Source organism: Pseudophryne corroboree, chromosome 4 (assembly GCF_028390025.1).
Source record: "Pseudophryne corroboree isolate aPseCor3 chromosome 4, aPseCor3.hap2, whole genome shotgun sequence".
Lineage (NCBI taxonomy): Eukaryota > Metazoa > Chordata > Amphibia > Anura > Myobatrachidae > Pseudophryne > Pseudophryne corroboree.
The window spans coordinates 909,349,681-909,926,396 of NC_086447.1; the positions used below are offsets into that span (position 1 = coordinate 909,349,681).

At 48.5% G+C, this 576,716-nt stretch overlaps 2 protein-coding genes across 6 annotated transcripts; one reads left to right on the plus strand and one right to left on the minus strand.

Annotated features, from left to right (window-relative positions):
• Nucleotides 1-33,549: 33,549 nt before the first annotated feature.
• Nucleotides 33,550-96,696, plus strand: COQ8A (coenzyme Q8A). The gene is made up of 15 exons (XM_063918948.1): nt 33,550-33,657; nt 65,616-65,818; nt 66,003-66,371; nt 71,174-71,240; nt 74,790-74,870; nt 82,972-83,094; nt 89,683-89,768; nt 90,778-90,918; nt 91,158-91,239; nt 91,465-91,558; nt 91,864-92,005; nt 94,197-94,304; nt 95,446-95,511; nt 95,636-95,722; nt 95,992-96,696. Exons 2-15 carry the CDS (start codon nt 65,642-65,644, stop codon nt 96,280-96,282), a joined length of 1,914 nt encoding a protein of 637 aa, XP_063775018.1. The 5' UTR covers nt 33,550-33,657; nt 65,616-65,641; the 3' UTR covers nt 96,283-96,696.
• Nucleotides 96,697-187,628: 90,932 nt separating this feature from the next.
• CDC42BPA (CDC42 binding protein kinase alpha) lies at nt 187,629-477,086 on the minus strand. 5 transcript variants are annotated; one of them, XM_063918949.1, is made up of 40 exons: nt 476,686-477,086; nt 391,212-391,303; nt 359,383-359,466; nt 331,613-331,708; nt 330,018-330,166; nt 307,286-307,379; nt 306,555-306,593; nt 305,870-306,070; nt 304,694-304,942; nt 303,424-303,503; nt 291,418-291,584; nt 290,865-290,981; nt 267,474-267,607; nt 266,942-267,184; nt 263,985-264,095; nt 252,971-253,218; nt 250,822-250,927; nt 249,864-249,988; nt 246,733-246,838; nt 246,052-246,200; nt 242,780-242,871; nt 241,828-241,904; nt 238,991-239,029; nt 237,275-237,394; nt 235,132-235,212; nt 234,244-234,349; nt 231,253-231,389; nt 228,385-228,524; nt 211,916-211,997; nt 211,537-211,753; nt 204,346-204,408; nt 202,657-203,250; nt 197,690-197,787; nt 196,681-196,765; nt 194,983-195,106; nt 194,515-194,632; nt 192,848-193,033; nt 191,708-191,825; nt 191,286-191,440; nt 187,629-190,215 (listed from the first exon to the last, which is right to left on the minus strand). In XM_063918949.1, exons 1-40 carry the CDS (start codon nt 476,855-476,857, stop codon nt 190,084-190,086), a joined length of 5,526 nt encoding a protein of 1,841 aa, XP_063775019.1. In that variant the 5' UTR covers nt 476,858-477,086; the 3' UTR covers nt 187,629-190,083. The 5 variants fall into 5 exon arrangements, with proteins under 5 accessions (XP_063775019.1, XP_063775020.1, XP_063775021.1 ...); XM_063918950.1 differs by lacking the exon at nt 306,555-306,593; XM_063918951.1 differs by lacking the exon at nt 238,991-239,029.
• Between the last annotated feature and the right edge of the window lie 99,630 nt (nt 477,087-576,716).

Genomic DNA, 576,716 nt, shown 5'->3' on the forward strand with positions numbered 1-576,716 from the left:
ACACACACAGGGAATGCTCTGATAGAGGACAGGACCCCACAAAGCCCTTTGGGGAGACAGAGGGAGAGTATGCCAGCACACACCAGGGCGCTATATATCACAGGGATAGCACCTATAAAAAAGTGTTTTCCCTTATAGCTGCATATATATTGTATACTGCGCCTAAATTGTGCCCCCCCCCCTCTCTTTTTAACCCTTTCTGTAGTGTATTAACTGCAGGGGAGAGCCAGGGAGCTTCCCTCCAACGGAGCTGTGAGGGAAAAATGGCGCCAGTGTGCTGAGGAGATAGGCTCCGCCCCTTTTTCGCTGACTTTTCTCCCGCATTTTTATGGAATCTGGCAGGGGTTAATACACATCCATATAGCCCTGGGGGTTATATGTGATGTATTTTTGCCAGCCAAGGTGTTTATATTGCTGCTCAGGGCGCCCCCCCCCCCCCCCAGCGCCCTGCACCCTCAGTGACCGGAGTGTGTGGTGTGCATGAGGAGCAATGGCGCACAGCTGCAGTGCTGTGCGCTACCTTGGTGAAGACTGATGTCTTCTGCCGCCGATTTTCCGGACCTCTTCTTGCTTCTGGCTCTGTAAGGGGGACGGCGGCGCGGCTCTGGGACCGGACTCCGAGGCTGGGCCTGTGTTCGGTCCCTCTGGAGCTAATGGTGTCCAGTAGCCTAAGAAGCCCAAGCTGGCTGCAAGCAGGCAGGTTCGCTTCTTCTCCCCTTAGTCCCTCGATGCAGTGAGCCTGTTGCCAGCAGGTCTCACTGAAAATAAAAAACCTAAAACTAACTTTTTCTAAGAAGCTCAGTAGAGCCTCCTAGATTGCACCCTGCTCGGTCGGGCAAAAAAATCTAACTGAGGCTTGGAGGAGGGTCATAGGGGGAGGAGCCAGTGCACACCAGATAGTCCTAAAGCTTTCTTTAGATGTGCCCAGTCTCCTGCGGAGCCGCTATTCCCCATGGTCCTTACGGAGTTCCCAGCATCCACTAGGACGTCAGAGAAAGATTAGCAGAACTGCTACTAAATAATTCCTTGCCGTTTCTGAGTAGCTCCGGACCTACTCACAGATTGCGATCAGCTCGGTCCGTTTAGTTCCTGATTTGACGTCACAAACACGCCCTGCGTTTGGCCAGCCACTCCCCCGTTTCTCCAGCCACTACTGCGTTTTTACCTGGCACACCTGCGTTTTTTAGCACACTCCCTGAAAATGGCCAGTTTCCGCCCAGAAATACCCACTTCCTGTCAATCACACTACGACATACTTGCCTACTCTCCCGGAATGGCCGGGAGGCTCCCGAAAATCGGGTGACCCTCCCGGCCCCCCGGAAGAGCAGGCAAGTCTCCTGATTTGCGGGGTCCCCCCTGCCCGTCCGCCCACTTAGTGTGTAAAGTGGGCGGTCCGGGCAGTCGATGACGCAATTCTTGCTGAATCGCGTCATCATAGCCACGCCCCCTGCAGTGTAATGCCGGTGATCGCGGCATTACAGAGTGGGGGCGTGGCTTAAAGGAGGCGTCACTGTGACCCGCCCCTTGCTTTGCCCCGTCCCACCTCCGGCCACCCCCTCCTTTACGTCACAGCCTCCCCTGCCCGCCCGCTGAGCCGACCTGGCTGCTCTCTCCCGCAGAGAGCAGCCAGAATGTCGGTAAGTATGCACTACGATCACTCGAGCGATAGAAAAACGTTGCTCGAGCTTGTGTAAATCTCCTAAGTTCTATGTTCAAATACTTAGCTCATGCGCGCTGCGTACCATGCGCATGCGCATTTTCCACCTAATCGCTCCGTTGCGAAAAACGGCAACGAGCGAACAACTCGGAATGACCACCACAGTCTGTAACATGGCAGTTAGGAGCGGATTGGCTGGTGCAACTTATCACTCACAGTGAAATTTATCACTCATTGATAAATAAGGGCATAAGTCAAAATCGTACATTGACAAAATCTTAAGCACAGATCTGGGCTCTGGGGGAGTTCAGGGAAATCGCATAGTAAAAATCGGGCATAGCAAGGATCTCACCGTGTGTGTATGCACCTTGGTTGTTTACTTACCTCAAAACTCTCAGTTACAAGATCTACCTCCATTGTTGGGAGAAATTTGGATGTGTAGTATTGAGGTTTGCAGTTTATATATTATTCCGCATTCCTTAGGACTGGCGTCTGTCCAGAGATTTTTATCCCAGCACCCACGTTATGATGGCCCTAACGTGAACTTGATTTTGGATGTACACCATCTCCTCGATGCACGTGCAGCGGAGACCTGGACGCGCGCCCCAACAGCTCCCACTGTTAGGGAGAGACGACAGCCTTCGGAGAGCAGACCTGGCTGCCGGGGTAAGTATGGGAAAGGGGGAGGTGGGATGGAGTGACATGGAAGAGGGGAGTCAGGATGGAGCAATGCAGGGATGGGGGTGGGGTGGGATGGAGCCGTGAAAAAGATGGTGGGAGCTTGGTATGCAACTACAGTGGGGGAGGAACAGATCTGGGATGGAGCGGGGGAACAGCAGAGAAGGGGCGGGGATGATCGAAAGACAAGACTGAGGTGACCTGGCATATGCTGAGTTCGTATAAGTGTAATTAGAATTTGATATGAGAAATATATGAGGAATGTCAAACAGGAAACTTATATCGCTTTTAGACTGCCAGCAATTTCCCCCCGGTTATTGTACATCAACGCGATACAACACAGGTTGCGACGCAGTATGAAAGGGGCCAGTTTAAATAACCCGGGGCAAGCAACCTGGTATTTCAACCCGGGTAGCGAGTTGGGTTTGGCGTATCCTGCTTCCACTGATGAAGGGTTAAGATGCATCCGTGTTTTTAAAGGAACAGAGATAGGCATACAATAACTGGAAGATAAATAGAATAAAGTTGTGAAATAACATCAATGTTATTAATAAAGAATGAGAGTTAATCATCTTGTTATATAAACAGGTTTGTTTGGCTAATTCTTTGTTTTTTTGTTCATATGTACCGACGCGTTTTGTTATAGAACTTATGTAAACTCTATTCACTGGTCAGCATAACGCAGCAACTATCACTGTAATAAAAGAGGTTGAAATAAAATGATATAAAAAGAATGGGCATTTATCAATGCACCAGGGGAACTTACATTTTATATGCCCAAATAAATAAAAAAGATCACTAAAAATAGTACTAGAGAATAGTATGAAATGCTTAGCAGCATTTTGCATCAATATATGAGATCCACAGTCCTCTTTGCAGGTTTTGGGAAATGTTAGAAAATATTAGAAAGTGTTGGGAAATATTAGGAAGTGTTATGGGCCCTACACATTAGGTGATTGGCCTCCGAGATGCCCGACGGCCGATACGACCGACAGGCAACTCGGCAGCGCTGGGGGGAGTGACGGGGGGAGTGAAGTTTCTTCACTCCCCCGTCACCCAGCCCCACAGCCCTGCATGATAATATGATTGGGGGGGGGGGGGGGACAGTTGGGAGAACCAGTGATCACCGATTCACCGCTGCTCTGCTTTGCAAAGCAAACAGTGATCACTGAATAGATGATCTGAACAGTGTGGACGGGACAGGAAGGGGCTGCCCAGCTGCTCAGGGAGCGCTGGGCACGCCCCCAAAACATTAAAACCGGGGATCGTAGTGTGATGCCCCGCCCTTTCTCCCGAGGCTCCGCCCCCTCCTCTTGAGGCCCCAGCCCCTTTGGCGCGGCATGTCCCACATTAGAAAAGACAAAAGTTGTGAGGTATGCAGTAAGTAGATGAGAGTTATATAGTAATGTAGTAGTAAGTGTCTCATATGACACATCCTGCTTGTATTAGTGATCCGAGCTGTGACCTAGGATGCAGGAATGGATAATCTATGACCCCATTGGCCGGCTACATGGGGTCATAGATCATACGCAGTACGGGCTCGGCGTATGTGCAAAGTACCAAACATCAATACTTTGTGCTAGGTACCGCAGATCCAACGGGATCTGAATTAGGGCCAGCGTGGTTTATAAGAAACAGTATCCACGTGGGCACGATTCTCCAATATCCGACCGGTTCTACTCGTTCTGTCACTTGAGAAAAAGAAACGCTTTTTTTTTTCCTAGCTGGGGCTCCACCTACGGTGACATCCAAGCTCAAAACATCCTAAAGCCTTCATAATATTAGCTGAGGGTGGTGCCGCAGCTTATCTTGTGTTTTGCACTCAGTGCAGGAGGAGCTGTCCTTATCGCCACTTCCCGGGAGTCACTTATTATCTCACTCACTTACCTTCTACAGGAGCTGATACAGTGACAAGTTCTACGGTGTTTGCACTGGAAAAGCAAATGCAACGCACAATACAAACTTTAACCTCACTTATTAATGGGATTTAGCAAAGCGCATCACTGAAGCACTTATAATAAGCCGACTGCCCCTCCACAGGCAAATCCTGATATGTGGTGCAAGCAGTCCCCCTGGCCACCTACGTAAGCAGACACATTTAATAACCTTTAAGGGTCTATTTAACAGTATTTTATGTGAAATAATTCCCCAAAAAATGTAGTACCCCCAAATTATTGAAGTCCCTCTGTTTTCGATCGCAAATGGAGCCAACATAGGTATCTACGGGGGCTGTTAAATTAGGAAATTTACTAAGCTGCAAAGAGCTCTGTGGGTCATTCCGAGTTGAGCACTAGCAGAAAATGTTCGCTGCGCAGCGATAATGCAAAAAAAGGCACTTCTGCGCACGCGCTACGTATTTTCACAACGAATGATGTAGTTTCACACAGGGTCTAGTGAAGCTTTTCAGTCGCACTGCTGGCCGCAGAGTGATTGACATGAAGTGGGCGTTTCTGGGTGTCAACTGACCGGTTTCAGGGAGTGATTGAAAAAACGCAGGCGTGACAGGAAAAACGTAGGCGTGGCTGGGCGAACGCAGGGAGTGTTCGTGACGTCAAAACAGGAACTGAATAGTCTGTAGTGATTGCAAGCGCTGAGTAGGTCTGAAGCTACTCTGAAACTGCACAAAAATATTTTGTAGCCGCTGTGCGATCCTTTCGTTCGCACTTCTGCTAAGCTAAAATACACTCCCAGTGGGAGGCGGCATAGCGTTTGCACGGCTGCTAAAAACTGCTAGCGAGCGAACAACTCGGAATGACCCCCTCAGAACGATCCCTCTCCCTCAAGTGACGCTGGTGCATGTGAGTTCTGATTACCGCGCATACACAGTAAATATGACGGGTCCAAATCTGGAATTAAAGTGATCTCATGGTCTATCGCTTTGCTTTTTTGCACATCGCAGGTGTTTTTTTTTTTCAGTGCAATGCCCTGATAATTCCACCAACAAAACGCCTGAGTGGGATGGCTATGGACCATCCATGGCTTTCTACCGATAGTCGATGGTTTCGCTATCGATGGCAGAGACGCACGTCCACGGTTTTCCATTTTCCTGATGCAGGGAGCCCTGCTGCATCACAACGCTTATCTGCGCAGCATTCCCTAATCCACCCGCAGTGAGGTGCCAGGCATCGGATGCACATCAGTGGGTTGATGACATCGATGTAAAGCAACGTTGGCACCATCTATAGTGAACCTTTTTCAACTCTTTTGAGCGCAATCCCTAACACCTGATAATTATCCACATGGCTATTTATTACACACAAGCCATTTTGGGGACCATATGGTTCTGTCTGAAATATAGGGACATATCTATGGTGGAAAACACAGAAATCTGTTGAAAATAGGGACATATAGCTGTAGTTCAGGTAGGTGCTTTGCGGGCAGTGACCTGTGAGTAAGACATTACCACATTGCTAGTATTGTACGTGTTCACTATGTATGTATATTACACATAGGGGGAAATGGGGCTAATTCAGTAAGGATTGTCAATTCTGCTAATTAGCAAAATTTGCAATCCTTTGGATCGCATGCTGGGTGCCGTCCATCGCTGGGCAAGGCTTCCCAGCATGCTGACCGCCGCCTTCCCCCGTTGAACAAGCAGAAATTGCGAACGCATCGCAATTTATGCTCGTTAACCTTAGCTGTGCCTGCAGGAGTCCCACAACCATGTTCTTGATGGCGGCGGCTGCGTGTGACGTCATGCAGGCGCCGTGATCGCGCCCCCGACATGCCCTGCACTGGCCCCGTTTGTCCGGCTCTGCCCCCACAACGCTCCGTTTCCTCCCTAGAAATGGAGCGTTGCCCATTCCCCCCCCCCCCCCCCCCGCCTGATTGACAGGCAGAGGCAATCACATTTTCTGCGTTCCCTCCCCCGCAGAAAATTTGGGCGCATGCGCAGGCGTCCCCCCCCCCCCCCCCAGCAGAAAATTTGGGCGCATGCGCAGGATGGGCACTGCACATACGCCCGTCTCTTTTTCTCAGTAATTTTCAATAAAACCTGAATTAGGCTTTATATTTACAAAATGATGACTTTGATCGATGTAAAATGATTTCAGGGCGAAAAAAAATGATTTTAACTGATGTTGGGCTGTCAGGGCTAAAACACACATTTGCTAACATTTATTAATGAATATAAATAGGATTCTCGTAAAGTGGGTTCTTCCTGGGCGGCTGTCCGGGGTGTCTCGGCTTTACAACTTTGCCAAGCGGCTACTTGGTCAGGGTCGAACACGTTTGCTAAGTTTTTCAAGTTCGATACTTTGGCCTCTGAGGACCTAAAGTTTGGTCAATCGGTTCTGCAGGAGCCTCCGCCCTCTCCCTCCCGTACTGGGAGCTTTGCTACATCCCCATGGTAGAGAAAATAGGATTTCAATTACCTACCAGTAAATGCTTTTCTCGTAGTCCATAGAGGATACTGGGGTCCACATTAGTACCATGGGGTATAGACGGGTCCATTTAGTACCATGGGCACTTTAAGAATTTGATAGTGTGGGCTGGCTCCTCCCTCTATGCCCCTCCTACCAGACTCAGCTTAGAAACTGTGCCCGAGGAGACGGACATATTTTGAGAGAAGGATAGATAAGGATAGTGGTGAGATTCCGAACCAGCACACTCAACAAGAGGAAAGCCAAGCTAACCAAACTTGAAACAGAAACGGCTGAACCAACATTACTTAACCAAGGTTCAGTGCAGGAAGAACGAAGCACTGGGCGGGCGCCCAGTATCCTCTACGGACTACGAGAAAAGGATTTACCGGTAGGTAATTAAAATCCTATTTTCTCTTACGTCCTATAGGATACTGGGGTCCATTTAGTACCATGGGGATGTACCAAAGCTCCCAAACTGGGTGGGAGAGTGCTGAGGTTCCTGCAGAACTGATTGGCCTCTGAGGACCTTCAGTTTGGTCAAAGTATCGAACTTGTAGAACTTTGCAAACTTTGCAAGTAGCTGCTCGGCAGAGCTGTAAAGCCGAGACACCCCGGCAGCCGCCCAGGAAGAACCTACCGACCTAGTAGAGTGGGCCTGTACAAATTTTGGTCACGGCAAACTTGCCGTGGAATAAGCATTGGATGTGCAGAACACCTTTCAAGAACGTCTGGACCTCAGGGAGAGAAGCCAATTGTTTCTGAAAGAAAATAGACAAGACCGAAATCTGGACTTTTATGGAGCCCAGATGCAGGCCCACATCCATGCCTGCCTGCAGAAAAAGCAGGAAAAGTCCCAGATGAAATTCCATCACAGCATAATTTCTGCTCTCACACCAAGAGATGTATTTCTTCCAAATACGATAGTAATGCTTAGACGTTACCCCCTTCCTGGCTTGGATCATAGTCGGGATAACCTTGTTAGGGATCCCTCTCCTGGCTAGAATCAGCCGTTCAACTTCCAAGTCGTCAAACGTAGCCACAGTAAGTCCTGATAGACGAACGGTCCCTGTTGCAAAAGATCCTAGTGAAGAGGCAGAGGGCACGGATCTTCGAGGAGCATCCCCAGAAGGTCAGCGTACCAGGCCCTTCTTGGCCAGTCTGGAGCAATGAGTATTGCTTGAACCCTTTCCCTTTTTATTTGTTTTAGAATTCTTGGGATCAGAGGAAGTGGAGGAAACACGTACACCATCTGATAGACCCATGGAGTTGTCTGTCGCCACCGCCTGTGGGTCTCTCGACCTGGAACAATACCGCCTGAGCTTCTTGTTGAGACGAGAGGCCATCATGTCGATCTGTGGATATCCCCATCGACTTGTCAAGCACCTGAACACTTCCGGGTGAAGGCCCCACTCCCCCGGGTGCAGGTCGTGTCTGCTGAGGAAGTCTGCTTCCCAGTTGTCTACTCCCGGAATGAAGACCGCTGAAAAAGCCACAGCGTTTCTTTCTGCCCAGAGGAGAATTCTTGACACCTCTGACATTGCTGCTCTGCTTTTCGTTCTGCCCTGTCGGTTTATGTACGGTACCACTGTCACATTGTCCGACTGGACCTGAATTGCCCGATCTTGAAGATGTGAGGCCTGCAGAAGGGTGTTGCACATGGCCCTGAGTTCCAGAATGTTGATTTTAAGGATGACTTCCTGACTTGACCATCTTCCCTGAAACTGCACACCCTGAGTAACTGCTCCCCAACCTCTGAGGCTTGCGTCTGTGGTTAACAGAATCCAGTTCTGAATTCCGAACCTCCGTCCTGCGACGAGGTGAGAAGACTGTAACCACCACAGAAGGGAGATCCTGGCCTTTGGCGACAGACGGATCCTCTGGTTCATGTGAAGATGCGATCCGGACCATCTGTCCAACAGATCGAGCTGGAAGGGTCTTGCGTGAAACCTTCCATATTGAAGTGCCTTGTAAGACCACACCATTTTCCCCAGAAGGCGAATGCACAGATGCACCAACATGCGGGTTGGCTTCAGGACATCCTGCACTATCGACTGGATTACCAATGCCTTTTCCAACAGAAGGAATACCCTTTGTGACTCCGTGTCCAGTATCATTCCCAGGAATGGGAGCCTCCGTGTTGGCTCTAGGTGAGATTTTGAAATGTTCAGAATCCACCCGTGATCCTGGAGGAGTTTGGTTGAGAGAGCAACGCTGTCCAGCAACCTCTGCTTGGACGGCGCTTTTATCAGGAGATCGTCCAGGTACGGAATTATGTTCACTCCCTGTTTGCGGAGTAGAAACATCATCTCTGCCATCACCTTGGTGAACACCCTCGGTGCCGTGGAGAGACCAAATGGCAGGGCCTGAAACTGGTAGTGACAGTCCTGCAGTGCAAACAGGAGATAAGCCTGATGATGCGGCCAGATCAGAATAAGAAGGTACGCATCCTTGATATCCAGAGACACTAGGAATTCCCCCTCCTCCAGACCTGAGATCACCGCTCTCAGGGACTCCATCTTGAATCTGAACACTCGTAAGTACGAGTTCAAAGATTTGAGGTTCAAAATTGGTCTTACCGAACCGTCCGGCTTCGGTACTACGAACAACTTGGAATAGTACCCGTTGTTTAGTAGATGAGGTGGAACTGGAACGATGACCTGAGTCTGTACCAGTTTTTGGATGGCATGCTGTAAAGTTATACTTGCCTCTTGTGAAACTGGCAAGCCTAATTAGAAGAATCTGTGAGGTAGGAGCTTTTGGATCTCCAGTTTGTAGCCCTGGGATATAAGATCTATGACCCAGGGATCCTGGCACAAATTTGACCAGATCTGACTGAAGAATTGTAGTCGGGCTCCCACCTGACAGCCTTCCAGGCATTGCGGTCCACCGTCATGCTAAAGTCTTTGAGGAATCAGAGCCTGAGCTCTGTTCTTGAGCACCTGCTGTTGCTGTTTTGCGTGGTTTACCTCTTGCGCCGCTGGAGGATGTTGTCAAAGTCGAAAAATATTGTGATGCATATACACCATGTACTAACCCCATGCACATGCCCGCTGTGCGTGCACTCAGTCCGCCGTGCGTGCACGTATCCGCAATTTGCGTAAAGTAGCTCCCCACGGCCATGCGCCTTAGCGCGTGGTATGCGCATTTACGGTAGAGTTTGTGAACGCATAGAGGGTTATTAGAACATTACATATTTAACCCAAGTAGTGCATTTTGGGGGTCATTCCGAGTTGTTCGCTCGCAAGCGGATTTTAGTAGATTTGCTCATGCTAAGCCGCCGCCTACTGGGAGTGAATCTTAGCATCTTAAAATTGCGAACAATGTATTCGCAATATTGCGATTACACACCTCGTAGCAGTTTCTGAGTAGCTCCAGACTTACTCGGCATCTGCGAACATTTCAGTGCTTGTTGTTCCTGGTTTGACGTCACAAACACACCCAGCGTTCGCCCAGACACTCCCCCGTTTCTCCGGCCACTCCTGCGTTTTTTCCGGAAACGGTAGCGTTTTTTCCCACACGCCCATAAAACGGCCTGTTTCCGCCCAGTAACACCCATTTCCTGTCAATCACATTACGATCGCCAGAACGATGAAAAAGCCGTGAGTAAAATTCCTAACTGCATAGCAAATTTACTTGGCGCAGTCGCAGTGCGGACATTGCGCATGCGCATTAAGCGGAAAATCGCTGCGATGCGAAGATTTTTACCGAGCGAACAACTCGGAATGACCCCCTTTGTACACATAGTTCCCCTACACCACATCAGCGAGTATCAATAGTTTAAACAGTTCCAGGACTAAGGGATTCGCCTTTGCATGATAGGAAGGGTCAGATAAAGGTTGGAAGGTGATGTCTAGTATCCAGCTGTAGGGTATTTTGAGGGTAACATTCAGGTGTTGGTTAGTGAAAGATCGCATGTTCCAGCGTATAGTTATGTGCAGAAGTAGAATATAGATATTAACTGTATTTGCTGTATATTATGTATGCGGCGGGAATCCAGAGGATACCACCCACAAGAGCAGTTGGGGAAAGACATTGCCCACCTTTTCAAATCAACCTATGACCTCACCTGTAATGAAAAGACACATCTCTGTGTCCAATGGACAATGAGATTACAGTGACCATTGTATTGCGTATGTAAGTTGTGTATAAAAGGCCCGTTGTTACCTGGCCGGTCAGAAGACTCTGAACGCTTTCTATCTGACTAGCGGAGGACCGGCCGGGTTGCGCTTGCGAACATTCTCACGTATGTACATTCTCTGTAGCCATTATTCTGTTTTAGATTTACTTGTTAGCCTGTAGTGTATGATTTGTACTGTGTTACCTTTTGAAATAATCCACGGTGGCCTTAGAACCCTGTGGTTTCAACTACAAATCGGTGTTGGGTCCTCACTTTCCTGCAAGGGTTTAAAAGCATAATTTACTGTATAAGGTTATAAGCATTGATAAGGTGTACGCACTGCGGGTACCTTATACCGTCAGCGCTACTTAAGGTTTAAGGTATAACATCGTTGCAGTACTTTGCTGCTAAAAGGTTTAAAGTGTATTCTTATCATTGCATTGTATCATTAACAAGGTTTAAAGGTTATCAATTGTGTGTGCGTGCGCTGTGTGTACTCTGTACACTCAGTGCGGCGTGTGTACGCCAAGTACTTACCACGTACGGGACTCGGTACGCAAATAGCGTACAGAGTGCGTAGCACGTGTATTTAGTCTAGCGGCCATAGCGGCTCCACGGTAAGAGTGTATCTATAGGTATAGCTTTACGGTCTAAGATAATATCGACATTATCAATTGGGAGCTCGTCCAGTTCTTCCTCATACCCGCAGCCTAGCAGGTTTACGCAGACTTTATCTATCAGCAAAGGGCGGAAAGGTATCCCCCGTAAGCCTTCTCTTGGTCGGTGGATACACTAGTGCTGATTAGATAAGCGTCTGCCCTGCATGGTTTGAAGGGGTGCTGGAGGGATCTGTAAGGTAAGAACGCAAAAGCTATTTTTAAAATCTGTGAAATTTCTGTTTGGCGCCAAATGCGCACACATCACACGCATACACCCGTATTTTGTACTTTGCATATCTGCTCGCATTATTGCCATAAGTATCGATTACTAGATTCATTTCGACCTGTACTGAGAAAATTTGTTGCTATTTAGTTAAAATATAGAGTTAATATGTAAGGAAGTAAGTGTAAGACGCACACGCAGCCTGGCCTAGTTGTAAAGGTTTATACAGAAGAAACTGTGTGCTGTGTTAAGTGAGCGATTATAGTTAAATATCGCTTACATTTATAGAAGTGTGGGATTTGTAGTACTGCGGACGTACGGCCTTTGTACACGTGTCTCGGACACAGTACGGGACTGCGTACGCAACGTAAAGGCCTATACACGTGGCGTGTTTACGCAACGTGCGTAAAAATACGACCGCTAAATACAAATCACACAATAGCATTGTTTTAGTTTAGGCGCGAGACGGTAGCCATGCGATAATAGCACAAATTGATCAGTTTTCAATATTTAGTTTAAAAACTTTTTTTACTGTATTACCTCTGGAACTAAGGCTGTTTTATCTGAATGAAAGTTAATTTTCTGTACAGAAAAACCAAAGTGTATATGAGTAAACGAGCGTGAGTGTGCAAACAATAAAGGTTTTGTGGACCCAGGGAATTCGGGATCCCGTAGGAGACCACACCAGGTGAGTGGACACTTGGTGGCGTGAGAGTGGCTTGCTCACGTTAACATTGATTAAGGTACAAAGGAGCAAAGTAGTAGATATCGCAGACCAAAGGTCAGCGAAGGTATAGAGTACCGCAGACCAAAGGTCAGCGAGGTTTTTGTGTAGAGAGCGCAGCCCAGGTGGTTGGTGTAGTACCCATATAGGCCCGTTCAGATACGCTCCGGCTGAGGTTTCGCAGCCTGAAAAACGATTCCATTGGTCGCACGGCGGATAAGTAACAGTTACCTATACGCTGGGCGATTGGACCGCGCGTTCGTGGGTGCAATACTTAGCTCAACGTGATACCCTTTTACGACCTTTGCGTAAAATCGCGGGATCATAAGCGCTAGGTTTAGCACACGCAACGTGATTTGTGTAACATTTTTTTATTTTAAGGGAGTTTCTCTGGTCACTCAGGAAATCTCCAACGACCAATATTTACTGGTTAGGGTAAGTCACTCCCTATATTTCCAGTAAATAGAGGTTACACAGGGGCCCTAGGTTGGGTATGTACCTGTGCTGACGACAGTGTTTAGGTGTATTGGCCAACGTGGGCGTGAGTGGGTGAGAGCACTCGGAGGACTTTCACCGTTGCCTTATTATTGAGTATTTTGTTTTTTTGTAGGAATTAGCTGAGAAGGCAATACCTGCAAAAGATGGGGGCCAGTTGCTCAAGTAAGGGACGATCAACCAGGGTTCAGGTTTATATTTCGCGGCCCAAGGGGTCGGCGAGGTACATAATGTGTGAGAAATATGGATCACACGCAGAGGTTTTATGCAGTGAATGGGAAAGTATGACTGCGGAAGATAGGGAACCATTCCCTAAGGTAGGCAGTTTTAATCCAGAGGTGTTTTAGAATTTAAGGATTAGGATATGTCTGTTAAAATCCCGAAGACAAAGGGTCAGACACACAAACTGTTTACATTTATGGCAAAGAGAGAGTGATATGCAGAGGGAACTAGCTCACGCAGCTGGTTCCAACCCTAGCAGGAAACTGATAGCAACTGCACCACCACCACCGTATATTACAGGGGAGAAAGTGGCTACAGATAATGGCATACTAATATATGATAAGAGTGAACTTGATAAATGTATTAATGCTAACCCGTGCAAGTTGTATCCCATCTTAAACTTCCCTCAGGACTGCGACCAGGAAGATGAGCCCAGCACGATATCGGCATCTCTCTAGCAGCCACCATACAAGACACAGAAGTGGGCACGGCCCAACCAGTAAGAACGGTAGCAAAGGCCCCTAGCAGAGGGACAGGTGAGGTCGTGTCCACAGGTAAGTACGGTACAGTACATTATGCATAGACAATTGCACCTCACATTGTAGAAGCAACTCAGAATGATGTAATTGAACTAAATCCTGTCAGGGTGATCGCAGTCCCCAATGGGAAGACTGACGCTCAGGGAATCACTCCCGTCAGGAACATTGCTATGCATTGTCCTTGGTCCCGGACAGAATTGAGGACAATTATGTCTGAATTTCCCGATCCCAGAAAGGATCTAGCCGCATGTCAGATGTTTATTAGAGAATTAGGCAACGCCACCGAACCCACAACCAAAGATTGGTGGACAGTGCTACGGGCATGTTTGCCCTCCAATATTGACCCTGTGAAATTCATTGCTGATTGTAAATTAGACGCAGAAGTACCTCTCACTGATGAATACACTCGGGAGAATGTACGACAGATCAATCTGCAGTTAGGAGTATATTTCCCTACTGTTGTCAAGTGGAAGAAAATCTTTTCCATAAGGCAAAAAGAAGGTGAAACTGCTTCTGAATATTTCCATCGAGCACTGCAGGAAATGGCTAGATACACTGGGGTCGAGGACATTAAGGAAAATGTACATCATAGAGAGGTAGCTGTGTCCGTATTAATGGATGGTTTAAAAGAAACGTTGAGAACAAGGGTACAAACCACTCAACCTAACTGGAGAGGTATTTCGGTGGCTGCATTAAGAGAGTCCGCTATCGAGCACGATCGGAACATCATTAAGCACAGGGAGTCACAGGGGGATAAGGTGATGACTGTAAGTATCAAAGCCCTGACAACAAAGCCACATCAGCCAAAACCCCAGACCCCTGATGGTAAGTCGTATGTAGTAAAATGTTATAATTGCCAGAGGGAAGGACATTACGCACGGAACTGTAATTATGAAAGCAATGTATATCGACCCCCTAGACCAGAACATGACTCACAGCATAACACATGTAATTGGGATCAGGGACCGCATAGGAGGAACTATGAGCCACATGCAGGGGAAACAAGGAGGTACCCACCAAGGAGGGACTGGCAGACCTCTGGAAATTCTCAGCTACCCCCCTCACATATTGTAGCTGCCAGCGCACTGCGGGAGGGTCACAACATACAATAGGGGTTAGGCCACACCTGTAGTCTGCAGCCAGTGAAATTAATTGCTAGCCTTGGAAATTAACCCGAGGTCACAGTTGATGTAGCTGGTAGATCACTACCTTTCCTTGTAGATACAGGGGCGGCCAGGTCAGTGTTAAATTCAACGGTAGGTATGAAAACCACGGGTAAAACAATTTCAGCAATGGGGGTGACAGGAGTAGTGCAACACTACCCTTTAAGTAGACCAGCGGAGATTACGATAGGGCCTTTGCAGACCAAGCACTCCTTTTTGCTAGCTGCATCGGCTCCGACTAATCTACTTGGGAGAGATTTACTGTGTAAGATGGGGTGTGTCATATATTGTACTCCTGAAGGTGTTTTCTTAGATATACCCGAGAATCACGTTCAGGAAGTGCAGGATATGTTAGACACCCCACAAAGGCTAATGTCACACTCTGCTGTTAGAGACAGGTGTCCATCCAAGGTAGAGGAAATGATCTCCCAGACACCAGAATCCCTCTGGACCAAAGATGGACAAGACACTGGATTGATGGCAAATGTAGCTCCTGTAGTAGTGCAAGTAAAAGATGGTAGGATAGCACCAAAAATCCCACAGTATCCTCTGAAGCCAGAGGTGGAATTAGGAGTGTACCCTGTCATAGAGCGCTTGCTACAACAGGGCATCCTAGCTAGGACGTCCAGCACTGCCAATCGTCCCATCTTCCCTGTGAAAAAGAGTGGGGGGAGGGGTTACAGTCTAGTGCAGGATCTAAGGGGGATAAACAAGATAGTTGAGAGCCAATTCCCCGTAGTGCCAAATCCAGCTGTCATCCTCATGCAAATTCCCCCTACTGCAAAAATTTTCACTGTCATTGACCTCTGTTCTGCTTTCTTTTCGGTCCCTCTGCACCCTGACAGCCAATACTTGTTTGCATTCACATACAGGGGAGTACAGTACACCTGGACTCGGCTACCCCAAGGTTTCATTGACAGCCCAAGTATTTTCTCCCAGGCTTTGCATGACTGTTTACAATCCTTTCAACCTGAGAGCGGATCAGTATTAATACAGTATGTAGATGACTTACTGCTGTGTTCAGATTCACTCGAGTCGTCCTTGAAAGACACGAAACAGCTTCTGTTTCACCTTTCTAATACGGGACACAAGGTTTCAAAGGATAAGTTACAGTTGTGCCAGACCAAGGTAAAATATTTGGGACATTGCTTGACACAAGGACTTAGACACCTCACCGCTGATAGAATACAGGCGATTCGCGACATGATTCTGCCACAAACCCAGCAGCAGATCCGCACTTTCCTTGGAATGTGTGGGTACTGCCGATACTGGATCCCAGGATTCTCCATACTGGCTTTACCTTTGCAGGAAATGGTCTCCTCGAACAAACCAGATCGGATCTCTCACACAGATGAGTCCCAACTGGCATTTGAGAGACTTAAACAGTGCTTATCACAGGCACCTGCATTAGGCATGCCAGATTATGGGAAACCTTTTGAGTTGTACGGTACAGAGAGTGCTGGGTGTGCGGCAGGTGTCCTAACCCAGAGACATGGTGATGCCAGCAGGCCGGTAGCTTACTACAGTGCACAGTTGGACACCGTAGCACGGTCTCTCCCCACATGCTTGCAAAGTGTTGCAGCGATAGCTTTGCTAGTGAGTAAAAGCGAAGACGTAGTGCTGGGACACAACCTGACCATTCATACACCTCATGCAGTGTCAGCCTTACTGAACTCTGCCCAAACCAGACATGTCTCATCAGCACGGTTTACAAGGTGGGAATTAGCACTAATGGCCCCTGTAAACATCACCATAAAGAGATGCAGCGCACTAAATCCTGCAACTTATCTCCCAGGTGTGCCTGGACAGGCACAAAGGGTGGAGGATGAGAATGATGGTGAAGGAGGATTTAGTATAGACACTGACACACATGATTGTATGGAATATCTGAACCAAACTTTCACTGCAAGACCCGACATTAGTGACAACCCACTGGAAGGCGTAGATTTAACTTTTTACACTGACGGTAGTTGCCACAGACAGACGGACTCGGGAGACTTGTGCACTGGATACGCAGTCGTAGATGACAAAGGTATCATAGAAGCTGAACCCCTGGGCCCACCGCACTCAGCACAAGTTGCTGAGCTGGTTGCCCTAACCAGAGCGTGTGAATTGGCTAAGGGTAAGTCAGCCAATATATATACAGATTCTAGGTATGCCTTTGGAGTAGTGCATGATTTCGGGGCCCTATGGCGCCTCAGAAATTTCATGACGGCAGCTGGCACACCTGTAGCGCATGCATCCCATATAAAAAGGCTTCTAACAGCGATACAGGAACCTGACAGAGTGGCTGTTATCAAGTGCAAAGCCCACACTTACAGTCAAGACCCAGTGTCACTTGGTAACAGCCGAGCAGACGAAGCTGCTAAATCAGCAGCTAGCACCCCCATACAGACAGATATCACACAACTGATGGTATTCAATACCGTCAACACACAAAAATTAAGTGAAATGCAAAATTTGTGTTCTCCACAGGAAAAGGCAGTCTGGAGGTCAAAAGGATATGGCCAGGAGTCCTCAGGACTCTGGACAGATGGACAAGGTAAGCCAGTAGCCCCCAGAGCATATCTTCCAAGCTTAGCTGAGGCGGCACACGGTCTGACTCATCTGGGCAAAGAGGGCATGTGTAAGCTGGTGAAAGCCTACTGGTGTGCGCCAGGATTCTCTTCTCATGCGGGTAAGAGAGCAATGACATGTCTTATCTGCTTGGGGAAGAATATTGGAAAGTCAATACCAACAGAACCATCCCATATCCCGCCGACAGACGGCCCTTTTCAGGTAATACAAATTGATTTCATACAGTTACCACCCTGCAGAAATTTAAAGTATGTGTTAGTTTGTATTGACGTGTTTTCAAATTGGGTAGAAGCGTTCCCCGCTGCCACAAATACTGCTACGTTTACTGCAAAGAAAATTGTGCAGGAATTTGTGTGCAGATATGGTATCCCTAGGATAATTGAAAGCGATAGGGGTACCCATTTTACAGGTGAAGTCTTTCAGGTAATGTGCAAACTAATGGGAATTAATAGTAAGCTGAATACTCCGTACCGCCCACAGGCGAGTGCGAAAGTGGAAAGAGTAAACAGCACTATTAAGAACAAGCTGAGCAAAGTGATGGCTGAAACTGGATTGTTATGGCCAGAAGCTTTGCCACTTGTATTGTACAGCATCAGAACCACTCCCAGGTCCCCCCTTAACCTATCACCCTTTGAGATTCTTTTTGGTCGACAACCCCATGTAATGATTGACCCCCAGGATGATTTGAAATGCAATAATGAGGTGACTGTAAAATATTTGGTTAAGATGAGCAAGCAGTTGAGGAATCAAAACAGAAATCTAAAGCTGGTGATTCCTGACCTACCAAACAGTAATTGTCATGACATTGAACCTGAGGATTATGTAATGATTCGACATTTTCTACGCTCTGGTTGCCTCATTGACAGGTGGGAAGGACTGTACCAAGTCTTACTAACCAGCACGACAGCATTAAAGGTTGCCGAGAGAGAGACTTGGGTCCACTCGTCCCACTGTAAGAAGGTCGCTGACCCAGAGAGAACCCGTGACAAATAGCAGAGTATAGAGGAAATCGTATCACTGGAGTGTCTGTTCCGGGAAGGCTGAGAGGCAGGACTGTTGTCACGGCACCTGAGCACGGAGAACTACAAGACCAGAGGCGGTTGTCGCACCAAATTTCTTTTTTTTATTGTTTTCTCCATCTCCCATTACCCTCCTTTCCCCCCCTTCTTGCTCTCTTTTCTCCCCCCTTAACAAGATGGACTTACCCCAAGAGACTGCATTCCGGGTTTTCCTGTTGACCCTGTTGTTGACCAGAGCAGTCTGTTTCGGTGAGAGTACCAGAGAGGTCGAGAAAGGATCTGGAATGGGTTCTGATGGCAAGGACGGATTTGTAGAATTCCAAGAGCAACACATCAACCGAGCAAAGGCGAGTATCAGAAAACGATCTGGTAGTCAAGAAACTAGGAGGCACTGTGAAGGGTTATTGGCTGAGGAAAATTGTATTTGTAGAAATTGTGAAAACATAGTTGAGGACGGGTGCATCCAGAGATGTCAGTCCAGCCTTAATATCAACATGGACCGTCATCCATTGAGTGATTATCACTCATTAGTGGGTAAGGTTCTAAACCAGACAGAATGCTGGGTGTGCTCACAAGTACATCAAGGTCAGAGCAAGTCAGGACTAGTACCGTATCCTTTAGCAATAGATGAGGTACTTGAATTATGGGGTGGGAGACCGGTGGACAAGAAATTTAATATTTCTAGACCCCCTAGTTTGAAGCTCCACCAATACCATGTGGATAGATCCTTAGTATGTTTCAACATTTCCAATTCCCGAAAGCCGGGAAATTGGGAAGTGACATGGAATAACCAAACCATGGCATTTTCACACAGAGCTGATAGAATGCCCGTAGACTCTGAACTTATACGCCAAATAGCCGACGGTTGAAGGTATTTTCGGTACAGGTATACTCTAAGAAGTAGGACCATGCGGGTTGGAGAAGTATCACCAGGGTACTGTGCGCATATCATACAGCCTGATACGTGTACTGAACAGATGAGAGAGTTAGGAATAGGATTTTTCACTTGGAAGGTTTGCAATATGGTAATGTCAGTTCTGTCCCATATGTTCTCCCCGATGATGCATATTTCATATGCGGGAGGAAGGCGTATAAGTGGCTTGCCCCAAACTCAGAGGGATTGTGTTACACTGGAAGAGTGTTGCCAGTAGTTATGACCATAACCCATAATAAGATGAAAGATGTTCACCGCAATGCTCAAACTCCTTACACTCATACTCACTATGAACACATCGTTAAGAGACACCTCATAGATAGGACAGAGCACGCAGCCTCTGAATTGATCAACGAATCCACCGGGATTCAATTCCTTCTCGCGTTAGACATCACCCGTACTGCCAGAGGAATTATAAATTATAGGTATATCCATGCGCTAGCGAACCTAATAGATAATATCACCGAGATGTATGATGACACCTTCAGGTATACAGGGAGGGAGTTGCAAGCTTACAAAACGGAACTGATCCAGCACAGAATGGTCCTCAATTATATCACAGCGGTGGGGCGGGTACTGTGTCACTTTGGCAACTCAGTATGGTGTGAAGTGCTGCACGTACATTACAAACAGCACTGATGACCCAACCGAGGTCATAGATCAAAAGATGGACGATATTTTGCAGTTGAAGTGGGAGTTCCGGAGGAGACACAACCTTACCCTTACTGCTGTGAGTAATGAACTGACCGGCTGGGTCTCATGGTTGAACCCACGAAATTGGTTCTCAGGTTTAGGAGAATGGGCTCAAAATGTTATCGTGAGTGTAGGAAAGTTTCTCCTTTGTATCCTGGGAGTTGTCATAATGATTGGTTTGATATTTAGGTGTGTTCGAATTTTAATGCGGTGCAAGCGCGGTACCAGAGTGATGAGTTTGAGGAGCGGGGGCATTGTTACACAAACTGATTTAATTTATGACCCATCAATAGAGACAATGGGGTATATTTACTAAGAATCGTATTTTCCCGTTTGAGGTCAAAGTTCAATCACGAATGACATCGAAAGTGTAAATATGCAACTTTTTGAATTGATTACGACTAATTTACTAAGCTGCCGTATTCTGCATTTTCGGGTTTTCCGATGTCGATGTCATTCGTTTTTTTAGGCAGTGTTTTACGTGAGTGACTTGTAAAACACTGCCGACTTTAATACAATGAATCTCGGCCAGATCTGAGAGATCCATGCTGGGCTTCATTGTGCACCTTGTAAAAAAAATAAAAAAAATGTTTAAACTTAAAAAAAAATTGCGTGGGGTCCCCCCTCCTAAGCCAAACCAGCCTCGGGCTCTTTGAGCCGGTCCTGGTTGCAAAAATATGGGGAAAAAATTGACAGGGGTTCCCCCATATTTAAGCAACCAGCACCGGGCTCTGCGCCTGGTCCTGGTTCCAAAAATACGGGGGACAAAAAGCGTAGGGGTCCCCCGTATTTTTGAAACCAGCACCGGGCTCCACTAGCTGGACAGATAATGCCACAGCCGGGGGTCACTTTTATACAGTGCCTTGCGGCCGTGGCATCAAATATCCAACTAGTCACCCCTGGCCGGGGTACCCTGGGGGAGTGGGGACCCCTTCAATCAAGGGGTCCCCCCCCAGCCACCCAAGGGCCAGGGGTGAAGCCCGAGGCTGTCCCCCCCATCCAATGGGCTGCGGATGTGGGGCTGATAGCCTTTGTTGAAAGTAATGAATATTGTTTTTAGTAGCAGTACTACAAGTCCCAGCAAGCCTCCCCCGCAAGCTGGTACTTGGAGAACCACAAGTACCAGCATGCGGCGGAAAACCGGGCCCGCTGGTACCTGTAGTACTACTACTAAAAAAATACCCCAATAAAGACATTACACACACACCTTGAAAGTATAACTTTAATGCATACATACACACCACCATATACACATACTTACCTTATGTTCACACGAGGGTCGGTCCTCTTCTCCAGTAGAATCCATGGTGTACCTGTTGAAAAAATCCTACTCACCAAATCCAGTGTAGAGGGCTCCTCGGATAATCCATTTGTAATCCACGTACTTGTAAAAATAAAAGAACGGGACACCCGACCACGAACTGAAAGGGGCCCCATGTTTTTACATGGGACCCCTTTCCCCGAATGCCAGAAACCCCCTCTGACTGATGTCTAAGTGGGTTTCTTCAGCCAATCAGGGAGCGCCACGTTGTGGCACCCTCCTGTTCGGCTGTGTGCTCCTGTACTGTATGACAGGCGGCACACGGCAGTGTTACAATGTAGCGCCTATGCGCTCCATTGTAACCAATGGTGGGAACTTTGTAGTCAGCGGTGAGGTCACTTTCGGTCAACCGCTGACCACAAAGTTCCCACCATTGGTTACAATGGAGCGCATAGGCGCTACATTGTAACACTGCCGTGTGCCGCCTGTCATACAGTACAGGAGCACACAGCCATCAGGAGGATGCCACAACGTGGCGTTCCCTGATTGGCTGATGGAACCCACTTAGACATCAGTCAGAGGGGGTTCCTGGCATTCGGGGAAAGGGGTCCCATGTGAAAACATGGGGCCCCTTTCAGTTCGTGGTCGGGTGTCCCGTTTTTTTATTTTTACAAGTATGTAGATTACAAATGGATTATCCGAGGAGCCCTCTACACTGGATTTGGTGAGTAGGATTTTTTCAACAGGTACACCATGGATTCTACTGGAGAAGAGGACCGACCCTCGTGTGAACATAAGGTAAGTATGTGTATATGGTGGTGTGTATGTATGCATTAAAGTTATACTTTCAAGGTGTGTGTGTAATGTCTTTATTGGGGTATTTTTTTAGTAGTAGTACTACAGGTACCAGCGGGCCCGGTTTTCCGCCGCATGCTGGTACTTGTGGTTCTCCAAGTACCAGCTTGCGGGGAGGCTTGCTGGGACTTGTAGTACTGCTACTAAAAACAATATTCATTACTTTCAACAAAGGCTATCAGCCCCCCATCCGCAGCCCATTGGATGGGGGGGACAGCCTCGGGCTTCACCCCTGGCCCTTTGGTGGCTGGGGGGGGACCCCTTGATTGAAGGGGTCCCCACTCCCCCAGGGTACCCTGGCCAGGGGTGACTAGTTGGATATTTGATGCCACGGCCGCAAGGCACTGTATAAAAGTGACCCCCGGCTGTGGCATTATCTGTCCAGCTAGTGGAGCCCGGTGCTGGTTTCAAAAATACGGGGGACCCCTACGCTTTTTGTCCCCCGTAGTTTTGGAACCAGGACCAGGTGCAGAGCCCGGTGCTGGTTGCTTAAATATGGGGGAACCCCTGTCAATTTTTCCCCCATATTTTTGCAACCAGGGCCGGCTCAAAGAGCCCGAGGCTGGTTTGGTTTAGGAGGGGGGACCCCACGCATTTTTTTTTTAGAAAAATTATAACATTTCCCACCCCTTCCAACTGAAAAACATGCACGGATCTCATGGATCCGTGCATGCCTATACAAACACGGGATAAAAAAGCAGGTCTGTTTTTTTTTTTTTTAGCACTTTTTCACGATTTGTATTTTAGCACGGCAGTGTTTGGCTATTGTCGGCAGTGTTTGTGTTTTGCACTTTTTAGTAAATTCCCGATTTCTACCAAATTGCAGGCGTATTTGACCGATGGTGTATTGATTCGTGATTTTTTCCTAGGACTTCCAAAATATTACGAATGCCCTCATCACTGCCGTGATTTTTGCTTAGTAAATTACCGAGATGACACTTTGAAGAAAAAACGGCATCTCGGTCAAAATCGGGACCTTAGTAAATATACCCCAATGTTGTGATAAGACGTAATTCCACGGTCCGTTTCTTTCACCCGTTTCTCCTTTGTTTTCCCTCAGCAAAAATACACCCATCCGGAGAAGACTTCAATCAACACCCAAGAATGATTACGCGAATGTTATGTGAATGTATGTTTGATACGTGTCTTATCTTCATCTCTACAACCTTCAGGTAGTGACACACATAGTCGACAGGTGATAGCCACATATTAGCATTAGCATTCACATGTGTTCCCCCTCCATGTATCATCAACTAAATGTGCTCCCCATTTGTTGGAACAAGAAGCCGAAAAGAGCTCGGTAGTGTTTGTTGGCCCACTTACAGACCCTTAATACGGGATGAGAAGGATTTAATGTATACTTCGCAATACCTCAAAGCTTATCTAGAACATATACGGCACGATGATACATGCCCCTCAGACATGGATTTCATACATACATGCTCTTACTATCTCACTAAGTCATACATTTCCCGCCTACACCTCTCCTCCTACCATCCACTCATCTATGGATAATGTATTGTATATTTTTATCCAATCCTCTGTAGATATTGTATTGTATATTTTTCTGTTTAATGTTTAGATAGTGGCAGTTATTGTTGACTGCCAAAGGGTGGACTGTCAAAGTCGAAAAATTGTGATGCATATACACCATGTACTAACCCCATGCACATGCCCGCTGCGCGTGCACTCAGTCCGCCGTGCGTGCACATATCCGCAATTTGCATAAAGTAGCTCCCCACGGCCATGAGCCTTAGCGCGTGGTATGCGCATTTACGGTAGAGTTTGTGAACGCATAGAGGGTTATTAGAACATTACATATTTAACCCAAGTAGTGCATTTTGTACACATAGGCCCTCATTCCGACTTGTTCGCTCGCTGCTAATTTTAGCAGAGTTGCTAATAGGCTAAAATCCGGCGGTTCTGCGCATGCGTATGCATTTCAGTGCGCACGCGCTAAGCAAAGTTTCACAAAACTATGCTATTTTACTCACAGGCGAACGAAGCTTTTCAATCGCTCTGCTGATTGACAGAAAGTGGGAGTTTCTGAGCGGAAACTGGCCGTTTTCAGGGAGTGTGCTAAAAAACGCAGGCGTGCCAGGTAAAAACGCAGGAGTGTCTGGAGAAACGGAGGAGTGGCTGTTCGGACGTTGGGCGTGTTTGTGACTTCAAACCAGGAGCTAAACGGACTGAGGTGATCGCAATCTAGGAGTAGGTCTGGAGCTACTCAGAAACTGCAAGGAAATTGCTTTCGTTAGCAATTCTGCTAATATTAGCAGAATTGCTAATCTTTCGTTAGCAATTGCTAATCTTTCGTTAGCAATTCTGCTATGCTAAAATACACTCCCAGAGGGCGGTGGCTTTGTGTTTGCATTTCTGCTAAAAGTAGCTAGCGAGCGAACAACTCGGAATGAGGGCCATAGTTCCCCTACACCACATCAGCGAGTATCAATAGTTTAAACAGTTCCAGGACTAAGGGATTCTCCTTTGCATGATAGGAAGGGTCAGATTAAGGTTGGAAGGTGATGTCTAGTATCCAGCTGTAGGGTATTTTAAGGGTAACATTCCGGTGTTGGTTAGAGAAAGATCGCCTGTTCCAGCGTATAGTTATGTGCAGAACTAGAATATAGATAATAAGAATTTACTTACCGATAATTCTATTTCTCATAGTCCGTAGTGGATGCTGGGAACTCCGTAAGGACCATGGGGAATAGCGACTCCGCAGGAGACTGGGCACAAAAAGTAAAAGTTTTAGACTAGCTGGTGTGCACTGGCTCCTCCCCCTATGACCCTCCTCCAAGCCTCAGTTAAGATACTGTGCCCGGACGAGCGTACATAATAAGGAAGGATCTTGAATCCCGGGTAAGACTCATACCAGCCACACCAATCACACCGTACAACTCGTGATCTGAACCCAGTTAACAGTATGATAACCGTAGGAGCCTCTGAAAAGATGGCTTCCAACAATAAACAACCCGATTTGTTTGTAACAATAACTATATACAAGTATTGCAGACAATCCGCACTTGGGATGGGCGCCCAGCATCCACTACGGACTATGAGAAATAGAATTATCGGTAAGTAAATTCTTATTTTCTCTGACGTCCTAGTGGATGCTGGGAACTCCGTAAGGACCATGGGGATTATACCAAAGCTCCCAAACGGGCGGGAGAGTGCGGATGACTCTGCAGCACCGAATGAGAGAACTCCAGGTCCTCCTCAGCCAGGGTATCAAATTTGTAGAATTTAGCAAACGTGTTTGCCCCTGACCAAGTAGCTGCCCGGCAAAGTTGTAAAGCCGAGACCCCTCGGGCAGCCGCCCAAGATGAGCCCACCTTCCTTGTGGAATGGGCTTTTACAGATTTTGGCTGTGGCAGGCCTGCCACAGAATGTGCAAGTTGAATTGTACTACAAATCCAACGAGCAATCGTCTGCTTAGAAGCAGGAGCACCCAGCTTGTTGGGTGCATACAGTATAAACAGCGAGTCAGATTTTCTGACTCCAGCCGTCCTGGAAACATATATTTTCAGGGCCCTGACTACGTCCAGCAACTTGGAGTCCTCCAAGTCCCTAGTAGCCACAGGTACCACAATAGGTTGATTCATGTGAAACGCTGAAACCACCTTAGGGAGAAATTGAGGACGAGTCCTCAATTCCGCCCTATCCGAATGAAATATCAGGTAAGGGCTTTTATAGGATAAAGCCGCCAATTCTGATACGCGCCTGGCTGAAGCCAGGGCCAACAGCATTACCACTTTCCATGTGAGATATTTCAAATCCACTGTGGCAAGTGGTTCAAACCAATGTGATTTTAGGAACCCTAAAACTACATTGAGATCCCAAGGTGCCACTGGAGGCACAAAAGGAGGCTGTATATGCAGTACCCCTTTGACAAACGTCTGAACTTCAGGCACTGAAGCCAGTTCTTTCTGGAAGAAGATCGACAGGGCCGAGATTTGAACCTTAATGGATCCTAATTTTAGGCCCATAGACAATCCTGCTTGCAGGAAATGTAGGAAACGACCCAGTTGAAATTCCTCCGTAGGGGCCTTCTTGGCCTCACACCACGCAACATATTTTCGCCAAATGCGATGATAATGTTTTGCAGTTACATCCTTCCTGGCCTTGATCAGGGTAGGGATGACTTCATCTGGAATGCCTTTTTCCTTCAGGATCCGGCGTTCAACCGCCATGCCGTCAAACGCAGCCGCGGTAAGTCTTGGAACAGACAAGGTCCTTGCTGGAGCAGGTCCTTCCTTAGAGGTAGAGGCCACGGGTCCTCCGTGAGCATCTCTTGCAGCTCCGGGTACCAAGTTCTTCTTGGCCAATCCGGAGCCACGAGTATCGTTCTTACTCCTCTCCTTCTTATGATTCTCAGTACTTTTGGTATGAGAGGAAGAGGAGGGAACACATATACCGACTGGAACACCCACGGAGTTACCAGAGCATCCACCGCTATTGCCTGAGGGTCCCTTGATCTGGCGCAATATCTGTCCAGTTTCTTGTTGAGACGGGACGCCATCATGTCCACCTTTGGTTTTTCCCAACGGTTTACAATCACTTGGAAGACTTCTGGATGAAGTCCCCACTCCCCCGGGTGGAGGTCGTGTCTGCTGAGGAAGTCTGCTTCCCAGTTGTCCACTCCCGGAATGAACACTGCTGACAGTGCTATCACATGATTTTCCGCCCAGCGGAGAATCCTTGCAGCTTCTGCCATTGCCCTCCTGCTTCTTGTGCCACCCTGTATGTTTACGTGGGCGACAGCCGTGATGTTGTCCGACTGGATCAATACCGGTTGACCCTGAAGCAGAGGCCTTGCTTGACTTAGGGCATTGTAAATGGCCCTTAGCTCTAGGATATTTATGTGAAGAGACGTTTCCATGCTTGACCACAAGCCCTGGAAATTTCTTCCCTGTGTGACTGCTCCCCAGCCTCTCAGGCTGGCATCCGTGGTTACCAGCATCCAATCCTGAATGCCGAATCTGCGGCCCTCTAGAAGATGAGCCTTCTGTAACCACCACAGGAGAGATACCCTTGTCCTTGGAGATAGGGTTATCCGCTGATGCATCTGAAGATGCGATCCGGACCATTTGTCCAGCAGATCCCACTGAAAAGTTCTTGCATGGAATCTTCCGAATGGAATCGCTTCGTAAGAAGCCACCATTTTTCCCAGGACTCTCGTGCACTGATGCACTGACACTTGTCCTGGTTTTAGGAGGTTCCTGACTAGCTCGGATAACTCCCTGGCCTTCTCCTCCGGGAGAAACACCTTTTTCTGGACTGTGTCCAGAATCATCCCTAGGAACAGTAGACGTGTTGTTGGAATCAGCTGTGATTTTGGGATATTTAGAATCCACCCGTGCTGACGTAGTACTACCTGAGATAGTGCTACTCCGACCTCTAACTGTTCCCTGGACCTTGCCCTTATCAGGAGATCGTCCAAGTAAGGGATAATTAATACGCCTTTTCTTCGAAGAAGAATCATCATTTCGGCCATTACCTTGGTAAAGACCCGTGGTGCCGTGGACAATCCAAACGGCAGCGTCTGAAACTGATAATGACAGTTTTGTATCACAAACCTGAGCTACCCTTGGTGAGAAGGGTAGATTGGGACATGGAGATAAGCATCCTTGATGTCTAGAGATACCATATAGTCCCCTTCTTCCAGGTTCGCTATCACTGCTCTGAGTGACTCCATCTTGAATTTGAACCTTTTTATGTAAGTGTTCAAAGATTTTAGATTTAAAATTGGTCTCACCGAGCCGTCCGGCTTCGGTACCACAAACAGCGTGGAATAATACCCCTTTCCCTGTTGTAGGAGGGGTACCTTGATTATCACCTGCTGGGAATACAGCTTGTGAATAGCTTCCAATACTGCCTCCCTGTCGGAGGGAGACGTTGGTAGAGCAGACTTCAGGAACCGGCGAGGGGGAGACGTCTCGAATTCCAATCTGTACCCCTGCGATACTACCTGCAGGATCCAGGGGTCCACTTGCGAGTGAGCCCACTGCGCGCTGAAATTCTTGAGACGGCCCCCCACCGTGCCCGAGTCTGCTTGCAGAGCCCCAGCGTCATGCTGAGGACTTGGCAGAAGCGGGGGAAGGCTTCTGCTCCTGGGAAGAGGCTGCATGGTGCAGTCTTTTTCCCCTTCCTCTGCCCCGGGGCAGGAACGAGCGGCCTTTTTCCCTCTTGCCCTTATAGGGACGAAAGGACTGGGTTTGAAAAGACGGTGTCTTTTTCTGCTGAGAGGTGACCTGGGGTAAAAAGGTGGATTTTCCAGCCGTTGCCGTGGCCACCAGGTCCGATAGACCGACCCCAAATAACTCCTCCCCTTTATACGGCAATACTTCCATATGTCGTTTGGAATCCGCATCACCTGACCACTGTCGCGTCCATAACGTTCTTCTGGCAGAAATGGACATCGCACTTACTCTAGATGCCAGGGTGCAAATATCCCTCTGTGCATCTCGCATATATAGTAATGCATCCTTTAAATGCTCTATAGTTAATAATATACTGTCCCTATCCAGGGTATCAATATTTTCAGTCAGGGAATCCGACCAAGCCACTCCAGCGCTGCACATCCAGGCTGAGGCGATCGCTGGTCGCAGTATAACACCGGTATGTGTGTATATACCTTTTAAGATATTTTCCAGCCTTCTATCAGCTGGTTCCTTGAGAGCGGCCGTATCAGGAGACGGTAACGCCACTTGTTTTGATAAGCGTGTGAGCGCCTTATCTACCCTAGGGGGTGTTTCCCAACGTGCCCTAACCTCTGGCGGGAAAGGGTATAGTGTCAATAATTTATTAGAAATCAGCAGTTTTTTATCGGGGGAAACCCACGCTTTATCACACACCTCATTTAATTCATCTGACTCAGGAAAAACCACTGGTAGTTTTTTCACACCCCACATAATACCCTTTTTTGTGGTACTTGTAGTGTCAGAAATGTTCAATGCCTCCTTCATTGCCGTGATCATGTAACGTGTGGCCCTACTGGACATTACGTTTGTCTCGTCACCGTCGACACTGGATTCAGTATCCGTGTCAGGGTCTGTGTCGACCATCTGAGGTAACGGGCGTTTTAGCGCCCCTGACGGTGTCTGAGACGCCTGAACAGGCACTAATTGATTTGTCGGCTGTCTCATGTCGTCAACAGTTTTTTGCAAAGTGCTGACATTGTCACGTAATTCTTTAATTACTACCATCCAGTCAGGTGTCGACTCCCTAGGGGGTGACATCACTAACACAGGCAATTGCTCTGCTTCCACATCATTTTCCTCCTCATACATGTCGACACAATCGTACCGACACCCAGCACACACACAGGGAATGCTCTGATAGAGGACAGGACCCCACTAGCCCTTTGGGGAGACAGAGGGAGAGTTTGCCAGCACACACCAGAGCGCTATATATATACAGGGATAACCTTATATAAGTGTTACTCCCTGTTATAGCTGCTGTATTTATATATTAGCTGCCAATAGTGCCCCCCTCTCTGTTTTACCCTGTTTCTGTAGTGCAGGACTGCAGGGGAGAGTCAGGGAGCCGTCCTTCCAGCGGAGCTGTGAAAGAAAATGGCGCTTGTGTGCTGAGGAGAAAGGCTCCGCCCCCTTCACGGCGGCCTTTTCTCCCGCTTTTTTCAGGAAACTGGCAGGGGATAAATGCATCCATATAGCCCAGGAGCTATATGTGATGCATTTTTTTTAGCCATATAAGGTTTTTATATCGTTTTTATTGCGTCTCAGGGCGCTCCCCCCCAGCGCCCTGCACCCTTAGTGACCGGAGTGTGAAGTGTGCTGAGAGCAATGGCGCACAGCTGCAGTGCTGTGCGCTACCTTATTTGAAGACAGGAACGTCTTCTGCCGCCGCTTTCTCCGGACCTCTTCGCTCTTCTGGCTCTGTAAGGGGGCCGGCGGCGCGGCTCCGGGACCCATCCAGGCTGAACCTGTGATCGTCCCTCTGGAGCTAATGTCCAGTAGCCAAGAAGCCCAATCCACTCTGCAGTCAGGTGAGTTCGCTTCTTCTCCCCTTAGTCCCACGATGCAGTGAGCCTGTTGCCAGCAGGACTCACTGAAAATAAAAAACCTATTTAAACTTTTACTTCTAAGCAGCTCAGGAGAGCCACCTAGCTTGCACCCTTCTCGTTCGGGCAGAAAAATCTAACTGAGGCTTGGAGGAGGGTCATAGGGGGAGGAGCCAGTGCACACCAGCTAGTCTAAAGCTTTTACTTTTTGTGCCCAGTCTCCTGCGGAGCCGCTATTCCCCATGGTCCTTACGGAGTTCCCAGCATCCACTAGGACATCAGAGAAATTAACTTTATTTACTGTATATTATGTATGCGGCGGGAATCCAGAGGATACCACCCACAAGAGCAGTTGGGGAAAGACATCGCCCACCTTTTCAAATCAACCTATGACCTCACCTGTAATGAAAAGACACATCTCTGTGTCCAATGGACAATGAGATTACAGTGACCATTGTATTGCGTATGTAAGTTGTGTATAAAAAGACCGTTGTTGCCTGGCCGGTCAGAAGACTCTGAACGCTTTCTATCTGACTAGCGGAGGACCGGCCGGGTTGCGCTTGCGAACATTCTCACGTATGTACATTCTCTGTAGCCATTATTCTGTTTTAGATTTACTTGTTAGCCTGTAGTGTTTGATTTGTACTGTGTTACTTTTTGAAATAATCCACGGTGGCCTTAGAACCCTGTGGTTTCAACTACAAATCGGTGTTGGGTCCTCACTTTCCTGCAAGGGTTTAAAAGCATAATTTACTGTATAAGGTTATAAGCATTGATAAGGTGTACGCACTGCGGGTACCTTCTACCGTCAGCGCTACTTAAGGTTTAAGGTATAACATCGTTGCAGTACTTTGCTGCTAAAAGGTTTAAAGTGTATTCTTATCATTGCATTGTATCATTAACAAGGTTTAAAGGTTATCAATTGTGTGTGCGTGTGTACGCCAGGTACGTACCACGTACGGGACTCAGTACGCAAATAACGTACAGAGTGCGTAGCACGTGTATTTAGTCTAGCGGCCATAGCGGCTCCACGGTAAGAGTGTATCTATAGGTATAGCTTTACGATCTAAGATAATATCGACATTATCAATGTAGAAGCACCTCTGGATTTGCCCTTGAACTTGGCCGTCCGAAAGGACTGTAACTTAGAAGCTGAATAAGTCTTCTTGGTTGGGGGGGGGCTGTGGAAGGAAGATACTTAGACTTACCCGCTGTAGCTGTGGAGATCCATTTGTCTAATTCATCTCCAAACAAGGCCTCTCCTGTGAAAGGTAGACCTTCCACGCCTTTCCTGGAGTCTGCGCCAGCAGTCCACTGGCGTAGCCACAAGCCCATGCGTGCCGACACTGCCATAGCAGTAGTGCGTGCGTTAAGGACGCCTATTTCCTTTATGGCTTCCACCATAAAGTTTGCAGAGTCCTGTATATGCTGCAGGAGTAAGACAACATCCCCCCTAGATAAGGTATCTAACCCCCTCAATTAGGTTACCTGACCATTTAGCAATGGTTTTAGTGATCCACGCACATGCAATAGTGGGTCTCTGGGCCACCCCAGCAGATGTGTACAATGATTTGAGTGTAGTTTCAATTTTACGATCAGCCGTGTCTTTCAGGAAGGCTGCACCAGGAACAGGCAATACAATTTTACATAACAGCCTAGAGACTGATGCGTCCACTATCGGTGGATTTTCCCATTTTTTCCTATCCTCCAGAGGAAAAGGAAAAGATGAGAGCAACCTTTTAGGGATCTGAAACTTCTTATCAGGATTAACCCATGGTTCTTCAAACAGGGTATTCAATTCCTTTGACGCAGGAAAAGTGACTGAGGACTTCTTTTTTTCATTAAAATAAGATTCCTCATATTCCTCTGACACCTTATCAGGAATATGCAGAACATCTCTGATAGCCTCTATTCCCTGTGACAGAGCTGCATCCCCCCCCCTCTGAGTCCACCTCACCCTCCTCAATGTCTGACCCATCAGCGTCAGACTGCAGGATATGGGCCCCGTGTAGAAGCCGCGCATCTCCGTACCCTCATGCCGCCATAATGTCCGGCGCCCCGCTAGCCGGGACGCCGGCTCAGTACTCACCGCTCTCATTCTTCTGGCTCTGTTAGGGGCGGCGGCGTGCTGCAGGAATGTACGCTCGCCGTGGTGTTGCTTGCGAATAGTTCCCTCAGGAGTTCAGTGTCCTGTCAGCGGGGAATGGGACCATTAACCCTTAAAGAGGTTGGCCCGTTCCCTTCTCTAAGTCCCACGAAGTAGGCAGACTGGTGCCGTCCAGTCCTGCCTGAAAATAACAATCATAGAAAATAAATGCAGAAAACTCTTCAGGAGCTTCCTTCAGTATAACCGGCTCCTCCAAAAACACACTATCAAATTCTCAAAGTGCTCATGGCTCCTAGTGGACCCGTCTATACCCCATGGTACTAAATAGACCCCAGCATCCTCTAGGACGTAAGTGGAAAAAAAATAAACATCTGTTAGTCAACGTATGTTGCAGCCACGGAAGCCCAATATCGATTAAAGACAGAGTTTATTCGATGTAAAATCGATCAAAACCGACCTTTAGCAAATATGGGATCCGGTCTGAAGATCGACAGTGTCTAGGTCGACAATGTTTAGGTCGACCACTATAGGTCGACAGTCACTAGGTCGACATGGATGGAAGGTCGACAGGGTTTCTAGGTCGACATGTGCTAGGTCGACAGGTCTAAAGGTCGACATGAGTTTTTCACATTTTTTTATTTTTTTTTATTTTTTCATACTTAACGATCCACGTGGACTACGATTGGAACGGTAAAGTGTGCCGAGCGAAGCGGTAGCGGAGCGAAGGCACCATGCCCAAAGCATAGCGAGCGAAGCGGTGCACTAATTTGGGATCCCGGTCACTCTACGAAGAAAACGACACAAAAATAAATAAATCCTTTAGACCTGTCGACCTAGCACATGTCGACCTTCCATCCACGTCGACCTAGTGACTGTCGACCTATAGTGGTCGACCTAGACACTGTTGATTTGATGAACCACACCCAGCAAATATACCCCAGTCTGACTGACTGAGGGGAATCTGACAGACTGTCTCAGTACTTGTGCATGGCCGCGCTGTGACTGGCTGGCGCCGATTCTTGTTGTTGTTGCCGCTCTCCCACCCACCACGCCCACCCGCCCAGCGGAGCTTCCCCATTGGCCGAGGTGTCGGGGCGCATGCCCTGGGCGCGCTCTCCAGTGACTGTCAGCGGCGCCGGCCAATCCCCTGGACGCCCGTGACAGCGGCGTGCCGGACCGGCCAATAGGAGAGCGTGGAGGCGCGCAAGGGGCGGTACCGCGAGGGGGATGGGTGTCCGTGTGCACGCAGTACCAGCTGCAGCTGGTAAACACTGAACTGCACCTCGTGGCGGAGAGGATCCGGGAGCTGGTGGCGGAGGAGTTGAGTCCCAGGCTCCGGCAGGGGTGAGTGGGGAGGTTGGGGGGTGCAGGCCTGGTGGCACCGTGCGTGAGAGGGGTGTGTGGTGCGGCTGGGACCCCCTCTCACACCAGTATACATGTATATTCCATGCAGTGTACTGGGCTGTCAGGGGCTGCATTGAGCAATGCACATAAGTCAGTCAGCAGTGGTGGGACAGCTTCTTGTATATGACTGCAGACATTTCCTAATATCTATCTCTTGCACTGTGCATGGGTTGGGGGTTGCGTGTGTGTGTGTGTGTGTATGTTGTGTACATATGTATTATATGTGTATGCGTGCAGAGGATGGGGTACACACAAGCCTTTTACCATGGCTAAGCTAATATAGGTAGCATGGGTGTGGTATTGAAGGTCGACAGGCCAAAAGGTCGACGTGTGTCAATATTTTTTGGGTGTGGTTTTTGCTGTACAGTGACTGGGAACCCCAATTAGTGCACCGCGTCCCCTCGCTTCGCTCGCCATGCTTTAGGCAAGGTGCCTTGCTGCGCTCTGCACAGGTTACCATTCCCAATCGTAGTCCACGTGGATCGTAAAGTATGAAAAAGTCCAAAACAAGACACACTATGTGAAAAACTCATGTTGACCTAGAGACCGTGTCGACCAATAGTGGTCGACCTAGAGACTGCATACCATGTAGCATACCGTGCATTTTGCATATTAAAAGTTTAAAAATCTAACTATCTCTCTACATAATGTAAAAGTACATATATAGGGTGTGCTAACCTATGGGAACTCCTACTATAACCTAACAGTAGAAAACTATATATAACACTGAATGCAGCGGGTAATACAAGAGACAGTATGTCAGTTGTGCGTGTAATAGCCGCTGCGCTCCTGCATATGTTACTGCACATGCTGAGCCCCCGGGAACTGCGGAAGGCCAGGTACATAGTGCAGGAGCTGTCAGTGTATCCGCATAAGGATTCGTGCTGGAAAGTGTTTTCTTCTCCCCTTCTTTCCCCTCTCTCCCTCTCCTATCTTGTTGCTGAGTGGCTCTTGGCATAGTCCCGGGGAGCTGTTGCCAGAGGGATCTGAGAATCTAGGACACGGTATTGTGGCGCACAGTGCCGTCTTATTACACCTCTCCCTGGCTCTGCCACACTGCGCTGACTATATAGGCCCAGCAATGGTTGCTGTCAGCACCAATTAAATGCCAGCGGTGGTGTTGATGTTTTGTGCACCCTCTTGACTTTGACCTTGGCAAACATGACCTTGTTTGCCCTCTGCTCGCCGGCCACATGGACTAGAGTGTCAGCTCTGCGTCACATCTGAAGGTTCTGCTACACAGACAGTGGTGGGGACATCCTATAGACACTTTGACCTGACAAGAAGAAGAAGAATAAAAAAAGTTTGTTTTTAGACCCCACACTTATTCGGCCTGTCCCATATGGAGAACTATATACAGTGCAATGTGCGAGAGAGTGCTGCCAAGGCAGAATGTTGCTTCAGTTAGGACATTGCCTCTTCAGCTGTGCTGTACCATAGGGGGGGTCTGTATGGTGTTGCTAATACACACCTGCACCATCGGTGCAGCTTGCACTCTAATTGCTGATAGGGAAATGCACAGCCCAAGTTGGTGCCTTAGTGCACATACAGTATCGTGGCGTGTGTGTGTTTACAGGCGTGTCCTGCCGTGTCAGTAGCACATATTTCGGTGGAAGTTCTGCTTTTGCCACTGTTTGCTCATCATGTTAGTGGGAGGTGTGAGTGGCAGGAGCAAAGGTTTAGGCGGGCTCTCCCTGTGCCCTCTCCCGTTGGGTCGGTCTGCCCTTGTGCTCCAAGCTCCTGGCTTTCTGCAGGTCTGTATTGTTGTTATTGGACGGGTGCCCTTGTTGGGAGGGGGTGTGAGGGACGTTACAGTCTCCAAACACGTTGCTTTAGAAACTGCAAGCACCCAACACGCCCCTTTCCTTAAAGGAACTTGCAGATAGATGTTGTTTCCTAGTAGCTTTTAACCTGTACACAGCAATGGTTCTGTTAAGCCTAGGGGTGGAGAACACAGTGCTGAATCCAGCGACATCCTGGGATTTGTCCAGCCCTGGGCCTGGCTAATAATTGTTATGCCGCCTTTGTGATATTTGACCTTATATTTTTGTAGACTAGTCAATCTGGTAGTTTCTACTCCTCATTAGCAAGTGTGTGTGTAAGGGGGGGGGGGGGTAGAGAGTGAGGCATGTGGGCATTATGCACAGGTGTAGCATGCAGCAGTATATACATGTGGGCATTATACACAGGTGCAGCATTGTATACATGTGGGCAGTATACACAGGTGCAGCAGTATATACAGGTGGGCATTATACACAGGGGCCGCAGTATATGCAGGTGGGCATTATACACGGGCTGCAGTATATGCAGGTGGGCATTATACACGGGGGCCGCAGTATATGCAGGTGGGCATTATACACAGGGGCCGCAGTATATGCAGGTGGGCATTATACACAGGGGCAGCAGAATATGAAGGTGGGCATTATACACAGGGGCAGCAGTATATACATGTGGCATTATTGACAGGTGCAGCAGTATATACATGTGGCATTATACACAGGGGCAACAGTATATACATGTGGGCATTATACACAGGGGCAACAGTATATACATGTGGGCATTATACACAGGTGCAGCAGTATATACATGTGGTCATTATACACAGGTGCAGCAGTATATACATGTGGGCATTATGCACAGGTGCAGCAGTATATACATGTAGCATTATACACGGGCAGCAGTATATACATGTGGGCATTATACACAGGTGCAGCAGTATAATAATGTGGGCATTATACACAGGTGCAGCAGTATATACATGTGGGCATTATACACAGGTGCAGCAGTATATGAAGGTGGGCATTATACACAGGTGCAGCAGTATATGAAGGTGGGCATTATACACAGGGGCAGCAGTATATACATGTGGGCATTATACACAGGGGCAGCAGTATATGAAGGTGGGCATTATACACAGGGGCCGCAGTATATGAAGGTGGGCATTATACACAGGTGCAGCAGTATATACATGTGGGCATTATACACAGGGGCAGCAGTATATACATGTGGGCATTATACACAGGTGCAGCAGTATATACATGTGGGCATTATACACAGGTGCAGCAGTATTTGAAGGTGGGCATTATACACAGGTGCAGTAGTATATGAAGGTGGGCATTATACACAGGTGCAGCAGTATATGAAGGTGGGCATTATACACAGGTGCAGCAGTATATACATGTGGGCATTATACACAGGGTGCAGCAGTATATACATGTGGGCATTATACACAGGGTGCAGCAGTATATACATGTGGGCATTATACACAGGTGCAGCAGTATATACATGTGGGCATTATACACAGGTGCAGCAGTATATACATGTGGGCATTATGCACAGGGGCAGCAGTATATACATGTGGGCATTATGCACAGGGTGCAGCAGTATATACATGTGGGCATTATACACAGGTGCAGCAGTATATACATGTGGGCATTATACACAGGTGCAGCAGTATATACATGTGGGCATTAAACACAGGTGCAGCAGTATATACATGTGGGCATTATACACAGGGGCAGCAGTATATACATGTGGGCATTATACACAGCGGCAGCAGTATATACATGTGGGCATTATACACAGGGGCAGCAGTCAATGCAGGTGGGCATTATACACAGGTGCAGCAGTCTATACATGTGGGCATTATACACAAGTGCAGCAGTATATACATGTGGGCATTATACACCGGGGCAGCAGTAAATGCAGGTGGGTATTATACACAGGGGCAGCAGTATATACATGTGGGCATTATACACAGGGGCAGCAGTATATACATGTGGGCATTATACACAGGTGCAGCAGTATATACATGTGGGCATTATGCACAGGGGCAGCAGTATATACATGTGGGCATTATACACGGGCAGCAGTATATACATGTGGGCATTATACACCGGGGCAGCAGTAAATGCAGGTGGGTATTATGCACAGGGGCAGCAGTATATACATGTGGGCATTATACACAGGTGCAGCAGTATATACATGTGGGCATTATGCACAGGGGCAGCAGTATATACATGTGGGCATTATACATGGGCAGCAGTATATACAGGTGGGCATTATACACAGGTGCAGCAGTATATATATGTGGGCATTATACACAGGGGCAGCAGTATATGCAGGTGGGTAATACACAGGTGCAGCAGTATATACATGTGGGCATTATACACAGGGTCAGCAGTAAATGCGGGTGGGCATTATACACAGGGTCAGCAGTATATGCGGGTGGGCATTATACACAGGGGCAGCAGTATATGCAGGTGGGCATTATACACAGGGGCCGCAGTATATACTGCTGGATATTTGGAGCGTTTCGATCAGGCAGTGGTTCACCTCTCATACTTCAGTACACTCCAGAGTTTTGAGTATAAAAATGATTAGAATAATACAAATAAGATTTCTCTAACGTCCTAGTGGATGCTGGGGACTCCGTCAGGACCATGGGGAATAGCGGGCTCCGCAGGAGACAGGGCACATCTAAAAAGCTTTTTAGGTCACATGGTGTGTACTGGCTCCTCCCCCCATGACCCTCCTCCAAGCCTCAGTTAGGTTTTTGTGCCCGTCCGAGAAGGGTGCAAACTGGATGGCTCTCTTAAGGAGCTGTTTAGTAAAGTTTTTTTTTAGGTTTCTAATCAGTGATTCCTGCTGGCGACAGGATCACTGCAACGAGGGACTTAGGGGAGAGACTTGCAACTCACCTGCGTGCAGGAGGATTGAAGTTTTAGGCTACTGGACACTGAGCTCCAGAGGGAGTCGGAACACAGGTCAGCCTGGGGTTCGTCCCGGAGCCGCGCCGCCGATCCCCCTTACAGACGCTGAAGAAAGACGGCGGAACGGAGGTCCGGAAACAGGCGGCAGAAGACTTCACAGTCTTCAGAGAGGTAGCGCACAGCACTGCAGCTGTGCGCCATTGTTGCTACACGGCTCACTGACACGGTCACGGAGGGTGCAGGGCGCTGCTGGGGGCGCCCTGGGCAGCAATATAAATACCTATTTGGCAAATAAATACATCACATATAGCCATTAAGGCTATATGTATGTATTTAACCCAGGCCAGTTTTCCTAATAACCGGGAGAAAAGCCCGCCGTGAAAGGGGCGGAGCTTATTCTCCTCAGCACTCAGCGCCATTTTCCTGACCAGCTCCGCTGGTGAGGAAGGCTCCCACTCTCCCCTGCACTACAGAAACAGGGTTAAAGAGAAGGGGGGCATAAATTGGCGATATAATTATATATTAAGAGCCCATATATAGAAACAACACCTTCTAGGGTTGTTATATACATTATGGCGCTTTTGGTGTGTGCTGGCAAACTCTCCCTCTGTCTCCCCAAAGGGCTAGTGGGTCCTGTCCTCTATCAGAGCATTCCCTGTATGTGTGTGCTGTAGGTCGGTACGTGTGTGTCGACATGTATGAGGAAAATGTTGGTGAGGAGACGGAGAAAATTGCCTGTAATGGTGATGTCACTCTCTAGGGAGTCGACACCAGAATGGATGGCTTACTTATGGAATTACGTGATAATGTCAACACGCTGCAAGCCGGTTGACGACATGAGACAGCCGGCGGACAAATTAGTATCGGTCCAGGCGTCTCAGACACCGTCAGGGGCTTGTAAAAACGCCCATTTACCTCAGTCGGTCGACAGACACTGACACGGACACTGACCCCAGTGTCGACGGTGAAGAAACAAACGTATTTTTCCTTTAGGGCCACAAGTTACATGTTAAGGGCAATGAAGGAGGTGTTACGTATTTCTGATACCACAAGTACCACAATTAAGGGTATTTTGTAGGGTGGGAATAAACTACTTGTAGTTTTGCCTGAATCAGATAAATTAAATGAAGTGTGTGATGATACGTGGGGTTCCTCCGACAGAAAGTTATGGGCGGTATACCCTTTTTCCCGCCAGTAGTAAGGGCGAGTTGGAAAACACACCTTAGGGTGGACAAGGCGCTCACACGCTTATAAAAAACATGGCGTTACCGTTTCCAGATACGGCCGCCCTCAAGGAGCCAGCTGATAGGAAGCTGGAAAATATCATAACAGTATATACACACATACTGGTGTTATACTACGACCAGCAATCGCCTCAGCCTGGATGTGCAGCGCTGAGGGGGCTTGGTCGGATTTCCTGACTGAAAATTTTGATACCCTTGACAGGGACAGGATTTTATTGTCTATAGAGCATTTTAAGGATGCATTTCTATATATGTGTGATGCGCAGAGGCATATTTGCATTCTGGCATCAAGAGTAAATGTGATGTACATATCTGCCAGACGAAGACACGACAGTGGTCAGGTGAGGCAGATTCCAGACGGCATATGGAAGTATTGCCGTATAAAGGGGCGGTCCATTGGACCTGGTGGCCATGGCAACAGCTGAAAAATCCACCTTTCTCTATCGTCCTAAGTGGATGCTGGGGTTCCTGAAAGGACCATGGGGAATAGCGGCTCCGCAGGAGACAGGGCACAAAAGTAAAGCTTTTACAGGTCAGGTGGTGTGTACTGGCTCCTCCCCCTATGACCCTCCTCCAGACTCCAGTTAGATTTTTGTGCCCGGCCGAGAAGGGTGCAATTCTAGGTGGCTCTCATAAAGAGCTGCTTAGAGAGTTTAGCTTAGGTTTTTTATTTTACAGTGATTCCTGCTGGCAACAGGATCACTGCAACGAGGGACAGAGGGGAGAAGAAGTGAACTCACCTGCGTGCAGGATGGATTGGCTTCTTGGCTACTGGACATCAGCTCCAGAGGGACGATCACAGGTACAGCCTGGATGGTCACCGGAGCCACGCCGCCGGCCCCCTCACAGATGCTGAAGCAAGAAGAGGTCCAGAATCGGCGGCTGAAGACTCCTGCAGTCTTCTTAAGGTAGCGCACAGCACTGCAGCTGTGCGCCATTTTCCTCTCAGCACACTTCACACGGCAGTCACTGAGGGTGCAGGGCGCTGGGGGGGGGCGCCCTGGGAGGCAAATGAAAACCTTTAAAAAGGCTAAAAATACCTCACATATAGCCCCAGAGGCTATATGGAGATATTTACCCCTGCCTAAATGTACTAAATAGCGGGAGACGAGCCCGCCGAAAAAGGGGCGGGGCCTATCTCCTCAGCACACGGCGCCATTTTCTGTCACAGCTCCGCTGGTCAGGAAGGCTCCCAGGTCTCTCCCCTGCACTGCACTACAGAAACAGGGTATAACAGAGAGGGGGGGCAGAATAAATGGCAATATATTAATATAAAAGCAGCTATAAGGGAGCACTTAATCATAAGGCTATCCCTGTCATATATAGCGCTTTTTGGTGTGTGCTGGCAGACTCTCCCTCTGTCTCCCCAAAGGGCTAGTGGGTCCTGTCTTCGTATAGAGCATTCCCTGTGTGTCTGCTGTGTGTCGGTACGTGTGTGTCGACATGTATGAGGACGTTATTGGTGTGGAGGCGGAGCAATTGCCAAATATGAGGATGTCACCTCCTAGGGGGTCGACACCAGAATGGATGCCTTTATTTGTGGAATTACGGGATAGCGTCAACTCGCTTAAGCAGTCGTTTGCCGACATGAGGCGGCCGGACACTCAATTAGTGTCTGTCCAGGCGCCTCAAACACCGTCAGGGGCTGTAAAACGTCCCTTGCCTCAGTCGGTCGACACAGACCCAGACACAGGCACTGATTCCGGTGGTGAAGGTGACGAATCAACCGTATTTTCCAGTAGGGCCACACGTTATATGATTTTAGCAATAAAGGAGATGTTACATTTAGCTGATACTACAGGTACCACTAAACAGGGTATTATGTGGGGTGTGAAAAAACTACCAGTAGTTTTTACCGAATCAGAAGAATTAAATGACGTGTGTGATGAAGCGTGGGGTGCCCCGATAAAAAACTGCTAATTTCAAAGAAGTTATTGGCTTTATACCCTTTCCCGCCAGAGGTTAGGGAGCGCTGGGAAACACCTCCTAGGGTGGACAAAGCGCTAACACGCTTATCAAAACAAGTGGCGTTACCCTCTCCTGAGACGGACGCACTTAAAGATCCATCAGATAGGAGGATGGAAAATATCCAAAAAGGTATATACACACATGCAGGTGTTATACTACGACCAGCTATTGCGACTGCCTGGATGTGCAGTGCTGGGGTAGTTTGGTCAGAGTCCCTGATCAAAAATATTGATACCCTGGACAGGGACAATATTTTACTGTCGTTAGAACAAATAAAGGATGCATTTCTTTATATGCGTGATGCACAGAGAGATATCTGCACACTGGCATCACGGGTAAGTGCTATGTCCATTTCGGCCAGAAGAGCTTTATGGACACGACAGTGGACAGGCGATGCGTAGATGAGTTATTTGAGGTCGGTCTATCGGATTTGGTGGCCACGGCTACGGCCGGGAAATCCACTTTTCTACCTCAAGTCACTCCCCAACCGAAAAAGGCACCGACCTTTCAACCGCAGCCCTTTCGTTCCTTTAAAAATAAGAGAGCAAAGGGCTATTCATATCTGCCACGAGGCAGAGGACGAGGGAAGAGACAGCAACAGGCAGCTCCTTCCCAGGAACAGAAGCCCTCCCCGGCTTCTACAAAAGCCTCAGCATGACGCTGGGGCTTCGCAAGCGGACTCGGGGGCGGTAGGCGGTCGTCTCAAAAATTACAGCGCGCAGTGGGCTCACTCGCAGGTAAATCCCTGGATCCTGCAGATAATATCTCAGGGGTACAGGTTGAAATTAGAGACAGAGCCACCTCGCCGTTTCCTGAAGTCTGCTTTACCAACGTCCCCCTCAGAAAGGGAGACGGTTTTGGAAGCCATTCACAAGCTGTATTCTCAGCAGGTGATAGTCAAGGTACCTCTTCTACAACAAGGGAAGGGGTATTATTCCACTCTATTTGTGGTACCGAAGCCGGATGGCTCGGTAAGGCCTATTCTAAATCTGAAGTCCTTGAACCTATACATAAAGAAGTTCAAGTTCAAGATGGAGTCACTCAGAGCAGTGATAGCGAACCTGGAAGAAGGGGACTTTATGGTATCCTTGGACATCAAGGATGCGTATCTCCACGTTCCAATTACCCCTCACACCAGGGGTACCTCAGGTTCGTTGTACAAAACTGTCACTATCAGTTTCAGACGCTGCCGTTTGGTTTGTCCACGGCACCTCGGGTCTTTACAAAGGTAATGGCCGAGATAATATTTCTTCTTCGAAGAAAAGGCGTATTAATTATCCCATACTTGGACGATCTCCTAATAAGGGCAAGGTCCAGAGAACAGCTAGAGATGGGTTTAGCACTATCTCAAGAGGTGCTAAAGCAGCACGGATGGATTCTGAATATTCCAAAATCCCAATTAATGCCGACAACTCGTCTGCTGTTCCTGGGGATGATTCTGGACACAGTTCAGAAAAAGGTTTTTCTTCCCGAAGAAAAAGCCAAGGAGTTATCTGACCTGGTCAGGAACCTCCTAAAACCAGGAAAGGTGTCTGTACATCAATACACAAGAGTCCTGGGAAAAAATGGTAGCTTCTTACGAAGCAATCCCTTTCGGCAGATTCCATGCAAAGGGATCTGTTGGACAAATGGTCAGGGTCGCATCTTCAGATGCACCTGCGGATAACCCTGTCGCCGAGGACAAGGGTATCCCTTCTGTGGTGGTTGCAGGAGGCTCATCTATTGGAGGGCCGCAGATTCGGCATACAGGATTGGATCCTGGTGACCACGGATGCCAGCCTGAGAGGCTGGGGAGCAGTCACACAGGGAAGAAATTTCCAGGGAGTGTGGTCGAGCCTGAAAAAGTCTCTTCACATAAGCATTCTGGAACTAAGAGCAATCTACAATGCTCTAAGCCAGGCGGAACCTCTGCTTCAAGGAAGACCGGTGTTGATCCAGTCGGACAACATCACGGCAGTCGCCCATGTAAACAGACAGGGCGGCACAAGAAGCAGGAGGGCAATGGCAGAAGCTGCCAGGATCCTTCGCTGGGCGGAGAATCACGTGATAGCACTGTCAGCAGTATTCATCCCGGGCGTGGACAACTGGGAAGCAGACTTCCTCAGCAGACACGACCTTCACCCGGGAGAGTGGGGACTTCATCCAGAAGTTTTCCACATGCTATTAAACCGTTGGGTAAAACCAATGGTGGACATGATGGCGTCTCGCCTCAACAAAACACTGGACAGGTATTGCGCCAGGTCAAGAGATCCGCAGGCAATAGCTGTGGACGCGCTGGTAACACCTTGGGTGTACCAGTCGGTATATGTGTTTCCTCCTCTGCCTCTCATACCAAAGGTATTGAGGATTATACGGCAAAGAGGAGTAAGACTAGTGGCTCCGGATTGGCCAAGAAGGACTTGGTACCCGGAACTTCAAGAGATGGTCACGGACGATCCGTGGCCTCTACTTCTGAGAAGGGACCTGCTTCAGCAGGGTCCTTGTCTTTTTCAAGACTTACCGCGGCTGCGTTTGACGGCATGGCGTTGAATGCCAGATCCTAAAAGGAAAAGGCATTCCAGAAGAAGTCATTCCTACCTTGATAAAGGCAAGGAAGGAAGTCACCGCGAAGCATTATCGCCGTATTTGGCGAAAATATGTTGCGTGGTGCGAGCAGCGGAGTGCTCCGATGGAGGAATTTCAACTGGGTCGTTTTCCTACATTTCCTGCAATCAGGATTGTCTATGGGTCTCAAATTGGGATCTATTAAGGTTCAAATTTCGGCCCTATCAATATTCTTCCACAAAGAATTGGCCTCAGTCCCTGAGGTCCAGATTTTTATCAAAGGAGTACTGCATATACAGCCTCCTGTGGTGCCTAAGGTGGCACCGTGGGATCTAAATGTAGTTTTAGATTTCCTCAAATCCAATTGGTTTGAACCACTAAAGAATGTGGATTTGAAATATCTCACATGGAAAGTGACTATGTTACTGGCCCTGGCTTCGGCCGGGAGAGTATCTGAACTGGCGGCTTTGTCTTATAAAAGCCCTTATTTAATTTTCCATTCGACATAGGGCAGAGCTGCGGACGCGTCCGCATTTTCTCCCTAAGGTGGTATCAGCGTTTCACCTGAACCAGCCTATTGTAGTGCCTGCGGCTACAGACGACTTGAAGGACTCCAAGTTGTTGGACGTTGTCAGAGCCTTAAAAATATACATTTAAAGGACGGCTGGAGTCAGAAAATCTGACTCGCTGTTTATACTGTATGCACCCAACAAGTTGGGTGCACCTGCTTCTAAGCAGTCGATTGCTCGTTGGTTTTGTAACAAAATTCAACTTGTACATTCTGTGGCAGGCCTGCCACAGCCTAAATCTGTTAAGGCCCATTCCGCAAGGAAGGTGGGCTCATCTTGGGCGGCTGCCCGAGGGGTCTCGGCATTACAACTCTGCCGAGCAGCTACGTGGTCAGGGGAGAACACGTTTGTAAATTTTTACAAATTTGATACCCTGGCAAAGGAGGACCTGGAGTTCTCTCATTCGGTGCTGCAGAGTCATCCGCACTCTCCCGCCCGTTTGGGAGCTTTGGTATAATCCCCATGGTCCTTTCAGGAACCCCAGCATCCACTTAGGACGATAGAGAAAATAAGAATTTACTTACCGATAATTCTATTTCTCGGAGTCCGTAGTGGATGCTGGGCGCCCATCCCAAGTGCGGATTATCTGCAATACTTGTACATAGTTATTGTTAACTAATTCGGGTTATTGTTTAGGAAGCCATCTTTCAGAGGCTCCTCTGTTATCATACTGTTAACTGGGTTTAGATCACAAGTTGTACGGTGTGATTGGTGTGGCTGGTATGAGTCTTACCCGGGATTCAAAATCCTCCCTTATTGTGTACGCTCGTCCGGGCACAGTACCTAACTGGAGTCTGGAGGAGGGTCATAGGGGGAGGAGCCAGTACACACCACCTGACCTGTAAAAGCTTTACTTTTGTGCCCTGTCTCCTGCGGAGCCGCTATTCCCCATGGTCCTTTCAGGAACCCCAGCATCCACTACGGACTCCGAGAAATAGAATTATCGGTAAGTAAATTCTTATTTTTGTTACCCCGAGTCACATATTGGCAGAAAAGGACAGTCTTTTCAGTCTCAGTCCTTTCGTCCCCATACGGGCAGGCGGGCGAAGGCCAGTCATATCTGCCCAGGGGGAGAGGAAAGGGAAGAAGACTGCAGCAAGCAGCTCATTCCCAGGAACAGAAGCTCCTCACGGCTTCTGCCAAGTCCGCAGCATAACGCTGGGGCCGTACAAGCGGACTCAGGTGCGGTAGGGGGTCATCTCAAGAGTTTCAGCACGCAAGGGAACTCCGGGATCCTACATGTAATATCCCAGGTGTACATTGGAAATTCGAGACGTCTCCCCCTCACACAATTCACAGGCTGTATTCCCAGCAGGTGATAATCAAAGTACCCTTCTTACAACAAGGAAGGGGGTAGTATTCCACACTATATTGTGGTACTGAAGCCAACCGGCTCGGTGAGATCTGAAATATTTGAACACTTACATACAAGCGTTCAAATCAAGATGGAGTCACTCGGAGCAGTGATAGCGAACCAGGAAGAAGGGGACGATATGATGTCACTGGATATCAGGGACGTTTACCTACAGGTCCAAATTTGCCCTTCTCACCAAGGGTACTTCAGGTTCCTGGTACAGAACTGTCACTATCAGTTCAGACGCTGCCGTTTGGATTGTCCACGGCGCCCCGGGTCTTTACCAAGGTAATGGCCGGAATGATGATTTTTCTTAAAAGAAACATGGACGCTTTCCTGATAAGGGCAAGGTCCAGAGAACAGTTGGAGGTCGGAGTAGCACTATCTTAAGTAGTTCTACGACAGCACGAGTGGATTCTAAATATTCCAAAATCGCAGCTTTTTCCGACGACACGTCTACTGTTCCTAGGGAAGATTCTGGACACAGTCCAGAAAAACGTGTTTCTCCCAGTGGAGAAAACCAGGGAGTTATCCGAGCTAATCGGGATCCTCCTAAAACCAGGAAAAGTGTCAGTGCATCATTGCACAAGAGTCCTGGTAAAAATGGTGGCTTATTACGAAGCAATTCCATTCGGCAGATTTCCCGCAAGAACTCTTCAGTGGGATCTGCTGGACAAATGGTCCGGATCGCATCCTCAGATGCATCAGCGGATAACCCTATATCCAAGGAAAAGGGTGTCTCTCCTGTGGTGATTACAGAGTGCTCATCTTCTAGAGGGCCGCAGATTCGGCATTCAGGATTGGATGCCGGTGACCACGGAGGCCAGCCTGAGAGGCTGGGGAACAGTCACACAGGGAAAAAATTTCCAGGGAAGTGTGATTAAGTCTGGAGAATTCTCTCCGCATAAATAAGCTTAGAGCAAATTTATAATGCTCTAAACTTAGCTAGACCTCTGCTTCAAGGTCAGCCGGTATTGATCCAGTGGGATAACATCACGGCAGTCGCCCACGTAAACAGAAGGGCGGCACAAGAAGCAGGAGGGCAGTGAAAACTGCAAGGATTTTTCGCTAGGCGGAAAATCATGTGATAGCACTGTCAGCAGTGTTCTTTCCGGGAGTGGACGACTGGGAAGCAGACTTCCTCAGCAGGCATGACCTCCACCCGGGAGAGTGGAAACTTCATAGGGAAGTTTTTCAACATGATTGTGGACCGTTGGCAAAGACCAAAGGTGGACATGATGGCGTCCCGCCCGAACAAAAAACGGGACAGGTATTCCGCCAGGTCATGAGACCTTCAGGCGATAGCTGTGGATGTTCTGGTAACACCGTGGGTGTACCAGTCTGTGTATGTGTTCCCTCCTCTGTTTCTCATAACCAGGGTATTGAGAATTATAAGACATAGAGGAGTATGAACTATACTAGTGGCTCCGGATTGGCCAAGAGGGACTTGGTACCCGGAACTTCAAGAAATGCTCACAGAGGACTAAGGGCCTGGGGAGCTGAGAGGGACTTGATTCAGCAAGTACCATGTCTATTCCAAGACTTACCGCGGCTGCGTTTGACGGCATGGCGGTTGAATGCCGGTTCCTGAAGGGAAAAGGCATTCCATAAGAGGTCATACCTACCCTGGTCAAAGCCAGGAAGGAGGTGACCGCACAACGTCATCACCACATGTGGTGAAAATATGTTGCGTGGGTGAGGCCAGGAAGGCTCCACGACGGAAATTCAACTAGGTCGATTTCTACACTTCCTGAAAACAGGAGTGTTTTGGACCTCAAACTGGGGTTCATTAACATTTAAATTTCGGCCCTGTAGATTTTCTTCCAGAAAGAATTGACTTCAGTTCCTGAAGTCCAGATTGTAAAGGATGTATTGCATATACAGCTTTTTTGTGCCCCTAGGGGCACCGTGAGATCTCAACATAGTGTTGGGATTTCTTAAAATCATATTGGTTTGAACCGCTCAAATCTGTGGATTTGAAATATCTCACATGGAAAGTGACCATGCTGTTGACAAATATCTCACATGGGAAGTGACCATGTTGTTAGCCCTGGCCTCGGCCAGGCGATTGTCAGAATGGGCGGCTTTGTCTTACAAAAGCCCATATTAAAATTTTCCATTTGAACAGGACAGAACTGGGACTCGTCTCCAGTTTCTTCATAAAGGGGTGTCAGCGTTTTCACCTGAAACAACCTCTTGTGGTGCCTGCGGCTACTAGGGACTTGGAGGACTCCAAGTTACTAGACGTGGTCAGGGCCCTAAAAATATATATATATATATATATATATATATATATATATATATATATATATATATATATATATTTAGGACGGCTGGAGTCAGAAAGTCTGACTTGCTGTTTATACTGTATACACCCAACAAGCTGGGTGCTCATGCTTCTAAGCAGTCTATTGCATGCTGGATTTGTAGTACAATTCAGCTTGCACATTCTGTGGCAGGCCTGCCACAGACGAAATATGTAGATGCCCATTCCACAAGGAAGGTGGGCTCATCCTGGGCGGCTGCCCGAGGAGTCTCGGCATTACAACTTTGCCGAGCAGCTACGTGGTCAGGGGAGAACACGTTTGTAAAATTTTACAAATTTTGATACTCTGGCTAAGGAGGACCTGGAGTTCTCTCATTCGGTGCTGCAGAGTCATCCGCACTCTCCCGCCCGTTTGGGAGCTTTGGTATAATCCCCATGGTCCTGACGGAGTCCCCAGCATCCACTAGGACGTTAGAGAAAATAAGAATTTACTTACCGATAATTCTATTTCTCGTAGTCCGTAGTGGATGCTGGGCGCCCATCCCAAGTGCGGATTGTCTGCAATGCTTGTACATAGTTATTGTTACAAAAATCGGGTTATTACTATTGTTGTGAGCCATCTTTTCGGAGGCTACTTCGTTTTGTTATCATACTGTTAACTGGGTTCAGATCACAAGTTGTACGGTGTGATTGGTGTGGCTGGTATGAGTCTTACCCGGGATTCAAGATCCTTCCTTATTGTGTACGCTCGTCCGGGCACAGTACCTGGCTGAGGCTTGGAGGAGGGTCATGGGGGGAGGAGCCAGTACACACCATGTGACCTAAAAAGCTTTTTAGATGTGCCCTGTCTCCTGCGGAGCCCGCTATTCCCCATGGTCCTGACGGAGTCCCCCAGCATCCACTACGGACTACGAGAAATAGAATTATCGGTAAGTAAATTCTTATTATAACTATCTTCATTGTGTTTTTCATGTTGTTTTTTTCACCTTACTGCACCTCACGTGTGTGTGTGTGTGTGTGTGTGTGTGTGTGTGTGTGTGTGTAAATTTATATTAATGTATATCCTGGGACCAGAAGTATTTTGTTTTTTTAGATTTTGTTTTTTTGTGGAATATATACATACCACATTGAGATGTTTTGGGGATGGGACTCAAGTCTAAACACGAAATGCATTTGTTTCATATATATCTGTACACAGCCTGAGGATAATTTTATACAGTATTTTTAATTTTGTACATGAAAGAAAGTTTGTAATCACTCAACCATCAGTGAGTAAAGGTGTCTTTCAGTTGCGTTCAAACTTTCTCCTTTATCCACAGGGGACACTGGAGCTATTACTGTGGGGTATAGACGGGTGATCAGGGGAGCCGGCACTTTAAAATCTTGGGTATGGGAGACTCAACCTCTATTATATCCTGCTGTGTTTTGTGTGTTAATATATAGCTATTACATCGCCTGCTTTGGCACAGTCTACACATGAGTGACTGAGCAAGGAGTGCAATGCTAGTAATAGCTCTGCAATGGGGTCTCTTTCCAATGTCACCAAGTGTAATATTGAGGGGAGTGAGTGCAATCCGCTCCTTCTCTTGTCTGGTATTCCTCCAGTTGTAGTAATGTACAATGATAGTACTTGTAATAAATTAGGAACGTTCTTGCTGTTCTAGTGGACATTTTAGTAGAAAGTGTAAGTTCTTTTGTGGTCGCTTGTATGAATGCCCTTATGAAACGAGTCTCGGCTTGAAATGTCTGGGAGCTCCCGGTGCCCCGGGGGATGAGAGAAGAAACCCAACAAAAGTGCGCCCGGCGTGAGGCTGATTCTGTCGGCAATCAGCATCGCCGCGGGTAGTTAAGTCGGAGAATGCCCGTTCTCCCGACAAAACTACCTGTTAAGTCGGTGAGAACGGGCCATCGCCGACTTAACTGGAGCTGAATTGAATAGCTTTGGGAGCAAACTCCTGGTGCTATTCATCTGTTGGAGAATAGAATTGACCCCTTTATGTCATTAAATGGGAAAAGTGATATTGTAAGTAAATTCCATCTGCTAGGCTTCATGTAAAACCACTACAAACATAGAGATTATAGGTCTCATGTCGGCCTTGGTATACAGTGCCACAAATAGCTTTAAATTGAATAATTCCTTAATAGTCTGATAGACTTGGCTCTGCCTCGTGCAAAGCTGGTTAATAGGATTAGGGAGGCAGGAATTCTAGCGTTTAATTATTTACTAGCGCATACTGAAACAGGAGCGAGCGAAGGGCGCGGGAAGTGGCAATATTTTATTTGTCGCATCTTCTGCGTTGGACGCAAGTTAGAGGAAACCGGTCGCCTCTCCTTGATTTAGCATCTGATGCTCTGTTATGTGACATCCATCTACTAGAATTTCTTCAAGCTTTCAACGTTGTTCTAGAGATTGTCAGCTCCTGCGTCCAGCCATGTGCTATCAGGCCTCAGTAAAGGAGTGTGCGATGCTGTAGCTTGCCATTGCTGTACCCCCTAAAAATAACCCTGCAAGCTGTGCGGTTATATCCGCCAGCCTGATAAGCCGCTGTTACCCTGCGCTGGGATAGGTAGCGGCAGTCATGTTTATCTGACCTCTGTGAATACAGTAGAGAAGCAGGCTGGATTTGTGCACCAGTGATAGCAGAAGTATTGCCACATAGTTCAGATAACTCTCCTCCCCCCCCCCCTCCCTGATCGCCCAATTCCGGCAGCATTGTGCAAGTGTGCTGTTTTGTAGAAGAATGCTTATTGGGAAGTAAACCAGCTTTTAGGCCTGGCCGCCTTTCTTATAGAGCTGGGAGTCGGGACCAAAAGTGAGAAGTCCTAGCACCCATCTCCCTCACATGGGCCAGCAAGTGCCCACAATTCATACCTGGCACAATGAAGATCTGGAAACGCGTGTTCCCACTGTAACTTGCTTGTCCGCTGCGTACTTAAGTGATCTTTGAGTAGCATTTTAAGCTGTAGCTGTAACCCAGGGGCGGCCAGACTTTTGGAGTCTGTGATCTACTGTGAAAGCTAAAAAGCTTTTGTGATCTACCTAGGAGGAATAATAGCGCGCGCCGTCGCAAAAAGTGGGCGTGGTATAACAAAAAAAGGGGACGTAGCCTTGCTGTGCAGTGTGTAATGACTGCCTCACTCGAAATAACACATTGGCCCCCACAGGTAAAAACCTCAAACACACATGCCCCCACAGTGCCATGTGCCCACAGTGCCAGATATGCCCCCACAGTGCCAGATACACATGCCCCCACAGTGCCAGATACAGATATGCCCCCACAGTGCCATGTGCCCACATTGCCAGATATGCCCCCACAGTGCCAGATACACATGCCCCCACAGTGCCATGTGCCCACAGTGCCAGATATGCCCCCACAGTGCCAGATACAGATATGCCCCCACAGTGCCATGTGCCCACATTGCCAGATATGCCCCCACAGTGCCAGATACACATGCCCCCACAGTGCCATGTGCCCACAGTGCCAGATATGCCCCCACAGTGCCAGATACAGATATGCCCCCACAGTGCCATGTGCCCACATTGCCAGATATGCCCCCACAGTGCCAGATACACATGCCCCCACAGTGCCATGTGCCCACAGTGCCAGATATGCCCCCACAGTGCCAGATACAGATATGCCCCCACAGTGCCATGTGCCCACAGAGCCACATATGCCCCCACAGTGCCACATATGCCCCCACAGTGCCATGTGCCCGCAGAGCCAGATATGCCCCCTGTGCCACATATGACCCCACAGTGCCAGATATGCCCCCACTGAGCTATGTGCCCACAATGCCAGATATGCCCCCACTGAGCTATGTGCCCACAATGCCAGATATGCCCCCATACCGTTGGTGTGTGGAGAGCGCAGCGCGCGCTTCTCCTGTCTGCCGCTCTGCCTCCTCAGTCTGATCTCCGGCGGTGACGGCAGCGTGTATGGATCAAATCAGGTGCCGGTCCGCGAGCTCTCATTGGCTAACGAACCGGCACCTGATTTGAGCTATACACTCGGCCGTCACTGCCGCAGACCAGACTGAGGAGGCAGAGCGGCAAGCAGGAGAGGCGCGGCTTCCGGTGGCTGGGCGGCGGATCGCGATCGACTGGTCGCATGTTCGCGATCGACCAGTTGATCGCGATCGACTGTTTGGCCACCCCTGCTGTAACCCCTCTGCGTCTGTTTCACCAACATCCGTAAGCTGTGCGCAGGTTATGTGATGGCCCAGCGCACCGGCTGCGGGATGACCAATTGGGGTACATTTACTCTGCCACAGTTTCCCAAAGCCACCAATCATAGGGCCTAATTCAGACCTGATCGCAAAAGCAAAATCTTTCTCTAATGGGCAAAACCATGTGCACTGCAGGTGGGGCAGATGTAACGTGCAGAGAGAGTTAGATTTGGGTGGGTTATTTTGTTTCTGTGCAGGGTAAATACTGGCTGCTTTATTTTCACACTGCAATATAGATGTCAGTTTAAACACACCCCACCCATACTAACTCTCTCTGCACATGTTATATCTGCCCCCCCCTGCAGTGCACATGGTTTAGCCCATTAGAGAAAAATGTTGCTGCTGTGATCAGGTCTGAATTAGGCACATAGTTGTAATGTTGCAATAGAAATGTCAGCTAAAGCAAGCTTGTTTAGCATTCCTTTCTATTGCCGTGTTAGAACATTCATTGACTTGGACAAACCGTAGCATAATATATGTACCACCTGGCCTGTGTTGGTAGCAGATATGAATGGAAGGGATCGGTATGAAATACCTACAATCAAAATGCCGACGGTCAAAATCCCGACAACAATTGACAGACGGTCAAAATACCGACATGGACATAATACCGACATTTAAAATGCCGACAATGTCAAAATACCGACATGAAAAATGTTGACAGGTCAAAATGCTGACACATTTTTTTTGTGTCGACATAGGTCAACATGGACAACATATAAGTGTACCGCGTCCCCTCGCATGGCGAGCGCACTTCGGACAAGGTGCCTCCCTGCGCTCGGCACACTATTATGTGCTCCCTCCAGGTCCATTGGGATGGTAAAGTATGAACGAGTCGGTTTCAATGAAAAAATCATGAAAAACTTATGTCGACTTTTTGGCCTGTCGGGATTATAAATGTTGGAGTTTTGACTGTCGGTCAATTGCTGACGGGATTTTGATTGACTGCACCCCGAATGGAATGGGGATGATCTAGTATGTTGCTTTCCCATGACCAGAAGTTATACTTTTTATTAACTTTTCTCTAGCATCCATAAGGGATATTGGGGAGACTTAGTTCGATGGGGTATAGACTGGATCCAAAGGAGCCGGTGCACTTTAAATTTCTTCACTGGGTGTGCTGGCTCCTCCCCTCCATGCCCCCTCCCACAGGCAGTTTAGGGGGAGGGGGGTTCACCGGCCTTGCGAGGTGTCAGTCGCTTCCTCGCTGCCGGACCACCGACCTGAGAGTTTTTGTTCAGCAGCACACTGCGTCTTAGCTGTTGCAATCGCAGCACGCCGCACACCCCTTGCATTAGCCTGAAGGTGACGACAGTGGTGAGTTCATACCGGGGCTCCGCTAGGGGGGTCCCCTGGTTCAAAGTGCGGCTGACACGCAGCGGAGTCATACGGGACCCTTCTATCCAGGGAGCTTTTATTGCTCCATATCGACCGCACTATCCAACTTCTTTCACACCATGGGATGTAACGTGCAGATAGTTAGATTTGGGTGGGTTATATTGTTTCTGTGCAGGGTAAATACTGGCTGCTTTATTTTTACACTACAATTTAGATTTTGTTTGAACACACCCCACCCAAATCTAACTCTCTCTGCACATGTTACATCTGCCCCCCCCCCCAATGCAGTGCACATGGTTTTGCCCATTTGCTATCAAATTTGCGATCAGGTCTGAATTAGGCCCACAGTGTTGGGCTTCATAAACTGCTATTACAGTTTCTGTTGCCAGAACAGAACGCTCTATTCTGCGCTCTCTTATGCTGTTAGCTGCACGGTTTCATTGTAGTCTCGCATATTATAGGAAAAATGCCCAGGGTTAGGGGGTAAAACATTCACAGTACCCACAATAAGGGCACTTACTGCGAATATTTGGTCGAGCCTCATCGCGGGCTGTAATTGAATACCAATTAGTCCTCAGTTAATTACCATGGCTGATTAAATCCTGCCCTAAGTTTATTCATTATTTCTCTTATGTCCTAGAGGATGCTGGGGACTCCGTAAGGACCATGGGGTATAGACGGGCTCCGCAGGAGACATGGGCACTATAAAGAATTTTAGAATGGGTGTGCACTTGCTCCTCCCTCTATGCCCCTCCTCCAGACCTCAGTTAGATCCTGTGCCCAGAGGAGACTGGGTGCATTACAGGGAGCTCTCCTGAGTTTCTCTGAAAAATAATTTTTAGGTTTTTTATTTTTAGGGAGCACTGCTGGCAACAGGCTCCCTGCATCGTGGGACTGAGGAGAGAGAAGCAGACCTACTTAAATGATAGGCTCTGCTTCTTAGGCTACTGGACACCATTAGCTCCAGAGGGAGTCGGAACGCAGGTCTCCCCTCGCCGTTCGTCCCAGAGCCGCGCCGCCGTCCTCCTCACAGAGCCGGAAGACAGAAGCCGGGTGAGTATAAGAAGAAAAGAAGACTTCTTAGGCGGCAGAAGACTTCAGATCTTCCCTGAGGTAAGCGCGCAGCGGTAACGCTGCGCGCCATTGCTCACACACACTAGCAGGCACTGATGGGCGCAGGGGGGGGCGCCCTGGGCAGCAATAAAAACCTCTAAATCTAGCATTTATAAGTTTATGGGCTGCGGAGGCAGTAATTATATAAATCCCCCACCAGTTTTTATACTTTGAGCCGCTGGAGGGGGCGGAGCTTGGTCCCTCAGCACTATCCAGCGCCATTTTCTCCACAGAGATCTGCAGAGAAGCTGGCTCCCCGGTCTCTCCCCTGCTGAACACGGTGACACAAGGCTGAAAAGAGGGGGGGGGGGGGGGGGGCACTTGTAAGGCGCAGTGAGTGTTTTACACAGTAAAAAAAAAAAAAAAATATAAATATATATATATATATATATATATATACACACACACACACACACACACACACACACACACACACACACACACACACACACACACACACACACACACACACACACACACGCTATATTATCTGGGATATTGTTTCCAGTGTCAGTTGGCGCTGGGTGTGTGCTGGCATACTCTGTCTGTCTCTCCAAAGGGCCTTATTGGGGAACTGTCTCCTTATAACTATATCCCTGTGTGTGTGTGGGGGTGTCTGTACGAGTGTGTCAGCATGTCTGATGCGGAAGGCTCAGCTAAGGAGGAGGTGGAGCAGATGATTGTGGTGTCTCCGTCGGCAACGCCGGCTCATGATTGGATGGACATGTGCAATGTTTTACATGCAAATGTGACCTTATTACATAAGAGATTGGACAAAGCAGGGTCCAGGGAAAAAGCAGGGAGTCAATCCACGGCTTCGACTGGGTCACGGCCCTTCTGGGTCTCAAAAACGTCCCCTATCCCAAATAGCAGACACTGATACCGACACGGATTCTGACTCCAGTGTCGACTACGATGATGCGAGGTTACACCCAAGGGTGGCCAAAAGTATTCATTATATGATTATTGCAATAAAAGATGTTTTGCATATCACAGATGACCCCTCTGTCCCTGACACGAGGGTGCGCATGTATAAGGAAAAGAAACCTGAGGTAACCTTTCCCCCATCTCATGAGCTGAACGAGTTATTTGAAAAAGCTTGGGAAACTCCAGACAAAAAACTGCAGATTCCTAAGCGGGTTCTTATGGCGTATCTTTTCCCTGCACAGGACAGGGTACGTTGGGAATCCTCACCCAGGGTGGACAAGGCTTTAACGTGCCTGTCCAAGAAGGTGGCGCTACAGTCTCCGGACACGGCAGCCCTCAAGGATCCTGCTGATCGCAGACAGGAAACTACTTTAAAGTCTATTTATGCGCATACGGGTGCCTTACTCAGGCCGGCAATAGCATCGGCATGGGTATGTAGTGCAGTTGCAGCTTGGACAGATACCTTTTCAGCTGACATTGATACCCTAGACAGGGATACCATTTTATTGACCTTAGGTCACATTAAAGACACAGTCTTATATATGAGGGACGCTCAAAGAGACTGGCTGCTAGGCTCGAGAGCCAACGCCATGGTGATTTCTGCTAGGCGAGCCCTGTGAAACCCGCCAATGGACGGGTGATACCGACTCAAAGAAGCATATGGAGGTTTTGCCATACAAAGGTGAAGTTTTATTTGGGGAAGGTCTCGCGGACCTAGTTTCCACAGCTACCGCGGGTAAATCTACCTTTTTGCCTTTTGTTCCCCCACAGCAAAAGAAAACTCCACAATATCAGATGCAGTCCTTTCGGTCGCATAAGTCCAGAAGAGGTCGGGGCTCATCTTTCCTCGCCAGAGGTAAGGGTAGAGGGAAGAGAGCACCTGCTCCGGATAGTTCCCAGGAGCAGAAGTCCTCCCAGTCTTCTACTAAATCCACCGCATGACGCTGGGGCTCCACTGAGGGAGTCCGCGCCGGTGGGGGCACGTCTTCGACTCTTCAGCCAGGTCTGGGTTCTGTCAGACGTGGATCCTTGGGCGATGGAAATTGTATCCCAGGGTTACAAACTGGAATTCGAAGAGGTGCCCCCTCGCAAATTTTTCAAGTCGGCCTTGCCAGCTTCTCTCCCAGAGAGGGACGTAGTGTTAGCTGCAATTCAAAAGCTGTGTCAACAGCAAGTGGTTGTCAGGGTTCCCCTAGTCCAACAGGGAAAAGGGTACTATTCAACCCTGTTCGTGGTCCCGAAGCCGGATGGTTCGGTCAGACCCATTTTAAATCTAAAATCCCTAAACCTGTACTTGAAAAAGTTCAAATTCAAGATGGAATCGCTCCGGGCTGTGATCTCCAGTCTGGAAGGGGGGATTTTATGGTGTCACTCGACATAAAGGATGCATATCTTCATGTCCCCATATATCCCCCTCATCAGGTGTACCTGAGATTCGCTGTACAGGATTGTCATTACCAGTTTCAGACGTTGCCGTTTGGGCTTTCCACGGCCCAGAGGATTTTCACCAAGGTGATGGCGGAGATGATGGTGGTCCTGCGCAGGCAGGGAGTCACAATTATCCCGTACTTGGACGATCTCCTGATAAAAGCGAGATCAAGAGATCAATTGCAGAGGAGCATGTCGCTCTCCCTGAGAGTGCTACAACAACACGGTTGGATTCTCAATCTGCCAAAGTCCCAATTGATTCCAACGACTTGACTATCATTCCTAGGCATGATTCTAGACACGGTTGAGAAGAGTGTTTTTCTCCCGATAGAAAAAGCCCGGGACCTCCAGAACATGGTCAGAGACCTGCTAAAACCAAAAAGGGTGTCTGTTCATCAATGCACTCGTGTTCTGGGGGAAAATGGTGGCAGCCTATGAGGCCATCCCCTTCGGCAGGTTTCATGCAAGGACTTTTCAGTGGGACCTCCTGGACAAGTGGTCCGGGTCCCATCTACAAATACATCAGAAGATAAGCCTGTCCCCCAGGGCCAGGGTGTCTCTCCTGTGGTGGCTGCAAAGTGCTCACCTGCTAGAGGGTCGCAGGTTCGGCATTCAAGAATGGGATGTACTGGAGTTGAGGGCCATATACAACGGCCTAAGACAAGCGGAGAATGTTCTTCGCGACCTACCGGTTTTGATTCAATCAGACAACGACACAGCCGTGGCTCATGTAAACCGCCAAGGCGGGACAAGGAGCAGAGTGGCAATGGCAGAAGCCACCAGAATTCTTCGCTGGGCGGAAAATCACGTAAGCTCTCTGTCAGCGGTCTTCATTCCGGGTGTGGACAACTGGGAAGCAGACTTCCTCAGCAGACACGATTTCCATCCAGGAGAGTGGGGACTTCATCAAGAAGTTTTTACAGAAATGACAAGTCTTTGGGGAATTCCTCACATAGACATGATGGCGTCCCGCCTCAACAAGAAGCTTCGGAGGTATTGTGCCAGGTCAAGGGACCCTCAGGTAGTAGCGGTGGACGCCCTGGTGACACCATGGGTGTTTCAGTCGGTCTATGTATTCCCCCCCTCTTCCTTTCATCTCAAAAATGTTGAGACTCATAAGACGACAAAGAGTGAAAACCATACTCATTGTTCCAGATTGGCTTTGAAGGGCCTGGTATTCAGATCTTCAGATCTTCAGGAGATGCTCACAGAGGATCCGTGGCCTCTTCCTCTCAGGGAGGACCTGTTGCAACAGGGGCCCTGCGTGTTCCAAGACTTACTGCGGTTACGTTTGACGGCATGGCGGTTGACCGCCGAATCCTAGCTGGGAAAGGTATTCCGGAGGAAGTCATCCCTACTCTGATAAAGGCTAGGAAGGAGGTGACGGCGAAACATTATCACCGTATCTGGAGAAAGTATGTATCTTGGTGTGAAGTCATGAAGGCTCCTACGGATGATTTCCATCTGGGCCGTTTTCTCCACTTTCTACAGACAGGAGTGGATACGGGCCTAAAATTAGGCTCCATTAAGGTACAGATTTCGACCCTGTCTATTTTCTTTCAGAAGGAATTGGCTTCTCTCCCGGAAGTCCAGACTTTTGTAAAGGGAGTGCTGCACATCCAGTCTCCTTTTGTGCCCCCAGTGGCACCATGGGATCTTAACGTGGTGTTACGGTTCCTGAAGTCTCACTGGTTTGAACCTCTTCAAACGGTTGAATTAAAATTTCTCACTTGGAAGGTGGTCATGTTGTTGTCCTTGGCATCTGCAAGGCGGGTGTCTGAATTGGCGGCCTTGTCTCACAAGAGCCCCTATTTGATTTTCCAGGGCAGAGTTGAGGACTCGTCCTCAATTTTTGCCTACGGTGGTTTCTTCATTTCATATGAACCAACCTATTGTGGTGCCTGTGGCTATGTATGACTTGGAGGATTCCATGTCACTGGATGTAGTCAGGGCCTTAAAAATCTTTGTAGCCAGGACGGGTTAGGAAAACAGAAGCACTGTTTGTCCTGTATGCAGCCAACAAAGTTGGCGCTCCTGCTTCGAAGCAGACTATTGCTCGCTGGATCTGTAACACGATTCAGCAGGCTCATTGTACGGAAGGATTGCAGTTACCAAATTCGGTAAAGGCCCATTCCGCTAGGAAGGTGGGCTCTTCTTGGGCGGCTGCCCGAGGCGTCTCGGCTTTACAGCTTTGCCGAGCAGCTACCTGGTCGGGTTCAAATACTTTTGCAAAGTTCTATAAGTTTGTTACCTTGGCTGATGAGGACCTTGCGTTTGCTCAGTCGGTGCTGCAGAGTCGTCCACACTCTCCCGCCCGGTCTGGAGCTTTGGTATAAACCCCATAGTCCTTACGGAGTCCCCAGCATCCTCTAGGACGTAAGAGAAAATAAGATTTTAAACCTACCGGTAAATCTTTTTCTCCTAGTCCGTAGAGCAGGCATTCCCAACCACGGTCCTCAAGGCACACTAACAGTCCTGGTTTTAGTGATATCCAGGCTTCAGCACAGGAGACATAATTAGTAGCTCAGTTATTTTGATTTAACCATCTGTGCTGCAGCCTGGATATCACTAAAACCTGCACTGTTGGTGTGCCTTGAGGACCATGGTTGGGAATGCCTGCCGTAGAGGATGCTGGGCGCCCGTCCCAGTGCGGACAAATTCTGCAAGGCTTGTATATAGTTGTTGCTTACATAAGGGTTATGTTACAGTTGAGATCAGTCTTTAGCTGATACTGTTTTGTTCATACTGTTTACTGGTTGCGTATATTCCAGGTTATATGGTATGCTTGGTGTGGGCTGGTATGAATCTTGCCCTTAGATTAACAAAATCCTTTCCTCGTACTGTCCATCTCCTCTGGGCACAGTTTCTCTAACTGAGGTCTGCAGGAGGGGTATAGAGGGAGGAGCCAGTGCACACCCATTCTAACGTTTCTTTATAGTGCCCATGTCTCCTGCGGAGTCCGTCTACCCCATGGTCCTTACGGAGTCCCCAGCATCCTCTACGGACTAGGAGAAAAAGATTTACCGGTAGGTTTAAAATCTTATTTTTATCTTCTCGGACACTTTTATGTCTTTCTATGATTGACATGCTCACTGGAATCCGTATGGTTGACCGGTGTTCAGTATCCCGGCGGTTATAATGGCTACGCCGGAATCCCCATGTTCAAAATCCTAACAGGGATGAGTAGAGGGTATTACCCCCTCTCATCTAACCCTTTGGTTGCGTAGCCTGAACCTAACCACTCCCTGTAGGTGTCTGATCCTAACCACCCTCCCCCTGCAGCCTGACCCTAACCACCCTCCCCCTGCAGCTTGACCCTAACCACCCTCCCCCCTAGGGGTGCCTAACCCTCCCTACCCGCAGCCTAACCTCCCCTATGGGTGCCTAACCCTCCCTCCCCCGCAGCCTAACCCTAACCTCCCCTAGGGGTGCCTAACCCTAACCCTCCCTACCCGCAGCCTAACCCTAACCTCCCCTATGGGTGCCTAACCCTCTCCCTCCCTCCGCCGTAGCCTGACCCTAACCACCCCTAGTGGTGCCTGACCCTCACTACCCGCAGCCTAACCCTAGCCTCCCCTAGGGGTGCCTAACCCTTCCTCCCCCGCAGCCTGACCCTAACCTTCCCTAGGGGTGCCTAACTCTAACCCTCCCTACCCGCAGTCTGACCCTAACCTCCCCTAGGGGTGCCTAACCCTCCCTCCGCCGTAGCCTGACCCTAACCTCCCCTAGGGGTGCCTAACTCTACCCCTCCCTACCCGCAGCCTGACACTAACCTCCCCTAGGGGTGCCTAACCCTCTCTCCCCCGCAGCCTGACCCTAACCCACCAGGTGGCACCTAAACCTAACCGGCTGGCTGGTGTAATGGTCGGGATGGTGGCTGTCGGGATTCCTGGGTCCTTCTCCTGCCCCTTTCGGTGTTCCGTTGGAATACCGACCTCAGGTGTAGGTATTTTGGCTGCTGGGATCCTGACAGTCGGCATATTCACTGCATCCCCACTCACTGTATTAACAAAGGCCAGTTGCCCAGAGGCCCCCACACATAGCGAAATCACCAGAGTGGGGGGGGGGGCCTAATGTGAACTGGGGGCACTACAGCGTGTTAGAGGTCACACATTGTACATTGTCCACATATCTTCTTGCCAATTTTATTGGTAAAAGCCCCCATAAACCTTATTCCGGCCCTTCCACCATGAGGTCTTTACCTGCTTCCACTGATATCGTACATTAGCTTCAATTAGGTCAGGCCCTCAGCAGCTCAGATCGTTAGGATGTTCAATTAACATCCTTGTAACAGGACTAGCTAGTTAGGAGGATTGTACTAGCTAGCCAGCCTGCTTGCAGAGCTCATCAGCTATTCCACTTCCTGCCATTGTTTGCATCCTCTTCTCCATAAATAGTTGCATCTTCTACTGTCATCCCTCTAGTATTTTATTCAAGTACAATTAAAGTAATATTGGGGGTAATTCAGACTGCAGCGGCAGCGATCGTAGTCTGCAGTACTTTGCGGAGTACGCATACACCCCAGGAGCCCAGTGAAATGCTAATAGCATCTCGGGGCTGTGATCGTCTCTGCCTGATTGACAGGCAGAGGCGGTCGCGGTGTGGGTGTGCCAACGGGCCTGACCTGGAGGGCGGTCTAGTCCCATGCTGGTCATCCCCCCCCCCACGTGTCAGAGTAAATGATCCCAGATGTGCTAAATTTAGCACATCTACGATCAGATCTCAATTAGGCCCATTGTTGGTTCTTTTACGCTTGGAGCAGCCCCCAGTATATGGACAGAAAACCGTTACACAACAATACAGTCATTGTAGGACGTGTGCTGCCTGTAAATAACATGGGGGACAGTTAGCAGTAAACAATTGTGAAACCAGTGTAAAGTTTCTATGTTCTGGCTGAGTCACCGTATTTTCCTCTGCATTAATCACCTATGGAGAAGTATGTATTAATAAGCAGGGTGCTGTTTGTAGCCTCTGTGCAGCTGATGATCAGTAATATCTCTCTGGAAGCAGGCTGTGGCCAGCTGTAATACTGCTCAGTAAGTTTGGGGTATTAGGGTTGTAGACGCAGTAATATTGATGATAATCTCTGGCTGGAGCTTGCCTTCTATGCTATATGCACATTATGCTGAGTGTTTGGGTTCTGGTGCCTAGACTCTCTCCTGAGTTATCCCCAGGTCTACATTCCAAAGCATCCCGCTAACCGTGCTGTGAAATGTAAGCGTGCAAACCACTAGCATGTGTCTCAGCTTCTTGTGGTAGTTACCTTAAGTGACCCGCCATCTTCCTGATGTACAGCCCGGAGAAACGCGTTCATTTATCCAAATTCTATGGAAAGTTTACCGCTTGTTTGGAAATGTACATTCCAGATACGCATCTCGCAGTCTTTTGTACAGTAACTCCCAGAGGTCGTCGGCTCCGCAAATGGGTTTCCTATGGAGTTGGTGTATGAAATACATCTGCAGGCGTCTATAGTGGTAATGTCAGGGCTGGGCTTGTAATTATATATAGCTGTGACATGTACACTGTTAGAATTGGGCACCTATATGTGGCTCTGCAAATGGTATAACTTTAATAAAGGACCAAAACATTGCTTATTTGTTTCAAATAAACGACACTGTTTATGTAGCTGAATTGTTTTGAGCGCTGTTCTTCATTCGTTTGTGTGTGTGTGTATGCATCTGTCTCTATTTTTAAAAGTGCTCTGTGTTCCACGTTATTTTAATACTACATGGCATGTGGACTCTACACGGGGGTAATCCCTCTGCTGAGAAGATGACAGTGCAGCGGAATTCCTGGCCTGAACGAACAAAAATGGATATATAAAAAGAAATGTATATTTTTATTTGTTAAATGCTCTCCTGAGTGAAATTCTCTAGTGCAGTCTTCTCAAACGTGGCCCTTGTGGATCTCTGACAGAGCATGTTTTCAAGGTTTCCTCAGGAATAATTAGTACTGTTATGGTGGGTGCACAACTAGGCCTCCCGGCCGGCAAATTTAGGGGGGAATTAAATTGTTTAATCACGTCTGATCTACCATCTAAAGTGACGGGTGATCGCAAGGCGATATTCAATAGCCCCCCCCCCCCTTCCTGTTATTGCGCCTATTTCTGTCTGGTTTAGCCACGTAAAGTTGAAAAACCCAACGCGAAAAGTCCAGTTTGGGCACCGAAATGGGTTACTTCGCACATGTCTGGGTAGCGACCTGAAACGAAGATTTTGCGCCCGTCGGCAGCAACATGAATAGCTGCCGGCTCGGGTGGGGACCCGTGATAACATATGAATTCCCCCCCCCCATAGTGCGTACACACTGTACGATATTTCTAACGATATCTTTTAATGACGTCACGCCACCGCCTTCCTGTACATGCAGTTTTTGACCGTAAGTCCAAATAGAGCTGCATGTACAGGTGACAGTGGGGGTCTACAGCGGGCATCGTTTGGAGGGTAACACCCTGGGAGATATTACAAACTATGTCGTTCAGAAGGGTGAAAATGAGCGATATTGTGTAAGATATCACCTTTAGTCTATTACCACAGCTGTGCTCCCACTGGAGGATCGGGGTTTGAGAAACGGGATACGGTCATTAGGTCAGCACCACTTAGGTCGACCACTATTGGTCGACAGGGTCACTAGGTCGACATGTACTAAGTTGACAGTTCAAAAGGTCGACATGACTTTTGCACCATTTTTTTTTTTTGGCCAATTTTTTGGGACTTTTTCATATTTTATGATCCACATGGACTACGATTGGGAATACAAACCCGAAGTATGGTGAGCGAACACTGTGCACTAATTGGGGTTCCCGGTCACTTTCCGAAGAAAACGACACAAAAAAAAGTAAAAAAAAAAACCCTCATGTTGACCTAATGTATGTCGACCAATAGTTGTCGACCTAATTGTGTCAACCCAACAACCCATACCCTGAGAAACACTGCTTTAGTGGATACTATATAAGCAATGCAATACCTGACGTTATATCCCCACTAAATACAATAATTTCATGCTGTGACACGGCACTGACTGTATACGGCATCACGTTGCCGTAACCGCTGATAACCTAGAATTGGCACCTAGCATTAATGCATAATGCAGTGATATTGCTGTGCTGACTGAGCTTATTATACAAAGTGTAGTCTTCCTTATTAAAGGACAGATTAACGTTGGGCTTTATCTATTATCGGGTATTGTGACTGCCCTGTCCTGAAGCCATGCTTGTAGGAGCCAAGAACGTGACTGCCGTGTTACCGTTCCTCTGCTTGGGACAGTGACATGGATATGCCATGGCAGAGTTATTATAATGCAGCAGTTTGTAGCTCAGGTCTGGTTGGCCGGTGTATGAGACCTGACACCCGGGGCATCTGGTCAGGGTCACTACCCCACTTGTTCTCCTCTTGGGGAACACTGCATGCACTTGTTTGGTCTGGATGGTGTACAGCCCGAGCTGTTCCATACATCGCTGCTCCCTACTTCAATGTACAAGTGCACCAGCTTGTGTTTAGTGTGTCTCTGTCTCTCTCTCTCTCTCTCTCTCTCTCTCTCTCTCCAGCTGACCCAATTAAAACGATATGAGAGAGAATCTTCTGGTCTGTTGCCAATTAGGAGTCTGCAGCTCTGCATACGGTTAGCCGCAGTGTCTCAGATTAGTAGTTATGTCACTAGTTGGTGCTTGTGTAAAATGACCATCGTGCTGCCTGTGCACAGTGGCTGCTGTCACTAATAGAGTACTTGGAAGTGGCTGTGCTGGGTCTCTGTGTTGATTGTATCGGGGAAAGCTCATCAGAGCGGACTCTGATAATAATACAGAGCTCTAACGCCTGAAGCATTCATCTGTAGATGTTGAGTTACCACTACGTAGGTGTGTGCACAGTACATATAGACCTGAAACCGTGTTACCAGTGTTTGTACCTCTTTTCCTGGGTGACGGACTGAACCTGGCCTGGCTTTTGTTTACGGCTCATGCATGACATTTAAAAAATAAATAAATCCATCTCGGGTCTTAAAACCTTTCAATGTGCCCCCCCAGCAATAAATAATCCCCAGTAATCTCCTTGTATTATAACCGATTAGCAGCTGTTTTTTTTTTTTTTTTTTGTGACTGTGTAGCAAATGGTCTTCAATTTAGATAACCTTCTTATATATAGGGAAATGTCAGAGTGTCTGAGACTCCTATACCAGCAAAGCTACAGACCTCCTCTTTTCTCCCCGCAGGTTCAGGAGCGCTGTGGTCAGCCGTCATGGCGGGGGAAGCCGCCATGCTGATCAGAGGCCTGGCTAAGCTCAGTAAGGCGGTGTTGGAGGTGCAGACGGGGCAGCTGAGGAAAGCCGCTCTGGGTAAAGATGCTCTGAATGTAGCGCGGAGCTGGCAAGTGGCCGCAGAGGAGCGGTTCAGCGCCGCTATGGGAAGAGTGCAGGTAAGAAGCTTTAAAGGACGCTTTCTTCAGGTTATTGCTGGGTAACAGTCTGTGATCTCTCCCAATTGTCTCCGGATGGAGCGTAGAAAGCCCGTCAAATGGAAGCAGGCGGTAGAGTCCCGTAACCAAATACACGCTCTGCTCAGTGACCAGTAATATTAACCTGGTAACGTTCCTTTTCCAGGAAATCGGCAAGCAGCAGGAGAACCTCGCCGGGGAGGAAATGGATGACTTTTCAGGACCGGCCTCTGAGATCGCTGGCATGGAGTATTCCCCTTCCTTCAGCTACACTCCTGGTATCGACCAGGCAGAGGAGACGCACAGTATTCCCAGTAGCCGGGGCCAAGAAGCCTATTCCTTCCATCCAGACCCTGAAAGAGACAATGGGGCGTTATTTGGCAGCGGCAGAGACACTATGGGACCTTTTGCGGCCGCTGGTCAGAAAAGGGCCTTTCACCAGGACGGCTCGTCCGTCAGTGGGCTGACGGCGGAGGACATTGATAAAGCTAGAGAGGCCAAGGCCACCCCGGAGCACAAGCCTTATAAACAAATGGTAATTTTTTTTTGTTTGTTTTTGAGAATGTTTTTGTTTGTATACTTTTTAATCTGTATTGAAATGCGGGATATTGCTCCCTCAAGCGGATTGATGGATACGTATTCTTGTCACAGAAACAGGCAGATGGTGTAGACTTTGTGCTTTTATTTCTGTGTTTGAAACCTTTTTATGGCACAAAATTAGAGGTTTGTTCCATTTCAGGAAAATCATCTCCTATATAATAGCCCAGATCTGTGACTCTGTGCCAGGGCCTCTAACGCTGGGCGTGGCTAGGAGCTCTCATTGGGTTAGCAGCAGGTCTACCACACCCAGTCCACAGCTGATTGGGCGAGAAATGCCCTCCCACACAGGTTACGTCCAATGGGAGGCTCTGCCCTTTGCCTGCTGTGTTTTCACAGAGCAGGATTAACAATGGGGCTGATGGAGCTGCTGCTCCAGCCCCACACCCCAAAATAGTCCCCCTGCATCTGCAGCAACACACCCTCCAACAATGTACACATAAACATTGCTACACATTCGAAAAGGGTGTGTGGCCACAGTGGCATGGCCTCACCCCTTTTCCTATACTTTTAATGGAAGTTTGGAGAGCCAAAATTCGGTACAGACCATAAAAAAAGGTCCTGTACCTGCCCTAAAGGTGCAGCTGGAGGGTATGTCACTGCATCTGCAGCAAGTCTCTGCGCTATAGATAGGGGGAAACATCCTATTACTGCAGCGTCCTGTGGGGGTCATTCTGACCTGATCGCTCGCTGCAGTTCATCGCAGTGCAGCAATCGGGTCAGCACTGTACATGCGCCGGCGCCGCAGTGTCGGCACATGGCTGACACTGACGCCTGTCGTTGCCTAGCGATCACCTCTGCCTGATTGACGGGCAGAGGCGGTTGCTGGGCTTGTGGGGTCGGCATTTGCCCGCCGTTTTGTGGCCGCGGTCCGGTCAACGCAGCGACTGCGACCCGGCCAGCGACGAGTAACTCCCGGCCAGCCGCAGGAGCTGCACTGGCTGGGAGTTACTCTTCAAGTACAAAAGCAGCGCCGCTGTGCAATGTTTTTGTACTTGTGCTGGGAGAGGGGGCGGCCTGACATGCGGGGAGGACTAGCCCTGTGCTGCGCGTCCCACCCCCCCCTGTATGTCAGTGATCGTAGCTGTGCTAAATTTAGCACAGCTACGATCAGGTTGGAGTGACCCCTATGTTCTGCTGCCAGTCCGCCTGCCCCCTCCGGCATCAACAATCCCCACTCCCTAGCCGCGGCGCAGGTGGAACAAAAGCTGCTGCGGCCACCGGCATAGATGTGTATGAAAGCGGCGCAGCGGAAGGCTTTCATAGCCCTCCCTGCGCTGCATACTCTCTGAGCCCCGGAGCCTCCTCTGCGCGTGATGTCACAGAGGTGCCTCCCCGCCACAGCCGCGCCCAGATCCCCAGAGGCCCTGACTCCGCAACACAGCACCTGACCGGCCGGCCTGGAAGCCCCGAGATGGCCAATGTAACAGAGTGGGTGATATCACAGAGGGTAATGTCTGGACGCTGACACTGACACTGCGCAGCACTCTCACCTTTTACATTGATTCAGCCAGTCACTCAGTTCTGCCAGCCAGTCACTATTGTTAGCACCAGTGTCCCAACGCACCGCATTATAGGGAAGTAGACGCACTAAATAAACTACAGCTCCCAGCAGCCCTTAGCGCTGAAGCATTTCGCCCCTTAGGGCTGCTGGGAGCTGTAGTTTATTGAGTGCATCTTCTTCCCTGTAATGCGACGCGTTGGGACACCGGCGCTAACAATAGTGACTGGCTGCTGTGTGAGTCTCCGGGAGAGGCACTGCCAAAGGGAGGACAGCAGCTCAGCTGCTTCCAGGAGGAGAAGCATTACCCGCAGTTCCTCCGGGCCCCATCCATGGCACCCGCCCCTCCACTGCCACCGCACCAGCCTCTACCCCACCCCCGCAACCACCCCTCCCCCACCCACAGCACCCCTGGCCCCCCTCCCTCATCCGCATCTCCCCCAACCACAGCACCTACTAGGTGATTCATCAGGTCCTGCGTTCCCTGTTCACACCATTGCAATGGGCTACGACCCCATAACCATCGCACGCCCTTTGTCTGTGCAATATTTAACCACTCACACAATTATGATTGGAGGTAATACTCCATATAATACAACTATTGCATGCCACAGGAGCGTTCAAGGGTTGAGGGGGCGTAGCCCCTCACGGCGGTGTGAAGAGCGCCCTAGTAATATATAAAACCGCGTCTCAGCGGTAATGACTATAGCACGGAGGTGCCCACCTCTATAACAAAAGCTCAGTGTGAGTTGCCTGCCTCCAAACGGAAAGTAACCAGGTCATATTCTCCTTTACCCCCATACACAAAATCTGCAGAGGAATTTCCCAGATGTGTATGAACAAGCCAGAACCACAGCTGGAGCTGGCTGGTAGAAACCTCAGTCATTAGCCTCACGTAACAGGGAGAGGCTGAGTCGCGTTTTCCTCACCTCTGTGGCATAGGGACGTGTGTACAGGCACATCGGTGACCAGAAGGCATAACCCCCTCTCTCCCTTTTTTTCTATATAATAAACCCTGAAATATAAATATCCCCCTTGGTTTAACGGTTCTCCTGTTCCAGTCAAATGTCAATATTCCGTTCTGGGAGCAGTTTACTTGTAACCCTTCCCATTGTAGAAATGGTTGGTGGTAATTGTGTTACTGGCTTGTTTACACTACAGGGAAGGAGGGACTGGTGCAGCGCTGCGTTGCCTGCTGCATGTAAGCCTAGCACTGAGCGATTAGTAGCTACTACTAGTGTAGACGTGGCTGGAGTATGAGACCGCATACAGTCGTTATAGGGGAGTAAGGTTGGATGTCTGTTTTTAATTTACAGTCAGGTGTAGGGAGAATGAAATGTAAGTGTGAACGTATTGGGGTTTCGGCTCATTTCTGCACGGATGCAAATTCATGCGCTTATGCGAGTCTCCGCACACAGGGCCGATTCGGATGTGAAGTGTAATATGGTAATGCAGAAGGAGGCGTCTCACCGCCTGCGTACATTATAGGGCGCAGCATTGGATCATCTGTGTGACCCCTTTTGCCGGCGGGATGACCCATGGTATCGTGCAAGCCAGCTGCCGCTCTGTCTCTTGACTGAAATCCTGGTCTGGCGCTGATATGCTTCCGTTTTGGAAAACTAAGGCCGTTGCCACCCCCAAACGGCAGCAGACTGTCATTCTCTATGCTACTTCACAGACCCGTACTGCCGATGCGCAGTATGGGTTCTACCCATGCACAAAGTACTCGGAGTAGGGCGGAACTTGACTGGATCTGTTTTTCCATTAAATTTGGTATTTCAGGGAGGGGCCTGGGTTGCGACAATATGATTGCAGATGACTCTCCTGACTTCTGGGGGTGCTGCGTCTGTCATTCTGTGTGTGATGTGAATTGTGAGTATGGGGAAGGGAAGCCTGTTTCTCATATATCTCTTGTACCTACGTGTATGAATGATGGCGGCTGGTGTGTAAGCAGTGGTCGGTCCGGCTTGCAGACGCACGGATCGCCTGCATTAGCGTAAGGCCGTAAATTAGGCTTCTGTGGTATCGCATAACTGCAACCACTCTGCATCCGCTGTCAACGCTATTGTCTGACTGTTGAAACGTTCCTGTATATTGGATCAACGTGTATACTGTGCAAAAAGTCTAAGTGCATGCGTTCTGGCCTTGGCTACACCTGCAAGCTTCCCACGTGTGTGTGTGTGTGTGTGAGAACGATTGCAGGGGGTCTGTGTTTACGCCTAAGTCTGGTAAATAGAAAACCCGTATATTGTGTGGCGAGCTTTAGTACTTGTCCTTTTCATGTGTTAGATGCTAGAGTAGGAACCCCAGCACTTTATAGGCAGCTACATTATTGCCAGCTCCTAGGAACAATGGGGGTCACTCTGACCTGATCGCACGCTGACGTTCATCGCAGCGATCAGGTCAGAAGTGCGTCAGCGCATGCCAGACGGCCGCCGGCTGTCGTAGCCCAGCGATCGCCTCTTCCTGATTGACAGGCAGAGGCAGTTGCTGGGCGGCACTTGGCTGCCGTTTTGTGGGCGCGGTCCGGCCAACACAGACGTGGCCGGACCGCGTAGGAGGCGGGCCGCAGCAGCTGCGTGACGTCACACGCAGCCGCTGCGACCATCTCAAAGACAAGTAACTTCCTGCCACCACGCAGGAGCTGCGCTGGCTGGGAGCTACTCCTAAAGTACAAAAGCATTGCCGCTGTGCGATGCTTTTGTACTTGTGCGGTGGGGCGGGATAGCCCTGTGCTGGGCGTCCCCCCGCATGTCAGTGTGGATGATCGTCGCTGTGCTAAATTTAGCACAGGTGCGATCAGGTCTGAATCCCTCGCTATGTGCAGAACCTGGCTCGTCTCTCGCTCGCTGGGTCTTTCCTTTCTAAGTAACAGATCGTTAGCTATGATGTATTTCTGGGTTCTTGGCTTTTCTTTCCTCCTTTCATGTTTGCAGTTCTAGTGATTTATCATAACTCCTGTCGCCATATACTCAGTAATTTATTAGCAGGCATTGTTCTGCAGGTTTCAGAATACTGTCCTTTCTGCTTTTGCCATACCCTATCTGTGGAACTAGATGGCAGTATCCAGGCTCCCCCTCGTCCCCCACTTGCAGCGGTTTTTGTTGTGTACTAAAATTCCTAATATATTTATTTTGTCTGTTACATGCGGTCCCATCCCATTGCAGTTGGACTCTACCAGTCCTTGCTGATCCCTTGCCAGGACTCTTTCATCTGACGAAACGCTGTTTGTTTTTCAGCTCAGCGAGCGGGCACGTGAAAGGAAAGTGCCAGTGACGCGGATTGGAAGGTTGGCTAACTTCGGAGGTAATACAATACTGTTACACTTTGAAGGTCTACTGTGCAGTCAAACGTAGCGATGGGTTATTAGAAGTTTGAAATGATCTGCTTCTTACACCCGTATATCACTCTTACAGATCTAGACGCTGGTTTTAAAAGGTCAATGATATTAAATGTACACCTGTGCCCTAAGTGTGCCCAGGTCTGCGCTTTAGCTGCTGCAAGATTCTTTTTTTTCAATAGTTGTGTTTAATTCGCACTGTCAAAACACTGCAAGCAGTGACATAACTGCTACAGTACTAGCATAAACTGACTGCTGGAGATTGTGTGTGAGACTCTCCAATCTCATTGCTAGCATCCACTGGAGATTGTGTGTGTATGCCTCGCCAATCACACTGCTAGAATAAACTAACCGCTGGAGATGGTGTGTGTGTGACTCCAATTTCATTGCTAGCATACACGGACTGCTGGAGATTCTGTGTGTGTGTGTGTGTGTGTGTGACTCTCCAATCTCCTTGCTAGCATACACTGACTGCTGGAGATTCTGTGTGTGTGTGACTCGCCAATCTCATTGCTAGCACCCACTGATCATTGGAGACCCTGTGTGTGTGTGTGTGAGACACGCCAATCTCATTGCTAGAATAAACTAACCGCTGGAGATTCTGTCTGTGTGTGTCTGTGTGTGTCTGTGTGTGTCTGACTCACCAATCACATTGCTAGAATAAACTAACTGCTGGAGATAGTGTGTGTGTGTGTGTCTCCAATCTTCTTGCAAGCATACACTGACTGCTGGAGACCCTGTGTGTGACTCTCCAATCTCATTGCAAGCATACACTTACTGCTGGAGACCCTGTGTGTGACTCTCCAATCTCATTGCAAGCATACACTGACTGCTGGAGACCCTCTGTGTGACTCTCCAATCTCATTGCAAGCATACACTGACTGCTGGAGACCCTGTGTGTGACTCTCCAATCTCATTGCTAGCATATACTGACTGCTGGAGACCCTGTGTGTGTGTGTCTCCAATCTCATTGCTAGCATACACTGACCACAGGAGGCTGTGTGTGACTTCCAAATAACAAATTAGAACAGCCACGGCTATTTCTCCCAGCACGTTCCATTATGCTGAATCTGCGACTTTGTACCAATTCCTTTGCGACAAAAGTCACAGCATAGCGTCCCCAGTACCCTGTGAGCGGCTTTGCATGGCGGCTACGATTCAGCTAATAGTGTTCACTCTAGGGGTGAAAAGGGGCAGGGCGCCGGACTCCGGGGGCACATGTGCGGCCGAAATGGGGGCGCGACCACGCAAATTAGGGGGCGTGGCCACGCCTCCGTCATTTTAGGGGGCGGTGCGGCCCACAGACGCTACTATAGAGAGCGTCTATGGCCGGCGACGTCACTGTTGGGGGCGTGCCCAGCACCTCCGTCGGTGCTGGGCTTCCCTCAGCCCCTCCGTCGGTGCTGGGCTTCCCCCAGCCCTCTCCCAATGCGTGAGGGCGGGGAGCGGGCAGCTGTTCTAGCAGGGCGCCGCAAAAGGGGCAGGGCGGGTTTTGCCTGTTAAAAAACGGGCAGGGCGCGGCGCCCTGCTAAAACAGCCTAGAGTGAACACTAAGCTGAGGTTCAATATGTAGTGAAAAAGTACAATACGCCACCTGCGTGGCCTCTAGATGTGTGAGGACACATTTGTTCAGACATTAGCTCATTGTGTTTTATTTTCCAGTTTGTTAAAGTTCTGCAATATTTACAGTGAGAAGCTACAGGCAGGGCTGCAGGCTTATGTTGACAGACTCCTCTCACTTGGGCGGGTTCTCTAATAATTCTGATTGCTGTATAAATGGTTAATACTGGAGCATGACACACATGGCTGCATATGAGGGCACAGTCTGTAACCCGCCTGTTTCGCTAGATGGACACGGAGACTGAATGCAGACCGTTATTCTGCTCCGTCTCCTGTATAAAGGTCCGTGCCAACAATGTCATCCAATCAGTCCATTTAACAGTAGGGGCATTGCTCTTGACCCATATTTCAATATCTTCCCCCCCCCCCATTGGATTATGTGGAAAATCATCGCCTTATAACACTTTGCTGCAGTAGAGGGTTGGTGCTTAGCCGTGCAGTCTAATTGTGGGGGAGATGAAATAGCTAAAATAGTTCTGTTTTTAGCAAAGCGACCTTACAGTTGGAAGTGCGGCCCGGCCATTCTTACTGCAGACACGTCTGGCGTCTCCTTAAAGATCTCAAAGTTTAATGAGACCAAAGCGAGGTGGAAACCGATTTCCACAAAAAGTACTTTGTATATCCAGTCCAGGATTAATAGCTGCCCCCTATTAATGTAGTAAAACTTCCTAGTTCATGATGGGATTGGGAGGCTTGCTGTGTTAAGATGGGTACGTACTGCAGCGACTTTGATAGCAGATACGCCATTGTGCTTACAGAGCAGCCGATTCAGGTAAGGAATTACACTTACCGATCGGCTTCAGCATTTGAATTTGCCTGCCCAGCTGTGACGTCAGTCTCTGCAGGCGGCGGACCGCCCGTACACACTGCTAGATGCGCCAATTTATCTGCCGATGAATCGGCAGATATATCTGGTATTAGCTGTGCTTCAGGGCCAACTCGATATGTCTGTGAATGACGTTGTTCAGACATATCGGCTGTACGCACACGCTGACCCGCTTGCAGTATATATCTCCTAGTGTGTACCAAGCTTTAACTGTCATTTATCTGCATTGAAAATAATAGATTATTATTTATTATTATTGTTATTGATCCTAGTCAAACAAATAGCAAATACACCTGTATATGCTCCCTCAGGCCTTTAATGTTGGCACTTGTCCTCTCTGTGTGGGAATACCAGTATGCATACTCAAAGGTTGCCTGGAGCCCCATGTATGGTGTAATACCACAGAGCTGTTCATATAGCCTAGCAATCTAACACTGCTCTTGATTAGAGTCTATGGGGTCCATTCAATTTGCCGGCCGTTGAATAGCGCCGGGAATTAGTTCCCGGCGCTATTCAATACAGCGCTATGTGACACTTAATTGTCGGGTATTCTTCTCTCACCCCCGGGGGATGCAAGCAGAAATCCGACAAAAGTGCTGGCGCGCGGCCGGTGCGAGGCCGATTCTGTCGGGAATCAGCATCTTGATGGGCAGTTAAGTTGGAGAATGCCTGTTCACCCGACAAATCGACTTGTTAAGTTCGGGAGAACGGGCATTCGCCGACTTAACATGAGCAGAATTGAATAGCGACTGGAGCTAATTCCCGGCTCTATTCAACTGTCGGCAAATTGAATTGACCCCTATGATTGCTGCCCATAGACATTAAATCCTTTGACACATTTATTACTGTTTTAATTTTATTGCATAAACAAAGTTGTCCTGACATGCAGGGAAAGAGGAGGCAATGCAGGTCCCTGTCCTCTAATGTATACAACTATTTTTATGTTTTACTCATAAACCAGGTCGCCTCTGTCTGACCCCTTGGGCCTTCCCTTCCCGCCCTGTGCGGTATCCAGCCTCCAGCTTTGCATTACATTATCTTTTATTAATGGTTTTATTCTGTTGTACAGGTTTGGCTGTTGGTCTGGGCATCGGGGCTCTCGCTGAAGTGGCGAAGAAAAGCTTAAGTCCAAAATCTGAAGTTGACCATGGTAAGTGACCTGCTCGGTAGTAGCCGTGCGTTCTTCCTGTCTGTCACTGACTTTACAGTGTCTGCTTATAAAAACATTTTTGCTGGCAGCAGAGTAATCCTCCCACATAGGTCATAAAACCTGTACGGCCTACGGGGAAATGTTCATCAATACCTTCTTACTACCGTGGTGCCTCTGCCTCTCGCACCTCCTGGAGCACACTTCTTATTACACTGCAGGGTGTTGATACTAAGTTTAGTTGAGGATCCATATTTACGAGGGGTGATTGAAGACAGATGGCGTCACTGACTTCAAACCTGTATATCATTGTTTAGTGTCATCTGTTTGAGTTTTTTTCTAACTATGGAGAGAGTGCAGTTCCGATCGGTGATTAGAGTCTTGTTTTTGAATGGGAAGACGTGTGAGGAAATCAAAGAACAGTTGGAAGACCTTTTATGGGGCCCTTCACCTTTGACAACCATCAGATATTGGTTCAATGAATTATGAATGGTTGTACATTCGTCCTCGATGAAGAGCGTCCAGGTCGCCCAGTTGAGGTGACTACGGATGAAATGGTCAACAAAATCCATGATAACGTATTGGCAGACCGGCGAGTGAAGTTCAGAGAGAGTGTTGAGATCGTAGGCATCTCATTTGAACGTGTGCAGAATATCCTACATGAACATTTGGGCATGACAAAGCTATCGGCAAGATAGGTGCCACGTTTGCTCACTGTGGACAACAAGTGGAATCGAATGACCACTTCGAAGCAGTGTTTGGACCTGTTTAAGCGCAATCCGAAGGAGTTTCTGCGCCGTCACCCGGCGAACGTGCACCAAAGAAGACGAAGACGGTTCCATCGGCCGGAACGGTCATGGCCACCGGTTTATGGGATTCGAAAGGCATAATCTTCATCGACTATTTGGAAAAGGGAAGAACGATCACAGGGCAGTATTCTGCTCAATTATTGGGCAGATTCAACGACTCATTGAAGAGAAGACGGCCCCATTGGGACAAACAAAGTGCTGTTCCACCACGACAATGCGCCGGCACACACGTCCCATGCTAACACAGCGAAATTGGGCTACGAATTGCTGCCGCATTCGCCGTATTGTCCAGATTTGACCCCCTGCGACTTTTCTGTTTCCAAACGTCAAAAAAAGGCTCTGTGGAAAGAGATTCGCATCAAACGAGGAGATCATCGCCGAAACTGAAGCCTATTTCGCAGAGTTCCACAAATCCTACTTTTTGGAGGGCTTGAAAGTTGGACTATTGTTGGGCCAAGTGTATCAAGCTAAAAGGGGACTATGTTGAAAAGTAAATAATTTTGCCCAATAATTTTTTTTTTTTTCTTGCCTAACACGGGTACTTATCAATCACCCCTCGTACAACGCAGTGTGCTCAGCGTTTATTCTACCTGAACACAGCAATGCAGCCCAAGCTCTTCTAATTTAGTAGCACAATACATATAGTTATCAGGGTGTTAGGCCGAGGTCTCCTGTTATTTAGTCACGAAGACCCTATGAAAGTTTCGCAGTGTTCTTATTCACCCTCTTCCAGCGATGACTCTGCAGACCTAGATATCCTGGACTGATGCAGGCTTCCCTTCTCTACTACCAGCTATCAGTCCATCGCGGCCGGGCACAGGGCCAGCTGCTCCGTGTTAGGAGGCACCCCGATCGTTATGCTCTGTGACTGTGAAAGCACAGGGGATGCTTTTTCTGCTTTTTAATTTTGTTTTCTTAAGCCTGCTAGCAAAACAAGGAAACATGTACTTAGATCTCTGCATACCTTGGCTGACAAAATGCTGTTCCAAGTTCCCTGTATTCCCAGACCTGGCTGGCAGGAGGGTTAGCGGAGCTGGAAATGTACGCTACACTTTGACTCTCTCCTCCCTCCTCTAAAAAATCATCATCATCATCTGTAAACGCTGCAGGGCTCATACAGATTTGGATGTAAAAGACTTGGAGAGTGAAAAGCAAAATGCGTCTCTTCTCACATCCAATTTCTACGCGCATTCCAACGGTCACATTTAGCGCTTGCTACTATTTGTGCGAGTCATAAACTGATGTCAGCCGGCGTGCACATCTTATTGGCTAAATGCACCCAAATCCCTCCCAATTATGCTAATGTTCTCGTAATGATGTTGCTGCAAGCTAATTCCAGAATTACAGTAATGTGAGTGGTCGGTTTCAGGTGTGAAATATGCTTCCTAGTTATCTTGTCATGGGTACGAGGTGAAGGTAACCACAGGAGTACTTGATCTCTTTCAAGAAACTTTTTATTTTTTATATGCTTTCTACAACCTTATTACCTATCAATTACGCTATTTAGCTGTGTACTGTAATGCATATGGCTTTTGTTTGTTTTACTATCCCTATGAAGCCGCATCGGTTTTATTTCATCACATTCACTCCTATTGTCTGCTGGAGTAAGGCGTTCCATCGTGCCTGGCAGACGAGGAGCGGATAATGGGGTTATGGTTTCCAGCAAGTGTAATTTTATACAGTCCCGCCGCAGCCTTGCCCACTGAGTTCCACTGTGCGTGTGTTACGGTTTTAAAAAGCTATAGATTTTCTTTTTATTAATACACGGTAAGGCAGTTTTACACCGCAGTGATGGACTGCAGAGACTCATGGTTTCTATATATGGCTTTCTGTGCTTGGTTTCTTGTTCTGAAGTATAAAAGCTGGGTTAGGGTTTGTGTTTTGCTCCGCAGACATAACACACACTGTTATACACTAGGTCTCCTGTAACGGGAAAAGACTGGCCTGTTTGTTTGCGCAGATGATTGCACAATTCTTGGCTACTGGTACCTGCCAGATATTTGTACTGGGGCACTCCTTCCTGCTGTAATACTGAATACTCTTGACTATATCTTCATTTTTATTTCGTTTTTGTCTGTATCATGAAATGACCAGGTCTATCTTGGCTCATAGTTTGATTGGATAACTTTTTGGTTATGAAGTAGATGTACGTGTAAATGAGGAGGGCAGTTAAATAGTATCTGCCAATACTTCTGTGTCCTCTTGTGTCAGTGTATATATAATGGACCCTAGATGGCACCACCCTGGTCAGCGAAGACTGCCAGAGATACGCCAAATGGACGCGCTTTATCCGATCCTGCTTTTTTGGCAGTGCTCCGCCCATGTCTCCGCAAACTGCGCACCTTCCTGGCTTTGCAAGGTTTGATTGTTAATCTTATTATTAAGCGCACATTGGCTGCCTTCACTGTGTGTGGGTTAGGGGTGCATTGTGTTTTAAAGTAGGTATTATGTTAACGCTTTCCCAAATGACAATATAGGCTGCACTTATTTTCATAATTGACTTAGAAAGTGACTGCAAACGTCCAGCTTCTTATGGCGACACAACCTGTTTTGCATATTTTCCATAGTGCTGGTATTTCGGATTGAAGTCTTCACACATCGGTAGTTTTTTAATCTCCTTAATTTTTTATAAGGTCATGTTTGACTGTTGTATAAACAAAAGAGTCTATGGCCAGACCAGAAATCATTGGCAACATAAAAGTGTCTCGAGTCCTGCTGGAGAACAGGGCTATATTTCCTATACTCTGGTGGAGCGTTCACAGAATCTGTCTCCTGACTCTTAGGGATCGCCGAGAGAGATGGAATTTCTCTGATCTCCAACGAAAAGGATTGTCCAATCTTTGGTATCTGACATACTTCCACCTTACTGGGCACCCCTGTAGTTGGGTGGGCTGCAGAGCTTGCAGTCCGAAATAGGGCGTTGTCATCACTGCTGCATCCGCTCGGTGGTGAATGAGGATGACTAGTGAGCTGGAGTAACAAATGTATACGACGCTGTTGCACACCGGTTATACTAGTTCTACATCTGAGGGTTTTTGGACACCCAGGATTACGTAATTGTGCAGCCTATATATCTCCCAACTAGATACATCTGGTCTCAAGCTGGTCCGTGTCGCAGCCATTCTTAGAAAATCCTCCTGAATTTATAATTAGGCTCATACTTTTCTGCTTCAGCCCTGTCATTGCGCCACAAGGGCGTAATACTATGATCCTTACACTTGGAGAAGATTGTGCTGCTTCTCACCCCGGTGGCACTGTCATAGAGAATAATACACCCAACCTGCCTGTGACACTGCTTTATAATCTCGCTGTGCTGCCCCCCCAATACAGTACAGGAGACTGTTTTGTATGTTTTTGCCAGTCCAGGCTTGTGCGGTTAGGAGTATCGGGCATTTCTCTGGTACTTTATAGTCAAGGCCTTCAAATCTTTGTGCTCTTCTCAATTACATCCGAAACCCCCCCTGTATTCGGGCATGTTATCCAGATCAGACGGCTGGCATGAGCAGAAAGCCTCTGTTTAACAGATAGTTGATTTGCTAGTTACTCGGTGGACTAGTACAGAAGGATGAAGAGCATCACCCTCCGTTAAGAGTCCAGTTCTCAGATGCATGTTAGCTCTGAGGTCTTCTACCTCAAGTCATATGATCAGGAGCTGCCAATGTCAGTCATGGAGGGGTGTCAACATGCAATTGGCAGTATCATCCTATGTTTATACCCCAACCTCGGTAATGGGAAATCTTTAACATTTCCCCATATGCGTTTTATTTCCATGTAAAATCAAATATAGTAGAACGCCTGCAGCTGCTAAAGTATAATCTCCTCCCGCCGGACTTTCAGATGATTACGGACATTGCTTGTAAATCTACGGATACGCGGCAGGTCTTGGGCGCTGTGCCGTTAGTTGATAACTGACTGCACAAAATAAGTTTGATACAAGTGAATGAGTTACATCCTGCAGTTTGCCTAAGATTGTTTGGGAATGTTTTCCGGACAGAGGAATGCATGTGTTAGACCGACACACCCAATAGTTGATATTGGCGAGCAGGGTGCAGACTAACACCTTTGCACACCTCCCTAGCGGCCTCCTTTCTGTATTAGTGTTTAATTGTCAGCTTTTGGACACTGATCAAGAACTGCTGCCTGCCAGAAATAAACCCAGATAAGCTTGTTGTTCTATTCTTTTATTACTCTGTAACCTTGTTATAAAATATTAAACCAAGAAAGGAGAGGGGTAATAACATAAATGCCTACTGTTTCTGAGCGCCTCCGCCCTCTAAGGGGCAGGGGGCAACTTGTACATGTGTTTTGTAACTGTTACCGAGCTTTGTTTTGTTTTGTTTCGGTTTAATGGCAGAGAGTGCAGATTCCTACTCTCAGGCTGCTGAACAGATTTAAAGTTATTCCAAACTTGGGGTTAGTGAGAGCAGTGTATAGGCCGGGGAACGTGGTAGAGATCAGTGCTTTTTACTTGTGATCAATTTATATATTGTAATAAACGTTTAATGGGTAGGAGGATGGAATCTTTTGGTTTCCATGATCCCCTAAATGCTAGCTGCATGCCGTACGTCATTGTGTATGACTTGCAGTCTACCTGTCACCCATCAATGGGTTATCCAGCTCTCGAAATTAGGTGTACCACAGGACAGTCGTGTGTGTGTGTGTGGGGGAGGGGGAGGAGAGGGGTATAAAGAGGGGATTGCTCTATATCTTCAGAATAGCCGTCTTCATCTAATGTTCTATCTGCAGGTTGTGTGTGAAGCAAATCTATAACTACAGATGGAGCCTTGCTCATCTAGGCTTCTCTGCTGCACCTAGGCACACCAAGGCTTATTAGCATAAGCCTTTCATCTATTGTTCTCAGCTGCAATACAATACACAGAGAACAGTACAGCAGGGGATTAAGGGGCTAATTCAGTACGGATCGCAAGACGCGATTCATACGGAATTAATGCGGGGGTGCCGCATGCGCAGCGGGCCCTACTGTGCATGCGCCGCATTTTCTGCAGGGGGTCGCAGAAAATGCGATCGCTTCTGCCTGTCAATCAGGCAGAGGAGGTCGCAGGGTGGGAGGGGGGCGGCGGCAACGCTCCGTTTTCTGGGTGGAAACGGAGCGTTGCAGGGGTGTGCCAGTCCAAATGGTGGGTATGCACGAACGGGGGCGTGTTGGGGGTTGCGGCGGCTGTGTGTCCTCTCACACAGCCGCTGCGACAGGAAAAATGGCGCCGGGACTCCTGCGGCCGCAGCTAAGCTGCGCCGGCAGGAGTCATCCTTACTTTCTGCTAACAAGCAGAAATTGTGTGCTGTTCGCTATTTCTGCTTGTTGAAGGGGGAAAGGCGCCGGTCAGCATACTGGGCGGCCCCCAACATGCGTGCTAATGGTTAGCAGAATCTGCTAACCTTACTGAATTGGCCCCTAAGTCTGACTGCCCTGGCTCAGTTAATATTATTAAAGGGATAGTTAAGGAGGGCTCCATCTGTACTTGTCTGCTTTCCATCTGTATCCAACTTTTGTGGCTGCTTAAGCACAACCAAACGTAACTATTATTAATGACCTTGGTGTTCTCATCCACTCCGTGTCCCTCACAGCCCCAAATCCAGATCACACTAACACAGGTAATGTGATATAAGTGCTGTGTGTGTAGGCCCAGCAACCGCAGTGGTGTCCAACAATGGAGGAGGGGGGACCAGATTGCTCTCGTCAGCCCCGCGATATTGCTATAATACATTGGTGATCTAATAAAGGGGTAAATGAGGCACGTCCCTGTAGCTGCTGTAGTACTACACATCCCAGCATGCCTTGCCACCGCTTTGCAGTCCATGGGGCGGGCCGTGGTGGCTGCGTGATGTCACAGCCGCTGGGACCCAAAACATGGCGGGCTGGCGATTGCCTTCACAGGTGCTAATCTAAAGATACGAGCACTTCGCTGTGTAGTGAAAGGAAAGGAAAGGAAAGGCTTCCGTCTCACCTGTACCTGGTGTTGTAGCATCATATAAACCTCCTCATGGTTAGAGAATTTCAGCCCATGTGGTAGTTAATTACTGGTTAGATAAGGGATTATTACATGTTCTCGCATGATTAGGTAACTGGCTGATCTGACTTTTCCATTCTGCCCCCTCAGACCCGATCAGGTGTCTCTAGCGGGCACAGAACTTTGCACTTTCAGGCCTGTTTGGCAGCAAACCACCACATTGTTTAGATTTGCACTCTGTGAGGTTTTATGCTCTGATGTGGGGGTTTTATTTCCATCTTGGCCGGCACCACGTTTGAGCAGCTGAGAAAGTCATCAGTGTTTGTCATTGCTGTTACTGCTTTTCAAATAGCAGCACTTTGCGGGGTGGATTATTCTTCATGCTTCTAATACCCTTCTGTGGCAGAACGAGGGCACGTGGCGGGGCACCTGTCCATCTTTATGGGGAAGTGATGGCTGCACAGAGTTTCTTTTCTCTTCTCTCACACTCAGCAGTGGTTTCATCCCACTGCAGTCGACTGGCTTAGGCTAGAGCCCGGGAATGTGGCCCCTGCAGCCTGCTGTGGTAAGGGTGTAGACTTGGCCTGTTACACTTATTGTGTATTGTGTCCGGGGAGCAGATGAAGCATAGCTCTGCCCTGGGAGACATTGCTGTGGATGGATCGCTGCAGAATAAACAATGACAGATTTCTGTGCAGATATCGGGCGTGTGACTGCATCCCACGCGTTTAGCATGGTGACGCAACGCCATCGGAGGCCGGGCTTCTTATAGCTTCACATCCATATTCTCTGGAGCACAATACATATAGCAGCAAGATTTCTGGTAATCATTGCAAATTCTTCCTTTTACAAGGTATATAAAATATATAATTGGGGCTTGTGGTTACATGCGCATAAAATACAGCACTTAATAGAGAAATTGTTACATTGTCACCTAGGATCTGTGGTTTGCATTTATCCTTCAAGCTAGGTACATAAGGGTGAGCCAGGGGATGAGGTGGGCGGGTAGAGTACAGCTTGTAGCCAATCAGAGCACTCTGGTATTGGCAGCTGCATAGAGCAGCGACAGAGCTGCATAGAGCAGCGGCAGGTCCGATAAATATATGTATGTAAGCCATTGGGACTCGGGCATCATTTGTGCTTAATACATTGTAGCCACATTGCTGGCTCGCTGCCAGTTTCACCTTGCATCTTTGTGGGCAGTGATTAGTGGTAGGTTTCTTGGCCTTACCATGTATGGAGGGACATGATATTCAACAAAGATCTCTGCAAATAGCCCATTTAAAAAAAAAAAAAAATGTTCTAATTATTTTCTTGCGGTTTCAGGTAAAAAGTCTGTGATGGACTCCAGCCCTTTCCTGTCGGAAGCCAACGCCGAGAGAATCGTGAGGACCCTGTGCAAGGTCCGGGGGGCTGCCTTGAAGCTGGGCCAGATGCTGAGTATCCAGGGTAAGGTCACTGGTGATGAGGTCGCTACACATTTGAACTCCTAATAAACACACAGTGTAGCTCCGTGCATGCTTTACACTGAGGAATGGGGTGTACAGACAGACAAACAGATGCTGGGTCTTGCACTGATGGGCATCCGTGACATGCTCACAGCCTATTTAGCCATTAGGTGTTATCAAAATTTACTGAGGTATGAGGCACTCTATGGCTCATCCAAAGAAACAAAAAAAATCAGCTCTACGTTAATAAATGATCTGTGAGAATCCGGACTACCCAGACACCTTGCAGCAGCTCGGAGGAGATACGCTGAGTTGTGCTGGGTGGTGTAGTATAGAACAATAGAACATATTGAAAAATATTTCCCACGCTGTCCGGATCTCAGTGGAGGGTGATGATGAGAACCACTCGCCCAAATCTGTACATGCCCAGAGGTGTGCTGGAGAACTGCTGATGCATTTCGTCTGCGGTTCAAAGACTTTGTCCAAGACCCCACCATATGTCTGCCATTGTCTGCAGATGAGATGATAATGTGACGCCCTGTACTATACTGGCCTGAAAATCCTCAGAGCATTGCCCTTCATTTATTTCTCAACAGATACAAGTATTGTAGGTGTACTGAAAAGAATAAATTGTCTTCACAAAGATGTCTTCCTGTGGGAGAATCGGACTGGTTGAGGAAGGGCTTTCTTTGTGTTTTTTTTTTTATAGTCTACCTAAGATTTTGGTAATCGCTTTCTACGATGGACTAGAGTATCCATTTCCTTCTTGTATTTGTTTTGGGGGGCGGCATTAAAACTCTATTGGATGGAGGCAATCTGTACAAACTTTCTGGGAAACCTTTACGCTAGTGTTGCTTACAGCAGTGGTCCCCAAATGTCCCCAAGGCACCCCAACAGTCCAGGTTTTGAGGATATCCCTGCATAGGCACAAATCACTTAATTAGTAACTGTCAGTTTGATTATGCCATTTATATAATCTTTGCACAAGCAGGGCTATCCCTAAAACCTGGACAGTGGGGGTGCCTTGAGGGCTGCGTTTGGGAACCACTGGCCAATAGCCTTCACCGGCTTCAACAGTAGGGACAATAGAAAACCATTCGGTAGGAAAGCTCATTAGAAACATAGGTGGGTAATTCAGACCCGATCGCTTCTGTGCGTTTCTGCACAGCGTGCGATCAGATCTGAACTGCGCATGCGTCTGAGCCGCAATGCGCAGGCGCGACGGACCGTAGCAACGGTGATCGCCAGTCAGCGACTGGATTGTGTGAAGGATCCATTTGCACGGTCGTTTGCAAGGAGATTGACGGGAAGAGGGCGTTTGTGGGTGGCAACTGACCGTTTTCAGGGAGTATCCGGAAAAACGAAGGCGTGTCCAAGCGTTTGAAGGGAGGGTGTCTGACGTCAAATCCGACCCCGATTAGCAGGAAACAATTGTAGCGTAGAGTGAGTCCTATGCTGCACAAAGACTGCACAAAATAGCTTGTGCAGCTCTGCTACACATGCGATTGCACACTTGCACAGCGATTTAAGCCTCCCCGTGTAGGCAGCGACTATCTGATCGCAGGGCAGCGATCAGGTCTGAATTACCCCCTAGTACAAAGTTTTGCAACTGCATTAAAATGCTCAGTTCCTGTGTATATGATCCATAATATCCGATCTCTGTAGCACGCCTGAGATCTCTGTATATATTGGCTACAAGGGACTTGGAAGGTTGTGGATGTGATTTTCTCGGCTTGCATACGCGTATAACCGGATTTACGCCGCTGACAGTCAGCTGACTTAACCTTTTATCAAATGTTTGGCGTGGAGTCAAAATATTAGTGAAAAAATACCTGTCGGCATGTATAATTTGGGAGCTGTTAATCTGTTCCTGACCTGGCTGTGAGGCTTTTAATCTGAGCAGAATGTTCTGAATGTGACTGTTTCCCTGCAGCCTGAACGCACAGCATATTTTATATCAAAGCTTTGCAGAAGAGCTTGCACTCTGAGCACACAAGAGACGCTGGTTACTGCTCCTAATTACCCATGACCCCTGTCCTTGGTTTCATAAGCTTTAGGAAGTAGGACTTCAGCCCAGCGTTTCCTCAGACCTTTGTTACAGAGCAGCCTTCTGCCCATTCTAGGGAGCAATCTGTACTGTGCTTATTGGTATTGGTGGAGATTAGTTATGAGTGGTGTAGAAAGAGTTAAAATAAAAGCGAAACGCATGCGCACTGATGGGGGAACCTTTGGAACACCAGCTGTTGAACTACACATCCCAGCATGCCCTGCTACAGTTTTAGCATGACCAAATGGCAAAACTGTAGCAGGGCATGCTGGGATGTGTAGTTCAACAGCTGGAGTGCCAAGGTTCCCCATCGTTGCGCTAGGGTATCCGATGAGTGAGCCCCCACGCCATACGTTTCTTTCCATTAATCGCTCTGCCTGTTGGGTGCGGAGGGGGTGTTTCCTTCCCCAGGTAAACGGCTGTAGGAGACTATTAAACCTGCTGAGTCTAGCGGAATTTAGCAGGAAATTCCACTTTAGATTTTTGTTGAATCCTCGTACTTTAGAATTAGAAGTAGGTTTTTAGTGTAAACCGCTTTACTAGAGAAAGTTGGGTGGAAATGATTCACGTAGCACTGGTCTAGTAAAGGTGGGTTTCCTGCTGTCCAAAGAATATAAAAGTTAGTATAACAAGCATCTCTGCAGGGCTAGCTCCTCCTGGATAAGGTGGCTCCCCCTGGTGGCTATAGTGGAAACTTGGGTGTCGTGCATTTTGTGTGGAGTTTCTTCTAGAAGTGCAGCATTGTCCGATGTGCAGAAGCAGCACAATAACAGAGTTGTTTTTCTTGGGCCTGCTAAGCGCATAGTTGTAAATAATGGCTCTTTCTGTTTGGTTGAGGTATCCAGTTTTGTATTGGACGTCCGATACTGTGTAACCGGTTATGTAACGGATACTGTGCATTGTATAAATGCAATGCTTTATTGTCGCGTTGGCGAGGGTCCACATGTTGTACACTTACAAAAATGGTGACTTGGTGTTACAGAGTTAGGAGGCAAAACTTCCGCTCCTCTACGGAATACCCCACCTATGCATTCTGCGTTGCGGGATGTGTCCTGAATGCAGTTGGGATTTTTAAAATGTTTCCGCTAAAAAGAGCTGTACGTGGAAACTCGTACCTAGGGACCTGTAGCACACCTTGTACAGTAGGGGTATTTAACATACAGTCCTCCAGGTGCTGTGGAACAACACATCCCAGCATGCCCTGCCACAATTTTGCTATTGGGGGCTTTCTAAAACTGTCTGGGATCAGCAGTTTTAGAAAGCCCCCAATAGCAAAATTGTGGCAGGGCATGCTGGGATGTGTTGTTCCACAGCACCCGGAGGACTGTATGTTAAATACCCCTACTGTACAAGGTGTGCTACAGGTCCCTAGGTACGAGTTTCCACGTACATCTCTTTTTAGCGGAAACATTTTAAAAATGTTTACAGCTATTTTTGACCCAATTAACATATCTGTATATTTTTGGAGTTATGGGCATAACTCGCTGTAGCAATGGGTGGATTGGAGCTGAAATATATGTCTCATTTTTACAGAGTGTTCTCTTTTATTTAGCACCTTTGAGTTAGGTGGCGCTGTAAAGGGGACATTTTAAACTTCAGCCCCTGAACCATGGAGCTTACAGTCAAACTTTTTTAACGTACTAATTTTGTCAGAATCTAATAAACCTACCAGTAAGGTTTGGGTGAGGTGACCAGAGTCCACCCACGCAAACATGAGGAAGAACATACAAACTCTACACAGATATGGCTCTGTTGGGAATTGAACCCAGGACCTCACTGCTGATTTTGTGCTGAACATTGATATATTCTTAGTGGTAATGCTGTCCTGTATTCTGTATTTATTTTATTATTCAATGGTAAAAAAAAAAAATATTTTAAAGGAAAATTTACTTTTCAGCGCTTATTGCACTTCCTGTCTCATTGTATTAAAAGACATCTGCGCACGTGAACGTAGAAATGGGACCTCGTTGGCTGAGCTTTTAGTGCTTTAATTCACAGAGAGTGGGATAATATGTTTGAAGAAGCAACGTCAGGAAGAAATGTAATGCCTGCGAATTGTAAAACCATATTCTTAATAGAAAATTATGAGGGGGAAAAGCAATTAGTTTGCGCTGTGATTTGCTGTTCAGTACGGTGCCCGACCAGTCAGTACCGTTGATTTTCAACGCCCACTCGTGTGCCTTCTTGTTGGTGTCCTGGTACAGGAACATAGCCTGGTACATGCCAAAATGCTTCCAGCTATACGTAACCAGCTGACTTACAGGCCTTACTATTCTGGTAGCGGTTGTTACATGGCTTGCTGCGTGCCTGGATTTGCTGTTGGAGGAAGGATGTTGCTGCTTTTTATATAAGCCTGTTCCTATTAATGAATGCGGTACGCAGCGTACCCACCAGGAATGCTCCGCTGCATGTTCTGCACTCACTGTTCTATATTACTGCTCTGGCGGGGCAGAGCGACCTGAAAGTCTGTCCAACACCCGTCTCTGCATTACCGCACCATAAATAGTTATAGTGAGGCTTCTAGTGTGCATTTTTACTTTTTACATTCTCAAGAGGAAGAGAAGTTTTGATTCTAAAGGGCCTGTGCATCCCCAAAACTAAAACTTATAGTGCTCGGTGTTACCCGGAGACATCCCCATACATCTGTAATGTACTACATTCCCACTCCATCACCCAAAGCTGCAACACTTGTCCACTCAACAGGCGACTGTGACCTAGTCCACACAGTGCGTTCCTGTAAAGTCCTCCCAACGCTCAGTCATACCCCTCGGCAGTCGTCTAGCAACAGAGTTCTGCTGTTTGCACTTGCGAAGCCCTGAAAACACACTCGGTGGAAAGTGCAGGGATTGGGGGAGGGGGTAAGAATTGGGCGTCCTGATCTATGTACCCATTTGTCTTTCTCCTCTAGAAAGTTCATGCCTCCTTGTATTACTGGCTGCTGCTCAGTACATTTCCACCATTCGCAGGTGGCCGCTTGTTATGTGTTATAAATAAACCCTGAGCCGCGAGCCGCTGGCATAGTATCCGGGGCAGGAATCTCCTGACGATGGGTAGGATGACCTATGGGGAATAATGGGGATCTGGCTCCCCCCCCCCCCCCCCCCGACTGGTGCTCAGCAAGGGCTTAGTGCCGGCCTGTGTACGGCTTGTGGTTTGTTGCCCAACAGTGACGGTTGGTGTAGGACGTGCCGGGTACAGGTCCGCCCTGTTCCTATTTTCAGCACCTGGGAGTTTATTGTAACAGGGTATTTCTCATTCTGCAGCTGTTGTCTGTAAATGTATCCTGGACATACCCCAGTTGTTGGGAGATTAAAATAGCAATCCGATTTCGTGTTACGGGTAGTTGCGTTCTACCTCCCCTAGCTTGGGATGTTATCAGGCTGACATTGTATAGATCCAAATGGTCTCTGTCTCCTGCAGCTTGTGTTTTCAGTGCATTGTTACAAATCGGACTCGCAGGGAAGGTTTGAGCCTAATGATTGGGGTTCCAGGACACGGAGCCCCGGAGCAGCACTATTTTATTACTAGCTTTGGGGACTGAACACAAGGGTTACTTTATCAGAAAGTCCATTTAAGAGGACGCTTAATTATTTTACATATTTTGTTTGTGGTCATGTTATAAAGAGTTGCCATTTATTTTGTGCACTGCTCACAAGCCCCGTCTTCAGCCAGCCAGTGGTGCCAGCTGACTGCTGCCAATGCGGTGCTGGCGAGGCAGTATCGGCAGCTCTAAGCATTCCAGAACTGCAGTTTATGTAGGCGTGGACAGGTCTTGTTATAAGAGGGGCCTCTGTCCAGTTTGTGCCACCACCTTGGCCGAAATTTAAATCGTTCTGCCCTTCCCCCTTCTTGAAATGTGTTTTCCAACTTGGCATGACGTGGCTATTGGCTCGTACGTGCCTTCAAGCTTTTACTTAATATTATTCTGTCTCTGCATGATATAAAAGTTGTACATGGGCCAGTGGAGACCAATAAATGACCAGGCTGTAGGTCAGGGATGGGGGAACCTTCGGCCCTCCAGCTGTTATTGAACTACACATACCAGCATGCCCTGCTGTAGTTTTGCTATTTGGCCATGCTAAAACTGTCGCAGGACATGCTGGGATGTGTAGTTCAACAGCTGGCGGCCGCAGCTTCTCCACCCCTGCTGTAGGTGGTACACCATTGGTATCTTCTGTTAGTCATTCACCACAAATGACCATTTTATGTATCAGCGCTTCTGCCCCTTGTGTGATGCCAATACATCCGTTGTGCACCGGGCAGAGTGTAGCGGGGTGAATAGTCTATAATGGTTGCAGGGAAGTCGTGATGCTGCAGCTGACCAATCCCATGAGCTGCCCCGCTCAAAATACCAGGAGCGGGCCATACACAACGCCTAGAACTCAGATTTACATTGTTACACAGAACCTGCAGTTACACTAGAACTAATGTGCGTGAATTGATGATGGACATGTATTTTGCTGTTATTCTGCCTGCCGCCTCTCTTACCTACGGCGATACCTGTTGTTAGATTTTGTCACCCCCTTGTCTCTCTTTGTACAGACGATGCCTTCATTAACCCACAGCTGCAGAAGATCTTTGAGCGGGTGCGCCAGAGTGCGGATTTCATGCCCATCAAGCAGATGATGGTGAGCGCCTGACCGGAGACCGTGGTTCTCTCTGCCATCCAGCGTTGTGCCCGGCTTACACCTCTGCATTTAGGCAGTAGCATCTCTTTGAGTAGAAACGCTCTGTTTTCTGTGCTGACCAATGATTCCTGATTCGTTTATGATTGATAGACAGTCCTTTTGGAGAACTACGTGCATGCCACGTTGGTCAGAATTGTCCACGTCCGGTCACCTTTGAATATGCTTCACGTGTTTCCTCCATGGCATAATTTGACATTTAGTATTGACCCTTGCGTAATGCTTGGATTCTTGCATAATGCTTGGATTCTTGCAACACTACCGCATGTGGCTGGAACTCTGAGTCGCCGGCTTTGTGTGTAATTAGTGACCGTGCAAAACACAGCGAGACCTCAATGGCACCATGAGGAGACTCCACTCTTGTCTCATTAGAAGAGTAGTGACCAACAAATGGTCCCCCTTCTGTGACCACATCAGGTCTCCTTCTGAAGTCTGACCTGGTCAATGGCATAATGCCATCTTAAACCCATTTTCTCCATTTGCACACTTTGTACTGCTGTGTTTTGAGGCTTGTTTTATTTTGTGAACTGTGACCCATGACTGCATCATGAAGACTTGTTAGAGTGTGGTGCCCTCGGATACGAGACACAACTCCTCTACTCAGACCATTGTATTCCTTGCAGAGTGCAGTAGAGAGGTTGTATCCCAGGGCAGTGACCGTTAGACTTCATCTGATGTAGATAGATGACTGAGGTGCGCAGAATGCAGCCGGCAGGGATGCACAACACCATGGACAAGGCTACTAGTCCGTAGACCATTCCTTCCCCAACTTATTCTGCTCTACAGGATAAGCAGAAATATGTCCTACTTTATATCTTTGATATTGAGTTCTGTGTACATCATGGAGCACGCACTGCAGACACCATACAATCTCTAGGATATTTCGTGAGACAGGTGTCATCCATGTGGGAAAAGCAGCTTCTCATTGTATTGCGATCTGATCTTTTAACAGAAAACATTGAACGCAGATCTGGGACCCAACTGGAGGGACAAGCTGGACTTCTTCGAAGAACGGCCCTTCGCTGCCGCGTCTATCGGCCAAGTGCACTTGGCACGCTTGAAGGATGGGAGGGAGGTCGCCATGAAAATCCAGGTCGGTGAACGCTCTGTTTAGGGGGAAGGGCTGTTGATGCCACATGTATTTTAGCTGCTAGCGACCAATCGGATGTCTGCATTCAGACCGGACTGCTAAAAGCTGTTGTGTGATTGGCTGCTCGGCCGACTGCTGTGTTTTAGAACCTAAAATATTTTGCCATTTCATTGATTTGTTCTTTGTGATGTTACAATCATTGTTGGTCAGGAAATAACGGGTGTATTTGTCTCCCTGTCCAGTATCCCGGCGTCGCTCACAGCATCAACAGTGACGTGAATAATCTGATGACAGTTCTCAATATGAGCAATGCCCTCCCCGAAGGTACAAGTGCGCGTCATGTTACCGTGCTCTGCTTTGTGTTTGGACACAATGGTGGCTAGACCGGTGTCTCCTCACGTCCATGCGACACCACCGCGCTAATGAGTCTTTTATACGTGGCCATTGTTTGGGAACGTTCCTTTGTGTGGCTCTGTTACAGTCGTTGTAGACAGCTGTGACCAGTTAACCCATGACGTGACTAGTGCTGACCGTGGTGCTCTCTCCTAGGTCTGTTCCCAGAGCATCTGATAGAGGTCCTGAGCCGGGAGCTGGCTCTGGAGTGCGATTATAAGCGGGAGGCGGCGTGTGCAAAAAGGTTCAAGTAAGTCTCTCGTGTTCATCTTTCGACAACAGAAAGTGACTTCTAATACCACCCCCCTCCCCAAACGCTTTACCCCTATGTAAATGTAAAATGTTAGCTTCTGCTCCCTCTATCCCTCTTTCAAGATTTCACAATGTTCCCAGCATTTAATAAACCTGCCTCGGATAGTGATTATTAGCTGTGCAGGTGCATATTGTTTGTTTGGTTGGTGGTAGGAACAATTTAATTGTGCTGAGTCCGCCACCTGGAAGTAGAAGATAAAACTGCATTGTGCACCACCGTTCTGACGCCCCTCTCTGACGCAGGGAGCTGCTGAAGGACCACCCGTTTTTCTACGTACCGGCTGTTGTGGATGAACTGTGCAGTGGGCACGTTCTCACTACTGAGCTGGTGTCCGGTTTCCCACTCGACCAGGCGGAAGATCTCAGCCAAGAGACTCGCAACGAGGTAACTTCCAATTCAAGTTGCTGAACTGGGATCAGGGTTCCTTTTGGAATTCTTTTGTGTTTTAGCTGCCTTACATGTAAAACATAACATTCAGTCTGATCTAAACCTTCTCAGGTTAGTTTCCCGTTTTTTATTCTTTAATGTTAGCGCCTCTTGCAGACCTAAATATGGAAGTGCGGTTAATGTGAGGCATGGATTTTGTTGCAAGCGTTTGAGAAGAGAAGCCTAGTATGCCAGAAGAGCGTAATAGGGTGATCTACAGTACATGGGTAGGTAGCTGATTAAAGGCAACCTATTCAGATTAGGCTGAAGGCATTGCTGGCGTCATACTGGGATCAGTAGTGCAAGTCTCCCGGCTGTACGGATTTCAGTGGGATTGTCTTGGATAGAGGAACCTGTCCTGGTCCAGCCTGAAGGCTGGTGGTATGTTCGGTCTGCATAGAGGACAGGACAGTCCCGTGTGTCGGAAGTGCTGGTCATGGGTGAAAGGGTACGTGGATGGTAGGGTCTATTTTGGGGGGCATGATCAGCACCCCTGACTTGCCCTTGTGCTGCATGGCCACACCCCTTGTGTGCTAATAGCTGGCATGCGCACATTTGTCCGGTCCCTCCTGAGATGTGTCTGGTGGTAATCTTATTAATGACGCTGTTTTGCCTGCCAGTTATAGTTTATATGAGGAAGAACCCTGCGGATGCTTTCTTTCTGCACTGATCACGTGACAGGAGTATTGGGCTTAGAGGGAGCCCGCTTGTGATATAAGCGAGGCACGGTGTGACCAGAGGACGGGGGTGATTGAACGTCCTTGGTGCACGATTTTATGATGTGTCCACTAATAATGCCCGGGACAGGTGGAAGAACGCCTGTATTATTGGGAATAGGATGAGAACTAATCTGTGACCTACATGATAACCGCACTAATATCCTGACCCCAGAGTAACGCGTTACACTCGCATGAGCGGTTAGAATGTTTCAAGCCATAATGTAAATCTGCGCTCACGTCACATGTTCCCTCGCCTCTTCCCATTTTTGCCCTTTTAAATTAAAAGTTCTCTAGGTCAGGCTTTTCATTCCTGCGGTTTCTCGGTCTCCCCTAGTTACAGATTCTTGTACTGGAAGTAGTATTTGCTTTGTACAGCACTGCTGGGAGTGTTGGCGCTATCCTGCAAGAATAGGTTTGTATTATTCCCCAATAAACTTTCCTGTTGCCTGGCTACAGCGCACAGAAGACTCCTCCCTCCGTCACAGGACGTCTTATGTCTGATCTCCAGCTCCCTGCTACAGGAGAAAACCTAGGTCCTTAAAATCCCCCGTTTGTTTCATTGACCTGCAAAGCCCTGATCACCGTCTCACTCATTGGATCCTCCGGTCTCTCTTCTGTGTTGACAACACACAACTGTCACCTTCAGTGGCCTTGAGAAGACGCTTATGTGTTGGGAATGTGTATGCTATGTGACAGATCCTCTCCAGCTGGTGCCTGGAACGTGGCCATGTCCGGCCTCTTTGTTGGCACAATAGCCTCTCCCAAATTACCTCCTTGCCTTCTCTATGCGGCACAAGGGTGCTGGAAAGTTACAGCTTGTAAACAAGGAGACGTGCGTCAAGGTTTTAGGAAGAGCGACCTGGGAGCTGTCGGAGCAGCACAAATCCGCCGGACTTGCGCGAATGATATTGGGTATAGCTGCGATGCTCGTTTAACCCTTTCACTGCTAGGTGTGCACGTTTAAAAAAAAAAAAATAATAATAATATGTAGAGCAGTGTTTCTCAAACCCGGTCCTTGGGGAACCATAGCAGGGCATGTTTTCCGGATCCTCCAGCTGTGGCACAGCCGCATTAATAAACGAATGTATTAGATTTAGAGTTAGTATCTGGGTTTGCAATTACAGGTGAGAGAGCCTTGCGTTGTGCCCCTCGGGAGACCGCCAGTCACAATACCGACCCCTGCATTCCGCCCGCTCGATGCGCTTGCTTCCATTATGGTTGGTGTAGTCTCTGGCCACACATGCAGAAGCAGCGATGAAGTAGGGAACCCATAGTTATTGCATAGATGCTTGTGTATGAGCAAATGTCATTTAGCATGAACTACAAAATGACGTGATTAATCACCACCTAGCTCTGTGCTGCGCAGCTGTGTATACATGTGTGCTCCCTGTATTGTGTAGTAATGGTCCTTTTGCTCCGTGTGTCTCTAGATCTGCCAGTACATCCTGTTCCTGTGCCTGCGGGAGCTCTTCGAGTTCCGATTCATGCAGACTGATCCCAACTGGTCAAATTTCTTCTACGATCCAGAGCTGAAGAAGGTAAGGCCGGCTGCGCGAGGCTACCCCCATTTGGCTGTTGCTGGCTCTAGTCTCTTCCATGGGATCCGGTCTCTAAGTCGGCAGAAACTAGGTTGACCACTATTGGTCGACAGGGTGTCTAGGTCGACAGGGTCTTTAGGTCGACAGGTCAAAAGGTCGACATGAGTTTTTCTCAATTTTTTTTCTTTTTTTGAACCTTTTCATACTTAACGATCCATGTGGACTACGATTGGAACGGTAATCTGTGCGGAGCGAAGGCACCATGCCCGAAGCATGGCGAGCGAAGCGGTGCACTAATTGGGGTTCCCGGTCACTCTACGAAGAAAACGACACCAAAATAACATTAAAAACTCATGTCGACCTTTTGACCTGTCGACCTAGACCATGTCGACCTAAAGACCCTGTCGACCTAGTTACTGTCTACCAATAGTGGTCGACCTAGACATTGTCGACCCAGTTACTGTCGACTTTCAATACCACACCCCTCTTCCATACAGTCTTCTAAACCTCACCCAGAACTCACCAGAATGTGGCCCCCGGATGGGCAGGGAGAAGCTCCAAGCTATTACATCTTACGTTTCTGCAGAGAGGATTCTCTTCTATAGCATAGAATGTTCTGCGGAGCAGGAAATTATCTGGAGGAGAGGCGCACGCACCGGTCAGCCCAGCGCAGGAGCTTAGTGGCTGCGCCTCAGCCCATATGTAACTGCCTTCTGCAATTACTACTGTTTTACCAATAGCCACCAAGCCATTTGTTTGCTTTCACTTTCTAAACTGTGCTTCTAAAAATGGCAGCTGTAAACCGATTGGCTCCTTCATGTCTGCTCTTTTCATATTTAGAAGTAAAGGCTACATAATCAGGATAGATGCAACGACTATCTCTTTAGTAAACCATTGGTGCACTATGAAGGGCACTGGCAATTGTCCAGTCCCTAGATTCCTGCTGGTGTTAGTTGATTCTACTGTGGCCAGCTGTACTCTGCTGCCCCCGCAGACCACATGTGGAAACTACAACACTGCTCCTAATAATGTCTCGCATTGGAAGTATCTCCTTGAAGTAACGACCGTGTAAGCAATGAGGAATGAAAAGATTTGTGTCCGTGTTCTGCTGCTTAAACTGTAATCTATGTGTACGCTGTAGGTGGCGCTGCTGGACTTCGGGGCAACAAGGGGCTTTGATGAGAAATTCACAGACCTGTACATTGAGGTGAGAGATTAGCTTGTACTGTATACACTTGTCAGAGGGTGAAGATTTGTTTTTTTATAAATACTGTAAAACACTTTCGTACATTTGGTAATTGCTTTTCTTTCTGTCTGTATTTGTCCGCCAGGTGATCAGGGCGGCGGTCGACAAGGACCGCGAGAGGCTCCTAAAGAAGTCTATTGAGATGAAATTCCTGTCTGGTTATGAGACTGAGGTAAGAGCTCCGCATATGCTAATCCTTCTATAATCACTCCAGAAAAAAATAATTTCTTGGCGTGCCTCATCTGAAAAGATGACCCGTCATTTCATTGGATCCGAACCTGCTAAGGGAAAAATGAACAAGATCCGAGCCACTCCGCTCTTAGTAAAGACAATTTGTTACCCTCCACTAGAACGTTGATTGTATTTGTTTGGTGTCCATTGATGGTGACTGTTTTTCATTTTTTTGTTTTGGTCCCCTTTTTTTTTTCCCTTGCTCAATAGGCCATGGTAAACGCCCATTTGGAAGCCGTACTGATCCTGGGTGAGGCCTTCGCTTCAGACACCCCATTTGACTTTGGAAGTCAGGACACCACGGAAAGGATCCACCGCCTGATCCCCATCATGTTAAAGCACAGGCTGATCCCGCCACCAGAAGAAACCTATTCTCTTCACCGGAAGATGGGCGGCTCATTCCTCATCTGCTCCAAGCTGAAATCCCGCATCGCCTGCAAGAGCATGTTCGAGGAGATGTACAGGCGTTACTGGGAGGAAAAGGAACATGGGAAACCATAGAGCGTCGCGGCTTTTCTATCGCGCTGGCTACTGTTCCTTGTCTCGCTGAAATCTCATAACACATCCTAAAATGTTGGTGTCCCACCAGCCCGAGATCTACAGTGGGCTGACAATGACTTATCTGATCACCTAACCCTAGAGATGTTCTCCTTGGTCAAGAAACGGAATCCATTTAAAAAAAAAAGACTGATAAAGGATTTGAGGTGGTTGTAGGATAAAGTCAGAAGAATGACTCATGATCGGTATTAAAGGTTAGAAATGGGTCTCCAGCTCCGAAGGAGTAAAGGAGAACCACGGAATTTTGGATTTTTTTTTTATTTTTAAATTGTAGGCTAGAAGCTCCTTGTAATCTCTGCTTCTAAATTTTTGTTTTCCTGATATTAAGTAAAATTAAATGCTTTTTGTACTGTCTAATCAGACTGATAATTGATGACAAATTGGAAGTGAGTGAGCCTCTTTTGCAGAACTTGTATTTTGGGCAGGGGTTACTGAGACACTTCGCCCTGGTAAGATTAATGTATGCACAAGTCACCTTAAACACACAATGATGAATCTTGCGGCGTGTGGTGGGGATAAGTGGTTAAACAGCCTGATCTATTATATACGGATGCTTCAGAACGGGTTTCGGACTGCTGGAGACCTGATGACGTTTAGAAGACTTTATTTTTTTTTTCCCTTTTCCTTCCTGCTGTTTTCGTGTCTGCGTTTTTTAAAATTCTTTAGCTTTATGACTCAATTTTCATGTCCCATCAAAACGCCAAACAAGCTCGCACCACAAGGTGGCGCTACTGTGTGGGTAATACTACAATTGACACTTGTGGAGTCAGAGAGGGAGATTGAGGTCTTTGCTAAATATGATGGTTTGGGGATTTGGTGAATTAGGATTATGTGTCAAGAGCTACATATGTGTAGGATTACAACTGGCTATTGGTCACTAAGGGGCTGCATAATTGTAACCAACTGCTCAAGCATTTGTACTGCACCCGCTAATTACACATGCCCATTTCGTCAGTCGAACCAATAACCCTTAGAATGCAATAAATTCACTACTGTGGACATCAGTGAGGCATGAGTTGCAGTGTGCCTCGTGTCTCGGACACTCCCAACAAGACCCGTGTCACCTGGCACAAAATCTTCTGCACCGCAATAAGCGTGAAGTTAGTCTGCAGAGCGTTTTGTGCCGGGTCACGTTGGAGGGTCTGGTGATGTCATTAGTTTCTAGTGACCCGATAGGCTGAACGTTAGCCCAGGCCAAAACATGGCTGCCTCAGCTGTATTTATGTTGCAGGGTTGCTGCTAAAGTATTAACGACCAAGTCTCTTGTGATGCGTCTGGCTGTGAATGTCTTAAATTGTCCGACTCGCCGATGGTTTGTTGCTTTTTGAAGGGTTCTCAAAATAACCTGTAAGTCCCTTGTACTGTAAGTACAATTTCCATGTTGGCCTCAGGTCTATTAATTGGCTGTGCGATCACTTTAGGAGGCCACAGGTAATAATTCTACACCTTGTACTTTGTATTTGGTACAGTAATTTGGGTCGCTGCTTCTAGCTCCTCTTCATGTCGCCTGTCACACCATAAGCTGTTCCTACTGGTGGAGGCTGCATCGTGGAGCCAAGATAAGCACAGAATAAACCCTCCCGCCCCTCCAGACCATATTTCTGTCACCGATATATGTGTGTGTGTGTGTGTGTGTGTATAATAATATAAATACAGCTTCATAACCATACTTCTCTTGGCAAAACGGACATAGTACGCTCGTTAGTGTGAGGTCTGTCACACCCGTCTCCACCCAAGGGGAAAACTGATATGCAAAGGTGAATTCTCATGGGAAACAGGCTCTAGAACAACCTGCAGGGGTCACTGTTGTATTCAATGGATTGTACAGGGGTGTGCAAGGCTTTTTGTGGGATGAGAGGGTGGTGTATGTGGTTGGTTTATTTTGTGGGTTTCCCCCTCCATCGCAGTGGTTCCGAGGTTTGAATCATGATGGCATTTATCATTATCCTGTTCCTGGCATCATCATAATGAACCGCAAATGGGCATTTCTGTGTTCTCGTTTTATTTTTTGTTTCTTGTGGAGGGGCGTGTTCCTGATGCATTCGGAAATTCTGCAAATGTAAGCTCTGACCGTACCGTTAGCGCTAGTATAATGATGAGTAACACTGAGATACTGAAGTGTAATGAAAGCTAAGGAAATAACATACTGTTCTAGATTACACACAGGATGGAAGCCGCTACTGTGCGCAGGTAACGCTGCTGTAAGGCTATTACCGTGTCTGTGGGCTGTCATCACGTGCCCATTATAGGGGTAGCGGCCGCACCTGCTAAGCTACTGCCAACGGGCAATAGGTCTGTGATCTCTGCTTTTGGGCTCCTTGTAAAGGCAACAAACCGCAGCCATGACAGTGCCAACCCCGCTCCGTCCTATAACGTGACAGCTGAATGTATGTTTTCTGTTTAGGACCTGGTTTAATATAATACAGATTATTATAGGAATAAAATCTGAGCTTCTACAGTGGAGCTTCTGCTTTACGCAATTCGTCATAGTCGCCACAATCTGTATTTCCTGTGCTGGAATCCTGTGGGTTTTTTTTTTGCTTTTCATTAAAAATTCTCTGAAAGTTATTGGTGACCTGTTCCAACTTTTATCATTGTGGATTTTTTAGTCTATTAATTCCTAAAAGCATCTTTTATGTAGGATGGTTACTGGATCCACTTCCATACATACAGTCAGGTCCATAAATATTGGGACATCGACACAATTCTCATATTTTGGGCTCTATACGCCATCAGAATGGATTTGAAATGAAACAAACAAGATGTGCTTTAACTGCAGATTTTCCACTTTAATTTGAGGGTATTTACATCCAAATCAGGTGAACGTGTAGGAATTACAACGGTTTCTAAATGTGCCTCCCACTTTTAAGGGACCAAAAGTAATGGGACAATCGACTCAAAAGCTATTTCATGGACAGGAGTGGGCTATTCCCTCGTTAATTCATCATCAATTAAGCAGGTCAAAGGTCTGGAGTAGATTCCAGGTGTGATATTTGCATTTGGAATCTGTTGCTGTCGACTCTCAATATGATATCCAAAGAGCTGCCACTATCAGTGAAGCAATCCATAATTAGGCTGAAAAATCAAAACAAACCCATCAGAGAGCTAACAAAAACATTAGGTGTGGCCAAATCAACTGTTTGGATCATTCTTAAAAATAAAGAACGCACCGGAGAGCTCAGCACCACCAAAAGACCCGGAAGACCATGGAAAACAACTGTGGTGGATGACAGAAGAATTATTTCCCTGGTGAAGAAAATCCCCTTCATAACAGTTGCCCAGATCAAGAACACTCTCCAGGAGGTAGGTGTATATGTGTCAAAGTCAACAAGCAAGAGAAGACTTCACAAGAGTGAATGTAGAGGGTTCACCCCAAGATGTAAACCATTGGTGAGCCACAAAAACAAGAAGAGCAGATTAGAGTTTGCCAAACAACATCTAAAAAAAGCCTTTACAGTTCTGGAACAACATCCTAGATGAGACGAAGATCAACTTGTACCAGAGTGATGGGAAGAGAAGAGTATGGAGAAGGAAAGGAACTGCTCATAATCCAAAACATACCACCTCATCAGTGAAGCATGGTGGTGGTAGTGTCATGGCGTGGGCATGTATGGCTGCCAATGGAACTGGTTCCCTTGTATTTATTGATAATGTGACTGCTGACAAAAGCAGCAGGATGAATTCTGAAGTGGTTTGGGAAATATTATCCTATCTAATAGCCCAGATCTGTGACTCTGAGCCTGTGTCTCTAACGCTGGGCAGGGCTAGGCGCTCTCATTGGGTTAGTGGCAGGTCTATCACACCCAGCCCACAGCTGATTGGGCGAGAAACGCCCTCCCACACAGGTTACATCCAATGGGAGGCTCTGCCCTTTGGCTGCTGTGTTTTCACAGAGCAGGATTAGCAATGGGACTGATGGCGCTGCAGCTCCAGCCCCACACCCCAAAATAGGCCCACTGCATCTGCAGCAACATACCCTCCAACAATTTACACATAAAAATGTATACAAATGTGAAAAGGGGGCGTGGCCACGGGTGTAAGCGCTTGGCCATGCCCCTTCCCCCTTCAATACTTTCAATGGAAGCTTGGAGAGTCAAAAATTGGTACAGACCATAAAAAGAGACTGTACCTACCAAAAAGGTGCAGCTGGAGGGTATGCCACTGCATCTGTAGATAGGATGCTGCAGTAAAAGGATGCTTTCTCTGACGTCCTAGTGGATGCTGGGAACTCCGTAAGGACCATGGGGAATAGACGGCCCCGCAGGAGACTGGGCACATCTAAAGAAAGAATTAGGACTATCTGGTGTGCACTGGCTCCTCCCCCTATGACCCTCCTCCAAGCCTCAGTTAGATTTCTGTGCCCGGCCGAGCTGGATGCACACTAGGGGCTCTCCTGAGCTCCTAGAAAGAAAGTATATTTAGGTTTTTTATTTTACAGTGAGATCTGCTGGCAACAGGCTCACTGCAGCGAGGGACTAAGGGGAGAAGAAGCGAACCTACCTAAGTGGTGGTAGCTTGGGCTTCTTAGGCTACTGGACACCATTAGCTCCAGAGGGATCGCACACAGGACCCGACCTCGTCGTCCGTTCCCGGAGCCGCGCTGCCGTCCCCCTTACAGAGCCAGAAGCAAGAAGGTCCGGAAAATCGGCGGCTGAAGACTTCTGTCTTCTCCAAGGTAGCGCACAGCACTGCAGCTGTGCGCCATTGCTCCTCATGCACACCACACACTTCGGTCACTGATGGGTGCAGGGCGCTGGGGGGGGCGCCCTGAGCAGCAATATTAACACCTTGGCTGGCAAAACTGACACCATATATAGCCCCAGAGGCTATATAGGTGTAAATTACCCCTGCCAGAATAACACAAAAAGCGTGAGAAAGCCCGCCGAAAAAGGGGCGGAGCCATCTCCCTCAGCACACTGGCGCCATTTTCCCTCACAGCTCCGCTGGAAGGATCGCTCCCTGGCTCTCCCCTGCAGTCCTGCACTACAGAAAGGGTAAAAAAGAGAGGGGGGGGCACTAAATTTAGGCGCAATACATATATAATAAGCAGCTATAGGGGAAAACACTCTGTATAGTGATATCCCTCTGTTATATACCGCTCTGGTGTGTGCTGGCATACTCTCCCTCTGTCTCCCCAAAGGGCTTTGTGGGGTCCTGTCCTCTGTCAGAGCATTCCCTGTGTGTGTGCTGTGTGTCGGTACCGCTGTGTCGACATGTATGATGAGGAAAATGATGTGGAGGCAGAGCAAATGCCTGTAAATGTGTTGTCACCCCCTGAGGGTTCGACACCTGTGTGGATGGACTTATGGAAGGAATTACGTGACAGTGTCAGCTCCTTACATAAAAGGTTTGACGACATAGGACAGCCGGCTACTCAGCTTGTGACTGTTCCAGCGTCTCAAATGTCATCAGGGGCTTTAAAACGCCCGCTACCTCAGATGTCGACACGGATACTGACTCCAGTGTCGTCGACGATGAGACTAGTGTACCCTCCAATAAGGCCACCCGTTACATGATTGAGGCAATGAAAAATGTTTTACATAGATAAAGCGCTTACACGCTTATCAAAAAAGGTGGCACTACCGTCTCAGGATACGGCCGCCCTAAAGGATCCTGCTGATAGAAAGCAGGAGGCTACCCTAAAAGCTATATATACACACACGGGCATTATATTGCGACCAGCGATTGCATCAGCATGGATGTGCAGTGCTGCTGCTGCGTGGTCAGATTCCCTGTCGGATAATATTGATACCCTGGATAGGGACAATATTTTGCTGACCGTGGAGCATATAAAAGACGCTGTCTTATACATGCGCGATGCACAGAGGGATATTTGCCGGCTGGCATCAAAAATAAGTGCAATGTCCATTGCCGCCAGAAGGGGGTTATGGACTCGGCAGTGGTCAGGTGATGCCGATTCAAAAAGGCACATGGAAGTTTTGCCTTATAAGGGGGTGGAACTGTTTGGGGATGGTCTTTCAGACCTCGTTTCCACAGCTACGGCTGGGAAATTGACATTTTTGCCACAGGCTACCCCACAGCAAAAGAAAGCACCGTATTATCAAGTACAGTCCTTTCGGCCCCACAAACACAAGAGGGCTCGAGGCGCATCCTTTCTGCCGAGAGGCAAAGGTAGAGGGAAAAAGCTGCAGCATACAGCCAGTTCCCAAGACCAAAAGTCCTCCCCCGCGTCCGGTAAGTCCACAGCATGACGCTGGGGCTTCACAGGCGGACCCGGGTACGGTGGGGGCCCGTCTCAGAAATTTCAGCACACAGTGGGCTCTCTCACAGGTGGATCCCTGGATCCTTCAAGTAGTATCTCAGGGGTACAGGCTGAAATTCGAAACGTCCCCCCCCCCCGCCGTTTTCTAAAATCTGCCTTACCAACAACTCCAACAGGGAGGCAGTGTTGGTGGCTATCCAAAAACATATTCACAGCAAGTGGTTGTCAAGGTACCCCTCCTTCAGCAAGGAAAGGGTTACTATTCCACAATGTTTGTGGTACCGAAACCGGACGGTTCGGTGAGACCCATCTTAAATTTAAAATCCTTGAACACGTATATCAGAAAGTTCAAGATGGAATCGCTCAGGGCGGTTATTGCGAGCCTGGACGAGGGGGATTACATGGTCTCTCTGGACATCAAGGATGCCTACCTGCATGTCCCCATTTACCCTCCTCACCAGGAGTACCTCAGATTTGTGGTACAGGACTGTCACTATCAGTTCCAGACACTGCCGTTTGGGTTATCCACGGCACCGAGGGTCTTTACCAAGGTAATGGCCGAAATGATGATACTCCTTCGCAAGAAGGGAGTTTTAATTATCCCGTACTTGGACGATTTCCTGATAAAGGCGAGGTCCAAGGAACAGTTGGTAGTGGGGGTAGCACTTTCTCGGGAAGTGCTGCAACAGCACGGCTGGATTCTCAATATTCCAAAGTCACAGCTGGTCCCAACGACGCGTCTTCTGTTCCTGGGAATGATTCTGGACACAGACCAGAAAAAAGTGTTTCTTCCAGTGGAAAAAGCCGAGGAGTTGTCATCTCTAGTCAGAGACCTCCTAAAACCGGGACAGGTGTCGGTACATCAATGCACACGAGTCCTGGGAAAAATGGTAGCTTCGTACGAAGCAATTCCATTCGGAAGGTTCCACGCAAGGACTTTCCAGTGGGACCTGTTGGACAAATGGTCCGGGTCCCATCTCCAGATGCAACAGCGGATAACCCTGTCGGCAAGGACCAGGGTGTCGCTGCTGTGGTGGCTGCAGAGGGCTCATCTACTAGAGGGCCGCAGATTCGGAATACAGGACTGGGTCCTGGTGACCACGGATGCCAGCCTTCGGGGCTGGGGTGCAGTCACACAGGGAAGAAATTTCCAAGGACTGTGGTCAAATCAGGAGATTTCGCTTCACATAAATATTCTGGAGCTAAGGGCCATTTACAATGCCCTAAGCCCAAGCAAGGCCCCTGCTTCAGAACCAGCCGGTACTGATCCAATCAGACAACATCACGGCGGTCGCCCATGTAAACAGACAGGGCGGCACAAGAAGCAGGAGGGCAATGGCAGAAGCCACAAGGATTCTCCGATGGGCGGAAAATCACGTGTTAGCACTGACAGCAGTGTTCATTCCGGGAGTGGACAACTGGGAAGCAGACTTCCTCAGCAGGCACGACCTCCACCCGGGAGAATGGGGACTTCATCCAGAAGTCTTCCAAATGCTGGTAAACCGTTGGGAAAGACCACAGGTGGACATGATGGCGTCCCGTCTCAACAAAAAGCTAAAAAGATATTGCGTCAGGTCAAGGGACCCTCAGGCGATCGCTGTGGACGCTCTAGTAACACCGTGGGTGTACCAGTCGGTTTATGTGTTTCCTCCTCTGCCTCTCATTCCCAAGGTACTGAGAATAATACGAAGGCGAAGAGTGAAAACTATACTCGTGGTTCCGGACTGGCCAAGAAGAGCTTGGTACCCGGAACTTCAAGTAATGCTTTCAGAGGACCCTTGGCCTCTGCCGCTCAGACAAGACCTGCTGCAGCAGGGGCCCTGTCTGTTCCAAGACTTACCGCGGCTACGTTTGACGGCATGGTGGTTGAACACCGGATCCTGAAGGAAAAGGGCATTCCGGAGGAAGTCATCCCTACCCTGATCAAAGCCAGGAAGGATGTCACCGCAAAACATTATCACCGCATTTGGCGGAAATATGTTGCTTGGTGTGAGGTCAGGAAGGCCCCAACGGAGGAATTTCAACTGGGTCGATTCCTGCATTTCCTGCAAGCAGGGGTGACGTTGGGCCTCAAATTGGGGTCCATTAAGGTCCAGATTTCTGCCCTGTCGATTTTCTTCCAGAAAGAACTGGCTTCACTGCCTGAAGTTCAGACTTTTGTCAAAGGAGTGCTGCATATTCAGCCTCCTTTTGTGCCCCCAGTGGCACCTTGGGATCTCAATGTGGTTTTGGAGTTCCTGAAATCACATTGGTTTGAACCACTTAAGACTGTGGATTTGAAATATCTCACGTGGAAAGTGGTCATGCTGTTGGCCCTGGCTTCGGCCAGGCGTGTGTCAGAATTGGCGGCTTTGTCCTATAAAAGCCCATATCTGATTTTCCATATGGATAGGGCAGAGTTGAGGACTCGTCCTCAGTTTCTCCCGAAGGTGGTATCAGCGTTTCACTTGAACCAGCCTATTGTGGTGCCTACGGCTACTAGGGACTTGGAGGATTCCAAGTTACTGGACGTAGTCAGGGCCCTGAAAATTTATGTTTCCAGGACGGCTGGAGTCAGGAAAACTGACTCGCTGTTTATCCTGTATGCACCCAACAAACTGGGTGCTCCTGCTTCTAAGCAGACTATCGCGCGCTGGATTTGTAGCACAATTCAGCTGGCGCATTCTGCGGTGGGACTACCGCAGCCTAAATCTGTAAAAGCCCATTCCACAAGGAAGGTGGGCTCATCTTGGGCGGCTGCCCGAGGGGTCTCGGCTTTACAACTTTGCCGAGCTGCTACTTGGTCAGGGGCAAACACGTTTGCAAAATTCTATAAATTTGATACCCTGGCTGAGGAGGACCTGGAGTTCTCTCATTCGGTGCTGCAGAGTCATCCGCACTCTCCCGCCCGTTTGGGAGCTTTGGTATAATCCCCATGGTCCTTACGGAGTTCCCAGCATCCACTAGGACGTCAGAGAAAATAAGAATTTACTCACTGGTAATTCTATTTCTCGTAGTCCGTAGTGGATGCTGGGCGCCCATCCCAAGTGCGGATTGTCTGCAATACTTGTAAATAGTTATTGTTACACAAATTGGGTTGTTATTGCGAGCCATCTGTTCAGAGGCTCTTTTTGTTATCATACTGTTAACCGGGGTTCCTATCACGAGTTATACGGTGTGATTGGTGTGGCTGGTATGAGTCTTACCCGGGATTCAAAATCCTTCCTTATTGTGTCAGCTCTTCCGGGCACAGTGTCCTAACTGAGGCTTGGAGGAGGGTCATAGGGGGAGGAGCCAGTGCACACCCGATAGTCCTAATTCTTTCTTTAGATGTGCCCAGTCTCCTGCGGAGCCGTCTATTCCCCATGGTCCTTACGGAGTTCCCAGCATCCACTACGGACTACGAGAAATAGAATTACCGGTGAGTAAATTCTTATTTTTTTCCCTGTGTCCTGCTGCCAGTCCGCCTGCCCCCTCCGGCATCTACAATCCCCACTCCCTAGCCGCAGCGCAGGTGGAACAAAAGCTGCTGCAGCCACCGGCATAGATGTGTATGAAAGTGGCGCAGCAGAAGGCTTTCATAGCCCTCCCTGCGCCGCATACTCTCTGAGCCCCGGAGCCTCCTCTGCGCATGATGTCACAGAAGTGCCTCCCAGCCACAGCCGCGCCCAGATTCCTAGAGGCCCTGACTCCGCAACGCAGCACCTGTGCTGCCGGCCTGGAAGCCCCGAGATGGTTAATGTAGCGGATAGAGAGGGTGATATCATGGAGGGTAATGTCTGGACGCTGAATCAATGTAACAGGTGACAATGCTGTGCAGTGGGTGTGCAGTCTGGGCTTACACACGTAACGCCCCCCCCTGTAGCAGTGACGCTTATACACGTAACGCCCCCCTGTAGCAGTGACGCTTACACACATAACGCCCCCCCTGTAGCAGTGACGCTTACACACGTAACGCCCCCCTGTAGCAGTGACGCTTACACACGTAACGCCCCCCCTGTAGCAGTGACGCTTACACACGTAACACCCCCCCCCTGTAGCAGTGACGCTTACACACGTAACGCCCCCCCTGTAGCAGTGACGCTTACACACGTAACGCCCCCCCTGTAGCAGTGACGCTTACACACGTAACGCCCCCCCTGTAGCAGTGACGCTTACACACGTAACGCCCCCCTGTAGCAGTGACGCTTACACACGTAACGCCCCCCCTGTAGCAGTGACGCTTATACACGTAACGCCCCCCTGTAGCAGTGACGCTTACGCACGTAACGCCCCCCCTGTAGCAGTGACGCTTACGCACGTAACGCCCCCCCTGTAGCAGTGACGCTTACGCACGTAACGCCCCCCCTGTAGCAGTGACGCTTACGCACGTAACGCCCCCCCTGTAGCAGTGATGCTTAGGCACGTAACGCCCCCCTGTAGCAGTGACGCTTAGGCACGTAACGCCCCCCCTGTAGCAGTGACGCTTACACACGTAACGCCCCCCCTGTAGCAGTGACGCTTACACACGTAACGCCCCCCCTGTAGCAGTGACGCTTACACACGTAACGCCCCCTGTACCAGTGTCGCTTACACACGTAACGCCCCCCTGTACCAGTGATGCTTACACACGTAACGCCCCCTGTACCAGTGCCGCTTAGACACGTAACGCCCCCTCTACCAGTGACGCTTACACACGTAACGCCCCCTGTACCAGTGCCGCTTAGACACGTAACGCCCCCTCTACCAGTGACTTTTACACACTATGCCGCAGTCACACACACACACACACACACACACTCACTCTCTTTCCAGACACTTACCTAATGAAGTGTGGCTGGCCAAAGCTGTAGCAGCTCATCCTCCTGCTGCAGCATGGTCCCGTCTAGCTCCGCCCCTTATTCCGATTTAGCTCCACCCCCTTTGGCTCCCGCCCGGCCACTGAATGTCACGCAGGTGAGGGGGAGAGGAGATTTTGTGCTGCCGGTGCCGCTGCATGTGTGACAGCAGCTGGCAGCAGCAGCTCAGCACAGGGATGCAGAGCAGGGAGAATGCCTCTCCTTCCTGGTGCCTCCCTGCACTGCATCCCTTTCCTGAGCGGCTACCGCCGGCCCTGTGTACAGTGTTACATTGATTCAGCCAGTCACTCAGTTCTGCCAGCCAGTCACTATTGTTAGCACCAGTGTCCCAATGCGCCACATTACAGGGAAGTAGACGCACTAAATAAACTACAGCTCCCAGCAGCCCTTAGCGCCGAAGCATTCCGGCCCTTAGGGCTGCTGGGAGCTGTAGTTTGAGTGCGTCTACTTCCCTGTAATGCGGCGCGTTGGGACACCGGCGCTAACAATAGTGACTGGCTGCTGTGTGAGTGTCTGGGAGAGCCACTGCCAAAGGGAGGACAGCAGCTTAGCTGCTGACAGGAGAAGCAGGAGAAGTATTACTCACCACTCACAGTACCTCCGGGCCCCATCTGCGGCACCCCCACACACCACCTCCAGCACCCGTGGTAGCTCTGGACCCCCACCCGCGGCACCACTGCACCAGCCCCTCCCCCAGCTGCGGCACCACCGCAACTGCCCCTCCCCCTCCTGCGGCACCCCAGGATCCCATCCGCGTCTTCTCCGCACCCGCCACTCCCCCAACCAAAGCACCTACTAGGTGATTCATCTGGCCCTGCGTGCGCTGTTCACGCCGTTGCAAGGGGCTTCGACTCCTTTACCATCGCAGGCCCTTTGTCCGTGCAATATTTAACCACTCACAATTACGATTGGAGGTAATACTCCATATAATAAAAATTTTGCACGCCGCAAGGGTTAAGGGCCTCTTAGGACGGTGTGAAGAGCACCCGCAGGGCGCGATGAATCACCCAGTCGGCTCATATTGTCAAATGCTTCAGAACTCAATGGACGGCGCTTCACAGTGCAGATGGACAATGACCCAAAGCATACTGCGACAGCAACCAAAGAGTTTTTAAGGCAAGTAAGTGGAATGTTATGCAATGGCCAAGTCAATCACCTGCCCTGAATCTGATTGAGCATGCTTTTCACTTGAAGACAAAACTGAAGGGAAAATGCCCCAAGAACAAGCAGCAACTGAAGACCTTTGCAGTAGAGGCCTGGCAGATCATCACCAGGGATGAAACCCAGCGTCTGGTGATGTCTGTGTTCCAGACTTCATGCTGTAATTGACTGCAAAGGATTTGCAAGAGTATTGAAAAAGTGAAAGTTTGATTTAGGATTGTTTAGTTTGTCCCATTACTTTTGGTCCCTTAAAAAGTGTGAGGCACACATAGAAACCGCTGTAATTCCTACACCGTTCACCTGATTTGGATGTAAATACCCTCAAATTAAAGCGGAAAGTCTGCAGTTAAAGCACATCTTGTTTGTTTTATTTCAAATCTGGTGGTGTATAGAACCAAAAATATGAGAATTGTGTCGATGTCCCAATATTTATGGACCTGACTGTGTCTAACCTATCAGATTATAAACACTTGTGAATTTCAGCATTATGGCTTCCTGTTGTGTATGTCACAAACTCCACCATAGGACTGGAATTGTGCTCCGTCCCCCACAACAAATGCAAGGGATCACCTACCTTGGTTGCGATGCACAATGTAAGAAACTACATTCCTGAAAGCAGGGTATAGACCTAACAAGGGAGTTGTAGAATTACAGTGTTACTACTGCAGGTTCCATAGGCTCCACCGGGGAGATGATGGGGTGTAGGTGGTGGTAAAGGACCAGGCACCAAACAATTAAGCTTTTAGGCAAACCAAGATTCTCCAGTCCTTCTCTCCCCCCAGCTGAGCTGCTCCCCCTACACCCTCCTCCCGCTCAGTGACCGCAGCCAGCCATTTTCAGCATATGCAGCTACAGGTCTCCGGGAACGTTGGTTCCAGTCCCCCTGTGTACCCCTCCAAGAGCCAGGTTATACAGCACTAATATCCTGCCAGCCACTGCTGCTGTGTAGTTCATTTAGTGCCCATTGCAGTGCATTTATATTTTATTTTGCATTGTCTGTGACTTGTGCTAGCGTTGCTATCTGCTCTTGTTACTGCTTCAGCTGTCCAGCATATACCTACCTATCCCTTCTGCTTCTTCCCTTTCACCCTGGGACCAGGTGTTAAGGGTTGCCTCATGATTTGTTTGTCACTGTCCTGTTTTGTTGCTCACTCCCTGCTAAAAAGTTTCCGCTTCCCAAGCGATTAACTTTTTATCCTGTTCCAGCGCCTGACTGTATGAAATGGGTGACTCCCCCACCGGTGGATTCCCACATAGCTCGCTTGGTTAAATTCTCCACCCTCCCTATCCAGTCAGCTGCTTCCTTAAAGGAGACTACGGATAAAGGATTGAAGCTTGCCTCAATCTGTCTATTCCCTTACAGGAACTGTGACTACACCTACTGTGATGGCCAAGGCCATTGAACACTGGGCAGATACTTTGAAGGAAGGCCTCTCTTCAGATGTTTCACGAGAGACTCTGTCTCACATGGCTCATATCAGGGTGGCAGCCTTATATCTAGGAGAAACAGATATCTGCTACCTCTGTGGTCACCTGCAGCATCCTCTGGCTTTGCTTGTGGAAAGCTGACATGGATTTCAAGAAAGCTTTGGAATTCCTACCTTTCACAGGGGATATCCTGTTTGGAGCAGAATTGGACAAAATTGTGGCTACAGTAGCTGCTGCCAAGACAGCTTTCCTAGCTTCTTCCTCAGCTCCACGGACTCGCATCTCCTCCTTTCGCCCACAATGTAAAGCTAAGGGTCAGCCCTTCCCTCAGACAAACCACTTCCTTGAAGTCTACCGCACCCAAACCGGCCTGGCTTGCAAGACGTCCTCCTACCAAGCCTGATGACAAGCACTCTGCCTGACGGGGCGGGTCTCCCCCTGGGGGAACCCAGGGTGGAGGCTGCCTTCTTCAGTTTGCACACGTCTCGGGGGCCTGACCACTACAGATGCATGGGTGCAAGAAATGGCCTCCCACGGGTACACTGTCTCATTCAATAGGTGACCCCCTCCAACCGTTCTTCTGCACAGGCCCTCCTTCAGATCCCAGCAAGGTGGCAGCACTCCAGGATTTTTATTTACTAAAGATCAATTTTGTTTGTTTTTGTTCGATGTTATGGTGCCCATACACTTGTGAGGTAATCGGTACTGACCTTCAATTTCGACTGCATCTGTGAGAGAAATCGAAGGATTGTACGCCCATTTTAGGTACCTTTCGACGCGAGGCGCGGGCACACCGGTCCAATCGCACGTCTCAAGATAGTATGTGCTGCACTTAATATTTATTGAATCGCAGTGTGATCGCATGTGTTTTTAAAAATACATGCTATATAATCGCACTGCGATGTGCGATGGGCACCCGGCGGGAGCGGATGGAGGCCGCTCCCACTCGGCGGTGACGTGCCCATCACGTGATTACCATGCGACTTATCACATGATAATCACTTTGGCAGTTCAGGTGCGACGCCCCGCGATGTCGCATCGCACAAGTGTATGGGCACCATTAGATTGATCTTAACCGATTGTCGGGCTACCAGGGTTAAAACACGCATTTACTAACATCTAAAAATGAATATTAAAAAAAATCATCTGCTAGTAAATGTCTTTTCTCTATCGTCCTAGTGGATGCTGGGGTTCCTGAAAGGACCATGGGGGATAGCGGCTCCGCAGGAGACAGGGCACAAAAAGTAAAGCTTTAGGATCAGGTGGTGTGCACTGGCTCCTCCCCCTATGACCCTCCTCCAAGCCTCAGTTAGATTTTTGTGCCCGGCCGAGAAGGGTGCAATCTAGGTGGCTCTCCTAAAGAGCTGCTTAGAAAAGTTTAGCTTAGGTTTTTTATTTTACAGTGAGTCCTGCTGGCAACAGGATCACTGCAACGAGGGACTTAGGGGAGAAGAAGTGAACTCACCTGCGTGCAGGATGGATTGGCTTCTTGGCTACTGGACATTAGCTCCAGAGGGACGATCACAGGTACAGCCTGGATGGTCACCGGAGCCTCGCCGCCGGCCCCCTTGCAGATGCTGAAACGAGAAGAGGTCCAGAATCGGCTGCAGAAGACTCCTCAGTCTTCTTAAGGTAGCGCACAGCACTGCAGCTGTGCGCCATTTTCCTCTCAGCACACTTCACACGGCAGTCACTGAGGGTGCAGGGCGCTGGGAGGGGGGCGCCCTGGGAGGCAAATGAAAACCTTTTTTGGCTAAAAATACCTCACATATAGCCTCCGGGGGCTATATGGAGATATTTAACCCCTGCCAGAATCCGTTAAGAGCGGGAGACGAGGCCGCCGAAAAAGGGGCGGGGCCTATCTCCTCAGCACACAGCGCCATTTTCCCTCACAGAAAGGCTGGAGGGAAGGCTCCCAGGCTCTCCCCTGCACTGCACTACAGAAACAGGGTTAAAACAGAGAGGGGGGGCACTAATTTGGCGTTAGAAATATATAAAAAAGATGCTATAAGGGAAAACACTTATATAAGGTTGTCCCTATATAATTATAGCGTTTTTGGTGTGTGCTGGCAAACTCTCCCTCTGTCTCTCCAAAGGGCTAGTAGGTCCTGTCCTCTATCAGAGCATTCCCTGTGTGTGTGCTGTGTGTCAGTACGTGTGTGTCGACATGTATGAGGACGATGTTGGTGAGGAGGCGGAGCAATTGCCTGTAATGGTGATGTCACTCTCTAGGGAGTCGACACCGGAATGGATGGCTTATTTAGGGAATTACGTGATAATGTCAACACGCGCCAAGGTCGGTTGACGACATGAGACGGCCGACAAACAATTAGTACCGGTCCAGACGTCTCAAAAACACCGTCAGGGGTTTTAAAACGCCCGTTTACTTTAGTCGGTCGACACAGACACAGACAGGGACACTGAATCCAGTGTCGACGGTGAATAAACAAACGTATTCCTTATTAGGGCCACACGTTAAGGGCAATGAAGGAGGTGTTACATATTTCTGATACTACAAGTACCACAAAAGAGGGTATTATGTGGGATGTGAAAAAACTACCGTAGTTTTTCCTGAATCAGATAAATTAAATGAAGTGTGTGATGATGCGTGGGTTCCCCCCGATAGAAAATATGGGCGGTATACCCTTTCCCGCCAGAAGTTAGGGCGCGTTGGGAAACACCCCTTAGGGTGGATAAGGCGCTCACACGCTTATCAGAACAAGTGGCGGTACCGTCTATAGATAGGGCCGTCCTCAAGGAGCCAGCTGACAGGAGGCTGGAAAAATATCATAAAAAGTATATACACACATACTGGTGTTATACTGCGACCAGCGATCGCCTCAGCCTGGATGTGCAGAGCTGGGGTGGCTTGGTCGGATTCCCTGACTAAAAATATTGATACCCTTGACAGGGACAGTATTTTATTGACTATAGAGCATTTAAAGGATGTATTTCTATATATGCGAGATGCACAGAGGGATATTTGCACTCTGGCATCAAGAGTAAGTGCGATGTCCATATCTGCCAGAAGATGTTTATGGACACGACAGTGGTCAGGTGATGCAGATTCCAAACGGCACAAAGGTGTATTGCCGTATAAAAGAAGAGGAGTTATTTGGGGTCGGTCCATCGGACCTGGTGGCCACGGCAACTGCTGGAAAATCCACCGTTTTTACCCTAAGTCACATCTCTGCAGAAAAAGACACCGTCTTTTCAGCTTCAGTCCTTTCGTCCCTATAAGAGTCCTATCTGCCCAGGGATAGAGGAAAGGGAAGAAGACTGCAGCAGGCAGCCCATTCCCAGGAACAGAAGCGTTCCACCGCTTCTGACAAGCTCTCAGCATGACGCTGAGACCGTACAGGACCCCTGGATCCTACAAGTAGTATCCCAGGGGTACAGTTTGGAATGTCGAGACGTTTCCCCTGCGCAGGCTCCTGAAGACTGCTTTACCAAGGTCTCCCTCCGACAAGGAGGCAGTATGGGAAAAAATTCACGAGCTGTATTCCCAGCAGGTGATAATTAAATTACCCCTCCTACAACAAGAAAAGGGGTATTATTCCACACTATATTGTGGTACTGAAGCCAGAAGGCTAGGTGAGACCTATTCTAAATCTAAAAAAATTTGAACACTTACAAAGGTTCAAATCAAGATGGAGTCACTCAGAGCAGTGATAACGAACCGGGAAGAAGGGGACTATCTGGTGTCCCGAGACATCAGGGATGCTTACCTCCATGTCCCAAATTTGCCCTTATCACTAAGGGTACCTCAGGTTCGTGGTACAGAACTGTCACTATCAGTTTCAGACGCTGCCGTTTGGATTGTCTACGGCACCCCGGGTCTTTACCAAGGTAATGGCCGAAATGATGGTTCTTCTTCGAAGAAAAGGCGTCTTAATTATCCCTTACTTGGACGATCTCCTGATAAGGGCAAAGTCCAGGGAACAGTTGGAGGTCGGAGTAGCACTATCTCGGATACTGTTACAACAGCAGGGGTGGATTCTAAAGATTCCAAAATCGCAGCTGATCCCGACAACAAGTCTCCTGTGCTTAGGGATGATTCTGGACACAGTCCAGAAAAAGGTGTTTCTCCCGGAAGAGAAAGCCAGGGAGTTATCCGAGCTAGTCAGGAACCTCCTAAAATCAGTGCATCATTGCACAAGGGCCATGGTAAAAAAATGGTGACTTCCTTCGAAGCAATTCCAGTCGGCAGATTTCATGCAAGAACTTTTCAGTGGGATCTGCTGGACAAATGGTCCGGATCGCATCTTCAGATGCATCAGCGGATAACCCTATATCCAAGGACAAGGGTGTCTCTCCTGTGGTGGTTACAGAGTGCTCATCTTCTAGAGGGCCGCAGATTCGGCATTCAGTTTTGGATGTTGGTGACCACGGAGGCCAGCCCGAGAGGCTGGGGAGCAGTCACACAAGGAAAAAATTTCCAGGGAGTGTGATCAAGTCTGGAGATTTTTCTCCACATAAATATAGCTAAGGGTAAATTTATAATGCTCTAAGCTTAGCAAGACCTCTGCTTCAAGGTCAGCCGGTATTGATCCAGTGGGATAAAACATCACGGCAGTCGCCCACGTAAATAGACAGGGCGGCACAAGAAGCAGGAGGGCAGTGGCAAAAACTGCAAGGACTTTTCGCTGGGCGGAAAATCATGTGATAGCACTGTCAGCAGTGTTTCATTCCGGGAATGGAAACTGGGAAGCAGACTTCCTCAGTAGGCACGACCTCCACCCGGCAGAGTGGGAACTTCATGGGGAAGTTTTCCACATAATTGTAAACCGTTGGGAATTACCAAAGGTGGACATGATGGCGTCCCGTCTGAACAAAAAACGGGACAGGTATTGCGCCAGGTTAAGAGACCCTCAGGCAATAGCTGTGGACGTTCTGGTAACACCGTGGGTGTACCAGTCGGTGTATGTGTTCCATCCTCTGCTTTTCATACCTAAGGTACTGAGAATTATAAGACGTAGAGGAGTAAGAACTATACTCATGGCTCCGGATTGGCCAAGAAGGACTTGGTACCCGGAACTTCAAGAGATGCTCACAGAGGACTTATGGCCTCTGCCGCTAAGAAGGGACTTGTTTCAGCAAGTACCATGTCTGTTCCAAGACTTACCGCAGCTGCGTTTGACGGCATGGCGGTGGAACGCCGGATCCTAAGGGAAAAGGCATTCAGGAAGAGGTCATTCCTACCCTGGTCAAAGCCAGAAAGGAGGTGACCGCACAACATTATCACCACATGTGGCGAAAATAAGAATTTACTTACCGATAATTCTATTTCTCGGAGTCCGTAGTGGATGCTGGGGTTCCTGAAAGGACCATGGGGAATAGCGGCTCCGCAGGAGACAGGGCACAAAAAGTAAAGCTTTCCGATCAGGTGGTGTGCACTGGCTCCTCCCCCCATGACCCTCCTCCAAGCCTCAGTTAGGTACTGTGCCCGGACGAGCGTACACAATAAGGGAGGAATTTTGAATCCCGGGTAAGACTCATACCAGCCACACCAATCACACCGTACAACTAGTGATCAAACCCAGTTAACAGTATGATAACAGAGGAGCCTCTGAAAGATGGCTTCCTAAACAATAACCCGAATTAGTTAACAATAACTATGTACAATTATTGCAGATAATCCGCACTTGGGATGGGCGCCCAGCATCCACTACGGACTCCGAGAAATAGAATTATCGGTAAGTAAATTCTTATTTTCTCTATCGTCCTAGTGGATGCTGGGGTTCCTGAAAGGACCATGGGGATTATACCAAAGCTCCCAAACGGGCGGGAGAGTGCGGATGACTCTGTAGCACCGAATGAGAGAACTCCAGGTCCTCCTTAGCCAGAGTATCAAATTTGTAAAATTTTACAAACGTGTTCTCCCCTGACCACGTAGCTGCTCGGCAAAGTTGTAATGCCGAGACCCCTCGGGCAGCCGCCCAAGATGAGCCCACCTTCCTTGTGGAGTGGGCCTTTACAGATTTAGGCTGTGGCAGGCCTGCCACAGAATGTGCAAGTTGGATTGTGCTACAGATCCAACGAGCAATCGTCTGCTTAGACGCAGGAGCACCCATCTTGTTGGGTGCATACAATATAAACAACGAGTCAGATTTTCTGACTCCAGCTGTCCTTGCAATATATATTTTTAATGCTCTGACAACGTCCAGTAACTTGGAGTCCTCCAAGTCACTTGTAGCCGCAGGCACTACAATAGGCTGGTTCAGATGAAATGCTGACACCACCTTAGGGAGAAAATGCGGACGAGTCCGCAGTTCTGCCCTGTCCGAATGGAAAATCAGATATGGGCTTTTGTAAGATAAAGCTGCCAGTTCTGACACTCTCCTGGCCGAAGCCAGGGCTAGTAACATGGTCACTTTCCATGTGAGATATTTTAAATCCACCTTTTTTAGTGGTTCAAACCAATGAGATTTTAGAAATTCCAAAACCACATTGAGATCCCACGGTGCCACTGGAGGCACCACAGGAGGCTGTATATGCAGCACTCCCTTAACAAAAGTCTGGACTTCAGGAACTGAAGCCAATTCTTTTTGAAAGAAAATCGACAGGGCCGAAATTTGAACCTTAATAGATCCCAATTTGAGACCCATAGACAATCCTGATTGCAGGAAATGTAGGAATCGACCCAGTTGAAATTCCTCCGTCGGAGCACTCCGATCCTCGCACCACGCAACATATCTTCGCCAAATGCGGTGATAGTGTTGCACGGTTACTTCCTTCCTTGCTTTAATCAAAGTAGGAATGACTTCTTCCGGCATGCCTTTTTCCTTTAGGATCCGGCGTTCAACCGCCATGCCGTCAAACGCAGCCGCGGTAAGTCTTGAAACAGACAGGGACCCTGCTGAAGCAAGTCCCTCCTTAGAGGTAGAGGCCACGGATCTTCCGTGATCATCTCTTGAAGTTCCGGGTACCAAGTCCTTCTTGGCCAATCCGGAACCACTAGTATCGTTCTTACGCCTCTTTGCCGTATAATTCTCAATACTTTTGGTATGAGAGGCAGAGGAGGAAACACATACACCGACTGGTACACCCAAGGCGTTACCAGCGCGTCCACAGCTATTGCCTGCGGATCTCTTGACCTGGCGCAATACCTGTCCAGTTTTTTGTTGAGGCGAGACGCCATCATGTCCACCATTGGTCTTTCCCAACGGGTTACCAGCATGTGGAAGACTTCCGGATGAAGTCCCCACTCTCCCGGGTGAAGGTCGTGTCTGCTGAGGAAGTCTGCTTCCCAGTTGTCCACTCCCGGGATGAACACTGCTGACAGTGCTATCACATGATTCTCTGCCCAGCGAAGAATCCTTGCAGCTTCTGCCATTGCACTCCTGCTTCTTGTGCCGCCCTGTCTGTTTACATGGGCGACTGCCGTGATGTTGTCCGACTGGATCAACACCGGTTTTCCTTGAAGCAGAGGTTCTGCCTGGCTTAGAGCATTGTAGATTGCTCTTAGTTCCAGAATGTTTATGTGAAGAGACGTTTCCAGGCTCGTCCACACTCCCTGGAAGTTTCTTCCTTGTGTGACTGCTCCCCAGCCTCTCAGGCTGGCGTCCGTGGTCACCAGGATCCAATCCTGTATGCCGAATCTGCGGCCCTCCAATAGATGAGCACTCTGCAACCACCACAGAAGAGATACCCTTGTCCTTGGAGACAGGGTTATCCGCTGGTGCATCTGAAGATGCGACCCTGACCATTTGTCCAACAGATCCCTCTGGAAAATTCGTGCATGGAATCTGCCGAATGGAATTGCTTCGTAAGAAGCCACCATTTTTCCCAGGACTCTTGTGCATTGATGTACAGACACCTTTCCTGGTTTTAGGAGGTTCCTGACAAGCTCGGATAACTCCTTGGCTTTTTCCTCCGGGAGAAAAACCTTTTTCTGAACCGGGGCCCTCATTCCGAGTTGATCGCTCGCAAGGCGAATTTAGCAGAGTTGCTCACGCTAAGCCTACGCCTACTGGGAGTGTATCTTAGCTTCTTAAAATTGCGACCGATGTATTCGCAATATTGCGATTACAAACTACTTAGCAGTTTCAGAGTAGCTTCAGACTTACTCGGCATCTGCGTTCAGTTCAGTGCTTGTCGTTCCTGGTTTGACGTCATAAACACACCCAGCGTTCGCCCAGACACTCCCCCGTTTCTCCGGCCACTCCTGCGTTTTTTCCGGAAACGGTAGCGTTTTTATCCACACGCCCCGAAAACGCTGTGTTTCCGCCCAGTAACACCCATTTCCTGTCAATCACACTACGTTCGCCAGAGCGAAGAAAAAGCCGTGAGTAAAAATACTATCTTCATTGTAAAATTACTTGGCGCAGTCGCAGTGCGAATATTGCGCATGCGTACTAAGCGGAATTTCACTGCGATGCGAAGAAAATTACCGAGCGATCAACTCGGAATGAGGGCCCGTGTCCAGAATCATCCCTAGGAACAGCAGACGAGTTGTCGGCATTAACTGGGATTTTGGAATATTCAGAATCCAGCCGTGCTGTTTTAGCACTTCTTGAGACAGTGCTAATCCCCTCTCTAGCTGTTCTCTGGACCTTGCCCGAATTAGGAGATCGTCCAAGTATGGGATAATTAATACGCCTTTTCTTCGAAGAAGAATCATCATCTCGGCCATTACCTTTGTAAAGACCCGAGGTGCCGTGGACAATCCGAACGGCAGCGTCTGAAACTGATAGTGACAGTTTTGTACAACGAACCTGAGGTACCCCTGGTGTGAGGGGTAAATTGGAACGTGGAGGTACGCATCCTTGATGTCCAAGGACACCATAAAGTCCCCTTCTTCCAGGTTCGCTATCACTGCTCTGAGTGACTCCATTTTGAACTTGAACTTCTTTATGTACAGGTTCAAGGACTTCAGATTTAGAATAGGTCTTACCGAGCCGTCCGGCTTCGGTACCACAAATAGAGTGGAATAATACCCCTTTCCCTGTTGTAGAAGAGGTACCTTGACTATCACCTGCTGAGAGTACAGCTTGTGAATTGCTTCCAAAACCGTCTCCCTTTCTGAGGGGGACGTTGGTAAAGCAGACTTCAGGAAACGGCGAGGCGGATCTGTCTCTAGTTCCAACCTGTACCCCTGAGATATTATCTGCAGGATCCAGGGATCTACCTGCGAGTGAGCCCACTGCGCGCTGAAATTCTTGAGACGACCGCCCACCGCCCCCGAGTCCGCTTGAGAAGCCCCAGCGTCATGCTGAGGCTTTTGTAGAAGCGGGGGAGGGCTTCTGTTCCTGGGAAGGAGCTGCCTGTTGGTGTCTCTTCCCCCTTCCTCTGCCTCGTGGCAGATATGAATATCCCTTTGCTCTCTTGTTTTTAAAGGAACGAAAGGGCTGCGGTTGAAAAGTCGGTGTCTTTTTCTGTTGGGGAGTAGCTTGAGGTAAAAAGGTGGATTTCCCGGCTGTAGCCGTGGCCACCAAATCTGATAGACCGACTCCAAATAACTCCTCCCCTTTATACGGCAAAACTTCCATATGCCGTTTTGAGTCCGCATCGCCTGACCACTGTCGCGTCCATAAACTTCTTCTGGCCGAAATGGACATAGCACTTACCAGTGATGCCAGTGTGCAGATATCCCTCTGTGCATCACGCATATAAAGAAATGCATCCTTTATTTGCTCTAAAGACAGTAAAACATTGTCCCTATCCAGGGTATCAATATTTTCAATCAGGGACTCTGACCAAGCTACTCCAGCACTGCACATCCAGGCTGTCGCTATAGCTGGTCGTAGTATAACACCTGTATGTGTGTATATACTTTTTTGGATATTTTCCATCCTCCTATCTGCTGGATCTTTAAGTGCGGCCGTCTCAGGAGAGGGTAACGCCACTTGTTTAGATAAGCGTGTGAGCGCCTTGTCCACCCTAGGAGGTGTTTCCCAGCGCGCCCTAACCTCTGACGGGAAAGGGTATAAAGCTAATAACTTCTTTGAAATTAGCATCTTTTTATCGGGGGCAACCCACGCTTCATCACATACATCATTTAGTTCTTCTGATTCAGGAAAAACTATAGGTAGTTTTTTCACACCCCACATAATACCCTGTTTAGTGGTACCTGTAGTATCAGCTAAATGTAACGCCTCCTTCATTGCCAAAATCATATAACGTGTGGCCCTACTGGAAAATACGGTTGATTCGTCACCGTCGCCACTGGAATCAGTGCCTGTGTCTGGGTCTGTGTCGACCGACTGAGGCAAAGGGCGTTTTACAGCCCCTGACGGTGTTTGAGGCGCCTGGACAGGCACTAACTGATTGTCCGGCCGTCTCATGTCGTCAAACGACTGCTTTAGCGTGTTGACACTATCCCGTAATTCCATAAATAAAGGCATCCATTCTGGTGTCGACCCCCTAGGAGGTGACATCCCCATATTTGGCAATTGCTCCGCCTCCACACCAATATCGTCCTCATACATGTCGACACACACGTACCGACACACAGCAGACACACAGGGAATGCTCTTAACGAAGACAGGACCCCACTAGCCCTTTGGGGAGACAGAGGGAGAGTTTGCCAGCACACACCAAAAGCGCTATATATGACAGGGATAGCCTTATAATAAGTGCTCCCTGTATAGCTGCTTTTATAATATAATTTTTGCCACTATTTTGCCCCCCCTCTCTTGTTTTACCCTGTTTCTGTAGTGCAGTGCAGGGGAGAGACCTGGGAGCCGTCCTGACCAGCGGAGCTGTGTAAGGAAAATGGCGCTGTGTGCTGAGGAGATAGGCCCCGCCCCTTTTCCGGCGGGCTCGTCTCCCGCTCTTTAGTGTATTCTGGCAGGGGTTAAATATCTCCATATAGCCCCCGGAGGCTATATGTGAGGTATTTTTTAGCCAAATAGGTTTTCATTTGCCTCCCAGGGCGCTCCCCTCCCAGCGCCCTGCACCCTCAGTGACTGCCGTGTGAAGTGTGCTGAGAGGAAAATGGCGCACAGCTGCAGTGCTGTGCGCTACCTTTAGAAGACTGAGGAGTCTTCTGCCGCCGATTCTGGACCTCTTCATGTTTCAGCATCTGCAAGGGGGCCGGCGGCGAGGCTCCGGTGACCATCCAGGCTGTACCTGTGATCGTCCCTCTGGAGCTGATGTCCAGTAGCCAAGAAGCCAATCCATCCTGCACGCAGGTGAGTTCACTTCTTCTCCCCTAAGTCCCTCGTTGCAGTGATCCTGTTGCCAGCAGGACTCACTGTAAAATAAAAAACCTAAGCTAAACTTTCTCTAAGCAGCTCTTTAGGAGAGCCACCTAGATTGCACCCTTCTCGGCCGGGCACAAAAATCTAACTGAGGCTTGGAGGAGGGTCATGGGGGGAGGAGCCAGTGCACACCACCTGATCGGAAAGCTTTACTTTTTGTGCCCTGTCTCCTGCGGAGCCGCTATTCCCCATGGTCCTTTCAGGAACCCCAGCATCCACTAGGACGATAGAGAAAATATGTTGCGTGGTGTGAGGCCAAGAAGGCCCCACGAAGAAATTTCAACTCGGTCGATTCCTGCATTTCTTGCAAACAGGAGTGTCTATGGGCCTCAAATTGGGGTCCATTAAGGTTCAAATTTCGGCCCTGTCGATTTTTCTTCCAGAAAGAATTGGCTTCAGTTCCTGAAGTCCAGAAGTTTGTCAAGGGAGTATTGCATATACAACCCCTTTTGTGCCTCCAGTGGCACTGTGGGATCTCAACGTAGTTCTGGGATTCCTCAAAACACATTGGTTTAAAACCAGTCAAATCTGTGGATTTGAAGCATCTCACATGAAAAGTGAACATGCTCTTGGACCTGGCCTGGACCAGGCGAGTGTCAAATTGGTGGTTTTTTTCTCAAAAAAGCCCATATCTGTTTGTCCATTCGGACAGGGCAGAGCTGCGGACTCGTCCCCAGTTCTCTCCCTAAGGTGGTGTCAGTGTTTCACCTGAACCAGCTTATTGTGGTGTCTTGCGCCTACTAGGGACTTGGAGGACTCCAAGTTGCTAGATGTGGTCAGGGCCCTGAAAATATAGGTTCCAGGACGGCTGGAGTCAGGAAAACTGACTTGCTGTTATCCTGTATGCACCCAACAAACTGGGTGCTCTTGCTTTTAAGCAGACTTTTGCTAGTTGGATGTGTAATACAATTCAGCTTGCACATTCTGTGGCAGGCCTGCCACAGCCAAAATATGTAAATGCCCATTCCACAAGGAAGGTGGGCTCATCTTGGGCGGCTGCCCGAGGGGTCTCGGCTTTACAACTTTGCCGAGCGGCTATTTAGTCAGGGGCAAACACGTTTGTAAAATCCTACAAATTTGATACCCTGGCTAAGGAGGACCTGGAGTTCTCTCATTCGGTGCTGCAGAGTCATCCGCACTCTCCCGCCCGTTTGGGAGCTTTGGTATAATCCCCATGGTCCTTTCAGGAACCCCAGCATCCACTAGGACGATAGAGAAAATAAGAATTTACTTACCGATAATTCTATTTCTCGGAGTCCGTAGTGGATGCTGGGCGCCCATCCCAAGTGCGGATTATCTGCATTACTTGTACATAGTTACAAAAATCGGGTTATTATTGTTGTGAGCCATCTTTTCAGAGGCTCCGCTGTTATCATACTGTTAACTGGGTTCAGATCACAGGTTGTACAGTGTGATTGGTGTGGCTGGTATGAGTCTTACCCGGGATTCATAAATCCTTCCTTATTGTGTACGCTCGTCCGGGCACAGTACCTAACTGAGGCTTGGAGGAGGGTCATAGGGGGAGGAGCCAGTGCACACCACCTGATCCTAAAGCTTTACTTTTTGTGCCCTGTCTCCTGCGGAGCCGCTATCCCCCATGGTCCTTTCAGGGACCCCAGCATCCACTACGGACTCCGAGAAATAGAATTATCGGTAAGTAAATTCTTATTTTTTAACCCTGAAAGCCCAACATCGATTAAAATCAATCTAACATCGAACAAAAACAAAGAAAAATTGACCTTTATCAATATACCCCCAGGAGGTTACTTGATCTCTTCTGCAGTCAGGAGTGATACCTGTCCCTTGCTCCCAACGGGTCTCATCGACCTATCCTCAATCTCAAATATCTCCACAAGATTGTCAGAGTTTCCTGGATTCGTATGGAAACCCTCCGCTCCATTGTCCTAGCAATTGAACCTGGGGACTTAAGTGTCCCTGACCATTCAGGCTACTTACCTGCATGTTGCTATACCGCCCTCTCATCAGTTTATCTGGTATGTTGTCATCCAGCAACATTTCAAATTTCGGGCACTGTCCTTTGGTCTTCCTACAGTTTCTTGGGTCTTTACCAAAATTATGGCTGTTATGGCAGCTCAGCTTTGTCGTCGGAGGTGGGGGTGTCAGAATACTCCTATACCTAGATGACCAGCTGATTCTGGCACACATTTCGGAGGTCCTTCACCGCCATCTTCAGCTGACCATTGCCTTCCTGAAAGCACACGGCTGGCTCATCAACTGGAAAAAGTCCCTCCTGGCCCCTTCTCAAAGGATGCTGCATCTGGGAGTTCTGGATTCTCAGGTACAGAGGATGTTCCTGCCGGCAGACAAAATTAACACACTGCAAAAGCGAGTATGCCAATTACATCAGTCACAGAGTGTCCATTCAGTCAACAGTGCAGGTCCTGGGGTCTATGGTATCTACCTTCGACTTGGTGGAATACATTCAATTGCACTCCAGGCCCGTTCAACACCTGACCCGCTGTAGGTGGAATGGTTGACATCGGATCAGGTCCCAGATGATGATTCTCTCTCTGGGCGTTCACCTGTCCCTCTTCTGGTGGCTACAAACATCCCACTTGGCTAAAGGATTGCCCCTTCTGGATTGGGTGCTCCTTACCATGGATGCCAGCCTCCACAGGTGGGACCAGGTAACCGGCCAAAATACGCCTTTCAGGGCCGTTTGTCTCCCACTGAGAGTTGCTTGCCAATTAACATCTTGGAGCTTTGAGTCGTCTACAGCGTGCTCACTCTGGCAAAGTGGTAGCCTACCTTAATCATTAGGGGGACATTCGGTCTATTGGCGATGAAGGAAGTGGCGCACATTCTCAAATGGGCCAACCGTCCTCTCCCGGCCATCGCAGTGCTGTTCATCCCGGGGATCCTCAACTGAGGAGGCAGACTTCCTCAGTCGTCACGACATGCATGCCGGAGAATGGGCTATGCACCCAGAAGTCTTCCAGCTCCTGGTGTACAAATGGGGCCTATTGGACGTGGACCTCATGGCTTCACAACACAACCACAAGGTTCCAGTGTACGAGTCAAGGACAGGAGACCCCAAAGCAGCCTTTGTGGATGCCCTGGCAGTGAAGTGGACCTTCCATCTGCCGTACCTCTTACCTCAGGTCTCCCTCTTTCCCAGGGTCCAGGCACCATGCTGTTAATAGTGCCAGCCTGGCCCAGGTGCCACTTATCATTCTACAGAGTCTCCATAGATGCTCCCTTTAAACTTCCTCTGCGACCACACCTATTTTGTCAAGGTCCCTGTCTGCACCCAGACCTAGCTCGCCTGCCTTTTGAGGGTGTGGTTCTTGAGTCATACTTCCTAAAGGCCAAAGGTTTCTTCCGCTTTGTAATTTCAAACCATGCTCAGGGCACTGAAGCCTGGCTCGGCCCACGTTTATTACAGTGTTTGGCATGCTTACTTCCAGTGGTGTGCTGCAAGAAGGTCCTTGCCTTTCTCCAAGCTGGATTGGATCTCGGCCTCTGCCTGGCATCTCTGAAAGTGTACGTCTCTGGTCTGGTTCCAGTGAAGGATCACTCCACTGCCTGATGTTTGAACCATCCTTCAAGATGTCCTTTGTATTCAATCTCCCTTTTTGCCTCTATGGGATTTGTCGTTGGTTCTCCAGACTCCACAGGAGCCCTCGTTTAAACCTCTGGACCTGAAGTGGCTGACGGTGAAAACACTTACACTTTGGGCACAGGCAATAGCCAGAAGAGAATCGGATTTAGGGGCGCTGTCCTGTTGCTCCCCATTTCTGATCTTTCATGTGGACAGGGCCTCCGGACCAAGGCTGGCTACCTCTGCAAGATGGTGCACAGATTCTACCTTTTAATGAAGAAATTGTGGTTCCGGCCTTCCCAATCCCGACCTAGCAGTGGGGAGAGGATGTGGTCCGTACTGTTTGGAGTCCATGTATATCGTACCAACTCCATCAGGAGAACAAGTAGATTCTGGCCAGATGGCTTTGCATGACTATCTCACAGGCTTACATGTAGGCTGACCTCCCTTTTCCGGATGCAGTCTCTATCAATTCTACTTGCTCTGTAGGTCCTTTGTGGGCAGTCCGCCGTAGTACGTCTGCTGAACAGCTGTGGAAGGCGGCCATGTGGTCTGCTGACCACAACTTTCTTAGGTTCTATGCCTTTGATTCCTTTGCCTCTCAGGATGCTTCCTTTGGATGCCGGAGTCTCCTACCTGCTCAGGAGCGTCCCCTCCCTTAAACAACTGCTTTGGGATATACCAAATGTCATCCCAATAGATGCCTATAGACCCTGAATAAGAAAATAAGAGTTATTGTAAAACTAATGGGCCCTACACACTTGCCGATATGAACAATCTCGTTCAGTAATGAACAAGAAAGTGTTCATATCACTTAGTGTGTAGGCACCAATGATGAACGGCAGGGTCGTTTATGCATGCAAGCAAATATGGACAATGTTGTCCATATTAGCATGCAGGGCTATGGGGTCGGGTGACGTCAGGGAGTGAAGAAACTTTACTTCCCCCTTCACCCCCCCACACCCCCCGCTGGGTCGGCTGTATCGGACGTCGGGCACCTCACCGGAAAATCGTCAAATGTGTAGGGGCTATTACCCTTGTTACAGTAACTGTCTTTCTCTAACGTCCTAAGTGGATGCTGGGGACTCCGTAAGGACCATGGGGAATAGCGGCTCCGCAGGAGACTGGGCACAAAAGTAAAAGCTTTAGGACTACCTGGTGTGCACTGGCTCCTCCCCCTATGACCCTCCTCCAAGCCTCAGTTAGATTTTTGTGCCCGAACGAGAAGGGTGCATACTAGGTGGCTCTCCTGAGCTGCTTAGAGTAAAAGTTTAAATTAGGTTTTTTATTTTCAGTGAGTCCTGCTGGCAACAGGCTCACTGCACCGAGGGACTAAGGGGAGAAGAAGCGAACTCACCTGCGTGCAGAGTGGATTGGGCTTCTTAGGCTACTGGACATTAGCTCCAGAGGGACGATCACAGGCCCAGCCATGGATGGGTCCCAGAGCCGCGCCGCCGGCCCCCTTACAGAGCCAGAAGACAGAAGAGGTCCGGAAAATCGGCGGCAGAAGACGTCCTGTCTTCAATAAGGTAGCGCACAGCACCGCAGCTGTGCGCCATTGCTCTCAGCACACTTCACACTCCGGTCACTGAGGGTGCAGGGGGCGCTGGGGGGGGGCGCCCTGAGACGCAATAAAAACACCTTAGATGGCTAAAAATACATCACATATAGCTCCTGGGCTATATGGATGCATTTAACCCCTGCCAGTTTTTCCTTAAAAAAGCGGGAGAAAGGCCGCCGAGAAGGGGGCGGGGCCTATCTCCTCAGCACACAAGCGCCATTTTCCCTCACAGCTCCGTTGGAGGGAAGCTCCCTGGCTCTCCCCTGCAGTCCTGCACTACAGAAACAGGGTAAAACAAGAGAGGGGGGGCACTAATTTGGCAGATTGATAAATACAGCAGCTATATAAGGGAAAAACACTTATATAAGGTTATCCCTGTATATATATATAGCGCTCTGGTGTGTGCTGGCAAACTCTCCCTCTGTCTCCCCAAAGGGCTAGTGGGGTCCTGTCCTCTATCAGAGCATTCCCTGTGTGTGTGCTGTGTGTCGGTACGTTGTGTCGACATGTATGAGGAGGAAAATGGTATGGAGGCGGAGCAATTGCCTGTAATAGTGATGTCACCCCCTAGGGAGTCGACACCTGACTGGATGGTCTTATGGAAGGAATTACGTGATAGCGTCAGCACTTTACAAAAGACTGTTGACGACATGAGACAGCCGGAAAAACAGTTAATACCTGTCCAGGCGTCTAAAACACCGTCAGGGGCTCTAAAGCGCCCGTTACCTCAGATGGTCGACACAGACCCAGACACGGACACTGACTCCAGTGTCGACGGTGAGGAAACAAACATATTTTCCAGTAGGGCCACACGTTACATGATCACGGCAATGAAGGAGGTTTTGAACATTTCTGATACTACAAGTACCACAAAAAAGGGTATTATGTGGGGTGTGAAAAAACTACCCGTAGTTTTTCCTGAATCAGATGAATTAAATGAGGTGTGTGATGAAGCGTGGGTTTCCCCCGATAAAAAACTGCTAATTTCTAAAAAATTATTGGCATTATACCCTTTCCCGCCAGAGGTTAGGGCGCGTTGGGAAACACCCCCTAGGGTAGATAAGGCGCTCACACGCTTATCAAAACAAGTGGCGTTACCGTCTCCTGATACGGCCGCCCTCAAAGAGCCAGCTGATAGGAAGCTGGAAAATATCCTAAAAAGTATATACACACATACTGGTGTTATACTGCGACCAGCAATCGCCTCAGCCTGGATGTGCAGTGCGGGGCTGGCTTGGTCGGATTCCCTGACTGAAAATATTGATACCCTGGACAGGGACAGTATATTATTGACTATAGAGCATTTAAAGGATGCATTTCTATATATGCGAGATGCACAGAGGGATATTTGCACTCGGGCATCAAGAGTAAGTGCGCTGTCCATTTCTGCCAGAAGAGGGTTATGGACGCGACAGTGGTTAGGTGATGCGGATTCCAAACGGCATATGGAAGTATTGCCGTATAAAGGGGAGGAGTTATTTGGGGTCGGTCTATCGGACCTGGTGGCCACGGCAACGGCTGGGAAATCCACCTTTTTACCCCAGGTCACCTCTCAGCAGAAAAAGACACCGTCTTTTCAGGCTCAGTCCTTTCGTCCCCATAAGGGCAAGCGGGCAAAAGGCCACTCATATCTGCCCCGGGGCAGAGGAAGGGGAAAAAGACTGCAGCAGGCAGCCTCTTCCCAGGAACAGAAGCCCTCCCCCGCTTCTGCCAAGTCCTCAGCATGACGCTGGGGCCTTACAAGCGGACTCAGGTACGGTGGGGGGTCGTCTCAAGAATTTCAGCGCGCAGTGGGCTCACTCGCAAGTGGACCCCTGGATCCTGCAGGTAGTATCTCAGGGGTACAAATTGGAATTCGAGACGTCTCCCCCTCGCCGGTTCCTGAAGTCTGCTTTACCAACGTCTCCCTCCAACAGGGAGGCGGTATTGGAAGCCATTCACAAGCTGTATTCCCAGCAGGTGATAATCAAGGTACCCCTCCTACAACAGGGAAAGGGGTATTATTCCACGCTGTTTGTGGTACCGAAGCCGGACGGCTCGGTGAGACCTATTTTAAATCTGAAATCATTGAACACTTACATACAAAGGTTCAAATTCAAGATGGAGTCACTCAGAGCAGTGATAGCGAACCTGGAAGAAGGGGACTATATGGTGTCTCTGGACATCAAGGATGCTTACCTCCATGTCCCAATTTGCCCTTCTCACCAAGGGTACCTCAGGTTTGTGGTACAGAACTGTCACTATCCGTTTCAGACGCTGCCGTTTGGATTGTCCACGGCACCCCGGGTCTTTACCAAGGTAATGGCCGAAATGATGATTCTTCTTCGAAGAAAAGGCGTCTTAATTATCCCTTACTTGGACGATCTCCTGATAAGGGCAAGGTCCAGGGAACAGTTAGAGGTCGGAGTAGCACTATCTCAAGTAGTACTACGACAGCACGGGTGGATTCTAAATATTCCAAAATCGCAGCTGATTCCGACGACACGTCTGCTGTTCCTAGGGATTATTCTGGACACAGTCCAGAAAAAGGTGTTTCTCCCGGAGGAGAAAGCCAGGGAGTTATCCGAGCTAGTCAGGAACCTCCTAAAACCAGGCCAAGTGTCAGTGCATCAATGCACAAGGGTCCTGGGGAAAATGGTGGCTTCTTACGAAGCGATTCCATTCGGCAGATTCCACGCAAGAACTTTTCAGTGGGATCTGCTGGACAAATGGTCCGGATCGCATCTTCAGATGCATCAGCGGATAACCCTGTCTCCAAGGACAAGGGTGTCTCTCCTGTGGTGGTTGCAGAGTGCTCATCTTCTAGAGGGCCGCAGATTCGGCATTCAGGACTGGGTCCTGGTGACCACGGATGCCAGCCTGAGAGGCTGGGGAGCAGTCACACAGGGAAGAAATTTCCAGGGCTTGTGGTCAAGCATGGAAACGTCATTTCACATAAATATCCTGGAACTAAGGGCCATTTACAATGCCCTAAGTCAAGCAAGGCCTCTGCTTCAGGGTCAGCCGGTGTTGATCCAGTCGGACAACATCACGGCAGTCGCCCACGTAAACAGACAGGGCGGCACAAGAAGCAGGAGGGCAATGGCAGAAGTTGCAAGGATTCTTCGCTGGGCGGAAAATCATGTGATAGCACTGTCAGCAGTGTTCATTCCGGGAGTGGACAACTGGGAAGCAGACTTCCTCAGCAGACACGACCTCCACCCGGGGGAGTGGGGACTTCACCCAGAAGTCTTCCACATGATTGTGAACCGTTGGGAAAAACCAAAGGTGGACATGATGGCGTCCCGCCTCAACAAAAAACTAGACAGATATTGCGCCAGGTCAAGGGACCCTCAGGCAATAGCTGTGGACGCTCTGGTAACACCGTGGGTGTACCAGTCAGTGTATGTGTTCCCTCCTCTGCCTCTCATACCCAAGGTACTGAGAATCATAAGAAGGAGAGGAGTAAGGACTATACTCGTGGCTCCGGATTGGCCAAGAAGGACTTGGTACCCGGAACTTCAAGAGATGCTCACGGAGGACCCGTGGCCTCTACCTCTAAGAAGGGACCTGCTCCAGCAGGGACCCTGTCTGTTCCAAGACTTACCGCGGCTGCGTTTGACGGCATGGAGGTTGAACGCCGGATCCTGAAGGAAAAAGGCATTCCGGATGAAGTCATCCCTACCCTGATAAAAGCCAGGAAGGATGTAACCGTGCAACATTATCACCGTATTTGGCGTAAATATGTTGCGTGGTGTGAGGCCAGGAAGGCCCCTACAGAGGAATTTCAACTGGGTCGTTTCCTGCATTTCCTGCAAACAGGACTGTCTATGGGCCTAAAATTAGGGTCCATTAAGTTTCAAATTTCGGCCCTGTCGATTTTCTTCCAGAAAGAACTGGCTTCAGTTCCTGACGTTCAGACGTTTGTCAAGGGGGTACTGCATATACAGCCTCCTTTTGTGCCTCCAGTGGCACCTTGGGATCTCAATGTAGTTTTGGGGTTCCTAAAATCACATTGGTTTGAACCACTCACCACTGTGGACTTAAAATATCTCACATGGAAAGTGGTAATGCTGTTAGCCCTGGCGTCAGCCAGGCGTGTCTCAGAATTGGCGGCTTTATCCTATAAAAGCCCTTACCTAATTTTTCATACGGACAGGGCAGAATTGAGGACTCGTCCTCAATTTCTCCCTAAGGTGGTTTCAGCGTTTCACTTGAACCAGCCTATTGTGGTACCTGCGGCTACTAGGGACTTGGAGGACTCCAAGTTGCTGGACGTAGTCAGGGCCCTGAAAATATGTTTCCAGGACGGCTGGAGTCAGAAAATCTGACTCGCTGTTTATCCTGTATGCACCCAACAAGCTGGGTGCTCCTGCTTCTAAGCAGACTATTGCTCGTTGGATTTGTAGTACAATTCAGCTTGCACATTCTGTGGCAGGCCTGCCACAGCCAAAATCTGTAAAAGCCCATTCCACAAGGAAAGTGGGCTCATCTTGGGCGGCTGCCCGAGGGGTCTCGGCTTTACAACTTTGCCGAGCAGCTACTTGGTCAGGGGCAAACACGTTTGCTAAATTCTACAAATTTGATACCCTGGCTGAGGAGGACCTGGAGTTCTCTCATTCGGTGCTGCAGAGTCATCCGCACTCTCACGCCCGTTTGGGAGCTTTGGTATAATCCCCATGGTCCTTACGGAGTCCCCAGCATCCACTTAGGACGTTAGAGAAAATAAGAATTTACTTACCGATAATTCTATTTCTCATAGTCCGTAGTGGATGCTGGGCGCCCATCCCAAGTGCGGATTGTCTGCAATACTTGTACATAGTTATTGTTACAAAAATCGGGTTATTATTGTTGTGAGCCATCTTTTCAGAGGCTCCTCTGTTTATCATGCTGTTAACTGGGTTCAGATCACAGGTTGTACGGTGTGATTGGTGTGGCTGGTATGAGTCTTACCCGGGATTCAAAATCCTTCCTTATTGTGTATGCTCGTCCGGGCACAGTATCCTAACTGAGGCTTGGAGGAGGGTCATAGGGGGAGGAGCCAGTGCACACCAGGTAGTCCTAAAGCTTTTACTTTTGTGCCCAGTCTCCTGCGGAGCCGCTATTCTCCATGGTCCTTACGGAGTCCCCAGCATCCACTACGGACTATGAGAAATAGAATTATCGGTAAGTAAATTCTTATTTTTTTTGAGGTCCTTAGGACCCTGATACACTTGGCTTCTATGGGTTCCTTTGGTTGGTCACCGGCTCCCTTCTCTATTGTGTGAAGGTGTTTCTTGCATGTACCAGTCTTCCTTCTCTCCTATTCTGCTCCTACCTTGGGCTTGTTCACAAAACTGGATGGCTGGGGGTAGACAGGGATATTAAAAGCTTAACTGTTTGGGGTGCAGGTGGTTGGATAGGACCAATGTCATTCCTGTGGATCCTATGGACCTTGAAGAAAGAATAGGATTTTGGTACTTACCAGGTAAATCCTTTTCTTTTAATCCATAGGGGGCACTGGCGTACTCTAGGGATATGGACGGTTCCACAGGAACTAGGCACTGAATAAATTAAAATTTGAGAGTACTTCCCCCCCTCCATATCCCAGAGTACCTCAGTGTTTTTTTACTGAGCCGAACAGGAGCTATAGAGGTTAATGGAGAATTACATATAACAAACGGACAACAATAAAGTTGACACATAACGTTACTGACAACTATCAGTTGACACCAACCCGATAAACTTGCTAATTTGAACCAGTCGGTGAGAGTGTTACCATAAGATCCCCTGAACTTACCACAAGCCAGGTAAAACTGCTCTGGGTGGGTGTCCAGTGCCCCCTATGGATTCAAAGAAAAGGATTTACCTGGTAAGTACCAAAATACTATTTTCTTTTTCATCCACTAGGGGTCACTGGAGTACTCTAGGGACGTACCAAAGTTTCCCCCCTGGGCGGGAGAGCTGTTTGGCACCTGTAACACTAAACGGCCAAAGCTAGATGCTGATGCCGCAAAAGTATCAAACCTGTAAAAACGCACAAACATGTGCACTGAAGACCATGTAGCCGCACTGCAAAGCTGTGTCGTAGAACTCCACGACCAGCTGCCCATGACATTCCTGGAGAACGTGTGGAATGAGCTGTTACTGATGTAGGCGGCTGTAACCTAACGAAGGTAAGCCTGACGTATGGTCAGTTTTATCCATCTGGATAAGGTCTGCTTAGACGGTGGCCAACCCATCTTGGCCGCATCATAGAGAATAACAACGTATCCGTCTTAGGAACTGTAGACTTTCGGAATACATAAACGCGTAATGCGCGTACCACAACCAAAATTCCAGAATCTCCTGTTAACACAGGAACTACGATTGGATGATTGATGTGAAAAGAGGACCCTACTCTTGGCAGGAAAGCGGGATTCGTCTAAAGTTCCGCTCTGTCATTATGAAACACTAAATACGGTGGCTTGCATGACCAGGCACCCAAAACTGAAACCCGCCCTGCCGAAGCTAAGGCTAGGAGAGAAATTGTTTCCCAAGTGAGAAACTTAATATCCACTTGTTGTAAGGGTTCGAAACAAAAAAAGACTATAAGAAATCTAAAACCAGATTCAAGTCCCATGGCGCAGTAAGTGGAGTGAAATGGAGGCTGTACTTTGAGGACACCCTGCATAAAGGTGTGTACCGACGGCAATAGAGCCAATCTTCTTTGAAAATAAATTGACAACGCAGATATCTGCACCTTTAGTGTGGATAAACGCCGACCTCCATCTAACACCATCTGTAGACATAACAAAAGACGGGATAACTTGAAAGATGATGTTGGAAACTTCCGAACTTCACACCAACCTATATAGGCACGCCAAATTCTGTAATAATGAGCTGCCGTAACCGGCTTCCTAGCTCGTAACATGGTTGGTATAACCTATTCTGGAATGCCCTCTCTTTTTAAGAGGGCTGTCTCAGCCGCCACTCCGTCAAACGCTGCCGCGCTAAATCGGAGAAAAAGAACGGACCCTGTTGTAACAGGTCCGGATGCAGTGGGAGCGGCCAAAGAACGTCCGCGAGTAGACCGCGGAGATCCGAAAACCAAGCTCTCCGAGGCTAATGAGGCACCACTAGTATGACTGTGACGGACTCTCTTTTGATCCGTTTTAGCAACAGAGGGAGCAGCGGAAAACGGTGGAAATAGATACACGAGACTGTATGGCCACGTGATTGTGAGAGCCTCCACCGCCACTGCCTTTGGATCTCTCGTTCTGGACACGTACTGGGGCGTTTGATAATTGTGGCGAGATGCCATCAGGTCCACATGCGGGTAACCCTACTTCTGGACCAGCATGTGAAACACTTCTGGATTTAATGCACATCCTGGATAAAAATCCCAGCAGCTGAGATAATCCGCCTCCCAGTTGTCCACTCCCGGAATGAATACTGCCGACAAAATCACGTCGGCCCAATTGAGGACTCGAGCTCCTTCCCGCATTGCCATGCGGCTTTTCGTTCCTCCTTGTTTGTTGATGTATGCGACCACCATCGCATTGTCTGACTGCACCTGAACAGCCTGAGCCTGCAGCATGTGCACTGCTTATCGTAGCGCATTGTAAATTGCCCGGAGTTCCAGGACATTTATAGACAGCACTCCTTCATGATCCGCCCAGAGACCCTGGAGCTGAAAATTTTGAACTACAGCTCCCCAACCTCTGAGACTCGCGTCCGCCGTGATTATTATCCAATTCCAGGCGCCGAACCGTTTCCCTGCGGTTAGATTCTGTACTTTGAGCCACCAGAGTAGACACACCCTGGCCCTTGGAGACCACCTCACCCTGCGGTGAATCTGCAGAAGCGAGCCCGACCATTGTTTTTGGCATGCATTGCAGGCAGACACTGTACTCGTTAGGCCACAGCCAACCATTGCAAGCACATCCAGTTAAAAAGGACGTGAGTGAAGTCTTCCGAACTGAAGCGCTTCGAAAGCCGCCACCATTGTGTCTAATAGGCGAATGTACAAATGAACAGAGACTGTGCGAGGCTTAGCACTAATTGTACCAGATGACGAATGACCTGTACTTCTGTTCGGGTAGGTAAATTCTTTGATCTACCGTATCGAGAAACATACCTAGGAATTGAAATCGTTGAGACGGAATCATTCAGGAATTCGCGTAGACAATGGTAGGAAATCAGATTTTCCCCCCCACTTGGTCCGCGATCTATTCTCGTTTGGAACGTAGCCAAAGTGGACGTTGTGCGCCACTAGCGAAGCTGAAACACAAGAACCAACTGCCAACTTCACAGAAGCTGTAGGCAGCAAGAAGTGTGAGGTGGTCTTTATTTAGGGCAAACCTGAACTGGAGCGCCCTGCCACTACAGCCTTGTTACCTCAAACCCTTACCAAAGCAGGGCGAAGCAACAGCCCTACTGCTGTGTAGGGTACACTCCGATAGGTAGTTAATCGTCCAATAATTGTCTCTCATTGGAAATTTTTCAGCCTTCGCTGAGAACCTGACGTACTGGCCTGGTACTATGAGGGCTGGCGGCGAATCGACCGCAACAATCTAGCTGAAACAGTAAATTTTTCCCTCTCAGGTAGTACATGCGCCCGCATTCCCCCCAAAGAGGACCGGTAACGGTCTGTCTGTGCAGTCGAATTTGTCCGACACACTGTGTGACCGACTCTGCAGCGAAGCTGCTTGTTTGATTATGCATTAGACTTAGTGATCATGTACCCCGACCAGTAAGTACACCACGGAAGTAATCTGTGTATAAATCTGCATTATCGTGCATGTGGTTTCCAGCAATAGTGAATCTTCCTGTAGAGACATGCTGTCAAAAACAATTAATAAATTAAATTCCTAACAACCCCCCGCTCCCCCAGAGGCTGAGTGTTGTAGGGCAGCAACCTCCAGCAAAGACCCAGGAAGTAATGTTAAAAATGGTGTCCTAACATGTTTTTTTTTTTTTTAAATATATATATTACACCTGTTAAACCAGGATCTGAACCAGTGTCCATACAATCACAATGTTCACTGTGGGTGGGAAGCCTAACCACTTGGCTACAGAGCCACCTGTAAAAATAATAAGCAAAGCTGCTGTTTAAACATCAACTCTGGTGATGAAATGGTTGCTGTAGTGCCTTGCAATCCAGATGGTACCTGAACCCACAATCCCTGGTTTAGGAGGGTAGTGTCCTATCCATTAGGCCACTGGGGATCTGGGAAGATGAGGCCTGAACTCACAATGTTTGCAGTGCTCAACAGATACTGTTTAATAAGCACTGTGTGCCGACCAACTGCGCCACTGTAGTCTTGCTTATTGCAAAATAGATTTTTAATGTCAGCATATTATTATATATATATATATATATATATATATATATATACTAGGTGCTTCATCGCGCCCTACGGGCGCTCTTCACACCGTCGCAAGGGCTACGCCCCCTTAACCCTTACATGCCTATCTGGGGTTCAATATTTGTATTATATGGAGTATTACCTGCATTCCTTTGTTAGTGGTTAAATATTGCACAATGAAAGGGTGTGCGATGGTGAAGGAGGCGCAGCCCCTTGCGACGGCGTGAACAGCACCTGCAGGACATGATGTACAGAATGTAGCGGGGGGGGGGGGGCTGCGGATGGGGGAGGGTGTCTATAGATGCTGCGGGTGGAGGGGAGGGGTGGGCCAGGACAGGGGCGACAGGGCCAGGACAGATATGACAGGGACAGGATAGGGGTGACAGGGCCAGGGTAGGGCCGGCAGGACCAGGACAAAGGTGACAGGGCCAGGATAGGGTTGACAGGGCAAGCACAGGGGTGACAGGGCCAGGATAGGGGTGACAGGGCCAGGATAAGGGTGACGGTAAAGCCAGGGGTGACAGGGCCAGGATAGGGGTGACAGGGCCAGGATAAGGGTGACAGGGCAAGGCCAGGGGTGACAGGGACATGACAGAACACAGGGCACGGGAGAGATTGGTATTAGGGACAGAACAGTGGTGACAGACAGATGTGTCTTACCGGAGTCACTGCTGCTGTTCCACTCCAACCTGTTGGGATCTGCTGCTGGTGGAGACTTGGCATGGCTGACTCTCTCAGGCTGGAGTCCTGTTTCCTCTGCCCATCCGCATCCCCCCCTACTCACTCCTCAGTCACATACCGTGGACCTTGCGCGGCTCCCGGGCACTGTGGTAAGGGGAGACTGGGAGTGACTGGTTAGCCCCCAGGAGACGCTGCGGCTGGAGGGAGGAGGAGGTCGGAGCCTGCAAGCAGCGCGGACTTCTGCAGCGCTACCCGCCGGCTAAAGTGTGTGAAGGAGCTGGGTGCACCTCACTGCGGGTGGCAGCGCAGCAGCTAGCGGTGGGGTTGCCGGGGCTGGAGATAACAGAGGCAGTACGGAACCTGCACAGCATCAGGTGCCCCACAAAACTGCAGCTAAGAAGCGTGGAGTGTGCCAGAAAGTGACGCTCCTCTGTGCCAGAGAGCCCCTGCTAAGTATGCTGATATGGGGGGGTCAAGCACACAGTGAGCCGGTGCCCGTCTGTCTGTACAGAATACCCCCTCACACACCCCCATACCTCCCAACTGTCCCGATTTTCGCGGGACAGTCCCATTTTGGGGGGTCTGTCCTGCTGTCCCACCAGCGGGCCACAGTGTCCTGCGGTGTTGGGGGGGGCAGTTAGGAAGCTCCTGTACTCGCTGTTCTGCTTAGCAGAGAAGCGGTGAATAGACTATTTAGTGGAGACAGAGGGGGAGGGGGCATCAGGGGGTACGGATTAAGGGGGGGGGGGTCCGGCAGCAGAGCCGGATTAAGGGGGGGGGGGCCCAGGGGGTACGTACCCTGGGCCTCGCAGTTTTAGGGGGGCCCCCAGCTGGAGTAGCTCTGTCCCAGCTCTGAAGCTCCCCCGTCCTGCCAGCAGCAGCATTGTGCTACAGTCAGCACACGCTGCTGCGTGTTGGCAGGTCTGTGGTGTTGCAGGGAGGCAGCAGCCTCCCTGCTTTCTTCTGCCTGTGCGGGTGTGTAGGGGGGAGCGACCACCCCCTCTGGATTTACCCCTAGCTGAGGGGCCAAAATCCCATTAAAAAAACAACAGTTCCCAGAATTTGCATAAGGGGGCGTGGGTACGATTAGGCCACGCCCCCAAACCCACAGCAGGCACAGCAATGAGATAGGCCCCCCTGTCTCAAGTGCCCTGGGCCCCCCGGACTCATAATCCACCCCTGGGGGCATGCCAGCAGCTCACAGAGCGCTGGGCAGGCCCCCTCACTGACGAAAACAGGGGCGTGGCTCACGATCGTGGGTGCCCCCGCGAAGCCACGCCCCCTTTTAGTTGGTCACGCCCCCTTTCCACCGTGCGTGTGTCCCTCCTGCCTGAAGAAAGCTGGGAGGTATGCACCCCTGCCTGTGCCATGCCCATACCATCTGCTTCTGCTCCTAGTCTATAGATTTGCCCAGATCTGTGACTCATTTGACTGACTCCGCCCAGTGTTGTGACTCCGCCCAGCGTTAGCAAATGAAGCATAAAGTCACAGACCTGGGCTATTATATAGGAGATAGATAGATATATATATATACACACACACACACACACACACACAACAATGTATATTCACACATACTCAGACCTTATAAATATATATATATTTCATATATGCATACATATACACATACACATATATATTATATACCCATATACATATATCCAGATATATCCTGATTCAGAGGTATAATAATTCTTAGAAGTCTGAAACTAAATGTGACCACTCACAGGCTTAAAAACCTGAGAAGTCTGCTGCTTAACCGCAGCTTAGTTGATGGGTCTCCCAACACTGCTTAGCTTCCAAGATCAAATGAGATTGGGCGTATCCAATTGTGGTGTGGCTAAGTGAATTAAGCAAAGCTGCTGCAGGTGAGCCTGAACTCACAATGCTTGCAGTGCTCCACAGATACTGTTTTATAATCACCATGTGCTGACCAATTGTATAACACATCTTACTTTACAACAGTGAACAAAGCCATGATTCAGATTTGCAGTCTTTGGGACAATATCATTATAAACAGTTATGATACAGACATGGTAGGAAACAGCTTTTTAGTCTTTGCTGGTGTCTTACTCATTGGCCCTCATTCCGAGTTGTTCGCTCGCAAGGCGATTTTAGCAGAGTTACACACGCTAAGCCGCCGCCTACTGGGAGTGAATCTTAGCTTCTTAAAATTGCGAACGATGTATTCGCAATATTGCGATTACAAACTACTTAGCAGTTTCAGAGTAGCTCCACACTTACTCGGCATCTGCGATCAGTTCAGTGCTTGTCGTTCCTGGTTTGACGTCACAAACACACCCAGCGTTCGCCCAGACACTCCCCCGTTTCCCCGGCCACTCCTGCGTTTTTTCCGGAAACGGTAGCGTTTTTTCCCGCACGCCCATAAAACGGCCTGTTTCCGCCCAGTAACACCCATTTCCTGTCAATCACACTACGATCGCCGGAGCGATGAAAAAGCAGTGAGTAAAAATACTATCTCCATTGTAAAATTACTTGGCGCAGTCGCAGTGCGAATATTGCGCATGCGTACTAAGCGGAATTTCACTGCGATGCGATGAAAAATACCGAGCGAACGACTCGGAATGAGGGCCATTATGCAGACAGACAATACAAAATACAACTTGCGCGACTCAGTAAATAGCACTAAGTTGTCTCTATAAATATATATCTGGCCAAATGCAGTGCACGCCAGCAATATGCCTGATCCCAAATTCCCCTTAACACCCCTGCGCCTTCAATGGAGGAGAGATGTAATACAGGAAATTCTGGAAATACAACAGGAAAAACAACAGGAAGCATGCTTAAATATGTCCTCATGCTCACAGTATAACACAAAGTGCAGACTTATAATTATGTAAGCAGATTTAATAAACATACTATGTTGCATTCAAACCTGCACATATAACATGTATCCTGTTTAACAAAGACTTAATAGCCTTTCTCTATCGTCCTAGTGGATGCTGGGGTTCCTGAAAGGACCATGGGGAATAGCGGCTCCGCAGGAGACAGGGCACAAAAAGTAAAGCTTTAGGATCAGGTGGTGTGCACTGGCTCCTCCCCCTATGACCCTCCTCCAAGCCTCCGTTAGATTTTTGTGCCCGGCCGAGAAGGGTGCAATCTAGGTGGCTCTCCTAAAGAGCTGCTTAGAAAAGTTTAGCTTAGGTTTTTTATTTTACAGTGAGTCCTGCTGGCAACAGGATCACTGCAACGAGGGACTTAGGGGAGAAGAAGTGAACTCACCTGCGTGCAGGATGGATTGGCTTCTTGGCTACTGGACATCAGCTCCAGAGGGACGATCACAGGTACAGCCTGGATGGTCACCGGAGCCTCGCCGCCGGCCCCCTTGCAGATGCTGAAAAGAGAAGAAGGTCCAGAATCGGCGGCATGAAGACTCCTCAGTCTTCTTAAGGTAGCGCACAGCACTGCAGCTGTGCGCCATTTCCTCTCAGCACACTTCACACGGCAGTCACTGAGGGTGCAGGGCGCTGGGAGGGGGGCGCCCTGGGAGGCAATGAAAACCTATTTTTGGCTAAAAATACCTCACATATAGCCTCCGGGGGCTATATGGAGATATTTAACCCCTGCCAGAATCCGTTAAGAGCGGGAGACGAGGCCGCCGAAAAAGGGGCGGGGCCTATCTCCTCAGCACACAGCGCCATTTTCCCTCACAGAAAGGCTGGAGGGAAGGCTCCCAGGCTCTCCCCTGCACTGCACTACAGAAACAGGGTTAAAACAGAGAGGGGGGGCACTAATTTGGCGTTAGAAATATATAAAAAAAGATGCTATAAGGGAAAACACTTATATAAGGTTGTCCCTATATAATTATAGCGTTTTTGGTGTGTGCTGGCAAACTCTCCCTCTGTCTCTCCAAAGGGCTAGTAGGTCCTGTCCTCTATCAGAGCATTCCCTGTGTGTGTGCTGTGTGTCGGTACGTGTGTGTCGACATGTATGAGGACGATGTTGGTGAGGAGGCGGAGCAATTGCCTGTAATGGTGATGTCACTCTCTAGGGAGTCGACACCGGAATGGATGGCTTATTTAGGGAATTACGTGATAATGTCAACACGCGCCAAGGTCGGTTGACGACATGAGACGGCCGACAAACAATTAGTACCGGTCCAGACGTCTCAAAAACACCGTCAGGGGTTTTAAAACGCCCGTTTACTTTAGTCGGTCGACACAGACACAGACAGGGACACTGAATCCAGTGTCGACGGTGAATAAACAAACGTATTCCTTATTAGGGCCACACGTTAAGGGCAATGAAGGAGGTGTTACATATTTCTGATACTACAAGTACCACAAAAGAGGGATATTATGTGGGATGTGAAAAAACTACCGTAGTTTTTCCTGAATCAGATAAATTAAATGAAGTGTGTGATGATGCGTGGGTTCCCCCCGATAGAAAATATGGGCGGTATACCCTTTCCCGCCAGAAGTTAGGGCGCGTTGGGAAACACCCCTTAGGGTGGATAAGGCGCTCACACGCTTATCAGAACAAGTGGCGGTACCGTCTATAGATAGGGCCGTCCTCAAGGAGCCAGCTGACAGGAGGCTGGAAAAATATCATAAAAAGTATATACACACATACTGGTGTTATACTGCGACCAGCGATCGCCTCAGCCTGGATGTGCAGAGCTGGGGTGGCTTGGTCGGATTCCCTGACTAAAAATATTGATACCCTTGACAGGGACAGTATTTTATTGACTATAGAGCATTTAAAGGATGCATTTCTATATATGCTAGATGCACAGAGGGATATTTGCACTCTGGCATCAAGAGTAAGTGCGATGTCCATATCTGCCAGAAGATGTTTATGGACACGACAGTGGTCAGGTGATGCAGATTCCAAACGGCACAAAGGTGTATTGCCGTATAAAGGAAGAGGAGTTATTTGGGGTCGGTCCATCGGACCTGGTGGCCACGGCAACTGCTGGAAAATCCACCGTTTTTACCCTAAGTCACATCTCTGCAGAAAAAGACACCGTCTTTTCAGCTTCAGTCCTTTCGTCCCTATAAGAGTCCTATCTGCCCAGGGATAGAGGAAAGGGAAGAAGACTGCAGCAGGCAGCCCATTCCCAGGAACAGAAGCGTTCCACCGCTTCTGACAAGCTCTCAGCATGACGCTGAGACCGTACAGGACCCCTGGATCCTACAAGTAGTATCCCAGGGGTACAGATTGGAATGTCGAGACGTTTCCCCTGCGCAGGCTCCTGAAGTCTGCTTTACCAAGGTCTCCCTCCGACAAGGAGGCAGTATGGGAAACAATTCACGAGCTGTATTCCCAGCAGGTGATAATTAAATTACCCCTCCTACAACAAGAAAAGGGGTATTATTCCACACTATATTGTGGTACTGAAGCCAGAAGGCTAGGTGAGACCTATTCTAAATCTAAAAAAATTTGAACACTTACAAAGGTTCAAATCAAGATGGAGTCACTCAGAGCAGTGATAACGAACCGGGAAGAAGGGGACTATCTGGTGTCCCGAGACATCAGGGATGCTTACCTCCATGTCCCAAATTTGCCCTTATCACTAAGGGTACCTCAGGTTCGTGGTACAGAACTGTCACTATCAGTTTCAGACGCTGCCGTTGGATTGTCCACGCACCCCGGGTCTTTACCAAGGTAATGGCCGAAATGATGGTTCTTCTTCGAAGAAAAGGCGTCTTAATTATCCCTTACTTGGACGATCTCCTGATAAGGGCAAAGTCCAGGGAACAGTTGGAGGTCGGAGTAGCACTATCTCGGATACTGTTACAACAGCAGGGGTGGATTCTAAATATTCCAAAATCGCAGCTGATCCCGACAACAAGTCTCCTGTGCTTAGGGATGATTCTGGACACAGTCCAGAAAAAGGTGTTTCTCCCGGAAGAGAAAGCCAGGGAGTTATCCGAGCTAGTCAGGAACCTCCTAAAATCAGTGCATCATTGCACAAGGGCCATGGTAAAAAAAAATGGTGACTTCCTTCGAAGCAATTCCAGTCGGCAGATTTCATGCAAGAACTTTTCAGTGGGATCTGCTGGACAAATGGTCCGGATCGCATCTTCAGATGCATCAGCGGATAACCCTATATCCAAGGACAAGGGTGTCTCTCCTGTGGTGGTTACAGAGTGCTCATCTTCTAGAGGGCCGCAGATTCGGCATTCAGTTTTGGATGCTGGTGACCACGGAGGCCAGCCCGAGAGGCTGGGGAGCAGTCACACAAGGAAAAAATTTCCAGGGAGTGTGATCAAGTCTGGAGACTTTTCTCCACATAAATATAGCTAAGGGTAAATTTATAATGCTCTAAGCTTAGCAAGACCTCTGCTTCAAGGTCAGCCGGTATTGATCCAGTGGGATAAAACATCACGGCAGTCGCCCACGTAAATAGACAGGGCGGCACAAGAAGCAGGAGGGCAGTGGCAAAAACTGCAAGGACTTTTCGCTGGGCGGAAAATCATGTGATAGCACTGTCAGCAGTGTTTCATTCCGGGAATGGAAACTGGGAAGCAGACTTCCTCAGTAGGCACGACCTCCACCCGGCAGAGTGGGAACTTCATGGGGAAGTTTTCCACATGATTGTAAACCGTTGGGAATTACCAAAGGTGGACATGATGGCGTCCCGTCTGAACAAAAAACGGGACAGGTATTGCGCCAGGTTAAGAGACCCTCAGGCAATAGCTGTGGACGTTCTGGTAACACCGTGGGTGTACCAGTCGGTGTATGTGTTCCATCCTCTGCTTTTCATACCTAAGGTACTGAGAATTATAAGACGTAGAGGAGTAAGAACTATACTCATGGCTCCGGATTGGCCAAGAAGGACTTGGTACCCGGAACTTCAAGAGATGCTCACAGAGGACTTATGGCCTCTGCCGCTAAGAAGGGACTTGTTTCAGCAAGTACCATGTCTGTTCCAAGACTTACCGCAGCTGCGTTTGACGGCATGGCGGTGGAACGCCGGATCCTAAGGGAAAAGGCATTCAGGAAGAGGTCATTCCTACCCTGGTCAAAGCCAGAAAGGAGGTGACCGCACAACATTATCACCACATGTGGCGAAAATATGTTGCGTGGTGTGAGGCCAGGAAGGCCCCACGAAGAAATTTCAACTCGGTCGATTCCTGCATTTCCTGCAAACAGGAGTGTCTATGGGCCTCAAATTGGGGTCCATTAAGGTTCAAATTTCGGCCCTGTCGATTTTTCTTCCAGAAAGAATTGGCTTCAGTTCCTGAAGTCCAGAAGTTTGTCAAGGGAGTATTGCATATACAACCCCCTTTTGTGCCTCCAGTGGCACTGTGGGATCTCAACGTAGTTCTGGGATTCCTCAAAACACATTGGTTTAAAACCAGTCAAATCTGTGGATTTGAAGCATCTCACATGAAAAGTGAACATGCTCTTGGACCTGGCCTGGACCAGGCGAGTGTCAAATTGGTGGTTTTTTTCTCAAAAAAGCCCATATCTGTTTGTCCATTCGGACAGGGCAGAGCTGCGGACTCGTCCCCAGTTCTCTCCCTAAGGTGGTGTCAGTGTTTCACCTGAACCAGCTTATTGTGGTGTCTTGCGCCTACTAGGGACTTGGAGGACTCCAAGTTGCTAGATGTGGTCAGGGCCCTGAAAATATAGGTTCCAGGACGGCTGGAGTCAGGAAAACTGACTTGCTGTTATCCTGTATGCACCCAACAAACTGGGTGCTCTTGCTTTTAAGCAGACTTTTGCTAGTTGGATGTGTAATACAATTCAGCTTGCACATTCTGTGGCAGGCCTGCCACAGCCAAAATATGTAAATGCCCATTCCACAAGGAAGGTGGGCTCATCTTGGGCGGCTGCCCGAGGGGTCTCGGCTTTACAACTTTGCCGAGCGGCTATTTAGTCAGGGGCAAACACGTTTGTAAAATCCTACAAATTTGATAACCTGGCTAAGGAGGACCTGGAGTTCTCTCATTCGGTGCTGCAGAGTCATCCGCACTCTCCCGCCCGTTTGGGAGCTTTGGTATAATCCCCATGGTCCTTTCAGGAACCCCAGCATCCACTAGGACGATAGAGAAAATAAGAATTTACTTACCGATAATTCTATTTCTCGGAGTCCGTAGTGGATGCTGGGCGCCCATCCCAAGTGCGGATTATCTGCATTACTTGTACATAGTTACAAAAATCGGGTTATTATTTGTTGTGAGCCATCTTTTCAGAGGCTCCGCTGTTATCATACTGTTAACTGGGTTCAGATCACAGGTTGTACAGTGTGATTGGTGTGGCTGGTATGAGTCTTACCCGGGATTCATAAATCCTTCCTTATTGTGTACGCTCGTCCGGGCACAGTATCCTAACTGAGGCTTGGAGGAGGGTCATAGGGGGAGGAGCCAGTGCACACCACCTGATCCTAAAGCTTTACTTTTTGTGCCCTGTCTCCTGCGGAGCCGCTATTCCCCATGGTCCTTTCAGGAACCCCAGCATCCACTACGGACTCCGAGAAATAGAATTATCGGTAAGTAAATTCTTATTATTGTAATACATATGCAGCGCTGCTGTATTCTAGTAAACATACTTTCTTTTATCAACAAGAGTTGAACATGAGATTTTATCCAGTGACCTTGACATTTCTGTGTGCAGGGAACATCACTGTGGCAGCAAAGTTACTCACTAGGCTATGGAGCCTGCCTTTTACAAAAACTTTCATTTGTGTGCCCCCCCCCCCCGTGCTCCGTGTACCGTTCTCTATACACGGAGCTGGGCTATGGTGGAGAGGGAGCTGGAAGCGGCATCGAGGGCCGGGGAGCGCGCTGCATAGAGCCGTGGAGCGGCTTATGCATAAATCAACATGGCCGGCGCGGCTCAGAACGGCGGGGGACACAGCATAAACAGCGGCGCTGGAAGCGGCGGCGGGCAGCTGAAGGCAGCGGTCGGCGGCCACACACACACAGTATCCCACACAGCGGGGCGGCAGCGTGAGCTGACCGCCCGTTCAACATACCTGGACCCTGTGGTGAGGGCTATGACGTGGCTTCTCTGTAAGTTCCGTCCAGCCTTTACTGCAGGTTTTAGTCCTGCACGTGGCGGTGAGGGAGCTCTTTCAGAGAGGTCCGACACCCACAGCTGCTTCAGCAGCTTCCACTATCCCGGACCCTCGCCTTTCTGGAAGGGGGGAAGGGATGTGGAACATTGAAAAATCAAAAATAAATCCAATAATTGTGGAGAAACTCCACAGGCCTAGTTGTTCGGTGAGCACCGAAAAAACACTGAGGTACTCTGGGATATGGAGGGGGGGAAGTACTCTCAAATTTTAATTTATTCAGTGCCTAGTTCCTGTGGAACCGTCCATATCCCTAGAGTACTCCAGTGACCCCTAGTGGATGAAAAAAGAAATAATTAACAAGGGTAAGTTTTATCATAATGCTTATTTTTACACCACAGTTGTTCATTTATGACCACATTAGAATGCTGCACAATTTCTTTATTATTTCCCTATAATATATTGTGATATCACATCTGTGCACAAATAAATTATAAGTATAGGTGTGACAGGTGTGCTCTCCTAATATAAACTAGATCCCACCTGAAGACAGCAAGCTACATATACCGGATAGTCCACAGATATTTATCACACATGATCCATTCAGAAAGCAGTCAATGAGGACATGTAGGACCCTTTTAAATATTCACCTTGCCCACAACTTCACCATAGAGAGATCTAGAAGTGAGCAATGGATGGTGGCAGGGGATTACTGTGTGAGCAAATTGACATCGCTGAGGTTCCCCTATAATTATATATGGATTGGGCCTGCCATCAATGATTATACAGTGTCACTAGAGCAACTCTTACTGTGTTGCGCTGGTTCTTACAGAAGATGTTGAAAATGTGCCCCAGCAATGTCCAGACATGTCTGCATGTTCCTGCTTGTTGGCCAATACTTTCTCTAAGGTAGGTGGTGTGATTTGTTGGCTGTTGGTCGTGATTGTAGCCTGTAGCTCATGAAGTGAATGAGGATTACCTGCATACACCTTTCCCTTCAATGCACAAGACAAGTAAAAAAGTCGGTGTCAGATTCAGAGATCGGGTGAACGCTGCCAAGTTCCTGAAACTTAGGTACAGGATTACGTACCACATTATGGTGGATGAATTTTGCATCAGGAGATTTCCTAGCGAACAGTTCTTCTATGTACTTATCACCATGGCAAAAAAGTTGTTCATTCAAACACGCTCTCTGGTCAACAGTCAACATCATTGACCTTGTGCTGAGACAAGTAATGACTCAACACGTGTGCTTTTATCGACTACACTACACACAGCCGCACTCACAGCATAGGGCGACACATGACGGAGGCTAGCCAAGCACACAGACCAGACACCACACACTTCTGTGCAGTGCATCAATGCAAATTCCTTTCACATTATTGCTGCACTATTACATCACTACATTCAGTGCACAGTAAGTTTTCAGACACCCCGTACATGAATTTGGCCTGCATCGATAAATCTCTTATCATTATACAGACTGGGCTGCCTTCACTGAGGTTCCCCTGCAATTACACATTGATTGTGCTGCCATCAATGAGGTATCCTTAGAATTTCTCTTACGTCCTAGAGGATGCTGGGGTCCATTTTAGTACCATGGGGTATAGACCTTTCAACAGTGTGAACTGGCTCCTCCCTCTATGCCCCTCCTCCAGACCTCAGTTTAGAAAATGTGCCCAGGAGACTGGATACACACTAGTGGAGCTCTACAGAGCTTTGCTGTAAAAAGACTTTCTTAGGTTTTTTTATTTAACAGGGAAGCTGCTGGCAACAGCTTCCCTGCTTCGTGGGACTTTGGGGGGGGGGGGGGGGGGGTAGGAATCAACTTCTCAATTAGTTAATGGTTCTGCTTCCGCTGACTGGACACCATTAGCTCCTGAAGGATACTGAACACAGCCCAAGCCTGGCCAGCGTTCACTGCCACCACCCCCTAACAGAGCCAGAAGTCAGAAGGCTGGTGAGTATATTACCGGAGTCCTGCAGAGAGGGGATCCTCCGTCATCGTTGGCGGCATACAGGTACACGTGCAGCGCGCGCCATGTCTCTCAGCACAAGGGTGCAGAGCGGGGGTGGGGGGTGAATGGGGCGCTCTGGTGGCATGTTTTAAAACCTCACTCTCACTGGCAAAAAGGGTACATACATGTACAGCCACTGATGTGCCATCCCCAGCCAGTATAAATATTGCATTGCTGAGGCTGAAGGGCGGGGCTTCTCCTCAGACTTGCCAGAACACTCACTGGGTGCCATTTTCTCCTGCAGAAACTCCAGTGTGAGGCTCCTGAACGCTGTTTCTTCTCATGACAACGCTGATACAAGTACAGGGTGTTATAGAAGGGGCAGAGAGTTTTCATTATAATTAGGTCTGTGGGCCTATTATTGGTATATGCGCTTTAAGTGGGTAATATTTCCACAATTCACAATAAGGCGCAGTGTGTGGACTGGCAAATCCCTCTGTGTCTCTCTGACAGACTTTAGTGTGGGTCTGTCCCCAATAGCTCCCCTGTGTGTTAGGTGTGTGTGTGGGGGGGGGGGTGTTGGTATGTGTAACATGTCAAACATTGGGGAGGGCTCTTCCCAGGAAGCAGAGCCGGCCCTAACCAATATGATGCCCTAGGCAAGATATTGGCTGGTGCCCCCTAGCACCACCGCTGGTTCCGCCTCAGACCTTGCACTTCTTTCCCAGCACCATCACCCCTCACCCATAACAGTCCTTATTTTGGTGTTTATACCCCCTATATTTTAAATAGGAACAGTTCGCACATTTGGTGCACACCCCAAAAAGGGTGTGTTTTTGCTGGCAAGGGTCATGGCCACACAGTAGTAACCCCAATTCAAATTGTGCCAAACAGTACTGCAACTTTATTCACATTTGATCATGAGATAGTGTCCATAATTCACATTTCATCCCACAGTAGTACCACTTTACCTTATAAATGTTACTCCTCACAGTAGTGCCCCTTATTCACATTACATCACTGAATTGCTCCTTATTTACATTACACCACATCCTTTTGCTCTTTATTCACATTAGACAACACAGTAATGCCCTTTCTATACGCAACGTCACATAGTAGAGCACCTTATACACATAATGCCACACATTAGTAATGCATTTATACACATAATTCCACACAGTAATACCCCTTACACATGAGACACATCATTAATGTCCTTATAAACATAATGCGTCTTACAGATTAGGACAACCTTTATTAATGCCCTTTTACACATGTCCCTTACACATATGCCACACATTATTAATGCCCTTATACACATAATGACACACATAGTGCCCCCTACACATTTGCTGCACATTATTAGTGCCCCTATACACATAATGACACACATACAGTAGTACCCTGTTACACATATGCCGCACATTGTTAATGCCCTTATACCCATTATGACACACACAGTGCCCCTTACACGTATGTTGCACATTATTAATGCATTTTTACATGACACACATAATGCTCCTTACACATATTCCGAACACTACTGCACAACCAACCCACTCACATGCACACAGCACTCACACTGCCACTAACACTGTGACCCCTGCCTCTGCTTGGATACAGATGTGTCCTCATATATCTTGACTCAATGCTAACGTTGGGCATCTTTTTTTTATTAAAATGCATCTTATTTGCATTGCTATGTGGCTAGGATGCACAAGCAGCTTCTGCTGATTAAAATGATATGCAGCATGTCTATATACTGTGAGACTGTGGCTGTATCTGCATTTGAAATGCTACACACAGAATATAGGCATGCCGCATTTCATTTTAATCAGCAGAAGCTGCTGATGCCCCTAGGCATATCAAATGCCCTAGGCAACTGCCTAGTTTGCCTATGCCTATGACCGGCTCTGCCAGGAAGAACCCATTTTAGATGCACAAGAGGGTAATGTGGTGGCCCTTCCCTCTCAGAAGGAGCCAGAGAAAGTTGTAAAAGAATGTCAATGCTTGCAAAGAAATTCTCTGAGTCTGAACAACAGACTAAATATTGGAGGCAGTCTGTGGAGGACACACGGTTTACTGACCCCTCCATATCATCCACTCGGGTCCCATCCAGTTCCCAGAAAAGGTCTCTGGCCCAGATAATGCAAGGGGACACAGATTCCGACTCTGACGTCGACACTGGGGATTTGAGAGGGGTAGACCCCAAATTAGCCAAAAGCATACAATGTATGATAGTTGCTATAAAGGAAGTGTTGGAGTTTCCTGAAACAACACTGGTCCCTGAGGAAAAGGATTATTTTAAATTAAATAAAAAGCAGGTTGTGACTTTTCCTCCTTCAAAGGATTTGAATGCGTTCTTTGAAGAATCCTGGGCTAACCCTGAGAAGAAATTTACCCTTCCCAGAAGGATACGTGTAGCGTACCCTTTCCCTGAGGAAGACAGGCACAAATGGGAGACACCCCCAATGATAGACACCTCAGTTTCTCAGATGTCTAAGAAAATTGTTTTGCCTGCCCCTGGTTCAGCCTCTTTAAAAGATCCAGTTGACCGTAAATTAGAAACAACCCTGAAATCCATATATAGAACGTTGGCCCACCATTGCTTGTGCGTGGATTGGTAACGCTGTGGAAAAATAGTCTGACAATTTGATTGTTAACATAGACACAGTTGACAGGGATGAAATAGTCCTAACTCTCGGCCATATCAAGGATGCTGCAGGTTAAAGTTATGAAGGATATTGGGTTGCTGAGTTCAAGATCCTCCGCTATGGCGATTTCAGCCCGCAGGGCGCTGTGGATCCGCCAATGGAATGCTGATGCGGAATCAAAAAAGAACATTGAGGCGCTTCCTTACAATGGAGAAGCCCTCTTTGGAGACAAGCTGGATGCCATGATTTCAACAACTACATCAGGCAAGTCAGCATTTCTGCCTTCCGCAGCTGCTCCACCTAGGAAAGGATTTCTTTGCAGGAAGAGGGCGAGGAAGGGGTAATAAATCTACAACACCATCAGGCTCGCAGGAGCAGAAGTCAACAGCTACTTCTGCTAAAACCTCAGCATGACGCTGGGGCTCCCCTGCGGAAGTACGATCGGGTGGGGGCACGCATACTGTCTTTCAGCCAGGTCTGGGTTCACTCAGATCTGGATCCTTGGGTATTGCAGATAGTATCCCAAGGGTACAAATTGGAATTTCAGGACCTTCCCCCAGGCCGATTTTTCAAATCGGCCTTACCAGCTTCTGTTCAGGATAGAGCAAAAGTGCTGAACGCAATATAGAAATTATGTTAAGACAACGTAATTTCCTTAGTTCCTGTGTCACAACAGGTAAAAGGGTTTTATTCAAGCCTGTTTGTAGTGCCGAAACCGGATGGCTCGGTCGGACCGATTTTAAACCTAAAGACTCTGAACCTTTATTTGAAAAGGTTCAAATTCAAGATGGAATCCCTGAGAGCGGTGATCTCCAGCTTGGAGGAAAAGGAATATCTGGTATCGATGGACATCAAAGATGCTTATTTACATGTTCCCATCTACCCGCTGCATCAAGCATACCTGAGGTTTGCGGTTCAGGACTGCCACTACCAGTTCCAAACATTGCCTTTCGGGCTCTCCACGGCTCCGAGAATATTCACCAAGGTGATGGCGGAGATGATGGTTCTTCTTAGCAAGAAAGGAGTCAAAGTCATCCCATACTTGGACGATCTCCTCATAAAAGCGAGATCCAGGGAGAAACTAGTGCAGAACATTGCACTTTTCCTGACGGTGCTTCAACGGGATCCGGACTGAAAGTCGACAGTAACTAGGTCGACCACTATTGGTCGACAGTAACTAGGTCGACAGGGTCTTTAGGTCGACATGTTCTAGGTCGACAGGTCAAAAGGTCGACATGAGTTTTTCACAATTTTTTTTCTTTTTTTGAACCTTTTCATACTTAACGATCCACGTGGACTACGATTGGAACGGTAATCTGTGCCGAGCGAAGCGGTAGCACCATGCCCGAAGCATGGTGAGCGAAGCAAGCCATGCGAGGGGACGCGGTGCACTAATTGGGGTTCCCGGTCACTCTACGAAGAAAACGACACCAAAATAACATTAAAAACTCATGTCGACCTTTTGACCTGTCGACCTAGAACATGTCGACCTAAAGACTGTCGACCTAGACACCCTGTCGACCTAGTTACTGTCGACCAATAGTGGTCGACCTAGACATTGTCGACCTAGTTACTGTCGACTTTCAATACCACACCCGCTTCAACAGCACGGTTGGATCATAAACCTTCCAAAATCAGAATTGGAACCCACAATGAGGTTATCATTTCTGGGAATGATATTGGACACGGAAGCACAGAAAGTATTCCTACCAGTGGAAAAGGCTCTGGAGATCCAGAGGATGGTCAAACAAGTTTTAAAACCAGCACGTGTATCGATTCATCAGTGCATCTGCCTGCTGGGGAAGATGGTAGCGGCCTACAAAGCTCTACAGTTTGGCCGATTCCACGCCAGGGTGTTCCAATGGGACCTACTGGACAAGTGGTCCGGATCGCACCTACACATGCACCGGAGGATAATCCTGTCAACAAAAGCCAGAATTTCACTCTTGTGGTGGCTTCAATGTTCTCACCTACTGGAGGGACGCAGGTTCGGGATTCAGACTTGGATCCTGGTGACCACAGATGCAAGCCTCCGAGGTTGGGGAACAGTCACGCAAGGGGAAATCTTCCAAGGACGATGGTCAAGTCAAGAAGTACTCCTTCACATAAACATTCTGAAATTGAGAGCTGTGTACAGCAGCCTTCATCAAGCGGCACACCTTCTTCAAGGTCGTCCCATACAGATCCAGTCAAACAATGTAACGGCAGTAGCTTACATAAACCGCCAGGGCATAATGAAAAGCAGAGCGGCAATGGCAGAGGTGACAAAGATACTCCTCTGGGCAGAAAGACATGCAAAAGCTCTGTCTGCAATTTTCATTCCGGGAGTGGACAACTGGGAAGCAGACTTCCTCAGCAGACATTATCTCCATCCAGGAGAATGGGGCCTCCACCCAGAAGTCTTTGCAGAGGTAGCAGATCGTTGGGGCGTTCCTCAAGTAGATATGATGGCATCACGTCTCAACAAGAAGCTTCAGAAATATTGTTCCAGGTCAAGAGACCCACAAGCAATAGCAGTGGACGCACTGGTGACCCAGTTGGTGTTTCAGTCGGTGTATCTGTTCCCTCCACTTCCACGAATACCAAAAGTTCTCAAGATCATCAGAAGAACAAGGGTTCGAGCAATTCTCATTGCTCCAGACTGGCCAAGGAGGGCTTTGTATCCAGATCTTCAGGAGTTATTACTGGAAGATCCTCAGCCTCTTCCTCTTCGCGAGGACCTGATTCAGCAGGGGCCATTTGTTTATCAAGACTTAACCGCGTCTGCGTTTGACGGCATGGCTGTTGAGCGCCAGATCCTAGCCTGTAAGGGTATTCCCGATGTAGTCATTCCCACACTTATTCTGGCCAGGAAAGGGGTAACGTCCAAACATTACCATCGTATTTGGAAAAAATATGTATCTTGGTGTGAATCCAAGAAGTCTCCTGCGGTGGAGTTTAAATTAGGACGTCTTCTCCTATTTCTACAGGTGGGTGTGGATGCTGGCTTGAGATTAGGGTCTATCAAGGTCCAAATTTCGGCCTTGTCCATTTTCTTTCAGAAACAGTTGGCTTCCCTTCCTGAGGTCCAGACGTTCGTGAAGGGGGTTCTGCGCATCCAACCTCCCTTTGTGCCTCCTGCGGCGCCATGGGATCTTAATGTGGTGTTGCAGTTCCTTAAATCGGACTGGTTTGAGCCTCTACAAGAGGTAGAGTTTAAGTTTCTCACTTGGAAAGTGGTCATGCTGTTGGCCTTAGGCAGACGAGTGTCTGAATTTGGGTCTGTCACACAGGAGTCCTTATTTGATTTTTCACGAAGATAGAGCTGAACTGGGGACGCGTCAGCATTTTCTTCCAAAGGTTCATATTTCCATATCAACCAACCTGTGGTGGTGCCAGTGGCTTCTGACACCTCAGCCGTTTCAAAGTCCTTGGATGTCGTCAGAGCGTTGAGGACTTATATGTTGCAAGAACGGCTCGGATAAGGAAAACAGAATCTTTGTTTGTCCTCTATGACCCCAACAAGATTGGGGGTCCTGCTTCTAAGCAGACTATTGCGCGCTGGAACAGAGGTACCATTCAGCACGCTTATTCCACGGCAGGATTGCCGTTACCGAGGTCGATAAAGGCCCACTCTACAAGGAAAGTGGGTTCTTCCTGGGCAGCTGCCCGGGGTGTCTCCGGGTTGCAAATTTGCAGAGCAGCTACTTGGTCAGGGGCACACACGTTTGCGAAGTTTTACAGGTTTGACACCTTGGCTGCTGACGACCTTCAGTTTGGTCAGTCAGTTCTACAGGAACATTAGCACTTTCCCGCCCGTACTTGGAGCTTTGGTACATCCCCATGGCACTAAAATGAACCCCAGCATCCTCTAGGACGTAAGAGAAAATAGGATTTTAATTACCTACCGGTAAATCCTTTTCTCGTAGCCCGTAGAGGATGCTGGGCGCCCGCCCAGTGCTCATTTTTCCTGCAGAATTACGTTTTATATTTTTACACAGATTCTCATGTGTTAGGATGTTCACAGCTGTTGCGTTATGCATGCACGTTAGCATGGGTTATGTTGAAAGCCATGTTAGGCTGCATGTTTTGTATGTTGTGAGCTGGTGTGAATCTCGCCACTAGTTTAATGTAAATTCTTCTCTCGAAGTTGTCCGTCTCCTCGGGCACAGTTCCTATACTGAGGTATGGAGGAGGGGCATAGAGGGAGGAGCCAGTTCACACTGTTGAAAAGTCTTAAAGTGCAGAAGGCTCCTGCGGAATCGTCTATATCCCATGGTACTAAAATGAACCCAAGCATCCTCTACGGACTGCGAGAAAAGGATTTACCGGTAGGTAATTAAAATCCTATTTTTACACACTATATGGACAAAAGTATTCGGATGCTTAACCATTACACCAATAGGGACTATAATGACATTGTATTCAAATACATATACTTTAATATGGAGTTGACTCCCCTTTGGCAGCTATAACAACTTCCACTCTTCTTGGAGTGTAGGTGTGGGAATGTGTGCCTATTTATTCTGTAGAGCGTTTATGAGGTCAGGCACTGATGTTGGATGAGTAGGCCTTGCTCGCAATCTCCGGTACAGTTCATCCCAAAGGTGCTCTATGTAGTTGAGGTCAGGGCTCTGTGTGGGCTAGGCCACACCAAACACATCAAACAATGTCTTTATAGACCTTGCTTTGTGCCCTGGTACACGGTCATGGTGAAATCGAAAAGACCCTTCCCCAAACTGTTGCCACACTATTATCCCTCCACCAAACTTCACAGTTGGCATAATGCAGTCATGCAGATAACATTCTCCCGACATCCGCCAAACCCAGACTCACCCCATCTGACTGCTAAACAGAGAAGTGTGCTTCATTGCTCGACAGTCCACTGTCGGTAAGCTTTACACCACTCCATCTGACGCTTGGCATTGGACTTGGTTATGTGAGGCTTGCATACAGCTGCTCAGTGATGGAAACCCATTCCATTAAACTCCCGCTGCACAGTTTTTGTTCTTACATTAATGCCAGTGGAAGTTCGGAATGCTTCAGCTATGGAATCAGCAGAGTGTTGGCGACTTTTACACACCATGCGCCTTAGTAGTCGTTGACCCCCGCTCTGTGATTTTACATGGGCCCTCATTCCGAGTTGTTCGCTCGCAAGGCGAATGTAGCAGAGTTACACACGCTAAGCCGCCGCCTACTGGGAGTGAATCTAAACATCTTAAATGTGCGACCGATGTATTCGCAATATTGCGATCAAAACCGAGTTAGCAGTTTCTGAGTAACTCCAGACTTACTCTGCCTGTGCGATCAATTCAGTGCTTTTCGGTCCCGGCTGACGTCATAAACACACCCAGCGTTCGCCCAAGCACTCCCACCGTTTCTCCAGACACGCCTGCGTTTTTTCCGGAAACGGTAGCGTTTCCTGCCACACGCCCCTAAAACGCCGTACATCCGCCCAGTAACACCCATTTCCTGTCAATCACAATGCGTTCTCCGGAGCGACGAAAAAGCCGTGAGTAAAATTACTTTCTTCTTAGTAAAGTTACTTGACGCATGCGCAGTGCGAACATTACGCATGCGCACTAAGAGAATTCTCACTGCGATGCGATGAAAAATACCGAGCGAACAACTCGGAATGAGGGCCATGGTCTTTTGCTTCATGGCTGAGTTGCTGTTGCTCCTGAACGCTTCCACTTTCTTTTTCATCCACTAGGGGTCACTGGAGTACTCTTGGGATATGGATGGTGCGATAGCAGGTATAGACACATTTAAATGTGTAATCCTCCTCCCCCTCCGTACTCCCCAGCAGCCTCAGTGGTTTTTGTGTCTTCACCAGGAAGGACACGTTCCTGAAGTTTCCAAGACTTTATTTTTATTTTCTCTTCCACAGTCCCTTCCCAGCTTACTAAGAAGCGTGGGTCTGGGACTGTGTAGGCTGCTATAGCAGCATAAGGCTAGTCGGTGCTTATGAGAGAAGCACCGCCATAGACCTTCAGCAATTGCTGACTCAGCCATGGCTGCAGCAGCAGGACGGAGCTTACAGAGAAGCCCCGTCATTGGCTCCAGATCCCGGCAGGTGCGGTAAGGAGCAGGCGGCCAGCTCAAGCTGCTGCCGCTCCGTGTGTATTTTCACTATTGAGGGGGGTTACAGGCGCTGCGCCCGACACCCTCTCAGAACCGCTGCTCTGGAACTACAAGGCGCATGCGGTTAAATGGCACTGCCTCCGACCTTGGTGGATGTGGAAAGACATCCACTCTCCCCACACCACTGCAATTCAACATAGCCGCAGTGGTCAGCTCCTGCTGCCCCCACTCAAACTAGTCTTCAGCACTAGTGCTGCACGTGGTGGGCAGCACCTGCTGCCTGCCACTCCATTGGGGCCGTTTAGCTGCTGTAGGAAGGGGCGCTCAGGCTACCGGTCGCTGTGTGTGGAGGAGTTATAACGGTAGCGCCTGAAGCCCAGCCGCGAAGTTCTATCTGTTGCCGCTGGCCACCGTCACCACTCTCCAGCACTCAGACGACTGCCCGCACCTCTGGTGGCGGCCGCGGTCAGCTTCCGCTGCTGGCCACCATCACTGCTCCCCAGCTCTAAGCAGCAGCGCTGACCACAATGAGGTACCCAGCTCCTGGCAGCCAGACCACTACACTACAGCGGAGGCTCTCGCGCTGTGGGTATTTGGGGGAGGTCCTTACCTATTGTATATGTGCAAATTAGTTTGTCCCCACGAGGTGCTGTACCGGTGAGCAGAGCAGAGGGTCACCTCACGTTGCCGCCATGGGGAGGTATTTATCCATCTCCATCTGCCACTTTGCACTGGGTTAAAGCTGTGGGGGTATAGATATATAGCATGCAACAGTTATATTGTGCATCTATTGTGTGTGTGTGTGTGTGTGTGTGTGTGTGTGTATATGTATGTATGTATATATATATATATATATATATAAAATCTATATCTAGATATATATTTATATACACTGCTCAAAAAAATAAAGGGAACACTTAAACAACACAATGTAACTCCAAGTCAATCACACTTCTGTGAAATCAAATTGTACACTTAGGAAGCAACACTGATTGACAATCAATTTCACATGCTGTTGTGCAAATGGAATAGACAACAGGTGGAAATTATAGGCAATTAGCAAGACACCCCCAATAAAGGAGTTGTTCTGCAGGTGGTGACCACAGACCACTTCTCAGCTCCTATGTTTCTGGCTGATGTTTTGGTCACTTTTGAAAGCTGGCGGAGCTTTCACTCTAGTGGTAGCATGAGACGGAGTCTACAACCCACACAAGTGGCTCAGGTAGTGCAGCTCATCCAGGATGGCACATCAATGCGAGCTGTGGCAAGAAGGTTTGCTGTGTCTGTCAGTGTAGTGTCCAGAGCATGGAGGCGCTACCAGGAGACAGGCCAGTACATCAGGAGACGTGGAGGAGGTCGTAGGAGGGCAACAACCCAGCAGCAGGACCGCTACCTCCGCCTTTGTGCAAGGAGGAACAGGAGGAGCACTGCCAGAGCCCTGCAAAATGACCTCCAGCAAGCCACAAATGTGCATGTGTCTACTCAAACGATCAGAAACAGACTCCATGAGGGTGGTATGAGGGCACGACGTCCACAGGTGGGGGTTGTGCTTACAGCCCAACACCGTGCAGGACGTTTGGCATTTGCCAGAGAACACCAAGATTGGCAAATTCGCCACTGGCGCCCTGTGCTCTTCACAGATGAAAGCAGGTTCTCACTGAGCACATGTGACAGAAGTGACAGAGTCTGGAGACGCCAAGGAGAACGTTCTGCTGCCTGCAACATCCTCCAGCATGACCAGTTTGGCAGTGGGTCAGTAAGGGTGTGGGGTGCCATTTCTTTGGGGGGCCGCACAGCCCTCCATGTGCTCGCCAGAGGTAGCCTGACTGCAATTAGGTACCGAGATGAGATTCTCAGACCCCTTGTGAGACCATATGCTGCTGCGGTTGGCCCTGGGTTCCTCCTAATGCAAGACAATGCTAGACCTCATGTGGCTGGAGTGTGTCAGCAGTTCCTGCAAGACGAAGGCATTGATGCTATGGACTGGCCTGCCCGTTCCCCAGACCTGAATCCAATTGAGCACATCTGGGACATCATGTCTCGCTCCATCCACCAACGCCACATTGCACCACAGACTGTTCAGGAGTTGGCGGATGCTTTAGTCCAGGTCTGGGAGGAGATCCCTCAGGAGACCATCCGCCACCTCATCAGAAGCATGCCCAGGCGTTGTAGGGAGGTCATACAGGCACGTGGAGGCCACACACACACTACTGAGCCTCATTTTTACTTGTTTTAAGGACATTACATCGAAGTTGGATCAGCCTGTAGTGTGTTTTTCCACTTTAATTTTGAGTGTGACTCCAAATCCAAACCTTTATGGGTTAATAAATTTGATTTCCATTGATAATTTTTGTGTGGTTTTGTTGTCAGCACATTCAACTGTGTAAAGAACAAAGTATTTAATAAGAATATTTCATTCATTCAGATCTAGGATGTGTTATTTTGGTGTTCCCTTTATTTTTTGAGCAGTGTATATATGCATCTCTGTATGTGTGTTTTTACAAAACTTCAGTACACATAACATGCTGTGACCACCATTTTTTAATTCCTGTTTCTTCTTCCAGGAATTTAGTATCAGTCCTACAATGCACGACCACTGGAGGAGGCAGGGGTGTTAGTAGGGTTTTTTCAGTAAAACATACTGAACAGCATATAGCAGTGGTTCTCCAACTTTTTTCAGTCACGGCACCCAAGAGTATCAGAATTTTTTTTTAGGGCACCCCTGCAAGTGTCCTAAGGCACCTCAGGGTGCCACGGCACACAGTTTGACAACCACTGGCATATAGTGTGTACCAGCGGTGCACTCAAGCACACTTCAATTATTTATTTATTTTTGTCAAAAATAACTTATTCATAGGGAACAGCTTCCATTTGTACAGTGTGTATTCCAGCTGTCCGCTGCACAGAAGACGTGTTTCTCTGTAATACAGTCTCAGCAGCCACAGCGCTCAGACTAGAACGGTGCAGGGTGTACAAAGTCCATGCACAGTTTAGTCCATTCCTACAAGTAGCCATCTTTTGTCTCATAGTTTACCGGTTTACTCTGTTTTACTGTCTGACGATTCAATGCTAGTCCTGATTATTTCAGGAAACAAAAAAAAATAAGAATTTACTTACCGATAATTCTATTTCTCATAGTCCGTAGTGGATGCTGGGGACTCCGCAAGGACCATGGGGAATAGCGGCTCCGCAGGAGACTGGGCACAAAAGTAAAAGCTTTAGGACTACCTGGTGTGCACTGGCTCCTCCCCCTATGACCCTCCTCCAAGCCTCAGTTAGGATACTGTGCCCGGACGAGCGTACACAATAAGGAAGGATTTTGAATCCCGGGTAAGACTCATACCAGCCACACCAATCACACTGTACAACCTGTGATCTGAACCCAGTTAACAGCATGATAACAGAGGAGCCTCTGAAAAGATGGCTCACAACAATAAAAACCCGATTTTTGTAACAATAACTATGTACAAGTATTGCAGACAATCCGCACTTGGGATGGGCGCCCAGCATCCACTACGGACTATGAGAAATAGAATTATCGGTAAGTAAATTCTTATTTTCTCTAACGTCCTAAGTGGATGCTGGGGACTCCGTAAGGACCATGGGGATTATACCAAAGCTCCCAAACGGGCGGGAGAGTGCGAATGACTCTGCAGCACCGAATGAGAGAACTCCAGGTCCTCCTCAGCCAGGGTATCAAATTTGTAGAATTTAGCAAACGTGTTTGCCCCTGACCAAGTAGCTGCTCGGCAAAGTTGTAAAGCCGAGACCCCTCGGGCAGCCGCCCAAGATGAGCCCACCTTCCTTGTGGAATGGGCATTTACAGATTTTGGCTGTGGCAGGCCTGCCACAGAATGAGCAAGCTGAATTGTACTACAAATCCAGCGAGCAATAGTCTGCTTAGAAGCAGGAGCACCCAGCTTGTTAGGTGCATACAGGATAAACAGCGAGTCAGATTTTCTGACTCCAGCCGTCCTGGAAACATATATTTTCTCTATCGTCCTAGTGGATGCTGGGGTTCCTGAAAGGACCATGGGGATTAGCGGCTCCGCAGGAGACAGGGCACAAAAAGTAAAGCTTTAGGATCAGGTGGTGTGCACTGGCTCCTTCCCCTATGACCCTCCTCCAAGCCTCAGTTAGATTTTTGTGCCCGGCCGAGAAGGGTGCAATCTAGGTGGCTCTCCTAAAGAGCTGCTTAGAAAAGTTTAGCTTAGGTTTTTTATTTTACAGTGAGTCCTGCTGGCAACAGGATCACTGCAACGAGGGACTTAGGGGAGAAGTGAACTCACCTGCGTGCAGGATGGATTGGCTTCTTTGGCTACTGGACATTAGCTCCAGAGGGACGATCACAGGTACAGCCTGGATGGTCACCGGAGCCTCGCCGCCGGCCCCCTTGCAGATGCTGAAACGAGAAGAAGGTCCAGAATCGGCGGCAGAAGACTCCTCAGTCTTCTTAAGGTAGCGCACAGCACTGCAGCTGTGCGCCATTTCCTCTCAGCACACTTCACACGGCAGTCACTGAGGGTGCAGGGCGCTGGGAGGGGGGCGCCCTGGGAGGCAATGTAAACCTATTTTTTGGCAAAAAAAAAATACCTCACATATAGCCTCCGGGGGCTATATGGAGATATTTAACCCCTGCCAGAATCCGTTAAAGAGCGGGAGACGAGCCCGCCGTAAAAGGGGCGGGGCCTATCTCCTCAGCACACAGCGCCATTTTCCCTCACAGAAAGGCTGGAGGGAAGGCTCCCAGGCTCTCCCCTGCACTGCACTACAGAAACAGGGTTAAAACAGAGAGGGGGGGCACTAATTTGGCGTTAGAAATATATGAAAAGATGCTATAAGGGAAAACACTTATATAAGGTTGTCCCTATATAATTATAGCGTTTTTTGGTGTGTGCTGGCAAACTCTCCCTCTGTCTCTCCAAAGGGCTAGTGGGTCCTGTCCTCTATCAGAGCATTCCCTGTGTGTGTGCTGTGTGTCGGTACGTGTGTGTCGACATGTATGAGGACGATGTTGGTGAGGAGGCGGAGCAATTGCCTGTAATGGTGATGTCACTCTCTAGGGAGTCGACACCGGAATGGATGGCTTATTTAGGGAATTACGTGATAATGTCAACACGCTGCAAGGTCGGTTGACGACATGAGACGGCCGACAAACAATTAGTACCGGTCCAGACGTCTCAAAAACACCGTCAGGGGTTTTTAAAACGCCCGTTTACCTTAGTCGGTCGACACAGACACGGACACTGAATCCAGTGTCGACGGTGAATAAACAAACGTATTCCTTATTAGGGCCACACGTTAAGGGCAATGAAGGAGGTGTTACATATTTCTGATACTACAAGTACCACAAAAGAGGGTATTATGTGGGATGTGAAAAAACTACCTGTAGTTTTTCCTGAATCAGATAAATTAAATGAAGTGTGTGATGATGCGTGGGTTCCCCCCGATAGAAAATTATTGGCGGTATACCCTTTCCCGCCAGAAGTTAGGGCGCGTTGGGAAACACCCCTTAGGGTGGATAAGGCGCTCACACGCTTATCAAAACAAGTGGCGGTACCGTCTATAGATAGGGCCGTCCTCAAGGAGCCAGCTGACAGGAGGCTGGAAAATATCATATAAAAGTATATACACACATACTGGTGTTATACTGCGACCAGCGATCGCCTCAGCCTGGATGTGCAGAGCTGGGGTGGCTTGGTCGGATTCCCTGACTAAAAATATTGATACCCTTGACAGGGACAGTATTTTATTGACTATAAGACACGACAGTGGTCAGGTGATGCAGATTCCAAACGGCACAAAGGTGTATTGCCGTATAAAGGAAGAGGAGTTATTTGGGGTCGGTCCATCGGACTTGGTGGCCACGGCAACTGCTGGAAAATCCACCGTTTTTACCCTAAGTCACATCTCTGCAGAAAAAGACACCGTCTTTTCAGCCTCAGTCCTTTCGTCCCTATAAGAGTCATATTTGCCCAGGGATAGAGGAAAGGGAAGAAGACTGCAGCAGGCAGCCCATTCCCAGGAACAGAAGCCTTCCACCGCTTCTGCCAAGCTCTCAGCATGACGCTGGGACCGTACAGGACCCCTGGATCCTACAAGTAGTATCCCAGGGGTACAGATTGGAATGTCGAAACGTTTCCATCCTCGCAGGCTCCTGAAGTCTGTTTTACCAAGGTATCCCTCCGACAAGGAGGCAGTATGGGAAAAAATTCACAAGCTGTATTCCCAGCAGGTGATAATCAAATTACCCCTCCTACAACAAGGAAAGGGGTATTATTCCACACTATATTGTGGTACTGAAGCCAGAAGGCTAGGTGAGACCTATTCTAAATCTAAAAAAATTTGAACACTTACAAAGGTTCAAATCAAGATGGAGTCACTCAGAGCAGTGATAACGAACCAGGAAGAAGGGGACTATATAGTGTCCCGGGACATCAGGGATGCTTACCTCCATGTCCCAAATTTGCCCTTCTCACTAAGGGTACCTCAGGTTCGTGGTATAGAACTGTCACTGTCAGTTTCAGACGCTGCCGTTTGGATTGTCCACGGCACCCCGGGTCTTTACCAAGGTAATGGCCGAAATGATGATTCTTCTTCAAAGAAAAGGCGTCTTAATTACCCCTTACTTGGACGATCTCCTGATAAGGGCAAAGTCCAGGGAACAGTTGGAGGTCGGAGTAGCACTATCTCGGATACTGCTACAACAGCACGGATGGATTCTAAATATTCCAAAATCGCAGCTGATCCTGACGACACGTCTGCTGTGCCTAGGGATGATTCTGGACACAGTCCAGAAAAAGGTGTTTCTCCCGGAAGAGAAAGCCAGGGAGTTATCCGAGCTAGTCAAGAACCTCCTAAAACCAGGAAAAGTGTCAGTGCATCATTGCACAAGGGTCCTGGTAAAAATGGTGGCTTCCTACGAAGCAATTCCATTCGGCAGATTTCACGCAAGAACTTTTCAGTGGGATCTGCTGGACAAATGGTCCGGATCGCATCTTCAGATGCATCAGCGGATAACCCTATATCCAAGGACAAGGGTGTCTCTCCTGTGGTGGTTACAGAGTGCTCATCTTCTAGAGGGCCGCAGATTCGGCATTCAGGATTGGATGCTGGTGACCACGGAGGCCAGCCCGAGAGGCTGGGGAGCAGTCACACAAGGAAAAAATTTCCAGAGAGTGTGATCAAGTCTGGAGACTTTTCTCCACATAAATATACTGGAGCTAAGGGTAAATTTATAATGCTCTAAGCTTAGCAAGACCTCTGCTTCAAGGTCAGCCGGTATTGATCCAGTGGGAAAAACATCACGGCAGTCGCCCACGTAAACAGACAGGGCGGCACAAGAAGCAGGAGGGCAATGGCAAAAACTGCAAGGACTTTTCGCTGGGCGGAAAATCATGTGATAGCACTGTCAGCAGTGTTTCATTCCGGGAGTGGAAACTGGGAAGCAGACTTCCTCAGCAGGCACGACCTCCACCCGGGAGAGTGGAAACTTCATCGGGAAGTTTTTCCACATGATTGTGAACCGTTGGGAAATACCAAAGGTGGACATGATGGCGTCCCGTCTGAACAAAAAACGGGACAGGTATTGCGCCAGGTCAAGAGACCCTCAGGCAATAGCTGTGGACGTTCTGGTAACACCGTGGGTGTACCAGTCGGTGTATGTGTTCCCTCCTCTGCTTCTCATACCTAAGGTACTGAAAATTATAAGACGTAGAGGAGTAAGAACTGTACTCATGGCTCCGGATTGGCCAAGAAGGACTTGGTACCCGGAACTTCAAGAGATGCTCACAGAGGACTTATGGCCTCTGCCGCTAAGAAGGGACTTGTTTCAGCAAGTACCATGTCTGTTCCAAGACTTACCGCAGCTGCGTTTGACGGCATGGCGGTGGAACGCCGGATCCTAAGGGAAAAAGGCATTCCGGAAGAGGTCATTCCTACCCTGGTCAAAGCCAGGAAGGAGGTGACCGCACAACATTATCACCACATGTGGCGAAAATATGTTGCGTGGTGTGAGGCCAGGAAGGCCCCACGAAGAAATTTCAACTCGGTCGATTCCTGCATTTCCTGCAAACAGGAGTGTCTATGGGCCTCAAATTGGGGCCCATTAAGGTTCAAATTTCGGCCCTGTCGAATTCTTCCAGAAAGAATTGGCTTCAGTTCCTGAAGTCCAGAAGTTTGTCAAGGGAGTATTGCATATACAACCCCCTTTTGTGCCTCCAGTGGCACTGTGGGATCTCAACGTAGTTCTGGGATTCCTCAAATCACATTGGTTTAAAACCAGTCAAATCTGTGGATTTGAAGCATCTCACATGAAAAGTGACCATGCTCTTGGCTCTGGCCTGGGCCAGGCGAGTGTCAAATTGGTGGGTTTTTTCTCAAAAAAGCCCATATCTATTTGTCCATTCGGACAGGGCAGAGCTGCGGACTCGTCCCCAGTTCTCTCCCTAAGGTGGTGTCAGTGTTTCACCTGAACCAGCTTATTGTGGTGCCTTGCGCCTACTAGGGACTTGGAGGACTCCAAGTTGCTGGATGTTGTCAGGGCCCTGAAAGTATAGGTTCCAGGACGGCTGGAGTCAGGAAAACTGACTTGCTGTTATCCTGTATGCACCCAACAAACTGGGTGCTCTTGCTTCTAAGCAGACTATTGCTAGTTGGATGTGTAATACAATTCAGCTTGCACATTCTGTGGCAGGCCTGCCACAGCCAAAATATGTAAATGCCCATTCCACAAGGAAGGTGGGCTCATCTTGGGCGGCTGCCCGAGGGGTCTCGGCTTTACAACTTTGCCGAGCGGCTATTTAGTCAGGGGCAAACACGTTTGTAAAATCCTACAAATTTGATTCCCTGGCTAAGGAGGACCTGGAGTTCTCTCATTCGGTGCTGCAGAGTCATCCGCACTCTCCCGCCCGTTTGGGAGCTTTGGTATAATCCCCATGGTCCTTTCAGGAACCCCAGCATCCACTAGGACGATAGAGAAAATAAGAATTTACTTACCGATAATTCTATTTCTCGGAGTCCGTAGTGGATGCTGGGCGCCCATCCCAAGTGCGGATTATCTGCATTACTTGTACATAGTTACAAAAATAAGAATTTACTTACCGATAATTCTATTTCTCGGAGTCCGTAGTGGATGCTGGGGTTCCTGAAAGGACCATGGGGAATAGCGGCTCCGCAGGAGACAGGGCACAAAAGTAAAGCTTTTCCGATCAGGTGGTGTGCACTGGCTCCTCCCCCTATGACCCTCCTCCAGACTCCAGTTAGGTACTGTGCCCGGACGAGCGTACACAATAAGGGAGGAATTTTGAATCCCGGGTAAGACTCATACCAGCCACACCAATCACACCGTACAACTTGTGATCTAAACCCAGTTAACAGTATGATAACAAAAGGAGCCTCTGAAAGACGGCTTCCTACAACAATAACCCGATTTTTGTAACAATAACTATGTACAAGTATTGCAGAATAATCCGCACTTGGGATGGGCGCCCAGCATCCACTACGGACTCCGAGAAATAGAATTATCGGTAAGTAAATTCTTATTTTCTCTATCGTCCTAGTGGATGCTGGGGTTCCTGAAAGGACCATGGGGATTATACCAAAGCTCCCAAACGGGCGGGAGAGTGCGGATGACTCTGCAGCACCGAATGAGAGAACTCCAGGTCCTCTTTTTGGCAGGGTATCAAATTTGTAGAATTTTACAAACGTGTTCTCCCCCGACCACGTAGCTGCTCGGCAGAGTTGTAATGCCGAGACCCCTCGGGCAGCCGCCCAAGATGAGCCCACCTTCCTTGTGGAATGGGCATTTACATATTTTTTGCTGTGGCAAGCCTGCCACAGAATGTGCAAGCTGAATTGTACTACAAATCCAACGAGCAATAGTCTGCTTAGAAGCAGGAGCACCCAGCTTGTTGGGTGCATACAGGATAAACAGCAAGTCAGATTTCCTGACTCCAGCCGACCTGGAAACTATATTTTCAGGGCCCTGACAACATCCAGCAACTTGGAGTCCTCCAAGTCCCTAGTAGCCGCAGGTACCACAATAAGCTGGTTCAGGTGAAACTCTGACACCACCTTAGGGAGAAACTGGGGACGAGTCCACAGCTTTGCTCTGTCCGAATGGACAATCAGATATGGCTTTGTGAGATAAAGCCGCCAATTCTGACACTCGCCTGGCCGAGGCCAGGACCAACAGCATGGTCGCTTTCCATGTGAGATATATCAAATCCACAGATTTGAGTTGTTTAAACCAATGTGATTTTAGGAATCCCAAACTACGTTGAGATCGCCCAGTGCCACTGGAGACATCAAAAGGGGGTTGTATATGCAGTACTCCCTTAACAACTTCTGGACTTCAGGAACTGAAGCCAATTTCTTTCTGGAAGAAAATCGACCAGTCGAAATTTGAACCTTAATGGACCCCAATTTGAGACCCATATACACTCCTGTTTGCAGGAAATGTAGGAATTAACGTAGTTGAAATTCTTCCGTGGAGCCTTCCTGGCCTCACACCATGGAACACATTTTCACCTAAGCAGTGATAATGTTGTGCGGTCACCTCCTTCCTGGCTCTGACCAGGGTAGGGATGACCTCTTCCGGAATGCCTTTTTCCCTTAGGATCCGGCGTTCACCCGTCAACGCGGCTGCGGTAAGTCATGGAACAGACATGATTCTTGCTGAATCAAGATCCTTTCTAGTATCTCTTGAAGTTCCGGGTACCAAGTTCTTCTTGGCCAAACCGGAGCCACGAGTATAGTTCTTACTCCTCTCCTTCCTCTCATTCTCCATACACTGGGTATGAAAGGCAGAGGAGGGAACACATACACCGACTGGTACACCCACGGTGTTACCAGAGCGTCCCAGCTATTGCCTGAGGGTCTCTAGACCTGGCGCTTCATGTGGGACGCCATCATAACCACCTTTGGTCTTTCCCAACGGTTTACAAACATGTGGAAACTTCCAGATGAAGTTCCCACTTTTCCGGGTGGAATTCATTCATGCTGAGGAAATCTTCCTAGTTGTCCACTCCCGGAATGAACACTGCTGACAGTGTTATCACATGATTTTTCGCCCAGCGAAGAATCCTTGCTGTCATTGCCCTCCTGCTTCTTGTGCCGCCCCGTCTGTTTACGTGGGCGACTGCCATGATGATGTCCTACTGGATCAGCACCGGTTGACTTTGAAGCAGAGGTCTTCCTAGGCTCAGAGCATCGTAAATTGCCCTTAGCTCCAGTATATTCATGTGGAGAGAAATCTCCAGACTTGACCACACTTCCTTGGAAATTTCTTCCCTGTGTGACTGTTCCCCAGCCTCTCAGACTGGCATCCGTGGTCACCAGAACACAGTCCTGAATGCTGAATGTGCTGCCCTCTAGAAGATGAGCACTCTGCAGCCCCCACAGAAGAGACACCCTTGTCCTTGGAGACAGGGTTATCCGCTGATGCATCTGAAGATGCGATCCGGACCATTCGTCCCGCAAATCCCCCTGAAAAGTTTTTGCGTGAGATCTGCCGAATGGAATCGCTTCGTAAGAAGCCACCATTTTTCCCAGGACTCCTGTGCATTGATGCACTGATACTTGGCCTGGTTTTAGGAGGTTTCTGACTAGGTCGGATAACTCCCTGGCTTTCCCCTCCAGGAGAAATACCTCTTTCTGGACTATGCCCAGAATCATTCCTAGGAACAGCAGACGTATCATCGGAAAACAGCTGCGATTTTTGGAATATTTAGAATCCACTCGTGCTGTCGTAGAACTACTTTAGATAGTTCTTTTCCGACCTCCAACTGTTCTCTGGAAACTTGCCCCTTTCAGGATATCGTCCAAGTAAGGGATAATTAAGATGCCTTTCTTCTTTTAAGAATCATCTTTTCGGCCATTACCTTGGTAAAGGCCCGGGGTGCCGTGGATAATTCAACGGCAGCGTCTGAAACTGATATTGACAGTTCTGTATCACGAACCAGAGGTACCCTTGTTGAGAAGGGCAAATTTGGACATGGAGGTAATCCTTGATGTCCAGGGACACCATATAGTCCCCTTTTATCCCGGTTCTCTATCACTGCTCTGAGTGACTCCATCTTGATTTGAACCTTTTTATGTAAGTGTTCAAAGATTTCAGATTTAGACTATGTCTCACCAAGCCGTCTGGCTTCAGTACCACAATATAGTGTGGAAGACTAATACCCTTTTCCTTGTTGTAGGAGGGGTACTTTGATTATCACCTGCTGGAAATACAGCTTGTGAATTTTTTCCCAATACTGCCTCCCTGTCGGAGGGAGCCGTTGGTAAAGCAGGCTTCAGGAACCTGCGAGGAAAAAATGTCTCGACTCTCCATTCTGTACCCCTGGGATAATACTTGTACGATCTAGGGGTCAACTTGCGAGTGATCCCACTGCGCGCTGAGACTCTTGAGACTACCCCCCCACCTCACCTGAGTCCGCTTGCACGGCCCCAGTGTCACGCTGAGGACTTGGCAGACGCGGTGGAGGGCTTCTTTTCCTGGGAAGGGGCTGCCTGCTGCAGTCTACTTCCCTTTCCTCTATGTCTGGGCAGATATGACTGGCCTTTTGCCCGCTTGCCCACATGGGAAACGGAAGGATTGAGGCTGAAAAGACAGTGTCTTTTTCTGCTGAGATGTAACTTGGGGTAAAAAGGTTGGATTTCCCAGCTGTAGCCGTGGCCCCCAGGTCCGATGGACCGACCCCAAATAACTCCTTCCCTTTATACGGCAATACTCCATGTGCCGTATGGGATCTGTATCACCTGACCACTGTCGTGTCCATGACATCTTCTGGGAGATATGGACAACGCACTTATCTTGATGCCAGAGTGCAAATATCCCTCTGTGCATCTCGCATACATATATATAGAATGCATCCTATTAAATGCTCTATATCAATAAAATATTTTTAGTCAGGGAATTCGACCAAGCCAACCCAGCACTGCATCTCCAGGCTGATGGCGATCGCTGGTCGCAGTATAACCACCGTATGTGTGTATATACTTTTTAGGATATTTTTCCAGCTGCCTATCAGCTGGCTCCTTGAGGGCGGCCGTATCTGGAGACGGTAACGCCACTTGATAAGCGTGTGAGCGCCTTATCCACCCTAAGGGGTGTTTTCCTAACTTCTGGCGGGAAAGGGTATAACGCCAATATTTGCTATCGGGGTAAACCCACGCATCATCACACACTTCATTTTATTTTATCTGATTCAGGAAAAACTACAGGTAGTTTTTTCACTCCCACATAATACCCTTTTTTGTGGTACTTGTAGTATCAGAAATATGTAACACCTCCTTCATTGCCCTTAACGTGTGGCCCTAATGAGGAATACGTTTGTTTATTCACCGTCGACACTGGATTCAGTGTCCGTGTCTGTGTCTGTGTCGACCGACTGAGGTAAATGGGCGTTTTTTTTTAAAAACCCCTGAAGGTGTTTCTGAGACGCCTGGACCGGTACTAATTGTTTGTCGGCCGTCTCATGTCGTCAACCGACCTTGCAGCGTGTTGACATTTTCACGTAATTCCCTAAATAAGCCATCCATTCCGGTGTCGACTCCCTAGAGAGTGACATCACCATTGCAGGCAATTTCTCCGCCTCCTCCAACATCGTCCTCATACATGTCGACACACACGTACCGACACACAGCACACACACCTGGAATGCTCTGACAGAGGACAGGACCCCACTAGCCCTTTGGAGAGACAGAGGGAGAGTTTGCCAGCACACACCAAAAAACGCTATAATTACATAGGGACAACCTTATATAAGTGTTTCTCCCTAATAGCATCTTTATATATATATTTATATCGCCAATTAGTGCCCCCCTCTCTGTTTAAACCCTGTTTCTGTAGTGCAGTGCAGGGGAGAGCCTGGGAGCCTTCTCTCCAGCCTTTCTGTGAGAGAAAAAATGGCGCTGTGTGCTGAGGAGATAGGCCCCGCCCCTTTTCCGGCGGGCTCGTCTCCCGCTCTTTAGTGAAGTTTGGCAGGGGTTAAATATCTCCATATAGCCTCTGGGGGCTATATGTGAGGTATTTTTAGCCAGTATATAGGTTTACATTTGCCTCCCAGGGCGCCCCCCCCCAGCGCCCTGCACCCACACTGCAGCTGTGCGCTACCTTTAGAAGACTGTCAGAGTCTTCAGCCGCCGATTCTGGACCTCTTCTAACTTCAGCATCTGCAAGGGGGCCGGCGGCGCGGCTCCGGTGACCATCCAGGCTGTACCTGTGATCGTCCCTCTGGAGCTGATGTCCAGTAGCCAAGAAGCCAATCCATCCTGCACGCAGGTGAGTTCACTTCTTCTCCCCTCAGTCCCTCGTTGCAGTGATCCTGTTGCCAGCAGGACTCACTGTAAAATAAAAAACCTAAGCTAAACTTTCTCTAAGCAGCTCTTTAGGAGAGCCACCTAGAATTGCACCCTTCTCGGCCGGGCACAAAAATCTAACTGGAGTCTGGAGGAGGGTCATAGGGGGAGGAGCCAGTGCACACCACCTGATCGGAAAAGCTTTACTTTTGTGCCTTGTCTCCTGCGGAGCCGCTATTCCCCATGGTCCTTTCAGGAACCCCAGCATCCACTAGGACGATAGAGAAAATCGGGTTATTATTGTTGTGAGCCATCTTTTCAGAGGCTCCGCTGTTATCATACTGTTAACTGGGTTCAGATCACAGGTTGTACAGTGTGATTGGTGTGGCTGGTATGAGTCTTACCCGGGATTCAAAATCCTTCCTTATTGTGTACGCTCGTCCGGGCACAGTATCCTAACTGAGGCTTGGAGGAGGGTCATAGGGGGAGGAGCCAGTGCACACCACCTGATCCTAAAGCTTTACTTTTTGTGCCCTGTCTCCTGCGGAGCCGCTAATCCCCATGGTCCTTTCAGGAACCCCAGCATCCACTACGGACTCCGAGAAATAGAATTATCGGTAAGTAAATTCTTATTTTCAGGGCCCTGACAACGTCTAGCAACTTGGAGTCCTCCAAGTCCCTAGTAGCCGCAGGCACCACCATAGGTTGGTTCAGGTGAAACGCTGAAACCACCTTAGGGAGAAACTGAGGACGAGTCCTCAATTCCGCCCTGTCCGAATGGAAAATCAGATAAGGGCTTTTACAGGATAAAGCCGCCAATTCTGACGCGCGCCTGGCACAGGCCAGGGCCAACAGCATGACCACTTTCCATGTGAGATATTTTAACTCCACAGATTTAAGTGGTTCAAACCAATGTGACTTTTGGAACCCAAAAAACTACATTGAGATCCCAAGGTGCCACTGGAGGCACAAAAGGAGGCTGTATATGCAGCACCCCTTTTACAAACGTCTGAACTTCAGGGACTGAAGCTAGTTCTTTTTGGAAGAAAATTGACAGGGCCGAAATTTGAACCTTAATGGACCCCAATTTCAGGCCCATAGACACTCCTGTTTGCAGGAAATGTAGTAATCGACCCATTTGAATTTCCTCCGTCGGGCCTTACTGGCCTCGCACCACGCAACATATTTTCGCCAAATGCGGTGATAATGTTTTTCGGTTACAGCCTTCCTGGCTTTGATCAGGATAGGGATGACTTCATCCGGAATGCCTTTTTCCTTCAGGATCCGGCGTTCAACCGCCATGCCGTCAAACGCAGTCGCGGTAAGTCTTGGAACAGACAGGGTCCTTGCTGGAGCAGGTCCCTTCTTAGAGGTAGAGGCCACGGATCCTCCGTGAGCATCTCTTAAAGTTCCGGTTACCAAGTCCTTCTTGGCCAATCCGGAGCCACTAATACAGTGCTTACTCCTCTCCATCTTATAATTCTCAGTACCTTGGGTATGAGAGGCAGAGGAGGGAACACATACACTGACTGGTACACCCATGGTGTTACCAGAGCGTCTACAGCTATTGCCTGAGGGTCCCTTGACCTGGCGCAATACCTGTCGAGTTTTTCCCAACGGTTTATAATCATGTGGAAGACTTCTGGGTGAAGTCCCCACTCTCCCGGGTGGAGGTCGTATCTGCTGAGGAAGTCTGCTTCCCAGTTGTCCACTCCCGGAATGAATACTGCTGACAGTGCTATCACATGATTTTCCGCACAGCGAAGAATCCTTGCAGCTTCTGCCATTGCCCTCCTGCTTCTTGTGCCACCCTGTCTGTTTACGTGGGTGACTGCCGTGATGTTGTCCGACTGGATCAACCCCGGCTGACCTTGAAGCAGAGGTCTTGCTAAGCTTAGAGCATTGTAAATGGCCCTTAGCTTCAGGATATTTATGTGAAGTGATGTCTCCAGGCTTGACCATAAGCCCTGGAAATTCCTTCCCTGTGTGACTGCCCCCCCAGCCTCGCAGGCTGGCATCCGTGGTCACCAGGACCCAGCCCTGAATGCCGAATCTGCGGCCCTCTAGAAGATGAGCACACTGCAACCACCACAGGAGAGACACCCTTGTCCTTGGTGACAGGGTTATCCACTGATGCATCTGAAGATGCGACCCGGACCATTTGTCCAGCAGGTCCCACTGGAAAGTTCTTGCGTGGAATCTGCCGAATGGGATTGCTTCGTAGGAAGCCACCATTTTTCCCAGAACCCTTTCATTGATGTACTGAGACTTGGCTCGGTTATAGGAGGTTCCCGACTAGCTCGGATAACTCCCTGACTTTCTCCTCCGGGAGAAACACCTTTTTCTGGACTGTGTCCAGGATCATCCCTAGGAACAGAAGACGAGTCGTCGGAATCAGCTGCGATTTTGGAATATTGAGAATCCAATCGTGCTGCCGCAACACTACCTGAGATAGTGCTACACCGACCTCCAACTGTTCCCTGGATCTTACCCTTATCAGGGAATCGTCCAAGTAAGGGATAACTAAAATTCCCTTCCTTCGAAGGAGTATCATCATTTCGGCCATTACCTTGGTAAAGACCCAGGGTGCCGTGGACCATCCATACGGCAGCGTCTGAACTGATAGTGACAGTTCTGTACCACAAACCTGAGGTACCCTTGGTGAGAAAGGTAAATTGGGACATGAAGGTAAGCATCCTTGATGTCCCGAGACATCATGTAGTCCCCTTCTTCCAGGTTCGCAATCACTGCTCTGAGTGACTGAATCTTGAATTTGAACCTCCTTATGTAAGTGTTCAAAATTTTAGATTTAGAATCGGTCTCACCGAGCCGTCCGGCTTCGGTACCACCACAGTGTGGAATAATACCCCGTTCCCTGTTGCAGGATGGGTACCTTGATTATCACCTGCTGGGAATACAGCTTGTGAATGGCTTCCAAAACTGCCTCCCTGTCAGAGGGAGACATCGGTAAAGCCGACTTTAGGAAACGGCGAGGGGGAGACGTCTCGAATTCCAATTTGTACCCTTGAGATATCCCTTGAAGGATCCAGGGGTCTACTTGCGAGCGAGCCCACTGCGCGCTGAAATTCATTGAGACGGGCCCCCACCGTGCCTGATTCTGCTTGTACAGCCCCAGCGTCATACTGAGGGCTTGGCAGAGGCGGGAGAGGGCTTCTGTTCCTGGGAACTGGCTGATTTCTGCAGCCTTTTTCCTCTCCCTCTGTCACGGGGCAGAAAAGAGGAACCTTTTGCCCGCTTGCCCACGAAAAGACTGCGCCTGATAATACGGCGTCTTCTTATGTTGAGAGGCGACCTGGGGTACAAACGTGGATTTCCCAGCTGTTGCCGTGGCCACCAGGTCTGAAAGACCGACCCCAAATAACTCCTCCCTTTAATAAGGCAATACTTCCAAATGCCGTTTGGAATCCGCATCACCTGACCACTGTCGTGTCCATAACCCTCTACTGGCAGAAATGGACAACGCACTTAGACTTGATGCCAGTCGGCCAATATTCCGCTGTGCATCACGCATATATAGAAATGCATCTTTTAAATGTTCTATAGGCAATAATATACTGTCCCTATCTAGGGTATCAATATTTTCAGTCAGGGAATCCGACCACACCAACCCAGCACTGCACATCCAGGCTGAGGCGATTGCTGGTCGCAGTATAACACCAGTATGTGTGTAAATACCTTTTAGGATACCCTCCTGCTTTCTATCAGCAGGATCCTTAAGGGCGGCCATCTCAGGAGAGGGTAGAGCCCTTGTTCTTACAAGCGTGTGAGCGCTTTATCCACCCTAGGGGATGTTTCCCAACACACCCTAACCTCTGGCGGGAAAGGATATAATGCCAATAACATTTTAGAAATTATCAGTTGTTATCGGGGGAAACCCACGCATCATCACACACCTCATTTAATTTCTCAGATTCAGGAAAACTACAGGTAGTTTTTCCTCACCGAAAATAATACCCCTTTTTGGTGGTACTCGTATTATCAGAAATGTGTAAAACATTTTTCATTGCCTCAATCATGTAACGTGTGGCCCTACTGGAAGTCACATTTGTCTCTTCACCGTCGACACTGGAGTCAGTATCCGTGTCGGCGTCTATATCTGCCATCTGAGGTAACGGGCGCTTTAGAGCCCCTGACGGCCTATGAGACGTCTGGACAGGCACAAGCTGAGTAGCCGGCTGTCTCATGTCAACCACTGTCTTTATACAGAGCTGACACTGTCACGTAATTCCTTCCAACAGTTCATCCACTCAGGTGTCGACCCCCTAGGGGGTGACATCACTATTACAGGCAATCTGCTCCGTCTCCACATCATTTTTCTCCTCATACATGTCGACACAAACGTACCGACACACAGCACACACACAGGGAATGCTCTGATAGAGGACAGGACCCCACTAGCCCTTTGGGGAGACAGAGGGAGAGTTTGCCAGCACACACCAGAGCGCTATATATATACAGGGATAACCTTATATAAGTGTTTTTCCCCTTATAGCTGCTGTATCTTTAATATTGCGCCTAATTAGTGCCCCCCTCTCTTTTTTAACCATTTCTGTAGTGTAGTGACTGCAGGGGAGAGCCAGGGAGCTTCCCTCCAACGGAGCTGTGAGGGAAAATGGCGCCAGTGTGCTGAGGATAGGCTCCGCCCCCTTCTCGGCGGCCTTATCTCCCGTTTTTCTGTGAATTGTGGCAGGGGTTAAATGCATCCATATAGCCCAGGAGCTATATGTGATGTATTTTTAGCCATCTAAGGTGTTTTTATTGCGTCTCAGGGCGCCCCTGCACCCTCAGTGACCGGAGTGTGAAGTGTGCTGAGAGCAATGGCGCACAGCTGCGGTGCTGTGCGCTACCTTATTGAAGACAGGACGTCTTCTGCCGCCGATTTTCCGGACCTCTTCAGTCTTCTGGCTCTGTAAGGGGGCCGGCGGCGCGGCTCTGGGACCCATCCATGGCTGGGCCTGTGATCGTCCCTCTGGAGCTAATGTCCAGTAGCCTAAGAAGCCCAATCCACTCTGCACGCAGGTGAGTTCGCTTCTTCTCCCCTTAGTCCCTCGGTGCAGTGAGCCTGTTGCCAGCAGGTCTCACTGAAAATAAAAAACCTAAAACTAAACTTTTCACTAAGCAGCTCAGGAGAGCCACCTAGTGTGCACCCTTCTCGTTCGGGCACAAAAATCTAACTGAGGCTTGGAGGAGGGTCATAGGGGGAGGAGCCAGTGCACACCAGGTAGTCCTAAAGCTTTTACTTTTGTGCCCAGTCTCCTGCGGAGCCGCTATTCCCCATGGTCCTTACTGAGTCCCCAGCATCCACTTAGGACGTTAGAGAAATAGGATTTTGGTACTTACCAGGTAAATCCTTTTCTTTGAATCCATAGGGGGCACTGGAGTACTCTTAGGATATGGATGGTGTTAGCAAGGACAGGCACCGAATATTTAAATTTAGTAAATCTCCTCCCCTCCACACTCCCATAATACCTCAGTGTTTTTTTCCTGAGCCGAACAGAAGCGATAGAGAGGATGACAATGGAGAATTACATATAACATTATAACATAACGGACAACAATAAAGTTGACACATAACGTAACTGACAACGAAACAGTTGACACCATAACCAATATAACTTGAACCTTTGAACAATTCGGTGAGAATGTGTTACCATAAGATCCACTGAACTTACCACAAACCAGGTAAAACTGCTCTGGGTGGGCGTCCAGTGCCCCCTATGGATTCAAAAGGATTTACCTGGTAAGTACCAAAATCTTATTTTCTTTTTCATCCACTAGGGGTCACTGGAGTACTCTTGGGACGTACCAAAGCTTCCCCCGTGGGCGGGAGAGCTGTTTGGCACCTGTAACACTAGGCGGCCAAAGCTAGATGCTGATGCCGCAAACGTATGCACTGATGACCATGTAGCCGCACGGCAAAGCTGCGTCGTAGAAGCCCCACGACTAGCTGCCCATGAAGTTCCCACAGAACGTTTGGAATGAGCGGTTACTGATGTAGGCAGCTGTAACCTAGCATGAAGGTAAGCCTGACGTATGGTCAGTTTAATCCATCTGGATAAGGTCTGCTTAGAAGCTGGCCAACCCATCTTGGCAGCATCATAGAGAACAAACAACGTATACGTCTTACGAACTGTAGACGTTCGGGATACATAAACGCGTAGTGCGCGTACCACATCCAAAGTTCCAGAATCTCCTGTTAACACAGGAACTACGATTGGTTGATTGATGTGAAAAGATGACACTGCCTTTGGTAAGAAAGCGGGATTCGTCCGAAGTTCCACTCTGTCATCATGAAACACCAAATACGGTGGCTTGCATGACAAGGCACCCAAATCTGAAACACGCCTTGCCGAAGCCAAGGCTAGGAGAAATTTTTTTTCCAAGTGAGAAACTTAATATCCACTTGTTGTAAGGGTTCAAAATATGAAGACTGTAAGAAATCTAAAACCAGATTCAAGTCCCATGGCGCTGTAGGTGGAATGAATGGAGGCTGTACTCTGAGGACACCTTGCAGAAAGGTGTGTACAGACGACAATAGAGCCAAACGTCTTTGAAAGCAAATTGACAAAGCAGAGACCTGCACCTTTAGTGTAGATAAACGCAGTCCTCCATCTAACCCCGTCTGTAGAAGTAACAAAAGACGGGATAACTTGAAAGATGATGTCGGAAACTTCCGAGCTTCACACCAACCTATATAGGCACGCCAAATTCTGTAATAATGAGCTGCCATAACTGGCTTCCTAGCTCGTAACATGGTTGGTATAACCGATTCTGGAATGCCCTCTCTTCTTAAGAGTGCGGTCTCAATAGCCACCCCGTCAAACGCAGCCGTACTAAATCGGGGTAAAGGAACGGACCCTGTTGTAACAGGTCCGGACGTAGCGGGAGCGGCCAAGGATCGTCTGCGAGTAGCCCGCGGAGATCCGAGAACCAAGCTCTCTGAGGCCAATGAGGCACCACTAGTATGACTGTGGCGGACTCTCGTTTGATCCGTTTTAGCAACAAAGGGAACGGCGGAAACAGATACACGAGGCTGTACGGCCACGCGATTGTGAGAGCATCCACCGCCACTGCCTTTGGATCTCGCGTCTAGACACATACTGGGGCGTTTGATGATTGTGGCGAGATGCCATCAGATCCACTTGTGGGTAACCCCACCTCTGGACCAACATGTGAAACACTTCTGGATTTAATACCCATTCTCCTGGATGAAAATCCCGACGGCTGAGATAATCCGCCTCCCAGTTGTCCACTCCCGGAATGAACAGTGCCGATAATATCACTTGGTGATGCTCGGCCCAATTGAGGATTCCAGCTACTTCCCGCATGGCCATGTGGCTTCTCGTTCCTCCTTGTTTGTTGATGTACGCGACCGCCGTCGCGTTGTCTGACTGCACCTGGACAGTTCATGGACATTTATAGACAGCAATCTTTCGTGATCCGCCCAGAGACCCTGGAGCTGACAATTTTGAACCACAGCTCCCCAACATCTGAGACTCGCGTCCGTCGTTAGAATTATCTAATTCCAGGCGCCGAACCGTTTCCCTGCGGTTAGATTGTGTACTTTGAGCCACCAGAGTAGAGATACTCTGACCCGTGGAGACAACCTCACCCTCTGGTGAAACTGCAGATGCGAGCCCGACCACTGTGCGAGCACATCCAGTTGAAAAGGACGTGAGTGAAATCTTCCGAACTGAAGCGATTCGAAAGCCGCCACCATTGTGCCTAACAGGCGAATGCACAAATGTACCGAGACTGTGCGTGGCTTGAGCACTAATTGTACCAGATGACGAATACTCCGTACTTTCTGTTCTGGTAGGTAAATTCTTTGATCTAGCGTATCGAGAATCATTCCTAGGAATTGAAGTTGTTGAGACGGAATCAGATGTGATTTCTTGAAGTTGACAATCCAACCGTGCTGAACTAGTACATTGTACGTCAGCAACGCATGTTGGAGGAGCATCTGTTGAGACGGAGCTTTGATGAGCAGATCGTCCAAGTACGGAACTATTATCACTACCAGGGATCTGAGATGAGCCATCATCACATACATCACTTTGGTGAATACCCGAGGCGCTGACGAGAGGCCAAACGGCAGAGCCTGAAACTGGTAATGGTTTTGCCGTATCGCAAAACGCAAGAACCTCTGATGAGGTGGCCAAATCGGAATGTGTAAGTACGCATCCTTGAGATCCAGCGCAATCATGAATTCCTGTGGCTCTAAACCTGCAATTACTGACCGCAGGGGTTCCATCTTGAATCTGTAGTAAGTGACGTACTGATTGAGACCCTTTAAGTTCAATGTTGGTCTGACCGAGCCATCCGGCGTTGGTACTACAAAAAGACTGGAATAATAACCCTGACCTTGTTGGTGAACAGGGACCGGAATCAAAACTGCTGAATCCAGCAGAGACTGAATGGCAATTTGCAGAACTGCCTTCTTGTCTTCCGACACAGGCAGTCCTGTCTTGAAAAACCACAGTGGTGGGAGACAGTCGAACTCTATTTTGTAACCTTTTAACACTAAATTGCAGATCCACCCATCTGTGGATGTCTGGAACCACGCCAAATGGAACATATGAAGGCGTGCCCCCACAACTGGAGATCCGAGATGGACTGGAAGCCCATCATGCCACTGGCATGCCGGTGACCTTAGCGTTTTGACGACGGGTGGTGGTTTGTTGAAAACCACGTCCTCTACCTCGTCCACAAGGTGTGGTTGTTCCTCTACCACGGCCTCGAAAGGGCTGAGGTCTCAAGGATTTGAACGCTGGTCCAGAGTATTTCCATCTAGGTACTGTTGGAAGCAATGGTAGGAAAGCAGACTTGCCTCCCCTTGGTCTGAAAAATCCATTTGTCCAATTTAGGACCAAGCAACTTTTCGCGTAAGGTAATGCTTCTATTCTTCTCTCGACCTCTGCCTCCGCCTGCCAAGGACGCAGCCAGAGCGCTCGTCATGTCGCAACTAGTGACGCTGAAAGGCGAGAACTGACCAGTCAGACGTCCGTAGAAGCTGTACGGAGATAATCAGCAGCTTCACAGATTTGATCAACGAGAAGTATAAGGTTGTCGACTTGTAGGGCGGACCTGAGTCCTGTTATCCATACAATCAGCGCCGTAGCTACCCAAATGCCAACCAAACGTCGAAGCAACGCCCCTGCTGCTGTATACATCGACTTTAGCATAGCTGCCATGTAGATGTCCCTGACTCTGGAAACGGGTAACTAGACTTAAATCGGCGAGGTTTAGAAACCTGTGTATCAGGATTCTATATTAACATCTTATTTAGAGATTCCGAAAAAAATAAGAAAACACACTGGAGATCTGTCGTCTAGTAAATACCACCTGATAATTTGTCAGAGGCTCTTCAGTCTCTGTAAACTTCAGAGACTGACGCACCCACACTATCTGACTGCTGGTCTAATTCACCCTTCTCATAATCATCTTGCGCAGTTAGGCCTGGCATAGAATCGTCAGGACTGCAACATAGCAGAAACTGGGAATTTATAAGGCAAATGATAACTATATTTGCAAAATCGGAGATGAAATGAGAGTATAAAATATACTGTGCATGTCTGACAGGCATTGCAGTGAAACTACTTTTTCTTTTTTGCTGGTGACTTACTCATTATGCACCCAGACAAATAAATACGCTGTCCGCGGTCTGAGTGAGCAGAGACGCCGGCAGCTTCCCTCCCCTAAGTGACGGAGCCTCTGGCCGTTACAGGGGCAGACCGCGGCAGCCCTGAATGCTGTCCGCGGTCTGATTGTGCACAACAGGCAGGGAGCGCTGACAACGGCGCTTGTAGCGGCCGTTCAGCGCATCCCTCTGAGCGGTGGCCGGGAGTAGGGGAGCGGCGGCGGGGAGCTATTAGCGGTGGGAGGGGAGCGGAGCAGCGGTAGTATCCAAGCGGCGGGCGGTGCGCATAGCAGTCCCCCCACACAAATACCTGTGTTCCTGGGCTCTGACGGGGCTTCTCCAGCAAGCTCCGTTCTGTAGCCTCAGCTGAAGGTAGCTGACCTGTGCTCTTGGGCTCTGACGGGGTTTCTCCAGCAAGCTTCGTCCAGTCCTTTCTGCAGCCTCAGCTAAAGTTAGCTGAGCTGCTTGTGGCTATGAGGGTGCTCCTATTGTGAGGACCGACACGCCAAGAGCTGCACTCAGCAGCTTCTGTAATCCCGGACCCAGAGCTTTTGTGTAAACTGGGAAGGGATTGTAAATATAAAAAAGTATATAAAAAAAAAAATCTAAAAGTAAAATATGTGGAGGAGCTCCACTTTGTGTTTCTATCCATGTGAGGCACCGAAAAAAACACTGAGGTATTATGGGAGTATGGAGGGGAGGAGAGTTACTAAATTTAAATATTCAGTGCCTGTCCTTGCTAACACCGTCCATATCCCAAGAGTACTCCAGTGACCCCTAGTGGGTGAAAAAGAAAGAGGTTTTATTACATCCAGATAAACGCTTTTCTGTGCACAGCGAAGTCTGGCTAACTATCCTTTTCCAACTAACAGGATACTTACGTCACCAGTGGATTATTTAGTTTACAAATTAACAATTCCAGTCCCAGCTGCAACAACGCTTTAAGACCCATCGCAGCATCAGCGGAGGGCCCTGCTAAAGTCCATTTATACTGCAGCATAAGTGTTGTGTAAACTTGCTTTAGGGGGTGTTTGAGTTATCATGGCTGTAGTTGCATAGGTGACACAGCTCACGTTAGGCCACAACAGGGTCTTTCCTTTTACTTCTAAATGATCACAATTGTGACTCACCTGAGTATTTGGCTATGGTATCTATGGATGCTGGCCAAGTAAGTTCTCCCTATTATTGAGGCCACTTTGAAGCCGAGACTTATTCGTAAAATAGTGGGGTTGCCTTATGCTGGCGATATTAGTCCTTAGTAGGACAAATTAGGGTTCTCAGATTATTGGGGGAAAGTGTTTTCCTACCGTTGCATGCACAAGTTTCTAAAAGAAGATACGCTAATCCAGTGTTCAAATCTTTGACACCTCAGTCCTTTCCAGTCAGTACTCGAAGAACAACCGTACACAGTAGATGTGGTACAGGACGTGAGTTTCAACAAACCACTAGCCGTCGTCAAAACACAAAGCCAGCTGACAAACCAGTGACATGGTGGCCTTCCAGCCCATCTCTGATCTTCAGTTGTGCGAGCATGTCTTCAGGTGTTCCTTTTGACATTGTTGCAGACATACACAGATGTGTGGTTCCGCAATTTAGTGTCCAAAGACTACACAATGGAGTTCAATTTTCCACTGATGCAGTTTCAGGACAAGTGTGCCTGTGTCAGCAGACAAAATGGCAGTGTTCTAGGCCGCTATTCAGTTTCTCGTAGACTCGGCAGTTTTCCTTCATTCGGTACACAGTTTCAGGAATTTAATACCAATCTTTTGGTATTACCAAAGCCGGACAAACCGAGATTGAACCTACCGTGGCTCAATCACTACGTCACGTAGTATAGATTCAAGATGTTATTGCTGCGATCAGTGATTGTGGGTCTAAACCACAGGAAATCTTGTTTTCACTGAATCTCAAGAATGGGCACTTACGCATTCCAATTTGGACACTGCATCAGGCGTACATTCGGTTACGGTACAACAAAACCATTATTACTCAGGCACTGCCGCTTGGCTCTCATCAGTGCCTCGGGTATTCACAAAAGCGATGTCTGTGGAAAGTGATGTCTGTGATGATTGCTCATCTCAGATCCATGGAAGTGGTTAATAGTTCTGAACTTAGACAAGTGTCTCAGGACGTTGTGACAACACTTACTCTTTCAGCATGCCTTATAGCTGTACTATGGCCTAAGCATAGTACAGTTACTGCTCTATTCATGGACAGTAACAGTACCAAGTGCATTCGACTGTTAGTAAAGATACAGGCGTCTTTCCAAGCACTCCAGTTCGAATTATTTCACTCACATCCTTTTCAGCTTAATCTGCTCGCACAGTTGGGGTAATTCCAAGTTGATCGCAGCAGGATTTTTGTTAGCAGTTGGGCAAAACCATGTGCACTGCAGGGGAGGCAGATATAACATGTGCAGAAAGAGTTAGATTTGGGTGGGTTATTTTGTTTCTGTGCAGGGTAAATACTGGCTGCTTTATTTTTACACTGCAAATTAGATTGCAGATTGAACACACCACACCCAAATCTAACTCTCTCTGCACATGTTAAATCTGCCTCCCCTGCAGTGCACATGGTTTTGCCCAACTGCTAACAAAATTCCTGCTGCGATCAACTTGGAATTACCCCCAGTGGTCGGGCTCTCATCTACATATTCATCAGAGGGTGCTGTTGGCTCAAGGGCCGGAGTATTGCTACTCAGGTGGAGCCAAATACAACATTCACTGTCGGAGTCTGGATTTGGATAATTCTGACAGCGGACGCAATTCTAAACTGTTGGGGAGCTATAGTCCAACATGGTCCGCTTCAGGGTCTGTAGTCATACCAGAATAGATTACTGTCAATACATGTTCTGGAACTCAGGCCTATTTACAAAGCTCTGCACAGACAGTTCACATCTTACAGTCACACTCTGTTCATGTTCGCTCAAACAACGCGACGGCAGTCGCATACATCAACACACAAGGTCTCGAAGTCCAATGGCCATGCGAGAAGTTGCTCGTATCCTACATTGGGTCGAACATCACCAGGTGATATTATCTGCAAAGTTCATTCCAGGCAACTAGAAAACAGACTAACTCAGTCATCAGGATTTTCACCAGGGTGTATGGCCTTTACATCCACAAGTGTTCCAGATGTTAGTCCAGCGGTGGGGTTATCCACAGGTAGATCTAATGGCATCTCGCCAAATTCATCAGACACTTACATGTGTCTTCAAAACAAAGGTGGTGGCAGTGGCTGTACAGCCTCGTATCTATTTCCACCATTTCTGCTGCTTACGTGGTTGCTAAAGCGGATCAAGTAAGCAGAGTCCACGACCGTCATACTAGTGGCACCTTTAGCTTCGGAGAGTATGGTTCTCGGATCTCCGCGGTCTACTCAGACTATCCGTGGCCGCTTTTGCTACGTCCAGACCTACTACAACAGGGTCCGCTTCCTTTACCCCGATTTAGCACGGCTGCATTTGACGGGGTGGCTGTTGGAACCGCTTTCTTAAGACGAGAGGGCATTCCAAAGTCGGTTATACCAACCATGTTACGTGCTAAGAAGCCAGCTACGGCAGCTCATTATCACAGATTTGGGCAAGCTTATATTGGTTGGTGTGAAGCTCGGAAGTTTCCAACATCTTTTTTCAAGTTGTCCCTTCTTTTGCTATTTCCAGACGGGATTCGAGGAGGACTAAGTTTACAGACACTAAAAGTGCAGATTTCTGCTTTGTCGATTTCGTTCTGCGCCGTTTGGCTCTTTTGCCAAGAGTGCATATGTTCCTGTAAGGTGTCCTTACAGTTCAACCTCCGTTTATACCACCTACAGATCCATTTGGACTTGAATCTTTTAGATTTTTTTATAGTCCTCACTTTTTGAACCTTTACAATAAGTGGATGTTAAGTTCCCACTTAGGAAACAGTTTCTCCTAGCCTTAACTTCAGCAAGGTGTGTTCTGAAGTAGGTGCGTTTTCATGCAATCCACCGTATCTGGTGTTTCATGATAACAGAGCAGATCTTCAAACGAATTCCGCTTTTCTACCTAAGGTAGTATTCTTTTCATAAATTATTCATTCATGGTTCCTGCTTTCTAAGAAAGTTCGGGAACTCCAGCTACTTTGAATGTTTTTCGTGCGCTTTGCTTTGTTGTAGCCAAACATCACCATTGTTTGTTCTCAATACTGCAGTCAAGATAGGTTGGCCAGCTTCCAGACAGAGGTTGGCTGGATCGATTGCGCTAACTATTCGTCAGGTTTAATTTCGGACTAGTTTACAACCGCCTGCATCTACGTCAGCACATTCCACGCGCTCGGTGGGAACGTCATGGGTAGCAGGTCATGCGGCTTTCATAAATTTGCCGTGCGGTTACATGGTTGTCAGTGCACAAGTTGTGTGCTTTTATAAGTTTAATACTTTTGTGGCATCAGCATCCAGCTTTGGCCCGTCTACTATCACAGGTGTCAAATAGCTCTTCCGCCCAAGGGGACTCCAGTGACCCCTAGTGGATGAGAAAGAAAATAGGATTTTGGTACTTACCAGCTAAATCCTTTTCTTTGAATCCATAGGGGTCACTGGACCCCCGCCCAGAGCAGTTTCACCTGTCTTGTGGTAGTTTCAGTATATCTTATGGTAACACATTATCACCGGCTTGTTGGGAGGTACAGTGATTATCTGTTGTCGTGTCAACTTTCTAGTTGTCCATTATGTTATAATGTTATATGTAATTCTCCATTGTTCATCCTCTCTTTCGCTCCTATTCGGTTCAGCGAAAAAAACATTGAGGCTTCTGGGGAGTATGGAGGGGGGAGGAGGATTACACATTTAAATGTTTCTATCCCTGCTATTGCACCGTCAATATCCCAAGAGTACTCCAGTGACCTCTATGGAGTCAAAGAAAAGGATTTTCCTGGTAAGTACCAAAATCCTATTTTCTAATATTATCATTTACAGCATACCTCCCAACATGACCCTCTCCAGGAGGGACACAATGCTCTGCTTCTGGACTTTTAATGTATGATTGCCAGCACCTGTTTTGAACAGGTTAATGGATAAGAAAGGTGTTTCAGCACAGGTGATGGCAGTCATAAATTAAGAAGGAAGTCCAGGAGCAGAGCATTCTGTCCCTCCTGGAGAGGGTCATGTTGTGAGGTATGTTTACAGTTATCCGTGTAACATTTAGGAAGGATGAAATTTCACGAACCGTCTTATTGCAGAGATATGGCAACCTATCACAGTACCACGCCTAAAGTCACGGAGCGCTTCAGAGCAACCCATTTTGTATCACAAATGTGTGCAAATGGAGATTGCATGGCTGTGTGCTCGATGTTTTACACCTGTGGCAGCAGGCCTAACTGAAACACCTGAATTCAATAATTAACAGGTATGACCAAATACTTTTGTCCACATGGTGTAAATTGGCCTGACATTTTTAAGTTTTCACTGTAAATACATAAAAACATAGAATGTGACTGCAGGTAAGAACAACTTGACCCCCCTAATCTGCCCCTCTTCTTTATTTTTTTTATTTTTTTTTTAACCTTTATGTAACCTCAACCCTATTTGATCCTTCATTTTTTTTTTGTAAGGATGTTTGTATGCCTATCCCATGCATGTTTCAATTGCTCTACTGACTGCCTCAACCACCTCTGGTGGGACACTATTCCACTTATCCACTACCCTTTCTGTGAATTACCATCCAAGTACAGGTCACTGGTAACATCTCCCTCCATAGAATGCACTCCATTTACTACACTTGTTTCCCATTAATTCTCCCCGCCCGATCTATTGTTTAAGTCAATAAGATTAGCTTGGCTGTTTGGGATCTTGCAAAATGTTGGTTTTTATGATCTTCCACAACTCTTGCTTTTAATAGTGTTTCCATTACTTTCTCCACTACTGATGTAAGACTCATTGGTCTGTATTTACTTGCTTCCACTTTTGTGCATTGTTACTACATTTGCTCTTTTCCAGTCCTCTGGATTTGCACTTGTATCTAGTGACTGGTTGAATTATTCTGTTAATGGAGCTATCAGCACATATTTAAGCTATTTTAGTATCCGTGGATTTATTCCATCTGGTCCCATTGATTTATCCACTTTCAGTTTTGAGACTCCTCTGTAAATGTTTTTTCATCTACCTTATTTTTATGAATGTCATAACAACTTCATTGTGGCCCCTTTCTCCTCTCCTTCTATAGTGAATACGGAGTAAAATTAATTTAGATGATCTGCTATTGCCTTGTCTCCCTCAACCGAACTTTCACTCTCTGTCTTTTTATTCCTCCATTTGATTTTCTCCTTTCACTTATATGCTTTAAAAAGTTTTGCCCTCTTTATCTACTGACTGGGCCATTTTCTCCTCAGCTTCTGCCCTTGTTTCCTTCCATCTGGCAAGATACACCTCTTTTACATTATTATTTTGAGTGTTTATATTTCCTAAAGGCCATCTTTTTTACTTACATGCTAGTTGATCCCTCTTTTGTGAACCACACTGGTTTCCGTTTCCTGGTGCTTTTCCTAACCCTTTTAATAGAAAGGTATGTTGCTTTTAGTAATACATTTTATTTTTTCCCCTCTCCTGCACTCCTTCCAAGTTCCTCAATCCATCAATGAATCGCTTACACATCTTCCCATCTCTTCAAAATCAGCCTTTCTAAAATCCAACACCTTTTTTTTGTGTGGCACGAGTTGTATCAAATCTTCATACTAAACCCTACAGCTTGATGGCCACTGGATCGTAAGTTCTAACCGACATATACAGTGTATGTCCGATATCCAGTCACCGTTTGTATTAAATCTAATATTGCATTTTTGTGAGTGGGCTCCCTTACCAGTTTGCTTGAGGGATGCTCCAATTTGCCATTTAGTTGAATTTGCAAACGACCGCTACTAATTTACATCAGGTAGATTAAAGTCTCCCATGATTATGACCTTTCCCATTGTAGCCATTTTAGTGATGTCCAGCAATAGGCTCCTGGCCAAATCCTGCTTCTGTCCTTGTGGTCCATCGATCACCCCAGTGTGAGTAGTGTCTTCCCCTATTTCTATGGTCACCCAAAGGGCCTCAGTTTTTTTTATATTTGGTAATGAAGTAGCATTTATGCTTTTTTTTTTTTACATACATTGCTCCTCCTCTGATTCTTCCCATTCTGTCCTTCCTAAATAAATTGTATCCTGGTATAGCTATGTACCAGTCATGATTCTCATTGCACAATGACTCTAATATCCAAATCATCCCTTGTCACTATCGCAATTAGCTTTGGAACCATGGTCTCCTAAGCTCCTAGCATTGGCGCACAGAGCTTGAAGAATTTTGTTTGTGCATCTGTTATTCCTAACCATGTTCCCACAGTATATCAAATGTCAAGTTTAAAGTTGAAAATACCTGTTTGGTGATGTTGTATAATTTTTTTTTTTTTTCACAGTTCAGATGGGTACGGCTACTAGTGTTGAGGTGCAACTGTAATTATAAATGTGTAGAATTACCATTGTTAAAGGATTCCCGCAATACAACCACGTTTATGCACACGCTTCACGTACATTATCTCCTCGTTATACGCTAGTGCAAAACAGGGTCACTGAAGGTATAACATGGGCAGCAAGCAATGGAACTAAAACTCTGTAAAAGTTCTTTTGCGCAAAGGAAGCCCCTGAGAGACGTTACAGGGAGAGCGTTAGGCATCCTGACATACTCTATAGACAGTTTATGATGTGTAGACAAAAGCGAAGGCCCCCTTCTATTGTCAATGAAATTAAAATATTTTATTGGCAAAACCAAACCGTTACCAGGTACACTTTATTCGTTATGTCAAAATGTCATGCTCCTATAGCCAGTATGGGCTAATATATGTGATCAATAAAACCGGCAGATCTGTATCAGTGGCTATGACAGCGGAGCCATTGCGGACTTTCTTCAGGTTTCCGCCTTTCAGGATCTGCATATTTCCTAGAAATACCCAGCACACTACGGCCCACGATCGTTCGCGTGATAGCGACTGATACAGAACTGATCATATCAAAATGAAAAATACATGGTGTCTTGTTTATTTTCTTCCTTTTTTTTTTTTTTTACCTTTTTTTTATATATATAATTTTTTTACTATTTTGGTTTAGCATTAACTGTAAAAAAAAAAAAATTAAAATAAAAAACAGCATTGTGATTATAAATATATTAACAGATAAAATGACATCTCGATTGTAACAAACACAAAAGGAAAAAAAAATATTATTTTGCAGAGAACCGCGTAAAGCACAATACGTGGATTTATACAACGCGGGAAGAGAAGGGGACATCAGAATACTTTGGTGCGGGGGACGGTGACATAAAAAAAAATATAATAAATAAATAAATACAAACAATGCAGATGTATGGAAAATACAATGACCTACATGCAAAGTGTGACCGTAGAATTTTTCTTTTCCTAAACGTAAGCATGAGAGGGGAGGGGGGGTGGGGGGAGAGAATACTTTTAGTACATCCAAGATCTCTAAAAACTTTTTTTTCTGCAACGAAGAGATGCTTCTGGGGTGGTTAATCCTTTACGAGACCATTACAATGCCTCTTTGGTACGCTATAGGCACAGGAATTTTCATGAAGGCTAACAGCCGCCGAGCGGTCATAATCCAGAATAAGGCGTCTGCCAATCGGGTGAAGCTGCGATACCATTCCTGTTCCAAACTATAGGATCTAAATTTAAACGCGATAATGAATTAAAGGGGTTGTGTCACTGTAATAAAAACCACGTACGTCGCCACAGCTAGCTCCAATGATTAAAATATGGCAACCAAAATAAATTTATAAAATACTTTTCGCCCACACAGCCTGCAGAGATCAGTTTTCGCCGATGTATACGGAATAGTCATTGACGCAATGTATTCTACAGACAGTGACACATGGAGGCTATAAAAGAGTATTTCCCAACCTCGGTCCACAAGGCACACTAACAGTCCAGGTTTTACGGATATCTAGGCTATAGCACAGATGGTTTAATCAAAATACCTGGGGCACTTATTAAGTACACCTGTACTCAAGTATGGCTATCCTTGGAAGGTGTGCCTTGAAGGCCGATGTTGGGACAAACTGCTATAAAAAGTACTCCTGGCGGGTCCAACACATGAGATTACTTCTAATTAAATAACTTCTACGCAAACAACAGTTTTAAAAATACGAGACGATACAACCCCTTTTAATGTGATCAGTAATTTGCTTAATGGAGAGGTTTCTGGGAAGGGACAAGCCAACAGCTGTGAGCGGTAGTTTTACATAAAGGTTTAAGGGTAGGTGGGCAGTGAATAGAATTTCCTGAGAAATTAAATATTCATGTGGGACAGCAATCTGCTTTACAGACGCGAGTGACACCTGGAACCTTAGCGACATTCCTTGTCTGCTCCATGACAAAATTGATGCACTGTGATTGGACAGCAGGCTCCTCCTGTGGCGCCGAAACAGCGGGGACTGTAAAACATAAATGACCTAAAAACAATGGCGGGGATGGGCGTACTTGTAAAATGACTGACCACGTAAAGCAAACCGTGAAGTGTGTGTGATTGTACGGTACGTACTCTGCTCCTTTAAGCTGGTTTATCCAATATCAATTATGAACGCAAACAGTCCATCATTAAAATTACAGAATCTCTCATTAAATATGCCTCTATTCTCAGTGGAATACATCATCCTTATATATACACATATGCAATGTACTATTTAGATTAAACTCTGCTTTTGTAGTAAAATACGTTATTGGTGACACGTGGAGAGGGGTGGGGCCATGAGCGGAACGCGGGCCTAACATTCAATGGACACGCACCTGACATGTTCTCCTGCGAGGGGACAGGTGACACAGTGCTGATCCCCAGAGTCCTTAAGGAGATTACTGGGCGCAGTGTGGACCCCCTCCCTCCCCCCAGTCTCCCCCCCAAAATGGTTTAATCCTATGTGCGCCATTTTGAGCTCACTGCTGCCTTTTGTGGCTAAAGGATTTCATTGCAACGAAATCACTTGTAAACCATATTGAAAGCAACCAATCCTACTATCGGGCGCTTCTGTCCGCCAACACGCTGCCTGCGGCTTGTGCGAGGCAATGTGGCGCTGCGATGGTAGACAGCCCATCCTTATCCTGGCCAATCCCGAGATGCTGGAGACCAGGCAGGCATTGGAGGGGTGGAGAGAGCAGCGGGAGGGGCAAGAAGTTCATGCGTCCCAGCTGACGTGGTCCGAACTCTCTAGCGAACTGCTCTTGGTCTTGTGAGGGGACACCGGGCTTGGGGGGCTGCTGAGGTTAGAGCTGTTGGAGGCTGTTGAATGTCTTGGAGAGTCCGAGTCCTGGAGGGCGACAGAAAGAAAAAATAATTGAAATATGGAAAAGCTTCAAGTTTGGAGGGTCACCCATTACCTTATATAGACAGGTGTGTGCCTTTCCAAATCATGTCCAATCAACTGAATTTACCACAGGTGGACTCCAATTAAGCTGTAGGAACATCTCAAGGATGATCAGTGGAAACAGGAGGCACCTGAGCTCAATTTTGAGCTTCATGGCAAAGGCTGTGAATACTCACATGCATGTGATTTCTTAGTTTTTTATTTTTAATAAATTTGCGAAAATCTCACAAAAACTTTTTTCAAGTTGTCATCATGGGATATTCTGTGTAGAATTTTGAGGGGAAAAAAATGAATTTATTCCAATTTGGAATAAGGCTGTAACATAACAAAATGTGGAAAAAGTGAAGCGCTGTGAATACTTTCCGGATGCACTGTCAGCACAGGTGACTTAAATAGTATCTTAGTCAATTTGATTATACCATCTGCGTAAAAGCACAGAGATATCCTTAAAACCTGGACTGTTAGGGTGCCTTGACCACCGAGTTTGGGAAACCCTGGGTTATGGTGTAGAACTAAACCTAACCTGTCCTTGGATTGCGCCAGTGACTTAAAGCAAAAAATGAGAACAGGAAACTGCAGCTGCCATTTAACATTCTTGAGAGTCCGCTTCCACCAATTACACTTTGTTTTACTGTGTTGTTATGGATCCCACAGGGGATATCATTACAATGAGATCAATAAGCAGTATTATTGATCTCATTGTAATTACCTCCCTCGTGGTCTTCATGACAACATAGTAAAACAAAGTCTAGTTGGTGGAGAGGAAACACACAGATGGTTAGGGAGCAGCTGCTAATTATCTCCCTGTTAAAATGCAATTTACTGTCGACTCAAACCTCCACTGCAGTCTGGGTCCAAGTCTTCAGGAGCATTATGGAGCTTTACAGAGCAGTAGTAGGGAACCTTCCCCCATAGAAAGTTCAATGAGACCTTCCACATCTGCCCAGTACTCATTATAAGGATGACAGTGTAGTAGAATGGGCAGCAGACACCGGACAGGAAGTAGTTCTCACCTCTCGCTCATAGTTTCCCGCTGGCACATCACTTCCTTGATCAAGACCTCCAGAAGATAACGACCCATCAGATGGTGAGGTCTTGGGCTGTCGTTTTGCCCCATAGCTGCCCCCGGAGAAATCTCGCCGCAAAGCACTGCCGTTCTGCGAAGACCCTGCAATGCAAGGTAGGTTACATGGGAATGTGCTGCGGACACAGTGATGCCCACTGGGCACATTCTGACCAGATAATCCATTTTCTAGAATATGCAGCAGAAGCCATCATCCATACATTCCCCTACAGCACGTCCGCCATTGGCCACAAGCCGGCCATATTTCTCAGATGTGGATAGAAGAGGAGGCCACCATCCAACCACACTCTAGGCCTCTACCGCTGCTTTTCAAGCTGTTGTTCTATAGATTATTGGAGCGCCGTGACTTACGTGCAGCCAACCCACTACTGGCACTCATAGACCGCCCTGGCTCCCCACGAGACTTGGTGATTGACGGAATACTGACAGATCCACTGAACATCGACCGACTGTCCTGGTGCCGGGGGTTCTGTATAAGGCAGAGAATGGACAGATTACATGTCTGTGTGTATCTCTTATAATCCAACTCTGTTAGGTACAGTAAGACAGGAACTACAAACAGCTGCTTCTCAGTAACGACAATGTGATAGAGCCTTTATAGGCATGACGAACAGTAACACAAGAGGAGAGTACGTCCAAGATCTGAGTCAGGCCAGGACAACGCAGACTGCAACATCCCCGCTGCCGATTACAGCAAGACCAACACTGTCACATCACTCCACTCCCACACAGCAGCACACAATGGACTCAATGCTGGCAATGTGCTTTTCAGATCACAATGACGGAGTAATGAAGCCCCCAGGAAAGGAGAAAGAGGATTAAATTCAATTGGAAAGAGCAGATGGATCTGGGTGAGCATGGAAACATCGGCTCCTACACTGTGAGGTGGCCATTTTGGAAGTTGAACCAGCGCCGATACAAATGGAGGATATAAATTCACCAGGAAAGAGAGTGACGTTATAGGCTATATTTGGTCACTGGTCCCTAATAACAGGCATGCTGAATTATCACAATCATTGGTTCAGCTCACAAAATGACTGCCTCACGAACTTTCTCAGCAGTGCCTCCGAGTCGTAAACAGACAAGCTGCATTCTAATGCACAATGGCCATAAAATGTCTCTCCGCTGTGTATGGGTGTAATTGTTTTATGATACAGTAGGAACCCCATCATCCACAATGCATTGGTGGTAATTCTCAAATCATATATATAGCGTAAACGTTAAAGCCTGGGTGGGAACCTGAGCCAAATCACCACAGAAGAAAGAAAGGACATTTTTGGAAGTGCTATTCATTGCAAATGTCCCAAGCAATCCAGAGGGATGGTGAGGGGTACATAATATTATAATGATGATGTGAGTAGATTCTACCACAGCTGAGAGAAAGATGGAGGGGCGGCAAGTGACAGAGCAGGTGGAAGGCATGAGAAGCGGTGACATGAAGCCAGGCACACCACACAGGTTAGTACAGCGCAGGGCCCCAGCTGTGCGTACCCTGTCAGAGCCAGGGGTGGAGCTGGGAGACGGGGAGGAGTAGGAGGAAGAGGCGGGGTGTGCGGGATCGGAGGAGAGGAAGTTTTCAGCAGAGTTTACAGTCATGTGATAGACGTGCTCAAAGTTGCTCGGAGTGGAGATCAGGCTGGAGTGATGGCGGAGAGGGGATGGATAAGGGGACCTGGGCTAGTAAAGAGACAGAAAGGAAGAAGATAGTGTCAGGGAGCGGCCTTCTATGTCAGGCCGGCTTATATGGCGGTAATATCGGCCAAAACGTAAAATCTAGGTGCAAGTAAGTCAAACAACCCTCCCCCAATGGAACTAACCCCCAGGTCTCACTCCTTATACCCATGGCGGGCAGAGGAGGAGGTGTCCCTGGGTAACACACGTAGGCCCATGTCCAGACATTAGTGGGAGGTACTAAAGTGGCTTGCCCTGAAGACTGAAGCATCTGTCCTTCTATTGGTCGGCTGTTGTTTCACTCAGTTACTGTATGACACTTCTCAGACATCCAAACACAGAAATAACTGCATTTTATTTATATAACAATTATTTTAGGCTAGCAGCCATTTTGTGGGCTGCAATAAACTAGTCTGACAATTGATTCGGTCCACAAAATGGCAGTCATCACTGCTTGTAGCGGATAGGTGCAGTGTGGGAAAATACAGCAGGTTACCGTGTGCTCTGGTATACTCAATCACAATGATTACCATGTGTTACTGTATTATTCCAAGTTCTCCATGCTATTTGATTCTTCTATTAAAATGTACATGCCAAGGTCACTGTTTAGCCTAAGGAGAAGCAGTACGACACGTTTCTGGGACCAGGATATAAGGTATCTGCAGTAGTGATGCCTACTTGCTGTCTGCCAAGCCCTGATGTAATCATTTCAGAGTCACAGGTATCAGGAGAGGGGAGTCTCTATTAAGCAGACAAAGTGCAGAATGAGGAGTCAATCAGTTCATGAGTGATGAGTAGTGATGTGTAAATTAACTGGGATAAAGCTGGGTTTTGTTGTTGTTTAATTAAACATTATTTTAAGCTGCCTTGAAACACTAGATTGACTGACTCCAACAGCAATGCCATTAAATAAGTGTGAAATGTCTACCGAGCATCCACACTTAAATCACAAACCTATTTTGCCCACTACTGTAGCATAAAAAAGAAACATCTGGAGTCCTCTACAGGTGAGCTGAGAAATTGCAGAGATTACTGATAAATGTTTTGCAAGTACTGATCTCTACCTCCAAATCTGACTTCATTTGGCGCCCTCTAGTACTGCCATGATTGCTTTATTAAATAATAATTTAATAATCTAAAAGGACCACTAAATTTAAAATGAAAAACCTCTACTAATAACATCTGCAAAGATACATGTAAGGCAGGAACTTTGGAATTTATCACAACGGGAGATATTAACCTCTGACCTTCATGGATGACCCTCAGTTTGAAATCTCTTATATCAGAGAACAATAGAGTGGCTTCCCTAGAATGTGGAACACCACCTGTCAATGTACAGGAGATTTAATAGAGATATGCGAATATTATGCATCGGCACGCCATTAGTAACCCACAATCCTATATTGATTTAGGACAGAAACCGTGACAATGGTCCGGTAAGCACGGAGTGGTCACACTTTCTCATCCGGCAGCCGGTGGTCTCTCACCATGGGTAGGTCTTTTAGGATCTGGATGCCGTCACCAGGCCCCATATGTGCTATGTGGTTGAAGTTTGTCGGGTTAGAGATCAGTTTGTTTCTCATTTCTGGGTCTCGTAACATCTCCCTGTAAGACAGAAGTGTTTATGAAGTAGCTGCGGTACAGGCACAGCGGATTAATGACAGCGGAGAAACAGCACAAATACAACATCATAACCGGGGTGCCCATTCCCTGATCCTGTATGGGGGAGCCAGGGGTGCAGGGTAAGCATAATCATGCCCTCGATCCCCTCTGCACACACCCTGGGCAACCTACCCCTACAGCAGACACACCGTCACCCCCAGCACTGGACTGCCTAGCGTCGTTATTCTGTCTTGCTCTAGTTTGACCAACGCTCCCACATGCACCCATAACCGAATGGGGTGAAACGCGTCAATCACCCAAATAAAAACCCTTTGTGATAGAGGAGCACTTACCTCCTCTGCTGCATCCTCTCCTCCTCCGGCACGCGGAAGGAGTACCGCCGCTTATTGTTGATATTTCTAACCATCTGCTTCCGGCTGTGGTCCGACGTCTCAGGAACAACGAGCTCATCACCTTCTGAAACGCAGTGAAACAAAGTAAGATTAGCCTCAGGTAGCGGTTGCTGTCAGGGTGACGGGCCAGTAGTCCAGGACTTACACAGGTAAAGGGACCTACTGCCGCTGGAATACAGGCTGGGCAACCAATAACAGTAAAGTTAATATGAAATACACTTAAATTGCTGTTTATTGTCTCCACTTGCTGGGAAGCAGAGCCCCCGTCTATTACCCACAGCGGAGGCAGCCAATAAAACTTACTGATTATACAGTGCAGTCGGCAATTATTACAGAAGTCACTGGTTAAGCGCCTGAAAATCCATCTGCTTTCCACTGGGATTTCCATCAGATTTAATTTATCTGTGACGCACACACAACCCCAGCTGTACGGTGATCCCTACTTACCTACAGTATAGTGTCACGCATTTAGGTGGTCATTCCGAGTTGTTCGCTAGCTGCATTCGTTCGCAGTGCAGCGATGAGGCAAAAAAACGGCACTTCTGCACATGCGTATGTGGCGCAATGCGCACTCGCGGCGTACTATTACATCGAACTATGTAGTTTCACACAAGGTCTAGCGAAGCTTTCCAGTCGCACTGCTGGCCGCAGAGTGATTGACAGGAAGTGGGCGTTTCTGGGTGTCAACTGACCGTTTTTAGGGAGTGTTCGGAAAATCGCAGGCGTGCCAGGAAAAACGCAGGCGTGGCTGGGCGAACACAGGGCGTGTCTGTGACGTCAAAGCAGGAACTGAATGGTCTGAAGTGATCGCAAGCGCTGAGTAGGTCTGAAGTTACTCTGAAACTGAACAAAATTATTTTGTAGCCGCTCTGCGATCCCTTCGTTCGCACTTCTGCTAAGATAAACTACAATCCCAGAGGGCGGCGGCATAGCGTTTGCACGGCTGCTTAAAACTGCTAGCGAGCGATCAACTCGGAATGACCACCTTAGCCAATCTATTCAGTAGGGATTAGCAACACCCTGGGGAATGTTGCATTCTCATAGAACGTGTCACTCCCAAAGCTACAAAATAGTGGGCTTGACACAAGCAAATTTGGTGCAAACACGCCAAACAAGCAGTCTTGGCGAGCTCCCCACATTCTGCTGTATGGGACCGCCATGTAAGTATCCTGGGCAGACTGCAGCCTGAGAAGGGAACGTACATGGGGCTACAAGGGGAATGTCACTGCAGTCATTATTTTCCTGTTTTGTAAAATGCCGCCTACTCTGCAGCCTCTAAGTCATGTCATGCGAGCGAGGGAACACTATATTCTTGTATTTGCACATGTTAATCTTAAATACACTGGGATTTTTTAGTAAGTACAATAAAGGAGCGTTCTTAAAGAACCAGCATCTTATGAAAGGATCTCTGACGCGGTCTCCCCACACCTCCACTCGTATTTATCCACTTATCCTGAGGGAATTCGTCTCAGCTGGTGCAAAAGGCAACCGCAAAATGTCCTTCTGGACACCACCACCTGATCTCCGCCACCGCGAGGACCAGTAAAACTCACGCAGGGACGCCAGAATACAGTAGAATGGAATTCCTTGTCCAGTAATGACCAGTATATAGACCAGGGAGTAATGACATCCACTTACCAGCCATTTTATTTTTGAAATAGATAAGTCGTATGGTTTCCAATCCCAGAAGATTGAGTGACCCCTCCACATTCAGTGGCCGCACCTGCCGAGGAGAGAGAGAGAGAGAGAGAGAGAGAGAGAGACAGAGAGTGCTCATGAGGGTTTGTTGCAGAAAGCTTGGATTTGGCAAACAACCCGTAAAGCAGAGTCATGTGATCTGCGGCTGTAGAAAGGCAAGTCCCAGCAAGCCATAGGGTCGGCAATGAATGCTGGGACTTGTGCTCCACCACAGCCAAAAACACACGGCCACTGTCTACGTATGTTTCGGTACATTAACCGTTCGTTTTACTTGCAGTGATGATCCAGGAATAAATCAGTTTACAAAATAAAGAAAGTTGCCTTCATTTGTAAGATAAATGGTATTATAGACTAGAGAGCCGCTCTCAGAAGGCGAGATCGCTCTTCATTCTCCCCGATTCATTATCACTGATAAAACCATATCACAGTTTTTAACTCTTTTGTGTGTCGTTATCTATTATTACACTGCACAGACAACCGCACAGTATAAATGTTGTTTTGTATACCGGATATTTCACATACAAATTATTCTGATTCTGCATTAAATGTGCTGTAATAACAATCCCTACACTGACAAGCACCAAACAGGCCCAAGCAGTCAGTCCGGGATTCTGCCGATTTCCCAATGGTTGGCAATCATGGAAGTCCGCCGGCTGTCCGTTTTAATCGCCGAACGGATCGGTAGCGGCAGAATGGGGAACCGCGGCTCTGTTGTATGGCCTGCCTTTGGGTGCTTGGGGCCAGATTGGCCCATGTCTGGTGGAAAGGGAGATACTCCCTGCACTGCTGATATTCATTAGTGTATAAACTCCTTTAATTACGTTATATCATGTGTCGAAAAAACATCACACAGACGCCGCTTAAAGATCTTCCATCTCCTAGGTATGGTGACCATGACATCGCCGGGCAGCGTCACACTGTACGCGATACGTCCGCAGCCCCATTTTACCTTTTTAAGAGGAATCGTCTGAATCCACTCCATGGAGTTAATGTCATAGACGTCGACTGCGTTCTCGCTGTATACAGAGAGGTAAGGGGCGTTGTAGCCTGCAAGCGGAAAATAACTGAAATTAAATCTCCACCTCACAAGTAGATATGTTAGAAAGCATTTTGATATATGGATGTTTTTCTTATCTCCAATAATGAGTGTGAGGGACAGAAACCGCTATATAGATAGAACCCAACTGACGTCATTTTGTAGATTCATTTTTCACATTATACAATCAGAAGTCTTATTCATGTATCTCGCAAATAGGTGGTTGTAATGGTTACAGCATCTCTGTCCCATGCATCATCTAGTACGGCTCTTACATAGTCCTAGCAGTACTGCAGCCAGCACAGGGTTAGGTATACAGAGCCTGTATGTGCGGAGAGTCGGGTGTTAGCCAGGGGTGTTGCTGTATTCCTGAGATTACTGCTCGCAGATATAACACCCCAGGCCTCCACTATTCACCAACGGTGTGTGTTCTCAGCCAGCTGCGGTCACAGTATCCAGTGTAGCACAGCAGTGAGAGCAACGCCCAGTACTACTACATCAACAGTGAGAGCAATGCCCAGTACTACTACATCAACAGTGAGAACAACGCCCAGTACTACTACATCAGCGGTGAGAGCAATACCCATTACTACTACATCAACAGTGAGAACAACGCCCAGTACTACAACATCAGCGGTGATAGCAACGCCCAGTACAACTACATCAGCGGTGAGAGCAATGCCCAGTACTACTACATCAACAGTGAGAACAACGCCCAGTACTACTACATCAGTGGTGAGAGCAACGCCCAGTACTACTACATCAACAGTGAGAGCAATGCCCAGTACTACTACATCAACAGTGAGAACAACGCCCAGTACTACTACATCAGCAGTGAGAGCAATACCCATTACTACTACATCAACAGTGAGAACAACGCCCAGTACTACAACATCAGCGGTGATAGCAACGCCCAGTACAACTACATCAGCGGTGAGAGCAACGCCCAGTACTACTACATCAACAGTGAGAGCAACGCCCAGTACTACTATATCAACAGTGAGAGCAACGCCCAGTACTACTACATCAGCGGTGAGAGAAACGCCCAGTGCTACTACTACAACATCAGCGGTGAGAGCAACGCCCAGTACTACTATATCAACAGTGAGAACAACGCCCAGTACTACAACATCAGCGGTGATCGCAACGCCCAGTACTACTACAACAGCAGTGGTGAGAGCGACGCCCAGTACTACTACATCAACAGTGAGAGCAACGCCCAGTACTACTACATCAGCGGTGAGAGAAACGCCCAGTGCTACTACTACAACATCAGCGGTGAGAGCAACGCCCAGTACTACTACAACAGCAGTGGTGAGAGCAATGCCCAGTACTACTACAATAGCAGTGGTGAGAGCAACGCCCAGTACTACTACAACAGCAGTGAGAGCAATGCCCAGTACTACTACATCAACAGTGAGAACAACGCCCAGTACTACTACATCAGCGGTGAGAGCAATACCCATTACTACTACATCAACAGTGAGAACAACGCCCAGTACTACAACATCAGCGGTGATAGCAACGCCCAGTACAACTACATCAGCGGTGAGAGCAACGCCCAGTACTACTACATCAACAGTGAGAGCAACGCCCAGTACTACTACATCAGCGGTGAGAGAAACGCCCAGTGCTACTACTACAACATCAGCGGTGAGAGCAACGCCCAGTACTACTACAACAGCAGTGGTGAGAGCAATGCCCAGTACTACTACAATAGCAGTGGTGAGAGCAATGCCCAGTACTACTACAATAGCAGTGGTGAGAGCAACGCCCAGTACTACTACAACAGCAGTGGTGAGAGCAACGCCCAGTACTACTACAACAGCAGTGGTGAGAGCAACGCCCAGTACTACAACAGCAGCATCAGCAGCGGTGAGAACAACGCCCAGTATTACTACAACAGCAGTGATGAGAGCAACGCCCACTACTACGACAGCAGCGGTGAGAGCAACGCCCAGTACTACTACAACAGCAGCAGTGGTGAGAGCAACGCCCAGTACTACAACAGCAGCAGTGGTGAGAGCAACGCCCAGTACTACAACAGCAGCATCAGCAGTGAGAGCAACGCCCAGTACTACTACATCAACAGTGAGAGCAATGCCCAGTACTACTACATCAACAGTGAGAACAATGCCCAGTACTACTACACCAGGGGTGAGAGCAATGCCCATTACTACTACAACATCAGCGGTGAGAGCAATGCCCAGTACTACTACATCAACAGTGAGAACAACGCCCAGTACTACTACATCAGTGGTGAGAGCAACGCCCAGTACTACTACATCAACAGTGAGAGCAATGCCCAGTACTACTACATCAACAGTGAGAACAACGCCCAGTACTACTACACCAGGGGTGAGAGCAATGCCCATTACTACTACATCATCAGCGGTGATAGCAACGCCCAGTACAACTACATCAGCGGTGAGAGCGACGCCCAGTACTACTACATCAACAGTGAGAGCAACGCCCGGTACTACTACATCAGCAGTGAGAGAAACGCCCAGTGCTACTACTACAACAGCAGCGATGAGAGCAACGCCCAGTACTACTACAACAGCAGTGGTGAGAGCAATGCCCAGTACTACTACAACAGCAGCGGTGAGAACAACGCCCAGTACTACTACAACAGCAGCGGTGAGAACAACGCCCAGTACTACTACAACAGCAGCAGTGGTGAGAGCAACGCCCAGTACTACAACAGCAGCAGTGGTGAGAGCAACGCCCAGTACTACAACAGCAGCATCAGCAGTGAGAGCAACGCCCAGTACTACTACATCAACAGTGAGAGCAATGCCCAGTACTACTACATCAACAGTGAGAACAATGCCCAGTACTACTACACCAGGGGTGAGAGCAATGCCCATTACTACTACAACATCAGCGGTGAGAGCAATGCCCAGTACTACTACATCAACAGTGAGAACAACGCCCAGTACTACTACATCAGTGGTGAGAGCAACGCCCAGTACTACTACATCAACAGTGAGAGCAATGCCCAGTACTACTACATCAACAGTGAGAACAACGCCCAGTACTACTACACCAGGGGTGAGAGCAATGCCCATTACTACTACATCATCAGCGGTGATAGCAACGCCCAGTACAACTACATCAGCGGTGAGAGCGACGCCCAGTACTACTACATCAACAGTGAGAGCAACGCCCGGTACTACTACATCAGCAGTGAGAGAAACGCCCAGTGCTACTACTACAACAGCAGCGATGAGAGCAACGCCCAGTACTACTACAACAGCAGTGGTGAGAGCAATGCCCAGTACTACTACAACAGCAGCGGTGAGAACAACGCCCAGTACTACTACAACAGCAGCGGTGAGAACAACGCCCAGTACTACTACAACAGCAGCGGTGAGAACAACGCCCAGTACTACTACAACAGCATCAGAGGTGAGAACAACGCTCAGTATTACTACAATAGCAGTGATGAGAGCAACGCCCAGTACTACTACAACAGCAGCAGTGGCGAGAGCAACGCCCAGTACTACAACAGTAATGGTGAGAGCAATGCACAATACTACTCCAGCAGTGAGAGCAATGCCCAGTACTACAACAACAGCAGCAGCGGTGAGAGCAACGCCCAGCACTACTACAGCAGAGCCAAGTTATACAGAATGCAGTACGGGCACTGCCCAGCAATGAGACAGCCCTAAAAGCAAATCTGAATATTGCAACCAGTAACTGTGCCCAGTAATAGAACAAAATCCCCAGTGACATAACCAGGTGTCATAGCTGCAAATATCACCAGTAGCCACAATGCCCCATAACGGCACCAGGCATGGGCAGTAATGGTATTAGTATAGTGCCCCCTAGTGACACCAGGACTAATACCCAGTAACGTCACTTGTCCTGGCAGTGCCCAGTATCTCCAGTAGCCGCAATGCCTCATAATGGCACCAGGCATGGGCAGTAATGTTATTAGTACAGGTTGAGTCTCCCTTATCCAAAATGCTTGGGACCAGAGGTATTTTGGATATGGGATTTTTCCGTATTTCGGAATAATTGCATACCATAATGATATATCATGGTGATGGGACCTAAATCTAAGCACAGAATGTATTTATGTTACATATACACCTTATACACACAGCCTGAAGGTCATTTTAGCCAATATTTTTTTATAACTTTGTGCATTAAACAAAGTGTGTGTACATTCACACAATTCATTTATGTGTCATATACACCTTATATACACAGCCTAAAGGTCATTTAATACAATATTTTTAATAACTTTGTGTACTAAACAAAGTTTGTGTACATTGAGCCATCAGAAAACAAAGGTTTCACACTCTCACTCAAAAAAGTCCGTATTTCGGAATATTCCGTATTTCGGAATATTTGGATATGGGATACTCAACCTGTATAATGCCCCCTAGTGTCTCTAGGACTAATACTCAGTAACTTCCTGTGCTCTGCGCTTGCGGCGGCTGCTTACGTCTTATGTACGGTTGTTCCCCTGCTGGTGGTGCCACCTGCCCCTTGCTATGATGCCAAAGAGGGGGTCGCGGTCCAGGAAAGAACCAATAGGTAAATCCTTCAGTGATCCTGGGGCACTAAAAAGTTACATGTTCTCTATCCACCAATCACTGGCCATTAGAGATCAATTAACAACTAACGCATCCATCGTGAACCCTGGGCCGCAGGTGGTATGGGGAAGAGCCGCAGGTGACATGGGGAACAGCCGCAGGTGGCATGGGGAAGAGCCGCCAGCAGCGGATTATTAGAATTTGCAAATAATCTTAAATTAGTTACATTAAAATAAAAAAAAATACCCCCCCCCCTTATTAATAAGAATAAATAAATGAGATGCACAGATGACATGGAGACCTCCTGAGAGGTCACCAGCTACAGGGACTTACAGCAAGACGACGGGACTGCCGGCCACATCAGCTCCTGTTGCCGCGACCGCCGACCTTGGCAATCAACATAAATCCCAACGCTGCTAAAACACAGCAGGTATTCCTTATTGGAGATTTCCACGGCGCAAATGGCGTCCGTGGGTAGTTGCGTGATGAAAGACAGCGTGTGGTCGTCGGCGTGGAGGAGGCTGTAGGGACTCCCTTCCGCGTGTAAAGGATACCGGATAAATCCCGACTGGTAGCCCACACACAGCCGCTCGTTAAAAATGGCCATCCACTGGACGTTGCCGGGAACCTGAATCTCCTTGATCTTTTTGTGGCGCGTCTTGCTTTGGTTCAGTTCGTAGCAGAGAACCTGCCTCTTCATGGACACGCACAGACAGGTGAGCGCCCCGTGCCTCACCTGGCCGGACACCATGCCCTGGCAGCCTTTAGTCTCAGCCAGCTTGAAGAACTCAGTCTCTCTCCCATCCAGGGAGGCCGTAGGGTAGAGGCGGACGTGGCGATTCCGCCCCGATATTACAGCTATCAGCAGCTCGTTGGGAATGAGCTCTACCTGGTGGACCTTCTTGTTATCCCCGACTCTGATGATTTCTGTAGAAAGATAACGAGGGACAGATGTTACAGTAACGACGATAAAGGAAGCGTACTGTAGATATATATTAGAAGAACAAGAAGCAATATGTTACCCTATCCCCAAAGTCCCGGGTTCTCTATCATCACATGCTCACATCTCCTGTAAGCTGCTTAAAAAATCATTGAACTTACTGTCCCGAGACAGCCGAGAAAGTGGGTGTGGAGTGTATGTGGCACCTGATTGGATGCAGCTCCTGTCCAATCAGTTGCCACATATATAACACACGCGCCTACACTTCTGGGGCTAGACGAAGTGTTGCAAATTTAAGAAGGCTCTCCCATGAAAGGAGAACAATACCACACGTGGAGCTGATGCAGTCGCAGGCTGTAGTTACAGCGTTCGCGTCTTTCGCCGTAATCGCATGCTGCGACTTTCTGCTAGTGCTCATGTGAGCCCTTTCTCTGTCAGCCCCACGCTATGAGCAAAATCTCCGTCAGAGTACAGCATCCGATGTACGAGATTGAGTCCGCAGCCAACTCCATGACACTCGCATAACACCCCCACAACACTTCCCATCTCTGTGTGTTTGTTTAGTCACCACCCAATACGTTCCAGAGTCCGTGCGGTGCAATCGGCCCAGTACGCAGAAACTGTGGCTCGCAGGCGCCATGTGACTTGTCAGAGATTTGGCCACATAAGCACTCTCAATAGATCGCTAGTTTACACAAACAAGGGCACTGCGTGCAATTCAACGCGTGTGTCCTATTTGGGGATTTGGTCATTATTTAACATTCTCATCAAAAGTCTCCTGTAATACTGTATCCTAATTACCGCACACCTCCCGCCTGAAAGCAATGCAGTGGAACTGCAAAACCCAGCATGCCTCTCGGTAATGATGTCTCTGATAAACCTGATGAGACGGGTTAATATTCGGCCATCAGAGGCTGATGGAGGGGAGGTTATTACTGTAAGAACAACAATAATGGAATGGTAATAGCTAGTGATAAACAGGCAGAGACGAGGGGTGCGGGGGACATGGTGAATGAGAAGAAGCCCAGTATACGCTGTAGTGTTTACACCACGGGGTCCACCAGTCACTGCGGGATGCTTACCGTCTTTGGTGACGTGCACAACAAACAGTCCCTCTTCATTCCCCAGGGCTATTCTCTCATGATCTGTAGAAGAATAGAAGTAATTGGTGGTTACAAGCGCGGACAATGGTACACTGGGAAAACGGCTGTTATACGCTGTGTCTACGCTCTGGGAGGGAGTCACATCAGGCGTGACACTGGTGGGCAGGTTCCGTACCTGCAGGTGGGTGTCATACCCTGCTAGACCCAATGTCGTAGTGATATCTGCTGGTCCCTGCTCCATAACGATCATATGCTTAGTGATTGCCCGGGTACTCGCACAGCCTGCGCCACGCGTACGCCTGAGCCCGCCATCCTCAAATACTGACTTTATCTTGTGTCATCTTCTGCTCACACCTGGCGCCTAATTCAGATCTGTTCACTCGCTAGCGTTTTTTGCAGCACAGCGATCAGGGCACTACTGCGCATGCGTATTCACCGCAATGCGCAGGCGCTTTGTACGGGTACAAAGCGGATCGTTGCTGAGCGATGGGTTTTACGAAGAATCCATTCGCACAGCTGATCGCAAGGAGACTGACAGGAAGAGGGCGTTTGTGGGTGTCAACTGACCGTTTTCTGGGAGTGTTTGGAAAAACGCAGGCGTGTCCAAGCGTTTGCAGGGCGGGTGTCTGACGTCAATTCCGGCCTAGAATAGGCTTAAGTGATCGCAGCGGCTGAGTAAGGTCAGAAACTGCAGAAAATAAGAATTTACTTACCGATAATTCTATTTCTCATAGTCCGTAGTGGATGCTGGGAACTCCGTAAGGACCATGGGGAATAGCGGCTCCGCAGGAGACTGGGCACACAGTAAAAGCTTTAGGACTAACTGGTGTGCACTGGCTCCTCCCCCTATGACCCTCCTCCAAGCCTCAGTTAGGACACTGTGCCCGGACGAGCGTACACAATAAGGAAGGATATTGAATCCCGGGTAAGACTCATACCAGCCACACCAATCACACCGTATAACTTGTGATCTGAACCCAGTTAACAGTATGACAACGTAGGAGCCTCTGAACAGATGGCTCACAACAATAATAACCCGATTTTTGTAACAATAACTATGTACAAGTAATGCAGATAATCCGCACTTGGGATGGGCGCCCAGCGTCCACTACGGACTATGAGAAATAGATTTACCGGTGAGTAAATTCTTATTATCTCTGACGTCCTATTGGATGCTGGGAACTCCGTAAGGACCATGGGGATTATACCAAAGCTCCCAAACGGGCGGGAGAGTGCGGATGACTCTGCAGCACCGAATGAGAGAACTCCAGGTCCTCCTCAGCCAGGGTATCAAATTTGTAGAATTTAGCAAACGTGTTTGCCCCTGACCAAGTAGCAGCTCTGCAAAGTTGTAAAGCCGAGACCCCTCGGGCAGCCGCCCAAGATGAGCCCACCTTCCTTGTGGAATGGGCTTTTACAGATTTTGGCTGTGGCAGGCCTGCCACAGAATGTGCAAGCTGAATTGTACTACAAATCCAACGAGCAATAGTCTGCTTAGAAGCAGGAGCACCCAGCTTGTTGGGTGCATACAGGATAAACAGCGAGTCAGATTTTCTGACTCCAGCCGTCCTGGAAACATATATTTTCAGGGCCTTGACTACGTCCAGCAACTTGGGAGTCCTCCAAGTCCCTAGTAGCCGCAGGTACCACAATAGGTTGGTTCATGTGAAATGCTGAAACCACCTTAGGGAGAAATTGAGGACGAGTCCTCAATTCTGCCCTGTCCGTATGAAAAATTAGGTAAGGGCTTTTATAGGATAAAGCCGCCAATTCTGAGACACGCCTGGCTGAAGCCAGGGCTAACAGCATTACCACTTTCCATGTGAGATATTTTAAGTCCAGTGGTGAGTGGTTCAAACCAATGTGATTTTAGGAACCCCAAAACTACATTGAGATCCCAAGGTGCCACTGGAGGCACAAAAGGAGGCTGTATATGCAGTACCCCCTTGACAAACGTCTGAACTTCAGGAACTGAAGCCAGTTCTTTCTGGAAGAAAATCGACAGGGCCGAAATTTGAACCTTAATGGACCCTAATTTTAGGCCCATAGACAGTCCTGTTTGCAGGAAATGCAGGAAACGACCCAGTTGAAATTCCTCTGTAGGGGCCTTCCTGGCCTCACACCACGCAACATATTTACGCCAAATACGGTGATAATGTTGCACGGTTACATCCTTCCTGGCTTTGATCAGGGTAGGGATGACTTCATCCGGAATGCCTTTTTCCTTCAGGATCCGGCGTTCAACCGCCATGCCGTCAAACGCAGCCGTGGTAAGTCTTGGAACAGACAGGGTCCCTGCTGGAGCAGGTCCTTTCTTAGAGGTAGAGGCCACGGGTCCTCCGTGAGCATCTCTTGAAGTTCCGGGTACCAAGTCCTTCTTGGCCAATCCGGAGCCACGAGTATAGTCCTTACTCCTCTCCTTCTTATGATTCTCAGTACCTTGGGTATGAGAGGCAGAGGAGGGAACACATACACTGACTGGTACACCCACGGTGTTACCAGAGCGTCCACAGCTATTGCCTGAGGGTCCCTTGACCTGGCGCAATATCTGTCTAGTTTTTTGTTGAGGCGGGACGCCATCATGTCCACCTTTGGTTTTTCCCAACGGTTCACAATCATGTGGAAGACTTCTGGGTGAAGTCCCCACTCCCCCGGGTGGAGGTCGTGTCTGCTGAGGAAGTCTGCTTCCCAGTTGTCCACTCCCGGAATGAACACTGCTGACAGTGCTATCACATGATTTTCCGCCCAGCGAAGAATCCTTGCAACTTCTGCCATTGCCCTCCTGCTTCTTGTGCCGCCCTGTCTGTTTACGTGGGCGACTGCCGTGATGTTGTCCGACTGGATCAACACCGGCTGACCCTGAAGCAGAGGCCTTGCTTGACTTAGGGCATTGTAAATGGCCCTTAGTTCCAGGATATTTATGTGAAATGACGTTTCCATGCTTGACCACAAGCCCTGGAAATTTCTTCCCTGTGTGACTGCTCCCCAGCCTCTCAGGCTGGCATCCGTGGTCACCAGGACCCAGTCCTGAATGCCGAATCTGCGGCCCTCTAGAAGATGAGCACTCTGCAACCACCACAGGAGAGACACCCTTGTCCTTGGAGACAGGGTTATCCGCTGATGCATCTGAAGATGCGATCCGGACCATTTGTCCAGCAGATCCCACTGAAAAGTTCTTGCGTGGAATCTGCCGAATGGAATCGCTTCGTAAGAAGCCACCATTTTTCCCAGGACCCTTGTGCATTGATGCACTGACACTTGGCCTGGTTTTAGGAGGTTCCTGACTAGCTCGGATAACTCCCTGGCTTTCTCCTCCGGGAGAAACACCTTTTTCTGGACTGTGTCCAGAATCATCCCTAGGAACAGCAGACGTGTCGTCGGAATCAGCTGCGATTTTGGAATATTTAGAATCCACCCGTGCTGTCGTAGTACTACTTGAGATAGTGCTACTCCGACCTCTAACTGTTCCCTGGACCTTGCCCTTATCAGGAGATCGTCCAAGTAAGGGATAATTAAGACGCCTTTTCTTCGAAGAAGAATCATCATTTCGGCCATTACCTTGGTAAAGACCCGGGGTGCCGTGGACAATCCAAACGGCAGCGTCTGAAACTGATAGTGACAGTTCTGTACCACAAACCTGAGGTACCCTTGGTGAGAAGGGCTTCGGTACCACAAACAGCGTGGAATAATACCCCTTTCCCTGTTGTAGGAGGGGTACCTTGATTATCACCTGCTGGGAATACAGCTTGTGAATGGCTTCCAATACCGCCTCCCTGTCGGAGGGAGACGTTGGTAAAGCAGACTTCAGGAACCGGCGAGGGGGAGACGTCTCGAATTCCAATTTGTACCCCTGAGATACTACCTGCAGGATCCAGGGGTCCACTTGCGAGTGAGCCCACTGTGCGCTGAAATTCTTGAGACGACCCCCCACCGTACCTGAGTCCGCTTGTAAGGCCCCAGCGTCATGCTGAGGACTTGGCAGAAGCGGGGGAGGGCTTCTGTTCCTGGGAAGAGGCTGCCTGCTGCAGTCTTTTTCCCCTTCCTCTGCCCCGGGGCAGAAATGAGTGGCCTTTTGCCCGCTTGCCCTTATGGGGACGAAAGGACTGAGCCTGAAAAGATGGTGTCTTTTTCTGCTGAGAGGTGACCTGGGGTAAAAAGGTGGATTTCCCAGCCGTTGCCGTGGCCACCAGGTCCGATAGACCGACCCCAAATAACTCCTCCCCTTTATACGGCAATACTTCCATATGCCGTTTGGAATCCGCATCACCTGACCACTGTCGCGTCCATAACCCTCTTCTGGCAGAAATGGACAGCGCACTTACTCTTGATGCCAGAGTGCAAATATCCCTCTGTGCATCTCGCATATATAGAAATGCATCCTTTAAATGCTCTATAGTCAATAATATACTGTCCCTGTCCAGGGTATCAATATTTTCAGTCAGGGAATCCGACCAAGCCACCCCAGCACTGCACATCCAGGCTGAGGCGATTGCTGGTCGCAGTATAACACCAGTATGTGTGTATATACTTTTTAGGATATTTTCCAGCTTCCTATCAGCTGGCTCCTTGAGGGCGGCCGTATCAGGAGACGGTAACGCCACTTGTTTTGATAAGCGTGTGAGCGCCTTATCTACCCTAGGGCGTGTTTCCCAACGCGCCCTAACCTCTGGCGGGAAAGGGTATAATGCCAATAATTTTTTAGAAATTTGCAGTTTTTTATCGGGGGAAACCCACGCTTCATCACACACCTCATTTAATTCATCTGATTCAGGAAAAACTACGGGTAGTTTTTTCACACCCCACATAATACCCTTTTTTGTGGTACTTGTAGTATCAGAAATGTTCAAAACCTCCTTCATTGCCGTGATCATGTAACGTGTGGCCCTACTGGAAATTACGTTTGTTTCCTCACCGTCGACACTGGAGTCAGTGTCCGTGTCTGGGTCTGTGTCGACCATCTGAGGTAACGGGCGCTTTAGAGCCCCTGACAATGTTTGAGACGCCTGGACAGGTACTAACTGATTTGCCGGCTGTCTCATGTCGTCAACAGTCTTTTGTAAAGTGCTGACGCTATCACGTAATTCCTTCCATAAGACCATCCAGTCAGGTGTCGACTCCCTAGGGGGTGACATCACTATTACAGGCAATTGCTCCGCCTCCATACCATTTTCCTCCTCATACATGTCGACACAAACGTACCGACACACAGCACACACACAGGGAATGCTCTGATAGAGGACAGGACCCCACTAGCCCTTTGGGGAGACAGAGGGAGAGTTTGCCAGCACACACCAGAGCGCTATATATATACAGGGATAACCTTATATAAGTGTTTTTCCCTTATATAGCTGCTGTATTGATTAATCTGCCAAATTAGTGCCCCCCCTCTCTTGTTTTACCCTGTTTCTGTAGTGCAGGACTGCAGGGGAGAGTCAGGGAGACGTCCTTCCAGCGGAGCTGTGAGGGAAAATGGCGCTTGTGTGCTGAGGAGATAGGCTCCGCCCCCTTCTCGGCGGCCTTTCTCCCGCTTTTTTAAGGATAACTGGCAGGGGTTAAATGCATCCATATAGCCCAGGAGCTATATGTGATGTATTTTTCGCCATCTAAGGTGTTTTTATTGCGTCTCAGGGCGCCCCCCCCCCAGCGCCCTGCACCCTCAGTGACCGGAGTGTGAAGTGTGCTGAGAGCAATGGCGCACAGCTGCGGTGCTGTGCGCTACCTTATTGAAGACAGGACGTCTTCTGCCGCCGATTTCCCGGACCTCTTCTGTCTTCTGGCTCTGTAAGGGGGCCGGCGGCGCGGCTCTGGGACCCATCCATGGCTGGGCCTGTGATCGTCCCTCTGGAGCTAATGTCCAGTAGCCTAAGAAGCCCAATCCACTCTGCACGCAGGTGAGTTCGCTTCTTCTCCCCTTAGTCCCTCGGTGCAGTGAACCTGTTGCCAGCAGGACTCACTGAAAATAAAAAACCTATACTTAAACTTTTTCACTAAGCAGCTCAGGAGAGCCACCTAGTGTGCACCCTTCTCGTTCGGGCACAAAAATCTAACTGAGGCTTGGAGGAGGGTCATAGGGGGAGGAGCCAGTGCACACCAGGTAGTCCTAAAGCTTTTACTTTTGTGCCCAGTCTCCTGCGGAGCCGCTATTCCCCATGGTCCTTACGGAGTTCCCAGCATCCACTAGGACGTCAGAGAAAATGTTTTTGTATAGGGCGGCAGCACATGCGTTCGCACACTTGCAAAGCTAAAATACACTCCCCTATAGGCGGCGCTGCAAAAAATAGCTAGCGAGCGAACAGATCTGAATTAGGCCCCTGGTGTAGCTGGGACACATTTGCCGCGAGATAGTTATCTGGGGCAGCCTAAGTAATCCTCGAGAACCCTCAACGGGTCATGTTTTCAGGATTTCTTTAATCACGCACAGGTAATTTAATAAATTTTGCTGGCTCCGATAGACAATAATCCTGAAAACATGATCCGTTGGGTTACTTGAGGATTGAAGTTGTTAACGGAGGTATGTGCTTTTCTACCTTGCAAAGTGAAAGTGGTGAGGGCGCCATGTACATCCCTGACTCAGTTACTAAGTGCCAGGCTTACAGTCTCCTAAGTAACAGAAAAATGCCATGTGCTAACTTACTACCCGTCTATATTTTTCCTTGGAGCGGTTACCTTGCAATAGCTGAAGCCACCGTCTGAATGCTACATGGATGCATTTTCCCAGATACAGATGATTAAATGTTACCACTTAACAAAACTTCAATGGAATAAGTTCTAAAAGAACAGGAGGATATTTACCCATGGTGCCCGATAGATGAAGATTTCCATGGGTAGATAAGTGAACCCACTGGAGATCAGATCTATGATGTTGGCAGAGACTGAGGATGATCCATTCGTGTTTGATAGACAAGCACAAATAAAACTAGACAGTACACGAATGCCCAATACAGCATCACTAGTGCTTACATATAGGCGCTTATATGAACGGGTGGCAAGCAGCGTCTCCGCCATTCTGCTAGTCGGGAGGGGAGAGGAAAGCAGATCGTTTTATTGGAGACAGAAATTCTCCATTAAGTCAGGAGGACCCGTAATACAGCCAAAATGTAGGTTATACGGGTAACGTTCCCACTTGTGGATTTCTCTCTTTAGGTTTAGGAATGACTCCTTAGAACTCACCTAGGATGGCGGCCGACTGGGTGTTTTTGATAAGTGGCAGCGTGCTGTCGTAGGCCTCCTTCGGCACGTAGACGGAGCGGTCCTTCAGTTTGTTTTTCTTCAGGATCCGGTGCAGCTCGTTCAGCACGCCCACCCACTTGCTCTTGTCGCTCTCACTGTCTGCCAGGAGCAAGATGGAACACTTATTGCTGGACGCGGACAGCTGGGAGGCCGTCACCTGGGAGAGATGGAGGGCAGAGCGGATGAGAGGCCATACTGTACGAAGAAATCCCACAGAGAGCGCTATTCCAAATGATATTTTTAACAGCACACTCATATTTCCTTTGCATTTTGCAGTCTTTGTGGTGGGATTTATAGTACACACCCAGACGTCACTTACTCTGAAGATGCAGGGAATATCCTTGCGATTAGCGTGGATGACGTCAGACGCCAGAACCGAGCTCACTGCAAACTCTTCATCCCTGTAACAGAGAATGCAAAAGCTGCTCAGAGTACCGGAGTAACTGTACAGTTATTAAGGCATCCGGACGCCAACACACGATAGAGACAGCCATGTTTTGGACTGATCCAACTGCCAGCTCATCAAATCACTGATGAAGACGCTGGTTTCAAGAATATTGTCCCAGGCGACAAAATGGCGGCTTCCAGTGTGTGTCGGTAGACATTTCCTCCTTATGAAGCTGTCTATCAGTGCTCCTCACAGTGAGTGTAGAGGGACTGTGTGATCATTTCTGTGTGCGGACATTTCCTCCTTATGAAGAGGTCTATCAGTGCTCCTCACAGTGAGTGTAAAGGGACTGTGTGATCATTTCTGTGTGAGGACATTTCCTCCTTATGAAGCTGTGTATCAGTGCTCCTCACAGTGAGTGTAGAGGGACTGTGTGATCATTTCTGTGTGCGGACATTTCCTCCTTATGAAACTGTGTATCAGTGCTCCTCACAGTGAGTGTAGGAGGGACTGTGCGATCATTTCCTCCTTATGAAGATGTCTATCAGTGCTCCTCCCAGTGAGTGTAGAGGGACTGTGTGATCATTTCTGTGTGAGGACATTTCCTCCTTATGAAGATGTGTATCAGAGCTCCTCACAGTGAGTGTAGGAGTGACTGCGCGATCATTTCTGTGTGCGGACATTTCCTCCTTATGAAGAGGTATATCAGTGCTCCTCACAGTGAGTGTAGAGGGACTGTGTGATCATTTCTGTGTGAGGATATTTCCTCCTTATGAAGCTGTGTATCAGTGCTCCTCACAGTGAGTGTAGAGGGACTGTGTGATCATTTCTGTGTGAGGACATTTCCTCCTTATGAAGATGTGTATCAGTGCTCCTCACAGTGAGTGTAGAGGGACTGTGTGATCATTTCTGTGTGAGGACATTTCCTCCTTATGAAGATGTCTATCAGTGCTCCTCACAGTGAGTGTAGGAGGGACTGTGTGATCATTTCTGTGTGAGGACATTTCCTCCTTATGAAGAGGTGTATCAGTGCTCCTCACAGTGAGTGTAGAGGGACTGTGTGATCATTTCTGTGTGAGGACATTTCTCTCCTTATGAAGCTGTGTATCAGTGCTCCTCACAGTGAGTGTAGAGGGACTGTGTGATCATTTCTGTGTGCGGACATTACCTCCTTATGAAGAGGTCTATCAGTGCTCCTCACAGTGAGTGTAGAGGGACTGTGTGATCATTTCTGTGTGCGGACATTTCCTCCTTATGAAGCTGTATATCAGTGCTCCTCACAGTGAGTGTAGGAGGGACTGTGTGATCATTTCTGTGTGCGGATATTTCCTCCTTATGAAGATGTCTATCAGTGCTCCTCACAGTGAGTGTAGAGGGACTGCGCGATCATTTCTGTGTGCGGACATTTCCTCCTTATGAAGAGGTATATCAGTGCTCCTCACAGTGAGTGTAGAGGGACTGTGTGATCATTTCTGTGTGCGGACATTTCCTCCTTATGAAGAGGTCTATCAGTGCTCCTCACAGTGTGTGTAGAGGGACTGTGTGATCATTTCTGTGTGAGGACATTTCCTCCTTATGAAGATGTGTATCAGTGCTCCTCCCAGTGAGTGTAGGAGTGACTGCGCGATCATTTCTGTGTGCGGACATTTCCTCCTTATGAAGAGGTATATCAGTGCTCCTCACAGTGAGTGTAGAGGGACTGTGCGATCATTTATGTGTGAGGACATTTCCTCCTTATGAAGATGTGTATCAGTGCTCCTCACAGTGAGTGTAGAGGGACTGTGTGATCATTTCTGTGTGCAGACATTTCCTCCTTATGAAGAGGTATATCAGTGCTCCTCACAGTGAGTGTAGAGGGACTGTGCGATCATTTCTGTGTGAGGACATTTCCTCCTTATGAAGAGGTATATCAGTGCTCCTCACAGTGAGTGTAGAGGGACTGTGCGATCATTTCTGTGTGAGGACATTTCCTCCTTATGAAGCTGTGTATCAGTGCTCCTCACAGTGAGTGTAGAGGGACTGTGTGATCATTTCTGTGTGCGGACATTTCCCCCTTATGAAGCTGTGTATCAGTGCTCCTCACAGTGAGTGTAGAGGGACTGTGTGATCATTTCTGTGTGAGGACATTTCCTCCTTATGAAGCTGTGTATCAGTGCTCCTCACAGTGAGTGTAGAGGGACTGTGTGATCATTTCTGTGTGAGGACATTTCCTCCTTATGAAGCGGTGTATCAGTGCTCCTCACAGTGAGTGTAGAGGGACTGTGTGATCATTTCTGTGTGCGGATATTTCCTCCTTATGAAGATGTCTATCAGTGCTCCTCACAGTTAGTGTAGGAGGGACTGTGCGATCATTTCTGTGTGAGGACATTTCCTCCTTATGAAGCTGTGTATCAGCGCTCCTCACAGTGAGTGTAGAGGGACTGTGTGATCATTTCTGTGTGAGGACATTTCCCCCTTATGAAGCGGTGTATCAGTGCTCCTCACAGTGAGTGTAGAGGGACTGTGGGATCATTTCTGTGTGCGGATATTTCCTCCTTATGAAGCTGTGTATCAGTGCTCCTCACAGTGAGTGTAGGAGGGACTGTGTGATCATTTCTGTGTGCGGACATTTCCTCCTTATGAAGATGTGTATCAGTGCTCCTCACAGTGAGTGTAGAGGGACTGTGTGATCATTTCTGTGTGCGGACATTTCCCCCTTATGAAGCTGTGTATCAGTGCTCCTCACAGTGAGTGTAGAGGGACTGTGTGATAATTTCTGTGTGAGGACATTTCCTCCTTATGAAGCGGTATATCAGTGCTCCTCACAGTGAGTGTAGAGGGACTGTGTGATCATTTCTGTGTGAGGACATTTCCTCCTTATGAAGCTGTCTATCAGTGCTCCTCACAGTGAGTGTAGGAGGGACTGTGTGATCATTTCTGTGTGCGGACATTTCCTCCTTATGAAGCCGTCTATCAGTGCTCCTCACAGTGAGTGTAGGAGGGACTGTGTGATCATTTCTGTGTGAGGACATTTCCTCCTTATGAAGATGTCTATCAGTGCTCCTCACAGTGAGTGTAGAAGGGACTGTGTGATCATTTCTGTGTGCGGACATTTCCTCCTTATGAAGCGATGTATCAGTGCTCCTCACAGTGAGTGTAGAGGGACTGTGAGATCATTTCTGTGTGCGGACATTACCTCCTTATGAAGCTGTGTATCAGTGCTCCTCACAGTGAGTGTAGAGGGACTGTGTGATCATTTCTGTGTGCGGACATTACCTCCTTATGAAGCTGTGTATCAGTGCTCCTCACAGTGAGTGTAGGAGTGACTGTGCGATCATTTCTGTGTGCGGACATTTCCTCTTTATGAAGCTGTCTATCAGTGCTCCTCACAGTGAGTGTAGAGGGACTGTGTGATCATTTCTGTGTGCGGATATTTCCTCCTTATGAAGATGTCTATCAGTGCTCCTCACAGTGAGTGTAGAAGGGACTGTGTGATCATTTCTGTGTGTGGACATTACCTCCTTATGAAGAGGTCTATCAGTGCTCCTCACAGTGAGTGTAGAGGGACTGTGTGATCATTTCTGTGTGCGGACATTTCCTCCTTATGAAGATGTCTATCAGTGCTCCTCACAGTGAGTGTAGAGGGACTGTGTGATCATTTCTGTGTGCGGATATTTCCTCCTTATGAAGCTGTGTATCAGTGCTCCTCACAGTGAGTGTAGGAGGGACTGTGTGATCATTTCTGTGTGCGGACATTTCCTCCTTATGAAGATGTCTATCAGTGCTCCTCACAGTGAGTGTAGGAGTGACTGTGTGAGGACATTTCCTCCTTATGAAGAGGTATATCAGTGCTCCTCACAGTGAGTGTAGGAGGGACTGTGTGATCATTTCTGTGTGTGGACATTACCTCCTTATGAAGAGGTCTATCAGTGCTCCTCACAGTGAGTGTAGAGGGACTGTGTGATCATTTCTGTGTGCGGATATTTCCTCCTTATGAAGCTGTGTATCAGTGCTCCTCACAGTGAGTGTAGGAGGGACTGTGTGATCATTTCTGTGTGAGGACATTTCCTCCTTATGAAGATGTCTATCAGTGCTCCTCACAGTGAGTGTAGGAGGGACTGTGTGATCATTTCTGTGTGCGGACATTTCCTCCTTATGAAGATGTCTATCAGTGCTCCTCACAGTGAGTGTAGGAGGGACTGTGTGATCATTTCTGTGTGAGGACATTTCCTCCTTATGAAGAGGTCTATCAGTGCTCCTCACAGTGAGTGTAGGAGGGACTGTGTGATCATTTCTGTGTGCGGACATTTCCTCCTTATGAAGATGTGTATCAGTGCTCCTCACAGTGAGTGTAGGAGGGACTGTGTGATCATTTCTGTGTGAGGACATTTCCTCCTTATGAAGCTGTCTATCAGTGCTCCTCACAGTGAGTGTAGAGGGACTGTGTGATCATTTCTGTGTGAGGACATTTCCTCCTTATGAAGATGTGTATCAGTGCTCCTCACAGTGAGTGTAGAGGGACTGTGTGATCATTTCTGTGTGAGGACATTTCCTCCTTATGAAGAGGTCTATCAGTGCTCCTCACAGTGAGTGTAGGAGGGACTGTGTGATCATTTCTGTGTGAGGACATTTCCCCCTTATGAAGCTGTGTATCAGTGCTCCTCACAGTGAGTGTAGAGGGACTGTGTGATCATTTTTGTGTGCGGACATTTCCTCCTTATGAAGAGGTCTATCAGTGCTCCTCACAGTGAGTGTAGAGGGACTGTGTGATCATTTCTGTGTGCGGACATTTCCTCCTTATGAAGCCGTCTATCAGTGCTCCTCACAGTGAGTGTAGGAGGGACTGTGTGATCATTTCTGTGTGAGGACATTTCCTCCTTATGAAGAGGTCTATCAGTGCTCCTCACAGTGAGTGTAGGAGGGACTGTGTGATCATTTCTGTGTGCGGACATTTCCTCCTTATGAAGATGTCTATCAGTGCTCCTCACAGTGAGTGTAGGAGGGACTGTGTGATCATTTCTGTGTGCGGATATTTCCTCCTTATGAAGAGGTCTATCAGTGCTCCTCACAGTGAGTGTAGAGGGACTGTGGGATCATTTCTGTGTGCGGATATTTCCTCCTTATGAAGAGGTCTATCAGTGCTCCTCACAGTGAGTGTAGAGGGACTGTGTGATCATTTCTGTGTGCGGATATTTCCTCCTTATGAAGATGTGTATCAGTGCTCCTCACAGTGAGTGTAGAGGGACTGTGTGATCATTTCTGTGTGAGGACATTTCTCTCCTTATGAAGATGTCTATCAGTGCTCCTCACAGTGAGTGTAGAGGGACTGTGTGATCATTTCTGTGTGCGGATATTTCCTCCTTATGAAGATGTGTATCAGTGCTCCTCACAGTGAGTGTAGGAGGGACTGTGTGATCATTTCTGTGTGAGGACATTTCCTCCTTATGAAGATGTGTATCAGTGCTCCTCACAGTGAGTGTAGGAGGGACTGTGTGATCATTTCTGTGTGAGGACATTTCCTCCTTATGAAGATGTCTATCAGTGCTCCTCACAGTGAGTGTAGAGGGACTGTGTGATCATTTCTGTGTGAGGACATTTCCTCCTTATGAAGATGTGTATCAGTGCTCCTCACAGTGAGTGTAGGAGGGACTGTGTGATCATTTCTGTGTGAGGACATTTCCCCCTTATGAAGCTGTGTATCAGTGCTCCTCACAGTGAGTGTAGAGGAACTGTGTGATCATTTTTGTGTGCGGACATTTCCTCCTTATGAAGAGGTCTATCAGTGCTCCTCACAGTGAGTGTAGAGGGACTGTGTGATCATTTCTGTGTGCGGACATTTCCTCCTTATGAAGCCGTCAGTATCAGTGCTCCTCACAGTGAGTGCAGGAGGGACTGTGTGATCATTTCTGTGTGAGGACAATTCTCTCCTTATGAAGCTGTGTATCAGGGGTGTAGTACGGCTGACCGACCGCCGGTAAGCTTACCAACGCCGGGATCCCGGCGGGGAGGGGCGAGTGCAGCAAGCCCATTGCGGGATGGTGGAGGACGTCATGTGACTGTCGGTCTCCCGACCGCCGGTTACATGAATACCATCCGTGTATCAGTGCTCCTCACAGTGAGTGTAGAGGGACTGTGTGATCATTTCTGTGTGCGGACATTTCCTCCTTATGAAGATGTCTATCAGTGCTCCTCACAGTGAGTGTAGGAGGGACTGTGTGATCATTTCTGTGTGCGGATATTTCCTCCTTATGAAGATGTCTATCAGTGCTCCTCACAGTGAGTGTAGGAGGGACTGTGTGATCATTTCTGTGTGAGGACATTTCTCTCCTTATGAAGAGGTGTATCAGTGCTCCTCACAGTGAGTGTAGAGGGACTGTGTGATCATTTCTGTGTGAGGACATTTCCTCCTTATGTAGCTGTGTATCAGTGCTCCTCACAGTGAGTGTAGAGGGACTGTGTGATCATTTCTGTGTGCAGACATTTCCTCCTTATGAAGATGTGTATCAGTGCTCCTCACAGTGAGTGTAGAGGGACTGTGTGATCATTTCTGTGTGCGGATATTTCCTCCTTATGAAGATGTGTATCAGTGCTCCTCACAGTGAGTGTAGAGGGACTGTGTGATCATTTCTGTGTGCAGACATTTCCTCCTTATGAAGATGTGTATCAGTGCTCCTCACAGTGAGTGTAGAGGGACTGTGTGATCATTTCTGTGTGCGGATATTTCCTCCTTATGAAGAGGTCTATCAGTGCTCCTCACAGTGAGTGTAGAGGGACTGTGTGATCATTTCTGTGTGCGGACATTTCCTCCTTATGAAGATGTGTATCAGTGCTCCTCACAGTGAGTGTAGAGGGACTGTGCGATCATTTCTGTGTGCGGATATTTCCTCCTTATGAAGATGTGTATCAGTGCTCCTCACAGGGAGTGTAGAGGGACTGTGTGATCATTTCTGTGTGCGGATATTTCCTCCTTATGAAGAGGTCTATCAGTGCTCCTCACAGTGAGTGTAGAGGGACTGTGTGATCATTTCTGTGTGCAGACATTTCCTCCTTATGAAGATGTGTATCAGTGCTCCTCACAGTGAGTGTAGAGGGACTGTGTGATCATTTCTGTGTGCGGATATTTCCTCCTTATGAAGAGGTCTATCAGTGCTCCTCACAGTGAGTGTAGAGGGACTGTGTGATCATTTCTGTGTGCGGACATTTCCTCCTTATGAAGATGTGTATCAGTGCTCCTCACAGTGAGTGTAGAGGGACTGTGTGATCATTTCTGTGTGCGGATATTTCCTCCTTATGAAGATGTGTATCAGTGCTCCTCACAGTGAGTGTAGAGGGACTGTGTGATCATTTCTGTGTGCGGACATTTCCTCCTTATGAAGATGTGTATCAGTGCTCCTCACAGTGAGTGTAGAGGGACTGTGTGATCATTTCTGTGTGCGGATATTTCCTCCTTATGAAGATGTGTATCAGTGCTCCTCACAGTGAGTGTAGAGGGACTGTGTGATCATTTCTGTGTGAGGACATTTCCTCCTTATGAAGATGTCTATCAGTGCTCCTCACAGTGAGTGTAGAGGGACTGTGTGATCATTTCTGTGTGCGGATATTTCCTCCTTATGAAGATGTGTATCAGTGCTCCTCACAGTGAGTGTAGAGGGACTGTGTGATCATTTCTGTGTGCGGATATTTCCTCCTTATGAAGATGTGTATCAGTGCTCCTCACAGTGAGTGTAGAGGGACTGTGTGATCATTTCTGTGTGCGGATATTTCCTCCTTATGAAGAGGTCTATCAGTGCTCCTCACAGTGAGTGTAGAGGGACTGTGTGATCATTTCTGTGTGAGGACATTTCCTCCTTATGAAGATGTCTATCAGTGCTCCTCACAGTGAGTGTAGAGGGACTGTGTGATCATTTCTGTGTGAGGACATTCCCTCCTCATGAAGAGGTCTATCAGTGCTCCTCACAGTGAGTGTAGAGGGACTGTGTGATCATTTCTGTGTGAGGACATTTCCTCCTTATGAAGAGGTCTATCAGTGCTCCTCACAGTGAGTGTAGAGGGACTGTGTGATCATTTCTGTGTGAGGACATTTCCTCCTTATGAAGATGTGTATCAGTGCTCCTCACAGTGAGTGTAGAGGGACTGTGTGATCATTTCTGTGTGCGGACATTTCCTCCTTATGAAGCTGTATATCAGTGCTCCTCACAGTGAGTGTAGGAGGGACTGTGCGATCATTTCTTTGTGAGGACATTTCTCTCCTTATGAAGAGGTGTATCAGTGCTCCTCACAGTGAGTGTAGGAGGGACTGTGCGATCATTTCTTTGTGAGGACATTTCCTCCTTATGAAGCTGTATATCAGTGCTCCTCACAGTGAGTGTAGGAGTGACTGCGCGATCATTTCTGTGTGCGGATATTTCCTCCTTATGAAGATGTCTATCAGTGCTCCTCACAGTGAGTGTAGAGGGACTGTGTGATCATTTCTGTGTGGGGACATTTCCTCCTTATGAAGCTGTGTATCAGTGCTCCTCACAGTGAGTGTAGAGGGACTGTGTGATCATTTCTGTGTGCGGATATTTCCTCCTTATGAAGAGGTCTATCAGTGCTCCTCACAGTGAGTGTAGAGGGACTGTGTGATCATTTCTGTGTGAGGACATTTCCTCCTTATGAAGATGTCTATCAGTGCTCCTCACAGTGAGTGTAGAGGGACTGTGTGATCATTTCTGTGTGAGGACATTCCCTCCTCATGAAGAGGTCTATCAGTGCTCCTCACAGTGAGTGTAGAGGGACTGTGTGATCATTTCTGTGTGAGGACATTTCCTCCTTATGAAGAGGTCTATCAGTGCTCCTCACAGTGAGTGTAGAGGGACTGTGTGATCATTTCTGTGTGAGGACATTTCCTCCTTATGAAGATGTGTATCAGTGCTCCTCACAGTGAGTGTAGAGGGACTGTGTGATCATTTCTGTGTGCGGACATTTCCTCCTTATGAAGCTGTATATCAGTGCTCCTCACAGTGAGTGTAGGAGGGACTGTGCGATCATTTCTTTGTGAGGACATTTCTCTCCTTATGAAGAGGTGTATCAGTGCTCCTCACAGTGAGTGTAGGAGGGACTGTGCGATCATTTCTTTGTGAGGACATTTCTCTCCTTATGAAGAGGTGTATCAGTGCTCCTCACAGTGAGTGTAGGAGTGACTGCGCGATCATTTCTGTGTGCGGATATTTCCTCCTTATGAAGATGTCTATCAGTGCTCCTCACAGTGAGTGTAGGAGGGACTGTGTGATCATTTCTGTGTGAGGACATTTCCTCCTTATGAAGCTGTGTATCAGTGCTCCTCACAGTGAGTGTAGAGGGACTGTGTGATCATTTCTGTGTGAGGACATTTCCTCCTTATGAAGCGGTGTATCAGTGCTCCTCACAGTGAGTGTAGAGGGACTGTGTGATCATTTCTGTGTGCGGATATTTCCTCCTTATGAAGATGTCTATCAGTGCTCCTCACAGTGAGTGTAGAGGGACTGTGTGATCATTTCTGTGTGAGGACATTTCCTCCTTATGAAGATGTGTATCAGTGCTCCTCACAGTGAGTGTAGAGGGACTGTGTGATCATTTCTGTGTGCGGACATTTCCTCCTTATGAAGCTGTATATCAGTGCTCCTCACAGTGAGTGTAGGAGGGACTGTGCGATCATTTCTTTGTGAGGACATTTCTCTCCTTATGAAGAGGTGTATCAGTGCTCCTCACAGTGAGTGTAGGAGTGACTGCGCGATCATTTCTGTGTGCGGATATTTCCTCCTTATGAAGATGTCTATCAGTGCTCCTCACAGTGAGTGTAGGAGGGACTGTGTGATCATTTCTGTGTGAGGACATTTCCTCCTTATGAAGCTGTGTATCAGTGCTCCTCACAGTGAGTGTAGAGGGACTGTGTGATCATTTCTGTGTGAGGACATTTCCTCCTTATGAAGCGGTGTATCAGTGCTCCTCACAGTGAGTGTAGGAGGGACTGTGTGATCATTTCTGTGTGAGGACATTTCCTCCTTATGAAGCGGTGTATCAGTGCTCCTCACAGTGAGTGTAGAGGGACTGTGTGATCATTTCTGTGTGCGGACATTTCCTCCTTATGAAGCTGTATATCAGTGCTCCTCACAGTGAGTGTAGGAGGGACTGTGCGATCATTTCTTTGTGAGGACATTTCTCTCCTTATGAAGATGTGTATCAGTGCTCCTCACAGTGAGTGTAGAGGGACTGTGCGATCATTTCTTTGTGAGGACATTTCTCTCCTTATGAAGAGGTGTATCAGTGCTCCTCACAGTGAGTGTAGGAGTGACTGCGCGATCATTTCTGTGTGCGGATATTTCCTCCTTATGAAGATGTCTATCAGTGCTCCTCACAGTGAGTGTAGGAGGGACTGTGTGATCATTTCTGTGTGAGGACATTTCCTCCTTATGAAGCTGTGTATCAGTGCTCCTCACAGTGAGTGTAGAGGGACTGTGTGATCATTTCTGTATGAGGACATTTCCTCCTTATGAAGCGGTGTATCAGTGCTCCTCACAGTGAGTGTAGGAGGGACTGTGTGATCATTTCTGTGTGAGGACATTTCCTCCTTATGAAGATGTCTATCAGTGCTCCTCACAGTGAGTGTAGAGGGACTGTGTGATCATTTCTGTGTGAGGACATTTCCTCCTTATGAAGCTGTGTATCAGTGCTCCTCACAGTGAGTGTAGAGGGACTGTGTGATCATTTCTGTGTGCAGACATTTCCTCCTTATGAAGCGGTGTATCAGTGCTCCTCACAGTGAGTGTAGGAGGGACTGTGCGATCATTTCTTTGTGAGGACATTTCTCTCCTTATGAAGATGTGTATCAGTGCTCCTCCCAGTGAGTGTAGAGGGACTGTGTGATCATTTCTGTGTGCGGACATTTCCTCCTTATGAAGATGTGTATCAGTGCTCCTCACAGTGAGTGTAGAGGGACTGTGTGATCATTTCTGTGTGAGGACATTTCCTCCTTATGAAGCTGTGTATCAGTGCTCCTCACAGTGAGTGTAGAGGGACTGTGTGATCATTTCTGTGTGAGGACATTTCCTCCTTATGAAGAGGTCTATCAGTGCTCCTCACAGTGAGTGTAGGAGGGACTGTGCGATCATTTCTTTGTGAGGACATTTCTCTCCTTATGAAGCTGTGTATCAGTGCTCCTCACAGTGAGTGTAGAGGGACTGTGTGATCATTTCTGTGTGAGGACATTTCCTCCTTATGAAGAGGTCTATCAGTGCTCCTCACAGTGAGTGTAGAGGGACTGTGTGATCATTTCTGTGTGCAGACATTTCCTCCTTATGAAGCTGTGTATCAGTGCTCCTCACAGTGAGTGTAGAGGGACTGTGTGATCATTTCTGTGTGCGGATATTTCCTCCTTATGAAGACGTCTATCAGTGCTCCTCACAGTGAGTGTAGAGGGACTGTGTGATCATTTCTGTGTGAGGACATTTCCTCCTTATGAAGAGGTATATCAGTGCTCCTCACAGTGAGTGTAGAGGGACTGTGTGATCATTTCTGTGTGCGGATATTTCCTCCTTATGAAGACGTCTATCAGTGCTCCTCACAGTGAGTGTAGAGGGACTGTGTGATCATTTCTGTGTGAGGACATTTCCTCCTTATGAAGAGGTGTATCAGTGCTCCTCACAGTGAGTGTAGAAGGACTGTGTGATCATTTCTGTGTGCAGACATTTCCTCCTTATGAAGATGTCTATCAGTGCTCCTCACAGTGAGTGTAGAGGGACTGTGTGATCATTTCTGTGTGAGGACATTTCCTCCTTATGAAGATGTGTATCAGTGCTCCTCACAGTGAGTGTAGAGGGACTGTGTGATCATTTCTGTGTGAGGACATTTCCTCCTTATGAAGATGTCTATCAGTGCTCCTCACAGTGAGTGTAGAGGGACTGTGTGATCATTTCTGTGTGCGGACATTTCCTCCTTATGAAGATGTGTATCAGTGCTCCTCACAGTGAGTGTAGAGGGACTGTGTGATCATTTCTGTGTGAGGACATTTCCTCCTTATGAAGATGTGTATCAGTGCTCCTCACAGTGAGTGTAGGAGGGACTGTGTGATCATTTCTGTGTGCGGATATTTCCTCCTTATGAAGACGTCTATCAGTGCTCCTCACAGTGAGTGTAGAGGGACTGTGTGATCATTTCTGTGTGAGGACATTTCCTCCTTATGAAGAGGTATATCAGTGCTCCTCACAGTGAGTGTAGAGGGACTGTGTGATCATTTCTGTGTGCGGATATTTCCTCCTTATGAAGACGTCTATCAGTGCTCCTCACAGTGAGTGTAGAGGGACTGTGTGATCATTTCTGTGTGAGGACATTTCCTCCTTATGAAGAGGTGTATCAGTGCTCCTCACAGTGAGTGTAGAAGGACTGTGTGATCATTTCTGTGTGCAGACATTTCCTCCTTATGAAGATGTCTATCAGTGCTCCTCACAGTGAGTGTAGAGGGACTGTGTGATCATTTCTGTGTGAGGACATTTCCTCCTTATGAAGATGTGTATCAGTGCTCCTCACAGTGAGTGTAGAGGGACTGTGTGATCATTTCTGTGTGAGGACATTTCCTCCTTATGAAGATGTCTATCAGTGCTCCTCACAGTGAGTGTAGAGGGACTGTGTGATCATTTCTGTGTGCGGATATTTCCTCCTTATGAAGACGTCTATCAGTGCTCCTCACAGTGAGTGTAGAGGGACTGTGTGATCATTTCTGTGTGAGGACATTTCCTCCTTATGAAGAGGTATATCAGTGCTCCTCACAGTGAGTGTAGAGGGACTGTGTGATCATTTCTGTGTGCGGATATTTCCTCCTTATGAAGACGTCTATCAGTGCTCCTCACAGTGAGTGTAGAGGGACTGTGTGATCATTTCTGTGTGAGGACATTTCCTCCTTATGAAGAGGTGTATCAGTGCTCCTCACAGTGAGTGTAGAAGGACTGTGTGATCATTTCTGTGTGCAGACATTTCCTCCTTATGAAGATGTCTATCAGTGCTCCTCACAGTGAGTGTAGAGGGACTGTGTGATCATTTCTGTGTGAGGACATTTCCTCCTTATGAAGATGTGTATCAGTGCTCCTCACAGTGAGTGTAGAGGGACTGTGTGATCATTTCTGTGTGAGGACATTTCCTCCTTATGAAGAGGTATATCAGTGCTCCTCACAGTGAGTGTAGAGGGACTGTGTGATCATTTCTGTGTGCGGATATTTCCTCCTTATGAAGACGTCTATCAGTGCTCCTCACAGTGAGTGTAGAGGGACTGTGTGATCATTTCTGTGTGAGGACATTTCCTCCTTATGAAGAGGTGTATCAGTGCTCCTCACAGTGAGTGTAGAAGGACTGTGTGATCATTTCTGTGTGCAGACATTTCCTCCTTATGAAGATGTCTATCAGTGCTCCTCACAGTGAGTGTAGAGGGACTGTGTGATCATTTCTGTGTGAGGACATTTCCTCCTTATGAAGATGTGTATCAGTGCTCCTCACAGTGAGTGTAGAGGGACTGTGTGATCATTTCTGTGTGAGGACATTTCCTCCTTATGAAGAGGTATATCAGTGCTCCTCACAGTGAGTGTAGAAGGACTGTGTGATCATTTCTGTGTGCGGACATTTCCTCCTTATGAAGCTGTGTATCAGTGCTCCTCACAGTGAGTGTAGAGGGACTGTGTGATCATTTCTGTGTGCGGATATTTCCTCCTTATGAAGACGTCTATCAGTGCTCCTCACAGTGAGTGTAGAGGGACTGTGTGATCATTTCTGTGTGAGGACATTTCCTCCTTATGAAGAGGTGTATCAGTGCTCCTCACAGTGAGTGTAGAAGGACTGTGTGATCATTTCTGTGTGCAGACATTTCCTCCTTATGAAGATGTCTATCAGTGCTCCTCACAGTGAGTGTAGAGGGACTGTGTGATCATTTCTGTGTGAGGACATTTCCTCCTTATGAAGATGTGTATCAGTGCTCCTCACAGTGAGTGTAGAGGGACTGTGTGATCATTTCTGTGTGCGGATATTTCCTCCTTATGAAGAGGTCTATCAGTGCTCCTCACAGTGAGTATAGAGGGACTGTGTGATCATTTCTGTGTGCGGACATTTCCTCCTTATGAAGATGTCTATCAGTGCTCCTCACAGTGAGTGTAGAGGGACTGTGTGATCATTTCTGTGTGAGGACATTTCCTCCTTATGAAGATGTGTATCAGTGCTCCTCACAGTGAGTGTAGAGGGACTGTGTGATCATTTCTGTGTGAGGACATTTCCTCCTTATGAAGCTGTGTATCAGTGCTCCTCACAGTGAGTGTAGAGGGACTGTGTGATCATTTCTGTGTGAGGACATTTCCTCCTTATGAAGATGTGTATCAGTGCTCCTCACAGTGAGTGTAGAGGGACTGTGTGATCATTTCTGTGTGAGGACATTTCCTCCTTATGAAGATGTGTATCAGTGCTCCTCACAGTGAGTGTAGAGGGACTGTGTGATCATTTCTGTGTGAGGACATTTCCTCCTTATGAAGCTGTATATCAGTGCTCCTCACAGTGAGTGTAGGAGGGACTGTGTGATCATTTCTGTGTGAGGACATTTCCTCCTTATGAAGCTGTGTATCAGTGCTCCTCACAGTGAGTGTAGAGGGACTGTGTGATCATTTCTGTGTGCGGACATTTCCTCCTTATGAAGAGGTATATCAGTGCTCCTCACAGTGAGTGTAGAGGGACTGTGTGATCATTTCTGTGTGAGGACATTTCCTCCTTATGAAGATGTGTATCAGTGCTCCTCACAGTGAGTGTAGAGGGACTGTGTGATCATTTCTGTGTGCGGACATTTCCTCCTTATGAAGAGGTGTATCAGTGCTCCTCACAGTGAGTGTAGAGGGACTGTGTGATCATTTCTGTGTGAGGACATTTCCTCCTTATGAAGATGTGTATCAGTGCTCCTCACAGTGAGTGTAGAGGGACTGTGTGATCATTTCTGTGTGAGGACATTTCCTCCTTATGAAGCTGTGTATCAGTGCTCCTCACAGTGAGTGTAGGAGGGACTGTGTGATCATTTCTGTGTGAGGACATTTCCTCCTTATGAAGCTGTGTATCAGTGCTCCTCACAGTGAGTGTAGAGGGACTGTGTGATCATTTCTGTGTGCGGACATTTCCTCCTTATGAAGAGGTGTATCAGTGCTCCTCACAGTGAGTGTAGAGGGACTGTGTGATCATTTCTGTGTGAGGACATTTCCTCCTTATGAAGATGTGTATCAGTGCTCCTCACAGTGAGTGTAGAGGGACTGTGTGATCATTTCTGTGTGAGGACATTTCCTCCTTATGAAGATGTCTATCAGTGCTCCTCACAGTGAGTGTAGAGGGACTGTGTGATCATTTCTGTGTGAGGACATTTCCTCCTTATGAAGCTGTGTATCAGTGCTCCTCACAGTGAGTGTAGAGGGACTGTGTGATAATTTCTGTGTGAGGACATTTCCTCCTTATGAAGAGGTGTATCAGTGCTCCTCACAGTGAGTGTAGAGGGACTGTGTGATCATTTCTGTGTGAGGACATTTCCTCCTTATGAAGAGGTCTATCAGTGCTCCTCACAGTGAGTGTAGAGGGACTGTGTGATCATTTCTGTGTGCGGACATTTCCTCCTTATGAAGATGTGTATCAGTGCTCCTCACAGTGAGTGTAGAGGGACTGTGTGATCATTTCTGTGTGAGGACATTTCCTCCTTATGAAGAGGTATATCAGTGCTCCTCACAGTGAGTGTAGAGGGACTGTGTGATCATTTCTGTGTGAGGATATTTCCTCCTTATGAAGCTGTGTATCAGTGCTCCTCACAGTGAGTGTAGAGGGACTGTGTGATCATTTCTGTGTGAGGACATTTCCTCCTTATGAAGATGTGTATCAGTGCTCCTCACAGTGAGTGTAGAGGGACTGTGTGATCATTTCTGTGTGAGGACATTTCCTCCTTATGAAGACGTCTATCAGTGCTCCTCACAGTGAGTGACCATGGTATAATGGCAGTGGCCTCTCCACAGGGGTTTTCATAGCGTACATGAAGCTCCATGTCACTTCTTACCCCCTCCCATTTTTAGAAATACCCATTCACTGCCACGTGCACCACAGGTAAGAGCACTGCCACGCATTCGCTGCTGTTACATCAGCATTCTGATCCGCGGGACTGTGTCACCGGACGCGGGACGTGCGCTGTAGGAGGTGGCACGCTGTCCCCATGTCTGCGCTGTGTGACATTATTGCCGAGCAGCAGCAACCGTCCTATTCTCCTCTCTGGGCCTTCTGTATTCTCTGTATAATGGTTTCCAGATCAGAGCCGCCAGCGCGACATACACTTGCTCAGAAGAGATGCCGCTTCGAACTCCATGCCAGCAGGGGTATAGCAGTGGCTCACTGACCGGTAACACTGATGTACGTACCTCATATCAATCACCTGGATGACAACACACGAGGGCTGCGAGGCCTTCCCCTCCGGCATGTCATACAGGAAGATTTTGAAGTCACACACCACTGCCAGGGCTCGCTGCCAGCCCTTCTTCACTCCTGCGGGCTTGGGCACCTGGGAAGACACGTGCCCGTCAGACTGGTCCCCGGTAATCTCCCAATCCCCCTCCTTACTCACAGACTGGTCCCGGTAATCTCCCAATCCCCCCCCTCACTCACAGACTGGTCCCCGGTAATCTCCCAATCCCCCCCCCTCACTCACAGACTGTCCCCGGTAATCTCCCAATCCCCCTCCTTACTCACAGACTGTCCCCGGTAATCTCCCAATCCCCCTCCCTCACTCACAGACTGTCCCCGGTAATCTCCCAATCCCCCTCCTTACTCACAGACTGGTCCCGGTAATCTCCCAATCCCCCCCCTCACTCACAGACTGGTCCCCGGTAATCTCCCAATCCCCCCCCCTCACTCACAGACTGTCCCCGGTAATCTCCCAATCCCCCTCCTTACTCACAGACTGTCCCCGGTAATCTCCCAATCCCCCCCCCCTCACTCACAGACTGTCCCCGGTAATCTCCCAATCCCCCTCCTTACTCACAGACTGGTCCCGGTAATCTCCCAATCCCCCCCTCACTCACAGACTGGTCCCCGGTAATATCCCAAACCCCCCCCCCCCCCCCCCCACTCACAGACTGGGCCCCGGTAATCTCCCAATCCCCCACACTCACAGACTGGTCCCCGGTAATCTCCCAATCCCTCCTCACTCACAGACTGGTCCCCTGTAATCTCCCAATACCCCCCACTCACAGACTGGTCCCCTGTAATCTCCCAATCCCCCCCAATCACAGACTGGTCCCCTGTATTCTTCCAATCCCCCTCATCACTCACAGACTGGTCCCCGGTAATCTCCCAATCCCCCTTTACTCACAGACTGGTCGCCGGTAATCTCCCAATCCCCCTCCTCACTCACAGACTGCTCCCTGGTAATCTCCCAATCCCCCTCCTCACTCACAGACTGGTCCCCGGTAATCTCCCAATCCACCTACTCACTCACAGACTGCTCCCCATTAATCTCCCAATCCCCCTACTCGCTCACAGACTGGTCCCCGGTAATCTCCCAATCCCCACTCACTCACAGACTGGTTCCCAGTAATCTCCTAATCACCCCTCCTCACTCACAGACTGGTCCCCGGTAATCTACCCAATCCCCACTCACTCACAGATTGGTTCCCAGTAATCTCCTAATCCCCCTCCTCACTCACAGACTGGTCCCCGGTAATCTACCCAATCGCCGCCCACTCACAGACTGGTCCCTGGTAATCTCCCAATCCCCCTCCTCACTCACAGACTGGTCCCCGGTAATATCCCCAATACCCCCCACTCACAGGCTGGTCCCTGGTAATCTCCCAATCCCCCCCTCACAGACTGGTCCCTGGTAATCTCCCAATCCCCCTCCTCACTCACTGACTAGTCCCCAGTAATCTACTCAATCCCCCCCACTCACAGACTGGTCCCCTGTAATCTCCCAATCCCCCCACTCACAGACTGGTCCCCGGTAATCTCTCAATCCCCCTCCTCACTCACAGACTGGTCCCTGGTAATCTCCCAATCCCCCCCTACTCACAGACTAGTCCCTGGTAATCTCCCAATCCCCACTCACTCACAGACTGGTCCCCGGTAATCTCCCAATCCCCCCCTCCCTCATTCACAGATTTATCACCAGTAATCTCTACCCCCCCCCCCCCCCCAACTCACAGACTGGTCCCCGGTAATCTCCCAATCCCCATCCATACTCACAGACTGGTCCCTGGTAATCTCCCAATCCCCCTTTACTCACAGACTAGTCCCTGGTAATCTCCCAATCCCCACTCACTCACAGACTGGTCACCTGTAATCTCCCAATCCCCCCACTCACAGACTGGTCACCGGTAATCTCCCAATCCCCCCCTCCCTCATTCACAGATTTATCACCGGTAATCTCACCCCCCCCCCCCCCCCCAACTCACAGACTGGTCCCCGGTAATCTCCCAATCCCCATCCATACTCACAGACTGGTCCCTGGTAATCTCCCAATCCCCCTCCTCACTCACAGACTGGTCCCTGGTAATCTCCCAATCCCCGCTCACTCACAGACTGGTCCCCGGTAATCTCCCAATCCCCACTCACTCACAGACTGGTCCTAGTAATCTCCCAATCCCCCCTCACTCACAGACTGGTCCCTGGTAATCTCCCAATCCCCCCCCCCCCTCCCCTCACTCACAGACTGGTCCCGGGTAATCTACCCAATCCCCCTCCTCACTCACAGACTGGTCCCTGGTAATCTCCCAATCCCCGCTCACTCACAGACTGGTCCCCGGTAATCTCCCAATCCCCACTCACTCACAGACTGGTCCTAGTAATCTCCCAATCCCCCCTCACTCACAGACTGGTCCCTGGTAATCTCCCAATCCCCCCCCCCCCCCTCCCCTCACTCACAGACTGGTCCCGGGTAATCTACCCAATCCCCCTCCTCACTCACAGACTGGTCCCGGGTAATCTACCCAATCCCCCCCCTCCTCACTCACAGACTGGTCCCGGGTAATCTACCCAATCCCCCCCTCCTTACTCACAGACTGGTCCCGGGTAATCTACCCAATCCCCCCCTCCTCACTCACAGACTGGTCCCGGGTAATCTACCCAATCCCCCTCCTCACTCACAGACTGGTCCCGGGTAATCTACCCAATCCCCCCCTCCTCACTCACAGACTGGTCCCTGGTAATATCCCAACAATCCCCCCCCCCCTCCCACACACACAGCCCCCCCTCACTCACAGACTGGTCCCTGGTAACCTACCAATCCCACTTACCCGTACATGCCCTTCATACGCCGTCCCAATTCCCTTCTGGGGGTCGATGCCCAGCGGTCCCTTCGTCTGCTCGGGAGGGATGGGGCAGACTGAGGGGGCCTTATCCGCACAGGTTACATGGCAAGAGAAGCCACACACTGCAGACACACATAAAACATCATTAGGAAAACAGGCCCAACGAGGATGAGATACAGATATAATACAATGTATGGACACTGATCGGGCGCTGCAGCTCTGCGCAGCGGAACCCACAGCACAATGTATGTATACTGATCGGGCGCTGCAGCTCTGCGCAGGGGAGCCCACAGCAGAATGTATGTATACTAATCGGGCGCTGCAGCTCTGCGCAGGGGAGCTCACAGCGCAATGTATGTACACTGATCGGGCGCTGCAGCTCTGCGCAGGGGAGCTCACAGCGCAATGTATGTACACTGATCGGGCACCGCAGAACTGCGCAGCAGAACCCACAGCACAATGTATGTACAATGATCGGGCACTGCAGCTCTGCGCTGCGGAGCTCACAGCACAATGTATATACACTTATCGGGCACTGCAGCTCTGCGCAGGGGAGCTCACAGCAGAATGTATGTACACTGATCGGGTGCTGAGGCTCTGCACAGCGGAGCTTACAGTACAATGTATGTACACTGATCAGGAGCTGCATTCTTGTGCAGCAGAGTTTGCAGCAGAATGTATGTACAGTGGACAGGCAGCGGAGCTCACAGCGCAATGTATGTACACTGATCGGGCGCTGCAGCTCTGCGCAAGGGAGCTCACAGCAGAATGTATGTACAGTGATCGGGCGCTGCAGCTCTGCGCAGAGGAGCTCACAGCATAATGTATGTACACTGATCAGGTGCTGAGGCTCTGCACAGCGGAGCTTACAGTACACTGTATATACAATGGTCAGGAGCTGCATTCTTGTGCTGCAGAATGTATGTACAGTGGACAGGCAGCTGAGCTCACAGCGCAATGTATGTACAGTGATCGGGCGCTGCAGCTCTGTGCAGGGGAGCTCACAGCACAATGTATGTACACTGATCGGGCACTGCAGCTCTGCGCAGGGGAGCTCACAGCACAATGTATGTACACTGATCGGGCGCTGCAGCTCTGCGCAGGGGAGCTCACAGCACAATGTATGTACACTGATCGGGCGCTGCAGCTCTGCGCAGGGATGCTCACAGTACAATGTATGTACACTGATCGGGCGCAGGGATGCTCACAGTACAATGTATGTTTACTGATAAGGCGCAGCATTCTTGTACAGCAGAGTTTGCAGCAGAATGTATGTACAGTGGACAGGCAGCCGAGCTCACAGCGCAATGTATGTACACCGATTGGGTGCTGCAGCTCTGCACAGTGGAGCTTACAGCATAATGTATGTATACTGTTAAGGCGCTGCATTCTTGTGCAGCAGAGTTTGCTGCTGAATGTATGTACAGTGGACAGGCAGCGGAGCGCACAGCAGAATGTATGTACAGTGGACAGGCAGCGGAGCGCACAGCAGAATGTATGTACACTGAACAGGTGCTGAGGTTCTGCACAGCGAAGCTTACGTCACAGAGAAAAACAGCGTCACAAGGAGCTCGCGGGACGTAACTGTGAGACCGCTATGCGTTCTCAGCCACAGACTATCTCACTTTTATTTAGAACTACAATCCGTGTCAAAGACTCTGCAGCAAGAACCTGAGCAATAATATGGAAGACAGAGAACACTGGGAGAGAACTGGAGAGTACAAATGTATAGGATAGGAGTATCCAACATTCGGCCCGCCAGCTGCTGTGGGACAACACATCCCAGCATGTCCTGACACCGTTTTGCCGTCAGGGCATGCTGGGATGTGTAGTTTCCCAGCAGCTGGAGGGCCATATGTTGAAGAGCCCGGTATAGGAGGACGAAGGATTATAGTATCTGGGAGTTGTACAGCGGGCAGTAACTGGCACAGTATTACAGGGGGCATTTGTTAGACCAGAGGTTCTCAAACTCGGTCCTCAGGACCCCACACAGTGCATGTTTTGCAGGTAACCCAGCAGGTGCACAGGTGTATTAATTACTCACTGACACATTTTAAAAGGTCCACAGGTGGAGCTAATTATTTCACCTGCGATTCTGTGAGGAGACCTGCAAAACATGCACTGTGTGGGCCCCCGAGGACCGAGTTTGAGAACCTCTGTGTTAGACGGTGAAATGGGGGCAGATGGGCTGCAATATCCCGCTGAGATGCCACCTCCGTGCCCCCAGGATCTCAGTAACATGGTGACATCTTTACCAAATCTAATAAAAATGGTGACTGAGGCGCTGTAATCTACAGCCACATAATGTGTCAGTTTAATTAGTCTAATACAGCGACTACTTGCGAGTCATTATTTTGAATGTCCGGTTTATACCTGCGCTGTTTTGTCCCCTGCGCTGTTTTGGTTACGGAGACATTTGTGGCTCTCTGTCCCTTTTATTATTGTCTAAGTAATTAGGAGAAAACCGGTGAGTCCTAAAAGCGCAGTAAGTGATCGTCCTACCCGCACAATGGCGGCGGCACACTTCTGTTTTCCGATACGCCGTCGCCGAGCCCAAACGGCAGAAGACTGTCAGATGCTGACAATCTGATGCTGTACTGCAACCGGTGACACAGACCTGTACCGCACATGCTCAGTACGGGTTCCGGCAGAACATTGGTACTCTGCGTATTGCGCATCTGAATAATGCCCATTGTCCGTCACTATAGACTTTTCCTGTCTGATGTGACCACTTCATAACAGACGTAGACTTGTGACATTTATTCAGTATATTATTATGTCCTGTCCTTAATTTATAGATGTGTCTGTACTACTGCTCCTACTGGATTGTACAATAAAGTTGTGTGAAACTTTACGGTCATATTAAACATTTTTTTTTTTTTTCTGGTAGATTTGTTTGTTTTTTACCCTGTGTGTGTTGTTAGGAGTTTGCCGAATCGTACCGGACGGGACGGTCTGGTGCATAATTACACTCACCCTCACAGGTGCACCCCTGCCGGATCAGCCCCACCATCAGCGAGGTGCACTGGTTACATTTCGTTGGCGTGCTGAAGGACTTGACCACAAACTGGTGAGCTTTAGGCTAGGAGAGAAGACAATGAGGTTATGTATGAAACACCAGATGTGAGCGTTCCGCACAGACGTTTTATTCTGCACTGTACCACAAGCTGTCAGCAATCTCTCTAATACCGCAGTGTAACATCAATCTCTAGAGCAGAATTGCATGGCTGCCATAGAAAGTAAGTACAAATATAGCGTCTCGGCTGAGCCAGTCAGTCAGGAGGTAAAGGAGGGTGGGGCTAGGGGGGCTATAGGGGAGGAGTGGACATGGTGCTACAATTCTAAAGAAAATAAGGAAATATTAGTAACGGCCGAGATGGGGGTGCAGTGTTCCGCAACGCAAATCCTGCGCAAAGCCTACACTGGCGATTTTTATTCGCCGAAGATCCCCAACTGACAGTGTTGCAAATGGAGCATGTCGCCCTGAAATCCTTTTCATCGCTGGGAAAGCAGAATCTGTATTCCCTACAAGGAACGGGATTCTGAGTGACAGGTAAACTAGGCCATGTGACCAGCTAGAGGGAGAGCGATGAGCTGTGATCAAAGTCATGCGACCAGCCAGAGGGAGAGGGAGGAGCTAAGAGCCAGGTCAAGTGACTAGCCAGAGGTATGAGCTGGGAGCCAGAACATGTGACCAGCTAGAGGGAGAGGTATTACCTGGGTCAGCTGACACCAGTCTGGGGCTGCCCCTGCCTAGGATATCCTGCCCATGTACAGGGGACAACAGTTGGAGGGTGACAACTTTGCCACGCCCACTGCACCAGATTTGCAAGAATGAACTAACTGGTGCGTCACGTGCGTTACCTTGAGTGCCGAGGAGCCTGAGCTGAGGTATGACGCTCTGATTGTCGGTGTCTGCACTGAGCGAGGAGGGTGATCAGCTGTCTGCAAGGAAAAGGAGGAAGAGGCAAAATGTCAACAGCGTTCCTGTATTACCCAGATCCCTGATAGATGTATGTCAGGAAGAGAATATAGCAGCGTATTCTACTTCACTCCAGCCACGTGCCCCTAGACTATATCAATCACGTGGTTCCACTAAGCCGGCCGCCCACACATACCATACCAGCCACGTGCCCCTACACTACATCAATCACATGGTTCCACTAAGCCGGCCATAGACACATACTATACCAGCCACGTGGCCCTACACTACATCATTCACGTGGTTCCACTAAGCCGGACACCCACACATACTATACCAGCCACGTGCCCCTACACTATATCATTCACGTGGTTCCACTAAGCCGGCCATAGACACATACTATACCAGCCACGTGCCCCTACACTATATCATTCACGTGGTTCCACTAAGCCGGACACCCACACATACTATACCAGCCACGTGCCCATTCACTATATCATTCACGTGGTTCCACTAAGCTGGCCACACACACATACTATACCAGCCACGTGCCCCTAGACTATATCATTCACGTGGTTCCACTAAGCCGAACACCCACACATACTATACCAGCCACGTGCCCCTACACTATATCATTCACGTGGTTCCACTTAGCCGGACACCCACACATACTATACCAGCCACGTGCCCCTACACTATATCATTCACGTGGTTCCACTAAACTGGCCACACACACATACTATACCAGCCACGTGCCCCTTCACTATATCATTCACGTGGTTCCACTAAGCCGGCCGCCCACACATACTATACCAGCCACGTGCCCCTAGACTATATCATTCACGTGGTTCCACTAAGCCGGACACCCACACATACTATACCAGCCACGTGCCCCTAGACTATATCATTCACGTAGTTTCACTAAGCCGGACACCCACACATACTATACCAGCCACGTGCCCCCTAGACTATATCATTCACGTGGTTCCACTAAGCCGGACACCCACACATACTATACCAGCCACGTGCCCCCTAGACTATATCATTCACGTGGTTCCACTAAGCCGGACGCCCACACATACTATACCAGCCACGTGCCCCTACACTATATCAATCACGTGGTTCCACTAAGCCGGCCACACACACATACTATACCAGCCATGTGTCCCTACACTACATCAATCATGTGGCTCCACTAAGCCGGCCACACACACATACTATACCAGCCACGTGGTTCCACTAAGCTGGATGCCCACACATACTATACCAGCCACGTGCCCCTACACTACATCAATCACGTGGTTCCACTAATCCGGCCACACACACATACTATACCAGCCACGTGCCCCTACACTACATCAATCACGTAGTTCCACTAAACCGGCCGCCCACACATACTATACCAGCTACGTACCCACTATACGAGCCACATGTCCCATGTTTTCATTAAGCCAGGCATGTGCAGCAACCTACACACACTATACCCAGCTACGTGCCCATGATTCCATTCACACGCACTAAGCTAGCCACGCACCAGTGCCACCACTCACATGCCCATGGCAACACGCCCTCTATGTCAGCCCTGTACCCACGCACGCACTATACCAGCGCAGCGTTCCCACGCTACACTGGCCGCATGACTACTATATCAGCCATAGGTGTACTACAATAGCAGTCTGCCCGCCCACACACACTATAGGAGCTGTGTGCGTTTTCACCAACACAATATAATACTTTATAGGCACAGATATCCATCAAGACATTTATGTTTAATGAACAAATCCCTTCCTATTGCTCTACGCATTTTACTATTTACCACGGCAGAAATGCGTGGTAAACCACGTATAGCGGATTACAGCAGCGTGTAACATCACGGGCCACGTCATAGGGTCACAGTACGAGCAAGTGCAAATTTATTGGGTATTTCTGCAGGGGATTTATAGCAGCAACATCTGTAGAGGCGACACCACCCTCAAACGCCGACACCAATACATGTCGGCAGCTGGTTCAAATGCACCCCATGCTATTTCACCAGTCGGTAAGCATCCTGAAGGAGCACTGAAACGGAGGGGAGGCAGCAGGTACCTCGCCGGGCTCGATGTCGCTCATGGTTGACGGAGACCTGGAACGCGATATGACCTGAGATTTCACGTCCTCGTCGCGGGACGGGGTGTTGGACAGGGTAAAATTGTCCACGGAATCCATCTGAAAACACAGAATGGGAACAGATTGCTGAATACCCAGAAATGGTGGCCACCGTGCCCCTAATTCTAAGGGATGAATGCAACTCAGGTAGAACGGGCAATCTAACGCCGGCAAATCATAGAGTGGGTGACTCGGGGGGTCGGGAGAAGCGCCTGGTGGCCCAGCGACACTCTCCGGCTGTACGCGCAGAACCCAAAGATAACAGCAAACGCACTCAACACCAGTGACTGTAAGTGGTTTAGAGAAACCCACACTAGGACCGGTACCTGCGAGCTGGTTAGTGTTGTTATATGGAGGCACGGGGCAGCCTCCCGGTACAGGTAGCAATGGCTGGCAAGGGAATAGAATGTGGTGGGTGGAAGATGATAATACAAGGTGTGGGGCCCTTAATATTAAACATGTTTTGCATGGAAGGGGCCCAACACGGCCTATAAATACTATGCGCGAAGGGTTATTTACAAACCGCGCAGTGTATTAAACATGTTTTGCATGGAAGGGGCCCAATATGGCCTATAAATACTATGCGCAAAGGGTTATTTACAAACCGCGCAGTGTACTGTGCGCACCTTTCAGGACCAGTGACTGGAGACCCCCTCTTGTAAAAGTATTCTCTGCCTAAATCTGCGGATACCCTAGGAGGAGGCGGCGAGGACGCGGCACCGATTTAGAACCCTACTTCTGCAATTCAGAGGCTCGCCCTTTATTCATTCCAACATATATCTTTCCTTAAACTAAAGCTCAGCTGAACGTCATCGATGTCTCGCATCAATCATCAGGATGTGGGGGCAACGGGCTGATTTTATTCTAGTTTTTGTTTTTAAAGTTTGTTTTTTTTCTCTTGTCACTTCTATGCAAAACTAGGAGTAGCCGTGTTCCTATAATCAACGCTTGCCAAATAACGCCATCCAGCCGCCCAATAAGGAACGGCCTTTGCAAACTCAAACGCCAGCGCTTATCTCCCAAATCCGGGCGCTCCTTTCTCAAGGAAGCAAACTGGCTGGAGACACAACAGACTGCAGAATTTACCGACAGCATTGAGAGTTTGCAAATGAGCATTAGTGGACCTTGTAAATCGGATGGGTGTCCCATAGTGAGTTAGTGTCAATTGCAAAACTTGTGCGTTTCTGCTTACATCTATACTAAGCTCCACCATCGCTAGGTAAAAGGGTGGTACTCTCATCTGTGAGAGTAAATATATTTATATAACGGACTTCTGGTTACTCCATCAGCAGAGCAAATATATGTAGAGCCCAATGACCCAAAGTACAGAGATTACGTATAGACAATGACTGTGATGGGTGAAAATGGAGGTATGAGAAATAGACCGCAGGTACTTCCTATCTTGGGCGTAACATCATTTTGCAGAGGCAACGCAGGACAATAATGCCATCTAAATCCGCACCGTGCAAGCAACGCTAACCCCGTGGCCCTTCCCCATGTGTTATTATTGCTGGGATTCTAAAGGACGGGAAACTTATAGAGCAGCCGCTTAGCATGCAGCGGCAATGGCAGAAGAAGCCTGAAATGCGTGTAAAACAAAGACATTTATACCACAGGCAGAAAAGGGGGAGCACACAAAGCAAGACAGCCTCTTACACGTCTGCCTTTACTGGCAGGATTGCAGGACGGAGATCTCTTCAGGAAAGAGGAGAACAGGTTACACACTTGCTGATCAGAGACAGACACAGAAATGCACACTATCGCAGACAGCCTGCAGGGGGCAGTGCACCCACACACCACTCTTCTAAAACCAACACTGAATAGATTTTATTTAAAACTACCACGTATCACTGCAGGGCATTATAAAGCGACACTACACACAATAACCTGGAAATAGCAACACATCCAATAATAAGTGGGGTATTCAGTCTGATTAGACATTGTCTTGATTGGGAACTTGGAATTTATTTTTGTCATTCAAGTCACTGACCTATGGACATGGGACAGGCTTTTCCACAAATATGGCAGGATGCACACACCATTTCCAGAATAAAAGGTAGCTGCGCTGGCAACTTTAAAACTCACTCACAGGCTATTCAATAAGGATCGTAGTGTTCCTAACTTTTATGCCCTTATTTAATAACCTGCGAGGTGCAAGCGCCGGCACCATCCCGGGGAGTTAGCGCGTATTTTTAAAGCAGCAATAATTTAAAAAGGCAAAAAAACAACCTGGTTTTGCCTTTGAAAATATTATCGCTATAAAAACACAGAATGTGTTGCCGGAATCGGGCTCGTGCTTGCAACTCGCAGGCTATTAACAGGTTAAGACTATTGAATACACCTTACAACTGAAATACTAAGGTGACGCACAATGGAGGCCGCCATTCTGCTGGCTGCGCCACTATTTATAGGAACGCCGCGCCAATGTCTGCTGAGGACCTGAGCAATAATCTCGTTACTGATATTTAATAAGCTGCGTTCCGATAAATATAGGTTCAGGCTACAAAACAGCTGTCACCACGTTCTCTCCAACAATGGAGAAAGAAGTATTTTGCTGCAACCCAATGTAAGTAACAATAGGGTATCCATAAAACACATTTCCTCTGGAGAACACGGGTTCTTATATGAAAGGATCATGGAAGGACAACATCAGTACAAGAGCTGACGTAAATACAGATGGGTCCATGTTTATCTTGACCTTTAATAGGATTAATTGAGACTGGCCAGTCGGACTTAATCCCCTGCTGTAATGACTTTGGCCCTCATTCCGAGTTAATCGCTAGCACACGCTAGGCCGCCGCCCTCTGGGGGGTGTATATTAGCTTAGCAGAACTGCTAGAAAATAATTTAGAAAATAATTTCATGCTGTTTCTGAGTAGCTCCAGACCTACTCCTATCTTGCGATCACCTCAGTCAGTTTAGTTCCTGCTTTGACGTCACAAACACGGCTTGCGTTCGGCCAGCCACTCCCCCGTTTCTCCAGGCACGCCTGCGTTTTCATCTAGCACGCCTGCGTTTTTTAGCACACTCCCGGAAAACGCAGATTTACCACCCAGAAACACCCCTTTCCTGTCAATCACTCCCCGATCACTCGTGCAACAGAAAAGCGCCGCCAGACCTTGTGTAAAATAGCAAAGTTTTGTGTGAAAGTACTTTGCGCGTGCGTACTGCGGCCTGTACGCATGCGCAGAAATGCAATTTTTTTCACCTAATCGCGGCGCTGCGACCGAAAGCAGCTAGGGAACAACTTGGAATGAGGGCCTTAATCCCCTGCTGTATTGTTCTCTGTATTGTATTGCAGCTGAGAACAATAGATGAAGGGTTTATGTTAATAAACCATGGTGTGCCTAGGCGCAGCAAACTAGCCAAGATAAGCGTGGACCCATCTGTATCAAACATTGCATTTTACTACAGTAATACGACATATAACCCAATACAGAGGGCAGATACGCACATTAGCGATGACAACGCACAAAACAGATATTCAGCAGGAATACAACACCCGCCAGCCAGGAGACTACTCTTCCTATGATCCTGAGGAGAGGAATCGCGGGTCGCCATAGCTACATTTAGGAGGAGGTGCTGGCCCATCTCCCCAATGTCTTTCTACAGACAGGGGACCCCCAGGTGTCTATTAATAACTACTGACAATGCGCATAATTGTCTATAGTGTTTCCTCTCTCTATATATCCGATCCCCACTGGTCTGATCGTGATAGGTCAGATGTCAATCGGAATTGGCAGAGAACGCGGTGGCACTATCACTGCCCACTCACACTAAACTGTCCCCACGCGTTCTGCCCGTGTAGGATCACACCACGGGCATTGGGAGGAAATAATCTACAATAGAAATAAGCAGCTTAGAACGGACTGACGCTAGTGGAGGATTCCCTTATGCGTGGGGGGCTCCTGAATCAATCTGCAATGTCAACATCATCTACAATCGCATCAACCGGGAACCCTGAATCTAAATGAGCAGAGTGTCATTGGCTGACTACGAAGAGGAGCCGCGATGAGATGACCCAGGTCCTGAGTTAAAGCCCTTGGGCTGATGTTGAGGACACTGGAAGACAGTCATCTGCGATGACGACGGGAAGACAGACCAGTGTCATATTCAAGGACACCACAACCAGGGAATTAGCGTCAGACTGAATGGACAATGTTGAGCACTTTAGGTTGAATACTCGTTGAAAATTGCTTTAATTAGGTACAAGGAGAACTGGTGGCGCAGTACAAGTCCGGTTTCGCGATCTTCAGTGATCCTGGGGCAGAATTTTCCCTCTCCTGCCAAACCCCCCCCCCCCCCCCAACAGTAATTCTCTCATACCAACCCTGAGACAAGGACACACGCAACTGGTGCATTCTGTGCTTTCTGCCAGAATGGTCAAGAGTGTCATCAGGCCTGGAGGGCAACTGGCGGGATTATATGGGCACCATCATACTGTACTCATTATTCTACCAGCGCCAATCTTGTACAATGAGAAAACCACTTACCTCAAACTGATCCAGTACAGAGGTAGGTGCATTCAGAAATGCCAAGAATGAATTCTGGGATTCTTGATGTTTGACCCCTATGGGAAAGAGAAAAGGAGGAGTAGACGACAACTTAAATACACGTAGGGGTGGAGCAAGTCACTGGCCCCGTACAGCATGTCGTATACGCTAGACCCATCCCTGCTCGCTACGTGTCCCGGCATTGGCGGTTCTCATGTCCGTAATTCCGCAGCTGCTTCTATCTGAAATACTTTCTAAGGGCCTCAGTCAGAGCTGGGAATACTAAAATGCCATGTAGACTAATTTCCTCTCATGGGAGGAACAGCGCGATGGAGACCGGAGATCAGAGCACCCCCTCCACCCCACCCCCCTCCCGCTGCTGAGAGACGTGACGGTGACATTCGCAGCGCTATCGAGCTGCTTCTGATTGGACGTTTGCACACTGACCCCCTCCAGCCGACATTCATGAGTCTAGATTATGGCAAATTGCAGCCACACGCAGATTATCTACCAGTCCTTACCTATTCGGCTGGTGCAGGACAGAGGATTCCCATTAGATTTCTGAAGTGGCTTAAACAGATACAGAGGTGTGTCCTCATAGGTCGCTACCTTTTGTGGCACATAGTGCGACTCCCATGCTGCGCAATATTTCACCAATGATGCGTATGTAGTACACTAATACAGTGTACTAGATATGTATGTACACGCGTAACGAAGCACATGATTTCCTGCTAATTAGTTCAAACCCATTATTGTTCCAATGATACAGATCAGGTGGGCCGCAGACGAAGACATGTACACGCCTGGGTCCGCCCACATCAGGATCTGAGTAATATAGTACTAGTTACATATACTCCACTCAAAGCTTTAAGCTCAATTAACCTCTCCAAAAAAGTCCACATGTACTTATCAGCTATCACCGAATCTAATCAGCTGTCTACCCCGTTATTACCTTTCTCTGATCTGAATTCCTCCGTCTCCCATTTCAGCTTCTCAACCTCTGTGACAAGATCCTGGTTCCTCTTCTCCGACTCCTGGAGTTTGCTGACAATGTAAATGTTCAACATGAGTCCTCCTCATTTATCGTGAACGTTAGGAAAAAAGGTTGAACTCAGCCCTGGGACACCGTGCACAATACCGTCAGCTGCCTGAGATGCACTGCACAATACCGTCAGCTGCCTGAGATACACTGCAAAATACCATCAGCTGCCTGAGATACACTGCACAATACCATCAGCTGCCTGAGATACACTGCACAATACTGCCAGCTGCCTGAGATAGACTGCACAATACCGTCAGCTGCCTGAGATGCACTACACAATACCGTCAGCTGCCTAAGATACACTACACAATACCGTCAGCTGCCTAAGATACACTGCACAATACCATCAGCTGCCTGAGATACACTGCACAATACCATCAGCTGCCTGAGATACACTGCACAATACTGCCAGCTGCCTGAGATACACTGCACAATACCGTCAGCTGCCTGAGATACACTGCACAATACTGCCAGCTGCCTGAGATACACTGCACAATACCGCCAGCTGCCCTGACATACACTGCACAATACCGCCAGCTGCCCTGACACACACTGCACAATACTGCCAGCTGCCCTGAGACATACTGCACAATGCCGCCAGCTGCCCTGAGATACACTGCACAATACCGCCAGCTGCCCTGAGATACACTGCACATTGCCGCCAGCTGCCCTGAGATACACTGCACATTGCCGCCAGCTGCCCTGAATTACACTGCACAATGCTGCCAGATGCCCAGATACACTGCACAATGCCGCCAGATGCCCACAATTACTCTGCACAACACCGCCAGATGCCCTGAGATACACTGCACAATATTGCCAGCTGCCCTGAGATACACTGCACAATGCCGCCAGCTGCCCCGAGATACAAAAGGGGGAACTCAGCCCTGGGACACAGTGCACAATACTGCAAGCTGCCCTGAGATACACTGCACAATACTGCCAGCTGCCCTGAGATGCACTGCACTATACCATCAGCTGCCTGAGATACACTGCACATTGCCGCCAGCTGCCCTGAGATACACTGCACATTGCCGCCAGCTGCCCTGAGATACACTGCACAATGCTGCCAGATGCCCAGATACACTGCACAATGCCGCCAGATGCCCACAATTACCCTGCACATCACCGCCAGATGCCCTGAGATACACTGCACAATGCCGCCAGCTGCCCCGAGATACAAAAGGGGGAACTCAGCCCTGGGACACAGTGCACAATACTGCAAGCTGCCCTGAGATACACTGCACAATACTGCCAGCTGCCCTGAGATGCACTGCACTATACCATCAGCTGCCTGAGATACACTGCACATTGCCGCCAGCTGCCCTGAGATACACTGCACATTGCCGCCAGCTGCCCTGAGATACACTGCACAATACCGCCAGCTGCCCTGAGATACACTGCACAATGCCGCCAGCTGCCCTGAGATACACTGCACAATGCCGCCAGCTGCCCTGAGATACACTGCACAATACCGCCAGCTGCCCTGAGATACACTGCACAATACCGCCAGCTGCCCTGAGATACACTGCACAATACCGCCAGCTGCCCTGAGATACACTGCACAATACCGCCAGCTGCCCTGAGATACACTGCACAATACCGCCAGCTGTCCCGAGATACACTGCACAATGCCGCCAGCTGTCCTGAGATACACTGCACAATACCGCCAGCTGCCCTGAGATACACTGCACAATACTGCCAGCTGCCCTGAGATACACTGCACAATACCGCCAGCTGCCCTGAGATACACTGCACAATGCCGCTGCCCACAGATACACTGCAGGACCGAAGCATCTTGGGATACCTAAAAGCTTAACTGTTTGCTGCCCGGTACTTTACCACCACCTACACCATATACAGTATATCTGGATAATATTCCCCAGCTCTTAACACAGAAGTTTCCACATGAATCATCCTGGTAGTAAACATAATTAGCTATTAGGAGTCAGTTAGGAATTATCATCATCTGTCAACATTCTAGTAAAGTATGACAGACAACATTCTGCGAAGGAACTTGTAAATTATACACAATTCCCTTCACAGTGTACACAAACCTCCCAAGTATAAGTACGGTAATCATAATTATTTCACCTCATTTCACTCACAATAAACACATTCCAAGAGCTGACAGTACGTGGTGAATGAATCGGCCATTAGATGGCGATATTACCCATAGTACCACTAGATGGCGACATTAACCATAGTACCACTAGATGGCGACATTAACCATAGTACCACTAGATGGCGACATTAACCATAGTGGACAGTTCACCTTGTTTTCCACACGGATATTAGATACATCCTCTGTGAGCGGCAACATTCATAAATACAGGGCTGGCACAATTAAAGTATCCCTACTTAGTGCACTAGAGCAAGCTCTAAGGCATGTAATGAAGAGGAATTTGGATAACAGGCACTTCAGAGGTTGCTCTAGCAATTTACTGTTGGCACTAGGTGGCGGGTGGTCTTCAGTATGCCGGCGTTCGGGCTCCCGGCGACCAGCATACCGGCGCTGGGAGCCCGACAGCCGGCATACCGACACTTATTCTCCCTCGTGGGGGTCCACGATCCCCCTGGAGGGAGAATAAAATAGTGTGGCGCGCGTAGCGCGCCACCGTGCCCGTAGCGTGGCGAGAGCAGCGAGCCCGCAAGGGGCTCATTTGCGCTCGCCACACTGTCGGTAAGCCGGCGGCCGGCCTCCCGGCGCCGGTATGCTGGTCGCCGGGAGGCCGGACGATCGTAGTGAACCCCTAGGTGGCACTATTGCAATACAAATTACTTGAATTAAATTGTTCAATGTGTCCTCCACTGGGGTCAACAACACTTTCTGTTCGAAAAACAGTATACTTTATAGCAGAACGTAACATGTAGAGGTGGAGTAGCGAGTACATACATCTAATGCCATCTTTCAGATCTGACACCTGTTTTAAAAAAAAACAAAAAACAAAACACCCACAAATAGCAGTTGCATAGGGTGAGGTCTAGTAATCGGGGTGGCCAGCATGTCTGAATGTGTCATCTGATATAGCACTTTCAGGCATCTTGGCCACCCCACTCATTGGACCTCATACCCAGGGGTGAAAGAACCTGGGGAGATCATTTCACTGGCTATTGCTAGAGGTGAGTGCCAATCTCTGTCTGGGAGGGAAGGACGGGTGTACCCCACATGCAGTACGTACCATTCTGTAGCAATAATGGCCGCCTTTGCCTTGTTCAGTTCCTCCTGGATGTTCTGCTTGGCTCGGATTTCGGCATCCAGAGCAGACTGAAGTTCCAGCCTGGCCGACATGTCCAACTTTGCAAAACGGCGCATTTTCCAAGGCATGTCCTGCAACACAAGCAGCATGGATTATAGCGAGGCTCCAATACACGCCGAGATACAGGTCACATCATCCCGCTTACTGTATTGTACCGAGGCTGATGCAGAGCCGAGTGTACGCCTGTTTGCAGATCATGTAGTGCGTGATGCCACCGCTTGCCTCCTATGGCAGTCACTATTGTCCGCTCAGTTGGGGACTGTGGGTAAACAGTGTGGTCTGTGTGTGATGCCACCACCGACCTACTATGGTTGTCGCTCTGTGCCCGCCCACCCGGGGGACTGTAGATATGCAGTGTGGTCTGTGTGTGGTGCCACCGCCCACCTACTTTGGTAGTCACTATGTGCCCGTTCAACAGAGGACTGTGGATATACATTATATGATGCCACCAACGCGGTAACCATTTAAATGCTCCCCTATTTGCTGTGGGCACGTGGCGACTGGTCTGTGAGTGATGCCACCAAACCCTCTGCCAGCTGGCAGCACACTGTTGCATTTTAGGCTGAGTGGCAGGCACTATGGCTGTAAGAGAAGGATTCTTACCGTGGCTCTGGCACCGAGGCTGGAATTCCTTAGAGTCTCCAGTTCCTCCGTCATCTTGGACGCCAAGGCCTGGAGATAACCCCGTGCGTCCTTCTCATCGCTCACCCTGACAAGAAAAAGGAATAAAATGGTGAGAACATTCTGGGCATCATTGTAACATGCAAGTTGTATCGGCTTCGCGTGTTGTCTCTCGCTCATTTCCATTCAGTCCATGAAGCAAAAACGGGCGACCATATTGCAGCTTGTCTGTAGCTGAATTAGTGCCTTCCCACCATAAATGACCAGATGTTACTGGAGACAGGTAGAGTTTAATAGTTGCCCTTTATGTCTTAGGAAAGAAATGAGTTGTACCTAACCCCAAAAGCGCCCGGATTTGGGCGCCGAGGTGGCAGGAATGCTCGGATGGTACAAATGTACACACTGGATGCTTCCCTCGTAACGTCCACAGCAGAAGGCCGACATTGAGTTATGTCATCATGGTTAAAATGTCGACATCTAATGCTGACACTCAAAATGTTGACATTTTTACCAGTGACTCAGGGATAATCTGTGTCTCTGGCCTGCTGGCTGGGAAAGAGTTAATGCCTGTAGCTGCCAGTAATTCCCAAGTTTGGCCGACGTCCAGATAAAGACTCTTCTATTCCTGACTGTCCGTGGTGAGGATGACAGGACGGAGGGAACTTTACAAAACTCTGCCCAAATAAGGACAATGATGATGGGCTGTGAGCAAGGCCACGTTCCCATCAACAGCCAGCGTTTACTGCCGCAGCGCAGCTGCATAGCGAGAGCCCCCTGCACAGCCAGGAACTAACGTAAACATACACTAATACTGAGTACACTGCGACAATGGCAACACACCACAACGTACAGCACACATACTCCCAAGGGTGGACACAAGTGTAACAAACAACAGTAACTAGCCTTTGACAAATTCAAGTTGAGATAACATGGCAAATGTTAGTTGCTGCACATTTCCACTTTATGCATAAAACACTGCACACACATACACTCAAAAGGATTAAGGGGAATATTTAATTGAAGTCGAAAGCTGGCGTCTGTCGAAAAGACGACAGTTTTTGACTTTTTGAGATTCAAAGGGGTTCCGACCTATTCAATCTAACCCCAAAATGTTCGACAAGTCAAGGAATTCGACTTGTCGAAAAGCGTGGAACGGCAGAACAGCTGCAGATCCATATGCTTCTGTCGAAAACGGGGCCAAAACCAACAGGTTCTGGTCCCCTTTTTGACCATCTCAACTCGACTTTAAAAAAAAGTCGAATTGAGATGCGGGAGCAGAGACGGGGGAGAGACGAGGAGGAGGAGACCTCGCTTGCTGGAGCCGGGTGGACGCTGCCGTAAGCGGCGGCTGTGACACATCCTCCGGCTACACTTGCTGTAGCGCTACTGTCCCCCGTCTGCCCGCGGCTTTCCCCCGTCTCCCCCCCCTCTCCAGTCCCTCATCTCAAGTCGACTTTTTTAAAGGCGAATTGTGATGGGCATTGAATAGCCCTTGTCAAATGCATGTCGGAATGGATCCGACCTCAATTAAATATACCCCTAAGACTGAGTGTTACTAGACAGGGGATCGGTAATCCCTTTCTAGGGGCAGTCTCAAACAACTGGTACCGAAACGATACAGCAATGATTTAAATCGGGAATATGCAAATTAGCTCAGGAATGAAGGTGTGTGTGGGTAACGCAGTGCATGTGACCTGTTTTTGGCCAATAGCGATGCATTTGTTTAATGAAGTCGATTTTGGGTCGATTTGTGAGTGAATTCACCAGATTTCGAACTTCAAATAGAACTCAAATCACCCAGAGATTCTAAAATGGAACTCAAAATACACTATTAGTAAATGAGCTATTTGGAATAGAAACACTGTAGTCGATTTTGTGGCGATGTTGGTTCTATTCTGGTCGATTTTAAATAGACCCAAATTAGTAAACATACCCCTAACGGTCGCAGGGTGGGGTAATCATAAGAGCTTCTAGAGGTGGAGGATGCAACATTATGGGACTCTCCAGATTTAGGGGCAATCACTGAAAAAAGACGACATTTCATTAATGATTTCTTAATGATTTGGTACTATCAGAATGTGTGTATTCTGCCCAATACGTATGTAACAGAAATCACTAGGAGATAACATATATGAGGACACGGGATAAACCCTACTGGTTACATGTCAGTGTGACACGTGAACATCACCGGCTGACTGGTAAAAGCATTAAGGGCCAATCATTTCCCCAGAGAACGTATAAGAGCTGGAAGCAGGAATAACCAGCAGCCGGGGGACTGTTCTCATGGAGTCAGTCTGTGTCTGCGGGTTGCACAGAGGTCAGAACTTCCCATACACAAGGATCCGCCAGCATTCCTGCGCCGCAATTCAAATCTGCCTGGATTTTATACAAGAATTCCAAAGCTTCTGGCGCTGAAAGAGTCAACAGATTCTACTGCTATAATGGAGCACTGGGGTAATAATCCTACATAATAAAAGGCGAACGCTGCTCCTCACCTCTATGGGGGGAATTCAAGTGTTCTGCGCCCCGGCGGCCACTAGATGGTGCCCAACAGAGAAATTTAATAGTTGCTCCGTTCGGACGTGCACAGCTGCTGGCGCTGACATCACGGTTATGTTGTTTCGTCATTTTGACGGACTGGTAACTAGTTGCAATATAAATTACGGTGCCACGAGGCTTTTTGCACGAGACTTAACTCCTTAATGGCGGTTTTCCACCTTCATACAACTTGCTTCTACTGGCTTGTACATGCCCTCCAATAACTTTTACAGAACACACTGCCTTCTCTGCTTCTCTTCCACCACAGTTCTTAGCAATCAGGAGATTATTTATCTTGGACACCCAGGTAGGAGACCAACAGCTGCTCTCCAGATTCAACAACAGATACCCTTACCTTATCATATATATGCATGGCTGAAGAGCACAGAAAGAACCCACAGGCTGCTGTAAATGCAGATCAGACCATTGCTCCCTGCTGCAGTCACATTGTAATTTCATGGAAGATTATTTTAATCATTCCTAATGACCAATCTCCCCACCAGAAGTGACCCCGTTTCAAAAAAAAGAGGGCCACATGCTGTAACAAGCGATGCAGCTGACACTACAATACCAACCATTGGATGATTTCTGTGATCTGCGCCTCCCAGTGCGCCACCGACTCCTTCTTATCGGCCAGGTCCCTCATCTCCTCTTCCAGCTGCCGGTTGTTGACGCTCTGCCTCTCAAACGTTGCGGTGAGCTGGAATGAATCGCAGCCTGGTCAGTACAGTAGTCAGGTCCTGCATAGGAGTCCTAACACTAATTTAGCTAACATACTAAAATCATTATATGCTTCGGGGCAAGGACGACGTGCGTCTTCAGGAACAGCTTACGATGAGTAAGATCATCTGCAAAAATATACCATGAAGATATAAAGCTGGGAAAGCACAGGACTGGATGCTAGACTGCAGACAATAGGAAGCACAGACTGTCCGTGTATAGTTACAATGAGTGATGTGATGGTCGGAATTATGCTGATTCAATAATAATAGATTTACTACAAGAAACTTTCCTGATACTCACGCGTTTCACTAATGTCCCCTGTTCAGCTTATGTTATATTTTATGTCGTACAGGGAAATGTAAAGCACTTTGCGGTCCTATAGCGTCAGGAAGAAATCCTGTATCCAACACAGCAACTCATTGTGATAATTGCACGGTGTTGTATTTACCAGTAATGTGCACTCTTCAACCACAGCTGTGTCACAATGTAGGAGACGGCAATACTGCAGCATATAGCCGCCCTGCGATCAGTGCCCAAAGGATACACATTATATAATTACAGAACATAAAACAATGAATTCGGCTCTGTATCGGTTACTTAGAGCAAATCCATCACCTGCACACAGTGGGGGGAGGGGGGGCACTGCGAGGGCTGACGCAGCATCCAGCACTGGGGTGTAGTGGTATGTCGGAGGCACGAGGCACAAGCTGTCTACTTTAAGATGGCATACAGTATGTCGCACTCAGGACAAACGCGGTTTCATTTGCACTTTGATGACCACAGGATGGGGGCAGAGGGGAGACCCGGTACCTTGTCGAGTTCACTTGAGATCCTCCTGTTCTCCTCGGAGAGAAGAGCCCGCTCACGCTCAAACTTCTGCTTAACCTCCGCCTCAAATTCTTCCCTCTCACTTTGGCTGAGGAAACATAAAACGCAGGAGGTTAAACCACGTGTCCGTTAGTTATTACAGGCACCATGTGAGCGGTCTGACATTCGTCATTGTCCTAAGAACATCGAAATACCTACCGTAGATGTACTGACAGAACAGCCTGCAGCCAATCAGAGAATTACAGCAATCAGTGCTGCACAGAGTATTTCAGCCTACTTGCTTCTCTATGCACAGGCAACATGCACAGGGGGGTGGAAGTGGGGGGGGGGGGTAGTTGGCTTCTACCAAGCTCGGAAATGTGGAGTAAACTTACCTCTGTATTACACAGTTTATATACTGTATAGGACTGCCGTATAAATGTTACTGTGTAGGACCCTTGTGGCCTTCTTGGACTGTAATGGATTATTAAAGGCATTTATTCTGGCGGTGACTGTTATACGGCGCAAGAGACTCACTGTGACGTTAACCTTCAGGAATATTTGTGGCCGGAAAGCACAATTCTATGCGTGTATGAATCAATGCATGTCAGATCTTATAAAGACAGTCCTGACTGACAGCCCCGACGGTGTCAGATCCAGAGGGCGATTTAGCTCCGCACCCCTGCATCCTGATAGGTGGATGACCAGTGCCATCCACCAACCAGTGTGGCAGCCGCAGCTGCATGCAACCTGGCTGTGTCCGCTGCCAGAAGCTTACAGTGTATATAGTGTGCAGCAACTGGCAGCCTACCCCTGGCAAGGGGGTGATTGCCCCAATCACACCCCCTGGATCCACCTCTGGGCTTTAAGCAAAAAGCAAGAAACGACTGAAAGCACTGGTCCAAGTGTAATAATGTGGAAGACTTTGTGATGCTTACGGGGTATGCAGAAAGCTAAGGGAAACCTAAGTTTTAAAAATAAAATGTTAATGGGGCTAAAAAGAGTGTGGAGCACATTGCTGCCTTGTTAGCAGTCTATTTATAGATATCTGTGACAGGTATGGAAAGAAATATGGCAGCGTGCGTCAAGCACCCTCTGAATGATTTTCTGCATCAACAGAAGGATAGACGGGGCAGTTCTGCTTTATCTACAAAGCATGCAAATACCTGTCTGGATTAGCTCTGCTTTAAATATGCCTTCAGTTAGAAAGTGCATCTCCAGCTACGTATGTACTATTCTGCACAGTCTGTGGGCTTGAAGTGGGAGATCTGACAGAGCATACACAAGGAAGCTGCCGCCTTCGTTTTCAATGCATCATACGGCCTTTGGGGTTTGTTTAGACATAAATCTCCCTACTTAAAATAATGTGATCCTTTGTGGATTTATAGGCACGGCTCTCAGGATACTTTCCCTTTTTAGGGTTGATCATCAGGATGTACAAACAAGGCAGCCAATTCTGGATTTCCAGCCACTGACATCTGCAGTAACGGCTGGCACGGGTCGCTGGTGTAACACAGAGATCCTGGGGACAGCTCAACACCGCAAGACCCACAGGGCAGAACAAACGTATACAGAAGTGGTGCTGCCACGAGGAGCAGGTGACGGTATGCCTCAGGTGCTATTACAGGGCTCAGGGACAAACCGGTGCACACAGGGATTGTGATTTGTTGCTGAAATTATTTCTAAGGAGCCCATGCGTGTTTATTTCACTTTATTTTGCTACAAACGTGTACGGAAGTCCTTATTACTCCACACGTGGACAATGATAGGACACAAGTGAGAAATCCAAGTACTGAAATACATGCTGCCAAATCCTCTCTCCCAAGTATAATGGCAGAACTGAAATACTCTGTGCTGCTGTTAACATTCTAACGCGCCGATTAGGGACATCTGGTTATAGCGTCTGTTATCTCTTTCTAGATCATCGTGTCCCGGTTTTCGGAGAAAGACAATAGGTGATGGGACCCCCAAGAAATACACCTAATATAAACATCACTCGGTCATGAACAAGAACACAACACTAAGCCAGCACTGCCAGGCAATGACAAATGTGACACTCAGAAATGGGAGTACTCTTGTTTGACAGAAGAACCAATGCGTCTGCACTACAGAGAGACTAACCTAGACCAGGACACATCAAACAAGCACTTACCTCTCTCTGCGGGTCTTCTCCAGCTTGTCCTTCAGGATCAGGATCTCCTTTTTGAGGGTGAGCTGTTGGCTTTCGTTGTCCCGCAGTTCCTTCTTCAGGTTCTTGATCTCGGAGGTGTGCAGCGCTTCCCGCTTGGACAGCTCCTCCTCGTAGAAAACACTCTTTTTCTCCAGGTCGGTCTTCAGCTTGTTGATCTCCTGCTGCTGCGTGGAGCTGCTGAATCCCGGAGAGCGGCCGACGTGCTTTTGCTGGGAGGAACGGAAAATAAAGGTGTCATTTCCAGCAGGAAGACTGGCTCGTTTACTATATGTCAGCACAGTAGGGCCTGGGTGCAGTGTAAGAAGGGGCCACGTGCCACTTGAAAATGAGGCTCTAAGACACCTGGCTGCCTGAGACGGGTATAACGTGGCACTCTAAGAGGAGAAAGGGGTTGTCCCAGTCTCCTGGAGATATTAATCCCCTCCTTAAATGTGGCAGGCTCCAACCTTGGCGCACAGGGGTTTCCAAAACGGAATGGATAACAATCTTAAATGTCAGACTCATAACGCATGGGTCTTCAAACCTGCGTCCCTCCAGCTGCTGTGGAACTACACATCCCAGCATGCCCTGCTTCAGTTCATGCCTTAATAGAAAAATTGTGGCATGCTGGGATGTGTAGTTCCACAGCAGCTGGAGGGCCCCAGGTTGAAGACCCATGCTCTAGCACAGGGCTGGGGAACCTTCAGCCCTCCAGCTGTTGTTAAACTAAACATCCCAGCATGCCCTGCAACAGTTTTAGCATTGCCAAATAGCAAAACTGTAGCAAGGCATGCTGGTATGTGTAGTTCAACAGCAGCTGGAGGGCCGAAGGTTCCTCATCCCTGCTCTAGCACAACATTTTGGTGCTTGTATAATGTTTGTGAATAGACTTCTTGTTTTTGTATAAAAAATAAATAAATAAAAAAATGTAAATGCTCTGCAGTACTTTACAATAGGCTTCAATATGTGACATGCCTCGGAGGCCAATCATAGAGCTCAACAGCTAAATCTGTGTATGGGCCAGTTAAGAAGGGACCTTCGGGTGAGTATTAAGTGCCCCCACCCCACTCCCCTTCATAAGAGTAATGGGTAATCCTGAGTAATGAGTCTGAGGGATAAGTAACCATTGTGCGGCCATGTCTGACCTCAGGTAATGTGTGCAGCTCTCCTGACACGGGCTGTACGAGAGGCCTGACAAATCCCTCATGCTGCTTGCCGCAGTCTTGTAGTAAAGCTTACAGGCCGTGTTATTTATAAACCACAATGTACTGTTTTACACATCAGTGCTATAAAGGGTGATTTATCACCTACAGGGGAAACCGGAGGATGAAAGAACAGATTAGTGGCGTCCGTTCTACGACAGACTGCAAGCTCCTTCACACCTGCATACTAATTAGTCTAGGCCTGCTGTAATTTTAATATTAATGAGGTGGGTGGCATTGGGGGAAAAGCAATAAAGTCTCATCACCCAGACTTCCTACGGACCCCCCCACCCCACTATTTATGGACATTCTGACATCCAGGGCCGGCTCCAGGCACGTTCCAATAGAGCGGCCGAACAGGGCGCCGCTAGCTCTGGCCGCCATATTGGAGCCTGGAGCCGTCCCAGCACTGCAGAGTCCATCTATCTCAAAGGCCGGCCCCTGTGTACTCCCCCTCCCACCCCCCAGCTAACCGCCGCCGGCCCGGCCCTGCCCGTGAGCCAACCAGAGCTCGCGGTCCGGCAGCTGAAGCTGATTGGCTGCCGGTCCGCGAGCTTTGATTGGCTTGCGGACCGGCGCCTAGTTGTAGCTGCCACAGATTGAGGGCTAGGAGAGGCGCACACTGCGCTCTCCTCCCCGCCCTCAGCTGAACAGCAGCAGCAGACAGACTTGTCGTCACTCAGCAGCAGAAGCGCGGTGAGCAGCACGGGGGTGGGGGTGAGGGAGGTGATATCTGGCACTGGGGGCATGTCTGGCACTGGGGGCATGGGACAAGTGTATCTGGCATTGGGGCGCAAGTGTATCTGGCATCAGGGGCATATCTGTATCTGGCACTGTGGGGACATATCTGGCACTGTGGGGACATATCTGGCACTGTGGGGACATATCTGGCACTGTGGGGACATATCTGGCACTGTGGGGGCATTTATGTATCTGACACTGGGGGCATTTATGTATCTGGCACTATGGAGCCATATCTGCACTGTGGGGGCATTTATGTATCTGGCACTGTGGGGGCATTTATGTATCTGGCACTGTGGGGACATATCTGGCACTGTGGGGGCATTTATGTATCTGACACTGGGGGCATTTATGTATCTGGCACTATGGAGCCATATCTGCACTGTGGGGGCATTTATGTATCTGGCATTGTGGGGGCATATCGGCACAGGGGGCATTTATGTATCTGGCACTGTGGGGGCATTTATGTATCTGGCATTGTGGGGGCATATCGGCACAGGGGGCATTTATGTATCTGGCACTGTGGGGGCATTTATGTATCTGACACTGTGGGGGCATAAATGTATCTGACACTGTGGGGGCATAAATGTATCTGACACTGTGGGGGCATTTATGTATCTGACACTGGGGGCATTTATGTATCTGGCACTATGGAGACATATCTGCACTGTGGGGGCATATCGGCACTGTGGGGGCATGTATGTATCTGACACTGGGGGCATTTATGTATCTGGAACTATGGAGGCATATCTGCACTGTGGGGGCATATCTGCACTGTGGGGGCATTTATGTATCTGGCACTGTGGGGGCATATCTGCCCTGTGGAGGCATTTATGCATCTGGCACTGTGGGGGCATTTATGTAACTGGCACTGTGGGGGCATTTATGTATCTGGCACTGCTGGGGGGCATGTCACGTGGAGCTGGCACTGCTGGGGGGCATGTCACGTGGAGCTGGCACTGCTGGTGGGCATGTCACGTGGAGCTGGCACTGCTGGTGGGCATGTCACGTGGAGCTGGCACTGCTGGGTGGCATGTCACGTGTAGCGTCTGTGGCTAGGCAATGTCTCAGTGCTCTCTACCTGGAGCAAAGTGTCTCAGTGCTCTGCCTGGCGCAAAGTGTATAGGAGGTTCTACCTGGTGCAATGTGTATTAGCTGCACTACTGTGTGGTGTAATGCGAATTGCCACTATTATGTGGCCACGCACCTTCCTTACGAATCAACGCCCCTAAATTTTTGCTGTGCGCCTTCGGCGCACACTGTCCATGCTTTAGCATGTAGGTAGAGGAACAACAAGCATTACAATATGTACATCATTTTGCCCTCCTAACTTTAAAATGTGCCCTCCCTGTGATCAGCACCCTGCCCTAAAAAGTGAACACTATCATGTGTAGCTGGCACTGCTGGGGGGCATAATGTGTGTAGCTGGCACTGCTGTGGGGCATGTTGTGTGTAGCTGGCACTGCTGCGGGGCATGTCGTGTGTAGCTGGCACTGCTGCGGGGCATGTCGTGTCTATCTGGTACTGCTGGGGGGCATATCATGTCTATCTGGCATGCTGAAGGGCATATCATGTGTATCTGGCACTGCACATTATGTGTATCTGGCACTATACTGGAGACATTATGTGTATCTGGCACTATACTGGAGACATTGTGTGTAAGGAACACTACTGTGGCTGTTATGTGTAAGGCTGCTAATTGTGTGCGTAGAGGGAGTGAGAAAAATAATATTTTACTCACCGGTAAATCTATTTCTCGTAGTCCGTAGTGGATGCTGGGAACTCCGAAAGGACCATGGGGAATAGCGGCTCCGCAGGAGACTGGGCACAACTAAAGAAAGCTTTTAGGTCACCTGGTGTGCACTGGCTACTCCCACTATGACCCTCCTCCAAGCCTCAGTTAGGACACTGTGCCCGGACGAGCTGACATAATAAGGAAGGATTTTGAATCCCGGGTAAGACTCATACCAGCCACACCAATCACACCGTATAACTCGTGATACTATACCCAGTTTAACAGTATGAAAACAACTGAGCCTCTCAACAGATGGCTCAACAATAACCCTTTAGTTAACAATAACTATGTACAAGTATTGCAGACAATCCGCACTTGGGATGGGCGCCAGCATCCACTACGGACTACGAGAAATAGATTTACCGGTGAGTAAAATCTTATTTTCTCTGACGTCCTAGTGGATGCTGGGAACTCCGAAAGGACCATGGGGATTATACCAAAGCTCCCAAACGGGCGGGAGAGTGCGGATGACTCTGCAGCACCGAATGAGAGAACTCAAGGTCCTCCTCAGCCAGGGTATCTAATTTGTAGAATTTTGCAAACGTGTTTGCCCCTGACCAAGTAGCAGCTCGGCAAAGTTGTAAAGCCGAGACCCCTCGGGCAGCCGCCCAAGATGAGCCCACCTTCCTTGTGGAATGGGCTTTTACTGATTTAGGATGCGGCAGTCCAGCCGCAGAATGCGCCAGCTGAATTGTGCTACAAATCCAGCGAGCAATAGTCTGCTTAGAAGCAGGAGCACCCAGTTTGTTGGGTGCATACAGGATAAATAGCGAGTCAGTTTTCCTGACTCTAGCCGTCCTGGAAACATAAATTTTCAAGGCCCTGACTACGTCCAGTAACTTGGAATCCTCCAAGTCCCTAGTAGCCGCAGGCACCACAATAGGTTGGTTCAAGTGAAAAGCTGATACCACCTTAGGGAGAAACTGGGGACGAGTCCTCAATTCAGCCCTATCCATATGGAAAATCAGATAAGGGCTTTTACATGACAAAGCCGCCAATTCTGACACACGCCTGGCCGAAGCCAAGGCCAATAACATGACCACTTTCCACGTGAGATATTTTAGATCCACGGTTTTAAGTGGCTCAAACCAATGTGATTTTAAGAAATTCAACACCACGTTGAGATCCCAAGGTGCCACTGGAGGCACAAACGGGGGCTGAATATGCAGCACTCCTTTCACAAACGTCTGAACTTCAGGTAGTGAAGCTAGTTCTTTCTGGAAGAAAATCGACAGAGCCGAGATCTGTACCTTAATGGAGCCTAATTTCAGGCCCATAGTCACTCCTGCTTGTAGGAAATGCAGAAATCGACCTAGTTGAAATTCCTCTGTTGGGGCCTTTTTGGCCTCACACCAAGCAACATACTTCCGCCATATGCGGTGATAATGCTTTGCAGTTACATCTTTCCTGGCTTTAATCAGCGTAGGAATGACTTCCTCCGGAATGCCCTTTTCCTTCAGAATCCGGCGTTCAACCGCCATGCCGTCAAACGCAGCCGCGGTAAGTCTTGGAACAGACAGGGCCCCTGCTGCAGCAGGTCCTGTCTGAGCGGCAGAGGCCATGGGTCCTCTGAGATCATCTCTTGAAGTTCCGGGTACCACGCACGTCTTGGCCAATCCGGAACCACGAGTATTGTTCTTACTCCTCGTTTTCTTATTATTCTCAGTACCCTTGGTATGAGAGGCAGAGGAGGGAACACATAAACTGACTGGTACACCCACGGTGTCACTAGAGCGTCCACAGCTATCGCCTGAGGGTCCCTTGACCTGGCGCAATATCTCTCTAGTTTTTTGTTTAGGCGGGACGCCATCATGTCCACCTGTGGCCGTTCCCATCGATTTACAATCAGCGTGAAGACTTCTGGATGAAGTCCCCACTCTCCCGGGTGGAGGTCGTGCCTGCTGAGAAAGTCTGCTTCCCAGTTGTCCACTCCCGGAATGAACACTGCTGACAGTGCTAGTACGTGATTTTCCGCCCATCGGAGAATCCTTGTGGCTTCTGCCATTGCCATCCTGCTTCTTGTGCCGCCCTGTCGATTTACATGGGCGACTGCCGTGATGTTGTCTGACTGGATCAGTACCGGCTGGTGTAGAAGCAGGGATTTTGCCTGACTTAGGGCATTGTAAATGGCCCTTAGTTCCAGAATATTTATGTGTAGGGAAGTCTCCTGACTCGACCATAGTCCTTGGAAGTTTCTTCCCTGTGTGACTGCCCCATGCCTCGAAGGCTGGCATCCGTGGTCACCAGGACCCAGTCCTGTATGCCGAATCTGCGGCCCTCTAGAAGATGAGCACTCTGCAGCCACCACAGCAGAGACACCCTGGTTCTTGGAGACAGGGTTATTAGGCGATGCATCTGAAGATGCGATCCGGACCATTGGTCCAACAGGTCCCACTGAAAGATTCTGGCATGGAACCTGCCGAAAGGAATTGCTTCGTAAGAAGCCACCATCTTTCCCAGGACCCGCGTGCAGTGATGCACCGATACCTGTTTTGGTTTCAGGAGGTCTCTGACTAGAGATGACAGCTCCTTGGCTTTCTCCTCCGGGAGAAACACTTTTTTCTGGACTGTATCCAGAATCATACCCAGGAACAGTAGACGTGTCGTCGGAACCAGCTGTGATTTTGGAATATTCAGAATCCAACCGTGCTGGTGTAGCACCTCCTGAGATAGTGCTACTCCCACCAACAACTGCTCCTTGGACCTCGCCTTTATTAGGAGATCGTCCAAGTACGGGATAATTAAAACTCCCTTTCTTCGAAGGAGTATCATCATTTCCGCCATTACCTTGGTAAACACCCTCGGTGCCGTGGAGAGTCCAAACGGCAGCGTCTGGAATTGGTAATGGCAATCCTGTACCACAAATCTGAGGTACTCCTGGTGAGGATAGTAAATGGGGACATGCAGGTAAGCATCCTTGATGTCCAGGGATACCATGTAATCCCCCTCGTCCAGGCTTGCAATAACCGCCCTGAGCGATTCCATCTTGAACTTGGATTTTTTTATGTATGTGTTCAAGGATTTCAAATTTAAAATGGGTCTCACCGAACCGTCCGGTTTCGGTACCACAAACAGTGTGGAATAGTAACCCCGTCCTTGTTGAAGTAGGGGCACCTTGATTATCACCTGCTGGGAATACAGCTTGTGAATTGCCGCTAGCACAGCCTCCCTGTCTGAAGGAGTAATCGGCAAGGCAGATTTTAGGAACCGGTGGGGTGGAGACGCCTCCAATTCCAGTTTGTACCCTTGAGATACTATTTGCAGGATCCACCTGTGAGCGAGCCCACTGATCGCTGAAATTTTTGAGGCGGCCCCCCACCGTACCTGGCTCCGCCTGTGGAGCCCCACCGTCATGCGGCGGACTTGGAAGAAGCGGGGGAGGACTTTTGCTCCTGGGAACCTGCTGTTTGTTGCAGCCTTTTTCCCCTACCTCTGCCTCTGGACAGAAAGGACCCGCCTTTTCCACGCCTGTTTTTCTGAGTCCGAAAGGACTGTACCTGATAAAACTGCGCCTTTTTAGGCTGTGAGGGAACATGGGGTAAAAATGCTGACTTCCCAGCAGTTGCTGTGGAAACTAGGTCCGAGAGACCATCCCCAAATAACTCCTCACCCTTATAAGGCAAAACTTCCATGTGCCTTTTTGAATCTGCATCCCCTGTCCACTGGCGAGTCCATAAGCCTCTCCTAGCAGAAATGGACAATGCATTTATATTTTAGATGCCAGCCGGCAGATCTCCCTCTGTGCATCTCTCATGTATAAGACTGAGTCTTTTATATGCTCTATGGTTAGCAGAATAGTGTCCCTGTCTAGGGTGTCAATATTTTCTGACAGGGAATCTGACCACGCAGCGGCAGCACTGCACATCCAGGCTGACGCAATAGCTGGCCTAAGTATAATGCCTGAGTGTGTATATACAGACTTCAGGATCGCCTCCTGCTTTCTATCAGCAGGTTCCTTGAGGGCGGCCGTATCCGGAGACGGTAGTGCCACCTTTTTAGACAAACGTGTGAGCGCTTTATCCACCCTAGGGGGTGTCTCCCAACGTGACCTATCCTCTGGCGGGAAAGGGAACGCCATTAGTAACTTCTTAGAGATTACCAATCTTTTATCAGGGAAAGCCCACGCTTCTTCACACACTTCATTTAATTCTTCTGATGGGGGAAAAACTACGGGTAGTTTTTTCTCCCCAAACATAATACCCTTTTTAGTGGTACCTGGGTTTATATCAGAAATTTGTAACACCTCTTTCATTGCTTCAATCATGCAACGAATGGCCTTAGTGGACATTAGACTAGACTCATCGTCGTCGACACTGGTGTCAGTATCCGTGTCGACATCCGCGTCTGCCATCTGAGGTAGCGGGCGTTTTAGAGCCCCCGATGGCCTTTGAGACGCCTGGACAGGCACGAGCTGAGAAGCCGGCTGTCCCGCATTTGGCATGTCGTCAAATTTTTTGTGTAAGGAGTCGACACGTGCACGCAATTCCTTCCATAAGTCCATCCACTCATGTGTCTGCCCCGCAGGGGGTGACATCCCTTCTATAGGCATCTGCTCCCCTCCACATCATTATCCTCATCAAACATGTCGACACAGCCGTACCGACACACCGCACACACACACAGGGAATGCTCTAACAGAGGACAGGACCCACAAAAGCCCTTTGGGGAGACAGAGTGAGAGTATGCCAGCACACACCAGAGCGCTATATAATGCAGGGACTAACTGAATTATGTCCCCTATAGCTGCTGTTATATATACTGCGAATAAATTTAGTGCCCCCCCTCTCTTTTTTACCCTTTTCTGTAGTGTAGACTGCAGGGGAGAGCCAGGGAGCTTCCTTCCAACGGAGCTGTGAGGGAGAAATGGCGCCAGTGTGCTGAAGGAGATAGCTCCGCCCCTTTTTCGCGGACTATTCTCCCGCTTTTTTTATGGATTCTGGCAGGGGTAATTATCACATATATAGCCTCTGGGGCTATATATTGTGGTATTTTTGCCAGCCAAGGTGTTTTTATTACTGCTCAGGGCGCCCCCCCCTAGCGCCCTGCACCCTCAGTGACCGGAGTGTGAAGTGTGTATGAGGAGCAATGGCGCACAGCTGCAGTGCTGTGCGCTACCTTGGTGAAGACTGATGTCTTCTGCCGCCGATTTTCCGGACCTCTTCTTGCTTGTGGCTCTGTAAGGGGGACGGCGGCGCGGCTCCGGGACCGAACACCAAGGCCAGTTCCATGCGGTCGATCCCTCTGGAGCTAATGGTGTCCAGTAGCCTAAGAAACCCAAGCTAGCTGCAAGCAGGTAGGTTCGCTTCTTCTCCCCTTAGTCCCTCGTTGCAGTGAGCCTGTTGCCAGCAGGTCTCACTGTAAAATAAAAAACCTAATTCTATACTTTCTTTTTAGAAGCTCAGGAGAGCCCCTAGTGTGCATCCAACCTCGGCCGGGCACAAAATCTAACTGAGGCTTGGAGAAGGGTCATAGTGGGAGGAGCCAGTGCACACCAGGTGACCTAAAAGCTTTCTTTAGTTGTGCCCAGTCTCCTGCGGAGCCGCTATTCCCCATGGTCCTTTCGGAGTTCCCAGCATCCACTAGGACGTCAGAGAAATATACTTATTTATAGCTTTATGATATGAAGTTACGAGGCCACGCCCACTTTTCCAGAGGCCACGCCCATGTTTCCCAGGATGCCACACCCGCTTTTCCAGGAGCGCGTGCCCCTCCAGCGCGCGCATGGGAGGGGAGGGGGAGGGGGGTGTGCTTTTACATTTTCTTGCTCGGGGTGCTGGTAGGCCTGGAGCCGGCCCTGCTGACATCATTGCTGCAGCCGCACCAACAGCCCTTCTCATCGCGCCAGGTCTCGCGAGACTCTGTCGGAGTCGGGCGTCTTTTTTTGCCACAGTTTCCTCGTGCGGTTGAGACAGATGCATTTTCGGCAAAAAAAAGAGGCCCGACATTAGCAGAATTGATCGGGACCTGGCGGCTGACGTACGCCAGGCATGTCACACTGCGTGGCCTGATACACAGTTGCCCGCCAGTATGCCCTGTGAATTAATCTCTCAGTGCGGGTCACCTGCGCAGTGAGTCTCACGCAGCATGGCGTACTGAGGCTTGGTGTTGGGAGGACACATCTTTACATAAATAACTGGTAATAAATAATTATACTCCGCAACAGGGCTGTATAGAGATGGACTGTAATACCCACGTGTGAGATGCAGTAACGGGAATCCTGGGGAAGGCAGGAGTCCTGGTTGTATGAGGGGAGTAAGGGCCGCAGTGCAGGCAGCCAATTTATGGGCGGAGTCAGTACTTATGTCACTATGAAGCAGTACCCTGCCAATGGGATCCACAAGGCTACAATAATCCATAGGTGGGGCCAGGAGTTCATTGTGTCCCCACCTGGGGGCAGGGTGTGTGGGGGGGAGGGAACAGATCCATAAAAATATACAAAGCATGTACTGCAGACATTCCTTCATCACCGTATACAGTGTTCCTGCGTTGCGCACAGAGGTGACAAACTCGAGGCTGCAGTGATTCTATGAACTGAGGGGGCACAGTAATACTCGCTCCCACTCTCCCCGCAGCTGTTCTGCATTAAGCTCCGGAGAGCCCAGCCAGCCGGCCTGTACTTTTACTACTAAAGATTTACCTCCATATAAATTCTTTACTGCTGGGTCTGTTCAGTGTAAAAGCCTGGGAAGACCATGTGTGTACAGTAACACAGGGACTTCCCATCTTTCAGCAAGGAAATATCACCGGGAACTTTGTGCCTAATGGCCCCCGAGTGATGCCCCAGTAATGTTCAGCTGCTGACACAATACTGGTCCCCATCCACATGTTCCCCCGCCAGTTTAGTCACGTCGGAAGAAACAGCTATTATATCACTCCTATCATTGCACTGACTTATTATAGGGGATCACACTGCGGTCTGTTCCCACATACCAGGCACCTGATGTCTAGCATTACGCCCCATCCACAAAGCCTCCATTGCGTTCATTTTCAGAGTTACAGAGGATTTCAGCAAGCTGCCCAACTAATCCCGCTCCAAAATCAGGAACTACAGAACCAGACGGCCCCATACGAAATACAACTATAAAATAAAGATCCTACCCCTGATATTTGCCCTGTATGGAAAATATCCCGCCAGTGCCGCAACACGGCCATATCTGTAGCTTTACATTACAGGAGACAGTGGCGGACCAGCAGCCAAATCAGCCGGACACGACGGGGGGGACTCCGGGGATGTATATCACAACTGCCCCCGACTTACTTTCAGCCCCTCCAGCTCGCTTTCTAATTGCTTGGCATATTGCTCGCTGCGCTCTCGTAGTTTTCGGTCCTTTGAGGCTTCGGCCGTCGCAGCTTCCGCCTGAGCTTCAATCTGAAAGAAAGGTGAGCGACAAATGCAAATCAGTCCCACTTACAGCACTGGGAGACATGGAGTAGAGTCCCTCTGTTATACAGGAACTGCTGGACATGGAGATATAGTCCCTCTTATACAGGAACTACAGGAACTGCTGGACATGGAGATATAGTCCCCCTGTTATACAGGAACTGCTGGACATGGAGATATAGTCCCCCTGTTATACAGGAACTGCTGAACATGGAGATACAGTCCCTCTTATACAGGAACTGCTGGACATGGAGATATAGTCCCCCTGTTATACAGGAACTGCTGGACATGGAGATATAGTCCCCCTGTTATACAGGAACTGCTGGACATGGAGATATAGTCCCCCTGTTATACAGGAACTGCTGGACAAGGAGATATAGTCCCTCTTATACAGGAACTGCTGGACATGGAGATATAGTCCCTCTGTTATACAGGAACTGCTGGACATGGAGATATAGTCCCTCTTATACAGGAACTGCTGGACATGGAGATATAGTCCCTCTGTTATACAGGAACTGCTGGACATGGAGATACAGTCCCTCTTATACAGGAACTGCTGGACATGGAGATATAGTCCCTCTGTTATACAGGAACTGCTGGACATGGAGATACAGTCCCTCTTATACAGGAACTGCTGGACATGGAGATATAGTCCCCCTGTTATACAGGAACTGCTGGACAAGGAGATATAGTCCCTCTTATACAGGAACTGCTGGACATGGAGATATAGTCCCCCTGTTATACAGGAACTGCTGGACATGGAGATATAGTCCCCCTGTTATACAGGAACTGCTGGACATGGAGATATAGTCCCCCTGTTATACAGGAACTGCTGGACATGGAGATATAGTCCCTCTGTTATACAGGAACTGCTGGACATGGAGATACAGTCCCTCTTATACAGGAACTGCTGGACATGGAGATACAGTCCCTCGGTTATACAGGAACTGCTGGACATGGAGATACAGTCCCTCTTATACAGGAACTGCTGGACATGGAGATACAGTCCCTCCTATACAGGAACTGCTGGACATGGAGATATAGTCCCCCTGTTATACAGGAACTGCTGGACATGGAGATATAGTCCCCTGTTATACAGGAACTGCTGGACATGGAGATACAGTCCCTCTGTTATACAGGAACTGATGGACATGGAGATACTGTCCCACTTATACAGGAACTGCTGGACATGGAGATATAGTCCCCATGTTATACAGGAACTGCTGGACATGGAGATATAGTCCCTCTGTTATACAGGAACTGCTGGACATGGAGATATAGTCCCCCTGTTATACAGAAACTGCTGGACATGGAGATATAGTCACTCTGTTATACAGAAACTGCTGGACATGGAGATATAGTCCCTCTGTTATACAGGAACTGCTGGACATGGAGATATAGTCCCCCTGTTATACGGGAACTGCTGGACATGGAGATATAGTCCCCCTGTTATACAGGAACTGCGGGACATGGAGATACAGTCCCTCTTATACAGGAACTGCTGGCCATGGAGATACAGTCCCTCTTATACAGGAACTGCTGGCCATGGAGATATAGTCCCCCTGTTATACAGGAACTGCTGGACATGGAGATATAGTCCCCCTGTTATACGGGAACTGCTGGACATGGAGATATAGTCCCCCTGTTATACAGGAACTGCGGGACATGGAGATACAGTCCCTCTTATACAGGAACTGCTGGCCATGGAGATACAGTCCCTCTTATACAGGAACTGCTGGCCATGGAGATATAGTCCCCCTGTTATACAGGAACTGCTGGACATGGAGATATAGTCCCTCTGTTATACAGGAACTGCTGGACATGGAGATATAGTCCCCCTGTTATACAGAAACTGCTGGACATGGAGATACAGTCCCTCTTATACAGGAACTGCTGGACATGGAGATATAGTCCCCCTGTTATACAGGAACTGCTGGACATGGAGATACAGTCCCTCTTATACAGGAACTGCTGGACATGGAGATATAGTCCCCCTGTTATACAGGAACTGTTGGACATGGGAAGAGCAATCATTATACAGTACTTACGGAGAGTATTAGGGGCACCTCTGGTGCTGACACGAGAACTCAATTTGCGGCACTGGATTATTTCATCAGATACAGGGTTAGAGAGGGGGGCATCTTAGTTTAATAAAGGGCTTATCCTCCACTGGAAGAACATTGGGCTTTTATGTGACCTTCTTTTAATATTTCAACTATATACAAATTCCTACTTCAGACAATCCGCAATCTAGGTGCACACTGATTTCACTGCGATGTATCAGAAAAAACGTGCAACTGGCCTGCGCCCCGCGACATACAATTGGTGGACAAGTTAGCACAGAGGTTCTCAAACTCGGTCCTCGGGGGCACACACAGTGCATGTTTTGCAGGTAACCCAGCAGGTGCACAGGTGTATTAATTACTCACTGACACATTTTAAAAGGTCCACAGGTGAAGCTTATTATTTCACTTGTGATTCTGTGAGTAGACCTGCAAAACATGCACTGTGTGGGGTCCTGAGGACCGAGTTTGAGAACCTCTGAGTTAGCATAAAGAAGCTTTGCAACTTGAAAACATAATGCGGTTTGTAAATGAAATATTATCTGTTATACAATCATTGGAGAGTATAGTCTGTGTTACACAATAAAGAAACGGGCACAGTAGGCGCCACTGAAACTACTCGTATATAGTGTCCTCTTCACGCTGGGTAACTGCGGATGGCGCAGTCAGTGATACACGAACAATCTCCTATCTTACTCATTCCGCATCAGTGTCACAGGCAATATTGCGGCTAGATACGAGGGGGAACGGGTTATTACAGTTTTCACCCACCTCCTTCTTGGTCCTCTCCGCTCTGCGCAGTTCTTGCCGCAGAGCCTCCACCTTCTGCGCCACACTCTCCATCTCCTCTTCCTTGTCGCGGAACTGACGCACAAACTTCTGCTTGTGAGAGCGAAGCTCGGTGAGGCGCTCGTTCATCTCCTTCATCTCCTGCAGGGTCTGCTTCTGCTGGCTCTGGGCTTCCTTCAGCTCTTTGGTCTGGGACTTTAACTTCTCGTTAGACTCCGCCAGGTCCTAAAAACATGGTCAACAAGAGTGGAGTTAATTCTGAAGAGCGCAACACTCGGAAATCCAAATGCACCGCTTGGGGAGGACTGCAAATTCCCACCGTCCTTCCTGCCTCAGCGAGCATCAGAAATCACGCTTACAACACATTGAAGAATCCATCAAAGATAATTAGAGACGATATGAACGCATTAAACAACATTTCTATAGCGATGTATTGATTATAAACGCACAATACTTGTTGGTCATCCAGCACGTGGCGGAAGCCGTAGCTCCAGGCCTTTCGGAGAGGTCTCACCTTGCTCAGGTCTTCTTTGTCCTGTTTCAGGATTTTCATCTGTTTTTCGAAGTTCTTGATTTGTCTTGAGAAGTCCTCAAAGTCATGACGCGTTACACCGCTCTTCTCCAGCTGCTGGTTGAGCTGTCCGGTGCCTAGGGGGATGACAAGACTTCCCATAACTCAGGCTGAGAAGGTAGGCGTATCTGTCACCAGCACATGGAGGCGGCCATATTGGAGGCTGAATTGCTAAGTGGCCTAGTCATTGCAAGAATAATCTATTTCCCTTTAAGATCTCCGTAGCTCACATGGTAGCACATGGGGGGGAGATCAAAGCAGTAGTTCGCCTTTCATATAGCCGGTACCTCAAGTGTCAAAGTGCTATTGTTCTGAGATGCAAACAGAGGCAGTTTTCAATACAATCTATAACATATCTGAAAATCAGGAACATAAAACCAGATTCTGGAACCCACCTGCCATCCCATCCCACATGGTGCGTACACATCTTGTGTTAGAGAATTATGCACACCTTTAGTGACTGTGTAGACACCAAACCGATGCACGTTTCTGCACTGAAAGTGCTCCAGAACTGGGCATGAGGGCGTAAGCGTTTCAGGGTACCTGGGCAGTAATGTGGAGTACTCACGTTGGCAAAGGTGTAGAGAGGGCATGTGTACAGGACTGCGGGCTACACAAAGATGGACAGAGGCATAAATGCAAACTATTTAACAATAAGCGCACTAAAAGGCTGCGTCTGGTTGTCAGATACATTCTGGAGAAGGGTGTATGCAACAATCACCCTACTTTCACGCTTCTCACCCTTTTGTGAAAGCAGGGCCACACTGCGCCATCCTACGAGTGAGTATTGGCAGCAGCATTCTGAAACGCAGAGATGTTTAGCGACACAGGGGCAGATGTATTAACCTGGAGAAGGCATAAGGCAGTGATAAACCAGTGATATGTGCAAGGTGATAAAGGCACCAGCCAATCAGCTCCATTATGCACATTAACCGTTAGGATCTGATTGGCTGGTGCGTTATCACCTTGCAAATATCACTGGTTTATCACTTCCTTATGCCTTCTCCAGGTTAATACATCTGCCCCACAGTGCCGACATGACGGGGAGAAACCTGCAGCTCTTTCAATGTGTTTACGTGTCATCTACCTTCCTACCGCTATGTCTGTCTTTGCCCTGTTTTGTTCTATAACTGTTGTTCTAATTGTAAAGCGCAACGGAATATGCTGCGCTATATAAGAAACTGCTAATAAATAAATAATCTACCGAGTGGTATACATCTATTTAAGGGGGACATTTACTCAGCAGCGATAAGAGCGGAGAAGTGAGCCAGTGGAGAAGTTGCCCACAGCAACCAATCAGTACTGAAGTAACATCTATAATTTGCATACTATAAAATGATACAGAGCTGCTGATTGGTTGATGGGGAAATTTCTCCACTGGCTCACTTCTCTGTTCTTATCACTGCTTAGTAAATGTACCCCAGACATTATGACAGGTGTTTTCGGTTACCAGCTGAAATGGTGACTTGTAGTAGTAAGTACAACAATGAGGTTTCATGTGTGAATGATGGGTGCCCTTTACCTACCCTCCTATAGAATACCAGGAATGTCTCACCATCTGCACACAGTTATATGCCCCCCAATATCCCCCTCCCAACTGACTGACGTCTCTCCCTGCGGGACCATCATATACATCAAATAGTAAAAATTGCCGAGATCTAAATGCAGGTTGGGTTGAAGGAAACCTTGGTGGTCATTGCGAGTTGATCGCTAGCTGCTTTCATTCGCTGTGCAGCGATGAGGCAAAAAATGGCACTTCTGCGCATGCGTATGCGGCGCAATGCGCACGCGCGTCGTACTATTACAACAAACGATGTAGTTTTACACAGGGTCTAGCGAAGCTTTTCAGTCGCACTGGAGGCCACAGAGTGATTGACAGGAAGTGGGTGTTTCTGGGTGGCAACTGACCGTTTTCATGGAGTGTTCGGAAAAACGCAGGCGTGCCAGAAAAAACGCAGGCGTGGCTGGGCGAAGGCAGGGCGTGTTTGTGACGTCAAAACAGGAACTGAATGGTCTGAAGTGATCGCAAGCGCTGAGTAGGTTTAAAGCTACTCTGAAACTGTACAAAAATATTTTGTAGCCGCTCTGCGATCCTTTCGTTCGCACTTCTGCTAAGCTAAAAAACACTCCCAGTGGGAGGCGGCATAGCGTTTGCTGCTAAAAACTGCTAGCAAGCGATCAACTCGGAATGACCGCCCTTCTCCCTTATGCTGCTATTTAATTACGCAATTTCTTTTTAGCATAAACATTAGCATACTGTACTAATTCCCCGATTCTGAGCAGCACGTAATGCAACCGTAATTCAATCTACTAGCTGCATCTGGAAGTCTTGCGCCAACATCTACCATTATTCAGGTTCTGGTGCGTGCAAGCGGCCACCCCAGCCTGGTGCAGAAAAAAACCGACGGATCTCTGCAAACACACAGCTCAGGACAGGGCGAGGCTCTGCGCACATATTCATGGCAAATATAATGTGCGAATGAATGTCACGTCACTGCCCCGCTGGTACCCGTTATCACCCCTCCAGAAACAAGTGAGAAGCAACCGAGACGCTTACGACTCAGAACGGCTCATTAGGACTTTATAATGAGCATGCAAGTCTGCAACACACACGCAGTTTGCTAAATAATACACACTGAGAACAATTTGGGAGACGTGACTTCTGTAGAAGGGCTATGTCGCAATGCCACTGACCAGTATTTATTTTCTGGAACTGACGGAAGTGTCCCAATTCTCCCACCCAACACGTATAACTTCTGATTCTTATGTTACCGCAACTAAGACTTTAACACGCCAATATTAACAGGGGTAGAACCGTTTTAGGAACCAAAATGGCGCTGTCTTCCCGCTCTTCCACTGATTATACTGGCCTGAGGATTGAGTGCTGGCTGAGATCCGAGGACCCCGACAGGCATTGGGACCAGTGTAGGGTGTAGCGCTGGCTCAGGGCGCCCCTCACAGCGCTGCACCATGTACCGCTGAGCCTCCCGGAGCGCAGTTAATACTGCGCTCCTACCCTGCTGCCATCTTCACACCGACCCCCCGCTTGCTAAGGGGTTCGGTGTCTCACTCGCCACCGATACTTCAGTTCTGTAAGGGGGTGGCGGCATGCTGCTGGGCCGAGCGATCCCCTGCGGCGGGGAGCGATCTGACCCCTCAGGGGCTCAGTATCCTGTCAGCGAAGTAAGTGGCTCAGACCCCGCAGGGCGGACAGTACTCCCCCCCTTAGTCCCATGAAGCAGGGAGGCTGTTGCCAGCAGCCTCCCTGTAAAATAATAAACTCTAAATAAAACTTTTCTAGGGAAACTCTGGAGAGCTCCCCTAGCTGTGACCGGCTCCTCCGGGCACATTTTCTAAACTGAGTCTGGTAGGAGGGGCATAGAGGGAGGAGCCAGCCCACACTCTCAAATTATGAAAGTGCCAATGGCTCCTGGTGGACCAGTCTATACCCCATGGTACTAAAGTGGACCCCAGAATCCTCTAAGACGTAAGAGAAATCGGGATTCCTTCATAAAGATCCGATTCCCAAAAGACAGTTATTTAAAATGACCTCCGAAGGAAGGGGCCTATTTATCAATCAGTGTTAAAACTCGTTGTGAAGGATCGAACGTATGATGTTATTCCAGCCAATCAGCTCCAAACTGTCACGTGTTTGAAAAATGCCAGTTGGGAGCCGACTGGCTGGAGCATCATTAATAATACGCAACAAGTTTTATCATTCAGAGCGCGTTTTATCACTTGTTGATAAATGGGGAATCTCAATTTTGTGAAGAATTTCCCCAAAAAATTCTCGTAGGGAACGTTTTTACGTAAAAGGACATTGCAGATGACCACATGGGGATTTACTGACCAAACAAAGACTTTTATGCACATCTTGTTAAGAGAACGCATTCATGAAACATCGTTTTCATGCTCCAGTTTCGCACAGTATAACCGTCTCCCCGTACTCAGAAGACCGGAATCGCTTCCTCCCTTCTAATGTTCCAAAGAAGGTCACCAAGCAAATCAGCGCGCATATTGTTCTGATGAAGCAATGACGTTGGTTCCTTGATTAGGCGGCATCCTCATGAATAATCAGCACACAGGACGGCCGCTGTTATAACAGTTCTGCCCACGTAAGTGGCCATGTCAGGGGAGTCTGCAATAGCTTTAGCAGTCCCTGAAGATTTGCGGGCGCTAGTGGTGATCCGGTAGCAGGCCGTTATCACTTCATGCATCATATAACTCCTGTGGGTCTGGTGTTTAGGCCGACACATTCCAGACGGTAACTGCAGCGTATGGTGGAGGAAATGGGCGCAGGTGTCGGTGTATTTAGATACAGAGTATGTGCTACAATTAGGACCATATGCCTCTGCTATTCTGCGCTAACACAGGTAAAGCAGCTGCTCCTTCAGAATAGGATAAAAGTTAATGTCTCTGGTTTTTTCCTCAGGAAAAGGTAATTCCTTTGTAAAATAAACCAGGGTCTGGAATAAGACTCGGATGCAGGCCCCTGGTTAACAGCCTGTGATTGGTTTATGCTTGCCGCTATTTGGATATCAGGCAATGGCACAATATCTTATTACTCGCACATGTCAGAACTTCTACAATGCATCCTTTATGCAGCAAATGCTACACCACAAAAGTACCTTCATACCAAGAGGATGCAGTGTGAATGACGTCTTGCAAGGGTCCATACTGGGACAGCCGATAATGGTGCACCTGCCTCACTTACACAGTAGAGACAGACACGTTCTCATCTGGGGTGCACAGTGAAATGCCTTCCCCTGCAAACATACCCTTATCTCACATTTATATAGCTCTGAAATGTTACCACTTCTATCTCCAACTCTATTAGATCCTTAGGGATTGAGTGCCCTTATTTCGACCATTTTTTTTATCACTTGTTGATTAGAAAAAACGTCACTAATTCGACACAGGGTATTCAATTGCGTTTTCGCCTGTTTTTTTATCTATTTTTGTCCATGCTGTTTCACTTTTTTGGGGGGGACGAATCAGCACGGGCAAAAATTGCGTCCAAAACAGGCGAAAATGCCCGCAAATCCGCTAAAACACGTGTATCGGCGGCGAATTCGCCGATACATGTGGTTTTGCTAGTGTCAGATTTTACGACCAGTTGAAGAAAACGGCACGGGCATTGAATGTCAATTTCAACCTAAAAACGAGCGAAAAGCGCAGATTTTTTGACTGGTCGAAAAAACGGCACCAATTGAATACCCCCTTTAAGGATATCTTTACAAATACCTATGTCTATCCTATGCATGTTTAAATTGCTCTCCTGTATTAGCCTCTAGCACCTCTGCTGGGATACTATTCCACCTATCCACTACCCATACTGTGAAGCAATTTTTCCTCAAATTAACCCTGAACCTCCCTCCCTCCAGTAAGTTCCTCTGTTTCACCTACAGGTAAGTAGTTGCAGTTGTAGTAGAGGAGTCATATATTTCACATACACCGTTGATATCATATAATTTGCTTCAAGCTTTTATTCATGTACTTCAGAACAAGATAATATACTATGGTGTAATACTGTAAGAACGTCCCAGGAAATGTCCAAATAAGGTATCCAGCAGGTAAGTCCCAACAGTCCCCTTATGAAGTCTGCTACTGGATGAAACGCCTCGGCACGGGATACCTTATTTGGACACTTCCTGACACGTTCTTATGGCCAATGGACGTTTCTCAATTGATGTACTAAGGGATCTCAGATATGCTACATTTTTATTCATTCATTTAAGAGCATTATTAAAATAAGAATTTACTCACCGGTAATTCTATTTCTCGTAGTCCGTAGTGGATGCTGGGTACTCCGTAAGGACCATGGGGAATAGACGGGCTCCGCAGGAGACTGGGCACTCTTAAAAGAAAGATTAGGTACTGTATCTGGTGTGCACTGGCTCCTCCCTCTATGCCCCTCCTCCAGACCTCAGTTAAGGAAACTGTGCCCGGAAGAGCTGACATTACTAGGAAAGGATTTGGAATCCACGGTAAGACTCATACCAGCCACACCAATCACACCGTACAACTCGTGATAACATACCCAGTTAACAGTATGAACAACAACTGAGCCTCATTCAACAGATGGCTCAGAACAATAACCCTATAGTTAAGCAATAACTATATACAAGTATTGCAGAAAGTCCGCACTTGGGACGGGCTCCCAGCATCCACTACGGACTACGAGAAATAGAATTACCGGTGAGTAAAATCTTATTTTCTCTGATGTCCTAGTGGATGCTGGGTACTCCGTAAGGACCATGGGGATTATACCAAAGCTCCCAAACGGGCGGGAGAGTGCGGATGACTCTGCAGCACCGAATGAGCAAACTCAAGGTCCTCCTCAGCCAGGGTATCAAACTTGGAGAATTTTGCAAAAGTGTTTGATCCCGACCAAGTAGCAGCTCGGCAAAGTTGTAAAGCCGAGACCCCTCGGGCAGCCGCCCAAGAAGAGCCCACCTTCCTCGTGGAATGGGCTATTACTGATTTAGGATGCGGCAGTCCAGCCGCAGAATGTGCAAGTTGAATCGTGCTACAGATCCAGCGAGCAATAGTCTGCTTTGAAGCAGGAGCACCCAGCTTGTTGGGTGCATGCAGGATAAACAGCGAGTCAGTTTTTCTGACTCTAGCCGTCCTGGAAACATAGATTTTCAGGGCCCGGACAACGTCCAGCAACTTGGAATCCTCCAAGTCCCGAGTAGCCGCAGGCACCACAATAGGTTGGTTTAAATGAAACGCTGATACCACCTTTGGGAGAAATTGGGGACGAGTCCTCAATTCTGCCCTGTCCATATGGAAAATCAGATATGGGCTTTTACAGGACAAAGCCGCCAATTCTGACACACGCCAAGCTGAGTCCAAGGCCAACAGCATGACTACCTTCCACGTGAGATACTTCAACTCCACGGTCTGAAGTGGCTCAAACCAATGTGATTTTAGGAAATCCAACACTACGTTGAGATCCCAAGGTGCCACTGGAGGCACAAAAGGGGGCTGAATATGCAGCACTCCCTTAACAAACGTCTGAACTTCAGGCAGTGAAGCCAGTTCTTTTTGAAAGAAAATAGACAGGGCCGAAATTTGGACTTTAATGGATCCCAATTTTAGGCCCATAGTCACTAAATCGACCCAGCTGAAATTCCTCTGTTGGGGCCTTCATGGCCTCACACCAAGCAACATATTTTCGCCATATGCAGTGATAATGATTTGCTGTCACATCCTTCCTAGCTTTTATCAGCGTAGGAATGACTTCAACCGGAATGCCCTTTTCCATTAGGATCCGGCGTTCAACCGCCATGCCGTCAAATGCAGCCGCGGTAAGTCTTGGAACAGACAGGGCCCCTGCTGTAGCAGGTCCTGTCGGAGCGGCAGAGGCCAAGGGTCCTCCGAGATCATTTCTTGTAGTTCCGGGTACCAAGTTCTTCTTGGCCAATCCGGAACGATGAGTATAGTTCTTAGTCCTCTCTTTCTTATTATCCTCAGTACCTTTGGTATGAGAGGAAGAGGAGGGAACACATAAACCGACTGGTACACCCACGGTGTCACTAGAGCGTCCACAGCTATCGCCTGAGGGTCCCTTGACCTGGCGCAATATCTTTTTAGCTTTTTGTTGAGGCGGGACGCCATCATGTCCACCTGTAGCCTTTCCCAACGATTTACAATCAGCTGGAAGACTTCTGGATGAAGTCCCCACTCTCCCGGGTGGAGGTCGTGCCTGCTGAGGAAGTCTGCTTTCCAGTTGTCCACTCCCGGAATGAACACTGCTGACAGTGCTAGAACGTGATTCTCCGCCCATCGGAGAATCCTTGTGGCTTCTGCCATCGCCATCCTGCTTCTTGTGCCGCCCTGTCGGTTTACATGGGCGACAGCCGTGATGTTGTCTGACTGAATCAGCACCGGCTGGTTTTGAAGCAGGGGTTCTGCTTGACTTAGGGAATTGTAAATGGCCCTTAGTTCCAGAATATTTATGTGTAGGGAAGTCTCCTGACTCGACCATTGTCCTTGGAAGTTTCTTCCCTGAGTGACTGCCCCCCAACCTCGGAGGCTTGCATCCGTGGTCACCAGGACCCAGTCCTGAATGCCGAATCTGCGGCCCTCGAGAAGATGAGCACTCTGCAGCCACCACAGCAGAGACACCCTGGCCCTCGGGGACAGGGTGATCAGCCGATGCATCTGAAGATGCGATCCGGACCACTTGTCTAACAGATCCCACTGAAAGATCCTTGCATGGAACCTGCCGAAGGGAATTGCTTCGTAAGAAGCTACCATCTTTCCCAGGACTCGCGTGCAGTGATGCACCGACACCTGTTTTGGTTTCAGGACGTCTCTGACCAGAGATGACAACTCCTTGGCCTTCTCCTCCGGGAGAAACACCTTCTTCTGTTCTGTGTCCAGAATCATGCCCAAGAACAGCAGACGCGTCGTAGGAACCAGCTGCGACTTTGGGATATTCAGAATCCAGCTGTGCTGTTGCAGCACTTCCTGAGATAGTGCTACTCCGACCAACAACTGCTCCTTGGACCTTGCCTTTATAAGGAGATCGTCCAAGTACGGGATAATTATAACTCCCTTCTTTCGAAGGAGTATCATCATTTCGGCCATTACCTTGGTAAATACCCTCGGTGCCGTGGACAGACCAAATGGCAACGTCTGGAATTGGTAATGGCAGTCCTGTACCACAAACCTGAGGTACTCCTGGTGAGGTGGGTAAATGGGGACATGTAGGTAAGCATCCTTGATGTCCAGTGACACCATAAAATCCCCCTCTTCCAGGCTTGCAATAACCGCCCTGAGCGATTCCATTTTGAACTTGAACTTCCTTATATAAGTGTTCAAGGATTTCAAATTTAGAATGGGTCTTACCGAACCGTCTGGTTTCGGTACCACAAACATTATGGAATAGTAACTCCGTCCCTGTTGAAGGAGGGGAACTTTGATTATCACCTGCTGAAGGTACAGCTTGTGAATTGCCGCCAGTACTACCTCCCTTTCCATGGGAGTAACTGGCAAGGCTGATTTGAGGTAACGGCGAGGGGGAGACGTCTCGAACTCCAGCTTGTATCCCTGAGATACCACTTGTAGAACCCAGAGATCCACCTGTGAGCGAACCCACTGGTTGCTGAAGTTCCGGAGACGGGCCCCCACCGCACCTGGCTCCACCTGTGGAGCCCCAGCGTCATGCGGAGGACTTAGTGGAAGCAGGGGAGGATTTTTGTTCCTGGGAACTGGCTGTCTGGTGCAGCTTTTTCCCTCTACCCCTGCCTCTGGGCAGAAAGGACGCGCCTCTGACCCGCTTGCCTTTCTGAGGCCGAAAGGACTGTACTTGATAATACGGTGCTTTCTTAGGCTGTAAGGGAACCTGAGGTAAAAAAGTCGACTTCCCAGCTGTTGCTGTGGATACGAGGTCCGAAAGACCGTCCCCAAACAATTCCTCACCCTTATAAGGCAAAACTTCCATGTGCCTTTTAGAATCAGCATCACCTGTCCACTGCCGAGTCCATAATACTCTCCTGGCAGAAATGGACATTGCATTAATTCTAGATGCCAGCCGGCAAATGTCCCTCTGTGCATCCCTCATATATAAGACTACGTCTTTAATATGCTCTATGGTTAGCAAAATAGTATCCCTGTCAAGGGAATCAATGTTATCTGACAGGGAATCAGACCATGCTGCTGCAGCACTACACATCCATGCTGAAGCAATAGCAGGTCTCAGTATAGTAACTGAGTGTGTATACACAGACTTCAGGATAGCCTCCTGCTTTCTATCTGCAGGCTCCTTTAAGGCGGCCGTATCCTGAGACGGCAGTGCCACCTTTTTTGATAAGCGTGTGAGCGCCCTAGGGGATGTTTCCCAACGCAACCTGTCCGTTGGCGGGAAAGGGTACGCCATTAGTAACCTCTTAGAAATCACTAATTTCTTATCTGGGGAACACCACGCTTCTTCACACAATTCATTTAACTCATCAGATGGGGGAAAAGTCACTGGCTGCTTTTTCTCCCCAAACATAATACCCTTTTTAGTGGTAACCGAGTTAATGTCAGAAATGTGCAACACATTTTTCATTGCCGTAATCATGCATCGGATGGCCCTTGTGGATTGTACATTTGTCTCATCCTTGTCGACACTGGAGTCAGACTCCGTGTCGACATCTGTGTCTGCCATCTGAGGTAGCGGGCGTTTTTGAGCCCATGATGGCCTCTGAGACGCTTGGGCAGGCGCGGGCTGAGATGCCGGCTGTCCCAAAGCTGTTACGTCATCGAACCTTTTATGCAAGCAGTTGACACTGTCGGATATCCACATATCCATCCACTCTGGTGTCGGCCCCGCAGGGGGCGACATCACACTTATCGGCTCCTGCTCCACCTCCACGTAAGCGTCCTCATCAAACATGTCGACACAACCATACCGACACACCGCACACACACACAGGGAATGCTCTGACTGAGGACAGGACCCCACAAAGTACTTTGGGGAGACAGAGAGAGAGTATGCCAGCACACACCAGAGCGCTATATAACAGAGGGATTTACACTAATACAAAGTGAATTTTCCACCCAATAGCTGCTTATATCACCTTTTGCGCCTAAATTTATGTCCCCCCCCCCCCCCCCTCTTTTTTACCCTTCTCGTAGTGTATACTGCAGGAGAGAGCCTGGGGAGCGTCCTTCCAGTGGAGCTGTGAAGAGAAAATGGCGCTGGCTGTGCTGAGGAAGATAGCCCCGCCCCTTCAGCGGCGGGCTACTCCCGCTTTTTTAATAATATTTATGGCGGGGGATTAGGCACATATACAGTTTATAACTGTATTATGTGCATTTTGCCAACAAGGTATACATATTGCAGCCCAGGGCGCCCCCCCCCAGCGCCCTGCACCCACCAGTGACCGGAGCGTGTGGTGTGCTGTGGGAGCAATGGCGCACAGCTGCAGTGCTGTGCGCTACCTTATTGAAGACCGGAGTCTTCAGCCGCCGATTTTCTCCTGGAATCTTCCGTCTTCTGGCTCTGCAAGGGGGACGGCGGCGCGGCTCCGGGAACGGACGATCGAGGTCGGGCCCTGTGTTCGATCCCTCTGGAGCTAATGGTGTCCAGTAGCCTTAGAAGCACAAGCTAGCTGCAAGCAGGTAGGTTTACTTCTCTCCCCTCAGTCCCTCGTAGCAGTGAGTCTGTTGCCAGCAGATCTCACTGAAAATAAAAAACCTAACAAATACTTTCTTTTCTAGTAAGCTCAGGAGAGCCCACTAGGTGCATCCAGCTCTGGTCGGGCACAGATTCTAACTGAGGTCTGGAGGAGGGGCATAGAGGGAGGAGCCAGTGCACACTAGATATAGTACCTAATCTTTCTTTTAAGAGTGCCCAGTCTCCTGCGGAGCCCGTCTATTCCCCATGGTCCTTACGGAGTACCCAGCATCCACTACGGACTACGAGAAATAGAATTACCGGTGAGTAAATTCTTATTTTAATAATGCTCTTAAATGAATGAATAAAAATGTAGGATATCTGAGATCCTTTAGTACATCAAATGAGAAACGTCCATTGGCCATAAGAACGTGTCAGGAAGTGTCCAAATAAGGTATCCCGTGCCGAGGCGTTTCGTCCAGTAGCAGACTTCATAAGGGGACTGTTTGACTTCATAACGGTACATTTGATGTACTAAAGGATCTCAGATATGCTGCATTTTTATTCATTCATTTAAGAGCATTATTAAATAGTTTTTACAGTATTACACTATAGTATATGCTTGCTATGGGATGTATAACCACGCACTGTTCATGCAGCTTGGGAACGGTTTACATATAATGACCACACTAGCTGCAGCAGAGGATTCTGGGACATGGCAATGCTACAAGTACATTAAGTACAAGCTGCGGAGACGATGCAGCTTGCCATACAGAGGCTTTGGCTCTCCCTGTCTTGTCTGCTAATGAGCTTGTTGTAAAACTTTAACACTGTTCTAGGTCCAATCACTCGAAACCTGCTGAGCACATGTAAAATTCCAAGAGCGTTAAATGGCTGAATGCATAGGAATCCGGCTGCGCGGCGAGCAGAACATATCATTAGCGCTGATATGGAGAAAGAGGGACTTGGCAGAGAAAAGAATAAGAGTGTGTTTGGAATACGGCCCGTAGTGGCTAATCAATCTCAAATGTGACAAGAATAGATCGGCATTGTGTGATCAGTACTTTGCTGGCCGTAGTTCCACGACACAAGGACGTATTTGTGCAGCAGGAGACACGGCGGGGGCAGGGGATGGAATACAGTCCGGAGGGCTGTCTGTACGTTTACATGTAATTCCGCTCAGCCAAGACAAATCTGTTCTCTGCGCCCGAACCTCTCGGCTGTTATCGTTCACATAATTGGCAGAGCGCAGGATTCCTAAAAGATTTCCTCCTGTGTTACTGAAGGAACAGAAGTATTCCTTTCTCCCGGTGTATTGGAAACACATGCCTGGAGCACGTCTTGCTGTACAGTGTGACTCACTGCAAAGAAATCTCCAGCAGCAGCAGTTTGTGTATAATGCGCGGGATACACGCTGACGTGCACGGACTCCGTTACTTTATCACCATATTCTCTACTGGTTAGTGTTGAGTTATTTTAACATGTATGGGGAGATGTACTAAGTCTTGAAGAGAGATAAAGTATCAGACAATCGGCCCCGAGCTGCCATGTTACAGGCTGTGTTTGAAAATGACAGCTAGAAGCTGATTGGTTTGTACTTTATCTCTCTCTCTCTACTCTATTACTCTCCACGGCTTAGTACATCTGCCCGTGGAGTGCTGTAGGTGTGCTAGTGTGGCAGCGGCAGGCAATGCCACAGACGGCGCAGAAGAGAGGTGGAAACCCCCATCCAGAAGGCATGGCAGAGAGGTGTAACAGCACAGAGAGAAAGTGGCAGAGAGGGGAACCGCACGGAGAGAAAGTGGCAGAGAGGTGTAACAGCACAGAGAGAAAGTGGCAGAGAGGGGAACGGCACGGAGAGAAAGTGGCAGAGAGGTGTAACAGCACAGAGAGAAAGTGGCAGAGAGGTGTAACAGCACAGAGAGAAAGTGGCAGAGAGGTGTAACAGCACAGAGAGAAAGTGGCAGAGAGGTGTAACAGCACAGAGAGAAAGTGGCAGAGAGGTGTAACAGCACAGAGAGAAAGTGGCAGAGAGGTGTAACAGCACAGAGAGAAAGTGGCAGAGAGGTGTAACAGCACAGAGAGAAAGTGGCAGAGAGGGGAACGGCACGGAGAGAAAGTGGCAGAGAGGGGAACGGCACGGAGAGAAAGTGGCAGAGAGGTGTAACAGCACGGAGAGAAAGTGGCAGAGAGGGGAACGGCACAGAGAGAAAGTGGCAGAGAGGTGTAACAGCACAGAGAGAAAGTGGCAGAGAGGTGTAACAGCACAGAGAGAAAGTGGCAGAGAGGTGTAACAGCACAGAGAGAAAGTGGCAGAGAGGTGTAACAGCACAGAGAGAAAGTGGCAGAGAGGTGTAACAGCACAGAGAGAAAGTGGCAGAGAGGTGTAACAGCACAGAGAGAAAGTGGCAGAGAGGTGTAACAGCACAGAGAGAAAGTGGCAGAGAGGTGTAACAGCACAGAGAGAAAGTGGCAGAGAGGTGTAACAGCACAGAGAGAAAGTGGCAGAGAGGTGTAACAGCACAGAGAGAAAGTGGCAGAGAGGTGTAACAGCACAGAGAGAAAGTGGCAGAGAGGTGTAACAGCACAGAGAGAAAGTGGCAGAGAGGTGTAACAGCACAGAGAGAAAGTGGCAGAGAGGGGAACGGCACAGAGAGAAAGTGGCAGAGAGGGGAACGGCACAGAGAGAAAGTGGCAGAGAAGGGAACGGCACGGAGAGAAAGTGGCAGAGAGGGGAACGGCACGGAGAGAAAGTGGCAGAGAGGGGAACAGCACGGAGAGAAAGTGGCAGAGAGGGGAACGGCACGGAGAGAAAGTGGCAGAGAGGGGAACGGCACGGAGAGAAAGTGGCAGAGAGGGGAACGGCACGGAGAGAAAGTGGCAGAGAGGGGAACGGCACGGAGAGAAAGTGGCAGAGAGGGGAACGGCACGGAGAGAAAGTGGCAGAGAGGGGAACGGCACGGAGAGAAAGTGGCAGAGAGGGGAACGGCACGGAGAGAAAGTGGCAGAGAGGGGAACGGCACGGAGAGAAAGTGGCAGAGAGGGGAACGGCACGGAGAGAAAGTGGCAGAGGGGGGAACGGCACGGAGAGAAAGTGGCAGAGAGGGGAACGGCATGGAGAGAAAGTGGCAGAGAGGGGAACGGCACGGAGAGAAAGTGGCATAGAAGGGAACGGCACGAAGAGAAAGTGGCAGAGAAGGGAACGGCACGGAGAGAAAGTGGCAGAGAGGGGAACGGCACGGAGAGAAAGTGGCAGAGAGGGGAACGGCACGGAGAGAAAGTGGCAGAGAGACGAACCCCACAGAGAGTGGCATAGAGGCAAAACGGCACAGAAAGTGAGGCAGAGAGGGGAACGGCACGGAGAGAAAGTGGCAGAGAGGGGAACGGCACGGAGAGAAAGTGGCAGAGAGGGGAACGGCACGGAGAGAAAGTGGCAGAGAGGGGAACGGCACGGAGAGAAAGTGGCAGAGAGGGGAACGGCACGGAGAGAAAGTGGCAGAGAGGGGAACGGCACGGAGAGAAAGTGGCAGAGAGGGGAACGGCACAGACAGAGCAGCGGACATGGATAATGCCACAGACAGAGTGGCAGAGAGGAATAATGGCACAGACAGCATGGCAGAGAGATGTAACCCTCAGAGCGGCAGAGAGGGGAATTGGCATAGACAGAGCAGTGGACACGGGTAATGCCACAGACAGCGTGGCAGACATGTGATAACACCAGACTATACTTTGTGAACTAAAACACAAGATATGTGAAAAGTCTGGAGCCCGTTACTGAGAACTGTTCTGCCTCATTGCTCTCACTATAATAAAGTAACAGCACCCGGAGAGAAAATTCATTTTATCAGAGGTTTTCCGCATTCTCTGACACTTACTACTCACAGAGAATCTCCCGTATAACCCTGGCTGGCTGAGAGCAGGGAGAGGCCCCTGGATAAGTTAATGGTCTCTTCTATCACCACCTGCATCCGAGATCGTATTTTAAAACTCCATAAAAGAAACCCAGATGAGGTCTATTCCGCAGGCAGCATCTGGGAAATAACACACCCACAACCCTACTGCACACAGGCCCCGGCACAGGGGCACATGTCAGCAAAAATAAAACCTAGCATTTACTTTTAAAGTATTGTTTAATACTGAAACCACAATATCAATTGGATACCTATCTACTATTACATGATAGATACTTAGTACCGATATGTATTTACATCCAGATTATTATAAATAGGACTCAAACTGCAGCGGCATAAGTTTCTAGAGTAACTGATTAACAAAATAGGGCCGCATTCATAGGCCGCTAACTATTGTCTTGATATGAATAAATGTATTCTTCCTTTGTGATCGTTATAACAATATACGTTATGGCAAGAACTTATTTCTCCTAAGTCCACAGGTTCCACAGGATAACAATGGGATATGATGGAGCGACAACGGATTGGCACCAAACGATCAAAAGCTTTCAGGCCTCCCAGGATGCAACGGGCCCGTCCATATATCCCCGCCCACTGGCTCAGGCAAATCAGTTGTATTCCAATGCAATAGGCAGGAGCATCATGTAGAGCCCTAATCAGTCGAGAAGAAAACACATGCACACCCTTCCGTACAAGAAGGAAGAGGTTAGTGACTAGAAGGATCCTCAAATCAGGTGCGTCAGGGTGGGATACCTGTGGAACCTGTGGACTTAGGAGAAATACCGTTATCAACGGTAAGTTCTTACCATAACGTATATTTCTCCGGCAGGGTCCACAAGTTATCCACAGGATAACAATGGGATTTCCCAAAGCAATTTAGTGGTGGGGACGCTCCTGATTGGACAGGAGAACCTTGCGCCCGAATTCAGCGTCATGAGAGGCCAAAGTATCCAAGGCATAATGTCTAATGAATGTGTTAATGGAAAACCATGTGGCTGCCTTACATATCTGTTCTGCTGAAGCACCATGTTGTGCTGCTCATGAAGGACCTACCTTACGTGTAGAGTGAGCAGAGACATTAGCCGGAACAGGGCGATCAGCTCGATAATATGCTTCTGAAATAGTCATTAGAAGCCATCTTGCCAGCGTCTGTTTAGGAGCAGGCTATCCTCTCTTGTGAAATCCGTAGAGAATGAAGAGAGAATCTGTGTTTCTGATGGCACTGGTACAATCCACGTAGATCCTTAATTCCCGGATCACGTCCAGCGACGCATCTCCCGCAGAGAGTCCCGATACCTGAAAAGCCAGGACTACAATTTCTTCATTAAGGTGGAATTTAGACACCACCTTAGGAAGATACCCAGACCTAGTCCTAAGAACTGCTTTATCTGGATAAAAAAAAACAGAAAAGGGGAACGGCATGACAGCTCTCCTAAATCTGACACTCTTCTAGCTGATGCAATAGTCAGTAGAAAGAGAACTTTAGCCGTCTACCATTTAAGATCCACTTTTTTAAGTAGTTCAAACGGAACAACTTGCAGAGCCTTGAGGACTAGACTTAAGTCCCAAAATGCTGTAGGGGGAACAAAAGGAGGTTGAATACGCAGCATTACCTGGAAAAAAGTACGCACATCATGTAAATTGGCAATTTTCTTTTGGAACCATACAGTCAATGCTGATATTTGAACTCTCAAGGAAACCACCTTCAAACTTTTATCCATTCCTGCCTGAAGGAAAGCTAGGACCCTGGAAACTCTGAAGGATTTCGGGTCCATACTTCTCTCACTGCACCAATGAATATAGGCCTGCCATATTCTGTAATAAATACGAGCTGAGGAGGGTTTCCTTGCTCTGAGCATTGTTTGAATTACCTGTTGTGAGAATCCACTTGACTTCAGGATAGAGGTCTCAAGAGCCACGCCGTCAAAGACAGTCGATCCAGATGTCCGTGACAACACGGACCCTGCATCAGTAGATCTGGACGTTGAGGGAGCATCCAATCGACATTCTCTGCAGATCTGTGTACCAATGCCTTCTGGGCCAAGCCGGAGCTATTAGAATCACGGCACCCTTTGCTTGCTTTATTTTCCTCATCACCCTGGGTAACAGGGGGATCAGGGGAAACAGAAATGCCAGATGAAAGTCCCATTTCACTGACAAGGCGTCTACAAAGATCGCTTTGGGATCCTTTGTTCTAGACCCGTATGCGGGCACTTTGTTGTTCAGACGGGACCCCATGAGATCCATCTCTGGCAATCCCCACTTGTCTACTAGAGTCTGAAAGACCTCCGGGTGTAGAGCCTATTCGCTTGCCTGAATGGCGTGTCGACTGAGAAAGTCCGCTTCACAGTTGTGGACTCCCAGAACGAATACTGCGGACAAGGCTGGGAGATGGAGTTCTGCCCACTTTAGAATGCGACTTCCCTCCTTCATTGCTGTTTGGCTGCGGGTTCCTCCCTGATGGTTGAGGTACGCTACTGCCGTTGTATTGTCCGAGCGGATCTGGACTGGTTTTCCTTGAAGAGTGTCATTTGCCTGAATCAGTGCCATGTATATGGCCCGAAGTTCTAGCAGATTTATTGGCAGGCAACTTTCTTCTGAGTTCCATTGTCCCTGGAACCATAATTTCCTGGACACTGCTCCCCAGCCCTGAAGACTGGCATCTGTTCTCAGGATCTCCCAAACTGATATCCAAAAGGGTCTCCCTTTGTCTAGATGGGATGTCTGTAGCCACCAGGCTAACGACTTTCTTACCTTTACTGGAATTACCATCGTCTGTTTCTTTATTGTCTGATGTACTCCATTCCATCTGGCCAGAATCAGACGCTGCAGAGGCCTTGAGTGGAATTGCGCATGCTCCACCATGTCGAATATTGACACCATCAAACCCATCACTCGCATTGCTGCGTGAATTGATACTGTTTGACTGTGTAACAACTCCTGAATCTTTGACTGTACCTTGGATATCTTGTTCCGAGGTAAAAATACCTTCTGCAGACTTGAATCCAGTACAGCCCCCAAGTGCATCATATGTTGTGACGGAACCAGAGAAGACTTTGCCCAATTTATGAGCCACCCGTGCCTCTGCAGACATGTTATTGTCTGTTGGAGATGGCACAGGAGCAATTCCTGCGATTGTGCCAGGATTACAAGGTCTTCGAGGTATGGAAAAATCCTTATCCCCTGTTTGCGAAGATAAGCTGCCATCACCACCATGATCTTGGTAAAAACCCTGGGGGCTGTGGCTAACCCAAAGGGCAGGGCCTGGAACTGAAAATGCTGCTGGAGGATGGCGAACCTGAGATAAAACTGATGGGACAGTGCTATAGGAACATGTAGGTAAGCATCCTGAATATCCAGGGATACCATATAATCCCCTGGTTCCATGGCCAAAACTATGGAGCGTAATGTCTTCATGTGGAACCTTGGTACCCAAATGTATTTGTTTAGCATTTTGAGATTGAGAATGGGTCGAAAAGACCCATTTAGCTTCTGAACCAAAAATAGGTTGGAGTAAAAACCCTGTCCCCGTTGTGCAGGGGGTACTGGAACGACTACTCCTGACTGAAGCAATTTCTGAACTGCTTCTTGCAAGGCCCTTGCCTTCACCAGAGACGGGCTGGTGCAGAAGAACCTTCGAGGAGGATGCTTCTTGAAGGGGAAAATATAACCTAGAGATACTGATTCTTGCACCTAGGCATTTGTTGGAGACTGCTGCCAAATCTGTGCAAACTGAAGAAGCCGGCCCCCTACCCCAGGATTATCGCTTATCGTCTAGTTTGGAAGCTGGCCCTCTGGTAGCCCAATGCTTTTTTGACTTACCAAACTTATTGTATTGGGGCTGCTTACGATCACTCTTTCCCTTCGCTTTTCCTTGCGACCGAAAAACTGGACCCTTAGGTTTAGGATTATATGTGGAAGGAAACTTGACCTTCTTGGAGTCTGCTTCTGGCTCCAGAATATCTGTCAATTCTTTTTCAAAAAGAATATTTCCAGCAAAAGGCAAAGATTCCGAAACCTTTTTGAAATTACCTTTCCACGTACGTAACCAAAGTGCTCTGCGAGCAGCTTTTGTTGAGGCTGATGCCCTAGAAGCAATAGTACCCATATCTATTGCCGCTTCTTCCAAGAATACTGCAGCCTGTTTAATATGAGCTATATGGGATTTTTGTTCTCTAGTAGCTGAGAAACCATCCTCACCAGTGCATCAGCCCAGGCAGCCACTGCCTTTGCCATCCAAGCTGAAGCCATGGCTGGCATTATGACTGCCCCAGACAGAGAAAATATGGTTTTCAGAAAACCATCCACTCTCCTATCCGTAACATCATTTAATGATGTTGACGGTAAAGGCAATATAGATTTTCGTGAATTACATGCGTATCTACTTTAGGAGCCAACTCCCCTTTTAAACAGTCCCCTGCTGGAAAAGGATAATTGGAATCCCACTTTTTAGGAACTCTATATTTTTTATTGGGTGTAGCCCAAACCTCTTCCATGATTTCCGTCAGCTGATCTGACCCTGGAAACTCAGTCTTAACTGTTTTGGGATTTTTAAATACAGGTGCCTTGGTTTTTAACACAGGCTCTGCTGAATCCTCAAAGGGTTGAATGGCCTTCATAGCTCTAATTAATTCAGCTATATCCACTACGTTGAGACCCTCTTCCTCCTCTTCGTATGCCGAAGTAGAGTAAATAGAATTTTCATCTTCCGATGAATCATCTTGTGTAGCCTGTGAAGGTGAAGGTTTACTTACCATCGGTTTATCAGCTTGTGTTATATGAGAAGCTGCTGGGGGAAATGATATACCGTAGGTAGGGAGTTGCATGTAAGGGTTAATCGTGTACCCCATTCCTGGCAAAGAAGCTGTAGGAATTAGCCGTTCAGCTATACTGGGCAAGGTCTGTGCAAACATAGCCCAAGCTGGCTCCATTTGTACCTGATGTTGCACCGGGATCTGCCTTGTATTTTGCTGAAGAGCAAAACAATTTGCACACAAACCATCCCGAACCAGATCCTGAGAGGATAATACAGTTTTGCAAGACAAACATGATGAGTGTTGGTGTTACTGTGAGTGTAACTTCGTCACTTTTGCCGCTCTTAGACATGATAAATAATCAGCACTTTCACAGTGTACTACACAATTTGTGACTGTAATCACTTTAACCTTCTAAAGTGGTATCAATCTGACCCTACCCATGCACCAGCATTGAGGACCAGAAGAACAACTGACAAACATATATTAAATTCAGCAATCACACTAGCACACGATATATACTAGTCATATGAGCACATAATCATCTACAAACACATTTTAAAGTATGTAGGAGTACATATTACTGAATCCTGTTTTACACAGATCTAACGTATTCAGACGCATTGTGAAGAAAACAACCACAGTAAATGTACACAGACTCATATGCAATAGGCACTAAACTTAACTATTAATACTGAGAAAAGTAGATAGAAATTTAGTGCTGTATAGCCCGTACTCAGAAGAGTGGGATACAGGGAGACTCACCTCACTTCCAGGATGGATCAATATGTTAGCGAACGCTGAATGGATCCAGACGCTACTAGTGTACACGGTCGCTCCGGGAACCCACAGTGAACACAGACGCACGGGTCACACAGCCCATGCTGCGACCGGGTCTCCTCACGGTAGCGCTCAGTGAACACAGATGCAGTGGCCTATGCTGTGACCGAGTCCCCTCGTGGTAACGTCTGGGACGGAAGCGAGGAAACAGTTCATGGCGGGAGACTCGGCGGAAACTGGTCATGAACCGGGGGGAGGGGCGACCAGGAGAGCGTCAAACTCCCCTGCTGACATCAACCCTAGTGATCGCGGCCTCATACTATTCCTGGTGCCTAAGATCCCTATGGCCAAGCGCTGGTGCACCCGTGGTGGCAGCCGCGTCAGCTACTGTTTGGTAGTCTCCTTCCAATTACAGTGCGGCTGTGTCCGTATTCCTCTACTAAGCGGAATCGATGCCTTACCTTCTCTCCCTGCTCCGGCCACAGCCTGGTAACGTTTGCTGGACCTGCTAGTATATCCGACACAGACGCCCACTGAAACAGCACTCTACTCGTGGGTAAGTGTTGTCGTGGCCCGGCGGAGAGTTGTGGAGCGACTCTTTCTGAGCGTATAAGACGCTGTTCAGACAAGATCACTCAAAACCTTAGTAAGACTAAAAAATAACATAAGAAAGCTTAAGGCTGCTAAACAGAACAGCAGCCCTCTGACCATGGTCCAGCTCCTGCCGAACCAAACAAAAAACTGATTTGCCTGAGCCAGTGGGCGGCGATATATGGAGGGGCCCGTTGCATCCTGGGAGGCCTGAAAGCTTTTGATCGTCGTTTGGTGCCAATCCGCTGTCGCTCCATCATATCCTATTGTTATCCTGTGGATTACCTGTGGACCCTGCCGGAGAAAGAATTGATCTCCCATGGCACGCCCTGTAAGTGTCAGACGGGAGCCGATAAGCCAACGTCTGACTCTGGCGGGAGCGTAATGCTAGTGAGCTGTGCGGGGTCACTTAAGCTCCTCCAATCCAGTCCTCTTTACCAATATGGGAATTCCCCGCACAGAATGCAGCCAAACAAGCACCTTTTACGGCCTGTCTGCTGCGGCGTGAATTCTCTTCCAGCACAGTGTACCTGTTAATTAGGAACAAATAGGTCCAGTGTTCTGAAAACGAGAAACTTGGAATGTTCATCAGCTTTCTCGTGACAGTGGAGGTTAAATTATAAGAAACAAACGCTGAATGCGGTCTTGGTTGTGCCTTAGAGGCTCGGCTCGCAAGCTGTATTATGTCGGTAGATTTCATTATTTCTTCACTGAATGATTTAGCTTCTAAGTATCGTGTCCCAGTTGAGTTAGTTAAATCAAATCAGGTCTTGTGCGAATATCCAGAGACCCTGGCACAGATCTTGTGATGAAGAGCTTCAGACTACGGAGAACATCCTTCTGATGTCCACGCATTAAACAATCACTCATGCATAACAATTATAACACCCGCCTAACAGAAAGCGCCAGTTGCAAATTATTTTAGGAATTAATTTTCCTAGAACATTGCTGCATATAGAAATCAAACTAACTAGACAATCTCCGACGTATTGGTTTGCACCTTTCCTTGTTAATTTACTAAACAGTTTTATTTTATTGGCTTCCGCCTGTGTCTTTCACCAAGAGTTCTGTATCATCCAGGCAAAGTCATAGATGTTTGTTTGGGGAGGGGGGGTGTTACTGGCTATGACGTAGCGCTAATCTAGTGTCTTTCACCGAGAGTTCTGTATCATCCAGGCACAGTCATATGTTTGTTTGGGGGGGTTGTTACTGGCTATGACATAGCTTCTAATCTAGTGTTCACACTAGGCAGTTTTAGCAGCCCGATTTTTAAAGGGCAAAACCCGCCCTGCCCTTTTTGCGGCGCCCTGCTGAAACAGGCGCCCGCTTTCTGACCTCCCAGCGTGTAAAGATGCCGTGCGCATGCGCGCGGAATCCATTCACGCTGCGGGAAAGCTTGGGGGAAGCCCAGCACCTCCGTAGGGTGACGCCGCCGGCCGCCAACACCCCCTGTCTGTGGGCTGAACCGCCCACTTGTAGGACGTAGCTTGGTCACGTCCCCTATTTGCATGGCCACGCCCCCTTTCGCCGCACGCGCACTTCTGCCCCTCACACTCCGGCGCCCTGCCCTACTGCTAGAGTGAACACTATAATCTGTATGCTGGATATACATTATACACAGCTCAGTCTGGATGATATAAAGACCGTCATAAAAAACACAGAATAATAATGCAATGCTTTGGGTAAAAGCTGTAGGTAACAGAATACTATAACAAAACGGGTGTGGTGTGGAAGGTCGACAGTAACTAGGTCGACAATGTCTAGGTCGACCACTATCAGTTGACAGTAACTAGGTCGACAGGGTGTCTAGGTCGAGAGGGTCTTTAGGTCGACGTGTTCTAGGTCGACCGGTCAAAAGGTCGACATGAATTTTTTATGTTATTTTGGTGTCGTTTTCTCCGTAGAGTGACCGGGAACCCCAATTAGTGCACCGCTTCGCTCGCCATGCTTCGGGCATGGTGTCAATCGTAGTGCACGCGGATCGTTAAGTATGATAAGGTAAAAAAAAAAGAAAAATTTGTGAAAAACTCATGTCGACCTTTTGACCTGTCGACCTAAAAACCCTGTCGACCTAGACACCCTGTCGACCTAGTTACTGTCGACTTAGAGACCGGATCCCAACAAAACAGCCAGCAGTAGCATTGATACAGACTAAAAGTCCTAAAGTAAAAGAATAAGAGTATACCTTGAGTTTTCAACTTGTCAAGTTCATCCTTTAAAGATTTGATTTCCAAGTCTTTGTTTGCTGTGATCGGACCGTCTACAGCGGCATACTGCAGAGCCTGGACAGTCTGTGTGGCTTCTAAAGAGAAAAAGTTACTATGAATAGGGGAAAAAGTATCTCATTTTGCACCATCCCCTAGAACCTTCCTTTGAAACAAGCAGACGAGGATTTTAAAAAGGGCAGATGATTAAAATGTTGGAATTGAATTAAACAACTGGATCGTTTTATCGCTTGTATTCTATAATCTTATCTAGCGCAGCAAATTCCGTTGCGCTTTAATGCCGTCATATCAGGTATCGCAAAGACCTTTCGCCAACGACCAAGAGACCTAACACAGAAAACGGTGGGAACAGTGACACCTGCAGGTGATACTAGGCTACTGCACTCTCTAAAATAAAACGTCAGAGGGCGTTTAACTCTATTTTTTCATGTTCCTACAGTATTGATCTGACATTTCCAGGTAATACCATTATAAAAGAATACAGAAGCCGTCTCTATACCCAGGTCGCAGTACCTTGCAGTTTTCTGCTCAGTTCTAATTTCTCTTGCTCGAGGCGTCGTATCCGCCTCTCATATGCCTCAGTCGCTAAGCTGTCTTCTAATGTCCTCTGGACACTGGCATCGAGGTCCGTACTGGATGTCCCCAACGCGTGTCGTAGTGAGCTCGTATCTGAAAGTACACTGACAAAGCACACGGCAAATTCACAAAAAAAGTTTTGATTCTATGTAACACTATCACACAACTTAAACAAACGACCAACAAAGAACTAAACACTCCAAAATATATTGTTATAAACAAAATAGAATTAATTGGAAGGATATTATCGGAAAATCAGTTAATGGGCCTTAACACCTACGTTCTGTATGTGTGACAGTCTGTTCTTATAAATTGTACAACTTGAGTGATCAAAAATAGGATTTTAATTACCTACCTTAAATCCTTTTCTCGTAGTCCGTAGAGGATACTGGGGTCCACATTAGTACCATGGGGTATAGACGGGTCCACTAGGAGCCATGGGCACTTTAAGAAATTAATAGTGTGGGCTGGCTCCTCCCTCCATGCCCCTCCTACCAGACTCAGTCTAGAAACTGTGCCCAAGGAGACGGACATACTTCGAGAGAAGGATTTAACTGAACAGTGGTGAGATTCGAACCAGCACACACAACAAGAGGAAAGCCAAGCTAGCCCAACTTGAACAGGAACATCAACAGCTGAGCCATCAAAAAAACGTAATGAAGTAACAGTGCAGAAACGAAGCACCGTGCGGGCGCCCAGTATCCTCTACGGACTACGAGAAAAGGATTTACCGGTAGGTAATTCAAATCCTATTTTCTCTTACGTCCTAGAGGATACTGGGCTCCACATTAGTACCATGGGGATGTACCAAAGATCCCAAACCAGGTGGGAGAGTACTGAGGTTCCTGCAGAACTGATTGACCAAACTGAATGTCCTCAGCGGCCAAAGTATCGAACTTGTAGAACTTAGCAAACGTGTTCGAACCCGACCAAGTAGCTGCTCGGCAGATCTGTAAAGCAGAGACACCCCGGGCAGCCGCCCAGGAAGAACCCACTGATCCAGTAGAGTGGGCCTGTACTTTAGGAACCGGCGATCCTGCAGTAGAATAAGCCTGCAGGATAGTACACCTGATCCAGCGAGCAATAGACTGCTTGGAAGCAGGACAACCTTTCCTGTGACCGGCTGTCTGTTTGATCTTCAAATCTTCAAAGCCCTCACAACATACAAGGATTTTGAGGTTGCAGGGGTGTCTGTAAACACCACCGGAACCACATTAGATTGGTTGATCTGAAACGCAGACACCACTTTAGGAAGAAATTGCTGACGCGTTCTGAGTTCAGCTCTATCTTCATGAAAAATCAAATAGGGGGACCTTGTGAGACAACGCCCCCAGTTGTCACCGTCTTATACGTAAGAAACTTTACGTCAACCTCCTGTAAATGCTCAAACCAATCCGATCGTAGGAACTGCAACACCACGTTAAGATCCCAAGGCGCTGTGGTAGACACAAAGGGCGGTTGGATGTGCAGAACCCCCTTCAAGAACGTCTGAACCTCAGGGAGGGAAGCCAATTGTTCCTGGAAGAAAATGGATAAGGCCGAAATCTGGACCTTCAAGGAGCCCAGACGAAGGCCCACATCCACATCTGGCTGCAGAAAAAAAGAGAAAACGTCCCAGATGAAATTCCAATACAGGAATTTTCTGTTTTCACACCACAAAACATATCTTTTCCAAATAGGGTGGTAATGTTTAGACATTACCCCTTTCCTGGCCTGGACCAGGGTTGGAATAACCTTGTCTGGAATGCCTTTTCGGGCTAAAAGTTGACGATCAACTTCCATTCCGTCAAACGTAGTCGTGGTAAGTCTTGATAGATGAACGGCCCCTGTTGTAGAAGATCCTCTCGAAGAGGTAGAGGCCACGGGTCCTCTAGGAGCATCTCCAGTAGATCCGCGTACCAGGCCCTCCTTGGCCAATCCAGAGCAATGAGAATTGCTTGAACCTTTTCCCTTTTTATTCTTTTGAGAATTCTTGGGATCAGTGGAAGAGGTGGAAACAAGTAAACCATCTGGTAGAACCATGGAGTCACCAGAGCGTCCACCGCCACTGCTTGCGGGTCCCTCGAATTGGATCAATACCGCTCGAGCTTCTTGTTGAGTCGAGAGGCCATCATGTCTATTTGTGGAATTCTCCACCGACGTGTCAAGGACTCGAACACCTGCGGGTGAAGGCCCCACTCTCCCGGGTGGAGGTCGTGTCTGCTGAGGAGGTCCGCTTCCCAGTTGTCTACTCCCAGAATGAAGATTGCCGACAGCGCCACCGCGTGTCTTTCTGCCCAGAGGAGAATCTTTGTTACCTCTGACATTGTTGCTCTGCTCTTTGTTCCGCCCTGTCGGTTTATGTACGTTACTGCAGTAACATTGTCCGACTGAACCTGGATGGCTTGATCTGGAAGAAGAAAATTAACACGATTTGGGTGGACTGCGCACAGAAATGTACTAACGTTACGGGGAGTGCTGCTGATGTTAACAAGTTGGTCCTACTTGTTAGGATAAATGGTGCATGAGAAAAAGATTTCACACTGCGCTCATCCCCGGTTTTTATTTTTGCAGGTATATGCGCTGGTGTAATGAAAGGTGAGATGCCTGATTCAGTTTCAAAATGATGTTTATTTAAATACAAATAGCTGATAAGTCCCGATTTCACATGAATATGTGAATGAGCTCTGTTTGGCTGTATTGAGCCTGTTGGTAATTGTGCAGGAGCACGCTTGCTGTTAAATGTAAACTGATGAAATCCGTATGTAGGATGATACGTGGATTTGTGAGAAAAGAAATAAAAATAGTAAAAAGGTCACAGGCCGCGGCGTCCCGCTGGTCTGTATGAAATGAGTGCACTTGGTTGGAATGACAATTCGTTACTGATGTACAAACGGCGGCGGAGAGTGTGTGAGAAAGAAAAGGGACTCCGGACTGGTGTGCCTCCCCCTGCTTCAGCCGCCGTCACTGTGACTGTGTTCGGTCACAGGTCGGAGGCCGGTCAGCCTGGGTTCGGTGCCTGTCTTGGAGGGGGGAGATGCGCGCACTGCGACCCCTCTCAGAGTGGTTCGTTGCCGCACTCCCTCCGCCTACAGAGACTCACCTTAAATCTCCTTCTCCGCCGCTGGATGTGTCAGTTGTGGGTTGTCTCCTCGCTGCTTCTCCGTCGTCCGTGATCTGCAGACACTTCCTGCATTTTTCTTAAACACCATCCACAACAGCGGCACGATCGAGCAGAAGAAGCGGAGCAAGAGACTGAACCCGGTCACGTGACTGAAGACCAGGAAGTGTCTGCAGATCACGGACGACAACTGACACATCCAGCGGCGGAGAAGGAGATTTAAGGTGAGTCTCTGTAGGCGGAGGGAGTGCGGCAACGAACCACTCTGAGAGGGGTCGCAGTGCGCGCATCTCCCCCCTCCAAGACAGGCACCGAACCCAGGCTGACCGGCCTCCGACCTGTGACCGAACACAGTCACAGTGACGGCGGCTGAAGCAGGGGGAGGCACACCAGTCCGGAGTCCCTTTTCTTTCTCACACACTCTCCGCCGCCGTTTGTACATCAGTAACGAATTGTCATTCCAACCAAGTGCACTCATTTCATACAGACCAGCGGGACGCCGCGGCCTGTGACCTTTTTACTATTTTTATTTCTTTTCTCACAAATCCACGTATCATCCTACATACGGATTTCATCAGTTTACATTTAACAGCAAGCGTGCTCCTGCACAATTACCAACAGGCTCAATACAGCCAAACAGAGCTCATTCACATATTCATGTGAAATCGGGACTTATCAGCTATTTGTATTTAAATAAACATCATTTTGAAACTGAATCAGGCATCTCACCTTTCATTACACCAGCGCATATACCTGCAAAAATAAAAACCGGGGATGAGCGCAGTGTGAAATCTTTTTGATCTGGAAGAAGATGCGATGCCTGTAGAAGGGCGCTGTATATGGCCCTTAGTTCTAGAATGGTGATTGGAAGAATGGCTTCCTGACTTGACCATTTTCCTTGGAACTGTTCCCCTTGGGTGACTGCTCCCCAACCTCTGAGGCTTGCATCCGTGGTTAGCAGAATCCAACTTTGAATCCTGAACCTTCGACTCTCTGTCAGGTGAGAAGCCTGAAGCCACCCCAGAAGAGAGATCCTGGCTTTTAGCGACAGACGTATCCCTTGGTGCATGTGAAAATGCGATCCGGAGCATTTGTCCAGCAGATCCAGCTGGAAGGGCCTCGCATGAAACCTTCCATATTGCAGAGCCTCGTAAGAGGCTACCATTTTCCCCAGAAGGCGAATGCATAGATGAACCTATATTCGGGCTGGTTTCAGAACATCCCGCACCATCGACTGGATTACCAATGCCTTTTCCAACGGAAGGAACACCTTCTGTTCCTCCGTATCCAGTATCATCCCCAGGAACGGAAGCCTCCTTGTTGGTTCCAAGTGGAATTTTGGAAGCAATCAGGTTGAGAGGGTAATGCTGTCCAACAACCTCTCCCTGGAAGGCGCTTTTATCAGCAGGTTGTCCAGATACAGTATTATGTCCACTCGCTTCTTTCAGAGGAGAAACATCATCTCTGCCATCACCAAATGGCAGGGCCTGAAACTGGTAGTGACAGTCCTGCAGTACAAACCTTAGATAAGACTGATCAGGCGGCCAAATCGGAACATGAAGGAACGCATAATTGATGGCCAGAGACACCAGGAATTCCCCTTACTCCAGACCGGAGATCACCGCTTTCAAAGACTCCATCTTGAACTTGAACAGGTTCAGTGACTTGAGGTTTAAAATGGGTCTTACTGAACCGTCCGGTTTCGGTACCACAAACAGGCTGGAGTAATAACCTTTGTTTTGTAGGTGAAGAGGAACTGGGACAATGACCTGAGTCTGTACCAGTTTTTGAATTGCTGCCTGTAATGTCATACTTTCTTCCGGAGAAGCTGCTAAGCCTGATTTGAAGAATCTGTGAGGTGGGAGTTCTTGAAACTCCAGTCTGTATCCCTGGGTGATAAGGTCTATTACCCAGGAATCCTGGCAAGATGTTGTCCAAACGTGACTGAAATAACGTAACTGAGCTCCCACCTGCCTGTCCTCCAGGCAGTGCGGACCACCGTCATGCTGAAGGCTTTGAGGAAGCAGATCTGGATGCCTGTTCCTGAGAACCTGCAGCTGCTGGTTTTCTGGTTTTACCTCTATTACCTTTGAAGGTTGTAGAAGAACCCTTGGATTTGCACTTGAACTTTGCTGTCCAAAAGGACTGCAGAGTTGGAACAGAGTAGGGCTTCCTAGCTGGAGGTGTTGCGGAAGGAAGGTTTGTAGACTTACCCGCCGTAGCCTTGGATATCAACTTATCCAATTCATCCCCAAACAGGACATCCCCTGTGTAAGGTAGATTTTCCCCTCCTTTCCTGGAGTCCGTATCTGCAGTCCATTGGCGTAGCCACAAACCCCTGCGTGCTGACAGCGCCATGGCAGTGGTGCGTGCGTTAAGCAAACAAAGTTCCTTTAAGGCCTCCACCATAAAGTTTGTAGAATTTTGGATATCCTGCAGGAGTAAAACTATCTGCCCCCTGGGCAAAAAATCCAAATTGTCAATTAGGTTACATGACCATTTTGCGATGGCTCTAGTGATCTATGCGCAAGCAATAGTGGGCCTCTGAGCCTCTCCCGTCATCATGTATAGTGATTTGACAGTGTTCTCAATGTTCCGGTCTGCTGTGTCCTTTAAGTACGCAGCCCGGGCACAGGCAAGACAAACTTACGTGACAACTTGGATACCGATGCATCAACAATCTGCGGGTTTTCCCATTTTACTATCTTCCAGGGGAAAGGGAAAAGATGTAATCAATCTTTTAGGGATCTGAATTTTTTTTTGTCAGGGTTCGAAGTTTCTTCAAACAGGGCATTCAATTCCTTTGATGCAGGAAAAGTAGCCGAGGACTTCTTTCTTATATTAAAAAAGGATTCCTCCTCCACCTCTGCCGTCTTGTCAGGAATATGCAGGACATTTCTGATAGCCTCTATCAGGGCCTGTATGCCCTGTGACAGGACCCCATCCCCCCCACTCGCATCCACTTCACCCTCACTGGATCCGACGTATCAGGATCCAAATCACCCTGCATGATTTGTGCCAGAGTACATTTTTGTGGGAAAATGGTGAGAGCTTGGGGGGCAGTCATTGGAGCTGAATCTTTATTTATCAGGTCATCCATAGACTGCCGCAAGAATTGTGTCTCCTTTTCAGTATTAGACAACTTAGTAGAAATATTTGAAATCATCCCTTTAATGGAAGCCAACCACGCGGGGTTCAGCCTCACTGGACTGGTAGTGAATACTATCCTGAGTACAGGGTAATGAGTTCCCAGGGGATGAGAGACATTCAGCTGTACAAGAAACACAGTGCCTGGACATGATTGTAAAGGGACCCCTACACACACACACACACACACACACACAATAGGTGAAAACACAGTACATGTAGGCAGGCTCTTGTAGAGACACAGAATTCAGAGCCAGACACACAGCGCCCCTTTCGCAGTAGTAAAACTAAGCTGGGTCGCAATAAACAAACACCGGAATAGTGCTTGTAATATGTACACTGCTCCCCCCACCCCCCCACCTTCTAAGACCCCCTGGTACCACTGAGGAGACTTGGGGTCCAGATAGAGGAGCTGCGCGTCCATGTGTAGTGCTTGTCTGAGCTGCAGAGGAAAATGGCGCCGGAGAGCCGCTGGATCCGCTCAGTGGGAAGCCCCGCCCTCTAAAGTGGTGCGCGGCTTCCCGCATTTATTTTATACTGGCATTGAGGTAATTTTTACTGTGTAGAAATGCTTGTTAATAGGAGTTGGCCAGTGTGAGTATCTTGGGTGGCCCAGCGCGCCCCTCACAGCGGGACCCGCCGTAGCGCGTGTCCGTCTGAGCCTCCCTGGAGCGCAGCCTGCATACAGAGCTGCGCTCCTACCCTATTATTATTATCATGCTTTATTTACATGGCGCCACAAGGGTTCCGCAGCGCCCAATTACAGAGTACATAAATAATCAAACAGGAAAACAGCAACTTACAGTTGATGACAGTATAGGACAAGTACAGGGTAAATAAACATAGCTACATCAGCAGATGACACTGGATTAAGTATCAGGTGGCAGAAGACTGCTGGATGTGGCACAGTTAAAGATTATTAAAGTAAGACAAAGGATAAGCACATGAGGGAAGAGGGCCCTGCTCGTGAGAGCTTACAATCTAAAGTGCCACCATTCCCGCCGGCGACCCGTTAACCGGTTCGCCGGCGCTGTACTCACCACTCTTCAGACTTCAGGCTCTGTTAGGGGGTGGCGGCATGCTGCGGGAGGGTACGCTGTACCATGGTGTGGCTTGCGAATAGCTCCCTCAGTGTCCTGCCAGCACAGAAACGGGACCATTAACTCTAAGGAAGTTGGGCCGTTCTCCCCCCTAGGTCCCACGAAGCAGGCAGGCTGTTGCCTAAACAGCCTGACTAAAAATAACAAACATTAAAAATAAAAGCAGAAAACTCTTCAGGAGCTCTCCAATGCGTGACCGGCTCCTCCGGGCACATTTTCTAAACAGAGTCTGGTAGGAGGGGCATAGAGTGAGGAGCCAGCCCGCACTCTCAAACTCTTAAAGTGCCCATGGCTCCAAGTGGACCCGTCTATACCCCATGGTACTAATGTGGACCCTAGTATCCTCTAGGATGTAAGAGAAAGCTGAAAATATCACAGACCGTACTTATGTTCTAAGGTTTTATATACAGAGGAGTGTACTGTGTGCAGGGCTCCTATAAAAGCTCTGCACATCAGACAAGTCTCGCCTGGTATCACCTCTTCTGAAAGTCACTGACTATGACTGTTTCACTGGAAACGGGGGATACACATGTACTAATAAATCATTAGCTCTGCCTCATAGTGAAAAGTGAGGGGCCAGTGATAAATGAAGCTTTATCCATCCCAGAAGAGCTGTATACAGTTGTTGCAGGTTAAGAAAGAGAACGTTATTCCTGGTGAAACTGATGTAACACAAATTACGTTGGTTACAAAGATGCAAACCGCCCATGAAAATCAGCTACGCTCACACAGTGCAGAGTGCCTCTATGGTACCCAGACATTTGGGAGAGGATGGTGTTACTAGGAGAAATGTTTGGCAGATATACAGACAGATCTCCTTTGCGACTGTAGCAGGGAAATTATAGTGTCAGCTTTATTCTCCGACTCTGAAATAAGATATCTCCTATATAATAGCCCTATTCTGTGATCTTGTGATTCATTTGCTAACGCTGGGCGGAGTCACAACAGTGGGCGGATGAGTCACAGATCTGGCCAAATCTATAGGACACTAGGAGCAGCTGCAGAAGCAGATAGTATGGACATGGCACAGGCAGGGTGCATACCTCCCAGCTTACACACACACACACACACACACACACACACACACGGCGAAAAGGGGGTGTGGCTTCGCGGGAGGGCCCCCGTTTTCGTCAGTGAGGGGGCATGCCCAGCGCTCTGTGAGCTGCTGGCATGCCCCCAGGGGCTGATTATGAGTCCGGGGGGCACAGGGTACTTGAGACAGGGGAGCCCTATCTCATTGCTGTGCCTGCTGTGGGTTGGGGGCGTGGCCTAATCGCGGGTCGCGAGGCCACGCCCCATTATGCAAATTTCGGGATTTTTTTATTTTTTAATGGTATTTTGGCCCCTCAGCTAGAGGTAAATCCAGAGGAGGTGGTCGCTCCCCCCTACACACCCACACAGGCAGAAGAAAGCAGGGAGACTGCTGCCTCCCTGCAACACCACAGACCTGCCAATACGCAGCAGCGTGTGCTGACTGTAGCACAATGCTGCCGCTGTTGCTGGCAGGACGGGGGAGCTTCTGAGCTGGGACAGAGCTACTCCAGCCAGGGGGCCCCCTAAAACTGTGGGGCCAACGGTACGTACCGCCTGCCCCCCCGCCCCCCTCCTTAATCCGGCTCTGCTGCTGGAACCCCTCCTTAATCCGTACCCCCTGATGCCCCCTCTCCCTCTGTCTCCACTATTCACCGCTGCTCTGCTAAGCAGAACAGCGAGTACAGGAGCTTCCCAACTGCTCCCCCCCCCCCCACCCGCAGGACACTGCGACCCGCGGGTGGGACAGCGGGACAGACCCCAAAAAATGGGACTGTCCCGCGAAAATTGGGACATTTGGGAGGTATGGGGGTGTGTGAGGGGGTATGCCATACTTGACCCCCACATCAGCATACTCAGCAGGGTCTCTCTGGCGGGGAGGAGCGTCACATTCTGGCACACTCCACGCTTCTTAGCTGTAGTTTTGTGGGGCACCTGCCGCTGTGCACTTTCCGTACTGCCTCCGTTATCTCCAGCCCCTGCGACCCCACCGCTAGCTGCAGCGCTGCCACCCGCAGTGAGTTGCGCCCAGCTCCTTCACACACTTTAGCCGGCGGGTAGCGCTGCAGAAGTCCGCGCTGCTTGCAAGCTCTGACCCCCTCCTCCCTCCAGCATCAGCGTCTCCTGGGAGCTAACCAGTCACTCCCAGTCTCCCCTTACCATAGTGCCCAGCAGCCGTGAGGTCCGCGCCACGTGCATGCTATGACCCCCTCCTCCCTCCAGCCGCAGCATCTCCTGGGGGCTAACCAGTCACTCCCAGTCTCACCTTACCACAGTGCCCGGCAGCTGCGCGAGGTCTGCGGTGTGTGACTGAGGAGGGGGGGAGTGATGCGGACGGGCAGAGGAAGCAGGAATACAGCCTAAGAGAGTCAGCCATGCCAAGTCTCCACCAGCAGCAGATGCCAACAGGTTGGAGTGGAACAGCAGCAGCCAGCAGCAGTGACTCCGGTAAGACACATCTGTCTGTCACCACTGTTCTGTCCCTAATACCAATCTCTCCCGTGCCCTGTGTTCTGTCATGTCCCTGTAACCCCTGGCCTTGACCTGCCACCCTTATCCTGGCCCTTTCACCCTTATCCTGGCCCTTTCACCCTTATGCTGGCCCTGCTACCCCTATCCTGGCCCTGTCACCCCTGTGCTTGCCCTGTCAACCCTATACTGGCCCTGACACCCCTGTCCTGGTCCCGCCGCCCCTACACTGACCCTGTCACCCCTATCCTGTCCCTGTCATTTCTGTCCTGGCCCCGTCGCCCATGTCCTGGCCCCGTCACCCCTGTCCTGGCCCCGTCACCCCTGTTCTGACCCTGTCACCCCTGTTCTGACCCTGTCACCCCTATCCTGGCCCAGTCAACCCTGTTCTGACCCTGTCACCCCTGTCCTGGCCCTGTTACTGCATACCCTCCAACTACCTTTTTGGCAGGTACAGTACCCGCAGCACCTCCAGACCTCTCCCCAATGCACCACACCTCCGCACCTTCCCCTCCACCACATGCGGCACTCCACCCCTCCCCCACATGCTGTGCCTCCAGACCCCCTACACCACCCGCGGCTCCCACTCCTCCGCCCCTTCACCACCCCCAGCAATCTCCAGGCCCCCTCCACCATTCACCCCCCTTATATGTCTCCCCCACACCTGCCCCCCTCCACCCGCAGCATCTGCAGACACCCTCCTCCATCCGCGGTCCCCCCCTCACCCACCCCTCCCCCACCAATGGCACCCCCGCACCTGCCCCACCACCACCTGCAGCACCTCCGGACCTCCTTCCCCATCTGCCGCAACACCCGTACCTGCCCCTCCCCTACCCATGGCGCCTACGGACCCCTACCCCACCAGTGGCACTCCCGCCCCTTCCCATCCCACAGCACCTCCGGAACCCTTCACCCATCTGCAACATCCCCACACCTGCCCCTCCCCCACACATGGCACCCCTGCCCCTCCCCCACCTGCAGTGCCTCCGGACCCCTCCCCCATCTGCATCCCCCACTCCTCTGCCCCTCCCCCACCCGCAGCACCTCCCAACCCTTCCCCATCCGGGCCCCACCCCCACTTCCGCCCCCCCTCCATCCGCAGCATCTACAGACACCATCCGCAGTACCCCCCGCACCCGCTACATTCTGTACATTGTGGTCTGCAGGTGCTGTTCACGCCGTCGCAAGGGGCTGCGCCTCCTTCACCATCGCACACCCTTTCATTGTGCAATATTTAACCACTAACAAAGGAATGCAGGTGATACTCCATATAACACAAATATTGAATCCCAGAAAGGCATGCAAGGGTTAAGGGGGCGTAGCCCCTTGCGACGGTGTGAAGAGCGCCCGTAGGGCGCGATGAAGCACCTAGTATTATTAATATTCTTCTCCTTTACCCTTACACCAAGTATACTTCCCAGTTCACTCAACTGTTCACTCCTTCTCCTTAGTGTGCAAGCAATAACGGGCAGGACCCTCCTCCCTCGTGTTCTTTCCCACGCCACCAGTCCTACTGCTCCCTTTCCTCCTTCTACTCCCCGGTGAGTCCGGCACTGGTCGCCCATACATCGGGTACAGGATCACAGAGTACATTATACCAGCAACTTGCCCCTGCTAGTGCTTCCTCACCAGCTTCAGCGAGTTGTCCTACCCATGCCCTATGTGTACCTTCTGCCCAGTCTCTGCTGTTATAGTAACGGTTAGAACTTACGCCATTGTGTATTATGGATGTGGGATTGACTTAGTGGGGATATGGGCATTACGATGGGCCTAGGACATGTAATTATTTAGCTGGGCACAGGGCAGCGTATGACAATCATTGGGCTGTATATAGTGGGTATGAGGCTGCTCGGACCTCCACCGAGCTGATATGTGCAATGTTCAATTATCTGCCATACTCAGGGCACTTAGTATTTACTTATCACACCGTGCACCATGCCACACAGACCACGTATATCCATTCCACTGTACATCATGTTCACCTTTTTATACCACAATACACCACTCTCTGACCTTTCCCCGTGTAGTGCCCAATACGGAGAGACACTACCTTACAACACGCACATATTAACTTCACACAAATCCACAATGTCTTACCAGTTACTTGTGTAAGTGAACCCAACAAACGGGAGGTGGTGCCCAGAGAATCCAGTGTGAGTGGATGGCGGCATCGTCTCCTACAAAGCATAAAACAGACAACTAAACTACGGATGCGGTAAATCAGGAAACCCTCTGGAATTCTCATCTGTTCTACCAGGAGCATAATAAAACATTTACTACATCAAATTCTATTCCCAGGGCCACCTGAATGCCCGACTTCTGTCTATTCCTTTACCCACTATCCAATGCCATCCGCTAGCGGGCATTTCTGGTGAGATGCAGTTGGCACAGTTAGAGAACAAGATGCGGTCTCACTTTTTATAAATGTGAAGTTTTATATAAGAATATTTTAGAGAACGGGGTGGAATTGCTCTAAATCAGAGGTAACGGGGTATTGGGTAGAATTGCCCTAGATCAGTGGTAACGGGGTGGAATTGCCCCAGATCAGGGGTAACGGGGTGGAATTGCCCCAGATCAGGAGTAACGGAGTGGAATTGCCCCAGATCAGGGGTAACGGGGTGGAACTGCTGTAGATCAGGGGTAACGGGGTGGAACTGCTCTAGATCAGGGGTAATGGGGTGGAACTGCTCTAGATCAGGGGTAATGGGGTGGAACTGCTCTAGATCAGGAGTAAAGGGGTGGAATTGCTCTAGATCAGGGGTAAAGGGGTGGAATTGTTCTAGATCAGGGGTAAAGGGGTGGAATTGCTCTAGATCAGGGATAACGGGGTGGAATTGCTCTAGATCAGGGGTAACGGGGTGGAATTGCTCTAGATCAGGGGTAACGGGGTGGAATTGCTCTAGATCAGGGGTAACGGGGTGGAATTGCTCTAGATCAGGGGTAACGGGCTGGAATTGCTCTAGATCAGGGGTAACGGGCTGGAATTGCTCTAGATCAGGGGTAACGGTCTGGAATTGCTCTAGATCGGGGTAACGGGCTAAAATTGCTCTAGATCAGGGGTAACTAGGTGGAATTGCTCTAGATCGGGGTAACGGGCTGGAATTGCTCTAGATCAGGGGTAACTAGGTGGAATTGCTCTAGATCAGGGGTAACGGGTGGAATTGCTCTAGATCAGGGGGTAACAATGGAATTGTTCTAGATCAGGGGTAACGGGGTGGAATTGCTCTAGATCAGGGGTAACGATGTGGAATTGCTTTAGATCAGGGGTAACGGATGGAATTGCTCTAGATCAGGGGTAACGGGCGGAATTGCTCTAGATCAGGGGTAACGATGGAATTGCTCTAGATCAGGGGTAACGTGGACTTACACAGTTTTTTAAACAATCATCATCCACATCAAAATTGGACGTGTCGGTAGGGCTGCTGACTTCCGGGATATACGGTGCTTCACAGTTACGAATGTTATCCCAGTCAATGCCAACAAAGAACGGGTGATTCTTAAAGTCCTCTATTCCGTTTTGACCCAAGCGATGTTCCCGGCTGCAGATCAGCCTCTTTATTAAATCTTTAGCGTTTTCAGAGACGTCGGCCAACTGAGACGGGAACTGGAACCGCTCCTTCAAAATAAATCATTCAATAATTATACTGCTGCATAATAAAAGGACTATGCATACATGCACCAGCTTTTAAGAGGATGCCTGGCCAGATACCCCCTCTTCCCACTCCGACTCCGGACACTTGGCGCGAAGCATGATGGTAGATGTCTGAGCAGAACAGCCTACAGAATCCCATAATAAAAGCAACACAAATTTATCTAATCCTCAAAGAACCACCCAGTAGCACAAAGCTTGCCATCCATGGGACTCAGCCTACTGGTAAAAGTACTTTCTCTGGGCCGATGAGCAGAATAAAACACGTGACAGCGATAAATAAGAGGTGAAGGATTTTTATCTATTTAAATATTTTTTCGGACAAAAATGAAAACATTAAAAAAAAAAAAAAAATGTTTAAATATTTGTTGTTACCACCAGTCATTGCCTAGTTCCCAACACACGGCTGAAGGATATTGGGGGGTCTTTTAGAAAAGTTTATTCCAACAATTTGGAAACTCCCATAAAGTATACCCAGACCCATAGATACCACAGGAGAACCGCAAACAAAGTATAGTGTCTGTCTCTCTCGTGTGTGCGGCTTTTCCCAAGACCATCCCCCTTTTTTCCACCCACAATCATTAGCCAACAATTTTGATTTCCCATAATTCAGACTCCCAATTAACTAAAACCAATAAGCCAAAATAGGTTCCTATAATGGTATGTCTCCACACAGCCATGTACAGTATCAAACTTTCTGAAATAGGCAAGTGACGGATGTTGCCCAGGGCAACCCATTAGATATTAACCATCATTTATCTAGCACAGTCTAAAGAATTATAAAAAATAAGGTGATTAGCTGCTATGGGCACTTTTCTTCTTTAGAAGGTTTGATGGACCATCCTTTAGGGGAGGTTGACTGCTCAACAGTGACAACAACAATGAGGTACTGACCTTGTGGTTCATGATTTTCCCATAAGTCTCCACTAAGGACTCTGCATAGAATGGGGTTTCTCCATACAGCATTTCATACATGCAGACCCCAAGGGACCACCAATCACACTCAGGTCCGTACTTCCCCTTCCCATCTTCCATAGCCTGGAGGATTTCAGGAGAGATATAGTCTGGAGTTCCAACAGCCACTGAAGACTGGACCTAGAGGGAGGACATTTGTCAGTACAGTGACCATGGCTCAGGGGAGACGAGTCCTGATCGGGAAGATGCACAGTGCTTCGTCTCGCCATTTGTACCTTTGGCATCCGGTGCATTTTGGAAGCGCAGACAAGGCACAATGACCGTGCAAAAGCATCTGAGCAGGCCCCGGCATTTTCATTACTCTTTGGGGTGTGACCCTAATAGTGCTCTGTGTGCAAAGGCAGACGCGGTGGAGTAAAACAAGGTGCGCCAATTGTCCATGCACCATCTGCTCGGACATAACCCCTAATCATTCCTCATTCTAGATTGGTCATATCACAGCTGATGCACTCCAATCGTGGAACCCTAGCTCCGGCATAACAAGCCATTGTCACGTGTCTGGTAAATTTTACAACTTCACTCTATGAACTTTGTTTTATTTTGTTGAAGCTTACAAAAGCAACCACAGTAGCGGTAACACAACAAAAGCACGAGTAATACTAACATCATTAGGTAGGGTAATTGGAGAAAAAGCCACAAGTTCCTAGCAAAGTAGAATAAATAAAATGATCATTATCTCAAATCAGGATAAAAAAAAAAAAAAAAGATCATCAAGAAATATTTACATACGTTCGTTTTGTTGATCATGTTGGGGGTTATGTAATAACAAAGTGCAAAAGAACGAATGTTCAATAACCCACAGTAACTTTATTGCCTTAGGATGGCCAAATATACTACAATTTTTACTAAACCCCAATCTGAATTTTGTGGAGTTTCATTTAGGGGCAACACTGACGTTTCACCGCAGTGACGTACGTTGTGCATTAAGTGTAATGTGGGCCACACATCGGAGCAGCGATTCCCCGTTCTGCCGATGCTGATCCGTGGACGGCTATAATTGGCGATCAGTCAGGAAATCAGCAAAATACAGCATATTCAAATTCTCCGACTCGCTGATCCTGATAGTTTTTTGGTCGGAATTGGCAAATCGAGGAGTTCCAACATGTTGGATTTCCCCTATCCCAGGCACTGGGAGAACAGGGAATTGCCCAGACAGCTGCCTGAAGTATGGGCCCCATTAATCCCAGTAAATTACAACTGTACAAACAATATTTTTAAGTTTCACGCCAAAAGGTTGTAATAAAAACCTAGTATGCAATAATATTACATCTTGGTGAAAGGTGCAAATTATAGCCGCTAAACAGAAGTCCAGCAAAATACACTGCGGTAACTTACTGTTCCGTCTTCCATCAGCTTTAGACAGGAGCCGAAATCTGCCAGTCGTATGTGTCCATTCATATCAAGAAGGATGTTATCTGGCTTTATGTCTCTGGAAGGAGGAGAAGGAGGAGAAGCACGGATATTCAGGTAGCGCAGAGCTAAGGTTTAGGAGTTTCAGAATTACATTTATTAGTTCAAAGAACACTGCAAGGCTGTGCGCATGTCACCAAGTAGAAGCTGAAAAACATACATGTTTATAAACATACATGTGCAGTACAAAGACAGATCAATAGTTTCACATGACGCATACCATAGTAATGTGTAAGTCATTTTTTCGAGGTGTGTGTATTTTTTCCAGGAATGTTACCTCTCTTGTAGAACAGTACTGCTGGGGTACTTCCCCATGGCAATATCCTAAATAGCTGTGGTCTCTTAGGAAAGAACTTTGAGGTGGTGTCAGAAGTCCAAGATATTAAATATGAACTATTAAACTGTTAAAGTCAATAACCTTAGAAATGGTCTTCACACACAAATGGTCTTCCATAAACCAGACAACTGACTAATGCTATCAGTCCAGCAAAACCTCACTCCACTGACGGCCATCACTTTGTCCAGCACAGTTCACACTCCACTCAGAGCCACCCTCATGTTCAGCAGTCTTCATTCACTCCAGTAACAGCCATCCCCACATGTCCAGCACAGTCCTCACTCCACTCACAGTCGTCCCCATGTCCTGCATATTTTTCTTTCCACTCGCGACCGTCCCCATGTCCTGCACAGTCTTCACTCCACTCACAGCCATCATTATGTCATGGTGGCAGCTTTCCAATGTATTTTAGTAATTACGCTAGAACAGAGGTAGGAAACTAATGGTTCTCCAACTTTGCATGACTACTTATATTCAAGCTAGCCCTGCTTACCCTAGAGCCCAGGAAAGCCAAGCTATAGGGACTCCAGCTGTTTTGGTACTACAAGCTCCTACATCTGCCCTAGGACATCTAGGATAACATCAGTGGTCATCCGCTGGACACATCTACAGGAACGAGGGAGATTAAGGCAGAGGCCCAAGTGCTGGTTTATTGGGGTTAAGGAATATTTCTAGAAGAAATGTTATAAATGCTCATAATATGACATGCATCATAATGATATGCCTGGGACTTTAGGCATTTTCTTCCTTTTTAAAAGCTGCTCCTAGCATTAAAAAGAGCAGAAGAAATTCCCATATCACTAAATGATTTCTGCAGCAGTGTTCAGGCAGGATCGGGGTTAAATGGTAAATTTAAAGAAACAGCGCCCACTGGATGAAGGAACAGTGCACAGGAGAGAGTAGACTAAAACAACAAAGCGAATACTATAACTTATGACACAGCGCCACCTACTGTCACCTCCAGTACAGTTCCTCAAGCAATACACAGCCTACAGCTGTTGCTATACTCCAACACAACTGCCCATCAAACGGCAACCATTTGATCAGTACACAAAGACCCGCTAACATGCACTTTGTGCACAGTAGGGATGTTCTTCTCCAAGATCCATTCGGAGAATGGAAATAGATGAAATCAGCTGGTTCTTGACAATTACAGCACTGGTGGTTCTCATCCAGCTCAACGGTAACGCCACCAAGTTTATCAGTAGTTGAATATTTTAACGCTCTTATTGGCTACTAAACGTTCAAACCCTGTGAACAGCCTAAGGATCTGATTGGTTACAAGTTGGTATCGCCCCATTAACATTCTAGTTCTCCGACTGGCCGCAAGTGGGTCTAACTCTGTGAATGTCCTAAGTATCTGACTGTCTTCCAGTCAATCTAGCCCTATGAATGTCATGGATTAGTTTAAGATCGATCCAGCGGTGAGAACGTCCTAACAATCTGATTGGCTATGAGCATCTCTAGCCAAGTAAACGCTGCAATACTCTGATTACAAAGTGCGTGCTCCAAATACAATTGAAAGTCACTGAGAAAAAAAAAGTGATTAAACAGGCGTTCCGTTCATCGAAACACATCTTTAAAGCACAGCTACACAATTCCCAAGGTCAAAGTGAAACGTGCCCGATTTTAGTATCTGTATGTAAAATACAAGCTCACAGGGCTCCATGAAACATTAGGCCAGGAATGGGATACAGCGGCCAGGACGTGAGAAAAGTTTTACTGCCGAAGCAGCCTCCTGTCATGTGAGCCGGGGATTCCCTTTACCACCTGATCCTCTCCTACTGCCGGCAGCCCTGTAAGGGCAGGAGGGTGATATTATTCTGTAGCAGCTTTTCTTACCTATGACATCTCCTATTCTGATACAGCTCATCAACGGGCACCACACAGATAACTGTGAATGGGCATCATTATATTTTTTGATCATTCCTTAATGAGAAATACAAATAGACTTTGCAAAAGTAAATAATTAGGGGAAACTTTTTCTTTTTGCTTTACTGTTTATGTTGTGTATCTGTCACTATGGCAACAATTTATTTTTAGCAGGTAGCTAATAGGTCTTCATCATAATATAAATTAATATACAAGTAGATTTATAGCACATATCAGGAGACTAGTATGTTCTGCCCGAAGTCCACTCGGAAAGTGACCACCTGTGGCCTTAAGTGGGGGTCATCTGCCAAACGCACTAACCACAACATGACAATAGATAATATTACGCCTTTAAAAAAATGTTTAAGGGGAAACAATCTCCCTCATTCCGTAGACAAAAGGTTCCACGCTACGCGTCTATTTATCAGCACAATGGGGGTCATTCCGAGTTGTTAGCTCGTTATTTTTTTCTATCAACGGAGCGATTAGTCGCTAATGCGCATGCGCAATGTCCGCAGTGCGGCTGCGCCAAGTAAATTTGCTATGGAGTTAGGTATTTTACTCACGGCATTACGAGGTTTTTTCTTCGTTCTGGTGATCGTAATGTGATTGACAGGAAGTGGGTGTTTCTGGGCGGAAACTGGCAGTTTTATGGGTGTGTGCGAAAAAAACGCTACCGTTTCTGGGAAAAACGCGGGAGTGGCTGGAGAAACGGAGGAGTGTCTGGGCGAACGCTGGGTGTGTTTGTGACGTCAAACCAGGAACGAAACTGACTGAACTGATCGCAGATGCCGAGTAAGTCTGGAGCTACTCAGAAACTGCTAAGAAGTGTCTATTCGCAATTCTGCTAATCTTTCGTTCGCAATTTTGATAAGCTAAGATTCACTTCCAGTAGGCGGCGGCTTAGCGTGTGCAATGCTGCTAAAAGCAGCTAGCGAGCGAACAACTCGGAATGACCCCCCTTGTTTTCACATAAAGTTGTTTTTGTGTGTGTGTGGGGAGGGGGGGGGGATTTAAGGGGAGTGCGAGGTGGGGGGGTGAGAGGCGGGGTGAAGGGGTGGGTGGGGTTAATTGATTGACTGCATGCCCCTCTAACACAAGGATGTCGTCCCTGGACCAGATTTCAGCAGGACAGTCCACGGCACTGCAGCAAAGTGACGCATCGCTCGCTCCAAGCCGGCAGAATGGAAATCAAAGCCTTGAATTCCTGCCTAAGAAAACACTGTGTATTTATAGCTGCCGGGCGGCGTCCAGATGGTTTGTACTAGTTATACAGCAATGCCGCTCAGTTTAGCGATTATGTGCGCTCACAGCCATTGTGCAACAAATGCAAAAAAAACTAAACGTAGGATAGATTTCATCAACCCTTTTAATGCTTAAATCAAGCGCTACTAAATATAGCACTCTATTAATGGAACAGGATATTACCAAGTTATACATCTATAGAAGATAAGGAAATACTATAATGGTGCATTTATATAAAAAAAAATAATAATGAAATGTTTGGAGAGGAGGGGGAGACACTAATGAAGATCTGGAGGGGAGGCGTATCAAACCTTGGAGGGAGATAAATTACCAACCAATCCGCTTCATTTTTCCAAGACAAACTGCAAAACGACAGAAGACGATTGGTTGGTGCTTCATCTCCCTTCAAGATTTGATGCATCTTCTGCCCTGGTCATGTGACCCAATTGCCAAATGACCAAATTGGTGTTCAATTCAGCCACACACATGCACCCAAATTGGATGGATTTAGCAGTCTGGTGGTTCATCTCAATGTATGTTCGATCCAGCCAAAAACACACAGATACTGGAGCAATTTATTTTGTTTGTAAGGGGTGTCTGCAAAAAATGACAAAAAGTGCACTTCTAATACACTGCAATACTCATGGCTTGCAACGGTATTATAGACGGAGGATTTCAGGTGCAGAATGTATTTACACACCTATGTAACGCACTGAGCGGTTCTCACCACTGGGGGCAGCAGACAATGCACAGACAGAATGAGGGCCCCAAAGAATCTTGGGAGTTACTATGATTTTATGAAAAGATCTGCAACATATACTGTATGGTGCTCTAATAAAGCCAAAACACTATAATCACGCTCTGCTAAGGCCAGTTACTGCAAGAACACTGAAGCACAGCCGGTCATATGGCTGATTCAACGTAATGTGTAAAAGAGGCACGGATCAATAAAATGATTCCTACAACTGATATTAAAAGCATCAATTCCATATATAATTTTTTATTTATTAAACAAATTAACCTTTTAAATGTGCATTTAATTCATTTTCTAAGCTAAAAATCTTTATCTCCCTTCAACACCTCTCTGGAGGGAAAAAACAGTATGGCCGCCAGACAGTCAGTCAGCTACACAGAGGAGGAGTTACCCCCACCTCCTCTTTCTCTTGGAACCCCAAATTTATGCCACTTTCACCTTTGTAACATCACCAGAATGAGATCCTTTCTCACCCCAGATAAAATGAAGACCCTCAACCCACTATTTCAGGGAGTCTGGCAAATATGCCCTGTACTACTATGTCTGGATTGAACATTTGTAAGCACTTCATGTCCTACCGTCACGCCCTATAAATAAATAAAAGTAATAATTTCACCCTGCAGACAGAGGTGCACTGCTCACTCCATCCAGTGCCATGTGTCTGTGGTTGCTATGGTAGCCCCTGACTCTCTGTAAAATAATAAATCGTTTATAGCAGCCTGAAAATAACAAACCGAGGAGAAGTCGCAAATATCCAGATTCTTCTTATAGTGGTCACATCGATTTATGATATAATGATAAGCTTGCTTTAAGCTCCTTTTATTTCTTTAGTTTCTCTTTATATATAAAGCACATTACGGAACGCTCTCAGACAGTCACGGCAGTTTCCATTCATCAAAAGTTGCTACTGTAGAACCGACACAAGTCAGTCAAAAGTCTACGGAGACTTGTCTCTGTGTTGTTCTACGAGCGGCGAGAGTGCAGCAATGCCAGTTAGCAGACATCAGGGTGAATAGACCGGCTTATCACACGCAGCACAGATCTGTGGCTCCCGGCCAAAGATTAAAAACTAAAGACAACCAGCAGCCCAGCTAATTCACGTAAAGCTATAAGAGTGGGCTGGCATGGTGCATCACAGGGCGGTAAGGGCGTGAGGCTAGTAAGCTCCTTAGGAATGTGGGCTCCATCTGTCCGTGCCATCTGTCACGACGGGCTGAGGCGGAATCTGAAGCATTTTCAGCTGTTGCTAGGAAAAGAGCTACCTGACACCTCAACGTCACAGGGGCACAAGCAACCTACCTCACAGAAAGGAGCACAATACTGCAGAGCAACGAGTGCTAGAAAACATCTGTCCCTGCAGATGTGACATTGCAGGGGTCTCACCACAGGCTCTGAAGGTTGCTACCATGCTTGGCATACTGTCAATTATAAAGTGCCAGAGGAGAGAAGTTCACTGAAGGACAAGCTCCCCGGCCGACCTGCTCAGCTGTAATCCTATAGAGAACTTCCATCGGACAGTCCATACGGACGAGGTGTGCGCTGTGGCTCGCTCGTCTTTACAGAGAGATGAAAGCACAATAATCCCAAATGATTTTATTTTCCAATGTGAAAATATTGATTTGCATTTTTTACATAAAAAGCAAACCTAAAAACACCTACTTACTGAATATTATCACGTTATAATATCTGACTTAAATACCATGTTGATAATTCCTAAAAGGGAACGATTGTGTGAAGTGGGAGGCAAATAGGCCTATAATTACATACATGTATTATTGCTGGGTTATCCTGTAGAATGGTGCTAGCCCGCTTTAGAACACGCCACTGCTAACACAGCGGTCATTTGCAGAATCAGGTCAGCCTGGCAACATGGAGGTGCTCTAACGGAGTAATAAAATAAAAACATAAAAAGCAAAGCGGCAAAAGTCACAAAAATGCAACTTTTTACATAGAAAAGTAAAAACATTTAACGCGAAAACAAAAATTCAGGTCCTCTGAAATGTCACATTCTCTTGTCAATTAGGTTTTTTAGTCATGTTTTTTCAGGGGAGTTTTTGCTGTAATTTTTAATGAGAGTTACTTAAACTCTGTGACCTCTATGTGTCATTCCGTGGTCTCGAAACGCGTGGCACGTGGGATCACACTCACTTCACATCTTATTGACATACCACCTCAGAGATGCCTTGGGGAAACGGCAGGAATCTACTCTAAGGATCTTAAGGACGACGTGATTATGTCTTGCAGAACACAATTAACACTGTTAATAAACATATTTAAAAAAATAAGGCACAGGGTTGATCCTTTGGGTCCTCCACCGGTTGCCAGTCGTCCACGTGAGCGGACATGATGGACTTTAGCCTTTGGTCTCCTGTCCTGGAGCTAAACTTTTATAAATTCCACTTTGAGTCAAACCCAAGAATTTTCAACTTTTTAATTAACGTAAAGTGGGGCAACCAAATAACTGAGCCAGGGGTAAGCAACGTGCGGCACTCCAGCTGCTGGGGAACTATGCGTGCTGGGATGTGTAGTACCCGCAGCAGACGGCAGGATCCAGTCCACAACGGGAATATTGAATATAATAGATAACAATGCTTTTTGTGGTTAAGACTTTTGAAAGCTGCTGGGGATAACAGCGGGTGATCCGCAGGCAGCAAATCTTTGCAGAAGAAAGGGTTAATTGAAATCCCTGACCCTCTATGGTAGTAGATGGTTAACATTTGTGACAAATTTACCTCAGTAACTTCCAGTAAGTAAGAAAATACCATTTAATTGCACGGTATTAAGTGATTTTATGAAAACCACATTCACAATTTTCCAGAGAGGACAGGGTAGATTACACGTACAAAAGAATGGAAATACTGAGGAAAGAAATATGTTAATTAACTGGGTTTCGTTAATAAAATAAATTCCACAAAATCTAATAAAAGTGTCTGACATCATACTTTATGGATTTAGGAGCTGTAAAACCTTAACGGCTGAAGAGACGTTATATCGCCAAGATGGCACCGGCAGAAGAAGGCCTGAATATTAAAACAGCTAAGGATCTAATTAAAATCACTTAAGATGGCTGCAGCTTTTAAGGCGATTTACAAAAGTCATAACACAGCGCTAATTAAAACACCATGCAGATCAATTAGAGGATTCCGTGACCCAGCTTCCATGCTCTCGGTGTACGACAATATTTTATATGCTAAAGGAGGCCGTAGAATTCCATGGACAAATCCCGCCATTCAAATTCCAAGTATTACGTATTTAATTATTACCAGTTACTTATATAGCGCACACATATTCCGCAGCGCTTTGCAGAGAATATTTAACAATTCACATCATTCCCTGCCCCAGTGGAGCTTACAATCTATATTCCCTATCACATGTACACACACACACACACACACAAATTGTGGTTCATTTTTGTTGTGAGACAATTAACCTACCAGTATATTTTTGAATTGTGAGGAGGAAACCGGAGTACCGAGTGGAAACCCATGCAACACGTGGAGAATATACAAACTCCACACAGTTAGGGCCATGGTGGGAATCGAACCCATGACCTCAGTGCTGTGAGGCAGTGATGCTAAACCTTACACTGTTCATCAGCCTTAACTCGCGCAATTTTTCGGCCCTGCACAATCCCTGTCATCCGCATCCTCTGATAGGATGAGATGTAGGCCATGTACGGCCCTAGGCAAGATGCTGGTTTGGGCCACCTTTGCCCCCTTTCTTTTTGTGAAACAAAAAAACCCCTCATAAAATAGATTACAACAGTGGTTCCACAAACTTTTTTGAATCACAGCGCATTGAATATCAGAATGTTTTTCCTGGCACCCCAGACCAAAAGCTTCTTATTGTGAAATTCAGCAAACCTTATTAAATGAAGTACATTGTGTTTATATAGGTCATCCTTCGGTTCAGTTATGTGGTGAGGGATAGGATTCGTGGTGTGTCTTTAGCATCCCAGCTGTCGGTATGCCGGCGGTCATGGGACCGATGGCAGAATCCTGACGCCACTTGGTGAGACCGGAGCTGGAAGACCAACAGCCGCCATCCCGAAAGTAGCTACCGGGGGAACTTTTAAGGCTGGGCACTGGGGGGGAAGGGGGGGTTAGGTTTTGGTTAGGCAGTAGGGGTGGGGTAGGGTTAGACATTGGGGGGGTGGGGAGGGATGTTAGCCCTAACCGCCAACCCCGAGGGTTAGCCCCTGCTACCACCCCCGGGCGGTTAGGGTAAGTGGGGGGGTAAGAATAGTTACATCAGGATCTTCAAGGTCGAGATGCTGGTGTTGGTCATGTGACCGCCGGCATCCCGACAAACGGGATACCATACTGAATCGGGGTTTGCTTCTGTTTGTCCACATATGTTGTAATGGGATCCAGTCATGTGACCGGCGCTAGGGATCCCGGCGGTCAGCATGCTGAAGCCGGGATCCCGTCCGCTTACCAGCCTGACAGTGTCGGCATGCCGACTGACAGGTACTATGCCCACTCATGGGAATACCCATACAGTGGGAATAGAACCTGTGGCGAGCGCAGCAAGCCACCGAACACGCAAGGGGCTTTGTTGCGCTCGCCCCACCACCCAGCGGCGGACTCCCAGCCTCAACCAGTAATAATTACCAGTCACAAGCAGTGGTTTTGCCTATTACATGGACCATAAATCATTTAAATTGGTCTGGAATTACCCTGCATTTGGCCCAAGGCGCCTCAGGGTGCCATGGCACCCAGTTTGGGAACCACCAAATTAGTTTAATCTGGGCCCTGCAGATATGACTGGCCCTGAGGCTACACCCGTATGTCCAGAACTTCTATATAATAAGATTTTACTTACCGATAAATCTATTTCTCGTAGTCCGTAGTGGATGCTGGGGACTCCGTCAGGACCATGGGGATTAGCGGCTCCGCAGGAGACAGGGCACAAAAATAAAGCTTTAGGATCAGGTGGTGTGCACTGGCTCCTCCCCCTATGACCCTCCTCCAAGCCTCAGTTAGGATACTGTGCCCGGACGAGCGTACACAATAAGGAAGGATTTTGAATCCCGGGTAAGACTCATACCAGCCACACCAATCACACCGTACAACTTGTGATCTGAACCCAGTTAACAGTATGACAACGTAGGAGCCTCTGAACAGACGGCTCACAACAATAACAACCCGATTTTTTTGTAACAATAACTATGTACAAGTATTGCAGACAATCCGCACTTGGGATGGGCGCCCAGCATCCACTACGGACTGCGAGAAATAGATTTATCGGTAAGTAAAATCTTATTTTCTCTAACGTCCTAGTGGATGCTGGGGACTCCGTCAGGACCATGGGGATTATACCAAAGCTCCCAAACGGGCGGGAGAGTGCGGATGACTCTGCAGCACCGAATGAGAGAACTCCAGGTCCTCTTTAGCCAGGGTATCAAATTTGTAGAATTTTACAAACGTGTTCTCCCCCGACCACGTAGCTGCTCGGCAGAGTTGTAATGCCGAGACCCCTCGGGCAGCCGCCCAGGATGAGCCCACCTTCCTTGTGGAATGGGCCTTGACAGATTTAGGCTGTGGCAGGCCTGCCACAGAATGTGCAAGTTGAATTGTGCTACAAATCCAACGAGCAATCGTCTGCTTAGAAGCAGGAGCACCCAGCTTGTTGGGTGCATACAGTATAAACAGCGAGTCAGATTTTCTGACTCCAGCCGTCCTTGAAATATATATTTTCAATGCCCTGACAACGTCCAGCAACTTGGAATCCTCCAAATCGCTAGTAGCCGCAGGCACCACAATAGGCTGGTTCAGGTGAAACGCTGACACCACCTTAGGCAGAAAATGAGGACGCGTCCGCAGTTCTGCCCTGTCCGAATGGAAAATCAGATATGGGCTTTTATACGATAAAGCCGCCAATTCTGACACTCTCCTGGCTGAAGCCAGGGCCAGTAGCATGGTTACTTTCCATGTAAGATATTTCAAATCCGCCGATTTGAGTGGCTCAAACCAATGGGATTTGAGAAAATCCAAAACTACATTAAGGTCCCACGGAGCCACTGGGGGCACAACCGGGGCTGTATATGTAGTACTCCTTTTACAAAAGTCTGGACTTCAGGAACTGAAGCCAATTCTTTCTGGAAGAAAATCGACAGGGCCGAAATTTGAACCTTAATGGACCCCAACTTGAGGCCCATAGACAATCCTGTTTGCAGGAAATGTAGGAATCGACCCAATTGAAATTCCTCCGTGGGGGCCTTCCTGGCCTCACACCACGCAACATATTTTCTCCAAATGCGGTGATAATGTTGTGCAGTCACCTCCTTCCTGGCTTTAACCAGTGTAGGAATGACCTCTTCTGGAATGCCTTTTTCCCTTAGAATTCGGCGTTCAACCGCCACGCCGTCAAACGCAGCCGCGGTAAGTCTTGGAATAGACACGGTCCCTGCTGAATCAGGTCCCGTCTTAGAGGTAGAGGCCACGGATTTTCCGTGAGCATCTCCTGAAGTTCCGGGTACCAAGTTCTTCTTGGCCAATCCGGAGCCACGAGTATCGTTCTTACTCCCCTTTGCCGTATAATTCTCAGTACTTTGGGTATGAGAGGCAGAGGAGGAAACACATACACTGACTGGAACACCCACGGTGTTACCAGAGCGTCCACAGCTATTGCCTGAGGGTCTCTTGACCTGGCGCAATACCTGTCCAGTTTTTTGTTGAGGCGAGACGCCATCATATCCACCTTTGGTTTTTCCCAACGGTTCACAATCATGTGGAAGACTTCTGGATGAAGTCCCCACTCTCCCGGGTGTAGATCGTGTCTGCTGAGGAAGTCTGCTTCCCAGTTGTCCACTCCCGGAATGAACACTGCTGACAGTGCTATCACATGATCTTCCGCCCAGCGAAGAATCCTTGCAGCTTCTGCCATTGCTCTCCTGCTTCTTGTGCCGCCCTGTCTGTTTACGTGGGCGACTGCCGTGATGTTGTCCGACTGGATCAACACCGGCTGACCCTGAAGCAGGGGTTTTGCCAGGCTTAGAGCATTGTAAATCGCTCTTAGCTCCAGTATATTTATGTGAAGAGACATCTCCAGGCTTGACCATACTCCCTGGAAGTTTCTTCCCTGTGTGACCGCTCCCCAGCCTCTCAGACTGGCATCCGTGGTCACCAGGACCCAGTCCTGTATGCAGAATCTGCGGCCTTCTAACAGATGAGCACTCTGCAACCACCACAGAAGAGACACCCTTGTCCGTGGCGATAAGGTTATCCGCTGATGCATCTGCAGATGCGATCCGGACCATTTGTCCAGCAGATCCCACTGAAAAGTTTGTGCGTGGAATCTGCCGAATGGGATTGCTTCGTAAGAAGCCACCATCTTTCCCAGGACTCTTGTGCATTGATGCACAGACACTTTTCCTGGTTTTAGGAGGTTCCTGACAAGTTCGGATAACTCCTTGGCTTTCTCCTCCGGAAGAAACACCTTTTTCTGAACCGTGTCCAGAATCATTCCCAGGAACAGCAGACGTGTTGTCGGGGTCAACTGAGATTTTGGAAAATTCAGAATCCACCCGTGTTGTTGCAGCACTACTTGGGTTAGTGCTACTCCGTCCTCCAGCTGTTCTCTGGACCTTGCCCTTATCAGGAGATCGTCCAAGTAAGGGATAATTAATACGCCTCCTCTTCGCAGAAGAATCATCATTTCGGCCATTACCTTGGTAAAGACCCGAGGTGCCGTGGACAATCCAAACGGCAGCGTCTGAAACTGATAATGACAGTTTTGCACCACGAACCTGAGGTACCCTTGATGTGAAGGGCAAATTGGGACATGCAGGTAAGCATCTTTTATGTCCAGGGACACCATAAAGTCCCCTTCTTCCAGATTCGCTATCACTGCTCTGAGTGATTCCATCTTGAACTTGAATTTTTGTATGTACAGGTTCAAAGATTTCAGATTTAGAATAGGTCTTACCGAGCCGTCCGGCTTCGGTACCACAAATAGCGTGGCGTAATACCCCTTTTCCTGTTGTAGGAGGGGTACCTTGACTATCACCTGCTGAGAAAACAGCTTGTGAATGGCTTCCAATACCGTCGCCCTGTCTGAGGGAGACGTTGGCAAAGCAGACTTTAGGAACCGGCGAGGGGGAGACTTCTCGAATTCCAACCTGTAACCCTGAGATACTACCTGCAGGATCCAGGGGTCCACCTGTGAGCAAGCCCACTGCGCGCTGAAATTCTTGAGTCGACCCCCCACCGTTCCTGAGTCCGCTTGTAAAGCCCCAGCGTCATGCTGAGGGCTTTGCAGAACCCGCGGAGGGCATCTGTTCCTGGGAAGGAGCTGCTTGCTGCCCTCTCTTACCCTTTCCTCTGCCTCGGGGCAGATATGACTGTCCTTTTGCCCGCTTCTTATAGGACCGAAAGGACTGCGGCTGAAAAGACGGTGTCTTTTTCTGTTGGGAGGGGGTCTGAGGTAAAAAGGTGGATTTCCCGGCAGTTGCCGTGGCCACCAAATCCGATAGACCGACGCCAAATAATTCCTCCCCTTTATACGGCAATACTTCCATATGCCGTTTGGAATCCGCATCACCTGACCACTGTCGTGTCCATAAACTTCTTCTGGCAGATATGGACATCGCACTTACTCTCGATGCCAGAGTGCAAATATCCCTCTGAGCATCTCGCATATAAAGAAAAGCATCCTTTAATTGCTCTAAAGTCTGTAAAATACTGTCCCTATCCAGGGTATCAATATTTTCAGTCAGGGAATCCGACCAGACCACCCCAGCACTGCACATCCAGGCTGAGGCGATGGCTGGTAGCAGTATAACACCAGTATGTGTGTATATACTTTTTAGGGTAGTTTCCAGCCTCCTATCAGCTGGATCCTTGAGGAGACGGTAACGCCACTTGTTTTGATAAGCGTGTGAGCGCCTTATCCACCTTAGGGGGTGTTTCCCAGCGCGCCCTAACCTCTGGCGGGAAAGGGTATAATGCCAATAACTTTTTTGAAATTAGCACTTTTCTATCTGGGTTAACCCACGCTTCATCACATACATCATTCAATTCCTCTGATTCAGGAAAAACTACAGGTAGTTTTTTCACCCCCCACATAATACCCCTTTTTGTGGTACTTGTAGTATCAGAGATATGCAAAGCCTCCTTCATTGCCGTGATCATATAACGTGTGACCCTACTGGAAAATACGTTTGTTTCTTCACCGTCGACACTAGATTCAGTGTCCGTGTCTGGGTCTGTGTCGACCGACTGAGGTAAAGGGCGTTTTACAGCCCCTGACGGTGTCTGAGACGCCTGGGCAGGTACTAACTGGTTTTCCGGCCGTCTCATGTCGTCAACTGATTTTTGTAATGTGCTGACATTATCACGTAATTCCATAAACAAAGCCATCCATTCCGGTGTCGACTCCCTGGGGGGTGACATCACCATTACCGGCAATTGCTCTGCCTCCACACCAACATCGTCCTCATACATGTCGACACACACGTACCGACACACAGCAGACACACAGGGAATGCTCTATTGAAGACAGGACCCCACTAGCCCTTTGGGGAGACAGAGGGAGAGTTTGCCAGCACACACCCAAGCGCTATAATATATATGGGAACAACCCTATATAAGTGTTGTATCCTTATAGCAGCTTAAATATAGTAATATCGCCAAAAAAAGTGCCCCCCCCTCTCTGTTTTACCCTGTTTCTGTAGTGCAGTGCAGGGGAGAGTCCTGGGAGCCTTCCTCACAGCGGAGCTGAGCAGGAAAATGGCGCTGTGTGCTGAGGAGAATAAGCCCCGCCCCCTATTTCGGCGGGCTCTTCTCCGGAGTTTGTGAGATCTGGCAGGGGTTAAATACATCCATATAGCCTCAAGGGCTATATGTGATGTATTTTTTAGCCATAAAAAGGTATTATACATTGCTGCCCAGGGCGCCCCCCCAGCGCCCTGCACCCTCCGTGACCGCTGTGTGAAGTGTGCTGACAACAATGGCGCACAGCTGCAGTGCTGTGCGCTACCTCAGGAAGACTGAAAAGTCTTCTGCCGCCTGCTTCTGGACCTCTTCCATCTTCGGCATCTGCAAGGGGGGTCGGCGGCGCGGCTCCGGGACCGGACTCCATGGCTGGGCCTGTGTTCGATCCCTCTGGAGCTAATGGTGTCCAGTAGCCTAAGAAGCCAATCCATCCTGCACGCAGGTGAGTTGACTTCTCTCCCCTAAGTCCCTCGATGCAGTGAGCCTGTTGCCAGCAGGACTCACTGAAAATAAAAAACCTAAAAACTTTTTCTAAGCAGCTCTTTAGGAGAGCCACCTAGATTGCACCCTGCTCGGACTGGCACAAAAACCTAACTGAGGCTTGGAGGAGGGTCATAGGGGGAGGAGCCAGTGCACACCACCTGATCCTAAAGCTTTATTTTTGTGCCCTGTCTCCTGCGGAGCCGCTAATCCCCATGGTCCTGACGGAGTCCCCAGCATCCACTAGGACGTTAGAGAAATGGGATTTACACTACATAAACTAACTAAAAACTGTAGTGGTTGCAGCACTAGGACAGAGATATCCAATAGGCAGGAATATAAAGTCACATTCCCCAAACTGGCCATTCAGGACTCAGCAGATACGTGTGTGGCCACGCAGGACCCAGGCCTTGTTAGGCGAGCGACTGGGTCCGCCCAAGTATGGGCAGGTTAGTGACTCTGCATGTCATCGCCAGGCTTCGCTTATAAACATTTACATTTGCGGGTTTAGCTGTGCTCTGAAGTAAAGTTTTCCATGCAATGATTATTTCAGAGGGCTGGTTCTGTGAGCCGTAGGCATAGAAACAGGGAAAGCCGAGGTAGTCAACTTATGGGTTTATTTCTGAAGCTTGTAATATCCAGTGCTTCTGATGGTGTTTATGTCCAGTACACAAGAGTGCAATGCTTTCACTAGCTGTGTAGCGCTAACAGAAGCATTACCCTTTTAAATATTTGGCTTCGTAAATAAACCCCTAAGATCTCTATATCTTATATGGGCTGAGGGCGGCCATGAGTAGGACCAGAGGTACGCCTGGTTTAGGTATGGTGCAGAGATGACAAAGACACAGTGGTAAAGAAGGGGCAAACAAGAGGTAAGGGGCAGAGTTTGGGGTGCCTCAGAAAGATCAGCATTGTGGGTAGTCTGTGTCATGGTATGGTGTGGGGCTGGTATTGTTACTGGTGCCAGATGTGAAGGGTATACAGAGTCATATCTTTGCCCCAGGTCACAGGATACACCACTCTCCTGGCTTAAGAAAGACTGCAGTTTCCTGAAAATGGCAGGACATTAAATAACGTTTCTTTATAGAGCGCAAGCATATTCCATGGCGTTTTACAGTTGGGCAATGGAAGAGCCTGTTCCATGTCTATATATGGATAGACAGACAGGCAAGTTCCGACTCTACTGAGGCTGTGGAACTACAAGGCCCAGCGAGCACAGTTTACGGCATTTTCAGTCCTCCCATGGAGACAAGCGTAAGTTTATTCAATCGTCTGTTCCCCTGCTGTTGTAGAAAGAACTACCATCCCCAGAATGCCATACAGCCTCTAATATAATAGGGGTAATAAAGAGACAGCTGCCACCACAGCCAGATCTCAAGCAGCCATAAAATCTGCTGCCTCTAAGCAGCAATCTCTGGACTGGTTTAACGATTACATCAATGAAGTGCGTTTTATTGGCAGCTCTTCAACTGATAACCGATCTTAATTGGCTATAATGGGCGGAAGCTATTACTAGACAGTGCTCCGATGTTTCAGAAGAGACCAATAGAACATGAGCTCGCAGTCCGTTTCTCATCCACCTGCCACGCCAGGTATATACAGAGAGGATGACAGGAGGCTGATTTATCAACGAATTTTAATATATTATGCATACTGTATTATACATACGTTTTAATACTCACTGCATATGGTAAACGGTGCTCCAGCCAATCAGATCCTGTCATGCGTTTGAAAAATGACAGTTGGCAGCAGTTTGACTGGAGCCCCATTTATCATACGCAGCGAGTTTTAAAACTTGTAACAAAGGATAAAACATGTTGATAAATCATCCCCTTGATCTGTAATAGCGAGGTGTGTTTGGGCAGGTTGTATGTGTGCTTTATTTACACTCCTGGTTTGTCGCCAGTAGATAATTCCACAACGGATGCGTTTAAAGGGACATTAACATAAACGGTGTGTAATTTAAATTGTCTTGAGCGTAATCTTTAGTTGGTAAGTACAGATGTGTCCTCGTGCATCTTCACCTGTATGCCACGCGGCACGAGAGGCACGGCTCCACTGGGGCGTCTCAAGAGGAGTAACCTATCGTATATTTCTTTGAACTATACTGTGACTGGATGACCTCGCTCCACCAGGTCACTGATAGAACCGAGGATCGTTACGTGTTCCTGAGCGACCACCAATCCTAGGGATTCCCTTTCCACCATCAGTAACCGCCTGTTACTGACTCCGCCCACTGCGTAGTGGGCAGGTAACTCTGCGCCACCACTAGGCTCCTACACCGACTCCTGGAACCGCTCCTTCCACACAGGCTCCTTACAAAATAAAAAGTCTTGCGCAAAGAGTCTAAGCAGGTCAGAATGAGCAGTCACATAAAGGTGTCAGCTATTTGCAATCTCTTGTACATAGGGGGTCATTTGTATCTGATCGCTAGGCTGCGTTTTCGCAGAGCAGGCGATCAGATCCGAACTGCGCATGCGAATGCACCGCAAGGCGCAGGCGTGTCAGACGGCTACAATGGGCATCGCCGGCCAGCGCGGGATGGTGCGAAAAATCCATTCGCACGGGCTCAAGCGTTTTCAGGGAGGGTGTCTGACGTCAGCTCCGGTCGCAGTAGTGTATGGGGCCCTTAAGTTCTGGGCTGCGCAGAGGCTGCACAAACTGATTTTTAGCAGCTCTGCTACACATGCGATCGCACACTTGCACGGCGAAAATACACTGCCCCTGTAGGCGGCGACTATCTGATCGCAGGACAGCAAAAAACGCAGCCCAGCGATCAGGTCTGAATTAGGCCCATAGAGTCAGCTGCCGCTTTTCGTACATTGAGGGGGGGGGGGACTGGGACCCCAAAACAGTAAAACTAGGAATAGAAGCGCTGTCAGCACTTAATGTTTATTAAACGGTACATTAACGCAATAAGACATTCACACGGGCGGTGTATACTGTAAGACGATTAGTGCATTAGAAAAATATCAAACATACAAAATACTGTATAGTATAATATGCAGACATTATATAAGGTATATCAAAGTAGCAACTATTATCTATTCAGTTACATACATAGGGGGGGGGGGATTCAATTACTGCCGAATGATCTCGCTCAGCCAAATCAGGGCGGCAGCTGCTGCTCTTTATGGCAGCAGAATCTTGCACAAAAGCGCGCACTTTTGTACAAATTCCAGATTCTGTGAGGAAGGTGCAGGGTGCGAGAGAGTGCTGTTGCCGGCATTTTAACACCAGGGCAACGGCGATTCGCACCCTTTGCCTGTAACTGAATTCCCCCCTTAGTATCAACTACCTGCTGACAAAGCCTCCATGTAAGACAGGAACAGAAATGCTTGGTTAGCGCTGCAAGCATTGAAGCTGCTTCCTGTATAAACCGTTTATCTTGCTGAAGAAAACCTGAGGAAAAACCTGACCAAATCGGAGTCCTCTCCGCACAATTCCAGCCTCCGTCGCACACAGATGTACAAGTGCTGCAAATCACAGCAATCTGCGTACACTAGCAATACACCTTTGTGGCTACCATTGGTTTTATCTGTGCATACAGAACGTGCATTTTGTGTGGAAAGTTGCCCGGCAGAGCCGTTTGGGACCTGTGGCGCTGAGAGGGGCTATTTGGCGCAATCTGAGTAACCGTGTATGAGGACACATCTCTAATACACTTACAGTTTTGCACAAAATACTGAGCGTGTTGTCGTTGGAGCAGCAGCTTCCGTACACAGCGGTCTGTCATTCTCCTATTGCTAACATTAAGTATTTAGTATAATCTCTTATTAATGGCTGATGTTATTTATAGCCTGGGAAACCTGCAAATCGGACGCATATGCTACACACGGAGCATTGTCACATGTGACAATTATCAGAGCCCTCAGAGTCAGGGGAGACCACCAGCTAAAGCAATGGCGCCTACAGCTACTGGCATTCCAGAGGATTATTATAAGGTGGGCAAATGTGTATAGCTGTACAGTGGGGAAGAGGAGCCTGCACAGCGGTGAAGCGGGGGGGGGGGGGGGGGGGGGGGGAGTGTTACTGATTAGCGCGCGGACACCATACAACAACCAACGGCCATGTCAGGCGGCAGCCTAATAAACCCTCACAGCTGTGGAACACATCTACTGGCACAAAATCACAAGCATATTAACAAAAAGGGAAAGAGAAAAATGCTTTTAATGTTTTAATATTTTCAGCGGATAATAAAAAAAAGGAAATAAAACATCTCATCAGCCGGCTCCGCAACTCATCTCCAGCTCTCACGCGTTTTACAGCGCGGGGTTTAAAAGTAATACTGTGCGCGGAGCCGTCACACACACTGCGCAGAGCAGTCACACTTCCCCTGTAGTCTATCCCCAATCCCAGGCCATTAATTACTGGCAGGCACAGCTATTACGGTGTCACCGCAAAAAGCCACGTATCTAGTTGGTAATAGGATGCTGTCAGAGGACAAAAAGACAAACAGCAAAGCAAAGTATGTCAGTTAGGACTGGTGAGCCATCATTGGCCACGACTGTATGTTCAGATCCACTAATCTGTGCAAAGCATTTCACTGCAAGAAGAGGCTGTAAGCCAATCGCTCTGCATACAGCACACCTCCTGCAGCACCACAGTGATGCAAGATAGAGAAGCGTTCTCCTTCTAATCTGTGTCATAAAGTATGGGGCAGACTGCGTGCTATATTCAGATATATGCAGATCTAGCTGAAAAACATTCTCCAGCTATTCCAGATATAATGTTTTCTTTAGGATCAGCTCACAAGTAGGAGCTGGCAGCTACAGCGAACGACTGATGGAAGCAGCTTCTGAGGTTATGCGCTGCACGCTACCAGGCTAGCCTCTATTCCTGACAGCTTTCCTGGAGATCCACCTGGAAGGTGATGATACAGCAAGCAGAGTGGCAAAAGGTGCAAATTAAAGCTTGCCAAGGCATTTATTGTGGAGGTGGGTACTTCCCTTCACATAGGGGAAAGCCATTACTTCAGTATAGCATAGGGATGAGAAATCGGACCCCTGGCAAATCAGTATGTGGACGCACACTATAGGGAAGTTTAGCACATGTAGCATGAAGAGTCCAATAGCTCATTGTACGTGAGCATCTAGCATGCTGGTAAAGTCAGACTGAAAGACACACACACTGAAGGCAACATCGGACTGACGAGGGGTAAGTGTACACAGAAAAACAAGGTGGGGGACCATGAAACAGCTGCAGAAAGGAAAAGATCAGGAGGGCACTTATTCGATAATTACAAAGCACAAACCCCACTGTAATTATCTGGTTACTTGTATAAAATGCCCCATCTCCTACACCAGAGGTTCTCAAACTCGGTCCTCGGGGGCCCACACAGTGCATGTTTTGCAGGTCTCCTCACAGAATCGCAAGTGAAATAATTAGCTCCACCTGTGGACCTTTTAAAATGTGTCAGTGAGTAATTAATACACCTGTGCACCTGCTGGGTTACCTGCAAAACATGCACTGTGTGGGCTCCCGAGGACCGAGTTTGAGAACCTCTGTCCTACACAAATGGGAATTCACTAGGAACCTGCGGCACCGCACGGAGAAGCTGCAGCCTCACCAATATCACTCGAGCCTATGACACGGCTGCTCCCACTGTGTGTAGACGAGAGGGTTCAGAAAAGATTACATAGGATCACTAACTAAGAAAGTCACTTTATCTATTAAACAAGATTTGTTTCAGGGTACGGCCCTTTAAGGAGATCACCCCTAACTGCCTCTTTAAGTTAGCTGTCATTTATCAGTGTAATGTCTCTTTAAAAAAGTTATTTCTGTCTTTCAGAGATATAGTCGTCTGTCTGTCTGTAACTGGCGGATAAAACTCTGTCGTGATGATTGCTGGAACAGATCTGCCTGGAGTGGATTACACTCCTGCATGGTAAACATTACACACATTATTTTCCCATATACACTGATCATCGAGTTGGCGTATTTTCCCTACAGGGTAATGTGCAGCTCAGAGACTTCATCCCCGTAACCCAAATAATTGCAATTCCATGCAGCATTTGTGTAGCCGTCGATTGCTCTCTATCATTCAGGGGGAAAACAGCTGTGAAAGTACAAGCGGAATTATTAAGCGGCTTCTTATGTTTGGTGTCTGGAGTCTCTGTGTTGAGCGAGTGGTGGGGAAATCATCTGGGGAACGTGTGACATGACGAGATGCCGCAATGGCTCACTCACTAGGCAGAGCCAGTGCTAGTAGCCAGACTAAGGACCTACACACTGTGTCGGCTTAACTATTATTCAGCCTATAGAATCGTGGACTTAACAGTGGAATTTCACATAATTCAGTGATCAGAAACCATCTGTGCACAATTAGTTTTAATTGATCTAAAAATAAATACACGTCTGTGAGAGGTGGCTTTGTTGCCAAAGAGCTTCATCGTGAAGATCAAAGAATATGTAAAGCAAATCTAGGAAATGGTTACTGAAAAGTACTCCTCATATATTCCAGCAAAAGCCAAATACTAGTGTTTTAAGTATCAAAAAAGTGACCCAATCAGAGAGCAAGCCACACTTAAATCCCAAATACGTGACCCTATCAAAAAGTAGGCCACAGTTCCATCACACACACGTGACCCAATCAGAGAGCAGGCCACATTTCCATAACACACACATGACCCAATCAGAGAGCAGGCCACATTTGCATCACACACACGTGATCCAATCAGAGAGCAGACCACAGCTCCATCACACAAACGAGATCCAATCAGAGAGCAGACCACAGTTCTATCCCAAATATGTCGTCACTGCAGCTAAAGGTGCTTCTACCAGGTCTTGACACAAGGTGATGAATACTTAAGCAACCAATTATTGCCTGGATTGCATGTATTGGAGACATTACAGCGCACTCCGTGTAGGTGAGTGGTAAGAATACCATTTTGATAAGAAAACGTAATGTGAATTATTCCATAGGGGGGCGATTTATAGCCCTTCTATATATCAATGTAGAGTTTTGGTATTCTGCTCCTTTACTACAAAGATACGTGTATATCATGTTGGTCGTTGTAGATCCTGTGCAATCAGTGTCACTTCCCACTGGGAATAAACAAACAGCTCAGGAATATGCAGAGAAAAGAACACTTCTGGTACAACTTCTGCCATTGTATAATAACTCCAGTACCATCCACAACACTGTCATATATTTACCTTTAGTCATTTTCCCAATGTCATATTCACCCGAGACATTGCCAATAAAAGCTACTTTGGATGACGAATTTTATGGCCATGATAAACAGTCCCAGCTTTGGCAGGATTGTGCAGAGTTAGACTGTTGCAGATTTAGCCGTTAGATTTAAATGAAGACAATAGCACTGCAGGGTTGGGCAGCTGCGTGCGGGATGGGTAAGGATTGGGGGTGGAGACTGGGGACCACGAGGGGCGTTTATTTGCTTTTTAAAATCTTGGGAAAAATGAATGAAAATAATTTTTATGCAAGTATTATATTAAACAGAGAGATGCTCTTTACTTCTGAGAGGTCTGTTCAGGTTATATTTCATAATGGACAATTCTGCGCGAAGACGCCAACAAGCCTCGTACAGGCAGATCACAGCTGCTACGGTGCCCACCGGCTGACAGAATTACCAGGTGCTACAGTCACAAATCACGCATACCGTACATTTTTGCAGAACAGCTGTATCATAGTGACGGCATGGGCCCTGGCTGGCGCTGTGACCTGCGAACCCAAATGACTCGTCGGTCTGTAAAATCAGATTGCAATGGGCACTAGTGCCAGCCTACGACCCTAAACGTACACAGACGGGTTCGTCAGTCACCCAGAGGAGTAACGTAATGAAGACAATAAATGTAAAGTCAACATATTTTATGGAGGGGAGTGAGAATATATAGTGTTACAGTTTACCCCTCATCTGCACAGAGCGGTGGCGGCCCTCTTGTAAACACACTAGGAACTGAGCGTCGTCACTTCGTGACTTGCGAATTAGTGACTTCTGAATTAGTAGACTGACAGAGAATAAAAATGTCTGCTTTTATTAAGTGGAAGATCGTTTTACAGAAAACCGATTTTAATGACAGACCTGAACTCATCATCCCAGAAAAACTGAGACATCTTCTCTATCACCTAATAACACAACATGGATGACACACAAGTCAAACATCAGAGGACATCAGTATCTAAATACACGTGACGCAACCTCAAGTGTCAGATCTTCTAGTTTCTGTCCCAGAGAACCTCTCAAGACAACAATCTAGAATTCCTGGACTCCTGGTCATGGATGGTCTTACCTGTGGACATAGTGGAGCTGGTGGACAGAGTCAATGGCCATGACCATTTCGGCTAAATAAAAACGAGCCATGTCCTCCGGAAGCCTGTCCTCAAACTTGCTGAGCAAAGTAAGGAGGTCTCCTCCGACGTAGTAATCCATAACCAGATACTGCGGGGGGGAGAAGAAGAAGAGAGCGTTAGGAGAAGGATGACGAGATGTAACATTGTGATGTGTGTAACCGAGGCTACAGTCCATTCTAAGATTTCCCAAACAAGTACTAACACATATCATATAGACAGGGAAATGCACAGTGACTGTGGCCCAAGTGGGACCGCCTGCGAGAGGCGGCAGGTGGAAAGTTTTTGCAGATTTAGCCGTTAGATTTAAAGCAGCAATCTTTTCAAACGTATCTTTTTTTCCTTGAAAAAATTGCCGCTTTAAAACTAGTAAACCATCGGATTTGTACAGTAGATAAACCATTGTACTTATGTACAAACCTGAATCGGGCCCGGAGAACGGAGCACTGGAGTAACTACGTATTAAGGAAATTGGTGGTTTTTAAACTGTAAATGAATCAGGGTTTCAGGCTCCGGCATATAATATAAAAGTTTTTATAATATATACGTTCTGGGACCGAATCCTGCATGGGGTTCACCGCTACGTTATTTCTCCAACTTCTGCAGCTCTTTAAATATTAAGAGTTTGCATTACTTCAGTTTAAATTGTTTTCGTAAGGATTTAGGTGGGATTTAACACCCATCAGTGTGAGAGCGACATATCCACCGTTACTTTATCATCTGCAAGTTCAAACCCGAAACCTCCACCTTCCCAGATTCTTAATGTTGGGTTTTTTTTTGTGCGTTATGCTTTATTATTATATTATTATATATTATATATTATATTATATTATATTATTTATTATATTACTAATTAATATATCATGCAGAGCTGCAATTAAATATTTGTGGTAATGATGTCAAAATTTGGGCAAATTAAGAGGCTTTGTGGACGGGAAAGAAGCAAGGCCTGAAACGTTCCACAAGCCAAGTGCAGCGCTTTGGATTGCTCTCCAAGGGGGAGATTTATCAATGCTTTGAGAGAGATAAAGTGGAGAGAGATAAAATACCAACCAATCAGCTCCTGGCTTTATTTTTCTCAAACACAACCCGTAACATTACCGTAGCGGACTGGTTGGTACTTTATCACTCTTCAATTTATCTTGGTAACTCACCACCCAAAACGGTTTCTAAATAATGAATGAAGCCGAGACGGAGAGAATTACTGCAGCAACATCTATGGTGGCGATATTCTATTATACCAGTGTGTACAGAGTAACTGACCACGGGGATCTATGACATTGTGCTGCACATTTATATACACCACGCTCATCTAGGAAGAGAACGGAGAATCCCGCCACGGTCTCCAATCTCTGCGTGTGCAGGGTCCCGGGTAATATGGCAACATGCAGCAGCCAACAACAGAGACGCAGCAATAACAAATACACACAACGAAAGACATTTGCCAAAATATGCATTAATGTGTATGAGTGTTGCCGAGAAAACCTTCTATCCTGTGGGCCAATGACCCTTCTACAGTACAGAAATGGGAACTCACTAAGTAGTTGTCATCCTGGAAGGCGTAGTGCAGGGTAGTGATCCACTGACTGTCCCCGTTCACCAAGACGTCTCTCTCCTCCCGGAAACAGGCTGTCTGAGGAGCAGAAAGGCACAAGGTCAAAGAGCCGCCTACGTACAGGTCAGATGCGCCGCGGTTCTGGCAGAGCATCCAACTTACAAGACAAAGGGCATGCGTGCATTGAACATGCCGGCTCACACTAGGATAAACACTTCAACAACATTTCGCCCTGTACCGGCAACTGTGTGCCAGGCTGTGCCGCTTATAGCGTTTCATGTATATTACACACACTACAGTATATGAAGTCGTTATTATGCAGACTGTAAATATCATTTCAGTTCAGCCCTCTTCCATGTAAGAAGCTTTAGTTCCATGTTCTGGACCCACAATGGGGAATCAGAATGGCAGACGTTACCCCAACGTAAGACACTAATTACTTGTAAATGGCATAGATAGCAAAGAGCTGTACAGATGGAGCCTTGCTCATCTAGCCTTCTCTGCTGCACCTTGGTGCACCAAGGCTTATTAGTCTAAGTCTTTCATCTAGTGTTCTCAGCTGCAATACAATACAGAGAGAACAATACAGCAGGGGATTAAGTCCGACTGCCCTGGCTCAGTTAGTCCTATTAAAGGGATAGATAAGCAGGGCTCCATCTGTAGTTTGGATCCCGGCAGCCGCCATCCTAGCGGTCACAATCCCAACAGTGGCATCCCGACTGTCGAAATCCTGACTAAGTATTAGGGTCAGGTACTAGGGATAGGGTGAGGCTGTGGGAGGGGTGGGTGAGGGTGAGGCTGCGGGCGGGGTGGGTGAGGGTGAGGCTGCGGGCGGGGTGGGAGAGGGTGAGGCTGCGGGAGGGGTGGGAGAGGGTGAGGCTGCGGGAGGGGTGGGAGAGGGTGAGGCTGCGGGAGGGGTGGGTTAGGGTGAGGCTGCGGGAGGGGTGGGTTAGGGTGAGGCTGCGGGAGGGGTGGGTTAGGGTAAGGGTGTGGGAGGAGACTGATAGGGTTAAAATACTCATGAAGATGTGTCAGGATGTTGACTGTCAAGATACCACTGTCATGATTCATGACCGTCGGGATATCATAGAAAACCCATAGGAAATAATCTTGTCCAGCAAAAATCAACCCTTGTTTCTGTGTTTCCATTGTTCTCCCGCCTACTCTCCAGTACCAGCTCGATGCGCCGATTGGCCAATGCAAACTATCGCACCAAAGCCGACAGCATCAGTCGGCAAGTTCACGTGCCTCCCCATAGAACCGAGTGCAATTGCGCAAAAGCAGCAATGACAATAATAGAGCACTTGCGCTGGGTGTAGTATGGTATGCCGGCGCTCGGGCTCCCGGCGACCAGCATACCGGCGCCGGGAGGCCGACCGCCGGCATACCGACAGCGTGGCGAGCGCAAAGGAGACCCTTGCGGGCTCGCTGCGCTACGCGCGCAACACTATTTTATTCTCCCTCCAGAGGGGTCGTGGACCCCCACGAGGGAGAATACTTGTCGGTATGCCAGGTGTCGGGATTCCGGCGCCGGTATACTGTGTGCCGGGATCCCGACATTCGGCATACAGAAGACCACCCCTTGCGCTGTATCATTGCACTTTTGTGGATTCTAAATGTATTTTATCTGATTTTTCTTTACATTCGGAAGACGGGAATATTCCACAACTGTATACACAGATGATATTCCACCACCATGTATGACCGCGGAGCAGTGCAGGTAACAATACTCTGAGATCCGGACCAGCCAAATGACAACACGTTACTTTGTAGAACAGAATACAGTTGTCTCTTGAGCAGGACGAGCTGAAAGGTGAGATATATATTACTGACTGTAGCTGGTGGCTCTAGCACACGTGAACGCAAACTTCTCTCTACGCCCGTATCCCGGCTGAGAACCCAACACTGTACAGGTCACTGTGATAAAACCGTACAGGATCGCTATAATGTGTACTTTAAGTTACTTTACTAATAACAGCAATCACAGTATGCACAAATCTATACTAGTAAGACCAATGTAAAGGTACGAAACTAGACCAACGTAATCTCCTCTCATAATATCTCCCAACCGACCTCTCCGCTCTGCACAAGATCTACGTCTCTCATCCACACTCATTTTTTGCTTCCATGCACGATTGCAGGACTTTCTTTGGGCTGCACCCACTCTGTGGAATGCCCTACCACGCACAATAAGACTTTCCTCTAGTCTCCAAACCTTCAAGCGTTCCTTGAAAACTCACCTCTTCAGACAAGCGTATCAAATTCCAGAACTACCCACATAACTTTCATAAACTTCCCTATCCAATGACATCCCCACTGTACAGTCCGCATATTTTCTCTTCCTTCACTTTCACATATCCCTGACCCCGGTTCATCATTGCTGTGTGACCATATCATGCAGCCCACCAACAACCTTTGCAGTCTGGTAGGCCATTATGCGATAGATAGCACCTATCCTTGTGTATCTATCCCTATTTCCCTATAGATGTAAGCTTGCGAGCAGGGCCCTCATTCCTCTATGTCTGTCTGTAATTACCCAGTTTTGTTTTCTTCACTGTTTGCAGTTGTTCTGTTTTATGTTATCACTATTTCAAATTGTAATGTGCAACGGAATTTGTTGCACTATATAAGAAACCATTATTAATAATAATAATAATGATAATAATAAAATAACTACAGCAAAAGTGATGGCATAAGGTAAATAACATATTGGTAGATGTGTCAAGAAGTGAAATGAGTAAAAACGTGGACCAGTGGAGCATTTGTCCCTAGCAACAAATCAGCTTCAAGGTAGCATTTATTAAGCACAATCTATAAAACAGTAGTTAGATTCTGATTGGTTGCTATGGTCAACTTCTCCAATTGCGCACATCTCCACTCTTAATTGCTTGATACATCACCACCCATGTTGGCAGATGTATATAGTCTGGAGAAGGGATAAAGAAGTGATAAGTGCAAGGAAATAACGCACCAGCCAATCAGCTCCAATTTGTAAAATGACTTATGAGCTGATTGGCTGGTGCGTTATCACCTTGCACTTATCACCGCTTTATCACTTCTTTATCCCTTCTTCAGGCTTAATACATCTGCCCTATTACATCTGCCCCATGTGTTACATATGTTGGCAAATATCAAATGCTAAAGATCTAGTTAGAGCAGGGGTGGGGAACCTCCGGCCCGCGGGCCGTATAAGGCCCGCGAAGCCGTTTGGTCCGGCCCACCCGCTCCTCTCAGTGAGACGCCGCCGCACAGTCCGGCGGAAGCGTGTCTCAGCTGTCACCACACGGAGGAGAGCGCGGCTATTGTCGGGCGGCGGCGGCAGCGTGTAGGACTTGAAAACAGCCACCGGTCCGTGAGCCAATCAGAGCTCGCAGACCGGCAGCCAAACAGGAGCCGCGGCTGCCGGTCCGCGAGCTCTGATTGGCTCTCGAACCGGCGGCTGGTTTCAAGTCTTACACGCCGCCGCCCAACATAGCCGCGCTCTCCTCTGTGTACCCGCCGAAAGGAGCGGTAAGCGGGACGGGGCGGAGGGGGGGGTAGACAGGGGGGCATCTGTATACCCGGCACTGTGGGGACATCTGTATACCTGACACTGTGAGGGGCATTTGTATACCTGGCACTGTGGGGGGCATTTGTATACCTGGCACTGTGGGGGCATCTGTATACCTGGCACTGTGGGGGCATCTGTATACCTGGCACTGTGAGGGACATCTGTATACCTGGCACTGTGAGGGCCATTTGTATACCTGGCACTGTGGGGGCATCTGTATACCTGGCACTGTGGGGGCATTTGTATACCTGGCACTGTGGGGACATCTGTATACCTGGCACTGTGGGGACATCTGTATACCTGGCACTGTGGGGGCATCTGTATACCTGGCACTGTGGGGGCATCTGTATACCTGGCACTGTGGGGGCATCTGTATACCTGGCACTGTGGGGGCATCTGTATACCTGGCACTGTGGTGGCATCTGTATACCTGGCACTGTGGTGGCATCTGTATACCTGGCACTGTGAGGGGCATTTGTATACCTGGCACTGTGGGGGCATCTGTATAACTGGCACTGTGGGGACATCTGTATACCTGGCACTGTGGGGGGGGGACATCTGTATACCTGGCACTGTGGGGGGGGGGGGGCATCTGTATACCTGGCACTGTGGGGGGGGGCATCTGTATACCTGGCACTGTGGGGGCATCTGTATACCTGGCACTGTGGGGGCATCTGTATACCTGGCACTGTGGGGGCATTTGTATACCTGGCACTGTGGGGGCAATTGTGGATCTGGCACTGCACTATTGGGGGCATATGTGTATCACGTCCCATTTTAACTGGCCACACCCATTTTTTGGCCCCCGAAGGATTTTATAAATATCCAAATGGCCCTCGGTAGAAAAAAGGTTCCCCACCCCTGAGTTAGAGCTATAATTTACATACTCCGAGTACTTTCAGGAGATTGTTATAAGTCAGTTTGTGATAAGACTGATTAGATTTCCCTATGCACACCTAAGACAATGTAAGCAGAACCATTTATATCAAAAATAGTTGTGTATTGTAAAGACTTATGTTCCCACTCACTGCAAAATAGATATAGAGCTCACAGCTTTGTTACTTACCTAAAAGCACAGTCCTAGCTATCCAATTAACTATAGGTTGGTCAGTATGTGAATGTATATTTATTACATTTATACCCCTTTCACATCGCACAAATAACCCGGTATCGACACAGCATATTGCCAGTGTGCGATGTGAAAGCACTTTGGCCGAATTAGCGGGTCGCCCGACCCGGTAACTCAACCCGGTAAAAAAGAAGGGATATTACCGGGTCAGGCGCAGTGTGAATGGGAGCCATTTCGATGCGACACGGCTCCCATTCACAGCATAGGGAGAGGCGGCGCAGGAGATAAGCTTGCTATGGCAACCCGCTGCTATGGCAACCGACCCGGTATATTGCCGGGTCGGAAAGCCAGCAAATAAGAGCAAATGCCGGATCCCACCCGGTAAGGACACGTTTCTCTAACCGGGTGGGATCCGGCATTTGCGATCTGAAAGCGGCATTATACAACACCAGGATGTTCTGTTGCGCTTTACAAAACAAAACATTAATAAAAGAGTGTATTATAACAGATAGAGAGGTAAGTGGGCCCTGCTCACAAGCCTAGCTCTATAGAGAAAATAGGATTTTCATACCTACCGGTAAATCCTTTTCTCCTAGTCCGTGAGGATGCTGGGGTCCACTTCAGTACCATGGGGTGTATAGACGGTTCCGCAGGAGCCATGGGCACTTTAAGACTTTTCAACGGTGTGAACTGGCTCCTCCCTCTATGCCGCTCCTCCAGACATCAGTTATAGGAACTGTGCCCAGGGAGATGGACATTTCGAGGAAAGGATTTACTTTTATACTAGTGGTGAGATTCATACCAGCTCACACCTCAACCATACCGCACAACATGGCATTCAACATGACACACGCCAACAGGCATGAATCATTTACAGCAACATGCTGAAAACAAATGAAACACAACTTGTGTAACTATAAAGAACAAACTGCAGGTAAAGTACGCACTGGGTCGGGTGCCCAGCATCCTCTACGGACTAGGAGAAAAGGATTTACCGGTAGGTATAAAAATCCTATTTTCTCATACGTCCTAGAGGATGCTGGGGTCCACTTCAGTACCATGGGGTTATACCAAAGCTCCAGTACGGGCGGGAGAGTGCGGATGACCCTGCAGTACCGATTGACCAAACTTGAGGTCCTCATCGGTCAAGGTGTCAAACTTATAAAATTTAGCAAATGTGTTTGACCCTGACCAAGTAGCTGCTCGGCAAAGTTGTAAAACCGAGACGCCCCGGGCAGCTGCCCAGGATAAGCCCACTTTCCTAGTAGAATAGGCCTTCACCGACTTCGATACCGGCAAGCCTGCCGTAGAATGAGCGTGCTGAATTGTCCCTCTGATCCAGCACACAATAGTCTGCTTAGAAGCAGGACAACCAATCTTGCTGGGAGCATACAGGACAAACAGAGCCTCTGTTTTCCGTAATCGAGCTGTTCTTGCAACATAGATCTTCAAAGCTCTAACCACATCTAGAGACTGTGACTCAGTGAAAGTGTTAGTAGCTACTGGCACCACAATAGGTTGGTTTATGTGGAAGGACAAAACCACCTTTGGAAGAAATTGTTGACGAGTTCTTAACTCTGCCCTATCTTCATGGAAGATCAGGTAAGGGTTCTTGTGAGACAAGGCCCCTATCTCAAGACACCCGCCTTGCGGATGCCAAGGCCAAAAGCATCACCACTTTCCAAGTGAGAAACTTCAATTCTATCTCCTGCAGAAGTTCAAACCAATCTGATTGAAGGAACTGCAACACCACATTAAGGTCCCATGGTGCCACTGGAGGCACAAATGGAGGCTGGATGTGCAGAACCCCTTTCACGAACGTCTGACCTTCTGGAAAGGAGGCCAATTGTTTTTGAAAGAAAACTGATAAAGCCATAATCTGAACCTTGATTGACCCCACTCTAAGGCCCGCATCCACACCAGCCTGCAGAAAATAGAGAAAACGTCCCAACTCAAAATCTTCCGTAGGAGCCTTCTTGGATTCACACCAAGACACATATTGTCTCCAAATACGGTGGTAATGTTTAGACGTTACTCCTTTCCTGGCCTGAATAAGAGTGGGGATGACTTCCTTGGGAATACCCTTTCGGGATAGGATTCGACGCTCAACAGCCATGCCATCAAACGTAGCCGCGTTAAGTCTTGATACACACACGGCCCCTGCTGTAGTAGGTCCTCTCGAGGAGGAAGAGGCCAAGGATCTTCTATGAGCTACTCCTGAAGATCTGGATACCAAGCCCTCCTTGGCCAGTGTGGGGCAATGAAGATTGCTCAAACTCTTGTTCTTATTATTATTTTGAGAACTTTTGGAATCGTTGGAAGTGGAGGGAAAACATATCGACCGAAACACCCACTGGGTCACCAGTGCATCCACTGCTATTGCTTGAGGGTCTCTCGACCTGGAACAATATCTCTGAAGCTTCTTGTTTAGACGAGATGCCATCATGTCTACTTGATGAACTCCCCAAAGACTTGTTACCTCTGTGAAGACTTCTTGGTAGAGGCCCGACTCTACTGAATGGAGATCGTGTCTGCTGAGGAAGTCTGCTTCGAAGTTGTCCACTCCCGGAATGAAAATTGCTGACAGAGCTCTAACATGTCTTTCTGCCCAGAGGAGAATCCTTGTCACCTCTGCCATTGCCGCTCTGCTTTTCATTCCGCCTTGCCTGTTTATTTACGCGACTGCTGTTACATTGTCCGACTGAATCTGCACGGTATCTTGAAGAAGATCTACCGCTTGTAGAAGGCCGTTGTAAATGGCTATCAATTCCAGAACGTTTATGTGAAGGCAGGCTTCCTGACTTGACCATTTTCCTTGGAAGCTTTCCTCCTGTGTGACAGCTCCCCAGCCTCGGAGACTTGCATCCATGGTTAATAGGAGACCCAGTCGTGAATCCCAAACCTGCGTCCCTCTAGTAGGTGAGAACTGTGTAGCCACCACAAGAGCGAAATCCTGGCTTTGGGGGACAGGATTATTTTCCGGTGCATGTGTAGGTGGGATCCGAACCACTTGTCCAACAGGTCCCACTGGAATACTCTGGCATGAAATCGGCCAAACTGTATGGCCTCGTAGGCCGCTACCATTTTTACCAACAACCGAATGCATTGATAAATCAACACGCTTGTTGGTTTCAATATTTGTTTGACCATTTTCTAGATTTCCAGAGCCTTTTCCACTGGAAGAAATACTCTCCGTACTTCTGTGTCCAGAATCATCCCTAAAAAGGACAATCTTGTCGTCTGTTCCAACTGCGACTTTGGAAAATTCATGATCCAACCGTGTTGTTGGAGTATTGACAGGGAGAGTGCGATGTTCTGCACCAACTGTTCCCTGGATCTCGCTTTTATCAGGAGATCGACCAGATAAGGAATTATATTGACTCCTTTTTAACGAAGGAGGACCATCATCTCCGCCATCACCTTGGTGAATACCCTTGGTGCTGTGGAGAGTCCGAACGGAACATCTGAAACTGGTAATGGCAATCCTGTACTGTGAATCTCAGATAAGCTTGGTGAGGAGGATAAATGGGAACATGCAAGTAAGCATCTTTTATGTCTACTGGCACCATGAAGTCCCCCTCTTCCAGACTAGATATCACTACCCTCAGCTTCGGAACTACGAAGAGGCTTGAATAAAAAACCTTCTCCTTACTTTGCCAAGGGTACCAGGACAATGACCTGATCCTGACATAATTTTTGAATTGCCGTTGTTACTGCCTCTCTTCCCGGAAGAGAAGCTGGCAAGATAGATTTGAAAAATCGGCATGGGGGTACGTCTTGAAACTCTAGTTTGTACCCATGGGACACTATTTGTAATAATCATTGGTCCAGGCCAGATTGAATCCAGATTTGGCTAAAAAGTTTCAGACAAGCTCCCACCCGAGCGGACTCCCGTAAGGGAGCCCCAGCGTTATGCTGCAGATTTGGCAGAAGCAGGGGTGGACTTCTGCTCCTGCGATCCGGGAGACACTGCGGATTTATTTTATTTTCCCCTACCTGCAAAAAAGGGGGAACCTTTGGCCTTTTTGTATTTGTTGGGCCGAAAGGACTGTATGTGAGAGTGATGTGTGATGTGTGATTTTCGCCGGTGTAGGAGCATAAGTCAAGAATGTCGACTTACCTGTGGTAGCCGCTGAGACTAACGCATCCAGCCCATCACCACACAAGGCCTCACCTTTATACGGGAGAGCCTCCATATTTCTTTTGGAATCTGCATCAGCATTCCACTGGCAAATCCACAACGTCCTCCGAGCCGATACTGCCCTGGTAGCGGTTCTTGATCCCCAGAAACCAATATATTTCATGGTTTCTAGTATGTACGCAGTAGCGTCTTTGATATGACCTAACGTTAGGAGTATCTATTGTGTCAATGTCTAATGACAAGTTTTCTGACCACTTTTCAATAGCACTACTCACCCACTCACAGACAATGGTAGGCCTGAGTAGTGTCCCATTGGCCACATCAATAGATCACCTCACTCACTTGCGGTCTGTCGGCTCCTTAAGTGAAGCCATTCCAGGCGCAGGGAGAAACACATTTTCTCTTTTATGACAGGGCCCTGTCTAAAATGCGGGGTGACTCCCACCTTTTTTGGAAAAAGGTAAGCTGCCTGAGGTGGAGGGAAAATTACATTACTTCTTTACTAAAGTAAACCCTCTACTTGTGGTAAAAGAGGGGGCTTCGTAACTTCTAACACCTCCTTTGTAGCTAAAACATGTTTTGAATGCATTTTTGCTAACTTAGGACCTATTCCCCTGGAATCACTAGTGTCGACACAGGAATCAGAGTCCGTGTCGGTATCAGTTTGTACTACTTGTGCAAATTTGTATGTGACCCAGAAAAGTCCCTGTAGATGAAAGGCAGAACTATAAAAAAAAATCACATCTTCAAAAGATTATTTTCATTTTCTGTATGAGATTGAGTCCAACATCTTACTGATATGATTCACGCTATCATGTAACCTTTCACCCAGTCAGGCTTTTGGTGTCATATTACACCTTTGTGTCCCTAACATGTCTCCACAGAGTTCCCTGCCACAGACATGTCACACACGTGCACAACCACACCACAGACACTCCGGGACTTATAGGGGGACAGACCCACAGTAAAATCTGTCAGAGGGACACAGATAGGATTTGCCAGTTCACAACCCAGCGCCAGTAACACAATGTCTGTGAACACAAAACGCCCACTGACATGTGGCGCTTTTATAATGTTAATCACACAATTATATAGCACCAAATTCACTGTCGTCCCCCCTTCCTGTTTTGCACCCCGATACTTGTTCAGTAGTGGAGGAGGACCAGCTTTGTGTCTGCAGCCTGAGGAGAGAGAGAAAATGGCGCTGAGCAGTGTGCTGGCTGACTGAGGAGGAATCTCCACTCTTCAATGGTGTGTTTCTCCTCGGCTTTTATGATGTAATTTTTTATTCGTGGGGGTGACAGGTACCGCAAGTTGTGCGAGAAAGAAGCCCTATGGATATTCCAATTAAGAACATTGGCCCCTGCAGGGTTGAATGAGTGCATAGATTTTGAATCATTTGCCAACTGAGGATTGTTTGGAATCCTCTTGGAAATGTGTAGGGAGTGGTGGTCTAGCAGTTACAGGCCATTCCCAGATTGCACGTTTGAAGAGAAGACCGACTATCCTTATATTGGAAGGCATTCATAAAGTAAACATAGAAATAAAAATAAAAATATAAATTAAAATATAATAAAAATTAGACAGTATCTGTTGAGCTTTTTTAAAATAAGTAGAGTGGTTAGTCTGCATTAGAGCAAAAAATACCTCTGGTTCACCTTATAGATATGAACTTATAGAATAGAGGTATAAGAATGCTCCCTTAGATTTGGGGTCATAGAAGTATCATCATCTTTATTAAAAACGTAGAAATTTATTTAGAAGTAAAATAGTTTGGAGGTAGATCACCAGTTCACCATAGCTAGATTAACCAGTTTAATTGGTTCGAGTTCCGGACGAAATAAGACTTAATGTGATGTGATAAGATTGCCCCATATTTTATATGTATATATTTTTTGGTGTGCAGGCAAGCATAATATATGCATTTTTGATAATGTATGCAATAAAGATTGTATTTGACTGAAGGATGAAATATTGATAGATAGAATAGGTGCTTGAGATTCTCCATATAGTTGTATTGTTTATTGTTGATCTATTATCATCTCTGTATATGTATAAAAATGTAACATTCTATTAAGTAGCTACATAGCCTGGAGGTAGAGTCTTGGTTTACCATAGCTAGAGTACCCAGTTCGATTCCCGAATGGTCTATGACCCATATATATATTTTTTATTTTTTACTTTTTATTTATATATATTTTTTTCCCTATATATTTTTACCACCATGATTATGGTTTATGATGAATTATTGAACAAAAATAGGGTACTCCATTATGCTTAGAGATAATATTCATGTAACTGTATATTTATTATTATCCTGCTATTTCTGAAAGATGTGTTTATAGACAGACGGGCAGATGAAAGGTTAACGTGAATTTTTTTAATTAAGGAACAGGTGAGCTAAGAGGTGGATCAGGAGGTGGATCTTAGACAGGTGTTACTATTTTAGGTGGATGATTACACCAATTGAATATGAGGCTGCTATATATAAAAAGGGCTTTATTGTCTAAAAGTCATTACTCTATGAGGAAGCTTCAATTAGAAGCGAAACGCGTCAGAGAAGGAGCCCTGTGTGACCTAACGGACAATTGACAGTAGGTCCTATTGATGTACAATACTGCCTGAGACCGATAAGCGGGAGACGGGAGGACGCTATATGCGGCGGCTTGAAGACGGGAGCGGAATCATCTAATCAGCGCCTGCAGTGCGCAAAGCTCCGGGAGCCTGATACAACCTCCATCCCCTAATGCGAAGTAAGGTGTGTGTGTGTGATAACCTGACACAGCAGAAGACGGAGTACACCATCCACGGACAGTGGTAACCGGGAGTTTCACATATGTGCTTGCTGTGCACCAAACCCCAGGTGACATTTATCCTCTCCGTGCTGTTTGGAGATTTTCTCCATGTACAAAAGGACCATTTACAACTGATATAGTGGTTCGATTTACCTACTTGGTACACACCTAAACTCATTTCTACGAGCACAATTAATGGGACTGTTCCATGTTGAAAATACCAAATAAAGGACACTGTCAACGTATGAATACTGATTATTCATACATGGTCACAATTAATTATATGATCCACCTCTTATGCTCATTAGTAAAGTTTAGTATTTATCTTTTTATGTGTATGCGCATACTTAACTATTCATTTTTATGTTTATAATTTATTTTATGGATATTAAATCTATTTCAATCATTAATTAAGTGTCTTCAAGTCATGTTACCTTTAATTCAATAGCGCAAGAGGTTAACTAGAATTATTTTTGCTACACCTGGTTTTAATCAGGTGTGATTGTGTTGGCCATTTCCACAGGCCATTTCACCTTGTTTGCGGCTATTTAAATTGTATGAGCTGTAAGAGAATTATCTATTTATTTATACACTATTTATAACTGTTGATAGCGCCTGACATCAGTACTAGTAATTTTTTATACTGGCAGGGGTAGGACTGTGCCTCAGCAATTTATGCCCCTTATTTATGCCAGTTTCCATAGGTTTCATGCTGCCCAGGGCTCCCCCCCCCCCCCCCCGCGCCCTGCACCCTGCAGTGCCTGTGCCTGTGTGGGCAACATGGCGCGCCGCGCTGTACCTTTAGCCAACACTTTCTTGATTGAAGATCTGTCTTCCAACACTCACCTGTCTTCTGACTTCTGGCTCTGTGAAGGGGGCGACGGCGTGCTGCGGGAGTGAGCATCTAGGCACGGCTAGCGTTCAGTTCCCTTCAGGAGCTAATGGTGTCCTGTCAGCTAGAAGCAGAGCCATGAAACTCTTTAGGAAGTTGGTTCCTAGTTCTGACCCCTCAGTCCCACGAAGCAGGGAGTCTGTTGCCAGCAGTTCTCCCTGAAAATAAAAAACCTAACATAAGTCTTTTTCAGAGAAACTCAGTAGAGCTCCTCACAGTGCATCCAGTCTGCCTGGGCACATTTCTAAAACTGAGGTCTGGAGGAGGGGCATAGAGGGAGGAGCCAAGTCACACCCATTGAAAAGTCTTAAGAGTGCCCATGGCTCCTGCGGAACCGTCTATACCCCACGGTACTGAAGTGGACCCCAGCATCCTCTAGGACGTATGAGAAATAGGAATTTGATGCATGAGGTTAAGTGCAACACATTGATCCATCCAGATTGCAAGGGTAAAAAGTACTTAGTGGTCTATTTATGAAGCAGTGAAAAGAGCGGAGAAGTGAGCCTGTGGAGAAGTTGGCCATGGCAACCAATCAGCTGCTCCGTACAGTTGTTTAGTATGCAAATTATAAATGTTGCTTCAACGCGGATTGGTTGACATGGGCAACTTATCTACTGGCTCACTTCTCCACACTTTTCACTGCTTCATGAATAGACCCCTTAGTTAGCTATAAATGATCCAGTCAGACAGCAACGTTGGCCAGAGGAATGGCAAGTGTAATAAGAGAACACATGTAAGTTTTGCGTGAACTGTACTGAGAGATTGTACATGAGAGCAGGAAAGCTTCTGGAGGCTACGCAAGTGCTTTCGGAACATGATAAGCTGCCTGAAGAGGGGAGTTTTGAGGGAAAGCCTGACTGATTGAAGGATGGATGAAAGTTTTGTTGTGCAAGGACGGGAAATCTGCAGAATGTGTGCAGAGCCCACAAAGAGTCATATAACCATGTATGGGAGCAAGTAATGAATGTGGATGACATACAAAAATCTTGCGCAGAACAAAGGGGTGGAACTAGGTGATATTTTGATATAAGGAAGATGCAAGCTGAAGTATTTTATACTGAATTTGCCATAATGAAGGCAACAAATGTAGGGGACTTACAAAGCAGAGCATTAGTTGAAGAATGTTTTGTAAGGAAAATGAATCTAACCGCAGCATTCAATAAAGGTTGTAGCATACTTATCGACTCTACTGGAAGTGGTGGGAGAGTCACGATTTCTCGGGTAGTGCCCAGCACCCTCAAAACAGTGGCTGCATCTCACACATTCCGCTCCCACTTCCTAGTGAAGGGAGCAGGATGGGGAGATAGGAGTAGGAATTGCCAGTCCGTAGGTAGACACGAATGAAATGTAGGGGTAGGTCAGTTTTGGGGCAAGACCAGTAAGGAGGCTACTACAATAATCAATGCTGGAGGATTATGGGTCTGAAGGGAGCAAATCAAAGGCTTGGCATCTGGGTCAAAAACCATGCTGCACTGCAGGGGGGGGGGGAGAAGTAACAGGTGCAGAGAGAGTTCGATGTGGAAGAGGCTGTCCTGTATTTGTGGTCTGTCCAGGTCCAAAGTGATCTGCTTTTTCTACGTTGTTCCCACCTCAGAATCAGCCCGTTAGTGCAAGAATTAGAGTCTTTACAGTGTAATGTGCGAGATATGGGTGTATTGTGTTTCTTTGCTGTATGTAACAGGATTTTGGAAACAGGTTGTATATGGGGAACAAAGAAAAATTGTGAGACAAAACTGACACCTAGGTGATAAGTTTAAGGGGTAGCAATATAGGCAAATGCGGGGGGGGGGGGGGGGGGGGGTTGCCCGTAAACACCCCTCCTCTTGGCAAATGGCTCAACAATAGCAATGATATATAGTACGATTACCAGAACCGCCCGCAAACCATGCAGAAGGGACAGAGCGGAGCTGCTGCAGATGCCCAGTGGTACCAGCTTCCTCTACCAAGTTTGCTGAGTGTGTGGATCTGAGTCCTCATATAGTGCACTGGACCAGAGAGCAGCTATTAGGAAGAAGAGACAGGAGCCTTACTAAGAGGTGGGAGAATATGCTTAGAAAGTGTAGCACTGGTTCTATTATGTTTGTGTATTTATAATTGTATGTTTAACCTCTTCCTGGCCACTTATCTTATTTACTGTATATGATTTATATGTTTGATACAGCCTATACGATAGACAATCTATAGTGTTAAATATTAATACTGTATTCCATACAGTTTGCAGTGCATAAAAGACCATTGTTTACATTAATGTCCAGGGTTGTTACTAGGTCCTTCTACCGCTCCCCCAGACTCCAGCACTTGCTCCAATTTTCCGCAGAGTGGCAGATTGTAAATTGCATTTGGAAACCCCCCTCTAGAAATCCTGCGTTTGCCACTGGGTAGCGATTACGGTCTTGTTGTTAGCAGAAGAGGAGAGGTCAGGTAGGCATCTTCTGTTGGCTGGTAGGAATACTAAAAGGATGAATATGAGGTGGCGAGGGGTCAAGGGGTCATCTAGTATGTGACATGGGCCAACACAGATGGGGAGAGATCTGGAGAGGATAGCTATATTTGGGAATCATCCGCAGAGAGATGATAATGAAGTCTGAAACGGCGGATAAATTTGCCAAGAGACGTGGCATAAACAGAGAACCTTGCGGTTCTCCATCTGATAGAGGTAGGGAAGAGGAGGTGGATCCAGAAAAGAAAACACTTTAGGAGCCATTTGATAAGTAGGATGAGAACCAGGACAGGCCATTGTCCTGAAGAGTTACCGGATGGAAACTCGACAGTCATTATGTCGACAGGGTCAAAAAGGTTGACAGTGTCTGCAGTCAACACAATAAATGGTCAACACATGAAGAGTAGAGTTCCAGGACAATGAGGAGTAATGGCCTTATAAAAGTGGTAACACCATTCACTTACCTAAAGCTGGGTACACACTTGTTTAATCACCGGCTGATCGGGTCAACACTCCCGATCAGCTGGGCTGTGTGTGTATACAGCTGTGACCGTCCACTTATACAATGGACAGCCCGTACTTCAGATATCGGGAGAGTGGGCAGACTATTGTATAAATGTGTACCCACCTTTAGTCAGTGCTCTGTGTCTCTGGAGTGTTGGGAACGAAGGTCTGACTGAGGCTGGCCCAGTAGGTTGTGTGAGAGAAGAAAGTGTGCGAGAAGGATGCAGAGAATCTCTCAAGCAGCTTGGAGGGGCACTGGATCTGAGAGATGGGATGGTCACCTGAGACACTAGTTAGGGTCAGAATTTATTTTGTCAGAATAGTAATCACTGCACTCTGGAAAAATGATGGACCTATACCGGTAGAGAGTTAATAGTACAGATTTTTGGTAGAGTTGGGGATCAGGAGGAGAGATAGTAGTGTAGGAAGATGAGGAAAGAGTAGATACTTCATTTGTGGTATCAAATGAAGAGAAGGTGGTAGAGAGCTCAGGGAAGGAACCGAGCAGATGATAGGCTGAGAAAGAGGAAACCATCTCATGTCCTTGAGGTAGGGAGCAAGATCTTGGGCAATGATGGTATTAGCGACAGGAATGAGAACTTAAACGTTCTAAAAAGGCATTTGGGGTTAAAAGCCTATGCAGAGATAAGATTGGAAATATGTATGTTTGGCAGTATCTAGAGCAAGGTGCCAGGAATGGTAGATAGCAGTACATATGTGGGCAAGTCATTTGAAGTACTTATGAATAATGTTCTGCTTTACAGAAAAGTTTTTGAAGATGTCCTGTTACTTTAAAGTGTCATGGCTGACACTGCTATCGACATGAAGCATGGAAAGCAGCTGGAGCCACTTCATCAATGGCCATTGTAAGGTTTGGTTAAGATGTGGTGCAGCAATAGATGGAGAACTAGCTCTGGGAACTTTGTTTTGGTGTGACTGCCCACAGTTCGGTCTGTTGGTGAACGTTCTATCAATATTATAAGCTAAAGGTTAGTCAATGTATGAACACTCCATTGATCTGAATGGCCACAGGTGGGGCAGACTGTGAATGGTGTCCATCCATATAAGTTGAACGTTGGTCAGTGTATGAACACTCGTTGATCTGATTGGCCACAGACTGGCCTATCCATGTGAATTGTCCAGTGATTTGACTGGATATTGGTTAGCAGGTCTGTGAATAATTTATTGATACGATAGGCTACAGGGTGGCCAGTGAGTGTACGTTCTATTGATCCGACTGTTCACAGAGCTAAACTAACCTTTGGCCAATCTATTTATTTGTTTGGCTATTAATTAGTATAGCCCTGTAAAATGTTGAGTACATTTATAGATAAAGGATGCCCCAAGCCTTATCCATTATGTTTCTGGGGAGATCTGTTCCAGGCTACACTAGTGGGATTTCTAAGATTATTACAAACAGCACAGAGAGCCCAGTACCGAAGCAACATAATGAAGAGCACAGAGAGCCCAGTACCGGAGAGACATAATGAAGAGCACAGAGAGCCCAGTATCGGAGAGACATAATGATGAGCACAGAGAGCCCAGTACCGGAGAGACATAATGATGAGCACAGAGAGCCCAGTACCGGAGAGACATAATGAAGAGCACAGAGAGCCCAGTACCGGAGAGACATAATGAAGACCACAGAGAGCCCAGTACCGGAGAGACATAATGACGAGCACAGAGAGCCCAGTATCAGAGAGACATAATGATGAGCACAGAGAGCCCAGTACCGGATACACATAATGAAGAGCACAGAGAGCCCAGTACCGGAGAGACATAATGATGAGCACAGAGAGCCCAGTACCGGAGAGACATAATGAAGAGCACAGAGAGCCCAGTACCGGAGAGACATAATGACGAGCACAGAGAGCCATAAAGAAGAGCACAGAGCCATAATGAAGAGCACAGAGAGCCTGGTACCTGAGAGACACAACGAAGAGCACAGAAACTCTGGTATGTGGGAAACATAGTGAAGAGCACAGGGAGCCCAGTACTTCAGAGACATAATAAATAGCACAGAGCTCAGTATCAGAAACATAACAAAGAGCGCAGTGCTTTTGATACTTGAGAGACATAACTAAGAACACAGAGAGTGCAATACCTGAGAGAAATAACGAACAGCACAGAGAGTGCAATAGCTGAGAGACATAATGAGGAGCACAGAGAGCTTGATATAATGAAGAGCACAAACAGTCCAATACCTTAGAGACATACCGAAGAGCACAGACAGCTTGGTACCTGAGAGACATAACAAAGAGCAGAGAGAGTCCGGAACCTGAGAGACATAATAAAGAGCACAAAGAGCCTGATACCGGAGAGACATAATGAAGAGAACAGAGAGCCTGGTATCACAGACATAATGAAGAGCACAGAGAGTCCATATCTGAGTGACATAATGGGAGCACAGAGAGCTTGGTAGCTGAGAGACATAATGAAGAGCACAGAAAGCTTTATGCTTGATATAACGAAGAGCACAAACAGTCCAATACCTTAGAGACATACCAAAGGGCACAGGGAGCTTGGTACCTGAAAGACATAACAAAGAGCACAGAGAGTCCGGATCCTGAGAGACATAATGAAGAGCACAGAGAGCCTGATACTTAGAGACATAATGGGGTGCATAGAGAACATGATACATGAGAGACATAATGGAGAGCACAGAGCATGATGCCTGAGAGACCTAATGAAGAGCACAGAGAGCTTAGTATATGAGAGACATAATGAGGAGCAGAGAGAGCCTGGTATCTGAGAGACATAATGAGGAGCAGAGAGAGCCCAGTATCTGAGAGACATAATGAGGAGCAGAGAGAGCCTGGTATCTGAGAGACATGATGAGGAGCACAGAGAGCCCAGTATCTGAGAGACGTAATGAGGAGCAGAGAGAGCCTGGTATCTGAGAGACATAATGAGGAGCAGAGAGAGCCTGGTATCTGAGAGACATAATGAGGAGCACAGAGAGCCCAGTATCTGAGAGATGTAATGAGGAGCACAGAGAGCCCAGTATCTGAGACATAATGAAGAGCATAGAGAGTCCATATCTGAGAGACATAATGAGGAGCACAGAGGGCCTGGTATCTGAGAGACATAATGAAGAGCATAAAGAGCCTGGTGTCGGAGAGACATAATGAAGAGCACAGACAGCCCGGTATCTGGGAGACATAAGGAGGAGCACAGAGAGCCTGGTGCCTGAGAGACATAATAAAGAGCAGAGAGAGCCTGGTGCCTGAGAGACATAATGAAGAGCACAGAGAGCCTAGTATCAGAGACATAATGAAGAGCATAGAGAGTCCGGTATCTGAGATACATAATGAAGAGCATAGAGAGCCTGGTGTCTGAGACACACAATGAAGGGCACAGAGCTTGATGCCTGAAAGACATCACGAAAAGCACAAAGAGCCTGGAGCCTGAGCTAGTTCAACACATACTTGTGAATAGAAGCCAGCCCTGCTGCTGGCCACAAGCGTCACCAAAAACATGTCCGACATTCTTAGAGAATGTAACCGGCTGCCAAATAACTTGTATAATCAGCTACAGCATAGCAGGAAAAATACAGAACCATTGGAATTGCTGCAGGAACTTTTAACCTCTCTGCTAAAGTTTTCCTTGGCACGGTCGTCCTGAATCGGTGAGTGGAGAAGAGGTTTCAGAAGAAAGTCACGTTGGATACGTCGCCAAGATAAACGTGTTATGTCCAGAAATTGTGAAATGTAGAGGGGTGGGGGGGTTTAAAAATGACTATAGAATATAAACAAACACGGATGTCATGCAATCAACCTGTTCTTAGAATAGCCGGCAGATTGCCCTTTATGTAAGTTTGTAGGGAATTTGGGATATTTTTGTATTATTTGATGAAAAAAAGATGGTGATCTTGATTTCATCCCGTGTCACAACCTCATAAGAGGGCAACATATAGAGGAGGACTGAGTGAAGAAGAAAACTCCTGAACATCTTGCCCATCACAAGCTTCAGCTCATTACCACCAAGAAGAGTCGTGTACCCAAAAACCACAAAAAAAAACCAACCCAAAGGCCAACCAATCAAAACTGTAAATAAGAAACCCAACTCCATGGTTACCCATTAATTACCCTCGTCGCCACCACTGCCACGAATGGCTAGGAAGAACCTTGTCACAGTAAGTAGTCCACGGGTGTCGCAATGTTTTTGATTTTGGCCTATGTAGCCGAGTTACTGCATATAAGGCCTCAGTAAATTCCCACAGGGAAGAGGTCGACACGTCAGTAAAACGATATTCAGTTCAGCACAGTACAGGAGATTTCTCTCTATCGCTCCCACAGTCTTACAGTAAATATGTAAGTGATAAACAGGAACGCACCGAGAACATACTTCCCCTTCCGTGGGAACTGTGTATATCGGAGACTGAAGGGGAAGATGACATTTTCCAGCAATCTCACCCAGCTTCCTAAATTCTAACATATGTAGGTCAGCAATTTCTGCGGGGACTTTACGCTGAGGAAAGAAGACTGAGGCTGAGAAACGTGCCCTGTGATTTCCCATGGTACGGTCTAAACGAGGCTGCAGATAAACGCTCCGTTTCAATGCTGGCACGGACTTTAATAAACACAAACTGCATATAAACGAGGGCCCATTGCTTGGAGTATTGTATCATGTTAGACACAGAGATATACTGGATAGAGATAAACCGCCAGCCATACATGTCCGTCAGGGGCCGGGAACCTTGGGCTATATCAGTGTGGCGGCTAAAATCTATCCAAGCTCAGTATGCCAGTTATACATATATATGATTCTATTAACTGGATTAACAAACAAACCCAACGCATATTATTACTTCTAGAAAACCAGCCCATCAAAATGACGGAACGTAACATTAATATCAGCACCGGTGGGTGTGCTCCTCCGAGCACATCCAACACTTGAATTGCTCCGTCCGCCGCCATCTAGTGGCCGCCGGTGTGCAAAACACTTGAATTCACCCCATATTGGGGAGGAGCAGTGTCAGCCTTTTATTATATAGGACATCATATATTTCAAAGGACATAACTATGAAGTGGGGAGGGAACGGTGAGTGAGCTAGAATCAAAGGGTCCGTGGCAGCCGGCTATACCAATACACCGAAGTTAGGTAGTTTCAGCTGGCTAAATCACTCGGATCAGGCTTAATAGTACTGTTTGTTATCTGCAATTAAATTAAATTGCTCTTAAATCAGAAGACGTGTGAAACTTGATACTGTTCCGTGTGCCACATTTGGCGCGTATGACGGGGGTCGCTGACCCCTGGGTCTAAGTGAACAGAATTGAATTGCAAGCTTTCAAGACAACTTAGTTTACTTTCTCAAGCAAGACACCAAAGCAGCCTCAAATCCATCACATTACCTAATAAAGGGGGTCAGTGTCACTTGATCACCAATTTCCGTTTATTTTTTGGTATTTCAGGGTTTGCGATTCCTGGTTTTCATGGCAAATTAAAAATATCTGTGGAATGCATGATTATACCATAGAAAACTGACACACCCATATCACGCCCTTACGGCAGTCGCAATGAACGCACACTTTTTGTGAGTTTGCGCCCAATTCAGCCCTGGTATCAGCCAGACAAAAAAAAAAAAACACCAACACAAAATGCGAAAGAAGACACATACCCAGTAAATAAAATTACAGTCTCAAACTGCATTTAAGGCTGACACTGAGTAAGGACCAGTGAGTGGCGATCGGATCTATTCATGAATCAACGGTTGCTATGGGCAACTTCTCCCCTCTTTTACAGCTTCATGAATAGACCCCCATGTTTTCTCCTCATTACCGTGCATAATCTCTGCCATGAGCCGAATGAGTGCATATCCCCTTTATTAATTTACGCAACAGTCGCACATTTTACAGCGCACGCTGTAAAATGTGTGAGGTGAGGTAAAATGTGAGGTAGATGTGAGGTAAAATATGAGGTAGATGTGAGGTAAAAGAAGCATCGATACATCGCTGCACAGCGCCTTCGCGACCATTCCACTGGAACACTGCGGAGAATTGAATTGCCCCCAGAATTATTAAACACAACAACTATTAACACCCAGGAAAGATCCAAATGTGATTTTTATAACCAGAACCTAACAACAGTAGTGATGACTGATTAGTGAATGCATTATAAAAGCTATTCCGCCATACATTAAAGTGCAGCACGCAGGAAAGGCTGCCATACTGTGACTCCTGAGATTCACCTATTAATTAGCTAGGGGCCAGTAACAGAACATCTCATCACCTCCTGCCTCATTACCTCACTGTCGGCGCTAGACCAGTGTGCATTCAGAGGCGCCAGTCCACTGCCTCAGCACACAAAATGGCTGCCTCCACTGGATCTGCTTTCACCAACTGGAAGCCGGGTGAATGGGGCAGCACGTCACAGCACTGTGCACATATGTTAAAACAAATCTTAGCCAGGCAGTGATCTGTATATTTACAGATCGCTTTCCCAGGAATTTCCATGTAGAAAAGCACCACATAAGTGGCATTACACATGAAAAACTCCAGATAACAAGGTGAAGTCACGCCTGATTAATGGTCATGCAGCAAATGATGATTTACACAGTCTGCAGTTGCAGAATCCTCAGTGGGAGCAGCTAAGTTACAGTACTGAGTATTGCCTGGAGAGGGACGTACATAAAGAGTTTAGATTTGGTAAATGTGGAAACCCCCCCCGTAAGCGCTAAACAACTTCTCATGTAACTGTTCACAATTCAATTGCACAAACTGTATGCTAATAGATTTTGTGTCCTTATACAGCCATTATTTCCAACAGGGGAACATGTTTTCCCGGTTACTCAGCAAACAGTACAGGAGAAGCAGATGGAGAACCATGAAAGGCCACAATCGACAGGAGAGTCTCATTTCGGGAACACGACTATTTTAATACCTCTGGAAACTGACTTTTTTTTTTTTCATTCCATCGGCTGCCATGGTGCAGTTTGTTTATCAAATATTTTATTTCCAAGGAAATAGTCAAGTGAAGCAGAGGAGAAAGGGTTTTCTTGGAATTGTTCCTTCCTTAGGCCTTCAGGAGATTATCCTGTATCAGGCTTAGGCAGCTGGTAGCTCTTTTTGTAGTTGTGGAACTACAAGTCCTAGCATTCCATGCCAGCCTTGGGACTAGAAGCTGTTGAGCCATCACTTCCTTACTTTAGCATTTACTAGGTTTTTAACTCTTGGAGAAGGTCGTGATCTAATGATATACACATTTCCACAGCATGTCTTAGACTTATAGACCGCAACATCTGGAGAGGTGGAACGTGGAACGGACAAGCATTATGGCCATTTTCCCGGAGATGTGATCTATTGAGACTTGGGACCCATCATCAGAGACACTTCTTGGGAGGGGGTCTTATCTTTGCGGCTACTGATGATATGAGATAATGAGGACAACAGGCTATTTGCATATTGACCCCTCTCGTGCTTCATTCATGGTCAGTGTCCCGGCTGTATTAAGCCAAGCTGCCGCTGTCCAATCAGATTACACATCTCTCATTTCCATTGGCTTATTTAGCTGTAAGCGACGTATGTGGGGTGTTTGGGTTTAATAACATTTATATGGAAAAGGCAAATAGAAAATCTTCCCTCAGGTCTACAAAAAATTAACATTCACAGGCCTGACATATGCGGGATGCAAAAGTTGAACCTTAGGAATGTTAGCGACCCACCTGATGAGGTCACCTGACTGTGGTAGGTGGGCCCATATTTTCTGGCCAAAAATGATACCAAAAACTCAATTTGACTTCATGTTAAATATCAAAGTTTATTATAATTGTTCTGACTGCCAGTGTTCTTAGTGTTTAGAGTGTGTGTCTGCATTTTCTCTTTTCTCTCTGTGGCACTGCATGTCTTCGCATGGTAGTACCTCTTATAATATTTAGAATTAGGATGTCCAGTACAGCCCCCTCCCATACTTTGCACATACACTGGTCAGTGGTGCCAAAACTGTGCTAGCTTTTTGTTATTAAAAATACAAATCTGATTTAAAAAAAAAACAAATCTAAAATGATTTACTAATGGCAACACGTGTCCCTCATTCACATACGGTTGTAAGCTTGCGAGCAGGGCACTCCTACCTCTGTGTCTGTCTGTTTTTACCCAGTTTTGTTCTATTACTGTCATTCTAATTGTAAAGCGCAACGGAATATGCTGCGCTATATAAGAAACTGTTGATAAATAATAAGAAATAAATAAGGGTGCAAAAGCTCTACCACAAAGAAGAAAAATATGAAGTGTTAAGAATGTGACCCCACGTCCCGTAATCTACCGTACGCGTCCCCAGTAGTTGTATCATTTCCATGCAGCGGCTATCGCTAGATCACCACTAAATATCTGAATCTCGGCGTTTTTCTGCTAACTGGAAAATATTTGCACTGTGCGACCTCAGACTGTGGTCACAAAAACCACACGGGACCAAAGAATGCAGAAACGTACAGGAAAAGGGTCCTCTGGGCAGCGGCTCAAACATACCTTCGCTTTTATCTCTGGCGATCAGAGGGTTACAGATATTAAAAGAGAGAGAGAAAAATGTCTTTATTCAGCTAATATATGTCTAATCGGTCTTCCTTCCAAGAATTATAAATAGACATGAGAGGTTTTTTTCCTATGTAAGGCGTTCTGAGCCTTCTTCCCAGGAGCCAGATCTAGATTTCTGCAACCGCCGATCTGTTACAAAGCAATTGGACCAATATTTTTGCAGTTGCCGCTACCCCTGGAAGGGGGGTTATGGAAAGTCTGTCTTCCCGTATTGTGTTACGCTGTAGAATCTGACCTACAGCATCCACACCCCAGACAGCTGAAGGACAAAAGTGACTTTCTGCTGCGGGCAAAGAGACCCTCTAGCACAGTGATGGCTAACCTTGACACTCCAGCTGTTGTTGAACTACACATCCCAGCATGCCCTGCATCAGTTTTAGCACGGCCAAATAACAAAACCGTAGCAGGGAATGCTGGGATATGTAGTTCAACAACAGCTGGAGTGTCAAGGTTAGCCATCACTGATCTACCACCCTCCACTCCTTCTACGAAGTCCCACTGCGCCATCACTGCCATAAGATGGGGCTTATAGCAACGGAAGAGATCTCTAGGATTATATATTTACCTAACGGACTTCAAAATAAGTTATTAATTGGTTATACAGCAATTAGTATTGAAAGAGCTCCCAACACGTACCGAGCTTTAATGGAAGTAGATATTCTGGGATAAATTTCATTTAGCGTGCAGTCCCTGCGATCTGATGCAACGCGCACACCCAGGTATTACGGTACACAAAATATTACTTATTTCAGCACTGTGACATCACGGATTTCTAGGTTGCATCAATAATATATTGTGCCCCCAAGATGGCTGCCTCCCATGGTACTTTCATGGGTAGGAGGAACAGCCCACGCGGGATTCTGTGGGTATAAATTTAATGTACTTTGTGTTTCATATTTTGTATACACCCACTGCAGCGCGCCCAAGATGACGGTCTAATTTGCAATCTCCAGTAGCATGCTTTAGGGTTCTACTGCAGAAAAGTGTTAATAAATGATCATTATTATCGGTTCAATCCACAAAATAGCTGATCCCACTATGTGCCTGGTGACAGCACAAGTTCAAAGGGTGCAAAAATGAAATGGATAAACCATTTTGTGGTGCAAGGTGATGCATTTTTCCACATTCAGGGAATATACCATCTGCTTTTGCAGGAATACTGCAGTTTTATTTTACACTGAGATTAATAGCGGAATTAGGCCCTGTCCCTAACTATTCACTGCCAAATATTTTAAGTCACCTCTCCGCCCTCTGTGCACAACAAACATTTTTTTTGCAATCGCACCTTGTGGCTGACCACCATACAGCAGAGCTTACAAACAAAGCCATGTGATGGCACCAAGTTTTTGATTCCGATTTGGAAGTAAAGCAAAAAAAAAAAAGAAAAAAAAGCAGCAAGTAACTTTGGATCTGGAACAAACCATGTTGCAATGCAAGGGGAGCAAACACGTGTATATGTTTTCTGTGCAGGGTAAATACTGGCTGCTTTTGCATGAAGCCCACACATGCCGGACAGCTTTATTTTTACCCTGCAAGTTAGACTTCAGTTTGGACACACCTCACCCAACTCTAAAGGTGGGTACACACTGGCCGATATATATCGCGGGTCCGTCGGCCAGTGTGTACAGGCGATATGTCTGTGAACTCCGTTGTTCACAGACATATCGCGTCGGCCCCGCAGCACAGCTGACGGCCAATATATCTACCGATATATTGGCGCAACGCTGTGTGTGTACGGGCGGTTGGCCGACCGCCTGTAAACATGCTGCGGCAGCCGGCGGTGACTGACAGCTGAACTGGGCGGGCATGTGTACACGCCCACCCAGTTCATGACGTCAGTCCCCCGACCCATCCATAGATATATCTGCTGACCAATTGATCGGCAGATATATATATATCAGTGTGCACCCACCTTAACTCTCTCTGCACAGGTTACATCTGCCCCCCTGCAGTGCAGAAAGGTAATGCCCAGAAGCAGTTACTTGCTTCTGCTTTACTTCCAGATACGAATTGGCCTACTGACTTACTGCCCTTTTTCTGCATTTAAAATGTGCCTTGTAAGGATACTCAGCACCTAGCGTGGCCAATTTGCAGATCATTCTGTTTAACTTTTGAAGACATGAAATTGGAAAGTTTGTGATTTGCAGCCGTGCGGAAAAATACCAGCGTAGGTTACAATCAGGTGCCCAAAATACCATAGAGGAGGGGGTGCACGGGTACAGAGGACTGTACGCCCGCAGAGCGCCCACACACACTTTAATCAACAGTAATATGTTATTCTCTAAAGACGACCCTCTCCCTTAATAATTATTACATTGTGATGGTTGATGGAATCCAGCTGCAATTCGGAAATTAAAGACGTACGAAACCTAACCTACAGGACGCCTGATATGTAAAAGAACACGGCAGAACACTCAGACATATTAAGGTGGTTACACGGTATTTAATATTCCATGCAGAGGCGTGTGAAGCAGTTTTCTGTTGAGCGGATGATGTGTCCTTTAATGAGAATGCTGACGGGAAGTCTGCATGGGAGAAATATTGTACACCAATCACAGAGAGTCTCCAAGATCTTCAGTTCTGGTATAATATTACAACTTGTATAGATTTATTTAGTCTGGAACGTTAGCGTTCGTTATGTTCTATAAGCCGGTTTGTAGTTTAGGTCCTTTAAATAGGACCAGTCGTGTTACAGAGTAAAGTCCTGTCAGGTGAAGAATGTCCAGAGGGGGATTATATGGGCTCGGTTTACAAAACACGCTGGATTTACACAGAATAATTGCCGTTAGTTTGCACCGGTGTTTCTGGTTAGGCCAGTCACTGTACTTTACGATGCACGCCAACTCCACGCTGTCAGGAAATTGCGCCACATGTCTATGCGTGGAGATGGAAGCAGAAACTTGAAAGTTTTTAGGGCAAAAGTGTATTCGTCAAATCAGTTCCCCTCCATGCAGCGAATGATGGCCCTAAATATGATCTCCAAGCACAGCGTTATCTAGCTTCAATAATCTCACGCTGCAAAACGAAATCTCGTCTTCTGTGCGGTTCCGCTCGTCTTGTCTTTCTCCTTTACATACCAGCACATTAGGATTGTCATAATCGGGGTAATGAACTAAAGGATCAGCGAATAAGACGGCAGCAGACCGTCATGTGACAATGATTCTGAGGCGTGCGTACGGCGAGCGGGAGCCCGTCTCAGGCTGAACATTGGACATTAACATAAGGTAGTAAGTCCGGCTTCAGCGGCATCACACAAGTACAGTCACTGCGCATCGGACTCATAAGCTCATCTATATCCTATATAATAAAAGGCTAACGCTGCTCCTCACCTCTACGGGGGAATTCAAGTGTTGCATGCATCAGCGGCCTCTAGATGGCGTCTGTAGGAACAATTAAGAGTGTTGCTCCATCGGGTGCGCACAGACGCTGGCATTACTGCTATGCTGTTCCGTCATTTTGACGGGCTGGTAACTAGTGTGTGTGATATATATATATATATATTTTGCTGGCGAATGGTCCAAGCAGCCGGATCACCTGTGCCATCGCTGGCCATGGACTGGAAGATGACCGCGCACATTCTGATTGCATTTACACCTAATAACCAATTAGATAATTACTGGACTTTGCTGCGACATGGGGACAACAGACCAATATCGGATGCAGTATCGCGGCGTTTGCGGCTAGATCTATCACTAGCAGCGTACAGCATAACCTGGAAAGCAGCTGTATTAATACGAGACAGGTTTCTCAATCCGTGTGCTCCCTTTACAGTGATATACTGTCCCTTTATATCTTCCATTGCGTCCTCAGAGCCCCCGCTCCCCTCTCACCTCCGCTCTTTTCAGCATCTCCCATTTATTCAGTATTTTCATGGCAAACACTTTGCCGGTATTTTTCATCTTCACCACCGCAACCTGTGAGAGCAGAAACAGAAGACGATCAGTCAGTGTTAGGGGTTATTTCATCCATGTTAGTCAGATAGGACGTGAGCCAGGCAGGTATTATGCATCTAACTCTATATCCGGCTGGCTGCTTCCAGGTGTCCCCCTATATATCTCTACAGGTGCTTTAAGGGGCCGCTATACTGAAAACACGAGCTGCGTTACACACAGGCACAAATGCATTTACAAAATATATAGATGTTAAAGTCTCTCCTCAGAGCAAGATCTTATAGACTATTTATCAGTCCTGCCCAAACACGGGCTGACTCCATCTTGTTTAGGTGACCGGTAAATTTATACTTGAACATGAAGTCCCGCCCCTCCCCCAAGTGGTAAAATGGCTGCATCGCAGATTGACATCTCTACCCTAGACGCGGTCACCGGTTGGCTGGAAAAATACTGTGAGCAAATGCGCCACTGAGAGCGCGTGTATTGCAAACGGCGGACAGAACCCTCACGTTGTCAACTATTTGCTGTATTTACCTCATCTGCTTTATGTATGCTGCATTATCCTTATCTACATCGCTTGTCGGTAATACTACAATACATAACACTGTACAGAGCACTGAGGTATTCAAGATAAGCAAGCTACTTTTAGTTTTATTCTTTTTTTTATTTTAATTAAGGAAAAAGGAAGCAGGTCTCTAAAAATATTTTCCACTAATAAAATTCCCTCCTTCATTCCGCGCAGATCAGTGATGTTCCAACATTTCCACTGCACATGCAGACCGGACCACAACAGAAAAAAAGGGATAAGGAGGAGGAAGCTGGGAGCCGCAAATTAAAAGTTGGAGGGGCCACATCTGGCCCTATGCATCATACAAAAATGCACGTGAGCAGTCACGCACCAGGTTGCATTAAACAATATAACACTTCCATACAAAAAGAAAACGGTTACTTCTAGAAGGTGCATTGGCTGAATAACAACGTAAGAAAAATAAGAATTTACTTACCGATAATTCTATTTCTCGGAGTCCGTAGTGGATGCTGGGGTTCCTGAAAGGACCATGGGGAATAGCGGCTCCGCAGGAGACAGGGCACAAAAAAGTAAAGCTTTTACCAGATCAGGTGGTGTGCACTGGCTCCTCCCCCCATGACCCTCCTCCAGACTCCAGTTAGGTACTGTGCCCGGACGAGCGTACACAATAAGGGAGGCAATTTGAATCCCGGGTAAGACTCATACCAGCCACACCAATCACACCGTACAACTTGTGATCTAAACCCAGTTAACAGTATGATAACAGAAAGAGCCTCTTAAAGATGGCTCCTTAACAATATAACCCGAATTTGTTAACAATAACTATGTACAGTATTGCAGATAATCCGCACTTGGGATGGGCGCCCAGCATCCACTACGGACTCCGAGAAATAGAATTATCGGTAAGTAAATTCTTATTTTCTCTATCGTCCTAAGTGGATGCTGGGGTTCCTGAAAGGACCATGGGGATTATACCAAAGCTCCCAAACGGGCGGGAGAGTGCGGATGACTCTGCAGCACCGAATGAGAGAATTCCAAGTCCTCTTTTGCCAGGGTATCAAATTTGTAGAATTTTACAAACGTGTTTTCCCCCGACCACGTAGCTGCTCGGCAGAATTGTAATGCCGAGACCCCTCGGGCAGCCGCCCAAGATGAGCCCACCTTCCTTGTGGAATGGGCCTTAACAGATTTAGGCTGTGGCAGGCCTGCCACAGAATGAGCAAGTTGAATTGTGTTACAAATCCAACGAGCAATCGTCTGCTTAGAAGCAGGGGCACCCAACTTGTTGGGTGCATATAGTATCAACAGCGAGTCAGATTTTCTGACTTCAGCCGTCCTTGAAATGTATATTTTTAAGGCTCTGACAACGTCCAACAACTTGGAGTCCTCCAAGTCGCCAGTGGCCGCAGGCACCACAATAGGTTGGTTCAGGTGAAACGCTGATACCACCTTAGGGAGAAAATGCGGACGAGTCCTCAGTTCTGCCCTATCCGAATGGAAGATTAGATAAGGGCTTTTATAAGATAAAGCTGCCAATTCAGATACTCTCCTGGCGGAAGCCAGGGCCAGTAACATAGTCACTTTCCATGTGAGATATTTAAAATCCACCTTTTTCAATGGTTCAAACCAATGGGATTTGAGGAAATCTAAAACTACATTTAGATCCCACGGTGCCACCGGAGGCACCACAGGAGGCTGTATATGCAGTACTCCTTTAACAAAAGTCTGTACCTCAGGAACTGAGGCCAATTCTTTTTGGAAGAATATTGACAGGGCCGAAATTTGAACCTTAATAGATCTCAATTTGAGACCCCTAGACAATCCTGATTGTAGGAAATGTAGGAAACGACCCAGTTGAAATTCCTCCGTCGGAACACTCCGATCCTCGCACCACGCGACATATTTTCGCCAAATGCGGTGATAATGTTTCGCGGTGACTTCCTTCCTTGCCTTAATCAAGGTAGGAATGACTTCTTCTGGAATGCCTTTCCCTTTTAGGATCTGGCGTTCAACCGCCATGCCGTCAAACGCAGCCGCGGTAAGTCTTGAAAGAGACAGGGACCCTGTTGTAGCAGGTCCCTTCTCAGAAGTAGAGGGCACGGGTCGTCCGTGACCAACTCTTGAAGTTCCGGGTACCAAGTCCTTCTTGGCCAATCCGGAGCCACTAGTATTTCTTACTCCTCCTCACCGTATAATCTTCAATACCTTTGGTATGAGAGGCAGAGGAGGAAACACATATACTGATTTGTACACCCAAGGTGTTACCAGTGCGTCCACAGCTATTGCCTGTGGATCTCTTGACCTGGCGCAATACTTGTCCAGTTTCTTGTTGAGGCGAGACGCCATCATGTCTACCATTGGTCTTTCCCAACAGTTTATTAGCATGTGGAAGACTTCTGGATGAAGACCCCCCTCTCCCGGGTGTATATCGTGTCTGCTGAGGAAGTCTGCTTCCCAGTTGTCCACGCCCGGGAAGAACACTGCTGACAGTGCTATTACGTGATTCTCCGCCCAGCGAAGAATCTTGGCAGCTTCTGCCATTGCACTCCTGCTTCTTGTGCCGCCCTGTCTGTTTACATGGGCGACCGCCGTGATGTTGTCCGACTGAATCAACACCGGTTTTCCTTGCAGGAGTGGTTCCGCCTGGCTTAGAGCATTTTAGATTGCTCTTAGTACCAGAATGTTTATGTGAATAGACTTTTCCAGGTTCGTCCATACCCCCTGGAAGTTTCTTCCTTGTGTGACTGCTCCCCAACCTCTCAGGCTGGCGTCCGCGGTCACCAGGATCAAATCCTGTATGCCGAATCTGCGGCCCTCCAATAGATGAGCCTTTTGCAACCACCACAGAAGATATACCCTTGTCCTTGGCGACAGGGTTATTCGCAGGTGCATCTGAGGATGCGACCCTGACCATTTGTCCAACAGATCCCTTTGGAAAATTCTTGCATGGAATCTGCCGAATGGAATTGCTTCGTAAAAAGCCACCATTTTTCCCAGGACTCTTGTGCATTGATGTACAGACACCTTTCCTGGTTTTAGGAGGTTCCTGACAGGTCGGATAACTCCTTGGCTTTTTCCTCGGGAAGAAAAACCTTTTTCTGAACCGTGTCCAGAATCATCCCTAGGAACAGCAGACGTATCGTCGGAAAACAGCTGCGATTCTTGGAATATTTAGAATCCAGTCGTGCCGTCGAAGAACTACTTTAGATAGTGCTCTTCCGACCTCCAACTGTTCTCTGGAACTTGCCCTTTTTAGGTCGTGCAAGTAAGGGATAATTTAGATGCCTTTTTTCTTTGAAGAAACATCTTTTCGGCCATTACCTTGGTAAAAAGGCCCGGGGTGCCGTGGATAATTCAAACGGCATCGTCTGAAACTGATATTGACAGTTCTGTACCACGAACCAGAGGTACCCTTGATGAGAAGGACAAATTTTGGACATGGAGGTAATCCTTGATGTCCAGGGACACCATATAGTCCCCTTTTTTCCGGTTCGCTATCACTGCTCTGAGTGACTTTATCTCGATTTGAACCTTTTATGTAAGTGTTCAAAACATTTTAGATTTAGACTATGTGTCACCAAGCCGTCTGGCTTCAGTACCACAATATAGTGTGGAAAAATAATACCCTTTTCCTTGTCGTAGGAGGGGTACTTTGATTATCACCTGCTGGATATACAGCTTGTGAATTGTTTCCAATGCTGCCTCCCTGTCGGAGGGAGCCGTTGGTAAAGCAGACTTCAGGAAGCTGCGAGGAGAAGATGTCTCGACTCTCCAATCTTTACCCCTGGGATAATACTCGTACGATCTAGGGGTCAACTTGCGAGTGATCCCACTGCGCCCTGAGACTCTTGAGACTACCCCCCCACCTTGAGTCCGCTTGCACGGCCCCAGCGTCATGCTGAGGACTTGGCAGACGCGGTGGAGGGCTTCTTTTCCTGGGAAAGGGCTGCCTGCTGCAGTCTACTTCCCTTACCTCTATGTCTGGGCAGATATGACTGGCCTTTTGCCTGCATGCCCTCATGGGAAAGGAAAGATTGAGGCTGAAAAGACGGTGTCTTTTTTAGCTGAGATGTAACTTGGGGTAAAAAAGTTTGGATTTCCCAGCTGTTGCTGTGGTCCCCAGGTCCGATGGACCGACCCCCAAATAACTCCTTCCCTTTATACAGCAATACTTCCATCTGCCGTATGGGATCTGTATCACCTGACCACTGTCGTGTCCCTGACATCTTCTGGGAGATATGGACAACGCACTTATCTTGATGCCAGAGAGCAAATATCCCTCTGTGCATCTCACATACATATATATAGAATGCATCCTATTAAATGCTCTACATGAATAAAATATTTTCAGTCAGGGAATCCGACCAAGCCAACCCAGCACTGCATCTCCAGGCTGATGGCGATCGCTGGTCGCAGTATAACCACCGTATGTGTGTATATACTTTTTAGGATATTTTTCCAGCTTCCTATCAGCTGGCTCCTTGAGGGCGGCCGTATCTGGAGACGGTAACGCCACTTGATAAGCGTGTGAGCGCCTTATCACCCTAAGGGGTGTTTCCCAACGTACCCTAATTTCTGGCGGGAAAGGGTATAACGCCAATATTTGCTATCGGGGTAACCCTACGCATCATCACACACTTCATTTTATTTTATCTGATTCAGGAAAAACTACAGGTAGTTTTTTCACTCCCACATAATACCCTTTCTTGTGGTACTTGTAGTATCAGAAACACGTAACACCTCCTTCATTGCCCTTAACGTGTGGCCCTAATGAGAAATACGTTTGTTTATTCACCGTCGACACTGTATTCAGTGTCCGTGTCTGTGTCTGTGTCGACCGACTGAGGTAAATGGGCGTTTTTAAAACCCCTGACGGTGTTTCTGAGACGCCTGGACCGGTCCTAATAGATTGTCGGCCGTCTCATGTCGTCAACCGACCTTGCAGCGTGTTGACATTCTCACGTAATTCTCTAAATAAGCCATCCATTCCGGTGTCGACTCCCTAGAGAGTGACATCACCATTACAGGCAATTTCTCCGCCTCCTCACCAACATCGTCCTCATACATGTCGACACACACGTACCGACACACAGCACACATCTGACAGAGGACAGGACCCACTAGCCCTTTGGGGAGACAGAGGGAGAGTCTGCCAGCACACACCAAAAACGCTATAATTATATAGGGACAACCTTATATAAGTGTTTCTCCCTTATAGCATCTTTTATATATATACAATATCGCCAAAATCAGTGCCCCCCCTCTCTGTTTTAACCCTGTTTCTGTAGTGCAGTGCAGGGGAGAGCCTGGGAGCCTTCTCTCCAGCTTTTCTGTGAGAGAAAATGGCGCTGTGTGCTGAGGAGATAGGCCCCGCCCCTTTTTCGGCGGCCTCGTCTCCCGCTATTTTTGAAGTTAGGCAGGGGTTAAATATCTCCATATAGCCTCTGTGGGCTATATGTGAGGTATTTTTTGCCTCTAATAAGGTTTTTATTTGCCTCTCAGAGCGCCCCCCCCAGCGCTCTGCACCCTCAGTGACTGTTGTGTGAAGTGTGCTGAGAGGAAAATGGCGCACAGCTGCAGTGCTGTGCGCTACCTTTATGAAGACTCAGGAGTCTTCAGCCGCCGATTTTGGACCTCTTCTCTCTTCAGCGTCTGCAAGGGGGCCGGCGGCGCGGCTCCGGTGACCATCCAGGCTGTACCTGTGATCGTCCCTCTGGAGCTAGTGTCCAGTAGCCAAGCAGCAAATCCACTCTGCACGCAGGTGAGTTCACTACTTCTCCCCTAAGTCCCTCGTTGCAGTGATCCTGTTGCCAGCAGGACTCACTGTAAAGTAAAAAACCTAAGCTAAACTTTCTCTAAGCAGCTCTTTAGGAGAGCCACCTAGATTGCACCCTTCTCGTTCGGGCACAAAATCTAACTGGAGTCTGGAGGAGGGTCATGGGGGGAGGAGCCAGTGCACACCACCTGATCTGGTAAAAGCTTTACTTTTTTGTGCCCTGTCTCCTGCGGAGCCGCTATTCCCCATGGTCCTTTCAGGAACCCCAGCATCCACTTAGGACGATAGAGAAAACATAATAACTTTTATTGGTATACTTTACATTATTAATGGACAACTGGCTTATACAAGTGAAATATGAAAACCATGATGGAAATTGGAGAATAAAGCAGAATAAAGCAATATTTACATATGCAGAGACCGGGGCCGCATGTAATGAAGTCTGGATTGGCCGTAATAAACTATCTTTCGGGTGACCAATGCATTATGCCAATACTAATAAGTAATTTTTTTTATAATTAAAATAAGATTTTACTCACCGGTAAATCTATTTCTCGTAGTCCGTAGTGGATGCTGGGGACTCCGTAAGGACCATGGGGAATAGCGGCTCCGCAGGAGACAGGGTACATCTAAGAAAGATTTAGGACTACCTGGTGTGCACTGGCTCCTCCCCCTATGACCCTCCTCCAGACCTCAGTTAGGATACTGTGCCCGGAAGAGCTGACACATTAGGGAAGGATTTTGAATCCCGGGTAAGACTCATACCAGCCACACCAATCACACCGTATAACTCGTGATATTATACCCAGTCAACAGTATGAATATAACAGAGCCTCTCCACAGATGGCTCAACAATAACCCTTTTAGTTAACAATAACTATACACAAGTAATGCAGACAAACCGCACTTGGGACGGGTGCCCAGCATCCACTACGGACTACGAGAAATAGATTTACCGGTGAGTAAAATCTTATTTTCTCTGACGTCCTAGTGGATGCTGGGGACTCCATAAGGACCATGGGGATTATACCAAAGCTCCCAAACGGGCGGGAGAGTGCGGATGACTCTGCAGCACCGAATGAGAGAACTCCAGGTCCTCCTCAGCCAGGGTATCAAATTTGTAGAATTTTGCAAACGTGTTTGCCCCTGACCAAGAAGCAGCTCTGCAAAGTTGCAAAGCCGAGACCCCTCGGGCAGCCGCCCAAGATGAGCCCACCTTCCTTGTGGAATGGGCCCTTACAGATTTAGGATGCGGCAGTCCAGCCGCGGAATGCGCCAGCTGAATTGTGCTACAAATCCAGCGAGCAATAGTCTGCTTAGAAGCAGGAGCACCCATCTTGTTGGGTGCATACAGGATAAACAGCGAGTCAGTTTTCCTGACTCCAGCCGTCCTGGAAACATAAATTTTCAGGGCCCTGACTACGTCCAGTAACTTGGAATCCTCCAAGTCCCTAGTAGCCGCAGGCACTACAATAGGTTGGTTCAAGTGAAAAGCTGACACCACCTTAGGGAGAAACTGAGGGCGAGTCCTCAATTCTGCCCTATCCATATGGAAAATCAAATAAGGGCTTTTACATGACAAAGCCGCCAATTCTGATACACGCCTGGCCGAAGCCAAGGCCAATAACATGACCACTTTCCACGTGAGATATTTTAGATCCACGGTTTTTAGTGGTTCAAACCAATGTGATTTTAGGAAACTCAACACCACGTTGAGATCCCAAGGTGCCACTGGAGGCACAAAAGGGGGCTGAATATGCAGCACTCCTTTTACAAATGTCTGAACTTCAGGTAGCGACGCTAGTTCTTTCTGGAAGAAAATCGACAGAGCCGAGATCTGTACCTTAATGGAGCCTAATTTCAGGCCCATAGTCACTCCTGTCTGTAGGAAGTGTAGAAATAGACCCAGTTGAAATTCCTCTGTTGGGGCCTTTTTGGCCTCACACCAAGCAACATATTTTCGCCATATGCGGTGATAATGTTTAGCGGTTATTTCTTTCCTGGCTTTTATCAGCGTAGGAATGACTTCTTCCGGAATGCCCTTTTCCTTTAGGATCCGGAATTCAACCGCCATGCCGTCAAACGCAGCCACGGTAAGTCTTGGAACAGACAGGGCCCCTGCTGTAGCAGATCCTGTCTGAGCGGTAGAGGCCATGGGTCCTCTGATATCAGGATTTTGGTACTTACCGATAAATCCCTTTCTCCGATTCCACAGGGGCCACTGGAGCGTAGTTACAATGGGGAAATAGTAGGCAGTAATTGGGAGCTGGCACTTTAAAATTCTCACACTGTGGCTAGCTCCTCCCCTACTATCTCCCCTCCAAGCCAGTCTACGTAAAACTGTGCCCGAGGAGAGCTGTAATATACAAACCGTAAGGTAGAGGAGGTTAATGACGCCCTGTAACCCAGGATAACACAAACCCAACCTGGAACAGAACCTAACAAACAACCGGCTAGCCCGAACTCAACAAGCAGTCATATGGTGATCTGCAAACCGTTAAGCAAAAAACAAGGAGGAACAGCGCTGGGCGGGCGTCCAGTCATTTCTTGAAGTTCTGGGTACCAAGCTCTTCTTGGCCCATCCGGAACCACGAGTATCGTTCTTACTCCTCTTTTCCTTATTATCCTCAGTACCTTGGGTATGAGAGGAAGAGGAGGGAACACATAAACCGACCGGAACACCCACGGTGTCACTAGAGCGTCCACCGCTATCGCCTGAGGGTCCCTTGACCTGGCGCAATATTTTTCTAGTTTTTTGTTTAGGCGGGACGCCATCATGTCCACCTGTGGTTTTTCCCAATGGTTTACTATCTGTTGGAAAACTTCTGGATGAAGTCCCCACTCTCCCGGGTGGAGGTCGTGTCTGCTGAGGAAGTCCGCTTCCCAGTTGTCCACTCCCGGAATGAACACTGCTGACAGTGCTAACACGTGATTTTCCGCCCATCGGAGAATCCTTGTGGCTTCTGCCATCGCCGCCCTGCTTCTTGTGCCGCCGTCGGTTTACATGGGCGACCGCCGTGATGTTGTCTGACTGGATCAGAACCGGTTGGTTTTGAAGCAGGGATTTTGCCTGACTTAGGGCATTGTAAATGGCCCTTAGTTCCAGAATATTTATGTGTAGGGAAGTCTCCTGACTCGACCATAGTCCTTGGAAGTTTCTTCCCTGTGTGACTGCCCCCCAGCCTCGAAGGCTGGCATCCGTGGTCACCAGGACCCAGTCCTGTATGCCGAATCTGCGGCCCTCCACGAGATGAGCACTCTGCAGCCACCACAAGAGAGACACCCTGGTCCGTGGAGACAGGGTTATCAGCCGATGCATTTGAAGATGCGATCCGGACCATTGGTCCAAGAGGTCCCACTGAAAAATTCTGGCATGGAACCTGCCGAATGGGATCGCCTCGTAGGAAGCTACCATCTTTCCCAGGACTCGTGTGCAGTGATGCACCGACACCTGTTTCGGTTTTAGGAGGCCTCTGACCAGAGATGACAGCTCCTTGGCTTTTTCCTCTGGGAGAAACACTTTTTTCTGGACTGTGTCCAGAATCAGTCCCAGGAACAGTAGGCGTGTCGCAGGAACCAGCTGTGACTTTGGAATATTCAGAATCCAACCATGCTGGTGTAGCACCTCCTGAGATAGTGCTACGCCCACTAACAACTGCTCTCTGGATCTCGCTTTTATCAGGAGATCGTCCAAGTATGGGATAATTAAAACTCCCTTTTTTCGAAGGAGTATCATCATTTCGGCCATTACCTTGGTAAATACCCTCCGTGCCGTGGACAGGCCGAATGGCAACGTCTGGAATTGGTAATGACAATCCTGTAGCACAAATCTGAGGTACTCCTGGTGAGGATGGTAAATGGGGACATGTAGGTAAGCATCCTTGATGTCCAGAGATACCATGTAATCCCCCTCTTCCAGGCTTGCAATAACCGCCCTGAGCGATTCCATCTTGAACCTGAATTTTTTTAGATATGTGTTCAAGGATTTTAAATATAAAATGGGTCTCACCGAACCGTCCGGTTTCGGTACCACAAACATTGTGGAATAGTAACCCCGTCCCTGTTGAAGTAGGGGCACTTTAACTATCACCTGCTGGGAGTACAGCTTGTGAATTGCCTCTAATACAGCCTCCCTGTCTGAGGGAGTCGTTGGTAAGGCAGATTTGAGGAAACGGCGGGGGGGTAATGTCTCGAATTCCAGCTTGTACCCCTGAGATACCACTTGAAGGATCCAGGGGTCCACTTGTGAGCGAGCCCACTGATTGCTGAAATGTTTGAGACGGGCCCCCACTGTACCTGGCACCGCCTGTTGAGCCCCAGCGTCATGCGGTGGACTTAGCTGATGAAGCGGGGGAGGACTTGTGTTCCTGGGAACTGGCTGAATGCTGCAGCTTTTTCCCCCTACCTCTGCCTCTGGGCAGAAAGGACGCGCCTCTACCTCGCCTGTTCTTTTGGGGACGAAAGGACTGCACCTGATAATACGGTGCTTTCTTTGGTTGTGAGGGGACATGTGGTAAGAAAGCTGACTTCCCAGCCGTTGCTGTGGACACTAGGTCCGAAAGACCATCCCCAAACAACTCCTCACCCTTGTAAGGCAAAACTTCCATGTGCCTTTTAGAATCTGCATCTCCTGTCCACTGCCGGGTCCATAACCCTCTTCTGGCAGAAATGGACAGCGCACTGATTTGAGATGCCAGCCGGCAAATATCCCTCTGTGCATCTCTTATGTAAAAGACTGCGTCTTTAATATGCTCTATGTTAAGCAATATAGTGTCCCTGTCTAGGGTGTCAATGTTTTCTGACAGGGATTCCGACCACGCCGCTGCAGCACTGCACATCCAGGCTGAAGCAATAGCTGGTCTCAGTATAACACCAGTGTGTGTATATATAGCTTTCAGGAGAGCCTCCTGCTTTCTATCAGCAGGCTCCTTTAGGGCGGCCGTATCCGGAGACGGTAGTGCCACCTTTTTTGACAAACGTGTGAGCGCTTTATCCACCCTAGGTGGTGTTTCCCAACGTGACCTATCCTTTGGCGGGAAAGGGTACGCCATTAGTAATCTTTTTGAAATCACCAATTTTCTATCGGGGGAAGCCCATGCTACCTCACACACATCATTTAATTCTTCAGAAGGGAGAAAAACTACTGGAAGTTTTTTCTCCCCAAACATACCCTTTTTTGTGGTACCTGGGGTTACATCAGAAATGTGTAAAACATTTTCATTGCCTCAATCATTTAACGAGTGGCCCTAGTGGACATTACATTTGCGTCATCGTCGTCGACACTGGTATCAGTATCCGTGTCGACATCTGTGTCTGCCATCTGAGGTAGCGGGCGCTTCAAAGCCCCGGATGACCTTTGAGACGCCTGGGCAGGCACGAGCTGAGAAGCCGGCTGTCCCACATTTGGCATGTCGTCAAATTTTTTATGTAAGGAGTCGACTCTTTCGCGTAATTCCTTCCACAAGTCCATCCACTCAGGTGTCTGCCCCGCAGGGGGTGACAACACATTTATAGGCACCTGCTCCTCCTCCACATCAGCCTCCTCATCAAACATGTCGACACAGCCGTACCGACACACCGCACACACACAGGGAATGCTCTGATAGAAGACAGGACCCCACAAAGCCCTTTGGGGAGACAGAGGGAGAGTATGCCAGCACACACCAGAGCGCTATATAATACAGGGATTAACTAAATTATATCCCCTTATAGCTGCTGTATACTTATATTGCGCCTAAATTTGTGCCCCCCCCTCTCTTTTTTACCCTTTCTGTAGCGTAGTCTGCAGGGGAGAGCCAGGGAGCTTCCTTCCAGCGGAGCTGTGAGGGAGAAATGGCGCCAGTGTGCTGAAGGAGATAGCTCCGCCCCCTTTTCGGCAGACTTTTCTCCCGCTATTTTCTGTATTCTGGCAGGGGTAATTATCACATATATAGCCTCTGGGGCTATATATTGTGATATTTTTGCCAGCAAAGGTGTATATATTGCTGCTCAGGGTGCCCCCCCCTAGCGCCCTGCACCCTCAGTGACCGCAGTGTGAAGTGTGTATGAGGAGCAATGGCGCACAGCTGCAGTGCTGTGCGCTACCTTGGAGAAGACTGATGTCTTCAGCCGCCGATTTTCCGGACTCTTCTTGCTTCTGGCTCTGTAAGGGGGCCGGCGGCGCGGCTCCGGGACCGAACATCAATGGACGGTTCCATGCGGTCGATCCCTCTGGAGCTAATGGTGTCCAGTAGCCTAAGAAGCCCAAGCTACCACCAGTTAGGTAGTTTCGCTTCTTCTCCCCTTAGTCCCTCGGTGCAGTGAGCCTGTTGCCAGCAGGTCTCACTGTAAAATAAAAAACCTAAAATATACTTTCTTTCTAGGAGCTCAGGAGAGCCCCTAGTGTGCATCCAGCTCGAGCCGGGCACAGGATTCTAACTGAGGTCTGGAGGAGGGTCATAGGGGGAGGAGCCAGTGCACACCAGGTAGTCCTAAATCTTTCTTAGATGTGCCCAGTCTCCTGCGGAGCCGCTATTCCCCATGGTCCTTACGGAGTCCCCAGCATCCACTAGGACGTCAGAGAAATGCAAGTTATATTAGATGTAAGCTTGAGAGCAGGGCCCTCCTACCTCTATGACTGTTTGTTATTACCCAGTTTTGTAACATCATTGTTGCTTGCAATTGTAAAGTGCAACGGAATAAGCTGCGCTACATAAGAAAAGGTTAATAATAAGAATTTACTTACCGATAATTCTATTTCTCGTAGTCCGTAGTGGATGCTGGGAACTCCGTAAGGACCATGGGGATTAGCGGCTCCGCAGGAGACTGGGCACAAAAGTAAAGCTTTAGGACTACCTGGTGTGCACTGGCTCCTCCCCCTATGACCCTCCTCCAAGCCTCAGTTAGGATACTGTGCCCGGACGAGCGTACACAATAAGGAAGGATTTTGAATCCCGGGTAAGACTCATACCAGCCACACCAATCACACCGTACAACTTGTGATCTGAACCCAGTTAACAGCATGATAACAGAGGAGCCTCTGGAAAGATGGCTCACAACAACAATAACCCGATTTAGTTAACAATAACTATGTACAAATATTGCAGACAATCCGCACTTGGGATGGGCGCCCAGCATCCACTACGGACTACGAGAAATAGAATTATCGGTAAGTAAATTCTTATTTTCTCTGACGTCCTAGTGGATGCTGGGAACTCCGTAAGGACCATGGGGATTATACCAAAGCTCCCAAACGGGCGGGAGAGTGCGGATGACTCTGCAGCACCGAATGAGAGAACTCCAGGTCCTCCTCAGCCAGGGTATCAAACCTGTAGAATCTAGCAAACGTGTTTGCCCCTGACCAAGTAGCTGCTCGGCAAAGTTGTAAGGCCGAGACCCCTCGGGCAGCCGCCCAAGATGAGCCCACCTTCCTTGTGGAATGGGCTTTTACAGATTTTGGCTGTGGCAGGCCTGCCACAGAATGTGCAAGCTGAATTGTACTACAAATCCAACGAGCAATAGTCTGCTTAGAAGCAGGAGCACCCAGCTTGTTGGGTGCATACAGGATAAACAGCGAGTCAGATTTTCTGACTCCAGCCGTCCTGGAAACATATATTTTCAGGGCCCTGACTACGTCCAGCAACTTGGAGTCCTCCAAGTTCCTAGTAGCCGCAGGCACCACAATAGGCTGGTTCAGGTGAAACGCTGACACCACCTTAGGGAGAAAGGGAGGACGAGTCCTCAATTCCGCCCTGTCCGAAAGGAAAATCAGATAAGGGCTTTTACAGGATAAAGCCGCCAATTCTGACACGCGCCTGGCCGAAGCCAGGGCCAACACATGACCACTTTCCACGTGAGATATTTCAAATCCACAGATTTAAGTGGTTCAAACCAATGTGATTTTAGGAACCCCAAAACTACATTGAGATCCCAAGGTGCCACTGGAGGCACAAAAGGAGGCTGTATATGCAGCACCCCCTTGACAAACGTCTGAACTTCAGGAACTGAAGCCAGTTCTTTCTGGAAGAAAATCGACAGGGCCGAAATCTGAACCTTAATGGATCCTAATTTTAGGCCCATAGACACTCCTGTTTGCAGGAAATGCAGGAATCGACCCAGTTGAAATTCCTCCGTTGGGGCCTTCCTGGCCTCGCACCACGCAACATATTTCTGACAAATGCGGTGATAATTCTTTGCGGTCACATCCTTCCTGGCTTTGATCAGGGTAGGAATGACTTCTTCCGGAATGCCTTTTTCCTTCAGGATCCGGCGTTCAACCGCCATGCCGTCAAACGCAGCCGCGGTAAGTCTTGGAACAGACAGGGTCCTTGCTGGAGCAGGTCCCTTCTTAGAGGTAGAGGCCACAGGTCCTCTGTGAGCATCTCTTGAAGTTCCGGGTACCAAGTCCTTCTTGGCCAATCCGGAGCCACGAGTATAGTTCTTACTCCTCTCCGTCTTATAATCCTCAGTACCTTGGGTATGAGAGGCAGAGGAGGGAACACATACACTGACTGGTACACCCATGGTGTTACCAGAGCGTCCACAGCTATTGCCTGAGGGTCCCTTGACCTGGCGCAATACCTGTCCAATTTTTTGTTGAGGCGGGACGCCATCATGTCCACCTTTGGTTCTTTCCAACGGTTTACAATCATGTGGAAGACTTCTGGGTGAAGTCCCCACTCTCCCGGGTGGAGGTCGTGCCTGCTGAGGAAGTCTGCTTCCCAGTTGTCCACTCCCGGAATGAACACTGCTGACAGTGCTATCACATGATTTTCCGCCCAGCGAAGAATCCTTGCAGCTTCTGCCATTGCCCTCCTGCTTCTTGTGCCGCCCTGTCTGTTCACGTGGGCGACTGCCGTGATGTTGTCCGACTGGATCAGCACCGGCTGACCTTGAAGCAGAGGTCTTGCTTGGCTTAGGGCATTGTAAATGGCCCTCAGCTCCAGGATATTTATGTGAAGTGATGTCTCCAGGCTTGACCACAAGCCCTGGAAATTTCTTCCCTGTGTGACTGCTCCCCAGCCTCGCAGGCTGGCATCCGTGGTCACCAGGACCCAGTCCTGAATGCCGAATCTGCGGCCCTCTAGAAGATGAGCACTCTGCAACCACCACAGGAGAGACACCCTTGTCTTTGGTGACAGGGTTATCCGCTGATGCATCTGAAGATGCGATCCGGACCATTTGTCCAGCAGGTCCCACTGGAAAGTTCTTGCGGGGAGTCTGCCGAATGGGATTGCTTCGTAGGAAGCCACCATTTTTCCCAGGACCCTTGTGCATTGATGCACTGACACTTGGCCTGGTTTTAGGAGGTTTCTGACTAGTTCGGATAACTCCCTGGCTTTCTCCTCCGGGAGAAACACCTTTTTCTGGACTGTGTCCAGGATCATCCCTAGGAATAGAAGACGTGTCGTCGGGATCAGCTGCGATTTTGGAATATTGAGAATCCAACCGTGCTGCCGCAACACTACTTGAGATAGTGCTACCCCGACTACCAATTGTTCCCTGGATCTTGCCCTTATCAGGAGATCGTCCAAGTACGGGATAACTAAAACTCCCTTCCTTCGAAGGAGTATCATCATTTCGGCCATTACCTTGGTAAGGACCCGGGGTGCCGTGGACAAACCAAACGGCAGCGTCTGAAACGGATAGTGACAGTTCTGTACCAAAAACCTGAGGTACCCTTGGTGAGAAGGGTAAATTGGGACATGGAGGTAAGCATCCTTGATGTCCAAAGACACCATATAATCCCCTTCTTCCAAGTTCGCAATCACCGCTCTGAGTGACTCCATCTTGAATTTGAACCTGTGTATGTAAGTGTTCAAGGATTTCAGATTTAAAATAGGTCTCACCGAGCCGTCCGGCTTCGGTACCACAAACAGCGTGGAATAATACCCCTTTCCCTGTTGCAGGAGGGGTACCTTGATTATCACCTGCTGGGAATACAGCTTGTGAATGGTTTCCAATACCGCCTCCCTGTCGGAGGGAGACGTCAGTAAAGCAGACTTTAGGAAACGGCGAGGGGGAGTGCCTGAGTCCGCTTGTAAAGCCCCAGCGTCATGCTGAGGACTTGGCAGAAACGGGAGAGGGCTTCTGTTCCTGGGAACTGGCTGTTTGCTGCAGCCTTTTTCCTCTCCCTCTGCCACGGGGCAGAAATGAGGAGCCTTTTGCCCGCTTGCCCTTATGGGGCCGAAAGGACTGCGCCTGATAATACGGCGTCTTCTTATGTTGAGAGGCTACCTGGGGTAAAAATGTGGATTTCCCAGCCGTTGCCGTGCCCACCAGGTCTGTCAGACCTACCCCAAATAACTCCTCCCTTTTATAAGGCGATACTTCCATATGCCTTTTGGAATCAGCATCACCTGACCACTGTCTTGTCCATAACCCTCTTCTGGCAGAAATGGACAGCGCACTTACTCTTGATGCCAGTCGGCAAATATCCCTCTGTGCATCACGCATATATAGAAATGCATCTTTTAAATGCTCTATAGTCAGTAATATACTGTCCCTATCTAGGGTATCAATATTGTCAGTCAGGGAATCCGACCAAGCCACCCCAGCACTGCACATCCAGGCTGAGGCGATTGCTGGTCGCAGTATCACACCCGTGTGAGTGTATATACATTTTAGGATATTTTACTGCTTTCTGTCAGCAGGTTCCTTAAGGGCGGCCGTATCTGGGGACGGTAGTGCCACCTGTTTAGACAAGCGTGTGAGCGCTTTATTCACCCTAGGGGGTGTTTCCCAACGTGCCCTATCCTCTGGCGGGAAGGGGTATGATGCTAATAACTTTGTAGGAATTAACACACTTCATTTAATTCCTCAGATGCAGGAAAAACTACAGGCAGTTTTTTCTCACCCAACATAATACCCTTTTTAGTGGTACTGGTATTATCAGAAATGTGTAAAAACATTTTCCATAGCCTCAATCATGTAACGTGTGGCCCTACTGGAAGTCACATTCGTCTCTTAATCATCGACACTGGAGTCAGTATCCGTGTCGGCGTCTGTATCTGCCATCTGCGGTAACGGGCGTTTTAGAGCCCCTGATGGCTTTTGAGACACCTGGACAGGCACAGGCTGAGTAGCCGGCTGTCTCATGTCATCAATCTTTTGTAAAGAGCTGACACTGTCACGTAATTCCTTCCATAAGCTCAGCCACTCAGGTGTCGACTCCCTAGGGGGTGACATCTCCATTACAGGCAATTGCTCCGCCTCCACACCATTTTCCTCCTCATACATGTCGACACAATCGTACCGACACACAGCACACACACAGGGAATGCTCTGATAGAGGACAGGACCCCACTAGCCCTTTGGGGAGACAGAGGGAGAGTATGCCAGCACACACCAGAGCGCTATATATATACAGGGATAACCTTATATAAGTGTTTTTCCCCTTATAGCTGCTGTATTGTTATACTGCGCCTAATTAGTGCCCCCCTCTCTTTTTTAACCCCTTTCTGTAGTGTAGTAACTGCAGGGGAGAGCCAGGGAGCTTCCCTCCAACGGAGCTGTGAGAGAAAATGGCGCCAGTGTGCTGAGGAGATAGGCTCCGCCCCCTTCTCGGCGGCCTTTTCTCCCGTTTTTCTGTGGAATCTGGCAGGGGTTAAAATTCATCCATATAGCCCTGGGGGCTATATGTGATGTATTTTCGCCAGCCAAGGTGTTTTTATTGCTGCTCAGGGCGCCCCCCCCTAGCGCCCTGCACCCTCAGTGACCGAAGTGTGAAGTGTGCTGAGGAGCAATGGTGCACAGCTGCAGTGCTGTGCGCTACCTTGGTGAAGACAGGATGTCTTCTGCCGCCGATTTTCCGGACCTCTTCTTGCTTCTGGCTCTGTAAGGGGGCCGGCGGCGCGGCTCTGGGACCGGACTCCGAGGCTGGGCCTGTGTTCGGTCCCTCTGGAGCTAATGGTGTCCAGTAGCCTAAGAAGCCCAATCCACTCTGCACACAGGTGAGTTCGCTTCTTCTCCCCTTAGTCCCTCGATGCAGTGAGCCTGTTGCCAGCAGGTCTCACTGAAAATAAAAAACCTAAAACTAAACTTTCACTAAGAAGCTCAGGAGAGCCCCTAGTGTGCACCCTTCTCGGCCGGGCACAAAAATCTAACTAAGGCTTGGAGGAGGGTCATAGGGGGAGGAGCCAGTGCACACCAGGTAGTCCTAAAGCTTTACTTTTGTGCCCAGTCTCCTGCGGGGCCGCTAATCCCCATGGTCCTTACGGAGTTCCCAGCATCCACTATGACGTCAGAGAAAAATAAAATATTGTACTGTCATTTATACCCTTTCACACATGCGACCAGAGAAATTGCAGACAGGACCCTTTTTAATCAATCATGGGTGGCCAAACTGCGTAGATCTGGCCTAATCGCTGCCTGCGCCCATTAGCAAGATCTGCAGACGAGCGCAAAGAGCAGCAGAATGGCGTTATCAGCTGGCCGCATTTACGTACATGTTCAATGATGTCCTCAATTATCCCGAATGGATAAGCCACATTGGTAAGCTCTTTGTCTCACATCACAAGGCAGCAGAAAAATAAGAATTTACTTACCGATAATTCTATTTCTCGGAGTCCGTAGTGGATGCTGGGGTTCCTGAAAGGACCATGGGGAATAGCGGCTCCGCAGGAGACAGGGCACAAAAAAGTAAAGCTTTTACCAGATCAGGTGGTGTGCACTGGCTCCTCCCCCTATGACCCTCCTCCAGACTCCAGTTAGGTACTGTGCCCGGACGAGCGTACACAATAAGGGAGGCAATTTGAATCCCGGGTAAGACTCATACCAGCCACACCAATCACACCGTACAACTTGTGATCTAAACCCAGTTAACAGTATGATAACAGAAAGAGCCTCTTAAAGATGGCTCCTTAACAATATAACCCGAATTTGTTAACAATAACTATGTACAGTATTGCAGATAATCCGCACTTGGGATGGGCGCCCAGCATCCACTACGGACTCCGAGAAATAGAATTATCGGTAAGTAAATTCTTATTTTCTCTATCGTCCTAAGTGGATGCTGGGGTTCCTGAAAGGACCATGGGGATTATACCAAAGCTCCCAAACGGGCGGGAGAGTGCGGATGACTCTGCAGCACCGAATGAGAGAATTCCAAGTCCTCTTTTGCCAGGGTATCAAATTTGTAGAATTTTACAAACGTGTTTTCCCCCGACCACGTAGCTGCTCGGCAGAATTGTAATGCCGAGACCCCTCGGGCAGCCGCCCAAGATGAGCCCACCTTCCTTGTGGAATGGGCCTTAACAGATTTAGGCTGTGGCAGGCCTGCCACAGAATGAGCAAGTTGAATTGTGTTACAAATCCAACGAGCAATCGTCTGCTTAGAAGCAGGGGCACCCAACTTGTTGGGTGCATATAGTATCAACAGCGAGTCAGATTTTCTGACTTCAGCCGTCCTTGAAATGTATATTTTTAAGGCTCTGACAACGTCCAACAACTTGGAGTCCTCCAAGTCGCCAGTGGCCGCAGGCACCACAATAGGTTGGTTCAGGTGAAACGCTGATACCACCTTAGGGAGAAAATGCGGACGAGTCCTCAGTTCTGCCCTATCCGAATGGAAGATTAGATAAGGGCTTTTATAAGATAAAGCCGCCAATTCAGATACTCTCCTGGCGGAAGCCAGGGCCAGTAACATAGTCACTTTCCATGTGAGATATTTAAAATCCACCTTTTTCAATGGTTCAAACCAATGGGATTTGAGGAAATCTAAAACTACATTTAGATCCCACGGTGCCACCGGAGGCACCACAGGAGGCTGTATATGCAGTACTCCTTTAACAAAAGTCTGTACCTCAGGAACTGAGGCCAATTCTTTTTGGAAGAATATTGACAGGGCCGAAATTTGAACCTTAATAGATCTCAATTTGAGACCCATAGACAATCCTGATTGTAGGAAATGTAGGAAACGACCCAGTTGAAATTCCTCCGTCGGAACACTCCGATCCTCGCACCACGCGACATATTTTCGCCAAATGCGGTGATAATGTTTCGCGGTGACTTCCTTCCTTGCCTTAATCAAGGTAGGAATGACTTCTTCTGGAATGCCTTTCCCTTTTAGGATCTGGCGTTCAACCGCCATGCCGTCAAACGCAGCCGCGGTAAGTCTTGAAAGAGACAGGGACCCTGTTGTAGCAGGTCCCTTCTCAGAAGTAGAGGGCACGGGTCGTCCGTGACCAACTCTTGAAGTTCCGGGTACCAAGTCCTTCTTGGCCAATCCGGAGCCACTAGTATTGTTCTTACTCCTCCTCACCGTATAATCTTCAATACCTTTGGTATGAGAGGCAGAGGAGGAAACACATATACTGATTTGTACACCCAAGGTGTTACCAGTGCGTCCACAGCTATTGCCTGTGGATCTCTTGACCTGGCGCAATACTTGTCCAGTTTCTTGTTGAGGCGAGACGCCATCATGTCTACCATTGGTCTTTCCCAACAGTTTATTAGCATGTGGAAGACTTCTGGATGAAGACCCCCCTCTCCCGGGTGAATATCGTGTCTGCTGAGGAAGTCTGCTTCCCAGTTGTCCACGCCCGGGAAGAACACTGCTGACAGTGCTATTACGTGATTCTCCGCCCAGCGAAGAATCTTGGCAGCTTCTGCCATTGCACTCCTGCTTCTTGTGCCGCCCTGTCTGTTTACATGGGCGACCGCCGTGATGTTGTCCGACTGAATCAACACCGGTTTTCCTTGCAGGAGTGGTTCCGCCTGGCTTAGAGCATTTTAGATTGCTCTTAGTACCAGAATGTTTATGTGAAGAGACTTTTCCAGGTTCGTCCATACCCCCTGGAAGTTTCTTCCTTGTGTGACTGCTCCCCAACCTCTCAGGCTGGCGTCCGTGGTCACCAGGATCAAATCCTGTATGCCGAATCTGCGGCCCTCCAATAGATGAGCCTTTTGCAACCACCACAGAAGATATACCCTTGTCCTTGGCGACAGGGTTATTCGCAGGTGCATCTGAGGATGCGACCCTGACCATTTGTCCAACAGATCCCTTTGGAAAATTCTTGCATGGAATCTGCCGAATGGAATTGCTTCGTAAAAAGCCACCATTTTTCCCAGGACTCTTGTGCATTGATGTACAGACACCTTTCCTGGTTTTAGGAGGTTCCTGACAGGTCGGATAACTCCTTGGCTTTTTCCTCGGGAAGAAAAACCTTTTTCTGAACCGTGTCCAGAATCATCCCTAGGAACAGCAGACGTATCGTCGGAAAACAGCTGCGATTCTTGGAATATTTAGAATCCAGTCGTGCCGTCGAAGAACTACTTTAGATAGTGCTCTTCCGACCTCCAACTGTTCTCTGGAACTTGCCCTTTTTAGGTCGTGCAAGTAAGGGATAATTTAGATGCCTTTTTTCTTTGAAGAAACATCTTTTCGGCCATTACCTTGGTAAAAAGGCCCGGGGTGCCGTGGATAATTCAAACGGCATCGTCTGAAACTGATATTGACAGTTCTGTACCACGAACCAGAGGTACCCTTGATGAGAAGGACAAAATTTGGACATGGAGGTAATCCTTGATGTCCAGGGACACCATATAGTCCCCTTTTTTCCGGTTCGCTATCACTGCTCTGAGTGACTTTATCTTGATTTGAACCTTTTATGTAAGTGTTCAAAACATTTTAGATTTAGACTATGTGTCACCAAGCCGTCTGGCTTCAGTACCACAATATAGTGTGGAAAAATAATACCCTTTTCCTTGTCGTAGGAGGGGTACTTTGATTATCACCTGCTGGATATACAGCTTGTGAATTGTTTCCAATGCTGCCTCCCTGTCGGAGGGAGCCGTTGGTAAAGCAGACTTCAGGAACCTGCAAGGAGAAGATGTCTCGACTCTCCAATCTTTACCCCTGGGATAATACTCGTACGATCTAGGGGTCAACTTGCGAGTGATCCCACTGCGCCCTGAGACTCTTGAGACTACCCCCCCACCTTGAGTCCGCTTGCACGGCCCCAGCGTCATGCTGAGGACTTGGCAGACGCGGTGGAGGGCTTCTTTTCCTGGGAAAGGGCTGCCTGCTGCAGTCTACTTCCCTTACCTCTATGTCTGGGCAGATATGACTGGCCTTTTGCCTGCATGCCCTCATGGGAAAGGAAAGATTGAGGCTGAAAAGACTGTCTTTTTTAGCTGAGATGTAACTTGGGGTAAAAAAGGTTGGATTTCCCAGCTGTTGCTGTGGTCCCCAGGTCCGATGGACCGACCCCCAAATAACTCCTTCCCTTTATACAGCAATACTTCCATCTGCCGTATGGGATCTGTATCACCTGACCACTGTCGTGTCCCTGACATCTTCTGGGAGATATGGACAACGCACTTATCTTGATGCCAGAGAGCAAATATCCCTCTGTGCATCTCACATACATATATATAGAATGCATCCTATTAAATGCTCTACATGAATAAAATATTTTCAGTCAGGGAATCCGACCAAGCCAACCCAGCACTGCATCTCCAGGCTGATGGCGATCGCTGGTCGCAGTATAACCACCGTATGTGTGTATATACTTTTTAGGATATTTTTCCAGCTTCCTATCAGCTGGCTCCTTGAGGGCGGCCGTATCTGGAGACGGTAACGCCACTTGATAAGCGTGTGAGCGCCTTATCACCCTAAGGGGTGTTTCCCAACGTACCCTAATTTCTGGCGGGAAAGGGTATAACGCCAATATTTTCTATCGGGGTAACCCTACGCATCATCACACACTTCATTTTATTTTATCTGATTCAGGAAAAACTACAGGTAGTTTTTTCACTCCCACATAATACCCTTTCTTGTGGTACTTGTAGTATCAGAAACACGTAACACCTCCTTCATTGCCCTTAACGTGTGGCCCTAATGAGAAATACGTTTGTTTATTCACCGTCGACACTGTATTCAGTGTCCGTGTCTGTGTCTGTGTCGACCGACTGAGGTAAATGGGCGTTTTTAAAACCCCTGACGGTGTTTCTGAGACGCCTGGACCGGTCCTAATAGATTGTCGGCCGTCTCATGTCGTCAACCGACCTTGCAGCGTGTTGACATTCTCACGTAATTCTCTAAATAAGCCATCCATTCCGGTGTCGACTCCCTAGAGAGTGACATCACCATTACAGGCAATTTCTCCGCCTCCTCACCAACATCGTCCTCATACATGTCGACACACACGTACCGACACACAGCACACACACCGGGAATGCTCTGACAGAGGACAGGACCCACTAGCCCTTTGGGGAGACAGAGGGAGAGTCTGCCAGCACACACCAAAAACGCTATAATTATATAGGGACAACCTTATATAAGTGTTTCTCCCTTATAGCATCTTTTATATATATACAATATCGCCAAAATCAGTGCCCCCCCTCTCTGTTTTAACCCTGTTTCTGTAGTGCAGTGCAGGGGAGAGCCTGGGAGCCTTCTCTCCAGCTTTTCTGTGAGAGAAAATGGCGCTGTGTGCTGAGGAGATAGGCCCCGCCCCTTTTTCGGCGGGCTCGTCTCCCGCTATTTTTGAAGTTAGGCAGGGGTTAAATATCTCCATATAGCCTCTGTGGGCTATATGTGAGGTATTTTTTGCCTCTAATAAGGTTTTTATTTGCCTCTCAGAGCGCCCCCCCCAGCGCTCTGCACCCTCAGTGACTGTTGTGTGAAGTGTGCTGAGAGGAAAATGGCGCACAGCTGCAGTGCTGTGCGCTACCTTTATGAAGACTCAGGAGTCTTCAGCCGCCGATTTTGGACCTCTTCTCTCTTCAGCGTCTGCAAGGGGGCCGGCGGCGCGGCTCCGGTGACCATCCAGGCTGTACCTGTGATCGTCCCTCTGGAGCTAGTGTCCAGTAGCCAAGCAGCAAATCCACTCTGCACGCAGGTGAGTTCACTACTTCTCCCCTAAGTCCCTCGTTGCAGTGATCCTGTTGCCAGCAGGACTCACTGTAAAGTAAAAAACCTAAGCTAAACTTTCTCTAAGCAGCTCTTTAGGAGAGCCACCTAGATTGCACCCTTCTCGTTCGGGCACAAAATCTAACTGGAGTCTGGAGGAGGGTCATAGGGGGAGGAGCCAGTGCACACCACCTGATCTGGTAAAAGCTTTACTTTTTTGTGCCCTGTCTCCTGCGGAGCCGCTATTCCCCATGGTCCTTTCAGGAACCCCAGCATCCACTTAGGACGATAGAGAAATAAAGTTACTATTTTCGTGTTATCATCAGATGGTAGATAAAACGTATCCTTTGAATTCAATTTCACATGGGCGAATTATAAAAAAACTTGGTTAAACTAAAAACTTACTTTAAAACTCCTCGTGATATTGGTTTAGGTATCTGACAGTGATAAATGGGTCATGCTCATGGGCAAGTTCTACAATCGTTTGATTAGCTCTGTCAAGACTGAGGGAACGGTGTTGCGGTCAGACATCCAGTGTGTATCTTTGTGGAACCAGGCAGCCTGTCTGCCGATGTATTAGGAAAAGCCTCACCCACTTGATTCACATAAATAATAAGAATTTACTTACCGATAATTCTATTTCTCGTAGTCCGTAGTGGATGCTGGGGACTCCGTCAGGACCATGGGGAATAGCGGGCTCCGCAGGAGACAGGGCACATCTAAAAAGCTTTTTAGGTCACATGGTGTGTACTGGCTCCTCCCCCCATGACCCTCCTCCAAGCCTCAGTTAGGTACTGTGCCCGGACGAGCGTACACAATAAGGAAGGATCTTGAATCCCGGGTAAGACTCATACCAGCCACACCAATCACACCGTACAACTTGTGATCTGAACCCAGTTAACAGTATGATAACAAAACGAAGTAGCCTCCGAAAAGATGGCTCACAACAATAGTAATAACCCGATTTTTGTAACAATAACTATGTACAAGCATTGCAGACAATCCGCACTTGGGATGGGCGCCCAGCATCCACTACGGACTACGAGAAATAGAATTATCGGTAAGTAAATTCTTATTTTCTCTAACGTCCTAGTGGATGCTGGGGACTCCGTCAGGACCATGGGGATTATACCAAAGCTCCCAAACGGGCGGGAGAGTGCGGATGACTCTGCAGCACCGAATGAGAGAACTCCAGGTCCTCCTTAGCCAGAGTATCAAAATTTGTAAAATTTTACAAACGTGTTTGCCCCTGACCAAGTAGCTGCTCGGCAAAGTTGTAATGCCGAGACTCCTCGGGCAGCCGCCCAGGATGAGCCCACCTTCCTTGTGGAATGGGCATCTACATATTTCGTCTGTGGCAGGCCTGCCACAGAATGTGCAAGCTGAATTGTACTACAAATCCAGCGTGCAATAGACTGCTTAGAAGCATGAGCACCCAGCTTGTTGGGTGTATACAGTATAAACAGCAAGTCAGACTTTCTGACTCCAGCCGTCCTAACTATATATATATATATATATATATATATTTTTAGGGCCCTGACCACGTCTAGTAACTTGGAGTCCTCCTAGTCCCTAGTAGCCGCAGGCACCACAAGAGGTTGTTTCAGGTGAAAACGCTGACACCCCTTTATGAAGAAACTGGAGACGAGTCCCAGTTCTGTCCTGTTCAAATGGAAAATTTTAATATGGGCTTTTGTAAAACAAAGCCGCCCATTCTGACAATCGCCTGGCCGAGGCCAGGGCTAACAACATGGTCACTTCCCATGTGAGATATTTGTCAACAGCATGGTCACTTTCCATGTGAGATATTTCAAATCCACAGATTTGAGCGGTTCAAACCAATATGATTTTAAGAAATCCCAACACTATGTTGAGATCTCACGGTGCCCCTAGGGGCACAAAAAAACTGTATATGTAATACATCCTTTACAATCTGGACTTCAGGAACTGAAGTCAATTCTTTCTGTAAGAAAATCTACAGGGCCGAAATTTAAATGTTAATGAACCCCAATTTGAGGTCCAAAACACTCCTGTTTTCAGGAAGTGTAGAAATCGACCTAGTTGAATTTCCGTCGTGGAGCCTTCCTGGCCTCACCCACGCAACATATTTTCACCACATGTGGTGATGACGTTGTGCGGTCACCTCCTTCCTGGCTGTGACCAAGGTAGGTATGACCTCTTATGGAATGCCTTTTCCCCTCAGGATCCGGCATTCAACCGCCATGCCGTCAAACGCAGCCGCGGTAAGTCTTGGAATAGACATGGTACTTGCTGAATCAAGTCCCTTCTTAGCTCCCCAGGCCCTTAATCCTCTGTGAGCATTTCTTGAAGTTCCGGGTACCAAGTCCCTCTTGGCCAATCCGGAGCCACTAGTATAGTTCATACTCCTCTATGTCTTATAATTCTCAATACCCTGGTTATGAGAAACAGAGGAGGGAACACATACACAGACTGGTACACCCACGGTGTTACCAGAACATCCACAGCTATCGCCTGAAGGTCTCATGACCTGGCGGAATACCTGTCCCGTTTTTTGTTCGGGCGGGACGCCATCATGTCCACCTTTGGTCTTTGCCAACGGTCCACAATCATGTTGAAAAACTTCCCTATGAAGTTTCCACTCTCCCGGGTGGAGGTCATGCCTGCTGAGGAAGTCTGCTTCCCAGTCGTCCACTCCCGGAAAGAACACTGCTGACAGTGCTATCACATGATTTTCCGCCTAGCGAAAAATCCTTGCAGTTTTCACTGCCCTCCTGCTTCTTGTGCCGCCCTTCTGTTTACGTGGGCGACTGCCGAGATGTTATCCCACTGGATCAATACCGGCTGACCTTGAAGCAGAGGTCTAGCTAAGTTTAGAGCATTATAAATTTGCTCTAAGCTTATTTATGCGGAGAGAATTCTCCAGACTTAATCACACTTCCCTGGAAATTTTTTCCCTGTGTGACTGTTCCCCAGCCTCTCAGGCTGGCCTCCGTGGTCACCGGCATCCAATCCTGAATGCCGAATCTGCGGCCCTCTAGAAGATGAGCACTCTGTAATCACCACAGGAGAGACACCCTTTTCCTTGGATATAGGGTTATCCGCTGATGCATCTGAGGATGCGATCCGGACCATTTGTCCAGCAGATCCCACTGAAGAGTTCTTGCGGGAAATCTGCCGAATGGAATTGCTTCGTAACAAGCCACCATTTTTACCAGGACTCTTGTGCAATGATGCACTGACACTTTTCCTGGTTTTAGGAGGATCCCGATTAACTCGGATAACTCCCTGGTTTTCTCCACTGGGAGAAACACGTTTTTCTGGACTGTGTCCAGAATCTTCCCTAGGAACAGTAGACGTGTCGTCGGAAAAAACTGCGATTTTGGAATATTTAGAATCCACTCGTGCTGTCGTAGAACTACTTAAGATAGTGCTACTCCGACCTCCAACTGTTCTCTGGACCTTGCCCTTATCAGGAAAGCGTCCATGTTTCTTTTAAGAAAAATCCTCATTCCGGCCATTACCTTGGTAAAGACCCGGGGCGCCGTGGACAATCCAAACGGCAGCGTCTGAACTGATAGTGACAGTTCTGTACCAGGAACCTGAAGTACCCTTGGTGAGAAGGGCAAATTTGGACCTGTAGGTAAACGTCCCTGATATCCAGTGACATCATATCGTCCCCTTCTTCCTGGTTCGCTATCACTGCTCCGAGTGACTCCATCTTGATTTGAACGCTTGTATGTAAGTGTTCAAATATTTCAGATCTCACCGAGCCGGTTGGCTTCAGTACCACAATATAGTGTGGAATACTACCCCCTTCCTTGTTGTAAGAAGGGTACTTTGATTATCACCTGCTGGGAATACAGCCTGTGAATTGTGTGAGGGGGAGACGTCTCGAATTTCCAATGTACACCTGGGATATTACATGTAGGATCCCGGAGTTCCCTTGCGAGTGTTGCTGAAACTCTTGAGATGACCCCCTACCGCACCTGAGTCCGCTTGTACGGCCCCAGCGTTATGCTGCGGACTTGGCAGAAGCCGTGAGGAGCTTCTGTTCCTGGGAATGAGCTGCTTGCTGCAGTCTTCTTCCCTTTCCTCTCCCCCTGGGCAGATATGACTGGCCTTCGCCCGCCTGCCCGTATGGGGACGAAAGGACTGAGACTGAAAAGACTGTGTCCTTTTCTGCCAATATGTGACTCGGGGTAACAAAAGGTGGATTTTTCAGCTGTTGCCATGGCCACCAGGTCCAATGGACCGCCCCTTTATACGGCAATACTTCCATATGCCGTCTGGAATCTGCCTCACCTGACCACTGTCGTGTCTTCGTCTGGCAGATATGTACATCACATTTACACTTGATGCCAGAATGCAAATATGCCTCTGCGCATCACACATATATAGAAATGCATCCTTAAAATGCTCTATAGACAATAAAATCCTGTCCCTGTCAAGGGTATCAAAATTTTCTGTCAGGAAATCCGACCAAGCCCCCTCAGCGCTGCACATCCAGGCTGAGGCGATTGCTGGTCGTAGTATAACACCAGTATGTGTGTATATACTGTTATGATATTTTCCAGCTTCCTATCAGCTGGCTCCTTGAGGGCGGCCGTATCCGGAAACGGTAACGCCATGTTTTTTATAAGCGTGTGAGCGCCTTGTCCACCCTAAGGTGTGTTTTCCAACTCGCCCTTACTACTGGCGGGAAAAAAGGGTATACCGCCCATAACTTTCTGTCGGAGGAACCCCACGTATCATCACACGCTTCATTTAATTTATCTGATTTAGGCAAAACTACAAGTAGTTTTTTCCCACCCTACAAAATACCCTTATTTGTGGTACTTGTGGTATCAGAAATACGTAACACCTCCTTCATTGCCCTTAACATGTAACTTGTGGCCCTAAAGGAAAAATACGTTTGTTTCTTCACCGTCGACACTGGGGTCAGTGTCCGTGTCAGTGTCTGTCGACCGACTGAGGTAAATGGGCGTTTTTACAAGCCCCTGACGGTGTCTGAGACGCCTGGACCGATACTTATTTGTCCGCCGGCTGTCTCATGTCGTCAACCGGCTTGCAGCGTGTTGACATTATCACGTAATTCCATAAGTAAGCCATCCATTCTGGTGTCGACTCCCTAGAGAGTGACATCACCATTACAGGCAATTTTCTCCGTCTCCTCACCAACATTTTCCTCATACATGTCGACACACACGTACCGACCTACAGCACACACATACAGGGAATGCTCTGATAGAGGACAGGACCCACTAGCCCTTTGGGGAGACAGAGGGAGAGTTTGCCAGCACACACCAAAAGCGCCATAATGTATATAACAACCCTAGAAGGTGTTGTTTCTATATATGGGCTCTTAATATATAATTATATCGCCAATTTATGCCCCCCTTCTCTTTAACCCTGTTTCTGTAGTGCAGGGGAGAGTGGGAGCCTTCCTCACCAGCGGAGCTGGTCAGGAAAATGGCGCTGAGTGCTGAGGAGAATAAGCTCCGCCCCTTTCACGGCGGGCTTTTCTCCCGGTTATTAGGAAAACTGGCCTGGGTTAAATACATACATATAGCCTTAATGGCTATATGTGATGTATTTATTTGCCAAATAGGTATTTATATTGCTGCCCAGGGCGCCCCCAGCAGCGCCCTGCACCCTCCGTGACCGTGTCAGTGAGCCGTGTAGCAACAATGGCGCACAGCTGCAGTGCTGTGCGCTACCTCTCTGAAGACTGTGAAGTCTTCTGCCGCCTGTTTCCGGACCTCCGTTCCGCCGTCTTTCTTCAGCGTCTGTAAGGGGGATCGGCGGCGCGGCTCCGGGACGAACCCCAGGCTGACCTGTGTTCCGACTCCCTCTGGAGCTCAGTGTCCAGTAGCCTAAAACTTCAATCCTCCTGCACGCAGGTGAGTTGCAAGTCTCTCCCCTAAGTCCCTCGTTGCAGTGATCCTGTCGCCAGCAGGAATCACTGATTAGAAACCTAAAAAAAAACTTTACTAAACAGCTCCTTAAGAGAGCCATCCAGTTTGCACCCTTCTCGGACGGGCACAAAAACCTAACTGAGGCTTGGAGGAGGGTCATGGGGGGAGGAGCCAGTACACACCATGTGACCTAAAAAGCTTTTTAGATGTGCCCTGTCTCCTGCGGAGCCCGCTATTCCCCATGGTCCTGACGGAGTCCCCAGCATCCACTAGGACGTTAGAGAAATAAACTGCTGGCTGTACATGTGTACATTGCCTATAGCTGGGCAGTTTATTTTACCTATGTAACTAAATTGGGATGTGAAGGCATTTTATAGAAATATGGTAGTGTGTAATAAGCAACATCGAAATGATTTTCAGTATAAACAGAATCTGTTCTGATATACAATGAGAAGTAATGAAAAGTTATTTTAAGGGGATTCCAAATGTACTTCTTGCATGTCCACTGTGTCTTCGGAAATACTCACCCAGACCGTTCACAGCAGCACAGCGTATGTCAGGAGTCATGCAGGGACCTGACACCCTACTAGGTTATGTAAGTGGGAACATAGACTAATTTCAGGCCCTGAAAGTAAGCGTGGAGCCCCAGGATGAGACGGTGAAGGGGCAGCGCGCAGGCTGCGCTGTCAGACACACATCTCAATGGAAACGAGGATCATATGTCTGCCTTGACAGCAGCCCTGACTTGAACCTACTGGTTTGCAGCGGCCGCTGAAGCGTTAAACGCGCTGAACACCACCCACTGGCAAGTGTCCCCTCTCTGAGCAGATCAATCTTAATGAGCATGAGAACAAGTAACAAGATCTGGAAGACACAATTGCCGAGTGTAACAAATATAGTTCATATAATTACATGGTGGTGCTTCCTCATTCATCACATGTCTGGATGGAATAGTGCTCATCTCCAGACCTCGTACTGTGCCAGAGGAATGTGCGGCTATGTCTAGTGCTCCCCATGTACTGTGTGTTACTAACGCTGCAGACCACACGCCTGGAAATTACACGCAACCTCTTTTTACACACACAGGGGCTGCTGCAAGTTCAATGCAAACATGCTTAAATGCTAGTTTGTGCCTGTGCACACTTGTGTGCGCGGCTACAGATCAGCATATTAAAGGGTAACTTCAGTCACAAAAAATGATGCGCAATTAAAATAATCAAACTGGGCACTACAAATTACTGTAGTACTTATCGCGCCCAAATGCAGCGGGTTTAGCCGCGTAAAGTGACTATGCAGTTTGGGCGCCCAAAAGCCTGACTTTTTTCCTGCATTTCTGCTGGCTACCTCAGGAGAGCGCCCACAACACTCACTTTCAATTGGCATAACCATGGAATAGCCCCATTGGGCACAAATTAAACAAACGACCCCCACCCCTCAGCCATTTCACAGAGAAGTTTGCGAATAAGCAATTCTCAGAATTCATTTGAGCAAAAATGTAAATAAAATAAAAAAACCTGCGGACTGCGCCAATTGTTTCCATGGTTGCAGATGAGAAAATGAAGTTGTCTGCAATCTATCTCTACAACTGAAGTTACACTGGGTTTCTGAGTTTTCAACAGACAATTTCAGGATTTGAGAATTGTTCCACTAAACTGCTTTTCCCTGTAAAACCATCGTGATCACAATTTAACCTTACAAATCCTGAGTTCAATAGTAGACGAAAAAGTGTCTTACCTCACCGAAAGCGCCTCTTCCAATCACTTTTAGGATTTCAAAGTCTTCTTTATGTAGTCGCAACTGCTTCACTTTAAGGGCAAATGGTTTGGCTGAAAGAGAAAAGATGATGATTTTATTGTAGCCATAGCGGATAAAGTCCTAATGACACCTACTCTCCGGTCACCCACAATATAATGTTTCTAGGAATAGAGATGATTGGTTATGATGATGCTGTACAGTTTATCAGGACTTTGGAATTCACCTCTCTGCTACAGTATGGGCACCAAAGTAAAACATATTTTACACAGGACAAGGGATCTGAGAGCCGCCTATAGAGGCCCAACTAAGTGTTTTCTCTCTGACAATCCTTTGCCACGGGCTGTAATAAATATATGAAACTACTGCATGGAGGTTTTGCAAAAAGAAGATAATTGAGATCCACTATAATGCAGACGGAGTCCCGACTTTTGACATGGCACAGACTTATTAAGCCTGGTGAAGTGATAAAGTGGAAGGTGATAAAGCCACAGCCAATGAGCTCCTGTCATTTTTCAAATCCAGCCTGTAAGATGGCAGTTAGGAGCTGATTGGCTGCTGCATTATCAACTTCCACTTTATCACTTCAACAGGCTTAATAAATCTGCCCCCATATTCCATATTTAAAATGTACTGTACATCAACATCCGTTTATTTTTACTAGTATACACAGAGCATTTCCCGTACAAACCAAGCCAGCCCCGGAATTCTAAGCGTACACTTCGTATTTATGGTATCCGGTCTCTAGGTCGACCACTGTTGGTCGACAGGGTCTCTAGGTCAAAAGGTCGACCTAGAGTGAGTTTTTCACAATTTTTTTCTTTTTCTTTTGAACTTTTTCTTACGTAATGATCCACGTGGACTACGATTAGGAATAGTAACCTGTCACCGCACCGTGTCACCTTAGCATGGTGACACGGAGGTGCGCTAATAGGAGTTCCCGATTACTGTACGGAGAAAACGACACCAAAAAAAAGTTTTCAAATCTCATGTCGGCCTTTTGACCTGTCGACCTAGAACATGTCGACCAATAGTGGTCGACTTAGACACTGTCAACTTAAGTGTGGTCGACCTTCCATACCACACCCGTATTTCTATGCAGCTGACTGTGCGGATAAAAAAGTCCTGTAACACTATAGTGTACAATACTCCCCTGGGCTGAGCCTCCTCAGCAACCGAAGCCAGGACATCATCAATATTTTCAGAAACTGCTTCCAACTGATGCTGAATCCAGATCACACATCGTGGGAAACAGCAGGAGCAGCGCTAATTCTCTGGGAGGGTTTTCTTAAAAACAGGTCTGGAACAGAATCTGTGAGGAGTGTGCGGCCCAGCCGGCTGTATCGTATCTGGGAGTAAAGCAATTCATTCACTATGAATAAATTTTGCTTATTCCTGATGACACAGAGGTGCACAGGGAGGAGGCGAGTAACCCTCCGCAGCCAGGCTTATTAATGCCGTTATGAATCAGCCACTGCCGTTCACTTAAATTTGCAAAGCTTGCCTGCAGGAAGGAGGCGGCCATTTTGTTGGTATAACTATATTCCTGATAATGCAGCCTATCGATTCCTTAGGAACCAGTGACGCACTATATCGCAAATGTGCACATTGTTAAAATTTGATGGAGGGGGTATTCAATTCAGCTTGTTGAGCCTCCGGAACGTTCGGACGAAGGCACTCCATAATCCTATTTATTGTCTTTCAAACACCATAGAGGTGTGCAGGAGGATCAGTGAAGATTGCCTACCATAATAAGCAAAAATGCGCACAGCCGGACACTGCGGTAATGCCCAGCGGCACATCATCAAGAACGGAACTGCATCCAATATATCATTTTCTATACAAATTTCCATTGAAAGCTTAATTCAGCGAACATCAACCACAAAATGTGTTCTACAGGCCAGCTCTAAAAGTTCTTCCATTGGGTCAGAATGCCACACAGGGCCAACACTTTCGCTGAGCGACAGGATTAAGACCAGAGTTCCTCTCACGGGTAAGAATTACTGGGATAATTTGGGCCTGTGAGTCCGGTGACAAGATGGCTTCATACATGGCTCATCTGTACGGGTTGGGTATGGATGACTAGCGGTCCCATCTGTACACTGCATCTCACCACAAGCACAATGATCGGAGAGATGACAAATTGGGCATTTCATACACACACGCGGCAAAGTCAGCGTGGCAATCGCAAAAAGTGCCGCTACGGGGAGCTACACAGCGGGCAGGCTGCAATTTCACCCCACTGCCTCAAAATCAATAAGCATTCACATGGAAACAAAGAAAACTCTTAGACAGATCTCAATAAGGCTTATTTTAGTAAAATGGTGCTATTTGCAAACGCGCTGTGACCACGGCACCTAGCTCTTGCTGTCAATTTTAATAAGTGAAAAATTGAACATTCGATTGGTGCTCCCAGTACTGACTTTTTATAAAGATAGCGGATTATTGATATGTTCAATTTATTAGAGAACTGAATTGTCATATTGTATTAATAAAAGATAAAAATAATAGTAAGGCTCCCTTTAGTAAGCAGAGCCATGCTGAGGTAATACAGATTTCTGTTGCCATGGAAACTGCAGACAACTTTCTTTATGTAGCTCGTAGCACTAGAGGGAAAGCAGCCATATTTAGGGTGCCCTACTTATCAGGAACAGCCAGTCAGCACGCTCTCTTAAAATGTATTGGATCATTAAGGCAGCAGTGTTACTATATTGTGAACTGAAATGTATTTTTATCGTAGAATAAACAAATACATAATACAATCCGACAGAGCCCATGGGACCATGATATGATGTCTGCTATTCTTATATATCAGTATAGGGGGTGCATTGTGCCTTATAATACAAGAGTAGATTTATGGCAAAGAATTTAAAAAAAAAATGTTTTTTATTAACATTGGGTTAAAGCAGCAATCCCCCCCCCCCTTTTTTTTTTTTTCCATAAATCACTGCGGCATTTATCATTTTTCTTTGACCTACTTCTTCAGGTGGTGCTTAAATATTTATATTTCTGCACAGTGCCATGGAAAACCACAGTCACATGGCACGTGATGTAGCGAGCAAAAATGGTTTGGAACACCCCTCCAAAATGTATCTGCACTGTAATATCCTCACTCAGATTTCCTCCCTATCATCACATGACGTGCGAAGAGAGGCGAGCCTGGTCTACAGTATGTAGCAGACTGACTGTGTCTGGCAGACATATTTGTCAACCCCCCAGAGACTTTGAAAAGGAGATAATGATTTGTAGGAATTCATCCAAGAAAAATTCTTATTAACTTTGTGTTTAAAACAAAGTTTGCGTACATTGAGCCATCAGAAAACAAAGGTTTCACTATCTCACTCAAAAAAGTCCGTATTTCGGTATATTCCGTATTTCGGAATATTTGGATATGGGATACTCAACCTGTATAACAGTACTTATACTCTGATAGAACTTGGTGTTTGCCTTTATATGTATGTTTCCTATGCAGTGGAGAAGTACACACTGTTGTATGCCTATCCGTCATTTTTGACAAAGTGTGGCCGTGGTCAAGACCGCCGGCGCCTCTGAGCCAAAAATGGTGGGTAGGTATACAACAGTGTGTACACCAAATCCTCAGCTGTGTTCTAAAAATAAGAATTTACTTACCGATAATTCTATTTCTCATAGTCCGTAGTGGATGCTGGGGACTCCGAAAGGACCATGGGGAATAGCGGCTCCGCAGGAGACTGGGCACAAAAGTAAAAGCTTTAGGACTACCTGGTGTGCACTGGCTCCTCCCCCCATGACCCTCCTCCAAGCCTCAGTTAGGATACTGTGCCCGGACGAGCGTACACAATAAGGAAGGATTTTGAATCCCGGGTAAGACTCATACCAGCCACACCAATCACACCGTACAACTTGTGATTTGAACCCAGTTAACAGCATGATAACAGAGGAGCCTCTGAAAAGATGGCTCACAACAATAATAACCCGATTTTTGTAACAATAACTATGTACAAGTATTGCAGACAATCCGCACTTGGGATGGGCGCCCAGCATCCACTACGGACTATGAGAAATAGAATTATCGGTAAGTAAATTCTTATTTTCTCTAACGTCCTAGTGGATGCTGGGGACTCCGAAAGGACCATGGGGATTATACCAAAGCTCCCAAACGGGCGGGAGAGTGCGGATGACTCTGCAGCACCGAATGAGAGAACTCCAGGTCCTCCTCAGCCAGGGTATCAAATTTGTAGAATTTTGCAAACGTATTTGCCCCTGACCAAGTAGCTGCTCGGCAAAGTTGTAAAGCCGAGACCCCTCGGGCAGCCGCCCAAGATGAGCCCACTTTCCGTGTGGAATGGGCTTTTACAGATTTTGGCTGTGGCAGGCCTGCCACAGAATGTGCAAGCTGAATTGTACTACAAATCCAACGAGCAATCGTCTGCTTAGAAGCAGGGGCACCCAGCTTGTTGGGTGCATACAGGATAAACAGCGAGTCAGATTTTCTGACTCCAGCCGTCCTGGAAACATATATTTTCAGGGCCCTGACTACGTCCAGCAACTTGGAATCCTCCAAGTCCCTAGTAGCCGCAGGCACCACAATAGGCTGGTTTAAGTGAAATGCTGAAACCACCTTAGGGAGAAATTGAGGACGAGTCCTCAATTCTGCCCTGTCCGTATGAAAAATTAGGTAAGGGCTTTTATAGGATAAAGCCGCCAATTCTGATACACGCCTGGCTGAAGCCAGGGCTAACAGCATTACCACTTTCCATGTGAGATATTTTAAGTCCACAGTGGTGAGTGGTTCAAACCAATGTGATTTTAGGAATCCCAAAACTACATTGAGATCCCAAGGTGCCACTGGAGGCACAAAAGGAGGCTGTATATGCGGTACCCCCTTGACAAACGTCTGAACTTCAGGAACTGAAGCTAGTTCTTTTTGGAAGAATATTGACAGGGCCGAAATTTGAACCTTAATGGACCCTAATTTGAGGCCCATAGACAGTCCTGTTTGCAGGAAATGTAGGAATCGACCCAGTTGAAATTCCTCTGTAGGGGCCTTCCTGGCCTCACACCACGCAACATATTTATGCCAAATACGGTGATAATGTTGCACAGTTACATCCTTCCTGGCTTTGATCAGGGTAGGGATAACTTCATCCGGAATGCCTTTTTCCTTCAGGATCCGGCGTTCAACCGCCATGCCGTCAAACGCAGCCACGGTAAGTCTTGGAACAGACATGGTCCCTGCTGGAGCAGGTCCTTTCTTAGAGGTAGAGGCCATGGGTCTTCCGTGAGCATCTCTTGAATTTCCGGGTACCAAGTCCTTCTTGGCCAATCCGGAGCCACGAGTATAGTCTTTACACCTCTCCTTCTTATGATTCTCAGTACCTTGGGTATGAGAGGCAGAGGAGGGAACACATATACTGACTGGTACACCCACGGTGTTACCAGAGCGTCCACAGCTATTGCCTGAGGGTCCCTTGACCTGGCGCAATATCTGTCCAGTTTTTTGTTGAGGCGGGACGCCATCATGTCCACCTTTGGTTTTTCCCAACGGTTCACAATCATGTGGAAGACTTCTGGGTGAAGTCCCCACTCCCCCGGGTGAAGATCGTGTCTGCTGAGGAAGTCTGCTTCCCAGTTGTCCACTCCCGGAATGAACACTGCTGACAGTGCTATCACATGATTTTCCGCCCAGCGAAGAATCCTTGCAACTTCCGTCATTGCCCTCCTGCTTCTTGTGCCGCCCTGTCTGTTTACGTGGGCGACTGCCGTGATGTTGTCCGACTGGATCAACACCGGCTGACCCTGAAGCAGAGGCCTTGCCTGACTTAGGGCATTGTAAATGGCCCTTAGTTCCAGGATATTTATGTGAAGTGACGTTTCCATGCTTGACCACAAGCCCTGGAAATTTTTTCCCTGTGTGACTGCTCCCCAGCCTCTCAGGCTGGCATCCGTGGTCACCAGGACCCAATCCTGAATGCCGAATCTGCGGCCCTCTAGGAGATGAGCACTCTGTAACCACCACAGGAGAGACACCCTTGTCCTTGGAGACAGGGTTATCCGCTGATGCATTTGAAGATGCGATCCGGACCATTTGTCCAGCAGATCCCACTGAAAGGTTCTTGCGTGGAATCTGCCGAATGGAATCGCTTCGTAAGAAGCCACCATCTTTCCCAGGACCCTTGTGCATTGATGCACTGACACTTGGCCTGGTCTTAGGAGGTTCCTGACTAGGTCGGATAACTCCCTGGCTTTCTCCTCCGGGAGAAACACCTTTTTCTGGACTGTGTCCAGAATCATCCCTAGGAACAGCAGACGTGTCGTCGGAATCAGCTGCGATTTTGGAATATTTAGAATCCACCCGTGCTGTCGTAGTACTACTTGAGATAGTGCTACTCCGACCTCTAACTGTTCTCTGGACCTTGCCCTTATCAGGAGATCGTTAAAGTAAGGGATAATTAAGACGCCTTTTCTTCGAAGAAGAATCATCATTTCGGCCATTACCTTGGTAAAGACCCGGGGTGCCGTGGACAATCCAAACGGCAGCGTCTGAAACTGATAGTGACAGTTCTGTACCACAAACCTGAGGTACCCTTGGTGAGAAGGGCAAATTGGGACATGGAGGTAAGCATCCTTGATGTCCAGAGACACCATATAGTCCCCTTCTTCCAGGTTCGCTATCACTGCTCTGAGTGACTCCATCTTGAACTTGAACCTTTTTATGTAAGTGTTCAAGGATTTCAGATTTAAAATGGGTCTCACCGAGCCGTCCGGCTTCGGTACCACAAACAGCGTGGAATAATACCCCTTTCCCTGTTGTAGGAGGGGTACCTTGATTATCACCTGCTGGGAATACAGCTTGTGAATGGCTTCCAATACCGCCTCCCTGTCGGGGGGAGACGTTGGTAAAGCAGACTTCAGGAACCGGCGAGGGGGAGACGTCTCGAATTCCAATTTGTACCCCTGAGATACTACCTGCAGGATCCAGGAGTCCACTTGCGAGTGAGCCCACTGCGCGCTGAAATTCTTGAGACGGGCCCCCACCGTGCCTGAGTCCGCTTGTAAGGCCCCAGCGTCATGCTGAGGACTTGGCAGAAGCGGGGGAGGGCTTCTGTTCGTGGGAAGAGGCTGTCTGCTGCAGTCTTTTTCCCCTTCCTCTGCCCCGGGGCAGATATGAGTGGCCTTTTGCCCGCTTGCCCTTATGGGGACGAAAGGACTGAGCCTGAAAAGACGGTATCTTTTTCTGCTGAGAGGTGACCTGGGGTAAAAAGGTGGATTTCCCAGCCGTTGCCGTGGCCACCAGGTCCGATAGAGCGACCCCAAATAACTCCTCCCCTTTATACGGCAATACTTCCATATGCCGTTTGGAATCCGCATCACCTGACCACTGTCGCGTCCATAACCCTCTTCTGGCAGAAATGGACAGCGCACTTACTCTTGATGCCAGAGTGCAAATATCCCTCTGTGCATCTCGCATATATAGAAATGCATCCTTTAAATGCTCTATAGTCAATAATATATTGTCCCTGTCCAGGGTATCAATATTTTCAGTCAGGGAATCCGACCAAGCCACCCCAGCACTGCACATCCAGGCTGAGGCGATTGCTGGTCGCAGTATAATACCAGTATGTGTGTATATACTTTTTAGGATATTTTCCAGCTTCCTATCAGCTGGTTCCTTGAGGGCGGCCGTATCAGGAGACGGTAACGCCACTTGTTTTGATAAGCGTGTGAGCGCCTTATCTACCCTAGGGGGTGTTTCCCAACGCGCCCTAACCTCTGGCGGGAAAGGGTATAATGCCAATAATTTTTTAGAAATTAGCAGTTTTTTATCGGGGGAAACCCACGCTTCATCACACACCTCATTTAATTCATCTGATTCCGGAAAAACTACGGGTAGTTTTTTCACACCCCACATAATACCCTTTTTTGTGGTACTTGTAGTATCAGAAATGTTCAAAACCTCCTTCATTGCCGTGATCATGTAACGTGTGGCCCTACTGGAAAATACGTTTGTTTCCTCACCGTCGACACTGGAGTCAGTGTCCGTGTCAGTGTCTGTATCGACCTGAGGTAACGGGCGTTTTAGAGCCCCTGACGGTGTTTGAGACGCCTGTACAGGTATTAACTGATTTGTCGGCTGTCTCATGTCGTCAACAGTCTTTTGTAAAGTGCTGACACTATCACGTAATTCTTTCCATAAGACCATCCAGTCAGGTGTCGACTCCCTAGGGGGTGACATCACTAACACAGGCAATTGCTCCGCCTCCACACCATTTTCCTCCTCATACATGTCGACACAACGTACCGACACACAGCACACACACAGGGAATGCTCTGATAGAGGACAGGACCCCACTAGCCCTTTGGGGAGACAGAGGGAGAGTTTGCCAGCACACACCAGAGCGCTATATATATATATATATATATATATATATATATATATATATATATAGGGATAACCTTATATAAGTGTTTTTCCCTGATATAGCTGCTGTATATATTTATATGCCAATTAGTGCCCCCCCTCTCTTGTTTTACCCTGTTTCTGTAGTTCAGGACTGCAGGGGAGAGTCAGGGAGCCTTCCTCCAACGGAGCTGTGAGGAAAAAATGGCGCCAGTGTGCTGAGGCGATAGGCTCCGCCCCCTTCCCGGCGGCCTTTCTCCCGCTTTTTTATGGAAAAATTGGCAGGGGTTAAATGCATCCATATAGCCCAGGAGCTATATGTGATGTATTTTTTGCCAAAAAAGGTGTTTTTATTGCGTCTCAGGGCGCCCCCCCCCCCCCAGCGCCCTGCACCCTCAGTGACCGGAGTGTGAAGTGTGCTGAGAGCAATGGCGCACAGCTGCGGTGCTGTGCGCTACCTTATTGAAGACAGGACGTCTTCTGCCGCCGATTTTTCCGGACCTCTTCTGCTCTTCTGGCTCTGTAAGGGGGACGGCGGCGCGGCTCTGGGACCCATCCATGGCTGGGCCTGTGATCGTCCCTCTGGAGCTAATGTCCAGTAGCCTAAGAAGCCCAATCCACTCTGCACGCAGGTGAGTTCGCTTCTTCTCCCCTTAGTCCCTCGATGCAGTGAGCCTGTTGCCAGCAGGTCTCACTGAAAATAAAAAACCTAAAACTAAACTTTTTTCTAAGCAGCTCAGGAGAGCCACCTAGACTGCACCCTACTCGTTCGGGCACAAAAATCTAACTGAGGCTTGGAGGAGGGTCATAGGGGGAGGAGCCAGTGCACACCAGGTAGTCCTAAAGCTTTTACTTTTGTGCCCAGTCTCCTGCGGAGCCGCTATTCCCCATGGTCCTTTCGGAGTCCCCAGCATCCACTAGGACGTTAGAGAAATATAATGTAATGTCACACACCATTTTTTATCTAGATTTTGATATTGTATTAAATGACCTTCAGGCTGTGTGTATAAGGTGTATATGAAACATATACGAATTGTGTGAATATTCACACACTTTGTTTAATGCACAAAGATTTAAAAAATATTGGGTAAAATGACCTTCAGGCTGTGTGTATAAAGTGTATATGAAACATCAATGCATTCTGTGCTTAGATTTAGGTCCCATCACCATGATATCTCATTATGGTATCTAATTATTCCAAAATACGGAAAAATCTGATATCCAAAATACCTCTGGTCCCAAGCATTTTGGATAAGGGATACTCAACCTGTAATACAAAATTATGAAAAGCTTATTTCATATATAGGGGGTGATAAAAGTGGAGAAATGAGCCAGTGGAGAAGTTGCCCATGGCAACCAATCAGCATTGACGTAACATTTATAATTTGCATACTATAAAAGTATACAGAGCAGCTGATTGGTTGCCATGGGCAACTTCTCCACTTTTATCACTGCTTGGTACATGTCCCCCATAGTCTCCAAACATCTGAGGAAAAATAAATGACAATGTAAGTGAAATAGACGCGGCATCATCTTACTCGAGAGGGCTTTTTACAGTGTTTACACAAAGCAAATATTTTCCTGACTGAAGCTGCGATGGGAAGGCCCCAGGGAAAGGTGTATTGCCAGTGTGATGTTTGTATTTTGGCTGCTGTCTGTGATGAAGTGGGAATTACCAGCATGATAACTCGAGAGATCAGCTAGAATGTGTCAGGGACGCATTGTGGTGTAGCAATCAGGGCTTCTGCTAAAAATAGGAGACATTATCTAACAACCGCTAACCGCATACTTGAGGTACAGGGAAGGAGGAAATGGGAGACCACAAGCGGACTCCTATAGTGCAGATACCCCCTTATACAATGTATAGTAATACTACAGTATATCACACAATAAATGCCGCTTGACTGACTATTTACAGTACTCTTCCATCTTGAGAATTTATCTCCTATTAGTTTACCCATCGTCTACACACAGTAAGGCGGCCATTTTGTGGGCTACACTAATATTAAATGGCAGCCACTGAAATATCATGGTGCCATTGAGATCACTGAGGTGCGTCTTGGCAGCCTTTGCAAGGGCTGACCCATTACTAATGACCATGCAACCTATCAATTGCTCAGGAACTAATAACACACTAATGCGCGAGGTACTTTTGCCTCATGCCTCAGTGAAGGCATAAGTCCTTATTGTGAAATGGGCACATCCCACCATCTGCGGCCGCCATGTGAGAAAGCTAACATCTACAGTAGGCGTCCATACTCCACAGCAATCACTGTAATTAAGGACTGCTGTAACTTGCCAATGGTAGCACAAATTCTAATTTGTTCATTATTGCTACACGGTTTAATAAACTCTGCATACCTGAACATGCTAGCATCATGTATGTTGTCAGATCAGCAGGGTTTTGCTAACATATTTCCGCAAAGCCATAAAGTGCCAAGAACTGTAATCCTTGAATAAAGCATTGGGCATTTCCTGAGCCGTGGAAACAGGGCCGCAGTCCCGACTCTCACAACAACTCAGCTACTTTTTAGGCCCACACAAATAATAATTTACTATTTAGGTCATCTGGAGATCAGCCAGCCTGTCTACACCCCATCCCACAGACATGTAAACCCAAGAGATTCCACACTGCAGCAATAAAATAACTTTTTTTTCTCTCCGTTTCAGAGCGGAGCATAAACTTGCTCTTGTTTTACTGTAGTTTGAAACGTAATAAAGAGCCAAGTGTGGAAATAAAATGATAGGCTTCTCATTAATTTCATAGCACAGAAACGACCGGGTTCTGAAGTTCCAAAGGTAACTGCAAGAGGGGAAAACAACCCTTGTACAAACAAAATGTGGCGTATGCTAAGAGATCCCCCTCTGTTCCACACTTACTGTCTATCCCATCTGTGTAACCCGTCTGTCTCCCCTTCCCCTTTAGAATGTAAGCTCTCACGAGCAGGGCCCTCTCCCCTCACGTGCTTTACCATCTTTTGCTTAGACTATCTTCCACTCCATACGCAGCCTAACCCTAATGGGCCCTTCACACTGGCAGATAATACTGAAAGATATGAACGATCTCGTTCATTAATGAACGAGATACCGTTCATATCTTCCAGTGTGGAGGCACCAGCGATAAATGATGCGCGGCTCCGTGCTCGTTCATCGCTGGTGCCCCATCGCTTGTGCATGCAGGCCAATATGGACGATCTCGTCCATATTTGCCTGCACTGCCATGGAGCCGGGTGACAGGGGTAGTGAAGAATCTTTACCTCCCCCCTGTCACTGCCCCCCCCCCCCCCCCCCCCCACCGCCGGGTCACCTATCGGCCATATCCGCCGTCAGGCAGCTTGGCAGGGGATCGCGCTGTGTGTAGGGCCCATAACCCTCCCTGGTGGTGCCTAACCCAACCCCCCCCCTCCCGTCAAGCGGCATACCTCTCTGGCGGCCCCCGACAGTACGTCAATTGGTATTCCGGCTGTCGGGATGCCGGCGCCAGCATCCTGATCTGTGTCGGGATTTAGTCAGCTGTTGCAGGAACAGCCCTCCCTAAAACGGCACCTAACCCCCGGTTTCTGCCACCCTGATGCTTATCTTATTTTCCTGACCCCTGATACATTATGTCAACATGGTCACTAGGTTGACATGGCAAAGGTCCACACATGAAAAGGTCGACGTGAGTTTCTTATTTTTTCATTTTTTTAACTTTTTCATTCTACGATCTACGTGGACTACGATTGGGAATAGTAACCTTGCCCAAAGCATGGCGAGCAAAGCGATTGGACAAAGTTCCCAGTCACTTTACGAAGAAAAATAAGAATTTACTCACCGGTAATTCTATTTCTCGTAGTCCGTAGTGGATGCTGGGGACTCCGTCAGGACCATGGGGAATAGCGGCTCCGCAGGAGACAGGGCACAAAATTTAAAAGTTTGACCACTAGGTGGTGTGTACTGGCTCCTCCCCCTATGACCCTCCTCCAAGCCTCAGTTAGGATACTGTGCCCGGACGAGCGTACACAATAAGGAAGGATTTTGAATCCCGGGTAAGACTCATACCAGCCACACCAATCACACCGTACAACTTGTGATCTGAACCCAGTTAACAGTATGATAACGTAGGAGCCTCTGAAAAGATGGCTCACAACAATAAACAACCCGATTTTTTTGTAACAATAACTATGTACAAGTATTGCAGACAATCCGCACTTGGGATGGGCGCCCAGCATCCACTACGGACTACGAGAAATAGAATTACCGGTGAGTAAATTCTTATTTTCTCTGACGTCCTAGTGGATGCTGGGGACTCAGTCAGGACCATGGGGATTATACCAAAGCTCCCAAACGGGCGGGAGAGTGCGGATGACTCTGCAGCACCGAATGAGAGAACTCCAGGTCCTCCTTAGCCAGGGTATCAAATTTGTAGAATTTTACAAACGTGTTCTCCCCTGACCACGTAGCTGCTCGGCAGAGTTGTAATGCCGAGACCCCTCGGGCAGCCGCCCAAGATGAGCCCACCTTCCTTGTGGAGTGGGCATTGACAGATTTAGGCTGTGGCAGGCCTGCCACAGAATGTGCCAGTTGAATTGTGCTACAAATCCAACGAGCAATCGTCTGCTTAGAAGCAGGAGCACCCAGCTTGTTGGGTGCATACAGTATAAACAGCGAGTCAGATTTTCTGACTCCAGCCGTCCTTGAAATATATATTTTCAATGCTCTGACAACGTCCAGCAACTTGGAATCCTCCAAATCGCTAGTAGCCGCAGGCACCACAATAGGCTGGTTCAGGTGAAACGCTGATACCACCTTAGGCAGAAAATGAGGACGCGTCCTCAATTCTGCCCTGTCCGAATGGAAAATCAGATATGGGCTTTTATACGATAAAGCCGCCAATTCCGACACACTCCTGGCTGAAGCCAGGGCCAGTAGCATGGTTACTTTCCATGTAAGATATTTCAAATCTACCGATTTGAGTGGCTCAAACCAATGGGATTTGAGAAAATCCAAAACTACATTGAGATCCCACGGTGCCACTGGGGGCACAACCGGGGGCTGTATATGTAGTACTCCTTTTACAAAAGTCTGGACTTCAGGAACTGAAGCCAATTCTTTCTGGAAGAAAATCGACAGGGCCGAAATTTGAACCTTAATGGACCCTAATTTGAGGCCCATAGATAATCCTGTTTGCAGGAAATGTAGGAATCGACCCAGTTGAAATTCCTCTGTCGGGGCCTTCCTGGCCTCACACCACGCAACATATTTTCTCCAAATGCGGTGATAATGTTGTGCAGTCACCTCCTTCCTGGCTTTGACCAGGGTAGGGATGACCTCTTCCGGAATGCCTTTTTCCCTTAGGATCCGGCGTTCAACCGCCATGCCGTCAAACGCAGCCGCGGTAAGTCTTGGAATAGACACGGTCTCTGCTGAAGCAGATCCCTTCTTAGAGGTAGAGGCCACGGATCTTCCGTGAGCATCTCCTGAAGTTCCGGGTACCAAGTCCTTCTTGGCAAGTCCGGAGCCACTAGTATCGTTCTTACTCCCCTTTGCCGTATAATTCTCAGTACCTTGGGTATGAGAGGCAGAGGAGGGAACACATACACTGACTGGTACACCCATGGTGTTACCAGAGCGTCCACAGCTATTGCCTGAGGGTCTCTTGTCCTGGCGCAATACCTGTCCAGTTTTTTGTTGAGGCGGGACGCCATCATGTCCACCATTGGTCTTTCCCAATGGACGACAATCATGTGGTGAACACTGCTGACAGTGCTATCACATGATTTTCCGCCCAGCGAAGAATCCTTGCAGCTTCTGCCATTGCCCTCCTGCTTCTTGTGCCGCCCTGTCTGTTTACGTGGGCGACTGCCGTGATGTTGTCCGACTGGATCAACACCGGCTGACCCTGAAGCAGAGGTTTTGCCAGGCTTAGAGCATTGTAGATTGCTCTTAGTTCCAGTATATTTATGTGAAGAGACGTTTCCAGGCTTGACCACACGCCCTGGAAGTTTCTTCCTTGTGTGACCGCTCCCCAGCCTCTCAGGCTGGTATCCGTGGTCACTAGGACCCAGTTCTGTATGCCGAATCTGCGGCCCTCTAACAGATGAGCACTCTGCAACCACCATAGCAGAGAGACCCTTGTCCTTGTCGACAATTTTATCCGCTGATGCATCTGCAGATGCGATCCGGACCATTTGTCCAGCAGATCCCACTGAAAAATTAGTGCATGGAATCTGCCGAATGGAATCGCTTCGTAAGAAGCCACCATTTTTCCCAGGACTCTTGTGCATTGATGCACAGACACTGTCCCTGGTTTTAGGAGGTTCCTGACGAGTTCGGATAACTCCCTGGCTTTCTCCTCCGGAAGAAATATCCAGAATCATCCCTAGGAACAGCAGACGTGTCGTCGGGATCAGTTGGGATTTTGGAAAATTCAGAATCCACCCGTGCTGTTGGAGCACTACTTGAGTTAGTGCTACTCCGACCTCCAGCTGTTCTCTGGATCTTGCCCTTATCAGGAGATCGTCCAAGTAATGGATAATTAATACGCCTTCTCTTAGAAGAAGGATCATCATTTCGGCCATTACCTTGGTAAAGACCCTGGGTGCCGTGGACAATCCAAACGGCAGCGTCTGAAACTGATAATGACAGTTTTGTACCACGAACCTGAGGTACCCTTGGTGTGAAGGGCAAATTGGGACATGAAGGTAAGCATCCTTGATGTCCAAGGACACCATAAAATCCCCTTCTTCCAGATTCGCTATCACTGCTCTGAGTGACTCCATCTTGAACTTGAATTTTTGTATGTACAGGTTCAGAGATTTCAGATTTAGAATAGGTCTTACCGAGCCGTCCGGCTTCGGTACCACAATTAGCGTGGAGTAATACCCCTTTCCCTGTTGTAGAAGGGGTACCTTGATTATCACCTGCTGAGAATACAGCTTGTGAATGGCTTCCAATACCGTCGCCCTGTCTGAGGGAGACGTTGGCAAAGCAGATTTTAGGAACCGGCGAGGGGGAGACTTCTCGAATTCCAACCTGTAACCCTGAGATACTACCTGCAGGATCCAGGGGTCCACCTGCGAGTGAGCCCACTGTGCGCTGAAATTCTTGAGGCGACCCCCCACCGCCCCTGAGTCCGCTTGTAAGGTCCCAGCGTCATGCTGAGGCCTTTGCAGAAGCCGGGGAGGACTTCTGCTCCTGGGAAGGGGCTGCTTGCTGCAGTCTCTTACCCTTTCCTTTGCCTCGGGGCAAATATGAATGTCCTTTTGCTCGCTTGTTCTTATAGGAACGAAAGGACTGCGGCAGAAAAGACTGCGTCTTTTTCTGCTGGGAGGGGACTTGAGGTAAAAAGGTGGACTTCCCGGCTGTTGCCGTGGCTACCAAATCCGATAGACCGACCCCAAATAATTCCTCCCCTTTATACGGCAATACTTCCATATGCCGTTTGGAATCCGCATCGCCTGACCACTGTCGTGTCCATAGACTTCTTCTGGCAGATATGGACATCGCACTTACTCTTGATGCCAGAGTGCAGATATCCCTCTGTGCATCTCGCATATAAAGGAATGCATCCTTTAATTGCTCTATAGTCAATAAAATACTGTCCCTATCCAGGGTATCAATATTTTCAGTCAGGGAATCCGACCAAGCCACCCCAGCACTGCACATCCAGGCTGAGGCGATTGCTGGTCGCAGTATAACACCAGTATGTGTGTATATACTTTTTAGAGTATTTTCCAGCCTCCTATCAGCTGGATCCTTGAGGGCGGCCGTATCAGGAGACGGTAACGCCACTTGTTTGGATAAACGTGTGAGCGCCTTGTCCACCCTAGGGGGTGTTTCCCAGCGCGCCCTAACCTCTGGCGGGAAAGGGTATAACGCCAATAACTTCTTTGAAATTAGCAGTTTTTTATCAGGGGTAACCCACGCTTCATCACACACGTCATTCAATTCCTCTGATTCAGGAAAAACTACAGGTAGTTTTTTCAGACCCCACATAATACCCCTTTTTGTGGTACTTGCAGTATCAGAGATATGCAAAGCCTCCTTCATTGCCGTGATCATATAACGTGTGGCCCTACTGGAAAATACGTTCGTTTCTTCACCGTCGACACTAGATTCAGTGTCCGTGTCTGGGTCTGTGTCGACCGACTGAGGCAAAGGGCGTTTTACAGCCCCTGACGGTGTTCGAGACGCCTGTACAGGTACTAACTGGTTTGCCGGTCGTCTCATGTCGTCAACCGACTTTTGCAGCGTGCTGACATTATCACGTAATTCCATAAACAAAGCCATCCATTCCGGTGTCGACTCCCTAGGGGGTGACATCACCATTACCGGCAATTGCTCCGCCTCCACACCAACATCGTCCTCATACATGTCGACACACACGTACCGACACACAGGGAATGCTCTGATAGAAGACAGGACCCCACTAGCCCTTTGGGGAGACAGAGGGAGAGTTTGCCAGCACACACCAAAGCACTATAATTATATAGGAACAACCTTATATAAGTGTTGTTTCCTTATAGCTGCTTAAATATATATAATATCGCCAAAAAATGCCCCCCCTCTCTGTTTTTTACCCTGTTTCTGTAGTGCAGTGCAGGGGAGAGCCTGGGAGCCTTCCTAGCAGCGGAGCTGTGTAGGAAAATGGCGCTGTGTGCTGAGGAGATAGGCCCCGCCCCCTATTCCGGCGGGCTCTTCTCCCGGTTTTTCTGAGACCTGGCAGGGGTGAAATACATCCATATAGCCTCATGGACTATATGTGATGTATTCTTTTTAGCCAGAAAGGTATTAACATTGCTGCCCAGGGCGCCCCCCCCCAGCGCCCTGCACCCTCAGTGACCGCCGGTGTGAAGTGTGCCTGAGCGCAATGGCGCACAGCTGCAGTGCTGTGCGCTACCTCATGAAGACTGAAAAGCCTTCAGCCGCCGGTTTCTGGACCTCTTCTTACTTCGGCATCTGCAAGGGGGTCGGCGGCGCGGCTCCGGTGACCCATCCAGGCTGTACCTGTGATCGTCCCTCTGGAGCTAGTGTCCAGTAGCCTAAGAAGCAAATCCATCCTGCACGCAGGTGAGTTCACTTCTTCTCCCCTAGGTCCCTCGTTGCAGTGAGCCTGTTGCCAGCAGGACTCACTGAAAATAATAAAACTATCAAAACTTTTACTCTAAGCAGCTCTTTATGAGAGCCACCTAGATTGCACCCTGCTCGGACGGGCACAAAAACCTAACTGAGGCTTGGAGGAGGGTCATAGGGGGAGGAGCCAGTACACACCACCTAGTGGTCAAACTTTTAAATTTTGTGCCCTGCCTCCTGCGGAGCCGCTATTCCCCATGGTCCTGACGGAGTCCCCAGCATCCACTAGGACGTCAGAGAAATACCAATTTAAAGAGAAAAAAAAAAACTCATGTCAACTGTTTTCCATGTTCACTTAAAGACCGTGTCGACCTAGTCACTGACGACTCAATGATCCACACCCGCCTTGATACAGCAATGCTTATATACCCTATACTTGTCCTACACTGTCTTATACGGTAAGTTGCTGTTTTCTTGTTTTGCACCTTTATGTACGTTATTAGGCGCTGCGGACCCCTTGTGGCGCCATATAAATAATGGATAATAATAATAATAATCACAAGCTATTATACTATGTAATTATGTATTATTATTATATTTTTTAAGGCCAAGTGTGGGATTACGGACAAGAAGCCTGCGTAAAGTAAAAGATCTTACCCCACAAGCATACATTTATACAAAAATATTCCATTCTAACGCCATGTCTGCAATTTCAATACTAAATCATAGCTTTTATAGAACTAAACTGTCTTCTACAGACAATATTTTTTTTTAATCACATTACTGCATGCACCAGAGGCGGTGTTATCCAACAACATACTATCACACTGGTACTAGATGGCTGCTGCATTGGTAATAAGAGTGGAATTTGCTGGACAGGCACCCAGGGCCCGCATGAGGGGGAGACGTTTATTTAAACATCAGTACTTTCCATAAACAACTGTCTGTGGTATAAACCAGCTTAGGCCCCGCTTTCATGGTACACGTGTGTTTTGGGGCCTGGATCACGTTGCAGATCACATGAAGAGTTAATAGTTTACTGGCGGACATACTGATTACTGGCAAACCTTATTTCTGCCCACATCCGGTGACAGTGATGTCATCACTTACAATGGAGATTATGGCGATTTCCATATGCATTGCATGTGCATTTTAGGCCTACAAATTACACTGATCCATCCTCATACATACACACAGACATGTGTTAAAATATAAATGTTAAATAATTTGCAGTACTAATCTCAATATACAGTATGTCAATTTGACATCTAATGGGGCCATTTGCAAATTCATAGATTGCCAACCCCATTACTTGCAGTTTGTGTGTGGGGGGAAGGAGGCTGACATCATACATGTTTCCTGCCAATGCCTGGCATTAGGAGTAGCAAACAACGTTCACACAGAGGAAATAAACCAGATATTTCAACTATTTGCTGTATTTATTGCCAGATGCATGCATACGGCAGCCGTGGAAGGAGAAGTTGTTGACAAGTGTTTCCAAGTTTTGCATTTACTACGAATATCAACACCTTGCGTAAATTAAAGTGTTTAATAATAGTTTGTGAGGGGGCCAGCGCCCGTATCCAACGGAAATATTAGCCTGGCTCCTTATGTGAAAAACAGGTGCCAAAAACACATGCATCGAACTCTAAAGGGTTGGCTGAGGGGGTTAGACTTGCTCAGTTCAAGTTCTTCTGCTGATCACTGACAGAGCAGTGGTACAGCTGGCCTTAAGACCATCATTAATCAACAGCATGACCCTTAATGAGACCTCTACAAAGGAAGGACAGGATATCTGACTGACGTTTCCTCAGCTTTAGTTGGCGAGGATACAGTACATATGGGATATGCAGCCGTGCTGGATTTGGAAGAGAGGAACGAAGTAAGATTCATCCTGCCATTGTGACAATCCGTTCACGAACCAACGTCTCTCGGTGATGTCACTGGTTCCCAGTGAACTGATAGGCTGTATTGTTACGTGTTGGTCCAGCACAAAAAAAGATGGCTGCCTCCGCTGTGAACTGAGGTGCCTCAGTGATGTCACTGGGTCCTAGAAAAAAAGGAAATAGGCCGCTTTTTCCGAATGATGGTCCAGCACAAAAAACATTTGCCTATGGCGTGTACGGACGTCTCTAGGTGATGTTACTTAGTACCTAGTGAATGGATAGGCTTTATATTCCCATATGATGGCCCAGCACAAAAAAAAGATGTCGGGCTCAGCTGTGAACCCACGTCCTAGCGAACCAATAAGTTATGGTTTTACGAATGTTGGTCCAGCACGAAAAGATGGCTGCCGCGCTGTGTCTAAGTGACCGACTTTAAATTATAATTTATTTATTTTTAAAAGGGGCACATAATAATCTAAGTTTCTTCATGGGAGGAAAAAAAAAATGCACACAGCAGGCCCAGCTCCATATTAGGTAATGAGACAACAGCTGTAAATGTCACTGGAGATTCTCAGTCTCTGCCATATGCTCTGTGGATGGGACTGTGAATCAACGCACATGAAAGCTTGTTAAAAAGGTGGCAACACTGAGGTCTCGGAGTTATTCGATATCAGTAATTCCCGGCATATCTCACACAGCCATTCCCTTCTTTCCTCAGGAGGCAGGAACGTCCACTGAGGTAATTACCTCACGCCAGTGCTGGTCACACCCAGTCACCAGGTGCCTATACACATTACTGCTGGGGCCTAACTTTTTGGAGTGATTACTACTGAGATCAATGGACATCCATCCTCCTGGCTCTTTGAACAGCCCTGCTGACGTGGGGCTTATTTTAGCTGCCCTGGCCCTAATATCAGTAACATATCTGGCAGAACCCTATGTTTCCTCCTGGATTCTCGATTACGAGATTCCGTACATGGATAACGCTGGGCTTCAAATTCCCGTCTGATTTTGCCGATCTGGGTCAATGGTTGTCCCTCCCTGACCTACAACAGAAGACCCCCTCGTACTCACTTAATCCCTTTCAATTCCTACAAATCCGGCGCTTCTTGGGTTCTCTGCCCTCCTCTGCTTTGCTTCGAGTCCTCACTCCCTTTGAAAGTTTATGCATACACTCTCACCTCTCCAAACGCTTAATCTCCCAACTTTACTCCCTTTTACTAGATTCTTCCCTTCCCTCCTCATGGCCCCACAAACTCGCATGGGAGCGTGATCTTGGGCCCCCTCCGGAGAGCGGAGACTGGGAGGACATGAGACTGGGGATTGCTAAATGCTCTATTGCTACGGCTTTCAAAGAGACGGCTTACAAAGTTTACTACCGTTGGTACTACACCCCGGATAGACTTGAACTCTTTCCGTCTTCCTCCCGATTGCTGGAGGAACTGCGGATCTAGAGGCACTATGCTACATATATGGTGGTCCTGCCCGTCCATCATTCCCTTTTGGAATCTAGTCCACTCCCTCCTTGACTCCCTTCTAGACTCCCCCATGCTGAAAGATCCCTGGATCTATTTGCTGTGTTACCCTCCCCCGATGCTTGATAAATTCTCCCAAAAACGGACTACACATATTCCAACTGCGGCAAAATCACTGATAGCCCTTAATTGGAAAAACCCCTCTCTTTTATCCCTTAAAACCAAAATTTGGTATATTGCATCAATGGAGAAGATTACATATTATCTCCATGACCGGGGTCATGTTTTTGAGCAGGTTTGGGCCCCCTGGCTCGCCGCTGAACGTAGACCGCCGTCTCCCCCCTCTTGTCCCTAGCTCCTTCCGCAGACCCATGGGCATCGCCTACTGCTCTTCCTCCATCTCCTCTCCCCCTTTTCTTCTCTTTTCTCTTCTTCCCTCCGCTTCTCTTCCTCCTTCTTATCGTCTCTCGCCTTTCCCTTGCCCTCCTTCTCTTTCTTTTCTCTGACTTCACTATTCTCAGCATATGTACTGTGATTGGATTATATCGTGGTTTCCCCTTTCCCCCATCCCCCTCTTCCTTCCTCCCTCCCCCCCCCCCCCCCAAATCTGATACTTGACTACCGATGTTGTATTTCTGCTTACTTTTATTGTCTATTCTAAAAATTGTATTGGTTCTCCTGACCACTTGTCCCTTTTGTCAATGTTTGTTTGCCTACTCTGTTTAACCGCGCAAAAATAAAGAAATTCAAAAAAAGAAATTGACGGCAGATAAGAACCACTTGGCCCATCAAGTCTGCCCCTTTTTTACTTTCTGTCCAAATACTTATAAAAAAGTTGCTTCATAAAGTACAAATACGCTAAGCTTAAACGGGTTATGACTGTTTTATCAAGTGCATATGGCTCGCCAGCTAGACAGTACCACCACCGCAAGCCCCCACAGTCCTCCATCCTCGTGGGGTTACGCACAGGTGGTGCAGGCTGGCAATCCAGTAATGGCACATGAGTGTTTGAAGCATGGTGTGACACCCTGCATAAGCGCTCTCTCCATAGGCGTGACACCCTGCACGTCTGCTCTACAGCCTGTTATTATTACATACCCTGTATAAGACTGAAGAGATCCCAAATATGTACTGTACTTTAATAAAACACCAGACAGATTACAATATTCCGGCCAAAGACGACTATTGTTACTAAGGTCCCCAACCCGCAGAACGCCCCACGGGCTACTGTAAGACCGATCCTTATAGAAGGGAGATGGGAGACCAGTAACAGGGAAGGGGAGGGGGGTGGGAAAAGTTCCTACTGGGCTATGTACTGAGCGACCACATGACGTCTGCTGGGGTTTTACATACACGTTTCTTTTCCGAACAAATAAACCTGCTTCATGGGTGTAAGTGCTGAAACCTGCGACGCAGCAATAACCAGTCTCCTGTCCTTGTAATATCATACCACAAATGTTCTGTAATTGCAGGTACTGTACGTTATCTCCTGCAGACAGTTTTACAATGCACTTTTAGTAGTCCATTTATCAAGGAGTGATAAAACTCGTTGTGAATGACAAAACTTGTTGCGTATGATGAATGGTGCTCCAGCCAATCAGCTCCTTACTGTCATTTGTCAAACACATGACAAGGAGCTGAACACACGACAGGAGCCGGACACATGACAGTTAGGAGCCGGACACATGACAGGAGCTGGACACATGACAGTTAGGAGCCGGACACATGACAGTTAGGAGCCGGACACATGACAGTTAGGAGCCGGACACATGACAGTTAGGAGCCGGACACATGACAGTTAGGAGCCGGACACATGACAGTTAGGAGCCGGACACATGACAGTTAGGAGCCGAACACACGACAGTTAGGAGCCGGACACACGACAGTTAGGAGCCGGACACATGACGGGAGCTGAACACATGACAGTTAGGGCTAAAACACACTACACGGTTGTTGCCGGCCGGGAAAAAGCCGGACGGCTTTTTCCCGTGCCGGCATTGTAGTTAACAGTGTGAGGGGTAGGGTCCCTTCACACTGCACGGCCCCGGCCCGGCTGCCGGGTTGCAGCCGGGTCTCACCACTGGAAGGTCCGGCGGCCGGGCGGCCGCCGGGCCGTCCTTGGAGCCAGTAAACCATGTGTGTGAAGGGGAGCTTTCACACACAATGGTTTTTTCTGAAGCCGTGTCTGATGCTGCGCATGAGCACAGCATCACACACGGCTCAAAGCCGTCCTGTGTGACAGACACTGCCGGTTTCTCCCGGATGGCAAAAAGCCGGACAAACTTTGTCCGGCTTTTTGCCATCCGGGAAAAACCGGAGTGTGTGTTACAGCCCTTAGGAGCCGGACACATGACAGTTAGGAGCCGGACACATGACAGTTAGGAGCCGGACACATGACAGTTAGTGCTGAAACACACTACCCGGCTTTTGCCGGCCGGGAAAAAGCCGGACGGCTGTTTCCAGTGCCGGCATTGTAGTTAACAGTGTGAGGGCTAGGGTCCCTTCACACTGCACGGCCCCGGCCCGGCTGCCGGGTTGCAGCCGGGTCTCACCACTGGAAGGTCCGGCGGCCGAGCGGCCGCCGGGCCGTCTTTGGAGCCAGTAAACCATGTGTGTGAAGGGGAGCTTTCACACACAACGGTTTTTTCTGAAGCCGTGTCTGATGCTGCGCATGCGCACAGCATCACACACGGCTCAAAGCCGTCCTGTGTGAGCGACTCTGCCGGTTTCTCCCGGATGACAAAAAGCCGGACAAAGTTTGTACGGCTTTTTGCCATCCGGGAAAAACCGGAGTGTGTGTTACAGCCGTTAGGAGCCGGACACACGACAGTTAGGAGTCGGACACACGACAGTTAGGAGCCGGACACACGACAGTTAGGAGCCGGACACACGACAGTTAGGAGCCGGACACACGACAGGAGCTGATTGGCTGCAGCATCATTTATCATACGCAACACGTTTGATCATGCATTGATAAAATGAGTGAATAAATTCAGTACAATGGAGGACGAATGGTAGGTAACAGCAGTGTCTATATAATGGGCGGGGGGTGTCAGTGAAAGACATGGGACACGACAAGTCCTTCATCTGTTCTCATACACACTGCCCCTTTGTCCTTAATTATGCATTTAAAATAAAAAATAAGTGACCTGCATGGGCCGGCAGAGGGTCAAGCACTAATCGTGCACACAGGATCACTAATTTCTCACAGCGCCCCTGACAGCAGCTCTGCCCGGCATCTGTCATACAGACATACACTGACAGTAAGAGTATATCCCAACTGTGAGACTGTATCCCGACCGCGGCACCCAGCACGGCGGAATGCTGGCAACGGGGAGAGTCGCCTTGTGGGCTCGGTGGTGAGCGCTTCTATTCTCCCTCTATGAGAGTGGTGGACACCGAGTGGAAATAGACCCTGTGCTCCGGTATTCTGGCTGACGGCATTGCCGGCTGTCAGTATTCCCGAGTTGGCATCCTGACCGCCGGGATCCTGACATCAAGCAAACTGAAGGGATCTCAACGATATATAGATAACATGTAGAACATTCCGCTTGGCCCCTCTTGGAATTGTAATAGCAATTGTTCCCTTAAAAAGCTCACCCTAAATAACACTAACACTGGCAGTTAACCTGATCTGGCTTACAGGGAATGCTGGAATTTGTAGTTCCAGCCATCTCTTGCTTGATGCCCCTTGCACGTTAAGTCAACTCCTCTATTTCCCAGGAGGGCCACCTTTTAAAGCCTCTGTACTGTAAACGTTCTCAAGCAGAGCGGAGGAGGCGGCGTTCCCCCGAGCAGCTTCTGCTTTTAGTTCCCACCAATTTACTGCAAACTATTCAAGTGGAATTCTCAGCATTACACAAATAACTAGTATTTAACGTGCAGCGTGTCCTCAAACTGTTCCATGTGTCTTCAAAACCATTCCCGTAATCTGTAAGATCCATCTCCCCCCCCCAGTCTATATAGCAGGGATATCCTCCTCTCCCATCACAGGACCTCCTTAAACTCCAACAGAATTCCTGAGTACCTCTGCATCTCTGTAACCCTATATAGGCACAAATTCTAGGAAAGGACTCCGAGCAGCATTTGCAAATGTGCTGGAGAATCACTTTGCAATACAGTCTTTAAGGCCCCGTACAAACGGGCCACAGCCGATAAGGCGTCCGCACTGCGTTGCTTTTGCTGCAGCGCAAACGCTTAGAAAACAAGGGAGCAATCAATACAGCTATGTACAATATGATGCTTCACCAAAGGATGCACGGACAGTGCTCAGAAAGAATTTAGAGTGAAGCACCGTCGCCAGCGATTGGCGCCAGGGCACACAAACCCTACGGTGGGGCCCACAGTATCCCACTTTCCCATGTATAGGTCCGCTTATGCTAAAATAATATATTGGTGAGCCATCTCCTGCAATAATGTAGATAAGAGTTCTGTCACCCTCAGCAAAAGTATATGTGCGTAACTGACCCTCTTTACCCTTTCACAGCGAGTATGTGTGTGCAATAAACTGCTGTATGTAAAAAAAAAAAAAAAGGTTTGAGACTGGCTGCACACAGTGCTGTGCGAACTCCTGGTTGGATTCACTACATAGCATGATGGTACTTGTAGTCCAACAACACCAGCACAGTCATAAATTGTTAAACTTGTCCCCCCAGTAGTTTTAAATTCTATTACTTCCTACCAATTCCATGTGGCAAGTTCAGCACACTATTAAATCCAATACACTGTAGTTATCTGTAAGTATATAGGAAACAACGTCTGCATCAGGCGGCAGATGCAGCGCTGTACTCCCCCGATGGCAGCGCCTGGCTCTCCTTTTTATTTTCTATAGTGAACGTGTTCCTGCAATCTCTCCTAAGTGACAGAATCATTGTTTGTCCGTCATTAAACAGCCCTGTGAATGAATCGAGGGCAGAAGCCGGCTCCTGGACACCTGGAACAGAACGGCCTGTGTAAGCACATATGTTGCAGTGTAAATTATGTAGATGGAATGAGGTACAGGCTGGCTATTGTCTGGTCCCTGGTAACGTATAAAGGAAAAACAGCAGGTGAGGCTGGGACGAGGCCCACAACAAAGGCCAGTCAGGCTTAGATCTGTGGAAGTTATCGACACGGTGCAGGGAGCGGGCAGCATCTTCCGAGGCTCTGTGTGAGTGGAGAAGGATACACACAGGTCATCTGGCCTTCAATCAATCAATGACAGGGGAGGAAAGAAAGAGGCGCCAGGGGGACAATGCCACGCCAGGGGGACAATGCCACGCAGGGTCCCTTGAGTGTCACAGGCCTCTCTGGGCATAAGGAAGTAATGTGGCTAAAGAAAAACATACACACACGTGTCACCCAAACCAACTACACTATTGTATGCACAGTAGGGCTTTCATATTTATATATTAGTTTCTGCATTGCCCACTTCAAGGTGAAGTATGTGCCCCAGCTTACTCCCAAGCACTTTACAGCAAGGCATTGGTCTTAACACATTATTATTATTACCAGTTATTTATATAGTGCACACATATTCCACAGCGCTTTACAGAGAATATTTGGCCATTCGCATCAATCCCTGCCCCAGTGGAGTTTACAATCTATGGGGGTAATTCTGAGTTGATCGCAGCAGGAATTTTGTTAGCAGTTGGGCAAAACCATGTGCACTACAGGGGGAGGCAGATATAACATGTGCAGAGAGTGTTAGATTTGGGTGGGGTGTGATCAATCTGCAATCTAAATTGCGGTGTAAAAATAAAGCAGCCAGTATTTACCCTGCACAGAAATAAAACAACCCACCCAAATCTAACTCTCTCTGCACATGTTATATCTGCCCCACCTGCAGTGCACATGGTTTTGCCCAACTGCTAACAAAATTCCTGCTGCGATCAACTCAGAATTACCCCCAATATTCCCTAGCACATTTATTCATACTGGGGTTAATTTTGTCAGAAGTCAATTAACCTACAAGTATATTTTTGGATTGTGGGAGGAAACCGGAGCACCCGGTGGAAACCCACGCAAGAACGGGGAGAATATACAAACTTCACACAGTTAGGGCCATGGTGGGAATCTAACCCATGACCTGCTGTGATGCTAACCATTACACCATCCGTACTGCCCTAACACATCCACCTCACCCACATATTGTAACTTCAGTCAACACATCATCATCCCTTATCAGAGGCATCAGAAAGCAGGTCAGCAGGTTGACAAAACTACTAGTGTCACTGAGGGATGAGGCGCCAAAGCTTCATGCCTCAGTGATGTCACTAGTTCCTCAAGAATTGATAAACTGGCCATTGCTCAATCCAAAACTCAGTCTTCAAGGCACCCCAACAATCCAGGTTGCAAGGATATCCATGTTTATGCACAGTTTACTTAATAAGTACCTCAGTCAGTTTGATTATCCGATCTGTGCACAAGCACGGATATCCTTTACACCTGGACTGTTGGGGTGGCTTGAGGACTGAATTTGGGAAACCCTTGCTTAATACCTTTACTGAGGTCAGATACCCACTGACCTTTGACATGTGGTTGCTAACCTGCAGTTTTACTCCCGTTCCGGTGACTACATGTCATGGATATAAAACACAAATTCAAGACTCAATTTTTTATTTGTTCTACAGTTTTATTTGTTGAAGCCTCAACTGTCTTTTCGTTTCTACCGTTGCGTCCTTCCCTCTGTCTCTATTTCCACCATGCTGCAAGCATCAGGCACTAAGTTTTATCGCTTCGGCCTAAACGAGACGAGCGGTTTCCGGCTTGTGTCAATGAATCACATACTGGCGAGCAATTGTACCGGGCAAACGAAACTGGGCATTTATAAATGGCTGTGTAGTGTAACCCATCAGCAATGTCGCAATTTAATTGCATCATGTGAACGTCATGCAATTCATTGCTTCTAGGGACTAAAATGGGAAGAGCAATGAATCTCTCACCCTTGCAACTTCTCTGAGGGAATCCTGGGCAGGAAATGCTACTTTGATCCCTGTAATGAGATTTCAGGGAGATTAAAATCAGTCCATTAATTATGCAAAGTTGCATGAATGGTAAACAAAGCATCCGGTAAGATATTTATCCCAGAGCCTAGACAATTAGCGCAATTAAGTCCTAATAAACTGTAGTGTTGTTTATAGCCTAGCAACCCTGACCGTGGCCATGAGTACACGGACAGTGGGCATTTGTACGACCTTACAGGCAGTGCTCTACGGTTAAAGGGACGCAAATGTGTTTTTGTTCTTTTAAAACCAGTTTGCCAGCACGAGGAACGAGAACAGTCAGAAGACTCTACGACGGTCCAAGCTCTCTATTGTCACTTGGTCGTCAATAGCTGGAATGCAGACTGCGTCCGGCGAGGGGGTTAAAGTAAGGCAGCTGTCCAGCCCCCACGGCCAGGCATAGGTCATCTGCTGCGGAAACCATCCACTGACAGCTGCTTTTACAGCAGAACTGGCAGAGCAACGCCCTTGGACCCCTCTGTATTACCCAGCGGTGGGGCACAGGAATACTATTTAGGGAAGGGGGGGGGAGAGCCATTTATATTACGTGTAAGAGCTGATCACATCGGGCTTGGGAAAAGACTGTAGAGTATGTGAAGTATGTCTGTCCGGGCAGCCACCTCCTCCGGCCACCACAAGGTCAATGACATCTGACAAATGTTCTGCTGAACCAGTCTGCTCCCAGGGAGTGGGTGGGCTGCGCAGCTTACGCTTCAATGATCCCGGCTGCCCTGGACCTCGTTAAAGGCCTCCGTCAGAGCAGGGTCATGAATAGACTCCGCATAAGAAGAGAAAGAGTTCTCATGGCGGCTGTCGCACAAAGGCGGTGCGTCAGGTGTGTCAAGAGGCCAACGCCATTAACGGTATACAATCAAATGCTGCGTACGTGGTACAATGACTTACTTACGCCAACGGCAGGACTAGCGGCTTTGTGTTCACTGTACTCCACAGTAAAATATATATATATAATAACGGCCAGATGCATAATCGCTTGGAGAGTGATAAAATAGAGAAAAGAGAGAAAAAGTACCAGCCAATCAGCTTCTAACTGCCATGTCACCGTACCTGTTTGAAAAATGACAGTTAGGAGCTGATCGGCTGATACTTTGGGGTCTATTCATGAAACAGTGAATAGAGTGGAGAAGTGAGCTAGTGGAGAAGTTGCCCCTGGCAACCAATCAGCTGCTCTGTATGATTTTATAGTATGCAAATTATAAATGTTACTTCAATGTTGATTGGTTCTTCTCCATTGGCTCACTTCTCCACAGTTTTCACTACTTTATGAATAGACCCCTTTATCGCTCTCCAAGGGATAATGAATCTAGCCCTAATTATTTTTTAGGTAATATCATGGTGTAAAAATCAGGTCACATAGTGTAGCAAATTTCTGTTCTTTCTGACAATTCTCTATCTCTCTCATATACAATATACATATATATTAGTGCATTAAATTTGAATGTAAAACTTTATTTTCCAGAGAGCCTGCGCAGTGTACCGTATGCAGACGGAACTGTGCCTCTCTACGAGTGTTGCGCTGGCATGCCAGGGCTGGTGTGAAACACACGGCACTGCCCAACGTCCTGTCACTGCCCCGATTCTCTGCCTTGTGACCCGACAGAGATAATATTCCATTTGTAACACAATTCCCTCATTGTCAGGATGCAGGAAGAGGAAGCAGCTGCTTTCAGAAGAGGCTAAAATAATCCCATTTACTGTCCATGCCCTATTTGTGTTATTCCGCCCAGTGTCTCAAATGATTGTACATCCTGACAGCACCCGGCAGCCCTGACAGAAAACAGCAAATAAAACAATGTGCACATAAAGTAGGGATAACAAGTCAATTACAATAAGAATTTACTTACCGATAATTCTATTTCTCATAGTCCGTAGTGGATGCTGGGGACTCCGTAAGGACCATGGGGAATAGCGGCTCCGCAGGAGACTGGGCACATCTAAAGAAAGCTTTAGGACTATCTGGTGTGCACTGGCTCCTCCCCCTATGACCCTCCTCCAAGCCTCAGTTAGGATACTGTGCCCGGACGAGCGTACACAATAAGGAAGGATTTTGAATCCCGGGTAAGACTCATACCAGCCACACCAATCACACCGTATAACCTGTGATCTGAACCCAGTTAACAGCATGATAACAGAGGAGCCTCTGAAAGATGGCTCACAACAATAATAACCCGATTTTTGTAACAATAACTATGTACAAGTATTGCAGACAATCCGCACTTGGGATGGGCGCCCAGCATCCACTACGGACTATGAGAAATAGAATTATCGGTAAGTAAATTCTTATTTTCTCTAACGTCCTAAGTGGATGCTGGGGACTCCGTAAGGACCATGGGGATTATACCAAAGCTCCCAAACGGGCGGGAGAGTGCGGATGACTCTGCAGCACCAAATGAGAGAACTCCAGGTCCTCCTCAGCCAGGATATCAATTTTGTAGAATTTTACAAACGTATTTGCTCCTGACCAAGTAGCTGCTCGGCAAAGTTGTAAAGCCGAGACCCCTCGGGCAGCCGCCCAAGATGAGCCCACCTTCCTTGTGGAGTGGGCATTTACAGATTTTTGGCTGTGGCAGGCCTGCCACAGAATGTGCAAGCTGAATTGTACTACAAATCCAACGAGCAATAGTCTGCTTAGAAGCAGGAGCACCCAGCTTGTTGGGTGCACACAGGATAAACAGCGAGTCAGATTTCCTGACTCCAGCCGTCCTGGAAACATATATTTTCAGGGCACTGACAACGTCTAGCAACTTGGAGGCCTCCAAGTCCCTAGTAGCCGCAGGCACCACCAATAGGTTGGTTCAGGTGAGACGCTGAAACCACCTTTGGGAGAAACTGAGGACGAGTCCTCAATTCCGCCCTGTCCGAATGGAAAATCAGATAAGGGCTTTTTCAGGATAAAGCCGCCAATTCTGACACGCGCCTGGCCCAGGCCAGGGCCAACAGCATGACCACTTTTCATGTGAGATATTTTAACTCCACAGATTTAAGTGGTTCAAACCAATGTGACTTTTGGAACCCAAAACTACATTGAGATCCCAAAGTGCCACTGGAGGCACAAAAGGAGGCTGTATATGCAGTACCCCTTTTACAAACGTCTGAACTTCAGGGACTGAAGCTAGTTCTTTTTGGAAGAAAATTGACAGGGCCGAAATTTGAACCTTAATGGACCCCAATTTCAGGCCCATAGACACTCCTGTTTGCAGGAAATGTAGGAATCGACCCAGTTGAATTTCCTCCGTCGGGCCTTACTGGCCTCGCACCACGCAACATATTTTCGCCAATTGCGGTGTTAATGTTTTTGCGGTTACATCCTTCCTGGCTTTGATCAGGATAGGGATGACTTCATCCGGAATGCCTTTTTTCCTTCAGGATCCGGCGTTCAACCGCCATGCCGTCAAACGCAGCCGCGGTAAGTCTTGGAACAGACAGGGTCCTTGCTGGAGCAGGTCCCTTCTTAGAGGTAGAGGCCACGGATCCTCCGTGAGCATCTCTTGAAGTTCCGGTTACCAAGTCCTTCTTGGCCAATCCGGAGCCACGAGTATATTCTTTACTCCTCTCCTTCTTATGATTCTCAGTACTTTTGGTATGAGAGGAAGAGGAGGGAACACATACACTGACTGGTACACCCACGGTGTTACCAGAGCGTCCACAGCTATTGCCTGAGGGTCCCTTGACCTGGCGCAATATCTGTCCAGTTTTTTGTTGAGGCGGGACGCCATCATGTCCACCTTTGGTTTTTCCCAACGGTTCACAATCATGTGGAAGACTTCTGGGTGAAGTCCCCACTCCCCCGGGTGAAGATTGTGTCTGCTGAGGAAGTCTGCTTCCCAGTTGTCCACTCCCGGAATGAACACTGCTGACAGTGCTATCACATGATTCTCCGCCCAGCGAAGAATCCTTGCCACTTCCATCATTGCCCTCCTGCTTCTTGTGCCGCCCTGTCTGTTTACGTGGGCGACTGCCGTGATGTTGTCCGACTGGATCAACACCGGCTGACCTTGAAGCAGAGGTCTTGCCTGACTTAGGGCATTGTAAATGGCCCTTAGTTCCAGGATATTTATGTGAAGTGACGTTTCCATGCTTGACCACAAGCCCTGGAAATTTCTTCCCTGTGTGACTGCTCCCCAGCCTCTCAGGCTGGCATCCGTGGTCACCAGGACCCAATCCTGAATGCCGAATCTGCGGCCCTCTAGGAGATGAGCACTCTGTAACCACCACAGGAGAGACACCCTTGTCCTTGAAGATAGGGTTATCCGCTGATGCATTTGAAGATGCGATCCGGACCATTTGTCCAGCAGATCCCACTGAAAAGTTCTTGCGTGGAATCTGCCGAATGGAATCGCTTCGTAAGAAGCCACCATCTTTCCCAGGACCCTTGTGCATTGATGTACTGACACTTGGCCTGGTCTTAGGAGGTTCCTGACTAGGTCGGATAACTCCTTGGCTTTCTCCTCCGGGAGAAACACCTTTTTCTGTACTGTGTCCAGAATCATCCCTAGGAACAGCAGACGTGTCGTCGGAATCAGCTGCGATTTTGGAATATTTAGAATCCATCCGTGCTGTCGTAGTACTACTTGAGATAGTGCTACTCCGACCTCTAACTGTTCTCTGGACCTTGCCCTTATCAGGAGATCGTCCAAGTAAGGGATAATTAAGACGCCTTTTCTTCGAAGAAGAATCATCATTTCGGCCATTACCTTGGTAAAGACCCGGGGTGCCGTGGATAATCCAAACGGCAGCGTCTGAAACTGATAGTGACAGTTCCGTACCACAAACCTGAGGTACCCTTGGTGAGAAGGGCAAATTGGGACATGGAGGTAAGCATCCTTGATGTCCAGAGACACCATATAGTCCCCTTCTTCCAGGTTCGCTATCACTGCTCTGAGTGACTCCATCTTGAACTTGAACCTTTTTATGTAAGTGTTCAAGGATTTCAGATTTAAAATGGGTCTCACCGAGCCGTCCGGCTTCAGTACCACAAACAGCGTGGAATAATACCCCTTTCCCTGTTGTAGGAGGGGTACCTTGATTATCACCTGCTGGGAATACAGCTTGTGAATGGCTTCCAATACCGCCTCCCTGTCGGGGGGAGACGTTGGTAAAGCAGACTTCAGGAACCGGCGAGGGGGAGACGTCTCGAATTCCAATTTGTACCCCTGAGATACTACCTGCAGGATCCAGGGGTCCACTTGCGAGTGAGCCCACTGCGCGCTGAAATTCTTGAGACGGGCCCCCACCGTGCCTGAGTCCGCTTGTAAGGCCCCAGCGTCATGCTGAGGACTTGGCAGAAGCGGGGGAGGGCTTCTGTTCGTGGGAAGAGGCTGTTTGCTGCAGTCTTTTTCCCCTTCCTCTGCCCCGGGGCAGATATGAGTGGCCTTTTGCCCGCTTGCCCTTATGGGGACGAAAGGACTGAGCCTGAAAAGACGGTATCTTTTTCTGCTGCGAGGTGACTTGGGGTAAAAAGGTGGATTTTCCAGCCGTTGCCGTGGCCACCAGGTCCGATAGACCGACCCCAAATAACTCCTCCCCTTTATACGGCAATACTTCAATATGCCGTTTGGAATCCGCATCCCCTGACCACTGTCGCGTCCATAATCCTCTTCTGGCAGAAATGGACATCGCACTTACTCTTGATGCCAGAGTGCAAATATCCCTCTGTGCATCTCGCATATATAGAAATGCATCCTTTAAATGCTCTATAGTCAATAATATATTGTCCCTGTCCAGGGTATCAATATTTTCAGTCAGGGAATCCGACCAAGCCACCCCAGCACTGCACATCCAGGCTGAGGCGATTGCTGGTCGCAGTATAATACCAGTATGTGTGTATATACTTTTAAGGATATTTTCCAGCTTCCTATCAGCTGGTTCCTTGAGGGCGGCCGTATCAGGAGACGGTAACGCCACTTGTTTTGATAAGCGTGTGAGCGCCTTTATCTACGCTAGGGGGTGTTTCCCAACGCGCCCTAACCTCTGGCGGGAAAGGGTATAATGCCAATAATTTTTTAGAAATTAGCAGTTTTTTATCGGGGGAAACCCACGCTTCATTTAATTCATCTGATTCAGGAAAAACTACGGGTAGTTTTTTCACACCCCACATAATACCCTTTTTTGTGGTACTTGTAGTATCAGAAATGTTCAAAACCTCCTTCATTGCCGTGATCATGTAACGTGTGGCCCTACTGGAAAATACGTTTGTTTCCTCACCGTCGACACTGGAGTCAGTGTCCGTGTCAGTGTCTGTATCGACCTGAGGTAACGGGCGTTTTATAGCCCCTGACGGTGTTTGAGACGCCTGTACAGGTATTAACTGATTTGCCAGCTGTCTCATGTCGTCAACAGTCTTTTGTAAAGTGCCGACACTATCACGTAATTCTTTCCATAAGACCATCCTGTCAGGTGTCGACTCCCTAGGGGGTGACATCACTAACACAGGCAATTTGCTCCACCTCCACACCATTTTCCTCCTCATACATGTCGACACAGCGTACCGACACACAGCACACACACAGGGAATGCTCTGATAGAGGACAGGACCCCACTAGCCCTTTGGGGAGACAGAGGGAGAGTTTGCCAGCACACACCAGAGCGCTATATATATACAGGGATAACCTTATATAAGTGTTTTTCCCTAATATAGCTGCTGTATATATTAATATGCCAATTTAGTGCCCCCCCTCTCTTGTTTTACCCTGTTTCTGTAGTGCAGGACTGCAGGGGAGAGTCAGGGAGCCTTCCTCCAACGGAGCTGTGAGGAAAAAATGGCGCTTGTGTGCTGAGGAGATAGGCTCCGCCCCTTTTTCGGCGGCCTTTCTCCCGCTTTTTTGTGGAAAACTGGCAGGGGTTAAATACATCCATATAGCCCAGGAGCTATATGTGATGTATTTTTAGCCATTTAAGGTATTTTCATTGCGTCCCAGGGCGCCCCCCCCCAGCGCCCTGCACCCTCAGTGACCGGAGTGTGAAGTGTGCTGAGAGCAATGGCGCACAGCTGCGGTGCTGTGCGCTACCTTATTGAAGACAGGACGTCTTCTGCCGACGATTTTCCGGACCTCTTCACTCTTCTGGCTCTGTAAGGGGGCCGGCGGCGCGGCTCCGGGACCCATCCATGGCTGGGCCTGTGATCGTCCCTCTGGAGCTAATGTCCAGTAGCCTAAGAAGCCCAATCCACTCTGCACGCAGGTGAGTTCGCTTCTTCTCCCCTTAGTCCCTCGATGCAGTGAGCCTGTTGCCAGCAGGTCTCACTGAAAATAAAAAAAATAAGAATTTACTTACCGATAATTCTATTTCTCGTAGTCCGTAGTGGATGCTGGTGACTCCGTCAGGACCATGGGGTTTAGCGGCTCCGCAGGAGACAGGGCACAATAATAAAAGCTTTAGGATCAGGTGGTGTGCACTGGCTCCTCCCCCTATGACCTTCCTCCAAGCCTCAGTTAGGATACTGTGCCCGGACGAGCGTGCATAATAAGGAAGGATATTGAATCCCGGGTAAGACTCATACCAGCCACACCAATCACACCGTACAACCTGTGATCTGAACCCAGTTAACAGTATGATAACAACGAAGGAGCCTCTGAAAAGATGGCTCAAAACAAGAATAACCCGATTTTTGTAACAATAACTATGTACAAGTATTGCAGACAATCCGCACTTGGGATGGGCGCCCAGCATCCACTACGGACTACGAGAAATAGAATTATCGGTAAGTAAATTCTTATTTTCTCTAACGTCCTAAGTGGATTGCTGGGGACTCCGTCAGGACCATGGGGATTATACCAAAGCTCCCAAACGGGCGGGAGAGTGCGGATGACTCTGCAGCACCGAATGAGAGAACTCCAGGTCCTCCTCAGTCAGGGTGTGCCCCTGACCAAGTAGCAGCTCGGCAAAGTTGTAAAGCCGAGACCCCTCGGGCAGCCGCCCAAGATGAGCCCACTTCCTTGTGGAATGGGCTTTTACTGATTTTGGCTGTGGCAAGCCTGCCACAGAATGTGCAAGCTGAATTGTACTACAAATCCAGCGAGCAATCGTCTGCTTAGAAGCAGGAACACCCATCTTGTTGGGTGCATACAGGCTAAACAGCGAGTCAGATTTTCTGACTCCAGTCGTCCTGGAAACATATATTTTCAGGGCCCTGACAACGTCAAGTAACTTGGAGTCCTCCAAGTCCCTAGTAGCCGCAGGTACCACAATAGGTTGGTTCGTGTGAAAAACAGAAAACACCTTAAGGAGAAATTGAGGACGAGTCCTCAATTCTGCCCCTGTCAGAATGAAAAATTAAGTAAGGGCTTTTATATGATAAAGCCGCCCATTCTGACACACGCCTGGCTGAAGCCAGGGCTAATAGAATCTTCACCTTCCATGTGAAATATTTTAATTCCACAGTGGTGAGTGGATCAAACCAATGTGACTTTAGGAAACTCAAAACAACATTGAGATCCCAAGGTGCCACTGGGGGCACAAAAGGAGGCTGTATATGCAGTACCCCTTTTACAAACGTCTGAACTTCAGGCACTGAAGCCAGTTCTTTCTGGAAGAAATTTGACAGGGTCGAAATTTGAACCTTAATGGACCCTAATTTTAGGCCCATAGACAGTCCTGTTTTCAGGAAATGTAGGAAATGACCCAGTTGGAATTCCTCTGTAGGGACCTTCTTGGCCTCACACCACGCAACATATTTTCGCCAAATGCGGTGAAAATGTTTTGCGGTTACATCCTTCCTGGCTTCGACCAGGGTAGGGATGACTTCATCTGGAATGCCCTTTCAGGATCCGGCGTTCAACTGCCATGCCGTCAAACGCAGCCGCGGCAAGACTTGGAACAGACAAGGCCCCTGCTGGAGCAGGTCCTTTCTTAAAGGTAGAGGCCACGGTTCTTCCGTGAGCATCTCTTGAAGTTCCGGGTACCAAGTCCTTCTTGACCCATCCGGAACCACGAGTATCGTTCTTACTCATCTCCTTCTTATGATTCTCAGTACTTTTGGTATGAGATGCATAGGAGGGAACACATACCCTGACTGGTACACCCACAGTGTTACCAGAGCGTCCACCGCTATTGCCTGAGGGTCCCTTGACCTGGCGCAATATTTGTCTAGTTTTTTGTTCAGGCGGGACGCCATCATGTCCACCTTTGGTTTTTCCCAACGGTTTACAATCATGTGGAAGACTTCCCGCTGAAGTCCCCACTCTCCCGGGTGGAGGTTATGCCTGCTGAGGAAGTTTGCTTCCCAGTTTTCCACTCCCGGAATTAACACTGCTGAGAGTGTTATCACATGATTTTTCGCCCAGCGAAGAATCCTTGCAGTTTCTGCCATTTCCCTCCTGCTTCATGTGCCGCCCTGTCTGTTTACGTGGGCGACTGCCGTGATGTTGTCCCACTGGATCAATACCGGCTGACCTTGAAGCAGAGGTCTTGCTAAGCTTAGAGCCTTGTAAATTGCCCTTAGCTCCAGTATATTTATGTGGAGAGAAGTCTATGATCACACTCCCTGGAAATTTTTTCCTTGTGTGACTGCTCCCCAGCCACTCAGGCTGGCATCCGTGGTCACCAGGACCCAGTCCTGAATGTCGAATCTGCGGCCCTTTCATAGATGAGCACTCTGCAGCCACCGCAGAAGAAAACACCCTTGTCCTTGGAGACAGGGTTGTCCGCTGATGCATCTGAAGATGCGATCCGGACCATTTTCCCAGCAGATTCCACTGAAAGGTTCTTGCGTGAAATCTACCGAATGGGATCGCTTTGTAAGAAACCACCATTTTTCACAGGACCCTTGTGCAATGATGCACTGATACTTTTCCTGGTTTTAGGAGGTTTAGCTCGGATAACTCCCTGGTCTTCTTCTCCGGGAGAAAACATCCTTTTCTGGACTGTGTCCAGAATCATTCCTAGGAACATTAGACGTGTCGTCGGAAAAAGCTGCGATTTTGGAATATTTAGAATCCACTCGTGCTGTCGTAGAACTACTTGAGATAGTGCTACTCCGACCGCCAACTGTTCTCTGGACCTTGCCCTTATCAGGAAAGCGTCCATATTTCTTTTAGGAAGAATCATCATTTCGGCCATTACCATGGTAAAGACCCGGGGTGCCGTGGACAATCCAAACGGCAGCGTCTGAACTGATAGTGACAGTTCTGTACCACGAACCTGAGATACCCTTGGTGAGAAGGGCAAAATTTGGACATGTAGGTAAGCGTCCCTGATATCCAGTGACACCATATCGTCCTGGTTCGCTATCACTGCTCTGAGTGACTCCATCTTGATTCGAACCCTTGTATGTAATTGTTCAAATCTTTTAGATCTCACCGAGCCGTTTGGCTTCAGTACCACAATATAGTGTGGAATAATACCCCTTCCCTTGTTGTAGGAGGGGTACTTTGATTATCACCTGCTGGGAATACAGCCTGTGAATTTTTTTCCAATACTGCCTCCCTGTCGGAGGGAGACGTTGGTAAAGCAGACTTCAGGAACTTGTGAGGGGAAGACGTCTCGAATTTCCAATGTACACCTGGGATACTACGTGTAGGATCCAGGAGTCCACTTGCGAGTGAGCCCACTGCGTGCTGAAACTCTTGAGATGACCCCCCACCGCACCTGAGTCCGCTTGTATGGCCCCAGCGTCATGCTGCGGACTTGGCAGAAGCTGTGGAGGACTTCTGTTCCTGGGAATGGGCTGCCTGCTGCAGTCTTCTTCCCTTTCCTCTAACCCTGGGCAGATATGACTGGCCTTTTGCCCGCCTGCCTTTATGGGTACGAAAGGACTGAGACTGAAAAGGCTGTGTCCTTTTCTGCTGAGATGTGACTTGGGGTAACAAAAGTGGATTTTCCAGCTGTTGCCATGGCCACCAGGTCCGATGGACCGCCCCTTTATACGGCAATACTTCCATGTGCCGTCTGGAATCTGCATCACCTGACCACTGTCGTGTCTATAAACATCGTCTGGCAGATATGGACATCACATCTACTCTTGATGCCAGAATGCAAATATCCCTCTGCGCATCTCGCATATATAGAAATGCATCCTTAAAATGATCTATAGTCAATAAAATATTGTTCCTGTCAAGGGTATCAATATTTTCAGTCAGGAAATCCGACCAAGCCCCCCCAGCGCTGCACATCCAGGCTGAGGCGATTTCTGGTCGTAGTATAACACCAGTATGTGTGTATATACTTTTTAGGATATTTTTCAGCTTCCTATCAGCTGGCTCTTTGAGGGCGGCCGTATCTGGAGACGGTAACGCCACTTGTTTTTATAAGCGTGTGAGCGCCTTATCCACCCTAAGGTGTGTTTCCCAACTCGCCCTCACTTCTGGCGGGAAAGGGTATACCGCCAATAATTTTCTATCGGAGGAAACCCACGTATCATCACACACTTTAATTTATCTGATTCAGGAAAAACTACAAGTAGATTATTCCCACCCTACATAATACCCTTATTTGTGGTACTTGTAGTATCAGAAATATGTAACACCTCCTTCATTGCCCTTAACATGTAACGTGTGGCCCTAAAGGAAAATACGTTTGTTTCTTCACCGTCGACACTGAAGTCAGTGTCCGTGTCTGTGTCGACCAACTGAGGTAAATGGGCGTTTTTACAAGCCTCTGACGGTGTCTGAGACGCCTGGACAGGTACTAATTTGTTTGCCGGCCGTCTCATGTCGTCAACCGACCTTGCATCGTGTTGACATTATCACGTAATTCCTAAATAAGCCATCCATTCCGGTGTCGACTCCCTAGAGAGTGACATCACCAATACAGGCAATTTGCTCCGCCTCCTCACCAACATCGTCCTCCTACATGTCGACACACACGTACCGACACACAGCACACACACAGGGAATGCTCTGATAGAGGACAGGACCCCACTAGCCCTTTGGGGAGACAGAGGGAGAGTTTGCCAGCACACACCAAAAACGCTATAATTATACAGGGACAACCCCTTATACAAGTGTTTTCCCTTATAGCATTTTCACATATGTAATCATATCGCCAAATAAGTGCCCCCTCTCTCTGTTTTAACCCTGTTTCTGTAGTGCAGTGCAGGGGAGAGCCTGGGAGCCTTCCTCACAGCAGAGCTGAGCAGGAAAATGGCGCCGTGTGCTGAGGAGAATAGGCCCCGCCCCCTAAAACGGCGGGCTCTTCTCCCGGAGTTTGTGAGATCTGGCAGGGGTTAAATACATCCATATAGCCTCAAGGGCTATATGTGATGTATTTTAGCCATAAAAAAGGTATAATACATTGCTGCCCAGGGCGCCCCCCCCAGCGCCCTGCACCCTCAGTGACCGCTGGTATGAAGTGTGCTGACAACAATGGCGCACAGCTGCAGTGCTGTGCGCTACCTTATGAAGACTGAAAGTCTTCTGCCGCCTGTTTCTGGACCTCTGGACCTCTTCAACTTCGGCATCTGCAAGGGGGGTCGGCGGCACGGCTCCGGGACGAACCCCAGGGTGAGACCTGTGTTCCGACTCCCTCTGGAGCTAATGGTGTCCAGTAGCCTAAGAAGCAAATCCATCCTGCACGCAGGTGAGTTTACTTCTCTCCCCTAAGTCCCTCGTAGCAGTGAGCCTGTTGCCAGCAGGACTCACTGAAAATAAAAAACCTAACTTAAACTTTTATTCTAAGCAGCTCAGGAGAGCCACCTAGATTGCACCCTTCTCGGCCAGGCACAAAGATCTAACTGAGGCTTGGAGGAGGGTCATAGGGGGAGGAGCCAGTGCACACCACCTGATCCTAAAGCTTTTATTATTGTGCCCTGTCTCCTGCGGAGCCGCTAAACCCCATGGTCCTGACGGAGTCCCCAGCATCCACTTAGGACGTTAGAGAAACCTATTTAAACTTTTACTCTAAGCAGCTCAGGAGAGCCACCTAGATTGCACCCTTCTCGTTCGGGCACAAAATCTTAACTGAGGCTTGGAGGAGGGTCATAGGGGGAGGAGCCAGTGCACACCAGCTAGTCCTAAAGCTTTTACTTTGTGCCCAGTCTCCTGCGGAGCCGCTATTCCCCATGGTCCTTTCGGAGTCCCCAGCATCCACTAGGACGTTAGAGAAAACCTGATACCACCTTAGGGAGAAACTGGGGACGAGTCCTCAATTCTGCCCTATCCATATGGAAAATCAGATAAGGACTTTTATATAACAAAGCCGCCAATTCTGATACACGCCTGGCCGAAGCCAAGGCCAATAACATGACCACTTTCCGCGTGAGATATTTTAGATCCACGGTTTTTAGTGGTTCAAACCAATGTGATTTTAAGAAACTCAACACCACGTTGAGATCCCAAGGTGCCACTGGAGGCACTCCTTTCACAATGTCTGAACTTCAGGTACTGAAGCTAAGTCTTTCTGGAAGAAAATCGACAGAGCCGAGATCTGTATCTTAATGGAGCCTAATTTTAGGCCCATAGACACTCCTGCTTGTAGGAAATGCAGAAATCGACCTAGTTGAAATTCCTCTGTTGGGGCCTTTTTTGGCCTCACACCAAGCAACATATTTTCGCCATATGCGGTGATAATGTTTTGCAGTTACATCTTTCCTGGCTTGAATCAGCGTAGGAATGACTTCCTCCGGAATGCCCTTTTCCTTTAGGATCCGGCGTTCAACCGCCATGCCATCAAAACGTAGCCGCGGTAAGTCTTGGAACAGACAGGGCCCCTGCTGCAGCAGGTCCTGTCTGAGCGGCAGAGGCCATGGGTCCTCTGATACATTTTCTTGAAGTTCTGGGTACCAGGCTCTTCTTGGCCAATCCGGAACCACGAGTATCGTTCTTACTCCTCGCCTTCTTATTATTCTCAGTACCTTTGGTATGAGAGGCAGAGGGGGGAACACATAAAACAACTGGTACACCCACGGTGTTACCAGAGCGTCCACAGCTATCGCCTGAAGGTCCCTTGACCTGGCGCAATATCTTTTATAGCTTTTTGTTGAGGCGGGACGCCTTCATGTCCACCTGTGGCCTTTCCCAATGGTGTACAATTCTTTGGAAGACTTCTGGATGAAGTCCCCACACTCTCGGGTGGAAGTCGTGTCTGCTGAGAAGATCTGCTTCCCAGTTGTCCACTCCGGGAATGAACACTGCTGACAGTGCTAACACATGATTTTCCGCCCATCGGAGAATCCTTGTGGCTTCTGCCATCGCCATCCTGCTTCCTGTGCCGCCCTGTTGGTTTACATGGGCGACTGCCGTGATGTTGCCTGATTGGATCAGGACCGGCTGGTTTTGAAGCAGAGGCCTTGCCTGACTCAGGGCATTGTAAATGGCCCTCTGTTCCAGAATATTTATGTAGGGAAGTCACCTGACTTGACCAAAGTCCCTGGAAGTTTCTTCCCTGTGTGACTGCCCCCCAGCCTCAAAGGCTGGCATCCATGGTCACTAGGACCTAGTCCTGTATGTCGAACCTGCGGCCCTCTTGAAGATGGGCACTCTGCAGCCACTACAGTAGAGATACCCTGGTCCTTGGAGACAGGGTTATCAGCCTAATGCATCTGAAGATGCGATCCGGACCACTTGTCCAACAGGTCCCCCTGAAAAGTTCTTGCATGGAACCTGCCGAATGGGATTGCTTCGTAGGAAGCTAACATTTTTCCCAGGACTCGCGTGCAATGATGCACCGATAACTGTTTTGGCTTCAGGAGGTCTCTGACTAGAGATGACAGCTCCTTGGCTTTCTCCACCGGGAGAAACACTTATTTCTGGTCTGTGTCCAGAACCATCCCCAGGAACAGTAGACGTGTCGTAGGAACCAGCTGTGACTCTGGACTGTTTAGAATCCAACCGTGCTGTTGTAGCACTTTCCAAAATAGTGCTACCCCGACTAGCAACTGCTCCTTGGACCTCGCCCTTATAAGGAGATTGTCCAAGTACGGGATAATTAAAACTCCCCTTTTTCGAAGGAGTATCATCATTCCGGCCATTACCTTGGTAACACCCTCGGTGCCATGTACAGTCCAAACGGCAGAGTCTGGACTTGGTAATGGTAATCCTGTACCACAAATCTGAGGTACTCCTGACGAGGATAGTAAATATGGACATGCAGGTAAGCATCCTTGATGTCCCGGGATACCATGTAATCCCCCTCGTCCAGGCTTGCAATAACCGCCCTGAGCGATTCCATCTTGAACTTGAATTTTTTTATGCATGTGTTCAAGGATTTTAAATATAAAGAAGGGTTACACCGAACCATGCGGTTTCGGTACCCCAACCGTGTGGAATAGTAACCCCGTCCTTGTTGAAGTAGGGGCACCTTAAGTATTACCTGCTGGGAATACAGCTTATTAATTGCCTCTAGCACAGCCTCCCTGCCTGAGGGAGTTGTCGGCAAGGCATATTTGAGGAAACGGCGGGGGGAAGACATCTCGAATTCCAGCTTGTACCCCTGAAATACTACTTGAATGAAACAGGGATCCACCTGTGAGCGAGCCCACTGATCGCTGAAACTTTTGAGACGGCCCCCCACCGTACCTGGCTACACCTGTGGAGCCCCCGCGTCATGCTGTGGACTCAGAGGAAGCGAGAGAAGAATTATGATTCTGGGAACAGGCTGACTGGTGCAGCTTTTTCCCTCTTCCCTTGTCTTTGTACAGAAAGGAAAAGCGCCTTTGACCCGCTTGCTTTTCTGAAGCCGAAAGGACTGTACCTGATAATACAGTGCTTTCTTAGTCTGTGAGGAAAACTGAGGTAAAAATATTTCTTCCCAGCTGTTGCTGCGGATACGAGGTCCCAGAGACCATCCCCAAATAATTCCTCACCCTTATAAGGCAGAATCTCTATGCGCCTTTTAAGGTCAGCATCACCTGTCCAGTGACAGGTCTCTAATACCCTCCTGACAGAATGGACATTACATTCATTTTGGATGCCAGCCGGCAAAATATCCCTCTGTGCATCCCTCATATATAAGACGACGTCTTTAATATGTTCTCATGTTAGCAAACTAGTATGTTTGACAGGGTCACCGACCACGCTGCAGCAGCACGCTCTGCAGGTTTCAGTCTAGTACCTGAGTGTGGAAATACAGACTTCAGGATAGCCTCCTGCTTTTTATCAACAGGTACCTTCAAAGTGGCCGTTCCTAAAACGGCAGTGCCACCTATTTTGACAACCGTGTGAGCGCCTTATCCACCCTAGGGGATATCTCCCAGCGTAACTTATCCTCTGGCGGGAAAAGGTACGCCATCAGTAACTTTTTAGAAATTACCGGTTTCTTATCAGGGGGAGCCCACGCTTTTCACACACTTCATTCATTCATCTGATGGGGGAACAAAACACTGCCTGCTTTTTCTCCCCAAACATAAAAACCCCATTTTTAGAGGTTAATGTCAGAAATGTGTAACACATTATTTTTATTGCCGGGATCAAGTCACGGATGTTCCTAGTGGATTGTGTATATGTCTCAACCTTGTCGACACTGGAGTCAGACTCCGTGTCGACATCTGTGTCTGCCATCTGAATGAGCAGGCGTTTTTGAGCCCCTGATGGCCTTTGAGACGCCTGGGCAGGCACGGGCTGAGAAGCCGGCTGTCCCACAGCTGTTAGGTCATCCACCCTTTTATGTAAGGAGTTGACACTGTCGGTTAATACCTTTTACCTAACCATCCACTCTGGTGTCGGCCCCACAGGGGGCGACATCACATTTATCGGCATCTGCTCCGTCCCTATATAAGCCTCCTCCTCAAACATGTCGACACAGCTGTACCGACACACCGCACACACACAGGGAATGCTCTGACTGAGGACAGGACCCACAAAGCCCTTTGGGGAGACAGAGAGAGAGTATGCCAGCACACACCAGAGCGCTATATAATGAGGGGATTAACACTATAACTGAGTGAATTTTCCCCCATAGCTGCTTGTATATACAATATTGTGCCTAAATTTAGTGCCCCCCCCCCCTCTCTTTTTTACCCTTTGAGCCTGAAAACTACAGGGGAGAGCCTGGGGAGCTTTCTTCCAGTTGCACTGTGAAGAGAAAATGGCGCCAGTGTGTCTGAGGGAGATAGCTCCGCCCCTTTTCCGCAGCCTATTCTCCCGCTTTTTTCTGGATTCTGGCAGGGGTATTTACCACATATATAGCCTCTGGGGCTATATATTGTGGTATTTTTGCCAGCCAAGGTGTTTTTATTGCTGCTCAGGGCGCCCCCCCCAAGCGCCCTGCACCCTCAGTGACCGGAGTGTGAAGTGTGTATGAGGAGCAATGGCGCACAGCTGCAGTGCTGTGCGCTACCTTGGTGAAGACTGATGTCTTCTGCCGCCGTTTTTCCGGACCTCTTCTTGCTTCTGGCTCTGTAAGGGGGACGGCGGCGCGGCTCCGGGACCGAACACCAAGGACTGGGCCTGCGGTTGATCCCTCTGGAGCTAATGGTGTCCAGTAGCCTAAGAAGCCCAATCCGGCTGCAAGCAGGCGAGTTCGCTTCTTCTCCCCTTAGTCCCTCGCTGCAGTGAGCCTGTTGCCAGCAGGTCTCACTGAAAATAAAAAACCTAAATCAATACTTTCTTTCTAAGGGCTCAGGAGAGCCCCTAGTGTGCATCCAACCTCGGCCGGGCACAAGATCTAACTGAGGCTTGGAGGAGGGTCATAGTGGGAGGAGCCAGTGCACACCAGGTAGTCATAAATCTTTCTAGAGTGCCCAGCCTCCTTCGGAGCCCGCTATTCCCCATGGTCCTTACGGAGTTCCCAGCATCCACTAGGACGTCAGAGAAAAGCCAGTGATTTAGGCGCCCTAACCAGTACTTTAGATGGGTTTAGTCGCTTTACGCTGCTAAACCTGGTTGTTTGTGGGCGCGATACTTAATGGGAACCCAATCAGAGCAGTAGTGTTCACTTTAGGCTGTTTTAGCAAGGCGCCGCCCCCTGCCCGATTTTTTAAAGGCAAAATCCGCCCTTCCCCTTTTGTGGCGCCCTGCTAGAACAGCTGCCCACTTCCTGCCGTCCCAGCGTGTAAAGATGCCGTGCGCATGCCCCCAACAGAGACGTCGACGGCCACAGACGCCCCCTATAGCAACGTCTGTGGGCCGCAACGCCCACTAAAATGACGTTAGCGTGGCCACGCCCCCTAATTTACATGGCCGCGCCCCCCATTTCGGGCGCACGCCAATATGCCCCCGGAGTCCGGCGCCCTGCCCCATATTAATCCTAGAAGGAACACTAGAGCAATAATTGAAATTCTCATTCTCACACTAGAGTACCCAAAACAGCTGAATCGCCCCCTAAGTGACTTGTCATCTGACCTAATATTGTCCATCTTTGATGACACGTTTGCTAAACTGCAGCCAAAGGATATTATCCAAGCGCTGGTGTCAGAGCCAGATTTACACACATATATATCATTTGGTGGTGAGTTTTGCCTATAAAATAATTAGAATAATACAAATATAATATTTATAAGTGATACATATCTAGCTCGTATTATTCTAATAATTTTTATAGTGAAAACTCTGGAGTGCACTAGAGTGTGAGAGGAGATGAGGCGCTGCCTCTCCTGACCGCGCGTCACTGCTTTACTGTCCGATTACACTGGAGAGGGATAGAAACAAACGTCATAAGTCGCACGCACCAGTGACCCATCCCCCGTCTTTCGGGCCCCGGGAAGACCGCACCACAGTATGCAATGTAACATACACAGAACACACAGTGTCAGAGCAGGAATAAGGTTACAGCGTGTTAGGTCCCAGATTTATTGCCTCCTGTGGGGTCATAGGTTGGACAAGGCACCCACTACAAGCTGCCTGCACATTGTGCAGCGGGGGTCACTAGGCCTACTTGGTAAATGGACAGATATGTAAGCACTGAGATCGATGCATGTTCTAACAAGCGATGAAGCACACCATTGGGTAGATTCTGAGTCATACGCAAAGAGGCTGTAGTTGCAGCAGCCGCGGAACCCTGCTTTACTGCCTTATGCTGATGCGACATTCCGTAGGGCTAATTTGGGGGTTGCGCGTCTGCAAGCGGGAAGCCGCGCCGCCCACTGATCTCACACCTACCGCCGCAACAGATCTTATTATCGGCATCTGCACCAGCCGATGCTAGGTGCAAGAGATCCGTCATTAACAGGCTTCCCTCCCCCATACATAGGACTCAGAATTGCACCGAGCTTTAGAGACACTCCCAATACATAGGGCAGTTCCGTGTACTTGCACTGTTGCCGCCTCTAAATGCCCAATTGTAAAGAAAGGACAAAACCATCCAATAAGATCAGTCCGACCCAGAATAGGACGGAAATATGCAACAGTTTTCTGTATGCTAAAACTTGCCATTTGCACCCGTTCACAGAGGCCCGTCCAAGTTCCAACTCAGGATTATGCGCCCAAGTGGTCAGAGTAAGCTGTGCAACCCACAGCCCTGTGCTCCGTCACCTTTGGGTCACCCAGTCCTGCCTGCAGTCCGATGACTGACATTATCTCCCTAGCTGCAGTCAGACATGGATGAAGACAAACTGCCCTGCACCTCCTGTGGCGCAGCTCCTGGCACCATTGTCAGACACCCTGTGTCAGCGCTCCATGTGGGCACTTTGTAGGACAGGCTGCAGGTCAATGTCGTTTACCAAATCATTTTAGAATATAATCTAGTTTTAAATCTGCCCCGCTCTCAAGTGTTATTCAGAAAATACTGATACGTACAAGGGTCCCGGATAGGTGGGACACTGCGGAACAGAATGGGATAGATACGGAACCGCTCATATAATGAAAGGAAAGAGTTAATGGGAAGCAGGAACTGCACCTCGCATCTCCCTGGATAAGCTGCAGGTTACCGCTGCCTCCAGTCAGTAGCAGACAGACACTTTCCTTGTAAGCGGAGGTTTCGCTCACTGACGGTGGGATGACTACAGACCAGCTGGCACTGCTAGCAGGCCCTAAGAGGAAAATTATCCTCCCATTTATAGTCAAAAATGTGCTCACACTTGGCTCTAAGCAGCAGCGTACAATCCCCAAACACATCTTCCTGCCCCACCACCCACTACAGGAGGAGAGGACTGACGCCTACAGAGAACCACCTTGCAGAGGATTTAATGACCGCATTCATCAGTAATACTGAGACGACATTAGGGAGAAAGATGGTGCGATGGTTAGCACTGAGGTCATGGGTTACATTTCTGACCTGGGAATTATATGTGTGGAGTTTGTATGTCCTGTCCATGTTTGCCTGGGCTTCCCACACTCCAACAACATACTGGTAGGTGAACTGGCTACTGACAAATAATGACTTTGTACCGGCAGCCCGTGGTAAAGTGTGCAATAGGGGGTTCAGTATGATTTACCGACGGACAATACCGACAACCACTGACAGTCAAAACACAGACACTGTCATAAAACCGACATTCATTGTACCGACATGTTCAAAGTGCAGTCAGAAAACAGGCACTTGAAATGACGACATTTCAAAATACTGACATGAGTTTTTCGGTTTGTTTTTTGTGTGTAAATGTTGACATAGGTCGACATGGACACCACGTAAGTGTACCTCTGCGCTCACCATGCTTCGGGCACATTCCCCCTACAGGTCCACTGGGATGGTAAAGTATAAACAAGTCTGTTTTGGGGCAAAAATTCCTTAAAAACGCATGTTGGCATTTTGGCATGTCGGCATTTCAAATGTCGGTATTCTGACAATGTCTGTATTTTGACTGTTGGTACTGTGTCCATCGGGAAATCAACTGCTACCTGTGTAATGGGTGTGGCCTACTTAACATTTTAAAACGCAATGGCGGGAATGATAGCCTAGGCAGGGTAGGTGTGCGTAAACCACCGCGCGTGAACTCACCCCTGTATCTATTTGTAAATGGTAATGCGGCTCTTTAAACTGCACAAGGGACCAGTGAATGCAGAGGGGGATCTGCAGATCCTGTCCGATTCTGCGTCCCAGGCATATTATAAATGCAATTATCATACAGGACGACCGGATTATTACTCATGCATTTCTGTAGACCACAGAATTTCCTGATGTTATTTCAGTTAGCTCAACTCTACGGGCAATAAAATACAACTTTCCATGAGACAACGCGATGGTAAACGTATCACATCATCTCGGGCAGCTGTTCCCATACAAAGCAGAAGCAGACGTCTTCCTTCCAACGAGCAGTGCTGTGTGCGCTATACATTATATAAGTCCTGTGAGACGGGATTACACACCAAGGTTTCCAGCCGCAACTACCAGGCGGCTCCACTACAAAGGCCACAGAATCAGATCTTACCAATCTGCTGGTGACCTGAACAGAGGTACTTCCAGCAAAGGTTGTGCCAACGTTTGTTCACCTCAAAACCTTCCATTATGCAGAGACATTTGGCGCCTATGACAAACCAAAACTGCACATAGGAAATAGCTTAAAATACATCAGAACCTCCCTCCGGCACACGCAGTCATTTTTGCGGTCTACAGTAATATTCATTAAAATGACAGAAGCTACCGACATCACCGAGGCACGAGCCACCATCTGCCTAGTCACTCTCCAGGCGAATGAATCACCAGCCTACAGAAATATAAAAAACGAGGATCCACAAGACTGCATGCCCATGACACAGACGGTGGAGTGCGTGGGGTATGCTGTACGTATCGCACTCACAATCGCCAGTAATCCCGGCTTTGTGCAATTCCATTCGCTGTAATTAAAATGTATTGTTGTGTGAAGATGTATCATGAGTAATGGGCACGCGTTGCCACAATCGCCCATTTCATCTGGTAGAAACTGATTAGCTAAGTGCACATTACAAGCGATGATTGCATCCAGAGGACACAGAGGATTAGCGCCATGTGAAATCTGCAAATGCAACGCGGGCCGAGAAGCACCTGCCGAGCCCGAGCTGCCGGCTCCGTCTCATTCTCTTTATGTATTTATTGACTTGTTATCGTATGTTCAGTAGACGGAGTCGCCGCAGCCCGCATCACGTCACCCTCTTGCAGTTACCACAATGCTGGGACTAGCTGAGAGATTGACGCTTTTGTTATTTAATTTTTATTTATTTTTTATAGCCTGTAAAAACCTGGAATGATGCTACGCTAACACAGGGACACACCCGTGGGGAGGAGAGACGCCTCGTTAAAAAGCTACTTGGTAAAAACAAGCTTGGTCTGTCCCAACGCTGTCAATCATACAGAAAGCGCGTTCGAGTATACGGAAGGAACGTTTAGTAGGTATCCGGTCCCTAGGTCGACAATGTCTAGGTCGACCACTATTGGTCGACAGGGTCTCTAGGTCGACAGGTCAAAAGGTCGACATGAGTTTTTCACAATTTTTTTTCAACTTTTTAATATGTAACGATCCACGTGGACTACGATTGGGAAAAGTAACATTAAAAAACTCATGTCGACCTACAATCCCTGTCGACCTAGAATTCCTATCGACCAATACTGGTCAACCTAGACACTGTCGACCTTCCATACCACACCCTGTTTAGTATAGGCATCGTTTAGGGCACAGGTTCTGAAACTCAAAAATTAAAAAACAGGTTCTCAAAATTCAAAAAATAGTGCGAGGGGACGCGGTGCACTAATTGGGGTTCCTGGTCACTGTGTGGAGAAAACAACAATTTAAAAAAAAAAAAAAAAACTCATGTCGACCTTTTGACCTGTCGACCTAGAAACCCTGTCGACCAATACTGGTCGACCTAGACACTGTCGACCCTCCATACCACACCCTGTTTAGTATAGGGATCGTTTAGAGCAGTGGCTCTCAAACTCGGTCCTCAGTACCCCACACAGTGCATGTTTTGCAGGTAACCCAGCAGGTGCACAGGTGTATTAATTACTCACTGACACATTTTAAAAGGTCCATAGGTGAAGCTAATTATTTCACTTGTGATTCTGTGAGGAGACGTGCAAATCATGCACTGTGTGAGGTCCAGAGGACCGAGTTTGAGAACCACTAGTTTAGAGCACAGGTTCTCAAACTCAGTCCTCAGAACCCCACACAGTTCATGTTTTCCAGGTCACCTGTGGATCTTAAAATGTGACAGTTGGTGGCACACAGTGCACCTGCCCGGTGACCTGGAAAACGTGACCTGTGTGGGGTTCAGAGGACAGAGTTTGAGAACCACTGGTTTAGGGAATAACTGTGAGAGTCAGAAATTACAATGGGAGCTTATAAAGTAAGCTTGTGTATAATTGCTAAAAGAAGATGTATGTATCAAACCTTGGAGAGAGATAATGTTGAGAGAGATGATGTACTAACCAATCTGCTCCAAAAGTTGGGTACACACTATGTGATGCGATGTCCCAGAGACGGTGTGATGTGACAATACAACGCGCCGCTGTACACACACAGGGGGCAATTCCAAGTTGATCGCAGCAGGAAATTTTTTAGCAGTTGGGCAAAACCATGGCCCTCATTCCGAGTTGTTCGCTCGGTAAAAATCTTCGCATCGCAGCGATTTTCCGCTTAATGCGCAATGTCCGCACTGCGACTGCGCCAAGTAAATTTGCTATGCACTTAGTAATTTTACTCACGGCTTTTTCATCGTTCTGGCGATCGTAATGTGATTGACAGGAAATGGGTGTTACTGGGCGGAAACAGGCCGTTTTATGGGCGTGTGGGAAAAAACGCTACCGTTTCCGGAAAAAACGCAGGAGTGGCCGGAGAAACGGAGGAGTGTCTGGGCGAACGCTGGGAGTGTTTGTGACGTCAAACCAGGAACGACAAGCACTGAACTGATCGCAGATGCCGAGTAAGTCTGAAGCTACTCAGAAACTGCTACGAGGTGTGTAATCGCAATATTGCGAATACATCGTTCGCAATTTTAAGATGCTAAGATTCACTCCCAGTAGGCGGCGGCTTAGCGTGAGCAACTCTGCTAAAATCGCCTTGCGAGCGAACAACTCGGAATGACCTCCCATGTGCACTGCAGGGGGGGCAGATATAACATGTGCAGAGAGAGAGAGATTTGGGTGTGGTGAGTTCAATCTGCAATCTAAATTGCAGTGTAAAAATAAAGCAGCCAGTATTTACCCTGCACAGAAACAAAATAACCCACCCAAATCTAACTCTCTCTGCACATGTTATATCTGCCCCCCTGCAGTGCACATGGTTTTGCCCAACTGCTAAAAAATATCCTGCTGCAATCAACTTGGAATTACCCCCACTATACGATATATCTTACGACGGCACAATGTATAGTTACATACTGCGTGTAAAATACATTGCGTCACCCGTGGGATTGTTCCATCTGACATAGAGCACATCAGATGGGAAAATCCAATAAACGAAGGTCGGGAACGACGGACTGTGGGTACACACTATACGATGTGTAGAATATAATGTTTCGCTTTGCGTTGCAACAATATATCATATGACATACTACATAGTGTGTTCCCAGCTTAACGGTTATTTTTCGAACACAGCCTATAAAGTGACAGGCGCCGACTGTAATTTGGGGTCTATTTCTTAAGCCTTGGAGAGAAATAAAATACCAACCAACCAGCTCCTGTCATTTTTCAAACACAGTCTGTAGCGTGGCAGATATGATCTGATTGGCTGGTACTTTATCTCCCTCCAAAGGGCCCTACTCATTTGACGATGCGCCGCCGAGGTGCCCGACGGCCGAAACGGCCGACGAGCGACCCGGCGGCGGGGGGGCAGTGACGGGGGGAGTGAAGTTTCTTCACTCCCCCCGTCACGCGGCTGCATTGAAGTGCAGGCAAATATGGACGAGATCGTCCATATTGGCCTGCATGCACAGCCGACGGGAGACCAGCGATGAACGAGCGCGGGGCCGCGCATCGTTCATCGCTGGAGTCTCCACACTGAAAGATATGAACGAGTTCTCGTTCATTTATGAACGAGATCGTTCATATCTTTCAGAAAATCGCCAAGTGTGTAGGGCCTATAAGGCTTAGTAAATATTTTTTTTGTAGTTGAAATAAATACTTTCAAATTTGGGATGCATAATCTAACAAAATTTTGATTTTGGGTTAATTTGAGGCCATTTTCTAACCCCAACAACGGCATGTAATTAGTTGCCCAATTAAGCTAATTGAAAACTTTTAATTGCCTAATTAGTCTGGGGGTGTCAAGGTGTTCTGAAGCAAGACCTGACATTTTTATCTTAAGATAAAGCTATTCCCTACCTTTCCATACCCTCAGGGAGGTGCGTACCAAAACAACAAACACAGATTTCCTCTGATGGTTTTGAGACAAACTGACTGACACAATTTACACCCCCCTCCACTGATCGGTTCCCATTTCCATTACTATAAAACTGTATTAGTATAGCGCCACTTTACAATGGGGAATACACAATAACAACACACGACTGGGGGGGGGGGGTTATGCAATAGGTTCCGAGATAAAGGACATTTCAGCTAAATTAAAAGTGGCCGATTTTCCCTTATAACTGAACGCCGCTTTAAATACAGCGCTGTACTCGCAGATATCACGCCAGATCCCTCATCTCAGAATAGATTACATATTATCCCCCTCAGTATTCCAAGAAAAGACAAAAGTGGAAGTTGCTGTAATCTACCAGGAAATCAGAGCGTGATACATTAGGTGAGGAGACAAGGCTGCATGGTGGTTCATTGGGGCAGATGTATTAACCTGGAGAAGGCATAAGGAAGTGATAAACCAGTGATATGTGTAAGGTGATAAAGGCACCAGCCAATCAGCTCCAATATGTAAATTAACAGTTAGGATCTGATTGGCTGCTGCCTTTATCCCCTTGCACATATCACTGGTTTATCACTTCCTTATGCCTTCTCCAGGTTAATACATCTGCCCCATTGTTTGCATAAGGAAAAGATGGTCAGCTGGACCCTAAGAACCAGTCACCCAGAAACCTCGACTTGGGGGTTGTTCCAGTATAAAATGTAATCATAGAAAGAGAGCTCGAGGGGTAGGGTTCAGGGGTGTGGATCGTTGGGTCGACAGTAACTAGGCCGGCCGCTATTGGTCGACAGTGTCTAGGTCGACGCCTGAAATAGGTTGACACGGTCATTAGTTCGACATGGAAAAAGGCCAACATGAGGTTTAAAAAATGAAATTAAAAAATTGGTGTCGTTTTCTTCGTAAAGTGACCGGGAATCCCAATTAGTGCACAGTGTCCCCCTTGCACGGCGAGCGAACTTCGGGCAAGGTGCCTCGCTCCGCTAGGCATAGGTAAGTATTCCCAATCGTAGTCCACGCGGATCGTAAACTATGAAAACATTTTAAAAATGAAAACTTTTTTGGAAAAAAAAACACCTTATGTCGACCTTTCCATGTGTCGATTTTTACCATGTCGACCCAATGCTTGTCGACCAATAGTGGACGACCTAATGAGTGTCGACCTAAAGACCGGATACCAGGTTCAGGGTTGTGTCCTGAAGGAAAAGTCACGAAAGTGGCTTCAGATGACTGATGCTGAAGACTTCTAGGTCAGCTTCTTAAAGACTACATGGGACCAAGGTGGAAATCAAATCCACAACCTCAGTGCTCTAAGGAAGTAACGCTAACCACTACGCCAACTGTGCATAGGTGGTCATTCCGAGTTGTTCGCTCGGTAATTTTCTTCGCATCGCATCGATTTTCCGCTAATTGCGCATGCGCAATGTTCGCACTGCGACTGCGCCAAGTAAATTTGCTACGCAGTTAGGAATTTTACTCACGGCATTACGAGGTTTTTTCTTGGTTCTGGTGATCGTAATGTGATTGACAGGAAGTGGGTGTTTCTGGGCGGAAACTGGCCGTTTTATGGGGGTGTGTGAAAAAACGCTACCGTTTCTGGGAAAAACGCGGGAGTGTCTGAAGAAACGGGGGAATGTTTGGGCGAACGCTGGGAGTGTTTGTGACGTCAAACCAGGAATGAAACTGACTGAACTGATCGCAGTTGCCGAGTAAGTCTCGACCTACTCAGAAACTGCTAAGAAGTGTCTATTCGCAATTCTGCTAATCTTTCGTTCGCAATTTTACCATGCTAAGATTCACTCCCAGTAGGCGGCGGCTTAGCGTGTGCAAAGCTGCTAAAAGCAGCTTGCGAGCGAACAACTCGGAATGAGGGCCATAATCCGTTCATTACATTATTTTTTTTAAATGTTTTTACTTGATCCACCTGGGCTGTACTAGGTAGGAGTGGTATAAGACGCGTCACCTGGGCGGGGCAGGACACACCCCCTTCAGTGATCACGTAGCACCTAGGCGTTACAGCAGAGGTTCCCAAACGCGGTCCTCAAGGCACCCCAACGGTCCTGGTTTTAAATGTATCCATGCTTGTCCACAGGGGACTTAATTAGCACCTTAGACAATTTGGTTTAACCATCTGTGCTGAGCCATGGATATACCTAAAACCTGGACAGTTGGGGTGCCTTGAGGACTGCGTTTGGGAACCTCTGCGTTACAGTCTCCCTGAAATAAGAGTTCAGAAGCAGGCACGTATGCCCCCAGCCCATACTATGCCCCCAGCCCATACTACGCCCTCCCTTTATGACCCATGTGCTTTGCACATATATGATGCGGCTGCATTTGGGAGACTACACTGCAACGGGCTGCACCAATGACACGCACTAACCTGCCAAGAAAGCGCTGCTTTCTAGGTGGCAATAAATATCAGGCTACGTGTTTCTATATACAACCAAAAGAGAGCAAAGCGTCTTAGAAAAATATATATTTAATAAGAAATAAAACCGATTCCCATTGCTCTGGTCATGAAAGGGTGAAGCCAACAGATGAAAGGAATACATATGGAGCGCATCGCAGTCAATTAGGTTTTAACGGAGAACGTCTTGTATGTTTACAGAGAAACCGGTTTGCTAAAACAGTACAGATATGTCTCACAATGGTTTAACTGCAATTAAAGGCAATGAAACAAATTACATTTAATTAAACTTAATTGCCAATGTTCACTTCCAAATTCAGTGCGAGCCTTATAACCCGGAGGAGCGGGTTTCAGGATTCATTCACTAACTGCAACAATGTTTCTTTATAGCCTGAAACTTTGTGGAATCACAATGGTAACGGCGCACGCAGAGAGCAAACACACACGCATCAGTCCTCATACGTCATTGCTGGAGTCTCGCCAAACAGCGCACCAGTCTCCGAGACTCGCTTTGAGCGTCTCTTTTGCTGACAATGCTTCTAATTTGCAACACGATGCGACTAGAACGCACAAGAAGACCGTGCTGATTAATTATACGCGGCACCTGTATATCTGTGTGCGACTGAGTCTCTGTATACATAGTGCTACAATGTAGCAGCCGCAGCCAAGTTCCGTTGTGCTTCGTATATAGACCCAGTCACACACAGATATACAGGTGTCTCATATCACCTTAAGTCACAGACTGCCCCCGTGCGCCCTAATCGCAATGCAACTAAGACATATTTTTGGCAAACAAGGACACCCGTTACAGTTGCACGGGACCTATCGGCTCACTCACGCCAGGTATCTCCCTATGCGTGGCGTATTGAGGCGATATGTATGAGGACACAGCTGTATATGGCACAAAGGGGCCTCGCTCCATACAGGGCATGCAATGTAGAGCAATTAACAGGGGGCTTATTGATCAAAGTCAATGACTCAGCTTTATGGAATGAATGCTCAAAACATATAGCAGCCAGCAGTGAACAACCGCACTTACTTCGGGTACCAAATCAACAGGGCACAGACACTTGGGGCACCAAACCAACGGCGCACCGACATTTGGGGCCCCAAACCAACGGCGCACCAAATCAACGGCCCCAAATCTTACTTCAGGCACCAAATCAACCAAAGCACCGCACCAACGGCGCAGCGACACTTGGGGCGCCGCACCAACGGCGCAGCGACACTTGGGGCGCCGCACCAACGGCGCAGCGGCACTTGGGGCGCCGCACCAACGGCGCAGCGGCACTTGGGGCGCCGCACCAACGGCGCAGCGGCACTTGGGGCGCCGCACCAACGGCGCAGCGGCACTTGGGGCGCCGCACCAACGGCGCAGCGGCACTTGGGGCGCCGCACCAACGGCGCACCGGCACTTGGGGCACCGCACCAACGGCGCACCGGCACTTGGGGCCCCACAACAAGGGCGCACCGGCACTTGGGGCCCCACAACAAGGGCGCACCGGCACTTGGGGCCCCACAACAAGGGCGCACCGGCACTTGGGGCCCCACAACAAGGGCGCACCGGCACTTGGGGCCCCACAACAAGGGCGCACCGGCACTTGGGGCCCCACAACAAGGGCGCACCGGCACTTGGGCCCCACAACAAGGGCACACCGGCACTTGGGGCCCCACAACAAGGGCGCACCGACACAAGGGCGCACCGACACAAGGGCGCACCGACACAAGGGCGCACCGACACAAGGGCGCACCGACACAAGGGCGCACCGACACAAGGGCGCACCGACACAAGGGCGCACCGACACAAGGGCGCACCGACACAAGGGCGCACCGACACAAGGGCGCACCGACACTTGGGGCAACACAGCAACGGTGCACCGAAACACAAGTTTCCAGGTAAAAATACATAAATGAGAAGCCCAGCACTCGTGTACACATGAAGAAGCAGGGAGCGGTTACCTGTTAGATATTAGACATTCGCTACATCTGCCAAGTCTGAGTCAGCTTCAAGTCAAACACAGGCAGAAGATTAATGAGTAACAGGCTTCTCTAATTTAGCTAAAAGAAAATGTTAATGTTTTCATACGTTGTCCTGAAAGTGCGACGCCCAGCAGCACATATTGGAAGCGTATTGCTATAGGTCACCTTTAAAACGTCTTACTCAGTAGTATATAATCAGCCCTGTTACCAGACGGCGTGAGAGTAATACAAGACATCAGCCATTCCTCGGCTAAGAGGGAAAAACATCTCCCCCCCCCCCCCCCTCGTCTGTCGCTTACACAGGCAGCTAAAGCAGCCAGATCGTGGACTGAGCCAATATTCACTCTGTACAATCACCAGGACTCGGTGACCGGCAGATTTCAATAGCCCTAAACTGTGCAAACATGTTCCCAATTCTTGCAAGACGTAGGCGCATATCCAATTAGCTGCGGGGGGAAGTTACTGGTTTAAGGCCTGAAGCAATTATTCTGCATTTTCCCCATGGGTAGCCCATATGGGTTTCCCCATGCTCTAACCCCGGAGGCTGCATATGACACAGATTTTCCCTCGCACCTATTCTTACCGCTGACGGGCGTTGTCGCCGGGGACTGCGCATCATTCAGCTGCTCGGGCGATTTTCAGAATAAACAGCGGAAAATGATCTCGAGACGTCTCCATAAATAGAGCCCTTGGTTTTTACTGGAACTCCAGATTGCCTAAACAATGGACCCAAAGATTGTTTTTGGGAATCGCGCCATAGTTTAGTCGGGTTCAGCCGCTTTATATGGCCAAGCTTGGTCTATATAGGTGCAACAGCGCAGAAAGTATTGTGCTCCCATTTACTCTGACCCGCCGGCACCATCAATTGAATAAACAGGCGATCGGGCCTGGACACTTAAACAATTGAATAAGCCCAGTCAGAGGGAGGCAGAGAGTACAGTAGAAGAGAATAAGTCAGAGGGTATGAGAGAGTACACTAAAGACCCCCATACACTACAGCGATATGTCTGAGGCTGAAGTTGGAGGCGATTTCCCTTGAACTCTCCCGGGAGTGGTTCAATACGATTTGGTACATTTTGCATGCGATATATCGTATGCGATCCCAGCCATGTCTGCGGGAACCAACATATCACGAGTGCAGCACTAACAATCTAGGAGAGCCGATCCGACCCTCACGGGAACGTGCATTGGATCAGATACACCGCCAAAATGCCCGATTTCACCGGATATATCGGCCCGAATTTGGATGAAATCGGGAATTAGCGTTTTAGTGTATGGGGCCCTTAAGAGTGAGTCAGAGGAAGGCAGAGAGTACAGTAGAGAGTGAGTCAGAGGGAAGCAGAGAGTACACTAAGAGTGAGTTAGAGGGAGGCAGAGAGTACTGTAGAGGAGAGTGAGTCAGAGGGAAGGAGAGTACAGTAGAGGAGAGTGAGTCAGAGGGAAGGAGCGTACAGTACAGAGTGCGGACGGGAGAGTGCGGATGACTCTGCAGCACCGATTGACCAAATTTAAGGTCTTCATCGGCCAAGGTATCAAACTTGTAGAATTTAGCAAACGTGTTCGACCCTGACCAAGTAGCAGCCGCCCAGGACGATCCCACCTTCCTAGTGGAATGGGCCTTCACTGATTTCGGCAACGGCAAGCCTGCCGATGAACGAGCCTGCTGAATCGTCTGACATATCCAGTGGGCAATGGTCTGCTTGGAAGGAGGAACCCCAATCTTATTGGGAGCATACAAAATAAACAGAGACTCTGTTTTCCTCAATGGAGCCATCCTGGCTACATAAATCTTTAAAGCTCTGACCACATCCAGAGACTTATTCTCAGCCAAAGCGCCAGTAGCCACTGGCACCACAATAGGTTGGTTGATATGAAAAAAGGAAACCACCTTCGGCAGAAATTGTTGCCGAGTTCGCAACTCTGCTCTATCTTCATGGCAAATTAAGTAAGGGCTCATGTGAGACAAGGCCGCCAACTCCGACACCCGCCTTGCGGATGCCAACGCCAACAAAATTACAACTTTCCAAGTGAGGAATTTTAACTCCACTTTACGCAAAGGTTCAAACCAATGTGACTGAAGGAACGATAATACGACGTTAAGGTCCCAAGGTGCCACAGGGGGCACAAAAGGAGGTTGGATGTGCAACACCCCTTTCACAAAGGTCTGCACTTCAGGAAGTGAGGCCAATTGTTTCTGAAAGAAAATGGACAAGGCAGAAATCTGCACTTTAATGGAGCCTAATTTAAGGCCCGCATCCACTCCATTCTGTAGAAAATGGAGAAAACGTCCAAGGTCATATTTCTCCACTGGAGCTCTCTTGGACTCGCACCAGGAAATATATTTCCTCCAAATACGGTGATAGTGCTTTGACGTCACAGCCTTCCTGGCAAGAATAAGAGTAGGTATGACTTCACTGGGAATACCCTTCCGGGCTAAAATCTGGCGTTCAACTGCCATGCCGTCAAACGTAGCCGCTGTAAATCTTGGTGGACGAACGGCCCCTGCCGCAGCAGGTCCTCGTGAAGAGGAAGAGGCCAGGGATCGTCGACTAGTAACGTCTGAAGATCCGGGTACCACATTCTCCTTGGCCAATCTGGGGCTACAAGGAGTGCTGGAATGTTTGTTCTTTTTAGAAGTCTCAACACCTTTGGGATGAGAGGAAGCGGAGGGAAAATGTACACCGATGGAAACACCCAGGGTGTGGTCAGCGCATCCACTGCCTCCGCCTGAGGGTCCCTGGACCTGGAACAATACCTCAGAAGGTTTCTGTTGAGGCGAGACGCCATCATGTCTATATGGGGAACCCCCATCGAACTGTTATCAGTGCGAAGACCTCCTGATGAAGGTCGTGTCTGCTGAGGAAGTCTGCTTCCCAGTTGTCCACTCCCGGAATGAATATTGCCGACAGAGCGCTTGTATGTTATTCCGCCCAACGAAGAATTTTCGTGGCTTCTGCCATTGCTGCTCTGCTTCTCGTGCCGCCTTGGCGGTTGATGTAAGCCACTGCCGTGACATTGTCCGATTGGATCAGAACCGGCAGGTTCCGAAGAAGATGTTCCGCTTGTAGGAGGCCGTTGTAAATGGCTCTCAGTTCCAGAACGTTTATGTGAAGATGCGTTTCCGGACTTGACCATCTTCCTTGGAAGCTCACCCCCAGTGACTGCCCCCCAACCTCGGAGACTTGCATCCGTGGTTACCAGGATCCAGTCCTGGATCCCGAACCAGCGTCCCGCAAGGAGGTGAGAGCTGTGGAGCCACCACAGAAGTGAGACTCTGGTGTTGGGAGATAGAATCATCCTCCAGTGCATATGAAGGTGGGATCCGGACCATTTGTCCAACAGGTCCCACTGGAACACACTGGCATGGAACCTCCCAAACTGGAGGGCCTCGTATGCCGCCACCATTTTTCCCAGCAATTGAATGCATTGATGAATGGAGACCATTTTCGGTTTCAGCAAGAGTCTTACCAGACTCTGAATTTCCCGAGCTTTCTCCATGGGGAGGAACACTCTCTGTTGTACCGTGTCCAGTATCATATCATGCCCAAAAACGCCAACCGGGTTGTCGGGATTAACTGTGATTTCGGCAAGTTCAGAAGCCAGCCGTGCTGTTGTAGAATTGACAGGGATAGTGCAATGTCGTGCAACAATTTGTCCTTGGACCTCGCCTTTATCAGGAGATCGTCCAAGTACGGGATAATTGAAACCCCTTGCTTGCGCAGGAGAACCATCATTTCTACCATTACTTTGGTGAAAATCAGCAGAGCCGTGGATAGACCAAACGGCAACGTCTGAAACTGGTAGTGCGTATCCTGGATAGCAAACCTCAGGAAACTTTGATGAGGAGGATAAATGGGGACATGAAGGTAGGCGTCCTTGATGTCCAATGAGACCATGAATTCCCCCTCCTCCAGATTGGAGATCACCGCTCTGAGAGACTCCATCTTGAATTTGAATTTCACCAGGAAGAAATTGAGAGATTTCAGGTTGAGGATTGGTCTTACAGAGCCATCCGGCTTCGGCACCACAAACAGGCTTGAATAAAACCCCTGCCCCTGCTGCGCCAGGGGTACCGGGACCACAACCTGATTTTGACACAAGTTTTTTACTGCACCGCAGACCAGAGCCCTGTCCGGAAGCGAAGCTGGTAAGGCTGATCTGAAAAAACGGTGAGGGGGAACCTCTTGAAACTCCAGTTTGTACCCTTGGGACACAAAACTCAATACCCAAGGGTCTAGACCCGAGCGAACCCAGACCTGACTGAAAAGCTTTAGGCGTGACCCCACCGGTGCGGGCCCCTGTAAAGGAGACCTGGCGTAATGCGGTGGATTTGGCAGAAGCCGGGGAGGACTTCTGCTCCTGAGAACCCGAGGATGCGGGTACCCTCTTGCCTCTCCCTCTACCTCTGGTAGCCAGGAAGAAGTATCCTCGGCCTCTTCTATACTTGTTGGGCCGAAAGGACTGCATTTGATAATGTGGCGGTTTCTTCTGCTGCGTAGGAACAGAAGGTAAAAAGGTAGATTTACCCGCGGTAGCTGCTGATACTAAATCAGTAAGACCGTCACCGAAAAGTTAATCTCCCTTAAAAGGAAGAGACTCCATATTTCTCTTGGAATCAGCATCAGCATTCCACTGGTGAGTCCACAGCGCCCGCCTAGCCGCAACGGACATAGCATTCGCCTTAGCACCTAGCAGGCCAGCATCCCTTGCAGCCTCTTTCAAGTATGCAGCTGCATCTCTGATATAACCAAGCGTAACCTGGATGTTATCCCTATCCAGAGTATTCCAATCAGAAGACATAAGTGTCTGCCCACTTTTCAATAGCACTACTGACCCACGCAGACGCAATAAGAGGCCTGAGCAGCGTCCCTGTAGTAGTGAAAATAGCCTTTAGGGTAGCCTCCTGCATACGGTCCGCCGGCTCCTTAAGGGCCGTCGATTGGGCTGCAGGGAGGGCTACCTGTTTTGACAAACGCGCCAGGGCTTTGTCTGCTGTGGGGGGATTTTCCCACGTATCCCTATCAGACTCGGGAAAGGGGTACGCCACTCTGATCCTTTTAGGAATCAGAAATGTTTTATCAGGGCTGTTCCTAATGCTATCAAAGAGAGCGTTCAGTTCAAAACAAGGAGGAAAGGTAACCGAGCGCTTCTTTTCCTTGTAAATAAGGACCCTGGTTTCAGGTGTAATAGGGTCCTCATTAATATTCAAGATATCTTTGACAGCAACAATCATATACTGAACACTTAGCCAATTTAGGGTCCAACCTAGAATCAGCATAATCGACATCGGCCTCCGAGTCCGTGTCGGTACCCGTGTCAACTAACTGGTCAAAACTACGCTTGTGCGACCCCGCAGGGTCTTGCATTTGTAATAAAGCGTCCTCCACTGATCTTTTCCACACCTGGGATTGAGATTCAGACTGATCAAATTTTTGATTTAATGACGTGACACTAGCATGCAAGGCATTCAATGTAGTTAACCAATCTGCAGTCGGCGGTGCCGACAGGGCCACCCCCAAAACATTCGGTGTCCCTGATAAATTATCCCCCGAAGAGGAATAATCTGCCTCCGACATGACGACTACCCAGAGACAGCACACACACCAAGTCTGTGAGGGAACACAAAGGGAAATAGCCAGCTCACACCCCAGCGCCAAATAAGCAGGTCTGACCACACTAATAAATGTCCCAGAGCTGCAGCGCTTTACTTATAATATATAAATATGCCCCCCCCCCTTCTGTTTTGAGCCCCCTGGTACTTGCTGCGGGTGAGGAAGGACCAGCGACTTCACTGAGGAGGAAAATGGTGCCAGTGAGTAGTGAGGAAGAAGCCCCGCCCCCAACATGGCGCGCTTCGTCCCGCTTAATTTCATATATTTATCCTGGCGGGGGTATTGCGGACAGTGCCTGGGCACTGAATATCTTTGCCAGCCAGTTTTTAGAGGTAACAAGCTCCCCAGGGCGCCCCCCCAGCGCCCTGCACCCAGTGTGTGACCTGAACGGGAGCCTGGCGTGCACTGAGCAAGCCGCTGTGCGGTACCTCTTATATGCCGTCTTTTTGAAGAAGATGTCTTTTCCTCAATACTCACCTGTCTTCTGACTTCTGGCTGAAGAGGGGGGACGGCAAGCTGTGGGAGGGAGCATCCAGGAGAGCCCGGCGTTCATCTCCCCTCAGGAGCTGAAGGCATCCTGTCAGCAGCAGCAGAGCCCTGAAACTCATTAGAAGTGGGTCTAGACTGCTCTCCCCTCTTTCCCACGAAGCAGGGAGTCTGTAGCCAGCAGATCTCCCCAAAATACAAAACCTAACATTAAGTCTTTTCAGAGAAACTCTAAGAGCTCCCCCGAGTGCCCTGTGTCTCGTCCGGGCACATTTCTAAAACGGAGTCTGGGGAGGGATATAGAGGGAGGAGCCAGGTCACGGCCCTTTGAAAGTCTTAAAGTGCCCATGTCTCCTGCGGATCCCGTCTATACCCCATGGTCTTTTGAGAGTGCCCAACATCCTCTAGGACGAAATAGAAAGTAAAAAGGAGTCAGAGGAAGCAAGAGTTTGTTTTTGCTTTGGAGGGGGACGGACGGACAGTGAAACAGAGTGTAAGGAGACCGTACGCTCACAAGAAATAGCGAGAGTGATGGAAGTAGTGAGAGACAGCCAGTAGATGCAGCAACTGGTGATATCTCCCCAAGTCCAACACGGCAGCTCTGTTGATCAAGACTGACAGGAATTAAAGACATATTTGGTTGGAATGGGGGGGGGGGGAATAAAGATTTGTTTTGTATTTTCCATGTTAAGAGCGGGTGACGCAGCTCCTGACTTTTCCCAGGGACTCAGTGTGTGAAGAACAGGAAACCGGCCAACAAAATGGATAAATTGCCCGTGTTAATCTTTTGTAATTCTGATCTCGTGGGTAGAAACAGGACACCTGATTCCAGAGCAAACTTCCTCTCATAGAAAGGTGTAAAAAGAAATTAATAAAAACAGGAAATAAACGCATTGAAATAGAAACACCTGCTCCGTCTACTTCTTACAATGCAAGAACAAACAAGGAAGCAGAATCCACTTCATACACCAAAGAGACAAATCTACATGTGACATATTACATGGATAATGTCCTGTAACGTGTGTGGGGGGGGGTACCGTCAATTTACCTACAACCAAAATTCTGACGGTAGAAATACCGACAACAATTGATTGTTGGTCAAAATAACGACGTTGTCAAAATACAGACATAAAAAAAATGTCAACACGGTCAAAATACCAACATTTAAAATGTCAACAGGTTAAAAAAATCGACATGAGTTTTTCATGAATTTTTTTTTTTATTGATACAGACTTGTTCATACTTTACCATCCCAGTGGACCTGGAGGGGGGAATATAAGTGTGCCGAGCGGCACCGCACTCGCAGCATGGCAAGCGGTACACTTATACCGTGTCCATATCGACCTATGTCGACATACACGCCAAAAAATGTTTGACAAACTCCTGTCAACTTTTTGACCTGTCGACATTTTAAATGTCGATATTTTGCCCATGTCGGTATTTTGACCATCATTCAATTGGTGTCGGTATTTTGATTGCAGGTAAATCATACAGATACAGTGTGTGGATGTACTGTGCACACTGAGACCTTGCACAAAGTTCTTATGGCGAGGAGGGGGGGGGGGACTCTCAGCCACAAACAAGGGAAGGGGGGGGGGGGGGATTTCATTAAAAGGAATGTGCCATCATATCGGGAATTCACAGTAGCGCCAAGCAACGCTGGCCCGGATGAGATGCCCCATTCCAGAACGGCACACTGAAATCCACCCAAGGAAGACGGACTTTGTTACAGTAATTGTTCGAAACTAGATACATAAATGGCAGATGAACACATTAAACATTTTCAAAAACAAAACACAAAAGATACATTTTTAATGTTTTGTCTTCGCTTGACCCTTTCAACAAAGTGATATTAAAACCCTGAAGCGTAGTTGAGTATTTCCTTCCCCACCATAATGAAACCACAGAACACACACTTCAACGGGTTGGGTAGAAGACAAAAAGCTCAAATCACAGAGCATGGTGTATCAGTTACACCTGCTACAACATCAATCACGTGTGTTTGAATTCACCAACTCTAAAGGGTATATTTACTAAAGTGAGAGCCTATAGGAGTGGGGATGTAGCTCATAGCAGCCAATCAGATTCTAGCTTTTATCTTCTTTTTCACGTTTCTGCTAGTAGCACTCTTCTTAGGGAAAGGCTTACACTGCGGCAAATGCATGCTGTGGATTGGTCAATTAACTTGCTGCCCAGGTCTGGTCATAGAAGATCAACTTGACCGCAATCACAGATGTTTGACCTTCATCAAACCCAGGAAGCAATGGCAGTCTGTAACTGGAGCGGATAAGTCATATATTACCATTAGCAACGCTCTAGTGGAATATCGGCTAACACGGAATAAAAGTACTTCACCTTTATTGTCGGTATTGGAAGATTTTAATTTAGCTTTTTGAGCTTTTTTAAATGTGAAAGATTTCTACTTTGTTTATTGCCATGTAAGTCTGCAATGCCACGGTCACCTTGGTGAGGACGTAACGGGGGCAATGGCAGCCAGCTGCGTAGACTGCGCCGATCCGTGTTCTTAGACATTGGCAAGAAGACTACCCAATGGCCTAATGCCCCAGCGATGGCAGTAATTCCGCAGGTACTATTAGGCTACACTCACAGAACAGAGCTGTAATTAGCAGAAACATCGATTAGTTTAGACATAAATTAGGAAAATAAATAAACCACTAAAAAGTCTAAAGGGGAAAATAGCTATGTAAAGTAAAAGCTACGATATGTTTTATTTATTTTATTTCACAGTGATCAGTAAAGAAAATGAACAGAATTAATTCTACAATGCCTGCTAACTCCAGGTAACACAAAAAAAGTATTGTCCACCTTAACCAAAGGGACACTGCCACCTAGTGGCCAATTATTGGGAAAAACAAAGTGCAGAGAACATTTTAAGTCTTACCCCTACGGCTTCTGCACTCCACCCTGGACACTCTCCCCAGCTGGACTCCGGTGGCCAGGCCATGAGTATTCTGTTCATATACCCTAACCCAAATGCCCTAACACTTAATCCTAAACTCTAACCCTTAATCTTAAACTCTAATACTATTACACTAACCCTCCCCCTTGATCTTAACCCCTAACACTAATACCCTCACCCATAATCCTAACCACTAACACCCTAACACTATTACCCTAATCCTCACTCTTGATCTTAACCCCTAACACTAATACTCTAACCCTCACCCTTATTCCTAACCCCTAATACTAATACCCTAACCCTCACCCTTATTCCTAACCCAAAACACTATTACCCTCACCCTTAATCCTAACCCTTTACACTAATACCCTCACCCTTAATCCTAACACCCTTACCCCACCCTTAATCCTAACCCATAATACCCTAACCTTCACCCTTACTCCTAACCCCTAACACCAATACCTTCACCCTTAATCCTAACCCCTAATACCCTTAATCCTAACCCCTAATACTAATACCCTAACCCTCACCCTTAATCCTAACCCCTAACACTAATACCCTAACATTATTACCCTAACCCTCACCCTTGATCTTAACCACTAATACCCCAACCCTCACCCTTAATCCTAACCCATAACACCAATACCCAAATCCTTACTCTTAATACTAACCCCTAACACTAATACCCTCATCATTAATCCTATTATCCTAACAATTAACACTAATATCCCAACCGTCACCCTTAGGGAGTCATTCCGACCTGATCGCACGCTAGTTATTTTTTGCAGTGCTGCGACCAGGTCAAAACTCAGCAAAACTGCGTATGCACCGCAATGCCCAGGCGCGTCGTACGGGTACAAAGCGAATCGGTGCTGGGCGATGGATTTAACAAAGAAGCCGATCGCAAGGTGAATGACAGGAAGAAGGCGTTTATGGGTGTCAACTGACCGTTTTCTGGGAGTGTTTGGAAAAACGCAGGCGTGTCCAGGCGTTTGCAGGGCGGGTGTCTAAAGTCAATTCCGGGACCAAAAAGACTGAAGTGATCACAGCGGCTGAGTAAGTCCAGAGCTACTCAGAAACTGCACAAAACTTTTTTGTACCACTCGGCTGCACATGCGTTCGCACCCTTGCAAAGCGAAAAATACACTCCCCCATAGGTGGCGACTATCTGATCGCAGCGCTGCAAAAAATAGCTAGCGAGCGATCAACTTGGAATGACCCCCAGAATCCTAACCTAATGCCCTAACACTAATACCCAAACCCCTAACTCTAAAAGGGCAGACTTGATGGGGCCAATGGTTCTTATCTGCCGTCACATTCTATGAACATTCTTTCACTTTGCCAAGCAGGAGGTGACTAAATATAAATTGGTTTCCCTGGCAATTATACTTCTATGAAACATACAATGTCCTCATATTAGTATTATTTTCTCGTACGACGGCCCTTTACAAGAGTATTCACGATAAACTTGTACAAATGTAGGTTTTTAAAAGCAATACTGTACTCTCTCATTATAATGAATGGATTCAGTATGATATCCCTGCTGTTGGGATCCGGGCGGTCAGGAGAATACCGGCAGCGAGCGCAGCGTGTCCCCTCGTGCGCTCTCCACGCTACGGGTCGACACAAAAAAAATGTTGATGGATTTTTTTTCTGTTTTTTTATTTTAGGGATAGCGTTTATAGTTTTGGCATCTGGGACCACCAATTGTTGAAGCACGTCCCCTTGCGGGCTCGCTTCACTAGCCGTGCTGCGGGCGCGGTGTCTTGCTTTGCTCCACAAGGTTACAATTTGTGACTTGGATAGTCAAGGAAGGAAAAAAGTAAAAAAAAAAAAAAAATACATAAACCCCCCCACCCCCACAAAAAACGTGTCGCCCATGTGTGCGTGTTGACTACTGTCATGTCGAACATACGAACCGGTCCATCTTTTCCAGTGTCGACCTTTTGTCCACGTCGACCATATGAGGTCAACTAATGGTCCAGATCCCAAGATAAACTACTAGCGACCACCTACAAATTACATTTTCATTTTTTTTTTTTAAACCGGTCACATTCCGCGTGAAGGACGGCTCCCACATTGCAATATTCTCGCCGCCCCGCGGTTAGAACGCACATGCTTTAAAAATCGTCAATTTGGACACTTCAAGTCCAGGTTAAAATTTCCCACCTTTCTCCATCACTTCAGACACTTACAGTACAGAGATCGTGCGTCACCCAACAAACATTTCTATTTATTAGCGATTCATTTCCACTCAGATTTTATGGAGAAAGGATAAATTTACTCTGTCAGGCGGGTGAGCCCCTACACACATCTATCAGTAGCATGCTGCCTATCTGTTAGCTAAGCATTAGTAGCGTCACTGAGGCACGAGGCACGAAATGGTAACCTGCATCCTCAAATACTGGCGCAAAATAACCTTTAAAAGACACTTCTCTAATGTGTACCCGTAACGGTCACACAGCGGATGCAGACATTTTGTGAGTCGACCCCAGAAGCACTTCCTGCCTCACGCCTCAAAGAAGTGGTCTCCAGTTCCTTCAAACCGTGTAGGACACAATATTATGTCAGCCGACAAAATGGCGGCTTCCACAGCATGCAGACAATGCGTCCACCTCACACTACATCGGAACTGTACTCCCGCCAAGCTGTTGGGAGACTGCTGCTTCTGTCATTTCAGATGCTGGTCCCTGCAGGCCTGACTGTGCGTTATCTTCTAACAATGCTGTCATGTTTGTTCAGGAAAGCGCCTCATATTTCCTTTTTCCTCTAATACTTTCCTTTTTTTAGTTGATCTGGAAAGGCTTAATAAAGAGCCATCCGTTTTTAATTCCCTTCCATCCTATAAAAAAAAGTGGGAAAACACAGGTGCGTTATATTAAGCGCTCAAAGCGGCACATATTGAAATGAAGTGAAAACGGACAGGATTATAAGAAAGGAAAACGAAAGGGAATATACATCACGTTACTGGCCAAGTTGCCTTGTCTTGGTTGCCCAGAAACCATTAAGTTGACAGCTCTGTCCTAGAGAGTCCTAGGATCTCAGGTCCAGATTTATCAAGCTATGGAGAGTGATAAAAGTACCAGCCAATCAGCTTCCCAACCGTCATGTCACAGGCTGTATTTGAAAAATGACAGTTAGGAGCCGATTGGTTGGTACTTTATCATCGTGCAATTTACCACTCTCTAAGGCTTGATAAATCTGGGCCTTAATATGAACATACTGTAGGATAGATGCTACTAAAACTGTACAATGCCAGCTGCTGTGGAACTGCACATCCCAGCATGCCCTGCCATCCAGTGAGACTTTTAGTTCTCCAGCAGCAAGGGAGCTGCAGGCTGCCTACCTCTGTTGGCCAGCAGGACATGCTGATACATGTAGTTCCACAACAGCTGAACAGCTGGCACTGTGTTACATATGCAAAGCATCAATCCAGTCTAGTCATTCGTGCTGTACGATTACATGAGATTGACGTGATGTGCGCATGTGTCGGTGAAAGGAAATAAGTCATCCTCATTTAACAAAATGGCGCTCTAACGTAATCCACAGCAGCCAATCATATGCTCTCTTTCAGTTTGCAAACTGGACTAAACAATTGGCAGCTGCAATCTGACTGAATGTCATGGGATGCAGTGCGTAAGGCGTTGCGCACTCTGTCTATTATAAATGCGTAATGTGCGGTATTGCGGCTCTAACCCGTTACTTTTAAGACCATTTTAATGCGCCTCGATCAACTCCTTACACAATGAGAATTTTATAAGCGGAGCCCATTTTTAGGACGTTAATATGGTTTATATGAAAGAAAGCAAGATAAGCTGATTAGTAGAGAATTCCTGCTCACTGTGTGAAACGACCCCGCGAATTAAACCAGTGCCAGCGGTCAGAGTTGGTGCTACTGCTGGTTTAAACGCCCCCCACCCCACCCCACCCCCCAAACATCCACTGCAGTTCCTAAGACGCCCCTCTGTACTTCCTCCGCCTAAACAATATTTTGATTTAGCTTATAGAGAGAAGTGAGAGGAGGACTTGGAGTGCAAGGCGGTAGGGTGGAACAAAGGCTTGGCACGCTCAGCCAGTCTGCCAAGTACACAATAACCGCGCTCTCTGTCTTCTTGCCCTGGAGCCTGTGAAATGTGCAGAACTTATCACTACTGAACAGCTGCTGGAAGCTGGGAGCCACTTACAATAGATCCTAGCTGCTGTACGGCTGGCCGGCGCATTATCGCTAAAAGGCAACGCCGCACAGTTACCGTCACCAGCGTGCGTGCGCTGAAGTTGGCCGAGTAAACACAAATTTCAGGTACAAGCCCAGAAAAGCAGCAGTTGCTGCATATAGGAAGAAACACTCTGCCAGGCAAAGTAACCTCCTGGGTGCCAGACGCATGACATGTGAACACGTGTGTGGCTCTAGGCTGTGCAAAGACACTACGAACCAGAGTGAGAACTGTGTAATTATACCAGGCAGCCGTATGCTACTGAAATGTGTCTGCTAGCGTTCACTAAGGGGGTAATTCAGTTGTTTGTAGCGGCAAATTTGTTAGCAGTTGGGTAAAACCATGTGCAGTGCAGGGGGGGGGGGGTAGATGTAACATGTCAGAGAGTTAGTTTTGAGTGGGTTATGTTGTTTCTGTGCAGGGTAAATACTGGCTGCTTCATTTTTACACTGCAAATTAGATTTCAGTTTGAATACACCACACCCAAATCTAACTCTCTCTGCACATGTTATATCTGCCTCCCCTGCAGTGCACATGGTTTTGCCCAACTGCTAACAAATTTGCTGCTGCGATCAGGTCTGAATTAGGCCCTAAGTGCGAGGCACAGAGATCTGACACGGCTGCTAGATTAAGGCGTAATTCCGCTATGCACCTACACTGCAGAATTTAGCTCGCTCCCATAGAGGCGCACAGAAAAATAAAAATCAGCAAATGTGCCACCATGCTGGGGGTTGCGTATATGGGAAATATACAAGTATCGCCGACTTCCGACAACTAACTGAATTGACCCACTGAGCTGGAGATTTATCAAACCTTCCAAAAACGACAAGCATAGTGGTTACCCATAGCAACAAACCAGGTTCTAAGTATCATTTATCTAGTACATTTTATAACATGCTAAAATCTGCTTGGTTGCTATGGGCAACAGCTGTAATGGTCAATTTCAGGACAGAAAAGTCTTCCCTATAAAACTGTGTTTTTGGATGGGTCCAATGTACTAAACAAAGTATTTGCATCCCATAAATCCCAAAGTACGGGAGGAAATGGGAATTTGCATTCTAACAGGCAGATAATGTGGCTCCATTATCCATCTATATATAAATGTATATATTCATAATGCAGATACACTGCTGAATTATTTACGCACACTGTCAGCTGTTTGTCTGCCTTGGGACAGAAATAAAACATTACCTACAATTATCTGCTGAACTGTAAGTGCCGGCAACGTAACCCCTATAGTGCATCAGCCATGACACGTCAGTAATCCCTCTATTCAGCTGGGAGAAGAAGCAGAATCTGCTTATTGCAGCACAACCAGGACTGCATGGTGTAAAAGACAGGATAGGCCGTGTGTTCCGGCCTGTTCCTAGGTTAGCTCCTTCTACTCCCTGTTCTGTGGTAGGGACTCTCCCTGGTAGTCAGCGACCTGTCAAGGGCTCGGGAGCCTGAACAATGGGTGTGACGCAGCTTTAGATAAACAATGAATCCTGGCTGTGAGATGTGAACACCTGCAAATAAACACAGACACACACACGTGTATATATACAATCCAAGCTCAAGCACATGACGTTGTAGACACCTAACAGACAACACAAGACCTGTAATACCCCTTTTCCACTATAAGCACGGGTCGCAGCCGTGTCGCCTGACACGGCTGCGACCCGTGCTACAGCCCCTTTTGAACAGCGCTCACCAACCCGGCATATTGCCGGGTTGGTGACGCGCTAGTGACGCGGCAGGGGCGGTGCTGGGAGATCACATGATCTCCCAGCGCCGCCCTCCCTATGCACTGTGAACGGGAGCCGCGTCGCCTCGACACGGCACCCGTTCACACTAGACAGCTAGCCGGGTTGAACATGTGTTCAACCCGGCTAGCTACCTGGGTGGGATTCCCGGATCACTTGATCCGGGAATTTGCCGGGGAACCCTTTTCCACTAGGGCAAAACACGGGTAAATGCGCGCCCCCGCACATTTACCCGTGTTTCTAAGAGCTAGTGGAAAAGGGGTATAAGTCAGGAGTGGACAAATCCAAACAACCAAGGGCGCCAGGGGATGAGGGGGGGCATATAATGACGTGCACCCACTAACCCCAACATGGTACGGCTACTCTTCATCAGCGGCAAGATGCGGGATGACATTTCCCCATAAGACGCGACGCCACACATCAAGCAGCCATTATTACTTGAGGGCGAGCCTTACCTGGCTCATTACAAGATCCCACGGACCCCTAAATTTGACCTGCTCCTGAATTTTACATTAGTTGTCCTATCCCAGCTTTAAATAGAATTAAAACAAAAAAACTATAAATGACAAACAGGATTCTGTATTTTGCTGCATTTTAAAAACAACTTTTTCTTCCACAGAAAATCATTCACATTTTTCTCGCTGCATGCTGCCATATTTACGTGAACGTCATTCCCATCTCATGTCACCGACTTTAATAAGTAAACTATCCTGTTCTATTTGTTAGCTGTGCTTATATTCCAGGTTTGGGAGATTTGTCCGAGGACACGTTAGTGCTGTGCGATGTCCCTATTTCTCCGGCACAGAGTGACTCCTCTAATTCTGCAGAGTGCATGTAATTTCCACTATTGCTATTCCCTGGGCTACGTAATGAAGTATATATTGGAGAGTATCCAAAATCGATAGAAGAAAGCGTAATAAAGTGTGGAATGATGCAGTTGGTGGATCGTAATAATCCACTAGGACTGTACGGCTCTGGAGGAATCCGGACCGAGCACTAGCGGAGAGATCACTTATCACAGAACGTTCTCAGCTCCTGGAGAATCAACGTCCAACTTCATGGCAGCCACCAAGCAGCAGAATGACCATAGGCTGGAAGAACATATCCATGTATCGCTCATATGCATACAAATAAAGATACCGTATACATGGACCTTTAAAAGGTTTCTGTGGGTTGGGGGGGGGGGGGGGGGGTTACATGTACTGTATTGTATAAAGGTAATGCTACATACAACATTACTGCAGATGTGAGATAAGCAGCTCAGCACATATGATCACGTATAACAAGTATGGAATATGTCATATGCTAGATACCTAAGTGGGAAGAAGAACTAAAAACAGAACGGTCACGTTTGCTGCCTCTAAAAGATACGTTTGGAGATGTTCCCTGGGAGTTATCTAACCTGGCTGTACAATGTTTTTCTCAACCGGATTCATAGCTTTATAGTCACATCAGATGGAAGAAAAAAAGTGTGTTAAGACGGGTAAAACCATGTGCACTGCAGGGGGCAGATGTAACATGTGCAGAGAGAGTTAGATTTGGGTGGGGTGTGTTCAAACTCTAAATTGCAGTGTAAAAATAAAGCAGCCAGTATTTACCCTGCACAGAAACAAAATAACCCACCCAAATCTAGCACTCTCTCCACATGTTACATCTGCCCCCCCTGCAGTGCACATGGGGGGTAATTCAGAGCCGATTGTAGCGCAAATTTTGTTAGCAGTTGGGCAAAACCATGTGCACAGCAGGGGGGGGGGGGGGGGGGGGGGCAGATGTAACATGCGCAGAGAGAGTTAGATTTGGGTGTGTTGTGTTCAAACTGAAATCTAAATTGTGGTGTAAAAATAAAGCAGCCTGTATTTACCCTGCACAGAAACAAAATAACCCACCCAAATCTAACACTCTCTGCACATGTTATATCTGCCTCCCCTGCAGTGCACATGGTTTTACCCAACTGCTAGCAAATGTGCTGCTACGATCAGGTCTGAATTAGGCCCAGTGTCACAAGACATAAGAAGCAATGCAGAAGCCCTGACTGGCAGTCATGCAGCAGACCCATACTGCCGGCCCTGCAGGAGGTTCCCCACAGGGAAAGTGAAGAGGAGGAGGACCTCGATGAACTGTGGTGAGAGCTCTCAGTGCTTCACCGTGACATTGATTCATGACGGGCACATGTCCTCTTCCTAGTGAAAGTGCATGCCAGCATGGCGAAGTAGGCCTGGCACAGTACCCTCCTGACCCCTCCAGCGATAGAGGGGTTACACACAGACAATACTGCATGAAAGGCTCCCCCTTCCACCAGCCATGCTGTTTGCAGTGCAGAGTGACCAGGCCCATGGTCCATTTCCTTGCAGCCGTCAGGATTCTTTCTTCTTCCCATCCTTATCCTAGCGACACTGCATGAGAGGTAAAGAACTCCATCCAAGGGGCCCCCACCTACAGGCCAACGCAACATCAGCGCAATGCTTCCGAAGGCTGCGCGAGTGGAAGGCGGCATCTCTCCATACATTAATAGGGATCAAACCAAAATATTAATAACGCCAGAAGTTGGGAAATCCCTTTAACTCCTAAATGTATGACAAGACAAGTTATAAAAAGTCTAATGGGCCCTACACACTGCACGATTTTAGTGAAAGATATGAACGATCTCATTCATTAATGAACGAGATAACGTTCATATCTTTCAGTGTGGAGGCACCAACGATGAACGATGCGCGGCCCCGCGCTCGTTCATCGCTGGTTCCCCGTCGCCTGTGCATGCAGGCCAATATGGACGATCTCGTCCATATTTGCCTGCACTGCTATGGAGCCGTGTGACGGGGGGGAGTGAAGAAACTTCACTCCCCCCGTCACTGCCCCCCCCCCCCCCCCGCCGCCAAGTCGCCCGTCGGGCGTATCCATCGTCGGGCTGCTCGGCGGCGGATCGGTATGTGTGTAGGGCCCATAAGTCATTTTACTTTAAATGCTTTGTGTATATTCCATATTTACACAGAGTTTAATATTTATGCGCACACAAAACGAGTAAATGCGTTGTTTGTGCGCTTCTGCCAACACAATCTTGATGACTCTTGTTGACGGATAAGGAACAGTACGTGCTGGGTCTTAATGTTTTGCAGCACAATATTGGGGAAAGCGACTTATTTGGATTTACTTGTGTTATACCTCTCGTGTTAATTAACATTTGAGAAGAGCAACAAAAAAATAGATCGGTGTAAACGAGGCAAAAAATAAGAATTTACTTACCGATAATTCTATTTCTCATAGTCCGTAGTGGATGCTGGGACTCCGTCAGGACCATGGGGAATAGCGGGCTCCGCAGGAGACAGGGCACATCTAAATAAAGCTTTTAGGATCACATGGTGCGTACTGGCTCCTCCCCCTATGACCCTCCTCCAAGCCTCAGTTAGGTACTGTGCCCGGACGAGCGTACACAATAAGGAAGGATCTTGAATCCCGGGTAAGACTCATACCAGCCACACCAATCACACCGTACAACTTGTGATCTGAATCCAGTTAACAGTATGATAACAAAAAACGAAGTAGCCTCTGAAAAGATGGCTCACAACAATAGTAATAACCCGATCTTTGTAACAATAACTATGTACAAGTATTGCAGACAATCCGCACTTGGGATGGGCGCCCAGCATCCACTACGGACTATGAGAAATAGAATTATCGGTAAGTAAATTCTTATTTTCTCTAACGTCCTAGTGGATGCTGGGACTCCGTCAGGACCATGGGGATTATACCAAAGCTCCCAAACGGGCGGGAGAGTGCGGATGACTCTGCAGCACCGAATGAGAGAACTCCAGGTCCTCCTTAGCCAGAGTATCAAATTTGTAAAATTTTACAAACGTGTTCTCCCCTGACCACGTAGCTGCTCGGCAAAGTTGTAATGCCGAGACCCCTCGGGCAGCCGCCCAAGATGAGCCCACTTTCCTTGTGGAGTGGGCCTTTACAGATTTAGGCTGTGGCAGGCCTGCCACAGAATGTGCAAGTTGGATTGTGCTACAGATCCAACGTGCAATCGTCTGTTTAGACGCAGGAGCAGCCATCTTGTTGGGTGCATACAATATAAACAACGAGTCAGATTTTCTGACTCCAGCTGTCCTTGAAATATATATTTTTAATGCTCTGACAACGTCCAGTAACTTGGAGTCCTCCAAGTCGCTAGTAGCCGCAGGCACCACAATAGGCTGGTTCAAGTGAAAAGCCGAAACCACCTTAGGGAGAAAATGAGGACGTGTCCGCAGTTCTGCCCTGTCCGAATGGAAAATCAGATATGGGCTTTTGTATGATAAAGCCGCCAACTCTGAAACTCTCCTGGCTGAAGCCAGGGCCAATAGCATGGTTACCTTCCATGTAAGGTATTTTAAATCTACCGATTTTAGAGGCTCAAACCAATGAGATTTGAGAAAATTCAAAACTACGTTCAAATCCCACGGTGCCACTGGAGGCACTATTGGGGGTTGTATATGTAGTACACCTTTGACAAAAGTTTGTACTTCAGGCACTGATGCCAATTCCTTCTGGAAGAAGATTGATAAGGCCGAAATTTGAACTTTAATGGACCCCAATTGTAGGCCCATAGACAATCCTGCTTGCAGGAAATGTAAGAATCGACCCAATTGAAATTCTTCCGTTGGAGCCTTCTTGGCCTCACACCACGCAACATATTTTCGCCAAATGCGGTGATAATGTTGTACAGTCACTTCCTTTCTAGCCTTAATCAAGGTAGGAATAACTTCCTCTGGAATGCCCTTTTCTTTTAGAATCCGGCGTTCAACCGCCATGCCGTCAAACGCAGACGCGGTAAGTCTTGGAACATACAAGGTCCCTGCTGAAGCAGATCCCTTCTTAGAGGTAGAGGCCATGGATCCTCCGTGAGCATCTCTTGAAGTTCCGGATACCAAGTTCTTCTTGGCCAGTCCGGAGCCACCAGTATTGTTCTTACTCCTCTTTTCCGTATAATTCTCAGTACCTTTGGTATGAGAGGCAGAGGAGGGAACACATACACTGACTGGTACACCCACGGTGTTACCAGAGCGTCCACAGCTATTGCCTGAGGGTCTCTTGACCTGGCGCAATATCTGTCCAATTTTTTGTTGAGGCGAGACGCCATCATGTCCACCTTTGGTCTTTCCCAACGGTTCACAATCATGTGGAAGACTTCTGGATGAAGTCCCCACTCTCCCGGGTGAAGGTCGTGTCTGCTGAGGAAGTCTGCTTCCCAGTTGTCCACTCCCGGGATGAACACTGCTGACAGTGCTATGACATGATTCTCCGCCCAGCGCAGAATCCTTGCAGCTTCTGTCATTGCTCTTCTGCTTCTCGTGCCGCCTTGTCGGTTTACGTGGGCGACTGCCGTGATGTTGTCCGACTGGATCAACACCGGCTGACCCTGAAGCAGCGATTTTGCCAGGCTTAGAGCATTGTAGATCGCTCTTAGCTCCAGTATATTTATGTGAAGGGACGTCTCCAGGTTTGACCACACGCCCTGGAAGTTTCTTCCCTGTGTGACTGCTCCCCAGCCTCGTAGGCTGGCATCCGTAGTCACCAGGACCCAGTCCTGTATGCCGAATCTGCGGCCCTCTAACAGATGGGCACTCTGCAACCACCACAGGAGACAACCTTGTTCTTGGTGACAGTGTTATCCGCTGATGCATGTGCAGATGCGATCCGGACCATTTGTCCAGCAGATCCCACTGAAATGTCCGTGCATGGAATCTGCCGAATGGAATCGCTTCGTAAGAAGCCACCATCTTTCCCAGGACTCTTGTGCATTGATGTACTGACACAGTTCCTGGTTTTAGGAGGTTCCTGACAAGTTCGGATAACTCCCTTGCTTTCTCCTCCGGGAGAAACACCTTTTTCTGAACCGTGTCCAGAATCATTCCCAGGAACAGCAGACGAGTTGTCGGGGTCAATTGAGATTTTGGAAGATTCAGAATCCACCCGTGTTGCTGAAGCACTACCTGGGTTAGTGCTACACCGACTTCCAGCTGTTCTCTGGACTTTGCCCTTATCAGGAGATCGTCCAAGTAAGGGATAATTAATACGCCTTTTCTTCGTAGAAGAACCATCATTTCGGTCATTACCTTGGTAAAGACCCGAGGGGCCGTGGACAAACCAAACGGCAGCGTTTGAAACTGATAATGACAGTCTTGTATCACGAACCTGAGATACCCTTGGTGTGAGGGGTAAATTGGGACATGCAGATAAGCATCTTTTATGTCCAGGGACACCATGAAGTCCCCTTCTTCCAGATTCGCTATCACTGCTCTGAGTGACTCCATCTTGAACTTGAATTTCTGTATGTACAGGTTCAAGGATTTCAGGTTTAGAATAGGTCTTACCGAACCGTCCGGCTTCGGTACCACAAATAGTGTGGAATAATACCCCTTTCCCTGTTGTAGGAGGGGTACCTTGACTATCACCTGCTGAGAATACAGCTTGTGAATGGCTTCCAAAACCGACGTCCTTTCTGAGGGAGACGTTGGTAAAGCAGACTTTAGGAACCGGCGAGGGGGAGACCTTTCGAACTCCAACATGTAACCCTGAGATATTATCTGCAGGATCCACGGGTCCACTTGTGAGCGAGCCCACTGATTGCTGAAAATCTTGAGTCGACCCCCCACCGCTCCTGAGTCCGCTTGTAAAGCCCCAGCGTCATGCTGATGGCTTTGTAGAACCCGGGGCGGGCTTCTGGTCCTGGGCAGGGGCTGCTTGCTGCCCTCTCTTACCCTTTCCTCTGCCTCGCGGCAGATAAGACTGTCCTTTTGGTCGCTTGTTTTTATAGGAGCGAAAGGACTGCGGCTGAAAAGACGGTGTCTTTTTCTGTTGGGAGGGGGTCTGAGGTAAAAAAGTGGATTTGCCGGCAGTTGCCGTGGCCACCAGGTCCGAAAGACCGACCCCAAATAATTCCTCTCCTTTATATGGCAATACTTCCATATGCCTTTTGGAATCCGCATCACCTGACCACTGTCGCGTCCATAAACTTCTTCTGGCAGATATGGACATCGCGCTTACTCTTGATGCTAGAGTACAAACATCCCTCTGAGCATCTCGCATATAAAGAAAAGCATCCTTTAATTGCTCTAGAGTCAATAAAATACTGTCCCTATCCAGGGTATCAATATTTTCAGTCAGAGAATCCAACCACACTACCCCAGCACTGCAAATCCAGGCTGAGGCTACTGCCGGTCGCAGTATATCACCAGTATGTGTGTATATACTCTTCAGTGTAGTTTCCAGCCTCCTATCTGCTGGATCCTTGAGGGCGGCCGTATCAGGAGACGGCAACGCCACTTGCTTTGATAAACGTGTGAGCGCCTTATCCACCCTAGGGGGTGTTTCCCAGCGCGCCCTAACCTCTGGTGGGAAAGGGTATAATGCCAATAACTTCTTGGAAATTAGCAGTTTTCTATCTGGGTTAACCCACGCTTCGTCACACACGTCATTCAATTCCTCTGATTCTGGAAAAGCTACAGGTAGTTTTTTCACCCCCCACATAATACCCCTTTTTGAGGTACCAGCAGTATCAGAGATCTGCAAAGCCTCCTTCATTGCCGTGATCATATAACGTGTGGCCCTATTGGAAAATACGTTTGTTTCTTCACCGTCGACACTAGATTCATCTGTGTCGGTACCCGTGTCGACTGACTGAGGTAAGGGACGTTTTACAGCCCCTGACGGTGTCTGAGACGCCTGAGCCGGTACTAACTGGTTTTCCGGCCGTCTCATTTCGTCAACTGACTTTTGTAATGTGCTAACATTATCACGTAATTCCATAACTAAAGCCATCCATTCCGGTGTCGACTCCCTAGGGGGTGACATCACCATTACCGGCAATTGCTCTGCCTCCACACCAACATCGTCCTCATACATGTCGACACACACGTACCAACACACAGCAGCCACACAGGGAATGCTCTAATCGAAGACAGGACCCTCTTAGCCCTTTGGGGAGACAGAGGGAGAGTTTGCCAGCACACACCAAAAACGCTATAAATGTATATAAACAACCCTAGAAGGTGTTGTTTTTGATATAAGCGCTTTTAATATATCAATATCGCCAAATTATGCCCCCCTTCTCTTTGTTACCCTGTTTCTGTAGTGCAGTGCAGGGGAGAGTCCTGGGAGCCTTCCTCACCAGCGGAGCTGAGCAGGAAAATGGCGCTGAGTGCTGAGGAGAATAAGCTCCGCCCCTTTTTCGGCGGGCTTTTCTCCCGGGTTTTAAGAAAACTGGCCTGGGTTAAATACATACATATAGCCTTAATGGCTATATGTGATGTATTTATTTTGCCACTAAAGGTATTTAATATTGCTGCCCAGGGCGCCCCCAGCAGCGCCCTGCACCCTCCGTGACTGAATCAGTGAGACGTGTAGCAACAATGGCGCACAGCTGCAGTGCTGTGCGCTACCTTCATGAAGACTGAGGAGTCTTCTGCCGCCTGCTTTCCGGACCTCCGTCTTCAGCGTCTGTAAGGGGGATCGGCGGCGCGGCTCCGGGACGAACCCCAGGAGGACCTGTGTTCCGACTCCCTCTGGAGCTAAGTGTCCAGTAGCCTAAGACTCCAATCCATCCTGCACGCAGGTGAGTTGGAAATCTCTCCCCTAAGTCCCTCGATGCAGTGATCCTGTTGCCAGCAGGATTCACTGAGATTTAAACCTAAAAAAACTTTTTCTAAGCAGCTCTTTAGGAGAGCCACCTAGATTGCACCCTTCTCGGACGGGCACAAAAACCTAACTGAGGCTTGGAGGAGGGTCATAGGGGGAGGAGCCAGTACGCACCATGTGATCCTAAAAGCTTTATTTAGATGTGCCCTGTCTCCTGCGGAGCCCGCTATTCCCCATGGTCCTGACGGAGTCCCAGCATCCACTAGGACGTTAGAGAAATACCATTAATGACGACGATTCGTTTTTCTAATAGAGAAAGCTCAATAGGGGTCTATAATGCAGGGGTTACTTCCAAATATGTTATGTGTTTGTTTGTTTTTTAATTCTATTTGTTTTTTGTTTACCTGATTCACTAAACAACCAAACAGGACTATATAATAAAGTACAAAACATGTCTTATTAAATTGAAGAGAAAAGTAAACAAAAACAAAGAAAAAGTCTACAAAAATGATGACGGAATTTATCAAAATGTATTAATTTACCAGATTTTGTGGTCATTGCACAGGAAGGCCAGAATTCCTTGCATTAGTTAAAAGACACGTTTTAAATGAAGTGATGTTTTACTATCATGTATATACGTAACTGTAATAAGCCGCACAGATACCAGCTACAACGTAACACAGAGGCTCCAGCCATACAGACACCTATGTACATTCCTGTTGTACAGTAGGAGACATCTCTAGCACCAAAACACGGATTAACACATTTCTTATTGGTTTAAAAGCTAAAAAATGTAGTATTTTGTATAAAAATCGGTGTTAAAGACCTTTACGAACCAGAAATCTTAATTTGGTTGCACACACAGCAGATCAAGTTGGCCAATCTAATTGCTTTCAATAAAATTGTCACAACACCATACTGTGTGTGGGACAAAAACAATCACTTTGGCTGTAAAATGTTTTCGTTTGATGATCATATTAGTTGACTTTAATGTATGACGACCCTGCAAGACGGTCTTTGCCAAAATAAATCTACTTGTTTAGAGAACCAAACAATAAACCCAAATCCAGTGACCGAAGCATTGAAATAGCTTGCCATATCTACTAGGGCAAGACACGGGTACTGCCACCTAGGTGCTGCGGACATTACTATGAAATGACCAGCGCTTGATGTAACCGGATAAAACACTCGCTTCCAGAGCGACAATACAAGATGGGGGACAGAAGTCCGACTACACCAACAGCCCATTCACAAGAGCAATGACTACAAAGTCACACAGTGCCAGCAACTGGCTGATGTGCACTGACCTAGATCACCATCCGGTGACATAAGGTATTGGGGTGATATCGGAAGCCCCCGTAGCCACCGCTAGGCAGGGTGTACCAGTACATTCCCCGATCACCCATCTGCTGCATCCTACCCTGACACCACACCAAGTGGACATCTGTTGGACATGATAACGCCACTTGCAGTGTTACACAGCGACTCCTCTCATTGTGTAGATCAAAGCAGGGAATGCAGGAAATGACATTATATGCAGAATAGGAGCATCCTCTTACGTACTGCTATCTGCAATTACAGATATTATAGCCTACTCTACAGCACTGCACCGTTGCCGACACCTCCGGCAGAGCAATGACGGTCAGCTCCAGGAGTCACAGAACCGTGCAATTAGCAACCAGGGTCACTGGAGTGATAAGAGGCATCCTGCAGCCCACCTAGCTGTGACCTTGGGGAAACGTCTCAGTGTCTCCCAGCTGATGCACAGAGGAAACAGATTGCAGTGATACAGTGACTCTGTGTGATACACTGCACAGTACATACAGATGTATACATAGACTGCATTGGCAATGGTTTACTAGGCAATATGTATACTGATCATGTTATATTGGAATCCACTAATCTATACAGCTAAACGTCCATTACTGACATCATTACCGCACAGAAGAGCATCTCTATAATACAACCCAGTAACATACAGCCAGGGGTAAATAGTGCAGATCCAGGGGTAAGTATTACACACAGTCAACCAAAGGTAAATTGGGCTGTGATCCTGTGGGACGGATTTCTCTGCACTTGTCATTATTACTCCCAGGAGCCTTCCGTCCCCTGCACAATGCCATATACTGGGTGGTTTTTGCACACTCATTTTGTACAGTATCAAAACAGTTGGGACTGATTTAAGTATTATTGCAACAATCTACCAGCAGAAAAGTGTCACTGGCATTAGGAGGGGGCACATTATTTTCCATTTAGCAAGCAACAATTTTTTTGCAATGTTTGCAGACATTTTTCCCAGCACTGGCCTGTATAAATGCCCCCTAGTGTCCCCTTCAGTAGACCCCATGACACAGAAGTGTCCAGTGACTCCAGCACCAAATGTCACCTCATCCCCAGGGTCCCATCCTAGGTACTCCCAGTCCATGAGAGCACGCGTTACTACAGCCTGCAGCAAGGGTTACACAAATACAATTTCTGTTTTCACCATGTTATAACAAATAACAATCAGAGCTTTAAAGAACAGGTCTCAAAAGGAGCTATTATTTTATTTATTTTTATTTGCCCTGGGCACCATCAGCCCTAGTTATACCCCGGCACCACTGACCACAGTCATGCAGAAATAACACATGGCCTCTACATATGGACGTCAGTAACTCTCCTCCCCAGTGACCACCAACCCTGTTACAGGACTGTACTCCGCTCATGTCACTATCCCAAGCCATGTAAGAGGCGTGTTTCTAAACCATTGTGGCCCCACTGACCGCAGATGTCACTGTATGCCCCTCCCCCACCCCCAGTAATGACAGCTTACCCTCCCATTAGAAGTAGGAAGATGTCATCCACGAATCATGAATCCCAAGACATGCTGGTACATCCCCAGACACTGTGCCCCAAACTGTCATCTGCTTCTCCAAGAAATGAAACCTACACCTGTCCTGCCGCCCCGTACATAAAGTGTCCCACTGCCAGGAGTGTCACCCAACATGGACCATGTATCCCTATAGCCAGAATGTCCCAGTAATAACTGGTGTATTGCCCACTTATATCTCTTCCCCAGAAAAGTGTCCCTGTAATACCACAGTAACCCCCGCATGACAGCCCCCTCCTTGCAAAGCCACAGTAACCCCCCTCATACTGTCCCTCTGTATGTACACTGCCCCTCCAGTGTTCTATACCCCTCATTAACATGCCCCCAATAGTCCATCGGGATGGGCACGTCCACCTATCCCGTGATGCCAATGTAACCCTACAACAGCGCGGTCTCCCCCGACAGCTGTAATTACGGCCTGCATCCTGAAATGCCACAGTAACCCCAAGCAACAGCACTGCCCCGTCCCTGTAATGCCACAGTAATCACCCAATAATATGACCCAACAGCAAAGTTCCCACAGGGTGGGCACTGGCCCCCTCCCTATAATGCCACAGTCACCCCGGCAACAGCACTACCCCCCTCCTTGTAATGCCGCAATAACCCTTAGCAACAGCACTACCGCCAGGATGAGCACTGCTCCCCTTCCTGTAACGCCACAGTAACCCTTAGCAACAGCACTGCCCCCCAGGATGGGCACTGACCCCTCTCCCTGTAATGCCACAGTAACCCTTAGCAACAGCACTACCCCCCAGGATGGGCACTGCACCCCCTCTCCCTGTAATGCCACAGTAACCCCCAGCAACAGCACTAACCCCAGGATGGGCACAGCACCCCCTCCCTGTAACGCCACAGTAACCCCTAGCAACAGCACTACCCCCCAGGATGGGCACTGCCCCCTCCCTGTAATGCCACTGTAACCCCCAGCAACAGCATTACCCCCAAGATGGGCACTGCACCCCCTCCCTGTAATGCCACAGTAACCCCTAGCAACAGCTCTACCCCCCACGATGGGCACTGCACCCCCTCCCTGTAATGCCACAGTAACCCCTAGCAACAGCACTACCCCCCACGATGGGCACTGCCCCCTCCCTGTAATACCACAGTAACCCCCAGCAACAGCACTAACCCCAGGATGGGCACTGCCCCCTCCCTGTAATGCCACTGTAACCCCCAGCAACAGCATTACCCCCCAAGATGGGCACTGCACCCCCAGCAACAGCACTACCCCCCAGGATGGGTACTGCCCCCTCCCTGTAATACCACAGTAACCCCTAGCAATAGCACTGCCCCCCAGGATAGGCACCGCACCCCCTCCCTGTAACGCCACAGTAACCCCCAGCAACAGCACTAACTCCAGGATGGGCACCGCACCCCCTCCCTGTAACGCCACAGTAACCCCTAGCAACAGCACTACCCCCCAGGATGGGCTCTGCCCCCTCCCTGTAACGCCACAGTAACCCCTAGCAACAGCATTACCCCGCATGATAGGCACCGCATCCCCTCCCTGTAACGCCACAGTAACCCCCAGCAACAGCACTAACTCCAGGATGGGCACCGCACCCCCTCCCTGTAACGCCACAGTAACCCCTAGCAACAGCACTACCCCCCAGGATGGGCTCTGCCCCCTCCCTGTAACGCCACAGTAACCCCTAGCAACAGCATTACCCCGCATGATAGGCACCGCATCCCCTCCCTGCAATGCCCCGGTGGCCGGTGCCCGGCGGGTGACTCACCCCACTCGATGTAGTCGTGGATGTTCTTCTCCCGGCGCAGCGGGGACACGCAGCACTCGTCGTACAGGCAGAGCAGCGAGTCCAGCAGGCTCTCCACACTCATCCCGGCCCCGCGGCCCGGCCGCTCCAGGATCAGCTGCTCCAGCTGCCGCAGGCGGACCTCGCCCGCCATCTTCTCACCCGCCGCCGGGTCACCACCCACCGGGCGCGATCAGGGCCTCGGGCCGCCGTGACCCGCCGGAGCCCGCCGGGTAACCCGCGAGCCGGCCCCGCCCGCCATGTCCCGAGGAGGAGAAGAGGAGGATCCGGGAGAGACACTGAGGATCCTGCGGGCTCCGTCACACCCGGCTGCTGGGGGGAGGGGGGCGGCGGCTGCTGCTGCTGCTGCTGCTGCTGCTGCTGCTGTGTGATCCACAGGGCCGGGGGGGGGGGGAGGAGGATGGACGGAGGAGGGAGGAGGCTGCTGCTGGCCTGGGAGTCGGGGATGGAGGAGAGGAGGAGGAGGAGGAGGACCGGTGGCCGGGTACACACAGGCAGCAGCTGTCTCACACACTGACACAGAGAGAGTGCTGGGGGTGTCTATCACACTGACACACAGAGAGTGCTGGGGTGTCTATCACACTGACACACAGAGAGTGCTGGGGGTGTCTCTCACACTGACACACAGAGAGTGCTGGGGTGTCTCTCACACTGACACAGAGAGAGTGCTGGGGGTGTCTCTCACACTGACACACAGAGAGTGCTGGGGGTGTCTCTCACACTGACACACAGAGAGTGCTGGGGGTGTCTCTCACACTGACACAGAGAGTGCTGGGGGTGTCTCTCACACTGACACACAGAGAGTGCTGGGGGTGTCTCTCACACTGACACAGAGAGAGTGCTGGGGGTGTCTCTCACACTGACACACAGAGAGTGCTGGGGTGTCTCTCACACTGACACAGAGAGTGCTGGGGGTGTCTCTCACACTGACACACAGAGAGTGCTGGGGGTGTCTCTCACACTGACACAGAGAGTGCTGGGGGTGTCTCTCACACTGACACACAGAGAGTGCTGGGGGTGTCTCTCACACTGACACACAGAGAGTGCTGGGGTGTCTCTCACACTGACACACAGAGAGTGCTGGGGGTGTCTCTCACACTGACACACAGAGAGTGCTGGGGGTGTCTCTCACACAGACACAGAGAGAGTGCTGGGAGTGTCTCTCACACTGACACAGAGAGAGTGCTGGGGGTGTCTCTCACACTGACACAGAGAGTGCTGGGGGTGTCTCTCACACTGACACAGAGAGTGCTGGGGGTGTCTCTCACACTGACACACAGAGAGTGCTGGGGGTGTCTCTCACACTGACACACAGAGAGTGCTGGGGGTGTCTCTCACACTGACACACAGAGAGTGCTGGGGGTGTCTCTCACACTGACACAGAGAGTGCTGGGGGTGTCTCTCACACTGACACACAGAGAGTGCTGGGGTGTCTCTCACACTGACACAGAGAGTGCTGGGGGTGTCTCTCACACTGACACACAGAGAGTGCTGGGGGTGTCTCTCACACTGACACACAGAGAGTGCTGGGGGTGTCTCTCACACAGACACAGAGAGAGTGCTGGGAGTGTCTCTCACACTGACACAGAGAGAGTGCTGGGGGTGTCTCTCACACTGACACAGAGAGAGTGCTGGGGGTGTCTCTCACACTGACACAGAGAGTGCTGGGGGTGTCTCTCACACTGACACACAGAGAGTGCTGGGGGTGTCTCTCACACTGACACACAGAGAGTGCTGGGGGTGTCTCTCACACTGACACACAGAGAGTGCTGGGGGTGTCTCTCACACAGAGAGAGTGCTGGGAGTGTCTCTCACACAGACACAGAGAGAGTGCTGGGGGTGTCTCTCACACTGACACGCAGAGAGTGCTGGGGGTGTCTCTCACACTGACACACAGAGAGTGCTGGGGGTGTCTCTCACACTGACACACAGAGAGTGCTGGGGGTGTCTCTCACACTGACACACAGAGAGTGCTGGGGGTGTCTCTCACACAGAGAGAGTGCTGGGAGTGTCTCTCACACAGACACAGAGAGAGTGCTGGGGGTGTCTCTCACACTGGCACACAGAGAGTGCTGGGGGTGTCTCTCACACAGAGAGAGTGCTGGGGGTGTCTCTCACACAGACACAGAGAGAGTGCTGGGGGTTTCTCTCACACTGACACACAGAGAGTGCTGGGGGTGTCTCTCACACTGACACACAGAGAGTGCTGGGGGTGTCTGTCACAGAGAGAGAGTGCTGGGGGTGTCTCTCACACAGACACAGAGAGAGTGCTGGGGGTGTCTCTCACGCAGACACAGAGAGAGTGCTGGGGGTGTCTCTCACGCAGACACAGAGAGAGTGCTGGGGGTGTCTCTCACACAGAGAGAGTGCTGGGGGTGTCTCTCACACTGACACACCGAGAGTGCTGGGGGTGTCACACAGAGAGAGTGCTGGGGGTGTCTCTAACACAGACACAGAGAGAGTGCTGGGGGTGTCTCTCACACAGACACAGAGAGAGGGCTGGGGGTGTCTCTCACACTGACACACAGAGAGTGCTGGGGGTGTCACACAGAGAGAGTGCTGGGGGTGTCTCTCACACAGACACAGAGAGAGTGCTGGGGGTGTCTCTCACACAGACACAGAGAGAGGGCTGGGGTGTCTCTCACACTGACACAGAGAGAGTGCTGGGGGTGTCTGTCACACTGACACAGAGAGAGTGCTGGGGGTGTCCCACACAGACACAGAGAGAGTGCTGGGGATGTCTCTCACACAGACACAGAGAGTGCTGGGGGTGTCTCACACTGGCACACAGAGAGTGCTGGGGTGTCTCTCACACTGACACAGAGAGAGTGCTGGGGGTGTCTCTCACACTGACACAGAGAGAGTGCTAGGGGTGTCTCTCACACTGACACAGAGAGAGTGCTGGGGGTGTCTCTCACACAGACACAGAGAGAGTGCTGGGGGTGTCTCTCACACAGACACAGAGAGAGTGCTGGGGGTGTCTCTCACACAGACACACAGAGAGTGCTGGGGGTGTCACACAGAGAGAGTGCTGGGGGTGTCTCTCACACAGACACAGAGAGAGTGCTGGGGGTGTCTCTCACACTGACACACATAGAGTGCTGGCGGTGCCACACAGAGATAATGCTGGGGGTGTCTCTCACACAGACACAGAGAGAGGGCTGGGGGTGTCTCACACTGACACAGAGAGAGTGCTGGGGGTGTCTCTCACACAGACACAGAGAGAGTGCTGGGGGTGTCTCTCACACTGACACACAGAGAGTGCTGGGGTGTCACACAGAGAGAGTGCTGAAGGGTGTCTCACACAGACGCAGAGAGAGTGCTGGGGGTGTCTCTCACACAGACACAGAGAGAGGGCTGGGGTGTCTCTCACACTGACACAGAGAGAGTGCTGGGGGTATCTCTCACACTGACACAGAGAGAGTGCTGGGGGTGTCTCACACAGACACAGAGAGAGTGCTGGGGATGTCTCTCACACAGACACAGAGAGTGCTGGGGGTGTCTCACACTGACTCAGAGAGTGCTGGGGGTGTCTCTCACACTGACACAGAGAGTGCTGGGGGTGTCTCTCACACTGACACACAGAGAGTGCTGGGGGTGCCACACAGAGAGAGTGCTGGGGGTGTCTCTCACACAGACACAGAGAGAGGGCTGGGGGTGTCTCTCACACTGACACAGAGAGAGTGCTGGGGGTGTCTCTAACACAGACACAGAGAGAGTGCTGGGGTGTCTCTCACACTGACACACAGAGAGTGCTGGGGGTGTCACACAGAGAGAGTGCTGGGGGTGTCTCTCACACAGACACAGAGAGAGGGCTGGGGTGTCTCTCACACTGACACAGAAAGAGTGCTGGGGGTGTCTCTCACACTGACACAGAGAGAGTGCTGGGGGTGTCTCACACAGACACAGAGAGAGTGCTGGGGATGTCTTTCACACAGACTCAGAGATTGCTGGGGGTGTCTCACACTGACAGAGTGCTGGGGGTGTCTCTCACACTGACACAGAGAGAGTGCTGGGGGTGTCTCTCACACTGACACAGAGAGAGTGCTGGGGGTGTCACACAGAGAGAGTGCTGGGGGTGTCTCTCACACTGACACAAAGAGTGCTGGGGTGTCTCTCACACAGACACAACGAGAGTGCTGGGGGTGTCTCTCACACTGACACAGAGAGAGTGCTGGGGGTGTCACACAGAGAGAGTGCTGGGGATGTCTCTCACACTGACACAGAGAGAGTGCTGGGTGTCTCTCAGAGAGAGTGCTGGGGATGTCTCTCACACAGAGAGAGTGCTGGGGGTGTCTCACACTGACACAGAGAGAGTGCTGGGGGTGTCTCTCACACAGAGAGAGTACTGGGGATGTCTCTCACACTGACACACAGAGTGCTGGGGGTGTCTCTCACACAGAGAGTGCTGGGAGTGTCTCACACAGAGGGAGAGTGCTGGGGTGTCTCTCACAGTGACACAGTGAGTGCTGGGGGTGTCTCTCACACAGAGAGAGTGCTGGGGATGTCTCTCACACCAACACACAGAGTGCTGGGGGTGTCACACAGAGAGGGTGCTAGTGATGTCTCACACAGAGAGAGTGCTGGGGTATCACATAGAGAGAGTGCTGGGGGTATCACAGAGAGAGTGCTGGGAATGTATCTCACACAGAGAGAGTGTTGGGGATGTCTCTCATACCGACACACAGAGTTCTGGGGATATCTCTCACACAGAGAGTGCTGGGGATGTCCCTCACTCAGAGAGTGCTGGGGGTGTCTCTCACACCGACACACAGAGTGCTGGGGATGTATCTCACACAGAGAAAGTGTTGGGGATGTCTCTCACAGAGAGAGAGAGTGCTGGGGATGTCTCACAGAGAGAGAGAGAGAGTTCTGGGGATGTCTCTCACACAGAGAGAGATAGGGAGTGCTGGGGATGTCTCACCGACACACAGAGTGCTGGGGATGTCTCAGAGAGAGAGAGTGCTGGGGATGTCTCTCACACAGAGAGAGAGAGTGCTGGAGGTGTCTCGCACATAGTGCTGGGGATGTCTCACAGAGAGAGAGAGAGAGTGCTGAGGATGTTTCTCACACAGAGAGAGTACTGGGGATGTCTCTCATACAGTGAGAGAGTGCTGGTGATGTCTCACACAGTGAGAAAGAGAGTGCTGAGGGTGTCTCTCACACAGAGAGAGTATTGGGGGTGTCTCTCACACAGAGATAGTGCTGGGGGTGTCTCTCGCACAGAGAGAGTGCTGGGGGTGTCTCACAAAGAGAGAGTGCTGGGGATGTCTTTCACAGAGTTCTGGGGGTGTCTCACACCGACACACAGAGTGCTGGGGGTGTCTGAGTGCTGGGGGTGTCTCACACAGAGAGAGTGCTAGGGGTGTCTCTCAAACAGAGAGAGTGCTGGGGATGTCTCTCACACAGAGAGAGTGCTGGGGGTGTCTCTCACACAGAGTGCTGGGGGGTGTCTCTCACACCAAGAGAGTGCCGGGGATGTCTCTCACACAGTAAGAGAGTGCTGAGGGTGTCACACAGAGAGAGTGCTGGGGGTGTCTCTCACACAGAGAGAGTGCTGGGGGTGTCTCGCACAGAGAGAGTGCTGGGGACGTCTCTCACACAGAGTGCTGGGGACGTCTCTCACACAGAGTGCTGGGGGTGTCTCTCACACCGAGAGAGTGCCGGGGGTGTCTCTCACACAGAGAGTGCTGGGGATGTCTCTCACACCGACACACAGAGTACTGGGGATGTCTCTCATACACTGAGAGAGTGCTGGAGTGTCTCTCACACAGTGAGAAAGAGAGTGCTGGGGGTGTCTCACACAGAGAGGGCTGGGGGTGTCTCTCACACCAACACACAGTACTGGGAATGCCTCTTATGCACAGAGAGAGTGCTGGGGATGTCTCACACAGAGAGAGGGCTGGGGGTGTCTGTCACACAGAGAGAGTGCTGGGGATGTCTCTCACACCGACAGAGTACTGGGGATATCTCTCATACACAGAGAGAGTGCTGGGGATGTCTCTCACACAGTGAGAGAGTGATGGGGATGTCTCTCACACAGTGAGAAATAGAGTGCTGAGGGTGTCTCACACAGAGAGAGTGTTGGGGTGTCTCACACAGAGAGTGTGCTGGGGGTGTCTCACACAGAGAGAGTGCTGGGGGTGTCTCACACAGAGAGAGTGCTGGGGGTGTCTCTCACACAGAGAGAGTGCTGGGGATGTCTCTCACACAGAGTGCTGGGGGTGTCTCTCACACCGAGAGAGTGCCGGGGGTGTCTCACACAGAGAGAGTGCTGGGGATGTCTCTCACACCAACACACAGAGTACTGGGGATGTCTCTCATACACTGAGAGAGTGCTGGGGTGTCTCACACAGAGAGTGCTGGGGGTGTCTCTCACACAGAGAGTGCTGGGGGTGTCTCACACAGAGAGAGGGCTGGGGGTGTCTCTCACACCAACACACAACAGAGTACTGGGGATGTCTCATACACAGAGAGAGTGCTGGGGATGTCTCTCACACAGAGTGCTGGGGGTGTCTCACAGAGAGAGAGTGCTGGGGGTGTCTCACACAGAGAGAGTGCTGGGGGTGTCTCACACAGAGAGAGTGCTGGTGGTGTCTCTCACACAGAGAGAGTGCTGGGGGTGTCTCTCACACCGAGAGAGTACCGGGGATGTCTCTCACACAGTGAGAGAGTGCTGGGGGTGTCTCTCACACCGACACACAGAGTGCTGGGGGTGTCTCACACTGAGAGAGTGCTGGGGGTGTCTCTCACACCAAGAGAGTGCCGGGGATGTCTCTCACACAGTGAGAGAGTGCTGACGGTGTCTCACACAGAGAGTGCTGGGGACGTCTCTCACACAGAGTGCTGGGGGTGTCTCTCACACCGACACACAGAGTGCTGGGGCTGTCTCTCACACCGAGAGAGTGCTGGGGTGTCTCTCACACAGAGAGAGTGCTGGGGATGTCTCTCACACCGAGAGAGTGCTGGGGTGTCTCTCACACAGAGAGAGTGCTGGGGATGTCTCTCACACCGACACACAGAGTACTGGGTATGTCTCTCATACACAGAGAGTGTGCTGGGGTGTCTTACACAGAGAGAGTGCTGGGGATGTCTCTCACACCAACACACAGAGTGCTGGGGGTGTCTCTCACACAGTGAGAGAGTGCTGGGGGTGTCTCTCACACAGTGAGAGAGTGCTGGGGATGTCTCTCACACAGAGAGTGCTGAGGGTGTCTCTCACACAGAGAGAGTGCTGGGGGTGTCTCTCACACCGAGAGAGTGCTGGGGGTGTCTCTCACACTGACACACAGAGTGCTGGCGGTGTCTCTCACACAGAGAGAGTGCTGGGGGTGTCTGTCACACAGTGAGAGAGTGCTGGGGATGTCTCTCACACAGTGAGAGTGCTGAGGGTGTCTCACACAGAGAGAGTGCTGATGGTGTCTCACACAGAGAGAGTGATGGAGGTGTCTCACAGAGAGCGTGCTGGGATGTCTCTCACACAGAAAGAGTGCTGGGGGTGTCTCTCACACCGACACACAGAGTGCTGGGGGTTCCTCTCACACCGAGAGAGTGCTGGGGGTGTCTCTCACACCAACACACAGAGTGCTAGGGGTGTCTCTCATATCGAGACAGTGCTGGGATGTCTCTTACACCGAGACAGAGTGAGAGTGCTGGGGGTGTCTCTCACACAACATACAGAGAGTGCTGGGGATGTCTCTCACACCGACACACAGAGTGCTGAGGATGTCCCTCATACAGAGAGAGAGAGAGAGAGTGTGCTGGGGATGTCTCTCACACAGAGAGAGAGAGAGTGGTGGGGATGTCTCACACAGAGAGAGTACTCGGGGTGTCTCTGACACCGACACAGAGTGCTTGGAGTGTCTCTCATACCGAGACAGTGCTGGGATGTCTCTCACACCGAGACAGAGTGAGAGTGCTGGGGGTGTCTCTCACACCGACACAGAAAGTGCTGGGGATGTCTCTCACACCAAGACACAGAGAGAGTACTGGGGATGTCTCATACAGAGAGAGAGTGCTGGGGATATCTGACACAGAGAGAGACAGAATGCTGGGGTGTCTCACACAGAAAGAGTGCTGGGGACTTCTCACACCGAGAGAGTGCTGGGGGTTTCTCTCACAGAGAGAGAGTGCTGGGAATGTCTCTCACGCGGAGACATAGAGAGTGCTGGGGATGTCTCACACCGACACACAGAGAGAGTGCTGGGATTGTCTCAGACATAGTGCTGGGGGTGTCCCTTACACTGAGAGAGTGCTGGGGATGTCTCACACCAAGACAGAGCGAGAGAGTGCTAGGGGTGTATCTCACACAGAGAGAGAGAGTGCTGGGGGTGTCTCACAGAGAGAGAGAGAGTGCTGGGGGTGTCTCTCACACCGAGACACAGAGAGAGTGCTGGGGATGTCTCTCACACCGAGACACAGAGAGAGTGCTGGGGATGTCTCTCACACCGAGACACAGAGAGAGTGCTGGGGATGTCTCTCACACTGAGAGAAAATGCTGGGGTATGTCTCTCACACTGGGACACAGAGTGCTGGGGATGTTTTTCACACAGAGAGATTGCTGGGGACGTCTCTCACACTGAGACAGAGAGAGAGAGAGACAGTGCTGGGGATGTCTCTCACATCGAGAGAGAGAGAGAGAGTACTGGGGATGTCTCTCACACCGAGACAGAGAGAGTGCTGGAGATATCTCTCACACCGAGACACAGAGAGACAGTGTGCTGGGGATGCCTCTAACACCGAGTGAGAGAGAGAGTGTGCTGGGGATGTCTCATACAGCGAAAGAGAGTGCTGTTAGAGGGAATGTCTCACACTGAGATAGAGAGAGGGCTGGGATGTCTCTGAGACAGAGAGTGCTGCTACTGGGGATGTCTCAGAGAGATAGAGACAGAGAGTCCTGGGGAGGTCTCTCACATCGAGACAGAGAGAGGTCCTGGGGATGTCTTTCACATCGAGACAGAGAGAGTCCTGGGGATATCTCTCACACCGAGACAGAGAGAGTACTGGGGATGTCTCTCACACCGAGACAGAAAGAGTGCTGGGGATGTGTCTCACATCGGGACACAGAGTGCTGGGGATGTCTTTTACAGAGAGAGAGAGAGAGTGCTGGGAATGTCTCTCACACCGAGACAGAGAGAGTGCTGGGTATGTCTCTCACACCGGGACACAGAGTGCTGGGGATGTCTCTTTGACCGAGAGAGAGTGAGTGCTGGGGATGTTTCTCACACCAAGACACAGAGAGAATGCTGGGGATGTCTCTCACACTGAGACAGAGAGAGACAGTGCTGGGGATGTCTCTCACCCCGAGAGAGAGTGCTGGGGATATCTCTCACACCGAGACACAGAGAGACAGTGTGCTGGGGATGCCTCTAACACCGAGTGAGAGAGAGAGAGTGTGCTGGGGATGTCTCACACAGCAAAAGAGAGTGCTGTTACAGGGGATGTCTCACACTGAGATAGAGAGAGTACTGGGATGTCTCTCACACCGAGACACAGAGAGACAGTGTGCTGGGGATGCCTCTAACACCGAGTGAGAGAGAGAGAGTGTGCTGGGGATGTCTCACACAGCGAAAGAGAGTGCTGTTACAGGGGATGTCTCACACTGAGATAGAGAGAGTACTGGGATGTCTCTCACACACACACATAGAGAGTGCTGCTACTGGGGATGTCTCACACACAGAGAGAGAGTGCTGTTGCTGGGGTGCTACAGGGGATGTCTCACAGACCGGGAGTGCTGCTGGGGTACTACAGGGGATGTCTCACAGACAGGAAGAGAGAGTGCTGCTGGGGATGCCTCTAACACCGAGTGAGAGAGAGAGTGTGCTGGGGATGCCTCTAACACCGAGTGAGAGAGAGAGTGTGCTGGGGATGTCTCATACAGCGAAAGAGAGTGCTGTTAGAGGGAATGTCTCACACTGAGATAGAGTGCTGGGATGTCTCTGAGACAGAGAGTGCTGCTACTGGGGATGTCTCAGAGAGATAGAGACAGAGAGTCCTGGGGAGGTCTCTCACATCGAGACAGAGAGAGGTCCTGGGGATGTCTTTCACATCGAGACAGAGAGAGTCCTGGGGATATCTCTCACACCGAGACAGAGAGAGTACTGGGGATGTCTCTCACACTGAGACAGAAAGAGTGCTGGGGATGTGTCTCACATCAGGACACAGAGTGCTGGGGATGTCTCTTACACCGAGAGAGAGAGAGAGTGCTGGGAATGTCTCTCACACCGAGACAGAGAGAGTGCTGGGTATGTCTCTCACACCGGGACACAGAGTGCTGGGGATGTCTCTTAGACCGAGAGAGAGTGAGTGCTGGGGATGTTTCTCACACCAAGACACAGAGAGAATGCTGGGGATGTCTCTCACACCGGGACACACAGTGCTGGGGATGTCTGTCACACCGATACACAGAGAGATTGCTGGGGATGTCTCTCACACTGAGACAGAGAGAGATTGCTGGGGATGTCTCTCACACTGAGACAGAGAGAGATTGCTGGGGATGTCTCTCACACTGAGACAGAGAGAGATTGCTGGGGATGTCTCTCACACTGAGACAGAGAGAGATTGCTGGGGATGTCTCTCACACTGAGACAGAGAGAGACAGTGCTGGGGATGTCTCTCACCCCGAGAGAGATTGCTGGGGATATCTCTCACACCGAGACACAGAGAGACAATGTGCTGGGGATGCCTCTAACACCGAGTGAGAGAGAGAGTGTGCTGGGGATGTCTCACACAGCGAAAGAGAGTGCTGTTACAGGGGATGTCTCACACTGAGATAGAGAGAGTACTGGGATGTCTCTCACACACACATAGAGAGTGCTGTTGCTGGGATGCTACAGGGGATGTCTCACAGACCGGGAGTGCTGCTGGGGTACTACAGGGGATGTCTCACAGACAGGAAGAGAGAGTGCTGCTGGGGTACTATACAGTATATCTCACACACCAAGAGAGAGAGTGTGGCTGGAGCACTATAGAGGATTTCAAACACAGAGAGAGAAAGTGCTGCTAGGGTACTATAGAGGATGTCTCACACCGAGATAGAGAGAGTGCTGATATTATAGATCAGGGGTGGCCAACCAGTCAAAGGCAAAGAGCAAGAAAAGATCTGTAGTCAAGGGTAAAGAGCCATTATCATGCAAAACTGGGGGCGTGGCCTAGTTGTCACAAAGCCACACCTCATTTTTGTGCACACACCTTTCGTTATGATGTTTGTAGGACTGCCACATACATATAAAAATGCAAAAAAAAATGGGTGCCTCCACAGTGCCATATACATATACTGTATGCCCCCACAGTGCCAGATAAACATATGTCCCCACAGTGCCAGATACATATATGCCCCAGTGCCAGATACACATGTCCCCACAGTGCCAGATACATATATGCCCCAGTGCCAAATACACATGTCCCCATAGTGCCAGATACACATGTCCCCACAGTGCCTGGTACATATATTCCCCACAGTGCCAGATACATATATGCCCCACAGTGCCAGATACACATGTCCCCACAGTGCCAGATACACATGTCCCCACAGTGCCTGATACATATATGCCCCACAGTGCCACATACACATGTCCCCATAGTGCCAGATACACGTCCCCATAGTGCCATATACACATGTCCACAGAGTGCCAGATACATATATGCCCCACAGTGCAAGATACATATATGCCCCCAGTGCCAGATGCACATGTCCCCATAGTGCCAGATACATGTATGCCCCCACAGTGCCAGATACACGTGTCCCCACAGTGCCAGGTACATGTATGCCCCCACAGTGCCAGATACACGTGTCCTCACAGTGCCAGATACATATATGCCCCCAGTGCCAGATACACATATCCCCACAGTGCCAGGTACATGTATGCCCCCACAGTGCCAGATACACGTGTCTTCACAGTGCCAGATACATATATGCCCCCAGTGCCAGATACACATATCCCCACAGTGCCAGGTACATGTATGCCCCCACAGTGCCAGATACACGTGTCTTCACAGTGCCAGATACATATATGCCCCCAGTGCCAGATACACATGTGCCCCCACAGTGCCAGATACACATGTGCCCCCACAGTGCCAGATACACGTGTCCTCACAGTGCCAGATACATATATGCCCCACAGTGCAAGATACACATGTGCCCCCACAGTGCCAGATACACATATGCCCCACAGTGCCAGGTACACGTGTCCTCACAGTGCCAGATACATATATGCCCCCAGTGCCAGATACACACATCCCCACAGTGCCAGATACACATATCCCCACAGTGCCAAATACACAGTCCCCACATTGCCAGATACACTTGTCCCCACAGTGCCAGATACATACAGTATATGCCCCCAGTACCAGAAACACATATCCTCACAGTGCCAGATACACATATCCCCACAGTGCCAGGTACACATGCCCCCACAGTGCCAGATACACATATCCCCACAGTGCCAGGTACACATGCCCCCACAGTGCCAGGTAAACATGCCCCCACAGTGCCAGATACACATGTCCCCACAGTGCCAGATACATATATGCCCACCAGTGCCAGATACACATCCCCACAGTGCCAGATATGCTCCCAGTGCCAGATACACATGTCCCCACAGTGCCAGATATGCCTCCAGTGCCAGATACACATGTCCCCACAGTGCCAGATACACATCCCCACAGTGCCAGATATGCTCCCAGTGCCAGATACACATGTCCCCACAGTGCCAGATATGCCTCCAGTGCTGCTAACCTCGCTGCTGCTGTTTGTGAGGGCGGGGAGGAGAGCGCAGCTTGCGCCTCTCCTGCCCCTCAGTCTCCGGCGGAAGTCAGGTGTCTTTCTTCAATTAGGAGCCGGTCCGTGAGCCAATCAGAGCTCGCGGTCCGGCAGCCAATCAAGAGCCTTAGCTGCCAGTCCACGAGCTCACGGGCCAGTGCAGTTAGAATGAAGTGTACCGCTGCTATAGATGATGTGTCACACACCAAGAGAGAGAGAGTACTGCTGGGGTACTATAGAGGATGTCTCACACACCAAGAGACAGTGCTGCTGGGGTATGATAGAGGATGTCTCACACACTGAGAGAGAGTGCTGCTGGGGTACTATAGAGGATGATAAGAGTGCTGCTGGGGTACTATAGAGGATGTCTCACACACCAAGAGACAGTGCTGCTGGGGTATGATAGAGGATGTCTCACACACTGAGAGAGAGTGCTGCTGGGGTACTATAGAGGATTTCTCACACACCGAAGAGACAGTGCTGGTCGGGTACTACAGGGGAAGTCTCACACACCAAGAGAGAGAGGGAGTGCTGCGGGGGTACTATAGAGGATGTCTTACACACCAAGAGACAGTTCTGCTGGAGTATGATAGAGGATGTCTCACACACTGAGAGAGAGTGCTGCTGGGGTAATATAGAGAATGTCTCACACACCAAGAGACAGTGCTGGTCGGGTACTACAGGGGAAGTCTCACACACCAAGAGAGAGAGGGAGTGCTGCTGGGGTACTGTAGAGGATGTCACACACACCAAGAGAGAGAGGGAGTGCTGCTGGGGTACTGTAGAGGATGTCACACACACCAAGAGAGAGAGAGAGTGCTGCTGGGGTACTGTAGAGGATGTCACACACACCAAGAGAGAGAGAGAGTGCTGCTGGGGTACTGTAGAGGATGTCTCACACCGAGAGAGAGTGCTGCTGGGGTACTATAGAGGATGTTTCACACACCGAGAGAGAGAGTGTGTGTGTGCTGGTGTGGTACTATAGAGGATGTCTCACACACCAAGAAAGAGAGAGTGCTGCGCTGGGGTACTATAGAGGGTGTCTCACACACACAAAGAGAAAGAGTGCTGCTGGGGTACTATAGAGGATGTCTCACACAGAGAGAGTGCAGCTGGAGCACTATAGAGTATGTCTCACACCGGGAGAGAGAGTGCTGCTGGGGTACTGTAGGGGATGTCTCACACACCAAGAGAGAGTGCTGCTGGGGTACTATAGAGGATGTCTCTCACACCAAGAGAGAGAGAGAGAGTGCTGCTGGGGTACTATAGAGGATGTCTCACACACCAAGAGAGAATGCTGCTGGGGTGCTATAGAGGATGTCTCACACACCAAGAGAGAGTGCTGCTGGGGTACTGTAGAGGATGTCTCACACACCAAAAGAGAGTGCTGCTGGGGTACTACAGGGGATGTCTCACAGACTGAGAGAGTGCTAGGGGGGTACTATAGAGGATGTCTCACACACCGAGAGAGTGCTGGTGGGGTACTATAGAGGATGTCTCACACCGAGAGAGAGTGCTGGTGGGGTACTATAAAGGATGTCTCACACACCGAGAGAGAGAGAGAGTGCTGCTGGAGTACTATAGAGGATGTCTCACACAACAAGAGAGAGTGCTGCTGGGGTACTATAGAGGATGTCTCACACACAAAAAGAGAGAGTGCTGCTGGGGTACTATAGAGGATGTCTCACACACCGAGAGATTGCTGGTGGGGTTATATAGAGGATGTCTCACACTGAGAGAGTGCTGGTGGGGTACTATAGAGGATGTCACACACAGAGAGAGAGAGAGTGCTGCTGGGGTACTATAGAGGATGTCTCACACACCGAGAGAGAGAGAAAGTGCTGCTGGGGTACTGTAGAGGATGTCTCACACACCGAGAGAGAGTGCTGCTGGGGTACTATAGAGGATGTCTCACACACAAAAAGAGAGAGAGTGCTGGTGGGGTACTATAGAGGATGTCTCACACCAAGAGAGAGTGCTGTGGGTACTATAGAGGATGTCACACACACCGAGAGAGTGCTGGTGGGGTACTATAGAGGATGTCTCACACCAAGAGAGAGAGAGAGAGTGCTGGTGGGGTACTGTAGAGGATGTCTCACACAGCAAGAGAGAGTGCTGCTCGGGTACGTACTATAGAGGATGTCTCACACCGAGAGAGAGCGCTAGTGGAGTACTATAAAGGTTGTCTCAGACACCGAGAGAGTGCTTGTGGGGTACTATAGAGGATGTCTCACACCGAGAGAGAGAGACTGCTGGTGGGGTAGTATAGAGGATGTCTCACACACCAAGAGAGAGTGCTGCTGGGGTACTATAGAGGATGTCTCACACACTGAGAGAGAGAGTGCTGCTGGGGTACTGTAGAGGATGTCTCACACACTGAGAGAGTGCTGCTGGGGTACTGTAGAGGATGTCTCACACACCGAGAGTGTAAAACATGCAGCACTCTTCTCTTTGTAGAGAGGCGCCTCACCGGCCGCTTTGCGCACTCATAGCTGCACTCCAGTTGCTGGTTTGGGAACGACCCCTGAGAACGTATTCTATTGGAACGTAGCTCTGATGTGTGCAGTATGTGGTGACCACACAGACCATAGTGTTGGTGCTGATAAGATGGATATACTGTATAAATAAAAGCTATTGAGAACAAAGATCTCAAGGGCGCCTCCTAGTGTAGACAATATATATCACACCAAATGTAAATAAATTGGAGTTATTGACCCTGCAACAAAAGTATAATTCAGTATAGTTTATCTGAGAATATATCTTCCAACGTAAGTCTCCAGCCATGTCCCCCTGAATAAAACTTATTTCATTATACTCTCAGAAGAATAGGGAAAAAAGCAAAAAAATAGGATTTTAATGACCTACCGGTAAATCCTTTTCTTATAGTCCGTAGAAGATACTGGGGTCCACATTAGCACCATGGGGTATAGACTGGTCCACTAGGAGCCTTGGGCACTTTAATAAATCAATAGTGTGCACTGGCTCCTCCCTCTATGCCCCTCCTACCAGACTCAGTCTAGAAACTGTGCCTGAGGAGACGGACATATGCTGAGGAAGGCTGTAACAGAACAGTGGTGAGAGTCTGAACCAGCACACACAAACAAGAGGAAAGCCATGCTAACCAAAACTGAGCAGGAACAGCAACAGCTGAATCAACAATAATACTCAACGAAGTAACAGTGCAGGAAAACACGAAGCACCGGGCGCGCGCCCAGTACCTCTACGGACTACGAGAAAAGGATTTACCGGTAGGTAATTAAAATCCTATTTTCTCTTACGTCCTAGAGGATACTGGGGTCCACATTAGTATCATGGGGATGTACCAAAGCTCCCAAACCGCGTGGGAGAGTGCTGAGGTTCCTGCAGAACTGATTGACCAAACTGAAGGTCCTCAGCGGCCAAAGTATCGAACTTGTAGAACTTAGCAAACGTGTTCGAGCCTGACCAAGTAGCTGCTTGGCAGAGCTGTAAAGCCGAGACACCCCGGGCAGCCACCCAGGAAGAACCCACCAATTTAGTAGAATGGGCCTGTACCTTAGGAACTGGCAATCCTGCGGTAGAATAAGCCCGCTGGATAGTAAGCCTGATCCAGTGAGCAATAGACTGCTTTGAAGCAGGACACCCAATTTTCTTGGGATCATAGAGAACAAACAGCGAGTCAGATTTTCTGTGACAAGCTGTCCGCTTCACATAAATCTTCAAAGCCCTCACAACATCCAAGGACTTTGACGAAACAGAGGTGTCAGTAAGCACCGTAACCACAATAGGTTAGTTGATATGAAACGCAGACACCACCTTAGGAAGAAATGGCTGATGAGTTCTGAGTTCATTCAGCTCTATCTTCATGAAAAATCAAATAGGAGTTTTTGTGAGACAACGCCCCCAATTCCGACACACCCCTTGTTGAAGCTAAGGCCAACAGTGTAACTGTCTTCCACGTAAGAAACTTTACGTCAACCTCCTGTAATGGCTCACACCATTCTGATTGTAGAAACTGCAATACCACGTTGAGATCCCAAGGTGCCGTGGGAGGCACAAAGGCCCTCATTCCGAGTTGTTCGCTCGTTATTTTTCTTCGCATCGGAGCGATTAGTCGCAAACTGCGCATGCACAATGTTCGCAGTGCGGCTGCGCCAAGTAAATTTGCACAAAAGTTTGGTATTTTACTCACGGCGTAACAAGGTTTTTTCATCGTTCTGCTGATCGTAGTGTGATTGACAGGAAGTGGGTGTTTCTGGGCGGAAACTGGCCGTTTTATGGGAGTGTGCGAAAAAACGCAGGCGTTTCGGGGAAAAACGCGGGAGTGGCTGAAGAAACGGGGGAGTGTCTGGACGAACGCTGGGTGTGTTTGTGATGTCAAACCAGGAACGAAAAGGACTGAACTGATAGCAGTGGAGGAGTAAGTCTCGAGCTACTCAGAAACTGCAAAGAAATTTCTATTCGCAATTCTGCTAATATTTCGTTCGCAATTCTGCAAAGCTAAGATTCACTCCCAGTAGGCGGCGGCTTAGCGTGTGCATTTCTGCAAAAAGTAGCTAGCAAGCGAACAACTCAGAATGAGGGCCAACGGGCGGTTGGATGTGCAGAACACCTTTCAAGAATTTCTGAACTTCAGGGAGAGAAGCCAATTGTTTCTGGAAGAAAATGGATAAGGCCAAAATCTGGACTTTTATGGAGCCTAAACGTAGGCTCACATCCACACCTGACTGCAGAAAAAGCAGAAAACGTCCCAGATGAAATTCCACTGCAGGAAATTTCCTGTTCTCGCACCAAGAGACTTACTTTTTCCAAACACCGTAGTAATGTTTAAACGTTACCCCTTTTCTGGCTTGGATCACAGTTGGAATAACCTTATCCGGGATTCCTTTCCGGGGTAGAATTTGATGCTCAACTTCCATGCTGTCAAACGTAGCCGTGGTAAGTCTTGATAGACGATAGGCCCCTGTTGTAGAAGATCTTCGCGAAGAGGCAGAGAGGCCATGGGTCCTCTAGGAGCATCTCCAGTAGATCTGCGTACCAGGCCCTTCTTGGCCAGTCTCGAGCAATGAGAATTGCTTGAACCTTTTCCGTTTTTATTCTTTTGAGAATTCTTGGGATCAATGGAAGAGGTGGAAACACGTAAACCATCTGGTAGACCCATGGAGTCACCAGAGCGTCCACCGCCACTGCTTGTGGGTCCCTCGACCTGGAACAATACCGCATGAGCTTCTTGTTGATCTGAGAGGCCGTCATGTCTATTTGTGTCATTCCCCACTGACGTGTCAAGGACTCGAACACCTGCGGGTGAAGGCCCCACTCTCCTGGGTGGAGGTCGTGTCTGCTGAAGAAGTCCGCTTCCCAGTTGTCTTTCTGCCTAAAGGAGAATCCTTGTTACCTGCTGCTCTGCTCTTCATTCCGCCCTGTCGGTTTATGTACATAACTGCCGTCTCATTGCCCGACTGAACCTGAATGGCGTGATCTTGAAGAAGATGCGATGCCTGTAGAAGGGCATTGTATATGGCCCTTAGCTCCAGAACGTTGATCAGAAGAATGGTTTCCCGACTTGACCATTTTCCTTGGAACTGTTCCCCCTGGGTTACTGCTCCCTGACCTCTGAGGCTTGCATCTGTGGTCCGCAGAATCCAATTTTGAATCCTGAACCTTTGACCCTCAGTCAGGTGAGAAGTCTGAAACCATCACAGAAGAGAGATCCTGGCTCTTGGTGACAGATGTATCCACTGGTGCATGTGAAGATGCGATCCGGACCATTTGTCCAACAGATCCAGCTGGAAGGGCCTTGCATGAAACCTTCCGTACTGCAGAGCCTCATAAGAGGCTACCATCTTCCCCAGAAGGCGAATGCATAGATGCACCGATATCCAGGTTTGTTTTAGAACATCCCGCACCATCGATTGGATAACCAATGCCTTTTCCAACGGAAGAGATACCTTCTGTTCCTCCATGTCCAGTATCATCCCCAGGAACGGAAGCCTCCGTGTTGGTTCCAGGTGGGATTTTGGCAGGTTCAGACTCCTACCGTGATCCTGGAGTAGTCGAGTTAGAGAGCAATGCTGTCCAACAACCTCTCCCTGGATGGTGCTTTTATCAGCAGGTCGTCCAGGTACAGTATTATGTTCACTCCTTGCAGTGGAGGAGAAACATCATCTCCGCCATTACCTTGGTGAACACCCTCAGTGCCGTGGAGAGACCAAATGGCAGGGCCTGGAAATGGTAGTGACAGTCCTGTAGTGCAAACCGTAGGTAAGCCTGATGAGGCCGCCAAATTGGAATATGACGGTACGCATCCTTGATGTCCAGAAACACCAGGAATTCCCCTTCCTCCAGACCTGAGATCACCGCTCTCAGAGACTCCATCTTGAACTTGAACATCTGTAAGTACGAGTTCAGTGACTTGAGGTTTAAAATGAGCCTTACCGAATCGTCCGGCTTCGGTACCACAAACAGGTTGGAGTAGAAACCTTTGTTTTGTAGCTGAAGTAGAACTGGGACAATGACCTGAGTTTGTACCAGTTTCGGAATTGCTGCCTGCAAAGTCACACCTGCTTCTGGAGAAGCTGGTAAGCCTGATTTGAAGAATCTGTGAGGTGGGAGTTCCGGAAACTCCAGTCTGTATCCCTGGACGATAAGGTCTTTGACCCAGGGATCCTGGCATGATGTTGCCCAAAACTAACTGAAATAACGTAACCGGGCTCCCACCTGCCTGTCTTACAGGCAGTGCAGTCCACGGTCATGCTGAAGGCTTTGAGGAAGCAGATCCGGTGGTCTGTTCCTGAGAACCTGCAGCTGCTGGTTTCCTTGGTTTACCTCTATTGCCTTTGAAGGCTGTAGAAGAACCTTTGGATTTGGATTTAAATTTTGCTGTCCGAAAGGACTGCAGAGTTGGAGCAGAGTAGGTTTTCCTAGCTGGGGGAGCTGCGAAAGGAATGTACTGTCACTGACCTGGGTTGGGAGTGTTGAGAACTCGGGGGTTCTTCCGATGGTCGGGAAGAGGAACCACAGCTGGGTCGGAGTAGAGATGGCCGGATATAGGTTTTCCTCATGCAGAACTTTAACAGTTATAATTGGTGTATAATGCTAAAGAACTTTATTGTGACAAAGGTTTGGGAGCGATGCTGAAGCACACAGAAGAATGAAGAACTTGTGAGCGATGCTGAAGAAATCGATGTGTGAGGATTTGTGAGCGATGTTGAGAGACACTGAAGAACTTGTGAGCGATGTTGAAAGACACTGAAGAATGAAGAACTTGTGAGTGGTGTTGAAAGACACAGAAGAATGAAGAACTTGTGAGCGATGTTGAAAGACACTGAAGAATTTGTGAGCGATGTTGAAAGACACTGAAGAATTTGTGAGCGATGTTGAAAGACACTGAAGAATGAAGAACTTGTGAGCGATGTTGAAAGACACTGAAGAATGAAGAACTTGTGAGCGATGTTGAAAGACACTGAAGAATGAAGAACTTGTGAGCGATGTTGAAAGACACTGAAGAACTTGTGAGCGATGTTGAAAGACACTGAAGAATGAAGAACTTGTGAGCGATGTTGAAAGACACTGAAGAATGAAGAACTTGTGAGCGCGCTGAACGCCGGTAGCACCGGAGGCGTTCAGCTTAGAGACAAACTGAAATGCTGGAAGCACAGGAGACGTTCCACTTTGAAATAAACAGAAATGCTGGAAGCTCAGGAGACGTTCCACTTTGAAATAAACAGGAATGCTGGAAGCTCAGGAGATGTTCAGCTTAGAGACACGCTGAACGCTGGTAGCACTGGTGATCACTTTGAAGAGACGATACTCAGGCGCCGGGGCTCTGTCCGGCGTCTGCTTTTGAATTCCCCGCCCTGGCCTGATTGGCGGAAGGGGCCGATGACGTCACCCGCTCTCTGCACTCCCGTGGACGCCGGGTGCAATGGCGGCGTCCACACTCCGGAAGCCAGCTGGGAACAGCGCTGACGAGCCGCAGGGACCCAGAGCCCACCGGAGGCGACGACCACCGGGAGACCCAGCGCACACGGAGCGGTAGGCGCGGCGGCCGCAGCACCGCGGCTGTGACAGTACCCCCTCCTCTAGGAGTGGCCCCTGGACACTTTCCTGGTTTCGGTTGGATGCCTAGAATGAAAGATCCGAACTAGTCGAGGAGCAGAGACTTCAGAAGCTTTAACCCAGCTTCTCTCTTCGGGCCCATAACCCTTCTATTCTACCAGATATTGTAGATTCTTGTGAAAGTAACGAGAGTCAAGAATAGTCTTGATTTCAAATTCTGTTCCAGCTTCGGTCTCCACCGGGATTGGGCTAGGAGACTCCGAATGGAAACGATTTAAAATGAGAGGATGAAGGAGAGAAACATGGAAAGAATTTGGTACCCGAAAGTGAGAAGGCAAACCCAATTTGCAGACAACAGGGTTCAGGACTTGCAAAACGGGGTAAGGACCAATGAATCTCGGAGCAAATTTCATAGCGGGTACTCTTAAACGAAGATTGCGGGTAGAGAGCCATACCCTGTCTCCAACTTTGTATTGAGGAGCTGCCCGCCGTTTTTTGTCCGCAAAGAATTTGTATCGGCTAGAGATTTTCTTGAGATTAGCATGAATCCTATTCCAAATTTGACTAAAGTGCCGTAGAGTGGAAGTTACAGCAGGAACATCCTCCGAAGGAAGGGGTGGTAGTTCTGGAACTCGTGGATAGAATCCATAATTAATGAAGAATGGGGAATCGCCAGTGGAGGAGTGATATAAATGATTATGGGCAAACTCAGCCCAGGGTAACAGTTCTACCCAGTCGTCCTGTGAAGGAGAGAGATAAACGCGGAGAAAAGTCTCTAAATCCTGGTTGACACGTTCGGTTTGCCCATTGGTTTGCGGATGGTAGGCAGACGAGAACTTGAGTTTTATTTGTAAGGCTGAGCAAAGAGCCCTCCAAAATCTTGCAGTGAACTGTACCCCTCGATCAGAGACTACCTCCTGAGGTAACCCATGCAGGCGGAAGTGTTCTTGGATAAATAGTAGAGCCAACTTGGGGGCCGTTGGCAGACCAGTCAACGGAACGAAATGTGCCATTTTTGAAAATCGGTCAATAATCACCCAGATGGTATTGCAACCCTTGGAGAGGGGTAATTCGGTAATAAAGTCCATAGAAATATGGGTCCAAGGTTTCCTAGGAATGGACAGTGGACGAAGCAAACCAGCAGGAGGCAGACGAAGAGTTTTGTGCTGGGCACATTGAGGACAAGAATTAACATGATCTTGTATATCTCTCTTCATGGTGTCCCACCAATATGACCTTCGCAGAAACTCGCACATTTTTTGGACTCCTGGGTGACCGGAGAACTTGGAGACATGGGCCCACTGCAGTAACTTTGGTCGAAATTCAACTGGTACAGACATTCTCCCCGGAGGAGGGCCTAGAGAAGTGGGAGCTGCCGAAATGGAAACTGGACTGAGAATCAAACTCTTTTCAAAGGAATTCTCTTCATCCGAGGCCGTTAGTGAGCGAGACAGAGCATCAGCTTTAGCAGTGAGAGTCCCAGCCCGGTACTTAATAACAAACGAGAACCGAGTGAAGAAGAGCGCCCATCTAGCCTGACGGGGATTTAAGCATTGGGCAGTTTTGATATACAATAAGTTCTTGTGATCGGTGTAAATAGTAATTAGATGTTTAGTACCTTCCAGTAAGTACCTCCATTCTTCTAGGGCGGATTTTATTGCTAAAAGTTCCTGATCTCCAATAGTGTAGTTTCGCTCAGCAGGGGAGAACTTACGAGAATGGAAACCACATGGATGCAGCTTCCCATCAGAAGAGTATTGAGACAGAACGGCACCGATGCCGACTGGGGAGGCATCGACTTCCAAGAAGAATGGTTCTGAGAAATTCGGCTGTTGGAGTACCGGGGCTGACATAAAAGCTGATTTCAACCGAGCAAACGCTACTACAGCTTCAGGAGGCCAAAGACTTGGGTCTGTCCACTTTTTGGTCAAGGCAGTAATGGGTGCAACAATGTTGGAGAATCCCTTAATGAATTTCCTGTAGTAATTTGCAAAGCCCAGGAATCTTTGTACTGCTTTCAAAGAGAGAGGCTGAGTCCAATCCCGAATGGCAGTAAGTTTTTCCGGATCCATGCGAAGCTCCATACCCGAGATGACATAACCGAGGATCGGAATTGAAGAAACCTCAAAGGTACATTTGGAAATCTTGCCGTAGAGACGATTCCTTCGTAGATGGAGAAGTACTTCTTTGACCTGTAGTCTGTGCTCTGCAAGATTCATGGAAAATATCAGAATGTCATCCAAGTACACCACTACGCTTTGGTATAACATATCTCGGAAGATTTCGTTTACGAAACCCTGGAAAACAGCAGGAGCATTGCTGAGGCCGAACGGCATTACCAGATTTTCGTAATGCCCGTCCCTGGTATTGAAGGCAGTCTCCCATTCGTCCCCCTGTCGGATGCGAATAAGATTATAGGCCCCTCTTAAGTTGAGCTTAGTAAAGACGTGGGCTCCACGAACCCTATCAAATAGCTCTGTGATTAGCGGCAAGGGGTATTTATTTTTGACGGTGATATCGTTTAAACCACGATAATCGATACATGGGCCAGTCTTTACTAATATTCGTGTTTGAGTCGGTTTGTGTAGTGTTTAAACTCGTTTTGTATCGGGTGCATTTTCATGCAACTTTTTGAAACTATATACGCAAAGTTACGAAGCAGTCGACTTTATGGTTTTCGTGTTTTCCGATGTCGATGCCAGTCGGGTTTTTTTGGCCCATTTTCAGCCGTCATTGTCATTTGCGTACGTCTTTTGGTTGTTTTTTCCGGGGTTTTTTCTAAGTTAAACGCGGCAGGGTTTTTTTAAGACCCCGGCCGCAGTTTCACTTTTAGTTTCGTTTTTCATCCCCGTTCGTGATTAGTTGTGTTTCAGATGTAGGAGTGTCTGTGCGCAACCATATAAATACGCCCCAAACCGTCCGCACCTCGTGGGTTTAGTTAGTGGTGAGGAGGGAGGTTGTGCTGTGGAGGTAGGTGAATTTGTGGTTTGGTGAGGAGTGTTGGTAGCGATTTCTGAGTGTAGTATTGTGTTTGAAAGTCGTCTTGTCATTCTTGTAGTCTTGTTTTTTGTGGTTTTGTCTCATTTATTGTCCAAGTTATTTTTCTTTATAGTCCCTTGTCAGTGTTTGTGTGTGTGTGTGTGTGTGTGTGTGTGTGTGTGTGTGTGTGTGTGTGTGTGTGTGTGTGTGTGTGTGTGTGTGTGTGTGTGAGTTGTGCAGTGGTAGTGGAGGAGTGTGTTGTTTGTCTTTTTTTTCTGTGTTAAGTGTTTAGACACACAATTATGTGTGACTCAGAGGTGGGTGAGGTGGAGGGTATGAGTGAGAGGTCGGTCAGGTGGAGGAGGTGAGTGTGAGTGAGGTTAGTGAGGTGGAGGAGGTGGGTGAGGTTGCTGCAGCAGCCTCAAGTGGCAGTGATAGTGACAGTCAGAGTGCTCCGCAGCCTCGCACCACTACTAAGACTGGGCGGAATGTCAAGTTTAGTTATGCAGAAAATGTGGCATTGGTGCGGGAGCTGATGAAGTATCAGCGGCAGCTATTTGGGCCTGTGTCCGCCAAGGTGCCAACACGGAAGAAGACGGTGTTGTGGGCGAAAGTTGTTGCTGCTGTCAATAGTGAGGGGGTGGTCAAGCGGACGGAGGACACGTGCCGCAAACGGTACTATGACATAAAGCGACATGTCAAGTCCAAAATGGCCAAGGAGGCCAAGTCGGCTCGGAAAACCGGTGGTGGCCAGTCCTATATTGCCAGATATCTGGACTATGAGGAGCCCATGTGGAGTGTAATACCTCCTGAAGTAGTCTCTGCAACCCATGTCCAGGATTCCGATAGGCCAAGGAAGAATGGTGAGCATGTGTATTTGCATTAACATTCTATGACATTACTTCTGTTTTTTTTTGTTTTTTTTAAATGTGTGTCATGTGACGTTGCATATTCCACCCAACTTCAAGTCTGTGTCAGCAAATACATTTGTTTTGGTAATGTTTTCTACAACAGCCAATGTAACATCTTACTTTATTGTATGTCATGTGTTTTTACAGTATTTTTTCCATGTGTAGTTTGGACTTGGTGTGTCATTGAATTGGCCAGCAATAATGTTTTCCGTTGGTACATTTTTAATATGTAAATTTGGACTATGTTTTAGATGGTTCCGGTATGAATGGTCGACCATGTTATGGTCGACAGTCATTAGGTCGACCACTATTGGTCGACATTGACATGGTCGACATGGACACATGGTCGACACATGAAAATGGTCGACACATGAAAGGTCGACATATGAAAAGGTCGACATGAGTTTTTTAACTTTTTTAGTGTTGTTTTTTGCGTAAAGTGACTGGGAACCCCAATTAGTGCACCGTGTCCCCTCGCATGGCTCGCTTCGCTCGCCATGCTTCGGGCATGGTGCCTTCGCTCCGCTACCGCTTCGCTCGGCACACTTTACCGTTCCAATCGTAGTCCATGTGGATCATAAAGTATGGAAAAGTTCCCCAAAAGAAAAAAAAGTTAAAAAACCTCATGTCGACCTTTTCATGTGTCGACCTTTCACGTGTCGACCATTTTCATGTGTCGACCATGTGTCCATGTCGACCATGTCAATGTCGACCAATAGTGGTCGACCTAATGACTGTCGACCATAACATGGTCGACCATGTGAACGGATACCGTTTTAGATGTAGGTTATCCATGTGCAATGTGGCAAAAACAGTGGTTGTCATGTTAGAGGCTGGAGTAGTGGAAAGTGGTTTGGGAACCACTTACATGTGTAATGTCAGTAGTACTGAATGTAATTTGTTGTTAGACAAAACCACTATTTGTTTGTTACTTTTGAGTCTGTATTTGTACCCTGACACAACACTGCAGCCTTTTTGTTAAAATTTTAATTATTTTTTAGGGGGGTTTTGTTTTTGCTTTGCTCATATGGGTGGTCATTCCGAGTTGTTCGCTCGGTAATTTTCTTCGCATCGCAGCGATTTTCCGCTTATTGCGCATGCGCAATGTTCGCACTGCGACTGCGCCAAGTAAATTTGCTATGAAGATTGGTATTTTACTCACGGCATTACAAGGTTTTTTCTTCGTTCTGGAGATCGGAGTGTGATTGACAGGAAGTGGGTGTTTCTGGGCGGAAACTGGCCGTTTTATGGGAGTGTGTGAAAAAACGCTACCGTTTCTGGGAAAACCGCGGGAGTGGCTGGAGAAACGGAGGAGTGTCTGGGCGAACGCTGGGTGTGTTTGTGACGTCAAACCAGGAACAACAAGCACTGAACTGATCGCACTGGAAGAGTAAGTCTCGAGCTACTCAGAAACTGCACAGAGAAGTCTTTTCGCAATATTGCGAATCTTTCGTTCGCAATTTTAATAAGCTAAGATTCACTCCCAGTAGGCGGCGGCTTAGCGTGTGCAATGCTGCTAAAAGCAGCTTGCGATTGAACAGCTCGGAATCACCCCCATTGTGTTAATGTGTTTTTGGAGTGCCACATCACAGAGCAATTTCTATATTGCATCTGTACATTTTTTCCTTGCATGACAAAATGAAGATGTGTGTGTTTTGGCTTGTTAGTGTATGTATTTGGAATTGTGTCCTATGTGTGTGTCCTGTACCTATTTTCCTGTGTAGCACTTTCCATAGTGCATATGGCTATTGTACAATGTTTTTAGTTTTATGTAGTGTTTTTTTGTTTTACGGTCCTTATGTTTTTGTGTTTTAAAAAACAAAGCATGTTTGTTAAATTTTAAGTTTATAAGCATAATGGGTGGATGTATCAACAATAGCATGAATACATGAGTTATGTTTTTGTTTTACAGTGTTGTAAAAAAACAGTTATGTTCGTCCTATAGTAACTCCCATGACCTCTGATGATGATGACGCTGCGGAAGCAGGTAAAGTGTCCATTGTAGTATAGGTTATGTTTGTAAAGGAATGGACATAACAAAATTACACTTTCAATACTAGGTCCATCAAAAGAAGTCTTGAGCAGCAGAAGGCGGACTTCTGTAACACACCACAAAAAAAAAACATGTGGAAGCCAAGAAAGCAAGGTGTGATGTCCAGGGCCAACCACAGCAGGCTACCCCGCCACGAAGATTATCCACAGTATGTCCGGTCCCCCCACTCCAAATTTTGGACACACCTCCAAGACACCAACCACACTCCCCTCATCTTGATTGTGAGTATCAAACTTAAATAACTTATTAAAAATTCTTCACAGAATAATACATTTACTTAAACGCATTAAGGGCATAATTCTGAGTTGATAGCAGCAGCCATTTTGTAAGCAGTTGGGCAAAACCATGTGCACTGCAGGGGGGCCAGATATAACATGTGCAGAGAGAGTTAGATTTGTGTGGGGTGTATTCAAACTGAGATCTAAATTGCAGTGTAAAAATAAAGCACCCAGTATTTACCCTGCACAGAAACAAAATAACCCACCAAAAAATAACTCTCTCTGCAAATGTTATATCTGCCCCCCCTGCAGTGCACATGGTTTTGCCCAAATGCTAACAAAATGGCTGCAGCGCTCAACTCAGAATTACCCCCTAAGTCAAAACCCTACAAAAAATGATATACTTAACGAAGTCAGTAAAACCTGAAATGGAATCCAAACAAAATGCCCTTGTCCACATCCAGTAAAGATATGTCTGTCCACTTCAGCCATACAGTAGCACATTGTGTGGAAGATGCAGCAACAGAAACTCTTGTGTAATTGGTAACAATAGTAAGGTTGTTTAACACATTTTCACATGTGTGTTTTACCTAACATTGCCAAATACATATAAAAACATAGCTATGTTTGTTCTTGAACATCTATAAGGTAACACATTATGGATTAAAATGTGTTTTTATGGTGGAGTATGTCTGATCTACAATAAAACTCATGTGTTTGCTTTCACAATGAAGTAACCAGACACATTTGCCACAAATAGGCATATGTATGTATTTAAGTTATGAGTGATGATGTTGGTAGCCAGGATATCTGAAAGCAACAGTCAATGACGTGTTAAATGTTTAGTGTTTTTGTCACGCCGCCGCCCCGTCCGCCTTACTTACCTCTCCGGGCGTGCTGGTCCTCCCTGCGGCCGTCCTCGCTGGCGGCTCCCGGCTTCCGACGCTCGGCCCGGCGTCTGGGCGGGTGACGTCATCAGGCACTTCCCACCAACCAGATGGTGGTGGGAAGTATAAATTCAGGCGTCAGGCACTGTATCAGTGCCTGAGTATCATCTATTCTGCCTACAGAAGTTGTGATCTCCAGTGCTCCCGCACCTCCGTGCCTCCAAGCATCTTCGTGCCTCCAAGCACTTCCGTGCCTCCAAGCATCTCCGTGCCTCCAAGCATTTCCGTGCCTCCAAGCACCTCCGTGCCTCCAAGCACTTCCGTGCCTCCAAGCACTTCCGTGCTTCCAAGCACCTCCGTGCCTCCAAGCATCTCCGTGCCTCCAAGCACTTCCGTGCCTCCAAGTGCCTCCGTGCCTCCAAGCGCCTCAGTGCCTCCAAGCACCTCAGTGCCTCCAAGCACCTCAGTGTCTCCAAGCGCCTCAGCGCCTCCAAGCACCCAAGCACCTCAGTGCCTCCAAGCACCTCAGTGCCTCCAAGCACCTCAGTATCTCCAAGCGCTTCAGCACCTCCAAGCACTTCAGCACCTCCCCGCACCTCAGTGCCTCCAAGCACTTCAGCGCTTACAAGCACTTCAGTCTCTCCAAACCCCAGTGCACTGTAGCGCAGTTTGTGCTTCCAGCACCTGGTATTCCTCACTGATTCATCAGCACCTTTCAAGTTCTGTCTTTCAGGAGACCTTCAGCATCCACGCGTGCCTCCTGTCTGCCGACCTCATCCTGCATGAGGAAAACTTACATTCGGCCATCTCTGCTGCGGCCCAGTTGCGGTTCCTCTTCCCGGTCACCGGAAGAAACCCCGAGTCCACAACGCTCCCAAACCAGGTCAGTGATAGCTTTTTTTACATTTCACAAACATATGGATAACTAAAGGATATTTATTTTTTATTTTTCAGCTTCTAGTCCTGGTAACAGCATCCCTCCGCAACAACAGCACCACAGTGACATGGATGAGACAATCCTGTTACAAATGCAGCCATTAAGCCAAGGAATCAGCCCCTCAGCACCTGTGAGTACACCACCACAGCAAAGCACACCACAACCACAACACAGCCCAACAACACAAGTAACACAAGGCCCTGATCAAGTGTTTTGGAACATTTGGGCTAGACAGCAGGCCACTAATGAAGATTGCCTGCATAGGCAGACACAAATGTTGGAAAGCCTACCATGTCACCTCAGAAGAATGACCCGAAATATGAGTAGACCAAATTGTCAAACCACGAGAATTGGCAATACCATGGAACTAATGCGTGCAGACATTACACAGGTCATGGGCAACTTACAGCGCATAATGGAAGAACAGCACAGACTAATGGAAGAACAGCACAGACTAATGGAAGAACAGCACAGACAACAGCAAAACTATATGAACATTTTTCAAAACAATCTAAAGATCAATTAATCTTTATTCCGAATAGTAGACAATCAAAATGCTGCTACACGTGAACTCAATGCCACCCTCACTAACCTAAATGAAACACTCAGATCCATGCACCAACAGCAAACAAGCAGCAGTTCTGGTACGACAACTCCAAATATCACTCCAGTGTCATCACCACCAAGACGCTCCACCAGAGCACGCCAAATAAACCTCACAACTTTAATTTCATAGAAGTAAATCAAAATACTTAGTAAGTGTATGTTTGGCATAATAGATATAACACTTAGCTCCTTGACAATTTGAACAACATCATTAATTATAAGTGGCACAAACAACAACAGGAAATTTGTACGCACATTTATTCTTTACCATCTTTGCATTTTTTGGAGGAGGGAAATGTTGTTGCAGCTGCACATAGATGTTAGCATGCAGTAACCAGACCACTTGATTTTTTTCTAATCATTACTCTTTCTAGATTCCGATCATTCACATATCCTGCAGACACAATAATTGGCATCCAGGCAGAAAATGTTTAGCAGGCACAAAGCAGACCACTTGATTTTTTTTCTAATCATTACTCTTTCTAGATTCCAATCATTCTCCTATCCTGCAGACACAATAATTGGCAGCCAGGCAGAAAATGTTTAGCAGGCACAAAGCAGACAACTTGATTTTTTTCTAATCATTACTCTTTCTAGATTCCAATCAATCTCAGATCCTGCAGACACAATAATTGGCAGCCAGACAGATTCATCCATGACCAATGCAACTTACAATGTGAATTCAAACTGTTTTACATTTCTTCAGTAGAGGACTTTACAAGAAAAACACAATAGAGTTGTGTTAAAGTGTCCTAATATGTTTGTGTCAATTTTAACAAATTAATACCCAAAATGAATGACATTATTGTTGTGGCATGTTTGTGTGTGTTCACAATGAGTAATCATATTTAAAAACCTGAGCCAAAACCAAAAAAATGTAAAGTAATGTAACTTATAACAGTAATGTGTGTATTAATGGATATATGTTAAAAAATGTGTATTGACTTTTAAAACTCCAAATTTACTCCTGAAAACATAAGGCAATAAAATCTTTTGGATGAGACAAGTTTGTGTCCCTTTTATAGGCATGATAAGTCAGGTGTGAATGATTTTTAAGTGTCAACACATGTAAACACGGCTGAAAAAAGCAGGTCTATTTTTTTGTTGATTTTTTTTTACGAATCGCAAAATAATACGACCGCAATTGAGCACTCAGAGACTAACACCCAAATACGAATGAATAGTGAATTCCCGTATTCTATGTTATAACAGCCGTGTTTGACCGATGGTCTATTCATTCGTATTTCTGAAGTTTGTCATTCAAACCATTACAACTAGTCCAAACACTGCCGAGATTTGTGCTTAGTGAATTCCCGTGTTGGGACTTAGAAAAAAAACCCACAAATCAGACAAACTCGAATTTTTAGTAAATACTGGCCATGGTCTTAACCCCCCCCCCCCGTCCTTCTTCTTCACGAAAAAGAAACCTGCTCCAGCCGGGGAAGTAGAGGGGTGGATGAATCCTTTCAGAAGATTAGATTTAATATAATCTGACATAGCTTGGGTCTTGGGTAATGACAAGGGATATGTGCGACCCCGAGGTGGCATCTTCCCGGGGATAAGCTCAATGGGACAGTCCCAGGGTCTATGGGGTGGTAACTGATCGGCCGCCTGCTCAGAGAACACATCTGTAAACTCCCGATAGGCCTCCGGAATGAGCTCTTCATCCAGCCTGGAAGATGCACGGAGTGGGTAAACGGGAGTGAGGCAACTAGAGTGACAAAACGAACTCCAGGACAATATTTGTGACGACTTCCAGTCGACATGGGGGTTATGAATTTTGAGCCAAGGCAATCCGAGAACAAGATCGTTAGGCATCTCCGGAATTACTAAGAACTCCAAATGTTCTTGATGCAGAGCTCCGACCTGTAGCTTGATTGGCTCTGTGCGACTTGTAATGAGACCATTGGATATTCTGGTACCGTTGATAGCGGTCAACGTAATAGGTCGTTTGATAGACTGCAGCTTTAAACCCAAACTCTGAACACAAGAAAGAGAAACAAAATTCTCTGCAGCCCCAGAGTCCAGTAGGGCATTAAAAGATTTGGCAATTGACTCGGAAAACAGAGACACGGAGAGTAGACAATCCACCATCGGAGAAGATTTGGACGTAACCCCCAACTTGACTCCTCCGGAACAAGCTAGGTCTGCCCGTTTCCCGGACGGGACTTGCAGAACTTGATAAAGTGATCCGCAGCTCCACAGTAGAGGCAGAGTTTACCCTCACAACGGCGCTGTCGTTCCTCCGGAGACAGCCGGGATCGGTTGATTTGCATAGGTTCGTCCGGACTCGGTACAACCGTTTGCTTAGGAGGAGGAAGCCGGAACCTGGATCGATCTGACCGGCAACGTTCGCTACCACGCTCCTGCATGTGAAGGTCCACCTTGACGCAGAGTGAGATCAACTCTTCTAAAGGATCCAGCAGATCCCTCGTAACCAGCTCATCCTTCAGACGATCAGAAAGCCCGTTCCAGAAAGCAGCCCTGAGGGCGTCATTATTCCAGCGTAGTTCTGAGGCAATGGTCTGAAAATGAACCACGTACTGTCCCACTGAACGGGAGCCCTGACGGACACGAAGCAAGTCTGAAGAAGCAGCGGTTGTTCTGCCGGGCTCATAGAAGATCCTTCGAAAGGATGCGATGAAATTGGTGTAACTGGAAACCAATGGATCAGATCGTTTCCATAATGGAGACACCCAATCCAATGCTGACCCTTAAGAAATAATGTATGCCACTTTGGACCGATCCGTGGGGAAATTGTGTGAGAGAAGTTCAAAGTGCACCTCGCACTGGTTAAGAAAACCACGGCAATTCTTTTGATTGCCATTATAGCGAGAGGGAGTAGGAAGCTGAAGGCGAGACCTGATTCCAGCCGAGGGTTGGACATTACTGGGAACGGGTACCGGAGCGGATACCGGAGCAGAAGCCGGAACTACTGAAGCCAGGGAGGCCTGAATTTGATCCAGACGGCCGGATAATTCCTGGAGATACTGCATCACCTAGCCCTGTGCCGCCTCCTGACTCTGAACTCGGGAAGCCAAGTTTTGGATGGCGCTTGACTCTGGGTTCCGATCCCCCGGGTCCATGGGGCCTGAGTATACTGTCACTGACCTGGGTTGGGAGTGTTGAGAACTTGGGGGTTCTTCCGATGGTCGGGAAGAGGAACCACAGCTGGGTCGGAGTAGAGATGGCCGGATATAGGTTTTCCTCATGCAGAACTTTAACAGTTATAATTGGTGTATAATGCTAAAGAACTTTATTGTGACAAAGATTTGGGAGCGATGCTGAAGCACACAGAAGAATGAAGAACTTGTGAGCGATGCTGAAGAAATTGATGTGTGAGGATTTGTGAGCGATGTTGAAAGACACTGAAGAACTTGTGAGCGATGTTAAAAGACACTGAAGAATGAAGAACTTGTGAGCGGTGTTGAAAGACACAGAAGAATGAAGAACTTGTGAGTGATGTTGAAAGACACTGAAGAATTTGTGAGCGATGTTGAAAGACACTGAAGAATGAAGAACTTGTGAGCGATGTTGAAAGACACTGAAGAATGAATAACTTGTGAGCGATGTTGAAAGACACTGAAGAATTTGTGAGCGATGTTGAAAGACACTGAAGAATTTGTGAGCGATGTTGAAAGACACTGAAGAATGAAGAACTTGTGAGCGATGTTGAAAGACACTGAAGAATGAAGAACTTGTGAGCGATGTTGAAAGACACTGAAGAACTTGTGAGCGATGTTGAAAGACACTGAAGAATGAAGAACTTGTGAGCGATGTTGAAAGACACTGAAGAATGAAGAACTTGTGAGCGCGCTGAACGCCGGTAGCACCGGAGGCGTGCAGCTTAGAGACAAACTGAAATGCTGGAAGCTTAGGAGATGTTCCACTTTGAAATAAACAGGAATGCTGGAAGCTCAGGAGACGTTCAGCTTAGAGACACGCTGAACGCTGGTAGCACTGGTGATCACTTTGAAGAGACGATACTCAGGCGCCGGGGCTATGTCCCGCGTCTGCTTTTGAATTCCCTGCCCTGGCCTGATTGGCGGAAGGGGCCGATGACGTCACCCGCTCTCTGCACTCCCGTGGACGCCGTGTGCAATGGCGGCGTCCACACTCCGGAAGCCCGCTGGGAACAGCGCATACAAGTCGCAGGGACCCAGAGCCCACCAGAGGCGACGACCGCCGGGAGACCCAGCGCACACGGAGCGGTAGGCGCGGCGGCCGCAGCGCCGCGGCTGTGACAGGTACGTAGACTTACCCGCCGTGGCCTTGGATATCCACGTATCCAGTTTATCTCAAAAAAGGGCCTCACCTGTGAATGGTAGGCTTTCCACGCCTTTCCTGGAATCTGCATCCGCAGTCCATTGTTGTAGCCACAAGCCCCTGCGTGCTGACACTGCCATGGCAGTGGTGCGTGCATTGAGCAAACCAATTTTCTTTATGGCCTCCACCATAAAGGTAGCAGAGTCCTGAATATGCTGTAGGAGTAAAATTATCTCGCCCCTGGGTAAGGAATCGAATCCGTCAATTAGGTTACCTGACCACTTAGCAATGGCCTTAGTGATCCATGCACAAGCAATAGTGGGTCTCTGGGCCACCCCAGCAGCAGTGTATAAAGATTTGAGAGTGGTCTCAATCTTGCGGTCAGCCATGTCCTTTAAGGATGCTGCCCCAGGAACGAGTAAGACTATCTTACGTAACCTAGATACCGATGCATCCACAATTGGTGGGTTTTCCCATTTCTTTCTATCCTCCAGAGGAAAGGGAAAGGATGTAATTAACCTTTTAGGGATCTGAAACTTTTTGTCAGGATTAGCCCAAGTTTCTTCAATCAGAGCATTCATTTCATTTGATGCTGGAAAAGTAGCTGAGGATTTATTTTTTACATTAAAATAAGATTCCTCCTCTTCCTCTGCCACCTTGTCAGGAATGTGCAGTACATCTCTAATAGTGTCTATCAGGGCCTGTATTCCTTGTGACAGGACTGCATCCCCCCCGCTCGCATCCACTTCACCCTCGTCTGTGCCTGATGTATCGTCATCAGTATCAGCCTGCATGAGCTGGGCCAGAGTACGCTTTTGCGGGCAAATGGCGGTGGTTTGAGACACTGGTATGGGAAATGAATCTCTATTCATCAGGTCATCCATAGACTGTCTTAAGTATTGCGTCTCCTTCTCAGTATGAGATAATTTAGTAGAAATATTAGATATCATCCCCTTAATGGAATCTAACCATGCGGGTTCTGCCCCACTAGCCTGAGAATGTGTACTATTCTGGGTACATCGTAGTGATTCTCCCGAGGAGGACAGACACTCTGCTGTGCAGGAAACACAGTCCCTGGACATGGTAATGTGAAAGGACACCCACACCCACACACAGAAGATGAAAACACAGTTTAACCCACACAGAGCACAGAAAAGGGATACACAGAAAAGGGATACACAGAAAAGGGAGCCAGCCACACCGCGCCCTGTTAGCCAAGTAACAACTCAGCTGGGTTGCCACACTAAGTCCCTTAATAGGGCTTAGTATTCTACAACCCTCCCCCCACCTTCTAAGACCCCCTGGTACCGCTGAGGCGACGAAGGGTCTTTGTGGAGGAGCTGCACTTCCCTTTGATTCCTGTCAGTGTAAGCTGCAAAGGGAAAATGGCGCTGGTGAGCTGTTGGATCCGCTCATAGTGAAGCCCCGCCCCCATAATGGCGCACGGCTTCCCGTTTTTTTATTCTGGTCTGAGGTCTTAGTTTATCTAACAGAGGGTTAGAACCCCTGTTAAGTTAGGCGCCAGTGTGGGTATCATTGGTGGCTCAGCACGTCCCTCACAGTGTTTCCTCCTGAGCCTCCCGGAGCGCAGCCTGCATGTCAGCGCTGCGCTCCAACCCTTGTGCCGCCATTCCCGCCGGCGACCTGCTAACCGGGAAGCCAGCGTTCTACCCACCACTCTTCTTTCTTCTGGCTCTGTTAGGGGTGGCGGCGTGCTGCGGGAGGGTACACTCGCCGTGGTGGGGCTTGCGAATGACTCCCTCAGGAGCTCAGTGTCCTGTCAGCGGAGAAACGCGACCATTAACTCTTTAGGACGTAGGGCCGTTCTCCCCCCTAAGTCCCACGAAGCAGTCATGCTGGTGCCACCCAGCAATGCCTGTAAAATAACAAACTGAAAATAAATTGTAGAAAACTCTTCATTAGCTCTCCTAAGCGTGATCGGCTCCTCCGGGCACATTTTCTAAACTGAGTCTGGTAGGAGGGGCATAGAGGGAGGAGCCAGTGCACACTATTGATTTCTTAAAGTGCCCAAGGCTCCTAGTGGACTCGTCTATACCCCATGGTACTAATGTGGACCCCAGTATCCTCTAGGACGTAAGAGAAATAATGTAACCATGACGAACACTTTTAAACATTCTTACATTGGAATCGTACTACATGACATTTTTAAGTCTATGGGGTCAGTCCCATTAATCGCACGTTCTGGCAATCTGAACTCAAAACTGCTCTCAGCCCCACGGAGCTGCCAGCTAAACGAAGCAAATTAGTACATAGAGTTGGCGGAGAGGGGTGTGAAGTGTGCCGTTTTACCACAATAGCGCCTCCTGCCCTTCACAGGTAATTGTATTGACCCCTTGTTACCTATGTTTTTCAGTTCATATGGATCCTAGTGTAGTCTTGCTGCCGTTTCATTCCTGCTGGTGTCTATAGGATGCAATGCTGCATGATTTACCAATATCCGCAATGTGATATGATAATAAGCCCCACGCTCATTCAGAGGTGTTGTTCGTGGGAGCAGGTCGGTCGTTGTTGTTTTTTTATTTTTATGGAGCTTTTGTAGTTTATTTGACAAATTAAATACATTTTATATAAAAGATGTGATTGGGGTTTTAAGGGTTGTTTGTTCAGTTAAAAGTTTATTTGGAAACAGTGCGGTAGATGTATGAAGCAGTGATAAGAGCAGAGAAGTGAGCCAGTGGAGAAGTTTCCCCATCAACCAATCAGCAGCTCTGTATCATTTTATAGTATGCAAATTATATATGTTACTTCAGTGCTGATTGGTTGCCATGGGCAACTTCTCAACTGGCTCACTTCTCCGCTCTTATCACTGTTTAGTAAATGTCCCCCCTTATTCTCTTACTTCCCGATAGGTCAAGAAGATGAAATGTAACGTAGATATTCTTCAGGTGGGAAATAGGAAAACTACGTAATTAGAATTCCCTAACGGAATGAAAAGGGGGTGACATAATGACGTCATTACCGATGCGTGGCTTGCGTTACGTGAACGATAATGGACAATTGGATCAACATTTGTATTGCACCTCCAGTGTGTAGAATGTAATAAACTACAAAAATGATCCTGTCACTTTTTACCGTATCTGCTACGGGTGCTCCTCTGGTAACACCAAGAATCATGGATTAATATATTTACTTAAATCAACACGTCTCAAAGTTACATCTCTATAGATTTACCAAATTATTTAACTCATTTGTATTTACAACCGTGAAAATCAGAAACTCCCGTGCGAAGAACAGCTAGTATTATTATAAAGGCTTTCTTTAAATTGTCTTAAATCATCTGATGAATTTAGCTATGTGTACATTTAGAATAATAATGTATTGCTAATTATAAAAAATGTTGCTTAGAAACCTGCTACATATTTATATTCCATGTCGTTTATTTACTGTTTTGTTTCGCTGCAGATTATGTAGCGATGAATGAGTCTGAAGCCACTGGATCTCCTACCAGAGACATATATGGGGGCTCTTTCCGACCCGTTCACACGCTGCTGTTTTTCGCAGCGGTGCGAACGGGTCGGTTCTGCACATGCGCGGCAGCCGCAATGCGCAGGCGCATCGTTGCCAGCACGACAAGAAGACCGAAGAAAGCGATCGCTGCCACGATCGCAAGAAGATTGACAGGTGGAAGGCGTTCCGGGGCGTCAACTGACCGTTTTCTGGGAGCTGGGGGCCGGGGAGGGAGGGAGGGTGGATTAGTAGCGGCTCTTGCCACGGCGGTGGTGGCCTCGGGGTAGCGGCGTGCCGGGCAAAAAGCCTGCTTGCCCGAGGCAAGAGCCACTACTGACTACATCACTGACACGTGTATACCCTACACTACATCACTTACACCTGTATACCCTACACTACATCACTGACACCTGTATGTCCTACACTACATCACTGACACCTGTATACCCTACACTACATCACTGACACCTGTATATCCTACACTACATCACTGACACCTGTATACCCTACACTACATCACTGACACCTGTATACCCTACACTATATTATTATTATCATTATTATCCTTTATTTATATGGCGCCACAAGGATTCCGCAGCGCCCAATTACAGAGTACATAAATAATCAAACAGGAAAACAGCAACTTACAGTTGATGACAGTATAGGACAAGTACAGGGTAAATAAACATAGTTACATCAGCAGATGACACTGGAATAAGTATCAGAATACTGCTGGATGTGGTACAGTTGAAGATTATTAAAGTAAGAGAAAGGATAAGCACATGAGGGAAGAGGGCCCTGCTCGTGAGAGCTTACAATCTAAAGGGGAGGGGCAGACAGACAGGGGTGACACAGATGGGGTACATAGAGAATGTGGAACAGAGGGTTAGGATGAGATTTGGCTGGGTTTGGTGAAGAAGTGGGACTTGAGAGCCCGTTTGACGTTTTATAGAGAGGTGGAGAGTCTGAGGGGGAGAGGTAGGGAATTCCAGGGAAGTGGTGCAGCACGTGAAAAATCTTGGAGGTAGGAGTGGGAGGAAGTAATCCATAGGCAGGAGAGTCGTTGTGCATTAGCAGAGCGAAGAGGACGGGTGGGAGTGTAAAGGGAGATAAGATCAGAGATGTACATGGGAGAGGAGTGGGTGAGGGCTTTGTAAGGGAGTGTGAGAAGCTTGAAATGGATTCTGGAAGGGGAGCCAGTGAAGGTCTAGTAGGAGAGGAGAGGTAGACGTAGTGCGTTTGGTGAGGAAAATGAGCCGGGCAGCAGCATTGAGGATAGATTGGAGTGGAGAGAGGTGTTTGTCAGGAATGCCAGTCAGGAGGAGATTACAGTAGTCCAGTCTGGAGATGACCAGTGAGTGGATAAGAATCTTAGTAGCATCCTGGGTCAGAAAGGGTCTGATCCTGGAAATATTTTTTAGATGAAAACGGCAGATTTGTGAGAGGTGCTGAATGTGTGGTTTGAGAGGAAGGAGTCACGGATTACTCCAAGACAGCGCACTTGGGGGCTAGAGGAGATAGTAGTGCCATCAAAAGATAGGTGAGGTTATGCGGGAGGTTAAAGGAGAGGTTATGCGGGAGGGAGGGAAGATGATCAGCTCGGTCTTAGACATGTTAAGTTTAAGAAAGCGCTGGGACATCCAGGAAGAGGTAGCAGAGAGACAGTTGGAGATACGAGTGAGGAGAGCAGGGGAGAGGTCTGGAGAGGAAAGATAGATTTGGGTGTCATCAGCATAGAGATGATATTGGAAACCAAAAGAACTAATGAGCTTACCTAGTGAGGATGTATATAGAGAGAAGAGGACCACTAACTGTAGGGTACACCTACAGTTAGTGGAAGTGAGGGGGAGGTGGAGTCATGAGAAGAGACAGAGAATGAACGGTCAGAGAGGTAGGAAGACAGCCAAGAGAGGGCAGTGTCACGCAGACCAATGGAGTGAAGGATTTGCAGTAGGAAAGGATGGTCCACAGTGTCAAAAGCAGCAGAGAGATCAAGTAGAATAAGTATAGAGTAGTATCCCTTAGATGTAGCAGCATGGAGGTCATTGCATACTTTTGTAAGGGCAGTTTCAGTGGAGTGGAGAGGACGGAAGCCAGACTGGAATGGGTCAAGTAGTGAGTGTGAGGAAAGAAAGGAAATAAGGCGGTTGTAGACAATACGCTCAAGGAGTTTGGAGGCAAAAGGAAGGAGAGAGATGGGTCGGTAGTTGGAGAGAGTGTTTGGATCAAGGGTAGGTTTTTTAAGAATAGGAGAGATGAGTGCATGCTTGAAGGCAGAGGGTACAGTGCCTGATGAGAGGGAGAGATTGAGAAGGTGGGAATGATGGGAACAAGCAGAAGGAGTGAGGTAGTGGAGGAGGCGGGAGGGGATAGGGTCAAGTGGGGAGGTGGTGACGGGACAGGAACGAATGAGGGCCATGACTTCCTCTCCAGATGCATGGGAGAAAGATGTAAGAGTTGGTGGGAGGGATGGGGAGGGGTAGTAAGGGATGGGAGAAAGCTGGTTACTGATGGTCTGGTGTGATGTGATGTCCTTACGTATGGAGTCAATTTTGGATGTGAAGTAAGTTGCAAAGTCAAGAGCAGAGAGTGAGGAAAGGAGACGAGGTGGAGGTGGGCAGAGGAGTGAGTTGAGAGTGGCAAAGAGGCGCCGGGGGTTGGAAGACTGGGAGGAGATGAGGTTCTTGAAGTATGACTGTTTAGCAAGATAAAGGGCAGCACTGATGGATGAGAGCATAAGTTTGAAATGGAGGAAGTCTGCCTTAGAGCGTGATTTCCTCCAGTGACTCTCAGCAGTACGTGAGCATTTTTGCAGATATCTGGTGCATTTGGTGTGCCAGGGTTGAGGTGTTAATTTGCGAGGGTGAATAGTGGTTGGTGGAGCAACAGAGTCAAGAGCAGAAGTGAGGGATGCATTGTATGGAAGTGGCTTGTTCAGGGCATGAGAGAGAGAGAATAGGAGAGAGAAATGAGTCAAACAGGGAGGAAAGGAATGTGGTGTCAATAGCATCAATGTTACGCTTAGTGATGGTAGCCTTGGGAGGTAGAGATGGGGAAGTCGAGAGAGATAGGTTAAAGGAGAGCAGGTGGTGGTCAGAGAGGGGAAATGGGGAATTGGAAAAATCAGAAATATCACAGCGGTGAGTGAAGACCAGATCCAGTGAGCTCCCATTCACATGGGAGGGTGAGGAGGTCCACTGGGAGAGACCAAGTGAAGAGGTGAGGTTAAGGAGTTTAGAGGCAGGGGATTGTGAGGGGATGTCAATAGGGATGTTGAAATCGCCTAGGATAATGGAGGGAATGTCAGAAGAGAGGAAGCGAGGAAACCAGGAAGCAAAGTTGTCGATGAATTTGGAAGCAGCGCCAGGGGGGGCGGTAAATGACAGCTACTCTAAGATATCACTGACCCCTTTATATCCTACACTACATCACTGACCCCTCTCTACCCTACACTACATCACTGACCCCTCTCCACCCTACACTGCATCACTGACCCCTCTCTACCCTACACTACATCACACTATACCCTACACCAGAGGTTCCCAAACGTGGTCCTTAAGGCACCCCAACGGTCCAGGTTTTAAAAATATCCATGCTTAGCCACAAGTGACTTAATTAGCACCTCAGTCAATTTGATTTAACCATCTGTGCTGAGCAAAGGATATACCTAAATCCTGGACTGTTGGGATGCCTTGAGGACCGCGTTTGGGATCCTCTGCCCTACACTATAACACTGACTCCTTTCTACATCACTAACCCCTGTATATCCTACACTACATCACTAACCCCTCTATACCCTACACTACATCACTGACCTCACTATACCCTACACTACATCACTAACCCCTATATACCCTACACTACATCACTAACCCCTCTATACCCTACACTACATCACTGACCCCTGTATACCCTACACTACATCACTGACCCCTGTATACCCTACGCTACATCCCTGACCCCTCTCTACCCTACACTACATCACTGACCCCTCTCTACATCACTGACTCCTCTCTACCATACACTACATCACTGACCCCTGTATACCCTGCACTACATCACTGATCCCGCTATGCCCTACACTACATCACTGACCCCTCTATGCCCTACACTACATCACTGATCCATCTCTACCTTACACTACATCACTGACCCCTCTCTACCTTACACTACATCACTGACCCATGTATACCCTACACTACATCACTGATCCATCTCTATCTTACACTGCATCACTGACCCCTCTCTACCCTACACTACATCACTGACCCCTCTCTACCCTACACTACATCACTGACCCCTGTATACCCTGCACTACATCACTGATCCCTCTATGCCCTATACTACATTACTGACCACTCTATACCCTACACTACATCCCTGACCTCTCTATACCCTAAGCTACATTCCTGACTCTTCAATACCCTACTCTACATCCTTTACCCCTCTATACCCTACACAACATCCCTGACTCCTTTTTACCCTACACTACATCACTGACAGCTCTATACCCTACAATACATAACTGAACCCGCTATACCCTAAACTACATCATTGACCCCTCTATACCCTACACTACATCCCTGACCCCTCTATAACCTACACTATATAACTGACCCCTCTATACCCTACGCTACATCACTGACACCTCTAGTCTCTACCCTACACTACACTGATCCCTCTCTACTCTACACTACATCACTGACCCCTCTATGCCCTACACTACATCACTGATCCATCTCTACCTTACACTACATCACTGACCCCTCTCTACCCTATACTACATCACTGACCCATGTATACCCTACACTACATCACTGATCCATCTCTATCTTACACTGCATCACTGACCCCTCTCTACCCTACACTACATCACTGACCCCTCTCTACCCTACGCTACATCACTGACCCCTGTATACCCTGCACTACATCACTGATCCCTCAATGCCCTATACTACATCCCTGACCTCTCTATACCCTGAGCTACATCCCTGACTCTTCAATACCCTACTCTATATCCCTGACCCCTCTATACCCTACACAACATCCCTGACTCCTCTATACCCTACACTACATCACTGACTCCTCTATACCCTACATTACATAACTGACCCCGCTATACCCTAAACTACATCATTGACCCCTCTATACCCTACACTACATCCCTGACCCCTCTATAACCTACACTATATAACTGACCCCTTTATACCCTACGCTACATCACTGACACCTCTCTACCCTACACTACACTGATCCCGCTCTACTCTACACTACATCACTGACCCCTCTATACCCTACACTACATCACTGATCCATCTCTACCTTACACTACATCACTGACCCCTCTCTACCCTACACTACATCACTGACCTATCTATACCCTACACAACATCACTGATCCCTCTACCCTACACTACATCACTGACCCCTCTCTACCCTACGCTACATCACTGACCCCTGTATTCCCTATACTACATCCCTGACCTCTCTATACCCTAAGCTACATTCCTGACTCTTCAATACCCTACTCTATATCACTGACCCCTCTATACCCTACACAACATCCCTGACTCCTCTATACCCTACACTACATCACTGACCCCTCTATACCCTACATTACATCACTGACCCCACTATACCCTAAACTACATCACTGACCCCTCTATACCCTACACTACATCCCTGACCCCTCTATAACCTACACTATATAACTGACCCCTCTATACCCTACGCTACATCACTGACACCTCTCTACCCTACCCTATACTACACTGATCCCGCTCTGCTCTACACAACATCACTGACCCCTCTATACCCTACACTACGTCACTGATCCATCTCTACCTTACACTACATCACTGACCCCTCTCTACCCTACACTACATCACTGACCCATGTATACCCTACACTACATCACTGATCCATCTCTACCTGACCCCTCTCTACCCTACACTACATCACTGACCCCTCTCTACCCTACGCTACATCACTGACCCCTCTCTACATCACTGACTCCTCTAGACCCTACACTACATCATTGACCCCTCTATACCCTGCATTACATTACTGACCCCTATCGATCTATTAATCTATACCCTGAAACGCCATTCACCTCTTCTGATCCAGCAGTATCGGGTCTATACTGTGCTACTACAGACAGTGTTGTGTTCTGGCCTCATGGCTGCATTGAGAGAGAACTCCCAAGCTCCTAAGGGCACTTGGTGGAAAAAGCGCTGACTTCCAGCTGGAGGATATAAAGTGCGAGGGGCTTGCGCTTGATTTGATTTTTGTTTTCTTCTTAAATTGCTCAAGATCCTGCCACGTCCTCTGTATGTCATCGTTCCTGTATCGTCCAACTGACATAAAAGAAATGTATTTTCTGTACTGCAAACCATTCCTTCAAGGCTGAGAATGGTGTCGGAGTAATAACTGCGTTCTGTATAACCGCTAATCTAGCGCCAAACATTGAGGGCCAGTCTAGAACTGTCTCTTCTCAGTGGTGAAATTTATAAATGAGGGATTACAGCCTTTGGAACCCGATGGGATATTTGGGAGATATCTGCCTGAAGTACGGAGATCTCAGATTTAACCGTGTCCCGTGTCTTTTGTTCCAGATCCAGGAAGTCTCTTTTGGTAGGCAGATTTTTTTTTTTTAGTAGAAAGAGATCGCAGATAGGTTAAAACATCAGCCATAGAGGCCTCACGTTCCTGGTCAAGCGGCTCCCGCCATCTTTTTGGTGTCGTCAGGAGAGCCAGAAACCGAGGATGATGAATGAGTGTCCTCACTCTCTGTGTCCGGTTGAAGATAGCGAAACAGATTAGCTTGTAAAGACTTGTCACCGGTTTTCTTAGCCGCAGAAGATTGCGCTCCTCTCTTAGTTTTCCCCATCTGCAGACGTTTTACATAATAATATACAGTGAAACAGAGGAAAGTCACAGTAGTGGATCATCAGCATTCCATATCCAACTTGTAAAGTTCCCGCTGCGTTAAGAGTGTCCCAGGCTATGACATCAGCCACCAAGCCCCATGGTATGCGGGTGGTTCAGGGGTCATGGCATAGATCAAGAGCAAAATTCAAGGCATTAATGCTGCAGAGGTGAGATCTGGGTTGACTGTGAGGCAATTATGTATTTATTAATCAGAGAATGCACACCGACATCAGGCACCATTGGGGGCAGCTAAAGGAAAATGCAGCTAAGATCCTGAAGCAGCAGTAAATGTGTAGGTAAGGTGCTGAGGTGAAGGCAGGACAAGTAGGGCTGCTGTGAGGGATCACTGCCTCTATAGTGCACAGGGAACAGGAAAATGTCCCGTATAGATGCAGCGCAGATCAAACAATTATGTTGGCTAGATCCGTCAAGAATATCACATTATATGTACCTTAGTGCTGACTGTCAGGGACGTTTCTTGGGGCAGGCGAGCAGTGCAACCGCACTGGGCGCCCGCCGCGGCACTAACTGTGGCTCCCTGCTTCCACCTCCTATTTCTCCCCGAGTAACCCGCTCGGGGAGGCGGAGTTCCACGGAATGACGCGGTTGCGTCGTTACGTCACGACGCAACCCCGTCACTCCACGAAACTCCCCCCCCGAGCGGAGTACAGAGGGGGATCCAAGTTAGGAAGAGGGAAAGGCCGGCGCGAGGAGCGACTGGTGAGGCGGGACGAAGAGCGGTAATCACCTCTGTAAGTATTCTCTCTCTCTCTCAATGTGTAAAATAGGGACACCTGCCGTAATGTGTGAAATGGGGACTCTTGCCTGCCGTAGTGTGGGGATTTAATGTATCAAGGGCATTGCGGTGTGTGGCATAATATGGTGCAGGGGGCATTACTGTGTGGGGCTTAATATGGTAGATTTTTTTTTCCTGTGGTGGTCGTGATCTGTTGGAGCAGGGTCAAAAACTGGATTGTGAGGTAGTCTTTTCAGACGAGGCCATGCCCATTTAAATGAGACCACACCCATTTAGATGAGGCAACGCCCCTTGCCGGGTGCGCGCGCAAGGTTTTTTTTTATCTAGGTGTGTGTGTGTGGGGGGGGGGCACATTTTTTTATGTCATGGGGGGGCGCATTTTTAAATCTCGCACTGGGAGCCAAATTGGCTAGAAACAGCCCTGCTGACTGTGTCCCCCACTCCTTACCAGCACAAGCAGAGATGTGGTATGAAATCCTGGACAGTGAGATTAAAATGGCCGCCATGCAGGGAACTCAGGCTGGGAGAGTGCACCAGATCTGCAGCCGTGTCTGTGGGCCGGCAAAGAAACTCCTCTACAGATGTCCAGGTGCCACTGGAGGTGAGCTGTAGGGTCCGTGCAGGCAGAGGGGAGGTGCGCACGGCCCAATCGCGCAGCTCCCGCGGCTCCGCTCGTCCGCGAGTCCCGCCGTGGAGCCCGAATCCCGGGCAGGATGTGAAATCGAGGTCCCGGTTTCCCCAGCAGGAAAGGCCACAACCTGCAGAGACCCGCAACTCGGTCTCCTGGCTCCGCGGCTCGTCTCCTTCGGGTCTACGGGGAACAGTTAGGAAAGGGGAGCAGAGGCAGGGAGGTTATGGGCAGGAGTAAGTGGAGGAAAGTATGTTTAAAGCTTTGTATAAACCGGAGCTCTGTGGAAGTGCTGCTTCTCCCGTTCCCTGTCAGGCCACCGGGATTACAGCCTTATGGCCCATACACACTGGGCGATTTTGAGCTACTTTGAGCTCAAACTCGTCCTGTGTGTACGGGCTAGCGGTGAGCGCTGGTGCGCGCTCCCGCATCATCGCTAGCCACCGCCGTCCGTCGGGCTGTTTGTACAGCTGAGTGAAGCACTTTCCACAGACTCCTACTGTGGAAAGTGCTTCACCTCACCATGGACATGGCTGGCACAGGGAAAATAGCTCAGAGGGTATGCACCAGTGGCGTCACAAGGGGGGTGCGGAGGGTGCAGCCGCAACCGGGTGTCACCCGCCTAGGGGTGTCACCAAAATGCCGGCTCCTGCTCAGTGACGGGATCCGAGTGGCGCACTGTTACATTATGTGCAGCACTAGGCTCCTGTCACTATGTAGGAGTCGCCACTGCCAAATGTGCACCCTGCGGGAGGCAGACCGCACCTCCCGAACCTCCCAAGTGACGGAAAACAGGGTCGGAACGTGAAGCCCCGCCTCTCCGCGAAACCACGACCACTTCCGGAAGCCACGCCCCCTTTCCCCCACCCGGCACCGTACCGAGTGTTCACAAGGTAAGTGACGCCCCTGGTGTGCACTGAGCTATTTTCCTGCCAGCGATGTTCACGATCATCGCTGTGCACACACGCTGGGCAAAAACTCCCAGCGTATGCACCTTTACACCGGAGTACCCGGAGGAAACCCACACAAGTACGGGGAGAATATACAAACTCCACACAAAGTCCTGTGTCATGTAAAAAGCTGTCTTCCTAACTGAAGGGGGTCTCTGAAGCCTCATTTTGTTGTAAGGGAAACATGGGATACAGGGTGTCAGTCCGAGTTGGTCGCTAGCTGCATTGGTTCGCAGCGCAGCGATCCAGCTAAAAAATTACAGTTCTACTCATGCATATGCGGCGCAATGCGCACGCGCAACGTACGGGCACAATGAACGATGTCGTTTTGCAAAGGATCTAGCGATGCATTTCAGTCGCACTGGTGGCCGCAGAGTAATTGATATGAAGTGGGCGTTTCTGGGTGGCAACTGACTGTTTTCAGGGAGTGTGCGGAAAAACGCAGGCGTGCCAGGAAAAACGCAGGCGTGGCTGGGCGAACGCTGGGTGGGTGTGTAACGTCAAATCCGGAACTGAACAGTCTGAAGTGATCGCAAGCGCTGAGTAGGTTTTGAGCTACTCTGAAACTACACAAACATTTTTGGTAGCCGCTCTGCGATACAACTGTTCGCACTTCTGCTAAGCTAAAATACACTCCCAGTGGGCGGCGGCATAGCGTTTGCACGGCTGCTAAAAACTGCTAGCGAGCGAACAACTCGGAATGACCACCATAGTTAACATTTCAATAACCTTCAACTTTTACTATTCTCATCCTTTGTGCATGTAATAGGCTGTCAGGACCCAAAGAAAAGACACTTTAATGACGTTTGTTTTTGTCACTTAGGGGCTGGTAGTACAAGAACTGAAGAGATGAAGATGATCCGGTGTCATACTCTAGAACACGATGCTGTTGCTGGATGTATAAGATCAGACCTGATCGCTAGACTGTGTTTTCGTACAGCCTGCGATCAGGTGTAAACTGCGCATGTGTATGCACCGCGATGCGCAGGCGCATCGCATGGGTACAAAGTGGATCGCCGCTCAGCGATGGGTTTGTGCGAAGGATCCATTCACACGGGCGTTCGCAAGGTGATTGACAGGAAGAGGGCGTTTGTGGGTGGCAACTGACCGTTTCCAGGGAGTGGTTGGAAAAACGCAGGTGTGTCCAAGCGTTTGCAGGGCGGGTGTCTGACGTCATTTCCGGTCCCGGACAGGCTGAAGTGATCGCAGCGGCTGAGTAAGTCCTGGGCTACTCAGAGACTGCACAAGATCTGTTTGTACAGCTCTGTTACACATGCGATCGCACACTTGCAAAGCGAAAATACACTCCCCTATGGGCGGCGACTATGTGAACGCAGGACTGCAAAAATCCCCTAGCGAGCGATCAGGTCTGAATTAGCCCCAGAGATGGCCCAATATTGGGCTCGCACGGCCGATTTAGAGCAAGATGCTGTTACTATAACTTCTGCGGAAGTCCAGGGACCGGAGCGCATCGCAAAGCTTTTATCAAGAGAGCTGTCCTTTGCGCTAGTAGTCGCATATGTTAGTACACACGAAATTAGTATCAATGTGACGTGTGGCAGGATGTACACCGCAAGGTTAGTACATCCCTCCCAGGGTCTGGTTTAAATAAGGTGCTTCCAGCCTCTATTGGTAGCAGTGGACATGTGAGCGCAGCTGCCAAGATCCGATTGGACTGGAGTGTTCACCTGGCCAAATCCAGTATGGATGCGCCCATGCAGTCCTGTACCGTGCAGTGATACGGGCTGCAGTGCCAGGCTCCCTGCTAGCCAGAGACAAGGGTCGCAGGGCAGTGATATGGTGCCTCCCCCGGAACCCATGCTCTTTGTGCGAGGGCATCACTCGCCACCCCTAGTTATGACATACGTGCCCGTGTATGTACACAGCGATTGTACACTGCGGATCACATCCATCATTGCCCTGTATCATCATACTGTCATATCTCCCAACGCTGAGCCCGCAGCCCTGGTGAAATCACAGTAACATTCCCAGTTACCCGCGGTCACATCTGTGAGTAGACAGCATCTGCCACAGGTCTCGGTGATGCTGGATGCATCCACAGAGCGTTGCATGTTCAGATGTAAAAAGCTAGAATCAATGACCCCTACAGGGCTGACCTGGGGGGGGGCAGGTAAGTCGAGCTGTGGCCTGTGAAGCTGCCTGTCCCGGCCGGGGGATGGGGGCACTTTTCCACCAGCGTTCTCCTCATCCCAGGACCTCTGCTGACTCAGAACTGACCGAATGATATAAGGGATGTAAAATGACCTCATATTACACTGTCTCTACTAATGAACTCAGGGTGTGGCGGCTACCAGCTTGCGGGGAGGCTTGCTGGGACTTGTAGTTCTACGACAAAATCAATATTCTTTTTTTTACACAAACAAAGGCTATCAGCCCCCCATCCACCGCCCAGGGATGGGGTGGACAGCCTCAGGCTTCACCCCTGGTCCTTTGGTGCCTGGAGGGGGGGAGCCCTTGATTTAAGGGGTCCCCACTCCTCCAGGGAACCCCAACCAGGGTTGACTAGTTGGGGGGTAATGCCACGGCCGTAGAAAGTAAAAAGTGTCCCCCAGCTGTGGCATTATCTCTCTGGCTAGTGGAGCCCGATGCTGGTTTTAAAAATACGGGGGACCCCTACATCTTTTGTCTCCCGTATTTTTGGAACTAGGACCAGACGCAGAGCCCGGTTCAGGTTGGCTAAATACGGTGAACCCCTGTTCATTTTCCCCCCGGTATTTAATCAACCAGGACTGCCTTAAAGAGCCCGAGGCTGGTTATACATAGGAGGGGGGATCCCACGCAATTTTTTTAAACATTTTTAACCCATTCAGCCCTTTTTCCACAGATAAGCATGCACGGATCTCACTGATCCATGCATGACTATCTGAACACACCACCAAAAAGCAGGTCTATTTTAAAACTGCTTTTTTTTAACGAAGTCTATACTTTCCCGGCAGTGTTTGGCTATTGTCGTCAGTGATTGAGAATACAAATTCTTAGTAAATTACCGAGTTGTATCAAATAACAGGCGCGTTTGACCAATGGTCTATTCATTCGTATTTGTGACCTCTGCCGGGAAAAAAAATACGAATAGCCCCAACACTGACGAGATTGGTGTTTAGTAAATTCCCGAGATGACACTTAGAAAGAAAAAAAAACTCGGACAAAATCGGGACCTTAGTAAATATACCCCTATGTTGTAGAGATGAGCGGGTTCGGTTCCTCGGAATCCGAACCCGCTCGAACTTCAGCTTTTTTCTCACGGGTCCGAGCGACTCGGATCCTCCCGCCTTGCTCAATTAACCCGAGCGCGCCCGAACGTCATCATCCCGCTGTCGGATTCTCGCGAGACTCGGATTCTATATAAGGAGCCACGCGTCGCCGCCATTTTCACACGTGCATTGAGATTGATAGGGAGAGGACGTGGCTGGCGTCCTCTCCGTTTATAGAGAAGAGACTAGAGTAGAGAGAGACACAGTATTTAGTAATTTTGGGGAGCATTTTTAGGAGTACTACTACTTGCTGAAGTGTAGTGTGACTGTATATGTATATCTGACTTGTGGGGGAGACAGTGGGGAGCAGTTAGAGTCTGAGAGCAGGAGTACATATTTTAACGTACAGTGCACACTTTTGCTGCCAGAGTGCCAGCCACACTGCCATTGTGACCACACTGACCACCAGTATATTGTGATTGTCTGCTTAGGAGTACTACTTGCAAGTTGCTGATAGTGTGACCAGTGACCTGACCACCAGTTTAATTAATCACCACCAGTTTAATATATATATAATTGTATATATATATAATTGTATACCACCTACCCGTGTTATTTTTTTTTTCTTTCTTCTTGATACATACTATAGTAGCTTACTGTAGCAGTCTGCGGTGCTGAGCTGACAGTGTCCATCAGGTCCGTCATCAGTCATTACATAATAAATATATATACCTGTCCGGCTGCAGTACTAGTGTAGTGATATTATATATATATATATTAATTTCATCTCATTATCATCCAGTCTATATTAGCAGCAGACACAGTACGGTAGTCCACGGCTGTAGCTACCTCTGTGTCGGCAGTCGCTCGTCCATCCATAATTGTATACCACCTACCCATGGTTTTTTTTTTTTCTTTCTTCTTGATACATACTACTATAGTAGCTTACTGTAGCAGTCTGCGGTGCTGAGCTGACAGTGTCCAGCAGGTCCGTCATTACATAATAAATATATATACCTGTCCGGCTGCAGTACTAGTGATATTATATATATATATATATTAATTTCATCTCATTATCATCCAGTCTATATTAGCAGCAGACACAGTACGGTAGTCCACGGCTGTAGCTACCTCTGTGTCGGCAGTCGCTCGTCCATCCATAATTGTATACCACCTACCCGTGGTTTTTTTTTTTTTTTTTCTTGATACATACTACTATAGTAGCTTACTGTAGCAGTCTGTGGTGCTGAGCTGACAGTGTCCAGCAGGTCCGTCATTACATAATAAATATATATACCTGTCCGGCTGCAGTACTAGTGATATTATATATATATATATATATTAATTTCATCTCATTATCATCCAGTCTATATTAGCAGCAGACACAGTACGGTAGTCCACGGCTGTAGCTACCTCTGTGTCGGCAGTCGCTCGTCCATCCATAATTGTATACCACCTACCCGTGGTTTTTTTTTTCTTTCTTCTTGATACATACTACTATAGTAGCTTACTGTAGCAGTCTGCGGTGCTGAGCTGACAGTGTCCAGCAGGTCCGTCATTACATAATAAATATATATACCTGTCCGGCTGCAGTACTAGTGATATTATATATATATATATATTAATTTCATCTCATTATCATCCAGTCTATATTAGCAGCAGACACAGTACGGTAGTCCACGGCTGTAGCTACCTCTGTGTCGGCAGTCGCTCGTCCATCCATAATTGTATACCACCTACCCGTGGTTTTTTTTTTCTTTCTTCTTGATACATACTACTATAGTAGCTTACTGTAGCAGTCTGCGGTGCTGAGCTGACAGTGTCCAGCAGGTCCGTCATTACATAATAAATATATATACCTGTCCGGCTGCAGTACTAGTGATATTATATATATATATATTAATTTCATCTCATTATCATCCAGTCTATATTAGCAGCAGACACAGTACGGTAGTCCACGGCTGTAGCTACCTCTGTGTCGGCAGTCGCTCGTCCATCCATAATTGTATACCACCTACCCATGTTTTTTTTTTTCTTTCTTCTTGATACATACTACTATAGTAGCTTACTGTAGCAGTCTGCGGTGCTGAGCTGACAGTGCCCAGCAGGTCCGTCATTACATAATAAATATATATACCTGTCCGGCTGCAGTACTAGTGATATTATATATATATATATTAATTTCATCTCATTATCATCCAGTCTATATTAGCAGCAGACACAGTACGGTAGTCCACGGCTGTAGCTACCTCTGTGTCGGCAGTCGCTCGTCCATCCATAATTGTATACCACCTACCCGTGGTTTTTTTTTTTCTTTCTTCTTGATACATACTACTATATTTGCTTACTTTAGCAGTCTGCGGTGCTGAGCTGACAGTGTCCAGCAGGTCCGTCATTACATAATAAATATATATACCTGTCCGGCTGCAGTACTAGTGATATTATATATATATATATTAATTTCATCTCATTATCATCCAGTCTATATTAGCAGCAGACACAGTACGGTAGTCCACGGCTGTAGCTACCTCTGTGTCGGCAGTCGCTCGTCCATCCATAATTGTATACCACCTACCCGTGGTTTTTTTTTTTTGCTTTCTTCTTGATACATACTACTATAGTAGCTTACTGTAGCAGTCTGCGGTGCTGAGCTGACAGTGTCCAGCAGGTCCGTCATTACATAATAAATATATATACCTGTCCGGCTGCAGTACTAGTGATATTATATATATATATATATATTAATTTCATCTCATTATCATCCAGTCTATATTAGCAGCAGACACAGTACGGTAGTCCACGGCTGTAGCTACCTCTGTGTCGGCAGTCGCTCGTCCATCCATAATTGTATACCACCTACCCATGGTTTTTTTTTTCTTTCTTCTTGATACATACTACTATAGTAGCTTACTGTAGCAGTCTGCGGTGCTGAGCTGACAGTGTCCAGCAGGTCCGTCATCAGTCATTACATAATAAATATATATACCTGTCCGGCTGCAGTACTAGTGATATTATATATATATATAATAATTTCATCTCATTATCATCCAGTCTATATTAGCAGCAGACACAGTACGGTAGTCCACGGCTGTAGCTACCTCTGTGTCGGCAGTCGCTCGTCCATCCATAATTGTATACTAGTATCCATCCATCTCCATTGTTTACCTGAGGTGCCTTTTAGTTGTGCCTATTAAAATATGGAGAACAAAAATGTTGAGGTTCCAAAAATAGGGAAAGATCAAGATCCACTTCCACCTCGTGCTGAAGCTGCTGCCACTAGTCATGGCCGAGACGATGAAATGCCATCAACGTCGTCTGCCAAGGCCGATGCCCACCAAATATCAGTAAAAAAAGGACTCCAAAATCTAAAATAAAATTGTCGGAGGAGAAGCGTAAACTTGCCAATATGCCATTTACCACACGGAGTGGCAAGGAACGGCTGAGGCCCTGGCCTATGTTCATGGCTAGTGGTTCAGCTTCACATGAGGATGGAAGCACTCAGCCTCTCGCTAGAAAAATGAAAAGACTCTAGCTGGCAAAAGCACCGCAAAGAACTGTGCGTTCTTCGAAATCCCAAATCCACAAGGAGAGTCCAATTGTGTCGGTTGCGATGCCTGACCTTCCCAACACTGGACGTGAAGAGCATGCGCCTTCCACCATTTGCACGCCCCCTGCAAGTGCTGGAAGGAGCACCCGCAGTCCAGTTCCTGATAGTCAGATTGAAGATGTCAGTGTTGAAGTACACCAGGATGAGGAGGATATGGGTGTTGCTGGCGCTGGGGAGGAAATTGACAAGGAGGATTCTGATGGTGAGGTGGTTTGTTTAAGTCAGGCACCCGGGGAGACACCTGTTGTCCGTGGGAGGAATATGGCCGTTGACATGCCTGGTGAAAATACCAAAAAAATCAGCTCTTCGGTGTGGAAGTATTTCAACAGAAATGCGGACAACATTTGTCAAGCCGTGTGTTGCCTTTGTCAAGCTGTAATAAGTAGGGGTAAGGACGTTAACCACCTCGGAACATCATCCCTTATACGTCACCTGCAGCGCATTCATAATAAGTCAGTGACAAGTTCAAAAACTTTGGGCGACAGCGGAAGCAGTCCACTGACCAGTAAATCCCTTCCTCTTGTAACCAAGCTCACGCAAACCACCCCACCAACTCCCTCAGTGTCAATTTCCTCCTTCCCCAGGAATGCCAATAGTCCTGCAGGCCATGTCACTGGCAATTCTGACGAGTCCTCTCCTGCCTGGGATTCCTCCGATGCATCCTTGCGTGTAACGCCTACTGCTGCTGGCGCTGCTGTTGTTGCTGCTGGGAGTCGATGGTCATCCCAGAGGGGAAGTCGTAAGCCCACTTTTACTACTTCCACCAAGCAATTGACTGTCCAACAGTCCTTTGCGAGGAAGATGAAATATCACAGCAGTCATCCTGTTGCAAAGCGGATAACTGAGGCCTTGACAACTATGTTGGTGTTAGACGTGCGTCCGGTATCCGCCGTTAGTTCACAGGGAACTAGACAATTTCTTGAGGTAGTGTGCCCCCGTTACCAAATACCATCTAGGTTCCACTTCTCTAGGCAGGCGATACCGAGAATGTACACGGACGTCAGAAAAAGACTCACCAGTGTCCTAAAAAATGCAGTTGTACCCAATGTCCACTTAACCACGGACATGTGGACAAGTGGAGCAGGGCAGGGTCAGGACTATATGACTGTGACAGCCCACTGGGTAGATGTATGGACTCCCGCCGCAAGAACAGCAGCGGCGGCACCAGTAGCAGCATCTCGCAAACGCCAACTCTTTCCTAGGCAGGCTACGCTTTGTATCACCGGTTTCCAGAATACGCACACAGCTGAAAACCTCTTACGGCAACTGAGGAAGATCATCGCGGAATGGCTTACCCCAATTGGACTCTCCTGTGGATTAGTGGCATCGGACAACGCCAGCAATATTGTGTGTGCATTAAATATGGGCAAATTCCAGCACGTCCCATGTTTTGCACATACCTTGAATTTGGTGGTGCAGAATTTTTTTAAAAACGACAGGGGCGTGCAAGAGATGCTGTCGGTGGCCAGAAGAATTGCGGGACACTTTCGGCGTACAGGCACCACGTACAGAAGACTGGAGCACCACCAAAAACGCCTGAACCTGCCCTGCCATCATCTGAAGCAAGAAGTGGTAACGAGGTGGAATTCAACCCTATATATGCTTCAGAGGTTGGAGGAGCAGCAAAAGGCCATTCAAGCCTATACAATTGAGCACGATATAGGAGGTGGAATGTACCTGTCTCAAGCGCAGTGGAGAATGATTTCAACGTTGTGCAAGGTTCTGCAACCTTTTGAACTTGCCACACGTGAAGTCAGTTCAGACACTGCCAGCCTGAGTCAGGTCATTCCCCTCATCAGGCTTTTGCAGAAGAAGCTGGAGGCATTGAGGGAGGAGCTAAAAGGGAGCGATTCCGCTAGGCATGTGGGACTTGTGGATGGAGCCCTTAATTCGCTTAACAAGGATTCACGGGTGGTCAATCTGTTGAAATCAGAGCACTACATTTTGGCCACCGTGCTCGATCCTAGATTTAAAACCTACCTTGGATCTCTCTTTCCGGCACACACAAGTCTGCTGGGGTTCAAAGACCTGCTGGTGACAAAATTGTCAAGTCAAGCGGAACGCGACCTGTCAACATCTCCTCCTTCACATTCTCCCGCAACTGGGGGTGCGAGGAAAAGGCTCAGAATTCCGAGCCCACCCGCTGGCGGTGATGCAGGGCAGTCTGGAGCGACTGCTGATGCTGACATCTGGTCCGGACTGAAGGACCTGACAACGATTACGGACATGTCGTCTACTGTCACTGCATATGATTCTCTCACCATTGAAAGAATGGTGGAGGATTATATGAGTGACCGCATCCAAGTAGGCACGTCAGACAGTCCGTACTTATACTGGCAGGAAAAAGAGGCAATTTGGAGGCCCTTGCACAAACTGGCTTTATTCTACCTAAGTTGCCCTCCCACAAGTGTGTACTCCGAAAGAGTGTTTAGTGCCGCCGCTCACCTTGTCAGCAATCGGCGTACGAGGTTACTTCCAGAAAATGTGGAGAAGATGATGTTCATTAAAATGAATTATAATCAATTCCTCCGTGGAGACATTGACCAGCAGCAATTGCCTCCACAAAGTACACAGGGAGCTGAGATGGTGGATTCCAGTGGGGACGAATTGATAATCTGTGAGGAGCGGGATGTACACGGTGATATATCGGAGGATGATGATGAGGTGGACATCTTGCCTCTGTAGAGCCAGTTTGTGCAAGGAGAGATTAATTGCTTCTTTTTCGGTGGGGGTCCAAACCAACCGGTCATTTCAGTCACAGTCATGTGGCAGACCCTGTCACTGAAATGATGGGTTGGTTAAAGTGTGCATGTCCTGTTTATACAACATAAGGGTGGGTGGGAGGGCCCAAGGACAATTCCATCTTGCACCTCTTTTTTCTTTCATTTTTATTTGCGTCATGTGCTGTTTGGGGAGTGTTTTTTGGAAGGGCCATCCTGCGTGACACTGCAGTGCCACTCCTAGATGGGCCAGGTGTTTGTGTCGGCCACTAGGGTCGCTTAGCTTATTCACACAGCTACCTCATTGCGCCTCTTTTTTTCTTCTTTGCGTCATGTGCTGTTTGGGGAGTGTTTTTTGGAAGGGCCATCCTGCGTGACACTGCAGTGCCACTCCTAGATGGGCCAGGTGTTTGTGTCGGCCACTAGGGTCGCTTAGCTTACTCACACAGCTACCTCATTGCGCCTCTTTTTTTCTTCTTTGCGTCATGTGCTGTTTGGGGAGTGTTTTTTGGAAGGGCCATCCTGCGTGACCCTGCAGTGCCACTCCTAGATGGGCCAGGTGTTTGTGTCGGCCACTAGGGTCGCTTAGCTTACTCACACAGCTACCTCATTGCGCCTCTTTTTTTCTTCTTTGCGTCATGTGCTGTTTGGGGAGTGTTTTTTGAAAGGGCCATCCTGCGTGACACTGCAGTGCCACTCGTAGATGGGCCAGGTGTTTGTGTCGGCCACTAGGGTCGCTTAGCTTACTCACACAGCTACCTCATTGCGCCTCTTTTTTTCTTCTTTGCGTCATGTGCTGTTTGGGGAGTGTTTTTTGGAAGGGCCATCCTGCGTGACACTGCAGTGCCACTCCTAGATGGGCCAGGTGTTTGTGTCGGCCACTAGGGTCGCTTAGCTTACTCACACAGCTACCTCATTGCGCCTCTTTTTTTCTTCTTTGCGTCATGTGCTGTTTGGGGAGTGTTTTTTGGAAGGGCCATCCTGCGTGACACTGCAGTGCCACTCCTAGATGGGCCAGGTGTTTGTGTCGGCCACTAGGGTCGCTTAGCTTACTCACACAGCTACCTCATTGCGCCTCTTTTTTTCTTCTTTGCGTCATGTGCTGTTTGGGGAGTGTTTTTTGGAAGGGCCATCCTGCGTGACACTGCAGTGCCACTCCTAGATGGGCCAGGTGTTTGTGTCGGCCACTAGGGTCGCTTAGCTTACTCACACAGCTACCTCATTGCGCCTCTTTTTTTCTTCTTTGCGTCATGTGCTGTTTGGGGAGTGTTTTTTGGAAGGGCCATCCTGCGTGACACTGCAGTGCCACTCCTAGATGGGCCAGGTGTTTGTGTCGGCCACTAGGGTCGCTTAGCTTACTCACACAGCTACCTCATTGCGCCTCTTTTTTTCTTCTTTGCGTCATGTGCTGTTTGGGGAGTGTTTTTTGGAAGGGCCATCCTGCCTGACACTGCAGTGCCACTCCTAGATGGGCCAGGTGTTTGTGTCGGCCACAAGGGTCGCTTAGCTTACTCACACAGCTACCTCATTGCGCCTCTTTTTTTCTTCTTTGCGTCATGTGCTGTTTGGGGAGTGTTTTTTGGAAGGGCCATCCTGCGTGACACTGCAGTGCCACTCCTAGATGGGCCAGGTGTTTGTGTCGGCCACTAGGGTCGCTTAGCTTACTCACACAGCTACCTCATTGCGCCTCTTTTTTTCTTCTTTGCGTCATGTGCTGTTTGGGGAGTGTTTTTTGGAAGGGCCATCCTGCGTGACACTGCAGTGCCACTCCTAGATGGGCCAGGTGTTTGTGTCGGCCACTAGGGTCGCTTAGCTTACTCACACAGCTACCTCATTGCGCCTCTTTTTTTCTTTGCGTCATGTGCTGTTTGGGGAGTGTTTTTTGGAAGGGCCATCCTGCGTGACACTGCAGTGCCACTCCAAGATGTGAGAAAATAGGAATATAGATCCTCCGGTAGGTGCGCACTCACAAAGCAGCTCGGTTAAATACAATGGTGACTATGAGGTAACTCCCTAAAGAAAACCTCCACCCTATTAGATAGGATCAAATGCAAAGAAAAAAGGTACCAGTACATGAAACCGGGCGCATAGCATGGGGAACTTCTTGAAGTCAGGAGTATGCTGAACTCTATGGTCCAATCCTATAAGGTTTTGAATTTTTGTCCCCAAATCAGAAAAACATAGAGAAGTGCATATAGGGGGTAATTCCAAGTTGATCGCAGCAGGATTTTTGATAGCAATTGGGCAAAACCATGTGCACTGCAGGGGAGGCAGATATAACATGTGCAGAAAGAGTTAGATTTGGGTGGGTTATTTTAATTCTGTGCAGGGTAAATACTGGCTGCTTTATTTTTACACTGCAAATTAGATTGCAGATTGAACACACCCCACCCAAATCTAACTCTCTCTGCACATGTTAAATCTGCCTCCCTTGCAGTGCACATGGTTTTGCCCAATTGCTAACAAAAATCCTGCTGCGATCAACTTGGAATTACCCCCATAGTGAAGCACAGCTTAGGCAATATGAGATAATCATAAACTAAGCAAACATTTATTCTGGTACAATTGTTTAAATATAGCAGCTTTTGATTAAAAACATGAATATATTCAAGATAGCAGCAGCTGATAAAACGTCACATGTGGAGAATATGTGAATACAGGGTGTCCAATGCATGTAATTACCGGAGGAAGGTTCTTATAAGCGTGTGGATACAAATCTCCTGTGGCAACCGCAGCGCCTTCTCCCCCTCTCGTCCGGCAAACAGTCAAGGTTCCCCCTGTAGTCCTGGAATGGATATAGCCATTCCAGGACTACAGGGGGAACCTTGACTGTTTGCTTAGTTTATGATTATCTAATAAACCCTAAGCTGTGCTTCACTATATGCACTTCTCTATGTTTTTCTGATTTGGGGACAAAAATTCAAAACCTTATAGGATTGGACCACTCCAAGATGGGCCAGGTGTTTGTGTCGGCCACTAGGGTCGCTTAGCTTAGTCATCCAGTGACCTCGGTGCAAATTTTAGGACTAAAAATAATATTGTGAGGTGTGAGGTATTCAGAATAGACTGAAAATGAGTGGAAATTTTGGTTTTTGAGGTTAATAATACTTTGGGATCAAAATGACCCCCAAATTCTATGATTTAAGCTGTTTTTTAGTGTTTTTTGAAAAAAACACCCGAATCCAAAACACACCCGAATCCGACAAAAAAAATTCGGTGAGGTTTTGCCAAAACGCGGTCGAACCCAAAACACGGCCGCAGAACCGAACCCAAAACCAAAACCCGAAAAATTTCAAGTGCACATCTCTACTATGTTGCAATGCAAGGGGAGCAAATACATTTATATTTGTTCTGTGCAGGGTAAATACTGGCTGCATTTGCATGTAGCCCACAAATGTTAGACAGCTTTATGCTAACACTGCAATTTAGGTTTCAGTTTGAACACACCCCACCCAAATCTAACTCTCTCTGCACGTTACACCTGCCCACCTGCAGTGCTGCATGGTTTTGCCCAGTTGCTTCCTTTTTTGCTTTACTTACAAACATGAATCAGGCCCAGCGAGCAGGGGTCTTATGCAAGTTGCAGGGGGGTGCCAGTCCTGTTACCCTGGCCTCCACAGACCAGGGGGCCCGGTAAGGGGCCTAACTTTTCTCAGTGTGGCACAGTCATATCGCTCTGTGGCCCCAGCTGACCAGTGCGGGTCTGGTTCCAATTGCAGGTGAAGACTACGCTGTGATGTGCTCCGTTCATGCTAAAGCACCTCAGCAAGATACATACCAGATAAGTATTATAATTTATTTTTATGATGCCACAAAGCTTCCACAGCGGTGCACAGCGTATATACAAAGTAACCGTAAAACATGACAACAAGCGTACAGTAAGGTGACATGTCTATGGAACAACACAGAGCATAATAAACCAGGTAGGATGTGGACTAGAGGAAAGAGCTTTGGACAGTGACCTGTCTATAATGGGGACATGGTCCCCACACCCTGCACCTCCATACTATACTTACCTCGTGGAGCCAGCGCTGCACAAATAATCCGGGAAAATGGTGCAGTGGCCATTTTCCTGGAGATTTTTACAAGCGCAGTAGAAAAATCACTGGGAACATGTGTTGGCGCCATGTCCCGAAAGACCTGCATCGCCCGAGATAAAGAAGGAGCCTGCACAGGCCCACTCCTCTCTTAAGCGACAACCTGTACTCACTGTATGACTGGAAAGTGGAGGTGAGTCCCAGGGGCTGGTAGTCAGTTCATCAATCAATGAAAATGTATCCCGCAAAGGGCGAGCATGCAGAGTCACTGAAAGGGATTAGGAGACAAGGGGCACTGCATAGTGCTGGGGAGGGACTTCAGGATGGAGGGCCCTGCCTGTGAGAAAGGAAAGCTGCCATTCTGTTAGCTGGGGTTTGGGACACGGTAACATTTGTCTGCAACACAAGACATAGAAATAAATAGAAGTGCACAAGTAAGGCAAAACAACAGGGCCACGGTATGTCTCACTGGAGAACATAAACTGCTGGAGACCAGGTGTCTGGACAAGCCGCCATACTGCACCTGTCTGCATTACACGATGCATGTGGCAGCTTCGGAATACTGTGCCCTGAGGTTGTTCCTTCTCAATAAAACTTTCTCCTGCCGATGCCTCACACCTGGTGTGTGCGCTGCCTGACGCCCCGCCTGCGGCTTCACACTCATTACAGCAGTGGCAGTGGAACTACAAGACCCAGCATGCCTGCAACTTTATTGCTGGCTGCTATGATCCAATCAGGTCACACCTGGGCCTTTTCCTGCTGCACCCACCCATAGTACCGGGGGCCTGGTATCATTTGCTAAGAAGCCCGATGATGACCCGGTATTCTGTGATTGTCTTCCTGTCAAACGTTACAGTATTCTGCCAGCTGTGTGTGGGCAACATAAGCTTTCTGGGATAACAGCAGGTAGGCCCGGCCATAGGAAATACACATTACTAAAGGATTACCATCATTATTCCCCTCTACGTGGTACAAATGCTGTATTAAATACACTGAAAAATTATTCTCAGCCTGTGACCCACGTTGCCTCAGGGCTGTAGAAGCGTGTTACCTCAGCCCAGTCATTGCAAATGTTTGGCTTGTGTTATATATGACAGAACAGCGCCACCTACCTGTCATAACTGGAACAAGGCGGTTTTGATGCAACTGCTGCAAATTCTAATACACAGTGATGATGTGTGATTAGTGGGTAACAAGAGATGTGGGCATGAAGTGTACAGGTGAGACAAAGGGGGGAGATTTATCAAGCCTTGGAGAATGATAAAGTGGAAAAATTACCCATAGCAACTAGTCTTTCAAATGACAGATGCTTAGTGGCTGATTTGGGAAACTTCCCCAACTTAGCTCTCTCCAAGACTTGATACATTGCCCCCAAAGTGGTGAAACTCAGCAAGTATGTTGTGTGAGTTTGGATTGGGGTGCTGAAGGAATCAGAAAGAGGCAACTGGGGCCAAGGAAAGGGTGAGCGTTAAGATGGGAAGGAGCAGTGCAAGCCCTGGGCATGGGCCATATAGGCGAATGCCTAGGGCACCATTGCTATGGGGGTCACCCAGCGGGTGCAGCAGCCCACCACCACTTCACCGAGCACTGTCAGGAGGAGCTGCCAGCATACAGCAATGCTGCATTGCCACAAGGCCGCAAAAAAGCACTGACTGCAGGCAGAAGTCACATCTGCTGGCGGCTCCTCCGCATGTCTCTCCACAGAGGACGGAGGAGCCGCCAACAGACCATGTGACCTATTCCAGCACCATGACCAGCTCAGCGCCAACTGCTAGTGCGCAGACAGGGGGAATCAATTTGTGACACATTCACGGCACCAATGGGACTGTTTGTGCTTGGAGTGCCAGAAGCCGGGCGAGTGTACAGGAAACTAGGTGGCTTAATGAAGTTTGTTTGCATATGTAGAGAGTAAGATTGGGAACAGCAGGAACAAGAGAGTCTCAAATGCAAGTGGCACTGAAGTTAGTGGAGCTTATGTGGCTTAATGGAACTGACTCGGCATTGGCAAAGATGCTGTACTGGGACCAGCTGACTAGGTAATGTATAGCTGGCGGCTGGACTGGACTATGCCGTATAACTGGAACATGGGTAGCTGAGGACTGAACTGGACTACACCGGATAACTGAAACAGCAGTATCTAAGGACTGGACTGTGCTGAATAGCAGGAACAGCGGTAGCTGAGGACTGGACCAGATTGTGCCAGATAACTGGAACAGCGGTAGCTGAAGAATGGACTGGACTGCGCCAGGTACTGGACATGGATGGAACCGGATAACTGGGACGGCTGTAAGCCGGACACTGGACCAAGATGGAACCGGATAGATGGGACAGCTGTGAGCCGGACACTGGACCAGGATGGAACCGGATAGCTGGGACGACTGTGAGCTAGACACTGGACTGGGATGGAACCGGATAGCTGGAACTGGAAAGCTGGGAGAAGAACTAAGCAGAACTTGCTGAGACATCTGCAAGTAGCAGGAGACCAGAATGGCATCTAGAGATACAACGTTGCACTGATGACTAGCCGGTGCACCTGGGAGTCCTAAATAGGGCAGGCTGGGCCCTGAGTGGCCGTTGTAGTCACCTGGGTAGATTCTGCGCTCTGACTGGCAGACAGGTGACTGAGACTAACATGGCAGTGCCTATGTCCTGGGTTAAGAGGGAGCGCTGGCGTGGAGAGGACTCTGATCTTATAATGCTGGGAAATCCAACTCTGGTGGAAAACACGGTTACAATGGACGGCCGAGAGAGGAGATATGTCAGGCAGGATTCGGGAGCCATTGAGTCTGGGGGTAATGGTTGGCTCATGGACCTACATAATGAGTGTAGAAGTGCACCATCTAAATAAAATTACATTTTAAAGGGATGGGGTTTGCATTTATTGAAGTCATTGGAGCAAGTGCCGGCGCGTTTTGCTTAATCTCCCCGATACAGTTGTTTTGTTTGCTATTTAATTTCTGCTATACTCAGATGTGATTATATTTCACACACCTCTCCGTATATACAGCTGGGCAAAAAAGTATTTAGACAACCCACCGATTGTGAAAGTTGACCCACTTAAAAAGTAGAGATGAGCGGGTTCGGTTCCTCGGAATCCGAACCCCCCCGAACATCAGCCTTTTTACACGGGTCCGAGGCAGACTCGGATCTTCCAGCCTTGCTCGGTTAACCCGAGCGCGCCCGAACGTCATCATCCCGCTGTCGGATTCTCGCGAGGCTCGTATTCTATCGCGAGACTCGGATTCTATATAAGGAGCCGCGCGTCGCCGCCATTTTCACACGTGCATTGAGATTGATAGGGAGAGGACGTGGCTGGCGTCCTCTCCGTTAGAATAGATAGAGACACTTGAGTTGATTTACTACTAACTTAGTAATTTTGGGGAGCATTAGGAGTACTCAGAGTGCAGAGTTTTGCTGATAGTTACTAGTGACTACCACCAGTTTTATTTATTATTTAATATAATCCGTTCTCTGCCTGAAAAAAAACGATACACAGTCACATACCATATCTGTGCTCAGCCTCAGTGTGCTGCATGATAATATCATCTATGTATATCTGACTGTGCTGAGTGCTCACTGATCACACAGCTGAATTGTGGGGGAGACTGGGGTGCAGTTATAGCAGGAGTACAGTGCACACTTTTGCTGCCAGTGTGACTGACCAGTGACCACCAGTATATTGTCTGCCTGAAAAAGTTAAACACTCCTGTGGTGTATTTTTTTTATTATTCTATAAACGCATTCTGCTGACAGTGTCCAGCAGGTCCGTCATTCATTATATTATATAAATATTTACCTGCAGTAGTGTTATATTTTTTTTGTTCATCTCTATCATCTTTATCATCTCTATATTAGCAGACGCAGTACGGTAGTCCACGGCTGTGGCTACCTCTGTGTCGTCAGTGCTCGTCCATAATTGTATACCTACCTGTGGTGGGGTTTATTTTTCTATCTTCTTCATACTAGTAGTTTAGGAGTCTGCTGACAGTGTCCAGCAGGTCCGTCATTATATTATATATACCTGCAGTAGTGATATATATATATTTTTTATATCATTATCATCTCTATACTAGCAGACGCAGTACGGTAGTCCACGGCTGTAGCTACCTCTGTGTCGTCAGTGCTCATCCATAATTGTATACCTACCTGTGGTGGGGTTTTTTTTTTCTATCTTCTTCATACTAGTAGTTTAGGAGTCTGCTGACAGTGTCCAGCAGGTCCGTCATTATATTATATATACCTGCAGTAGTGATATATATATATTTTTTATATCATTATCATCTCTATACTAGCAGACGCAGTACGGTAGTCCACGGCTGTAGCTACCTCTGTGTCGTCAGTGCTCGTCCATAATTGTATACCTACCTGTGGTGGGGTTTTATTTTCTATCTTCTTCATACTAGTAGTTTAGGAGTCTGCTGACAGTGTCCAGCAGGTCCGTCATTATATTATATATACCTGCAGTAGTGATATATATATATATTTTATATCATTATCATCTCTATACTAGCAGACGCAGTACGGTAGTCCACGGCTGTAGCTACCTCTGTGTCGTCAGTGCTCGTCCATAATTGTATACCTACCTGTGGTGGTTTTTTTTTTCTATCTTCTTCATACTAGTAGTTTAGGAGTCTGCTGACAGTGTCCAGCAGGTCCGTCATTATATTATATATACCTGCAGTAGTGATATATATATATTTTTTATATCATTATCATCTCTATACTAGCAGACGCAGTACGGTAGTCCACGGCTGTAGCTACCTCTGTGTCGTCAGTGCTCGTCCATAATTGTATACCTACCTGTGGTGGGGTTTTATTTTCTATCTTCTTCATACTAGTAGTTTAGGAGTCTGCTGACAGTGTCCAGCAGGTCCGTCATTATATTATATATACCTGCAGTAGTGATATATATATATTTTTTATATCATTATCATCTCTATACTAGCAGACGCAGTACGGTAGTCCACGGCTGTAGCTACCTCTGTGTCGTCAGTGCTCGTCCATAATTGTATACCTACCTGTGGTGGGGTTTTATTTTCTATCTTCTTCATACTAGTAGTTTAGGAGTCTGCTGACAGTGTCCAGCAGGTCCGTCATTATATTATATATACCTGCAGTAGTGATATATATATATATATTATATCATTATCATCTCTATACTAGCAGACGCAGTACGGTAGTCCACGGCTGTAGCTACCTCTGTGTCGTCAGTGCTCGTCCATAATTGTATACCTACCTGTGGTGGTTTTTTTTTTCTATCTTCTTCATACTAGTAGTTTAGGAGTCTGCTGACAGTGTCCAGCAGGTCCGTCATTATATTATATATACCTGCAGTAGTGATATATATATATTTTTTATATCATTATCATCTCTATACTAGCAGACGCAGTACGGTAGTCCACGGCTGTAGCTACCTCTGTGTCGTCAGTGCTCGTCCATAATTGTATACCTACCTGTGGTGGGGTTTTATTTTCTATCTTCTTCATACTAGTAGTTTAGGAGTCTGCTGACAGTGTCCAGCAGGTCCGTCATTATATTATATATACCTGCAGTAGTGATATATATATATATTTTATATCATTATCATCTCTATACTAGCAGACGCAGTACGGTAGTCCACGGCTGTAGCTACCTCTGTGTCGTCAGTGCTTGTCCATAATTGTATACCTACCTGTGGTGGTTTTTTTTTTCTATCTTCTTCATACTAGTAGTTTAGGAGTCTGCTGACAGTGTCCAGCAGGTCCGTCATTATATTATATATACCTGCAGTAGTGATATATATATATTTTTTATATCATTATCATCTCTATACTAGCAGACGCAGTACGGTAGTCCACGGCTGTAGCTACCTCTGTGTCGTCAGTGCTCGTCCATAATTGTATACCTACCTGTGGTGGTTTTTTTTTTCTATCTTCTTCATACTAGTAGTTTAGGAGTCTGCTGACAGTGTCCAGCAGGTCCGTCATTATATTATATATACCTGCAGTAGTGATATATATATATTTTTTATATCATTATCATCTCTATACTAGCAGACGCAGTACGGTAGTCCGCGGCTGTAGCTACCTCTGTGTCGTCAGAGCTGGTCCATAATTGTATACCTACCTGTGGTGGGGTTTTTTTTTCTATCTTCTTCATACTAGTAGTTTAGGAGTCTGCTGACAGTGTCCAGCAGGTCCGTCATTATATTATATATACCTGCAGTAGTGATATATATATATTTTTTATATCATTATCATCTCTATACTAGCAGACGCAGTACGGTAGTCCACGGCTGTAGCTACCTCTGTGTCGTCAGTGCTCGTCCATAATTGTATACCTACCTGTGGTGGGTTTTTTTTTTCTATCTTCTTCATACTAGTAGTTTAGGAGTCTGCTGACAGTGTCCAGCAGGTCTGTCATTATATTATATATACCTGCAGTAGTGATATATATATATTTTTTTTATCATTATCATCTCTATACTAGCAGACGCAGTACGGTAGTCCACGACTGTAGCTACCTCTGTGTCGTCAGTGCTCGTCCATAATTGTATACCTACCTGTGGTGGGGTTTTTTTTTCTATCTTCGTCATACTAGTAGTTTAGGAGTCTGCTGACAGTGTCCAGCAGGTCCGTCATTATATTATATATACCTGCAGTAGTGATATATATATATTTTTTATATCATTATCATCTCTATACTAGCAGACGCAGTACGGTAGTCCACGGCTGTAGCTACCTCTGTGTCGTCAGTGCTCGTCCATAATTGTATACCTACCTGTGGTGGGGTTTTTTTTTCTATCTTCTTCATACTAGTAGTTTAGGAGTCTGCTGACAGTGTCCAGCAGGTCCGTCATTATATTATATATACCTGCAGTAGTGATATATATATATTTTTTATATCATTATCATCTCTATACTAGCAGACGCAGTACGGTAGTCCACGGCTGTAGCTACCTCTGTGTCGTCAGTGCTCGTCCATAATTGTATACCTACCTGTGGTGGGTTTTTTTTTTCTATCTTCTTCATACTAGTAGTTTAGGAGTCTGCTGACAGTGTCCAGCAGGTCCGTCATTATATTATATATACCTGCAGTAGTGATATATATATATTTTTTATATCATTATCATCTCTATACTAGCAGACGCAGTACAGTAGTCCACGGCTGTAGCTACCTCTGTGTCGTCAGTGCTCGTCCATAATTGTATACCTACCTGTGGTGGGGTTTTTTTTTCTATCTTCTTCATACTAGTAGTTTAGGAGTCTGCTGACAGTGTCCAGCAGGTCTGTCATTATATTATATATACCTGCAGTAGTGATATATATATATTTTTTATATCATTATCATCTCTATACTAGCAGACGCAGTACGGTAGTCCACGGCTGTAGCTACCTCTGTGTCGTCAGTGCTCGTCCATAATTGTATACCTACCTGTGGTGGGGGTTTTTTTTCTATCTTCTTCATACTAGTAGTTTAGGAGTCTGCTGACAGTGTCCAGCAGGTCCGTCATTATATTATATATACCTGCAGTAGTGATATATATATATTTTTTATATCATTATCATCTCTATACTAGCAGACGCAGTACGGTAGTCCACGGCTGTAGCTACCTCTGTGTCGTCAGTGCTCGTCCATAATTGTATACCTACCTGTGGTGGTTTTTTTTTTCTATCTTCTTCATACTAGTAGTTTAGGAGTCTGCTGACAGTGTCCAGCAGGTCCGTCATTATATTATATATACCTGCAGTAGTGATATATATATATTTTTTATATCATTATCATCTCTATACTAGCAGACGCAGTACGGTAGTCCACGGCTGTAGCTACCTCTGTGTCGTCAGTCACTCGTCATCCATAAGTATACTAGTATCCATCCATCTCCATTGTTTACCTGAGGTGCCTTTTAGTTGTGCCTATTAAAATATGGAGAACAAAAATGTTGAGGTTCCAAAAATAGGGAAAGATCAAGATCCACTTCCACCTCGTGCTGAAGCTGCTGCCACTAGTCATGGCCGAGACGATGAAATTCCATCAACGTCGTCTGCCAAGGCCGATGCCCAATGTCATAGTACAGAGCATGTAAAATCCAAAACACAAAATATCAGTAAAAAAAGAACTCAAAAATCTAAAATAAAATCGTCGGAGGAGAAGCGTAAACTTGCCAATATGCCATTTACCACACGGAGTGGCAAGGAACGGCTGAGGCCCTGGCCTATGTTCATGGCTAGTGGTTCAGCTTCACATGAGGATGGAAGCACTCAGCCTCTCGCTAGAAAATGAAAAGACTTAAGCTGGCAAAAGCACAGCAAAGAACTGTGCATTCTTCGAAATCACAAATCCACAAGGAGAGTCCAATTGTGTCGGTTGCGATGCCTGACCTTCCCAACACTGGACGTGAAGAGCATGCGCCTTCCACCATTTGCACGCCCCCTGCAAGTGCTGGAAGGAGCACCCGCAGTCCAGTTCCTGATAGTCAGATTGAAGATGTCAGTGTTGAAGTACACCAGGATGAGGAGGATATGGGTGTTGCTGGCGCTGGGGAGGAAATTGACAAGGAGTATTCTGATGGTGAGGTGGTTTGTTTAAGTCATGCACCCGGGGAGACACCTGTTGTCCGTGGGAGGAATATGGCCATTGACATGCCTGGTGAAAATACCAAAAAAATCAGCTCTTCGGTGTGGAAGTATTTCAACAGAAATGCGGACAACAGGTGTCAAGCCGTGTGTTGCCTTTGTCAAGCTGTAATAAGTAGGGGTAAGGACGTTAACCACCTCGGAACATCCTCCCTTATACGTCACCTGCAGCGCATTCATCATAAGTCAGTGACAAGTTCAAAAATTTTGGGCAACAGCGGAAGCAGTCCACTGACCAGTAAATCCCTTCCTCTTGTAACCAAGCTCCTACAAACCACACCACCAACTCCCTCAGTGTCAATTTCCTCCTTCCCCAGGAATGCCAATAGTCCTGCAGGCCATGTCACTGGCAATTCTGACGAGTCCTCTCCTGCCTGGGATTCCTCCGATGCATCCTTGCGTGTAACGCCTACTGCTGCTGGTGCTGCTGTTGCTGCTGCTGGGAGTCGATGGTCATCCCAGAGGGGAAGTCGTAAGACGACTTTTACTACTTCCACCAAGCAATTGACTGTCCAACAGTCCTTTGCGAGGAAGATGAAATATCACAGCAGTCATCCTGCTGCAAAGCGGATAACTGAGGCCTTGGCATCCTGGGCGGTGAGAAACGTGGTTCCGGTATCCATCATTACTGCAGAGCCAACTATAGACTTGTTTGGGGTACTGTGTCCCCGGTACCAAATACCATCTAGGTTCCATTTCTCTAGGCAGGCGATACCGAAAATGTACACAGACCTCAGAAAAAGACTCACCAGTGTCCTAAAAAATGCAGTTGTACCCAATGTCCACTTAACCACGGACATGTGGACAAGTGGAGCAGGGCAGACTCAGGACTATATGACTGTGACAGCCCACTGGGTAGATGTATTGACTCCCGCCGCAAGAACAGCAGCGGCGGCACCAGTAGCAGCATCTCGCAAACGCCAACTCTTTCCTAGGCAGGCTACGCTTTGTATCACCGCTTTCCAGAATACGCACACAGCTGAAAACCTCTTACGGCAACTGAGGAAGATCATTGCAGAATGGCTTACCCCAATTGGACTCTCCTGTGGATTTGTGGCATCGGACAATGCCAGCAATATTGTGTGTGCATTAAATCTGGGCAAATTCCAGCACGTCCCATGTTTTGCACATACCTTGAATTTGGTGGTGCAGAATTATTTAAAAAACGACAGGGGCGTGCAAGAGATGCTGTCGGTGGCCAGAAGAATTGCGGGACACTTTCGGCGTACAGGCACCACGTACAGAAGACCGGAGCAACACCAAAAACGCCTGAACCTGCCCTGCCATCATCTGAAGCAAGAAGTGGTAACGAGGTGGAATTCAACCCTCTATATGCTTCAGAGGTTGAAGGAGCAGCAAAAGGCCATTCAAGCCTATACAACTGACCACGATATAGGAGGTGGAATGCACCTGTCTCAAGCGCAGTGGAGAATGATTTCAACGTTGTGCAAGGTTCTGCAACCTTTTGAACTTGCCACACGTGAAGTCAGTTCAGACACTGCCAGCCTGAGTCAGGTCATTCCCCTCATCAGGCTTTTGCAGAAGAAGCTGGAGACATTGAAGGAGGAGCTAACACTGAGCGATTCCGCTAGGCATGTGGGACTTGTGGATGGAGCCCTTACTTCGCTTAACAAGGATTCACGGGTGGTCAATCTGTTGAAATCAGAGCACTACATTTTGGCCACCGTGCTCGATCTTAGATTTAAAACCTACCTTGGATCTCTCTTTCCGGCAGACACAAGTCTGCAGGGGTTCAAAGAACTGCTGGTGAGAAAATTGTCAAGTCAAGCGGAACGCGACCTGTCAACATCTCCTCCTTCACATTCTCCCGCAACTGGGGGTGCGAGGAAAAGGCTCAGAATTCCGAGCCCACCCGCTGGCGGTGATGCAGGGCAGTCTGGAGCGACTGCTGATGCTGACATCTGGTCCGGACTGAAGGACCTGCCAACGATTACGGACATGTCGTCTACTGGCACTGCATATGATTCTCTCTCCATTGAAAGAATGGTGGAGGATTATATGAGTGACCGCATCCAAGTAGGCACGTCAGACAGTCCGTACGTATACTGGCAGGAAAAAGAGGCAATTTGGAGGCCCTTGCACAAACTGGCTTTATTCTACCTAAGTTGCCCTCCCACAAGTTTGTACTCCGAAAGAGTGTTTAGTGCCGCCGCTCACCTTGTCAGCAATCGGCGTACGAGGTTACTTCCAGAAAATGTGGAGAAGATGATGTTCATTAAAATGAATTATAATCAATTCCTCCATGGAGACATTCACCAGCAGCAATTGCCTCCACAAAGTACACAGGGAGCTGTGATGGTGGATTCCAGTGGGGACGAATTGATAATCTGTGAGGAGGGGGATGTACACGGTGATGAATCGGAGGATGATGATGAGGTGGACATCTTGCCTCTGTAGAGCCAGTTTGTGCAAGGAGAGATTAATTGCTTCTTTTTTGGTGGGGGTCCAAACCAACCCGTCATTTCAGTCACAGTCGTGTGGCAGACCCTGTCACTGAAATGATGGGTTGGTTAAAGTGTGCATACAACATAAGGGTGGGTGGGAGGGCCCAAGGACAATTCCATCTTGCACCTCTTTTTTCTTTAATTTTTCTTTGCGTCATGTGCTGTTTGGGGAGTGTTTTTTGGAAGGGCCATCCTGCGTGACACTGCAGTGCCACTCCTAGATGGGCCAGGTGTTTGTGTCGGCCACTTGGGTCGCTGAGCTTAGTCATCCAGCGACCTCGGTGCAAATTTTAGGACTAAAAATAATATTGTGAGGTGTTCAGAATAGACTGAAAATGAGTGGAAATTATGGTTATTGAGGTTAATAATACTTTGGGATCAAAATGCCCCCCAAATTCTATGATTTAAGCTGTTTTTTAGGGTTTTTTGAAAAAAAAACACCCGAATCCAAAACACACCCGAATCCGACAAAAAAAAATTCGGTGAGGTTTTGCCAAAACGCGTTTGAACCCAAAACACGGCCACGGAACCGAACCCAAAACCAAAACACAAAACCCGAAAAATTTCCGGTGCACATCTCTATTAAAAAGATGAGAGAGGTCTGTAATTTCCATCATAGGTAAACTTCAACTGTGAGAGACAGAATCTAAAAAAACAACAACAGGAAATCACATTCTATGAATTTTAAAAAATGTACTTGTATATTCTTGTGGAAAATAAATATTTGGACACCTACCAAGCAGCAAGATTTCTGGCTATCAGAGACCTGTTACTTCTTCTTTAAGAAGCTCTTCTATCCTCCACTCGTTACCTGTATTAATGGCACCTGTTTGAACTGGTTATCTGTATAAAAGACACCTGTCCACACCCTCAAACAGTCAGACTGCTACCTCTCCACCATGGCCAAGACCAGAGAGCTGTCTAAGGACACCAGGGACAAAATTGTAGAGCTGCACAAGGCTGGGATGAGCTACTCGACAATAGGCAAGCAGCTTGGTGAGAAGAGATCAACTGTTGGCGCAATTATTAAATTATATCGACCTGGGGCTCCATGCAAGATCTCACCTCGTGGGGTATCCATGATCTTGAGAACGGTGAGGAATCAGCCCAGAACTACACGGGGGGACCTGGTCAATGACCTCAAGAGAGCTGGGACCACAGTCACAAAGGTTACTATTTGTAACACATTACGTTGTCATGGATTGAAATCCTGCAGCACCCGAAAGGTCCCCCTGCTTAAGCCAGCACATGTCCAGGTCCATCTAAAGTTTGCCAGTGACCATCTAGATGATCCAGTGGAAGATTGGGAGAATGTAATGTGGTCTGATGAGAGCAAAATCAAACTTTTTGGTATTAACTTGGAGGGAGAAGAATGATGAATGGCATCCCAAGAACACCATACCCACTGTGAAGCATGGAGGTGGAAACATCATGATTTGGGGCTGCTTTTCTGCGAAGGGGACAGGATGACTAATCCGTATTAAGGAGAGGATGAATGGGGCCATGTATCGTGAGATTTTGGCCAAAAACCTCCTTCCCTCAGTAAGAGCATTGAAGATGGAACGTGGCTGGGTCTTCCAGCATGACAATGACCCCAAACACTCCACCCGGGCAACTAAGGAGTTGCTCCGTAAGAAGCATTTCAAGGTCCTGGAGTGGCCCAGCTAGTCTCCAGCAGTGCCGTAACTAGGTAGGTGCGCTGTGTGCCTTGCACACAGCGCAGTATGACCTGGGGCGCAATCAGTCGGCCTCACAATTTACTCTCATGAGCTGTACTGCTAGCTCCGCCTCCCCCCGCCCCAAAGCCGCAGCTAGCAGTACAGCTCATGAAGCCGCGAGTAATGCCCGCCCCCCGCCTCCGTGATGATCTCCGCCTCCTCCCCCAGCCAAGTCCAGTGCAGCTGGAACTCTCTAGCAGCGGCGGATTGCTACGCCGGGATGCTTTGCAGGTATGCTGAGGCTGAGCACTGATGGTGGCTGTGCTGTCCCTCCCCCTCAACGCTGGCCCGATTCTTCTATGTACCGCTGCCACACTGGAGCCGCGGCTATGAGAAGTTGCTGGATGCCATATCCCATACGCAGCCAGCGCAGTGAGAGGCCGCCAGCCCGGATATGTGTGATGCCGGGCCTCTCACTGCGCTGGCTGCGTATGGGTTATGGCATCCAGCAACTTCTCATAGCCGCGGCTCCAGCGAGTATCAGCTGCGGAAATGATGGCCGAGGACCAGCAGCTCTATACCTGCTGCTGACCTCAGCTCTCCCGGACACAAGCAGGATCATTGTAAGCGGGAGGGGGGCTGTCCGCCATTGCTGGTGGGAGTATGCCCCTCTATTACTACCCTAGCTCTCTCCAACCCCACACTGACACTCAGTCCCTATACATACACAGACACACACACACTGACACACAGTCCCTATATACACACTGACACACACACACACTAACACACAGTCCCTATATACACACTGACACACTCACACTAACACACAGTCCCTATACACACACTGACACACTCACACTAACACACAGTCCCTATACACACACTGACAGACACACACTAACACACAGTCCCCTGCACCCAGCCTCTCACACACTGCCCCCTGTACCCAGCACCTCACACACTGCCCCCTGTACCCAGCACCTCACACACTGCCCCCTGTACCCTGCACCTCACACACACTGCCCCCTGTACCCTGCACCTCACACACACTGCCCCCTGTACCCTGCACCTCACACACACTGCCCCCTGTACCCTGCACCTCACACACTGCCCCCTATACCCTGCACCTCGCACACACTGCCCCCTGTACCCTGCACCTCACACACACTGCCCCCTGTACCCTGCACCTCGCACACACTGCCCCCTGTACCCTGCACCTCACACACACTGCCCCCTGTACCCAGCACCTCACACACTGCCCCCTGTACCCTGCACCTCACACACACTGCCCCCTGTACCCTGCACCTCACACACTGCCCCCTGTACCCTGCACCTCACACACACTGCCCCCTGTACCCTGCACCTCACACACACTGCCCCCTGTACCCTGCACCTCACACACTGCCCCCTGTACCCTGCACCTCGCACACACTGCCCCCTGTACCCAGCACCACACACACTGCCCCCTGTACCCAGCACCTCACACACTGCCCCCTGTACCCAGCACCTCACACACTGCCCCCTGTACCCTGCACCTCACACACACTGCCCCCTGTACCCTGCACCTCACACACACTGCCCCCTGTACCCTGCACCTCACACACACTGCCCCCTGTACCCTGCACCTCACACACTGCCCCCTATACCCTGCACCTCGCACACACTGCCCCCTGTACCCTGCACCTCACACACACTGCCCCCTGTACCCTGCACCTCGCACACACTGCCCCCTGTACCCTGCACCTCACACACACTGCCCCCTGTACCCAGCACCTCACACACTGCCCCCTGTACCCTGCACCTCACACACACTGCCCCCTGTACCCTGCACCTCACACACTGCCCCCTGTACCCTGCACCTCACACACACTGCCCCCTGTACCCTGCACCTCACACACACTGCCCCCTGTACCCTGCACCTCACACACTGCCCCCTGTACCCTGCACCTCGCACACACTGCCCCCTGTACCCAGCACCACACACACTGCCCCCTGTACCCAGCACCTCACACACTGCCCCCTTTACCCTGCACCTCACACACACTGCCCCCTGTACCCAGCACCTCACACACTGCACCCTGTACCCTGCACCTCACACACACTGCCCCCTGTACCCTGCACCTCACACACACTGCCCCCTGTACCCAGCACCTCACACACACTGCCCCCTGTACCCTGCACCTCACACACACTGCCCCCTGTACCCAGCACCTCACACACTGCCCCCTATACCCTGCACCTCGCACACACTGCCCCCTGTACCCTGCACCTCACACACACTGCCCCCTGTACCCAGCACCTCACACACTGCCCCCTATACCCTGCACCTCGCACACACTGCCCCCTGTACCCTGCACCTCACACACACTGCCCCCTGTACCCTGCACCTCGCACACACTGCCCCCTGTACCCTGCACCTCACACACACTGCCCCCTGTACCCAGCACCTCACACACTGCCCCCTGTACCCTGCACCTCACACACACTGCCCCCTGTACCCTGCACCTCACACACTGCCCCCTGTACCCTGCACCTCACACACACTGCCCCCTGTACCCTGCACCTCACACACACTGCCCCCTGTACCCTGCACCTCACACACTGCCCCCTGTACCCTGCACCTCACACACACTGCCCCCTGTACCCTGCACCTCACACACACTGCCCCCTGTACCCTGCACCTCACACACACTGCCCCCTGTACCCAGCACCTCACACACTGCCCCCTGTACCCAGCACCTCACACACTGCCCCCTGTACCCAGCACCTCACACACTGCCCCCTGTACCCTGCACCTCACACACTGCCCCCTGTACCCAGCACCTCACACACTGCCCCCTGTACCCTGCACCTCACACACTGCCCCCTGTACCCAGCACCTCACACACTGCCCCCTGTACCCTGCACCTCACACACACTGCCCCCTGTACCCAGCACCTCACACACACTGCCCCCTGTACCCTGCACCTCACACACACTGCCCCCTGTACCCAGCACCTCACACACTGCCCCCTATACCCTGCACCTCGCACACACTGCCCCCTGTACCCTGCACCTCACACACACTGCCCCCTGTACCCAGCACCTCACACACTGCCCCCTATACCCTGCACCTCGCACACACTGCCCCCTGTACCCTGCACCTCACACACACTGCCCCCTGTACCCTGCACCTCGCACACACTGCCCCCTGTACCCTGCACCTCACACACACTGCCCCCTGTACCCAGCACCTCACACACTGCCCCCTGTACCCTGCACCTCACACACACTGCCCCCTGTACCCTGCACCTCACACACTGCCCCCTGTACCCTGCACCTCACACACACTGCCCCCTGTACCCTGCACCTCACACACACTGCCCCCTGTACCCTGCACCTCACACACTGCCCCCTGTACCCTGCACCTCGCACACACTGCCCCCTGTACCCAGCACCACACACACTGCCCCCTGTACCCAGCACCTCACACACTGCCCCCTTTACCCTGCACCTCACACACACTGCCCCCTGTACCCAGCACCTCACACACTGCACCCTGTACCCTGCACCTCACACACACTGGCCCCTGTACCCTGCACCTCACACACACTGCCCCCTGTACCCAGCACCTCACACACACTGCCCCCTGTACCCTGCACCTCACACACACTGCCCCCTGTACCCAGCACCTCACACACTGCCCCCTATACCCTGCACCTCGCACACACTGCCCCCTGTACCCTGCACCTCACACACACTGCCCCCTGTACCCAGCACCTCACACACTGCCCCCTATACCCTGCACCTCGCACACACTGCCCCCTGTACCCTGCACCTCACACACACTGCCCCCTGTACCCTGCACCTCGCACACACTGCCCCCTGTACCCTGCACCTCACACACACTGCCCCCTGTACCCAGCACCTCACACACTGCCCCCTGTACCCTGCACCTCACACACACTGCCCCCTGTACCCTGCACCTCACACACTGCCCCCTGTACCCTGCACCTCACACACACTGCCCCCTGTACCCTGCACCTCACACACACTGCCCCCTGTACCCTGCACCTCACACACACTGCCCCCTGTACCCTGCACCTCACACACTGCCCCCTGTACCCTGCACCTCACACACACTGCCCCCTGTACCCTGCACCTCACACACACTGCCCCCTGTACCCTGCACCTCACACACACTGCCCCCTGTACCCAGCACCTCACACACTGCCCCCTGTACCCAGCACCTCACACACTGCCCCCTGTAACCAGCACCTCACACACTGCCCCCTGTACCCTGCACCTCACACACTGCCCCCTGTACCCAGCACCTCACACACTGCCCCCTGTACCCTGCACCTCACACACTGCCCCCTGTACCCAGCACCTCACACACTGCCCCCTGTACCCTGCACCTCACACACACTGCCCCCTGTACCCTGCACCTCACACACACTGCCCCCTGTACCCTGCACCTCACACACACTGCCCCCTGTACCCTGCACCTCACACACACTGCCCCCTGTACCCTGCACCTCACACACTGCCCCCTGTACCCTGCACCTCACACACACTGCCCCCTGTACCCTGCACCTCACACACTGCCCCCTGTACCCTGCACCTCACACACACACTGCCCCCTGTACCCTGCACCTCACACACACTGCCCCCTGTACCCTGCACCTCACACACTGCCCCCTGTACCCTGCACCTCGCACACACTGCCCCCTGTACCCAGCACCACACACACTGCCCCCTGTACCCTGCACCTCACACACTGCCCCCTGTACCCAGCACCTCACACACTGCCCCCTGTACCCAGCACCTCACACACTGCCCCCTGTACCCAGCACCTCACACACTGCCCCCTGTACCCTGCACCTCACACACTGCCCCCTGTACCCAGCACCTCACACACTGCCCCCTGTACCCTGCACCTCACACACTGCCCCCTGTACCCAGCACCTCACACACTGCCCCCTGTACCCTGCACCTCACACACACTGCCCCCTGTACCCTGCACCTCACACACACTGCCCCCTGTACCCTGCACCTCACACACACTGCCCCCTGTACCCTGCACCTCACACACACTGCCCCCTGTACCCTGCACCTCACACACTGCCCCCTGTACCCTGCACCTCACACACACTGCCCCCTGTACCCTGCACCTCACACACTGCCCCCTGTACCATGCACCTCACACACACTGCCCCCTGTACCCTGCACCTCACACACACTGCCCCCTGTACCCTGCACCTCACACACTGCCCCCTGTACCCTGCACCTCGCACACACTGCCCCCTGTACCCAGCACCACACACACTGCCCCCTGTACCCAGCACCTCACACACTGCCCCCTATACCCTGCACCTCACACACACTGCCCCCTGTACCCTGCACCTCGCACACTGCACCCTGTACCCTGCACCTCACACACACTGCCCCCTGTACCCAGCACCTCACACACTGCCCCCTGTACCCTGCACCTCACACACACTGCCCCCTGTACCCTGCACCTCACACACACTGCCCCCTGTACCCTGCACCTCACACACACTGCCCCCTGTACCCTGCACCTCACACACACTGCCCCCTGTACCCTGCACCTCACACACTGCCCCCTGTACCCTGCACCTCACACACACTGCCCCCTGTACCCTGCACCTCACACACTGCCCCCTGTACCCTGCACCTCACACACACTGCCCCCTGTACCCTGCACCTCACACACACTGCCCCCTGTACCCTGCACCTCACACACACTGCCCCCTGTACCCAGCACCTCACACACTGCCCCCTGTACCCAGCACCTCACACACTGCCCCCTGTACCCAGCACCTCACACACTGCCCCCTGTACCCTGCACCTCACACACTGCCCCCTGTACCCAGCACCTCACACACTGCCCCCTGTACCCTGCACCTCACACACTGCCCCCTGTACCCAGCACCTCACACACTGCCCCCTGTACCCTGCACCTCACACACACTGCCCCCTGTACCCTGCACCTCACACACACTGCCCCCTGTACCCTGCACCTCACACACACTGCCCCCTGTACCCTGCACCTCACACACACTGCCCCCTGTACCCTGCACCTCACACACTGCCCCCTGTACCCTGCACCTCACACACACTGCCCCCTGTACCCTGCACCTCACACACTGCCCCCTGTACCCTGCACCTCACACACACACTGCCCCCTGTACCCTGCACCTCACACACACTGCCCCCTGTACCCTGCACCTCACACACTGCCCCCTGTACCCTGCACCTCGCACACACTGCCCCCTGTACCCAGCACCACACACACTGCCCCCTGTACCCTGCACCTCACACACTGCCCCCTGTACCCAGCACCTCACACACTGCCCCCTGTACCCAGCACCTCACACACTGCCCCCTGTACCCAGCACCTCACACACTGCCCCCTGTACCCTGCACCTCACACACTGCCCCCTGTACCCAGCACCTCACACACTGCCCCCTGTACCCTGCACCTCACACACTGCCCCCTGTACCCAGCACCTCACACACTGCCCCCTGTACCCTGCACCTCACACACACTGCCCCCTGTACCCTGCACCTCACACACACTGCCCCCTGTACCCTGCACCTCACACACACTGCCCCCTGTACCCTGCACCTCACACACACTGCCCCCTGTACCCTGCACCTCACACACTGCCCCCTGTACCCTGCACCTCACACACACTGCCCCCTGTACCCTGCACCTCACACACTGCCCCCTGTACCCTGCACCTCACACACACTGCCCCCTGTACCCTGCACCTCACACACACTGCCCCCTGTACCCTGCACCTCACACACTGCCCCCTGTACCCTGCACCTCGCACACACTGCCCCCTGTACCCAGCACCACACACACTGCCCCCTGTACCCAGCACCTCACACACTGCCCCCTATACCCTGCACCTCACACACACTGCCCCCTGTACCCTGCACCTCGCACACTGCACCCTGTACCCTGCACCTCACACACACTGCCCCCTGTACCCAGCACCTCACACACTGCCCCCTGTACCCTGCACCTCACACACACTGCCCCCTGTACCCTGCACCTCACACACACTGCCCCCTGTACCCTGCACCTCACACACACTGCCCCCTGTACCCTGCACCTCACACACACTGCCCCCTGTACCCTGCACCTCACACACTGCCCCCTGTACCCTGCACCTCACACACACTGCCCCCTGTACCCTGCACCTCACACACTGCCCCCTGTACCCTGCACCTCACACACACTGCCCCCTGTACCCTGCACCTCACACACACTGCCCCCTGTACCCTGCACCTCACACACTGCCCCCTGTACCCTGCACCTCGCACACACTGCCCCCTGTACCCAGCACCACACACACTGCCCCCTGTACCCAGCACCTCACACACTGCCCCCTATACCCTGCACCTCACACACACTGCCCCCTGTACCCTGCACCTCGCACACTGCACCCTGTACCCTGCACCTCGCACACACTGCCCCCTGTACCCAGCACCACACACACTGCCCCCTGTACCCTGCACCTCGCACACACTGCCCCCTTTACCCTGCACCTCACACACACTGCCCCCTGTACCCAGCACCTCACACACTGCACCCTGTACCCTGCACCTCACACACACTGCCCCCTGTACCCTGCACCTCACACACACTGCCCCCTGTACCCAGCACCTCACACACACTGCCCCCTGTACCCTGCACCTCACACACACTGCCCCCTGTACCCAGCACCTCACACACTGCCCCCTATACCCTGCACCTCGCACACACTGCCCCCTGTACCCTGCACCTCACACACACTGCCCCCTGTACCCAGCACCTCACACACTGCCCCCTATACCCTGCACCTCGCACACACTGCCCCCTGTACCCTGCACCTCACACACACTGCCCCCTGTACCCTGCACCTCGCACACACTGCCCCCTGTACCCTGCACCTCACACACACTGCCCCCTGTACCCAGCACCTCACACACTGCCCCCTGTACCCTGCACCTCACACACACTGCCCCCTGTACCCTGCACCTCACACACTGCCCCCTGTACCCTGCACCTCACACACACTGCCCCCTGTACCCTGCACCTCACACACACTGCCCCCTGTACCCTGCACCTCACACACTGCCCCCTGTACCCTGCACCTCGCACACTCTGCCCCCTGTACCCAGCACCACACACACTGCCCCCTGTACCCAGCACCTCACACACTGCCCCCTGTACCCTGCACCTCACACACACTGCCCCCTGTACCCTGCACCTCGCACACTGCACCCTGTACCCTGCACCTCGCACACACTGCCCCCTGTACCCAGCACCACACACACTGCCCCCTGTACCCTGCACCTCGCACACACTGCCCCCTTTACCCTGCACCTCACACACACTGCCCCCTGTACCCAGCACCTCACACACTGCACCCTGTACCCTGCACCTCACACACACTGCCCCCTGTACCCTGCACCTCACACACACTGCCCCCTGTACCCAGCACCTCACACACACTGCCCCCTGTACCCTGCACCTCACACACACTGCCCCCTGTACCCAGCACCTCACACACTGCCCCCTATACCCTGCACCTCGCACACACTGCCCCCTGTACCCTGCACCTCACACACACTGCCCCCTGTACCCAGCACCTCACACACTGCCCCCTATACCCTGCACCTCGCACACACTGCCCCCTGTACCCTGCACCTCACACACACTGCCCCCTGTACCCTGCACCTCGCACACACTGCCCCCTGTACCCTGCACCTCACACACACACTGTCCCCTGTACCCAGCACCACACATACTGCCCCCTGTACCCAGCACCACACACACTGCCCCCTGTACCCAGCACCTCACACACTGCCCCCTGTACCCTGCACCTCGCACAACACTGCCCCCTGTACCCTGCACCTCACACACACTTCCCCCTGTACCCAGCACCTCACACACTGCCCCTATACCCTGCACCTCGCACACACTGCCCCCTGTACCCTGCACCTCACACACACTGCCCCCTGTACCCAGCACCTCACACACTGCCCCCTATACCCTGCACCTCGCACACACTGCCCCCTGTACCCTGCACCTCGCACACACTGCCCCCTGTACCCTGCACCTCACACACACACACTGTCCCCTGTACCCAGCACCACACATACTGCCCCCTGTACCCAGCACCTCACACACTGCCCCCTGTACCCTGCACCTCGCACACACTGCCCCCTGTACCCTGCACCTCACACACACTGCCCCCTGTACCCAGCACCTCACACACTGCCCCCTGTACCCTGCACCTCACACACTGCCCCCTGTACCCAGCACCTCACACACTGCCCCCTGTACCCTGCACCTCACACACACTGCCCCCTGTACCCTGCACCTCACACACTGCCCCCTGTACCCTGCACCTCACACACTGCCCCCTGTACCCAGCACCTCACACACTGCCCCCTGTACCCTGCACCTCACACACACTGCCCCCTGTACCCTGCACCTCACACACACTGCCCCCTGTACCCTGCACCTCACACACTGCCCCCTGTACCCTGCACCTCACACACTGCCCCCTGTACCCTGCACCTCACACACACTGCCCCCTGTACCCTGCACCTCACACACTGCCCCCTGTACCCTGCACCTCACACACACTGCCCCCTGTACCCTGCACCTCACACACACTGCCCCCTGTACCCTGCACCTCACACACTGCCCCCTGTACCCTGCACCTCGCACACACTGCCCCCTGTACCCAGCACCACACACACTGCCCCCTGTACCCAGCACCTCACACACTGCCCCCTATACCCTGCACCTCACACACACTGCCCCCTGTACCCTGCACCTCGCACACTGCACCCTGTACCCTGCACCTCGCACACACTGCCCCCTGTACCCAGCACCACACACACTGCCCCCTGTACCCTGCACCTCGCACACACTGCCCCCTTTACCCTGCACCTCACACACACTGCCCCCTGTACCCAGCACCTCACACACTGCACCCTGTACCCTGCACCTCACACACACTGCCCCCTGTACCCTGCACCTCACACACACTGCCCCCTGTACCCAGCACCTCACACACACTGCCCCCTGTACCCTGCACCTCACACACACTGCCCCCTGTACCCAGCACCTCACACACTGCCCCCTATACCCTGCACCTCGCACACACTGCCCCCTGTACCCTGCACCTCACACACACTGCCCCCTGTACCCAGCACCTCACACACTGCCCCCTATACCCTGCACCTCGCACACACTGCCCCCTGTACCCTGCACCTCACACACACTGCCCCCTGTACCCTGCACCTCGCACACACTGCCCCCTGTACCCTGCACCTCACACACACTGCCCCCTGTACCCAGCACCTCACACACTGCCCCCTGTACCCTGCACCTCACACACACTGCCCCCTGTACCCTGCACCTCACACACTGCCCCCTGTACCCTGCACCTCACACACACTGCCCCCTGTACCCTGCACCTCACACACACTGCCCCCTGTACCCTGCACCTCACACACTGCCCCCTGTACCCTGCACCTCGCACACACTGCCCCCTGTACCCAGCACCACACACACTGCCCCCTGTACCCAGCACCTCACACACTGCCCCCTATACCCTGCACCTCACACACACTGCCCCCTGTACCCTGCACCTCGCACACTGCACCCTGTACCCTGCACCTCGCACACACTGCCCCCTGTACCCAGCACCACACACACTGCCCCCTGTACCCTGCACCTCGCACACACTGCCCCCTTTACCCTGCACCTCACACACACTGCCCCCTGTACCCAGCACCTCACACACTGCACCCTGTACCCTGCACCTCACACACACTGCCCCCTGTACCCTGCACCTCACACACACTGCCCCCTGTACCCAGCACCTCACACACACTGCCCCATGTACCCTGCACCTCACACACACTGCCCCCTGTACCCAGCACCTCACACACTGCCCCCTATACCCTGCACCTCGCACACACTGCCCCCTGTACCCTGCACCTCACACACACTGCCCCCTGTACCCAGCACCTCACACACTGCCCCCTATACCCTGCACCTCGCACACACTGCCCCCTGTACCCTGCACCTCACACACACTGCCCCCTGTACCCTGCACCTCGCACACACTGCCCCCTGTACCCTGCACCTCACACACACTGCCCCCTGTACCCAGCACCTCACACACTGCCCCCTGTACCCTGCACCTCACACACACTGCCCCCTGTACCCTGCACCTCACACACTGCCCCCTGTACCCTGCACCTCACACACACTGCCCCCTGTACCCTGCACCTCACACACACTGCCCCCTGTACCCTGCACCTCACACACTGCCCCCTGTACCCTGCACCTCGCACACTCTGCCCCCTGTACCCAGCACCACACACACTGCCCCCTGTACGCAGCACCTCACACACTGCCCCCTGTACCCTGCACCTCACACACACTGCCCCCTGTACCCTGCACCTCGCACACTGCACCCTGTACCCTGCACCTCGCACACACTGCCCCCTGTACCCAGCACCACACACACTGCCCCCTGTACCCTGCACCTCGCACACACTGCCCCCTTTACCCTGCACCTCACACACACTGCCCCCTGTACCCAGCACCTCACACACTGCACCCTGTACCCTGCACCTCACACACACTGCCCCCTGTACCCTGCACCTCACACACACTGCCCCCTGTACCCAGCACCTCACACACACTGCCCCCTGTACCCTGCACCTCACACACACTGCCCCCTGTACCCAGCACCTCACACACTGCCCCCTATACCCTGCACCTCGCACACACTGCCCCCTGTACCCTGCACCTCACACACACTGCCCCCTGTACCCAGCACCTCACACACTGCCCCCTATACCCTGCACCTCGCACACACTGCCCCCTGTACCCTGCACCTCACACACACTGCCCCCTGTACCCTGCACCTCGCACACACTGCCCCCTGTACCCTGCACCTCACACACACACTGTCCCCTGTACCCAGCACCACACATACTGCCCCCTGTACCCAGCACCACACACACTGCCCCCTGTACCCAGCACCTCACACACTGCCCCCTGTACCCTGCACCTCGCACAACACTGCCCCCTGTACCCTGCACCTCACACACACTTCCCCCTGTACCCAGCACCTCACACACTGCCCCTATACCCTGCACCTCGCACACACTGCCCCCTGTACCCTGCACCTCACACACACTGCCCCCTGTACCCAGCACCTCACACACTGCCCCCTATACCCTGCACCTCGCACACACTGCCCCCTGTACCCTGCACCTCGCACACACTGCCCCCTGTACCCTGCACCTCACACACACACACTGTCCCCTGTACCCAGCACCACACATACTGCCCCCTGTACCCAGCACCACACACACTGCCCCCTGTACCCAGCACCACACACACTGCCCCCTGTACCCAGCACCTCACACACTGCCCCCTGTACCCTGCACCTCGCACACACTGCCCCCTGTACCCTGCACCTCACACACACTGCCCCCTGTACCCAGCACCTCACACACTGCCCCCTGTACCCTGCACCTCACACACTGCCCCCTGTACCCAGCACCTCACACACTGCCCCCTGTACCCTGCACCTCACACACACTGCCCCCTGTACCCTGCACCTCACACACTGCCCCCTGTACCCTGCACCTCACACACTGCCCCCTGTACCCAGCACCTCACACACTGCCCCCTGTACCCTGCACCTCACACACACTGCCCCCTGTACCCTGCACCTCACACACACTGCCCCCTGTACCCTGCACCTCACACACTGCCCCCTGTACCCTGCACCTCACACACTGCCCCCTGTACCCTGCACCTCACACACACTGCCCCCTGTACCCTGCACCTCACACACTGCCCCCTGTACCCTGCACCTCACACACACTGCCCCCTGTACCCTGCACCTCACACACACTGCCCCCTGTACCCTGCACCTCACACACTGCCCCCTGTACCCTGCACCTCGCACACACTGCCCCCTGTACCCAGCACCACACACACTGCCCCCTGTACCCAGCACCTCACACACTGCCCCCTATACCCTGCACCTCACACACACTGCCCCCTGTACCCTGCACCTCGCACACTGCACCCTGTACCCTGCACCTCGCACACACTGCCCCCTGTACCCAGCACCACACACACTGCCCCCTGTACCCTGCACCTCGCACACACTGCCCCCTTTACCCTGCACCTCACACACACTGCCCCCTGTACCCAGCACCTCACACACTGCACCCTGTACCCTGCACCTCACACACACTGCCCCCTGTACCCTGCACCTCACACACACTGCCCCCTGTACCCAGCACCTCACACACACTGCCCCCTGTACCCTGCACCTCACACACACTGCCCCCTGTACCCAGCACCTCACACACTGCCCCCTATACCCTGCACCTCGCACACACTGCCCCCTGTACCCTGCACCTCACACACACTGCCCCCTGTACCCAGCACCTCACACACTGCCCCCTATACCCTGCACCTCGCACACACTGCCCCCTGTACCCTGCACCTCACACACACTGCCCCCTGTACCCTGCACCTCGCACACACTGCCCCCTGTACCCTGCACCTCACACACACTGCCCCCTGTACCCAGCACCTCACACACTGCCCCCTGTACCCTGCACCTCACACACACTGCCCCCTGTACCCTGCACCTCACACACTGCCCCCTGTACCCTGCACCTCACACACACTGCCCCCTGTACCCTGCACCTCACACACACTGCCCCCTGTACCCTGCACCTCACACACTGCCCCCTGTACCCTGCACCTCGCACACACTGCCCCCTGTACCCAGCACCACACACACTGCCCCCTGTACCCAGCACCTCACACACTGCCCCCTATACCCTGCACCTCACACACACTGCCCCCTGTACCCTGCACCTCGCACACTGCACCCTGTACCCTGCACCTCGCACACACTGCCCCCTGTACCCAGCACCACACACACTGCCCCCTGTACCCTGCACCTCGCACACACTGCCCCCTTTACCCTGCACCTCACACACACTGCCCCCTGTACCCAGCACCTCACACACTGCACCCTGTACCCTGCACCTCACACACACTGCCCCCTGTACCCTGCACCTCACACACACTGCCCCCTGTACCCAGCACCTCACACACACTGCCCCATGTACCCTGCACCTCACACACACTGCCCCCTGTACCCAGCACCTCACACACTGCCCCCTATACCCTGCACCTCGCACACACTGCCCCCTGTACCCTGCACCTCACACACACTGCCCCCTGTACCCAGCACCTCACACACTGCCCCCTATACCCTGCACCTCGCACACACTGCCCCCTGTACCCTGCACCTCACACACACTGCCCCCTGTACCCTGCACCTCGCACACACTGCCCCCTGTACCCTGCACCTCACACACACACTGTACCCTGTACCCAGCACCACACATACTGCCCCCTGTACCCAGCACCACACACACTGCCCCCTGTACCCAGCACCTCACACACTGCCCCCTGTACCCTGCACCTCGCACACACTGCCCCCTGTACCCTGCACCTCACACACACTTCCCCCTGTACCCAGCACCTCACACACTGCCCCTATACCCTGCACCTCGCACACACTGCCCCCTGTACCCTGCACCTCACACACACTGCCCCCTGTACCCAGCACCTCACACACTGCCCCCTATACCCTGCACCTCGCACACACTGCCCCCTGTACCCTGCACCTCGCACACACTGCCCCCTGTACCCTGCACCTCACACACACACACTGTCCCCTGTACCCAGCACCACACATACTGCCCCCTGTACCCAGCACCACACACACTGCCCCCTGTACCCAGCACCACACACACTGCCCCCTGTACCCAGCACCTCACACACTGCCCCCTGTACCCTGCACCTCGCACACACTGCCCCCTGTACCCTGCACCTCACACACACTGCCCCCTGTACCCAGCACCTCACACACTGCCCCCTGTACCCTGCACCTCGCACACACTGCCCCCTGTACCCTGCACCTCACACACACTGCCCCCTGTACCCAGCACCTCACACACTGCCCCCTATACCCTGCACCTCGCACACACTGCCCCCTGTACCCTGCACCTCGCACACACTGCCCCCTGTACCCTGCACCTCACACACACACTGTCCCCTGTACCCAGCACCACACATACTGCCCCCTGTACCCAGCACCACACACACTTCCCCCTGTACCCAGCACCACACACACTGCTCCATTTACCCTGCACCTCCCACACATTGCCCCCTGTACCCTGCACCAGTGCCGTAACTAGGTAGGTGCGCTGCCTGCCGTAACGTGTAAAAGGGGGACTCTGCCTGCAGTAACGTGTAAAAGGTGGACGCTATCTGCCTTAATGTGTAAAAAGGGGACGCTGTCTGCCGTAATGTGTAAAAATGGGGACGCTGTCTGCCGTAATGTGTAAAAATGGGGACGCTGTCTGCCGTAATGTGTAAAAAAGGTGACGCTGTCTGCAGTAATGTGTGAAAAGGGGACGCTGTCTGCAGTAATGTGTAAAAAGGGGAATCTGTCCGCCGTAATGTGAAAAAGGGGCACTACCTGGTGTAGTGGCGCTACTGTGCGGCATAATTTGAATAATGGAGACTACTGTGCACCATTGTATGAATTGGTATTATTTTGTGGCCACACCCCTTTCCCGCGAAGCCATGCCCCTATATATTTTTGCACGCGCCTACGGTGCGCACTGCCGCCAGTCTACGTTAAGGGGGGGGGGGGGGGGGGGGGCGCCGATGCCATTTCTTGCACACAGCGCTAAAATGTCTAGTTACGGCACTGGTCTCCAGACCTCAACCCAATAGAAAATCTGTGGAGGGAGTTGAAAGTCCATGTTGCCCGGCGACAGCCGCAAAACATGACAGGTCTAGAGAAGATCTGCATGGAAGAGTGGGCCAAAATACCTGCTACAGTGTGTGCAAACCTGGTCAAGAACTACAGGAAACGTTTGACCTCTGTAATTGCCAACCGAGGTTATATTACAAAGTATTGAGTTCAACTTTTTGATTGTCCAAATATTTATTTTCCGGAAGAACATACAAATAAATTGTTTAAAAATCATAGAATGTGATTTCCTAGTTTTTTTCAGATTCTGTCTCTCACAGTTGAAGTGTACCTATGATGGAAATTACAGACCTCTCTCATCTTTTTAAGTGGGTCAACTTGCACAATCGGTGGCTGTCCAAATACTTTTTTGCCCCACTGTATATTTAATGGCGCATGTACCAACTATTTATTTGCAGCAAAGAGAAATGAAAGATCACCGGAATGTATTATTATTACTCACACGCAGGGACAGGAGCTCAGAACGGAACCCGTCCCTGCGATGTGTAAGAAGTGACATGCCATCATTTCACCTTTCTATTGAGACCTCACCGCGCTACAGCTCATGTGCAGGCTGCCGATTGCACATTCGCAGCAGCCATCATTTCTGCAGTAAGCAGCCATAGGCTGCAGCAGTTAGTGCGGGATGCAGTGAGAATACCAACAGACAGGATGCTGGCGCCTGAAATACTGACGCCCGGAATCCAGATCCTTCTTTCATCGTGTCCCTCCTCAGTTGCGTGTGTGTGTGGGGGGTGGGGGTGGGGGGGAGGGTTTAGAAGGAGGGTTAGGGTTTAGGGATGGGAAGGTTAGGGTTAGATACCGGGGAGGGAGGGTTAGGGTGAGGCACTTAGCAGGGGAGGATAGGGTTAGGAACCTAGCGGGGAGGGTTAGGCAGTGGGGAAGGGAGAGTTAGGCACCAAGCGGGGAGGGTTAGGGGGCTTAATGGGGGGCTGTCAGGATTCTGATTGTCGGGATGCCGCTGTCGGTATACTGAAAGCCGGCATTCCATCCATCGGCAAATCATACTGAACCCGTTAGCGCCGCAACTGGAGCTTGATAAATCCGTCAGCAAAGCCGCCCCCATAGTATAGGTCCTGCTTCTGCTGTCGGAAATGTAAGGACCTCTGCGGATTTTGGAGATATCTCCTGCGGTCCCTCCTTGTTATAATCCGGGGATCCTTACTATTTATGGGTACACTACAAAAACGGGTGTTTTCATGGGATATCCAGTAAGTATTATGTGATAAAGAGGCCCCCAACTTTTATTCCTGTTACTATTTTCTTTTATACAAACATCTGTTGTGCCCCTTCCGGCTCCTCTTCCATACAGACCTACCGGTTCTCGTGCAACACCGACACACCTCTCTACATACAGGACATCGAGGCATCCGACGCGGCCCTCCGTGGCGACTGGCTGCAGAGTATGGAGTTACAGGTGCACAGGCGGAATAGTGATCTGAATCTGCCAAATGCATCCAGCCCTGCAGCCCAGATCAGAAGGCGACAGGAAAGAGAACTGCAACTGGTGCAGACAGAGAGTAGACCAGTAGAGGAGTCTGTACTTACTGCTCATATATAAATGTACCCTATACAAACACTGGGCTAAATAGAAATCATTTAGGAAATAAAGTAATGAGATACTGGATGACGTCTGCCACTTTCCATAAGAATCTCCATTTAAACACACGTTAATCCATGTTTAGTGCAGCTACACGGTGTAGTGCATTATTTTACCGTTGAAGCTTCTGGTATCAGCAACTACTCAACACTTGTCTAACGGCGCCACCTGCTGGGTTTTTACTAAAACTACACACAAGGTTGGTCAGTGCAGAGTTGTGTGCATCTGATGGGGGTGATTCCGAGTTGTTCGCTCGCTAGCTGCTTTTAGCAGCATTGCACACGCTAAGCCGCCGCCCTCTGGGAGTGTATCTTAGGTTAGCAGAATTGCGAATGAAAGATTAGCAGAATTGCGAATAGAAATTTCTGAGCAGTGTCTGAGTAGCTCCGGACCTACTCACACATAGCGATCAGTTCAGTCCTTTTCATTCCTGGTTTGACGTCACAAACACACCCAGCGTTCGCCCAGCCACTCCCCTGTTTCTCCAGACACTCCCGCGTTTTTCCCTGACACGCCTGCGTTTTTCCGCACACTCCCATAAAATGGTCAGTTTCTTCCCAGAAACACCCACTTCCTGTCAATCACACTACGATCAGCAGAACGATGAAAAAACCTCGTTAGGCTGTGAGTAAAATACCAAACTTTTGTGCTGATTTACTTGGCGCAGGCGCACTGCGAACATTGCGCATGCGCAGTATGCGACTAATCGCTCCGTAGCGTAAAAAAATAACGAGCGAACAACTCGGAATGACCCCGGATGTGTACAAATCTTTCACCAACATCCAGATTTTGAATTCTACTGCTGATAACGTCTTCACTCATAGGTGGTCATTCCGAGTTGTTCGCTCGCTAGCTGCTTTTAGCAGCCGTGCACACGCTAAGCCGCCACCCTCTGGGAGTGTATTTTAGCTTAGCAGAAGTGTGAACGAAAGGATGGCAGAGCGGCAACAAAATAATTTTGTGCAGTTTCAGAGTAGCTCCAGACCTACTCAGCGCTTGCGATCACTTCAGACTATTCAGTTCCTGTTTTGACGTCACGAACACGCCCTGCGTTCGCCCAGTCACGCCTACGTTTCCCCAGCCACGCCTGCGTTTTTCCGTACACTCCCTGAAAACGGTCAGTTGACGCCCAGAAACGCCCACTTCCTGTCAATCACTCTGCGGCCAGTGTGAAACTACATCGTTCGTTGTAATAGTACGAAGCGCGTGCGCAGTGCGCCGCATACGCAGAAGTGCCGATTTTTTGCCTGATCGCTGCGCTGCGACCGAAATCTGCTAGCGAACAACTCGGAATGACCCCCATTGGGTGGTATTCAAATGATATATCACGCCCAATCTCCTTTCTAAAATGTTCCCCATTATTGCGCCTATCGCGACCATAGGAATCAGGATTAGCTGTGAAAAGGGTTGGGTACCTCGCTATCCCAGTGGTAGCAAGCTGAAATGATGATACCATGCCTTAGAGGGCAGAAACAGAACGGGTGTGGAAGGGAGTTAAAATAATTGAATACCACCCATTGTGGCACTGCAGCTTTTAGCTGTGAAACAACAGATAACGACGTCATCACTAGGTAACAGTGACATCTACAGGTGTAAGCTGGGAAAGTTCGGGAGATTTTCCGGCTAGTAATGATATGTAAAGTTCCAGGCTTAAATGTAGGCCTCTGTATTTTATAAATAAAAGAGCAATTTACAGACTGGACTACGGTCATTTCCTCCTATCTCGCCTCCCTGACAACCACCTCACTCCACTCCAATCTATCGTTAATGCTGCTGCCTGCCTCATCTTCCTCTCCACACGTACTACGTCCATATTTCCTCTCTTACAAGCCCTTCACTGGTTCCCTTCCCCAAGTCCACTTTAAGCTTCTGACACTCACTAATACCCCTTTTCCACTTACGATCACGGGTCGCAGCCGGGAGCCTGACACGGGAGCTGCCCCCTGCTGCGACCCGTGCTCGTCCCCTTTCCCATCAGCAGTCACAACCCGGCATATGCCGGGTTGGTGACGCTTCTAGTGATGCGGCAGGGGCGGCGCAGGTAGATCACATGATCTTCCAGCGCCGCCCTTCCATACAGTGTAAACGGGAGCCGTGTCGCATCGACACGGCTCCCGTTTACACTAGAACCCTACCCGGATCATTCCCGTGTCCTACCCAGGTAAATAGCCGGGTAGGATTCACGGGTCACTTGATCCGGGTTGACCCTTTTCCACTTGCCAAAAACACGGGTAAATGCGCGCCCCCGTGCATTTACCCGTGTTTTTTGAGCTAGTGGAAAAGGGGTATTACACAGCACTCACCCACTCCTCTCCTATTTATATATCTGACCTTATCTCCCTTTACACAGGGCCGGCGCCACCATTAGGCAGCTAAAAGAAAGTGTATACCAGCGCTGGCTGACAAATTAATAAGAGATGGTTTGCTTTGTATATAAAATCATAAACAATTTATTGACATTACATATAAAACAATTAAAAAAAGGAATATATCCCTATTACCACTAATTGGTAGAGTTCATTCTTCTTATCTGGATAAGCTTATTTGTGCAGTAATCCACTTCCTTATGTGACCAAAGTCCAATCCTTATGACTAGGACAATCTCCCAAGATATAAGCACTGTATTATGTAGATAATTACCGGATCCACAGAAATGTAGGCATCAGCATTAGGACAAGTCCATTTATAGCTGTAGGTGTGGGCCAACCGGTTTGATTATGATTCATCCAGTGATGAGAGGGAGAGTCCAATTTTTGCCAAAGGATGACAGAGGTCCCGTCGGTCTATTAGGAAAGTGTAGTCCAGATAGATGTAGGAAAAGGCTCAACGCGTTTCACTGGCACAAGTACAATCCAGCTTCCTCAGGATTGTACTTGTGCCAGTGAAACGCGTTGAGCCTTTTCCTACATCTATCTGGACTCCACTTTCCTAATAGACCGACGGGACCTCTGTCATCCTTTGGCAAAAATTGGACTCTCCCTCTCATCACTGGATGAATCATAATCAAACAAGTTGGCCCACACCTACAGCTATAAATGGACTTGTCCTAATGCTGATGCCTACATTTCTGTGGATCCGGTAATTATCTACATAATACAGTGCTTATATCTTGGGAGATTGTCCTAGTCATAAGGATTGGACTTTGGTCACATAAGGAAGTGGATTACTGCACAAATAAGCTTATCCAGATAAGAAGAATGAACTCTACCAATTAGTGGTAATAGGGATATATTCCTTTTTTTTAATTGTTTTATATGTAATGTCAATAAATTGTTTATGATTTTATATACAAAGCAAACCATCTCTTATTAGTTTGTCAGCCAGCGCTGGTATACACTTTCTTTTACTCCAGTTTACATTTTGAGGATTTGACCTTCCTCATACCAGCTGCTGTTGGTTGCGCACTTACATATTCTCTTTTCTTGGTAGCTTTAGGCAGCTGCCTATGGGTGGTGGCTACTGGAGGGCGGCACTAAATACTTGGCTCAGTCAGCCAAACTCCACCTTTTTTTTTTTTTAAACACGAGGAGCAGTCAGGGATGTCGTCGCCGGCAAGCTGCCACTGAGCCTGCGTAACGTGAAAAGTCAGGTGAATGTATTGTAATTATTGGGCTCCTGCACGCTACATCATTATCTCAGCCGTCCCCCCCCCCCCGCGCGCGCGATTGAGCTCCCGGACTACCGCTTCTTGTCACTCGCTGCCACCGCTTCCCCCGGCTCTGCATCTTGTAACCCGCTCTCCTCTCATGTCTTCTCCCCCCCCCCCCCCCCCGCGACTCTGCCTGTGTTAACGCTGCATTAAGTTTAGCAGCCTGCAGCTCCGTGACTGCAGGGAAGACAGTGTTACGCACACCAGTGCTAACAGGAGTATACTGGTGTATGAACAGAGAGGGAAGCGAAGCAAACGAACTCACAGACAGTATAACATAACATACACAGGAGGTGATGGAATAACTAATAAACACAAAGTGAATGGAGAAGCCCAAAGGCTCAGGAATTGGGTGTCTCCCTAGTGTCAGGAATGCTCAGATGGAATAGAGCGGACAATGAAGCGATGTGTAGTGATTTAACATGTGGAGCACCTGAAATGATGTTGCTAAGAGCAACAGAAAAAAACCCAAAGGGTTACCAACGGGTGTGGGAATAAACTCCTTGGTCAGAGATAGAAATATAGACACAAGGAGAGTATCCACAATCCTAACCCCCACTTGCAGGGCACAGGTTCAGCTTACTGCCACTAAACTGACATTTGGACGCCCTGCACAGTGAGGGAGGATTAAGCAAGCAGGTCTGAGAGTACAGCCGCAAACCTGCTGGGTTCACAGAATAGCAAAAGAACCCCAGCAGGTCAAACAACTGACTCCAGTCTTACTGCTAGGTCCGGATTGGCAGAATGAAGTACCGAATCCCAAGGCCTATTCGCAGTAAGCAACAAGTAAATACAAAGTCACACAGTACTAGCTAACTCTCTGGAACTGACTAACAAACAAAGATTCAGCAGCATTTGCCTAGCCTGAGAGGATGGTTTATATAGCAGGTGCTGTCCACGCCCCACTCAGACCTCACAGACTGTGAGCACAAAACCAGCGCCGGATTCCCTGCCGTGCACAGAGCCTGTAACCACTACACAGTAAAAACCCGGACCGGAGTATCAGCTGCGCTCAGGTTACTTCGCTAACACTTGCCTCCCGGTTGCCATGGCGACGTGGCAGCACAGAGCAGGAGATCCTAACAGTACCCCCCCCCCTGATGAGGGGTCAAAGAACCCCTACCACCGGGTTTATCGGGGAACTGCGAGAAGAAAGAGCGTATCAGTCTGGGGGCATGAAGATCACAACTGCGCACCCACGACCGCTCCTCCGGGCCATACCCCTTCCAGTGCACCAAAAATGACAGCCGACCCCGAACCATCTTGGAGTCAAGGACCCTTTCAACCACAAACTCCCTCTGACCCCGTATCAGAAGAGGAGAAGGTCTTCCACTGGAAGAAGGATTACTAACCGCCAGTTTTAAAAGGGAACAATGAAATGTTTTATTGATACCCAATGAACGGGGCAGATCTAACTGAAATGCCACCGGATTGATAACCCTGGTGATCTTATAAGGGCCGATGAACCGGGGACCAAACTTATGAGATGGCTGTCTCAACTTCAAATTCTTGGTGGACAACCAGACGAAGTCTCCTAATTTGAAGCTGCAGTGTCTTCTCCGCTTATCAAAAACCCTTTTGGTCACTAATGACACAGACACAAGGGCTTTCTTTACTTTCCTCCAAATACCCCTAAGGACCGAAACAACAGAGGAACCACCAGACGTGGAATCCAGGGGGTCAAAAGAATTGGCCTTAGGATGATGCCCATACACACAAAGGAAGGGAGAGATCCCTGTAGCAGAGTGAGCCACGTTGTTATAGGCAAACTCCGCCATGGACAGATGAGCAACCCCGTCAGTATGACACTTGGAGACATAACACCTGAGGAACTGCTCCAAGGACTGGTTCACCCTCTCAGTCTGCCCATTAGACTGTGGATGGTAGCCTGACGACAAGCTCACAGAAATCTGGAGATCAGAACAAAATGCCCTCCAGAATTTGGCCACAAACTGGGATCCACGGTCAGAGACCACATCAAGTGGCAACCCGTGGAGGCGCACAACATGCTGCATAAATAACTCAGACAGGCGTCTGGCCGATGGCAACCCAACCAGTGGAACGAAATGCGCCATCTTCGAAAACCTGTCAACGACAACCCAAATGGCTGTCATCCCCGAGGATTTGGGCAAGTCCACCACAAAATCCATGGAAATGTGGGTCCATGGCTTAGACGGAATAGAGAGTGGATGTAATGGGCCGACAGGAACCCCTCTAGGAGTTTTATTTTGGGCACAAACGTCACATGCCCGAACCCACTGATCCACATCCCTAGCCACCGAGGGCCACCACACCGCCCTAGACAGCAACTCCCGAGTTCTGGCAATACCCGGATGCCCTGCCGACCTCTTGGCATGGAATTCCAGGAACACTCGCTGTCTTAACCTAGGAGGCACAAACAAGAGACCTACCGGAAGGTCTGGAGGAGCCTGCTCCTGTGCTCTAAGGACTAATGACAAGAGGTCCTGGGTAATGCCCACTTTAATACATGATGGGGACACAATGGGCAATGGCTCCTCGGTGGTCTCTTGAACTGGAGCAAAACTCCGCGAGAGCGCATCAGCCTTGATGTTTTTTGACCCAGGGCGATATGTTATCAAAAAATTAAAGCGAGCAAAAAACAAAGCCCATCGTGCCTGCCTGGCATTGAGCCGCTTCGCTGACTCTAAATATGCCAGATTCTTATGGTCGGTGAGAATTGAGACCACAAACTTAGCCCCCTCAAGCCAGTGTCTCCACTCCCCGAGTGCATCCTTTATAGCCAAAAATTCCCAGTTACCCACATCATAATTCATCTCGGCAGACGAAAATTTACGGGAAAAGTAAGCACAGGGATGAAGGCGATTATCAGACACCCCCATCTGAGAGAGCACTGCCCCAATACCTATCTCAGAGGCATCCACTTCTACCACAAAAGGACGCTCTGGATCTGGGTGTCGCAGCACCTTGGCCGAGACAAATGCCCTTTTGAGACGGGCAAAGGCCGCTTTGGCCTCACAAGACCAGTGAGCAACATCTGCCCCTTTCTTAGTGAGTGCCACCAAGGGGGCCACTATAGACGAAAATCCAGCGATAAACCGTCTATAAAAATTCGCAAAGCCCAGAAAACGCTGAAGCGCCTTCAAACTAGTGGGCTGCACCCAATCCAGGACTGCCTGTACCTTAGAACCCTCCATTTGGAAACCTTCTGAGGAGATAATATACCCTAGAAATGCGATTTGCTGGACTTCAAACTCGCACTTCTCCAGCTTCGCCCCAAGCTGGTGGTCTCTGAGTTTCTGGAGGACTGAGCGTACATGCTTCCGATGTTCCTCCAGGGAATGAGAGAAGATTAGGATGTCATCTAGATAAACAACTAAGAATCTATCCAAATATTCCCTGAGCACATCGTTCATGAATTCCTGGAAGACTGCCGGGGCATTAGAGAGCCTAAAAGGCATCACCAAATATTCATAATGCCCTGAGTGGGTATTAAAGGCAGTCTTCCATTCATCCCCCTCTCTTATTCGGATTAGATTGTAAGCACCGCGTAGGTCAATCTTAGAAAAAATGGTGGCAGTACGAAGCTGGTCAAACAAAACCGAAATGAGAGGCAGTGGGTACGAGTTTTTAATCGTGATACGGTTCAATTCCCTGAAGTCGATGCAGGGTCGCAACGAACCGTCCTTTTTACCCACGAAAATGAACCCCGACCCAACTGGGGACTGTGAGGGCCTGATAAATCCCTTAGCCAAGTTCTCCTGAATGTACTCTGCCATAGCCTGAGTCTCAGGACGTGACAGGGAGTACAACCTGCTCTTGGGAAGCTTAGCATCCGGCAACAAATCAATGGCACAGTCATAGGGGCGATGGGGAGGTAGTACCTCCGCAACTTTTTTGGAGAACACATCCGCAAAATCTGCATAACATCCTGGCAATCCTGGCAAACTTAGCTGCGAGAGCCTGACTGGAAGGCTCAAGCAACTCCTGAAACAATCACTACCCCAACTAAGAATCTCCCCAGAGACCCAGTCAAATTGAGGGTTATGGGCCCTTAACCAGGGTAACCCCAAAACCAATGGGGCAAAAGAACAGACAGTCACATAAAAAGACAATTTTTCAGAGTGTGTGGCTCCAATAAACAAAGGAATTTGGCTGGTGCAGGAGGTAATTTTACCCTGGGACAATGGTTCCCCATTTAACCCACAGATCTCAATCTCTGATGCCAAAGGTACTGAGGGAACAGAGTGTTCCAGGGCGAATTGACGGTCCATGAAAACCCCATCGGCCCCACTGTCAACAAAGGCCTCAGTCTTGACAGTTTGACCGAGGATCTCCAAAGTCACCGGAATGAGAAAAGTCTTTTTAGGAAATTCTGACTTCTGGCCTGACAGGATATTTCACATCACCCTCAGGCCCTGAAGTTTTCCGGTTTTTCTGGGCATGATACTACAACATGACCTTTATTCCCACAGTACAAACACAAACCCTGCTGTCTCCTCCGCGTCTTCTCACGCGAGGAGAGGCGGGTAGCCCCAATCTGCATAGGCTCCTCGGAATATTCCTCAGAGTCTGAGGTTCCCTTGGGAAAAAAGGAAACTGCGGTCTCCCTTTCAAGCCTACGCTCTCTCAGCCGTCTATCCACCCGGATGGATAACTGCATGAGCTGATCTAAGCTATCAGGCGAGGGATATTGTACCAGTTGGTCCTTTATCTGGTCAGAAAGGCCCCTTCGGTACTGGTTTCTCAGGGCTGGGTCATTCCACTGGGTATCATGAGCCAACCTCCGAAACTCCGTACTATAAACCTCAGCTGGCCGTCGCCCTTGCTTAAGAACCGTAATCTGAGCCTCGGCTGAAGCCATCTTGTCAGGGTCATCATACAAAATGCCCAGTGCCGTAAAAAAAGCATCAACACTTTTAAGCGACGGACAGTCAGGCTGTAACCCATATGCCCAGACCTGTGGGTCTCCTTGTAGCAAGGAAATCACCATGCCCACCCGCTGAATCTCCGACCCAGAAGACTGGGGCCTAAGCCTGAAATATAGCTTACAGCTCTCCTTGAAACAAAAGAACTGCGAGCGATCTCCAGAAAAGCGATCCGGGAGATTTACTTTCGGCTCCTTAACTTGCCGCTGCTGCTGCGGGAGCTCCGCTAGCGGCCTGCGGGGTGTTCATTTTAATGGACATCTCATTAAATTGTCGAGTCAGGACCTGCACCTGATCGACCACCTGTTGCAAAGTATTTTGAGGGGTATGCTCCATATTCCCACAAAATTTCAACAGGAGTAGGGCTGCTGAATATGTTACGCACACCAGTGCTAACAGGAGTATACCGGTGTATGAACAGAGAGGAAAGCGAAGCAAACGAACTCACAGACAGTATAACATAACATACACAGGAGGTGATGGAATAAATAATAAACACAAAGTGAACGGAGAAGCCCAAAGGCTCAGGAATTGGGTGTCTCCCTAGTGTCAGGAATGCTCAGATGGAATAGAGTGGACAATGAAGCGATGTGTAGTGATTTAACATGTGGAGCACCTGAAATGATGTTGCTAAGAGCAACAGAAAAAAACCCAAAGGGTTACCAACGGGTGTGGGAATAAACTCCTTGGTCAGAGATAGAAATATAGACACAAGGAGAGTATCCACAATCCTAACCCCCACTTGCAGGGCACAGGTTCAGCTTACTGCCACTAAACTGACACCTGGACGCCCTGCACAGTGAGGGAGGATTAAGCAAGCAGGTCTGAGAGTACAGCCGCAAACCTGCTGGGTTCACAGAATAGCAAAAGAACCCCAGCAGGTCAAACAACTGACTCCAGTCTTACTGCTAGGTCCGGATTGGCAGAATGAAGTACCGAATCCCAAGGCCTATTCGCAGTAAGCAACAAGTAAATACAAAGTCACACAGTACTAGCTAACTCTCTGGAACTGACTAACAAACAAAGATTCAGCAGCATTTGCCTAGCCTGAGAGGATGGTTTATATAGCAGGTGCTGTCCACGCCCCACTCAGACCTCACAGACTGTGAGCACAAAACCAGCGCCGGATTCCCTGCCGTGCACAGAGCCTGTAACCACTACACAGTAAAAACCCGGACCGGAGTATCAGCTGCGCTCAGGTTACTTCGCTAACAC

Excerpts from the sequence above, each read along its gene's own strand:
- COQ8A (XM_063918948.1), top strand. The coding sequence starts at position 65,642 with ATGGCGGGGGAAGCCGCCATGCTGATCAGAGGCCTGGCTAAGCTCAGT. Across the intron at positions 71,241-74,789 it reads AAGGTTGGCTAACTTCGGAG|GTTTGGCTGTTGGTCTGGGC; the intron begins GTAATACAATAC and ends TCTGTTGTACAG. Across the intron at positions 95,512-95,635 it reads TCACAGACCTGTACATTGAG|GTGATCAGGGCGGCGGTCGA; the intron begins GTGAGAGATTAG and ends TTTGTCCGCCAG.
- CDC42BPA (XM_063918949.1), bottom strand. The coding sequence starts at position 476,857 with ATGGCGGGCGAGGTCCGCCTGCGGCAGCTGGAGCAGCTGATCCTGGAG. Across the intron at positions 306,071-306,554 it reads CAATTACCCTACCTAATGAT|GTCCAGTCTTCAGTGGCTGT; the intron begins GTTAGTATTACT and ends TCCTCCCTCTAG. Across the intron at positions 267,185-267,473 it reads ACAAAGAAGACCTGAGCAAG|GACCTGGCGGAGTCTAACGA; the intron begins GTGAGACCTCTC and ends CCATGTTTTTAG.